Here is a 576,716-nt window from a genome sequence, read left to right on the forward strand (position 1 = left end):
CTTGGGCTAAACAAATGTGCTTCTTTGAAAAAAAGGAATGAATGTGAAAGGAAATGGGATGGCTGTGAGAGGCCTGGAGGTGGGATTCATTAAATGAGATGAGACATAGAGATACAGTGAAACTGTTTCCCTAGCACTTAACCATGAGTGAAGCATCAAAAGGCTTTGTTGAATTCTCACAGCAACCTTCGGAGGGCTTTATACAGAGAGGAACAAAGGCAAGAGATGTTAAGTCATCATTCAAAAATATTCACCCTCCCTTACCATCACTTCCCCATCCTACGATGCTTGGGTTGGTCATGTGACTGGCTTTGGCACATGGGATGCTAGCAGACATAACACAAGCAGAGGCCTTGTTCATCCAAGCCATTCATGCCTGGATGGCTTCTCCTCTTATGCCTCTGCCATCACTATGAGATGAACATGTCCCAGGATATAGCCTACTGGCCAAAGAGGATGAAAGACAGGTGGTGTGGACCTGAAACTAACCTGTAATTTGGAGCACAGCCCAGCCTAGATCAGATAACCCCCAAAGAATTGAGAGAGAACAGTTGATTGTTCTTTATTCCACCGAGTTTTATGGTGTTTGCTAGTCAGCCAAGTAAATGGCAGAAATAATTTATACCCTGAGAGTATGGGTACAGAGTCTACACCATGTTGTTACTTATACATGAAATAATGAGTTATTCTCAGATATCCAGGCAAAGATTATCAGTTGGAGGATGAAGTAAAGGTAAATAACTCAGGGAAAAGTAATGGGTCTATAATTAGAATATTTCATCAATTAAAGAACTATACCTTGGCAAACCGTTTACTCTCTGTACTTTCCTTGTAAGACTATTGTCAAAAATAAAATAAATAGCCATCAAATCTCTTTGAAAGTGTTAAAAGTGTTATGGAAATTCTAGTTTTTCCTTTAAGTCTGTTTTATTTCCTGCTGTACCTCAGTGCCTGGTGCATCATGGGTGCTCAGTACATGTTTGTTGAAATAAATTGAAGTGAGTTCTTTTCAAACAGTATTCTCCATTCACAAATGACAAAACCACAAGGTATATTTATCATTGGGGAAGTAATTAATTTCTAATCTTGACAAGAGTAGAAAACAACATCAAGGAAGTCACTTCCTCTTACAGCAGTAGACTTGTATGAGACACAACCCAACTAATGGTACCCAGGCTAATAATGTTCTGTAAATCCCAACATTAATGACAACTTGTGGCAGTCTTATATTAGGACACTTTCTGCCCCAAAGAGTGTTTTATTAATGGGAAAATATTTGAATTTAATATTTGTTCTGTAGTTTAAAAAATTGGGTTTTATTTATAAAATACAGAAAATTCAGAAAACAACCAAATAAGTACATGACTTCAAAAGTTAGGTCACTACAATGGGAGGAAAATGTTCATTTATCCTTCTTCCTTCTCTGTTGACCATAAAGCAAGATACAGCCAAATGAGATGTGTCCCTTCATACATTTTGCATTTAATTCACTTAGGATTCAGGTCAAGGTTAGGGTTAGTTTGGGTTCAGGTTAGGGGCAGTTTGTTCCTCACATCAAATCACAGAGAAATTCAAGGATTAGCGGTGTTATTTGTTCTACTTTCTATTGTAACATAGGCTGCCTTTTTAATCCCAAACCTTCTCCCATGATACCATGAAAAAAATTTTGGTGGTGTAGATAAAGCTCCAAACTTTCCTGTTAATATTTTAAATGGGAACATTTGAACAGTACTGCATCACCAATGTGAAACTGACTAATAGTCTGGAAGCAATAAATTTGTCTAAAGCATCCTTCATCGTAGTGAGTGCTGTATCCTGTGACAGATCTTCTCCAGGCAGGATTTCGGATGAAACTCCTTCTGTCTCAGCTAAACTCTTTTAATAGCTACTGCTAATCCTGAACCATTTCTAGCCTCCAGTTCATATATGTTAGGAATGTAATTAAATCTATCAGTGTCATTATTATAATAAGAGTTATAGACTAATTGTAGTATTGAAAGAAAGGGGGGAAAAGATCAATAATCTTCCCACTATTTTTGCTGCAGATTTTCATCACAATGATTTTTTGGTTTTATTTATTGAAAATCGATTATATTTGTACAGAGACTGTATGTTTGAAATTCTTGACTTGAAAAATACTATAAGATAATATGAAGAAAATAAAGATCAGAAATAGAAATATAACTGATATCCTGAGCTCCTGGACAGGATTCAGGGTATTAAAGCTGGTTTTACTTTACTCATGAAAGCTTACTAATTTTATGGTCCCCACACTCCAGATGAAATAGGAACTAAATGGGAAGAATTTAGCATGCTGGTAGGGACTTAAATCTTATAATACAAAGAGGATTGAATTGCTGAAGATTCCATGGTATGAGAATGACACCAAGACAAAAAGGCTATTTTTGAAATCTGATAAAAAACAAAAAAATTTTCAATTAGAATTTCTGAAGCCCAGTGCTGCACAAACTACAAATTTTGAGAGACCTTCTTAACATCTCCATTTCATTTTTGCCTCATATCCATTTGTTCAAGTTATTTCAGTTGTACCTCCTACATTTCTTTCCAGTCACTTCCTTGCTTCCAGTTCCATCCCCTTCACAGCTCTTGCCATCTTCTAGTTTCTGCAGTACAACCTGGATGATTTTTATTATAAAAAAATAAAATGTGAATATAATGCTGGTGCCTAACACCCATCATGGCCCTTAGGATGCAGCCCTGTGGATATACTTTAATTTTTTTGGTTTGTTTTAATTTTGGGGGCAGGGGGAGGTAATTAGGTTGATTGCTTGCTTGATTGATTTTAATAGAGGTACTGGGGATTGAGCCTAGGACCTCGTGCATGCACTCTACCACTGAGCTATACCCTCTCCCTCCATCATGGCTCTTAGATAAAGGCCAAAACCTTCAGGATGGGCTACGGGGCTCAACTCTGTCTGGCTCAGTTCTCTGCCTCCCAGCCACCCAGGCCTTCTTTCCAGTCTTAAGAACAAACCAAATTCCTTCTTGCCTCAGAGCCTTCAAATACATCCCAACATCTGCCTGAAATACTATATCTATCTATCTATATATATATATATAGATAGATATATATAGTATTAACTATTGAAATTGTCACCAACACCATGGTCAAGTAAATGGAAAAATATTTCATTGAAAAGCTGATGGATTATCTTAGTGAAAGTGGTTGTCAACAACATTACTTGATTTAGTTTCTTAATTTTAATTTTTTTATTTTACATCACACAAGTACAAGTTTTGCTGTGTCATGTTATTTACAGAATCCCCAATGTTATTCAGACTTTCTATTTCAGTATGAGAAAAAATATATGTTAAGAAAAAGTAAGGATGTGAAATTCTGGGAAATTTTTGAGAAGGTAAAAATGCCCCCACAAATCTGGTATCACATATTTCTTAGAATTATTTTATAATTTTTAAAGATAGCAGTATATATCGATATTTTGCTGACAGAAAATTTTAGCCTAAATGCATAACTTCTTAATAATAACTGCTGACTAGGTTTTGCTATTTTGTAAAATAATGCTCTATAGTATTCTCTGTTTATTAGTACTTCATAATGACTACTAATCTAGTTAAAGTTTTCTGCAAAATTATAGCAACAAATTGGATTAAAGAGATGTGGTGTAATTCAGAAGATGGCACTGTTCAAAGGGAGAAAAAATTATGAGCAATTGATAGAAAAGCAAATTTATAAAATTAAATATGTCCCCAAATCATAGCAGGAAATACTTTATTCATGATTTTCATGTGGTTATGTGATGACAACTTGGTTCCTGTCCTGGATACCCCCATGTACTCATACTATCAAGCTTCATGACTCCAAATATTTCCTTTCATGAACATATTTTCACTTGTCAACTTGTCACCTCCACTGCAATGATTTCTGTTCCTTTGGCATAAGATTGTTCACCTAAAAAAAAAAAGATCTTGTAACCAATCTTTAAGCACTCTGTTTATTAAATTGGTTTATAAGTGGTAATTAAATGGGATATGAAACATTACTTCTCCTGACTGTATCACCTAAAATTAGAAATATATTAAATAATTAGCATGTCTTAAATTACCTTTCCCTCATTGGATAAATAATCTTACTAGGTAGAGAAAATTATGAAGTTAATTCCTCTACAGTTCTTCAACATTTGAAAGGGAGTGTTTGCATGCAATGTCATTTCTAATTTCCATCAAATTGGATGTTTCAAAGACTTTTAAAGACTGTGATTGACCTTGCTAGAAATTGATACTGTATATAATTCAGCCACTTCATTTGTCTTACGTGCTATTTGCAAAATGGTTATTCTTCAGAAAATGTCAGTTGAAATGAGAATTTCAATTATTTTTTTCACGTATAGTTGGCAACTAAATCTAGGCAAAGATGCTTTAGCAATCTGTGATACATAAAAAATCAGTTATGTAAAGGTTCAGATCATACTTATACTGACATCCTTACAGCATAAGATTTTTTTAAAGATTAAACTCTAACCTAGTCTTTTAACCACATATATAATAGATGTATTTTAGCATTCAAGTATCTGACTAAATTAAATTAAAGATACAGCACCATCTTATGGATATTTCTATATTTGTAAAATTTGGAAATACAAAGATTTTTTGAGTTTGGGAACAGAAAATCTTTATCAGGAAAAAAATTGTAGGAGGAAAATATTTTACTGTAACAAGGAAAAATGATGCAATATTGAATAGCTTGAATGTGTGTGTGTGCATGTGTGTTTGTGTATGCAGGTGTGAGTGTGTGTGTATTTGTGATGACATGGTAAATAAAATACAGACTGAGATTTGTAATTATTTTTTCCCTCCAAATTAAGAATTTTAAGAAGCAGAAAAATAAACAACTGCTATTACAATACAAATTTATAACTTTGTGAAATAAGACATTAGCTCAGAACATCATGAGTCTCTAAACTGAGACACTGAGACATCACTGATCATCTCCTTGCAAAAAAAAAAATGTTCTTATGAGACAGGAGCTAAACTTTCTAGAGAGTGGTGAGAAATTAAGGTATGATAGTAAACCTGTTTAACTACCTGCTGATACTATTGAACTGGTAATAAAGTCTCCTTTTATTTACCTGGCATTGAAACGTTTTCACAAGTGGTTTATGCCCATTATTTTGTTCAGATTTTAGATACAGGTATTTTTAAATAAACACATCCTAATAAGCCTTCTTATTTTAATATAAAACACATAGCTAATTTAAGGAGATTATGGGAAAATTGATGAACAAAACTCCCTATTAATTATTAAGATGTAGTTACATGTTTATGGTTCATATCCTTAATGTTTAGGTCACTTTAGTTATCACATACAGACCTGAGGCTTTATACGCTTTACCTGGTTCATATGGGGTAAAATTACTCCACTCTAACCAAAACACAGATTCAGTGGTTCTTAGCTTTTTGGTGTCTTGAACTCCACGATAAAAAACTTTGGAAACACCCCTTAAAAAAAACAGTCCATAGAAAGGATACATTATACATACAATTTTAGGGGCTTTCAGACTCCCTTGAACTCATCCACACTTTCTGATTTTAAATAGTTGTCTCCTTATTAGAATACTTATTTCTTCTGGATCTAATATTGACAAGTAAAAGCCAAGAGCTTCATTACAGAAATGCAAACTCTTCTTGTAGCAGAGAGGGTCCAAGATTTTTATACATGTACGCCCAGCTATTTGGCTTTAACTCATGTCCCCCCACAACTAAATTATATTAAAAGACCAATGTAAATAAAGGGATTCTTATTAGTTTATTTTTATATAGATTTTATTTTCATGTTATTTGCTTTAGAGTGAGATGGAAAAATATGATGTTGACTACAAACAACACAGAATTATTGGCTTTATCCTCACTAAATAGTACACGTTCTAATAATGTCCTGTTGTGAATAGTTTTCTATATCATGTAGACTTGACTCTAAATTCCTAAGTTTTGTTTCGAATGTAAACTTGTAACTGATTTAATGCAATTGAGCTATTCTTAAGTGTCCATATTAACAGAAAAAATAAAACTTAAAGTTGAAAAATTTTAACCATACTGTATACATATTTTTATGTTCATTTCTTAGATGTGGAAAAGTATTTTAGAGCTTACTAAGAAATCCAGGGAAATTTAATAAATACGTAATAATAGTATAACATTTAAATTCAGATCCAAGATACTGTTAGATGTTAAATTAATTATTTACATGTTACCAAATGCAGAATTATCTTAATGGAAAACTATTTTGTTATTAATATTCTAGAACAATCTTTCTAATTTAATACAATGCTTTAATTGTGAAGGGCCAATTGTATGTATAAAAAAATTCGTGAAAATTTTAGATATCCGATAATTTAAAATAGGAATGAAACCATTTTCACAAGTTACACCTTTAAACGTAATAAGATCCCTGGAATGGATATAATTGCTCCACATAGTATAATACCTACTTTGTCCTTAAATCAAGAAGAGAGAAGGATACCTGAGAGTGAACATTTGCTGAGAAAAAAAAAGAAAAACCAAAACTGAGTTGGTGATTCAATAGTAAAATTAGAGACCTAACCTTGAAAACTAAGGATTCTCAAAATATGGTCCTCAAACTCCTGGGAGTCCCTGCAATCCTATCCGGGAGGTCTGTGAGGTGGAAACTATTTTCACAGGAATACTAAGAGCTTTGTCTTTTTCACTGTGTTGACATTGCATAGATGACGTGGCAGCAACGGTGGCTTCATACTGGGGCTTTAGCAAGAATCAAAACGATGACACCGAAATCGACTAGTAATCATTGTGTTCTTCACCGGCACAGACTAATGGGACTAAAATAAGCCAGTTTCACTTAAGAATATTTCTGATTAAACAGTAAAAAGTATTGATGTTGCTAAATCTCAACCCTTGGGTACACACTTGAAAAATATTGTGAGGTGAAATGGGAAGTAACATGCAAAACATTTCTGCTGCATAATGAGGTACAGTGGTTGTCTGGAGGAGAGGCAGCTGTTTGGGCTGCAAGCTGAACTAGCCGCTTTTTCATAGAACACACATTTTACTCCAGATAACAACTTAACAAACAAATTATAATTATTCATACTTAGATATTTGGCAGACATTTTCTCAAATGTGAGTGAAGCAAGCTTGTCGCTTTAAGTAAGGAAAACAACTGACAGTTATATTGACAGCGATAAATTCAAGCTTTCAAGTTAAAACTAGAATTTTGTGAAACTTTATCTGCCAATGTGAACTTGATCGTTTTCCAGTATTTAATGGCTTTTTTGATGAGATTTTTGACAAATGTAATTTTTTTGGATTCTATGTAATGAAATAAAATGTGTCAACTTTGGACAGTATACATTACCCAATGAACCAGTGTTTTCCAAATGATCAATGAATGACATTACACAATTATGCATCAGTAAAAAATCCATTCAGAGGGCAAGATAGACCAATGGGTTTCTCAAAATCACAAAGTAAGAAAAATTTATTGATGTGATTTGAGATTCCACATTGCAACTAACCTTAAAGAAACTACCGTGTGTTGAATTTTGATATAATATCAAAGAAGAATATCCACAGTTATGTAAAAAGTCTATTAAAATACTTCTTAATTTTTCAATCACATATCTATGTGAGGTTAGATTTCCTTCATCTATTTCAAACAAAACAGTATACTACAATGGACTGAATATAGAAGCAGATATGAGAATGGAGAGGCACATAAATTCTACTAAGCCAGACATTAAAGAGATTTGTATACTGTAAAATAATACAGCTCTTTCCACTCAACTTTTTCTTTTGGAGATACGGTGTTTTTTCATAAAAATATGTAATTTATGTTAATAATAGGCTTACTATTATTATTAAATGAATTAATGAATGGCCAATTCTAAATTTCCTTAGTTTTATCTTACTAATATTAGAAATACTAAATAAATATAACCCACATAACTGGAAGATTTTTGGGGTCCTCAATAACTTTTGAGAGTGTAAGTGGGTCCTGAGAACAAGGTTGTTAATCACTGTTACAGGCCAGGGTAATAGTAAATGGTCAATAAAAACACATCTATTTTTCCCACTTAATATCATTTGACTATCCCATATGCTTTTTTCCGATAGAAACTCTACCTCTATTTAGTTTAATTTTGGGGGCATCATTGTTGAAATGATGTAAGTTTTTTTTTTTTTTTACAGTAGAATTTTCATCTCTTGAGACATTGGTTGTATTTCTCATCAATCAATGCAATGGTCTCTTTACAGTACCCTAATATAGTGCTTAATACAGAAAAGGCACTCAGTAACTGTTACTGACTGGCAAAAAATGTGTTTAACAACAGAGTCAATAAAAGTACAAAAAACTGTTAGAGCTAGAGGGGAAAAAAGCTCTGACTATTATTGCTTTATCCATTTATGAGTATAATTACTAGATTTTATCCATTCCCACAAAAAAACGTATTTTGTGTCTCTATTAACATTCAAAACACCAACAAGTTCTTGTAGGCTAAGTACCTGCTTCTCTAGGAGACCATAATTATCATCAAATATATTATGTATCTTGAATTGATGCAAGACTCTTCTCATGACACTTGGGGCCCATTGGTCACAATATACTTACACTTTTCTTTCCTCCCTGTACTTTTTAACAAACTCATTTCTGTTACCACTTCCAAATTGCTCACAAAATGTAAATCAAAGAACAGAACTGTAATCAGTCATTAATAAATGCTGACAGGTTGAATAGGAACAGAAGGAAAGTAACTTCTTATTGTAGGGTCAAGCCTTCTTATAAAAATTATGAAATCTTTAAGACCTTAACAAAACACCTTGACACATATTTGGGAGTTCTTTTAGTCTGGTTGTTTCAAGGCAAATAATTCAGAGATATAAATTCTAAGCTATGTTAAAATCAATCAATATAGAACCATTTAGTAGTTTATCTACAATTTATTTTTATAGTCCTACAATTAAAAGTGAGCTAAATAATAAAGCAATTATAATAACAATAAAATACTTGCATTTACTGAGAATTGACTCTATACCAGGCAATCTCTTAGTACTTTGCATGTATTATCTTATTTAATTTTCACAATGATCCTTTGACTGTATCGTGTGTGTGTGTTTGTGTGTGTGTGTGTGTGTGTGGACTACTCATTTGCTAATCAATTTGTGCTGATCATCTGCATATATTTTTACCCATTATCTGTAAAAAGTGGAGTCCCAGAACAATTCTTGCTAGAACTCAAATTCTAACTGGAGAGGTGAAAAAGAAAAAGCAAAGTAAGGAGAGAGTTTTAAATGAGGTTACCAGAAGGATTATTCTTTCATAAGATATAAGTATTCATCTTACAGTTTTTAAAACATTTGTTGCTTTTATTTTTTGTAAATGATACCCTTTTATTAGTTAGGTTTGTGAACTGATAGTTTTCTCAGACATATTTGCAAAACTGGTCCTTCCATTTGACATGAAAAAGATTCTTCTCTCCATTGTAATATAATTTCAGGTATAACTACAAAAGATAACAGACTTCCAAAACACTTAAGGGATATTTTGTGAATTTTTCTCTATTACCACAAGATCATATTTTACCATAACTCCTTATTTTTCTCATGTCTGTTTCATATACAACTCCTCAGGGACTAAGATTTATTGTTTTTATTTACTCAGAATAGTTCACAGCCCAGAGTGGGTGCCCCAAAAATGTCTGTTCAATGAAAGAATGATTGCATCTGTGACTTGAAAGAGTTAATACCTTCCCTTCAGGTCAAATGCACAAATCAATTCTCAACCAGAAAACAGACCACCCATAGCAATTCAGGTCGCACACCTGTTTCCTTAAATAGCATTGCCAAAACACATTTTATATTCTATTTTATTACTGTGCATCCATCTTTCCCTAGCATTAGAGGTGTTTCATTACAAAGCAGCATTACTTCAATTTGTTTTTATGCTCACCTTGACAAAAGTAAAAATAAATCATTGAATAAATCCAAGTGTACTTGGTGCATTTATGAAATGTTACTAACCCATCATAACCTTATGTTGGGCATAATTTACTCAATTATCTCAGAGCATCAACGGATGTTATAATTGCCTGAAAAGGTAATATTGAAGGTAGGCATTTGGCAAGAACCTTAGTGTAAGCACAAATTTGAAAATGTGAATTAAAAATTATTAGGGCACAATTAATTTTTAATGATCAAGTTTTCTCTTCAGATTCCTTTTCTTCAGACCATGCCTCATTTGGAAGAGGAAGGGAGGGTTCCCCGGAGACCTATCATAGGCCCTCTTCTCCCTCTGAACTCATGCTTTCTGGACATCATCGTCCACATCTGTAGCTTCAATTGCCCTGCCACCAATACACTGATGGTTCCCTCATCCAGATTTGAGTGACAGGTTTGCATTTCTTTCTTTCTTTTTTTTAAATTGAAGTATAGTCAGTTTACAATGTCGTGTCAATTTCTGGTGTACAGCATAATAGTTCAGTCATACATATATGTGCATATATTCATTTTCATATTCTTTTTCATTATAGGTTACTACAAGATATGAACACAGTTCCCTGTGCTATTTCCAACTGGATCTAGGAGCTCTCTGATAAGCTCCTCAAACCTTGATGTTTCTCCAAACCTATGTGTCCTCTAGGAGTTCATACTTCATCTATTATCAGTCAAGTTGCCCTATCCTGGGAATTATACTCTATCTTTGACCCTCTACCTTAGCTCCTCATATGTGTTCTATTAATTCCTTGTCCACCTCTTAATCTTTCCTCCTCCCTTTCTCCCCTGTCTTAAATTCAAGCCCTCATTATTTCTCTCCCAGATTTCCTTAGTAATCTCATTGGTACCTTGCCTCTGGTTTCACTGCCATTGCATTGCTCCAGATTGAGTCTCCAAATGTAAGTAATTTCATACCTTTGCAAACGTGGTTCCTCCTGTCTACAGTGCCGTCACCCCAACAGGTATGAATCATTCTTCAAGACATGTAAAGCCTTCTGGAAGACTTCCCTTACTCTGTCTTGAATATAGTATTTTTTTCCCTCTGTATTACCATTATTTCCTGGCTTATTAGAATGATCATCAGATTGCAATGGAATATTTATTTTCTGTTTTTTTAAAAAAATAGTTGTTTTTCTCAGCTGTTATTCTTTAACTTGTGAACTTCTTCAGGTCAGAGACTGTATCTTGTTCTTCTAAATATACCCAGCATAGTTTTAACAATGTTAGTTTCTTGACCAGTGTATGTGTAATTAATAAACTCCTTACATATTCTCTTTGTTGTTTTCAATATTTCTTTAATTTATGCCCCTGAAACCATTTTCATCTTCATAGAGAAAACACTGTATATGTTACTCTACAAATTATTAGACGTTTTCCAGTGGGATTTCCAAGGCTTGGAGAATCTTTAATTTGATAATGCTTTTTTTTTTAAATAGGAAGAGACTAATAAGCTATCACATCAAGTAGTTTTAACTAATTAATAAAGGAAACTGAAAAATATACCTTTCCTTGGCAAGGAAAGAATGGGCAATAAAGCTGCTATATATAAATTGTACTTTTATGTGCCTAGGAATTAAATTCTTATTTTAGATATCACTTTAATAAACATCATACATTTAATACACTGATTTATAATCAGACAAATTGTAATAGAAAAAAGCCGCTACTTGGAACTAGAAAAGATTCAATATGTTGAGTCCTTGTTCTGTTAGCTGTTGGTTCTGTAGGAAAAAGTATTTTCTAAGTCTTAGATTCCTTATCTGTACAATGGAATTAAAAATAAATGGGACAATGTATTTAAAGGGCTTAGGGCAGTACCAGGTACAAAGCATGTAAATGGTAATCGTCATCATCACCACCACCACCTGTCTCAAAATGTTACTCTGGTGACATTATTAGATAAGCACATTTAGAAAACTTTGCAAAATGTAAAGCGTCATGTATATGGTGTTAGATACTATGACTTGAATAAGCTTGCCATTTATTGTTTACCTTGTAAAAAATGAAACACTGTCTTTAAACATATCAGTTTTTGAGATTTGTATTCCTTGGCAATTGGAGACCAGCCAGCAGTCACACCCTCAGTGAACACTTTTTATCACTGTGGGCACCGTGAAGGATGGATAAATAGGCAAGGCTCCCCAGGAGTAAACGCCTCCTTGCCGCTCTACCCCACCTAGGGAGGATACGAGTAAATGCAGAAGGAAAGCCTGTCGCATGTGGACTAACAGTGCAAGTGGCTTGCAACAGCTATAGCGCTCTTTGGTCACGCGAAGCTCAGAGAGGGTAGTGTCATCCGCCCGGTGATAACTGCACTGAGCTTCGTCGGCTCCCTGCCAGCTTGGCCACAGCACACTGCACCTTGTGTTGAAAGTACTGTTTCCCCGATTCCCACTCTCTGTCTGGATTAAGAACACCGGAAAAACCACAAAAAGAAACTCCTAGGTGGTTCTGGCATTGGGACTGAGAAATCTGCGCAGATAGGACAGGCTTCGGGTGCAGCTTTGAGACGCCCACTTGAGGCCAGAATCAACAGTGACCAAGTGCTGTGGGCCCTAGTGCGCTGCGAGCTCGTCCGAACGCTAACAGTGCTGGACACCCGATGTGCCCTCAAATATTTGCTGATAAATGTCTACACTACACAACCTGCTTTGAGTCAACCACATCCCAACCCAGAAAATAATCAAGCTACGTGTGAGGTAAATCACAGTGTCATTTCGCAAATATAAAATCTATCTGGCTCATGCGTCTACAGAAATAAAGGCAGTTTAAAAGGAAAGCCTTGTGTGTTTTGTTTTGTTTTGTTTCGCTTTGCTTTTCAAGAATGTTCCTCTGACTTTTACAATCTGGACTTCAGCATGAGCGTCAAACAGCAGCAGAGCAGAGCTAGAGACTTTGCAAAGTCTTTTCCCAAAGTTATTTGAAGGTGAAGGGCTCTGGCTCCATTTTTCCGCGCTGGGGTTCAACCCCGGGTATCAAATTCGAGTCTGAGACACTGGTTCCGGCCGCTCCCCTCACCTGGGGAGGCGGAAGGTGGGGAGCACTTCTCCGGCTCCCTGTCCGCCTTCCCCTCAGGAAGCTTGAGGGAGAAAACGGAAAGGGTGGTGGGGTCACGGTAGTCGGAGCACCCCGGGGGGGCGCACACAGAATCTCTACGCTCAGCTGCCCCCAGCCTTTGCAAACTGCGCGCGGGGCACTCGGGCAGCGAGCCCGGCGGCGGCGGCGGCGCGCGCACGCGCACTCCGCGGCCCCGCGCCCGCTCCTCAACATTCCATTCCACGTGTTGCTTGTTGTAGGCGCCACAGGTTCCCCACCTGCGCCCGGGCGCTCGGGCAGCTCCGCCTCGGCACGCGGACATCGGAGGACCACAGAGGCGATGGGGCCCGGGCCGGCCGAGCAGTTCCCGAGGCGCTCGGGCTCGCCCCCAGCGCTAACTCCGCCTATTTAATCCCGGCGGCTCCCCCTCTCTCCATCCTCCCCGCGGCTCCCGCCCGCCCCTTTCGCCCTGGTGGTAGGAAACACTCCTGGGTCTAACTCGACGTGTCCGGAAAGCCTCGGCCAGTTTCCCTTTCGCTCTGCGGCCGCTGCTGCCAGCCGCGCGGCTTCCTCAGACACGCGGGCGCAGCCGCCGGGGGTGAGGCGCCCGGGGGCCGCGGGCCGAGCGGCGGGGCGCCCCGAGCACCATGCTGGACCCGTCTTCCAGCGAAGAGGAGTCGGACGAGGGGCTGGAAGAGGAGAGCCGCGATGTGCTGGTGGCGGCCGGCGGCTCTCAGCGAGCGCCGCCGGCTCCGGCTCGGGAAGGGCGGCGGGACGCGGCGGGACGCGCGGGCGGCGGCGGCGGCGGCGGCGGCGGCGGCGCGACCAGACCGGTGAGCCCGAGCCCCTCGGTGCTCAGCGAGGGGCGAGACGAACCCGAACGGCAGCTGGACGAGGAGCAGGAGCGGAGGATCCGCTTGCAGCTCTACGTCTTCGTGGTGAGATGCATCGCATACCCCTTCAACGCCAAGCAGCCCACCGACATGGCCCGGAGGCAGCAGAAGGTGAGTTGCCTGCAGGACCGGGCACCTCCTGCCCCTACTTCTTTCCTGGGCTTTTCTCCCGGGGGAGCTGTGGGGCGTCAGCCCGCTGTCGTTCTGCAGGACCCTGTATTTTTGTTAGTCTTGGAGGGCAAGGGAATCTTAGCGGGGGAGGCCGGCGCCTTAGCCCGCTGGGTGTCGGGTTGCAGCGGACGCGTCTTTCCCGCGGTTGGCAGAAGCTGTCAGCTTGGCGTCCGTGGGACCGAGACCGACCCCACAGCCCAGGCAGTGCGACGGTGGCACCCGGCGGGCTCGGCCCGGGCCAGGCTGGAGCGCTGCTCTCATCAACTTTAATTTCGAAAGGCTCTGGTGCATTCCTGTCCACTTAGCCCTGCCGGGGCTGGGCTTTACCGTGGATCTGAGTAAGTGTGGAATCTGAACACTTCCGTCAGCTGGAGAGAAGTCTTCTCCAGGGCGAAGGGGCAGGAGTGTTCCTCGGTGAATAAAAAACAAAGCTAACCTGACAAGTATCCTGTGCTGCTAATGGAACTGGGACATCAAATCTTAAGAAGGGAGGTGTGCAGCTTCGGAGAGTTGCTGTGGGTTAGGAGTTCCTGGTTTGGTCAGGCCCAACGAAACACACTGTTAAAGAAAATAAAGGATTGGTGCATAACCACTTCACGACGAATGCTTTTCTTTTTTTTCTTCCCCAGAGAGGTAAGGAGTTTGTTTCAGGTGAAATGTCTGTCAACTTCAGTTTTAAATCAGGACTCTAGGGGTCTAATATTCCGTAGCACACAAAACTAGCTAGTGAGATTGCCCTAGCTGGGTAAATGTTTTCAACAGAAGGTGGGAAATCTTTCTACTAAGACTGCTGAACCTAGAAGGTTCAGTGGAAATCTGCAACAGGCCCCTTAGTTTGGGACAAGACTCGGAGACCCAGAGAGATTGTAATTTGCCTAAGGCATGCCTAGTTGCACAGATGTCTGGTGTTTGTCTGAAGCATTAATTCCAGCCTGTGATGCATTTCTTAGAAATCTGGAGAGCTTCTGAATTCACTTTTGAAAAACTTTCAGAGTGAATGCAGTCTTCCCCACTACCTTCCCACCCACATTTTCCCAACCTCTTGAAACAGGCCTCAACTAATCAGCTGTTTGGAATCACTCACTCCCCAAACAGGCCTCAACTAATCAGCTGTTTGGAATCACTCACTCCCCGGGAGTGCTGATAAGATGATTCTCTACAGTTGGCAGCTAATTCCACAGATCCTTCAAGTACCTAACCCTCTAGGTAACTCAGTCACAGAATGCCAGAGCTGGAAAAGCCGCTGGGATCTAGGCAGACCCCTCAGTTTTGAAGGAGAGTATTTCCGAGTAACATTTTCTAGTCCCTAATCCACTGGCATGATTGAAGCAACCATTCCTGTGTTCAGTTTTGAGTGCCCTGTGGAGTTTTTGTGCACCTTCCCTTCCCCTCCTAGGTGAGTACCTTATTGTCTCATCCTTTGCTTGCATTGGGTTGCACTGCAGTCACCAAGTTCTTATCTTTGTAGGTCAAGAGAATTTCAACGTCACTAGTCACTCTTAAACTAAGAACTTTCTGATGTATGTTTTATGTTGTCATGTAAAGTTTTATGTATATAATTCAGTCTCCAGTTTGTCATTCATATTGCATTTAAGCTTATTTTCAGTGCGTTAAAGTATAAAAATAAGGTATGTTGAAACTAAGAGGCTATTCCTGCCTGGAACATTGTTATTGAAGATACTTTTGTCAAAAGTCACTGGTAGCTGACTTACATTGTGCATACCTGATGCATTTTGGTAATAAAACACTCTCCTTGCTTGTTCAAATAGTGCAGGTCTCTTTGACTCCTGTTTAAATAGAATGTTTCTCCAGAAATCATGAATTGGCAACAGGTGCAGTCACAATACCACTGAGGAGACCATTGTTAAAACCTTATCCAGGCATTACAAAGAAAATTGCAACTACAAAAAAGAAGCAAAACACTGCATATGTTGTGTGCAGAAATACTTGGAATGATAGGAGATCTCTATTTTCTAAGTATTGAGAGCACTGAAGGTGAAGTTTCATGAGTTTTTTTTTTTTTTTTAAAGGAGGAGACCTGCAAACAACCAAAGTATTTCTCTTATTCGAACTTACTCAAATGGCCCCATACTTCTTTTAAAAAGCATGTTGCTCGTTAAAGGGAGTTGGAGCAATTCTTGGCAGTCAGGTTTTCTCCTAGGACAAAATGAAATGGGAATTTAACAATGTTCTTGTGAATTTGATGCACAAGCCAATAATTAATGCCAAAAACTTTGTCTTGAATTATACAGTTGGGTTATATAAAAGAAGTAACAGGATAATTGCAAAATCACTAATCCATTGTATATTTTTATTCAGTATCTTAAAGTAGTCAGACATTTAGTAAAAGGATTTAATAGCTTAAATTGTTGTCATTGAAATGCATATTGCTGCTTACTCACTTCTCGCAACTTTGAGAATTTAGAAACTCAGAAATTGAGATCTGAAAGTGTCTTCATCGAATAAATGAAGAAAATTTATTCACAGGAGGATAACAAGCCTTATCCTGGCAATCAAAGCCCTCACTGTTAGGGTTGGTGAGTTTCTGTGAACCTGAGCTAAGGTGCAGTATTTATTCTTTTTTTTTTCCACTTGACTAAAATGGCCCACAGAGCTAATAAGAGGTTGTATCCATAAGTTGAGAAAGCTTAACAGCATTAAACTCAGTTGACTAAAACATGCCTGTCCTTACTTCTAGCTGGGAAATTTCAGCTCAGAATAGCAGTGGTTAGTTTATGCCCAGCTGGTAACTTATGGCTGTATAGAAATTTCTAGGTGTGAACATAGACCAACGACTGACAAAACCTTGTACCAGGTGGTCACACCACCTAAATGGTTCACACATGGTACAAATGTGAAATAACATTCGGTGTCAAAAATGACTTCAGTTGTGAATAAGGCTTGAACCTCTGATACTTATTTAGCTTGATTACCTTTGCACCCTCAGTTAGCAACAGTGATAAACCTTGGATGATTCTAGATCATTCATTCAAGGTGGGAACAGCATTGAAGCCAGAAAACAATGACACAGATACAGCTAATCAGTTACTACTTAATAAAGGCATTTTGTCTTTCGAACCTTTGGAAAACATTGAGACCCTAAAGGGAAAATCAGAGGACCGTGTTGATTAGAAGGTAGGGAGAATCTGACAACATAATGACCACCACAAGAGGTTAAGTGTGTTCCATAGAGTGGGTTTACAGATTGCGGGTCTCAATTTATAACTATTTCAGGTGTGTATGACTTAAAGCACTAACAGTTTTGGTTAGCCAGTCTGTAGGTTTCTAGTCAGTAGTTGTATTGTTCATTATTTTATCATTAAACTTCGTTGCCTTCATCTGACTTTGACTAACTTAAACTAGAAATGAGGGGATTAAAATGGTACCTAATAACATTCCATGTGATTTATATACCCATGTTCTTCGTATTTTTATGTGCATTGCCACTGTAATCACACGAAACTGCCTTATTAAACTTCCTTATATAATCACTCCCACCACTTTGCATAATTTTCCACACTACGTTTGAGAAATATGTACAAATAACACCGAAATTGCAGATGGTGGGGAGGTAACCTCCTTTGGTAAAACTGATCAGGAAGAGAGCATGGTGGGGAAATACTATTGGGTGAAATAATACAGTGAGTTCTTGCCTGCAGTTCCTTCTGTCTGAAGGTTATCCTACAATAAAGTGGTCACTTTCGTCCCTCTTTGGAAGTGGGAGTACTTTCTGTGGTTTTAAAAAAAAAATAACAACCCAAAAAACAAAACGAAAACTTTGTTACTGCTTAGGTGATCCCGGAGCTTAGGAAGAGAGCCAATTTTATGAAAAAATGGGCTAGATTTACAAAGGCCGAGAATCACTTACCTTATGCCGGGGGTCATTGTGCCTTAGTGCTGTGTTGTGCCATCTTTGAAGCCTAAGATACAACTGTGGCCTGATGTATCCCCAGCATGGTGCATGGGGTATAAGAAGGTAGTGCCTGTCGGATACACGGAAGCGTCAGATTTAGTCCACGTCTGAAAGAGTTAGTGAGGTATAGGATGGAGGAAAGAATGTAAAGGTGGAAAGTCGACTCTTCTGTGGAAACAGTGTTCCTAAACATGTTTTGAGACCTGCAGGACTCCTCCCACCCTTTCTGAAGAGAGCCATAAAAAAAGCCATAATACTGGTTGGTGTAGAACTAATGACTTCAGAGAGACTCTGTGCCAGTGCCACTCCCAAATCCCAGACACAAGCCGTGCAGAAGCCCCGTGGTATGCCTTTCTACCTCGCAGATTTCCTGCCGATCTGGTGATAGTCTAAAAAGCCCATCCTCTTAGGGAATCAGGACAATTCATGCTTTATGCCCCTCGAACTCTGGTACTTTACGTTGCAAACACAGAAGGGATGGGTTATGTCGTTTGCTGCTTTTAATAAGAGGGAGTACATTGGCCTGTGGGGAGTGAGTTGGAAACCACACATAAAAGTGAAACCTCAGACTGGACTTAAAACAATATCTCAGACAAATGCTGCTTGTTTCAACTGATTCATCCGTCCCTCCACAGGGTATCTGGAGAACACAGCACTTAATTTGGCGGAATGAGCTGTGCAAATGAAAACTCAAATGGATTAAGTGATAGTGGAGTTTGCTTCTTTCAAAAAATGAAATCTGCTGTAACTTTGATATACATCAACTGCTTCTAAAGTGAAATAAAATACTGTAATTGTGTGCTCCCTCTTCAGTTTTTTAAATGGAAACAGTTCCCTTCATTTGTACCCTCACAAGATAAATAGCCTTGTTTGTAAGGTCATGAAAGACCTTCAAAACAAAATTAAGAAAGCCCATTGCCAGGCTACTAGGTATGGGAATTCTGAATAGAAAATCCTGCCAGTTATCGCTGGTTAGTGAGGTGGGCCTCTTGAGTTATTGGCTGTTTTATATGCATTTCAAATGAGACCTTTCTTGTGGAAAAGAGGGTGGGTTTCATAGTCGTGGGTTTCATAGTCATTTAAGTTTTTAGGCTAGGAAAAAAATTCTAATGATTGTAAATAGGAGAATGTCATTACAACAAATGACATCATCCCAAAGCTTTAAGGCTATTCAAAAATCAAATCATGGAACTGTCCCAAATCTGTAACATTTTATTTTAGGGCCATTGTTTAAGTTACCTAAGGATTTTGATAGGACTTATTTTCTTTAAAAACAAAACAAAACTGTGATTTTTATCCTTAACTGCACATTAGAGTCACCTGGAGAGCTTTTAAAACTCCCATTACCCAGTTTGTACCCCAGACTAATTAAATCAATCTCAGGGGTTATGGTCGTAAAGCTTCCCAGGTGATTCCAGTGTACAATAAGGCTTGAGAATCCCTGTTTTAAAGAAACTGCAGGGAAATGGCTTATGGCTTATTTTCACCTGGGCAAGGTGAAAGAATTTGCAACAGTCAGCGAGATTACTGAGTAATTAAACCCATATTAACATATTAAGGAAAAGGTAATAGGGATGCTTTAAGCAAGAGACAAACACATCGAAATATTTTAGACTTTGTTGAATCAGTACTGTTGGATTGTGCATTTAGACTTTTAAAAGATCTTTAAATTGGTGATATGCTGGAGGCGATTGAATTACATTAGCAAATTGTGTAATTTATTCATTACAAAACCACTGATCACCACATTACCAACAGAAAATATAGGACGGTAAGCCTGAGTGTTTTCCATTACAAAATGAACTGGAAAGGAGAATATAGTGAAACCTCAAAGTTGAAGGTGACCCTGAGTAATGCCTAACTGAAGAATGAATTTCACAACAGTCTTGTAAGATCATTAGTGGCTGGACTGTTTTCTCAGTGTGTGCAGTGGGAATGCATTTGGGTTTTTCAAAATGTAAACCTTAGAAGGCATTCTCAAGTAATTATTTTAAGTGAAGTTATTAAAACGAAGCAAGAACTTAGGAGTGTCTTGATATTTTTCTGCCTTTTCCAAAATTCTAATGTTAGGTAGACAGTAAGGAAAGCCTCTGTTTTCCTCAAACTGTATTAATAGGTTAAGTCCTTGGTTTGCACCTAAGAACTTTCTACCTTGTAGTGCCTCACTGATGTTTTGCTTCTTGAAATTTTATCACAGCACTTGTGAACTTTATGGTTTGAATATTTTCATTTTATAACCTTCAAGTTAGTAATGAATTTTTATAATGAAAATGTTACTGGGGCAAGGAGTATGAATAATTAAAAGGCTATCATTCTCAGTCTGATAGCTGAGAGATTTAATTTGCTCTTTTCTGATTGCTTGGGATGGTGAATGGATGTATATGGTCTAATATCCTTTTCCCACTTATCTATTGAGATTTTGATTTTACTTATTAATGCGACACTTTCATCAATATGTTGAAGATAGTGTTCCTTTCTGGAAGGTGTTTCTGTAGTCTGCCTTTCATTTGGTTTTTAGGTATACTTGGATTGATCTTTTCCTTAAAAACTTATTTCTCACTTAAGCTTTAGAATAATCAATTTCCCATCCTGAATTAAAGTTTGAATCAAGGAGTTGACTTTACTTTCCTCCCCAAATAGCTAAACAACTCTTGGCAGCCTGATTTTTAATTAAGCTCTACTTTCACTACTAAGCTGTAAGGCCGAAGCATCTATATTCTTTCCTTCATTAATTCATTAATCAAATATTTATCGAGCCCTTAGTACATGAGTTTATCCACAAAATATTCTGAGAATATAGTAGAGAATATAACAAGCGGAAATTTTCTCATTGGCTAAATAATGTTCAGTGATTGATAGATTATGTGTATGTTTCTCTTTACATCTGTTTCTAGGCTACCTATTCTAATTCATTATCTTTTTTTTTCCTATTGCTAGTACCATAACATTTATGATAATTTTATATTTTAATATCTGATGGAGATCATTCCTTGGATTCAGAGGGCCTTGGCTCTATTCTGTTCATTGTGTGAGCAAGGCATTTCATCTTTCTGGATGCTGGCTTTTTTGTTTGTAAAATGGGGATAATGACCTCATAGAATTCCTGCTATGATTAAAAGAGATGATGCATGTGAAGTACTTTGTGTAGTGCCTACTGCATGGATGTGTTCCAAATTAGATGCTATCATTTTAAATTTAATCCTGTTTTGGGAAACTATTTTTTAATTCAGTCTTCCAGGAACATAGCGTATCTCTTCGGTTAAGCCTCTCATGACTTTGATATTTTGTAGTTTTCATTATACAGACCCCTTGCATTTATAATCAAGGTTATTAAGCATTTTGTGATTTTTGTTTTTATTGTGACATCCTGTCCTTTATGGATAAATGCAAAGCTCTAATTTTTTTTGTTGTTGTAACTGGCTGTGTTGCAGTGCACTACTGATTATTTTAGTAATTATTACTTGATCCTTCGAGATTTCTTAGGTAGGCAGTTGAATCATCTGCTGATAGTGATAACTTCTTTCTGATCCTGTCCAGTAACTATACCTCTTCTGTTCCACAGGGTACTGTCCTGGTGGAACATCCAGAACTGTGTGTGTATTTGTTGCTAGTACCTTTGTCCTAGTCCGGGCTTTCCTGAGAATGCTTTCAGTGTTCTGCCAGTGAGTATAGTGTCAGTATTTTAGGATAACTTTTTTGCTTTTAAACATTGAGGATAAATTAATGTTAAGGAATGGACTTTGAATGTTATCAAATTTCTGCATCAGTTGAGGTGATTACCTAGTTTTATTTTACTGATGTGACAGATTTCTAGGTTTCTTATTAAATTGTATTTGCATTTCTGGGGTGATCCCTGTATCTGACGCTTGGACTTGTGAAGAATTCACTCATGAAATGAACTACATCCAGAGCCTATTTTATATTTTTCCTTCCCTTAGCCTAATAGATTTTTCTTCTTATTCCAGATTCAATTGTGATAATTGTATAATTTCAGAAAACTGGTCACTTCTAGATTTTCATATATGTTAACATAGAGTTGGACATATTTCTTGCTTATTTTCTCAATCTTTTAAGTCTTATTTCACATTTTATCCTCCTTTAAAATTTATTATGTATCTCAAATATTCTTCTTACAAATATACATGTTGACTTCATAAATTCTATTTTTATGAATCTATTTCTATCTTAAGGTTTTTTTTAAATTTTTTATTGATTTATATTCATTTTACAATGTTGTCAAATTTCAGTGTAGAGCACAATTTTTCAGTCATACATGAACATATATATATTCATTGTCACATTTTTTTCTCTGTGAGCTACCGTAAGATCTTGTGTATATTTCCTATCTTAAGGTTTTTTCAAGGTAACTGGGAGACATAAGGGAGTAGTTCTTTTCCTTCAATTGACTTAATTAGGATTATTTTATTTTCTACTTTGTAATAAGAATGAAAGTATAAAAATGAAAATATACAAAGCTGTGAATTTCCCTCTGGATACAGTTTGGGATCAGTTTGTTACATAATGAAATTTACTTTTATTTTGTGCTAAATCTGTTATTTCAGATCTTATTTTTTTCCTTGAATCAGTATTTATAGTTAATCAGAGAGGCATTTAAAAATTTCAAGTGTTGAAGTTTTATTTTCATTTTAGTAATTTCTAATCTTATTTTGCTGACAGAGGGCAGTTCACGGAGTTATTTCATCTTATGTATCTAAGTATTTTTATATCACAAATTCATATATATGCATATTCTGACTTTAGGATTAAGTTTTATGTCTAAATTAGCATCATTGTGTTAATCATTCCTATCTTGTCATTTTTGTAATGACTAAATTAGCCTACTATAATTATATGAACTCTTGACCAACATGGGTTTGAACTGCAAAGGGCCCATCAACATGCAGATTTTTTTCAGTAATAAATACTTTATAGTACCACCTGGTCTGAGGTTGGCTGAATCTGCCCATGCAGAACTTGGATACGGAGGAACAGAGCAGTTGGAGTGCCAACTGTAAGTTATACGCAGATTTTCAACTGCACCAAGGGTCAGTCCTCCTAACCCCAGTATTCAAGATTCGACTGTATTTTTAATTTATTTTGCATTTCTAGAAGTATCCATACATTTTGATGGCAGTTTTCTTTTTTCTAATTACAAATTAATTTATTTTTTAAAATACTGGCTTGCCAGAAGTTTTGCATCTATAACATTTTTGTTAGCCTTTTCATGCTTGTTTATTCCATTTCGGCAGTGCTACTGAAAATAGAGAGGATACTGCATGAAATTTGCTTTTTAGGACACATTTTAGAAAATTATGAGTAAATTAAATCTCATCTGCTTTCCAACTTCTATTTTTTTCTTTTCTTTTTAAATTGAAGTATAATTGATTTAGTGTTGTTAGCTTCTGGTGTACAGCATAGTGATTCAGTCACACGTATATATGTTTTTTCATATTTTATAGATTTCTTATATTTCTATATTTCTTATAATCTATATTTCTTTATAGATTATTACAAGATATTGAATATAGTTCCCTGTGCTATATAGTAGGACCTTGTTGTTTATCTTTTTATATATAGTAATTAGTATCTGCAAATCCTAAACTCCCAAGTTAGCCCTCTACCCCACCTTCCCTTGATCCACAGAGTTTGTATAGACAAGGATTCTACTTTGATTCTACATAGAGTATGTAGGCAGGGATTCTACTTTGTCCAATTTTAACATTGAAACTTTGGGGGAGTTTGAGATATATTGATAGGTATCCATAACATCCACAGTCGTATGTTCACCTGTATATATGTTTAAACATATGTACACACATTATCTGCATGTGAATATGTGGGTATGCACACATTTTGGGTTTTTTATATATATACTTTTACTGAAGTATAGTCAGTTTACAATATTGTGTCAATTTCTGGTGTACAGCATAATGTTTCAGTCATACATGTACATACATATATTCATTTTCATCATAAGTTACAAGATACTGAATATATTTCCCTGTGTATGCAGTATGAACTTGTTTATCTATTTTATATATAGTAGTTAGTATCTGCAAACCTCAAACTCCCAGTTTATTTTGGGGGTTATTTTGTATTGAAAATCAATACAACAACTTTTGCCTAGTCTTTGCTTTTATAAGAGCTTGAGCCATTTTTGGTTATTGCTGATATGATGTGTTTAATCTCACTGTTTTCCATTTTCAGTGTTTTGTTTCCTTTGCTTTTGTTTTGTCTTTGCTCTTTTGTCTTTGCTCAATGGCGTTTCAGCTCTCCCTTCCAGGAGCCAGCGACAGGCAATCTTCCTTTGCCTTCCTCGTGTTTATGCTTACTGTTTTGATTCACTGGGCAGCGCATACTTGTTTTTAGAGACTGTATCTCCAAATTTCTTCATGGATTATGAAGTTAGTGGACATTCCTCTCGAAAGTGAGCTTCAGTTTGATACTTAAGTTTGCAGTGTTACCTCTTAAAATATTTTTATGGGTCTGTATGAATTTTTTTATTGGAAGATGGGGAAAATTCTGCCATGAAACCTGTATTCTTACTCCTTTAACACATTTAGGGAAATATATTCCAACTCTTATTTAAAGAGATGAGAATCTTATTTTAATTCGGTTCTCTAGAAAAATATCTAAAACCCAAACTGCTGCTGTAGTCAACAAGGCTTACAAAATGCTGAGTATCGTCAGGAGCAATTCTGAAACAGAGGACAACTTGAGGCTACCTTTGTGAAGCTCTGGTTTTCCCAGCCAGAGGGAGTGCACGTATTCTCAGGCCGGTGGTAAGGGAGCTTGAGATATAACACATTCTTGCTCTCCCGTCTCTGCTTCAGTTAGGGTCACTCTGCAGTCACATGTTAGAACAGTACACCTCAGATGACAGGGGAGGATGAACCGTCTGAATAATTATGAAAAATTAATGTGATTCAAGTATAAAATTCTGTAAGGATTTCCAGAGTTTGATCACCACATCCTAGAATCCTGGCCTGTAGGCTTAACTTTTCCTTTTTATTCCCTTAAACAAATATTTGAGATTATATACAATCCAATCCAACACAGGCATTGCTACAATCTAATAGGTGAGATGCTGAATTTATGGTCCTTCAAATAAGTACAGCTCAAAGGATAGTTTGAAGCTCAGGGGAGAGATTTGGGTACAAGAGGTAAATCTGAGAATTGTCTTTTAGGTTCTGACTGAAGCCATGGGCGTGACTGTGGCCAATGGAAAGAGAATCCAGCAGAGAGGAAGTTTTTACTGATTTGGTCTTAAAGAACTTCAGGCTTTAAAAGACAGGAGAGAAGGTTGAACTGGCAAAGGAAATGGAGAAGGGACAGCCAGGAATATAAGAAAGTTAGGATGGCCTTTGTCACAGAGACTAAGGGAAGAGCTATCTTAATAGGAGGTAGAACACACAATTCCAGGGGCTCCCATCTGTGTGGAATTTAAGGTGGTACAGCCTTGAGAATAGATGGTAGAGGCCAGAGTGGAGGCGGGAAGGCCAGTTGGGAGGCTGCAGCAGTGGTTCTGGTTTGAAGATTGTGGTAGCCGAAGAGGGTATTTATATGTAGGATACAGGTGGTATTTACTCACTGTGATTTAAATTCAAAAATACGTTACGATGGGCAACGAGGTAAAACAGTGTTATTTTGAAGATTATGATGTGCTAAGTCTACTTAAGCTATTTTATGAAATAACACTCATGTGATTAAAATCCAAGCCTTGCCAAACTGACAGTAAAAAGCTACATTCTCCCATCCCATCCTCCCCATCCCCAGTCACATTCCCCAGGGGGACCCTTCTCACTCTCTACTATTGTGAATTCAGTTTTTAGCTCTTCTGGCCAATTCTTCATAAGTTGAAATAGGATATCTTCCTCCTCCATCCTCTTCTCACTTCAGCTGTTACTTCCTGTGGGGGGGAGGGAGATCTAGCCCACTCGGTCACCTGGCTCCCTTTCTTCTCGGAATACGGTTATTTAACGCTGTTGGTTTCCACTGGCTGACCCCGGTGTGTTCCCCCTCCTGACAAGCAGTAGACTTGCCAGCTGGGAGCATGGCTGCCTTTTCTCCTCTTGCTCTCCCCCTCCTTTTGTTAACCATGGCCCTGAGCCTGATTGTCCGCAGGGTGTGGGTCAAGAGCACAGCCCAGGGGGAAGTCGACTTTGTTTCTCCCCCAGCAGCACAGGACCAGGTCCCATGAGACCATCCGTCTTGCGGGGGAGTTGCACAGGCAATGTCTCTCTTACAGAATTCAGGAAGACAGGCCAAAGTTTGCTGAGATTTTGCTGCGTAGAGCAGAAAGCGAGTCTTGGCCAGCCAGGGGTCAGTATGTGGCATACAAATTGCTGCTCCAGCTTGTTACAAGTTGTTGATAGCCCTCAGAGGGGAACAGCCAGGGTCTGTTGTCTGGTCCAGATACCGCCAAGAGCTAGTGTGACTGGAAGTGATGTGTGCAGACCCTGTGGGCCATTCCCTAAAAGGGAGGGACACCTCCTCCCTGGTCTCTTCTTTTTCCCACTGGCTGGAACATCCCTGTCAGTCGTTAGAGCAGCCGTTTGGATGAGGACAGGGTTGCTACTTGTTGAGGACAGCAGGGGACACGTCTGCAGGAGCCCAGAGCCCTGGGAGCTTTTCCGAGGGGACCTGCTGCCCTGGCTGGGACCTCTAAGTGAGAGAGAAGAACTTCTGTTGTGTTTGTGCTAACTTTACACTAAGAGGTTTGATTTTTGTTATAATCTGTTCTAATATCCACATCCTACCTGCACTTAGCTTTTTAATTTAATACACTCACACCTTGATTTCTGCCTTTTTCAACTGTGGACCTTATAGCTGTGCTCGCTCTTCTCTTAGTGTTACTCACTAGGTATTTATCTCCCGCCTCTTTCTTGCTACGTTTCCAGCTTCCCTGGCAGCTACGGATGGCCGTGTGATGTAAGTTCTGATATATGAGACAGGAGACAATCCTCTTGTGACTGAGGGAAGTACTAAGGGAACCCAGAGATGCCAGGCCAGACACACTTGATTCTGAAACCATTGCCAGCAGCACCTGTATCCAGACGTTTTTCTTTGAGGAAAAAAATACCCTCCCAAGGTTGCTAATTGACATTTTGTGTTTAAAAAAAAAAATTAAGATCTCTGCTCTTTGAGGAGTTGATTCTAGAAATTGAAAACTTAATTGAGTTTACATCAAGACTCCTTTTTACTGCAAAACTGTATAATATGCTTGGTTGCATTTCTTGTGAAAGTATTTTTCTTGGAGTCTTTTTTTAAAAAATTCTGCGCATCTTATCTCCCTTCATTGCCCCCTTAAGTTCCAAATTATAAACCAGCGTTTCTCAACAGGGATGGTGATACCCCCAGCAGACATTTAAAACAACTTAAGGGCTGTTTTTGGTTTTCTCAGTGATTGACTTTGGAGGTGGGGGTGTCGCTACTGGTATTTAGCGGCAGGATCCAGGGGTTCTGGAACTCCTGAAATGCATGCTCTGTTGTCCGTCACACATGGCATATGAATGCCCTGTTGGACACTTACGTAGTTAAAGCTGTTGTGTAATTATTTGAGCCTAGAGCATAACTCTTCATTTACAGAATGCAAAGTATCTCTTGCATGGGTTTAATACATTATGATTTTTCCTAGAACTTCTGGGTAAATTGAAGGAAGGTTGAGCTTTGGGAACTCTCCTAAGAGTTGTTCACCATTTTGAAAATGTCACTAACAGCAATGATGCTTCTAATACATGTTACCAGTACAAGATGCTTGTGTCAGTCTTCATTTTCAGTTGTCATGTACTTGATTTTATGGGTATATATATAAACTACTTAGCCCTTATTTCAAAATGTCAAAAACAAAGAATACTGTTAACTTTCAGTTCCTTAAATTCTGCCTTTTCCATTATATATCGGTGGATGCATGCATTTAGTTTATTTTATTTTGTAGGTCAGCTATGTCCAAGCATTTACATACAAAGATACATGTTATTTCAGTGACTTGATTAGGTTCTTTCTGTTCCAGTTAGGATGTTATATTTGTATTTTTGAAAACATCTGTGCTGATAATATAACCTAGCTATAAATTTCATTGCTGGATAGCAAGAGGGTTACTTTTCTGTTGACTTTTGCAGTCAAAGGGGGCTTATCAACTCAGACTCAGTAGGAAATTCACAAACTTAGAGGGTCAGGCAGGTTGAAGAGAACCAGTGAGGGGACGGTGAAGCATTCAGAAGCTGGCTACAGGGAGAAGCCCTTAGTTACCTCTAGGCCTCCAAGGGTGGAAGAAGGGAGCTGTGACCTGAGCTGGGTGGGAGAAGGGCCGCCTGACAGAGGCTGTGGGCTCTGGGTGGAGGGACCAGTCACCAGAGAGAAGCTGGGTGCAGAAGTGCTTGCTGTGGTGAGTCATTAATCCCCCGAGGCACAGAGCATGGTGGACAATAGGGGACACATGGATCTGGAGGACAGAGGGGACTGTCCAGCCCATGGGATGTCATTTCTGATTAGATTTGAGAGTCGCTTTTCCGGAGGATGGCATTAATCTCTCGATTTCTCCCTTCTGACCGCAGATCTGTCCCTTGTGTAGCCTTCCTGTGGCATTCTTTAATCTGAACTGGTGTTTGGACAGCAGGCTGAGTTGCCATTCTCCCGCCATAGTTCTTTTGAGTTGGAGACTCTTTTTCTTTTGTTTGAACCTTGTCACATGCACCTTTGTATGGGAGAACGTGTGATAAATTTTCCAAACCCACGCAGGACTGTGGTTTTCTTTATTTTGATGGAGTAATTATCTGGGCATAGAAGTCTGGGTTGAAATCATTCTCCCTCAGAACGTTGAAGGCATTGCTCCGCAATCTTCTCGCTTCTAGTGTTGCTAATGAAAAGTTTGAAGTCCGGTTTCATTTTGACATGACTCATATTTTTTATGTCTTATGCTTTTACTGTTCGTTATCTTTGGGGGTTTTAAAATGTTAACAACAGTCCTTTCGACTTTTAAAGAATTTAGCGTGCTAGGCACTTGTTTATACCCGACATAGTTCTAGGAGTGTGTCTTTCCGCTCTTGGAAATTCTTATTTTTTGTGAACTTGAAATGGAAGGAGGCTGATGGTAAAGGGTGACGTTTGCTTTTCTGCAGGGTGAGACAGCCTCTTGAAATCATTCTGCTGCCTTTATTAGCACATTTAAAGATCATGGAACCTTCTGTTTGGATGAATTTTCTAATACTCTTCAGATCGATAGTCACTAACAAACAAGTGTTTTTCTTTTCACCTGCTCTTGGTTTTCCTTTAGGAACATAACAATGTATTCATATTAATTGCATATTCCCTATTATGTTTTAATTTTCTATGTGACTGTTTTCAGGAAGCTCTTAACTGGAATAAGGCCCATAGATCCTAAAATGACCTTGATAGGGTAGAAAAGAAACATCTGGCTGGAGAAAGGAATTTCAAAAGAAACTTCTCGTTCAGCATTGTTTTTTTACCTATAGATATTAACCAGTATGGTAAAGATAAGAATAAAATTAAAGGCTGTCATCGAATTAGTTATCCAACTCTTTTCATCCTGTGTGTGTGTGTGTGTGTGTGTATATAGTTAGATAGATAGATAGATATGACTCCCATGTCCATAAAACAGAGTCTGTTGGGATATCCCCTTTAATGTAAAATAGTATAAATTTTCAGTTGACCAAAACTCAAGTAAGTTGAGTATTTTAATCAGTTTAAGGAACAAACCAATAAGGGAGTAAAGGGAGTTGGGTAGTCAGGAGTATATGAGGTGTGTGTGCATTCCATCAGTAACATTTTGGCAGAAGTTAACTGAGTTCATTTTCTAGTGCATGGCCCTTGGGCCCTGCTCCCTGACCGTATCAATATATAATGGTTTCAGTAGGTGGTACCATCTGTGTTTCTACCCCCACAAGAGCCGAGTGGCTAACGGTGAGAACATTTTAACTTTTTACAAAGCAACTTCTTTTATTTTCTTTAAAGATGGCTCTGTTCAGTGTATTTGCTTAAATACTGCACTTTTCACTTGGTTTTTTTGTTTTTTTCTCACATCAGGGACCTCACTGGGCCCCCAATGCTTTCATTAATTTCAGAATTACATATTTGCTTTTCAGAGGCCTCATAACAGAATAGTCTCAATCTCTTCACAAAAAATGTATAGTCTAAAATGTCAACTCTACATAATGTGCCTGAAATATTAATGTTTACCCGGGTTTTAAGGTGTTCTTCAGAGCTTGAAGGTTAAAAGGGGATTAAAAAAAGGGATAAAATGCATAATGGCTTTTAAAAGAAATGAGTAAATGACATTTTTAAGCCTTTGAAGTTTGGGCTTATCCCATTTCTGTTTCTGTGTTTGCTCAGAGAGTGTAAGCAATCTGCTTAAGGTCATTCAGTTTGTAAATGATAGTGTTTGAATTCTCAGGTCTCTGTACCTCGAAACCCTTGGATCTTTATTTCAGATGCTTCCCAAGGTGTCTTTTTTGTTTTTCCTTGCAGGATAAGAACTACTTTGTTTCTGGTATAAGAACTCATTTAAACTTGTTCTGTTGGTTTGCACTGAAGACAGGAGTGGGTGGGTATATGGCAGGACAAATCACCTGCCCCTGAGCATTACCACCTACAGTTAAAGCCTGACCGATGGTAACTTGAGTGCTTTTTCCACAGTGGCTTTATGAAGGAGATTAGGATTATATGGGGAAACTGTTTGAATAGGACATTTTAACGTCAGGATCTCATAATTGGAATTCTGAATTCTCATAAACTGTAATCGTCTGTCACACTGCTGAGAAGGTGATTGATCTTGATTCCAAGTGCCTGACCTTGGGGCACCTGTGCTCAGGGCGCCCATTCTCCTCCGCAAAGCAGCGTTGGATCTGACTAGGGAAGGGCGTCCTCATTTAAAACAGTTCGACCTGAGTTTCTCTTTTACTATTTCAGTTTTTACTGTCTTTTTTATTACTCATAAATCTCCAGAATTCTGTGTATTTTTCTGAATAAAGAAATAATATGTACTTATAAAGTCTAGAAGCAGAGAAACTGGGGGGAAATAAGTTACAGTCTGACCAGAGGGTAACAGCAGTGAGTGCTGAGCAATTCATCTTATTGTTCTCATCCTCGCTCCCTGCTGTTAATCATGCTAGAAACACTTTCGTACCTTGCCCTTTTTTTTTTCTACTTAGCACTATATCCTATTTTTCTATTCAAAAAACTCTAATACTTTTTAATGTTGTATATTCTTGTATATGCATATCAAAAGTAAACGTTTATGCTGTGATCATCTGAGTATGTCTTAGGGGATGAGGGATGGAGTTCACAGTATTTCTAGACTGGGAATGAAGAATGTGTACATATTGAGGCTTGTAGTATATATTGAATAATTCCTTTCTAGAACAAATGGACATCTATGTTCCTACATATCTCACTGCGTCCTTGCTAACTTTGAATATTATGTCTCTGTAAAATGGGTTTATTTTAACAAACATCTAGTCCTTACTATTGCTCCATTGTTAGATGTCTTTGTATATTTGATTAACACAAATGGTATCTTGTTTTAATTTATTTACTTTTAAAAAAAGTTAAAAATCTCACTTTTCACATATTTTTAGCCACCATTGCGCCCCATATTTTGAAGACTCTTGAGGCAAACTGGGAGCTGAGAATTGATATTGGTGTGTTTGCAAAGCCTGTAAGTAGAGGTCTGTGTGTCCAGGACTAGTGGCAGATTGGTGACAGGGAGAGGAGTTGGGTGGCACTGCAGTAGTCTAGGGAAGGAGAGCCTGAGTGAAGGTGGTGACTGTGAAGGTGGGTGGGATGATGGAGCAGCAGGAGAGGCTGTAAAATGTTTAAGAAACAGAATGAGAAGCAAACAGGGACTGACTGAAATGAGGAGGATTTAGAGATTATTCTTAGGACCTTGCTGGTGCCCCTTGTGGAACAAAGAACCATTACCAAGATGGGAAACACAAAAGATCTGGGCATGTTCCAGTAAGGATGGTGTTGACTCTGAACAGAAAGCCTGTCTAATAGCTTAAACAACTGACTGGACTTTATTTCTCTCTCTCTACAAGAGCACATTGGCCAGGAGGGTGGCTCAGTGATGCTGTCCTAAAGCAGCTTCCTCCTGTTTTCCTGCTTTTCCATCCCTAGCCCGAGGCTTTGCCCCCATGGTTGCAACCACCTGCAGGTCAGGTATTTGTTCCAGGCAGGAGGAAAGGAGAAGGAGCTATGGGCTTTATCATGGAGAGACTTTATTCTGGAAAGGAGTACCTTTTCCACCTCGACTTCTTTCTCTATCTTATTGGCAAACTAGAGCTGTAAACAAGGCTGGGATATTAGTCTATTCTTACCAGCCTCTGTACTAGAGGAAAGCAGAGGAGAAGGGTTTTGGAAAGGGAGTTAAGCCACTGACAGTATGCCAGTGAGGGGGCAGCATATAAATTAAATGTTGGCCATATTTGCAGAGGAAGCTTTTATGCAATGGAAAATAGTGTGTAGATTTCAGAAGTTGCCAGGATTTGAAGGGCAGATGCAGTCTACATTTGCTTCCTATTTAGTCTTAAAAGTGAAGGACTTCAAATTCCTGTTTCTAGGTTTTTCTTCCTGAGGACCACATCCTGTACCTTCCAACTACAAGACCAGGCTCCCCACACCCCGCATTCTGGTCCAGGGTGCTGTCATTTCTTCGTTGCCCTCAGAATTCTCTTGTGAGTGCGAATAATGTTGATGTTAGGGGTCCTTTGAATTCCAGTTTGTAATTTATCAGAGAGATGACAACCGTATTTTTCAGTCCCTCTCATATATACCTTTTCGGATCTGGAGAAATGGATTGTTAGGACTAAATAAAATAACGTGCATAGTAGCTCCCAATATCCCTTCCTGTTTTCCTCTCCATGATTTTGGTCCAGGCAGAGTACTGCTAAAGACTACTACTAATGCCAACAAGGAAACGCTCCCTCCCTGAAATTAGCAACACCTTTCTCTAGGATCACGCTTGTTTTCCCATCGGTCTTCCTCTCCTGCCCTGACTGCAAGCCGATGGGGGGATCACAGTCACACTTTAAAAAGCTTTCAGACTCCACCGCAAACCACTTCCTCTCCAGGGAGAAAGGCTTTTAAGTAATTCAAAGCTTTTATAGGTTATATTGATATGGGGTGTATTTTCATATATAACAAGTCAGTAAACATTATCTGATTTTTTTTATCTCATATAAATTTGGCGATGTCCCTTTATACTATGATTTTTTTGAGGACATGATTCCTTTTTGAATGAAACTAAGCGGTGACTGGCAGCTGGAGTGCTGAAGCCCTGTTCTCTGTTCAGGGAGGGTACCCATCTTCCCCGGGGTCAGCACAGCATTCCCTTCATACTAAACACTTATGCAGCACAATGACATCTTAAGTGTTTTTCTATAGAACTTGTTGCTCTCTGCACACACTTGAAGCTAGATTTTTCTGTTTGTTGATGCGTGCTGTTTATCCGCAGAGTTAATAAGCATTAGACCTGAGGCTGCCCAGGGGAGTCTCAGTCCTTGCATACGTGAAGCACGCCTTGTTCCAGCACAGCTAAGCAGCACGGCGTGGGGTGTCCTGTTTGGCGATGTTCTGTAGCAGACGTGGGTGGTGTCTTTGTCTTGACACCTCAATGGCTTGAGTTTCTCTCTATTGACTTTTCTGTGCATGTGCGTTCTCTCCTGACTTTCTGATTATATGCTGAGAGTACAGGACTGGCGAAAGCAAGACCCTCATTTCTGGCAGCTCTCAGGACATTGCCTTTAGGAGTGCCTGGAGCCTGGCTGTGCTGGCTGAGAGCAGCAGGCTTTGCAGAAGGACTGGGCTGGGGTTTTCTACCAGAGTTGTATGCCAGGACGTGCCTGGGGGCTTTTGCCTTGGGCTGCAGAGAATATGTTTGCAGAGCACTGAAACTGGCACAGGGTGTGTGCCCTCCACCTCTGCTGCCCTTCCGTTTCTTCTATCTCCCCTACCATCCCTCCCGCCTGATTTCCCCGGGAAGGATTTGATACAGTGTGGATTGACAGAGAGATACACAATAACCTTCAAGACTTTAACACAGTATAGAAACGTATGTTTGTGTGTCTTTTGATGTAGGCGTATATTGGGATCTAGTCAGAAAAACGATTACAGAGTGGTTTAATAGAAGGAATTTAATATAGGGAACTAATTATGAAGGCTTTGGAAGGCCAAAAGAGCAAACGTGGGTCTGTTATGCAATGCAGAGGTTATCAGCTGTGGGAAGCTGCTGCCATCCCTTGGGCTAAAGGGACACAGGGAGGAATTCGTGTTGTCAGAGCTGGAGAGGGGAGCTGAACCCAGGGTCTAGGGCCACCCAGTGGTGACTGGAACCGTGGACGAGGCTGCCCACGGGGAACTGAAACAATGAGGGAGATGTGGTGACAGCTGGAGGTACCGCCTGGAGTAGAGGAGGTGGGGGGTCAGGGTGGGGCGAGAAATACTCTGAACTCTCCCCTCCTCATCATGTCCGTTCTCCTTCTGGTCTGACACCAGTAGCCAATCTGTCAGGAAGCCTGGGTACTGACGTTCCTGGGGTTCGGTCCTCTGAAGGGAGGGAAGGCAGGGGAATCGGTGGGAGAGCAAACAGGCAAAGGGCTGGCGCTGAGGCCTTTTCCTTCCGTGTGCTTCTAACGACTGTAGTCAGGCCTTATTTTTCTAGCGTAACGCACATCCCTGATGAACCTTACACCATTTCCATTTTAGATTTTTTTAACTTGTGAAAGTGAATGTGTGGGGTTTCTTTAATTTCTTGCTGGGCCTTTCGGCGTGGGGATTGCAGTCCGCAGCAGGATTGCCAGGATCCCTCTACACCTGCTTCTGGCCCCGCGCCCCCAGCTCTCGTCTGTTCCCTACCAGCGCTCAGAGTGATTCTCTTACAACAAAGGTCAGGTTGCTCCTCTGTTCAGTGACCGCGGTGGGTTCCAGGGCCTTCTCATTGAAGACGAGGGGCTCTGCAGGGGCACATCCTTTTTCTCACCTCCTCTCCTGCTCCTCCACTCAGCTTGCCTCCTGCTTGCTCGTGGAACCTGCTGCCATGTTCTCCCTCTGCCCCTGTGTCCTTGCTGCTCCCTGAACCATGAATGCTCTTCCTCCCGTGTCCTTGCCTCCTTGCCTTCCCTGCTGCTTGACCATCAATCAGCAAGGCATCTCCTGACTTCCCCGTCTCTTATTCACACATTTCCACCTTCCCTGCCCTGTTTTTGCTGCTCCCTGTTGCACTGACACCACCTGGTACACTGTGCAGCATGGTCGTCATCCTCCACATCTCCCTCTGTCTGTCACGGGAGCTCGGCGAGGACAGGACGGCTCTTGGCAGCATCATTCAGAGGACGTCAGGCACACGGGACGGCGGAGAATCCTCCTAGATTTTCCAGATTTCTTTCTCCTCCTCTTTCTCAGTTGTGTCAACTAGGTATAACGTGACACTTCTAATTTTCTGACTTTTTAGTGAGTCACTCAACTTGATAAAAAAAAAAAATACCACTTTTCCACTCAAATTGCTGAGGGAGTGAGAACTTCTGGATCCGAGTTCCAGTTCTGGCACTAGTTGTTTGCTCGTGGACAGTTACTCGTGCCCCAGCTTCCTTGCCCTACGACAGGGTGGTAGGTATTAAGGCATAAAAACACTGGTGTACACAGTAAATGCTCACTAAACGTTAGCTGTTGCAGGTTGGGTTTACTGAGGTGACCAGGAGAATGTGCCCTCAGGCCTCCCGCAGGGGCACATAATCCACAGCCCAGCGCTGCCCCTTTGCTTCCAGCTCCTCCACGAGGTCCTGTTTCTCGCCGGCCTAGCCAATGACGCGGCACAGAGGGGCTAGTAAGGCAGGCATGCTCCTCCAAGTTGTGGGACTGTGCTGGCAGGTGACTTTAGCTCAGGGACTCTCCAATGGCCTGGTTGAACCTTCCTTGAACCTTTGTCATAAGTTCAGTCCTCCTTCCTTCCTCTTCCACAGGCATCACACCCGCATCTTGTACGAGGCTGCTCCCTGCCACCTCCTGCCCCCTACTTGTGATGGACTGAGTGTTTTTGTGTCTCTCCAAAATTCACGTGTTGAAATCCTAGCCCCCAAGGTGATGGTATTAGGAGATGGACCTTTAGGAACCCCAGAGAGTTCTTACCTGTTTCTGCTTCAGGAGAGATGCAGCAAGGAGATGGCCAGCTGTGAACTGAGAAGTGGGCACGCACCGCACACCAGTTCTACCCGTACCTTGATCTTAGACTTTCCAGGTCTTAGACTTTTCCAGAACTGGAAAAATAAACGTTTGTCACCCAGTCTATGGTATTTTTGTTTCTAGCAGCCCGAAGGTACTGGGACATGACCCCCGTGTCTTTTGCGTATCTAACCTTTAGTGTCTGCTGCTTGGTGGGCCCATGTTAACGCATGTGATATTTAAATAACAGAAATAATTACAACAATAAGTGAAATTGAAGCAAGTAAGCTGAGGGACACCACTGTCTCACTGTAGACAACTAGTCCCAGCGAGCCCTTCTGCAAGTGCCTGGGTGGCCAGGGAAGGAGCCTGCTAGCTGCAGGGTGATGCCTGTGGCTGAGAAGAATGTTGCCAGGGTGAACGGGGCGCCTCTCATCTAGCTGAGTGTCTTCACAGGCTATTGTTGGAGCTTCTGGCATTACTAGCTTTTTGCGTTGAAAGCTCCCTGCATGCAAAGACTCCATCAAATGTTGCTTTTACACCAGCCACCTACAGTTATAAGCATAAATGCTTCATTAAAAATGTGTTAAATTGAATGGACATTCCTTAATAGACAGATACTAACTTCACTTTCTTTGGGTTTGAATAGAGAATAAACATGCTGCTGGCATCTGGGGGAGGGCAGGCAGCGGTTGAGCTGTGGAGTTTATGAAATCTGAGATTTTACTAGGGGAGCTTCCCTGGGAATCTAAAGCAATGGCATGTCTGCTGTCCCGAGTACAAATAGTCAAACAGTCTATATATGTCTAATAATTCTGTCATGTATGTCAGAATTCATACATGCTGTAATTGTACTTTAGAAGAGGCTTGGGAAAATGCAAACTAAAATTGTTATAGAGGAGTTTTGACTGAACAGATTAAATATAGTGAAAAAACTTTCCTCCAGATATTTTAGACCGAGGAGAACTTCAGAATTTGCTAACATACGTTGTTTAAAAAAAAAAAAAGCTTTTCAAAATTTTGATAAACACAAATTAGACTTGTGCTTATGAGAAAGTGAGCAACTAACATGCTTTTTAATCACTGATAGAAATGTGGATTTCTGCATTGTCTCTATTTAGTAAGGAAGTACTACGTGTAGACTGAATTTCTTAGCCTTCAAATGAAAACTGTAGGTGCAGAAGGCTGAAAGTTTTCATAATTATTTGTTAACCTGCCTGGGACTTTGGAAAGTGGATTCCACGTTCTTGCATTGAAACCCTTAATAGAACATGAGAATCTGTTCCAAGGTACTTCAGAAGCTCTTTTTTTTTTTTTTTTTTTTCCTTAGAGTCTTCAGAAAGATAGTGTAGGGGAGGAAATATAATTTTCCTTCTACCCTTCTAAGTTCTTAGCTGAGACATCCCATTAACTGGAGAAAAAGAGAAGTTTAATACTGTGTTACTTCTATATACCTGGAGAGACGTGGGAAAGTCGAGTAACTCTGACCTGGCCCAAGCTACCATCTTAAATATTTCCAGCTAAAGAGAAAGGATGTTTGGCGACAGGGGCAGTGGGAGGGGCAGTGGGTGGGAAGCCAGTTATGGGAGGTTTTTAGGCAAAGCGTGGTAAACCAGGGAGTGGATGGTTTTTATGCAGATTTGTCACTTGCCTCATCCAGTGGTAAGAGTTTCTAGAAACTTCTTCTCCTTCTGCCTGGAACAGAGAGGGAAACACTATTTACAAATGGAGATTTCCCTTATAAATGTAAATGACTCTTTCAGAAGAGTAACTTCTACTTGGTTTTCAGAGATTTTGCTATGTCTGCTATTACTCTTTAAAAAAAAATCACCTCAAGATAATGTTTATGCTTCATGTTTATGCAAAAGAAGCATATTTGGGGTTGACAGATCTCCCCCTCAATAGCCTTTGTGTAAAAATCTCCAGGTTTCCTGGATGTAGTTTCTTTCCCATCATCCGCTGCTTCATGAGTTGCTTGAAGCTGCTGGTTGCCTTGGTGTCTGAAGCTCTTGAGGGAGAGGTCAGAGCATTGTATTTTCCACACAGATGCAGAGTATCAACACGGTCCACTCACTCAGAAATGTTTTAACTTGCAGTGACCTTGGAGAGTGAGACAGCGTGGTGGGGGAGTGAAGGGCATTAGCGGCCTTGGCATCTGTTGGGATGCAACGCTGCCATCTCCTGGCATCTGATCTCAGCGACGTTTGCGCTGTGGTGAGCCCTGGCTCCTCCGGAGAAGACACTCAGCACAGACCTGGCGCGTGGAGGCCTGTAGGTGAATGGTCTCCCCTCTCTGGGTCACACAGGTGTTCGCCAGTTTCAGGGGAGACTTCTTTCCATGTAAATGGAGTTAGACACTGAGATTCCCTTGACCTCTTTGTTCCAGCAGTGGCTTGGGATCCGCAGACTGAGGAAGGGATTGCCTCAGTGGGGACCTCTGTCTTAGTCATGCTAGTTATTGGGTTCAAGAGTAAAGGCATCGCTTTTATCAGGGATATTTATGAAACAAGAGCTTAGCTGTGGGCAAATAAATATTGCATGTTCTAATGAGATGATCTCATTAGACAAAAGGTTCAGACCTTCTGTACTGGCAAACTATTGTGTGGTTCTGCAGCAGTGGTTACATTCTGTTCCAATACTTCACTCATTGGCACTAGCCAGCGCTGTAATACCTTTACCACTCACGGCAACTACTCTTCATGCCAGGAACATAGTCTCTTGCTTCCTTTTTATACTGTGAAGCAAAATTTGCTTCAAGGAGATTAAAGTTTAAAATAATAATTAAGAGCAATAAACTGTTGAAGCTGCCTGCGTTTGAATAGTAACTTTACTAACTCCTAGCAGTGTGAGCTGAAGCAAAATTACTTTTGAAAACCTGTTTCCCCACGTGTTTAAATAGGTATAATAAGAATAGTATCTTTGCTACAGGGCTGTTGTTAATGATTCAGTGAAGAAAAAATAATCCGAGTTAAGTAGACATAGCAAAGGCTTAGTATATGTTGGTTGGTTTTTCAACAAACAAGTGGAATGATATAAGAACAGTAAATACAGTGAAGGGGACAAAGATACAGAGGTGTACACATGACTATTGAAGAAAGAGAAAGACCCAGCAGAACTGAAAGGAGTTTATTGCAGAAGCCACCTGGTAGGAGGTGAGGGGACTAGATTAGAAGAGATGAATATGAGGAATAATGGAGAAGAGAGACATTCTCGTTTAGAGCAGTGGTTCTCACATTGTAGCATGCATTAGGGTCACCTGAGGAGTCCTTTACGATGCACATTCCCGGGCCTCCTCCCGGCATTCTGGGTCAGCAGATGTGGGATGGGGCAGAGGAACTTGGTTTTACCAAGCGCCCTGGTTAAGGCTGCTGGCCACACTGAGCAGCTTTTGATAGGGGGTTGCTGCAGGGTCATGCATAGCCTGGACAGGGCTGGAAGGGAGTGGGTGCCGACTTTGGGGGTCAACCCATGATGTGCAAGAAAGCTTTGGTTGACTTTGTCACATAATCAGGTGTTTTAGGATTCCCCAGAGACGCAGAACCAACTGGATGTGTGTGGGTATATATATGTGGGTGGCTATACATGGAGAGAGGGAGACTGATTACAGAGCTGACTGACTCACATGATTTGAGGCTGGGAAGTCCCACAGTCTGCTGTATGAAAGCTGGAGAACCAGGAAAGCCAATGATGTGATTCTGGTGATGTGACTGCAAATGCCTGAGAACTGAGGGGTTAATGGTATGAAAGTCCGAGTTTGAAGTTCCATGAACTAAGAGCTCTGATGGCTAAAGGCAGGGAAAAGATGGATATCCCAGAACAAGCAAAAAGAACAAATTCTTTCTTCACCATCTTTGTTCTCTTTGGATCCTCAGTGGTTTGGATAATGCCCACCAGCATTGGTGAGGACAGTCTTTACCCAGAATCCTGATTCAAATGCTAACTCTTTGGGAAACACCCTCCCAGGCACACCCAGGAATAGTCTTACTAGCTATCTGGGCATTCCTTAGCCCAGTCAAGTTGATACATAAAACTAACCATCACATCACCTTTAGTATTTTTTTATGTTTTGTTTCCTGGAATCTCATTTTTGACTATGTTCAGCCTATTTGATCTTGCTTCTTCCTTACCAAGATGTAAGTCATGGGTCAGCCTCTTTTAAATTTTGGTTCTGTATTTGGAGAGTTACCAGCATAGTCTGTCTCACAGCTTATACCACAATTCCTTTATTTCCATAATTCTCATGCTGAGTTTCTGAATATACATAGTTCATTTAAAAATTTGAGATGGCGTTTCAAACCCCTCATTTAGATTTCCTGTTAGACCACTTTTGCATCTAACTAAACTCAACTTAGTTTACTTCTGAGATTTACAAAGCATGCCTATTGAGAGTCTCAACATTTGTAAAGTATTTACTATAATTTTCTTGGTATTTGAGAGAGTTAGACCTTTTGCTTTAGGCTATAACAGTATACAATCTTTTTAGTGTATAAAGCAATTTTTCTTACACAGGGTTGTTAAATCAGTTTTATATCTTTTTATTCCTTGGGGTGGGGGGTGAATAAACTTTGCTATCTAGCTTTTATAGTACCTTTATCACTTAATATTTAAACTTCCTCAGCACTTTAATTTTAATGACTAAATGGAATATGTAAGATGCAATGCTTGCCATTTATTACCCTGCATTATAATAAATGTCCCCAAAACTTGATCACAAAATCCCTGCAGAAAAACAATTAGAACTCACCATATTTCCTTACTCCTGAATTTTTTTTTTTTAAAGAATACGTGTATGCTTGTGTTTTCTCCTTTGATATTTTAACCATGGTGATGTGCGGTCATAATGCAACTTTGTTTTCTTCTGTCTCTGGGAACATTTGATTTTTTTTTTTTTTTTAAGCCTTTCTCCTTGGATAAAATTGTGGGTTCCATGACTTTTTCTGGGTAATAACTTTTATCAGGGCCTGCTGTTGGCCATAGCCCCATAAAGTTTCATTTTAGCAATTAATGTTTAGTCCTGTGTCACAGTGAAAATACCAAGTTTCATTTAAAAGTTGAAGAGTCTCCCCTGTCCGTGAGGGCCTACTGCAGGCTGAGGCCTGCCCTGGGCTAGGTGTGCGGTCGGCTGCTTCTCTCCCCAGCTACCTGGCCTGGTGTCTGACTCCCAAAGGGGCCATGAACTTAAAAATGTGAGGCCTCTAATATAAAAAAAATTATAAAGCATGGGACACCTATGCAAGAGGGTTAATTTTAATTGGGGTGATTAGAAAAGGCATCAAGGAAATTGTGGCTTTTGAATGAATTCATAAATAAGACTTTGACAAGGGGGACGAGTTCAAGGGCGTGGCAGTGGTGGCAGGTAGTTGGGAGGACTTGGTGCAGTCTGGTGAGATTTGCAGCATAATGAGCATAAGCATTGTTGTGGGAGGGGGTCGAGTAAAGCTGGAAAGGTCAAATTGTGGCTGTCCCTGAGTGCCATGCAAAGAAATCGAGACTTCACGAAGATAATACTCAGGTTGGGTGTGCACTGCATTGCAACTGTCTAAAGGCCTGAGATGGAGCGTGATCTTTGAAGATGGTATGTGATGTGGCATCCACAGTGGTGTCAACACAGCCACCAATACAAGGACCTGTTGGAAAGAGATTTATCACCTTTTGTAGTCATTATCCAGCTTCTGACTGGCCGTGATAAACCCCTCTCCTCCCTCATTCCTGAGATTTTTGTAGTGGAGAATTGAGGATAGTTATTTGGCTCAGATCCTATCTGTGGGGAAACGGTGATTGAAAATCCTTCCCTTGAAGTTCAGATCTCTCAGAAGTACCTTGATCTTGCCCCTGGTATGAGCTTTTGGGATAAAAAGAACTGCAAAAAAAAAAAAAAGATATATATATACACTTATACACACACGCAAATATATAGACTTGGCAACAAAGAAGCTTTAGAATTAAAATGATTGTTATATCTCTTGATTTAGATGTTGTTGCATGTCTGTCTTTACATCTGAGCTTTGCTCAGTCTCTTAGAACTGCCTTATGTGAATCTCTACCCTTTTGTTTCTTAAACTCAAATATTTGACCTTTCTAACCACATTAGACTTTACAGGTTTCTGGTCTTTTATTTGATGTGACTTTGGATTGCATACATTCTACCTGGGTCCCTGACCACAAATTGTGTGACTTTAGGATACATCACTATAGATCTATACAGAAGGGAATTTTCCTACATAATTTCCTACTTTCCATCCTAGTATTTGAGTGCCAGTCTTCTAAAATGTTTCCTGTGCTTAAAAGAATACAGGATATCCAAGGATATTTTAACATTCCTCCTAAAGTTATCGAGCATAGCTTTTTACAGTTATCTGCATTATTATGGCATATGCTTTGAGATAGGAAGGCCTAGAAATACAGTGAAGATACGTCTTTTGGTGATTTATCTATTAGGAATCAGGGATTTGCTAGGTTGAGTTTAGGGTTCTTTATTATCGGGTACTCTTTTAGAGTAAAGGGCAGGGTGGGTATTCTAGCTTCAAAGCTATGAAAGTTTACCACTAGATGAATCTTAATATGAATGTGAAATGCAAGTTAGTTTATGTCTGGATTGTGTCTATTCTCAACTCGTTCTCTTGCATTTGTGACACTTAACCCCAACTTGAAGGTTGGGCCTTGCCCCCTAGACAGGGCTGCTCTGTCCCTGGTGGGGCCTCTGAATAAGGAGCTGGAAGCAGAAGGCCGTAGACTCAGCCTTGGGCTGGTCTTGTGTTCAGTCCCGGCCTCATCTTGGTGTCCCTGTTGCCTGGAGACTGGATTTCTGCCTTATTCATCTATGATCACTTCTCTGCTGGGTGTCCCAGTATCCTTTCAGATACAGAGAACTCATTTTGAATTCTTTGTTCGCCTTTTGCTCATAAGCCTTCCAACTTGCCTTCTCCCTGGACCCTGTTTTCACTTTCAGCCTCTGAATTCTGCCCCTCCCTCACACCTGCCCTTTCGTGTTGTAGACTCATCTTCCCCCTTCGGATCTGCTGTTAGACCTAGGCCCTGTTACCATCTCTGTTAACGGACCCTTCTTTTTTCTTGCTCTTGTATCCTGATCAGTGTGGAATTCCAAGTCAAGCCTTCCGTAGTCTGTCTTGTCAGTTGGTTAAATTTTATGGTGGAATTAACTTTACCTTTGTCAGATGTCATAATCTGGCATGACTTCATAATTCCTCAAGGAGGTGAACTCTTTGTGGCGGATATCATGCGTGCTTTGTTTGCTGTGCATTTTAAAATACTATCCTTTGTATACCAATTTTCTGTCTCCTTCATTCTGTTTCCCTCCAAAAGGTATTTCTTTATTATCCTGAGATAACTTGTTCCATGATTTCAGACCAACTTATGTATATATGTCAGGAATATAGCTGAAGAACTTAAAGCTCTTATGTGTTAACATAGTTTAGCCAAGGACACATTGGAAAGCTGGAGATGAAATCAAGACTGCGTGTTCCAGCTCCTGCTAATCTGATTCATGTAGTCCTCTGTAGGAAGAATCTTTAAAAAAAGAAAAATCAAAACTTTTGGAAATTACTTTTGGTGACTTGGTGGTAATGCACACTCCATTAATGTGGGCTGGTGGGTAAGCCAGTCTTGATTTCCTTTCCTCTCATCTTTTGCCTCCCAGGAAGGGGTGTCTGTAGCTCCGTTAGCTGTGACCTGATTCTCATGATGGCTTTCTTCTTTCTGTGGCTGAGAATGACTTTATTTACCACTGGGCTGTTGCTGCTGTTTGGGGCTTAGGGGCCCTGGGACACAGGGAAATGAGAATTCTTCTTGAGCCATGGGAATAGGAGATAACTTTCAAACATATGAATGGTTATAGCCTAAATCTCCAAGGGAAGTAACTGAAAACTGATGTTGGAGAACTAATGTGAAAACTTAACTATTTTTTAAACACATGCACTTAAAATCAGAATGTGAGGACGCTAAGCCACTTATTCAAGTCCATCAGGACCAGTGCTCCCTTTTTAAAGACAATTTTATAATACTGTTTTTTTCTGTCCTGAGACAGAATTTCACAGATAATAGATCTATAATATTTACGAATTTAAATAAATTAATAAGTACAAAATACAATAAATTACTTAGTGCAAGATAATATAATCAGTGCAGTGCCCTATCTATAGCATAAAGAAGTAAAAATAACTTTAGTGAAATAATGAGTAAATCAGTATTCTTTGAGCACAACTACCCTGAAGATATCATTTTAAATGCATGCAGTCATATTTAAATAAAATCACTGAGTGTGGCAGTCACTAGTGCAGAGTGATGTAAGTATGTGCTATTGTTGACTCCAACACCATGGCCAGTAATGTGTCCAAACCAGCAAATAGCCATTAGTAAAATTTCTGGTGAAACAGAATACTGTCTTCCCTGGGTTTGTATAGTGATTGTATTACTGAGAAACTGTATATTAAAACCATGTAAAAATACTTTGTTTATATAAACTTGACTTAAGCTCGAATAATATATGGGTTTTCTATTTATGTGGATGTCCTGGAGGATGCTTGGAGCCCCAGGATTGTCCTTAATATGGTAGATCATTAAGTATCCCATGAGTTCCTGCTCATCTCCTGCCTGTGTGGTGAGACAGTGATTTCTAGAAAGGAGAAGGCTCGTGTTTCTAGGACAGAGTGTCTGCAGGATGTGTGTGTGTTACTCTTAGTTCTTATACATGGATTAACTTGCACTTAGGTGTCCGTTGGCAGTTACGACTTTTTTTAAACACACACTACAATCACACTGCCAGTGCCCATGCACTGGGGAAGTTCCTTCTGCGACGCAGTCTGGCCTTGCCCGTGTAACTGGCTTTGGCCGATAGGATTTTTACTAAACAATCCGGTCACAGCTGAGTTGATCCAGACCAGAAAAACTGCCTTGTTAATCCAGAGGATTATGAGAAATAATATTTCTTGTTTAAAGCCCATGAGTTTTAGAGTGATTGATACAACACAGCAAGAGTCCGTGAATGAGTCCATGAAGAGTCCGTGTTCTGCAGGAACAGCAGAAGAACCACCCCGCTGCCCAAACTGTCAGTCTGCAGAATTGTGAGCGATTACAGGATTGTTTCTTAGCTACTGCTTTGAGGTGACTTCTTACAGTAAAAGCTAATTGGTAGTGTCTGTGTACAGTAAGCGTAGTTCTTGTTTCCCTGCGGTATCCACTCTTCTTGGTTGCCAGGAAACATGGCATTCCTCTAATCCCTGTCTATTGAGGGATAAAATCTTATAGGTAATCCCTTTCCTTTTCTTGCCATATGGGATGCCTTTGGTGACATCTTCATATTCTGTTGCTTCTTTCGGTTCCCGTAAACAATAGGCCCTTGTTAGAACTATTCAGCCAGGCATGACAGCTGCACTACAAACTCAATTCCAGCCCCTCTGTGACCTCCCTAGTCACACGTGTGACTTCACAGTGGGGTTTTCCATGAGACAGATCTCATATCGTGGAATGAATTTTGCATTTGAAGCCAGGATACTAGAGTATAAACTCTGGCTAACTGTCACTTGTGGCTGTAAGAAGTTTCTCTAACCTCTTCAAAACCTATGTCTTCAGCTCTTTTCTTTACACGTTTAGCTTGTTTTCTCTTTCGACCTTTGGCTTTATTCTCTTCACTTATGAAATGCTACTTCATTTAACAACCAGTGTCCTTCCTGCTTCTCTCTCCTGTTAACTTGCAACTCCAGATTTGTAGATACAACTTGGGTTTTAGAGAAGGGCTGGTGGCCATTGATCTTTGATTCTGCCCAGTGCTGCATTCATCAGGTCAAGTTGGACGAAACATGTCCTGGTCAAGATTCTTTCAGCTCTGGAGTAATAAAACCAACTTGAGGGAGTTAAACAAAAGGGTGGGAGTGGGAGGACCGGGTGGTGTCCCCTATTGCTGCAGGGCAGGGTGATCAGCCAGGCCTCTCAAGGGCCTTGACTTGCGAACTGGAAACTCTTAGGAACAAAGGCAGCTAGACTTCATTTTTCTGCCCGGGGCTGCACGTCCTCTCCCTCTGTCTCTGGTCTCATTCTTGACATGCACTGTAGGACACTGTTTCTTCATGGGCATGACTATTATACAGCCTTGGACTTGACATGTTATTACAGTAGGTACCAACAGACTGCCTAGAATGAGAGATTCTGGATCCCTGGGAGGAGGAGGCTCAGATCTAGTTTGGGGCAAGTGTGCTGAGACATGGCAATAGGGTCACACTCACAAATGGGGTTGCTTCTGGCTGGGACAGAGAAAATTCTCCCAAGGCCCTGTTATGAGCAAGACAGACAACCCATGTGCATTGCGTTTTTTTCCTGAATAGTCTGATTTTTGCCTCTCTTGCCCTTAATTTATGAAGCCAAGCAGTGGAATCCAGAGGGCTGGTTTTCTCAGTGGCTTCCCTCAGCCTTTGTTGATACCTGAGGGTAAACAGTAGAACTTTCCTGGGGAAACCCACACTGCTTCAACCTGTCTTACTGGTCCGGGGGAAACACCTGTGACCGAGGGTGGCAGGATCGTGTCCATTCTGGTAGCGGAACGGGGAAGACTGGTATCTGAAGTACTTCTGGCAAGAAGGGGTATGAAATACTCTTCTCTTTTTAGTAGCTCTCAGCCTCTCAGAGTTTGTTAGAAGTTGTTCTAATGCAGGGATGCAGTCAGTGTGAGAGATGGTCCTGTGTTCCCCCTCCTTCCACTCAAGGGCAGGACTGGAGGAGGAGACAGGTGTTTTCGCTGACTCCATAGTTCACAACCATGGTTGCACGTTAGAGTCACTTGGTAAGCCTTTAAGAAAAGCCCCATTTAGACCAAGTGAATCAGAATTCTGGGGCTTGGCCTGGATATTGATTCTGACCGCCCCCCACCCCCACCCCTTTTTAAGCTCTCTAGATGATTCTAAACTTAATCAGAATTAGGGATGACTTCTATCCTGTCCTGTTCCAGTTCTAGGCTGGCTCATTGTCCAGTCTAGAACTTCTATGTTCTGGTAAGATTTTTGGGTAATCTGTATATCTATAATGTACTTGTTTTATGGATGATAAGGTTTTAATTCATTTAAGCAAATACAAGAGATGAAACAATACAAGAGGTGGGAACTGAATGCACAGAATCTTTTGCAGGAGTTTGGGCTTTATTCTTTAATATGAGCCCTAGGAAAGGATTTTGAAGAAATAAGATCAGGTGAATGCTTTTAGAAAGACTATTCTGGGCAAGCATGAAGAGGATAGATTAGAGGAAGGCCAGGCGAGTATCTGGGAAGGTCCTGGCAAAAACATGACAAGCTGAGTAGTAGCTTAAGTAGCTAGAGAGATACTGTGCTGGGAAGGATCAGTGGGATCTGGTCATGGATTGGATGAACATGAGGAAGAGGTAAAGACTTATGATGACTTCCAACTTTTGGTTTTGAACCACTGGGTGGGTAGACAGATAGTGGTGGATTTCCCCAAGACTAGGAATTCAGGAGCAGTAGTGTTGCATTTGAGATGACTGTGATCTAGACACTTTGATGAGACTGGCTCTTGAGATCTAGGCTGATTCAGACTGAGCCCTTACAAAGCGTTAGAGGCTAACAGGGTTCTAAGCAGAGGTTTTGATAAGGATTCCAAAGGGAGTTAATAGTCTGTTTCTTTTGAAACAGGATCATATCCCCTTAGAGGAGGGAATTCACTAGATCTAAGTCAGCTTGCCTGGCAGCCAAATAAATGTCACCTGGGGCTACCAGATGCTGTCATTAATTGATGGTGCATGTCAAGTTTGTCATCTCTGTTTGTGCCATCAAATATCCCTTCATTCCAAACTTTGGTTGTAACTCTTTGACCTGTGAAGTTTCACTGTCTACTGTCAGAGTAGTCCTTGATCAGACTATTTGCATTCCTTCTACACTTACCATTTTTGATGCCATTTTGATAGCTTTTTCCATTGTGGCAGATGTATCTATAATTGTATGGCTTTCTTTCTCTCCCTGTTCTTATGTATTGAGTGAAAGTTTCTTTGTGCTTTTGGTAGGAAAGAAAAATATCCCAGTTGCTAAATGAGTACAGGCTTTGGCTAGCATTCATTCAGACACGGAAGTCATCGGGTATTCACAGAAAGCATTGTTCCTTTAATGAAGCCTTTTGTTTTTCCTACTCGGGTATTAGCTAATTCTGAAAATCATCATAATCTCTTAAGTACCTTAGTCATAGGAAATGAAAGCACTGTTTTCCTCTGTGCCTTCTTCCACATGCAAACATGATAGGTGTGTTTTTGATTTGTGCCCCTGATTGTGGTTCCGTTTTTAAAACACTTCCTAGGTGTTGTGGTTACTGAAAGGCTTAGCAGGCTCTCTAGCTGATTTCCTCTAATTGTCTTTAGAGCAAAATTATTGTTTCCAAACTAAGCATTGCCTGGGCCCTTATTGAATAATGTAGACAAGTGTTTCCTCTTCTCATTTTCTTCCTTCCCCTTTACGCCTCCTTCTGTATTTGGTAGTCTAATGGTCTTTGAATTTCTGGAGTACATTGACATACAACATTTTTAACATCAACTTTCTCATTTTTAATAGTTCATGTACTTACAACCTTAACGTGTGAAAGATGCACTTTATTTTTCATATGTCGTATTATGAATTGTCTACATTGGATGTCATAATGAACTTAATGATCTTTCCCTTATCACATTTCTAGTTGTCATGATTATTTAAAAAAATACTATTTAATATTAAGTATCAAACTCAAAGACGGTAGAAGTGGAATGGGGAAAGACTTCAGATTGTCAGGGCCAATCCCTGGCTTTCAGGGTGGGGCCTGAGACTGGCAAGAATAAAGCTGCATACCAGAGCTTAAAGCAGAAGGCAGGTGATGAGGGCGGGCTTACCTTGTTGCACCGGATTTCTTTAGTTTGCTCCTCTAGACCCACCTTCCGCTCTTCTGTACCCTGCTCTCTGCCCCAGAGGCTCACCTGTATGGACTCTTGTCCTGTGGCTTCTGGTTGAGTTTGGCCCACAGGAACCTGGCAGAAGGTAGAGGGAGGAAAGAAGTGAGGATGTTCATTCCCTGTCTCCCCTTTACAGTCATCGGGAGTGGGCTGTGTTCCTTAGCCAGAATACACTGCTCCCCACGAAGTAACCAACCATGTGACTACTTCTCAGGGTTGCAGTAGCTGCTCCTTCACCTCTTCAGCTGCTGCTAGGGCCGGCTGGGGTGCCGTCCTTGATTCTCCTACACCCACACATTGTAAATCACCCTTTTGTAATAAATTCTCTCATATAATCCCATTCTGAGTATCCCGTCCCTTTCCTCTGGGGACCCAGAGTGATACACCGGTCATACTAAATAGTCTGCTTAGAGTAGAACATTCTGGATATCATACTTCATAGGAATTTTGCTCTTTAAATTTGGATTCAATTGACTCTGGCTGAAGTTCTTCAGTTCTTCCTTCTTGGGATTTTAGGAGAAATAGTTGGGAACCGAAGTCAGCTTTTCTTTGGCTATCTTATGGTGAGCAGAGAGGTTAACTTTTATTGCGCTAAAATCTTTGGTCTTCTCTCTTTTGACTTTGTTTTCTCCAACTGCTTGCAGCAAAGCTTGAAGGAAATTCATATTCCTACAGAAACCTGATAAATACTCAATTTTCATTTCTACCATAGAGGCAGAATGAAACTTTTCATGTGATAAATTGGTTTAAGATTTATTTATGGTAGCAGTAGCATATTTTATGCTATAAGGTATACATTTAAATGGAAAGTTTTCTATGGTGATATTTAGTTAATTAAGTAATTCTTCCCAACCTTTAGTTTGATATCAAATATATTAAATTCCATATAATTATGTCTGCTGTTCCAATTTGTAGGGTTTTAATGATTGTTACTTTGTAATAAATGTATCAAATAGAACTAAGTATATCAAATGGGGCTAAACTGCCTTGTCTCTTTGATGTTTCTCAAAGTACTAGACAACATCTTACTCTTCAAATTAAATTCTGATTTATTCCATCAGTGGATTTTTATGGATAGTTCATTCCATAAAAATCAGAATTAACTAAAATAATTGACATTTTTGCAATATTTAGCTTCTTATAAAGGAACATCCATTCTTCATCTGAGTTATTTCTTACATTACAGTAATGTTGCATGATTTTATTACAACTTTTGCTCGGTTTTAGTATTTTATGATTTTTGTTTTGTGGGTTTTTTGTTTTGATTTCTACCTTGTTGCTGTTCTATGACAATGCGACTTTTATTGTGTACATGTCATCACTAAATATTGTTAATTTTACAGTTATCTTTTATGTAGATGTTGTCTGCAAATAATACAATCATTTACAGTATTTCTTACTGTGGTATATTTCTTATCACAGTATTAAGAACTTCCAAAGGGATATCAACACTGATGGTGGTAGGTGGCTTTTCGGGGGTGATATATTTGAAGAGAAATTCTCCAGTTTTCCTGGATGGCATGTCTTATCTCTGTTTAGTGTGATCTACTTTATCATGTTTATCAACTTCTATTTTGAAATGTTTTATTTGGGAAAACTAATGGAAAAATTGTTTTGTGATTTTTTTTTTTTTTTCAGATGATTGATACAGTAACAAAACCTAATGTAGGCTGGAGACTGTCTATTTGGTCTTCTTAATTTGTGGTATGTGGCTTTGGGGGTGGTAACTTTCATTAGTTTTTTTTTTTTTTTCTTTAATTGAAGTATAGTTGCTTTATGATCTGTTCCTGGTATACAGCATAGTGATTCAGTTATTCATACTTTTTCATTATAGGCTATTACAAGATATTGAATATAGTTCCCTGTGCTAAACAGTAAGACCTTGTTGTTTATTTTATATATAGTTGGTAGTATCTACAAATCCTCAAGTCCTAATTTATATCTTTCTGTCTTTCCCCTTTGGTAACCATAAATTTGTTTTTTATGTCTGTGAGTCTGTTTGTTTTGTAAATTCATTTGTGTCATTTTTTTTTTAGATTCCACATGTAAGTGATATCATATGATATTTGTCTTTATCAGACTAAATGAAGTAAGTCAGACAATCTTAGGTCCATCCATGTTGTTGCAAATGACATTTCATTCTTTATGACTGAGTAGTATTCCATTGTATAAATATACCACAACTTCTTTACCCAATCATCTGTCCATGGGCATTTAGGTTGCTTCCATGTCTTGGCTATTGTATATATTTATTTCATCAGTATATCTAACAATTTATTCAACTTGGCCTGAAAACTTTAAGATCTGCTCATTTAGGCACATAACTCCTAAAATGCTCTGAGCTCTCCTGCTCTTCCAGGCATTTCCAGTCAGAGTTCCCTCTGTCTGGTTTGCATCCCCTATCACTCCTCCCACACTTTTGCTTCACTCAACATACTTCTTCTCAGGTTCTTCTAAGACTCAGCTAAGGTATCATATTCTCCAGGATGCCTTCTCTGATCCCCAAGACTGGAGACCGCTGTTCTAGTTGTTCCCACAGAACATATCCCTGTCACAGAATATAACACTACATTTCCTGTGTTTTGACTCTCTTCCACTAGAAAATAAGATCTTGATTAGAGTGACTGTATCCTATTTATAATTGTATCCTTGGCAGCCGGCATAATACTTGGTAATCATAAGCACACAAATGTCTGATTAACAGATACATTCATTTGTTCATTAATTGAAACAATATTTAGCACCTACTGTGTGTCAGGTGTCTTCTAGGCATGGAGAATAAAATTGTAGACAGAAAAAATAGCCTGTCCTTGTGGAGCTTACATTCTAAACGAAGAGATGGAAAGACACAAATCCAGTTGTCCCTGGGTGTCTATGGAAGATTGGTTCCAGGAACCCCACAGATACCAAAATCTGCAGATTCTCAAAACCTTACATAAAATGGTATGGTACAGTCAGCGCTCCCTGTCCTTGGATTCAGAGGGCTGGCTGTGTAGATGTATATGTATTTGTGTAGAACACAGAATAAGATGGTGCTGAGTGTTACACAGGAACGAGTACTATTTTAGAATGGTGAGAGAAGAAAGAACTCTAAGGATTAAGACTAGAGAGCTAAATGAGAGAATAAGTCACTCAAATCAATAGGAAGGCACTTCTGGGTAGAGGAAATAACCAAACACCAAGGCCCAGAAAAGGGAACCTACCTTATGCATTCAAGGCAGGCATGCCACTAACATGTTAACTAGTTTGCATGGAATCATTTCACCCTTCTGAGCCTTATGTTCCCCAGCTAGAAAATCTGGAGTCTTTTAAACTACAAGTAACACTTGCAGCCTAGGCATCCTATTACCTGGATTCACTGCTTCTGCATCCCCTGCCACCACTCGGCTTGGGGCAGATGGTTGACCAAGGACGCTGGCTTTCTGAGGCACAGAGAGTCACTCTGACTCTTCCACTCATGAATTTAATCCAAATGGAGGGGCTCATCGGACACTGATGGATGATACTGAGTGAAGGGTACATGTTCTGGCATGTAACAGAATTCATGTGCTCCAAACGGTGCACTGGCCCCAGATCAAGATCTAGAAGGCTAACAGTTGGATTTTAGTCCAGCGAAAAGTCAAGGCTCAAGTTCAAATTATATCAGGTAGGACCTCAGTATCCCTAAATCAAAGATTGTTTTAAGTTCAAGCCTAATAATGTATAATTCTCCCTCCTTATTGAAGACAGCTAATTAAAATGGCCAGAGAATCCTGGTCACCTTATACTACTTACTGCTGGCCTATGTCTTTAAAAAAAAAAAAACAAACAAACCCGGAAGCTAAGGGTGGACAGCCAGCACCCAGAAGAGTGCCCAGAATTTTGGAGAATTGAAATGTCTGCTAAGCGCGTGGATGAGTGAGTGGCCAGTTACCCATTGGGAGAGGGCAGCAGCAGTTAGGAACTTCATGCGTCACTAGTGACCAGACTCTTGTCTTCCTACAGCACCCACTTCAAGTCTACTGAAAATAAAGCTGTCTGTAATATTTCTAAAAGTAAATACAAATGCTCTTTGGTAGGGATATAATGTGTCCTCTATGTAGAGAAAGATACCAGATAACATTAAGAACTCTCTTAATTGCAGTAGTGGCTGTCAGTGCAGAGCCCAGAATGTGCTGTGGAAACGTAGACCTACCTGTTCATCCAAACAGACCTATGCGGTAACTTTTCTCATCTCTTAACTTTGGGTTGAGAAGACACACTCCAGTTAGGTGATGCTTCCAGGGTACACCCAGGGTTGGCTGGTTGTGGAGCTAATCCCAGGTGTTTGATTTCTGGGCTCAATTTCTGTAGCTCTTGTGAAGGTAAGCACGCCATACGAAGGTTTTTGAATTTTTTTGAGCCATTGTCTTATAAATGCAAGAAGAATGATTGTTAGCCAGAAAAATTTAGAAATATTTTACACTGATTAAAGAATACTTTTGCGTCTGTGACCATTTTACCAATATGCCATGTGGTTCACTGTCCTCAGACAAACCCAATAATTGTTGTTACACGTCCCGAAAACCACGCTCGTTGACCATGGGGTAGGGAGATAAGGTGGACTGTTCATTCCTTTCCCTCTCAACATACCGATTCAGTTAAGAAAAACATGCCCTGTACCAGCACCATCATTTTGAAAAGCCACCTTGCTAACACCTCAGAAAAGGTGTTAGCAAGGGTATATGCCAGTGCAAGAGACAATAAATCTCAAGCAAGTAAGGGCTATTTCCAAAGCTTTAAAGACAACTTTGCAAAACACAGAAATGTGGCAGAAGGTGTGTCCACAGATGACATCCTAGCCAACAGCAGCTGAGGCCCTCTGGACGGAGCTGAAGTTAAATCCCCGCTCTACCGTTTGCTCGTTGCTGGGAAACTGACCCATCCTCGTCCTTATCCTCTCTGTAGCTTACTTCCTTGCCTGGGAAATGGGAATAATAAGAGTCTGCTTCACAGGACTGGCATAAGAATGAAATGAGCTAATACATATAAAGTACAAAAGCCAACTATAACGGACAAATGTCTAGCACTTATTAACTACTGAATTAAAAATTATTCCCTAAGAAAAGATTCAGAAGGCTGCCTGCCAAAGCAGGTTTTCAGTGCTTATCAAATATAGGTTGTTTTCAAGCAGGCACTTAGACATTTTGTTTAATGAGTTTTTAAATACACGTTTTAATATTTTAACTTTTCTTAAAAATTTTTAAAGTTTACTCCTAGAAAGAGATCTCCCTGTATTGAGTGTTTCCTAGGTTTGAGCATTTTTCTCATCTAATCTTCATAACTCTTGTGAGGAAGAGGTGGTTACCTCCATTTTGCAGGCAGGAAAATGTGAACTCAGACGTTGAGGAAACTGCCTGTGCAGATCAGTGATGCCGCTGGGGTTCCAAACCCAGGTCTGTTTGAGTCCAAAGTTTATGCTTTGAAACGTAATGTTACCCTAACCCTGTATTTCCTCAGAGACCAAGGTTGTGCCAACCACAGTGCTTTTCAGGAAAGTTTAGCTTCCCGGTTGGAGAGGAATTACTGTATGATTACTTCTAGAAGGAAAAGTCAGTAGTTAAGAGGAACACTCAAAAGCATGCAGTTAGACCAGCAGAGGCTTCAATTCAACACAGCTGGCACCCCCAGTGTGCCTTTTTCTTATTCCTTCTGGCTTCACCCCTAGACAGGGTAGTGTGTAAATAGTTTTAGTAACTGGAAATTAGTCACATTCCAGATAATCTAACTCCAAGTACCTTTAGGAAAATATGACAGTGGAAGGAAGCTATCACTGACCGGAAGAACTCCCAGGTTTTCAGTCTATTCATGAGGCTGTAGTTAAAAAGGGTGAAGGAATTATTTCATAATAGAACTCAGATAATCTATATTGTGAAGTTACACTTCTAGAATTCAGTTTTCCTTACTGTAACTGATCTTTTTCCTCTCATTTTGCTGTTTCACTGGGGAGACAATAAATTTGCATTGCTTTTGGTTCACAAATCTAGGAAGTACAGATTGAGAGGCAGAGATGGCTAAAATGAGTTTCTGGTCTTATATACAGCCTTCATGATGGTCTGCAGCCAGCTGTCAACCACCAATTAACAAAGGGAAATGTGATAATTAAAGCTAAACTTGTCCCTTAATAAAGGAAGGCTTAAAGCATGCACCTTCAGGTGTCTGTACTCGCCGACCTGGCTGGGTGAGACAAGCACCTGACGTATTAGTCATAGAAAATCGGTTGATATTGGCAAGCCCAGATCCAGGGTTATGACCTCAACTTGCTCGTTAATGCTCTAGCTTGCTTGAGTAGTGAGGGTGAAGGGAACACGAAGATTTCGTTCCCCAAATCTGAAACATATAACAAAGTCGTTATAAATCTAAGACCATCCTGTTAGGAAAACAGGAATTTTTTTTTTTAATCCTACTTTGTTTCCATAATTATTTAAAATATTTTTAAACCAAACATAGGAGCTGAAACTACATGGCTAATCTTAAGGTGAAATAAAAGAGGAAACTGAAAGGTTTCGGAAATGTCACATTACCTTACACACTGGTCATTCGCTAGTGATCTTTAAAACTGTCAGTCAGAGAGTTGTGACTTATTAAATTGAAAGCAAAATGCCTAAAAAGGACACAAAATAATGTTTTCAATTTTGCAAAAAGAAATGTATGCTATTTTTAATGTTTCTGCTTAGATGTGAAGAAAGTCATACTGTGGATAATTATGCAAGTAATAACAGTTCCTTTGGAAGCCATATGTTTAGACTTACAAGCAAATATTTTCCCTTTTGTGTCTTGTATTTCAGTACAGAATAGCCCAAAGATCTCATGCATATAAAGTCACAGGAGAGCATAGAAGATACATTTTATTCTAAAAAGAAAACCCAAATGAGGAATGACAACCAAGTTGCAAAGCCTAGAGCTTATGATGGAAAAATACAGATAATCTGAAAGACAGCATATGCTGCTAAGTGCCAGTATCAAAAAAAAAAGTCACAGCTGCCGTAAGTATATATTTCCAGATCACAGCAAGGCTGCCATTCAAATTGGACTGTCCAATTGCGTCTGCATTTAATGTGAGAGATACCGCAAGATTTAGAGACCTCAGTGAGCAACTTGGTGAGATACCTAATGGGACTTCCTGCTTTTTGATTAGCACTGCCCTCCAGACAGTTCAGCTTAGTTTCATCGTTACTGGATAGACGACACTTAGCTCCACTGTTCTGCCAACACAGTTTTAAAATTCATAGGTAGGAATTAGGGTCCAAATCTCATCCTTGCCCTTTGGGTGGGATTTGGCAGCATTTCTGTTCCCTGCAAATTCATAACGTGGCAGAGCTCTCTCCATGCCTTGGGAGGGTCGCTCTTGGGCCCACGGTGCAGTGGCGCCATTCTGAGGACTCCTTGAGGTCTCCAGGCCGCAGTGTCTGTTTTGTTCTGCGACTCCATCACTTTGTTCACCACCCATCATGTTGCCCATTCTTTACCTCAGCAAAAGCCCCTCCATCTTCCAGTTCATTGTATACAAGGAACCATTTTCTTGAAATATTATCTGTCTGCCAAAAGTCAATAGCCTCTGTGGTCTCTTAGATGGAATAAAAACTAAGAACTTCCTAGGGGGAGGGTATGCTGAGTGGTAAAGCACGCGCCTAGCATGTACAAGGTCCTGGGTTCAGTCCCCAGTGCCTCCATCAAAATAAATACCTAATTACCTCCTCCAGCACAAGACAGAAACTAAAAACTTCCTAATTATGGACTTCAAAATACCAGTAATGGTTAAAATACCCTCATCTCTTTGTCAGGGACTATCTGGTGTAACAAAAGGTGTGGGCTTCAGAGTGAGACTTGTGGATCTGAGTCTGTCCATGGTTAACTGGGTAACCGGGGACAAGTGATTTAACATCAGAGGCTGTTCATTCCTCTTGTAAAGTGACGGTAGTAGCAAATCTCAACTGGCTGTGTTAAGGGTGAAATCATTGTTATAGCTAACGTTTATTAAGCACTTCTGTGTGTCAGGTGTTGTTCTGTGCACTTACATGATTAACTCAATTCTCATAACTACCCAGGAAACGGGAACCAGTATCTGTTTTACAAATTGGGAAACTGAGGCATAGAATTGATGAGACAGGAACAGGAGCCCAGGTTTGTCGGCAGAACTGTTAACCCTCAGAGCACCTTGCCTCACTTACTGAGGACACTGTAACAAATCTGTTCGTACGGTGTCAGCCACACAGACAGATGCTCACTGCTTTTTCTCCCTTCCTGTCCCACTTCGAACCCACCCTGCATCATGCAGATTGTGAAGTGAATTTAGTAACTTGAGGGAAAAGAAAATACTGTTCTAGGAAAAGGTTTACTGAAAATAGAGACTGAGGGTCCCCTGGATTCAAAGGCTCACCCTAAAGGAAGAGAGTCAAGCAGACCATTTTGACAGATGACAAGCAGCCTCCTCAGAGTGAGTCCTCACACATGGTGTCTGTAACCCACACGGCCTCTGGTCTGACGCTACGGGCTGAATGTGTCCCCACACCCCTCCCCACCAGCTGACAGACACCCCACTCCCTCAGCTCAGTACACAGTGGGCAAGAGGTGGCTTTGCTTTGTGTGGTTCTTGGTTAAATGGGCACCAAAGAGAAAGGCACTCCTTTCATCAACCCAGCGGCCAGCATAGCTTGGGCAGAGCAAACAGATGAAGACTGGAGAGCTGCAGAGAACGCGGCCGGGCTTCTGCAGGCCGAGGCCCCGAGGTGGCTGCAGTGTGCACGGTGGCCCCCGCGGGCGGCCCTGGACAGCAGCTGTGAGGCGGGGACCGCTGCGGGCACACGTGAGGGTTTGCAGGCAACCAGGGCCAACAGGGCTTTGGAAGCCAACCTCAGAGCAGGGGAGACGGGCTCGGCGGACAGAAGAGGTTGGAGCCCAGGAGAACTCCCCGTGCCCCGCCCAGCTCTACTCAGGCTTCCGGATAAACCGAGTGACGTGACCGCCGCTGCTGGAGGTTCTGCTGTTGTGGGCGGGGCAAATCTCTCTCCAAATGAGAATTAGGGAGTTCTTGAAAATAGCCATGCTGAGGCCCAAGCCTAGGGGTTGAGGTAACTGGCCTGGGGGAGAGCCCAGACATCACCCGATTGACTCCTCAGAGCTCCCCAGGCGACCTAACCTACAGGAGACGCTGAGAACCACGGCCTTAGAGGGGCAAAGTCTGGGCAAACACGGCCTTGAGCACTGTATCACGTGGTTGTTGCGGGTCATCGGTGGGTTAACGTCACTGTTGTAAAGGAATTAGATGTATCTTCTAGAAGGGACCGGGGTCTGCTACACTGTGGGCTCCGGGGAGCCCGTGTATCTGAGCCTCCATTGTCTAGGCACAGGGAACAGGATGGATCAGGGCCGCCCACTCTTGCGCTCAGGAAGTTATCAGGAGGGAAAGATGCAAGAAAATTAAACCATTGTGCATTAGGTAGAATACAAATGCGAAGGATACTGCAATGTAATGTGAGTAGCTGAGTATCCTAACACACTTTCAAGACGAAATGCCTTCCGAGCCTACGAGGGAAGCTGCAGCAGTGGATCATTCTAGCCTCGGAGAACCTCGTATCGGGCTTCTGTGGAAATAAGTGAGGCATTGAGGCTGGAACAGGGGCAACTGTGGGGACCTGAAGGTCGTCAAAGTCAGAAATGACCCAATAAGAGGTTTTAGCTTCGTGGTGAAGGCAATGGGACACCACCTGTTGGCTTTGAAAATTGAGCTGACACGATCAGATGTGTGTTTCAGGGGAAAATCCAGTCTGACAGCAGAGAAAGGATGGAGGAGAGGCAAATAGGGAGACCAGTGCGAACGCCATTCCAACAAACCAGGTGGAAAACACTGAGGACGAGCAGAGCTCCCGGTGCGGGGTTGGGGCAGGGTTCCACTTATTTAGGGGTGGAACTGGGACTGAGCTGATCCATTCATAAGGAGGAGAGAAAGAAACAAGAGTTTAGACTTAAGTTAGGGTGACGGTGTGAACTAGGAAAGATGAGAAGGGGTGGAGTTGGAGCGTGAGTAATCTGAAAACACCTGGAAATGTGATGTGAAATATTTGGGAAAATAGAAGTGAATCAGTTTCATCAGTCTAGTAAAATATCCATGAAGATTCGGGTCATATTTCTTCAAGAATGGTTTAAAAGACACATTGATTAATTCATGCTTCAACAGGTCAAACTTTTGGAAACCGTATAACCTTAATACATGCTAAAAAGGTATTCGTCAAATTCAGTATGGATTCCTGATTTTTTAAATTAAATCTTGGGAGTCACATTACCATCTTTCTCTCAAAACAAAGTGCTTAATATGGATTCCTGATTTTTCAGATTAAACAAATCTTGGGAGTCACATTACCACCTTTCTCTCAAAACAAAGTGTTCCTAATGAATGAACAATTGAGATAGTCCCATTAAAATTCAGAACAAAACAATATCACTTTAATATTGCTCTCCATCCAGAAAAACTCAATTGAGTAGCTGAATTAAACAGCAAATAAGGAGTTCAGGAAATTCAATAGGTAGAAATGAAACTTGCCAAAAAACAACAACAAAAAAATAAAAGCTTTCCTGAATAGCAAAAATAATTTTTTTAATGTCATAGAAAATTCCACTGGCAAGTTTAATCACAAACTAAAATAGGGAAAAAAATTTGTTTGAAAGGTCTATATAAAGAAAACAAGTTTTTACTAAGCGACTTAAAGGAAAGCTTAAATAATTGGAGAAACATACCATATGTTTCTGGGAAGCTGGATGTCAGTTCTTCACAAACCCATGTGCACAGTTAATAAAAATCCAGTAGCTGCGGTGGACTTTCTAACACTTAGACAAGATGCTTAAACCATATAAAGCTCTAAAAAAAAAAAATTTAAAAAAATTTAAAAAATTGAGGCTCAATAAGGAAGGACTTTCCAGGCAAAGGACATGAGAATCAATGATTTTAAATACACAAAATTTTGTATGTCAAAGTAATCCTGAGGAAAATTAAAAAGCAAACCGGGAAAAGAACTGTACTGTATGAAATGAGCAAAAGTTAATGTTTAGAATTAGAACTCAGTAAAACAGAAGAGAGGACAATTCATATGAATTAATATTTAAATGTTTAACTACTCAGTGATGAAAAGCACATGAAACAGTAAGATTGTTTTATTGATTAGATTAATAATTTAAAGTTGTGATGTTCAGTGCTGAAAAGGACATGATATGGGAACTTTCAAACATTTTTGGTGAGCGTAGAAAACTAGTAGAACATTCTGGAAAGCTACTTGGCCTAAGGCTAATAGGCTGTTTTGCTTTTTAATTGAAGTATAGTCAGTTACAATATGTCAGTCTCTGGTGTACAGCATAATGTCCCAGCCATACATATATATATGTATATTCATTTTCATATTCTTTTTCATTAAAGGTTATTACAAGATATTGAATATAGTTCTCTGTGCTATACAGAGGAGATTTGTTTTTTTTTTATCTACTTTTATATATACTGGTTAATATTTGCAAATCTCAAACCCCCAGATTTATCCCTTCCCACCCCCTTTCCCCTCGGTAACCATAAGATTATTTACTATGTCTGCAAGTCTGTTTCTGTTTTGTATATGAGTTCATTAGTGTCTTTAAAATTTTTTTTAGATTCCACATATGAGTGATATCAAATGATATTTTTCTTACTTTTTCTGGCTTACTTCACTTAGAATGACAATCTCTAAGGCCATCCATGTTGCTGCAAATGGCATTACTTTATTCTTTTCTATGGCTGAGTAGTAGTCCATCGTATAAATACACCAGAGACTTAGAGGTTGTTTATTCTACTTAGCAACTCCTATAATAAGTCAATCCCAGTAATTCAAAAATCAGTGCTCATTTACTGAGTGCTATTAATGACAGCACTAAATTGCTGATATTATACAAAGACTGTTTAAATTTTAAGGCTATCTATATTAATAGGAAAATAAGCACAGAACTTTATATTACTGTACATTAAACACTGAGAAAGAAGAATGAAGGGGGTGCCTTGAACACAAAATGAGGAAACAGAATCCAGTCCAAAAGCTTGGGAAAGGTTCTGCGTGGAAAACATGTTTCTATGTATTTATACACATGCTGAATGTTATACAGTGAACGAGTATTACTTTTAATGGCGTTGCTCTAATGTCAGCAAAAGGTTGGCATACAAAACATTTCACCTCCTTTCGTACTTGGAGCAAACTAAACTACTTTTCTAGGACTGCCCTTCAAATTCTCATCCGACTTTTCTTATAAAGCTTTCCTTAAATCACCTTTTACATTTTAAAGGCATGAAGACAGCTAGATCTCACCAGTTTTGCTCTCTGATGTTTAGCATTCACATTTGCAAAACCCTGTTTGCTCTGCATGCTGTATAGGTTATAAACTTATGTCTGCTTAGTTTTCTGTCTTGTCTAAACTTTGCATATTATAAGTCACATTTTTTGTTAGTAACCGGCTGTAAAAAAACTAACAGCCAGAAAAATCAATGCAGTTCACAGATTCTGAATTAAAGTCTTGCAAGCATTTAAAAATTTTAAAATAGAGGGGAAAATAACTTCAATTTCCCTTTCAGTTTCAAGCACTGCATATTGACCTAAGTATTAATCTCTAGGTCTGAGTTATTGAAAGATGTTTTTTGAGCATAAAAAATTGACTTTCTAAAAATTTTTTTTGTCTTTCTCTGAAAATTAAAAGAATATACACTGGAAACATACTAACTGACAAAAAAGCCATCTCAGGCCAATTTATTTCCTTACGTGAAAGAGCTATGTATTTTTTTTCTTTTCTAAAAATGGAACAGTCTGTGAGCACAGGCTTATATTTAGCAATGAGAACCAGAACCATTTCCAAGGAAAAGTTAGTTTCGACTCCCTTAGTTTCTAGGCCTGAATGCATTTATTTTCAGATCATTTTAATAAAAGCATAGGTTATGAATATTCTTCCAACTACAGTTTGTCCACTTACCATGACCTTTGCTGCAGAGTGTGTCTCTTATCATTCCTGTAACTTAATTTCATGTTTGATATCCTCTTTGATCCCAAGTTACTCAGAAGAATATTTAATTTTTGTGAGGTTGGAATTTTTAGTTGTCCCAAACTTCTAGTTAAATGGATTTAAGCAAGCAAATAAAGACTAAATTGTTTCTACTCTAATAATGTGTTGAAATTTCCTTTGAAATCGACTGTATTTAATGCTTTAAACTGTTTCATGGGCACTTAATTTGTATTACTTTTTAAATATGGTGTATGTGTATCCATAAATATTCAATACTCAAGCTTTTTGAGGGTGATGGACAAATACAAATTTTAGGAGATATGAGTATTTGTTAAATTTTGAAAGAACCAGTTAAGATGTCTCAACTGTGACTTAAAATACAAAGTAACTTATTTCTAGAAATTTTAGCTTTACAGATTCAGTTGCTGTATTTTTTGCATTATAAAAGTTTGACGACAGTTATATTCGGTCTCAGTATATTATACCCTCTACCCAGGTGTGATATGAAAAATATTTAACACACAGGACAGCACGATGTTTGTGCAGAGTCTGAGATTTCACTCTATATGCAAGCTAACAAATTAGCCCACCAATGTTTTTACAGGTCTGGAGCAGGACATGAGGCTCCTGAATCAGAGAGAAAGGGTGTTGTTATTCACAGCACAAAAGGCAGCATTAGCTTCCTGTTCGCATCCCCAGAAGGGTGAGGCAGGTGGTTTAGCAGGGTGGGTTTGTGTACAGCCAAAAAATCCCGGAGTTTAGGGAAGGCCACTTCTTTCTAAAGGCGCCAGTATCACATCTGCCTAAACTTAGTCCTGGAGGGAGGCAATAAATTACCCTTTCCCCTGTGCTGGAAGGAGATACTACATCTTTTTTTTTTAATACTGTATGTCCTTCTTACCACTGGTTACCTTTAATTTAGCATATTTGAACCTACATTTGCTTATCACCATTGAGAATTAGCACTACATATGGTTTTTCCCCTAATAAAATATGACAGGAAACAAGGTTTTAATTTCCCTTCCAGGCCAACATCAACTTTGCAGACATGAGATTCCTGATGTTTTTCCTGACAGTACCGCTCTTGTGTTTTGAAAGTCTTTTCCTAACTGCTGTAAGACTTCTTGTGAGCAGTCATTTAAACCTAATCGTAAGGTTTACTAGTTTCAGTGTTCACTGCTATTTATTCCATTCCACTTCTTAATTTGTTCCTCATTGTAATTTTTCATGTAGGTAGGGTACTTTTTCAAGTTCAAAAATTTTTCTTCTGTTGAAGTTAGATGAGCATACAGCTCTTAGGCCAGCACAACAGCAGTCATTTTACTGCCTATTTGAATTGTCTCATTCAGCTGCTGCTGCGTAACAGCCAGCCATGGACTCTCAGTGCACACGAAAAGCATTTGTTCTCATGCTCGCTGGGCTTCAGCTGGAGCAGCTCTGCTTCAGGCTGTGGTTGACCAGGCTGAGTGCCCACTGGTCTCATGCTGGAGCCGGGCTCAAGAAGCAGAAGCTACAAGACACACTCTTCTCATGGTGGAGATCAGGCTGCCGACCCCGACTGGATAGCATGTTTCCGACCTCTGCTCACATCACATCTACTAATATTGCATTGGCTAAAACAAGTCAGAAGGTCGAGAGGCCCAAGATTAAGGGGCCCTGCCCCAAGAGAGCCAAGCTTAAGTGAAGGGGCAGGTCTCCACTCTACCCAGAGTGAGCAAGGGGGAAAGGGAGCATTTGCTAGACAGTAACCTAAATTTTGACCCTCATCTACAATGTACAGCTGAGTGTAGACTCCTTGGTTCAGTCTTCCCCCTTCCTCTTTCCCCTCTTCTGGACCCAGCAAATATTCCTTCAAGGTCTTCAAGATTTGAGGGTCAAGGGAAGCAAAGCTCTCACTTATTTTGTGAACAGTCTTCAGTGAGCAAAGTCAGGAGTCATACGTGCAGAATTTGTTGATACGTGTTCTGAGGCCTTCATTTTGTCACTCTGTGCACCACCTCACGCCTTCCCCCTCCCCCCCCGTGATGCTCCCATATCCTGCTACTCTGAAACTACAGACTTCAGCCTTTTGGGTGAAATCCATCCTTTGGCTGGTTACTTGCTCGGCAGGCCCCATCGGTTCCATGTGCTGGCTCAGGGGCCAGCCAGCACGTCTCTCTCTGATCCTGTCTGCTGCAGAGCAGCTAGAAATTCCTCAAAGGCTCAGGCTACTAGGTGGCATCCTTCCACGTTTCTAGCACTATTGCCAAGGTTTTAAATTTTTATGTATTTGTTGGTCCTTTCAATATTTTTGGGAGAAAAGAGGAAAGAGTGTAGGCTCAACTTATCTTGACATCGGAAGTCCAAAAGCGAGACTATGATAATTTTAAAAAGTCTATTCCTTACACATTACATAATTTTACATAAATACATAAATACCACAATCATTTTTAATTTTTTCTTTTCTTCTTGATTCCGCACTACTTTCTCACCAGCCTTCTCTCTGCACAGAGTCTTGAAATCAACCCCTGAACTCCACCTCCATGCCACCCCCCTCAACAGCTGATAAAATTTGGACAGTTTTCCCCCACACTCACAGTTCTACAAATACACATAGGCACACAACTACGTAAGCTGCACATAGAGATATTTTAAATCATGGTTATTATTTTGGTTTTACAAAAATGGGAAATCATGTGGTTTTTGGTAGCCTGTGTTTCTCACTCAACTGTACCTCCAGGGAAACCTCCCCGCCTCCAGGTAATCTGGTTTAGCTCTGAGTCATTCTTTTAGGGGCTCCATAACAGTACATGATAGATGGCTGCACAGCAATTCATACAGCCCTTCCCCTGCTGACAGCATTTACAATGTTTTCAGCTTTATGACATTACAAGTAACACACCTAAGACCATTCTCATGCACATATTCTTACTTAAGGGTGCTTTTATTCTGTAGGGTAGACTCCCATATGTGGGAATGCCGAGTAAAAGGGTACATTTAATCTTAATAGATTTTGCCTGATCACTCTAAAAATTTATATATGAGAATACCTCTCCTGCCACATCCATGAGAGACAAAGCATTATCTTAAAATTGTTATTAGTCTGATAGCAACATTTTTGCCACTTTCCATAAATACGTTCGTTTTAACTTGCTCTTTGAACTGTCTATTCATTTCTTTACCCCGGTTTCTTATCTATTAGTAAGAGGTTTTTTTGATAGAATTGCTATAGGTACTTTATCATCTGCACCGTATTTGCAAAGGGGGGAGACTCTTGACCTTGTTTACGGTGTCTTCTGCTAGTCAAAAGAGATTTCATGAAGTCAGATGTTCTTTTATAATTTCTGTATTTCTAGTCTTGATTAAGAAGTTCTCTGCATCTAGGCTCTATATGTATTTATGATATCCCATTTGTGGTTCATTTTACTCTTATACATAAGAATCCACATTTCCTTCAATCATGTTATTATCATTCAATAAAGGATCTATCCTTTCCTATTTTTGTAGTGAACTATCACTATTATAAATTCTCCTATAGAATGTATTTTGCTTTTTTTTTTCATTTTGTTCCACTGACCTAACTATTCTTAAAACCATATTGATGTAATGATTTTATAGTATTGGATTTAGAGAATATTCCAATCTGAGTAGCCAGTTTTCCCCTCAGTAAGTGTTCTATTCTTGAGCATTTATTCTTCTCCTCAAACTTTGATTTTTTTCTTCTACTTATAAAAATAACCAGGATGGGATCTGAAATGAAAAGGCTTTAAATGTATGTATTTTGAGTGGCTTGATATTTATATGCTACTGAACCTTCCATCTAAGGACAAGAAATGTCAGTCAATTTGTTCAGATTTGATTTTATGTCAGGAAAATTATAGTTTTCTTCTCACCTGTCTCATGTTTATCTTGTTGAATTACTAAATATAGTTTTGTCACTCTTCTAAATTAAATTATTTGCATTGTAAAGAGCTATTGATTTTTGTGTCTATACCTTTTATCTAGTAGCCTTATCAAATTCTCATATTAATTATTTTTTCTAAACTAGATTCTTGGGTTTTCTAGATACAGAGTAGTATCTATCAGTAAAAGGAATAATGTCCCCTTTCAATGCCTTTACAGGCCATTTTACTATTAATATTTACTAAAATCTTCAAGAACATGTTAAATACAGTGTGACTGGATAACTTGTTTGGTATTCAGACAACTCTAGTAGCAACTATTCTGAATTTTGAAGATTGGCTTTAAGTTTCTTTCTATTCCTGTTTTGCTTCGTTTTCATTGGAAATGACTGAGGAAGTTACAGTACATCAACAGATGCAAAAAAGTTATTTGGTCATCTGCACCAAATGTGCTGATGCAGTGGACTGTGCACTTTCAAATGTTTTTGATGCATTTATATTTTTAATTTGCCTTCAGAATAAACTTGCATTTTTACTCATTCTCCTTGTCCTAGTCTCTTTTCCTAATGTTAATATTGTGCTATTGACTTACTTTGCATTTCCTAGGATCATTTTAATGCGTCTCTGTACTTCAGGCATTCTTATGAACATACTACCAGCAAAGCAGTGAACAGAGCGTATGGCTGAGTTTACCTTTCTAACCCAGTTTCATATCTGGCTTGTAATTTTGTGATTTAATCTGCTCATGCTTAATATAATGACTGATATTTTAGTTGTATTCCTTCCATCTTACTGTGTGTTTAGTCATTTTATGTTGCGATTTTTGTTCCATTTCCTTATTTTTGAGGGGCTGAGCAAGTTGTTGTTTTTCCCCCTTTATTGGTTTAGAAATTCTGCTTCACTCTTCCATTCCATTAGTAGTCATCTTCCTTTTCCCTGTTCTCATAATCAGATGATGACTGTTTGAAAACCACATTGCAAATACTCTGGTTAAGAAACTGCGTTTTCCAACTATGACCCTCTATTTAACCCCCTTCTGTCCCCTAGTAAGGTCATTCTTCTGTATTTTTAAATTTCTCCTCTCCTTCTCTGCCCTAAAATCTTTTTAGACTCCTTCTACTTCTCTCCCCACCACTTCCATCACTTGGGTTATCTGATGAAGTTTACTTTTGCATTTTTAGGGAGGCTTACTGCGTCCTTGTTTTACACTTAAATTACAAATCCCCAGAACAGCTATCTCCACCTATTTAGGTTTAATTTCTAAGTATCTATGCACCAATAATGTTAAGGTTTACTGTGAATACTTCCTCTTTATCTTTTCCCATCTTGAAGTCTCTGTTTTGGTTCATTTACTATTTGGTCAGCATCTAATCCTTAAGTGGGGTATGTGGTGATTCTCCGAATTCTGGCATATCTTCAAGACATCTTTCTTTCACCTAGGCAGGTAAATGATGTAAGTTGGAAAATTTACATCCTTGGATTGTGGTCCATTTCTCTCAATGTGTGGTACCTCTACCTCCTCTCTTCCCAAATTACTTGCAAATGAGGAAACCAAGGCCAACTGGATCCCACCATTTTCTTGAAGTTGATTTTTTTTTTCTCCTCGGATCTATGCAGTTAGAGAAAGTAAGAATTTTGCCAGAATATATCTAGACGTCGGAGCTTTCTCATCAAGTGAGCCTAGACCTTATTGAGTCCTTTCAATTTGCAGGCCCAGCTCTTCCTTTAGCTCAGGTCAGGAAGATTGTCTCATGTAATTATCACCTTTCCTATTTATGTCCTTTACTCTCCTCACTAACTCCAATTATTTTCATTTCAGTTCTCGAATGTCCTCTCCAGAGCTCATTTTTCTCCTGATTTCTGTCTTGTCATCTTTTCATATTTTCGCTCTGTGATTTGAGATACTTTTTACACTTAGTCTTCTAAGACATTAAATCAGGTCTCAGCAGTGACCAACCTTCCTCCCTTTTATTCAGAAACTAAACTGTTTAATCACGCTTGAGTTTTTTAGGTGCCGCAATTCACTTCCCATAGGTGTGCTTTCCCCCCCAAGTGTTTAACTGTCTCCTCCAACATTTCTACCTCACTTCACATTTGTTTTGGTTTTCCTCTCTCCTGCTATAGGTCTTATGTAGATTGCTATCTTTGTTGGCTCCAGTCTGACATTGGTTCTCTAATTTGCATATTAGATTCACCTGAGTGGTGGGAACCCCTCCTTCTTAGGGACTATTGAATGCAAATTGATGGAAGCACTCAGGCGTCAGTGCTTATGTAAACCCCCAGGTAAGTCAAGCTGAGCGAGTGAAGCTGATGCTGTTCTGAGTCTCACCCATTCTGGCGCCTTGCAGAGACAGCAGAGGGGAGCCTGTTTGTTCTCAGGCTTACCTGTTCTCTCTTGGGCTCAGGAGTGTAGATGACCCAGTCTAGCCATGCATTTCCTTCTTGGATTTTGGGGGAGTCAGATATTTAGTGCACTTTCATTCTCCTACTGCCAGGATCTCTGAAGACCAGGCTTCTTCCAGGATCTGCCTCTGTGAAGCTCTTTATCCTGGGGTTCCAACACTGTTCTCCCAGCAAGGCTCACGTCATTTAGAGCAACCCTTCCCACCCCGCTCCCCACCTCCCCACCGCACAACACATGCTGTTTCCCTTCCCTGTAGCTCCACCTGGCACAAGGTCTCCCTTAACCCAGTTGTCTGTAGGTCCTTCTGGGAGAGAAGAGCCCAGTAACAATGTTCTAGAAGAAGTAAATCATATCCAGATATTCCAACTATACCTTTTAGAAGAGATCATATGGACTGTGATCTTTCATATTTTCATATCTGTAGTCAACATCTAAATACATTTTCTTTTTTCCTGTAAGTGGCAAATTAGCATCACTGGGGTGATGGGTGAGAGGCAGGAGAATGGCAGGTCTGCTTCTAAGGAGTAATAGAATGCCAACAGCAAATTTCAAAAGCGGGGGAAGGAGGATTAAGGCGTCAAGAGACTGAGGGAAAGGACTGATCAGATAATTCCTCAAGCAAAGTCAACATGATTTGCAGATACAGACAAACAGACAAGAGGTACATTTACAGGTTAGATTTACACAACAAGGATGCTCAGCTGGAGGTGAGTGAACAGGAGTGACAGTATTGTCGCTCTTCTGTTTGTCAGTGTTGGGAAATTTTGCTTGTAAGAATTTTTCAAGAATTTTGATATTCATGAACTTAACAGTGAGTGTGTGGTACCCACTAGGTGAGAAACAGCACAGCCAGCCTTCCAGTTCTGAGATGCGTCGGTGTTTTCACTAACATTACGAGTCCTGTATTCAAGGTAGCATCGCAGCTGCCGCTTCCAGAGCTCCCGCCGTTACGTGAAAAGGAGGGGACAGTAAGGCATCGCCAGACTCCGTTTTTTTCTTCTGTAAAAGCAGTTTTCAAACTTGTTTTGACCACCTCTTTTTTCAAGAGTTTAAATGAAAGCTCACACTGGGAAGCAGAAGCCTGCTTTATGACCCGGTCCTTTCAGCCTGAAGCCTTCTCCCCACTGGAAACCAAGTTCCATGGGAAGGGTGCCTTTATGTTTCTCAAAGCTACACCCCCATGGCTAGAAAGAGCAGGCCTTGCCTAATACTTACTTAGGTACCCTTAATGTATGAAGGCCTATTTGGAAAACACCATTCTTGACTCTCTCGTGTCAGCAGTCCCTGGGTGAGCCATTCCAGGAAGAATAAAACTTTTAAATGTGAAAAACTGGTCGTGCTTTTACCCGGCTGAGTGAGAAAGATATCTTACGTCCTTGCATCTCATGAGGGTTTTTCAAGGTGTGCCTGCTCTTCAAAAAACTGAAAATTTGGTCACCTGTGTTTCATGCCACTTGACAGCATTTGACAGCACAGTAAAGTATCAGGAACTTGTGTGAACACTTTCTTGGGGCATTGCAGAAAGGACTACAGAAACCACAGGCCTATGAGCTATTTACTCACTATAACAAAGCTTTCTGAATGACACACCTGCTCTCTATGAAGTGACAGTTTGACCCTCCTCTTTGAGCCCAGAGACATTCCAATATGAGGCCCAAATTCCAGATGCCTGAAGAATAATTAAAATGCGAATGGATGTTTGGAAACGGGCAGTTAGCCATCATCAGCTTTGTGTCCCCAGTACAGAAGGTTAATACTGATGACAGTGTGTCCCAACAGCCTGCTTCCATATCCATCTCCCCGACTAGAGGCTGGCTCCCTGAAGATGAAAACCACATTGTATTCATATTAGTAATTAATCTAAGTGCCTAATACATTGCACAGCTCATCCCAGTTGTGTGTCTGGGGGAGGGAAAAAGGAGCAAATGCAAACCTAGCAAAGTAACTGCATCCCAGGGAATCTTCTGGCACTAGCAGGTGTAGTGCACCCTTCTGGATTCTCTTTAATCACTTGCAAAAATTCGTGTTACTCAGGAGATGAGGCAAAGCATTGCCAAACATCTGGTCCCCTCCCCTCAACTAGACACCTCCCCAGGTCCAGCCAGCTTGAAAGACTGGAGAGGTACATGCGCAGTACATGATCAGAGAGAGGGTCTGTGACAATCAGTCCTCAAAGACTAGATGACATAAGTGCCCTCCATCTGACAGAGCTCGCTCGGGAGACTGAGAAGGTGAAAATTAACTCAAAGAAAGTAAGACCCTGCCCAGCCGTTCACCAGGCTGGAGTAACAGACACAACCAGCTTCCAACAGGAAGCTTTGTTTTTCTCGAGGACCTTATGCTACTGTGAAGTGCTATAGTAACTCCTTTCTTTTGAGTGAATACTGTTTTCTTACTCATGGAAAAACTTAGTTCTCTAATCAAACTACCGGAAAAACTTTGCTGTTTGAAATTACAGTCAGAATGAAGCATTTCACTCTTGCCTGGAAGACGGAAGTCTCTTGGACATAGAAGGAGCCTTGGTTTACTGCTGAGTGCAGAGCTCCGGAAGAGGGTTTCTGGGTACAGCATCCCACGTTGCTCTTAACTTTGTAGTTTCCAAGGAGACGGGACCAAGGTCCCCTTCGCAGTGATGTTGACCGATTTCTACACAGTCCTGCTTTGCTTTGAACGTATCAAAAAGTTGCTTCATTTAAATTTCACCTAAACTCCCTCTTTCTCCAAAATCCTATTAACAACGCTGTTTTCCTTTTATTGGAGAGACGTCCCACGAGTGGTTCCTCTGGTGTATGCTCACCCTCGTTGCGGTGAGTCAACAGACGGGATCTGGTTGGGCTACGCTTTGTCCTGGAGGAACTTAGGCTGACCAAGCTATGGCAAGACTTTTAAGTCTTCTGGTAATCACCCTTCCCGTGATTCAAGAGGAGTTTCGATGCAAGCAAAGCCTTATGCAATAAAACCAGTCTCCTGAGGTCACAGGCTCCACTTTGTCACTTGTGTTGGGTCAGGCTTGCGTGGACTTGTCCTCCCCAGGACATGAGTCCTCAACCAGTCCCTGGGATTGAGGAAATGCCTGCCTCAGCAGTGGAAACAGTTGACAACTACCCTTTCACTAGCCCTTCCTTTCACACTGAGAACACCCTGCCTCCTGTTGGATGCTGACCACAAAGAAGGAAACAGTACTTGCCCTCTTGAACTCTTCATCGCAGATGCTCAGAATCCGTATGTCCTGAGAGATGGAAAGTGTCAGGTGGCAGAGGCAGTGATAGTGGTTTCCCTTGGGTCCTCGGCTTGGCTGCACTGGACACTTTGGTGAGGATGAAGAGGTGAAGGAGGACATTTCCGTGTTAGGGTACCATTTAGACTGGAAGGAATGCCAGCGATAGCAGGCAGAGTGTATTCAGGGCTTAGTGTTTTTATAACCACTTTCTTATCTGTCAGAAAGGAAGGCTTATTGCCCTACCTCCAACCCTCCCCCGCCAAGGCCCAAACATTTCAGGGGAGGTTTAGCCTTTCATTTGTTCACTGACTCCAGCATTTAGCAGTGAGAACTTCTATTTAATCACCTCAGCCACCAACACGCAAAAGAAAAAGGGTCTTGCTGGGGATATTTGCTAAGGAACACAGAAGGCCACTTACCAGCAGCGTTACATCCTAACCCCAGAACATCTTTAGTCTTTAAACCCAGAGGACATCGATACAAATCCTTCCCCCTCCCGCAGCAACAAAACAGTCGTAACAATATGCTTTAAGAAATTAATTTACAGCTAAAAATGTCTAGAGATAAATGTGTACATTCAACAAATGCTTTCTAAAGTTATTTTCCGATGAAACCCCGAGGCCAAAAGGAAAACATTGATAATTTGACTAGATGAAACTTTAAAACTTGTGTATGAAGACAAAAAACAAAAACAAAATTTAGAAAGGCAAAGTGTGTGGGGAAACATCTGCAAGGCTAGGACATATAGAGGTGTTTTCCTTAACAGAGCAGCCTTGAACAAGCAGTTCACAGGGAAGGAAGCAGAAGTGGCACTTACCCATTTTCTTAGAAAAATAAACTAGAGTTGCAGGTAGAGTGCTGAAGGGAGGATGAATTCTACATGTTCACGTACGAATAAGGAATCATACTGGGCAGGTTTGAGGAAACATACGTCCCGGTATCTGAGTTTGCAATGATAAAATTGTGGATTAAAAACAAAAACCACTCTACTGTCTTCTTGGATGATTTTTTTTTTTCCCTATAGGGACTTTATGAAAGTTTTTATAATCGCAGAAGATACTAACCCCTTCTTGTCTAATTTAACTTTTGAAAATAAAGATTCTGTATAGAAATGAATTCAAAGCAGGAACTACAGGACTTTAAAATATCAAGGCATATAAAGATCAAACCAGCTCTTATGAATAAAACATCCAACTTAATCTGTATGAAATTGTTTTTTTAAAATAAGTGTCTAAATCTAGTACTCTTATCCTTCAGTCATTCTTCAAATTATAGCTTATGAACACCATCCGGGTCTGAAATTTGTTTCCACGTGGCTCTTAAAGATACTCCAGCGCGTGACTAGTTCCGCTTAATTGCTCCAATACTTGAAAATTTACAGGCATAAAATCCAAGCCTTTAGTAGAGCCAAGCTCCCCCAAAAGTTCATCTGTATGACTCTTCCTTGACAACAAGTCTAAATACTAAAAGATTTAGGAATATTAACTATAAGCAAGTGCATAAGGACATGGTAACACCTAAAATAGGAAAGCAAGCATTTAAATTCAGAGTTCAATATGCGATGTGCCCATAGTATACACCCAGGTGCATTAATTCTCCCAGCTGTCTGAATTTTCTTAAACACTGTAGGCCATGTTGACCAGAGCAAAGTCATATAGGTTGTGTGAGACTGTGCCCATGGGCTAAGGAAGGATACAACTTACAAGTTTGTAATGTATGAGGTTCAGGTGCTAAACTTCTTCAGCTTCAGTCATATACAAGAAATTCTCTCTCTTTTTAGGTAGCAAATACTGTCCAATTTTGAGATTTTTCTGCCACAAGAACACTGGGGAAACCAGAAGTGGGATGGGATGGGATTCTTTTTGGAGACACATGTACACATGCACACACAAATACACACGCGTTTTTCAACCTTAGCTATTCTCAGTTCTTCTTTCAAACATTCCAGTCTTCCTTGGGTTGTTCTTTTTGACTGTCAATGTGAACTAAAACTTGAGTCTGTCCTGCACTGGTCTAGGGCTCAGGGGAGCGCATAGAGAGGTCCTGCGGTATAGCAGTTGACACCAGCTGTGGATTAACAGCAGCTTTCCTCACAATCTGACCAAAGACTCCCCAAGATGTCATTGACAAGGCAATTGTGATATACTGACTTAATCAATATTTTTCTTTCATTGCTACTTCGTTCTTCTAAGCATAACAAGACAGGATGAAAGAATTTCTACAAAGGCAGCCTATCTTGGAAGTTTTTCAAATTGCAGAGTAAATTTTACAATTAAAAAAGAAATGAACTCAATCTAATATGTTTGTTCAAAGTTAAAGACGTAAGTATGAAAATTCCCAACTAGGCTGCTTAAATCAGAAATGTGCCTTTATCTCAGTTTTGTCATTAAATTACATGATGTATGTGCATCTGATTTCTCAAAATCATCCCTGGTAAAGAAAATTTGTTTTATATTAATGTCGATGCCTTAAGGGAACTAAATCAAATGGCTAAGTTGTCTGTAAACAACAGACCAATTTCCACATATCACATTTGCTTTCTGTGTTGAATACTAAAAATGAATGACCCTAAAAACAAAAGGCAGGGTCACTGTCTGCCAATCAAACCAACATATCAACAAGCAAAATGTACTTTCAAGTACACTCTTTGGTGAACAGAAAGCACCGTTATTCTGATAGCATACGATGTTGGAGGGGAAAAAAAACAGAAAAACATACCATTTAAAACTAACTATTAAAAATGCAATAGTCTTTAAAAGAAGCACCCCACCCATAAGATTCTCAAAAGTATTCAGTAGCTTGGCATTTTGAATTTTAAGTAAATTAGATTTGATGCCCTTTCAGTCTATTTTCTTAATAAAGCAAAGCAAAGAAATTGAACCAATTATAAGATGGTCTGTTTTAAACATGAATAGAATGAACAAATGGTGTAGATGGCTCACCCCAGGCCAGGAAACAACTAATATAGCATCGCATCTGGTCTCTCAAGAGCAACTGTTTACCTAGCAGCCCCATGCTTCTGTTAACTTCTGTTCCAATACACCATGGGTGGGATCTGCGGAGTTCTAATGATTCATGGCGGATGGCATGTTTGTACGAACTAGAGTGTTTCTATTGGATTGTTGTTCAAAGAGTACTGAGTGCAAATGAAGAAATATAAAAAGCTGTGCCTTTCAGCCTTACCATCACATGCACTAAAATCCTCCCTTAATAAAAGCTCTCAAGCCCTTTATGATTTCACAGGATTTTCCCCTCATTTCCCCTTCCATTGATTAAAACTCCTCAGTCCATCCCTCCAATTCCTGACCTTTAAACGTTATTCTTTGAAGTTCAAACACAGAATTTTTATTTTCACGATACCTTCAAGTATGTCTGCAAAAGCACTCCAACACCAAGGAAAAGCTCTAACCAAGGAGTTCTCTTTCTTTCCCTAACTCTTTAATTACCAAGAAGAATAAAACAGCAAAAGATGCTATGAAACTCCCCCGACCCACCATCTTCCTTCTTGATTCAGTCATCATTGCCTGCCCAGGGCTGCAGCTCACCAGGCCCCTGGATCAAGGTAAAATCCTGTTCCCCTTGATGAAAAGCCAAAACAAGCATGTAAACTTCCCCAGAGACTAACTAGGTCATCGAAGGTGTGAAGTATTCATTGAAACAATGATAAATCCTTTATTAAAACTGGAAACACGACTCCTTGAAGATACTTGCTTATTGCTTCCATGTCTACGCCACCCCATGTACATGTCCTGTAGTATCCCAGATACTGCAGAGCCAACCAAAGATGTCTTTGCAAAGCCTCCTTTTATTTTAGTCTTAATATGTAGTAGTACAGAAGAAACTTCCTGACTACAAACTTAAGGATCTTTTTAAAGTCACTGGAGGAAACCCCTCCATTGCTTTCATCACAGACCTTTTTTGTAGACGCCATTGTAGAGAGAATTCTGTTTTCTTATGAACTCTACTTCATGAAGTGCTTGTCCCTAGAGGAAAATAAAAGAACTATACTATGGGTGGAATGTTTTCGATTTCCTGATCTCATAAAAGATATTTATGCAAACTTGCTTGATCTGCTTTATTTTTCCAAGACAGGGAGGTGGGGAGGATGAGAAACCTCCCTTTGCAGGGGACAACTGTTAACAGTTACTTTGGACACCCAGGAAGTGGCCCAGTGAAAAGGCTCCCTGTATCGATGGCAAGGACAGGTGCAGTCATCTGTCCAGGTGTGCCTCATTTAGAAAAATGGTCTCCCACTGTGAAAATGCTGTTCACGGTTCACATAGTCACAGCGTATGTAAATCATAAATGGATTTATAAACAAAATGTTAAATAGATTCAAGTTTATAATCTTCCCACTATTCAAGAATAGTGTGTTTTCCCTTTAAATGTCAGCTCTAAGATAGTGCCAATTTAGCTAGAATACTACCTATAAAATGTGGTGACTAAATGCAAGAAATAAAACACAAAATACAATATGCTTTTCTTTTAAATTTTTTTAAATTGTTTTATTTTTAAATTGAAGTATAGTCAGTTTACAGTGTTGTGTTAATTTCTGGTTAAGAGAAGACGGAAGCATATTTTTAATGAGTATAGCTCATTAAGTAAATATTCAATATATAATTACTCTAAAGAATTAAAAATGGAACCAAATGCAAGACTAAAATCTATGTAAGTGCCCAAAAGAGGCTACACAAGGACATTAAAATGTTAACACTGGCACTCAAATTAGTGAGTGTGTACTAACAAAACTTCGTATTGTTCATTTTCTCTTATGAAGGGTTTGGTTCAAAGCCTCATAATCATACCTTTTTCACCCAGCACCTTTACTGATATAGGAGAAAAGTCACTGGACCTCAAATCAGGTGCGTTTCCATCCTGGCTCTGTCATTTAGAGCTACGAGACCTTAGAAGGACTGCCACTGACTCCTTGTCAGTAAAAGAGTCACCCCAGTCACTCCGTTATCCTAGGAGGTACACAGCATCATATGCAAATGGTGCCCCATAAATGGCTTTTATACATAAGGTTGTTACCCACCGTCTAGTTCAGTACCTGGAATATATTATGCATTTGATAAATGAATAAGGGGAAATAAATACCGAGTCATAATACTAGTTTTATTCCTACTAGAAATTTGATTTACAATGTAAATATTATTTGAGAAATATTTTGATAAATGTAGTCACATTGGAAATTTAATGCACCTCAGAATCCTCAAAATACAAAGCACAGAGTGTTCAACATAACAACTTGCCAGAATAAATTAGAAATTTTTACCTCACAGATAATATGCTTTTTTCCAAACACACATGTAACCTTTACAAACAGTGATCAAATTCCAGAGCAGTGATTCTTGAAATTTAGCATTCATAGGAGTCATTTGGGAGTCTTCTTAATTCAGATTCTGAGTCGGTAGAGATAAGATGGGGCCTGAGAGTCTCATTTCTAGTAAGCTCCCAATTGATAATGGTGCTGCCTGAATATACTCAGGTTTATGCCGGAAATGCATACGTGGTCCAACATGGAAAAGATGTCCTAATGAAATCTGTTACATTAACAGATTAAACGACAAAAGCCAAGTGACACAGATCATATCAATTAATGCTTGAAATGATTTGATCTAGATACTTAATGTCCTGCTTTGTTAACCAAAAGTATTAGCAAGCAAGGAACAGTATTCAAGGTTTTTCATTCAGTAAAGGGCATCAAAGTATATCTAGCACAAATCCCCACATACAATAGTTAGTTGTAAGATACTAGTTGTGCTTCCCTTAGATAGGAAGACGGTAAGGATGCTTATTATCACTGCTGCTGTTAAGATACATACTGGACTTTTTAGTCAATGCAATAAAAAGAGAATGCTAATTAAAAATATCCATAGGAAAGGAAAAAAATTAGTTTGTCTTTATTGGAAATTATATATCTGTGTACATGGAAAAGCTAAAAGAATAAATTTTTAAGAAACTATTATAAAGTCTTTGATAAGGTAACATACAAAGTAACATACAATTAACAAAGTATTTTAAATCCCTAGCAGAAGAAAACTTAAAATGTCTAAAAATGGCCACAATACAGGAAAATCCATCTCTTAAAAAATTCTTGGAGGACATAAAAATAACCTGAATAAATGGAATGACAATTTGTATTTCTATCATGGAGGAATCTGTACTGTGAATATGTCAGATGTCTCCCAAATTATTCTATAAATGCAAAAAAAATACCCCAAAATCCTAGCTTTTAAAACTGACGCTAACATCTACAATTGATACTCAAAGAGGAAAAACATCAGAGGTGCTCAAAGAACTTTCCCTCTCTTGAACAAGCAGAGCACACACCTGCCTCAGGGCCTTTGCACATCCCATTCCCTTTGCCTCAAATGCAAGTCTTCTGTGACAGCTGGCCCTGTCTCACTGGGCCTCAGCTCAGTAATACCTTCTGTGCCTTTGTGTAATGTGGATATGCACACACACGCACATGCACCCGAGGTGTAGGTCTATCCTGTTACATGTCTCCATCCACCTGCTTACTGTTTGGCACTCCCATCAGAACGTAAGCTCCATCAGTGCAGGAATCATGTCTCTCCTGTCATCTCTGTGGGCTGATCCTGACATTCATGCTTTTTCTTTTTTTTTTTTTTAAAGCGTGTTCCTCAAAACACAGTGTCTAATTTTCCACTATTACCAACTATCTCAACGTCTAAGTGCTTGGTTAAATAATTACACATGCATACAATCGAATAGTATACAACCATGAAAATGATGACTGAGGACCACTGTTGGTGACAGCACATAAAACAATTAGAGCACAATCCCGTTTTTGTGATCAAATTCACATATAAAAAAGACATAAGAATACACATAATTCTTAAAATGACTACCTTGGGTTTTTTGTATTTCTTAATTCTTATATTTTCTAAAAGACGCCTCTCTTCCCTTTCAAGGTAGGAACAACAAAACCTCCATGAATTCTCGCCCTGGTGGTTTAAGAGGAAGAGCAGGGGAGAGAGGGTTTTGTTGTTACGGAATCTCACTTTAGGGTCTGGAAGCGTGTTAGACTGCAGCCCCTGTGACCCAGAGCTTGCCATTTTCCATGGTGTTTCCTATCAGAAACAGAGAGGAAAACGCGACACAAACCATAAATCACAGCAACCTTTCACTGCTAGATGGTGATCTAGCGGCTTGGCCGCTCAGACCTCTGACGTCATTGGTCTCCTTCAAAAAGAAACGAGACGCTCAATTCATCTTAAATTGTTAACGTTTTCGTGAACAAGTGATTTGCAGCTGAGCGTTATATTGTTTAAACACAGCTATGAAAACAGTCTTTAAAATAACATGCTTAGGTCCTGGTTTTCCTAGTACACATTTATACTCAAATTTAAGTAAGGCTGAAGGATGGATCACTTAAAATGAGAATTCGGTACGTAGGCTCTCTAATTTTGACCTTCCACCTGTGCTGGATTTTTTTTTAACTCATCCTTTTAAGGCTTGCAACGAGGCTTTTGCTTGAAGGAACTGACAGCCACACTGAGGCCAGTTCCTGGGAAAGGCAGTCCATTGTGCTCATTTATCCCCGGCCACCAGTTCTCTTGCCTCTGGGTCCCTGACTGAGGCTGGGACTGGGCCTGAACTCTAGTTTGTTTGCAGAAGTCTAGGGTGAAGCTTGAATCCTGACCTGTGTAGTTTCCTTTCCCCACTTCAGTGCTAGACCATTGGCATAATCGATGTTTTTCTGGAACGTTCCTCTAGAAAAGAAAACTGGTGAACTTGTTTTAACATGACCTCTTCTAAGCCAAAACAAGGCATACCTATAAATCATGGTTTGGACACAAGTATTCACAACCACTGAAGACTGTCATGGTGCAGTTTTACAACCACAGGTATAAATTATGTGTCAGTCATCTTTATTCTTTTAGGAAACTATTTTTTAATAAAATAAAACATCTGGTCTCTGAAATACTGTGCAAATGAGTGGCACAACTTACAGTTGTGTTTAAAGACAAAAGATCATGTAGTTTGCCATTTTCATAGACTATTTCTTCAATGGTATTTTAAGGAAATGCCAAGGATTTCGGTACCGCGAGAGTGTGTGGTACTAAGGCAATGAAGCAGAAAATACTTAAACCTTTCTTAAACTTCTGAATGATCATGAATGGCAATTATTACTCCAAATCATTGAAGAGATGCCCGCAGGACACAATGTACTGTGAAGGGTCTGCTTCCCTAGACTTCCTTAATGGTTCCCTAGATTTTCTAGATTGACACATTTTTCAAGTTCGTACACTATAGGATTTTCTAGGTCCTGCCTTGAAGTCAACCAATCACTTTTCATTCTAATCACTTTGCTGCCTATAGAGTTTCTTATCTTCACCTATTTGCTATTTACTATCATAGAATTAAAAACTAAGTAAGTGAATTTGTTAGAAGTGTACGTGAAACAATGAATAAACTCCAGGGATTGATAAGGAGCATTATTAACAGTCATGAGCTTGTGACTTTCAGTGGGAGGACTTTGTTGTACCTATTGAGCAGTATGTTATCTGTTTAGTGTCAGCTGTGTGTGCCTTCTCTTCCATTATTAACGACAAGTATCTTGAGGGCAAAATGCACACGATTCCTCCTTGTGTTCCCAAAGCTGCCGTCCAGCACAGTGCTTCGATTACCACTGGAGGAATTCTTGTATACTTACCTTTTACTTCTTTTATATTTCCAGCAGTTTAGGTCCAGATGAGTTAACAGTGGAACCAAAGATCAAAAGCTTCCATACTTGCTAGCTGGCAAGCTCAGTTGTAGTCCTAAATCTTTCACCCTGACATGTCACAGGAACGTCTTTCCCGGTTATGACTTAAGCAGTTAGACTGGTAACCAGGACAAGTACCAAGAGAAGCCACAGGTGAGGGTCATGGAATTATGAAGGGCTGGTGAAAGGCCAACAGGAACAGTGGTAACATTACAACACGCAGCAGTTACCAGGAAATGTGTGCCCTATAACGCAAACCCTTCCTCCAGGAACAGAGGAAAGAAAGAAGACACGTGCACAGATACTGCTCATTTGCTGCAGCCCTCCTCATGCTTAGCCTTCAATAGGATGATAAGAGGAGGCACACTGACCTATGAACTAGCTATTTATGGATGTTTTCATATGTTTCATTGTTTATTTATTTATTTACTTACTTACTGACTCATTGAAGTACAGTCAGTTACAATGTGTAAATTTCTAGCTGACAGCACGATGTCCCAGTCATGCATATACACACATATATTTGTTTTCATATTCTTTTTCATTAAAGGTTATTACAAGATATCGAACATAATTCCCTGTGCTATACAGAAGAAAGTTTTCTTAAAATCTATTTTTTATATATCATTATATCTTAAAATCTATTTCTATATATATATATTTTATATATATATAACATTTGTAAATCTCCAACTCCCAAATTTATCCCTTCCCACCCCCTTTCCCTGTGTGTCATGTGGTTTTTAAAGTGACTTCTCCAATAAAACAGTGCTCTCTCATTTAAGTAGGAGTTATGCCTTTTTATCTGTGTTAATATTTGTGTTAGAAAGTGGATACGCAAACCTTTGTTGCGTGATCAGTTCTGAAAGTGGAAATGAGCCCTACCGCCCTTAGTATCTTCAGGTCTTTGGGGCGTTCTTCCTGGGGCAGAGCCACCAGCTAGGGGATCTGTGGTGTCAGAAGCTAGTCATAACATAGATAACTTACAAGACTATATTAAAGCTGTAAAAATTGACTCTACATAAATGTTTTCTTACTTCTGAGGCTGTAGAGTATTAGTGTTCTCTTTTGAATGAATAAATCACTTTTGTGATGATCTCAGCTCTAAACTGAAATAAAGTTGCTTAGAACTGGCAATAAAAAATTACTTGACCTGTTATTTTTCTTTCTACTACTGTATCCAAACTAAAAAAGGACACATCGAACAATGTTCTGATTGGGAAATAAAGACCAGAATCTAGAATTTATTGCCCAATTAATTCCTTCTCCAGTAACTTCACTATTTTGGCAAGAGTAGTTAGTAGATTTATAACATAAATGCTGCTTTAACACTGACTTAAATAACTTAATGTGTCTTGATAAACAAATTGATCATCCAGAGTCCTGTCATCTGTTAACCACAAGCCTAATGATTTTATCTTCCTCTCACAGCTCACGGTAAAGTAGCCTGAAATATTCTAATATGACAATCTCAGTAAACATAATAAAGATCAAACCATGACTTACTTAGATTAGCACTAAGAACTTCTGCCAGAACTACCACTTACATAATCCTTGCCTCTGTGTTCTTCAAAACTGTATTCAGGTCTAGAAATCTGTTAGTTTAGCCTATTATCTGAAGATCGGTAATATTAGAACCAAAGTAAGTCATTTGGAGGTTGTTTTTCTTTAAATGATTCCCAAAGAACTTTAAAGATTATGTTAGTTTATAGGAGAGAGGGAGAATTTAACCAGAAGTGACAGCTATCAATCTATTATCTCCTGGCTCCAAATCCACCCTTCTCTGCCTGCTCTTAGAGAAGAGAGCTGAACACTGGGAAATAGTCCTTTGCACTGATCACGGTGTTAAGCTTTGTCAGCAGCGAATGCCAGGGGAATACTGTAGGAGGAAGGGGCTTCCTTTCCTGATTCTGATGTGCTCGCCTTTGCTTCTTCCTAGTCCTGTCTGTCACCCAGCAACAGGCAGCATGCAAGTGGGGGGGTGTCCAGTGCTCCAGCCCATGCCCCAAACCACAAAACCTCAGGGAGCTCAGAGCTCTGCCTTGGCTTAGTAAACACATCACCTCGGCCTCCTGACAGGGACTTTGCACACCCTAAACTTTGCTCCACTCAGTCAACGATCATGTTCCCATGTTCACGTTTATATAGCTTCAGCATTTCCTGTAGTTCTGCATCTTTTCTGATTTAGAATGAAAGTAAAATGTAGTTTTGCAGAATTATGGTACCATTCTTTTGAATTCTCTGCTGCTTGTTACTCTTTTGTCTATACATTTTTTTTAAATTGAAGTATAGTCAGTTTACAATGTTGTGTCAATTTCTGGTGTACAGCACAATGCTTCAGTCAAACATGAACATAAAAATGTTCGTTTTCATTCTTTTTCACCATAATTTACTGTAAGATATTGAATATAGTTTCCTGTGCTATACAGTATGAACTTGTTGTTTATCTATTTTATATATATTAGTTACTATCTGCAAATCTCGAACTCCTAATTTATCCCTTCCCATCCCTTCCTCCCCAGTAGCCATAAGTTTGTTTTCTATGTCTGTGAGTCTGTTTCTGTTTTGTAAAAAAGTTTGTTTATCTTTTCTTTTTTTAGATTCCACATATGAGTGATATCATATGGTATTTTTCTTTCTCTTTCTGGCTTACTTCACTTTGAATGACAATCTCCAGGTCCATCCATGTTGCTGCAAATGGCATTATTTTATTATTTTTTATGGCTGAGTAGTATTCCACTTTATACATATACCATGGCTTCTTTATCCAGTCATCTGTTGATGGACATTTAGGTTGCTTCCATGTCTTGGCTATTGTAAATAGTGCTGCTGTGAACACTGGGGTGCATGTATTTTTTTGAATTAAGGTTGCCGCTTGTTACTCTTAAATACCACAGCAACTCTGCTGATCAAGAGCATGAGGTCTTGTGGAGGAACATTAAGGAAAAGAATAACAGCAGCTTTGCCTGCGCTAACCTGACAAGAGATACATAACCACTTCCTTGATACTAGAGAAGATTCATGCAGATACTTAAGCATTGCTTTGAGGCATACTAAGATTTAGATCCCCAGCTGATCTAACTTCTTAGATCCAACGAAGTCACCGTAAACGTAAAGAAAACCAAATTCAGAAAACTTTGAACAGAGACATACTATTCACTGGACATTTTCCAAAGCTCTAGCATTTGCCATAATAATGTTCTGTGTGTCCATAAAATTATAATATTGGATGAATTCATGGAAAAACAGTATGTAAGGACCTCAGGCTTGGCACTAGGGATACTCATGGTTACTAGATTGGTTATTGTTTTCAGTAGAAAGGGTAAAAATAGGAAATATGGGTTTATGGACCTTTAATTTTAGATAGATATATATGTACATATATATGGAAGTTCATACTGATAATTCCAATTTAAGTTTAGAACCACAACTGCTTATCTTCTTAGAGAGAGAGGAGACAGGAGGGCTTCTGGATACTTGGCAAGGCCCAGTTACCTTGTCACCAAACCAAGGGCATTTGCCTGTAGTAACTCATTAAGTTCTCTGTTTGTTTCATGTGGTTTTCTGCATGTGGATTATATACCTTGTTTCATATCATAAAAGATGTTTTAAAATCACCAAAATTGCAAAGTTAAAAAGATGGCAATGGTTTAAGATAAAAAAAAAAAATGCTCCTTTACATCCTAGTATGAAACAGCTTTGTAATGTGATACTGTGGATATTTTAAAAAAATGAACTATCAACCATGAAAAGACATGGAGAAACTTTAAATGCATGTTACTAAGTGGTTTTTTTTTTATAGGAAGGTGATTTTTTTCAAGAATATTTTAGTGCATTACACTGTGCTTAGCAGGACTACTGATTAGGGAAGTAATTTGCTACACTCATCTTTTATTTATCTACTTAGTCATTTATTTAAATGACTGCTTTTATTTTTTTCCTCTTCTAAGATTCCAGTATTTATGGTCCCTAGTTAATCAGAGATTGCACTGATGTCTTTCCCTCCTGTATATTTCCTTTCATAGAACGTAGTCCACTGAAGTCCCATTGAAGTCCCAAAGGACTACTCTCCTTGTAATAATATCATGCTGCGTGGTTTCTTAAGCAAATCAGTTCCCCATCTAGCAGAAGGAAATGATATACGCACGGAGGTTATACATGTTGACTGAAGGATTTTCATGACAGAAAACAACGCCAGAAAACAAGAGGCATCTACTTCTACTTAGCTATAAATGTAAAACGTCGACTGAACATGCTGAAAGCTAAAAAGTCTGTTAGATAATAAATGTTTTGTAGAAAACAAACAAGAAAGCAACCTAGTGTCAAAGACCTTTTTAGCACGGGAATTACAAGTATTAAACACCCCGTATGGGTCGGTGTGGGGAGAGGGGAGAGTTGTCTTTATTGTGAGGCATTGGCTCTGTCTTCAGGATCTCTCCACAGTACCAGGCACATAGTATTTATTCATTCCATAAATATTTCAGTGCTTTCTGTCTTCCAGGTATCGCAGTAAATTAGATGCTAAAAATAAAACCTAATTCTAGTACTAGTATAGTCATTTTTAAAGTGCAGTGTCATACTATGAACCTACTCTACAGAGCCAACGCTGTTGTTAATACGCACCGAAAACCTGTTTTCAGTTGGCTCTTGATGCACTGTTTGTCATAAAGCTAGGATTCATATTCTTTGGGGGTTATAGCTAACGTGGAAACACTGTGGTAAAAGGACCAAGGAGTAGGGACCTACCACTGTCCATTCTTTCTCCTCACAGATTTTTAAGGCAACATAGGACAGAAACATTATTTATTATCCTAGAGAAAAGTGCAAGCTAATTATGTCTTTATCCGCACCAAGTACCTTTTGACCCCCACCTGCAAGATGTAAATCAATACCTGCAGTTAAATCTTTTCCTGTTCTTCCCATTCCCAATTAAAAAACATACTTAAAGCAAAACCATGAGAAAGAACACTTTCATTTTCTCTACAGGTCCAATTTTTAGACTTAATTACATTAACAGTCTATAATTATAATGCTTAATTATGCTAATTTGTAATGGTTACATTTAAGTCTTTTTGCTAGTGTGATTGTGAAATTATATAACTCATCATTTCAAATTGTTTATTAACCATCAATGGAGTGTTTATAGTTCTCTAGTCAAACGAACACTCGAAAACTACATCACTTATAAGTTACCTTGCTTATTTATGTTGAGCCTCTCAGGTGCAGAAATTCTCTTAAAAAGTGATCAAAAAGTTGGACTGAAAATGCACGGAGCTCACAAAGGGGCATTCTGAAAATGTCAGTGCATTAAAACTGTACAATTCTAAAGAACAGTCTTGTCTTGATTACTTCTTAATGCTTTAATTAATGACATCATTTTTAGTATAGGATTAAAAAGACAATGGATATTGGGAAATCCTTAAATAATGTTTCTTTTCACATTACAGTTGTACTGGATTCCCATTTTTTTCAAAGACCTTCCCTTAAAGTAATGCTGAAAAAATGAATATGTCCTTAAAAATGGGAGCTGGGGAGAAGTGAGGTCTGACTGAACATTTTAAAGGTAATATTTCCTATCCAGGCTAGCTTCTATTTTCATTAAGAATATTTTTTAGAAGTAGTTTTAGGTTCGCAGCAAGGTTGAGGGGAAGGCACAGAGATCTTCCATACACTCCTCACCCCTGTATATGTACAACTTCACTAATGTCAACAGCCTCCAGAGTGGGAACATTTGTTACAGCTGATAAGACCACATGGCCACATCTTAATCACCCAAAGTCCAGTTTACCTTAGAGTTCACTCTGGGTGTTATCTGTGGGCTTGGACAAATGTATAATGACATGCGCCGATCATCGTAGGATCATATAGTCTTTTCACAGCCCTAAAAATCCTTTGTGCTCTGTCTGTTCATTCCTACCCTCTCCTAACCCCTGGTAACCACTGATCCTTTCACTTTCTCTGTAGTTTGCCTTTTCCAGAATGTCGTAGAGTTGGAATCACACAGAAGCCTTTTCAGATTGGCTGCTTTCACTTAGTGACAATACATGTAAGGCTCCATCATGTCTTACCATGGTTTTATAGTTCACGTCTTTTTAGCACTGAATAATATCCCATGTGTCTGAATGTACCAGTTTTTTTTTATCCTTTCACCTACTAAGGCCATCTTGGTTGCATCCAAGTTTGGGAAATTATGAATAAAGCTGCTTCAGACATCCACAGGCATGCTTCTGTGTGAATGTAAGTTTCAGCTACTTTGGGTAAATACCAAGGAGAACAATTGCTGGATTGTATGGGACGAGTGTGTTTAGTTTTGTAAGAAACTGCCAAACTGTCTTCCAAAGTGGCTGTCCTGTTATATATTCCCGCCAGCAATGAGTGAGAGTTCCCGTTGCTCCACATCATTACCAGCATTTGGTGTTGTCAAGTGTTCCAGTTTTAGCCATTCTAATAGGTGTGTAATGGGATCCCAGTGTTTTAATTTGCATTTCCCCAGCTTTTGTTTGTTTTAAAAATATACCACTAATGTATGTATAGGGACATGGAGGTAAAGTTACTCATATTATTTCCATTTTAAAGCTGAGTAAAATGAGACTGAAGAACAGAAGTAAATTGGAACAAATCACACATCGAGCATATAGAATCTGACTTCAGAATCTAACTGCACCAGGCTATTCTGCCTCCCAACGGATATCTTGCTAATATTTGGGGAAAAAAAAAAAATCAAGCATGGTTAGCAAAACCCTAAACACAAATAAGGAGACTTTACTAAGCAGATCACATAAGCAAAATGATGACATGAAACCTTCTCAACTTAGTGAAGCCTGAAACAAATGTGGACTTCTGAAACATCAAATGAAGTACTTTAATAACCATCTTAATTATATCATGAGAACCACAATAGTCTCAGTAAAAACCACAAACTCTGTAACATGGGAGTCACACTTTTTGTATGCCCTGCAGGTTAAGAATATGTCCTCATATATAAATGGTTAAAAAAAAAACAGAAGCCCATTATTTATGACATGTCAGAATTATATGAAATTAAAATTTTAGTGTTCATAAACAAAGTTTTATTGGAATATAGCCACACTTATTCATTCGCATACTGCTTTTGCTGAATACAAAAAAGTTAATACAGAGAAGCCATGACCTACAAAGCCTAAAATATTTACTACAAATACATACCAATACATACAAATTGAATCTATACTTTTATTATATGATTTTGAAAATAGCTAGCATTATGATTTTTATAATTAAAGATTACTGTAAATCAAACTATGTCAGCCATCAAATAGAATTGTTGTTTTATTAAATTTGTTTTCTTTTGTTTAAATAGAAACCTCCTTCAGACACTTGATTCAAGGTTTGTGTACTGTAGCAGGCTGGGTGGGATTTCCTAGGTCATTCCCATAGAGCTTTATCCATAAAGCTCAAAACTCAAATTAAGAAGCATGAAGAAGAAATTGAAGCAGGCAGTTTTATAAGCAAAAGCTAAGACACAGCTAAGATGTAAGAGGCGAAATAAAGAGACTGTTCTGCGCAGACTTTGCAGCGCAGCTACAAGAAAGAAGGTGCTTTGGGTATGTTACCCCTGTAACTCATTAAATTACTCTGCACGTTAACATGGTTTGCTTTCTCTAATCAAAACTGTTAATTGAGGCAATTTGCAGAAGCTCACCTACTACAGATGGATTGCTAACTAACCTAAAGTGCTAGCTAATTCCCTTCTAGCAAGAACTGTACTCAAGGCCCCAAACAATGCTCAAACTCACAAAGAGGTTCGAATGATTCTGCTTTGGCCTCACATCTGGGAAAACTGTTAATAGGTAATTTCACAAAGCTGTACCCCAGAAAAGTTCAGCTGCAATTTGTAACCAAAGATCAAAACATTGAACTTCATTTAGAAATTAGTGAAACTAACAGTCATTGGTAGGAAAAGTTCCTTTTTAATTTCCAAAGCAGTTCCAGTTGAAATCTTTCTGCTTGGGAATTAACCAACTGAATTGTCTTTAGCAGAATGAAAAGATGAAGTTCTACTTTCTCAAAGGTTAAAATTTAAATTTTAAAGAAATTTTGTGCTAAGGAGTGTGTGCCAAAAAGATTCAGTCTTTATCAAATAGGGAAACATCTGATGCTCATCTCAAATTTCTCATATGCACAGTGACATTCTATTTTAGGAAAAAAAAAACCCACCAACTTCCCTTGCCTCAGTTTCCCTCTCCATAAAACAGGTAGACTAGAACACAATCCCTAAGGATGAGGTATTAAATGAATAATACAAATCAAGACTAGTCCTCATTCTGTGTCTGACAAGCAGCAAAAAATTACAGTTTAAGTATTTTGATTTGGCTTGTGATGTCTTTGCAAATATATTAACGTCTTCTTTTAACTGCTTCTGGGGTTTGAATCTTGTAGAGGGACTCTTAAGTGCTTGTAGTATCTCATTTTCAGTATTTAGAATTTATTCTCAATTTGGAATTTATCCTTGTGTATTATGTGAGGAACAAATCTAATTTTATTTTTCCATATGGTTATCCAGTTGTTCCAACACTATTTATTTAAGTCTGTCTTCTCCTCACTTATTTGATATGCCGTCTTTTTCATATACTAAGTTTTTGACCAGTAAAACAAAATAATATAAACGTAATCCAGTAGCCAAAAGCTAAACAATCCAGGTGCCCTTCAACAGTGTATTTACAGGTTCGAAGAGGAAAAATAGCATGAATAGCCAGAGAAAGCACAGTAACTGCATAAAGAGGAAGCCTGTCCAGCCATAGCAGACATTAAGTGTGTTACAAAGTCTCCACAGTTAATTCTGGCAAAATTACAAATACGTCCACACTGGATTCAGAAATCCAATCTTTGGTGTATTCCAAAATACACTGGCAAAAATCCAAAAAAAACTTGAGCACAAGGATAGCGTGTCATTACTGATAAGAGCAAACAAACTATGGTTCATCCATGAAACACAATGAAGATCTGAGGTCTCTACAGAATCTATGTAAAGATCACAGCAAAAACTGTCAAATGAAAAAATGTGATGCAGAATAACATTTCAGTGATTCTTCCTGAGTGGGCGCGGTGGGGGAGGGGGTAAAATAGAAAATCTATTTCCAAAAGAAGCAGTAGAAGGAAACAGGAAAGTATTAACATGGTTACTTACAGAAAGGGGGAGGGCACAGGATTGGAAGCAAGATGTCTGTGAATATATCTTACTATATAGTTTAAGCTTTGGAAACCAAATTTCTATTTTAAATCAGTAATTTACTTTCAATTAAAATTTTTACTGAGATAATTGCAGAATCACAGGTATAAGAAATAATGCAGAGAGATCTAATGTCCAGTTTGCTCCAGTGGTAACATTTGCAAAGCTAAAGCATGATACTACAACCAGTGTTTTGACAGACACAATCCATCTATCTTAACTTTACCAATTTTATTTGTGTTCCTGTTTGTGCGCATGTTATGCTGTATACAGTTTTATCACCTGTGTAAAGGTTCCTATATCCAGCATCACACGGAGATACAAAAACCACAAGGATTTTTCATGCTGCCTTTTTATAGTGTCACCCATATCCTTCCCACCACCCGTCACCTCTCTAATCCCTAGAAAACACTAATGTGTCCTTGATTTCCAAAAATTCTGTCGTTTCAAAAGTGTTATACATTGGCACAACATTGTAAAATGATTATACATCAATACAAAATGTTAAAAAAAAAAAAAAGTGTTATACAGTACTTTTGCTTCTGGGAAGACTGAGTAGACATGCTTTCCCCTATCCCCCCCCTCCCCCGATTGCACTAAAAACCTTGGATATCATATGTAAAATGAGTGTAAGAATGGTAAAGAGGGAAAGGAAAGGTAGGCAGGCTGGAAACTGTGGGAACCAAGGAACGGCATGGTGGTCATTTTTGCCTTAAATCCCAGACTTGGAGTTGAAGATAAAGGAAACCTACAAACACCAACAGGCCCAAATTTTTTTTTTTTTTTAAAGCCCAAATGAAAGGCTTCTGTTTCTAGCCAGAGAACCAGGAAACAAGCAACCTAGTAAAAAAGGAAATATTTAGGCAACAGCCACTCTGTTCACCATAGAAAAACCTATGCCCCTATCTCCACCTGTGCCAGCAAAGGTCAAGGGGAAACCTAGAATTCCACCCTCTTGAGACTAACAAGGTTCCTGGCACTCCTGCCTGAGTGGTACCAGAGATGCTCAGTAGGGAGTTGGGATTTTTATGCCCACTGGGCAGTAATGAGCACGTCTTTCTTCTGCATCAGGGGAGGCAACACGGGGAGCCCGGACTTCCGCCCCCACACAGTGAAGCAGGCCCCTCCTCCTCTGAGACGCGGGCAGGGGAGGCCCAGGGGAGACTAAGGGCTGTTAACCATCATCTAATTGGAACACCATGGTGTCCATGGTGAGGGAGGAAAGGCAGAAATCACACTACGCCCAGCAGAAATTAAGAGGCTCCTCCTCCACGTCAGCTGAGGTTGAGCGGGGAACCTCGGCTTCTATCTCCGCCTGGCAGTAATGAGAAAGTGCCCTCCTGCCAGAACAGCATCAGAAACAGTAAGAACACAGAGTTTAACCAACACCCAGGATCTCTCATAACACAGTACAAAAATATCCAAGTTTCAGTAGAAAAAAATCACTCATTGTTACCAAATCCAGGGAGATCTCAAACAGAATGAGAAGGGACAAACAGCAGATACCAACACTGAAATGACAGATGTTAGATTTATTTAAGAAACAGTTTTAAAGCTGCCATAATAAAAATACTTCAAAGAACAATTATGGATATGTTTAAAAACCATGAGAAAATAGAAATCCTCAAAGAAATGGGAACTCTCAGCAAGGAAATAGAAGATAAAGAAAAAACAAATGGAAATTTTAGAAATGAAATGTATAGTAATCAAAATTTGAAACTCAGTGGATGGGTTCAGTGGCAGATGGTGTGGACAGAGGAAAGAATCAGTGAATTGGAAGACAGGATAGAAAATACCAACAAAGAACCTACTGAAAAAAATGAACACAGCCTCGGTGACCTGTGGGATGGTAATAATAGAATTTTCATGTCCCTGGAGTCTCAGAAGGAGAGGAGAAACTAGAGTGAATCTGAGAAAGTACTGAAAGAAGTAATTGCTGAAAATGCTCCAGATTTTCCATAAGGCAAATCTGCAGTTTGAAGAAGCCAAGAAGACCCCAAACAGAATAACCCCAGAGAAATCCATGCCAAGATAATTAAACTTCCGAAATCTAACAGTAAGAAAAGAACCTTTAAAGCGGCTGAGAGAAATGACACGTTACCTACAGATAAAAATTGATTTCTCATCAGAAAACAAGGAGACAGAAGTGGCACAATGTTACTCAAGTGCTAAAACAGAGAGCCTGCCAACTTAAAATCCCTCATCCAGCACCATATCCTCAGGAAACGAAGAGGAAATCAGGACGCTCTCAGAAAAGCTAGGAGAATTATTCACAAGCAAACTTACTCCAAAACAATGGCTTTGAAGTGTTTTCTAAACAGCAGAGAACCTCCTCGCTCTCCCCCTCAAAATCTGGAACGTCAGGAAAGAAGAAAGAATAACCCAAAATGTGGGTAAATACGATAATAAGCTATCCTTAAGTTTGATGGTTGAAGTAAAAATTTTAACATTGTCTCATGTGGTTTTAAGTGTCTCATTTGATTTAAATGAAATATTTAAAGCAGTATTAAAAGAGTAAAAGACCTATAGGGAGATAAGTTTTTGATTCTTCAAATGAGCTGGTAAAAGAATGGTATCAGTAGATTGTGGTAATGTACATGTATTTAGGTAATACTTGGAGCAACCTCTTAACAATATATACAGATATTATAAATAAATCAAAACTCTAAAATATATTAAATTAATCCACAGAAGGCAGGACAGAGAAAACAAATGCATTGAGATGACAGAAAACAAAAAAATGAAATGGCAGATTAAGCCCTAACTGATAAATGGTTATATTGAATGTGAATGGTTTAAATGTACCAATTTGAGACAGACTGGCAAAGTAGATTTAAAAATATGACCCACTATATGATATGCTTCTTACAATAAACTCACTTCAAATACAATTACATCTTGAAAGTAAGTGTAAGGAAGAAGATATAATGCAAACACTAATCAAAGGAAGTCAGTAGTAGTACCAATATCCAAAATTACCAAAGAAAATTACCAAAGACAAAGAGGGACAGTATATAATGATAAACAAGTCAATCTGCTAAGACAACATAACCAACCCAAATGTTTATGTACCAAAAAACAGGGGTGCAAAATATGTAAAGCAACACTCAAAACAAAGAAGAGAAATATACAAATCTACAATATCGTCACACTTGAGGTGACAAAATGTTGATATCAGCAAATTGCTATAATTCATATATAATTCCTAGAGCATCCATTACAAAACTGTGAAGAGAGATACACAGCAATCCCATTCCTGGGCATGTATCTGGAAAAAACTCTTAATTCAAAAAGATACATGCACCCCATTGTTTGCAGCAGCACTATTTACAATAGCCACGACATGGAAACAACCTAAATGTCCATCAACAGATAACTGGATAAAGAAGTGGTATGAATATACAATGGAATACTACCCAGTCATGAAAAGAATGAAATAATGCCATTTGCAGCAGGATGGATAGACCTGGAGATTATCATACCAAGTGAAATAAGTCAGACAGAAAGACAAATATCCTATGCTATCACTTACATGTGGAATCGAAAAAAATGTCACAAGTGAACTTATTTACAAAACAGAAACAGATTTACAGACATAGAAAACAAACTTATGGTTACCAGGGGGAAAGGGTGAGGGGATAAATTAGGAGTCTGGAATTTGCAGATACCAACTACTATATATAAAATAAACAACAAGGTCCTATTGACAGGGAACAATATTCAATAGCTTGTAATAACCTATAACAATAAAGAATATGAAAAAATATATGTATACTTACTGAATCACTATGCTATACATCATAAACTAACAACATTATAAATTAGCTATACGTCAGTGAAAATAATTATACGGCACATATCTCTCTAAATGCCTCCAATATGTAAATACATATCGATTCTATTATATTTCCTATGTAAATTGATTCACTGTACATATGTACCTAAGTTCATGTATTTGCCAAGTATATACATGTATACGCACAGGAATCAAACTTGTGACTGAAATTCTGAATTAGTTAAAGATTCATATGAGCTGTAGTTATCTTCTGTTTTATATGCTCACTTAGGGAATTAATCTTATTTAGACTTTGATTCTTCATTTGTTACTAACTTTAAACATTTGTCATATAATTTGAATAGAATTAGAGCAAATAATACTAAAATCAAATTACAAAAATAAGTAGTTTTCTTCAGAAATGCTTGCAATTGGATTAATAGCAAAGGTCTAGGCAAGAAGGAATTCTGCATTCCTGCGATCTCATTTCTGAATAATACTCAGTTAATCCATTAACATCGTTAAAGTTCTCTATGAATCAGTTTAATGTCTGAGTGTAATGAAATTAAGCTCTTCTTACAGAAGTTTTAGAAGCTTCGACAGTCTTTATGCAATGAAACCCTCAAATTTCTGAGAATTCAGAAGCACTACTATCATATTCCTTGAATTTATAATGTGATTTTCTTAAGGAAATGTTCCAAGCTAGTAATTCTTTTCTATTTGTACTTTTGAAAAATTAGAAATGTAACTTTATCAAAATGGTATTTCAGTTTCTTCTCTAACCCTTGCATTTCAATCCATCCTTTGTCTTGTGTTTTTTATCTTGCTTTTTGTCGACTGACATATGCTTCATCACTTTTAAAAGTGTATACCTTTTCAGTAAAATATCTGTTACTCAGAACCATCATTTATTGCATCACTAGATCTTCATCTTCATACAGTAACCAAACCTAAATAAGACAAGCTCCACCCTGATTTTGGCAATGTCTCGAAGACTACAGACTGGTAATTTATAGGGTGGGAAAATAGTGAATTTTTTGTCTTCGTGGAAATATGGTTTCCTCCTCTGAAACTACTTGGATTCTTTAGCCTCTTATTTTTCCTTTAAAGTCATCTGCATTTTTTTCCCCTGAAATGAGAAAGTCTTTAGCAACTATTTTTATTTTGTTATAAGTAAAAAATTTCCCTTGTGAACAAAAGCACTCTTTAAATGTGTTAACCTGAGTCCCCCTGCCTTTTTTTTTTCTGGTGATTTCTCCCCCTCCCCCAGCTCTGTTGATAAAGATTGGTTTAAGAAACATTGATGGTTTGTAGCTATCACTTTATTTTTCAATCCCCAAATCTCTTATGGTAGCAAAGGAAAAGAATTGAACTCAATTCTTTCTAATTCTGAAAGGTGGTTTACTGTCAGCCCTGAAAACTATTTAGGGAAAGGTCAGTAAACGTATGCAAATCACATCTTTCTTTGAATTTATGAAACTTTTGCCCCATGTCCCTGCTTGTCTGATTTCAAATACTATTTTAAGATCGATAGAGATGATTTGATATGAGTGCCTTTTTTAAAAGTGGCTACAATTTACTATATTTTGAGTAGGAAGTCCTTTTAAGAGGCACAGGTACTAAAATTCATGTCATCTATGCTCAAATCAGGCTCTTAATTTCAGTACTTGGAATACATCACAAAAATATTACTTTCCAGTCATTGTGCTTTGGCATCCAGTGGAAGAGGCTTTCAAAATCGAATGTGAGATTGCATTTTCTGTTTCACCTCTGTGGTCATTAAAATATGCATGAAAATGTTTATAGGAGTCTTAATGTGAATGCTCTGAAAGATTTTATTGTCTTTTACTCCATCCTTCAAAACATTTGCTTTATTTGCAGCCTGATTCTTTCCTTCTTAGGTTGGGTTACATAACTCCAGAAGGAGCGAGAAATTCATTTATTTGAGAGTCGACAAGCACTATAAAAATGAATAAGGCCTGGCTGTTTTCCACCAAGAGCAACTCCTAATTTCATGGCCATAGGGTGGTTATACGTGTACCTAAGTGACTAAGATTATAATACAAGTGTATAAACACTACAAGGAGGTTGTTAACAAAGTACAAAGGGAAACAAGCTTATCTTTTTGGGGTTCCATTTGCTTCTAATAGTAGATCTAATGCTTGTCTATCAGGAAAATAATCAGTTTTGAGTTTCATCTTGTCAAATGATGGTTTTTTTAAAACTTTAAATTTAGCACTTTAAGTAGGAAAAACAATTATTTTGGGAAATTGTGGCTGCACTTGTGGGGTTATCTCATGCTTCCACTGATCTTAATTTTTTCTCTCTGAACTATGTGAATATACTCAAGCTAATGACCAGGCTAATGAGATCAGGCCTAGATAAGCCTTTCATAACTTTTTTTTTTTTTTAATATTTTAACATGGACTTCTGTTCTCTGTAAATAGTACCATGTGGGTAATGGCTACCTGTGGATTTCTTTTGGCATCAATTATAATTTATTTCTCCTAATCTGCAGGTACTTAATAATTGCTAGTTGTTTTTAAGACCTTCAACTAGATGTTGATTGTCCAAATAAGAGTGTTAGTATAAGAGGATTGTTCAATACTTTTTAAAAATTTCAGCCAATTTCGCAGGACATGTATGTCAGCAATGTTTAGAATAGTAACATAAATTGTTACAAAGCATCTAGACCAGAAACTGGAATTCTGAGTTTGGCTAAGTGAGCATCCACCAAGGATGTTACCATCCCCTTTCTGTGTTCCCACATAGAGGTCAGGGATGCCAGATTTAATGTGGTACAGAGAGCACTTAGAAAAATGTGTTTAACTTATGGTAAAAGAAGCTGAACAGCAGTGTTTCAGAACATTGCCCCTTGGCCATGTTTCATAGCTTTCCCACCAGTGTGTGGGAACACACTGAAAATGGACTTTTATTTATGCATATTTATATATGTACAGAGAGAGATACAGATATAGATATAAATATGGAGAGGGGGAGAGGGAAGGCAGGGGTGGGGGGAGGGCTGCCTTGTAGCACAGTTCCAGGAAGTACCATTCACCTTTATTCCCTTTTGTGCTCCCTGGAGGGGTGCAGTATGGCAGTTCGGTCTATACTGACCTGTGGGGCACAGACTGGAGGGGACTGCGTCACCTGAATGGGGTTGGAGGAAAGAATTCATGACTTGATGATATATAAATGTGATGTGGGAAAACATCCAAGTGTTAGGAATTTCAATTATATATGAAAGGTAGGAATATTTTTAAATCGAACATTGCTTTTAACAAATGTGTATACGTGTGTTTTGTAATATGAATGAACTTCCTTCTGTCAAGAATTTCAGAATGACTCTATTCTTTAAGCATACTTAGATGCTGGTCTACAGTGTTAGTCTACAAATGATCACAGCAGCTGAACAGGACTTTGTGACTTGTTTTAGCCTAACTTTCTGACTTTGAATTTTTATTTTGAGTCCGTGAGCCTTGCCAGTATGTGTTAATATATATTTATGGAGTCCTTGTAATTTTCAGTTAGTTCATTCTGGTGCTGTAGCATGTCAATTAACTTAGCTACCCTTTGAAGTCAGTAACTATGTAAGAACAAATCTGCAAGGTGAAAATAAAGCATTAACAATTTTCCTGAAAAACCTTTTAGCTTATAAACTCTATGATAAACTTTTTGGTACCGTCAGTGTGGTATGATAGGAAACAATAAGTGATGCTCTGATTCTGTTTCTTTACAGAAAAGCTGAAAACAGATGGGGCAGTAGCAGCTTGGATTATATCTTATTCACTATTTTCTTAACATAATTTAATGTGGAATCCAGGCAAATTTCTATAGGAATCTTTCTTTGGAAGAAAATGATGTGTTAATTGCAGTGTTTTCAGAATAAACTCCTGGTGTCAAAGCCTTTACATATTCCTGTCAGTGCAGAACATAAACACAGGCCCTGTTTGAATGTCTTACTTGTTCCATGGTTTCCTTCTACCATACAAAATATTTCATCCCCGGTAGTTCGGATATTTCTCTACAAAGCAAATAGTGTTATTCCGAGCATTATTCACCAGGGATTCAATTTTTTTTAAATAAAATATTTTAACAGCTGGGAATTCATTAATATATAATGGAAATACTTTTGCTTTAATAATTTGAATTAGTGTTGTTTCTGTCATCTGACATCTTTATCTCTACTAAAACTTTTGTCAGCTGACACCTTTTCAATACCCTTTGTTTCGCTGGTCCCATGTACAATACAGTGTCGATCATCTCATGTTAAGCTGATAAAATCAGTGATTTTGCAGTGGAGGCGAGAGATTTTGATTTTAGCTCTTAATTGCATGACCTTGAGTTCTTGAGTTGTGTATGACACTCTTGTAACCTCGCTTGTGAAACAATTTTCAAGCTATTAAAATTCGTAACTTTTTAATATTTAAGCTGAATGTATTATGGGAAGGTTTCAGTGGTTTGCTTGGTAATTTTGTTTAACATGATAACGTTTACGTGAAATAAGACATTTAGTTTGCAGAAAGTTGTTGAAGGACACAGATCTAGATTTTGTTATCGACCTCATGGTATGGCCTATTTATTGGCGAATCTTTTTATTTGTAACTATTGTCTGAAGACATTCTAGATTTTAAAAAGTTGCACATCTTAGTGGAAAGAGGTCTGTAAACATTAAATCTATTTAGATATAAACTTCTGAAGGAGACTGAGCTGTTAGGAATTTATAAACTTTATCTAAAAAAATTAAACCTGTTTTCTTAAGAATGTGTAAATACAGACTATTCAAAAATTTTTTTAAATAGCATTAACAAGTCCTGAGGCATAAATTTCATCTAATTCAATAGGTAAAATTTAGAAGTTCACATGATATAGACATTACAATCATAAAATAAAAAATTTGAAATACATATTTCAAAACTGTAAAGACTCCTTACTTAATCCTTTTCATTAAATTGCATTACTTTTGGGGGCAAACATTTTCCCAAGTTACCAGTTCCTTTAAGAGTCAGATTTTGTTTTTGGTTTATTAACCAATTGTAGATAAACTCATAAATAGTTGAGAAAATTCACACAAATTCACCTTAGAAATACTAATGTAAGAAAGTCATAGTGACAATAAGAAAGAAAATGATAGTGGAGAAAGTAGTAATAGTAACCTTTACTTTCTACCTAACGAAGAAAAACTGTGTGAAGCAGAAGCAAGTTAAATGCAGTGAGAACTAAACATTTGTGTATGCTAAACAAAACTTTTTGATTATAAACTCATTGTGACTAGACCTGCGGTACTGACAGATGCAGCAGATTTAACCAGAGGTCGGGGAGAGAGGAGATCTGTTTGGGACTGCACAGACACTTCTTGGTGGGGACGGCTCGGCCTCAAGTCTTATTAGCCAAAATGATAGTTACCTCATTAAAAAAGTTTATAGAGGGAGCCATTTAAATATGATTCATATGTTTTTAAATTTTTGAACAGAGGTTAAAAAAAAAAAAGTCTTGTTGGTAGCACATTGGCTGGGAAGCTCCACCCTGTAAAATGTTACCCCAGTGGGTGGGTAGAGGAGTCTGTCTGTATGTCTGCAAGTACATGCAAGCATGAGTTTCTATAGACACAACGGAGTGTGCTTTCAGTCAGTCATATTATTTTTGGTAGCCGTTGCTATTGGCTAAAGTGTACTATTTCACAAACCAAGATCATAGGAAGAAAAAATTCGCCTTTCTTCAATCATAACTGTACTTAAACACTCCATTCAAAGTTTCATAGTTTATTTTACAAAGTATTGGAAAAAGATTTTTTTTTTCACCAGAATGTCGCTAAACTCTTATGTGACGATAGGCTTATTTCTAAGTCTGCCCCTTCCCTATCACAGTACTTGGTAATTAGTAGGTTCTCAATCAATATTTGTTGAATTACTGAGTTGCTGAATATTTGAAGAAACGTGAAAAGCAACATAGCCTTTCTAAATGAAAGTTGAGACAGCTAATGCGTCAAAGTTTTAAGTTTCCTGTTTGCATGCATTTAGAAAACTATAGGGTGATGTCGTAATAGAGAAGTAAGGTGTAAGGCTTTAGGCTTAAATGATGAATACTGTGAGAATGAGTTCTGTGCTTCCTATGTGTGTGTGGCATGAAGTACATCTTTTTCCTAGAAAAGTTCTTTGACTTAATTATACCCTATCACATTTTGTTTCAAAAACGTGCTTATAAGATATATTAATGAGGAACTAATTTATGGCAGCAGTTGAGTTCCGTGACAAGGAGTGGCTTACCTGAGGACTGCTGACCACCTTGATGTACTGCAGTCCTGGGATGTCTCCCTTTGGAGAGTGGAAGTTCCCATCTCGGCCATATCACGCCCTCGCCTTCGAGCTCCTCCTCTTCCTTCCTTCCCCCTGCCTTCCTTCCCTTCTCTTCTTCCTCCTCCTCATTTTCCTCTACCTCACTCAATGCCCAATCAGGAGGGAACATCTTTACTTGATGTGCCCTATCCTTTTAGGAGTAGGTCGTGCCAGTTTAGTCAACTAATGTTAAGATGCTTTTGTGTTGTAAAGGACTGATGGGTTTACATACTAATCTCCTGCAGGAATTTTAACACGGGAGGGGTCCTGGAAACAGTGGCGTACCCCCAAAGAGTTTGTCATTATAGAACACCAGACATTTTGGTAGGCAAATGTAGGGTGTGGGACTAATGTTTAGGAAGATGTGATAAATCACAAAACTATCACATGGAAACTTTTAAATTGTGTAAAATGTGCCCGGTGATTTTCCATTTTAAGTATTGCCTGTAATTCCTTGCAGTAAACTAATGATTTTAGTGCTACGTGGTATTTATGACTGTTAATGTATTTCTTGAATCTCTATATTGATGTTGTAATTATTCACCTCCCCTTGTAGCCAAATTTCACAGTGATATCCAGGTATTTTTCAGGAATTTGTAATACTCGAGACTTCAGAAAGCTCTTCCAGAAAGTATAGAATGTGCTGTCCTTTGCTACAAAAATAATTTTGGATGGTTCTGTGATTTAGCAGTGTAAATAGATATAGAATAACTGGGGTTTGTTAACAGAATTTTTGTGAGAGAAATTAACTGAAAAGAAACTGACACTAAGATAATGTCTTCCAGTACGAAAAAAAAAAAAAGTTCAGATCTGCTCCAGCACAAAATATTTAAGATTTCTGTTCTATATATTCATATCCTAGATTCTTTCAGTTTTTGGCATCCTGAATCCCTTTTGAATTTTCTTGGACATCTGTTTTGTGAATTTAAGTTTTCTCCTATAAAATGGAGCTGATAATACTTCTAAATATTAATGAAGTAAATAAGGCCTCTTTTTTCAAGCTGGCTTGGCTCGGTATTTCTCAGTAGGTGGGCAGCAGATGGAGTGGAACCAAAGGCACCCCTTTCGCCAACAGACAGGGTTTTAGGGCCAAAATGCATATGCCCTGGCTGGGATTACACAGCACTTCGCTGTTTGACAAGCCTTTATTTATATGTATTTATCACAGTGTAGGTTTTCTCTTTAGACCAAATGTATTATGTGGCAATACGTGGGAAATCTGGTTACCAACAAGTGGCCCTGGTCAATGACCTGTCTCCATCCCTGTGGTTTTTGTTGTATTTGGAGGTTTGTTTTTTTGTGTGTGTAGCCAGACCCTTTCCATGTTTATTTGAATTGCTTTAATTTCTTAGGGTGTGGCTGGTATTCTGTTATTAGGGGAGAAAAAAAAAAGCTTGTAGGTTTAGTGTAAATTCACCACCTTCTGTAAGATCTAGATAAGTTAAGGTAAGATCTAGATAAGATAAGAGAAATTTGCTTCAGATATAAGTAGTTTTAGGTTTTCCTAGCAGACAAAACACTTAAGAAGTGCTTATATCTTAAAATGTGATTTATAATTATACTGGCCAGGAGAGAAATCTGCTCTTAATTCTTTGTCATGAACAAAAGCCTAATTTAAAAATGGGTTTTAGTCCTGTCCTGTGTATCATGTGTATCTGTCATTCCATTTCAGTTGGTCAAAAGTTAAAAGTCTGGAATTATAGCCAAGTATTGTGCTGTGAAAATCTAAATCAATTCGTTCGTTGATACTGCTCTACCTTTTGACTTAGTTGGGTAGATTTCTTTTAGCTAATCAATACCAGGTCCCGCAAATCCCTAATCTAGCTGAATATCAGACCCCCCAGGAACTTAAAAATTGAATAGCTTTCGAGGTTACTCTATTTAGAATTCAGAAATGGTGGTATAAATGTAGTTATTTGGTATCTACATTTTTAAAAAAAAGCTTTTCGAAGTTTGTAATTAGCTGGGTTTGAGAAACTTGTTGGTTTTTCATTCTGTAAAGATCACACTTGCCTCTTGGTGGCATCTCATTTATTTGCCAGGAGTTAGTCTTGCACAGCAGGTGTGAGCTTTGCTGTGGAAATGTCCTCTGAGACTGGAAAGATTAAGGAGTTGGAGGTGACTGGGACCATGAGACATTATCAAGTCTGAAAAGGCAAAAATAACTAGACAGAAACACAGACAATCCAAAGAATGAAAGAAAAATGTTATCAAAGATTTAGAGCTAGAGTCAAAAGCTATAATACAAATGAAATATAGGATGACCAGTTACATTTTCATTTTAGGTTAATAATGTATAATTTATAATTTTTAGTACATGAAATGTTTGGGACATACTTATAGAAAGCTGATCTCAAATTTTTAATATAAGTGTTTTATCATTGTCTGTGTATCTGAAATTGAAATTTAATGGGACATCCTGTATTTAAATTGGCAGCCCTACCTTGGAAGCCCATTAGTGTGGAAGGAGGTTATGATGTACTGCTTAGATGCAACAATGTACCACACAATATAGCCGTTCAACTAAACATCCTAGGAGCAGGCTTTATTTTAAAATACCTTTTTAAACTAAACCTAAAATGAAAATATTTTAAAATTTTTAATTGAGATATACTTGATTTATAATATTATATTAGTTCAGGTGTACAACATAGTGATTCTAAATTTTTAGACTTTATATTCCAGATACTGGCTGCATACCCTGTGCTGTACAATATATCCTTGTGGTTTATTTTATATAGTAGTTTGTACTTCTTAATCCCTTACCCTTACCCTGTTACTTCCCACTTCCTTCTCCCCGCTGGTGACCACTAGTTTGTTCTGTATATCTATGAGTGTTTCTTCTTTGTTATATTAACTTGTCTTATTTTTTAGATTCTACATATAAGTGATGACATACAGTGCTTGCCTCTCTGACTTACTTCACTAAGCGTAATACCCTCTAGGTCCATCCATGTTGCAAATGGCAAAATTTCTTTTTTTGGTTGCATAGTATTCCGTTTTGTGTGTGTGTGTGTGTGTGTGTGTATTATATATATATACATATATATATATATATATATATATGTATATATATCACATCTTCTTTATTCATTAATCTAGTGATGGACAGATATCTGCCATATCTTGGTTATTGTAAATAATACTGCTATGAATATTGGGATACATGTATCATTTGAATTAGTGTTTTCTTTTTTTTCTTCTGGATTTATACCCAGGAGTGGAATTGCTGGGTCATATGGTAGTTGTATTTTTAGTTTTTTGAGGAACCTCCATATTGTTTTCCACAGTGGCTGCACCAATTTACATTCCTACCAGCAATGCAGAAGGGTTCCCTCTTCTCCACATCCTTGCCGACGTTCGTTACTTGCAGTCTTTTTAATGATAGCCATTCTGACAGGTGTGAGGAACTATCTCATTGTGGTTTTGCTTTGTATTTCTCTGATTAGTGATGTTGGGTAACTTTTCATGTGCTTGTTGGCCATTTGTATGCCATCTGTGGGAAAATGTCTATTCAGGTCTTCTGCCCATTTCTTAATTGGATTTTTTTTTTTTTTGGCTATTGTGTTGTATGAGCTGTCTGTATATATTGCATATTAACCCCTTATCAGTCATAGTATTTGCAAATATTTTCTCTCATTCAGTAGGTTGTCTATTCATTTTGTCGGTGATTTCCTTTGCAATTTAAATAACACGGTAAAAATTAAAGAGAAAATAATAAAAGCAGCAAGGGAAAAACAGTAGTTACATAAAAGGAACTCCCATAAGACTATCAGCTGACTTTGAAATAGAAGTCTGCAGGCCCAAAAGGCGTGGCATTATACATTTAAAGTGATGAAAAGGAAAAACCTACAATCCAGATTGCTCTACCCGGCAAAGCTCTCCTCCAGATTTGATTGCTAGATCAAAAGTTTACAGTCAAGCAAAAGTTAAAAGAGTTCAACACCACCAAACCAGCTTTATAAGAAATGTTAAAGGAACTTCCCCGAGTGAAAAAGAAAAGGCCACAACTGAAAAGGTAAAAATTATGAAAGTGAAAGTCTCATCAGTAATGGCGCTCTCAAATATTGTTATGGTAGCACAAAGTGTTACTAGTTCTGAGGGCCATTTGGTAATCGTTATTCTCCTTCCTTCCTTTACAGAGAGCCATTCTCTTCCATGACATACCTGCTTCAGAAAGAGAGCAAAAACTTCAGACATTTCTTGGGAAAGTAAATTTATATCATGTTTTCATCTTTCACATGAATTATCCCAAGCCACTGACCATCTACTGGAAAAGGCCATTGTGTGGCCTAGAGCTGGTCAGCATGTTTGAGCTTTGAAGCCAGCATGTGTCTGCTGCTAAGCCTGTCCAAATTCTTCGTGATGAATATAAAATCACTGTTTCTTGCAAATGTGGTTTCAGCATAAGGAACTTTGCCATGAAATACCAGATGGTTCTGAGGCACAGAGTTCTTCCTGCTTAAGAGCCATATCATCTGCAAAACAGAATCACTCACACAGCAGCTCAAAGAAATCCTTTGCTGTTTCTTCCAGCCTCAGTGAGCCTGGCCATGAACTTATTATTTGGACAACACAGAAGCTATTTGGGAATTCTTTTCTAAGATTGTGTTTGTTCCTTAGTCCCTTACTCAGTTACCCACTGCTAGAGTCTTTTGTCAGTGGTTGTGACAGGATACATTCCTAGAAAAGCAGTAGTGAACACTGATATCCTCTTCCACTCTGGGTTTTCCTCCCCTGTAGATGAATTCATAATCAGCCAACATTGGACTTAGTGGGGAAGGGGCATATAGAGATGACTGGCATTGCTGATAAAGGAGTCTGCACCCTGGTAAGAAGAAAGGCACATTAAGCAAATGATAGATGTGTGTATGAGGTGCAGAAGTGGCACAAAGAGGATGGGATGACTTCATCTGAGGGGGAGCAGAAGGAAGATGATTTCTAGGAGGTTTCATCTGCGTTTGTGTTCTCAAAGGCTGGAAGGATATCCCAGGCAGAGAGAACTAAGTGTGTGCAAAGGCTCAGTGATGTGAACAAGAATGATGTGATGATGTTTGGGGGGTAAATGGGAAGGAGAGCTTTCACTCACCACTTGAGTCTGATCAATCACAGGATTGGCTTTGCTCAGCTCTGGTGGTCCTGTGTCTTGACCTGGGTGTGGAGAATGTGGCTTGGGGAGTTTCAGAAGCAACCCCAAGGGCGGCCAGTGGCTAAGAGCATGCCAGCAGATGCACCTGGCTCTGCCCCCAAGTTTCATGCACTAGACCACTTTATTGACTTCTCTGGGTCTTTGTTTCCTCCTATTTGAAATAAGGAACCTACCATATGGGAATTTTAAAATAATCCTTGTAAAGATGTTAGAACTGTGCTTACTATGTAGTAAGTGGTCAATTATTATTAGCTTTTATCACTAAGTATTAAATTGCACATTAAGGGTGGTTAAGGGGAAATTGTACTGTCTCAAAGGGCAGTTCCCTCATGATGTATCTTGACATAATTCCCTAGAGTTATTTGTAGGAAGTCATTGACTACACAGTTTGAATGGTGGCTCATGACAGAGTCTTCTGACTTTGCAGGACTAGAGGGTAGTAAAGCTTGTGCTGGACCGCTTCCTAGACCTGCCTTTTTTTCCATAGACTCCTCCAAGACTCCTTGTTTGGAGAAGCTTATTGATTTTTGTCAGAATTTAATGGAGGAGGGAGGGGCTTTTGATGGTAGTAAGAACTTCTCAGAAAAGCTCCTAAGGTTTGTTTCTCTTTGAATCCTCAACAACCGCCCACCCTACCCCCTCAGTCATCTCTGAATCGCTTGATTATAACAGGCTGCTAAGGCTGTCATTTATGATGGTTGAAACATTAGGGTTCTCTAGAGAAACAAGCTCAATAGGAGATCATGTACATATATACATGCATCATACATATATACAGTATAAAATATGTGTTATATATAATATAAGCTATATTATATATTGTAATATACATATATATGATGTAAAATATGATTTGTTATAGGAATCGGCTCATGCAGTTATGGAGGCTGAAAAGTTCCACAATCTGCCTTCTGCAAGTTGGAGAACCAGGAAAGCTGGTGGTATAATTCAGTCTGGGTTCAAAGGCCCTGAGAACCGGGGACTCTGATGTCCAATGGCCAGAAAAGATGGACCTATCAGCTCAAAGAGAGAGACAGAGAGAGAGAGAGAGAGGGAATTCACCCTTCCTTAACCTTTTTTTTGTTGTATTCAGCCCTCAATGAATTATGTGATACCTGCCCACATTGCTGAGGGTGGATCTCTTTACTTGCTCTGCTGAATCAAATGCTAATCTCCTCTAGAAACCCTGAGACAGACACACTCAGAAATACTGCTTTACCAGCTACCTGGGCATCCCTTGGCCCAGTCAAGTTGACACACAAAATTAAACATCACAATTGATTTTGCTTTCAATGAGCTTATGGTATTAGTGGGGATCACTAAAATTTACTGTCATAGGTCTGTTTGACTCTAGTGGGTGAAACCAATGCTAATGCAAACAGCAGGTTTTGAGAGGCTACTCACCAACATACTTGCCAGTTGCGTCCCTCACCTACCTCTCACCCTGTTCAGGAGCAGGAACCAGTCCTGCGGAATAACTTCTCAGCACTTAGCGTGACTGTCTTTTGTAAGGTGAGGCTGAATGAGGACAGTCAAATAAGAACATGCCAGAGGGCTGGGGGCATGCCTGGGAGGGTAAAAAATGCGGACTGGCGTTCAGGAGACCTAGCTTAGGGTCCCCGTTCTCGGAGCTGCCTGATTTTGTACTGGAACTTCTCAGTTTGTTTTCTCATCCATCACATGGGACTGATAACACCCGCTTCCCTCTCTGAGAATGAAAAACACAAGGCCGATACTTAGGTATTATTGCATTTTGGTCCTTGCTCAGTTTCTCTTCACTCCGTTATATCACAGACTTTGCCACAAGCTGTGTCACGTGGGACCTGCTGCTGTGAGTTTTGCAGGGGTCAGCAAGGCCGTGTTCACTTGTGTCTTCAAGGGACACTTGACCATCACACGCATTTCTCTGTACCAGTGCTGTCTCACTGAAGTGTAGTGTGAGCCACATATGTAATTCAGGTTTTTCTAGTAGCTATATTAAGACATTATTAAAATGATGAAGGTTACTTTAATAATTTATTTCACCCCATATATCCAAAATATTTTTCAACATGCAACCAACATGCAAATATTAGTGAGATGTTTCATGGTCTTCTTGTACAGAGGATTTGAAACCCAGTATGCGTTTTAGACTTAGAGCACGTGCCATTTGGACTAGCCTCACGCCAAGTGCTCAGTAGCCACGTGTGGTGAGTGGCTGTTGTGTCAGACGGCACAGCTCTGGACAGTCTATTACTGATTGTTCATCTGTATCCATCTTAGGATCATTTTTCGTCTGCAGCTTCTGTAGTCGCTGAAGTAGGAGCACCATGTGTTTCTAACGACAGCCCATTAAATGTGCATAATTACTGTTCTCACTGTTTCGATGAAGAACTTGAGGCACTGAGGTTAAGTGACTTGTTGAAGACCCTACAAATTGTGGGGGACCCTGAATACAGACAGTAGTCTTAAACCAGAGCCTGGGCTCTTAATTACTCACTCTGCTGCCCTGTTTGTCCTATAATAACCTTACTAATTAATGAAAAACATGAAGATATCACTGTGGTGGTTTGAGGCATTATTTTAGTATGGGGATTCATGCTGTGAGGTACAATCAGGTTCTCATGCTAAGCAGATTTTATTGTAGTGGGAGGACTCAAAATAGTAAGCAAATACATGCAGGAATTAAACGCCTCTTATTGAAAAAGTATGGCTCTGAGGGAAACAGAGAATAGTAAGGAGATGGGAAGGAAGGTGGACTTCTAGATGAGGACATTAGTTGAGATTCTGCTCCTGTCACTTACTAGATGTGAAATTAGACAAGATGCTTAACTTCTTTGAGCTTAACTTCCTCATTTATGAAATGATGATAAACGCTTCCTGTGAGATTTAGGGAGATTTAATAAGACATGTGTAAAATGTGCTCAGTGCAGTGCAGCAGGGAAATTTCATAAAATCACGGATTTAACTTTCCTAGTTCCACCAGCAGCAACCGCCCTACCCCGAGACAATGCCCCAGTCATGGCATGTCATTTTGCTGAGGCTTGAATTCAACTAGGAGGTCAGTGAGAATGTGGATGGAAATAACACACTCGGCAGCTGGAGGAGCCTAGCCGGGGGCCCATTTGTCCATGACGCAGTGAGATTTTCCTGCTCTGTACTCACCCTTTGATATACATTTTATTATAACATATGTTAAGGTAGTATTTGCAAATCTGAGGCTTTTTAATCTCCCGTTTTCAATATTGTGGAACAATAGAATTCAGTCTACCCAGACACTTAGAATCTGGTGTTCACTGTTCACTGGGGCAAATTCGCTGGATAAGGAGTTTTTCATATAACTTAACATACGGAAGGAATATCTTGTTTTGGAATAAATTGAGATAAACCTTACTAGCCAGGGATGGTGGTGCTGTGGCAGTTTCTCCCTGATTGCGTATGTCATTGTGATGTCTACCAGTTAGCATTTGGTTCGGTCACATACTACCAGGGAACCCCCGGTAAGAGTAAGATCAATATGTACAGATATTTGTTTCTCTCTCACATCAAGGAAGCTGGGAGGTGGCGACCTGGGGCTACACTGGCTGCTCCCCATTTGGGAGGGTCTCAGGCTCTTTTTATTTTGTTCCTTCACCATCTTCATGAGCTAAGCTGATGGTGGCAGCCAGCACATCAAATTCCAGCCAGTGGGAAAAGAGGAAAGAGAACAAAGCAAAGGGTGCTGCTTCAGCTACTTTTTATGGTTTCCAGGAGTCATATACACTTTTGCCTACATCTCATTGGCCTTTACTTAGTCAGTTGACCATGTCCCTCGTCAGGTGAGTCTGGTATTTGCAGTCTTAAATGGGCATATTCAAAATATCCGCGTCTATAAAAGAGAGTAAGAAAAGTTATTTGGATCGGAAATTATTAATAGCAATGCCTCCCACAGGATTTTATAATGTATGAGATGGGCCAGAGCCCCTTTGTTATTCCATTCTGACATCCAGTTTGGGGAGGTCTGTTTCAGAAACGTGCAATTGCCCCAGTGGTTTTCTGTAGATCTTTTTGGCAGAGTGTCCATAGGAAGGGAAAAAGAAAATGGTACCTATCCTGTAGTCTTTTCCTGTTAATATCTTTTTACCATATCTCATTAATGGGTGTTAAAGCTGTGCCTTTGTGCATTTCAGAGACCATCTGTGCCTGGGATAAATCCTTTTACCTCCTGAAAAAACATTTGTTTTTCTGTTCTCTTTAGGGTTTGTGCACACACCAGCACCCACCCTCCTGGAGGTACAGTACCCACTGGTCACCTGCCACTGTGCTGTAGAATCTGACTGTGACCTCCTTTCCTCACCAGGAGATCATGCAGTTCCCACCACGAGTGTTAAGACTCCTGACGGGAACTGCAGGTCAAGGCAGGCTCTGCACGGCAGTGGTTGCCAGGTTCCTGAGTGCACAATGCCTGGTCTCCTGCTGCCGTCAAGACCCTGGCGTAAGTCTTCAGGTGGTCATGACTCGGAATGAAAAGGCGAAAATATAATTTGAACACGAACGAGAAAAAAAAAAAAAAACTCTTAAGAAACATAAGACATCTCTGAACTCTAGAAGTTAAGTAGTTTTTCTGAGGCCACTATTATTATGGATAAATTATCACTGCCAGCCAAAATTTATAAAACTTCATTTTTACTGTCAGTATTTGAAGTGTTCTTTTGAATAAGAACTAACCTCTTCGTTGTATTTAGATGTTGGCAAGGATATTTATGTTCTAGTCAAGTTTCTGCAATTTAGTTTCATATAAAAAGCTCTTTTAAACTTCCCATTAGATAGTTTTTGCTGGTCAATTTTTTATTTTTGAAAAATATTTTATTCATTCAGTAGTAAATATACTAGTGTGAAGATAATATATGGGCAAAACTAAAATATAGGCTGAAGAATAAAACCAGCTTCCCTCCGGAATGTTAGTTGATTATGTCAAAACAGGAGGAATACATGTGACAGGTACCCTTAGTCCTTCCTGAGTCATGGACTGATGAAAATTTCTATAGTGACCTGGGTGGAGATTATGGATAGCACCCTATTATGTTAGTGGTACAACAACACTAGGAGAAGTCTTTGGTCACAGGGTGAAGGAATCAGAATTCTACAGACAAGACCGTTAATCACCTGGAACAATGGACCAAATAAATCTCGCCAGGTTGAAACATGGCTTCATGCAGCACATGTAAGGATGTTTCAGAATTTGTGTTGATTATAAGCATGATGTGAGTCAGTTGATGTGACTGCCAAGAAGAGTTAATTTGTTTTTAGTTTGAATTAATAGACATAGAGTACTTACAATGTGGGAAGTGTTCCTCCCACTTGACTCTGCATTGGCCGCAGGATCCTGGGAGAATCACATCAGTCTGTGCGGTATATTTGAGGAGGGACGTTGCTATTGTAATGAGTTTCATTTGCCTATTAATGACTTTCAAAGTGCCGTCTTATACTTAGTTTTATGTAAATACGTTATATTTAGCTACGTAATGCTGTATTTGTGGACAAACTGGTTAGTACTCCTAGGATGTTGGGAGAATGGATAAAGTTTACTCTGGGAAAGACGCTCAAATAATCTAGTACCTGTCTCCAAGTTCCTGAACTGCTATGTTGAAGAAGAAAAGTAACGTTTAGTCTGTTTGGTCTGAGTATACAACTAGAATGTATGGAACACATAGGGAAGCAGATTTCAATCCTGCATAACTGTGTAAAATTAAAATAGGCTTCATTGTGAGGTGATAGAGGTAGAGTGTGTGTGCGTGTGTGTGTGTGTGTGCAGGTATTAGTTTTAATTGGCTCTAATGGAGAATGAGAGACCACTCGGTATGGATTTTGTAAAGATTACTGCACTGATGAGAATGTTGAGTACCATGAATACTCTTTTCTGACTCTTTTTGTCTAAGTTTGTTTGACATCCTCAACCTTGAAATGTTTTTTAAAAAAGGAAGAGGGAGGAATACAGTCAAGTTCAAATCTTCTACCTGAAAGGAGAAATGAAAAAAAAAATGTCGATTGGTTTGTTGTCCAGTCTTTCTGCAGGATGATCAGATTTAAATGTGTAAAGTGGCTACTATCGCATATTTAAATATAAATTAAGTAAATTTGAGTATATAAAAAGCATCCTGTGATTTAAAACCTAAAATGAGTAATGTGATACCGATTGAAAAATCTTTTTCATCCTTATTTTTCATCTGTCCAGTGTCCGAGGGCCTCCTTCCGTAGTTTGTCCGCATTTGAAAGCAAGTACATATTCTGATTTTGTCCCTTTTCTTTGGGAATGGTGGTTTATTTTACATACTGTTCTATACTGTTTGTTTCCCCAAGATGTTTTGAAGATCTCTTCATATCAGTACGTAAGAGAACTTTGTCATACTTTTTATAAAGCTAACAGTATATGTAATAGTGGTAATATACTATTTGGATGTAGTATGATTTTCTTAGTCCTCCACTTATGAAAAGTTAGGTTGTCTGCATTTCTTTTTGCTACTGTGGGGCTTGAGGGGTAGGGATGGGTCACCGCTACTGTGTGCAGAGGTGAAATTGATTAAAATTCACTGCAGTTTCTGGTCAGACAGTCCCCTGCACGTTGCAAGTCTTTAGAGACTCCAGAGTTGCAAAATCTTTGCATCAGACGGGTACTGTCAATGCAGGTGTTGCCTAGGTGGGAGACAGATTTCTGGTGCTTCCTATGCGACCATCTTCCCGGAATCCTGCTCTTATGTAGACTTCATTCATATAAAGAAAAATGCAAAATAACTGAGGCTTGCTTTCATGACTTAAGCCATTTCTCTGAATGTATCCACTTTGTCCATTTTTCTGTTGGCTTATTGGTCACGCTTATTTATTTCTAGGATCTATGTGTTTGAAAATTAACTCTTTAGGATATGAGTTGCAATTTTTTTTTTGGTTAGACTTTCTTCCCATTATTTTGTTTATGGTATTTTTTGCCATGCTGAATTTATTTTTAATGTTATTGCTGTTAAATTTATGACTTGTAGATTTTGATTCATGGTTAAAAAGGTCTTTCTCATCCTGGTGTTTAAAGGAATTCTCCCACTTTTCTTCTAATACCTTTAAAGTTTCATCTTTTTACAGTAAAAGTTTTAATTTATTTGGACTGTAACTGTGTGTGTTATGGTCTAATTTAATTTTTTTTCTGCATGAGTGCTCAGTTATTCTAACACCGTTGATTGAATAGACCATCTTTTACTACCGACTTGAGGTGCTGTAAAGGTATTTTATAGCACATTTCTGGTTGTATTTGGGTCTGTTTTTTGGGTCTATTACATTGGTCTCTATCTGTTGATGTATAATATAGTTTATTTCGATAACACAAATAGCTTTTAGGAAACTGCTTTCTGACTGCTGTCCCCATTGCTAGATTTTAAATTGCCTTTTTTCCTCCCTATCTCCTTTATGTGGAAATGTAACCCTTTCTTCTGTGTACTAATAAAGTCTCTGTTTATTGACTGTTTGTATGTCATTTTAATATGGCTGTCATTTTATGTCTTAAATGCAACTGCAGTATTTCTTACTCATAAAAAATCTGAAGCCTGATACTTAGCCAGGTGCCTCCGGCGTGTTTTGTGAGTGACACCAACATTGTTGGAGCTTCTAAGAAGGTGGTTTGCACAAATCTCCTTTCCTTGATTCATATTCATGAATTTTCCACGCCATAATCATCAAAACACAACTCACTGATACATGGCTAAACTTAACCACTGGCAAGCTAGAAATGACAAAGATTTAGAGGAGTTCTTAAAGAACAAAATGCCTCTGATAGAAGAAAATTGATGAAGATATCCCTAGGTTGGGGGTTTTGGACAATATTTTATTTATCAAATGAGGGAGTTCAAAGAAATGATCTCTAAGGTCCCCTTCAGTTCACTGTCCTCCCCACGTACATTTCCATTTCCATTTCCAACACCATTACCATTACTTTACCTGGATGCTTGGTTTGCAAGTTGAAGCCCTTCTTAACGGTTCCCAGGGCTTAGCAACTAAAGTGCCCTCAGCTGTCTCACTGTCAGCAATTGCTGTCCTATTTCCATCTGGCTCCTTTTGTCAACCACGCTTAGAGAGCTAAAGTCATGGGCCTAATTCGCCTTGCTAGTGCACACACACAAAAGACCCCTGCTTTCATTCTCTTCATATTACAGAAATGGAGAGTGTCACAGAGTGGTGATGTTCCTGCTTTTCAGCTTCGTTTAGCTTTCCCCAAAATGAATATAACCCTGGTAAAGAAATGGAATGGTCTTCTCTCTTCCCTGCTCAGGGCAAGGGGTCCTCCACACTGGGGAACAGTGGGACACATCTTTATCAGTCTGCTAGTCCCGGCAGCATTTTTTTTTATAAGCTGTCTTGTTTGTTAGGATCCTAAATAAAAACCTATCTTTTGAAAGAGCTTGTCTCTCATATTTGAATGGCATTTTAATCAGCCTTTTGAACCATTTCAAACTTATTTCACATCAGCCTTCTTTTTGAAGCCCAAACAGAGCAGTTTGTGTAGTCTTTCTAATCCTTTAATCATTTTATCCTCAGCGTGTTTCCAAATGCTTCACATCTCTCTGTGGAATCCAGAACTGGGCTGAGTTCTTTAATAGTCTGATGAGGATCGACTGAAATGGAAAGATCACTCCCTTCCTGCTCCTTACATATCTCAGGATTTGTTGTTTTATCTGCAAGACTATATTCTCTCTCCAGTTAAGAATTTAAAAAAAATATATATATACTTCTGCTTGATCTAATATACCCTACCTCTAGTGAAGCATATGCCTCTGTCGTCAGGGCTGGCTCCGTGGGCATGGGTCTGTGTGGTCACCCTGGGCTCCTGCTTAGAAGGGTCCCATGCTTGGGTTAACACTCTTTTGCCGCTGTCTTGAAATTAATGTTTTCAACAAGGGGCTCCTCGTTCTCACTTTGCACTGAACCCTGCAAATGAAGTAGCTGCCTTTGCTTGTAGTTGATGACTAGAGACCGTGGTTAGTGAGTCCCAGTTCGTGTCTAACCCACCCTCAGTAACTGTGGTAGGTAGACCCAGGGTGAGGAAATCTGGCTGTGAAGGTGCACTTCTCTCCCTGATTGACAGCCTTCCCCTAACCTGCTTAAAGATGCGCTCACTGTCCCCCTGTTGCCTTTCCGTTCTCTTTTGGATTTATCTTCTCCTTATCATTCCTTTCATTCCCCTCCTTCCTTATCACTCCTTAGCTCAGGTATGTCTGTTCATGGAATCCAAGCTTTTGGCTTCCAATAGCCATCCCTTTCAGAGGATCCTTTCTCAGGGTCCCTCTGTCTTTCCTATTAGCTTTTGTCCAAGGCTGCTGGTTGTCCACTCACCTAGAGTGCTTGTCCTCTCTGCCTTCTCTGTTGAGCACAGCTGGCAGTTTGGGACAACAGTTTCTCATTCAGATTTTAGAATTTTTCCTATCTCTGCAAGGAGACTGGCCTTGTAGTCATCACAGGAATTCGGTCTGGAGCAGAAAATTTGGATTCCATTGCAATATCGGGTATTCCAGAGTATGTGGGGTAGTGACTTACAAACATTTTAAAATTGACCCATAAATTAATTCTAGATATCAAATCTTAGACGCATAGAGCAAATATAACTTTTAAAAGTCATTACATTTCACGGGTTGGCAAATTTTTCATCTTATTCCCTCTTTTTTTTTGTAGCTTAACAAGCAACAATTACAGTTGCTGAAAGAACGGTTCCAGGCCTTCCTCAATGGGGAAACCCAGATTGTAGCTGATGAAGCATTTTGCAATGCAGTTCGGAGTTACTACGAGGTAAGTTTGAAGAGCTTTGTTTTGGGCATCCTTATGCCTTTAAAATATTTTTTTAAAATGGCTTTCCCATTTTAAGAAGCTCTCTGATGTGATAAGAAGGCTGTGAGTCTGCAGCCTTCCTTGAAAGCACAGTTCTATTTTGCAATTTGAAAACTAATTCTCCAGCCTGGTTTTGAGAGATAAACAGAATTGGAAATTATTCACATCTTTTGAGGAGAAGTAAACTGTATAGAAAAATCTTCTGGCAGTGATTGATATAGCTGAGTAGAGCTATCTGTGGGTCCACGTATCTAATTTATCCTTTTTAATCAGGATAATAATAAGTTGCTATCTCGTGCCATTTTGTGCACTAAACTTTATAATAATTGAGGCCAATAACTAATTTCAGGAGGATAAATTGAATTCTTTTCTTCCTGGAGGAAATAATACTACCAAGACCACCTTTCTCTTTCATCTGATTTTAGTTTGTGACTCATCAGGAATTCTCTGGGGATTTCCCATGAGCCCCAGTTTTCACACAGGGTCATTAACTGCTTCACTGAGTTGCCAGTGGATGTTAAGAGCGTTCCCTTTTTTCCTAAATATTTCAGAGTCATTTGGGGCATGGATTCCTTTCTCTGTGCAGATATTCTACACCTCTCAGCTGAAGAACAACATGCAAGGGTGTATTAGACTAGAAAGCATGAAAACATGGAGATGAAGTGTGTCTGCACTGTGCTGGGGTAGCGAGTCTCTTTGCAAGAATGACAGAGTAACTGGATGTACAGACGATTGGTTGGATTTGTGATTAATTGACGGTGTATACACATCAGAAGTCCCTTAATGCAGCCTGAGGGAGCTTTATGTTACCCCGGCCATGGCCTGTTGAACAAGATGAAAATGCAGAAGCCTTACCAGATACGTGTATGGCGTGAATCTGGTGGCGATAGTGGATACTGTCTAACTGGACCCTGACTCAGAGTATCTTAACGAGTATAGGGCGTTACTTTTCATCTTACAAAACTCAGAGTTGGAATCTTTGAGTCAAAGTCTTGCAAGATGAAATCTTGTCCTGAGTCTTAATAGATGACATGTAACTGCTTATTTTTGCATCATGAAATAAAGATAAAGAAAAGCCGGAAGTCTATGTTCAGGATGAAGGAAATGTGTTCAGGAAAGTAATTTGTGTAAAAAGATATATTAAAAAAAAACCCTTATTTTTGGTTTGGGTAAATGTACATGTTAACAGTAGGAAAACTGGATGAGGAGGGTGTGGGGGCTGTCTGTATTACACGTGCAACTTTTGTGTAAACCTAAAATTACTCCAGAATAAGTATATTCCAAAATAAGTGTTTTTAATAAGTGTATTAAAAATAAGTAAGCATAATATGTTGTTGCTAGTTTAGTAAAAGGCACACTTAAGTTGTATTAATGAGAAAGAATATTGTTCCTCTGATGAAGGAGTATCACCGTTGGTTTCTGAATGCGGATGGTGTTCTGTTCTAGGTGCAAAATGTAAGTGAAAAGATGTGGATAAATTTAGGTTATTTGGTTTGAAATGTGTCATAATACAGGTCGCTTGAAGGAACTGGAGATGTTTAGCCTGGAGACAGATTAGGCTTCTGTGTTGTGTGTGGCCCCAAGAGTAAAACTAGGGCTCACATGGAAACTGAAGTGGGGAAGATTTCAACTGAGTATTGTCGGAGTTTAGTTGCGCTGCCCACATACGGAGTGGGATGGACAGTGAACATCTCTGGCAGCCAGATTCTGGCTCACTTCACAATCATTTGGGAGGCATCTTGCACAAATGCCGATGCTCTGCCTTGGGCCTATGGAGTCAGAATTTCAGAATCTATACTTTGAAAAGTTTTCCAGGTGATTTGCATACAACTGATAGATTGCTGACCAATGGAATTAGGTGATTCCTTGCTGGGATTGTTACAGAAGAGACATAAGAACTGAAGAGGTGTATTCACAATGGGGCTGGAAAACAACTGTGGCCTACTTGGAAGAGTCAGAAAATGTGGATTCACACTGAGCTCAGTTGCTTACCAAATACATAACACCAGGCAAGTCATAGAACTCCTGTGAGTTCCATGTTTCTATTTATGTAATTGGTGGATAGTAATGTTTAATTTAGACTAGGTGACCAAGGGTCTTCTATGCTTTGGGTAGTATTTCCAGCAATTGTTGAGTTGTAAGTCTATATCCAGCTTGTGTTTGTGCAGCTCTGAAAGGTGTTGAGTTTTTATTTTACTGGTAATATGTGTATGAAGTTTACATTTCTGATTCACATTTGGGGTTCAGTTACTATTTCCTGAACACACATTCAGTCCTCAATGTACTCTTGAATGGATAAGTATATTTTGTTGGAAAAATAAGGTTAAAAAATTTGCGTCTCAATTTTTCCCACAAATGTCTCTTCCCTCTGTTTTTTTAGGGTTATGTTTTTGTATACTTTGTTTTAAGTAACAATGCTGGTACTGTCTACTATCATTACCTTTATGTAGTATTTCTTATCACTTACCAAAAATATCTTTTTTTTTCTTCCAGTGTCTTTGTGGTAAACAGTGCGAATATTACTACCCACAAATAACATAAATAGAAACTGAAGGTCATAGAAGTTCAATAACTTGTCCAGTGTTAAATATTTGGTAAGCGTCTGAGTTCAATGTGAATCCAGATTTTCTGACTTTCACAGTTGCCATTTTGAATACACCTACACTAAGTACTGTGCAAAACACTTCAAAAATGTTTATTCTTTAGAATAAACCTTTTGAGCAGAATTATTCCCATCGTAGAGAGCAGGTTAAGTGACGAGTGCCCAAAGCTGCATAGCTAATTGATCGCAGAGCTAAAACCTCACTTTTCCCACTAAAGCTCATTAAAAACAGATCTTGGGTTCTAGCTAATACCTGTTGAATCAGAGTTCCTGGGGATGGTGCATCTGAACTTTGAACCTGCACCCGGATGATTTTGATTCACTCTATATTTTGAGAAACATGTTGATCTTACAACTTCTAGAAGGTATGTTCCATAAAGGAGCCATTTCAATCCTGGTTATCATCTTATTCCACAAATATAGCGTGTATTTTGTGGCACACAAATGCTTTCAACAAATGCTTGTTGGCTGAGTGGAGGAGTCCTGCAGCATTCATTGCTCCATGTAGAAATTGTGTATTTTGTTCTTTGTTGTTTCCCCCATAATTTTGAAAGTATCACTTCAGTATTGCTGTGGAATTTCTTTTGATTGTGATCTCAATGTCATGGTTTTGTGCTTCCTCAAAGATTGTAGAGGCTTCAGAAGCATAGTTTGGCTTTTTATGTTCTTTCTAACATAGAATTCTATGATTTTATGATGTGTTGGGGGGTTCGATATTTTAGTCTGTTTTCTCAGCAGTGTTACATGTTTGCTGTACACAGATGCTTTCCACAATTCAACAGTGGTGATTTTCTAATTTATTGGATTTTTTTGTAGCCATTAGCTATGATGGACATTTCTAACTATGGATATGTATATGAAAAACACTGGTACGTGTGTATCATCAATTAAATGAAAAGTGCATCTTCATACCCAGAGCTTATAAGTTCCCCAAAGTCTGGTTGCTACTAATTTTATTTTTAGATTCATAAATGCTATTCCTTTAATGATTTTATGAATAGTCTTTTCCATCTTGGTTGTATGTGTATATTTTTTATAGACAATTTAAAGAGTTATCTGTCTCTTCTTAAGTCAGTTGTACCTTTGGATATTTGGTTTACTTTACCTTTCTTTAACACCTGAAGTCTTAGTTTGCTACTTCAAGATATTTATTTTTTTTCCACATTTGACCGAAAGCAGTTCTTCAAAGTACATTGATTATTTTAAAAGGTAAATAATTTCTTTCAACTAGATCGGGACTGGATTGAATCCTTCTGGGTTTTGAATATGTGGTGCCCTCTTTATATATCTATATCTATGTCAGTATTAAGTATTTACCATGAATACTATTCAATATGTTATACAGAAGCATATACTGTGAAGGTAATTTTTATATGACACTGCAGTTTCTGTCTCATCCTTTTCTACAAGATGTATTACCTTTGGTTTAAATATTGGTCTATAAAAGAAGAATAATAAAGAAGAAATCTGTTTTTGAAATTACGTCAGTATTTTTCCTCATAAAGTTAGCATAATTAGGGAAAAAATGGACCCAAGTATCTCAAACACCTAAGTAGGCAGACAGGATGAGAAAGAACCAGCCCAGGAAAAGAAGAAAGAAATGGCAGATAGCATACATAGCTACTTAATAGAAGGTAGCAGTTATAATCTTGATTAATTTTTGGCTGCTAATTGCTGTTAGATTCTGCAGTGCCTTCATCTTGTTTTTTCTATCATTGAACTTTTCTTTTTTTCCCTTCAAGCCTTTTTTCCCCTCTTCTAAGTAACTCACTGTCCAGAGGGAGACATAAAATGGACAGTAGTTCTACAAGTATTCGCTTTTTCTTTCTAGCCATATCTTTATTGCTTGTTTTGTTTTTCAGTTTAGGAGACGTCAGCCGATTCTGTGGGTGGGTAAACATAAGTTGATTGTAATGTTACTTTCCAAGTTGTTCTTCCCATCAGATATTGGATTGTGTTCTCCAAAATTCAGGTGGACGTCATCCAAACAGAACCAAAGACAGTGTGATTTATAACAGATAAAGGTGGCAAAGAAAATGGCCTTTCTCTTGGATATTTCCAAAAGACAGACTACAGTTGCTTACTAGCTGTTTTCAGCACAACAAACATTTAAGTTCTGTTACTGCACAAAAAATGGACATTAGAGTCCTTTTCTTGCTTTTTTTGTGGGTTAGCTTTGTTCATGTGTGTTTTTTGTATTACTTCCATTTGTTTATGGTCTTTTCTGGTTCCAGAGAATGGATAAGAGCTAGAGGTTTTTAATCTTTAAAAAAAATTACCAAAGAAATTTTACAGGTCTTGCTGCCACCATCACCACCACAACTGTTTGCTTTTCAGATTTCCTAATTGTGTAATGATACAAATGAGAATTCAATAACAAAAAATTGTTTTCAGTGTTAATTTATAAATTTCATGTTAAAGGAAAAATTACTCATTTTCATCTGAAAATCGTGAGCTCAAATTTTGGCCCTTTTATTACATACTTTTATTTAACATGCATTATTCTGGAATTTGGCACTTTGATATTACATTATGAACACTTTAATAGAAGTATAAAATGACTGTTAGAGAATTTTAAAAACATTAAAGAGGCAAAGCTTCTGTACTCCTGAAGCTTCTCTGAAAATAAAATATTAATTATTAAAGAGGAAAATAAATAGCCCCTAAAATTCCAATACCTATAGACAACTCTTAAACAGTTTGTTGTCTCTCTTTTGTATATATGAAATTGGAATGATTTTAATTTTTTTACATATGTCATGAGCATTCTTTAATATTAAATATTCTCCATGATATATTTTTATGTTTATGTTTTTAAGAAGCTGTAATAGACCATTGCATGCGTAAATCTAAATTTGTTCAATTTCTTTCTTATTTTTAGATACTTAAGTTTTCTCCATTTTAAGCTGTTAAGTGCTGAGATGATCATTTATATTCTTAAATAGGTTCATCTTTGATAAATGTCTGCAAGTGGTCTGACTGGATGTTTAAACTCTTCATAGAGATTACCAAATTGCCCTCAAAACTAGTAACAATATGTGAGAGTGCCATTCTTTTCCTTCACACTTGGATTTATCATAAAATAAATCCCAACAGATAGGTTCACTTGTTTTTATTTTGCTGTTAGTGAAGTTTTACATTTCCATACTGGTCATTCATATTTCTTTCCTTGTGAATTACCTGTTCATGTCCCTTGTCCATTTTTCCATTTGGATGTTCATCTTTTAAATACTGATTTATGAGTATTCTTCATAAAGTAAGATGACTATCAACCCCTCATTATGCCACAATTATTTTCTTTCTTTCTTTTTTTTTTCTTGTGTTTTGCATTTTTCTGTTTCCTTGCCTCCGATACTCATTCATTTCCTGTTCTGGTAAAAGGAAAGTACATGTTCTCATTCCTAGTAGAGATTGTCCCCCCCCATTTCAATTCTTTTGGATTTTATTTTCTTGTTTGTGAATTGTTTGTGACAGTGATTTGCATCATGCTTCTCCCTCCCTCCTCATTCCAGCTACTACCCTTCTAGGATTAGTAGCTCTGTGAGTAGAGTGTGTTGATGGAACTCAAGTCTTTGCTGTGGACCTGTGTCCCCATCTGTTGAAGGGGGGAGTCAATTTCTAAAGCTCCCTCGAATCGCACAGGCCTCTGAGAGTTCATTTGTTTCTTTACATTTCTTCTTTTTCTCACTTGTGTGCTCTCACATCTACAAAATGTAAAGAAAAAAAAAAAAAAAAGGCATGGCTTGATATGGTAGCTCCAGGACAAATCTCCAGGCCATGGTGTTTGAATTTTTATACACATTTGTGTTGGAAAAAAAAAAAATCTGTGTATCTTAGTTCTTAGTCCAGAACACCAGGGAACTTGACTTCAGCTGCTACGCGAGGAAATTGGGACTCTCTGCTTCACCTTCCCACCGCCAGCAGTCAGTTTGGTATCGTTCCTTTTCTTCTGCCTGCCTTCTTTCTCTGACATTATATCCCGACCCTTTAATATTGATTTAAGAGATAAGTGCAGTTGTTTAATGGTTGGTTTGTGAAAACTGGGAGTCTTTTAAGGCTTTTTTGCTTTGTTTTATGTAATTACCTACTTTTTTAGAATTAATAGGCATCACCCAAGTGTTACTTACTCTTGTGGAGGAGAGGGACTGGGCAGATCTGCATCGAAATATTTTGATATCAATTTCTTGATATCACTTTGGGATGGAAAGATTTACTTTTCATATTCTAAGGGATGTTTGACCTGTCAAAATCGCTTGTAAACTTTGAAATAATATCACAGAAAAGACTTTTTTTTTCATAGTGAATTGATGATTGCTAAGTAAACCAAGATTGGCAGCCTGTGGCAGGAGGGTATCAAAAAAGGTCAGCACATTCATAGATGAAATCCAGTCACCAGTAATGAGAAGTGAGGTTTTAAATTTTCGTTGAGCTCTGCGGTCACATTATATTTGTTGTTTTTGGTATTAGCCATTTTATTTCACATCACATTTTCTTAAACCCAAAGGATGGCATTTTAAATTAAGTATTCTGTAAGAATCCAGAAAATGTGTTTTCATGTCTGAGATTCCTGTTTCTATTTAGGGTAGTTTTCTTTATGCTGCCTGTCAGTGTGTCTTGTAGACATGACTGCTTTCTTGATGCTGTCCATTTTGTGAAGACCTGACCCACAGATTGTAGAATTTTGTTACTTGCGAGAGCTGGACAAATCTTGTTTAAGCATTTCTCTCCTTTTTTCATGTATTTTTAGAAGAACCTTTACATTGTGAGTTTTTGAAGCACATGGAGCAAATATGTGGCAGAGGGCATGGTTAGTCCTTTCTCTGTTGACTTAATCTTTTCTTCTGCACCTGCATTCTTCATAAAAGGGTATTGTATCTCTACAGTGGGTCGTGGGTGAGTAGACTTGGTGCAGATTTCCAGTTTGGCCAGTGATATGGAAGTTTAGCCCCAGCCATGTAGCTACAAGGAATTCAGGAAGTCTGTGAACTCGGATGGGAAAACATTGCATCTTTATTTTCACTACCCTCTAACTGAAGTTTAGCATTAACATTATGAATGTGGACAACAAACCACGGTGGTACTAGCAGTATTTATTGGCTTTATCACCAGCAAAATGCATATATTTTTGTATCATGTATTTTATTGCAGCTGTCTTGAAATACTGCCTATGTTCATGAACTACACTGAAACTAGTACTTTTAAATCCCTTATTATATCTTGTTTATGAGTTCTTAAGGATGCACACAAATTGCTATAGCACAAATTTGTTTTTAAAAATATTTTTATAACTGCAGTAAAACTGCTTTCCTTCATGATCCTACTAATTTAATTCTGTGCATTTAAAAGCATTATCCTGAGAAGGGATCCAAAGACTTTACCAAAATGCCAAAAGGTTCATGCTGTAAAAATGGGTAGTTGTCTCTGACTTCAGGGCTTGTGAAGGCTTCATCATAGATGAAACAGTTTAAATACAGAGGGAAAACAGACAAAAAAAATTTTTTTTGCTTCTATCTGATTTGGAATTCCAGATCTAACACCTTTCATCTGCGTGACCCCTTGAAACTTAATCTTGCTGCACTCTACTTTCTGCACCTGTAAAACAAATACTAATGTACATATTTCCCAGGATCATTGCTTACAACAATTAATGAATTTAAATTGCTAAGACAGTGTTAAATGTGAGCTGCTATTATCATCATTATCATTATTATTATTACTATTACTATAATTATGTGAAGCATTGCTGTCCCAAAAATATCTGCTATTTTTTTGCACAATTAAGCACTTAATTTGTATTGTCATGTGTACTGCTTTTTAATAATTATAAGCTCTTTCAGAGTAGGAAGCCATGGATTATACAGTTCTGAACATAGACACTAAATTAAGTAATAGTTTTTTTTTTGTTAAATAACTCATCTAATTAAATAAACATTTCTTTAAGTGCTAATCAGTCCTGCCTCATACTCTGGAAATATAAAGATGAATAAGGCAAGATTCCTGACTTCAGAGTATACATTCTTTTGGGAGAGACAGATGTGTAAACAGTTGACTGTTAAGTCACTCTGGCTAACTTTACTGGCTTGGAGTTGGGGTTGAGACCATGTCACTGAGACCATGTCACTCTTTTAATGTTTTCTCTCTTGAGTTGAGCAAACCTAGAAGCCTTGAATGTGCTGGTACCTATCTCAAAATGGAAATACGGTGTATGTAGAAACTGACATTATGTAGATTTCTTATGAAGCTGTGAAAATTAAGTGAGTAAGCATGTTGATTTACCACAATGCTTGGTGCATATAATGTTTCAAATGCTAACTTTTCAGTTGAACTCTAGGAAACTGCCAATATCTGACTGCATTAGATCTCCTAAAAGTAAGCCTCCTATGGATAAACCTTAATCATTTTCTAAGCAGCATAATTAGTTCTACTTGCTGTCTCCCATGGGTGGTTTTGTGTGGCAGTAATCTTATGAACACCTAGTTATCACTCAGAATATAGGTGGTTCACTTTTGGGGACATGACAGGTGGCAGATCCTTTTTAGGGGCATACTAGCACATCCCACACATCCCCCATGTATATCCCTGTGTGGCATACCATCATACACACTTAAAGAATACTTTAAACTTTATTTACTGTCAGAGTATATTTAAGAATATTCATTTTTAACAGCATTAATACTGATTTTATGAGTTTTTAATTTTGTTTCCAAAAGTTTGGCATGCATACTCTCTCAAATCACATTTAGATAGTAAAACTAACACTGTTGTGGGGGAGGGTATAGCTCAATGGTAGAACGTGTGCTTAGCATGCACGAGGTTCTGGATTCAGTCCCCAGTACCTCCGTTAAAATAAATAAATACATAATCTAATTCCCACCCCCCCCCCAAATAACCCTAACACTGTTATATTTAATTTAATGAGGTGATGTGTTTTCACCACGGCACATATTTACTGTCTTTAAAAAAGTTTACTCTAGAGTGTCTTATTAAGTCGGACGGACCCCTTCAGTGTGACACCCATGTTTGTTTTGTTTTACTCAGCCAGCATTTGAGTGTCTGCTGATTATGGGGACTTCGAGTAGCCCAGGGCTCCAAAGTTAAGGGGAAATCATGAAGTGTTTAATTCAAGCAGAATGCTGAAGAAGTATTATTTTAGTAATTGTACTTTCCTATTGCAGGAACTTTCTGTGAGCATGTTCCTTCCATGTTGAGATGGTTTATACATGCTTTTCTTTTTTTTAATTACAGCAAATAGTTGTAGAGAGGAAATTTTTCTTTTCCCAATGGCCTTTAATCTCTACATGTTTTGATGAAACAGTGATGATTTTCTGCTTTTGTGATTTTTTTGGTCACCCTGGAATATATTTACTCCTTTATACACTGCTGAGATTTGAGATTTTAGCTTGACTACTGCGTTCTCTGTTCTAAAAATGTCTATGTCACACAGAGGAATTTAATTCCCTTCCCAGCTTACCTTCACTTCTTATGAAATTATATGCACATCTGATGGTGTAGCAGGGATGGAAGGTTTTGAACCAGTGATGATTACAGATGGACATGCAGGGTCCTTCAAAAGGTAAGGTATTAAATACACCTAACCTTCCTTCCATGCGTGTTGGGAAGAAAGAGGAGACCAGCCTTCCCTCTTTCTCTCTGTCCCCTGTGGGCTGTTTTTCAAATTGGCTCCATTTCCTGCTCTGGTGCACTCACAGGTGATGTGCATGGTGTGAACTTGGCCCCCCTTCTTTCCTTAGCAGGACAGTCAGAGAAAGTAGGTGGTTTGAGCAAGCTCTGGAGCAAAGAGGAAGGGCTGCGTTGGGGGACTGCCAACTTGCTCCCCCCTTGCAGAGCTCCACCTGCCAGTCAGGCTGGGCCCCTCAGCCTCCCACTCCCTTCTCCCTCCCCTCCCCGTCCCCATCTTTCATCCTTTCCCTTCTTCCTTCTCCCCCACCTCCTTCTCTCCCTCTTTGTGGCGCTCTCAAGAGAGTCAGGCTGGGCCCTTGGGAACCTCTGAAGTGACTGGTGGCAGAAGTCGCCTCCTCTCACACATGAACCCTGGCTTGCCCGAGGCCATCAGGGATTGACATTTGGCTTTTCCTTTACTTGGCTCTTCAAAATTGTGTACATGTCTAATGGCAGAAGGTGGCAGTCCTTGCAAATTTTATTATTGACGTAATAAGTGGCAGGTGGTTATTGTCGTAAATGCAGCAGGACTGGAGAAAGCAGGATTGAGTCCACCATGACCTTAGATTGTCGGCCAGTTTCCCCCTGGCTGAGAAATGGGTTCATTTCGTCATTTCCACTCACTGTTACACCAAACCGGCTGAGAAGAGTTCTTGACGGCCCCGTTGTCTCTGAGAGGAAGGCAGTGCCCACTGCTTCATCTTATCTGCTCCACAGTGTTTCCTCATTCCTCTAAGTGTCGGGTTGTGATGATGGCATTATACACGGACCTGTTTCGTCAGCTCCTTGCCAACCCTCACACCTTTATGTCTTAGTCCATTTGTTACCGAGTCTGAGCTCATCCTGCTTGCAACACGACAGGCCAATAAATCAGGAGATGAGGTGTTGGGGTAAAGAATAAAAACTTTATTATTCAGAAAGCCGGCAGACCGAGAAGATGGCAGATTAATGTCCCAGAGACCCATCTTATGCAAGTCAGAATTCAGGCTCCTTTTAAACTAAAAAGGGGAGGGGGTGTGTTTGGTTGTTGCAAACTTCTTGGTGTCAGAATCCTTTGTTCTTGCAGCTGTCCACGTACGTCAGGTCAGAGTGTCCTTGCAAACCCTCCAATAAGACAAATACTGTTTTCTCTTCTGCAACTTTTTATCTTTATATGGGTGGGAAAGTATTATACTCTTAAAGGTCAGAGCCTTGAGAACAGGCTATCCTGTATATTTCAGGCTATAGGCAACATTCTTTTAGAAAAGGTTCAAAACCAGCATGACTAAGCACAGGAAACAGAGCACAGGGTTAGAGACAAAGGAACAGATCTAATATGGAGTCAGATTTGTTCTTCCCTATTACGCATTCAGGCTGCTCTACCAAATCATCAGACTATAGATGACTTCTTATACACAGCAGAAGTTTCTCACAGTTCTGGGTCCTAGGAAGTCCAGAGTCGTGGTTCTGGCAGATTCAGTGTGGTGGCTGGCAAGGACCTACTTCCTGGTTCACAGATGGTGCCTTCCCATGGTGTCCTGACATGATGGTTGGGTTTGGGAGCCCTGTGGAGTCTCTTATAAGAGCACCAATCCCATTCATGAGGGCTCCCTGGTTCCATGCTCCAAGTGACTGTCCCTAGTCCCCCTCCCTCCTCTCTCCTTTCTCCCACCTCCTCTCACTCTCTCTTCCCCCACCCTCCTCTATCCTCCCGCTCCCCCTCCTACTCTTCCCTCTCCTCCCTTCTTCCCTCTCCTCCCTTCTTCCATCCTTCTTTTCCCCTCCCTTCCCTCCTTTCCTTCTCCCCTTGCTCCCTCCCATGATATTTCCAACGCAAACATTTTCTACCCTTAGAGGAATGTAATGAAGAATGTTGATATGAAGTTTTGAGTAGTCAGATTGAAAGGTAATGGTTGAATTGTGTAATAGGAGTCACATAAAATACACATATTAGGTTTCTACTTAGTAAACTCTAAATATGTAGGGTTTTTTTTTTTTAAGTAAAGAATGGGGGTTTTCTACTGTTGTGCTGAGAAAAGTAGTATTTTCTGCCCAGTAATTTTACTATGTGGGGAAAATGATTATGCCCTCTCCAGGGTACATTCTTAAATTTAAGCTCTACTAGCCAAAAGATGGAAGGATTGGAAAGATTTTGGTTGCTAAATGTTGTATAAGAAGATTTTTCTACAGTAGACTGTTGTTTCCTCTCACTAATCTTAAAGCCCTTCATTATTACTATTGACTTTGGTGTATGAAAGAAAGTTAGTTATTACCTTTTCACTTCCAGAGTAACTTCCAGGTGGAAAATCTAAGGAGTATTATCTGTAAGCCGTTTGTAGCCAATGTTCTTTGGGAGAAAAAGGTTCTGTTGCTTTTTGACTGTTAATATGCCATACAATTTTTGTAAAAAGTTTTACATGATCTTATCCACTTAATATTTTGTTTATTCAAAACTTTAAAAAACTCATCCACAAGAGCTATTTATGGTCTGTTTTTTCATGTCTTTTTACCTTCAATTTATACATTTTTGAAGTTGCCAGACTATTCAGGCATTGCTACTAAATATCTGTCATTCTTGCTTGTTTGGTGGGACCAAACTGAGAAGAGGAGAAAACTTCTTAATTGGGGTCTGACAAGCCTATTTGGAAAATTTAGGCAAAGTGGTAAAAAATCATCGATGATGCCAAGTAGAAGAATATGATGGAATCAGTCACTTCCTGAATTCAGAAGTATGACTGTACAGGGTAGAAAATGTTAGGAGAGATTATTTTGCACTACAAAAGGAGTTTTTGTTTTGGCAAAATCTTCTAATACAGTGAAAAGCATGTTCGTATTCCAAGCAAAGACTAAACTCCATTTTACTTCCTTTAGACACTTAAGTGATTACAAATAGACTCATACCACTTCCGGTCAGGTTTTGCCCCCAAAACGAGTTTGCTGCAGACTTAGGGGGAAAAAAATTCTTAGGAATTTTCATGTTGACTTGTGTGTAAAAGATTATGGTTCCTAGTAAAGTCTAGGGGGACACAGCCATACGTTGCTGGTGATGTTTCTGTTAGGGCCAGGGTACTTTACTAAGAGCACACCATGTGGGTCTTTTCCTTTGGAGCTTTGCACTGTGGTTGGTGTTTATAGTTGTGTAACTTGCTTTCTTACTTTTATAGATTATGTGAGTTTTTAAGGCTTATACTATGGAGAATTTTGACCCCAGCAGATGAGGGTAGCTGGCTTTGTCTGGAGGAAGGGAGCTCTTCCTTTAGATCTTGGACCAAAACTACCCTCCAGACCTTACTCAAAGGAGCATGAACTCAGTTGGAACTGCAGGTGGCTATGCAGGTAGCCTTGTACACAGGCCTGGAATGACACTGGTATTTGCCTAGGGGTTTGTATATGGAAGAGGACCTTCATGACTTTTAGGTGTAGGCAGCACAATGTCTGCTGCTTTGAAATGGCAAGGAACAGAAATCCTGGGAGGCTTATGGAGGAGCCAAACTTGGATTCATGTGGCTTGTCCACAGGCTCAAATCACCTCCCATCAGTTTGGCTCAGGAGGGAGAAACCTTTCCCAGGAGGCAGGGTTGTAGGGACTAACCGACCCTAACTAGAAGCAGTGGACAAGCCAACAGTGTTCACGTACTAAAGAGTGATGTCCTGTCCCTGGAGCAACCCCCATGCCCTTCAGCACCGGAGACATGAAAGGGGTTTTGTATATGATACTTGAGATCAAGAACCCCAAATAAAACCTGATAACAGGGGCAGGCATCATTGGAGGGAAGGGAGCAGAGTCTCATGCCATTTCAGAGGAGATTGTGATGGATTTTTCCACCACCCAGACTTCGTAAATTCGTAGCCTCTTGTTGGGAGTGTTTAGGTTCATAGGTCATAGATTTAGAACAACCCCATGGACTGACTAGCATCTTGGCAAAGCTTAAAGTAAGGCTTTTGGTTTGTTTACTTTTTAAAACTTACAGTCTTCAGTCTTTGCCAAATACACTTTTGTCTGAGAAAACTGATCTATTGCTGTCTGAGCCTGAATATTCACAGATTTATGAGACTTGGAAAGGCATAAACATAATAAAAACAAAGATAAAATAGAAATTTTAAAATCGCAAAGAAACAGTATTACTTACAGAATCAGTCACATGAGAAGACCTATGAGACAGATGTTACCAAGATTGATGAAAAATGCACAAATAAACACAGGAATGTAAATGAGATTTAATTACAGGTAGAATAATTTAAAAATCATAAAATTACTTTGAATTCTGTATTGCCAGTAAATTAGGAAACTTAAATGAAATGATACTTTTGATGGAAAACAAAATTGACTCAAGAAGAAATAGAAAACCTGAATGAACTGTTGTTGCCATTTAAGATGGTGAAGTGATAATTCAGTCTATACTACCAAAAGAGACTAGGCTCAAATAGTTTTACCAAACCTTCAAGGAAACATAATTTCTAAGAACTGTCTCAGAAATTAGAAAAAGAGAGAAATCTTGTTTGAGGCTAGTATATCTTTGCATAAGACTAAATTTGGAAAATGTAAGAATGGAAAACTAAACACCAGCCTCATTTTACATAGATGCTGAAATCCTTAATAAAGTATTAAATTTCAATGATATACATCAGGATGAAGTATGTTTTATTCTACGTGTGAATGACTCAGTATTAGAAAAACTATTGATATCACCTACCACATTAAGAGGTAAAAGAAAAACCATATGGTTATATTAGTATAACAGAATGGCATTTACTAAAATTCAGTGGCTGTTTAGGATGGAAAAATCTATTCAGGATAAAAAAAGATCATGTCTAGAAACTTCCTGAATGTCAGAAATGTGCAGAAAATAGCATAGTTAATGGCGAGTGAAGATTTCAAAGTTCTTGAAACATCAGGAATAAGACACGATGGCCGCCCTCACTTACTGCTAAACCCAGGCATACCTCCCTTCATTGGGCTTCACTTTACTGCTCTTTGCAGACGTTAACATTTTTTATAAACTGAAGGTTTGTGGCAACCCTGCATGGTGTAAGTCTTTCAGTGCCATTTTTCCGACACCATTTGCTCACTTCGTGTCTCTGTGTCACATTTTGGTACTTTTTTCAATATATCAAACTTTCATTAAATTTATCATGGTCATCTGTGATCAGTGATCTTTGATGTTACTATTGTAATTGTCTTGGGTGTCACAGACCACACCCATGTAAGATGATGAACTTAATTGATAAGTGTGTGTTCTGTTTCACCAACTGGCCATTCCCTGTCTTTTTTTTTTCCCCTCTCTTTGGTCTTCCTGTTCCCTGAGACACAACAATATTGAAATAAGGCCAATTAATAATCCTACAATGGCTTCTAAGTGTTCAAGTGAAAGGAAGAGTTGCATATCTCTCACTTTAAATCAAAAGCTAGAAATGATCAAACTTAGGGAGGAAGGTTTGCTTAAAACCAAGATAGGCTGAAAGCTAGGCCTTTTGCACCAAAGAGTTAGCAAAGCTATAAATTCAAGGGAAAAGTTCTTGAAGGAAATTAAAAATGCTACTCCAGTAAATCAATCCTTTGTGTGAAAAGAAAGTCAAACAGCTTTGTTACTGATATGGAGAAAATTTGAGTGATCCAGATAAAAGATCAAACTACTCACAACATTCCCTTAAGGCAAAACCTAATCCAGAGTCAGGCCCTAACTCTTTTCAACTCAGTGAAGGCTGAGAGAGGTGAGGAAGCTGCAGACGAAAAGTTTGAAGCCAGCAGAAGTTAGTTCATGAGGTTTAAGGAAAGAAGCTATCTTCATTACATAAAGTGCAAGACGAAACAGCACATGCTGATATAGAAGCTGCAGTAAATTATGTAGAAGATCTAGCTAGGATAATTCATGAAGGTAGCTGCACTGAACAACAGATTTCCAGTGTAGACGAAACAGCCATCTATATGTGGTTAGTGAGGAGAAGTCAATGCTTGTCTTCAAAGCCTCAAAGGACAGGCTGACTCTCTTGTTAGGGGCTAATGCATCTGATGACTTTCAGTTGAAGCTACTGTTCATTTACCATTCTGAAAATCCTGAGCCCATAAGAATTATGCTAAATCCACTCTGCCTGTGCTCCATAAACGGAACAGCAAAGCCTGGATAACAGCATATCTGTTTACGACATGGTTTACTGAATACGTTGAGCCTACTGCTCAGAAAATTCCTTTCAAAATATCACTGCTCATTGACAACTCACGTGGTCACCCAAGAGCTTCGGTGGAGATGTGCTATGAAATTACTGTTGTTTTCATACCTGCTAACACAACATATCTTCTTTAGCCCATGAGTCAAGGGGTAAATTTGACTTTCAAGTCCTATTATTTAAGAAATACCTTTCATAAGGCTATAGCTGCTATAGATTGTGGTTCTTCTGATAGATCTGGACAGAGCCAGTTGAAAACCTTCTGGAAAGTACTCACCATTCCAGATGCCATTAAGAACATTGATTCAAGGGAAGAGGTCAAAGTATCAACATTAACTGGAAGGTTTTTTATTATTATTATTCTAGTTGACTTACAATATTTCAGGAGTTTGGAAGAAGCTGATTCCAACTCCCATGGATGACTTGGAGGCAGTTCAAAACTTCACTGGAGGAAGTAACTGCAGATGTGGTGGGAACAGCAAGAGAACTAGAATTAGCAGTAGAGCCTGAAGATGTGACTGTATGGCTGGTTAAACTTTAATGGATGAGAAGTTGCTTCTTATGGATGAGCAAAGACAGTGGTTTCTTGAGATGGAATCTACTCCTGATGAAGAAGCTGTGAAGATTTTCGTAGTGACAACAAAGGATTTACAATATTACATAAACACAATTGATAAAGCAGCAGCGGGGTTTGACAGATTGACTCCAGTTTTGAAGGAAGTTCTGTTGTGGGTAATACGCTGTCAAACAGCACTGCATACTACAGAGAAATCGTTTCTGAGAGGAAGGGGTCAATTGACGTGGCAAACTTCATTTAAGAAATTGTCACAGCCACCACCCTGATCAGTCAGCAGCCATCAACGCTGAGGCAAAACTCTTCATCAGCAAAAGATTGCAACTCACTGGTAGGTCAGATGATGGTTAGTGATTTTTAGTGATAAAGTATTTTTAAGTGAATGTTTATACATTGTTTTTAAGACATAATGCTATTACATACTTACTAGACTACAATATAATGTAGACATAATTGATACATGCACTGGAGAACCAAAAAACTTGTCTGGGCTGGCTTTATTGTGGTCTGAAAACAAACCTGCAGTGTCTCCAAGGTGTGCCTGTATTGTAATGGAAGTCCCAGTCAATGCAGTAAGAAAAAGAGCGTCATTAAACTTATAAAGGTAACCTCTCCATATTTACAGGTGGTTTATTTTTCACCTAGACTATTTCCAGGGGACCTACAGAGAAACTAGTAAAAGTAATGACTTTAGCAAGTTTGTGTAATTTTTATCCCACAGACAGAAAGAAATCTGTAGCACTTTTCTTAAATAATAGTAACTTATTAAAACATGACAGCATGAAAAAATAATTCATTCTCAAAAGCATCACAACTTATAAAGTACCTCTGAAAAACAAATGTAACCTAATACTGCAAGGTCCCAGTGGAGAAATATTATGAAATAATTACTGAAGAACATAGAAGAGAGATTTTTGTTTCTGAATGGGAAAAATTTGGTGTCATAAAGATGTCAGTTACCCTCAATTTAGTCAGTAAGTCATTGCAGTTACAGCCTCTTGACAGGGGTTTTCCTTTGTTTTATGTCACTTGATAAGCTGATATGGAAATTTATATAGAAAGGCAAAGGGTCAGCCATAGCCAAGACTGTATAGAAGAGGAGGAGGAATGACGTGTGACATGGGGAGATACACCCTACTAGCAGTCAGTTATTGAAACTGAGACAGACTGGTGTTAGCAGAGAGGCAAGTCAATAAGCTAGTAGGTCAGAAATAAACCCATGCGTAGATAAAAACTTGGTATGTGTCACAGGTGGCATTATTAGTTTGGGGCAAGTAGTAGACTGACGAACATTGCTAGGATAATTGGCTACCCAGCTAGAGTAAAAGATAATACTGGATTCTGTCTTCACTCTCTGCACAGATACATTCTGAATATAGTAAATACAGAAATTTGAAAAGCAAAAATTTAGAAGAAAACATAAGAGAACATATAAAGAATAGGACAGGATTTTTTTAAGCGAAAGAAAATACAAATCATAAATAAAAAAATGGAAAAATTCTCCTAAATTAAAACGGAAATATTTCATTTAACACGTGAAGCAAAGTGATGTCACAAGGCCTATAATTATCATAGGCTTAATATCTAAAATGCATACAGAACTCCTACATCTGCATGAAAAGGCAAACAGTTCTTGAACCCATGAGTAAGGGATGTAAATAATTCAAGGAATAGGAAGCCTACATAGCCAATAAACTATATTAGTTTCATGGAGCTGCTGTAACAAATTGCAACAGACTGGGTGGCTTGAAACAGCACATTTATTCTCGCACAGTTTGGGAGGCCAGACATCTGAAATCAAGGTGTAAGAGGGCTGCACACTCCCTCTGAAAGCTCTGGGGGAGAATCCTTTGACGCCTCTTCCAGGTTTGGCTGTTGGCATTTTTGACCTCCTTGGCCTATGACCGCCTCACTCTAATGCTTGCCTTTGGCTTTATGTCGCTTGCTTGTCTTCTGTCGGCCGAATCTTCCCTGTGTCTCTCTTACCAGGACATTTGTCCGTGGATGTGGAGTTACCCGATAGTCTGGGATGATCTCTTCGTGTCAAGATTCTCAACTTCATTTGCAAAGACTTCTCCCGAATAAGATAACACTCCCAGGCTCCAGGAATTCGATGTAGACATGTATTTGGAGGAGTCATTGTTCAACCCAGCAGTGTCAAGAGATGGCTAACATCCCTTGTGATCAAGGATATTTAGATTAAAATCATGAAAGACTATGTGTCGTTTTTCAGTTTTGCGTATTTGGAAACATTAAACTTGAATAAGGATATAGAGGAATAAGTACTTACATGCTTCTGGCCAAAGTGTAAATCTTTTCAAACACTTTGGTGAGTACTTTGGTGATACCTGTTCAGCTCGAAGATGCCTAGTGCCTATATCTTCTGACCTAGCAGTTGAACTTCCAGGTGTATATATACTGTAGAGAAATTCTAGCACAGGGAGATCTATTCCGGAATGTCCATTGGAATATTGTTCAAAATGTCAAAAAGGTGAAAAGAGCCCAAAATATTCATCCACAGAGGAGTGAATAAACATATAGTGTGACACAGTCATATGATAGAATGCTATAAAGGAGTGAATCTCAAAAACAATGGGCAAAAGAGACAAGCTGCAAAATGATTTGTATAGTACAGTTCTATTTATATAAAATTTTGTGACGTGCAATATAATTTTCTATATTGTTTCTGAATCAATGCACATGAAACTTTCATGGAATCAATACCATGTTCTGGGGTAGGGTTTATCTCTGGGAATTTTAGGAGGATTATTGGTTTGGGGATTGGTATATAAGAACCTTCAAGTATATCTGAAATTTTCCTTAAAAAAACAAGGTAAAAAGCAAACATACTGTACTAGGTTGGTTAGAGTTCCCTCCACCAAGTTCAAATCCTCAGAACCTCAGAGTGTGACTTTATTTGGAAATAGGATTGTTGCAGGTATAATTAGCTAAACTAAGGCAAGGGCATACCAGAGCAGAGTGGGCCTGTAACCTAATATGACTGGTATGCTTAAGGAGAGGAGAAGAGAGACTGAGACACGGGGAAAACACCCTGTGAAGATGAAGACAGAGGCGGACGTGGAGGGGCGCGTCTACGAGTGAGGGGCCCAGGGATCTCTGGGAACCACCAGAATGTCGTGGAGAAGCACAGAACAGATTCTCTGAGCCCGTACTGGGGACCAACCCTGCCAGCATCTTGATTTTTCAATCTCTAATCTCCAGAGCTGTGGGGAAGAAAAATTCCTGTTGTTTCAACTCATCCAGTGTGTGATCCTTTGCTACAACTGCCCTAGGGACTGAATGTTACAGATGAAACCATAGCTGATGCTTGTTGCAAAACCCCCAACATTAAATGTGGGGGGGCTCACTCAGCATTGAAAAAGCTGCTCTTGTCTGGTATCCAGTATGGAAAATAATTATGCATCTGGACCTAGTTATAAAAAGCAGAGGCTATGAGACATCAGACGTTGGGGTGAAATCTTGGTTCACCTACTTAACCAGCTGTTCAGTGTTTCACAGATTACTTGCTTAGCTTCAGTTTTTTTATTTATAAAGTGGAGATTCTGATAGTATCTACCTCATCGCGTTGTTGCGAGTATTGAATGAGCTAATACATAAAGAGCTAAACACCAGGCATTCGGTAATGACTCAAATTAAAGCTCGCATTGCTATTAGCAATAGCATTATAAATTACTGTCATTCAACAGATTATAAAAGTACTACACTTGCGATATCAGCTAGGAGAGTCTGTAAGGACACTGCACTAGTCACCTTGGGGGTACTTTTACTCCTGTTTTCTAGTTTGCTCTCAGTTTATGCCCCACACCTAGTAGCCCATTTTGCATATATGTATTTTTATTGAGACACGAACATAAAAAAAAACCAAATCTTGAGTAGTTCAAGATCTCCAATTTACTGTGGATTCTTTTGTTAATTATTTCACCTACAGCCCTGTGAATATTCGGTTTTATTAAATGATAGATAAGTATTAAAGAAGAAAAGAAATTTACCAAAGACTTTAAAATTTAAAAAATGAGATGTAGAAAATCAAGTTAAAAATTTAAGCCACCTGGAAACAATTCAAAAGTGGTAGAGAGGGGGTGGATCCGGAGATCGTCATTCTCAGTGAAGGAAGCCAGAAAGGGAAAGAAAAATACCATATGATATCACTCATATGTGAAATCTTAAAAAAAAAAAAAAAAAGACACAAATAAACTTATTTACAAAAGAGAACAGACTCACAGAGATAGAAAACAAACTTATGGTTCCCAGCGGGGAAAGTGGGTGGGAAGGGATAAATTGGCAGTTCGAGATTTGGAGATACTAACTACTATATATATAAAATAGATAAACAACAAGGACCTACTGTTTAGTTCAGGGAACTATATTCAATATCGTACAGTAACCTATAATGGAAAAGAATATGAAAAGGGATGTATGTATGTACATGTATGACAGAAACATCATGCTGTACACCAGAAATTGACACAACACAGTAAACTGACTATACTTCCAAAAAAAAAAAAAAAGTTGTAGAGAGGATAGGAACAGTGAATTCCGTGAATTCCATGTCCACTTTGTACACTTGTAGGTTCAGAGGCTGTCACTCACGTGTATTTTTGGATTAACTGTATCACTTTTCCTCTTGAATTATATGGAGTATCTGTCATTTCATTTTCCCACTTGCATAATCTGCTGGTATAATTTCAATCAAATGGACATCAGAACAACAATAATTCAATTTGAGGTCTTGCCCAGAGCCTAGTTTTTTAATGTGGAGATTACAAACACTTTTGCTTTCTCACATGATGATAACGTCTTCTTCTTAAGTCTTAAATTAAACTTTGAGTCATTGGTGACATGAATGCTCTTCTTGCAGCCTGACATGGATTACTAATGTAACAATTACTTGGTGAAACAAGGCTCTTTTTCAAGGTGTTGAAAAATATCTTGCCAGGAGAGCCCTAATCAAAAGCTTTACTTTGTTTTCCTCTTATCTGTTTTTATGGGAGGTTTGTGGGTGTGAGGGAACAAAAAAGACATTTTTTTTGAAGTGGCATATATATTAAGATGATACTATTCATAATAAGCAAGCTTTAACTGTTTTCATGCATCCTTTGTGAATCATGAAATACTTTCTCTAATGAGCAGTCACTTACTAGTCGTTTAGCGGGAGATGTTAACAGGTATTTGTATAATAGATCAGTAATTTTTTAAGTGTTATATGTGGAAAAGTGATACTAAATGTTCTATGTCCATATAGAGATTTGCTTAGAATTAAAGGATTGAGAAAGTCCCTTAAATACCCTGGCATCCTTCTTATCTAATCAAGTAAGTGACTAAGACCATCATGTAAAGATTATGTGAGTAGTGGTTAACACATATCAGTCTGTGTATGAACCGAAGTGTTCTAAGTGCTTTAGACTGTGTACATTTTTTCAAGTAATCCTCATACGAGTTCTAAAACTTCGGAATTGCCGTGACCCCTATTTTACCAGTAAAGAGATCGGGGCACATAAACGCAGGGGATCTGCCCCAGGTTGCAGAGCTAGCGTAAACATGAGGTTCAAACCTGGGCAGCCTGGCTTCAGAATGAATTATACCTGTGAAATTTAACAATTTCTATCCATGAAAACTAATGAGACCTACTATGAAACATGATATAAAACAAAGATTTGTTTTTAAATTTAAGAATTCAACGGCCCCATGAGCTTCATGAACCTGAATCAAGGATGCTTTGTGATCTCACATGTGCCGTATGGGCTGCTTTATGGTAAATTGGACCAAACATTCTAGTGAAGGTGGCACTTTGGCTTAGGGTATTGGGACTGTGTGTGAATGAAGTGCTTCATGTTTGGGCCGGATTTATCGTCTTACACCATTCCTGCTGCTTATTTCACGTTACTTAGGGTATTTATCACATCAGAGTTCTTGGCTAAGTTACAACCTTGAATTCCTGTTTGAATCCTCAGGTACATAGAAAGATAGATTCATGAGTACAGAAATTATTTTTTTTTTCCCCGTTGATCACTGCTCTAGTCTCAGTACCTAGAACTGTGCTCAGAGTGAGTTTTTGATAAATATTTGCATGAATGAGTGAAAGAATAGCATGGATATTGTGTAGATGGTTCTTGGATTGTCCTCCTGGAGAAGATGTGAAAAACAGGGCATGTCAGTTTCTTTCTTACATCAGAGAATCACCTGTACTATAAAATCAAATAAGTAATTTCACACACATCAGTGTACTTAGGCTCTGTAGGAAGACAAAGGAATATAACCAAATCTTACCCTCATAGAGCCTATAATTGAGAATCAAAAAGCCTCTATTAGAGGGAAAAAGTGAATTAATGTAACACCTGCAGAAAAATATCACTAGGCAGTATATCATTTCCTAAGAAAGGATGTAGAAAAATGAAGAAAATGGTGCTTATTTCTTAAAAAGGTACATAGTATTTGACTTACTTTTATTTTAAAATGCATGTGTAGTACATCATTTTTACTGTAAAACAGAAGTGCAAAAGAGACAGCTCGTTATAACTCATAATTTGTACTTAGTCAGATGTTTTCTGGGAGTTGCAGGATTTTAAGAGTATCTTAGGCTGGGAATAGAAGGCCTTATGTGTTGGTGAGAAAGTTGGTTGCATTTAAAACTTCTTACTTTAACTGTTACTGCTGATACGATGTTAGGGCTTTGAGGCACTGAAATGAGCAAAATTAATCTGACAGTTTTCTCTGGATAATTACCATTTGGCTTATGACTTGAGACCTATCTATCTATAGACAGATAGATGGATAGATATATTGTTACATAAAAGGTAATTAAAGGAGCATTTTTAATTCAGTAGAATCTAGATGCTTATATATTAGAAATAGTTGTTACTTTGTGGCTGTATATTACTCCATTTTAATTCCGTTTTTCAGATGCAGTGAGGTGGACGGAATTTATTCTTGACTTTTGGAGAGAAAATGTGAGACAGATGGCCTCTGATCCTGTGATATTAAATAAGCCTTTTTCTGGACAACTGTTGTCAAAGTGTTTCTTAGCTGAGGGGAGACATGTCAAATCATTGCTCGTTCTTTTTTTTTTTTTTTAATGAATGACTGTATAATGCAGAGGTTACCAAAAGCTGCTGATACATCGTAATATTTTGCAGAATAAGTGCTTGAAAAGTCAAACATTTGTTGGGGATCCTGAGTAAGTTTTATTGTGCTAGTGTAGGGACAGGGGAGGAAACAGGATTTACAGAAATAAGACGACACTGCTCCTCCCAAGACTGTCTAAATCGAACAGAAGTGCAGACAGACATCTAAGCATCTAACTACACTATATAATATATGGCAAAATTAAATGACTGTCAAATAGGTGCAAAAAGAATGTGTCATAGGAGCAGGTTGCTTTGACTGGAAAGATTGCAAAAGGGAGATTGGCATCAGTCTTGAAGGTTGAGAAAATGTTACTAGGTAGAAAACAGAGCAAAGAGGCTTCATAGAATTGGGAAGGGGAAAGGGGCCCATTTATTAAGCCCCTGCCACACTGGCAGTGTGCTCGGTGAATTACCAATGTGAAACAGGTCATCTGATATGCACCGTGGCCCTGGGAGGCAGGCATTACTTCCCCATCTTACAGATGACAAAACGGAGGCTCAGCATGCAGAGGCTGGATTTCAAAGCAGGTCTGTCTCACTTAGCCTGTGCTTCAGTATAGCTTCTGTTAGTGTGATGACTCCATATTCCTGTTTTTTAATTCTCTGCTGCCTCCCAGGAGGGATTAAATTACTCCAATAAAGGAGTAAGGATTTTGCAACCTGTGAATTGGAAAAGCATAAGGGATCTCATGTGGGAAAATCTCCTTAATCACCACTGCCCTGCTATTTCTGACTGCTAAGAGCTCAGAGTTAACCTCACTCCATGGGACTGGTCGTAGGAAGGCAAAGCTTATACAATTCTTTGGTGACCAATCTGAGAAGGTCTAGATTCTTCTTTAGGGTTTTAGGGCAACTTTGGGATGGCAGAGCCCCAAAAGCAGCCTCCACGTCCGTTTGGTCCTCATCCTCAGTTGTACTGACAGGAGCGGAATAGTCCGTTATGAGAACAAGACAGGTTCTGGTGGTTATTCAAAAGATCTTGCTTTTATTTTTTTTCCCTTTTTTTGAGTGTATTGTTTTTTCTCCACCCTTTCAAAAAAAATCCATTCTAAATGGTTGAGTTTATATTAAGATGTATTTTGTCCTAGGCTCAAAGAGAGATATAAAACCACCAACTACTGTCCTTTAATCTTGTGTTTGCTTAAGAATGTTTGTGTTTGCCTCTTAATGCAAAGGTTGTGGGGTGAGGTTTTCCCCTCATTACTTCCAAAACTACCAGTCATGAGTTTCTACTCTGCTGATTGCCATTCTATCTTCTAACTTGGTAGATTGAATGAGAGGAAAAAGTTGTTTTGAATTGAGTGTTAACGTTTTGTAGACCTTCACTTGAATTCAGAATGTGGAAAAGAGTGTCATTTATGTAGTTTAGTTTATACCCACGAAAGTTTAAAGGGACTTGGTCACATTCCAGATGCTCATTTATCTTAGCGTTCAGGTATGGCTGCCAGAAACTCAGCTTTATGAGTATTAAATTTATGGAAGAATTAAAGGTTGAACTCATTATGCATCTTCTAACTAGTCTGTACTCTAACTGAAATGGTCACCCTTACGAAGATAAAACGAAATAGATGCGTTATTGCATGAGTCATTGTAGAGGTTAGAATTCAGAGGATAAGACACTAGAAATTTAATTAATGTTTATTGAGAACCAATGATGTGCTAGGTACTGTACAAGAAGCTGAGTTTTGAAAAAAAGAGAGTAAGATTTAATCCCAGACCTGGAGATTAATAGAGGGGATCATTTTGTAGTGGGGATTCTATCAGCTGTTGTGTAATAAACCACTCCAAAACTCAGTGTAGATGAGGGCAGTATTTTTTTATAAACTATAAAAAAAGTAGTATCTGTTACTGCTCAGAAGTCTGGATGGGCTTGGTGATTCTTTAGGTCTTGGCTGGACTCTGCCGTGTCTGTGGTCACTTTGGGATTATGGAGACATCTCTGGTCATCTTGAGGTCTCCCATACGTCTGCCCATCTGTAGACTGACATAGGGTGGCCTCAGCTAGGACACCTGCGCTCTCCTCCGTAGTGTCTCCCCCTCTGTCGGGCTAGCCTTCTTTGCTGGAGGGCAGCAGGGATCCCAGAGTGAGGGGAAGAGTGCAAGTCCTCCTGAAGCTTAGGCTTGGAACTGGCACATCAGTCATCACTTCCTTGCCAGTCTGTTCACCAACTTGAATCACCAGGCCATCTGGATTCAAGGGGCAAAGAAATAAATCCCCCTCCTGAAGGACCTGCTATGTCACATTGCAAAGGGCACAATCGGGAGAGAAGCAATTGAGGTCATTTTTCAATTAGTGTTCCTTCTGTAGGGACCGTTTGTAGAAGGGACAAAGCCTGTGTAAGGTCTTATCTAGCGACAGCTGCAGTAGGGGCACAGGAAGCTATAAGCTTTTGAATTGAAGAAGTTCCCATTTCAGGACTGATAATAGTGGAAAATAAGGCTAGACTGAAGGAAAAGAGGACCAAGCTGGAGTGGCTTACATTGTATTTCTAGAAGCTTGGGTGTCATCCTTTGGATAGAGAGAGGCATAAGGGTTTAGGCAAATAGAAATGCCATTGTAAACTTCATTACTTTCTCTAGGTTGAACTGACAGCAGGATAAATTAAAGATTGAGCAAAACATTGATGGGAAATTAGGTGCTATTGTAAAATTTTAGACTATGAAATGATTATGAAGATCACACTAAAGCAGTATTTATTCAAGTGTGGTAAACCAGGGGTGGGGGTTAGGATATTTGTCTGACTTAACTTTACTTAATATGATCATCTCCAGGTCCATCCATATTGCTGCCAGTGGCATTATTTCATTCTCTTTTATGGCTGAGTAATATTCCATTGTGTGTGTGTGTGTGTGTGTGTGTGTGTACGTGTGTGTGTGTGTACGTGTACCACATCTTCTTTATCCAGTCATCTGTTGATGGACACTTAAGGTTGTCTCCATGTCTTGGCTATTGTAAATAGTGCTGCTGCGAACATTGGGGTGCATGTGTCTTTTTAAGCTATAGTTTTCTATGGACATATGCCCAGGATACAAACCAAAAACAGACTCACAGACATGAAAAACAGACTATGGTTACCATAGAGGAAATAGTGAGGAGGGATAAATTAGGGATTGGGGAATTAACAGAGACACATTACTATATATAAAATAGATGAACAACAAGAACCTACTGTATAACACAGGGAGCTATATTCAATTTCTTGTAATAACATAATGGAAAAGAATCTAAAAAGAAAAAGAAAAAAATATATATATGTATAACTGAATCACTTTGCTGTACACCTGAAACTAACATTGTAAATCAACTACATTTCGATAGAAATTTTTTTATAAAGAGTTAAAAAAAAATGTGGTGAACCTGACCATGTTAATCATTCATTCAAACAGACTCTTGTGAGCCAGGCACTGTTTGAGAAACGTCAGTGAGAGTTCTCGTTTAATGTCACAAAGGCTTCTTGGAGCTTGGACTTTTGGAGCTCTTACAGAAGTTACCCCTTCCTTATGCACCCCACTGTTAGGTGTGCAGGTAGAGAGGACTAGGAATCCTGGCTTACGTCGCAAAGAAATCATAGCTAATGATATGGTGATTTAAAATGTCTGTTTTGGCTGTTTATTCTCTCTCATATATTGAGTTACCAGAGCATTTAGTGGTATTGAAAGTTATTAGATTGGTTAATATAAAGAATAATTAATGAAGAGCCTGAGTAAATTTTGTACAGTATGTGACTGTCGAAGTAATTCAAAAGTTCATATGTTAGTTTTAAAGTTTATTGTATTCCATGTTAGCATATTCAGGACTCTTTCCTGGGTTCAGGGACATTAAGAGGAAAAAGTGCATTTGTATATGGAAAATAATTTTTTATTGCACATGTATGGGAAAGTTTGGGAGTATTGTTTAACTTAAGGGAGAAATTTAGGAGAAATTTTGGTGAGGATTTACCAGTTTGCAATCAAATATGATAACATTTTTAAATGAATTTAGTTTTATCTTTAAAACTCAAAGAATTAAGAAACTTTTTTTAGAAAATATTTATCATTAGTATTATTTGCTTTTTGTTGTTCTCAGTAAACTACTTAGAGTCAGTATTCTGTTCCTGCCAAATCCCACTGTGATGTATTTAATTACTCGCAGAAACCCTATACAGTTGTTATTCTCAAGATTAAATGCAAATCCAGTGTGTTTTGTGGACTCCTAGAGATCTCTAATAACACCGTAGCCCTGGATACTGCAACTTGTGAAGTAATTTATTGTAGCCTCTTTGGTACTCCCTGCATTTAGAGATAATATCTGGATAGTGCTGTGTGAATGTATTTGGCTGTTTTTCTTAATCAAAGTAGAGGTTTCTGAACGTTTGAGCTTTCTTAACAGAGGTCAATGAATAGCAGAGGGATAGAGATCAGCTGATCCCCACCCCCCAACTTAATGAACATTATAACCTTCTTGAATATTAGTTGGAATGTAGTTGAATAAATATGCATGCACCTAATTTGTGTGTAACTCTCTTCTCCTATTTAGATGATGACCCCTAAAAACAAGGTCACGCTGTGTCCCTGATCCCATAGGCTCCGGCTCATGGTACCCTGTGTATAGTGAATATTACATGTTTGTTGCAGTTAATGGTTATTTCATTATCATTCCTTTGGGTAAACCTCAGAAACTTTGTTTTACCCACTCACCTTCCAGTTCATACCTTGTTTTGGTGGCAGCGCACTGATTACCTTCATGCCTGCTCTTGCCATGTGCTCAGTCAGGAAAGGGATTTCCACAGCAGGATAAATCGTGGTTAGCCTGAGCCAGTCATGATGGTTCTACTCTGATTTCCAGCGGCTCCACTAAGCTTGGGTTTCTAAAGTGCTGCCAGCCGGAGAGACACGGAAGGAAACCTAGTAGGTATCTGGAAAAGAAAATTGCCTTACTCTTCCTACCTAGAGAGGTGAGAGAAGACACGTCCCTTTGTGCTTCTGACTGTGGTCTGCCGTTCTGCCTGCGGATGCCTGGAGCAACTGTAGCCGCCGTGGGGGATGACCAAGTGAGCCTGCACTTACAGAGGGACAGGATGGAAGGAGCGGGCAGGGACTCTGGAACCATGGGATCAACCAACCTTAGCTGTGACTTCAGTTCTCTTTTGGTTGAACTTTGCAGGTAGGCTAATGGAAACCTCTTTAGTACTTGGCTGTTAGAAAGAAAGGAAGCTTATGTAGTGAGTAAGTGGTCTCGAAGGAACAGATTAGGGTAACATCATCAGTCATCCAGTCTCCTTCCCCCGACTCCCGCTTCCCTTCTTCCCCATCCGACCATTCTGGCCCCAGCACACAAAGCTCTTGGATCTGGTCCTGATAAAAGGCGTGCAGCTTTGAGGCTTCATGGACTAGGCCACTTGTGCAGGTCTGCACTGTTTCTGTTTCAAGGGAGATGGGAAATGCAGATGGGTTGAGGGCATCATCCCTGTTGGATGTATTGCCCATTATAAACTTCATGATAAGACCTCGTACCTGGTTGTCCATCTGGGACAGATGAGTTTTGGAATGCTTTCTCCCTCCCAAGGATGTTTCTATTGACATTTTGGGTTAGATAATTACTTATTACACAGGGCTGTTTCCTGTGTTTTAGGATGGTTACCAGTATTGCTGGCTTCTGCCCACTAAATGCCAGTAGTACTCCCCTATTTTGACAATCAAAAATGTCTCCAGAAATAGCCAAATATCCTTGGGAGGTAAAATTTTCCCTGACTTGAGAACCACTGTGTTAGAGCTAAAGGATTGTTCCTTACACATGCTTTTGTCCTAGGACTCAGGCAGAAGAGAGCAGGGAAGTCCTCTAACTACCGTTGCCTTAAGCACTTCATCGTACAGTGAGAAAAATACAGTGAATTAGTCTGAGTTTTTCGAATTAGTCTTTTCAACCATGCAAAGAACATTTAGATTTGAATGTTTTGAGCTAAATATAGTTACTGCTTAAACTCCTTCACCCTTAAAAATCAGCAAACTAAAAAAGCAAAGTTAGCATTACATTATTTGTTAAAAATCTCATCCTCAAATGTTAATCACATATTTAACAAACAAGATATGGAAATGTTAACTGTCTTCTTGGTAAGGCTTCACTTTATCAATGTTAATAAATAAGCCAGGAATTCACACTCTATTTGAACCTGGAAAAAGTCTACATGTAAAGACAATTCAGGTGGGAACTGAATGATGCCTACATAAAATTCTATGAATGGGGCAACTTCATTGCTTCTATTTTTCATTTTTAACAGCAACTATTAACTAAAATGTTATAGACCAAAAAGTACAATAAATGCTTTTGTTAAAATGATAAACATTCTCTCAACATGCCTCTGATTTAAATGTCAGGATCTACTTCACATACAAGGAAATGGGGGCTGTCTTTTCTTTTTGTGTCCCCAGGACTTTATAGGATGCCTGGTGCATAGCATGTGCCCTGTATATAGTAAATAATAAGAGTTTGAATGAGTGTGGTCAATTTATTAACTTCTTGAGAAACATCTTTAGGTGGAGATTTAAAAGGAAAGCAAACAAGCATTAAAACATCTTTAAAGCAGTAAAGTTTGCAACAATAAAGCGATGTAGTGGCTTGTGATAGCCTTAAAGTAACTTGATTTGTGGATGTCTCTCCATCATTACTGCTATCTCAGGAGTCCAAGCCACTGTCTTCTTTTAGGCAAAAGAAGACACTCAGCTCATCACTATTCTCCTTCTCCTTCAATCCATTTTCTGCTTAAGGCAGCCAAAGTGCACTTTAAAAACTGGACACTTTGAAACACTTAAGTCACTTCCCCAGGTAGGCATCCTTCAGTGTGGTCTCTTGTCCTTGGGACATGACCCGAAATCCTTAGTCTAAGGTTTATGACCCTGAACCTCTAACTGCTTTTGCCTTGCCTCCTTCATCACTTTAGTTTTGCCTCTTTTGCTTTGCCAAACTCATGTGCCTTCAGGTCCTTTAACTTGCCACTTTCTTTCCTATCTTAGGGTCTTAAAAACTGCCTTTTCCTCTTTCTGCAACCTTCTTAGCTCATATTCTTTGCTTGGGTAATTCTGATCTATTGTTCAAGACCCAGATTAAGTATCACTCTTAAGAGAGTGATGCCCTGGACCTCCGATCAGGGGAACTTTGGTTCCCTTTTACGTTTGTTCTTCCTTCTGATTCTGTGTTTTCCTTTCAGAGTCCTTATCACAACCTGCAGGGACACGTTTGTTTAAAATCTGCCCTGACCAGATCATTTCCGCAAAGTAGGTGTGTGTCTGTTTTCTTCTCCAATATACGACACATTCTTAGTATTTGCCTAGCACATAGTGGGTTCTTAGCAGTGATTTGAGTGAGTAAGTTGAATTCGTCTTGCAGGATGGCACTATGTCAGGCTACCGATATAAGTTTATATTGCATTGCCCTCATATTGAACCCTTAGGCCTGGTGTAAGCATTTGATGTCGGAAGGGAGTGGGAATAATTTGCTCCTGCATCCCAAAGGATGGCGTGTTGGGTAGCACAGGACGACACCTGAGAACTGCTGACTGGCCAGGCGCATACATGAATGATTGCTGCTTTGCCTTACAGATAGGAAAACAGCATTTAGGCAGCCTTTCAGCCTATCCAGAACTAGGAAAGAAACTCAAGGTTTAAAAAAAAAATTCTGATCTGTCTATTTTTTGCTATGAGGACTTTGCAGATTGGTACACATCATGGGTCATCGCTGACTAGCTTTTTGGCCAATAGGGTTGGAGTATGCAGTGCACTAGCATCAAATCTCAGATTGGCTTACCTGCCTCTGATGTCACAATTTCCCCATTAGGAAGTCACAATTTCCTTGCAGTCACGTTGTACTAATAACAACTCTGGTTATCCTGTTTCATTATGAGAAAGATAATCTACCAAAAATAAAAATGCCAGAAGGAGCCAGATGTCTTTGATCCACGCAGACCTTTTCCACTTAGCGCTTTCATTCTCTACTGCCGACAACTGAAGCTAGCATCTTTACTTTCTTTTATACTTGATGTTGTTTTGTTTTTCATGGTTGTCAGTGAACAGGCAAATGGAGGAATGAGCCTACTTAGAATTACTCCTTCAACTCATAGCTCCGTTCCATCTCAACTCTTGAGGCTTTGCATCTTTTTACTGCTTAGCCTTCCTGACTCAAAAGGAAAAGCCATTTGGACAGCTCACCTGAATATAACATTTCAGGTGGGAAATCGGATTATATCAGAATTAGGAGAGAGTGGAGTGTTCGGGAATCACTCTCCCCTGGAAAGGGTGTCTGGTGTGGCGGTGCTTCCGGAAGGATGGAATCAGAACGCTTGTAACCCTATGACCAACTTCAGCAGACCCAAGCGAGCGGACTCTTGGCTCGCCCTCATTGAGCGAGGAGGCTGTACTTTTACACACAAAATCAACGTGGCAGCAGAGAAGGGAGCAAATGGGGTGATCATCTACAACTATCCGGGTACGGGCAACAAAGTGTTTCCCATGTCTCACCAGGGAACGGAAAACATAGTCGCAGTGATGATAGGCAATTTGAAAGGCATGGAACTCCTGCGGCTGATCCAGAAGGGAGTCTATGTGACGATCATCATCGAAGTGGGCAGAATGCACATGCCATGGCTGAGCCATTACGTCATGTCTCTCTTTACCTTCCTGGCTGCCACCGTGGCCTACCTTTTCCTGTACTGTGCCTGGAGACCTCAAGTGCCCAATTCTTCCACCAGGAGGCGAAGGCAGATAAAGGCGGATGTGAAGAAAGCCATCGGTCAGCTTCAACTGCGAGTGCTCAAAGAAGGGGATAAGGAACTAGATCCAAATGAAGACAGTTGTGTCGTTTGCTTTGACATATACAAACCTCAAGATGTAGTACGTATTCTCACTTGCAAACATTTCTTCCATAAGGCATGCATCGACCCCTGGCTTTTAGCCCATAGGACGTGCCCCATGTGCAAGTGTGACATTCTGAAAACCTAAGAAACCCAGAGCATCTTCTGAAGATGTAACCAAGTCTTTCCAAAGATTCCAATTAAGGCGAATTCTCTTTTAGCACTTTATGTAGAGAGAAAATTCACCTGCAGCTTCTCTATTCAAGTACTAAAGAGGGTGAAATTTGTGTGTTTTTAAAATAAAACTCCATTATCATGTCCAGCTATTTGAACTTGTTGTTTTTCTAGTGTTTTGTTATACATGTTTGCCCTTATCTAATTAAGGACATTAATATACATTAAAAGCAAGTTAGTCTTTATTTTCCAATTGCAATAATTGTGACATTGAAACCCCAGAGAATTAGTCATAATATTTTAAGGTTTCTTTTGTATTAATTTTTGTACTCTGTTTCTGTATCTCTAATTTTTGATATTTAATAATACCTCTGTTCAATAAACATTATAGGTGTAGATCTTGATTTAATTTTCCACGGTGAATTAACTTTGCTAATACCTAGGAAATCTGATTGCCAAAGCTACTGACTGGGTAGGTAATGTCTTCTAAATAATTATTTTTAGATGATAGCACTTCTAGTGATGTATCTACAAATATTTTAAATTATTATAGGCCTTGTTTATGGCAGCATTATAAAAAATCCTTGTTTGCCAGAGCCCCTTAAGTCGTAGCATAGTGAGTCAGCTATGGTTGCAAATTTTCCCTCTAGAATGGACTCTAGCAAATGCTTCTCTTAAGATGGTGGCATGTCTCTATTTGGGACACGTTGATAATATAGATCTAGAGTAGAATTGAAATTTATTTATTCAATCACCTTTCCAAATTGTATCTTTTGCCTTAATTTACCTCTTTTTTTTTTTTTTCTGATAGATAACAAACAGCTATGTAACAATGAGAAGCCGAAAGATTTGAGTTTTGTTGTTTTGATGAAAATCTCTATGGATGATCTGATGTCCAACTCAAATGGCACTTTGTGCGTCACCACAATATGTAGTACATGGTCTTTTTTAAGTTGTGGGTGTGTGGAAGTGAAATCAGATTAATGAGAAAGAAAGTCGACCACTGTGAGCTGAAGGTGTCACATCAGTGTTTTTTTATGCTGCTTTTTATTGGGCTCATAGGGACCTTCTCTCCTTCCTCTTTCCTGTTTGAGTTGTCATGTTGGTTGTCATTTCATAAGAACACACTAGCTCCCATGGTCCTGGTGAGACGAACCAAAAGTGTCTCTTAGTAAGTACCCTGTGCAAAGAGGTCAGAGACATTTGTATCCAAAGTCAACATTTTTGATCTTTGTTGGCGGATAAGAACCGTGGAGAGATACTCCCGAGAAAGTGTATGGCCGTGCCAGTGGCTGCCCGTAGTTGTTAGTTCATAAGTCATTCTTTGGCTTTGAAGTCTTATTGTGTCATTGGCCCAAGTAGCAAAAGTCCAGGCAGCTTGACAGTGTACGTTGGGGTCTTCCACCAGGGCTGCTTGTTGATTTTGGCAAACATTTTGTTAGAAGCCTCTATGACCTTTAACAATCACTACTGTCAGCGCTTAAATTTAAGTGAGGACCTTGAAGTTTTTCTTTTTAAAATTTATGGCTACATTTTTGTTCAGAGTGAATTGTGCTAAACTGCTACTGCTATGTTTACCCTTTCCTCCTCTGCCCGTTCTCCTCTTCCCTCAAAATATTGTTAGCTTAGTCACAGATGCCAAGGTCTGCGGAGAAACGAGATTAGTCTTTTCTGCCTTTACTGCTGTCATCCCTACATATAATCAATGTAAGAGTGAGGGCAGTGAGGCGTAGTAATTTAACAGGATACCCTACTTTTAAAAAGTCAGAAACCAAACCGACCCAATACGCTTCTGAGCAAGCTTTATTAAATTCAATTCAAAGGTTTACGTGACAGATAAAAAATGTGCACAGTGACCAAATGTGAGTTAAAAATAAAATTACTGAATTCACTGCTTTTACCACGTAGCTGGTCATAGTGCTAATTTTTAATTGCCATTCATGGTTTTAAAACTTGCCATTTTGATAAAAAAAATTTACTTCACTGATCGCAAAGAAAAATGTTAGTTGTATGACCTTCTGGCATATGCTTTCAGGTTTTAAAATGCATGCCTTATACAATTTTTATATTGTTTAGTTTAATGTGATACCTGGTGACATTACATGCAGCTCAGGGATTGAATCCATCTTATAACAATAGGGAAATTACCCATAACAACACTTGAAACATTCAAGTCCATCAACGTACAGCATGCTCTAAGCTCTTACCTAATTGGCTGTGTTGTCTTTTAGGTCATAATCATATCACCCACCAGCCAGCAGTATCTGGAGTTAACAGTAGTGAGGCTGGTTTTTTTTTTCAATCTGAAGTTTTTCTCTTTCTCTCTCTAAAACAAAACATCAAACATCTGAAACTCATAAGACGTCTTTAAGAATTTCTTAGGAAAAACATGCTGGAAGACAGTGGAACTTGTTTTCACCCAGAAGATTTTTTTTTTCAATGTCATATTTTACACTGATTGCCAACAGATGTGGCAGCCGTACCTCTTTGCTGGGTTGGTCCTTCAGTTCCTAAGCAAAGAGAGAGATGAGTCTCCTCAAGATCGGCGCTGGGAGAAACAACCCTGCCTCTTCCTGGCTCGTGGAAGTCAGTTTTCTTTGGCTTCTTAGCCAGCACTGGTGCAGGGCCAGCGCTGTTTGGACTGCCTACATGAACATATCCTTCCACGTTGGGAATCGCATGTTGTCGGAGTTGGGGGAGACTGGAGCGTTTGGAAGAAGCTCCGCTTTGAAGAGAGTAGCAGGAGTTATCTTGCCACCAGAGGGAAAAACTCAAAATGCATGTAGCCCCAGTACCAGTTTCAGAAAGTCAAAGAACTCAGAGACGTGGCTCGCACTGGTTGAACGGGGAGGTTGTACCTTCACACAAAAGATCAAGGTGGCGGTTGGGAAGGGAGCCAGTGGAGTGATCATCTATAACTTTCCGGGAACTGGCAATCAAGTTTTCCCCATGTCTCATCAGGCTTTTGAAGACATCGTTGTGGTGATGATTGGTAACTTAAGAGGCATGGAGATTCTGCATTTAATTCAAAAGGGAGTTCACGTGACAGCCATGATTGAGGTGGGGAGAAAGCATATCATCTGGATGAATCACTATTTTGTCTCTTTTGTGATTGTCACAACCGCTACCTTAGTGTATTTCATCTTTTACCATATTCGAAGACTTTGGGTAGCAAGGATTCGGAACAGGAGATGGCAGCGATTAACGACCGACCTCAAGCAAGCATTTGGCCAGCTCCAAATTCGGGTCCTCAAAGAGGGGGACGAGGAAGTAAGTCCAAATGGAGATAGCTGCGTAGTTTGCTTTGAACTCTATAAGCCTAATGATACAGTTCGCATTCTGACCTGTAAACATTTTTTCCACAAGAACTGCATTGACCCCTGGATTCTATCCCATGGGACATGCCCCATGTGCAAATGTGACATTCTTAAAGCTTTGGGGATTCAAGTGGATGTTGAAGATGGAACAGAATCTTTGCAAGTTCTAATGTCCAATGAATTGCCTGGTAACCTATTACCTAGTGAAGAAGGCGCAAATAACGAACCTCCTCCAGCAGCAGCAAGGTCAGATAAAGTGACCCACGTGGAGGAGGAGGGGCACCCTGCTTCTCAGACCCACGGCCAGTCTACCTCCGTGGGAGCAGGTGTTCATCCTCCGCCTTGACAGCATGACCTTTGAGGAAGTGGATTAAACCTGTTTGTGAAATCAGGTCCTAAATACTGACAAGCAGTTTATCTGTCTGAAATGTGGTTTTTGTGTCCTTTTTTTGTTACTTCAGTAATTTTCTATATTCTTTGTCAAGCCTCAGAGACTTGACAAGAAAAAAAGAGAAAAGTCTCAGCAGGATTTTTTTCCCCCATTTTTTGCTTTTGCTAGATGTAACTTTTTGTCAGTGTGTGTTACTCCTGAGAATATATGTTTATTTCTATGTGCACATGGATGTTAAACCAAGGAGAAACTTTATTTCCTAATTTTTTGTACCTATCTTGGGCTTTATTTTGGTAAGAAAACTGCTACTTTATTTGCATGTTCTTTATGATACAGAAACTCTCAGTGAAGTTTGAAAAACATAAGTTATCTTTTATATGCTAGGAAGAATAAAATTTATCTTTTGATATTTATAATACAATTCACTAATTTTGAAGTCATTGTACTGTGTTTTTTTCATTCTTGGGATGAGAATTTTGCTGTACAGAATTCTATTACTTTTGACAAACAGTTCTGTTCAAGCAGTTAGTATATCTTATGTGATCTGCAAGTGCACAGTGATAGAAATTTCAAAGGGAAAATACTATCATTCTTTAAGAGAATAGCAACCATTTTAATGCCTGGTTTTGCTTATAGTTGTTAAATGTTCATAATGTATAGAAAGACTTACATGATAAAGAATTCCTATAATATTTAGTCATAGTGTATTTACTTCCCACGCATCCCACCTTACTCCAGTTTATTTTTTTGCAATTAAATAAAACACTTTAAATATGTCAGATTATTTTGGAAGTAAGTACCACAGTGTATACATTATGATGACATCTTGGGATTGTGTTTGTTTGCCAGACACAAATATTTTGAGTGAGTAAATGAATGAATAATTACTATATTTTTTGTAATGTAACTGTTTGTTAATCTGAAAAACTGGGTAGTTTATCCCAATCATGGGAATAATGAGAACTTAATCCTGAAAATTTTCATCCCAAATCACTTTGACAAAATAGAAAATTACAGTTTTTAGCACAGAATTCATTATTGCAGTTTAGCAAACATAAATTTAATAAAGAGCTTTGGACTCTCCAGGGCTGACAGGGATTTGAATTCTTGTGCAACCCTAGAGAGAGATCTATTGAGGAATTTTTGTGAGGTGCTGAGTGCTAACAATAGCGGAATTCAGAGACAGGCAGAAGGGCAGTAGTTGAGTCTAACTGCAATGCCAAGGAAGGTTGTTTAAAGGGGGAAGGGCATTCATCTAAGGCCAGGGAGAATTGAGACACTGCAAAAAACTATGCAGGTGGCCAGGTAGGGGTGATGCCTTGTTTGGTACACACAGGCTTTTTTATACCCAACCGTGGAGAGGTATTTTGACTAGATTAATCCCAAGAGCTTCTCTTTGACAAAGGCTGAGGCTACTGAAAGATTTAGCAGGAACACTGTTTTAAGTGACTTTTTGAGTTTACCCTGGGAGAGTATAGAGTCCTTTCCTGAGGGTCCACAGATCGCATTGAAGAGACAGGACACTGAGGACCCCATGAGAGCCACTCCTGGTAGGATTCCTAAGCTAGAATAAACCACCATTCTCAGACTGGCCACTGTTGACGTCTCTGCCACGCAGGACTGGGAGCTTATAGGGTAGAGTGGCTTCCGCTGGTTGCCCAAGAGAATCACGGGAGCAGTGGAAATGAATGCATCTGGCAGTGCTGACTGTCCCCAGACCCGGGGATCTAGGGGAATGACAGTTCTGTGTACTCTTAGCAAATTCATGTGGGGTGCATGTTCGTGATAGACCCAGCGCTTGAGGAATTTGTTGCTTGCCCTTCACAATGACACTGACATTCTTTCTGTCCTTCCTCTGCACCCTCATTGTTTTCTCCTCTCCTTTCTTTCCCTTCTTACCCTCCCCTTTGCTCATCTTGGTCAACCTTAGACCTCATGTACCCCCATGTGTAAGAAATCAGCATGTATGTACTTTTATATTAGATGTCTCTTGTTATGTGGACATCAAACCTTTAACACAGTGCGCTTGTTGTCTTGATTTGAGAATTTCCAAGGGATGTTCTTTAAAGGATGGTGAGTCTCTGGAGAAGGGGGAGGAAAGGTCGGTGAACTGGGAACCGTCACTGCTGAGTGCCTGTCACGGAGCAGGCAGAGCAGATGAAGGTCTTTTCCATAGCTGTTTGATATGTCAGAACAAAACAGCAGGTTTAATCCCTGTCTTTAGAATGCTGTGAACAGATCAATAAACCCCTTTTACTCTGGGTTTAACAACTAGGATCTGGAAATAGCACTGCTATGTCAAATGTTAGGTATTATTTATTATAGTAGATTTTTACCTACTCTGTGGGCTACACCATTTTCTCTTGTACCTAGTGATGCAAATGTAATTTGCCACAATGACCTGGGACTAAAATGTGAATTGTTTTTGCCCCTAATATCAGTGTCAGAATGGGTTTCCCTTGCATTTCTCCTTTGAATCTATTTTTGTGTTGTCTGGTCATTGATTCCCCATGCTCGCCTTACTAGGTAGGGGTTTGATACTCCTTATAAAAATTAAGCTTTTTTTCCTTATTACTGGGATAAATTGGGTTTAATATTTGCTGTGAAAATGACTTTAAAGCACTTGACCACTGACTGGGTGGTGCTCGAGGAAAATTTATCTATATAGTTCCTTGTGTTATAAGACACACTGCACTTACTCATAGCATCCCTGCCTCTTGCTATGGAATGACTATAGTGCAGTTATCCTATAGAGATGTGATGGCTACAATGTTTACAATAATGTATTTCAAAGGATTTAGTGAGCCAGGGATCTGGCATTTCTGATGGTATTTCAGCTTAGTGTGCAGTTAAACTGTTTTCTCCTTCGATAAAACTCAGTGGTTTTTGAAGCAGCAGGCAGGAATCCGGTGGGAGAAAGGATCCGAGGTTGAAGAAGTATTGAAGTAAAAGAGGAAGCCTTCGCTCACACCTTGATACTGTGAAGGAGTCAGTTTAATAACTCCCTGTTCCTGCTCTGTCATTTTCTGTGAGCCCTGGGTTTTGTATTTTAGAATTTGTTTATTTGGTCTTGTATTTCGTCTTTTTTCTTTTTCTCATGGTCAGTGCTTAGTAATGAAAAATAAGGATTTGGGGTTATTACAGTTACCAATACAGAAATATCTTAAAATACGTACCTGTTTTTCTAAACTGCAAGAACTTTTTGGGGAGAGGAAAGGGGGGTGATATACTTTAGAGAGAGGCTGTCTCGAGGCACAGGTGTTAGTTGTTCCATCACAATTTCTCCATAAAAATTCCCCTTTTCCATAGCTACCCCGCAGCTCACAGCACCTCCCTCCACAAGGATGCTGTCATCTTTGTCAGACCTCCAAGGTTCTTCGAAGATTTCAGCAGCCAATAGGAATGTTCCTTCTCGCTGTTGACGACCAGGGTACCCCTCATGTGGCAACTTCCCTGCATCTGTAACCATTGTCACCACACATCAAATTCTGTCCTTTTTGAAAACTTCCCAACTTTCAGCATCTTTTTTCAGAATTCCCTTTCAGGATTCCTTCGACCTCATTTCCACCACTTGCTCTTGGTTCTCATCCCAGGCAGAGTTTCCCTTGACCATCCATCCCAGCCCATTTCATCTCTTCCAGCCTCAGCCTGGAACCAGTTGTAAGCAATTTTAGTTTTACTCTACAAGTGTGACTCAGTTCCTTGTCTTCCAGATTTCTTCCTATACCATTTGCCTTCCTTGAGTCATCTCTGTTCATTTCTACCAGCTCTTCTCTGTAAAAGTGCTTTATTAATCGCAACTCCTTTCTATATTCGCCACAGAGCAGTATATCTCAGCCTTGATTGCACATCAGAATCACCTGGAGAGCACTGACAATGCCCAGGCTGCCACCCAGGCACCTGAGACCCAGGTGATTCCGATGTGCAGCCGAGACTGAGAGCCACTGCCATAGGCTGTTCCAAGAGCCTGTACCAGGTTCTCAGTTTCATCCTCTGATTCCTTCAGGTTGACTTGTTTTCACTTTCCTGAAAATATTTAGGTAGAAATCTAAATATCAAATTATAAGGGGTTGAATTTCATGGAGAGGAAGTGATAAAGGCTTCTGGGAGTATGAGGGAGTGAATTTCAACTGGCAAAGCAAGGAACACTTAAATAAGGAAATAATATTTACAGTGGAATTAATGGTTTGGGAAGAAGGGCATTCTCATGGAGGAAACAGTGTGAACAGCAGTGCTTTTTTTAAAAAGAAGTTTTGAATATTATGTATAATTTGGTTAAGGAAGTTGAAAGTGAAGACAGGGAATTTTGGAGGCGGTTGCAATAATCCAGGAATTGATAAGGTAAAAATATGAACAGAAACAGTGGTAGGTGACTTGGGTGAGATGAACAGAAGAAGGTAGGTCATGTCCAGGATAATGTTCTTTGATTTCATTTGCTGATAAGAATTTTCTATTTCATTTCTTACTGACCGGAATAATACCAATTTCAAAGCTTGCCTCTACATGTAACCTTCATCTTCCATTTAGCAACGCACAGTGGAAACAGAAAAGGAGGGTATGGGCCAGGAGGAGTTGAGGAAGAGTGAAGAGTCAAGGATGACCCCCTGGTTTCTGGCTTGGGCCAGTAGGAGGTGATGATGTCATTCATTGAGATAGAACACACAGTTAGATGAAGTGAGTTTAGGGTGGAAGGGGCAGTTCAGATTTTTAGTATGCTGAATTTGAGGAGCCCAAAGAACTCCCAAAGAGGTGATGTTTGTTACACAGCTGAAAATATAGGTCTCTACTGATTAAATGAAGTAAATGTAGCAATATAGCAAAAGGCATGGCACATGGTAAGTACTTAATTGTGATTTATCAACAAGGCAGTTCACCCACCATTTACTTTGATAATCGTGGTAATTTATTACTATGTGAAATTTAATGTTGCTATTTTGGATCCCCTGGTTCTGTAGTTTCCCCATTTACAAGACTATGATTTTTTTATTCTCTCAAAAATGCTTGGCAGCCTGAGTGAAGCTGGTGGTTGTGAGAGGAATGACAAGGGTGGTGGTGACAGTAAGAACGACAGTATGCCAGGGTGCCGTTGTATGTACTTAACAGCTGGAAGCCCACTTAATCTGAACAGTAACCCTGAAGTAGGCATTAACGGTGCTCCCATTCTTTAGCTGGGGAAACCGAGACCCAGGGTGGCTGAGTAACTCGCCCAAAGTTAAACATCCAGTATGTGCCAGAGCCTGTGTGTGAACTCGGTCTGTTTCCAGTGATCTTAACCACTACATGAGAGGTAGCTTGAACAGCTGGTTTTTCAGTAAAGGAGAAAGCATTAAGATGAGTGGAAAAGGAAAAGCAAACTCCGGGAATGGACAATTCCTTTTCGGAAGTGCTGATGCTGGAGTTGGTAGTTCTCTCCTGTAACAACTGCAGTCAGGGAGGTTTTTCGTAGCCTTCTCTTCCCCGGATTGTCTCTGCTGTTACGAGGGTTAGAACTAGGTGAGAGGATGACAGCTACAGGAAACGTTGCCACCTGGAAACAGAACTTTCCAGTAGTTGGTCCTGCCTGTAGATAGGTTATTACTGCCTCCGAGATCAGAGACTTTCTCCTCCCTAAGATGTTGGTTGGGGCCCGGATGTCATTTTGATGATGGTGGTGATAGTGGTGGGGGAATTCAAGCTCTGGAAGGGTGATTGGATTTGTACCTTTGAAAATCACATTCTGGAATTAAAAACATCATTGTTACTCCATGCACAGTTGCCATCTGGTGGAAAAACAAGTAAGTACAAGGTAAAACTACAGAATTCTTTCCACAGATATTTACTGGGAGCCGTTACGTGCCAGGAAAATGTAGTTCAAGAGATTTCAGGTTAGTTTTCCTTTGACTTAATAGAGTGTTTGCTTTTAAGATTGATTTACTTTCCAGAAATTTTCTTTTCTCATTTTGGAACTTTGTCTGCTTGTAGGCCCTTGGCTTTTCAAGAGTAAATGACTTGTAATCCTAAAGCCTCGTGCTTTATAAACCTTGCATCTGAAAGGGCAGTAGCTCTTTCCCTGGGCTGCTGATAGTGTTGTGGAAAAATAGAATGATTTGGTCTCTAGAAAGAAATGTGCCTTCTGAGCACCTCACAGCCTTTCTGTGTCAATGTTAGGACATCACCCATCTTCTCAAAGAAGAGTTTCCTGAGATAATATATCTGCAGCAAAGGAGCAGTATTATTTTCCAATACATTGTGTATTATTTTGTACAATAATAAAATCATGCATTTGACTTGTTCTAAATGCATAACAGAAATAATTTAGGTTGATGGAGGGATGGACAGATATGTGAAAGAAAAACTTGAGGAAAATGTTATTTTATAGAATCTAGGTAGGAGGTACGTATCAGAATAAAAGAGATTGCTTGCTGTCGGTTTTAACTTATGATTTCTTCACATTTGATAAAGGAACAGGATTGGTTAAATCAGGGGTTTTCAAACCACTGCAAACTTTTTTCAGTTTTTCTGTATGTTTGGACATTTTCATAAGAAAATGTTGTTGTTACATCATGTTTTTGGATGTCAGGGCAATGTCACATCAGGTTTCTAAAAACATACCCTCTCGTGAACTTCTTGGGGGACCAGGAACAATTCAGGTGCTGACATTGGTCCGCAGATCGCATTGCTTAAATGCTTATTTTACTGTATTTCATACAGTACTCAAAAAACTGTATTGAAAACAGTAATATTCCTATTTCTCCAGCAAGGAAATTGACCCAGAACAGTTCGGTCTCTCAGCTTGTGTCACACCTTGAACTCAAGACTCAGGTCTGATTTCCTTCCTATTTCTGGTACACGATTTCCTAGCTGAGAGGAGGCTGGTGCCGTGGACGTAGGGGTGAGGGAACAGGATTACACCACTGAAGCTGGAACATTGTAAGGCTGGACACAGCACATTTTCTCCCATACAATAAAAATAGGTGATTTTAAGGATTTACTGAGCACTGATATTATGAGACTGCCAAAGTCATGTACTACATTTTAAAAACCTATTTTCCGTAATGAGGGCATACCCTCTACCCCACCCCCCAAAAAAACCCCAACTCTTCATAGAATAGGCAGAACAAGGCAGCCCAATGCAGGAACTTCCAGAATTTTCTATAATTTTCTGTCATACCAGGAAACATGGAATGAAAATAGAGGGAGGTTGAGAGGATGGATTGTAAGGGGATGATATCGTCTTTCATTTTATATATACATATAGAAATTTACAAATCTACATTTACTGTGTCCTAGTTCCCTTTTCCACTGCAAACATGGTCTTTGTTCCCCTTGGAGTCTCAGTCTCAGTGTTATGCAGGTTGGAAGCCCAGCTAGTGCTCAGCGACCTTGCTTCTGTTTCTATCTGTGCTCAGAATGAGTGGCTTGGTAAGTTCTTCAGTTTTGGGTTCTGCAGTTACAGGGTTAAGGAGAATTTGCCTTTGGCTTAGGGAGAGTTAAGCTAATCATTGAGTTGGAAAGTACCCTTAAAGGAAGACTAACGAATCTGCTGTGAGCTGATGTTAGAAGAAAAAAAGTTTTGTAAACATTTTGTAATATTGATGAGAATAGAATGAGTATTTTTCCCCCCCAAAAATAGTTTTATACTTTTAAAATCACATTTATGTTCATCCTCTCAGTTCCTACCTCTGACAACGTGAGAAGCCTTTGATAGTTTAGTGGGTTTAGATTTGCTCTCGGGGCTTTAGATTTGATATAAGGGATTCAGATGTTATAAGGAAGAGTCTTTTGAGGACACCTTACTGAATAAAGGTCTAGATATGTTACTTATATTTTTTTAAAAAGAGTGCTATCAATTTTAAGTTATGATTTAACATTTGATAAAGGAATGGGATTGGTTAAATCAGTGGTTTCTAAACCTTTGGAATTCATGGATCAGTGAAAAAGGCATCAAGATCAAACATAACCTTTTATTTTTTGCCAAGAAAGAGCATTAAGCATTACAACAACAACAAAACCTTACCCACAATTTACTATTAACATTGTATTACAAAGAAGTAACTTGTGCCTACAATTTGTACTATTAAAATATGGAATAAACTTAGCTTTATTAAAATTACGTTGTAATCTTCATGTTCATGTCTTTACATTGAATCAGTGAAAGCTTCATCCCACACTGGTCCAAATACCACCTTTTGGATTTAATCACTTTCCGAAATCCATTACTACTACGAAGACCTCATGATTTTCTTTAAAACTTGAATATTGGATGATACTGGACTCTACAAAGGCTTTAAAGGTGCAACTCTAACAGAGTTGATAGTCTGCTCAGGGGAGAGGTAGAGACGCTGTACAGAATTTGCTCCGACGTGAGGACAGGTGTGTTTCATACCTTCAGAGAGGCTGGAGGTGCTCAGAAGGCACAGAATGAAGACCTGGCATATGCTGTGGGAAGCGTCACAAAGGAGAGAATAACAGGGGTGAATTCTACTTCCTCGTTCTCTTCAGCCTCCCCACTCCCAGCTCTCTCCAGCTCGGTTTAATGGGCCGTAAATTGATCAATCATCACATTTGATTGCATTGTCAGGGCATAAATTTTCACTCTGCTACAGTCTGGCTGTGTGACCTTGGGCAAGTGTCTTTACCTCTCTATGCTTTTTACCTTTAAAATAGATGCTAACACCTACTTTATGTATTTGTGAGGATTTATATATATATATATATATGTGTGTGTGTGTGTGTGTGTGTGTGTATAAAGCCTCTGGAATACATTTTAGCTGTTTCCAAAATACAGCTTTATCATGTGACTCCCTGACTTAAATGTTGGATGGCATTCCATGCTTTTGGGGTAAAGACCAGACACCTTTCCAGGGCTTACAAAGCCTGCCCCTTCTCGCCAGTCTCTTCTCATACGTCTAGAGCCTCATTCCCTTCACTGAAGCCCTCTGAGACCATCTGTGTCCCTCCCGCTCCACTGTCCCTCGGTTCCCCCTCATATCCCAACTAATTCCTCTGGGTCTCCATACCTCATCTCCTCAGGGAAACCTTTGTGCCTTCCTCAAATAGATTCAAAACCTTGGTACAAACTCATGGTGCCAGAGATGCTCAGCGGTATTGATCAAGCCGCAGTCATTTTAGTTTGTGTAGTTATTTGTTTCTTCTACCATAATTTCTGTGAGGGCAGCAACCCCATGTCATTTTGCTCACTAGTAAATTCCCGGCACTGAGCACACTGCCCAGCACGTGGTATGTTTTGATAAATATTTATGGAATAAACGGATGAGGTATGGGGGAGGAAACTTATGGAGAGTGTCAAAGGTTAAACAAGTGTTTCCCTTTATTGGCACAGAAAATATGTTCTCGGGAGCAGTGGAAGAGAAGGCTGGGAAAGGTAGGTTGAGGGAGACTTGGATGAAAAGACTGGCGCAATATGGTGCCCACAGGGAATCCACTGACTGGCTCTGGGCATGAGAAATGACCTGATAAGAAATACTGCTGTTAGTACCAGGAAATGAGGAATTATTGGGTATCTAGTAAGACTAAATTCATCGTTGTTACAAAAAACTTGATCATGAATTTTTAACACCTGCAAAACAGTTTAAAAAACTGTCTGTTTCTCTACGGACAGCATAGATTAAGAGAATTATCAGACAACATTTTATTTGGCATTACTAAGGAGAAGAAAGCATCTCGTGTAAGTGGGGCTTTTGTACCTTCTCAGCTTTTTCCTGGCTGAACACACGTTGGCAGTCTTCCCAGGAACCATCTCACGGACAGCCACAATGATTTGGCAAGCAGATAATGTTTTTCTCATCATCGTACAATCCTTCTGAATCGAAGAAGCAATGCATGTTTCAGATCAAAAGCAATATGTGCACAATAAGTACTCCTTTGGAAAAGTGTATTTGAAGTTTTATTTGGACAGCTGAGCAGACTTACCCTTTGCAGATACAGCTTCTTGTTGTAGTCACCACATTTCAATTTTGTCATTAGTTCACCATGACTTTGCTAAGATATTCAGTGGTTTCTTTGGCCTGTAAGCCGAGCAGGTGAATGGAAAGGGTGGCAACTGTTGGTTCTCCAAGGACCCACGTACAAGTTACAGCCCACTGAAATGTGGAGAAATGTAGCACGTGTCATATGTTAGTTTTCTGATGTCAGATTCCTAACAGGTCCCCTGTCGTACTGAATCGGTTGGGTGCTCCGTGGCATTTCCACAGGAAGGTCACTGATTGGTGATTCCACGGGAGTTGGCCAGCCCCCAACAGAATATATGGCTCTGGGGGTGAACCCTCGGTAGAAGTGGGGTGCAGTGGGGTAAAGGAGTGGGAAAGAAAAATTGAGTAAAGGAATGTTGCTTTGGGATTCTAAAGGCCGAGATTGTCTCTGTTCTCCCGATAACTTTGTGATCTTGGGCTTGTCACTTAAATTCTTAGCCTAATCCTCTAATCTGTAAAAGAGACTGATAATGGAGAAGGCACAGGGTGATGATGAGGACAAAAGGAGATGATATGTGAAGAGCTCTGGTGAGACAGCGTATCTGCTCATCAGTGAGCGAGTTAATATACTAAGCTCCTGTGGCTGCTCCTGCGCCAACATGGTGCCCTGCTGTACGTTTGCCAGATAGAATCTCATTGAAGATCCTGGACCCCCCACCCTAGGCTTGGAGATAAGTGCCTAGGACCAGCCTCTGCACGTGGCCACACTTGACCTGCCTTTAACTTGATAACTATTGTGAAAGGATACAGTATTAAGATAGTTGATACCTAAGGAGACTAAATCCATCACTGTTACCATTTCATAACTGATAACACCTGAAAATTAAAAACTCTCATTTCTGTAAGAACAGGACAGATGGAGAATTAGACAATATTTTTCAGACAACATACATCTTAATTTCCTCACAAAACTAGTTCTCTGTGACATAACTCATTGTGCTTTCTTCTTCCCCCTTCGCCCTGAGATGTCTTTCCTTCTTCCATTCATACAGACAAGGTCCACATCTTACACTTCTTCTTCTGTAAACGTGTAACTGAAAATCAGTAAACTTTACTGGTTAATTATTTAAATTATGCAGGTGAATGGATGGGGGAATTAAATTATTAGTTTAACCTTCAAACTAGTTATTCCCTCCTCATTCTCTCCTTCAGTGAATATTTTCCAAGTATTTGCTATGTGTTTGGCTTGTTCTACTGGGTACCACAGATACAGCAGGGAATGAAAAAGTCTTTGGCTTTGTGGAACTTACTGTCTAGTGAGTTAAAAAATAAGGTGGTAATAGAATTTGCAATGAACGATTACGATTACAAGGTGACCTTAAAGGAAAAGAAGAGGTTCTAAGATTGTGTATAAACAACGCAGGATATGGCTGGTTCATGGTGACTGGGGGAGGAATCACTGAGGGTCGGCTGAGTGGGGATCAGAAGAGCTACTCAGATCATTTGATGACGGTGAGGTGGACAGTGTGAAGTTTTTGAAAGGCCAGTGGAGGTGGAGTGTGGAGATTGAGTGAGAGAGAGGTTTGTAATGAAGCCAGGGAGGTAGGTAGTTTGGGGTTGTAGAACCTCAGAGGCCTTGCTGATGATTTTGCTGGGAAGTCAATGAAGAACTTTTAAGCTGGAGAAGAATTTAAATGACCACTTAAAAAAAAAAAAAAGATTAACTTGATACCAATGAGAGGATATGTTGGGGAGAAATGAAAGTCAGGAAGATGTCTAAGGCAGGAAGACCAGTTCAGAGGCTGTTACCCTTTGCCAGGTGAGTCACAGCGAGAGGCACAGAGAACTTTGGTGGGGACGGGAAGAGGGGGGTTCGGGGTTGAGTGGGTAGGATCAGCAGGATTTAGTGACAAGCTGTATGTTGGGAAATAGACATGGAGGTGATGGAGAAGCTGAAAAGGGTTTCCAGGTCTCTCCTGGAGGGAGAGAGGCATCTGATACTCACTGAAGTGGGCAGGCAGGCAGGAGGCCCAGCAAAGAAAGGGAAAAGTCGTGAATCCATTTGAAATTTAAGTTTAGAGTGTCAGTGGGACATGTCAGGAGAGCCATTGGGTGGTTATTGGAGATCCAAGTGTGTAGCTTGAGTGAGATTCGGCGGGTTTGGCAGGTGAATAATGGATCACACTTTGTGATGGTGTTGGGCTTGGGAGCGTGTGCAAAGTGGCGGGCCCAGGCCCAACCACTGGTGGACGGGGTGCACTCCTAAAGAGGACCCGGGGAGGAAGCACAGCCTTCTTATGATGGCAGGCTTTCCTTTCCTTTATCCTCCCCATCGAAGGCCGGGAGAACTATTTCTTATTCCTGCTTTCAGGTCATTGCTCTTCCTCCCTCATCCAAAATCTCCTTTGCTTTCTAGAGCACATTCCTATCAACTATTACCACTTCTTACGCTTCCAGCTTTTCAGTGTTTATTCATCTCCTGGTACCTCTCCCACAGACCTCTGTGTCTTAGGAAACCTGTGATCTAGGCGCCCAGCTAATTGTCTTCTTCAGCCTTGAGAATTCAGTGTCTATAGAGTCATCACTTTTTCCAATAAATCTTTATTGAGCTCGTACTTTGGGGCAGGCTCTGGATTAGGCCCTGGGTTCCCTGGAAAACAAAACAAACTGTCTGCTGTGTTGACGCTTATCTTATATTCCAGGGTGACTTACAATAAATGCATATCTTATGGTGCTGTGTGCGAAAAAGAAAAATAGAGCGAGATAGACAGGTATGGTGATGAATGGAGGGAGGGGACGGGCTTCCTCTGGGGAAATGAACGTACTGACACTCGTGTGAGGCACGAGAGTGAACCGTGCAGATATCTGAATGTATCATCTATTGCTATGTAACAAGTTATCCCAAAGCATAGCAGCTTAAAACAACAAATCCATGTTACCTCACACCTTCTCAGGATTAGGCATCTGGGAGAAGCTTAGCTGGACGTGCTTGCCTAGGGTCTCTCCTGAAGTTGCAGTTGAACCTGAAGAATTTGCTTTCCAGCCCCTCCCGTCATTCTGGGAGGACTGCAGACCTCAGTTCCTTGAGGGCTGTTGGACTGAGGACCTCGGTTCCTGGCCTCACAGTGACTTGCTTCCCCCGCAGGCGAGTGATGGGAGAGAGCAGGGCAGTCTTCTACCAACTCATCCCAGCAGGGACCTGGAATCACTGTTTTCTGTCGTCCTTTCCTTAAGCTGCCTCTTTACTGACTTGTCCCCCGCGTTGCCTGCCTGCCTGTCATTTCCCAGTCCGGCTTTCTGCCTGCCTCTCTCTTTCCTTTTCATTCAAGCTTCCTGGAAGAATAGCGTATACCTTCTGCCTTAACTTTATTACGACCTGCCCTCTTCTCTTCTGGGGGGTCAACTGCCACTCTTCACGGCTCCACAAATCTCTGCGGGAGGAGTTGACCCGGTGGTGGGAAGGACAGTCACATCTCTGCTTATTTGAGCTGACTGCTTTTGTGGTGCCTGATTCCTTCTCTCATGACATCTCCCCTGCTGACTGCTAACATGTCATGTTTTTCCTTCTTCTCTGACCGTGCACGACCGGCTTCCCCGGTATCCAGTCTCTGCCAACCTTGTAAGGGGAGGTGTTCCGTCGGGTTTTGTTCTTCACTCTGTTCTCACTATAGTTGGCCTTCAAAACTGGCCTCTACCAAAACTGAACTAATAACCCATGACCAATGCCCCCCGACACCCACCGCCATTTACAGACACCACACACACACACACACACACACACACACACACACACACACATGCACGTGTTCTACCTGTATTCTTTAATTATTTTTGGTTAGTGGAATCCAGGCACCTCAGTAAAAACCCTGAATCATCATAGTTTTTTTTTCCCACCCATACACATTCAGTAAATCACCACAATGTGTTAACTCCATAAATCACCACAATATATTAATTCTGTCTCCCAGCTCGCTCTCTGTAGCCCATGACCTTTGCCCTAGATCAGACCCTGACTGTTTTTCGCCTGGTCTGCTGTTCTCTCTGCTGACTGATACCCCTGTCTCTGTTCTGGCCGCTTGTCATCCACCCTTGATGCTGCCACCAGTTATTTGTCTAAATCATGCTTCTGAGTGTTTGGGCACCTTGGTGACACAGCCATCATCGACTCCCGACCTTCAGGCGGAGCTCAGATTCCTTGCTTGGCGCACACTGCACTTGGCCATGTGGTCTCTGTGGGTCTGGTTGGCAAAACTTTTGCTCCCTTCACCCTTATAGTAATATTCCTGAGGTATAAAAATTCTTAACCTTTCCCTCAAAAGGCCGTGTGATTTTATGCTCCTGTGCTTTTTACCTCTGCTCTTTTATTTTCCTGAAATGTGTTTTCTTCTCCCTTTTCCGCTTTCACTCAACCCACAGGTCATGCAGGTCACGGGTCCCTTGTCTCTGTCCTGTGCCCCCCCCACCTTCCCCATCCTCGCCCCCAGACCACAGAGCTGATGGCCTCCTCTTCTTTCCCTCCCTTTGCGCAGGTCTCTGTGATTGCTCTCGCCCGCTTCTGTTTTGCTGTGTACCCTCCCCTTCAGGTGGCATGAGCTGTTTGAGGGCAGGATCATTGGCTCATTTGTCTCCGTGTCCCCCAACACTTAGCCAAATGTCTACCATGTTGCTACCACTTAGTGAATGTTGATTAAATAATATGTCATTGGACTGAGTCAGCATGGCTTTAAGTGTGGTTTCATAGAGGAAATTAAGACTCCCCAGAACATAAATTCATCAGTGCTCTGGCTTCAAAAATGCTGTTTGGTTACCTGGTAGAATCTAGCATTGACTGTTAAGTAGAAGATGTTGAAAAAAATGAAATGCCTTCCCACTTAGAGTATTAGATATCAAGTAATTAAAAGTTTTTTTCTGAAGCCAGTCTTAAGGTATTCATGTTGTGCCTTAAAAACATCTTGCTGTTTCAGCTGTAGATGACTAACAAATTTTTAAAAATTGTTGGTTTCAACTTCAAATGTTTTCCCATAGAAATAACATTCCATGCAGCATTTCAGTATTTCTGCGTCAGGGTGCAATCTGCAGACAAACCACAGGATAAATGAACAGGGAAAATTTACTGTCAGCAATGAGGGATTGGCTACAACGGGCAAGGAAAACAATACAGGAGCAGCAGATAATAGCGAGCTCGGCACCCAGTGGAGGAACAAGTGCAGGAAGGGTCCCCACTCTCTGCTTCCCAGAGGCTGGGATCCAGACCTCCTTGGAGAAGTTGTGGGGTGTCCTACTGGATGGCCGCACCCCTAGGACTCATGGGAGCCTGCCTCCTGTGGTGCCGCACTGCAGAATGGCTGGGAATCTGCCAGGAGTGGTGGCAGTCTGCAGAGAAGCTGCCCCAAGGACTGGTGCCACGTGCCCCCAAGCGTAAGAACAAGGAGGAAGAGCCCTTATTCCTCCAACGCCCCCCCGCCCCTTACCCTCTAAAACCAAGCTAGCTGCCGGAGGCTGGGCCACGGGAAGGTGGCACTGGGAACAAATCGACTGGCAACCAGCACAGCCCGCCCCCTTTGACTACGGAGCCTCCATATGTTCCCGTTTAACAAGCCATAGCGATCACGGCAATTAGAAAAACATTATGATTGTGTAACACTTATCTTGAATTCTAGTGCCCAGTGAGAATAGTGCAGTTAGAGGAAGATGAGAACTGAGATGGAGACACCCCTATGTGCTTTGAGGTAGTTAATGATGTTTTTAGATAAAATATGCTATTAAATATCTTAATTTCGTTTCCCTTGATCTAAATAAATTAAAGGCACTATTCTTATACCCGTGACTTAAGAATTAATTAGTCTTGGCTTAGAAGCAGAAAGTGTGAGTCTTTCCTACAGTGAGTATTGAGCCACAGCTGGTCACAAGAGAGGCAGCATCATATGTCTGTGTGATACATGTTTGCCTAATGCAGAATTCACAACCCTAGTGCAGAACGTTGGTCAACCAGAAGCTCTTAGAGCCCGGAATCCTCTGGCCATTTGGCAAAGATAAGAAATAGTATTTTGTGTGACTGGTTTGAAAAAAGGAGAAATATGTTGTAGGGGAAAGATTTGGGACCAGGAAGCTAAGATGCCAGTCAGCGGGACGAATGAGGCCACTTTGCCTATAACATGCATGCTGTCTGCCCCCAGGGAGTAACAGAGAACAGGGAGTGGGAGCATAATTTGGGAGTACCTCAGTATCATGAGTCAGTTCTTAGGGACAAAGGTGACATGAATTTTTGGTCCATAAGCCTTAGTAACAGATATAACTTACAGGGGTTGTGTTAAATAGTCCTATAGGCTCTTCTGGAAGAATTTTTGGTCATTATAGGAAGCAAACAGGAATCCAAGCAACTTCCTATGATGCACAGAGGATTCTTGAGAATGTTATTGACAGAACAGATATTTAATGAATCCTGACAGATGTTTGTTGATATGTCTGTGACTTAGAAGAAAGGAGAGATTTAAGGCCAAGTTTGATGTCTGTTGCACAGTGTGACCTTATTACTTATTATTACCCAACTCTGCCTACCTGTTTCCCAAGTGTGTCTCTCCATGGTTGTCATTGTTTGTGTTTTGTTTCTTACCTGGTATTAGTGGACAGCTAGAAGCTTCTTAGAGACTTTGCTTTTCTGTCATAGATTCTTCCCAGCTGTAAGAAGTGTGTGAGAAGTTGGGGGACTGGTGAAGTCAAAGGTGGGGCAGGTGTACCCCCCAGCAGTGGAGTAGTTTTGATTAAGTTACACCCCATGTGTATCGACTTGGACACTAGACTTACCACACTGTTGGCCTTCAGATCCTCAAACACTAAGGGACCTTCTCCTCACTGAAGAACTCACCAGAACTCCCAAGTACAGGCAGGGAAGTTGGGTTCACATCTCCTTCGAGCTACCTTCTCAGACAACTCTTAAAGGCTTCAGCTATGGCGTTGCCTGTGCCCTTCCGGTGGGGAGCGTGTAGGTCAAGGTTGGATCAGCTTACAGGCTCCTCAATGCTCATTATTGTCTCTCCTAAACATTTCAGCCTTTTAGGAGGTGATACGGGGCCTCTATTGTGTCATTAGTCCTCATTGTGTTATAATATATGCGGATCATGGTAGAGTATTTGTTATCCTAACTCTTAGATTGCTAAAATCAGATGGTATTAGTGTCCCTGCCTAATTGTCAGTGGGTTTTTGTGTTTTGTTTCTGTTTTTCTCAGGTTTTTCTGAAGAGTGATCGAGTGGCCAGGATGGTTCAGAGCGGAGGATGTTCTGCCAATGACTTCAGAGAAGTGTTTAAGAAAAACATAGAAAAACGTGTGCGGAGTTTGCCAGAAATCGATGGCTTGAGCAAAGAGACAGTGCTGAGCTCGTGGATAGCCAAGTATGACGCCATTTACAGGGGGGAAGAAGACTTGTGTAAACAGCCCAACAGAATGGCCCTGAGCGCTGTTTCTGAACTTATTCTGAGCAAGGAGCAACTCTATGAAATGTTTCAGCAGATTCTGGGTGTGAAAAAGCTAGAGCACCAGCTTCTTTACAATGCCTGTCAGGTGAGTGGCCTCTGATACGCCCCATTGCCCTGTGTGACTCACAGAAGGAACCCCAAGTGTTTACAAGCCTGGGAGGATGTTCTCTGCTTTCTCTAATCACGTTGTTTGAAAGACTGAGTGACATTGAATTTTAATAAGTCAAATAATGGTATTTGGAAGAAGCTTTGAAAAAATTATTTGACGGAGGGAGAAGAATATCTGTACATTTTATTCCCTAAGTGTCTGTTCCCATGTGCCCTATTTTAGAACATCAGATTTGTGCCTTTGGGGCATGTGTGGGACTTGCCCTGAATAGTAAAGTGAAAATCATCTGTTATCTGAAGAAGATTACAATTGGCAATTTATAATAGGCATTCCTCAGTGCAAAATAATTTTTCATAAATATCTGATGCTCATCTTCAGAGTTTTATAGAAGTGACTGAAATTTCAAAATTTTTTTCTTTAACCCAGACAGATAGAAATGAATTGAAGATGATTGCTAAACTATGTAATTTAGAGGTGACAGAGTAAATAATACATTTTCTCTTCAGTTGTTATTCTTATCACACATATGAACAATTGAATAAAATATCATAGACCCTGTGATTTGTATTCCTAAATGTATTCATAAATTCTAAATGTATTCCTTCCATATTCCTATTTTATTTGCCTTTTTAGAGGTATAAATTATTTAACTATGCCCTAATGTACAATTTAAATTGACCAAATTCTGGTGTTTTAAAATTCAAGTGTTCATTAAGAGTCTTACTTCTATAATGTACATATGTTTACATTTATTTTTAATCTTTTTGCAAATCTGCTTCTCAGTTTCTGCATTCTACGTGAATCATTTACTTTGCATTGCTAACTTGTGAATCATTTCCAATGAATAAATTAACAGAGTTAATTAATAGTAACGCAAGGTGGAACCTTAACCCGGTAAACAGCCCATGCATTCACTATCATTGTTTTCCCTGTGCTATTAAATCAGGTGGTGGTTTGATAATATTGGGGAATGACTCTGAAACCAAAATCTTCCATTGTAAAGGAAACACAATTGGCACTTTGTGTTTTTAATGAAATAGTATCTCACTTATCTAGTTAAATATTAATGAACACAATTTAGTAGTAAAATTCAGATTCAGACATTCAGTAGATGTTTATTGAGTATTCAAGTCAAAAACTTTGCTGGGTGTTAGGGAAACCAACCTGAACAAAATTAAATATTTATATGCTGAAGTCTAAATAGAGCAGATAAACCTCTAAAATGAGTTATTACAAATGCATTGGAATTTATACTGAATGTTACAGGGTCATAAAATAAATTCCTTTGTACCTATTAGTTTGTTTCTTAACTCAGAATGTTTTAAAAATAATCTTTCACTTATTTATTAAGATCATTTCTACAGCAAGGGTCTTGTCCCCCTGGTTTCTGTCTTCTATAATTTGGAACATGTTCTAACTCAAATCTCCATCTGTAATAATGGATTTATTTTTCTTTTTAGTTCTATCAATATTAGCCTCATGTATGTTGATGCTTTGTTAGTTTCACACGCATTTAGCATCATTGTGTCTTTTTGTGGAACTAACTCCTTTATCATTATGTGAAGTCCTTCCTTGTCCCTGATAATCTCTTTTTTTTTTTTTTTTTGAAGCCTACCGTCTTTAATAAAGCTGCTTCAGCTTTCTTTGTTTTGATTGGGGTTAGCATGGTATCTTTCCCCATCTGTTTACTTTTAACCTATCTGATTCTTTGTTTAAAGCGGATTTCTTGTAGACCACACATATTAACTCTTGGTTTTCGGTTTTCTAATCCAGTTGACGATCTCTGTCTTTTAACGGGTGCATTTAGACCATTCTATTTAAAGTTACGTAGTTGGATCAAATTCTACAGTCTTTGTAAGTGCTGTCACTATTTTGCACTTGTTCTTTGTCTCCCCTTCTTTTTCTGCCCTAATTTTAATCGAACATTTTATATGATTCTATTTTATATCCTCTTTTAATGTACTTTTTTTTTTTAATCTAACCATTGCTTTTCCTCCCCTCTTCCTGCCAGGTCCACACGGAGATCCTTCTTGGATCCCAGCCTGAGAGCATGTAGAGGGTGACGGGAAGAAAGCCCAGTAAAGGGTAGAAGCCCCCTTATAATTGCGACCCCAGGAGTTTCTCACTCACTACACTCTGCTTCTAGTAATGTGTCCAAATTACAACTCAAATAAGTGTCCTGTATTAATGACCTCCTTTGACTTCTGCTTCAAATGCAGCATCTTTTTGTTTTGCCTGTGTCACCAGATTTTGGGTTAGTGATTTGCCCTGAAACCTCAGATCCCTGACGAGTCGAGAAAAGTCATTGATTTTCACCTTGTGCAACTCTTTATTGTAAGGACAGGAATGATGACTTCCAAGCTCTTTACATACCTGAGCTGAAACTGGAATTCTCTTCAGTTCTGAGATTTGAAAGAAGAGCTTGAGGATTTTTGGATTAACTTAAAAACAAAAAAGAAATGACAAAAATACTCAAATAAGGCAAGAGCTTTTTTTTTTTTTTTTTTTTTTGAGTAACAACCATTTTACAGAAATTATGAAAATGGATTGTTAAGAAAATCAGCTGAGGTTCTTTTTTTTTCCCTCCAGGGCCTGTATTGTTGTCTTCTAACAGACTTTAACAAAGAAAAGTGACAGAAAACACAGAAAATCTCCTGCCTTTTATAGGAGAGAGATGGTCAGAGAAGAGGAATATAGTAGAACAGGGCTTGGGGAGTGGAGAGCCAGAGCTGCTGGCACCTGGCTCCAGCTGTATGTCTGTGAAGAGGAAAGGCTCTGAGACTCTCGCTAACTCTGATATTCTTGCTTCTGTATTTGTTTTCCCTTGTCTGGTCCCTTGTTTTTGCCAACAGTGTTCTCCTAGGAAATCTCAAAAATGTGTTGTTGTTTCAGGGTCAAAAGCTCAGGATAGAAAGCTGTTCTGCTGAGACGTGCAGGACGGCACCGGCCAGACAGCCGGCCCCTGGGGACCTGGGAAGGAAAGGACATGAATGAGGAGGGAGCAGTGGCAGGGCTGCCACCTGAAGCCCACAGGAGCCTCACGTGGTTTTGTACCCCTGGTCTCAGAGCTGTAGGGTTGGCATCCGGGATGGAAAGATGGGAGGCTGTCTTCTGAAGAAGCATAGATGTTTATATTACTTCCAGTCAGAGCCAGGAACTTACTAATTTCAAAATTACGGCATAAAGGAAACTCTCAAAGCACTAATTTAGAAGACAGCAAATATCACAATTACGTTATGAAATCTGGGAAAATTGACAGAAATTATTTACGTGTTTTCAGAAAGACAGAGCGTAAGACCAACTATGTATGCCAGACCAGTTGTTGTGTTATTAAAACCACCTGTCTGGACTTTGGATTCTTTAGCTTGAGAATAATGTGTCTGCATTGGTGCACATTCATAGAACAAAATATTAAGAAAAAAGATGGAAAAAAATGCAAAGTGTCCAACATAAAATGAGCAACATAACGATACCAGAACCTGAAATTGTTAACCACCATTTACTTGAATAATATTCAGAAAATTCTAATATTCTGATACTAGAGGATACAGTAAAGTAACAGGGGTGGGAGAAGCCCAGTCTGTCAACAGAAAGTTTAATTTCAGAAAAGCTTTAAGGAAATGCAGTGAATTTCAAGTACATACAATTATACTTTTAGAGAAATGAAGGTAGTTGATATTAAAGCTATGTGTTTCATAGACTTAATAAGAATAATTTTTATTTCACATATTTTTTAATGAAAATACCATTACTTCAGTGGTACCAATAATAAACCAGCCTTCTTTCCTTGAACAGAAATTAAATATTTTTCCCATTTTTTATTAAAGTATAGTTGATTTACAATGTCATATTAGTTTCTGGTGTACAACATAGTAATTCAGTTATATATATTTATATATATATATATACACACATATTATTTTTCATTGCAGATTACTACAAGCCATTGAATATAGTTCCCTGTTCTATACCGTAGGACCTTCTTGTACATAGTAGGTTGCATCTATGAACCCCAGACTCCCAGTTTATCCCTTCATTCCCACTCCCCCCCCATAACCATAAGTTTATTTTCTATGTCTGTGAGTCTGTTTCTGTTTTGTAAATAAGTTCATTTGTGTCAGTTTTTAGATTCCACATATAAGCAATATCATATGATATTTGTCTTTCTCTGACTGACTTACTTAGCTTAGTATGATAATCTCTAGGTCCATCCATTTTGCTGGAAATGGCATTATTTCATTCCTTTTTATGGCTAAGTAGTATTCCATTGTGTATATATATCACATTTTCTTTATCCATTCATCTGTCAGTGGACATTTAGGTTGCTTCCATCTCTTGGCTATTGTAGAAATGAATTATTTTTTAAAGATTATTTTAAAATATGACAAAGGATAATTTTAAGTGTGTTCAAATCAATTCACTAACACTTTCTCCATAATTATGTAAGCATTATAGATAGGAACAGAGACATGAGACCTAGTTATTTGCTGGTTTTAATTAAAAAAAAAAAAAAGCAGTGTTGTCAGTGCTGCAGTGGTGGCGTGGTAAGGCCCTGGCTCCGCCTTCTTGAGGTTGAGGAGATGCAGTACTGGGAGGACTGTACAGTCTTCAGGCGTGTTGTGAAGAGGTTCATCAGAACCAGAAGATGCTATTCTGGGCAGAGGGATGAACATGTGCCGAGTTTGGAAGAGTGAAGCAGCGTGGCATTTGGGGGGAGCTGCTGGTACAAGGAGGGGTCTGAGCTGTGGTGTGAGATGACATTAGCACATGTGGGTAAGGCTGCTGTAGACTGTACAGACACACAGTCCTCAGTGACCAGAGTCTGAGCAGTGGAAGATAGGGTACCATATATACTCCTATCATTCTCCTCCTTTTACCTCTATGTTTATATTTTAATAGGATTAATTAACTGAATTTTACAGCCATCTCAATCCTGATCTTTTCTGCCAAAAGCAATCTCCATTAATCTTTCATGATCTCATTCCATTAACTGAAGAAAATCTCACCCATGTTTACCCAAGAGTCAAGCAAAGTTAACAGAAATCTTCCTCTGTAAATAATGGCCTCCTCCCCGCACCAAATTCCTCCTATTCTGAAGACTGTAGGAACTGTGTTAAGTAGTAACACAGAACCGTTTGGGTGTTCATAAGGAGTAAGCAGGAGTATTTATGATAAGGTTAAACAGTATAGTGTTTGTCTAGGAATCTTAAAGAAATCAGCAAACACAAGTGTCTGTGTTTCCTGCCCCCTCACTCCAAGGGTCTTCTTCCCCTGGAAGTGCAGGAACCATGAGGCATTCTGTTCTGAAGACCGCATCCAAGATGTGTAAAAGGGAAAGAGGGGGAGAAATGTGAACCCTCAGAAGAAAGTGGTGTCTGCTTTCACTGCTGTCATCTTTTTTTCTCAGCTAGTAGCTTGTGATTGATGATACATTTTAACATAATTCGTCTACTTTGGCAGAAATATAAAAGCACATTCTACAGACACAGTTACATTTGATAACAAAACTTACTTTCAAAATAAGAAAATAAAGCCGTGGAAATGACTGTTCACAAGATATGTCTTTCCTGTGTGTGTAATTTTAAATCTCAGAATGCTTAAGGAGACTATTCAACTGATTGTCATTAGATGGCAGTTGTTATTTTTAGGATACAGCAAGGAGAAACTGAAGCCCTTAAGACTGATTAGATTTTATAATACCTGACTTTTGAAATTCTGGAATTAATAAGTGGAATAGCCATAAAATTTATATACACGTTCACCTCTTTTTAAAATAAGTGTATTATGCTATAAGTTAGAGGAATCTGATTTCAGTTAAATTAATTTGAATCTGACTGGTAATATTGAATCAATTTTCCCTGTAAAAATTAAATTTTTATGATGTGTGAATATAATTTTAATATAGTAATTCAAATTATAGCTTTTATCAGTGTTGCTTTATTTGGCTATGTGGGACTTTTTTTACCTTTGACCTATGTTTAGGGGAACTACATAAAAACATTTTAAAATAAGATGTCTCCTAAAATGTTTAATTTTTGCTTTCTCCCAAATCTCTCTAGATACAAATATAGGCTACAGACAGACATTCCTTGCATTTATTTTGAGACTTCTTCTTTACCTAGAGCTAGCCTATAGAAATTAGGGTTTACCCAACTTCTCCATTTTTTTTTTTTAATGATAAGAGAACATAAATCTACAGAGATCATGCATTTTTGTAATAATAACAGAAGGGAAAAAACTTTTGCCAATTCACTTCGTGACCTGTTCTCAGCTATCAATGAATAAAAGATTATATGACTCTACTGTTCCAAGTGTAATAAGAAACCATCTTAATTCTTCATGATTTTTGATGAAATTATTCTATTAAGATGAAATAATGTGATAAATATGTATTTTTATCCATTCAAAAATGCTTATTACATGCCTTCCAAAAATGTCAGTTACTGGGCTAAGCAATGAAAATACAAAAATGACAAGATTTTATTCTTTCCCTCAAGGTGTTTGCATGTGGTCAGGCGAGAGGTATGTAAACAAAATGTAATGAATGGTGCAGTTGATCCGTGTGTCCCTGGGGGTATGTATACAGCACAGTGTGAGTAGGTGGATGACGGTATCTGAGTTTGATACCCCAGATAGTTCGCATGGATTTTGTTAGTGCCCCACCCTGGCCGCACCTTGGAGTGACCTGAGGAGCTTTAGAAACCGTTGGATACCTAGGTCCCAACTCAGACTAAGTGCATCAGTCTGTGTATGTGGGGCCCAGTGTCTGTTTTTTAAAAGCTTCCCGCGTGATGCTGATGCAGAGGTTTGAGGACACCTGGCCTGACAGTTCATCTGCGGGCTTAATGCCGTGGTCCTGTCTCACTGCACGTGAGGCTGGGAAATCATCCAGCTGCATGTCGAGGAAAAAGAAATGGTTTGGGAGTGTGGAAACCCTGAACTTTGGAAGATGCATAGAAACTTCGCAGACAGAAAGAAAACGTTTACAAAGGCACGAGGAAAATGAAATGGCTGGGAGTCTAGGGGTGGGATGGTATGGCGTGTGCTTTGCTGGAGTAGTAGTAGATGAGGCTAGAAAGTTAGGAAAGGACTTGAATGTTAAGGGCTAGTTGCAAGAGCTTGGAATTTGTCACATGGTAGGGAACACTGTTGGTCTGTGAGCAAAGGAATGACGAAAACAAGCTGGGTAAAATCGAGCCCTCCGTGTGGTCTAAAGAATGGATTGTGTGTGGCCCATGCCCTGCCTTACCCTTCCTGTGGGCCTGGCCCAGCATTGTTGAAAACAAAAGTGAAGCAAGACCTACGTGGTAATCTTTCAAGTTATCACCTGTCTCTGCGCCTTGCTCTGCAGCGGTCCTATTTCTCTCTCTCTCTCTGTTGCCTATGAGGTTCCTAGACTGCTAGATTTCACCGAGAAGTCTCCTTTCGCATCCTCTTGGATCTGTGCCCCGTGTTGTGCTTTTGAATTCCAATCTGCTTCCACGCTCGGGAACTTTGACCTGAGTCAGAACACTGGGCCACCTGCTTGCCTGGAAAAGGACAGGATGAATGCCCCGGAATTCAAGGAGAAAATGGGACCAGCTTGATGCTGTAGTTTAAGACGTAGAATTTGCTAGAACTATGAGTAACATCCGTCTGTTCCTCTCCCTCATATTTTATAGAAAAAATAGTATGCTTTTGATGGTGCTCTTTCCATTTAAATTGCCGGTGTTGATCCGAGGCACCACTTACATGAACCGTGGTCTAATGGGACGTCTCTGATGAGGGTGTTCTTGCAGCTCGGTACCTCCTCTGGCCAGCCACTGCTCCAGGCTCTCCGTTTAGGGTGGTCCCTCTTCTCGTGGGGCAACATTTTGGGGCGGGGGTTGGGGAGATGTGTTCTGGTGAAATCGAGAGTTCTGTTTTGTACATAGTGAACCTGAAATGTTAGGTGTCCACGTGGAGATGGCAAGTGCTGGTTGAAGATACAAGTCTGAAATTCCAGTGAGATGTCAGGGTTGGAGATAACAGATTTACAACTCATTTTGAGGAAGTTGGTGTTTTAAGCCATGAGACATTATGAAATCATTTTGGGAGAGTCTGGAGCTCAAGAAGAGAAAGGGCCCAGGACAGGGTCCTGTGGACACTAGGATTTAGAGGCTACATGAAGGGGAAAGAGCCAGTGTGGTGTCAGGAAAGCCAAGGGGAGACATTTCAAGGAGGAGAATGTTTACCTGTGCCACAGGACATGAAGTGACCCTTGAATTAGTCAAGTTGGAGACACTGTTGACAAGGGAAGACTTTATGGAGCAGTTGGGAGCAAAACTGATTGATGTGGGTTAAGAACCAAGAAGGTAAAAAAATAGAGTTAATAGGAAAACTTCAGAGCATCAGCTAGTAATGAAGACTATTATAAAGTCAAGAAATTCCTTCTGTTTAGTATACTGAATCATTTTATTTAAAAAAAATTATTGAGCACTTATTATGTGTCAGGCTCACAGCATCAGACTTGGTTCTTTTTTTTTTTTTTTTTTTTTTTTTTTTCAGAAAACTGTTTTATTTTTTATGGAAGTGTAGTTGATTTACAATGTTAATTTCAGATATAAGCAAAGTGATTCAGTTATATCTAGGCATACATAAATATATATGCACATATATTTCAGATTCTTTTCCATTAGACATTATTATAAGAAATTGAATGTAGTTCCCTGGGCTATACAGTAGGTCCTGGTTGTTTATCTGTTTTATATATAGTAGTGTGTATCTGCTAATCCCAAACTCCTAATTTATCCCTCCCCACCACCTTTCCCCTTTGGTAACCACAGTTTGTTTTCTCTGCCTGTGACAGACTTGGTTCTTAATTGTTTATTGCTTTCAGACTTTTAGAAATGTATGGTCCACAAAACCTAATTCCTATTTCTTCTGGTAGGTGGTCAGAACCACTTACTTTTACAAAGCACACTTTTAAAGCAATTTGAAAAAGCTGAGGAAAAGGGATGGATATTTGCTTACAAGAGTAACCCTGTGATATTTAATACTTTTAGCTGATTATTGGGGTCATAATATCCTGAATGCTCTTTGCTTAAGACTAGAAAAAATTAAATACTCCCATTTTCCCTAATCTCTTTAGATAGAGCAGGGCCAACTGATCATTATCGTAGTAGGATTTTACTTGTGTAATTGGTGGCAGTGGTTGATTCTAGCTGTTTGTGGCAAACTGGTAGCAAGGTCTTCCTTGTTAAATATTTTTTAAATGATGTCATTTCCTGCTTGCAGAGTGTTTTCATGGTTCTGATGTGAAGGTCTCCAGTTGAATAGGGCTTCCGTCTTGTTTTCTGAGTCCTCATCAGATGCACGTGAACTCACTGTGTACGTGGGATGGTGCCATGAGGAACAGCATTTGAAAAGTATGGATAGGTTTGCTACTCTGTTTTGTTCATCAGATGCTATTAGGACTGTTGCACTGAAGAATAATGCAAGGATGAAAACACAAATTCACTGTGATTATTTTGAGCGCCACTGGCTTTTATCCAGGTCAGCGTTTCTTTCCACGCTTCACGTGTAGCCCATGGCAAACTGCTGAATTTGAAACATCTCAAACTCAGTAGGTTCAAACATGCCGTGTTTCCTCATCCCAAACGTGGTTCTGTTTATTTATGTTCAGATTTCTGATTTATAACTATGAGCCATGCCTTTTGCCTTCCCTGTCTGAACGATTACCTGGTACCACCGCTTTCTCCATTCTGTTGCGTTATCGGCTCCTGTCTTACTTCCGCAACCATCACTGTAGCTGGAGACTTCAGTACCTCTTATATGGAGCATGACAATAACCTGCCACCCTCATCCCCCTTCCAATCCTACATGTTTTGTTGTCAGAGAAATATTATTGAAGCACCATCATGTTCTCATCATGACCCAACTTTAAATAGGAAAGAAAAAAAATGGCTTCTTTGTCAACAAGTTCATACCCCTTGGCTAAGCTTTTGACACCGGTGGCATTTACAGTCGGACCCCCACCTGCCTTGCTTTTCTTTCCCATGTTCATCCCCATGCCACGAGTCTTGACACACCCCATGTTCCAGGTAAGCTGAATTGCTCCCTGGTCCTCATCCACACCTGTATTTTCTTGGATTTTTAATTTTGTCTTACTTTATTCTGTTGACTTGGCATTCCCTTCACCATGCTGGAAGACTCAAGAGAAATTCCACCTCCACAGAGCCTTCCCTGCTCCTTCCTTCATTCATTTTTCTTAAATATTGCTGGGGAGGGGAAAGAATTCACGAGGAATTTACAATTCCTTATCATACCCGGAAGCTTGTGATATTCCACTTTGTATTATAGAGATTTATGCATGCCTTTTTAAAAAATCGCATCATAACAACGTGAGCATAGGATAAATATTTAATCTTTGTACCATAAATTGTATAGTAATATTTAATTTATTTCCTGTTGTGGGCACTGAGAGGTAGTGAGCGACTGAAAGACTGAAAGCAGAATGCAAGGGGGTTAAGTTGAACCTTGGGGTCAAACTACAGCATTCAGACCTGGCCCTGGAAAATTGCTTAAACCAATCTGTGCACCAGATTTTTCATCACTAGACTGGGATGATGAGAACAACTATTCCATATGGTTACTCTGAGGTTTAAATGCAATAATGTTTACAAAAAAACTTGGAACAGTTCCTGACATACGGTGCTGTATAAATTTAGCTCTTATTAGTCCTGAGGAGGCTAAAGTTCTAATCTGCTCTGACAAAAGTTCTCTAATATCACTGATAGTGTCTGTTTTATTTTATTTAGTGCTGAAATCTCTCAATTTCATCATTATTTCATTAATGTAAATGCTACTTTATTGAAGGAAGTATAGTTAGTAAATAATTGCTTGGAAATGTTAGCTCATTACTTCTGTCTAGAAGATAAAATGTCACTACTAAGTGGAAAACGAAAGAAAATTACATAATGTGTAAAATTTGCTAAGTTATACCTACCATTTTAGAGAATATGCCTGCATATTCTCCAGGCTATCAAAGTCCCATGGTTTTTATGTTTGAGGTTAAATTTGTTATGATCTTACTTTGGAACATTTTGATCCGTTATTTAATGTCATTTAGTTTAGTTCACATAGGGTAATTTTATATCTAATTAACTCATTCATCTTTTCCCTACTTTTAAGTAGTATGCAAAGGCAAGTGTGGTTTGGGAAATGCATTTTTAAGACTCTTAGAACTGTTTTACAAGACTTCATGGCAGAGCTGTATTTCTGAGTCAGGTTTCTTATACATAATTTAGAAAGTAGGTATAAGGGAGTTCTTTAAAAGCTTTGCCTCCAGCAACAGAGTGCTACCTGATTCATACATAACATCATAGAGGCAAAGTGTTGCTCCTGAGAATATGGGGATGACTTCATTTCCTTCTGTTCTTTTTGTTGTATGAAATTACAAAAGTTTTAGTTACTTGGTAGTTGTTGGCTCTGTCAGTGATCAAGTAGTGGGAAGAAGGGTTTTTTTGTTTTTGTTTTTGAGGGAGGTTGCCTCATCGAAGATGGGTCAGTCTGGAGGATGTTGGGGTCCAAGAACCTTTCAAATACAGGTGGAATTATTCTTTGTATTTGCATTAAAACTGTAACTAGTTATGTGAATCCCACCATAAGAGGTGGATCGGTTTTAGTTCCCTTGTTAAGGTGGTAGGATGAGTTAGCAAGGGCCACGTTGCAGTCTGAGTTAGAGGCCATAAATATCTGAGAAGCTGAACAATAATAAGACAGCTATGAAAGATATGTCATCAGATAGTACGTGCTTTGTTAATTAACAGGTAGGCAAGTATTCTTCTCAGAAGATTTGGAGCTTGATTTGGACGGTGAAGGCAGGTAAGAGCACCCCAGGCAGGAAGGACAGAAGCAAATCATATCATGGGGAGAATGTAATATGCTTTGTAAACAGTGAGCAAACTAAGTTGTGTAGATCGTGGAATTATCCAAGAGGTTAAAAAGTTAGGTACAAAATCAGGCAGACCTGGGAACCAAGCTGAGGTGTTTGGGCATCATTCTCGCTCACTCATTTATTCTCATTCATTTACTCCCATCTTTTCATCCCCTTGCCCTTTACTCCTCCCTCTCTTCTAAGATGTTAGCCAGATCAAGGGTAGTGAGAATCATGTATGGAAATAGGGGAGCCACGATGAAGAAGGACAGTGAAGTTTAAGTGTGAGGACATTGTTGGATGCCCGAAAAGAAGGACGTTGCCTTCAATGGGAGTTAGAGAGCTGGAACTCAGGAGAGAGATCAGAGCTATGTGCTGGCTTATGACACTGTATTGAGAAACCACTGCAGGCACTCCGAACAGCCAGGGACCAACCCTGCATGCTTATGGGCTGAGAGAATGAGGAGGGGGCAGAGATGACACAGCAGGAACAAGCAGTCAGTAGGACACAGTTACACTCTATCTTGATGATAAGTAATTTGATTCAAGTGATAGTAGAAAATTAACAGATTTATTGATGAAGTAAATGAATTTGCTAATACTTAATACAGCTTTTGATCAGGGTTTTTGGGCTTTGTTGCAAAATCCATACCTTTGGTACCATCGAATAAATCAATCAAACACTGGGCTACTAGAAAATTAGATGATAAATAATTAAAGTGTTGGGTGGAGTGTTCTTTTAGAAGCAGTGTTAACTTTGTGCCAATTACTTTTCATGACGTATTATCTCTAAATTACCAGACTTAGAGTTAATATAATAACCAGCAAATGAATTAATCTTAGGGAAAACACTAAATTTAGATAAGAGAGCAAGTCCTAGTCTACCTGTATTTTTCAAAATAAGGATAAAGATAAATATTATAAGAAAATAACAGGCTATAATTTACTTGAAAAGAGATATGCCATAATTGGACTGGAGACTCAGAGAAAAAAAACTAATTGATTTTTTTCCAGTGGGAGAAAGAAGGGCACAATTGACTAGGGTTAGCACGTACAAAGGCATCATTATGGAGAAACATGGCTATTAATCCCCATTTTTAGTGATTGACAATATTAATGCAAAGGCAATTATCCTGGTTCTAGAAAATAGATTAATCATAGAGGGCAATGATGCTAAACAGTGTTATGAAAAGTACTTTTTATAAAAGGCTTTTTTTTCCTTTAAGATACAAGCAAATTTAATGAATCTGAGTATTTGATGTTTATGGTTTTTAAAGCATTAGAAGAATGATATCACAAGTTATAAAATGAAGTTGTTGGGTGAAACAGCAAAGTTATTTTTATGCTCTGTTTAAAATCATCTTACCTATAAGACAGTTGGCAAGCAATGAAGTCTCTGAATGTTCCCCAAGGACTTCTGCAAGAGATTTGTTGATCTCTGAGACCACCTGTTCTCAGAGCTATTTCCACAGAACGTGAGAGGAATGGGGCCCGGAGAGCCCAGGGCTGGAAGTTTGCAAGTCAAGACTAATAGGTGCATCAGGACAGCGTTTCCTCTCAGGACTCTTCAAAGTCCATTTTTTAATATTTTCATTTTAGCCGGTCCATCCTGATACCATCAGCCAGGAAAAACATCTGTCCCATCACTGCATTCCCACAGTGCTCGATCAGTAGCTTTCTTGCGGCAATTCTCTTCTGTTTTAAATACCGTTGTTACTGTTTTCTATAAAGTGTCAACTCCTGAAAGGTCACTACTTCTGCAGCTACTGAAGGACCTTCAGTAAGGTTTGCTGGACAGTAAGTGTAGAAAAAGCATAAATAGAGTTAATAAAATTATCGTGGACCATTCAGTCAACATTGTTCAGAACCTATGTCTTAGTGTACCTGTATGAAGAATTTAACAGATCTCTGAAAGGGTAAGTGAGGTGGCGATTTTCCATGGCTTATGTTTGAAAAGCCACACAGCTTCTTCTAGAACAAATGAACAGAGGCTTCTATAAATAAGATTCTCCTAGAGCCATGGTTCTTTACCTCTTTTCTGTTAACCCCCCTCTTTGAGTAAGCTATAAAAGTGTTTGAAACAAGTGTCCAAGTTTTTAAAAAGTGCATTATCTTTGCAAATTTTGCTCCCAACTTGAATGGTTCAGACTCCTGAAGGCCCAGGTTAAGAATTCCTAACCAAGAGAATTCTGAATGTGGAAACAGAAATCCCTGTGTCATAAACAAGTGGAAAATAAAAGTACTAAATATGTGCTAAGACAGTGAAGTATTTTGACAACTAAAGTAGTAAAATGTTCAGTGTAGTAGGTGCTAGAGGCATTGCAGAGCGTAAAGACACAAGTCATGAACAGGGCTGAATGCCCCTTTTAAAAGACCTGGAAAATATTCTGTGACGGGAAGGGACATCTGTGAGGTATAAGTAATCTATTGTCATATGAAGTGTTGGAATCAGGGATTTAAACTAAAAGACAATGATATTAAAAGACTAAATTGTCCTTGTGTAGTGAGGACTTGCCTCTGGGCCCTACCACCAACTCCAGAGTCCCCATAACCCCATTTTGTTTATCTCATAGCCCAAATCTGAACTAGAGACAGGTGTGTCACCAACATTTTAACGTCCGATGCCCCACATCTATAAACCATCCATTCAGGCTTTTCTTTCTTCCGCCTTTTTTTTTTTTTTTTTTTTTTTTTTTGAGGGGAAGGTGGGGAGGGAGTAGTGTGTAAAAACCAAGTTCTTTGGAGGGTATAGAAAAGAAAAAGAACTATTTTCACCATAATGATCTAGACAACTTTGAGATGTACTTGAGGAGCCTAGGGATACATTCCACCACACACAAAAAAAGTAGAGTTCTGGCCAAGGACTCCGAGTACCTAAATTCTGGTCTGCCTCAGCTATGTGATTCTAAGTTTCATTCTCCATGACTCTAATTGGATTGATCCGATCATGGGCTCTGAGGGGAAAGAGAGAGGTCAAAGATGATGTGTAGGCTTTGGGCGTGAGCAACTGGTAAATAAGTGTGCGGTCTGTGTGACATGGCATTACTCACAGAAGGAGTGATTGTGGTGGGGAGCTGGAAATCAAGATTCCATGTTGGGCATGTTAAATGCAATGTGCCTTTTCTTCATGCAAGTTGAAATGGTAGGTAGGCAGTTGGAAATGTAGGTCTGGGATTCTGGTGAGAGGTTGAAGCTCTAGATACACACTTGGGAGTTATCAGTGAGTAAGTGCTCTTTATGGTCATGGACTTTGAGGAAAGCACCTAGGCTCTGAGTGTGTAGATTAAGAGGCCTGTGACCCCCATCCAACATTTATAAACATTAATCTCTCATGGAGCACATCTCCAGTTTAACTAGTGGAAATTAAAAGAAAATCCACTTGACTTACAAAATTTATTTTTAAACATTCTGAAAATGAGGTACATTGGTATTAAAACTAACCAATGGGGTTTAGGTGGAGGGAAGTGGGTGTGGTTACAAAAGGAAAACATACAACGTTAAAACTGTTCAGTGCCTTGATTATGGTGGTGACTGTACGGACCTAGATAGGTAATAAATTGTATAGAAATTAATACACACAAATCAGTTTGCATAAAACTAAGGAAATGGGAATAAGATGGATGATTGTATCAGTCAGTATTCTGGTTGTGATATGGTAGTCTAGTTTTGTAAGATGTTGGGGGAAACTGGTGTACGGTGGATATCTCTCAATTATTTCTCACAACTACACATGAAACTATAATTATCTCAATTGAAGAGTCACCTGCTGTCTTTATTATATTAGCTTTTCCTCTTTTTTTGGTCAACATATTTGGAAGTACGCTCTTCCAGTTTCACAAAACGACACTGTAGTCATCAAGGTTAGTAACCTTCCAATCTCTAAGAAGTCAGTTTTACTAAGAGAAGGCCATTAAAAGACAGTTTAGGTCCTATTTGTTTATTTTTGCTTCTATTTCTATTGCCTGGGTAGACTGCCCTAGGAAAACATTGCTGAGATTTATGTCAGATAATATTTTGCCTATGTTTTCTTCTAAGAGGTTTATAGTGTCTTGTCTTATGTTTAAGTCTTTAAGCCATTTTGAGTTTATTTTAGTGTGTGGTATGAGAGAGTATTCTAACTTCATTGATTTACGTGCAGCTGTTCAGTTTTCCCAACACCATTTGCTGAAGAGACTGTCTTTATTCCATTGTATGTTATTGCTTCCTTTGTCAAAGATTAATTGACCAAAATTTGTGGGTTTATTTCTGGGCTCTCTATTCTGTTCCATTGAGCCATATGTCTGTTTTTGTACTAACACCATGTTTTTTGATTACTATAGCTCTGTAGCATTGTCTCAAATCTGGGAGGGTTATTCCCCCAGCTTCATTCTTTTTCTTCAGTAATGCTTTGGCAATTCTGGCTCTTTTGTGATTCCATATAAATTTTAGGATTATTTGTTCTAGTTCTGTGAAAAATGTCCTGAGTAATTTGATAGGGATGGCATTAAATCTGTAGATTGCTTTGGGCAGTATGGCCATTTTAACTATATTAATTCTTCCAATCCAAGAACATGGGATAGCTTTCCATTTCTTTAAGTCATCTTAAAAAAAAAAAAAAAAGAGTTTAGTACACCAGTGCTCTGCTTTTCTTTGCCTACCTTTTTTTTCAGACAAGCGCCGTTAAGGCATTACTATTTTTAAAAAGTAGTAGAAAACTGTCTCTTAGAAAGAAAACACAAACCACAGGAGGGACTCAAACAATTCCATTCAAAATTTAGTAAGAGTTGTTAATATGATAATACAAATACTTAAGATGTTAAACAGTGTTTTGTGGTGTAGTTTGAAGGAGAATTTTTTAAGTTTTAAGATGTCAAATCCTATTTCTTGGTGGAACTGTAACTCTTTACCCGAAAGTAACCATTTTATTTTTACTTTTCTGTGAAAAATATCAGCATTTCAGCAAAGATCAGAAGATATCTCATATTACATTTAGTGTATTTATGATATTATATTTAGTGCTCTTATGCACAATTTTTGTTTTTAGGATCTTGATTTCAGTTACCTAGAATAGATATTTATCACGTATTCTTTCCTCAATAATTATGTTAGTTCTTAATGTAAATCATTTTGACTTCAGACACAGTGAAGAGAAACTTGTTTCTTTGATGCTGAATATTAATTAAAATAAAAAGGGGGAGGGTATAGCTCAGTGGCAGAGCGAGTGCTTAGCATGCACGAGGTCCTGGGTTTGATCCCTAGTACCATTAAATAACTAACTAAATAAAAATAAACCTAGTTGCCCCTCCCCACAAAAAATAACAAAATAAATAAATAAAATTTAAAGTGTATTTGTTTTTCTTTCTGTTTGTTTTTTTTTTAATGGTAGAGGGGAGAGGTAATTAAGTTTGTTTGTTGATTTGTTTGTTTATTTATCTAATGGAGGTGCTTAAGATTGAACCCAGGACCTCATGCATGCTAAGGGTGTGTGTGCTCTACCACTGAGCTATACCCACCCCCTAAAAGTGTATTTGTTTCTGAGAGACATAGACACTCCTTTACAACAAGGATTTAGTTTAAGAAAGTCCTACCTACTTTAAACTTATTTTGACATGAACGTGGTTTTTTAAAACTGACTTGGAAACATGTTTTTCAGAAAGGTAACCCCAGATGCCCAGATCTGTCTGTCAAATAAATACATAGGTGGATGGTTAGACAGGAGATAGACTTCCTTATGTCCCTCTAACCTTCTGTTTGTGATGGAGACAGACACGATGATCTTTCCAAGTCCTGCTTAAAGCCTCTCAATGAATTCCCAGTGCCATAGGAACCAGCTTCAAGCTCCCGGATTCGCCTGTGAAGAGCAGCTTGTAGAGCAGCCCTGTCTCTCTCTCCAGTCCCAGCCCCTGTGAAGCTTCTCTTCTCCCTGCTCCTCTTGCTTCCCCCAACTCCATTCGCAGAACCACCGTCTGATCTCACCTCCAGACGTTTGTTGTCCTCTTGCCTTCTCCTGGACTCTTCACATACATTCTGACACCACCATCCTGTTGACCTGCTTTGCCCCTGCTCATCCTTTTCAGGCTTTTTCTTTTTAAGGCTGTTTTTGTTGTTTTGTTTTGTTTTGTTTTGTTTTGTTTTGTTTTGTTTTGTTTTGTTTTGTTTTATTGTAACATGATAAATTTGTAGTTCTTCAGCAGAGGGACAATTTACTCTGTATTCTCCTGGGTGTCTAATGTGGTATTCAGCCCTAGTCCAATCTCTAGATGGATTTTGACTAAAGCGTGCCTGTATTATGTGGTCTAGGTTTCTTAAGGATGAAAGTGGGAGAGGGGAAGGAATTAAAGTCAAGAGAAGGGTCGGTCTGGTGCATATCCGTAGCCCATCCAGTGCAGCCCACACTGTGCAGGGCTCACAGGACCTCCTCAATTCAAGGATTTTTATAATGTACTAATGAAGATAGAAGGAATCATGAGGAAGCATTAGATGAAGTTGTAGAAAAAGCTAAGGATTATTTCAGTGGAGAAGTTAAAGTAATTCTCCATGTGGATGGAAATATCTTCAAAAATGAGGCTAGCATGCTTTTCTTGCTTTCAATCAAATTTAGAACAAGAGAATGGAATTCAAATGTGGTGCCAGTCTATAAAAGGATTTCTTGGTGCTATGAGTCTATTGGTACTAGAATGAGGAGCATATGAAGATTTAAATGGTAGAAAGTTCTATCAACCAAGTAGTACTTTGATAGTTCAGCACGAATACAAAACTTATAAAGATATTTTTTAAAAGAATAAAGAAAAAAAGTGAAACATTACTCAGTATTTCACTATCCAGAAATGAATTTTGGGAATTTGAAAGAACAGAACAAGAGATGTACCTGTTTGCAACTATTTAAGAATGACCTGAATGAAGGCTGAAAGATGGACTGAATAAACTTAATGACAATTTAATGTAACCTCAAGGAAACAAGGACTTCTTGGTTTAGAGTTGTTGTGGACAGATTGGGCAAAGAATTATAATTAGATTTTGTTTTTTGGTAAGCTGAGCTATTAACCTTAGAGATTTGTTAACTTTTTGGTGAACAAACCACAACAAAAAGTGCCCAAGAAATGTAATTAGCCTGCCAATCTAATTAAACCACTTTCTGTGTTCTCAACAGGTAGCTGAGAGAATTTATTCAAAAAAATTTTTTGAGCCATTTAGTCTTTTCTTTAAAGTATAGGACACTGCCATTAAATAATTACATATGTATGCTTTCTGTTTTATTTTTAAGCTGGATAATGCAGATGAGCAAGCAGCCCAGATCAGAAGGGAACTTGATGGTCGTTTGCAATTGGCAGAGAAAATGGCAAAGGTAAATTACTAACTTTGAAATTATTGCTGTTTCACATTTCTTTCTTTATGTAGATTTCTGTGAGCAAAAGAAGTCTTGTGTAGATAAAGCCAGCACAATTTTGTCATTTTCTCCTCTCCTTGCATACCTCGTAAGTCCAAATGCCTGAGTGCATATTATCTATTGTACGTATCATCCTTACACGAGATGTTTAAATTCAGTGATAACTTTTGTACATTATTCTTAAAGCAATGCCTGAATTTCTCAAACTGCCAGACTTAGAAGAATTTGAATACTGCACTAGGCATAATACAGTCAGAGGAAAAAACTCCTCCCTGCAAAATCATAGAATGTATTCCAAAGTATCCAGCAAGCTGCTTGGCACACAGTGGCATCAATTAACATTTGAATGGATGAAAAATATGATTTGAAGTTTCTAATACTGAGTCTAACAGAGTATGTGGACTATTGTATTTTATTTACTTTTATTTGTGCAATTACTGTGTTTCTATGAAGAGAAGTAGATTTCAGACAAAAGCCATGAGTTTCTTTTTAATACTGAAGGCTCTTTGGTGATAGGGAGGGGAACTTCGTTGTCTAAATCATTCTTTAGTAAACTGATGCATTAATTTACTTCAGTGGTAAAAAATTAAATTTTAGTCCCTCCCTAGAGACTGGAGGTTATAATGCTATTGATCTGAGAATAAGATTTTTTTCCTTTTCCCTTCCACTAAGTGAAACTTTGAACATTTGTTGGATAGACTCTCCCTCTCCTTTTCTTTCTCCCTCTCTCTGTGTCTGTGTCTTTGTCTGTCTTTCTTAAAATTTAGCTATAACATGTAGACATTGCCCAGATCTTTAGTTTACAGCTTGATGAATGTTTGTTTATTGTAATGTACCCTGGTACCCACCTCCCAAATCAAAATAGGGAAGTTTCCAGCACTTAAGGAGATATATCCCATACTGCTTTTGACAACTGGATTTTTTGTGGTTTTCAAAGAAAAATGTATTTATGAATACGTACATTTTAAGGATGCTAGTAATAAATTATCTAAATATCTATTAAGTTAAAAAGTAGAGAAATTGTTAAGAAATTGGAGATAAATAGAAAAACAGAGAAGATTGAGAGAAATTGGGTAACAGAGACAGTAAGTTGTGAGAGGCCAAGAGGTATATGAGGAGGAATCGCCAGTTGAAAGAAGACATAGGATGATATGAATTAGGGGCTACAGACTTATAGTCACACAAAGGGCAGAGGCTGAAAGGACAGCACTCTGTCCTCTGGATCCTCTCGATATCTGGAGAGGCACTGCGTCATCCTGGAGATTCCAATGGAGAATTCATAGGCTCAGAAATCAAGTAGCTTGAGGCTGTCGGAAGCTTTAGAGAGAAAAATACTTCCCCAAAACCCTAACCTGAGTCGGAAGCTGTCTGGAAGGGCACTTGCTTTTCTTGAAGACCTGAGGCTAAGAGAGAATCCAGAGATGTGCCCAGCACTGTGGGCAGGACTCCGGACCTGTGGTCAGCATTTCTAACGTGCCTACTTGTAGGCAGATTGTACCTGAGGCTGTGCACACTGTCATAAATTGGACTTCTCCAAGGGCCTGGCTGACTATGTGATCACTTAGGTGAATTTCTAGTGGGTTGCAGAGCAGGATGGAAAGCCCTGGGTGTGTTCTCAAGTTCCTGTCTGTGGAGAACAATATGTGTGTGTATCCTCTAAACTGAGGCGGAGGAGAAGGGTCATTGAGGTACGTACAGAGACTTCTATTTGAGGGCACCCTGATGATTTCATCAGAAATGCTGATAAAGTAGGAAAAAATGTGGAGCAGGACGTGAAGCTGATGAGGTTGGAAGGGAAAAAAAAAAGTACCACCTCCCAATATGATGCCTTTCAGTCTATATATTGTCATAGCAGATACAGCATGTTTAGTTGCTTTCTACTTCAGTTGTACCAAGTTTAAGCCATCTTCATAAACTATAAGGCTAATGATAATTCACTGACCTTGTTGTCTTATGTCTCTACGATAATCCTATGACCCTACGTGGGCAGATGATATAATGAATTTATTTTATAGACAAGGAAGCTGAGGATTAGGGAAGATTACTGACTTCACCAAGATTACTTAACAAATCAAAAGACATCAAACCCTGGTCTTTGGACTCCAGAACCTGGGTTTGCTCTCAGGCACTGCTGCCTCTCCAGTCTCATAGATCCAGAACTGTGGTTTATCAGTAGTTAGTAGTTGGCAATGAACTGTTAATAACACCCACCACACTTTACAACACAGTATAATAACAATGAAATCACAGGGTAGCGATCTGTTTCAAGGGTTATAAATATTTTCAATATTTTAGCCAAGGCATAATTAGGAAAGAAGCAATAGAAATAGTGTGGGTGGACTGGGCCAGAAAAACCTGTGGTCCAAATCCATGATTGCTGTTTCCTGGATAAACAACACTAGACAAGTTCTTGAACCTTTCAGAGCCTGACTTTCTATTCATGAATTCAATGAATCCGTATTTATTGAATGCCTGCTAAAGCAGCCAGGCATTGTTTTAGGCACTTGGGGTACATCCAGGAAAGTGTAGTTGTACTGGGATAAAACCAGACAAAAATATTCCTGCCATGCCCTGGTGGAGCTTACATTTTATTGGGAGAGGCTCACAGTAAGCAGTAAACATGCCATGTATCTGAGTTATAGGAGGTGATCATTTACTGTGTAGTGAATAAAGCAGAGAAGGTGGAATCAGGAATGTGGGAGGCAGGGAAGGTGTTGACAATTCCCAATCAAGCGGTCAGGGTAGGCCGGTTCTTGGCAGCGCTGTCTTTCCGGCACATCAGGCTCAATAAATCATCTTTGACTCCTTTCTTTTCCTCTTGCCAAATTGATCAGGAAATCCATTTGTATCTATCTTCAGAGTATTTCTACAATCTGACAGTTGTCTCCATCTTCAGCCTACCACTGTGGTCCAGGCTTCAGCTACTGGAAAGTTAAGACCACCTAAGAAAAAGTGACTAAATTTGAATAATGGGAATTTTATGGAACAAACATTGTTTTATGTATATAATGTGTTAGGGCTGTTAACAAGCTTTGCTATACAGAGGATTAAATTAGAACATTGAAACTGTGGTTTACAGGAGCAACTCATAGTTGCTACAGAATAACCCTATTTCTGATTATGTTCTAATTTAAAAGATTAAATTTTATATGTACATTTGTTGTACAGTTGGTTTTGTTTCCAAGAAAGAAGCAACATAAGCAGGCTAAATAAAGTTTATGAAATACTATCAGTAAACATCAAGGCTTTAAAACAGAGTTTTTTTTTTCCCTAGAGAGAGAAAAAAAAATTCTCGTATAGTCTATTTCCTGAAAAGTTTGCAGATGCTAATGAAACAATTTGAAGGATTCCTGCCAGTCTCCTCCTTGAAAAATGATAGTAAATGAAATGTCTTTAATGAAAGCCAAATAAGAATAGATTTTTTTTTTCATGTGCTAATGCTAAGTTTTCTATGAAATAACACCTTGAAATTTTGGAGAAAAAAAAAAACTGGTACGTCCAAACTTTCAAAATGTGATATATTTACCTTTTGCTTTGCTAAAATATTTCTTATAGGTAGAATTGTGACTGTCATATAAAGACAAAATGAAGACACAGGAACTATTTCACTAAATGTATAATTAATGATCGAACTGGTTAGATGTTAGAACCAGTCCAAAGAACATTTGAAAAGTAGGTGTTTTTAGGCAAGATTAAAATAAGATTCAACAATGACATATACAATTGGTTAATTTCCAAAAGGGATTTAAACTATCACCTTTGGATTCTCTTATTCACCAGACACAATTTATATCTCTGCCAGACAAAATTCTGCAAAGTAACATGTAACTCCAACTGTCTGGAATCTTTAATCAGTAGTAAACAGTAGGTTGAACTAAGTACGTTTCCCCACAAGACCGTTGGATGACCTTCACTTTCGTATGACATTCAAAGGACCTGCCCCCTTACCTTTTTGCCTTATTTCTGAGTTTTGGATGTTTTTTATGACAGCTTTTAGAATTAGTCTACAAGTGTAAAGATATTTTTATGCTTTTATTTTTTTCTCTTTTGCATGGATTGAAAAACTATCCAAAACATTAGCCCTCCACCCCCTGAAGGAAACCAAGGATTTCTTCCGCTGAGTAGTTCCATGTTTTTCCTGAAGATGCAAACTTTACTAGATGGGAAAGTTGCCTCAAACTCTAGAGGAAAATTAAAAGGCTACTTAAGAATCTTCCTTGGGAAGGTTAATTGTGGATGTAGATATTTAATCACTCTGTGATATTAAATATGCAGTTTTAATATTGATTATATGTAAATTATTTTAAAAGAAATATGTCAAGATTATATTGGAGGGAAGAGAAGAACAGGTGGCCTGAGACTCAGGGACTGAATCAGGAGGTGCTGCCAGATGTTGCTTTCCATTCCCTGAACAAACTGGAGCAAGTGAGTCAGAGACTGGGTGCAGGTGAACGAGAGCACTCTGGATGTGGTCCAGGCATCCTAGAGATGCAGGTTTCTTAGGTTACATTTTGAATGATGCCAAAGGAAACAGCAGGAAAGGCACTGATTTTCTGGAGCATTAGGCAGTCATTTGAACGATCACTGCCTTAGGCGTTCATGCCCCAGCCAGTTTTGCACAGCTGTCGTCACAGGACAGCACACTTCCTGTCGTAAAGCTGTGTACCTTCTGCCTTTCAGAGACAAGACCTAAGTGCCAGGTTGTCAAAGATCAAGGAAAGAGCCCAGACTGTGAGGAAACCTCACTTGCTGTTTGTGGGAATGTAAATGGGAATAAAGCTTCTTCAAAGACAGTTTGGCAATTTCTGTCAGTATCTAAGTATCCAGTATTTGCAATGTTCTTTCCATTCAGTGAAAGAAACAGAAATCTAGTTGCAGAGTTCTAAGGACTGAATGGCAACATTCATGTAATTCAGAAAGAAAACTGAATTTGTGAAATTGCTATTATTACTTTTTCACATAAGCTTTTTATTATAAATTAGCCTTCTGCTTTAAACTTAAATTTTTCTAAACCTTTACAGAAAAACTAAAGTTATGACCATAAGCAATCTGGGCATATTTGTATGATGTGCAGGCTAATTAATTTTAGAAATATGACCATATTGCTATTTAGTAATACAGGTTTTCAATTTGAATGCCTATTCATAAAAAAAATCTCCCAATAATATACATCTGCAGTAGGAAAGAGAAATACTGTTATAATGTTTGTTTCCTAACAGGCAGACCAGAATTTACTGAACATTTTTCTTACAGACAAGTTACTCCAAGTATTTCAAAGCTGACAGTGGCTAATTACGATTCATCTATTCACCAAAACTTTTTACATGTACATTTTCAGAGTTTGTTTTTTCCCTTCAGTAAATACCACATCACGAATAAAGTGAATGTGAAAATGTATATCATGCTATTCACTTTGTGCCATAGTGATCCTTTATAAAGTATTTCAGGTACTGTTAGATATAATCAAAATTGCCAAAACCTGAGGCTTTTAAACCTAGTGACGAAAGTATCAGGTAAATGCATTGGACTGAGTGTCACAGTTTTGAAGATGGCCAAGTATATATACATTATATAATCTTTTATGATACAATTGAACTATGACTTGTGTAACACTGTTATTTTTAAAAATTCTTTTCAAGGAAAGAAGATTCCCCAAATTTATAGCAAAAGAAATGGAGAATATGTACATAGAAGAGTTGCGTTCTTCAGTGAATTTGCTAATGGCCAATTTGGAAAGTCTTCCAGTTTCGAAAGGTGGCCCAGAATTTAAACTGCAAAAATTAAAACGTTCACAGAATTCTGCATTTTTGGACATAGGAGACGAGAATGAGATTCAGCTGTCGAAGTCAGACGTGGTCCTGTCATTCACCTTGGAGGTAAGTAGCTTTATCCTGTGCTCGCTTCTGACAGCATCAGCGAGCCTGCAAGGTCATTTCTGCTGACCTTCCGGTAACATTTCACATTTAAAACCTTATTTTGAAGAATTTAAATTATTCTTCATTTACTAGACAATCAGACAGTGAATGCAAATCAATGCAAATTGTCCCTTAAACAAAACAGCGGTATTAGGGTTAAATAATAAAATAATAAAAGTGTTGAGGCAAGTCTTCTTGGTGCCAACCAGGCGAGTGTAAGTTCATTAATAAAGTGAGCATTGAAACACACTTGGGTAGAAATAGGATTTAAACACATAATTGAACCCTCTGTAATTTGGAAACTCCTTTCAGGCTTTTGGCTAGCCTTGTTTTAAATCTACTTCACCTATGAGGTCCTCTTTCCACATAAAGCAGCTGTAACGCACAGTATTGGGTACGAGAGGTGATGAGAGAAGTAAAGACTCCTTCCTTTCGAGGACTTCCAGTTCCACCGTAGGTACAGTAAATATGAAAAACAAGAACAAGAGTTGTGCATTTAAAGTTGTGTTCCCCAAGACTTCAGAGTTTCATCCCTTTTATTCTAATCACTGGAAACCAGAGATATTGATAACTGACTCTTATAATGCTACCTGTGGATTTTTTAAAAATTTTTATTGAAGTATAGTTGATTTACAGTGTTGTGTTAGTTTGGGGTATACAGCAAAGGAATTCAGTTATACATACACATATATATTCTTTTTCAGATTCTTTTCCATTGTAAGTTATTACAAGATATTGAATACAGTTCCCTGTGCTACACAGTAGGTCCTTGTGTTTATTTTAGATACAGTAGTGTGTATATGTTAATCCCAAACTCCTAATTGACCCCTGCCCCCACCTCTTTCCCCTTTGGTAATCATAGTTTGTTTTCTATTTCTGTGAGTCTATTTCTGGTTTGTAAATAAGTTCATTTGTACCTTTTTTTTAAGATTTCATATACAAGTGATATCATGGATATTTATCTTTCTCTGTCTGACTTACATCACTTAATATGACAATCTATAGGTCCAACATGTGGATATTTTTCATAATGACATTTCTTCACGGCTAATCCCTGAATATGGGCTAATTCGGGTATATATTCGTGGGTTTGTACACAACAGCCACACGTCCCCTGACAATATGAAGCTTGAACATACAGCTCTCTCATAAATTAAAGTTTGTGTCTCCTTCCTTGTGCTATTGTATGCTCTCCCTGCTGGTTCCCAGTACTGCTATTTGAGTTTGCTCTTTGACAAAGCAAAGTACATGGAGTCTTAGGAGGGATGGTTTTAAATTTCTGTAAGTAATTCTCACACTTGACTTGCTTTGTTTATGGAAGAAAAAGCAAATGTCTGCTTCTGTTCTTTCCTCCACTTACTCACCTCTAAGAGAAAGTCAAGCTTAAGGATAAGACAACTTGCCTCTCTCTTAACTTCCAGGCTAACAATTTCTTGGTAGGTTAACAGATTAAATTTAGTGTCAGAGTAGAAATAGGTTTTCCTCTGACTCCAAACTCAGTTCTGGGGTTGGTTAATGACTTTGCTCCTGGGTTTCTTCTCAATCTCTTTAGCCTCATAACCTAAGGAAGTTAAATCTGAAACTACGTGGTATCTTACGTGTAAAATTTCCCAATCATTCCTGCCTTGGGTTTCCTGCTGACTAAAATGTAAAGTTCCAGCTGTTTTTTTCCTTCAGGTTTGTACAAAACAAAATCAATTATTTAATTACAGTATGACTTTTTCTAACACAGGTTGGCATTTAAATTCGTTAATGATGAAAATAATTTGGAAAGCAAGCCATTTTTTGTAACGCGTAAACCTACCATTATCTCTATAAACACGCAGTACTGAAAGCAGTTTGAAACATTCTTTTTTCTCTCTTGTTTAAAAATCTTACACCATTGTAAATAATTAGCTTTTATGAATTCTCTTTTTCCCTTTCGAAAACAAAACTTGCTCAGGAGTTAGTGTTTCTGTGAGGCTAAGAATTGTTGTTCTGTACTTTATTGCCAGCATGTTAAACAGGTCTGTTTAGTTAATAAAATGGTGTTAGGAGGATAATATGAGTTAAAACTTAGTTTTGCCATAGTCTGAGCAGCCTCCATATTTTATGATTGTTTTGACACCCTCCACTGCTATGTCTATATATGGAGATATTTTCCTGTTATGCATAGCATTAATGCAGATCTGGTCCATGGTCCCTACTGTATATTAAATAGGAGTTATGTGTCTGACCACAAAATGAAATTACTTTCAGGGTGCGGGACACCCGAGGTGATGGCCTGGGAGCCTCCTCCCGCCCCACGGCCTCTGACCTCAGCCAAACTGAGTCACTATCCCAGCCCATCTTCCAAGCCTTGTTCCTCAGACCCCAGATTTCAGCCTAAGAAAGCTTTGAAAGGCAGGCAGTTAATCCAATTTAAGAGTATCGTATTTCATCAGTCAGGCCTAGTGTTGGTCCAGTGGAGAAGTTTTTCCTAAGAACTGAACTGTGAGTCTTGAAGAAAAAGTGCAGATTTGAAAAGCTGCTCAAATTTGATCATGTCTTTATAGGTGCTCCCCACTCTTCCCTTGTCCCTCCACACCCCATTCTCTCATCAAGCTCATGTTTGCTGTAGCTTTTACCACCAAACATAGAATTCACTTATTTATTATGTTTATTATTTGTTATCTGACTTTCTGTGCTAGAATGTAAACTGTAGGAAGTTAAGGTCTTTTTTTTCCTCTCTCTCTCTCTTTTGTTGACTGAGTTATTCCAAGAGTCTAAACCAGTGCCTGGCACTCAGTTGACTCGATCAATATTTATTTATTTATTTTAAACACCTTTATTGTGATGTGATTCCTGTACAGTAAACTACACATATTTCATATGCACAATTTGATAAATTCTGATTGGTGTATACACCCATGAAACCACCACCACAAGATAACTAACATTTCCATCACTCCCCAAGAGGAGCAGTTGATCACTATTTATTGGATTAGGGACTTTTATGGTATCAAAAAGCAGCAGTCAGCTTCACAAGATTAGTTTTAGGTTTCACCACTCATGAAGACTTCAGAGAGAACCGTAAAGCAAGAGATAAGCTAACCCACAAGCCATACGATGCTATGTTAAAATTAAACACTCAAGTGAAGCTAGGAAAACAAATGTTCACCCATGTTAAGAGTCTGTCTGTTGTAAGGGGAATGGTGTCGGTGGCATGAGTATAGTTGATTTTCACACTGAGTGTTTTTGTTGGTATTAGGCCGGCGACCCTGTGACTGCCTTCATGTCTGATGGCACGTGGATGGTCCCCCATACACCACCATGCTACTCAGCTTCCTTTCCCCACAACCCGCACGTACCCAAGTGCCACATAGCTCTATGGGCAGGCAATGCATTATTCAGAAACATGTTTCTAGTTTCACTAGTTTCATATTTTGTACATGCCTCCCTTCTTTTTGCTTCTAGAATAACTTCATTCTTCCTTACTACATCAGTCCTAAAGAAATCTGGTGGTGGGGGGGAACAAGATAAAATGTAGATCAGTTTTATTTTCTGTAGTTCCTTTAGCAAGTTTTGCTGGGAATTGGTTGTGAGACAGTCACCTAAAATTAGGTTAGTTGATGGTCCATGGAATTCTTAGCTGTCTTTATCTTTAGTGAAGGAGACTAGCTATGCTTTTTAAAATTCCTTTTAGAAGCCAGAGCTGTAGAGTTGTGTTGTCTTATTCACAAAGAAGTATGGCTTCATAACGGGAGTTCCATCTCTTGAAAGTGGCAAATCTGCAAGATAGAACATTCTGGGCACAGATGGGCGTATTGTTCTGAGGAGCAGAAAGCCGTTTCACAAGTCATGTGTTTTAGGCAGTCCTGTTTCCAGTAGTGTGTAGTGGAGGTGACAGAAATAGTGTTAAACAGGTGCTTCCTTTCTTCTCTCTTGCACTTTGGCTATTAAATACACTACAGACAGAGATACAGCACAAGCAGTCATATCCCCACATACGAACCCATGCCGTCAGGGTTCCTAGATTTATCCTGTGTACACAGTTCTGTTCCATACTTAAGTGACTGTCAAAACATTATCATTGAATTAAGACTTCATTAAAGTTATGGTAGTAGGTCCTTATGGAGGATTAAAAGAGGACCTTTTAATCAGTATGGTTATATATTTCATTTGTCTCAGATTCTTGTCAGCTCTGTTTATATAAGAATCTAAGGACAAGTTTGTTGCTATATTCCTGACAAAAACTTGATTTATTGAAAGCGAACAACTTCTTTTCCTTATTTTCCTTAAACAAAATTTGGTACTTCACCTCAATTTCCTTGAGTATTAGCGCAACGGTAAAAGAAGTGACTGTTATCTATTAATTCTCTGTTAATTCTCATAGTCTGTTTTCAGTTAAGTATTTTAGTTCATATGTTGGGGTGCATTTCACTGTGACAAAATGACAGAAGCCTTGGTTGAGAGAGGAAAATGGTTCTGAATTTGACTTGTATTTTTTGGTGATCACTTTCCCATACGATTTTGTGAGAAAACAAAACAAAAATGAAAAGCCTTTGTGCTTACAAACATAACCCTTCTGTTGTATCAGATTTGAAAGGGAGAAAAGTTCCTTAAAGATTATTTGTTTCCTTGAGACTTTTTGCCTCATGATCCATATCAAAACTCTATGAAAAGTGTGGTGATTTTAATAAAGTATTAAAAGATCAATAAATGATATAGATGATACTTTGAGGATATTTTGCTAGGTACATGGTGTGAATGCTATTAGTCTTGTTTGTACATTACAACATGAGATCAGTAAATGAATGTGCACATATAAAAATGCCATTAAATGTATTTTCTGAATGTTAAGAATTTGGGAAACTTCATGATGCAAGTTTTGGTTAAAAAACTACAGTGAATAATATTCAGTGGTATATTCATATTTTAAAATGTGCACATCCAGTGTGGATGTTAGGTTACAGTGCTTTAAGATTGGCAGACTTTTATACAAACATAAAAAGCGTACTTGAGAAGTAGGTTTCCCTCTCCCCCAGGAGTTACAAATATAGATGGTAATATCAGTCTTTCCACCCTTTTCCAGTGGACTACATTAAATTAGTTATGTATCTTTAATGGATGGGAAAATTTTTTTCCTTGTCAAATTACTAGTAGGATATTTATTGGCAAGTAAAATTTTCCATAATTTTGCAGTAAGATATACATTGGCCATAAAGAAAATTCTTTTATAAATGCTAGTAGACATATAAAATAAGTCAAAATAGAAGTTTTCTGATGTCATGTATTGATTTCAGTGAATTAGTATCATGGTGACAATGTCTACCAGTCACTTTTCTGGAACTCAACCTGTCTTCCTTTCATCACATAGACTGAAATTTCATTAATCTGCTTTACCTCATGCAGACTTGCCATAATTTTTTTAAGTCTCAGAGTTTATATTTCACTTAATTCACTATGGTTTATATTTAGAGACTTTAATCTTTAATAGCTGGCAGGAGATGTGTCTTCAGATACCAGACTTCCTCAAAATGCATTTACTATACCTTCCGTGAATAAGGCAGATTATAAAGAAGACAGACTACCACTGATATTGCCAGATCATTTTATCAGTTGGTCTTCCTGGTTGTAGTTCATGCTGTTCTCTCTGTATATTGCTGAGTGCTGTCAACTTGACTTATCAGTTAAACATTTTTCTTCTCTTCAGATCGTCATAATGGAAGTGCAAGGTTTGAAGTCAGTTGCTCCCAATCGAATTGTTTACTGTACGATGGAAGTGGAAGGAGGTGAAAAACTGCAGACAGACCAGGCGGAAGCCTCGAGGCCACAGTAAGCCGTTTGAAAAAAAATTTTTTTTTGTTTTTGGTTTTCCTTCCTTCCCAAAGCAACTTGCCTTATTCATTTGCAGAATTGTATGGTTTTACACTCTGAAACTGTTATGTGCCTAGCTTTGTCTCAGCTGTGTTAGAATCAGTGTGTGCCTTTCTAGATAAGGATGCTGTAATTAGAGCTGTAGCAGAATCCCTGTGTGGTACAAACAGAAAATCCAACGTGCAAATGTGAAGTTAATTATTAGGCAATTAAATGTTTGTAAGTCATTTGTCAGGAAAGCATGTTTTGTTATCATGTGTCGTGTAAAAAGCAGTGCTTGATCCTACGTCAGTGACTAGCAGTGGAATCTGTAGTCTGTTCATTTCTGTGTGTTCGAGCTCCATGGTGGGGCCGAGTTGGACCTGCTATTCTGCACAACATCTTGGGATACTTTAGTGAGTTGAAGAACTAGGTAATGACTACTGCGCAGTAATTGGAGATGCTAAAGCTGTTCTTCCCTGGCAAGTTTATGTTTCAAATTCTGGAATGAGTTTAACTAAGTTGGGAAGATGTTCTTCTGAAAGGATTCAAACTTTGAAAACATTAGAGTCTTTGGTAGAAATCACCCGGTTGGCCTGAAGACTTCAAATGAAAACTGCCTGCCCTTCATTTGTACACTGCCTTTAGATAACATTTTTTTCTTCCACTTAAACTTTATGCAGAATTTCGTACAGGACTTAGGAGTTTTGCCTTATCAGGGTATCAATATGTGGCCTGTTGATTCAGGAAACTTCGGCTTCCGGTGAGATGCTGGCTGGGCACTGGCTAGGCACCAGACAGAGAGGAACAAGACACTTCCATCTGCTTTAGGGCAGGCGCAGTCCAAGAGGGGATACAGAGGATTAAGTGTAACAGGACAGATACGCACAGAGTATTATGGGATTGAGAAGAAGTAAGTTGAAACTTCTCACCCACCTTGCAAAGTCCTGCAGGTCTGTCCCTGCCCAGCCTCTCATTACCTCTGAGACTGCCCCTTGCCCCTCCATGCCCCTGGCTGGTTACTGTTCCACCACCTGGACATGGTGCAGTTCTTCAGACATATCTGCCTACTCTTATCATTGCAGGTGCATTTCCCTCTGCCTACAGCCACCTTCCCTTTTATCTTTTTATAGCTGGGTCCTTAGTGTTGAGAAACTTAAACTTCACTTGCTGAGAACAACCCTTCCCTTTAGATAACCATCGGTGCTGAGCAGATATTTCCTGGCTCACCTCTTTATAGGTTTTAGGTGAATGGGTTTCTCTCTGTTCATTTTGTATCGTGGTTCGCCTTGAGAAAAGGACAGAGTCCTTTTCTTATTTGTTTTTGTATCCTAGACCCTGGTAGGTCCTCAGTCAGAATTTACTAATTCAGCTGCCCACGCTGACTTTGATGTCTTAGTCACAGTATATATTTAAGGGCGTGGTATTCACAACTGCAGCCAAATAGAACTGATTTAAAGTATGACAAGGAAGTGACAATAATGAGGATAAATAGCTCTTGTAAGAGGTTAGAGCCTCTCAAGAGGAGGCGGTGAGAGAGAGAAGGAAATTGGGGCCATTTCTGGCAGGATGTGTGGAGTCAAGGGAGACGTTTGGTGTGTGTGGTAAAGATCAGCTGTGCCGATATGTTCACAGAGTTTCACAGCCATAGTCAATTTTAGAACATATTCATCACCTCAGAAAGAAACTCTGTACCTTTTACTTGTCAACCTCAAATCACCCCAGCCCTAAGCAAATATTAATTGACTTTCTGTCTCTATGGGTTTGCCTGTTCTGGACGTTATCATATAAATGGAAACATATACTATGTGGTGTTTTGTGTCTGGCTTCTTTCACTCATCATGTGTGTTCAGGGTTCATCCATCTTGGGGCATGTATCAGGGTTTCATTCCTTTTTAGGGTGGAATGATATTCCATCATATAGATATACTGCATTTTGTTTATTCACCTAGGCTGACAGCACTTGGGTTGTTTCCACTCTTTGACTACTGTGCATAATGCAGGAGTTAAAGCTGGTGTACAAGTACCCTCAAATGTAGCTATTTTCAATTTTGGGGGGTATATGGGTAGGAGTAGAGTTGCTAAATGATGTGATAATTCTATGTTTCATTTTCTGAGGATCCAGAAAATGCTTTTTCACAGTGACTTCACCATTTTACTTTCCCACCAACAACGTGTGAGAGTTCTAATTTCTTCTGTTCTCACCAGTGCTTATTATATGACTTGAAAAAATATATGCAGTTATCCTAGTAGAGTGAAGTGGTTTCTTGTGGCTTTTGATTTGCACTTCTGTAATGGCTAGTAATGTTGAGCATCTTTTCATATGCTATAATGTCCATTTGTATATCTACTTTAGAGAAAGAAATGTCTATTCAAAATTTTTGTCCATTTTTCATTCAATCTGTTGCCTTTTGGTTGTTAAGTTGAAAGACCTATTTGTATATTCCACTTACTAGACCCTTACTGGATATATGATTTGCAAATGTTTTCTTCCATTCTGTGCATTGTCATCTTATTTATAATGGCTTTTGAAACAAAAGTTTTACAGCTTTAAGTCCAATTTACCTAGTTTTTCTTTGTTGCTTGTGCTTTTGGTGTCATATCTAAGAATCCAATGCCAAATCCAAGGTCACAAAGACTTATTTCTGTGATTTCTCCCAAGACTTTTATCGTTTCAGCTCTTACATTTAGGTCGTTGATCCATTTTAAGTTAGTTTTTGTACATGGTGTGATGTAGGGTACAACTTCCTTCTCTTGTGTGTGACAGTCCAGTCATCCCAACACCGTTTTTTGAAGAAAGTATTACTTGTCCATTAAATGTTCTTGGTACCCGTTTGAAAATCATTTGACCATAGATACTTGGGTTTATTTACAGACTCTCAGATTAATTCCCTTGATTTATTTATATGTGTATCCTTATCACAGTACCACATTATCTTGATTACCATTGCTTTGTATTAAATTTTAAAATCAGGAGTGTGAGTCTTCCAAGATCATTTTGGCTATTCTTTTCCATGTGAATTTTAGAATCAGTTTGTCAATTTCTGCAAAGATGTTGCAAATATCACTACCTAAGATTCTAATAGGGATTGTATTGAATGTGGGGTCAGTTTGAAGAGTTTTACCATCTTAATAATATTAAGTCTTCCTACCCAGGAACATAAGATATCTTTCCATGTAACTAGATCTTTTAATTTCTTTCAATGATGTTTTGTGGTTTTCAAAGTAGTTTTGTCCTTTGGTTAAATTTATTTATCATATTTTTATTCTTTTTGATCTTTTGTAAATAGAATGGTTCTTTTAAATTATTCTTTGGATTGTTCATTGCAAGTGTATAGAATACAGTTGATTTTTGTATATTAATCCTATGTACTGCACCCTTGCTGAACTTGTTTATTCTAATAGTTTTTTTTTATTGGATTTCTTAGACTTTTCTATATGTAACATCATGTCATCTGCAAATAGTGATCATTTTACTTCTTATTGTCCAATCTGAATGCTCTTTCTTTCTTTTTTTTCTTTCTTTCTTTTCTTTCTTTCTTTTCTTTCTTTCTTTTCTTTCTTCCTTCCTTCCTTCCTTTCTTCCTTCCTTCCTTTCTTCCTTCCTTCCTTTCTTCCTTCCTTTCTTTCTTTCTTTCTTTCTTTCTTTCTTTCTTTTCTTTCTTTTCTTTTTCTTTCTTCCTTCCTTCCTTCCTTTCTTTCTTTCTTTCTTTCTTTCTTTCTTTCTTTCTTTCTTTCTTTCTTTCTTTCTTTCTTTCTTCTTCCTTCCTTCCTTCCTTCCTTCCTTCCTTCCTTCCTTCCTTCCTTCCTTTCTTCCTTTCTTTTCTTTCTTTCTTTCTTTCTTTCTTTCTTTCTTTCTTTCTTTCTTTCTTTCTTTCTTTCTTTCTTTCTTTTCTTTCTTTCTTTCTTTTCTTTCTTTCTTTTCTTTCTTCCTTTCTTCCTTCCTTCCTTTCTTTCTTTCTTTCTTTCTTCCTTCCTTTCTTTCTTTCTTTCTTTTCTTTCTTTTCTTTCTTCCTTCCTTTCTTTCTTTCTTTTTCTTTCTTTCTTTCTTCCTTCCTTCCTTCCTTCCTTCCTTCCTTCCTTCCTTCCTTCCTTTCTTTTCTTTCTTTCTTTCTTTCTTTCTTTCTTTCTTTCTTTCTTTCTTTCTTTCTTTCTTCCTTTCTTCCTTTCTTCCTTTCTTCCTTTCTTTCCTTTCTTTCCTTTCTTTCCTTTCTTTCCTTTCTTTTCTTTCTTTTCTTTCTTCCTAATTGCCCTTAGTAGCTCCTCTAGCACAATGTTAAATAGCAGTGGCAGGAGTAGACATCCATATATTTCTGAAAATATAGGAAGGAAAAGCACTATCTTTCATCATTAAACATGATGTTAGCTGTGCCCTTTTCATAGATGCCCCTTACCAGTTTGAGAAATTTCCTTTCTATTCCTAGTTTGAGTGGGTTTTTTTTTTTCCATGAAAGGGTGTTGAATCTTGTCAAATGCTTTCTCTGCATCTACTGAAATGATCATATATTTGCTTCTGTTCTGTCAATATGGTATATTATATTATTTGACTTGGGGGTGGTAAACCAATTTTGCATTCCTGGCATAAATGCCACTTGGTCGTGGTGTGTCATTCTTTTTGTTACGGGATTGAGTTCTCTAGTGTTTTGTTGAGGATTTTTAAAATCTGTATTCATAATAGATATTGATCTGTAATGTCCTTTCTGTGGCCTCTCTGTCTGATTTTATATTGGCTTCATAGAAGTCTTCTACTTTTTAGAAGGGTATGAAGAATTGGCATTAATTATTCTTTCTGTGTTTGGTAGAATTACCAGGGAAAGCATCTGGGGCTGGACTTTTCCTTGTTGGTATTTTCTGATTACTAATTCTGATTACCTAATCAGCCATGACGGCCCTGCCAGGTCGAGTTCCTGGTGAGAGCCCTCTTCCTGCTTCACAGGTGGCAGCCTGCTTGCTGTGTCCTCACATAGTGAAGCGACAGATCTCATTTCTCTTCATCCCTTATAAAGATACCAATCCCATCATGGGGCTCCGCCCCCATGGCCTCATCCAAGCCCAGTTACCTCCTGGAGGCCCCCCTCCAAATACCATCACACTGGGGATTAGGGTGTCAAAATACTGATCCTAGGAGAATTACAAACATTACCTTCCTCTTGTGCTCCGTGAGTTCCCGAGGGAGTGCACATGCCCTAAGAATCTCAATGCCATGTTGTTTGTATAGAACCTTTTTTTAAAGTTTCTTGGGGTAGAATTAGTATAGTATAAAATTCTTTTATTGAAATTTAGGTGATTTTTAGTCAATTTATCCCCTTGTGCCACTATCATCAAAATTCAGTTTCAGAACATAGTCTCTCAAAAAGTTCCCTCAGGCTCATTTGCAGTCTTTTCCTGCTCTTACTCAGTTCTAGGAAACCACTCCTATGCTTTCTCGTTCTATAATTTTATTTTTTTTCCCCTGGGCATTTCATGTAAATGAAATCATGCAATATGTAGGCTTTTGTATCTGGCTTTTTTTCACTTAGCATCATCTCTAGAAAGTCTTTAACTGATACTTAAATATTCAATCAAATGTATGAATTTTTATGTAAATAGTTATGTCAACACTACCTTTTCCCACAAATAGTAAAACTTTTCACTGGACACTTCTCATTTAGTTTCTGATATACTCAGAATATACTCATGAAGAGATTCTATAAGAGGGAACATACATGTGGACAATTTAAATGAATGAAAATACTGGGGAGTTAGAAAATATTACAGTAAGCCTCCAATACTCTTTTTGTTACTCTTACCACAAGGAAATTTGACTAAAATCTCTTACCTGTGTTTCCTCATGAAGAGCAAGTTAACTTTTAAAATGAATTAAAACATTTGTATTTATCACTGTACCCCAGGGGCTTATTTCCTTAAAAACGTTATTTCCTGAATGCTGACCAACTGCAGCTTTTTTAGCAGTGTGGTTACCTTTATCTTGCACAACAGGAAAGAGATTCATCTTGCCCATCATTATAGTGAATCATGCCTCAGACACGTTTTCTAAATTTCATTGCTTCAACAGTTTGTGCTTTGTTGGAGATTAGTGCATCCTTTTGTCTGATACTAATTAAAGTGCCTTATTTAGTCCGTATTTCCAATAAATGTAATCAAGATTTCTGGCCATTGCCTATTTCGTTCCTGTAGTTCAGCTCTCCTGTCAGCAATTAGGTGGAAAACAGCGTGTGAGGTTGGTACATAACTTAGAGTATGAAACCTGAGGTCTAGTAAAAGCAGTGTTTATAGACAAGTTTGATTTATGAAGAGTGGTAGTGAGGTCACCTGTTAAAGTTTTGTTTTTAATTTTTACTTTTGACATAGGGAAGGGAATGTAGATAAAAGGTATTTTCAGTTACAAAGAAAACTCTATTTCTTTTTTTAAGTTACTGTTTTGCAGTCGCTCAGTCGATCAGGAAGAGCTTTATTCTCTATGAATGTGGAACAGAAGCATTGTTGCTTCTGTTACAGCCTTCTTATAGCCTTTTACCATTTCCAGACATTTTGTTATCTCAGTTTTAGCCCATCCCCTTAGTGATACCACCTGACAGTGAAGGGCTAGTAAGAGAGAGGTCAAGCTGCTGCTGAAAGGGGCGGGGTGACTTGTCACAGCAGTGCAGTGGTCACCAGCCTCCCGATACGTAGTGATCTTAAAGCACTCTCCCTACCGATGATGACCATCCTTTCAGAGCCTAAAAATATAAGAGCTGGTACTCTCCTGTGGAGGGCCAAGAGAGCTCTGGGATCTGAGGAAACCAAAGCAATGAAACTGGTTGTTAAAAACAAATTGGGAATTGGGGTAGAAGGGAATGGGAAATTGCTATTCAAAGGGTATAAAGTTTCAATTATGCAAGGTGAGTAAATTCTAGAGACCTGTATACGTTGTGCCTGTAGTTGACAATAATGTATCATACACTTAAAAATTCTTTAAGAGGGCAGATCTCATGTGAAATGTTCTTACCAGACACAAAAAATGCTCCAGAAAGCAACACTTTTTTTTTTTTGCTATACCCTCTGTATCTCTTTCAACTATAGTGCTGTTTTATTAAAGATATTTGAAAGTTAATTGGTCTCCGTTCCCCACCCTCTTCAAAGTAATAACATAGGAAAGCAAGAAGCAATAAGAAAAACCGATGAGTTGCATCATTAGAGAAATATATTTATGGTGGTTGGGACAGAATATTCTTCTGCCTCATGAAAATGATGGGAAATACAGGCTTCAGTACCTGTTTCTGGAAACTTTAAATTTTGAACTGGAATTGTAATAATCTGTCAAACTATGGAAAGAATACTGCCACTACAAATGGAGAGCTTATCAGAATGACAAGCTCCTGGGACAAATGTTTGAGAGAGATTAAATACAGAGTTCAAATAAGCCAAGAGAAAGCAAATGCTGCTTTTTAAAAACATACTAGTTTTCATTTTAATTTAGTAATGCCAGAATTGGTTTTGAAGTATAATTCGTTAGCTGGCTACTATGTGGCCGATGAGAGACAGAATGTACTACATTTTAAAATGATCTATCCAAAAGTGTACCTGTTTTTAATGAATCGAAAGGAAAACACTCAAACTGCACAGAAGTTTTATCTTTTCTCATTTCCATCTTTTAAAAACATGACGTTCCTTCCTCTTATATAAATAAATTCACCAGAAATAACATTTCTCTAAAATTCATACTACTAGTGCAGAAGAAAATGAGGCCTAATAAGACAAACATTGGCCAAATCTGGAAATTACACTCATTGAAAATTTATTTGCAAGTAAAGGAAGCTAATGTGTGGATCCTCATAGTTAGAGGCTTCTGAATTAGAGGGAAAATATGATGGATTAAGATGCCAAATGCTTGCTGAAGAGCACTCCTGGAAAACCAGTGAGGGAGCTCGGGGGAAGTGTGTATAACTGTGATTATCAACATTTCTGTGATGGCTTTACAGCTTACAAATAACTTCCCCTAATAATCCAGGGCTTTTTTTTTTCAGAGCAAGCTTTTAAAGTTGTTCTCATCATTATTTGATTTATGTAACCTTTTTATGGAATGGGATAAAGTTGGCAGAGTGTAAGTAGCAAACAACTTAGCTTCTGTCCCAGCTCCACTCTGAGATGAGCTCCAGGACCACCCCACCATGCCCTCGAAAGAGGTCGTGGTGGAAACCATAGCTTTGCTGCCCACTTCCAGGTGTTAAAGAATGTGTTCAGTTATTAAAAATTTCAGACCAATTTAAATCAAAACCTACCTATTTCAAAAGGGTTAAGTTTTCCTTTTCTTCCTTCCAGCTTGCCTAGAAACCTGTCCCAGGGAAGGGTAGGTTGGTCTACCTGTTGTCTGTTCTTCACGTGCTTCTTCTTTTGCCTGCTTATAAACTCTTCCTACCCGATTTGGGTAGCATGGAGGATGGGATGGGGCAAGAGGTGCGAGGGGCAAAATGTCTGTGGATGTCGGTGCTCTTTGTAGTCCTTTCTTGGTTAGCAAATGACTTCTGTTGTAGGAGATGTCCACGTTTAATGTTTCTCTGGTGCAGTTCCTTGGCCACCCAGGGACGTCTGGCATCCCACTGTTCCCTCCTAGAGAGACGTGTCCTGTGGCTGCCCTCCTTTTGCATCCTCTGAGCTACTGGTTTAACAATATCACCCACATGTCCTCTACCTGCCTGAATTTAATTTTCTTAGCAGATGACCCAAAATAAATTGGAAGCTCCTTGAAAACAAAGGCTGTACATTATACGTCCTGGTTAAAGTCTAGCACCAGCCATAAGTAATATGGCTCACTGGTGTTCTGTAATCTAACTTAAAAGTTTTCTCTACTTAGAGTATTAAAAAATAAAAAATACAGTCTCCCAGTAGGTGTCAGGGTATGACACTTGAGCCAGCACCTCTCAGGTTAACAGGCTGTCTGGTCCTCATTCTCAAATCCCAGGCTCCCATTTTCCTAGAAATTCCTTGGAAAACATATTCACTTTAGAGGGCCAGTTCTTTTGTTTCTGTGTGCTAATTTGAGGCTGAAATTCAGGACTGCTTCCAGATTCTTGCTACCCTCAGTACCCTGAGATGGGGAACTGCCTGGATAAAGAACATGACTTCCCAATGGAAACACAGGCACAACTATAGTTTTAATAGAATCGAAACATGCCTCCTCTAGTTCATAAATACCCCTCCCCAAAGCCCTTCTTTCTGGAGAAGAGCCTGTTACATGCAAGTTTAGCAGTCTCCCTTCTTTGACATTACAAAAGAAGGGTACACCTCTTACCCAACTTGAGCCTTACCAGGGTGTTTGTTCTAGAGTGGAACAACCTCCACGTCACCATTCAAAAGAATAATTTATAATTTTCACATTAGTTTTGAGAAAGCAATTGACCAATGATGTAATAAATCCTCCTGTAAATTAGATGTCTTTTCCTTCTCTGCTTTCAACAAAGTTGATGAAGGATTTATTCAAATTTTCAGCTGCTGAATGATTGAAAATAATTTTTGCTTATCAATCACTGGATTGTTTGAGGACATTCAGATAGGAGGGAAATAAACAAATGCATAGACATTGCTCTAATAATGTCCCATCTAGTTATTTTCTTGGAGTTGGCAACAGAAAGAATGAAAACCTGGATTAAAATTGATGCTGAACTGTCTTGTGTAGAATTAAGCTTTAGTCACCCACGGATACATGAACTGATTGGAAAAAGAGCACTGTCCATTTCACTAAGAGATGCATATCTAATAAATTGTTTTACTTTTTGTAACTTTTACTTATTAATATTCAGTTGTCATATTTATTTTGGATCATTTGAATGCTACTAATAATCGTAATAAAACTAAATTCAGAAGGATTTTATTTTGTTTTTGATTTTTGACAAATAAAAACTATATACATTTGAGGTGCACAACATGTTTGATATGCATATACATTGTGAAATGATTACCACAGTCAGACTAATTTACACATCCATCAGCTCCCTTTTTGTGTGTGTGGTAAGAACACTTGATCTCCTTTTAGCAAATTTCAAGTACACACAGTATTATTATTAAGTACAGTCACCATGCTGTACTTTTGGTCCCCAGAAATTAAGCATTTTATCACTGAAAGTTTGTACCCTTTGATCAATATCTTTCCTTTTCCTCCCCCCCCCCCCCCCCAGGCTCTGGTAATGACCATTCTACTTTGTTATTATGAATTTGCCTTTTTGTAGATTCCACGCGTAAGTGAGATCATGCAATATTTACCTCTATGTGTCCGGCTTATTTCACTTAACAGAATGTCTTCTAAGTACATCCAAGCTGTTGCAAATGACAGGACTTCCTTCTTTTGTAAGGTTGCATAATATTTTATTGTATGCATATGTTTTCTTTCTACAGATGGATACTTAAGTTGTTTCCCTATCTTGGCTCCTGTGAGTAATACTGCAGTGAACATAAGTGTACATAAATCTCTTAAAGATAGAAATTTTATTTCCTTTTGAGTATATGCCCAGAACTGGGATTACTGGGTCATTAGGTAGATCTACTTTTAATTTTTTGATAAACCTCAGTACTATTTTCCATAGCAACTGCACCATTTTATATTCCCCCTACAGTGTTACAACAGTTCCAGCTTTTCTACATCCTTACCAGCACTTGTTATCTTTTGTTATTTAGATAACAGCCATCGTAATATGTGTGAGGTGATGTCTGATTGTGGTTTTGATTTGCATTTCCCTGATGACTACTGATGTTGAAAATCTTTTCATGTATCTGTTAGCCATTTGTATATCTTCTTTGGAGAAAAGTCTATTTTATGTCCTTTGTCTATTTTCTAATTGGTTTTTTGTTTTTGTTTTGTTTGTTTGTTTGTGTGTTTGCTTTTGAGTTGTAGGAGTTCCTTATATATTTTGGATATGAACTTATTATCAGAGATACAATTTGCAAGTATTTTTTCACATTCTGTAGGTCACCTTTTCACTCTGTTGTTTCCTTTGCTGTGCAGAAACTTTTTAGTTTGATGTAGTCTTGCTTGGCTATTTTTGCTTCTGTAGTTTATGCTTTTAGTGTCATATCCAAAAAATCATTGCCTAGACAAATGTCAAGGAGATTTTCCCGTATGTTTTCTTCTAGCAGTTTCATGATTTTAGGTCTTGTGTTTAAGTCTTTAACCCATTTTTAGTTGATTTTTGTGTATGGTGTAAGATATGCTATCTGCAAATGGGTATCCAGTTTTCTGAGCACCATCTATTGATGAGATCATGTCATGTGCAAATACACAATTTTACTTTTTCCTTTCTGATTTAGGTGCCTAGTTGTTCTGGCTAGGGCTTCCAGTATTATGTTAAATGAATATGATAAGGATGGGCACCCTTGTCTTGTTCCTGATCTTAGAAGAAAAGCTTTCAGTTTTTTGCTGCTGAGTATAACTGTGGGCTTGTCATATATGTCTTTTATAATGTTAAGGTATATTCTAGAAGGAAATACAAACACAATCTCTCTCTTTCTCTCTCTCTTTCTGTACATATATTGAACCTTGTGATCGGAGAAAATTAAAATTTATATATATATATATTTTTTGGTACAGATAATTATGGGATCATCAATAGAACATGGTCAAGCATTAAAATATAGTAGGATAAAATTCTACATTTATGAAGAATAAATAGAATCAAAGTAAAAATTCAAGGCCAAAAAGAATAATGTCAGATTTCTGTAAAAGAGGAGTTGTACAGGTGTTGTTTTTTTTTTAAATGGATGATAGTGGAATCATTTTGCTGTAATAAATTCCCTTGTATCTACTTAAGAATGATATCACTATGTTCTATGTTAAATGTCAATGTTTCCAGCACACCAGAAATTATACCCTTTGCAACTCTTTAAATTTATATTTAAAATTTCTAGATGTCAATTTAAAAATGTGTGAAGAGGGTACATAATTTTTCAGAATTATTTTAGGAAGTGCATGAGAAAAAGTTTGAAGACTGTTTTTCTAGGACATGCCATGTTTTGGAGCCAGACGAAGTCCTGCGGTCAGAAGACATTACTGTTCACATGCTTCAGATGCAGCCCTCTTAGTGCATACAACCAGAAGAAAAGCCTTTATTCTTAACTGCTCCTATCCTTGTATCTAGAATACTGACCAGCAGTCAGGGATATCCCTGGGACCCACCTCCACTGCTAGTGGTGCTCATCTCCACCCAGGCCAATTCAGTGCCTAAGGGACAATGAAGGACCAGTGTTCTCTTGAGATACATGCATAGTAATCACTACTTAGAGCATCGCTGTGGAGTGAGAGTAGTACACGTAAAGGATTTGGCAAGATCCTCAAAACAATCAATGAATGAGAAGAATGATAATATTGATAAGTAGGAAAGACATTTAAAAAAACCTAATTGAACAGCATTTTCCATGAGATGGTAATTAAGTTCATATTTTCAGAAATGACTGACCAGAGTTTATAAAATTTAAACATAGAAAGAAATACATTGGAAATGAAATAAGTTGCCAAGGTGGTAGGAAATTTTAAAAACTCAAATTTCAAGATTTTAAAAAATATTAATTTTAGGGTGATGATAGTGGGTGCATATGAGGACAACACGGCCTTAGGGAAAGAATGAGACAGACCAGAGCATAAATCTTGTCACAGATTAGTCATGTTACCATAAGCTGGTTACTTGGATCTCTTTGAGTGTGTTTCCTCGCTGGTGAAATGGGGACAGTAGTGCCTGTATCAAGGATTATGTTGTGAATTAATTGACATAACATATATAGGAACACTTGACTGTATTCTTCTGCTTTTACCTCACCATGTACTTTTTTCTTTTAGCCTTTGCTTTGTGTGTTGTGCTTGTTTTCAGTTTCCTTACTCTTAGGTTCATTTTTCTACCTTTAAACTTTTCTCTTAGCACCCTGTTTTAAAGTAGAGAATTTTCAGGAAGGGGGCTCATAGCTGATGAAGGATTCAATGCTCTTGACAACCTGAAAGAACATTATTTTATGAAGCTAAATGTTCTTTTGTCTCCTGAGTCCTTTCTGAGATTTTTGGCTTTGGTGTTTTTATTGTCATGTAGTATTTATTTGGTAAGAACCCCATAACCATTTTTTTTTTTAAGATTTGGGAGTTAGTTTCAATCAGAAGGAGATAGTTTTCATCATGAATAATGCCCTAATGTCAGTTATGAAGGGACAACAGTCTATGGTTGTCATATATTTGCTATCAACATTGGTTTTGTTTCTTGGTTGATGTCACTGGAGATTTATATCTGCTCTGGTAAAATGCAGCTGTCAAAGCATCATGAGCTCTGTGCTGCAGAGTGTCCCGCCATTGCTGACGGTAAATTTACAGCCGTGTCTTCCATGTTGGCACCGTGTTAATACATTATGTGCGGGGCACTCAACTGTGACCTGTACTGGAGCTGTGGAATAGCAATGCAACTGGGGGCTCCCACTACAACTGACATGCAGATCAGTGAAAGAGAGAGTAATCCTGAATTCAATGCAATTGATATTACTGGGATTGTTTCAGATACAGAGAAATCTGAAGCAGTGTAAAAATATCCTGGGACCCTTTGCAAGCCCTCACTGGTAAGAAGGAAATACAGAAGGCTGTTGCTGCAAATCAGAATCTTCAAATGGCCTTGATGACTGAGAGATGCACACAGAGCCAGAGTCAAAAATGCCACACTGTCGTGCATCTGTACCTGAGAGCAGAATTCTTCCCTTTAGCCTTTCTCTGCCCAAGAAATCTGGATAATGTTCCAAGACCAGTTCAACTTGGTGCAAGTTTTGTACCCAGGTTGATCTCAGTGCACACTCTTCTTTATTAGCACTTTTTACTCAAACATAGTATATAGTATAATACATAAACTAATATAAATATGTAAATATAGTGTATTTAATTTTTTATATTTATTCTAATGGCTGGTTATATAAACCTTCATAGAAAAACTCATTTTGAGGTAATATGCATAATGTATATGTTTATATATATATATACATTATTACACAGAGAATTTTTTAAGTTAGGTGACTATGAAATATAATTGCAGTAGTTATAATGAGAACAAGACTGACATTCTTTGCAAGTAAAATTTATTTTTTTATTTTAAGAATACACATATAAAAGACATGAGGTCTATGCTCTTAATAAATTTTTGAGCACACAGTTACAATACTGTTGACTACAAGTAAAATACAGCAGATCTGTAGAATTTATACTATAAAATGTATACCTGTTGAACAGAAACTCCATTTCCCCTTTCTTCCAGTTTCAGGCAACACCATTCTACTCCCTTTTTCTATGAGTTTGACTATGGTACATATCTCATATAAGTGGAATCATGCACTATTTGTCATTCTGTGATTAGCTAATTTTACTTAATATAATGTCTTCAAGCTTCATCCTTGTTTTCACATATGGCAGGATTTCATTCTTTTTTGAGGTGGAATAATATTCCATTCCAAGATGATATGATAAAATGTATCATCTTTATCCATTCATCCATTGATATACATTTAGGTTGTTCCATATCTTAACTATTGTGAATTATGCTGCAGTGAACTTGGTAGTATAATATCTCTTTGAAATCCTGATTACAGTTCTTTTAGAAATATGCCCAGAAGTGAGATTGTGTTGGATCATATAGGAACTCTACTTTTAATTTTTTGAGAACCCTCCATACAATTTTCCATAACAAATGCACTATTTCTTATTTCCACCAGCAGTGTTTAAGGGTTTCAGTTTCTCCACATCCTTGCCAGCACTTGGTATCTTTTGGTTTTTTAGATAACCATCCTAAGAGGTGTCAGGTGATATCTCAGTGTGGTTTTGATTTAGAGTTCCCTGATGATTACTGATGTGGAGCAAAATTTTAATACTTGTTGGCCATTTGTATATATTCCTTGGAGAAAGGAAGATCAATTAGTCATATTTGTCTGGGTTTATTTCTGGGCTCTCGATTCTGTTCCATTTTTTCTATTGGTTCCTTTGATCTCCATTCTGGTCCATTGGTTCTATTGTTTTTATGCCAGAACCATACTGTTTTAATGACTGTAGCTTTGTAATGTGTTTTGAAATTAAGACGTGTGATGCCTCCAGGTTTTTTTTTTTTTCCTCAGGATTGCTTTGGCTATTCAAGGTCGTTTGTGGTTCTATTTGAATTTTAGGATTTGTTTTTTCCTGTTTCTGTTCAAAAAATGCCCCTGGAATTTTGATAAGGATTACATTGTATTTGTAGATTGCTTTGGGTATTATGAACTTTTTAACAATACTAAATATTTTGAACCATAAATATGGGGTATCTTTCCATTTGTTTGTGCTGCTTTAAATTTTTTTTACCAGTTTTATATAGTTTTCATTCTATAAATCTTTCACATCCTTGGTGAAGTTTATTCCTAAATGTTTTGTTCTTTTTGACCCTATTGTAAGTGGGATTGTCTTCTTAATTTCTTCTTTGGATAGTTCATTGTTTGTGTATAGAAATGCAACTAGTTTTTGTATATGTTGATTTTGTATTCTATAGATTCATTGAATTTATTAGTTTCAATAGTGTTTTGTGAATTCTTTATGTTTTTTACATACAAGGTAATGTCATCTGGATAATTTTACTTCTTCCTTTTCAATTTGTGTGCTTTTAAAATCCCCTTAATTATCCCTAATTGCTCTGGCTAGGGTTTTAATTACTAGGCAGAATTAAAGTGGAAAAAATGGGCAGCCTTGCCTCGTTCCTGATTTAGGGGAAATATCTCTGTTTTTCATAGTCGAGTATGATGTTGGTTATGGGCTTGTCATATGTGGTCTTTATTATATTGAGTTAAATTCCTTTTATCCTTAGTTTGTTGGCATCTTTTATCATAAAAGGACATTGAATTTTTTCAAATGCTTTTTCTGCCTTTGTTGCAATGATCATGTGATTTTTATCCTTCATTCTGTTAATATGGTATGTTGCATTGATTTACATTGTCACACCATTATTGCATCCTAGGAATAAATCTCACTTGATCATGGCGTATGATTCTTTTAGTGTCCTGTCAAATTTATTTTGCTGGCATTTTGTTGAGGACTTTCATGTCTGCATACATCAGAGATACTTACCTATAGTTTCTTGTAGTGTCTTTGTCTGGCTTTGATATCTGGATAATGCTAGCTTTTTAAAATGAGTTTCAAAGTGTTCTCTTTAATTTTGGAGAAGAGTTTGAGAAGTGATCAGCATTAATTCTTTAAAATTGTGGTATAATTTACCAGTGAATCCATCTGATTCTGGGCTTTTCTTTGTTGGGAGGTTTTTGATCATATTTTCTGTTTCTTCATGAATCAGCCTTGGAAGGTTGTATGTTTCTAGGAATTTGTCCGTTTCTTTCAGGTTATCCAGTTTGTTGGCATGTAATTGTTCATAGTGGTCTCATGATTCTTTTTATTTCTGTGGCATCAGATGTAATTTCTCCTCTTTCATTTCTGATTTTGAGTCTCTTTATCCTAAATAGTCTAGCTAAAGGTTTGTCAATTTGATTTAAGAAATTTCTGCTCAAAACACCTAAGTGACATTTTTTTTCTCTACTAAGGCAGTTTTACTAGTATATCTGTGACAGTGACTCTCCTAAGTTTTATTTACAAAACAGTTTATCACTTATTTAGTAAGATTAATTGTAAGCTGATTATTTTTTAATTAACTTTAAAAAATCATTTCTAAGCCTCCTGTTTAGAAGGAAGTAGATGCTTAAATCTTCTAAAGTATTGACAATGATCACATAACTTCTGCTGAATGAGACCCATGATTCATGGTAGTTTTTCCTTCCCTATGAAATTTGGAGAACTTTTTAAGTACAGGAACTCTATTACAAGAAGATGTGATAGTATTTTTCCTTAAGTTTTCTTTTGTTTTAAAGAAGGAATGTCCTATGTAAACTTCAGTGGGGTTTTGTTTGTTTTTTGCACTTTTGATTCTTCCCCATTAAAACTATAGGCCCTGGTAATACTGCTTCAAAGATATTAACATAACATCATTTAAAGAGAGTTTTGCAAGATGGGGTGAGAAGCCTATTTCAGAGTTTCTCTTGTTCTCAGAAAAGACTTCACTGACTTAAAACAACCAAAAAAACCATAGTGACGGTAAGTTTGGCAAAAGAAGTAAAAGTGAAGAATTAGTCAATTTTTAAACAAGTAACACTTCTGTTATCTCTGGCTCAGAATTACTTATTACATAAAATGCAAGATGAATTTGGTTGGCAAAGATTTGATATCTTTTGGCTTATAAAATAACAAAATTTTACCTGAAGCAAATTTGAAATTCTCACTGCGTTCCAATGTTTAATTTTCCTCTTCTTGCCATAATATAGCTTTGCTGGCAGATGGCAACAATTGGATCATATTGAATTTGGCAAATTCTCATAAGATTCTTGAAAAATTTTAATATTTGCATGTGGAAAAAAAATTAGTTTTTACGTAGCTCTGCCAGAATGGCAGAGACAAAGTCTTAAGCATTTTCCGTGTTTTTGTACCCTGTATTACTTCACATTTAAATAGAATAGATGTCTAGGGGAAAAAGTTAAACTGTTAATTTACTATGAATATAATCTTAGGGTTGTAAAAACTTAATGTATCGTCTTCCACACTTCAAAACTGCTCCTAGAGTAGCAGCTTGTGTCTTTGTTAAAATAAAATCGGTACCTGCAGGTCAACATTCCTATCAGCATTAAACAACTTTCCCTGTAGGGTCCCTCTAAAAATTCAAAACGTTCGCATCCAGTAACTGATTTTACATAGGAGCAGTGCTTCTGATGCCTCATTCTCATGTTATTTCTCTGCAAATACTGGAGTCCAGGTGAAGGCTTCAGATTGAACTTCTAGGGAAGAGCCTCCTTAGTTCTTTAGTAAATAAAATGCTTGGTACATATGACCAAGACAGGCATACATTTTCCTAAGTTCAGCTCCAAGCAAATTCAAGTCATAGTGGGATTCTGGAGGACTTGAGTATTTATTTGAGCTCCTTGCTTAAGCACACTCCCTACATGCAGTGAGACTAGAAGGATAAATGGCTTAAAGTAAGGGTCTTGATTTCTGCTGAAAACTCATTAAAATTGCAGAAGTAACTATTCCGGGAAGGCTCAGAGCAAGTTTGTAGGCTTAATGTGATTAGCCACTTTTGTGATGAGACTTACTGACAGATGGACCTGTTTCCCTCATAATCAGACAGATTAGTGATTAAATTAAGTTTTCCTCATTAATATTTTCTTGGGCGTATTTGTGAATGTTCCATGGCTTAGTTTTTCAGAGAAGGTCCCCAAGCTGGCCAGTGACCTTTGCTGTCTCCCCTCAGTTGGTGGCATCTTTAGAAAGAGGAAGCTCGTTGACACCATGCTGCGCTTGGCCTTGTTGCTTTGACTCCATGGGGCTGCTCTTTCTGTTCACAGAGAGGCTAACTCCAGGACTTAGCTACTGCATGTGCTGCTTGGCTTTGTTTTCTTTCCATCATGTAGCTTGTGGTGGCCTGGACAAAAAGTGTATATCCATTCTATGGTCATTCTTTTCTTAAAAGCAATCCAAAGATGTGATACTTCAACCACACGTTCTTGTAAATTGATCAAAATTGCTCACAGTTTTATAGCACCACTTATGTAAATTGAGATATTTTACAAGGAGGATAATTAATCTGATCTAGGAATATTTATCCATATGGCATGGATGAGCAAGAATTTCACAGTAGATGATAATCACTCTTTTTTTTATGAGATAAGAGACAAATACAATTTATTCTGTATTACTTTAATAAGTAAATAATTCATGTTGTGTGTAGTTTTGTTAATTCTGAAAGAAACTTTTGCAGTGGGCCAACCCCTGTGATGGAATACGGAGAAATAGCTTTCAAGTTCAGGAGGCTGTTACTAAAAGTAGCTCTACAGAGTCTCCTTTTTAGTTATCCAGATTGATACTGGACAGCATAGCCTTCTGCCTGGATGTCTTCATTTGGGTATCTTTCAGACTCTGAAATTCAACACATTCAAAATAGCAATGATTCGTTTTCACCTTTAACACCCTCCTCCTTTCTGTTTACCAGCTCAGTATGTGGTACCTTTATCTACAGAGATGCCCAAGCCAGAAACATGGGCATTTAATCATTTCTTTCTCCTTTTCATCTCCTCATCTAAATCCTATTGATTCTGCTTCCACCATGCCCAACAAATCTCTCTCTCCCCACATCTTTATTGCTGGCATCTTTGTTGGGGTGCCCCCTAACTTTACTTCAGGAGTCTCTGTTTGGTCTCTCTGCCTCCGTTCTTGCCTCTACTTCAGTCCAATTTCTAAAACATGGATGTGATTATATCCTTTCCCTAAACATTTTTTAGTGACTTCCCTTTGCCTTCAGGATGAAGTCTGGCATGAAAGACTCTACATTTACCTGACCCCCACTTACCTCTCCACCCCACCTCTGGCACAGCATTTCCAAGCAGGAGGGCTATTGCATTTTTATGGGAGCAGCTTCGTCAGTGGAACTATCCCCTCTGTCACAGGTATTTAGCTTCCAGGCCTCCGCCCGCACACATTGTTAAATGCTTCTCACAGGAGGAGGCTCCATCGCTGGGGAGAACCACTGTTGGCCCTCACCGGTGGCCTGCCGACCTTTCATTCTGCACCTGGCTGCCTGCTGTTCCCTGAAGGCTTCAGTTTAGGGTGCTCTCCTTTGTGAAGCCATCCTAACCCTTGCTCCCCATTTCCCCAAGAAGGCTTACTTACCAGCTGTGTGTGCTCTGTCCCTGGAACTCTCAATCTTTGTTATAGTTGCCTCTGTCTGCTGCTCCCTCAAATCTCTGAGCTCCATTGTTACGGAAACGACAGGCCAGCCAAGAAACAAGCACCACTCGGAGGGCTGGAGTACTCAGATGTATTACGCGGCGGGCTCAGAGGGGCTTCTGCTCCGAAGCTCTGAGCACCTCCAAGACGTGCGCATGAGGTTTTATAGGGTAAAGTACAAGCTTGGGGTATTCGGCCAATAGGCATGGAACAGCTTTAGCAGCATCATCATCACAAAAGTGGATGCGGGGAGGCAGCAAACCAACATTCCAAAGCCAGATATGTATCTTTGAAAACCCAGCTGGCTAGCAAAAAATATGAACAGCAAACCAACACTAATTAACCTAGGTTTACAAGTTAGTCCAGCGGAACTCATATCAGTATTTCAATACTTAGATTTGTGAGTTATCTTGTTAGCCCAGCCCAGCCTCTCCTTCACATTCCTAGATTTGTGAGTTATCTTGTTAGACCAGCCCGGTTTTTCCTTCACACCATGAAGCCAGAGGCTGGGTTTTTGTTCAGCCTCATGTTCCCAGTATCTGGCTCAGTGACTATCCTCTGTTTGATAAAGCATTTGACCTCAAATAACTGACAACGATATTCTCTTGAGTCTATGAAGCATCACTGAGAGTAACTCAACTATAAGGAGGTTACTGATTAACAGAAATTAGCTATGCATGTAAAACTGACAACCGTCTAGTATTCACTCATGAGAAAGTTAAACCTGAGTCTCAATGGACTTAAGAGCAGCTAGGAGCCAGTTGTCACCCTAATTTCCGCCCGCTACACAGTGAAATACAATCTGCTAAGTTACAATGTACAAATCACTTTCTGTGGCTCAGATCTTCACAAATTGCAAATAACACAACACTGGCTTCCCGTTGTGCATTTCCAGAACATTTGTGCAGTCACAAAAATGTTCTGTATTATTAAAATCTCCTCTATAAATCACATGGAGTTTCTTGGAGAAAATGTCCTTTAAATTTCAGCTGGAATTCTAATGTTCTTTAAAGCTATTATAATACTCTGATTTTTTAAAGTATATACATATGGGTACTTTTCAAAAAGACATCTTTTTAGTAAAGGTAGAATATTTTTTATTTAACCAAATAGACAACTGTGCTTGTTTCACTTAAAAATTTTCCACCCACATTGCTTACTTCTAACTTCTACATATGTAAATAAGGATTAACAAAGCAACATCGAAAAAAACATATGCACATAGGTAATTAAGGAAAAGGAAGTTGTAGTTCCAAAATAATTGAATATCTAACCAGGCAACTCAATTCCATCTATTTTGCAAATATATATGATTTTGACGGTCAAAGGACCTAGGTGGTATTTCGTGTTCTAAAACCATATTATTCCCTTTACAAAAGTTAAGAAGATGCCAAATCTGGCTTTACACAAGTTCTGTAAGCTTCAGCCAAAAAACATGACAAACGCATTTTTACATGATTAAATTGGAATAGAATCCACAGTTACGTTTTGTGATTCTTCTGAAGTTAGAAACATATCAGACATATGATGATTGGTTACCTTAATGTTTGTGAGGTGTTAAAAGGGAAATTGGAGACAAAGTCTTTTCCAATGTTGTTATTATTTGATTTTACAATATGTACAAATAGACTCTGCCTCAGTATTTCATTATGATTTCAGGAAAAGACTTTTTTAGTGAATAAAAGATCTATCAGAGATTCACTGCATGGAGAAAATTATGGTTACTACTTAAGCAGTCATGTAGCATTTAATCCTCGTGAAGTACTCTATGCTAATTCTCTCCTTAGGCAGGTGGTGATGGGATAAGAAAAGTGTACTCAAAAAGACAAGTGGAAAAATAAAACAAAATCGTTTTGCTCAAGCACCAAGAAGCTTAAATGTAAGCTCTCAAAAAAGGAAATGTTTAGTGAATAAATTACTAAAACACACCTGTTACTCATGAACACATTTTGCTTAAAGAAAGTTCCACTTCTTCACATTTGGCAGTTGGCTGAGACCAGGACTGGGTAAGAAATGAGCAGCAGCCTCAGGTAAACACACTGGAAATATGTGCATGTGTGGTTTATCTGCCTTGTCAGTGCTGATATGCAGATCTTCACGTGTTTTAGAATCTTTCTGAACCACTATAAATATACTAAAGTTGCTGAAGATATTATTTTAGTTTAATGTTCTATTTTAAAATACAGAGCAGCTTTCAGATTCAGGTGATTACTCTTACTTAACAACATCCTCCCACCTTGGGTTGGTCCCATTATCCGTACAGCTGTGTTTGTCTGTAAACGTGAAACGTTTTCTGCACTTTTTGTGTATATTAATGGAGGCCTGTTCTAGAGCTCTTGTACATGCCACTTGTGCAACGGTCCAACGTGGCAGTAATTAAAGCAGCACGCTTCCTGCTCTGACTCCGTTCTTCCTCTGTATACAGTGAGTCCCCCACATCCATAGGTTCCATGTGGCAGATTCAGCCAACCGCACTAGATCCGCAGCTCATGAATCAGTGGGCGTGGAGCGAACCGGATACCAGGACCGACCGTCCCTACAACATTTTAATGGGGGACTTGAGCATCCATGGGTTTACGTTAGGTGAGGGGGATCCTGGAACCATTCTCCCACAGATACCAAGGGATGACTGTGTGGTGCAGTAAAATACACTATCAAGAAATCCTGATCATTCAACTGCTGTGGCTCTCTTTCTAGTCCTTTGAGGCCTGGTTAGAATAAAGTAAGTAGTGTCATTCATTCATTCAACAAATAATTACCGAGCTGTGCTCTATGCTAAGAGCTGCACAGGTAACAGGTTTGAAACGACTAATATCAGGAAGAGCTGTGGCAAATGGCACTTGCCGTCTACAGCAAGGAGACGGCCACACAACAGGGAAACACCCAGGAACACACCGTTACAAGCCGAGTGACTGCTTTGAAGAAAAGGAGTATGATTCTAGGCAAATGTGTGGCACAATGATCTGAATCGTTTGAAGGATTGTCCAGCCCTGCAAATGGAGATGGTTAGGGAAGTCTTTCTGAGAGAGTAACCCTCGAGCTGTCAACGGAAAGACGAATGGTAGTTAACCGGACAGTGACAGAGGGTAATGAGACAGTGAGGAGTCAGTGCTGCTAACAGAGGAACAGGCAGGTTCAGTGCCACAGCTGTTTCTACGGAGTCTTCTGGATGGGCACAGAATGGGGACAGAATGATTGAAATGAAGCCTGAGGAACAGCTGAGGGCCGGGTATGCCCAACCGTGAGAGCTGTACTATGGACGTTCATCCTCATTCTGTTGTCTTTGTTCCCTTATCTTCCTTTTCTCTTTCATCCTTACCCATCTTCTATGGCAAAAACCTCAGTGTACTTAAGAGATTTGGCTTTTGTTTATAGACATAGTAATTAGTAATTCTTAGAGCTGTAGCACTTCGCCAGAGAAAAGAAAAAAGATGCTGTCATATTCTGTTGTTCATTGGGAAAGAACCATTGTGAGGGCAGCTCGTGTAAAACAGCAGTTATTTTTTTCTTCTCTCATTGTTGCAGGAAGCTAGTTAGTAAATAGTTAATCATTCAGGATTAGTTACTCCAGCTCTGTGCCAGATAAAGAGCGTTATCAATCTTGTAATAATGCTTCTCAGGGTGCGATGGACCCTCTTCTCCTGTACTCTTTTTCCTGGTTTATCATTTTCTGATTTTCCCGTGCTTTAGCTGACTTTTTTGCATCGCACCAAGTCTGCGTCATCTGCCTGTTCCGTCCAGTGCCACGTGGTGCTCTGTGTGCACCATCACATCCCTACTACATGATATGGTCTGTTTCTTGGCTCTGGTCATTCCAGTCAGCTCACCTCTGTAGCTGTTCTTTACATTTTATTATTATCACCACCATTTAAAAATAAAACTCTTTTGGTAGCCATAGTAGCTCAAGAACAGAGTAGATGAAGGAAAAAACGAAAACGAAAAATCCTGAGCTGCCCTCTGCACGTACCAACCAAAATGGGGGAGAGACCTGCCAGGTGGTCATGAACCTTAGGAGAGACAAGTTCTTCTCTGGACGAGATTTCCTTCTGATATATTGATGGCAGACGCTCCAAGTAGACTGTAAGGTTCTTAGTTTGACCAGGATAAGCACCAGCTTTGCACAGCCACAAAGTACTATGAGGACTGGAGTTTTAATTTTGTTTCAGAATCTCTTCCAAACAGAACCTGTAATGTTGAATAAAGATTTCAGGAATTCCAAATATCTTACATGATCTCTTAGCCTTTGATGCAACATTCCCCAAAGTGCTTCCTACCTTGAGATTGGGTACCATGACTACGTGAAGATAACTAACTGCCTTACATGCACTGATTACAGAGTAGAGAAAACCCAAACATGCATGCACCTTGTTTTCTGGAGCTAATTCAGCACTGATGGACTTCCCAGAAGTCAAAGAACTAACTACAAAAACTGCATCACCGCCTAGTACGGCTAAAGCCTATGGTGTTTGAGGACCTGTCTTCTATCATACTTGATGTATTTGCTGCTGCGTTCCGCTGAAAACAGAATGTAAAGTCCCTCACCAGGCCCTTCAGAGAAACTGGGAAGAGAAAGCAGTCAGGAATTGGTCATTTGGACCTCTGGTCCGACATCAGGAAAATGGGGTGCTCAGGAGAACTGAGAACAATCATTTATTTGGTACACCTTCTCGCTTTCCAGGCACGGTGACAGACGTCTTCTTATTGATTGCATTCTTTCTTCTAAGTACTTATGTCAAGGAAAGCATATTACTATTAGCATTTTCTAGATTAAAAAATGGATCCTCAAAAATTTGGACATACCTGGTTTAACTCAGCTCTCCAAACTCTTAGACTACAAAGTCCATATTTTTTTTTAAACACCATCTTCTTTTCTCTTGAACATGAAGTATGTGCTTGACGTGTCCAGAGCACGGTGGTGGTTGCAGGGAGGGATCTAGCACGAGTTGCTAAGACAGATCACAGACGTAGGAGGATAATGTGGTGGATGGTGGACCTCTGTCTTCACGCAACGGCCACTGTGCACCTTTAATCAGCACTGATGTGTTTATGTTTCATGCTCCTCCCTTTCCCACAAGCCGAATCCTTGGAGGTTGCAGTCTGTTTTCTTTCATCTTTGTATTTTTAACATTCATCCCTACAATGGGCACATACTACGTGCTTATTGACTGTGATTTCAGAGGTTGCCCAAGTGAGACACAAATGAAAGAAAGTGTCGTTCTGAAAATGTTTCAAGTGCCAACTAGGTAAGTTATGGAGAAACAGAAATCACTACCCATCCTTTAAAACCTTGACGGAGTTCCCAGTGTCTCATAAGCATCAAACACTTTCTCAAAAAATCAGTTTAAATGTCCTGAATTTTTAAAAGTATGTCTGTTGCATTTAATTTCTAGAGTATCACACAATTCAGTAGTTACTGGCCACCAGAAATCCACAAAAAATGGGGATACCTTTTCCTGAGTGGCACAGTGTAGGACTCATAGGATCTAAAAGCAGCGGGTGCCGGCAGTGACTGCGGTCTGTGAAGATGACCAGGCCCCACTGCTTGACCAGACTCCTCCTGAAGCTGCTTGTGATGTCCGCTCCGTGCAGTGTGCTGGAGGACAGGTGCTCCACTGGATGCTCTTGGGGCTGGTTTGGGGCGCTACAATGTTTTGCATATTTTGGTGTCTGCTTGCTTCACTTCCATACACCGTGCCCTCTTTGAGTGCTTGGTGCTTTTGGCTCAGCCCCTTGGGAAGGGTCCTGGCTGACTCCTACCCTTTCCAGAATCTGAGATGTTTGGATAACCCAGGAACGTCTCCTGTTGCTCCCAAACTACTCCGTGCACTTGGAAAATCTTTTTATTTCTCCTAAAGCGTCATTTAGGAAAAAGAAAGACAGTAGTCTTATCTGCAGGGGGGCCCCAGGAGGACTTTTTCCAGGGGAAAAAGGCTTACTTTTAAAACAAACCTGCATAGATGATTCAAGTCCAGGTTCCCCTTTCAGCCCCCCTGCCGCTCACCCCATGTTACTGCTCAAAGACACAGCCAAGAGTCTTTTACCTTTGGAGCAGCCAGAAACAGCTAAGGAGCATTTGCTTTTAAACATAAGTCATTAAGAATAGGATGCACTAACATTATAGTACTTTAGCAATTCCGAGGCCTTTATATAAAGCAAGATACTTTCATGCCCATGTCTAGCCCCAAAGAACATTAGCCCCCACTTGAAGCTCTATCAAATTAAAGATTGTTGGAAGATCTGGTAAAGCAAGTACCAGCTGGCCCCTTGAACAACATGGGTCTGAAATGCGCGGGTCCACTTATACATGTATTTTTTTTTTTTAACTAGTCATTACTACAGTACACCACCATCCAAGTTGGTTGAATCCACAGATATGTATATAGGGACAGCTGACTATAAGTTACACTCGGATTTTCAACTTTGCAGAGCGTCAGCACCCCTAACCCCCACGTTGTTCAAGGGTCAACTGTGCTAGTAACTGATAGACGTTCCAGCTTACTAGTAACAGTATGCTGTACTGGTTATGGATAATTATAACCTAATAGTTGGAAACACTGTATTTTAAGTTTCCTTTTATCTTTAAAGAGGAATGCATTAATTCTATGACATTCGAGAGGGGTTTTTAAAAATTCATTTCAAATAACACGTCCACCTTTTACTTCCATGTCAAAAACCAGAAAAAGCAAATTGGTGTTTTCACATACGCTTCAAAGTCGTGAGTATAACAGGATGAACACACATTGGTAAGTTTCAGTAAGTGACTAATTATTGGTTTATGCAGGATATTGTGCTCATTTTTACACCACTGCATTTTGTTATTTAAAGCTCTTTTTAGGGATTTGCATGTGTACAGCAAACTTTCTCCTTTAAAGTTAAATTAATTTATCTTATATATCAATTATTTAGCCTGTCTTCCTATATGTAAGTTCTTAAAAATCTTGGTTTCCATCTTATAGAGAGTCAGTCTTTTATTCTTTTTTTTTGTACTATCTTGACCAAGTAAAATTGTAATGCAAGATATGACAAACGGTTCGGTTTAAAATTAGATGCTTCAAGCTAATATCTGTGAACTATCCTGCTATGAGGGAGAAAAAGGAAAATGCTTGTGAGAGATTATGTCTTCTGTCTTTTCTGAAACCTGATTATATGCTAACATGCTTGCTAGACTTGCTCAGAAGAAAATGGTACAAATAGAATATAATCGCTCTACTCTGGATATGGGGGTTTAATGGTATGAATACTTCATAAATGAAATATAGACTTTAGACGAAATTTTATCCTATTTTTCTTGAGGCTTTAGCAATCTTGAGAGCAGCAAAATGGAGCTGTCTCTGAAAAGAAGGAGAAACATCCAATAAGACAGTAAGAGTGCGAATGAAGGGGAAGCCCTTAGGATTTTTCTTTCATTATGAAACTGATCATCACTCAGCACAAGCCGTCCCCAAATATTGTTCTACCTTAAATTGCAAGGTGTCACCCCAGGATTTCTTCTCCCTTTGTCATGGTGAAGAAACAGATAACTCTATATTGTCTTTTCATCATATTAAAAAGTTTTCGTGTGATGTTTTTGAAAGATCCTCCCAAAAGCTTAGTGATAAACCTTAGTTACTCTAAAGAATATTTTTTATTTCTTCTATTAAGATTTGCATCACATCAGCATTTTTTGACTGTAAAATGTCTTTAATAGGAAGATGAAAGGTAATGTGCAAAAATGGGTTGAGATTCAATTCAGAATATGTCTCAGTTTATAACTCTCTCCTTTCTAAGTTGGTCTTTTATTCATCCTCCTTTATTTTCTCTCCTCCTCTTTACTCTCTTTTTCCAGTGTTGTTCTCTCCTTTTCACCCCTACTTTCTCTCTCTCTCCCCCACTCTCTTTCTCTTCCTGTTTCTTTTTCTCTCCTTTGTCCTGTTTTGCTGTTAGTTGATGTCTGTCTCTGTAGTTTCTGATGTTGTCTGATGTCGCCATTTTATAAAACTGATTAAAACTGTAATGTTCAAAACTGTCAAATTTCTTTTTTTCAGGTAGGTATCATTTTGCTTTGTAACGCAACACTAAAGAAATACAACTACGGGTCCTAACAGTAATAGTTCGCATTCTGTATGTACTTCCTATATGACAGGTGCTGTGTCGTGATGGGTGTTGATATGAACCGCCGTCGTTTATACCTCAGCAGTTTTATGAGGGAAGTATTAGGAAGTTACGGGAAAGTTGCTTGCCTGGAGCCCCTTTGCGTGTCGGGATTGGTATTGGAGCCCACAAACTCCCCTGGGATCTGTACCCTTGAGCCCTGTCTCAGCGCCACTGTACTCTGTTGTAGGCGAGGGCTCAGGCACTGGTTCTGATTTTTTTTAATCAATCTTAACTTCTCCCCCTCCACGTCTTTATATGGAACTATTTAGAACAATGTTGTAATATCTGTCATTAATTTCATTAAAGTTGTTATATAGATTTTTATAACAATTTTTATTAAAAATTTTTAAGTACAGTTGCTGTATAATATTATGTAAGTTACAGGTATACAATATGGTGATTCATGAATGATTCATATAAAGGTTATACTCCATTTATAGTTATTATAAAATATTGGCTATATTCCCAATATTTCATTATTAATATTTGATATATAGCTATGCAGAATGATCCCTTTGGTTCTGTTGAAAGGATAAGGTAGTATACTATGATGTCACAAATGAAAATGTGATTTGTTGGATAAATGTTATCTGCGTGGCCTAGGAAGTCATGCTGTAATTTCATTCATTACAAATGAGCTGTATTGCCTTGGACACATTATTAACCTCTGTGTTTGAATTTAGATATCTCAAGTTGAAATTTCAAATATTTTTAAAGTGTGTCAACAACAGTAGTGGCAATAAGTAAGGCAGTTTTTATAAATACTAGCGATCACCCAACTTAAACTGATCAATTAAATATATAGAAAATTTGTTTTAAAATATATTCAATATATTTTTAAAGGAAGAAGTTTAAGTCTGTTCTACAGAGTAACTATTAAAATTGCAGGGGAGGGATATTTGTTTATAAGAAAACTGAAATTCTAACAGATAGCCTTGGATTTTGTATTACAGTGCATTATTTTAAAGTTTGATGTTTTACTTACAACAGAGCTATTTGTGGTAAATTTTATTTACTACTTAGGTAAATTATGAATCAACCTTTTTAATTACTTAAGATAATCTTTTATATTTAAGAACATAAAAAAAATCTCTTGGAATCCTGTCCTTGGTCTTTTATTTTTAATATTTACTTAAAACCAAGGGAATATATAAAGGATGTCTTTTGCAGCATTTCTTGTAATAGTTAACATTGGAAACAATCTTAAGGTCCATTACTGGAGAGTGGTTGAATAAATGATGACACAGCCATTTAAGGGGAGTGCTTTACAGTCTTAGAAATTGTGTAAATTCATGTACTGATACATAAAGTTCAGTGTGTAGTGTTATGTATAAGTATAAATTACAGAACAATTTAAATACCCTGCTTATTAGAAATAAGTACACATTTAGGTACGCATGCAAGCATATGGATACACACAGGGTCCTGGACCTGTAGGATACAAATCCCTATTATCATGGAGTTTTAATGGGAACCCTTCATAAACTCGCTTATTCTCATTCCTTCTACCATCTCTATGTTAATAATTCTCAAATCTGCATTTTCATTTGCAGCCTTTTAGGATCAGACAAAAAAGTCCCTCTTGTAGCTTTGACTATGGTAAATGATGTTACGCAGTCATCCAAGTTCCCATGAAAATGTAGTTATCTTCACTCCCTTGCCATTAATCTTTGCTTAAGTCTATCATTTTTGAATAAAACTCTGACACACTTGGGCCTCAGGGAGTGACTTAGAAATGTTGAATTTTTTAAATATAAAAAGCTGCTCTTCCAAAAAAAAAAAAGAGCTTTCTGTGAAAATGTCTTAATTGCTCATATTAATCAAATACTATATTTAAAAGCATTTATGCAGTGCTTAACAATTTTTAAGTGCTTTCAGTAGTTTGTTATTTAATTTCAATTTGTATAATTGATAAGCAGGGCATTTTTAATGCTTTTTAAACTAATTCCCTATTTTAAATTATTCAATTAAAAATATAGCCCTGTGTATTTGTAATGGTGAGGTCTGGGGATCTGAACTACATGGGTCTACTTATATGTGGCTATTTTTCAGTAGTAAATCCTACAGTACTGCACTGTTGGTGGTTGGTTGAATCCGCAGATGGGGGGAACTGTGGCTATGGAGACTAACTATAAATTGTACGAGGATTTACAGATGTATGAACTTTTTGTGTATTTTCAAAATTAATCCCTTGTTGGTAGCATCATTTGTAAATATGTTCTCCCAGACAGTAGGTTGTCTTTTCGTTTTGTTTGTGCTTTCCTTTGCTGTGCAAAAGCTTTTAAACTTAATTAAATCCCATTTGTTTATTTTTCTTTTTATTTCCATTGCTCAAGGAGAGAGATCCAAAAAACATACTGCTGTGGTGTATGTCAAAGAGTGTTCTGCCTATGTTTTCCTCCAGGAGTTTTACAGTATCCGATCTTACATTTAGGTCTTTAATTCATTTTGAGTTTACTTTTACATATGGTTTTAGAGAATGTTCTAATTCTAGAACTAAATTAGGACAAATTCTTAGAAAGGATCAATCTCCTGCTTATTATTTTTTTAATTATTCATGATTATTTTGTTCGGCTAAATTCCTAGAGATTGCCTTACTGGGATGAATAGACTGAACATATATTTTGGCTCCTGATAAAATTTCCACTATACTTTATTTATTGGCAAATACATAATTAATGTCAGTTAGTTCAGCTGGCGCATGAACTACCCTGTGTGTTCATAAGCCACGAAGTCCTGCTGTCCTCATAGAGGTGCTTTGTAGATATTTTATTCATTTGGAGATTTACATCAGAAGTCTGAATCCTCATAAATAATACATTCATAGAAGTAGAAAAAGGCAGTGCATTTTGAGTCAAAGCAAATTGACAGCAAGGGTAATGTATTCTTTCATCACATAACTCAGAGAAACCGTAAGAAGATAATCACTGGTATTAATTCCTAAAAGTGCTTAAACATGCCAATTAAGCAGAAAACAAGAAAATATCTTGGTGATATAGAAGTTAGGCCTATTATCCTTCTGCTTCTTTCCCTGCCTTTTTTGGGGAGAGGGAGGGAAGCTTTGGTTTTCAATTTATTTGCTATAGAATTCGTAAGCAATTCATACTTAAAGGGCATTTTACATCACCAAATAGGACACCAAAAGTTGACAAAAATATAAAGGGAAATTGGCAAAAATCTGTCTTGGTGGGAGATCTTAATAGTTATACCTTGCTATATAAAAGATGCCAAAAATCAAAAGGATAAAATAGATTTAAATAGCACAGTAAGAACCTTGACCTTAAAGCCATATATAGAGCACTATACCCACCATGGTGAGTACTTTTCAAGTATTCATGGAAAAGTTAAACACATCCATAGACACACACACACATATATATTTTAGACTAGTTTAAATTATTTCAAAAGATTACTATCATGGGGGTTTTATTCTCTAATATGATGCAGTAAGCATAGAGCTTAAGGAAAAAGAGAACTTCATTTAGAAATTCTAAAAATGCACCTGTAAACAGCTGAATAATAAAAATATTAAGTTGTAAACTTACAGGATACTGTACTTAAAGAGTTAAGGGAAATTTACGGCTTTAAATGCTTAACTAGAACAAAAGAAAGGCTTAAAATTAATGCCAGGCATTCAGCTTAAATTTTTAAAAGAACAGCAGAAGTAACACAGATAAATTCGAATGGAATAAAAAAGAGCAGAATTTAATGAAACAGAAAACCAACATGCCGTGCAGAGGGTCATTAAAGTAAAACAATGATAAGTTGAAAAGAATAATAAAAGAGACAAACCTCTTAAGATTAAAAATGGAAAGAAAAATTATATTAAGAATGAGAAGGAGACATACTACAGATGCTATAGATTCAAAAGACAAGGGATTTTTACAACTTGGTGCAAATACTTTTGAAAAACTTAGATGAAATAAATATATTCCTAGAAAAATAGTAGTTACCAAAATTGACTCAAAGAGAAAACCTGAATAGTTTTATAACTATGACCCAATGAAGAAATAGAATCATTAGTAAATATCTTCCCACAAAGAAACACTGGGCCCAAATAGCTTACTAGGTAGGTTCCAAGGATAGATAATTCCCATTATTTTTTTTTACAAACTCTTCCAGAGAATTAAAATGTAGTACTTCTCAACTCATTCAAATAAGGTTAGCAGAACAAAAGCAGATGAGGAAAATACAGGACTGTAAATCTACAAGCCATTCTCAATCGTGGATTTTGATACAAAATATTAGCATACTAAATCTAGTATTTTTTTAAAAAAAAAAAGGGAAGAAATTAGGTTTATCTCTAAAAATCAAGAAAATGGATTAATATAATCTGCAATTACTGATCATCTCAATAGATACAGGAAAACATTTACTAAAATAGAATATCCATTTCTGGGAGATGGGATCTGCCTAGGATCTATGTGTGTTCCTGATATATTTCATAACTATGATATATCTATGACCCTCTGTATAACATATTTATGATATATCTGTGATCGAGAAAATCCAGAAGTTGATTATATACATGATATATAGGGGAAAGGGATATATATGTGACATATCTATGATACAACATAACACATGCCATATATTGATGATATATGTATGTATACACATATAAATACTGATACATTTACGTGTGTATCTATAATGCACTAGGAAAACAATTTTCTTTACCCATTAAAGACCAACTACAAGTAACCTAGAGCCATGATCACTCTCAGAGGTAAACTGCTGAAAAATCCCCTTTGAGAAGAAATCCAAGGGAATTATTAATATAAAATCCAAAATCCTGGCTACTTTGGTGGTAGTGTGAACTGGGGACGAGAGGAGGATGACCAGTGCAGGCCTGATGTCCTGGTATGCTTTCTGTCTTAACCTGAGTTGTGAGAATGTTGATTTTCGTATTATTTACATTTTATCTCACTTTTAGACATCTTACCTAAGATATTTGGTACTGAACACAGGTTCAGCTGCTCACTGCTCTAAAGTCAGTTATTCAAGAGGCAGGTGTCAGTAGAGAGGAAAGGGGCTTTAGTCAGAAAAGCTGGCATCTCTGGGGAGATGGTGTACTCCTCTCCAGAAACTGCCTCCAAGGATTCTGCTCAGATGTGACAGATATTAAAGGGAAAAATGCAGGGGAATGGGGGTAGGCAGAATCTGAGTGCATCATCGAGGCAGGAGTTGGGATTCTGCATCATTCTCCGTTGCATGCAGACTGATTCTCTCTCCAGATGTTATCTTACCCCCACGATCTGCCGTCAGGATTGCTAAGAGGGTGTTGGTGGTAGAGAGCTAGTCATTCTTCATTCTTACTTCTTTTTATCTAGAAAAGAATCAACAAGTTAGACAAGGCATGGTGTGCATTCAAGAGAGCGTTAGTAAGTCAGGAGTTAGGTTCAATTGTTTACTGATCTCATTCTTGTAATTAGATTCTTTTAAGGTTAGAGGGGGACAGAAATGGGCAAACAGGAAAGGGGCAAAAGAGCTGCTTTCCTGTTCACAATAATATGTTTTTCATGAGTAAATGAGAGATGTACCATAGTGAATGAAAACTGAAGCACAGTTGTTGAGGGTGCTTGTTTGTGAAGGGTCTGAGGTAGTAGGCAGTTTTGCAGAGGTTCACGGGATCCTGAATGAGCACAGTTCTATAGATATGTATTGTTATGTGTCTTCTTCTATCCAACAACACGGAATTGGCAACGCATTTCCCTTCAGGTAAAGTGATAGGAGGGGTAAGGGTAAAAGATAAAACTCACCAAGCCCCTCAGTGATGGTTAATAGGATCAGTCAATATTTTTCTCTTTGGAGAACTGCATATTGGAGTAGGTGAGGAATTTCAAATGATCATATAGAACCATTGTAGTACTTTCAAAGAATTTTTGACATCTGAGAAGAAAAAATATCATTGATTTAATACATAAAATAATTTTTATGAAGAGAATTCAGTTTAAAAGATCAGCAAATTCTATGGAAAATGGTTAGGCTATGTCTACATGACTATTAAAAATCTTTGATTTCAGTTATAAGAAAATGTCTCCAAAGGTTAGTTTCCGAAAGTTAACCGCATGATACCCAATAAAGAAAAGGGTATGTCATGGGAATCTACTCCGGAGCTGTCATCCAGATCACCCGCCTGTATTCATGGCTTAAGATCACACACTCTGAATTTAGATTTATTCTCTGAAACCTTATTTTAGTTCTGAATCTATTTTTTTTAATTTCTGTTTTAGCTCTGCTTTATTTCTGACTATCTTAATTCTATGAAATGGCAAAAAGACTCCTTGCTAACCCCTTTCTAGAAGTCTAAAATAGAAATTAAGCTGCTCTCCATCCTAAATGAGTCTCTCTTCCTTCTGGCATGTGACTGTAATTTTGAAGGAACAAACTGCATCACTGTTAGTTTCTTCAGTCATTGAAATGGCCTCTGCTCTTACTGTACGTGTATCGCAATGTTATAAACTGCTGTGATGGGAGAAAAGGTCACCATTACTTGTTCAGTTTTTGTTATAGTTTCCTGTTCTCCATATTTCAGCTTTCTGAATAAGGCTTATAAAATTAGTTTAGACAGTACCATGAAAGTGGTAAATTATCTGTTTTTTTAAACTATATAAGAACTTGGTATTTTTATTTGGTAATTTTTTAACAGGAATCTTTATTTCATTAAGTCTCATTTTTTTTCCTTCTCTTGTGTCTGTTTTACTCAATGGTGTTTCTTCATGTTGTGCTGAATCTCACGTATGTATGATCTCCAAGAATTATGAGAGACATTGATAAGATTTTTTAATATCAGGTGTGTGCCAGTTAAATTTGTAAATATGGTAGAATTAGTTGGTGTGTGGTAAAGGTGAGATTCGATTAATTAAAAGATAAGCTAAGAAAACATGTTATTTTATTATGATGATTTGAAAAACCTGGTAACGACAGACTTACTCCGGTCTTAGGAGAGATGTACTGGGGAATTAAGGGCAAAACACTCATATTTTTATGATGGTTATTTCTTTCCTTTTGACCAGAGCTTTAAAAATCATATAAAGTGAGAGACTTGAGATAATTACCTCCACTTTAAAAAATACAAATAAAATATCTAATAAAGACTTAACAAGAAGAGATGGGGTGAAATCTTCAGCGTGCAAACATAGTTTTCTGAGAAACTTCCTCTCACATCCTCAAACCCTTAGCAATTTTCCCCAACCATCCATAAAAAGGGTGTTGTAATTTGTATTTAAATTAATAAAATAGGTTTCAATAGCAACATTTATAATGCTTTCCTTTAACCTAAGTTATTTTTTTAAACATTTTTGTTGGGGGGAGATAATTAAATTTAATATTTTTTTTTTAATGGAGGAACTGGGGATTGAACCCCAGACCTCATGCATGCTAAGCATGTGCTCTACCACTTAGGTATTACCCACCCCCCCTTACCTAAATTCTTACTGCACTCTACATTTTGTACTCTAATGTGCTAATTTTTGGAACAGCTGAGTAATTATTACAAGCTGTAAAGCTTATTGTGATTTTCCTTCCTGACTGTGCCATCTGTCAGAAACAAAAGCAGAGATAAAAATCTCACTGAGCCACGGAAGTTTCAGTATTGCTTAACGTGCCTTCTAAGGAGATCTATATATCTGGAAAAAAACAAATTACACTGCATTTTAAAGAGAATCTTTGTTACTTCATTGCAGATGGGGAACCCAAGGAGATTTTACCACTACCCATCCACGGCCTGTGGTCAAAGTAAAACTCTTCACGGAAAGCACTGGGGTCCTGGCCCTTGAAGATAAAGAACTGGGAAGGGTGAGTTATGGTCAGCCCTGTGTGTCCGAAGTAGCACATTTTTAACTTCTTTTGATACAGAATTAAGATGGACCAGTATGCAGTGGGTGAACCTTCTGTTCGTAAATCAATCTATTTGTAGTTTCCCACGAGCCCAGCTTACAGCTCTAATTTACTAAACACAATTGTCCTAAAGCAGAAAGTGTTGTGATAGGCCTTGAGTGTGTAAGGAGAACACATAAGGTCAAAGTCAGCGACACATGTACTCCACTGGCCAGTGAGTGAATGATACAGGCCAGCTTGTCCTTGGTGAAAAGTCATCCTTATTGAAACCATGGGTTTCATGGGTTAAAAGCATCCTCTCTCTGATTGAAGTCATCTGCTCTTTATGTTCATTATGATTAGACGATCTCTTAAGTGTGTTTATCTCTTTTACCTCTCCCATTCTCCCCCTTGAGGTCTTCCTCACTTATCTTTTAACATTGAATTATTTTTTTCCTATAGTCACCTCCTCATATCTATAGTACATTTATCCTCTAATTCCAGTAGCTTTCACCTATACTCAGCTTCTTCTGGCAGGAAAAGCATTAACATTAGGGTCGATTTGTGATCTTAGCACCTCTCTGTGTGAAAGATTATCTGCAGTCTTGTTTATGAAGCAGCTGTGTTTCAGTCAGTAGGCTATGAAGTTATCGTCTGTAATGTAGATCTGTTTTACTCAGACCTGAACACTGCATTCATAGATATTTTCCAGAGAATAAAGCCCTCGGAAATCTTACTTGAAAATTTCTGGTGTGTGTGATGTTAGATGTTGAAGGTTACTAGAATCAGTGTGTATTTTTGATTTTTCTTTACCCTGAAGTTGGGATTTCTCTTCATTTTAAATCATCCTCCTCATTTACTTCCTTTACACTTTTGGAGGGTTTTTTTTTTGTTTTGTTTTTTGTTTTTTTGTTTTTTCTGGGGATTCTGTGGATCTGTACCCACAGTCCAGAAGTTATGGGCCTATGCTCTCATTAAAGTGTCCTCTTCTGTTTTCCCTGTTATGTGTATTTCTAAATACCTAAGAGACCTAAGTCCTCATGTTCATTCATTTGTGTGCTTATATATTTGTGCATTTATTCACTTAACAAGGGTGTGCACACTCTGACAGAGGAGCCCTGGAGACCACATAGGGTCTGATGGATTGGTGAGTCAGGGCTTTTCATTTAAACCATTATTACATCCGTTTTACCTTATTTCCTTATTGTAACTATTTTTCACTGTCTAATAGCAGCCTTTTTAAGTCTAATGCTATCATGTAATTTGAGATAGTTTTAATTCATTTTTCAGCTGGCCAGATATTTAAGCAAATTTTAAATCGTGTGCATGAGTGGTGTATTTTCTAATTGGTTGTATATCTGAGAAAGGCCTCATGCTCCCTTGTTCCCTTCGTATGAGAAAGAAACTTTTCTATCTATCTATCTGAGAGTTTCTCAACCTCAGCACTATTGATGGTCTGAGCAGGATATTCTTTGTTGTTAGGAGCGCTCCTATGTGTTTTATGATATTTAGAAGCTCTTCTGGCCTCCAAGCAAGAGATGCCAGTAGTCTTGCCAACTCTTAAGTCAAAAGAATCAAAAATGTCTCCAGACATTGCCAAACATCTCCAGGGAGGTGTGCAAAATCACCCCTGCTTGAGATCCATTGATCTATAGTAATGACCTCAGTAGGCCTCATGATTATACATATTATTTGTGAGTTAATAACTTCCAATTGGTTTAATTATCTTTCTTCCTTGAAGCCTCAGATTTGTATAACTAACCTGCATACTTGGTGTTTCTAATTGTGTATTAACAAATATCTCAAACTAGATATTTCTGAAATAAGAACTTAATGATTAGCACCCCCAGAAAATCTTCCAGAGGCCGTTGTCAAACCAGCGACCTCGGCATTCCCTTCATTTCTTCCGCTTTCACCCTAGTAGCCCATCTGTTTGTGAGTTCTATCAGCTTTTCCCTAAATTTATCCTGATTACATTCACACTTTAACATTCCCTCTAACCTAATTCAAGACACCATTATTTCTCACTAGTACTAGCTTCCCGTTTATCATCTTTATCATCTTGTCCCCTCTGATCCAGCCTTCACACCTCAGCCACCATAATCTATTTAAAATTCAAAACAAAATCACACCTTTCTGCCCTTAAGATCTTCCAGTGTCTTCTCATTTGTTTGCAATTAAAAAAAAAAACAACAACAGAAAAACAGACTCCGCATCATAGTGTGGTGTGCCCAAGAAGGATTCTCAAGGTGGGACCTTGGACCAGCAGCATCTTCAACTTCTGGAAAATTGTTAGAAATACAGAATCTCATGTCCAGTTCTCAATCTGTTAGATCAGAAACTCTAGGGGTGGACTCTGTTTTAACAAGGCCTCCCCGTAATTTGGACACACACAAACATTGAAGAACCGTGCTCTACCTGAACTGATCTCTCTCCAAATTCATCTCCTATTACAGCCACCTTGCTTACTATCATTCTTTTACACCTGGTTTTCTTTTTGTTCCTCGAACATATCAGACTTTAGGCCTTTACATGTGTTATAGTCTGAGCACATGTGCACACACACACACACAATTTGATAAATTGGTGGTCATCTCTGGATGGTAGAGCTGTTGATAATGTTTTGTATATATTTACCTACTTTTATACTTAGAAAAAGTAATAACATTTTTTAATTTGAAGAAGACAGTCTTAAATGATCTGAAATATACAGTCTAAAATTTTATTGCTCTGTGTCTTCAGGATCTTAGTTTAGTGAAGTTTTTAAATTAAAATTTTATGTAGTATTTGAATTTGATAGATGAGTAATACAGCCCTTAAAATAAATGTATACCACAAGGAAAGAACACTAAATGGCTATAATACAAGAAAACTAACAATAACAAATGCTGACAAGGATGCAAATCAACAATCTTTGCTAGTGGAAATGGAAAATTGTACAGCTGCTATGGAATACGAGTTGCCAGTTTCTTATAAAATTAAACTTAGACTTACCATATGACCCAGCAGTTGACCTCTTGAATATTTACCCAAGAGTTTATACAGTTCATATCCACACAAAAACCTGTATGTGAATGCTTGTAAAAGCTTTATTCATAATCGCTAAAAACTGGAAGCAGCAAGATGTTCTTCAACAGAGGAATGGATAAATTGTGGTATATCCATTCAGTGAACTACTATTCAGCAATGGAAAGAAATGAACTACTAATTCATGCAACAGCACAGATGAAACTTAAATGCAAGTGAAAGAAGTCAGACCCAAAACACTACATGTTATATAATTTGTTTTAGAAAAGGCAAAACTATAGAAACATGACACATGAGTGTTTGTCAGGGATTGGCCCTAAAGGAAAGTGGTTGGCTGAAAAGTGGTGTACAGGGATCTTTTAAGGTAAAGGAATTTTTTCTGTGTGGCACTGGGTGTTGGATGTGTTTACTGAAACACATAGAACTGTATGTATATCACAGGAGGAGGTCAATCAAGATGGAGGAATAAGAGGACATAGAGCTCACATCCCCACACAAACAAATCAAAAATACACTTTCATGTGGAAAAATTCTCACTGAAAACTAACTGGAAACTGGCAGAAGGACTCCTGAACAACCAAAAGTTTAAAAAAGATAAGCTTGAAATGGGTTAGGAAGGAAAGCAAGTGATTAGGTTGAGACTCGTGCCCCAGGGAAGGGACTCAAAAAAGAATACACAGGTAGGCACTTTCCCTGGGGAGTGAGTGGTGAGAGCCACCCCAGTCCGGGGTCCTACATGGAGAGACAAGCCCCCTTGGCTTGTTGGAGGACCACTGGGACCAACAGGAGGGCTCTGGGAAGCCTGGACTCTGTGAGGAGCGTGAGTGCTCCCCAAGGCAGGGTAGGGAGACGTCTGCTCTAGCAGCTGCCGGGTTTCCTGTGGCATTGGATCTGAGGTGGTCATGACTGGGGAGAAGACTCAACTATGGGACACAGAGGCAACCAGGTCCTGGAGCAGAGCCTGTAACTGCACTGAAAAGGGTAATGAGAAATGCACACCTAAGCAACATGAGAGAAAGACAGTAACCTGCAAACACTACCTTAACCAGCTGATGAAGATTTACACTACGAGTGATGCCTTGTAGCTGTCATGTATTCCTAATATGATGTTGTGAGAAGGGCACACTTCACCTCTGTGATAGTCTTTCCAAAAACACCAACATAAGCCCAGTCTAATTATGAAAAAAACATCCGACAAAACCAGATTGCAGGACATTGTACAGGATAATTGGCTAGTATTTTTCCAGACTGTCAAGGTCATGAAAAACAAGACTGAGAAACTGTCACACACAGATCAAAAGAGACCAAGGAGACATGACAACTAAAAGCAATGTGGTGTCCTGGATTGGGTCTTGGAAAAGAAAGAGGGCATTAATGGAAAAATCCGTGGACTCCAAATAGAGTCTTGGGTTTAGTTAAAAGTAATGTACCAATGTAAGTTTCATGGTTTTTACAGAAGTGCCATGGTAGTGTGTGCTTGTTAATTATGGGGGAAACTCTGAGGGATATACAGGAACTTTCAATATTAGCATTGCAACTTTTCTTTAAAACTTTAAACTATTCCAGAATGTAAAGCTTAGTTTTAAAAAGATTTATAATAAAGAAGACTTTTAAATATTTTTTCATAATGTTCCAGAATACACTTTCTAAGAAAAGAAAATTTTCCTACATCAATTCCATTATCACACCTAGGAAATTTAATATTGATAAATATTAATATGTGATATCCAGTCAACAGTCCTCTAATTATCCCAGCATGTCTATAAACTCTGGATCCCCCAGCTCCCCCAATCCAGAATACAACCCAGTATTGTGTGTTGCATTTGACTGTCATGACTCTTTATTTTACAATTCTGCCTCTGCATTTTTGTGGGGAGTGGGGGTGTGGGCAGCTTTCATGATGATGACATTTTTGAAGAGTGTGAAATAATTTTGGAGAATGTTTTTCTTCCTGGATTTATCTTATTGTTGTTTCATGATTGGATGCAGGTAAACATTTGGGGGAAGAACCCTACCTAGATGTTTTTTTGTGATTCACATTGCATCATGCCAGGAATCATATAATAGCAGATTTTGCTGATATTAGTGATGTTGATTACGTATGATTCCATCAGTCTTTGTGTTTTGGCACTTGAGATGTTAATCAACTCAGCTTGTACTCTTCCTGTCCCAGGCCTGTAATCAGCACTGGTTCTTCTTAGTGATAATGGAATTTAGAAACTAACATTATGTGTTATTATCATTTCTGGTTAAGGAACTTTTTTTAAATCATGAGTTTACAGGTTCTCTGCAGCATCAGTATGTTTACTTATTTTCTGTCTTACTGTACATACAAAATTGTTCCAGAAATACTGTACCAGTACCACAACCAACCACAAACTTACAAATGGTCAGTATTTCTTTGCAGTCCCTTTTGTCCATAGAATATATCCCAGTAAAGATGTATGTCTGATTACATCTTTTAAAATTAGCCTAGTGCAATCGAAGATAAAACTTCTTATTTATATTCTAAATGGTAAAAATCACCAAAAATACCACAGGTTCAGTTGTTATGGAGATTTCCTTCAATAGATCTATCAGATAATAGTTTTCACCCAAGCAACTCACTAAAGGTTTTTGGTTTTTTTGTTGGGTTTTTTTGGTTTTGGTTTTTAAATTTTTGTTTTGTTTTGTTTTTCTTTGGGGGGCAAGTAATTAGGTTTATTGATTTGTTTTTAGAGGTGGTATTGGGGATTGAACCCAGGACCTCCTACATTCTAAGCATGTGCTCTACCACTTGAGCTATACCCTGCCCTACTAAAGGTTTTATTAGATCAGTTTTGCCATGCTAAGTAGGGTTGGCTCTGTTGGCTTTTTATTAAGCATGATCTAGAGGCTTTTACCCTCTGGACCTCAGAACCCTTGTTTGTAAATTGAGCTGAATGAGATAAAAACCCTGCGATAATTTCTAGTTCTCATTCTCATTATATTGGTTTGCTGATTGCTATTACTGCTCACTATTCAAATATCCCATTTAATCCTCTTTGTTAGGAACAGTCCATATTTAGTTAAAGTGAGATTCAAAGGTTTAGACCACTCAGCAGTTGCAGGGATCAGGTTTTGAACTTGAGTTTTCTGACCCAAAGTCTATGCCCTAAGACAAATTAAACACTACATTTGCTAAGATGACGAAATGTGACTTTTTTATAAATTAATGGTGTTGATGTGGACCAATTTAATTTCATGACTTAAAGCAGGAACCAAATATTATTCAAACTAAAGTGATTTCATGCATACCTTTTATATCATTTTACAGAGTGATTTGAATCTTAGTAGGGTACTCTCTGGCTGCTTTTATTACTTTTATTTGTGTTGGCGCATCTCAGCGCTGTGTCCATGTAAGAACTGCTTTGAGGAGTGTTCAGAAAGATCTCAAGTTCTGGGTCTGCACTTTTCTTTTAGTTTGTTTACGGTGAGCCCAGGGAGGAGCATTTTAAGGACTTCTCGGGAGATGCTGATGTGCATGTAGGGTTGAGACACACTGGCACAAACAGAATCTCTGACACTCAAGTGCAACTAGGGTTGAGAACTAGTGACTCATAAGAATAAGAAAAAAAAACTATTATAGCACATAGTTTTATGAAAAGATAGCTCAAATTTAAATAGGAATTGGGCAGTGGAGTGTTATATCTTTGGCAAGTGCTTGGCATGCAAATTTTATTTGCAAATGGCAGATGCAAATAGCTATTTATGGAAACAGAGGTGGCATATGGAGATTTTTCATCTGAATTGGTGGCCAGCTCTCCAGCAGGTGCTAAGGGAATACCTGGAGGCAGAATACAGGGAATTTTTCTTATTATGAGTATATCATAGCAGGTAAATAGTGGGCCAGTTAAGCAACCAAAAATACACAGTTCATCATAATCAAGATGATTGTGCCTAAAACTTTTAAAAGCCATATAAAAATGTAAATAATCCCACAAGACATCTATTTGTGGACAGTACAGTTTCCACTGAGTCTTTCAGAATGAATTATTGTACTCCTGGGTACTACTTAGCTTGCCAAATGGTGTTCTTGAGTACAAAATGATTTTTTGAAGTTTCTACCCAAATAACTTTTTTGTTTTAGAAGTGTTGCTACAAAGACATTCTTTCTGACAGTTGTTAGAAAAATAACCTATCATCTGTTCATACGCGCTCAGTTCACGGCCTTGGCACCACATTATCGGTATACACAGGAGGGTGCTGGTTCTTCTGCCTCCCTGAGGACGCAGAAGCATATAAATCAGAGAATCTATTTTCCTTTACAGTGCAGTGGAGCTAGAATCTAGAATGTTGTCTTTTTATCATTTGATTAAATAATATTTCAAGACAGCAAAAAGCTAAAAGTTTGCTCACTTCTTAGACATTTTGAGAGTAGTAATTTTCTTGTAATTAAGGTTTTCACTTCTTGTATCTCTCATCTTTTTTTTTTTCTGTTTGAATATCTACACTTCTGTTTAACATTTCTTAGTATGGAGATGTTCATACCTAATAATTCAAAGTGACAATCATTATGCTTGTTTTATAAATGTAAATAATATATGGAAATAGCAGGTGGTGGTTAATTTCAGGTGCATTTAAAATATTAAGATAAATTAGCCTTGCTCAATTGATTACTCCATTAACGTGAACGATTATCTTTCAAGCATCTTGTTATGTCTTAATGTAGCAAGTAAATATTAGCTTATATGTTTGCCTTTTTCATCAAGTTGTTTCTTCAGGGGTTCTATGATGCAGCAAAGGAGGTCCACCTAAGGAGTTAGCAGAATATTCATGATTTTTGTTTGTTTCTGAAACTTGACAGAAGAGAAGAGAAATAGTGTATTCACACATCTGTCTTCTTGGGAGATAAATACTGTCTTAGGAACTCTTAATTCACTGGTCAGTTTAATTTTCACTTTTTTGTCCCTCTTGTTTCTCTGGAGCATATCCTTTTTAGTTTTTCTCATTTACGTAGTTCTGATTAAGTTCAGTTCTCTTAAATAAGTTCTTCATATATGGTAAAAATTTTAGGCCCTGTATTATTTTAGCCGAACTCAGGATATGTAACTGTATATCCCATATGTATGGCTGGTTAGGAGCTATAGAGATGAAAACATGGCCCTAATTGCCTGGTTTATAGTCAGTCATCGTCAGACTACATATTTCAACACACAAAGTAAGAACAGATAGATGTTTTATTGAATAATTAACAATCCTAATTTTTCACAAATAATTGTACAGTTAAATTCATAAAAATCACTTTAGGCCTTCCCTTCACTCATACAAAACTTGTATTTGAGGATTAAACTTTCCAGCATTATATAAATTTGGTTCAGCTACATATGAATCAAAAAAGCATTAGAAAAGCTGCGAGTGAAATCTTAATCATAGGCATGTTTCTTCAATTGGAGAGCAAAATTTAATATCCAATTTTATTGAAATAGCTGGCACCAGATGACTGCTATTTTAGCCAGCAAATTAATATCATTTGCTGCAAAAATGGGATGGAAATTCATTTCATTTCATGTATGTCTAATTCAACTCACCACACAGAGTAAACTTTTATTTTTGTAGTTCTGACAAATAGTATCCCTTTTCTGAAACGAAAAATCACAGAAAAGCTCTCCTTCCTCCTTTAATCCTTTCACGTAGCCATTTCTCACAACCCTTTGTTGTCATATCTCAGAAGCCACGCCAGTGATGAGAAGCAGGATCACAGATAGGTGAAGGGCCAGAGATCGTATATGGTGCAAAGTCTAAATATTTTTTGTAGCAGCAATTAATTATGTCTGGCTCATTAATCATATACTGGGAAGTGCCAGAGGACATGACTTACCATCCCAAGTGTTCCCTGGAGAGGAGACTTTGATAACATGCATCGGTTGTTCCTCAGTGAGCCCACCTCAGACCTTCTCTGATGAGTTGGCTGGCATCCTCGCTGTAGAGGCAGAGGAAAGTGCTTTTTTGCTTTCTCACCATCAAAAGATCAAGTTATAAATAAGCATCCTCCAGGGTGGGTCCATGTGGGTGATTATAGTAGCAGAAAAATAGAGACCTGCCTCCGTCCCAGATAGAGCAAGTATTCGATGTACACAATGTACAAATTCTTTATTTCCAATGGGTATGTAGTGTTATTTCATTATGGTTTTAATTTGCACTTCTCTAACAACTAATACTAATGCTGAACATCTTTTTGCATGCTTACTTGTCATCTGTACATCTTCTTTGATGAAGAATCTGTTCAGATATTTTCCCCAATTTTTTATTGGGTCCACATGTTTTCTTATTCTTGAGATTGAAAAGACCATAATATATTGTTTACACATCTTGTATCAGACATATGATTTGTAAATATTTTTCTCCCAGTATTCCACTTGTCTTTTCATTCTGTTAACAGTGTTTTTCAAAGAGCAGATGTTTTCAATTTTGAAGAAGTCCAGTTTATGATTTCTTTTCTTTTATGGCTTGTGCTTTTGGTGCTGTATTTAAGAACTCTTTACCTAACCCAAGGTCAGTATTCTCCTTTGCTTTCATCTAGAGGTTTTATAGTTTCAGGTTTTTAGACTTGGAACTTTGATCCATTTTAGTTAATTTTTATATTTAGAGCTATACATAGATCAAAGCTCACTTTTTAATACATGAATATGAATTATTCTAGTACCATTTGTTGAAAAGACTTTCTTCACTGGATTTCCTTAGCATTTGTGTTGAAAATCAATTGTCTACATGTTTATTAGGTCTATTTATGGACTCTCTATTCTGTTCCCTTGATCCGTTTTCATATCTCAATGCCAATAGCACACTGCCATGATTACTTTAGCTTTATTTTAAGTCTATCATGTCAAGTAATGATAGCTCTCCAACTCTGTTCTGTTCTCTTTTTCCTCCACCTCTCCACTGTTTTGACTACTCTAGGTTTTGTTTTGCCCTATGAATTTTAAAGTCATTTTGTGGATTTCTACCAAAAAAATGCAGTGTGGTTTTTTGTTGTTGTGATTGCATTAGATCTGTAGATAATTTGGGAATTGATCAACAATGTTGGGTCTTCCAAACTTGGTATGATACACAGAGTATATCCCTCCATTTATTTAGATCTTATTTCATTCTTCACAGTGATGTCTTAATAGTCTTCAGTGTACAGGTCTTGCATTTCTTTTGCCAGAACTGTCACTCAGTATTTCATATTTTGTTGCTATTTTATATGGCATCATTTGGTTAGTTTTAATTTTTTAATTTAGATAGGGATAGTATATTGAAATGTAATTGGCTTTTCTGTATTGATCTTCCATCCTCTAACCTTGCTAAACTCATGTACTGATTCTAGTGATGTAAATTTATTATTTTTCCATAAGCAGTATTGTTGTCTACTTCTTTCTTTCCAATCCAGATGCTTCCATCTATTTATTTACTTTGGTTGTCTTATTGTACTTACTAGAACCTCCAGTACAGTGTTGAACAGAAATGGTGAAAATGGACATCCTAGTCTTGTTCTTGATCTTATGGGGAAAGCATTCAGTCTTTCAACATTAGGTATAACATTAGTTGTAGGTTTTTGGTAGATCTCCTTCATCAGGTTGATAAAGTTCCTTCTGCTAATTTTAATTGAATCTATTTTGGCTCTAATCTTTATTGTTCTATTTTCTTTGAGTTTAATTCATGTTATTTTTTCTATCAAAGTAAAAGCTAAAGCCACTGACTTGAGAAAAGTCTGTTTTTCTAATATAGACATTTAGTGCTATAAATGCCCACTCCCTAAATATTGCTCTAGTGGCATCCCACAAATTTTTATATTTTTTTTCTCATATTCATCCTGTTCAATATACTAAGTTTTATTTTGATTTCTTCTTTGACCTATGGGTTATTCAAAGTGTGTTAGTTTCCTCATATATGAAAGTTTTCAGAGTTCTCTCTAGTATATCTAACTAAAGTCTATTGTGTGTAGAGAATATACTTTATATGACTTGGATCCTTTTTACATGTATTGAGGCTTAGTTTGTAGTGTATAATATGGTCCATCTAGTGAATGTTTCACATTCACAGTTGAAAAGACTGCATATTCTTCCACTTAGTAGAGTTTTATAAATGTCAGATAGTTCAAATTATTGTGCAAGTTTCCATTTCCTTATTGATACTGTATCTACTTTCTAAAAAGCAATCAGAGATTGCCAACTGAGAGATTGATATTAATCTTGAGTATAGTTTTGGATATGTTCTACCATTTTTTGCTGCTTGTATTTTGAAGACATATTATTGGGCACATAAATATTTAGGATTTCTGTTTTCTTTTCATTAACTGACTGCTTTCTCATTATGAAGTGACTTCTTTATCACTGGTGACATGCTTTGCTTTAAAATCTTCTTTGTCTTAGCCATCTCAGCTTTCTTTTAATTAGTGTTAGTGTATTATATCCATCCTTTAATATATTTGTTTCTTTACATTTAAAATAATGTTTATTGAAGCAGCATGTGATTGGGTCTTTATTTTTTATTCAATCTGAAAACTTCTTCCTTTCAATCAGTACTTTAAACTATATTTGAATATGATTATTGATATGATATGATTAAGTTTAAATCTGTCATTTACCTGTTTTTTCTCCATCCTATATGTTCCTTATTTCCTTTTTCCTCTTTTTCTTCCTCTTTTAGACTAATTGAATATTTTTATGGTTCTATTTTTTATCTTCTTTGTTGGCTTATTATTGATAACTGTTATTTTAAGTGTTTAACTCATCACACTCTAACTTCAGGTGATATTATGATGATCTTATAACACTTCATGCATAGTTTACGAACCTTACAATATTATATCTCCATTTCCCATTTTAGGCAAGACCTAGACATATTATTTCAGCAACATCAGCTGTCTAACAGCTTCTGACCCACAATATATGTCCAATTATTGTTGGAGTGACAGATGAACAAGTGAACAAATCTCCTGAAGTTTGGTTCAGTTTCATTTCTTTTGTGCAAGGTTATAGTAGACAGTAGAGTAAGTTGCTTTTGTTTGGACACCTGAGCTCCCTAACTCATAAACTGCAGAATGATATCTAGCTTGGATCCTGTAACAAGAGTAGGTTCTAAGATGTTCAGCCCATCTCTTAGTTATGATATGCAGGAGAAGCAGGTTGGGACATCCTCAAGTCCATTACTAATGTCTCCTTTTAGTTACTGCATTAAGAAGTCCCTGTAAATCTTGGAACTGCCCAAAACCAACCACTCAAGAATAACCACCTTTATTGTGTTTAGCATGGACAGCAAAACAACTAAGTACTTTTATTCCCTGATGGCTTTTATTATAAGTATTGTATAAGTCAAAAAAAAAAAAAGTCTTTAGATCAAAGATGTAAGATTCAACTTAGTTGGTTGTTGAGCATCACAATCTGAAAAGTTTGAAACCTTCTTCCAGAAGACATTTATTCTGGTCTTGGCTCCACCATAACAGCCATGAGGGCATGAAAACCCACTTAACCTCTCTTCCTCTGCCTTGACCTTTATTCCCCACCACCCTTCCATCTTATCATATTTTTCTTAATTCATTCAGTTCTTTGGAGCATGTGAAAATGTAACATCAAGATTTCTTAACTTCATACTCTCCTGTCTGTCTTCCTTTTCCATGATTCAAATGACTTCTACTAGTTTGCATACATATAGAATGACAAATTGGGAAGATTTTCATGAATCTTATTTTGGCAGATTGTTAGGTTGTAATTATTAGACCTCGCATCGATTTCTCATTCAAATGGAAAATAATAATTCACCCTCACTCTTCGAGGCGGTAGTTGGTTTTTAGTATAAATACCAATATTTATCTGTAAATTGGTCAATCCTCAAACATTTTGCTATAATTGTCTTCAGTTTAAGAATGCAGCTGAAGTAATCCAAGTTTAGATGTTATTGTAACTTCCTCCTTTTCATTCTACCATTGTATGTATGGATTGATAGAAATAAAATTGGTTTGGCTCTAAGAATTCTTATAGTGCTTAATAACCAAAGAGTGAAAACAGAGCTAAATTAGTTATTATAATGTTTGTGAAATAAGTACGGGAATGTGTTAGGGAGGGAATGTAAAACTGAAAGTGTCTATTGTTAATCATGAAGTAATTCTCCTTAGCTATTCATTTAACTTCAGTGTCAAGTTATTTACATAACAGGGCAATGCCTATCTTTTAAGGGTGATGTGAGAATTAATTTAAATTTCACAAAGCACTTTGAGACACTGAGTTGAAAAGTTCTTCATAAATGCCAGGCATTATTATAACCAGACTAGTAAAAAGAAACAATAAAGCTACTCATGCAGTGTCCTCTAATAGAAACTATATTGGTAAGGAAATAGAAAGGTTACTGCTATTCATAATTTATGACTGAGGGGAATAGATCAAGAAGAATAATAATGCTTTCCTGTCTAGATAAGTCTTAAAGATACAGATGTTGCTGTGACAGGATATGTTGCTCCATTCAAGGAGAAATATGAAATTAATACACTACAAGCAATGAAAGTGATCTATTAAGATGAATGAAAGACAGTATCTTTAATTGAGCCATGAAAAATATAGTGACAGACTTGACTATGCCTTTAGACTTTGAAATAGAAGATATAATCCTTGATCATTTGGGTGTATGGAACTTGAAATTTGTTAGAAATGCATGGTGGTTTCCATGCTAGTAACGCAAATAATTTGTCTCATTGTGAATCCTTTTTTATGTTTATTTTTTATTTATGATAAGGAAAGTCAAAGCTTTGTTTAAATTAATTAACGTAAGATGAGAAAAAAATTTTCAAAAGATTTTATACGAGCAGAATGCTTCAGGAATGTGACAGAAATAATCACACACAAAAGCATCTTGTTAAAGTAATCAAAGAATGATAGAAATCAGTATGTAAAAATATCCTTGAATCACAAGGTTAGCAGAAAAAATTTAAAAGGTTAACCTAAATTTAGTATTCTTTTATAACCGAATCTCAGCTTTTATTGTCTGTGTATCAGTTTTCTATTGCAACTTGAATAACAAATTACCAAAAACTTGGTGGCCTACAACAATACGTATGTATTATGTTTACAGTTGTGATGGTCAGAAGTTCAAAGCGAATCTTGGTGGGCTAAAATTAAGGTGTTGTCAGGGTTGCGTTCCTTTCTAGAGGATCTAAGGGAGAAAGCAATTTTTCACCTTTTTCAGCTTCTAGAGGCTGAGGCTGCCTGTATTTTTTGGCTCATGCATGGTCCTCTTTCATTTCCAGAACCAGCAATGGCTGGTCAAGTGTTTCTCTCATTGGCATTGGCCCCAGCTGGATAATCTAGAATCTTCTCCCTTTCTTAAGGCCAGCTAATTAGTGATCTTGATTTCCCCTTTGCCATGTAAGTAACATATTCACAGGTTCTGGGGAGATTAGGACTAGGCATCTCTGGGAGACTATTACTTTACCTGGTACAGTCCAGAAATAGAAAGATGAGAGTTTCATAAATTTTTAGAGACTGGCAAGTAAATGGCATACAAATTTTGGCATTTACTACTGTTATGTTCTGTTACCAAATTTTGGCAATACTTTAGTTGGCAAGCTTTTTTCTCTTTTCACCTCAGTGAAGTATCAATTTCAGGTTTGCATTTTTATTTCTAATTTCTCTAAGCCTCCACCTATTTATCCAATCAACCAACCAAGCAGTCAGCCAACATGTACTTGGTAAGTGTCTAGTATAGGATATGAAGCAGCATGGATGGACCTAGACAATATTATGCTTAGTGAAGTAAGACAGAGAAGGACAAATGCTACATGTTATATGTGGAAACTAAAAAGTAAATGTATATACAAAACAGAGACAGATTAACAGATACAGGAAACAAACCTGTGATTACCAAAGGAAAGAAGGGAAAGGGGAGGGCAGAGGGACAAATTAGGGGTATGGAATTAACAGATGCAAACTATTACGTATAAAACAGATAAACAACAAGAATATATTGTGTAGCACAGAGAATTATAGCCATCATTTTGTAATAACCTATAATGGAATATAATCTGCAAAAGTATTGAATCACTGTACTGTACATTTGAAACTAACACAATATTGTAAATCAACTATACTTCAATTTTTCAACAAATGGCTTGATTAAAGTTACTGGCTTAAATTACCCTATGAGCCACAGGTGAACTGTTCTGTGTATCACACAGTAGTTCCTTCCGTTAGGGAGCATACTCTGCTAAACGCATTCCACAAGCCCCTTCCTGTGATGGTTCATTATTAAGCAGAGATACTAGAAAAGATTTGGGAATAACTTACACACCTTGCTGTTCCTTATTCATGCTATCTCTCCAACTCCCATCATGGAAATAACGAAGCTTATAATCTCTATTTTTTAAAAGTTTATGCCAAAAAATATATATAATTAATATTTTCCTTTTTTTCTTTTACTCATTTTTTAAAGGCCTTTCTTTTTTTAATATTTATTTATTTATTTATTTATTTATTTATTTATTTATTTATATTGAAGTGCCATCAGTTACAATATGTCAATGTCCCAGTCATGCATATAAACACATATATTCGTTTTCATATTCTTAAAAAGGCCTTTCTTTTTTTTCTTTTCTTTAAATTTTTTTGAGGGGGATAGGTAATTAGGTTTACTTATTTATTTTTAGAGGAGATACTGAGGATTGAACCCAGGACCTCGTGCATGCTAAGCATGCACTCTACCACTTAAAAACCTTTCTTATCAACAGCAAAAAAGTACTGTATAGAAGGAAGGAGCTGTGTAATTCTCTGTCAGACCAAGAACACATTTTGTAAGGGGTTGGGAGTTTGATCAGTTCTATACTGTAAATTCCAGGCTTCTTCCAGCTTTGAAAATAAAGAGAACTGGATTTAGCCCACGGATGACAAGGTTGACAGAAGACTTAATGCTAATCTTTCAATATACAAAAGAGCATTGTGTTAGTGAGAGTGAGCAGGTGTTATTTGTTTCAGCTAAGTAGGACAGGAAACGGTGATATTAAATCAAAGGGGGAATAATTTAGACTAAGCAACCTCAAGTGTATTTAAACACTGGAAAATGTTACTAAGAAGGGTGTAGAATTCTCTCAGAAAAATCTTACAATTCATCTCCACACACTGAAAATATAGGGCTTTGATATTGGAGAAAATACATGCTAGTTATTAACCAGGGCTAAATAAAAGTTTATTGAAATGAAGTAAATGCAGTTAGCCCTTTCACGGTATATACTTTCTCAAGGTTCTAATCTCTCAAGAAGGTGCTTGAAAGCTTCACAAGGAATAGTCATCATGAATCTTTGCTAAACTATAAAGATTACTGTCAGTTGAAAGAGAAAGAGAAAAATGTCAACGGAACCCCAGAAGTCAAGGTTTCTCATAGAGATAGCTCTGCTTATCTGGAGTGGTGTTCCCTTGGGCATTTCCTTAAAATACCCTATGTCTCTAGGACACCTGATTGTCAGCAAAAAAATTTAATCACAAATTGAAATGGTTCCAGCTAAAAGCATTTTCAGTCCTTTCTTACTGTGTTTTAAAGATGTATTTCTAAGGCCATGTCATTTAGTAATTGGGTGTTCGGCAGTTGACCACACATTGACTCACATGACTCCTCTCCAGGATTTGCACAGCTGGATAGAAGAGGATTATTCTTTACAGGAGAACGTGAAATTTTAATTATATCATTCTCTGGCTTAGAAGCATTTTTTGACTACGTGTTATGGGATAACAGACAAACTCCTTAGCAAAGCATGTGCTTTTACAGTCTCTCCCTAGTCTTCCTTTCTGATCTCACCTATTAGCACAACTTTCCCATTTCCTCACCCTCTTCAAGCTCCCTGACAATATCTTCATCCCCTCTGCCTTTGCACGAGATGCTCCTTCTAGCCAAAGTGATCTTGCTCATTTTGCCTCATTTTGTTCACTTAAGAGTTAAGTGAAGTCTTCCCCCTTTCTTCGAATAGATTGTATCCCTCAAACCATTACACTCTGACCTCACCTAAACTTTCTCTTGCTGAGATCTCTAATGACTTCTCTGTCGTTAAAACTAACAATAGCCTTTCCATCCCTCCTGTGCTTGATCTCTTGATTGTCATTTGTTACTGATGGCCACTTCCTATTCCCTGACACACTCTCTTCCTCGAATATAGTGCATCACAGCCTTCTGGTTTTTCTTTCTGCCTCCTTGGCCTCTGGTCTCAATTATAGAGTTCTCTTCCTTTTCCTAACCCTTAAAAGTTAGTGTTCCACAGGGTTCTCTCCTTTCCTTTTGATGAGGTAGAGAACTGACATGGCAGAAAATGTGAAGAGAAATTGTATCAGTTGAAGTTCTTTTTGTTTTTTTGTTTGTTATTTTGTTTGCTTGCTTGCCATTTGGTGGGGAGCAATGGAAACTGACTGAGAATAGGTCCAGAGAACAGAGAAAGAGCTGACCCATCAAGCTTGGGGAAGGACTTGAGAACCGAAGGTAGTGGTAAGAATGTCAGCGTCAGGATTGCGTGTCTTTTTTTTTTTCAGGGTGCCACTTTTAGCGTGCTTCAGTTCCAACAGCTTCATGCCTCTTTCAGTCCCTTCACTATGTCTTTTAAATCATAAATCTTACATGTTTTTTTAGACTTCCAAATGAAACAGTGATTCCTTTCCGAGATATGTCCTGATTCCTTCAAGAATTGTTGATGGCACTCATCTTTGAGCTAGATTCGTACCAAATACATTCCTTTGTTATTTTACTCCAAGACCACAGTGCAGTTATTGTGACCATGTGGTCTTTTTTACTTCCTCTTGACTAAGACAGATTTATGGGAAAAGGCAGTGAATTGTTTTCCTCACACCTGAGCCTGTCCCTCTCAGTTCTAGATTTTCCCCCTCAGTTTTTAGTTTTTTCACGTTTTTGTTGAAACACTTTAGAAATTTAGAAAGTCGTGAATTCATAGGTCATAAAGTTCAACTAGTGTGATGTATGTACAAATGTCCATGGCTTGGCTTTAATTAGTGTATCTTAGTAGAAGGAAAACAATGTGGACGTGTTAGCTTGTACAAGTATATTTTAAGAGAAAGATCCTTCAGAACCTCATATTAGTCTAAATGTTATGTTTATATGTATATTTACACTCTATTTTTAAGTTTTTTCTTCCTCTGTGTTAAATTTGACAGAATTTTAAGCAAAGTATGGAGAAAAAAATTTCTGTTTTCCATTACACCTTAGCAAAGATGGAAAGTAATGCTGACTTTCTTTTTTTTTATGAAGAAGCTATATTGGCTTTATATTTAAGATAAGAAATCATAAAATGTATTGTGTTATGCTAAGTGACAAGGCATTTAAAGTGTTGGTGACAAAAATAAACTAGCAGAAGCAGAAATGTGTGTAGAAAAGTTAGGAGAAATGAGTAGTGAAGAACAAACTACTTTGCTAAATAACGTAAGAAGCTAACTGTTTTGTACAGAGCTATGATTTAATTTAGGTGTGAATATAGAATTCAAGAAGAATCCTTAGTAAATTGTTGTGTCTGGTAAGTATTTTAATTATTGTACCATCAACATGAGACATCCCTTTCTGAACGTGAACTAAGTCCTATTGTAGTAGAACTGTTTATCTATTTATTATGAAATAAAATTCTTCAAGCACTTACTACCTGTGACAGTCTTAGGAAGCAAAACTGTTTTAACCTACTAGTTAGTATACTACTAAATGCTTTTACAGACAAATGATGACATTTCAATAATTTAAAACAATAGTACCTGTATAACAATTTACTATGGGTGTTCCTGATAGATGGGTAGATTTCCTTCACGTGGTGATTTGGGCTCTAATTTCTTCTGTTTTATGGCTCTTTCATTTCCTAGAGCATTGGAGTCCTCTGCATTTGACTAGCAGATGAATGAAGAAGGCATACCTATACCTTAATCTCATTCCCCAAAATGACTTACCACTTTTCGTTGTATTCCGTTAGCTAGAACTTGCATATGTCCTTACTTATGGGGAGCCAGCTGCTTCCTAGCACTAGTTCCATACTAGTGAAAGCATGAATTCTGGTGGACAATTAGATGAGCTCACCCTATATAGCCTAAGATAACAACAGTTCTCTTAGCCTTCTTCCTACACATAGAATGCATTCACTTCAACTCAAGGGAAACAACCCAAAGTTTCATTTTGTTCTTACCTCCAGTCCAGAGTCCAACATCTCAGTCCAGGTCCAGCTATGGGTCTTTGCAGCCAGGGACCAGTGAACTAAAGTGTATGTTAACTGCCCGTGGTTCCACTGTCCCTCCCCACATTGCTCAAGCACAAACCCAATATATAAGCAGTGGCGGTGGGGAGGGCAAGGAGTGGAGTGGGGAGAGCTACACTGAAGCATCTCATTTGAAAAAAAAAATGTGAAGTGGGAAATACACAGCAGTGATTGTCCAATGAGAACAACAGTGAAACCCTGTCATGGCAGGCACTGTGAAGGCCTCCTGCCTGGCAATGTTCAGGGTCTCTTGAGTAGATCCTTATCATGTGTCTGAAAAGAAATCTTTTGTCCTTTATTCTCCCCGGCCCTTTGAGCTCTACACATTTGGGAGCTTCTTCCTTGTCTGTTATTGTTCATGACTGAATCATGAGTACAATCACGGAGTACAATCACTTTCTTCTTGTGCGATATGGAAACCTGGTAACCATTTCACAGACCACTTTTAAGATTAAGGTCAGGGCTTCTTTACCATTACCATTTTTAGAAGTAATAGGTTTCATATCTATGGGCCTTCATTTGTTATATGTGCCAGTGTTCATACCTTTGTCAGAGTCTGTTCAGAAAAAGAGACAATTCTGGGTCATTCAAATGGAGGAAATTTAACACAGGGAATTAGCTACCTGTGTGATAGAACAGAGAACGAATAAACCCAGAGACTAACAAAATCAGAAAGAGGTAAAATCATTAGACATTATCTGAGGTTTTTTTGTTTTTTTTTTTTTTTTGGTGGGGGAGGTAATTAGGTTTATTTATTCATTTTAATGGAGGTACTGGGGATTGCACCCAGCACCTTGTGCGTGTTAGGTAGGCACTCTACCACTGAGCTATACCCTCCCCACTGCACAATTATCTGAGTTTTTAATGCTACTAAGAAGAGACCATCAGCTCCTTGCTCCTTGAGGAGCCATCTGTATTCTTTCACCTTTCTGTGTCCCCACATAGTAAACACTCAAATGTTTGTTTAACTGAACAGAGATAAGCAATAAATCCTTCCCCTGACATCAGTTAGAAGTACCCACTGGAAAACTGAAATGTGGCAGAAATGATGGTATTCAGTAGCAGGATGATCCTTAATTTGGGGATCAACTGCAATTAATTATTTGGAGACCTTACTTAGTAGCCTATCATTGGCATTTAGAGGATGAGAAATTGTCAAAAGTTTTAGTTTAAATATTCTCTTCCTGTATAAGACTTTTAGAGTTTGGAACAATACCAATTTTCATATAAACATAGAAAGAAGAATTAAAAGGGAATAAAGTCTGTAGGTGGCTCATGCCAAAAAAAAAAATTTTTTTTAAGGATGGGGTGGGGAGAAAGAGGAAAAGCTCTCCAGACTTGCTGGGGAAATAGCAGCTCTTAGCCATAGAGGATGTATAGCTCTATCTTAGTCCTCAATTCTTTTTTGGAATCACCTTCTGAGTTGAAAATGACATTCCTTTGTCTACTGATTTGAGCCAAAAACCATCAACTTATTTTCTTTTACTGTTGTTTGAGAAAGAATCTGTAAAGTGCTCCATTGGACAGTTTATCAGTCAGATAGAACTAATTCTAGAATCTGATCGTAATTCTTGAAAACATCACAAATGCCATTTAATCTGCTCTTGGATGAGCCTTTGTATGCTTAAGTGTGCAGATGTGCTGGACTGAACGTAGGTGTGGCTTTTAGGATAGGCTTGAGAAAAGTCTCAAAATAGTAGATATAGTTAGCAACTTGGAAGTTGAGAATAGTTTGAGAAGCCTTTATGATTATGTTGTCTTTCCTAGAAAGAGAACGAGCCTTGCTTGAAGATTTCTCAGTGAAGGTTTCCACTTATACATGAAAAGGAAGATTTTATTTTCAGCGGGGCGTGCCAAATTCATTTGCCATGTTGTGCTTTAAAAACATTTTACATACCTGAGCATGTTTATAATTCTTCCATTGGCACAGAAACTTCAAATTTACTTACTTTTTATGTTGGTTTAAAATGAGAATGGCTTAAAATATAATGTAATGCATTTCATATCTTTATTTTATCCTTCAGAATATAGTGCTCCCATCTAAAAATATCCATTAAGGCTGAAAATATGCCGTGTCTAAATAGTGTCATGACTGACTAAAAAGGGGAAGACACTTTCTTTTAATCTATATGACACCTAACATCTGAAGAGTAAGCTTTTCTTTCCTGTGTTGGTGTTGTGAAATAATCACCTGATAACCGGGCAGTTTTATTAAAAGTAATTACTTTGTTTCAATCATCATAATATCATCTTTATAGTTTTGAAAACACGTAGTCAGGGAAACAAATCCTTCTTTGGTATCACTCTAGAGCAGAAAATGTGCTATGGTCAGTAGTTTCCATCTCTAATTGAGCTGATTTCCTTTAATACTCTTTTGCAATGAAAATATTAAAACACAAGGTGTATTTCTGCTGCTTCAGGTAATTGGTTTTGCTTTTTAAGCATGCTATCTGTAATTTCAAAGGATATTTCTTTCTGAACTTCTTTGCCCTGAGGAGTTTAGAGTAGTCTTGAAATTATAGGTGTCTATTAAGTATGTTTCAACTGTCAATTCAGCTGTAGCTTCTGTGCTATTAACTCATTAAGAAGTGCACAGGAAGAAAACTCATTATGTGATAATATGAAAGCACATATTTGTCAAAAAAATAAATGCATCTGTATTGAAAACCCATCTGCTGTGATGGGAGTGAAATGGTTTATTAGACACATTCAGGCGTGACGCCACCTTTTCAAATAGGAAAATGTAGAGAAAAGATTTCAGTTCTACTTAGACATTCTGTAATGTGCACCTAAATGTTTTCCTATTTGTCCCTTACAGGTGATATTATACCCAACTTCTAATAGCTCCAAGTCAGCTGAGTTGCACCGAATGATAGTTCCAAAAAATAGCCAGGACTCTGACTTAAAAATCAAATTGGCAGTGCGAATGGATAAACCACCACATATGAAGCATAGTGGGTGAGTGTGGACTTGAAGATATTTTTCTCCTGAATTACTGGATTTCATTTCATTGTATCGCTTTTGTCATTTTACCAAGAGCCAATATATCAGTCCTTTACATGGAGTTTTTCTCCCCAAAAATGACATACATAGGTTAACTTAATTTTTTTTTAATCTGTGGACATCTTCATAGCTAAATACATGGGTATTTAGTTAATATAACCGTTTGCATGCTATCATAATATTGGTGCTTGATTGCATTGGTGTTACACATCACTTACATTGATAAAGAACAGTGATGTATTGATAACTTCTAAGAAATATTTTTCGAAACACAGTAATAGTTGAAACCAGTCTAGCATTCAGATCCCCAGAAATAGTTAAACTGACAAAGAATACATTAAAGCTAAACAGCGATTCAGATATAACTCAGGAGGCTGTAGAAGTTTTGATGGGAGGGGCGTGAGTATCCATCTAATATGTGAGTGAGAAACTAAATCAATACTGGAGGAAACTGACGCTGGCGAATAACTAGAAGTGCAGGGACCGTCCCCTGGGGATTGTGTGTGTCAGAGTCAACATCCATCTCCGCAGAGGTTCTTTTTCCCTGTGAGGCTGGTGAGGAAACAGATCTGAACTCTTGACTACAATAAAATGAGTTTTTAAAAAACCCAGGTCTTTCTCAGGTTTACAGCCAAATCGCAGCACAGGGATGTTAGCCATGAGGAAAGGCTGTGTCGACTTTTCTTACTAAGGAGAGAAGCGGTTGCATTCCTGTACAGAGACGCTCTCTGCTGGCTTTGGTTGGAGCCAGATCACCAATGCTGCGGCAGAGTTAACTGATAAGTCGACAAGATACGGATTCTTGGGATGACCATCAGGGAAAACAAAATGAGGCTCTGAGCAGAAGGCAGCCCAGACGTTATCTACCACAGTTGGGCTGAGACTCTAAGGATGATGTTGCTTCCTTGGTTTGGGTCTGCAGTGGTGTATGCGGTGTCAGACCTAGTCTTACCGAGGGACACAGCACCTCAGTGGGTGGGCTCTTAGAAAGGGAATAGTACTTTGGGTGTCCCACGTTATGGCATCTGTAACGCAGCAAAGCACAGTCTAACCAGGAGTCAGCTCGTGATGACAGTGGAGTTCCCGGAACTTACTGTTTAGAGTTCTTTCTCCATTCACCCACCTACCTGCTCACTGTTGATTCATACAGCAGACAGGTATGGAGCACTTCCTCTGCTCCAGCCAGGACAAACCTCCTTGAGAGATCATCCCAGGCCTGAAGGATCTGGCTAGCCAAGGATTCAGGCTTGTGTACAAATAATTCTAATACTGAGTGATACGTGCTGTAAGAGAGGAATGGGAACTGGTGGAAATAACACCTGATTCTGGTGGAAATAACACCTGGAGTTAGTCAGAGAAAGTCTCACAAGACACCTGACTTTTGAGATGAAGCTTGAAGGATGAATTCAGCAGGCGGGCAGTGGGGAGGAGGGGCCATCTAGGCACATGACGTAGCATGTACACAGGCAGGAGATCTGGAAGGGCTATTAGCCATTCATGGCAATTTTGGTATAGCTGGCAAAGGGTGCTTTAAGACTAGAGAGTTACAGTACCGTTGCGCTAAAGTTCTGAGAGACCAGTAGAAACCAGAGGTAAGTAGAAGGGAACCCATTATGTTCCAGGCACTCTTGTTTCTTCTCTATGATTTTGAACTCAGTCTCTTGATGAATTGCACAAGCATCGGGAACCTATGTATCATAACGCCAACACAGCTCCTAATTTGCACATGGGCAGAGCCATGATGAATACCCTTAGGGCCTTCAGAATGTCCCACGAACCAAGATTGAACATGAAGTTGGGCACACAGCAAGTTCTGAAGCCTTCAGCTCTTGCGGAAAGAAAGCTCTGCTCTAATCCTGAGGGTTTTCTTGCTCTAGGTTGCTCCAGGGCAGGTGGTACAATCCAGTCACCTTCCAAGGCTTGATTTTTTTTTTACTCACTCCTTTGCAGTGGAGAATTGGTTTACATCTCAGAGCCCTTTGACTAAATGAGGACCCCCTAGAATGGTTCTGGAGTTGGCTTCTGCCCAACCTCACTACAGGTGAAGGAGATGACAAAAGAGAATGTACCACAGTCTCTGAATTTAATCTGTAAAGCTCAAGAACTTTATCATTATCTGCCATTGCTAAAAGATACTAACAGGTATTTCCAGACATTCAGGTAACTCGAGGTTATGGGATATAAAAGGGAGAAATTCCAGGACTGAAAATATCTGTGATGCTTTTCTGCTAGTTGGTGTGTTACGGAACATAATTAAGAATATCATATTCCCTAATAATTAATCGAAAAATCTAATTCCAGTGTTGGACAGAATAATAATGATCAACCAGAATTTCAACATTGCTGTAATAGCAATTTATCATGGTGGTCAGAGATAGGGCAGGTGCTTTATTTACCACAAGTGCCTGTGTAGTAACAGTTTTAAATTCTTTGAACATCATCCCTGTGTTTAGATGTATACGGGAAAACATGACTTGCCCTGCAGCATGAACCATATTCATCTTTTTTGTGGTGCTTCATAGATGGATTTTACTGAACTTAGTTACATTTAAGAAGAGAAAGTCAACTAACCTTTTTCTTCCAAGTGCTCTATCATATGAGATAACATAATAAGAGCAGCAGATTAATAGCATTTTGCTTTTGGGCTGGATTATGTTCTGTCAATAATTCATCCTATAACAGATGATTAACAGATGAATAATGAATAATTGAAAACAGACAAGTTTTAAAAAGATTAATTTATCTTTTAAAATACAGCAAACTCCTCTTACAGATAGAGTTGTCAAAAGTAGATTAAACACACAGGGGGGTTATGGATTTTTATCCTTGGAGCACTTTTCAGAACCAGACTTTGAAATCCTTTGGGACTTAAAACTCATAAAAACCTATTCTCTGTTTTAATACTATGGGCAACAAGCGTATCTCTTATGTGAACTCTTTTAACATGTATTTCCTTTTATTCATTTATTATATGTATGTGGCCCCTGTACTATTCCTAAATAAGTATATGCATTAATGTTATCTATATTTTTATGTGTTCTCGACTACACTGTTTAAGTTTCATAGGCCTGTTTGAACCCCTAGTACCTCCCACTGTGAGTAAACAAGGATAGATATTAATATGAATAATGATTATGAGATGATAATAATGTGCTCCTTAGAGTTTTAAGGAAAAAATGATGACAGTCATGTGCCTTCATAAGTTGAAGGACACTAAAGGTTTAGAAGTTTTAAAACAATTTATAGAGGATAGAGCATAATTTAATGTAAAAAATATCTAAAAGAAATGAATGGTGTTTGAATCACAATTGTTGCATTTTAAAATGACTTTTTTTTTTTGAAGCAGAAAGAAAAATATATCCAATCTAAAATACAGGTGTCTGATCATTGATCAGTCCCTGACTGCACATTATAGTTTTTTCTAATAGGACTGACAACAGGCAAATGAAAATAGACATTTAATTTGGATAACATAAACATAATGATGGTTTCATTCTTTCAAAACCAAACTGAACATTACCACGTGATATATATTTGGTAAAAATTTGGGTTCATTTATTGTTTGGGCTTATGTTATGTAAACGAAATTACATAAACTATTACATAAATATGTTAAATGAATTTCCAGCTAGGTTTTGAGTGATTAAATAATTTACATTCAGCTTTTGAATTTCCCTTCCTGCTTCCTTGAGTGGCTGGAAGACAGACGCATTCTGGAACCAATGGACTATCCTTTAGCATAGCCTAGTGGCTGAGTAACAGTATTAAATCTCAGGACTACTGTTCCCGTTTTTTTTAATTAAATCGTATTTTCCTAATTCAAATATTACTTTCTCAATCAGAAAAGTAAAATAAAATGGAACTAATAAATGACTCTTAGGACAATTAAATCTGCAGCTGAAAAGGAGAAAGGAGAAAATTAAATTGTTGCAAATATGTGGAAGCATTATGACCAGGATCTACCAAAAGTCTGCATTGTAACTGATTACCTTTATAGTAAAAATAAATAAATAAATAAAACTTCATGAGTATGTAACTATAGAAGAATTTTATCACAGTTAAAGTCAGTAATATAAAATGTTAGCCAAATCACTGCCATGTAAATCTCATCATTCTCTGTGTGTAAAGTTATAATGAAAGATATAATGAAATGCTTTGAAATTGTCATATATGAAACTCCATTTAATGTACATCATAAAGGTGTAGAAGACTTTGGGTCCACCTCTTGCTGCAGAGAAGAGACAACAGTTGAATTTCCAGCAGGGAGAACAGGATAATTAAGCCCCAGCCTGGCTGTTTTATTGACTTCCGATGCTTTCCTGTCGGAGGACCGGCATCCAGGGGCTGTGGCGTGATGCCGGCAGAACCTTCAGTCACATTCTTAATATTCAAGTGCGACATTTCCTCCTAAATTGAAATGACTGCCCTCTAATAAAATTGAATTATTTTGTTTTCGATTTAACGTTTATGGTCTTCAGGTAGTTTAGGGGACAGTGTGAAGACCAAAAGGGGGAGAATCTTTTTTTTTTTTTTAACAAAATAGCACTCACTTGGAGGGTCCAGACAAAAAGACAAGTCTGTTTTTTCCCCAGGGAAAACTGATTTCTCATTTTAAAGCAACCTTTTAGCAGGATTCTGCTGCATGTCCTTGTCTAAAATAATCATGTTTTGGCATCTCACCTTCACCTGAAGCTACATATGGGTCTGTTTGCATTCCCAGTTTATTACCTCATTCTGGCTTACCCAGATTTCATAGAAGTCCCATTCCTTGTAGCCTTTTCAAAACTTCTGACAAAGTGCTGCTAGGTGCTTGATACATGATTGATTCTTTTTCTAAATACAGCATTAAGAAGAGAAGTCTGTCTGAAGGTACTTTATAAACATTGATGTAGGCATTGTAGAATGATAAAAAGAGTAAGTCATAAAGTGAACTTTCTTTTTCCAAATGCCTTAATATTCATGTCATTTTTATATATACTAATATAAATCATCAAGAACTGCAGCTTTCTTTCTAATGTACTAGTGATTAATAAATTATATTACAATATTAGAAACATTTTTAAACATAGCCTTAATAACCATTAAACTAAATGTTTTAACTTGTTATACTCCTTTGCAAAACTTTTCTGATTTCTCCTGTGACAAATTAGTTTGTCTGCAACTTTTAAGCTCAAATTGTGGCTTTCTGTTCAACACAAAATTTTTCTCCAGGGGAGCAATATCTTAACATACATTATTAGCCTCTCCTGCTTTTCAGGCATCAAATCACTACTCTTTTTTGCTTTTAGACGCTCTTCAGTATCACATCTGGACATCTTAAACAAAGGTACTTTAGGTCAAATAGTGAAGTGTGGAAGATTAGCTACTTCTTTATTTTCTTTCAGAAACCACAGACAGTATTCATTGGTTATCTCAATTAATTTGGGGCACTTTTCAAGAAAGTATAGTGAAAACTATTTAGGAATGTTATAAAATTTTGTGAACAGCTAATGCACATTAATGGAATGGTATGGTTTCATCTTCTTAACTGATGCCTTGCTGTAAAACTTTTATACTATATACTTGACACAGTGGTACTTTTTATTCATCTGCGCATATTCAGAAGTTTGGAAATATTGACACTGAGTTAATAAAGCAAAACTCCTGGGCTTGTTAAGTGCCTGAGCATTGCAGAAGGTCAAGAAAAATTTGGACATGATTTAAAGATACTTATTTTTAATTTGTTCCTCTGGTACATGTAGCTCAATTGTGGCAAAGACAGAGGACGGTACAATAGCGGTTATGTACGGTAAGCATTAGTTTCAAAGCCAAGACCCTTGTATTTGGTCTCAGTTCTGTCACTAACTTGAGTAAGTCACTGCATTCTTTTTTTTTCGGCCTTGGTTTCATCAATTACTGAAGGAGACAGTGGGGTAGAAAATTGAATGGCTCCTTAGACCCTCAGGAAATTGTGACTCAGTGAAACATTTCCTCCCCTCACCTCGCCAGGTTCATTTTGACTCATGCCATAGCACGTCATCCAGATAGAGGAAGTAAGGATTCGGGGGAAACAGAAGTGGTAAAAGCGAAGGCAATGGGAAGAGATATGACAGATTTGGGAATTTATTTAAAAGGAAGTATGAAGACTGACAAGAAACATCAGGCTTCTGTTATTAAGATAAATTTGAAAAATGCACACTATGGAGTTGTTTATACTCTGATAGTAGGAAAACACAGTTGCATATGAAAATTCAGGAAGGAAATACTGAATACTAAACATACTGAACAGAATACAGCTATGGGTGAAATTGTGTCTGTTTTCCAGACTTTCTGTGATGTCATTATTACTACTTTCATGGTGAAAGACTGAAGTTTCTCAAACTGGGAAAAAAAAAAAAAAAGCAAATAAGTTTTCTTTTGACTGACAATACTTAAATTTGTTTTACCAAAAATCCAGTTGTTAGGGAAATGTTTGAGAGGATTCCTTAAGGTAAGACATAAAGGTCTCCTGTCCATCCAGTCTTTAAGGGAACAGTGTGGTTTAGGGGTCTGAACTCTGGAGCTAGACTGTCTGCCTTCACATCCTGGCTGCATCTCTTAATAGCTGTGAAATCTGGGGAAAGTTATAAAACTGTCGTAGCTTTGCCTCAGTTTCCTCATCTGCAAAATGAAAATGTTAGTAGAACCTACCTCACAGAATTGTTTGGATGAGCAGTATTTTAATGTGTGTAATGTGCTTACGAGGGTGGCAGGCTGGCTCAGAGTAGTACCAGTTATGTTTGGCTAAATATGTTTACTCCATATGTTTAGATAAAAACCCTAAGGCTGCTGTATCTTTGAGTTGAGATACTTATACAAGAAGGAAAAATAAACATTAAATATTTAAAATGTGAAACAAACCAAAGCCCTTTAAGAAATAAGGCATGATCTCCATTCTATCCCCCGCTTCTGACTCCCTGCTCTGTTCCTTTCCAAGCGCTCAGGAGGGCTGCTGCTGGGCAGGAGGGGGGCCTGGACTGGGAGACCTGGGCTCCAGCCAGTTCTGCCTTCCGGTCACGTTGGGTCCACAGTCACGTTGGCTTCTTCGTCTTTATTTTTAAAACAACATATTGAACTCCCTAAGTGATCTTTAGGTTTCTTCCAGCTCTGAAATCTTTTTTCCTGTAATTCTTTATTTTAAGTCGAACAGTAGACCTCTCTTAAGGAAAATAAGCTGGAAATGTTCACATTCCTGAGCAGGATAGAAACAGTTCAGTGACTTTCAAGCCACATTTTTCTCTTTGAGGACATTTTCCTAAACAGGAAGCAGGGTACAGGAAGATACAGAACAGGCTTTGAAGTTAGACCTGGGTTCACGTTTTAGCCATTTTTCATGCAAACTCAGTCAAGTTTTAACTCTTCCTAGCCTCTGTTTTCTCAACCATAAAGTTGAGATTGTCCTGAGCATGCGATGAGATATACTAATAAAGCATGTGGCACAGTACTTGTCACATAGTAAGTGCTCAATTAACTAGTGACAATCACTAAAATAAGCATTTTTAAAAATTATAGTTCCTTGAACTATAATAAAACCTTCTAGTTTTAATCATGTCATTTGACTTTATTTGGAAGAAAATGCTCAGAGACTGATGGGAAAATAACAGTGCACAAATCCTCACTAATTCCTTGAGAATATAAAAGTTATATCCCGCACTGAGACCCTCTGCTGAATTGTTAGACTTTAATTTACATTTTTATTTGATGGCTATTATGGATGTTGGTGGTGGCCATGGTTTATTTCTCTTTGTGTGTGTGTTTTGCTGCTCACTTTATTTTGCCTTCTCTATGTCCAGAGGAAGAAAAATGAAAATACAGTTGATTCTTGAGCAACATGGCTTTGAACTGTGTGTGTCCACTTACCCTTGGATTTTTTTTTTTTTTCAGTAGTAAGTACTGCAGTTCTGCACCATCAGTGGTCCGTTGAATCCAAAGATCCAAAGGAGCCACGTGTGGGGAGAGCCAAAGTAATAGGAGGATTTTCTGCCGAGTGGAGGTTGGGCACCCCTGGCCTCCATGTTGCTCAAGGGTCAACTGTATTACATAAGAGCTTTCCACTGTGTCTGAGCAACTGACCTGAATGATTTATCTAAGAAATAAGCCCAAGTTCTAAGAAAGAACACCTGGAGATTATTTCATAGCAAGTGAGAAGAATTCGATAGAACTTCTCTCTTTGTTTTAGTCCAGGGCAGTCTGACTTATTTTTAAATGGCAAATGTTTTCAAAGCATGATGTTTTAAATAACTAGTGTGGTGCCTTTTGTATGTTTAGTGCAATTGCTAAAATGTTTAGTTTCCATCTTCTTAAATCATTAGACAAGTTTTACTTGACCTCCATAGCTCTAAACAGTCGATCAGATCTTGCTGTCTTGTGATATTAACATTTGTTCACTTTTTGATAAGTTGTCAATCTCAATTTGTGCATACCAAAAAAATTCATTTTCACTTTATCTCAGTTTCTTTTTTTTTTTTGCTTTTTAAATTATAGTTTTATAAGTGCTTCATTTAAGGAGAGAATTGATATGCCTGAATAGCATACTCAGTACTTACTGGGCAAAAGACTTTAATTTTGTAGTTACCATAGCACCCAGGACATTCATGGGATTGAACAGCCTGTATTTGCTGATGTTTTATGAAAATAATCACTGGGAGTGATTGGTGTCTTTAAGATGAGAGTTCTAAAGCTGCTTCTTGAACATTCTCAGCTGGTTCCTGATATAGGACCGTGGCAGTTGCTGACACTATTACAGAATATTCTTACCCTACACCTACCCCCGCCTCCCTTCTGCCAGTTTTCTCATCAGAGGCCATCTCTGCAGTGAGGCTCATGTCAGCCACCCTGCATAGAGTAATGCTCTTCTCTCGCCACTGCCAGATCTTTTAACCTGCTTCATTCTTAACCTCTTATTACCCGTATTATATTTATTGGCTGCTATCTATTGACTTTCTCACCAATCGAAGTGGTATCTCTATTTGGGTGATTTGCCGTTGACCAGCTCCCCAGCCAAATCTAATTTCTATAAGATAGAACCTTGCCTTATTCACTGCTATTTTAAAATCCAGTTTTTAGAAAATTGAGTGCCACTTAGCAGTCGTTGAAATAAATATTTGTTGAATGAATGTTTTCTTTTCTGAAGAAAGAGAAGAATGCAGAACTTACGTTCCCAGTTCTTTTACAGTCAAAGTAAGTTTTGGATTTGTTATTTGGATGTACTGGATATAAACTTCAAATGATGATATTATCTGATTGGTACCATTGTAATGTAAGTTTATTAGAGTGTGCTTCAAAATGTTATTACCTAGAGGAATTCCAGAAAGTTTCATTAGTAAAGGCTGTACTATGGAAAAATGTATTCTTGTCTAAAAACTTTAAGTTCAAAGTTGTTATTCTCCAAAGGGAGGCTTGTTTTTTAATGATGTTTTGCCTAAACTATGAGAAAGTAAATTTCTAATACTACCTATTATCTGTCAACACTTACATTTAGATCATTCCTGTGAAACGTGGTTGGAGCTGTAGGAGGAAGTTGTAGCAACATTTTCTGTGGCTAGGATTATACTTCAGGGTTCACATATAAGAATGATGTATTATATAACCAGTACTTACTTAAGGCGAAAAAAGAGAGAACCAGGTTTGAGCTTTGTTCATACTATCTTTTTGGAATCAACAAGTTATTCACTTTCCTTCTCCTACAGAGACTTCTGATTTGAAGCAGTCATATTTATTTCAGAACTTATTCTATCAATTCTGTTTCCTGAACACTTTTTACTACATTTAGACAAGCTCAAAAATACTTCAGGAAAATATTCTTTCCAACAACTAACAAAGAAAAACAAAGAGAAACTGAAAAGGAAACAGTACTTTGATCATCAGTCAGAGACAGGAGGGGTCTTGAACATGTTCTATGAGAGAGGAGTTGAGGGAACCAGCCACAGAACGGGCTGACTGCTTGCTACCAAGATTTGCAAAGATTTCAAAGGGTCAGAACATGACTGTGGGTCAAAATCAGCAGGAAATTTAGAAGCCTGAAGATCACATAAATCAGAAAGCAGGATGAATCATGGCAGCAGTGAAGGGCAACAGCCCCCAAAAGGGTTGATCAACATATGTGGCAGCAAAGCTGGCCTCATTTGGAAGCCCCAGACGAAAGTAGGAGGAAAATAGCTTAGCGGCATAAGAGAGAGGTCCAACAGGGAGAAAATGAGCGTTAGTGGGAAGTAGTGATGGATAGGGTAGTGTCTGAAAACACAGATATAATTTAAAAGAATGCTATTCAGATGTAGTCCCATCTTGTCTAATAGTGTACTTAATTGTGTGTTTCTCTCCATAAATAATAACATGGTCATACGGAATATTTCCTAATCTTCTCTTTATGATCAGAGCCATAGTTTAGCAGAATTGAGCACTGGTGACAGGAAATAACATCACAGCCACAGTTCCCCATCTAGACTGCATTTGAATTGCCTGAAAATCATTGTAAGTTTACGATAATGGGGAAGATAGCAAAGGAATTTGTTTTAGCCAGATAGAAGCATGATCTGATTAACGAAGGAATCATCACCACAATTTAAATGTTAATAACAGTGTTGATGACATGAACGGAGAGCAAAAGGTTTGCAAGTGTTAAGGTTTCTAACAGAGGAGGGAAGCAGGAGGGTATAGTTCAGTGGTAGAGCACATGTTTAGCATGCACAAGGTCCTGGTTTCAATCACCAGTACCTCCATTAAAAAAATAAAGAGAATAAATAAATAAATAAAAATTTAATTATACCCCCCTCAAAACAAACTCTCTAAGGGAAAACAAAGAAGATTTCTAATCATTCATTCCAGAATCATTTATATCCTTAAGGATAGTACATTAATATTCAAAACAGGGGAAAAGCACATCCTATTTTCATAATTTAAAAAAAGGAATGTTTAATGTCTTTATAAAAACATGAATATATTCTAGTGCTTTTGTTTATTTCATGTATCAGTACTTAAGGAAAAAATTTTAAATTTCTTTTGACAGTAGATTAGAAGGACATACCAAAAATCAGAGGAAATTTGAATACCAGCTATTTCCAGCTTTGTGAAATTGGCAGCTATATCCTTTCTGCCAGTTAGATTGATCTTTAGTCTTGTCTTTAACCACCTTCTCCTCACCCAAAGTAGTTAATCCCTCTCTCTCTCTGTAGTGTTTCCCACAGATAAATCCCCTTCCATTCCTTCTGCCAACTCCAATTCAATCTATTCTAACAGCAATGAAAATAACTGTCCAGTGACTTCTGCACTGATTTTCCTGTTTCACCTGTTTTCCAAACCATTCAAGAATTTAGAAATGCTATTCAATATCTTTGCTAAAAAACTTCTAGTGCTTCTCCATTGCCTATGGGATGAGACTCACTTTTTTCAGCCTAGCATTCCAATTTCTTCAAAAACCTGTCCCCACCTAGTCTTCCCAACTTTTTCTCCTTTCTATACCCAACGCAAACCCCTAACTTCAACCAAATTGATTAGTTCATATATCCTGAACATGCTTCTACTAACTCAGCCCCTTTTCCCTCCACTCTTTGACTTAACCAAACCATACCAGTCTGATGACAGGTTACACATTTTTTCACACTGGTACAGATGTGCCAAGAAAAGTAGTTTATTCACCTAACTTCCTCTTGAGTAGAATACTCGGCCAACCTACGTCCCTTCATCCCCACGCCCCTGGTTTTGAGGGAACTGCTGAGACCTTTTTATACCACAAGAATCTAAAGAAGCTCCAGCCCCTCCTCTGCTTCATCAGGACCACTCCCACTGAGTTGCAGCACAGCCCTCGCGCACTCCTCAACTCCAGCACATTGTCTCTAACAGCTTGCCTCGCTTCTCTCCATCTTTCTTCTCACCATAATCTTTCCCTCTTCTGTCTTGCCTAGGACTGACCTTATGTAAAACTCTTTACGTCATCCAGGCTTGATTTTGAAGGAAGTCTGGCTGTCTTCAGTGAAGGAAGAGATAACGTTTATTTAGACAATTCATTTTTTGTATATGCACATAAATGGACCCAACAAATGGCCTCCCTCCATTCACGCCCTTTGCCCCATATCTATGTTGTCCCCTCCATCTTTAGGCTTGGCCATGGGGCTTGCTTTGGCCTTGGGGATGGTAGCAAACTTGACATTAGCAGAGGCTTGAAAAGAATTTGTACATATTCACTTCTGCTCTTGCTCTCCTGCCTTTGCCACCAGGGTACTTATGGGCCAGACCGCTAGAGGAGCAGAGCTGAATCAGCACAGTTGTCCTGACCAAGGTCTCAGACATATGAGTAAGCCCAGACAAAGTGAACAAAGCCAGTTAGCCAACTTGTAGCTGTCCACAGGCCCGTGAGTGGGTCATGCTGGGCCCTGATCAGATCCGTAGAATTGCTCAGTCAACTATATGTTCATGAGAATAAGTGACTGTTTTAAGTTAACTACATTTTAGTGTGGTATGTTACACAGCAAAGGCTGACTGATACTGTGCACTATTGTTTTACTATGAAACCCTACTCCCTTTTCCTACCTCTTCTATTATGTATCAGATACCCAAAATTGGACTAGTCAGATTGCTTGGCCCATGCTATATGCCAGATTGATCTATACATTTAATTATATGTGCTATCTTTCCTGTTGAATATGTCTTTCTACAAATATCATTTGTCCATTTTATCAAAATGTACATGTGGGTGTTTTCCAAATTTGTGCTGTTTCAGAGAGTGCTACTATGAACGTCCTATGCGTGTCTCCTGGTACACACATTCTCTTAGTGTGTACCCAAGAGTGAAGTTGCTGAGCTGATGAGAATGTCAACATTGTCTTTACAAGATAATACTAAACTTCTTCAAGCTTTACCAGTAGTTGTACACAGGACATATTTCTGTTTAAAATTTCTCCAGCTGTATAGAGAGCCTTTTGTTCTTTTCTCTTTTTTTGTCTTTTTTTTTTTTTTTTTTTGTCTTTTACCACATACTGCTGTATTTTGACACTTATACTTTTATGTGTTTGTCTTATATCTATGCCTGTGGTGTTGGCTCCTGAAAGCGGGGATCCCAACTCTTCATTACTTTGCCCACAGGATTCAGAAGATAGTGAATCCAAACTTCATATCAATAATTGCTTGATTTTTATGTACTTTCAAAGTAAGACTCAAGATGAAAATTCGTTGGTACTCCTCATCTTTTCAGGTCAGGCTGACTCAGGCATCCCGAATCTGTGCCCCCAGATTCACCACGCATGCTCTATTACAGAATTACAGTTTTCAACATTCTTGTTTGCCCTTCTAGCTAATATTCACCCCGTATAGAACGGAGCTTCTTATTGACCAGGCACTGAATACATGCTTTGTTTCGTCAAATCAATCATTCAACACATGTTTGTTGATTACCATGTGCCAAGCTCTTTGAATGAATGAATGGAGGGGCTAAATTTGCTATAAAAATAGTGATGCTTAAAAAGAGACATTAATCAGCACAAGAAATACATTAGCTACAGCAGAAGTAATTACTTTTCCCATGGAAGTAGAGCAGCTGTTAACCTAATAGCCTGGGCTAGGAAATCAAAGTAAAATGGAAAGCAATTTAAACTGGCAGAATATGGTCATACATCCAGAATGTAATGGACTATCAGATATCAACTGCTTCTTCCATGACTTTACATCCTAGTTGAAAATATATAAATAAGTGGTTCACAGAATCTGTTTTAACTGGTGGTTTAAAACTGTTTCCAAAAAAAAAAAACCCCTTATACCATAATTCAAAAACAATTTAAAAAATAGACTTTTTTTTTTTTGCTTTTTTGCTTTTCTTTGAAAGTGTTAATTTACGTACACACAAAGGTGTTGCCCAAGCCAGGTGAGTAATTTTCATTGGTCACTCTGGTCAGTCAAAGAACAAGGGTATAACGATTATTTGAGATTGATGTGTTAACTGAAAAATATTGTCTGTCTAGTTAGTGATTGTGAGAACTATATGTATTTATGAGCATTTATTAAACTTAACAAACATGGCATGTATTTAAGAAGGATGAGAAAGGCTCAACTCCTCTTATGAAATATGAAAATATATAGGAAATAAGTTGATTAAACTTGAGTAATCAGATAAGTTTCTAGACTGATGTAGACCAAGGCAGAAGAAATCATTGAATGAAACGAATAAGGATTGAACTTGAAATAAGTAAAACTGTGTAAAATGAGTAAGACAGTGACAAAAAAAAAAAACCCAAAAAGCAAACAAACAAACAAACAGAAAGTAATGTTATAGTTGCAAATCCTTCTGCAGAGAACAGGGGTAAGGTTATCATGCACTGCACTGCCTCTTTTTGCATTGGAGGCAAATACAACTTTCTTATTCAAAAGAAAATAAATTATAATTGCCTAGGCTTAGTCTTTTGCCTTGACCTTTAAGCAAGAACACAGTTATGAACATTTGACAGGCTCTGCCTACACTTGCCAAAATTCGCACTTAGTTACAAACGACTATATATTGCGCACGCGAAGTTTTAACCATTGGATTTACTTGGTTTCTCTTAGAGAGTGACAGTGTCAGGTGTGAGTATAGTGAAAGACGTGAATAATTGATGAAATGTTTTAAGGCATAATGAAAACTACTTAAAGACAATGTAATACCAGAGCAGTACCACTTTGTGGGAGTGGCTGGAGTGTGTACAGCCCATATGCCTGCCTGTGGCCCCATCACTGTGTACTCTTGGCATAAATTTCTTAACTGCCTGTGCCTCAGTTCTTCACTTGTAAAGTGGAATGATAATTGCCTGTTTCACAAGGTCACTCACTGTGAGGGTTAAATGAGCTAATACCACTCAAGTGCCTGGCACATAATTACCACTCAGCACATTTTAGCTATTATCAATAAACAATAGTTAATTCAAAGTATGATTTACAAACAAATGCTGTGGAGTTTTTTTCTTTTTTTTTTTCCCCCAGAAGCAATTTTTTTTTAATTGAAGTATAGTCAGTTATAATGTGTCAATTTCTGTTACACAGCATAATGTCCCAGTCATGCACATATACAAATATGTTCTTTTTCATTAAAGATTACTACAAGATACTGAATAAAGTTCCCTGTGCTATACAGAAGAAATTTATTTTTTTTAATCTGTTTTTGCATGTAGTGCCGTGGGGGTTTTTTAATTGATTGGAACACTCTTTATATTCTATAGTGCTTTAAAATTTTTGAAGTTTCACACATATGTGAATGCCATGTTTTAATTTTGTGATATAGTGTTATATAATATAAAAATAAATCATGTAACTTTGAGATTTTCCTATTACAGTAATAATATGTATTTAATATAAAAAAAACTAGAATTACAAGACAATGAAGAACGTAAAAGCACTTCATAGTGCCACTTTTTTTTAAATCTTATGTATTTAAAAGTTAAAAATTAAAGTGCTCCTCTTTATTCTCTGACCCCACCAGCAGTATCACCAATTCTGTACAAATATCTTCGTTAAATCAATGTATTCAATTTACAGTAATTTTAGATGTCTCAGCAGTGATATTTTCTGCCAACATCAGCCACTCTGTGTATTTAATGTTCTGTTAAAGTCATATCATGCATAAAGGGGTTAAAAATTATTTCTTAATTAAAATTGCATTCCTACAGAGTCAATTGGTTGTAATAAGTTATGTAAAATGAAAAATTGAGCTTTGTGAGACAGCACAAATTGCATTAATGATTGATGGGTAATGAGTGAAATGAAAAATTACTAGACAAGGAGGAGAAAGTGTTTACCCTGCTATTGAATATTCAGTGAATGGATTATAGCTATGATCTTGCCTTTAATGTTTCTTGTGGTAATTGTCAGGAAAAGGTATGAAGAATCGTGGGACCTTAATAATATGCCTTGCCATTTTAATTGCTGAGAGAAGCAAGAGAATCTTAATTGCCAGGAGACACGTTACTAATTAAAGTGTCATTCTACATTCATTCTGAAATAATTAGTTTGAATACTTGTAAGAGCTGAGATGTAAATTTAGTTCCAAATTCAAGTGCATACCCACAGCAGACTCTGTTAAAGTGATACGTAGTTAGGAAAGGTTAACGATCATAAAATTTTCAATGTTTCTTTAATTTGGCACAATTTAATTTTTTATTGGATTGATTATTGAACTTGAACCAAATGGAGTTTATAGTATTTTAAAACTTAGTTTTTTAAATTGCTGTAACTAAGTTGAGTTCCTAAACTGCTTTCAGATTGCTTGAGTATCCATGCTTTTTCATCTTTTTGTTTCAGTGTCTACCACAACTTGGGAAAAATCTTCTTTAATAAACAATGATGTCAACATTATAAAATATGAATTACACATTCTGTTAACACTACATGGCAACTTATAAATGTAGTCATATTCAGTGAACTTTTCACATTCTGGATTACACCTCCAAGTTTTCTGGTTAAAGTAAATTCACCTAAAAGGACACGTACTTAAGAAAGTTTAAACAGTGATTTGTCTCTCCAGGATTTGAGGCAGAAAATCAAATATTCATAGTCATGTTCTCGTGGCACATCACCCCGAGACCCTCCCTTGTTTTTCTTTTTAGCCCTTTCATCACTGATCCCCTCTTTTTCGGCACCCACCTCTGTGGGTGTCCATCCTGTATTGGACACTGTACTTTGAATGTTAGGTAAGCTTATAGAACATGTCATGTTTTGTGTGCCTGTGTGTTTTAACTTTATACATTTTGTGCTAAAGGTATTCAACTTCTTATTATTTCATTAAACATTAAATATTTAGGTCCTGTGTACATAATTACACATGTATTCTTCTAGGTCACTGCTTCTTGATTTTATGTAATGTCATAGTATCTGTCATATTTTTCCTATGCAGTCCTCTTACAATGAACACCCAGATTGTCTCCAGTCCATCGCCGCCCACAGTGCTGCCCTGACTGTCCTTGTTCACGTCCACTAGCCTAGGCCTGCGTAAGAATTTCTATAGGTAATTGTGTCATCTGCAAATCATGGGGGGTTTTTCCCTCATAATTTGCTGTCTTTACTCCTTTTCTCTTTCTTGTCTTACACAGTGGGCCTAGGCCTTGAATGCTATGCTGTTCAGAAGTGACAGCAGGCCGACTTGCCTTTCCCCAGTTTTAGAAGAACTAAATCAGTATGGGGGTTCTGTAGAGGGAAAAATCCAGTAGCACGTGTGTGTACATGTGAGTGCACTAAGAGACAGATCATCAGGAACCAGTTCTTGTGATTCTGAGAGCTAGCACCTCCACACTCTGTAGAGCCATGTCCCTGTTCCAGTCCAGAGGCTAGAAGCCGCTGTGGAACCAGGAAGAGCCAATGTCCCAGTTTGGAAGGTTTCAGGCAGGAATTGCCGATGTTCCAGTGCAAAGCTGTCAGGAGAATTCTTACTCAGCAGAGGGTCAGCTTTCTGTTCTTTTCAGGTCTTCAGCTAATTGGATGAGTTCCACCCACATTAGAGAGGGCAGTCTACCTTACTCAGTATACTGACTTAAATGTTAATCCAAATATATCCTCACAGAAACACCCAAAATGATGTTTGACCAAGTATCTAGGCACCACGTAGCCCAAACTGACATGCAAATTAACATTAATTTTATTAAGCATAATAATTGCTTTATATTCTTGGTATACAGCTTTACTAAATTGTTTATTAAACTATAAATTGTTGAACTTTATCAAGTATGTTTTCATTTGTGTCAATTCCGGTAGCAAAATTATTTTTCTCCATTAAGTTATCAATATAGTGATTTACAGTGGCAGGTCTTCTGGTGTTAAACCATCCTTACATTCATGGAACACAACGTTTTATTATTAAAGCTATCTAAAATTAAATGAAATTTAAATATTCTCTTCAGTTTATCCGACTGCTAATGAGCTTGAGTAAACTTTCATTTGCTTTTTAATTAGTAATTCATATATTCATTTCTTCTACCAAATTTCTTATCTCTCTTTATAGGGGAAATTGACCTACAAGGTTTTTCTTTTAATGTTTTCCTTCAGTTTGAATTTGGGGATTCAGTGTTATATTAATCTCATTAAACCACTTGGGCACTTATTTCTCAAATCTTGTTCTTTTTCCCTCTTTTTCCTTTTTATTAAAACAACTTGTATAAGAGAGATTTTTCTGTCATTGGAAGTTTCTTAAAAACTTATCTTACAGCATACCTGTTAGAATGGCCCAATTCTGTAACACTGGCAACACCAAATTCTGGCAAGGATGTGGAGCATCAGGAATTCTCATTTATTACTGTCAGGCATGCAAAATGGTCCAATTAACTTTGGAAGACAGTTTAGCAGTTTCTTGCAAAACTAAACATAGTCTGACCATGTGATCCAGCAATCCTGCCTCTTGGTATTTACCCAAAGAACTTGAAAGCTTTGTCCACACACAACTTGAACATGGATGTTAATAGCTGCTTTAGTCATAATTACCAGAACTTGGAAGCAACCAATATGTCCTTCAGCAGGTGAATGGATAAGTTGTGATATGTCCAGCAATGGAATATTATTCTGTGCTAAAAAGAAATGAGCTATCAAGCTATGAAAATACATGGAGGAATCTTAAATAAATTTGAATGAAAGAAGTCAATCTGAAAAGGCTACATGCTGTATGATTCCAACGATACGACATTCTGGAAAGGCAAAACTGTGGAGACAGTAAAAAGCTCAGTGGTTGCCAGGAGTTGAGGGTAGAGGGTGGATGAGTAGGCAGAACACAGAGGATTTTTGGGGCAGTGAAATACTCTCTATGATACTGTTGCCAGTAGATGTAACCAGTGTTCCAGGTTCTGTCCTGTCCCAGAAAGAATTCAGAGACAGATGCAGTGGTTAAAGAAAAGTAAAGCGAGGATTCATTAAGGGATGGATAGTACACTCTCAAGGAGAGAGCGAGCGGGCTCAGGTGAGCACCTGCCCTGAGTTTCTTTGGCAAGTTGGTTACATAGGGTGTAAAAATGAATGGGTGGAATATTCATTAGCGAGGGAAGGATCTGGGGTCATAGTCCCTGATTTTCATCCCAACTCCACCTTCCCAAAAAGAGGAGAGAGTTTTGTCCTTATTTAGTCTGGATCAGAAGTGTCATGGTGCCATTGCATGATGGGCACTTCTAATCTGCAAGGCTAATTTTATTGAAATTAGGGCATAATGAGCAAAAGGTTACATTCAGACACTGGAGATTCCTGTCTTTTCCCACCTTTCTTTGTCAGCCTCCAGGCTGCTTATCACCCCAAAGGGTGTGACCACTTATCAGCCCAGAGTTTTCTGCTTTTCTTTCTCTGCCCAGGGACCCCTGGTGCTTAAATAATGTATGGCTTCCTGCATTTGGCCTGTGCCCTTCCTTTCTGCCCAATTTCTGCCATTTGGCCTGTGTCCCCCTTTGTCTGCTCATATCTAGCTATCTGCCTGCTCTAACAATACTATAATGATGGATATGTATCATTATACATTTGTCCAGATACATGTGGTAAACAGCACCAAGAGTGAACTGTGACTTAAAATCTGGACTTTGGGTGATCACAGTGTGTCAGTATAGATTTATTGGTTGTAACAAATGTACCGCTCTGGTGTAGGATGTCAGTACTGGGGGGAATTTGCCTATGTGGAGGCAGAGAGAGTTGGAAAATTTTCATACCTACCTTTAAATTTTTCTGTGAACCAAAAACTCTTCTTAAAAAATTAACTCTTAAAAGAAAAACTTATTTGTAATATATTTTCTTAGTTGATTATATTCTTATGATTCTTTTTCTTTCTTGCAACTCTCTGATCTGTTTATGCAATATAATTTGCACATTTATATATCATTTGTGTAATAGAATTGTTATTACTATTACATCAGTTTATGGAGAATCCTGAGGCATAAAGAGGTTAAGGAAATTTGACCAAAGTCACATAACTAGTAAGTGATCATGATTTAAACCCAAGTTTGTCTCATTCCAGATATTTGTTCTCTAAACCACTAGGCAACGCTGCCTAACAATACACAAGAATTCTCAGGGGCTCACTAGGAGTTCACAAAACTCAAACACCACCATCGGCCAGGCAAGCCAAACACATATGTGACCTGATTAGGTGTAAGGTCATGAAGAGTGGAATAGTCAGGATTAGTGGCAACGGGAGAGCACTTCTCCCTGGGAGAAGAAACTCAAGAGTAGTTTTCGTGAAGCTGTGCTCTCAGGGCGTACCCGCAGGTCTGACTTGCCCGTGAGGTCACCGTGTTGCACCTCTTGGTTACAGGAACTACCCCTCACCATTGTTACTTTGAATAATTGTTGAGGCTTTACTGGTTGCCATTTATGCAGAAATTGCATTTATTTATTAATGAGTAAGGGCCCTTAGACAGTCACATATTTTGAAATTGATTTTATTTAAGAGAGTGAAAGGAACTGAAAATTAATGCACTTTCTTTTTCTTTTTTTAAACCTCCTTCAGAGGTTCTTTTAAGATAATGAAGTCCCCATTGATGTACACTGCCATTACTCTACCATCTAATCAAATGATCCTTTTCATTGTCTCCTCTGTGGTTACCTGACATTAAGGTTTTAGAGGTATGGCCCTGCTAGTTATTGAATAACTAATTTGCAAACTCTCCATAGTGGAGTCTTGATGTAGGACATATTTTAGCATCAGTCTGATATTTACTCATCCTCTCAGAATTGTCTATAATCTTGGCATGGTGAATATCTTAAGTTTTAAGCCTGGTTTTTGTTGTAAATTATAGCAAAAGGCAAATCTGCAAAATGTCTTTTAGCCAAGCGAAGCTATTTGGCCCTTCTGTGTGGTTACTTTACTGAAGTTGCATTTAGATGCAGTGTTGGGAGGTTTTTGTTGAAAGGGGCTTTTACATGCTAAAAGCTTTGAATATTCCTAGCTCAAGGAATTTACCTTGGTCTTCAAAAGCAAATGGCTTTGATTGTTTAAATGTAAGTGTAGGAAACAGAATGGCTCTTGTTAAAGTGCTCTGGAGTTAAGATAAAAATCAAAAACATCCTTTTTAAAGAATTCAGGTACAATAAACAGAATTTAGATCACCAAATGTTCAAATGCCTAAATCAGTGGCAAATTAGGTAACACACAGGGCTGGAGATGTGAATATTGTATAATGAGGATAATAAAGGAGTTGAATGCGATGTGCCTCGGGTGCATGTTAGTAGCTAATTCCAATATGAATGCTTTGCAATCATTTGCCAGTTGAGATGCATGTGTTCAGCTAAATGGAAGTCTTGGACGTTCTCTCATACACCCCATTATTTGTAATTGAACACCTGATTTCTATCATGCAGCAAATTAACATCTGCACTGGATCTGTCTTTTATGCATATGGATACACTGATTAGAATTTTACAGATAGGCAGATCCTTGAAAACAAAAAGACAACATTGTGAAACACTTCCAGCCCTAATTTTTGATTACATATTGAGAATCGTTTAATTATCTTACTCCATTTAATTAGCCCTTCTACTTGGGTCAATTGCTTTTTTTATTAACATGACATGTTAGCAATTTGTTAATTGGCATGAAATAACATGAGACTTTTTGGGGTATTTCGTATGAGAAAATATGTGCACTTAAAGAAGCCAAGGAAAATGCAAAGGTAAATGTATTCATTCACTCCCCCCATACAGCTTGTACCAGGGCCACCATGTATGCCACCAAAGCATGTACTCCTCCCCTTTGAGTTGATGTCCTTCTGTTAAGCAGAATGAGTTAATTTGAGCCATTTACAAAAATTTGAGACCATGGATCTATGTTTGAAATAGATAAGCCTTTTCTGACATTAAGAGAATGATGAAAAGTGAAGAGATGGAGATACACACACATATAAATAAATGCTAATAAGTGGGAGGAAGATAGGCAGAAAGAGACATGCATGTAAGAAAATTATTCAGAAAAATATTGTCAGTATCAAGCCTTTAAGCCACAGCCTCTTCACCAGTGTTTTATGTTATAAATAATTTTCATGTATCAGCATAACCCTTTCATGGCATTGACTAACACCCCTTAATTTATTGATTCCATGTATACCCAGTAAAGTAAAAAATATAGTTCAGCTGCTAAGTTTTTAAATGAATTATAGTACTACAAAATGATACACAAATTTCTACAGAGTGTACTACAAAGATACTATGAATTACACCGAGGAAGAAAGATTTTCTTCCAAAGAACTCCTTTAGGACGGGGCACCAGTAGGGCACACTGGAGCAGCAAGTGTTTAGCCAGAGCCCGTTTAATCACCTTGCATTGTATTCAGTCGTGTAAGTACGAATATTTTCTCTCTGAATCCTGAATGAATGCTTTCTGCAGTCCCACCATGACTTTGAGGGGCTCTGTGATGGTGAAAATGGAAAGCAGAGATTAATACTGGTTTCTCTGTGATTTCTGTATATCCTACTTGATTCTAAATAAGTTTTTGTGATTGCTTCATGCCAGCATAGAATTTAAGAGCTAAAAGAGATTTGGGGATGACTTTATTAATAGAACACTGAGGGCAAGAGCGGTGAGCCTTTCCAAAGTACTTGTGGGTATTTATTCACTTCACCTGTCCTGAGTGTATCCTGGGAAAAGCACCAGGTTGGGCATTCTGGCAAATACAAAGATACTTACATTGACTCCCTCCTATTGAGAATTGTTCCGTTTTCCTTTCTTGTTAGTAACATTTTCATCCACTTGAGGGCGCTGTGATCAAATTTAAGAAGAAAAGAAAAACTTAACTGTGTTTGGTTTATTTCAGTTAGAAAAATTGTTCATAGTGTTACGATAAGGAATCCTTAACTAATTATATGCTTTTAGGTAAAATGCCTTTTAAGTATATCCTAGAGACGGCTGGGGTTTCTGTTCAAGTTTCAGAACAGGTATAAATTAGGCAGCGATTAATGTGTTTTGTTGGGACCAGGCACACCTGCTTCACCTGAGAACCTGTTAGAAATGCAGATTCTCGGGCCCAAAGGACTGGCTCAGAACCGCAGAGCCTGGGGTCCAGCAATGTGTGTTTTCACAGGTTCTCTGTGTACAATCGCTTGCTAATAACATTTGAGAAGCACTGAATTAGCACAAGTGAATTTTGACATACTTTTAAAATTTCTGCTCATTACAATGATTAGATTCCAAATTAATTCATCGGATGTCCTTGAAATACTGTGGAAAAGCGTTACCTACATGAACAATGACTCTAAAGGATAAAAATTATTTTGTCCGTGATCATGCAGCTGGGTCCATATGAATCAGAACAGTTAGTTGATTAGTCATTTTCATTTCCCCCTCCAAAAGAAAAAAAGGTTTAATCATTTGTTTTGTATTATGTAGATAAGTAGGCCAATTAATGGAATTTCTCAAATTTAACTCCTTGTGATGGTGACAAGACATGACCTCGATTTTTACATAGCGCAGTATTTCTTTACATCTTTACAGTATCTTTGTATTTATTATAAGACCTGTTATATCTGTTGGGTCATTTGACCCTCAGGATAATCCTTTAAGGCAATTAAGAAAGCGACCATCAACTCTGTTTATGGTTAGGAAAAACAGAAGCTCAACTGAGACCAGGTCCAGAATTCTTATCTAAGTGTTATATTAGTATGGGGACTGTGCTAATTCTGTTTTAAATAAGTTGTAAATTTTGTTCCTCTGTTCCTGAGGGTTAGTGGAATCTACTGGAAGAGACTGTTTCTGTCCTTAAAAGAACACCTCCAAACCCCTCATGTTCTAATCAGGAAGGAGTGTTTTCTGGAGATTCGGGGGACTGGACTGTGAGGTTGGGTCTGACTTTTCGCTTCCTGGAGGGACAGTCAGTCTCCTGCCTTCGTACCGTGCTAGACCTAAGACACGCCCTCCCTCCATCGCGCTCTCTTTTCCATGTCAGAGGCGTTCCTTCCCTGCTTCTCTTCGGTCAGTTAGAGTAGAACTTTTGAAGGTCTTTATGCTGAGGGCGAACAAATAAAACACAAAAAAATATGTCACTACCAGTAAAGTTTGCCATCATTCTGTGAATTCTGACCTTTTCTCTACTGTCGTGCAACGTGATGTGATCTGTTCAAAAAGCTGACCCGAGTTAGGTGGCACCTCATGAGAGTCCCCTGCTGTTTTGCTGTTAGTTTTTTCTCCAAATGAAGGCTCCTACCTTAACACCCAGCTCCAGGGAGTGGCCTCCTGTATAAGTAAGGAAACACTCCCATTCACAACCAGTACAGGATCCCAGGAAACAAGGAGCAGTCTTGATATTACAGTTCTGAGATCAATACCACCTTCTCCATACATAAGAGGTAAAATCATACATGAAGATGTGTTTTTTAATGTATATAGAAGCTGGGACCTGTTTCGTCACAATTATCTACAGCTGTAAAGTGAACCTTGCGGCAGTCAGGAAGGATATGAATATTCAATGAGCATTGCTTGTTAAAACTTAAAAGATAATCTTTAATATAGTTTTTATAGTATTGAAAGTATCAGAAATGGGTTATAAATTGTATGCTTCTTATAGTTTGTAGCAATAACTGTACCTACCTAATAAAATAGTATGAGTATTAACTGAGATAAAGTATAAGCCTCAATGCCTGGAATTCAGTAAATCTCAAAAAATAAAGTGTAACCTATTACAAAGTAAATGATGATGAAATGCATTGGGAATAGTTACTTGATTTGGAGAACCAGTATAGGATGTGTCCTATAACAGAATATATTCTAATGTAATATTATAGTCTGTCATTTTACTCACTTTTTTTGGTTTTGGTTTGACTTTGTTTTAGATTTCAGATTGATTAAACAGGTTAATTAACTTGAATGCTAGCAAAATAAGTCTAACCAGAAACCCTTAAAATTTCAGATTTACTTTTTAAAATTCCCTTAATGTTTACTAAAATTCTGTATTTCTCTTTAGAGTACAGTTCGTAAACACATTTTAATTTTATCTGATGATTTAATGATCATTTATTCACCTCTGATCATCTATCTGAGAATCTCTGACTTACAGAAACTCCCATGGTAGTCTGCCTTCACTTTTTGTAATTCTGTCTTTTGTTAATGTTTATGGTGAGCGCATCTTCTGTCTTGAAACGCACAAATGTTAAATCAATTATTAAAAAGCACCAACTCCAGGATATGCCTTACACTCTCTGAAGTGAGGTTTTTTTCGGGTCTGTTTTCCTCTAATCGTATAGAGAGGAAGGGATGAGGCCTCTCATAAGTTGAAAATTTTTTGGATTCTAATATGTTACAGTTATGGCGTTAGCTACCTAATAATCCATCATCTCAATGAAAAGCAGATACATATGTGCCAGCAACTGCATCACATCCCACACCTGGAGATGTAATAATGATACGCACCTTCAAAAACGACTCCCATTTCTTTTGCTGGTGGAAATAACATGCCTTCTTAATTGAAAATGAACAGACCTTAAATTTCTTTTCAATTCTCCTGCTTTCTAGATGGTGCCACCCTACAGAGTGGGAAAAAAGCTTTTTAGAGGTCATTGTCTTCTGTGTACTGATTTTTTTTTGCACTCCATTTTATTATGGCTGTGGTTGTGTTTTAAGAAAAACCCAGAGATCCCTTCAGAATGGTTTCAGTTCTTTTCTGTGACGTAACCTTGATATTCTACACATTCCTGTAACACATCTGGTCTTTATCCCTAGCTGTACGGCTAAATGGGAGAGAGCCTCTGCTTGTATTCATATTAAAATTAGGTATTGGTGTACTTTTAAAATAAATAGTAAAATGATTACATAATCTCCTTTCCTTCATCCTTGTCTCTCTCTCTCTCTTCCACATCTGCTTTTACCTGTGAATGAATAACTGTCAAATTAAGATGGGGAGGTTGAATTACTTGAACTAACGTAGATTTGTGTTGTTTTGCGGGAAAAAAAAAGGTGCTAATTTCCTGTACTGACACATGCTTTAATACGCAAGAAAGAAAAGGACCAGATTTTGTTTCAATATTGCATTTGAGAGGGAAGTAACAAGTATCTTTGGAAACATTGTAGTTTTTACCAGAATAGTAATATATTTCTCCAGTAGATGGCGCAAGCATCTCCCGCAAAAAAAAATATTTTTGTCTAGTGAGTAAGTGGAGAACTTGGTAATCAAAGGTGGCACTATTTAAGTAGTATTAAATAATCATCAAGACATTTTCTTTAAAAAAAAAAAAGTCAGAAGAAAATGTCAGAAGGTGAAGTATTAGTGCATTTTGGACATATCAAACTTGTCAAGACATTTTATCAAATTAATATAGAAAAACTTTAATGTTTAGCAGTGTATGAACAACCAAAGATATCACTAAGGTCAGTCTTAGCCAAAAATATCTGAGGCTTGAAATTCTGAATATGTTTTGTAAATGTCAAAGTTTTTTTTTTCCTATTAACTGTCCTGATTTCATTTTTCTTGTATACTGCATTCACAGGCAGAAGTATTGTGGTTATAGTTTAATAAGCAAATAAATAAATGAATGGAATTCTTAAGCTTTCAGTTAAAGGAGGAAGAGAAACATTTTACAGGCCTAGCCCAGTGAATGCCAGCCTGATTGCCCATAGCCCTCTAATGACTATTGCTTTTATTTTGTTATTCATTCTCCTCCAAGTAAATACATGGATGTGAGAGAGAAGGTGAACATCAAATATACTTTTCCATGGTAGTCTAGAGTTTCTTTAGCAGGTTGATTAAGTAGCAATTTCTTAAGAACCTAAGGAATTCAGTAGCTAGGAAAACATAATACAGGTATTCGATGGAAATATTACTTTTATCTGATGAATGAGAACTAGTTGTTTTGCTGTAACTTGTGTGATATCATAGTTACACTTCATTGTAGAAAAATATATACTTCAGTTTTTGCACCATTTCTTCGAAATTTCTTTTCCCGAAATGAACCAAGTTGAAAAATTCATCATCATTCTCCCTAAGTTAAAAAAGTTGGATTGAAATAGTTTTCAGTATGCTCCTGCTATAATAATGATGGTGCCTTGATTTCTAGCGTACTTTATAACTTCAGAGGCCCCTTTATGTCTATCATTTAGCTAGTCTTTTGTAAGGATGCTATCTGTCTGTTACAGTCAGGGCAAACCTTGCTCTTTCTATTTTACAGATGAAGAATGGTGATCGTCATCTCGGCCACATAGCAGTTAACAGTTAAACAGGCTTAAGAGAATCATTCGTTTTCTTTCTTTCTCTGTCTTTGTTCTCTCTCTGACTGTTTTCACTCTTGCATCTCCATTTTCTCTTGCATACCTAATATTTGCTTCCATGTGGAGGGATATCCCTGACGGTAATACTCCTGGCTTCTCTCCACTCCTTTTTTGGGAACTCATCTGCTTAGCTGGTTTGAGAGCAAGAACTGGGCTTGCAGAGGTCAGCCCTTTCTGCTCCATTTGTCTGTCCCTTGAACGTGAGTTCTCGTAGGGAACACCTGATCACTGCTTCTCCCTGCCTAAGTGTGTCAGGGGCAGGATCCCCACGCAGACAAGCTTATCCTGATGTGCACTGATGAGTGGGAGAAGCATGTCTATGGATAATAATACTGAACCTCGTAAGGAAGCCACTTCTTACAGAAATGAGCCGCATCCTTCCATATTATCTTTATCGGTAATTCGGTGACCTCTTAGCCTCTTCTTAATAACTCTTTTGTCTTAAGCCAGTTGTTCAGGACTCAGGCATAGAAAAGAGATCCTAAATTATTGGGCCTTCTCAGAGACTCCAACAATGCTCAGGTAAGAGAAAGTTAAAATACATGTGTATTACTGGGCATTAGAAATCTGGTGGCATTTTGAGATCTTGAGACATGGAATATGTTCTATTCCATTTTAACTAGAAGGCCTGTGGGATACAGTGACTTCAGGACCATTTTCAGCTGTGATTCAAGCTGCCCTTGCCTGAAGCCCTGGGAGTCCCTTTCTCCAGTTCCCGCACCTCTGTGCCTGCTTTCCGAGAAGCTGCTTCACTGTCCTTTATGCTCTCATCTCCCCCAGTAAGTTAAATATCAGGGTAACATTCTGCTGCCAAAGCTGTGTGAATGCTCTTCCTTAAATAACTATAAAAATACCCACTTTATGGAAAATCCAAAGTCTATCCAAGGCTTTTTCTTCTACCTGGATATGTAGTGTATAAATTTTTGCTAGAGATTTACTTTCTTCATTAGGTTCTTCTTATAATCGTTCCTCATGACAAAACGAGAAAAAGCCATCTAGTCATTCGAAAACAACGTTCGTGGAGTATCTGCTGTATAAAGTCACGTATGAAGTCACGGTGCTGCGAGAGGGCGGTGAGTCGGACCTGGTGTGGTCCTTACCCTCACCGTGCTGTGTCGGAAGTAGACATTGGTCCAATATGCCACACCATCCACCATGACAGGGCTGTGGGAGAAATGTCACTGTCTCCTTGCGTACCTGTAGGAAGGGAATATGACCTCGTTAGGGAGGCCAGGGAGGGCTTCTCTGACAAAGTGACAGTTGAACTCTGAGGGACAGGAAGAAATTGGAAACACAAAAGGCAAGAACTTAAGTGAATTTAAATTGTTGGAAATGGGTGGACTTGTAAGATGCGTGGGACAGATGGGGTAAGACAGACAACATGCAGACAATCAGAGGAGCAGAGAGAACTCAGGGTATTGGTACCGAGGAGTACTTAGTGTCCAAAAAACACCAAGAAAAGTATCAAAGGATCTCAGCACAGGAATGTTCACAGATGTGAGGAAGCGTGGAACTGTCTATGACCAAGTAACAAGTGACGAGTCCAGAATTTAAGAACGGGGTACCACAGAAGGATTTGCAAGAACGAGAGCAAAGTTGGGTCCTTGCCTGGAGTATTGAGAGTCTTATCAAAACAACCATTTAAGCACACAGGAGCAGGGCAGGGACTGAGACACTGAGGCCAAGGTTCAACGTCAGAGCTGGTGGGACAGCCAGGGTATCTCACTGCTCAGGCCCTCAAGTCTTGATCCAGACTCACAGTCCTCCTTGAAGACAGAGGAGATTGAGCACGAAGCATAAAAGTGAAGTTCAAGTCATGGTATCGGTAGAAGAAGGCTGTTGGGGAAGGGGATCTGGGAAGTGTGCCAGGCATCAGGAGGAATCAAATACCTTTGTAAACAGCTCACTTAAAGGTAAGTTACTACAAAGATAGGGGCAGGCAGTTTGTTTTCTAAATTTCTAAATGTCCTCATTGACTAAGACCAGAGAGTGATGCTGTAGAAGGAGAGACCTTTCAAGAATCAACCATAATCCATGGCAGTTATGATCTAAATTTTACAGAAAACTTGTTTTTCCAAACACGTGTTTATAGATTACAAGTGAAACAGTGTTAGAAGTGAAGAGGGTGTTTTAATTATGCGTGGGATAGCAGTTAATTCGAAACAGAGTGCAAAAACGAAATTACATAATTTTATTGCTTAAAGGCTCATTAGCAGTAATCTAGTCCAGCTAATTCCCCAGAGTGAATGCTGGAGACCATGACCCCTACAAGCCCTTCCATGGGGGAGAGTCTGTAATTTTGAAGACACTCATGTTCTCCTCCACCTTTCCCCAAAGCTCCATGTCTCATTGTCCTGGTCTATTGCAGGCTCTTACTGGTCCTCACACACAGAACATGCAGCTTTGTTTAACTCAGCATCTCTCACGTTTATTTGCCTGCCAAACCCATCCTGTTTTTGTGTGATACTTCTTTGTATCCAGATGTCTTGAGACAACACTAAGTGGAAAACACTGAATCCCAAATAATCTCCTCAATGATTTTCTTTTTTGAGTGTGTACAGTTTATAAAATGAGCATTTTATTTTTGAGGGGGGGGAGGTAATTAGAGTTATTTATTTACTTTTTAGTGGAGGTACTGGGGATTGAACCTAGGACCTCCTGCATGCTAAGCAAGTGCTCTACCACTGACCTACACTCAACCCCCAATACAGTCAGTCTTTTTTTTTTTTTTTCTTTTATTGTGAGGGGAGGTAATTAGGTCTACTTACTTACTTATTTTAATGGAGGTACTGGGGATTGAACCCAGGACCTTGTGCATGCTAAGCATGTGCTCTACCCCTGAGCTATGCCCTACCCCCTAAAATGTGCATTTTATATACATATTTCACTTGAATGTATCTTAAATATGAAGAATGTAGAACAGACATATCCACTTACAAAAGAGGAAACTGAGGCCCAAAATATCTGTGTTAACTCAGCATTACCTGTATTGTATATAATGTTTAAACATGTTTGCTTATTTTGCTTTGCTTTAGGCATATCGTGCCTCAAAAGGGAAGGGATTTCCAGTCGTAAATAAGGTGTACTATGATACATGCAGAAAAGCCTTTGCTAAAACTTCTATTTCATTATTACCAAACTATTTGCATTTTCAGGGAGAAGAAGGCTTACTGGGCTATATCACAAAAATATCTAGGATCACCCAAGTGAATTATTTCATGCTCATAGTTAGGTGCTCCAGAGTTTTTTTGCTTAGTGGTGCAGAACATCCTTCCCTTTGGAAGGTGTCACAGCATGACCTCTAACGAGTCAGGTCATCACAGCCTCCAGCCTCTACCCTCCTCCTGGGGGACAGAGGCATAGGCCTGACCCCACGCAAGTGTGCCTGGCTGGGGTAGGCTATGCCGTGCTTTCTCAGGACATTTTTCCCTCTTATCCTCTTCTGGGACATTTTATAATCAACTTGGAAAGCTCACTAACTTTCTTTAACTTGAAACACAGCAGTGAAGTTTCTACCCATGCAGAAGTAGTGCTGTGGTTTGGAGGACATTAAAACTAAGGAAAAACACAAAACCTTGCCTGCAATATATACCTTCTGTAGCAGATCTTCTTAGAATGAGACCCTAACATATTTGTATGACTTTCTAAATATCAGCATTGATGAGATCGTGAACCATTAAAAAATATATGTGTTAGGGCACTTTTTCTGCTAATTGAGATATGAAAGAGTGTTGATGATCAGTTATAAAAATATAGAAAAAAAAATGCCTTTATAATAAAAGATTTCTTGGTACAGTGTGATTTAGTTTGACGGTTTCGCTTGTGTTTAGCTATTTAAAACTACTTTTTTAGAACTACTTATATAATTCCCCGAGTTCAGTTTTGTTTCTAGGTGACAGTGCAGTGCCATTTATTTTAGAACCCCTGCCTTATGAGCGGTTGCCTGCAGCTCTGGATGCCTTACCTGAGGGTGGAGTGGGGCTTTGAGGTTTTCTCATCTTGGCAGTCTGCCTAGATTCGTTTTCTAGATTTTGTGGTGGCAAGCCAGTTTTTGAAAGATAGCTTTTATACCTTAGACTGTTAGACTTAATCTGATAACGTTGATCTGAGCTCAGATTTAACTCCGATTTAACTGAGATGAAACCAGCGGAAGGTGGGACTTCTCAGGAAAAGGAGGGGAGGCAGTTTTTAATGTTCCTGATTCCGCAAAACGTGATACAGAAAAGTGAAGAACTACATTTTACTCCTTTGTGTTTATAAGCCTCCTGTTTCGGGAGCTCACACGCACATTTTAACTTCCTGCTCAGCAGTAGGAGTCCCTGTGTTTTCATCGTGCACCCTTTCTTTCAAAATGCTCTGTATCTTATTTGGGGGTGATGCTTTCCTTGCCGCCTCACCTCTTGTTCCCTTTCCCATAAGAATTCAGAAAGTATAAAAGCCAACTGGACAGTATTCATGTCTGGGTTTCTTAATGCCCAGGTCACACATTGTTTTGAACCAGTTTCTTTTTCTCATCCCTCGCTGAAAACAAAACCAAAAAAAAAATTTAAAAAGGCTTCATCTTGTGGGGTTAAATAAAGGAACGAATGTAGTGAAAGAAGGAAGATTCCTTTTATGTGAAGGAAGAACGGAGCGGCGGAGCAGAGAACGCGCCGGGATGACTGAAAGTGCCTGAGGGCGTTTGGTCCCTATTGGTTTTCACAGCAAATGCAGTGGTGCCCACGGATAGCCTGTATTGTTGTCAGTTAAATGGGATCATGAGTGTCTGAAAGGTGTTTGAGAATGAACCGAAAATCATTTTCACAAGTGGATGATTACTTCTGCCACATGTTAACCGAACTCTATCAGAATGGCCCAGATTTTTGAGGCTGCATTAACTTCTCTTTCAACCTTGACTGCGGTTTCTCCTTAAGAAAGCCCTTCCCCGTACTAAACTACTCTATATATTGATTTTTTTTTCTTCCTGTATTCTTCCTTGAAAAATGAGGGCTTGTAGAAGAACAGGCTTTATCATTCAACATGTAGATTGATTGTTCCATTTCTTTGCATAAAAAAGATAGACTCATAAGTGATCCACTGAAAGTAATAGTCTTTTTTTTTTCCAAGCACCAAATAATTCCGGTATCCTGTATACAATTATGTTTTTCAAATATTCATTAGTGATGATTTTGCATCATAAAGTAAAACCATGAACTCCCACAGCATGGACTCCGTGCAAATAAATCGTCATATCCTCCTTTCTGTTAGAACTGTGTGCCTCCACTCTAATTGAAACTAAATGACAATATTTAGTAATATGTCTGGAGAATTTGTGTGTCTTGAAGTGTTCTTTGAACGGTCTTCAAGTTAGAAAGATTTTATAAAGTGCTTTTAAAGTGTTTGGATAAATGAGTTCTTTATTTCATATTGCCATTTTCAATTTCAAGTCGAACATAGAGAATATTAGCTCTTTCTTTACTATATTAGAATGATCTAGTACATATTGCAGTTTAGGTATTGTGTTATGAAGATGAGTTGAATCTCAGTTTTTAAAGTGAATCAGAAAGTGAACTCTTAAAATTTCATTATCTTTTGTGATTATATTAGAAGATAATACATAGCATTTATAGGAAGTAGCTTAATTTATTAGTAAAACTAATTCCAGAGGTTTTTTGACTTAAGGGAAGGCAAGTCACAGAATGTTATGAATCTATTTTAAAAAATACTCAAAGGGGTGCTGTGTAAAAACAAGCATTTAAAATGATTTTAGGGGGAGGGTATAACTCAGGGGTAAAATACATGCCTAGCATGCACGAGGTCCTGGGTTCGATCCCCAGCCCCCTCCATTAAAATAAATAATTACCTCCCCCCACAAACAACAACAACAAATTTTATTTTACAAGTATTGCAGTGTGAATATGTGATGAAATGTAAATATCTATTTGAAAATTCAACAAAAAATAAGCATAGTAAATTTTACTGATTTTTATTTTGCTTGAGGATTCTTTTTACCAAACTTTATTTTACTCAATAGATACATTGTTGAGACCATTTTATTGGTAATAGAATAAAACATATTGTTAATACTCAACGTATCTCTCCAGAAAAGTTTTTATTCCTCTTCTCACCGAACATTCTGATGAATTTCATTGAGACTCTGCTTTTGTTTGTCCACAAATGAAAACTTTTAGAAGCAAGTGTGATACATGTTTCAGTTGGCTTCTTAACAGATAACTAACCCTTTCAAGAATCACGTTTTAGATCATAGAGGTGGTATAATTTTTACTGTTAAGTATTGAGATTTTTCTAATGAGCATATATAACTGTGATATAGTAGATGAAAAATAATGACCTTTTGCCTTGTCGATAGCAACTACATTGACGAGATTTGGCCATACCAGAAATTCTTTTTCTTCTTCTTTTTTTTCTCTTCTTGACATTTTTCCTAATAGCATGGTACATAATCTACACATTCCTACCATATTTTAAATATACAAGCAAAAATCTTAAAAATAGTTCATTGTCCTTTATCTTTGATATTTGAGGATAGAACATGACCTAAGAATAGTCAGAAATACCAAAAAAAAAAAAAAAACCCAAATAAAGTAATAGGCGAATGGAACATTGATACACGTGTAGTTCATTTGGTGCCTTTTTTCTTAGCTGATTCCTATGTTTTTTTGGAGCAAATAGTACTCTCCATTAGAAATAGCCATAGAAGAGGGATTAATACTTTAAGATTATTGCTGTATTTATACTGATTTATAAAACCTAATGCTCCAAGGCTTTATTCTTATGCGTTAAACCCAAGCTTTGTGTCAGTGCTGCTAATTTCTTTGTTACTTAATCCCACGTAAAAGAGAAGATTTTAAAGTTAAGCAGGCAGTTTTTTGTTCAAAGGGAACAACTTCTTAATACCTTGCTTAAGTTGAGTGTATTGATGAAAGCAAATACTTTAAAATAGTATCTGACAGTTATTTTTAAGTAATCCAGAACAGTGAGTATTGTGATGTGTTGGAAATATTTCAGAAAGAGTGTTATATTTAGTATAAGCTAGCATTGGAAATATGTGCTTTTGAAGTATGTTATATGCAATAGAATATCTCTTATCCCCATTTAAATAATAATCTTGGATCAAATTTAACTTTAATTAGGGAACTTTTTCCTAGGGTCATACTCTAATATGGGGTACCAGAGAATGTAGTTTGGCTGTGAAAACTACTGATAGGTGTTCCTTTTCCACCCATTTCATACTTAACTGAGGTAAGTTAACAAGGATGAGAAAACATGTTTTGTTTAAAACCAAATTCTGTAGGTTGATAAAAATGAAAAATGTTGAAGGCTCCACCAGAAACAAAAGGCTTGCTTTGCTCTTTAAAATCTCTTCAAATAAGGTGGAAAAATTTGTATTCATTAGAGAATATTTCTCTCATGCTGTGTGGTAAATATTTATTTTATTGAATAACATTGTAAATTGTCACATCAAACCCAGTTAAATGTGTGTTCCCAGTTTGTCTGGTATTTGGCAGGTCTTATTTACATACTCTTCCAAAAAACTTTTTTTATTTGAGTTAATCATACAGTTGAGAGGAAACGCTACAGAATACTCAGGGAGACTACAGCTGCACAGAGATTCTGCAACATATCTACAGGATACTAGCCAAGGTACTCTCTCTCCCCGACCACAGATACACTTCTTGGATGATCTCTATGTCTTTATGGGGTAGAATCATATTTTATCAAGCATTAAAAAATGAACTTATCCAGCATTCAGATAGCAAGAAAATATTGGTAATAGATCTTTTAAAATTCTAAACTATTTCTATGAGATGGAAATAAGTGACAAGTCAATAGCTCTCAAGGATCTGTTTAATTAACACTATTGCCATTATATATCAAATGGTTAGATTTAGTCCTATCAGCCGTACCTTCTCCTTTTATAGAAATATGCAGTTTTAATTGATGTTCACGGTAATGACCCTGAGATGCTATAGGGCCCTTTCTAAATCATTAAAGAAAGATCAAATTATATTTTATAACTATTTGAAGCCAAGTCAACCTATTGTATACAGATTCTTTAAAAATTCATTATAGATGAATCTCTCTAGAATAACTCATTTTTTCAGTAATTAAGAAGACTTGAACATTGCTGTGTGTCATGAAATGAATCTGTTGCCTAGCATAACATAATATGTTAAATGTAACTTTGGAATATTTTTCCAAAAAAAAAAAATCTGACTGGATTTTAATCCATAAAAGTGATATACATTAACTTAACACTCAACATTAAACAATGACAAAAAACCCCAACTCTGAATTCAACAGCAATGCTAGGCATAAAAATGGGTTAGGACAGGATGGGTTTTGATTTTTACAAATGCTTTCTAATAAATGGATTATCTGATTGTAACCTAATATTCAGATGATTTTGGTTCCTTATTCCTCACTCTTTCTACACTTCAACAATCCCCCTGAAAAAACCACCCACCCACAAGGAATTCAGACTGTCATACATACCAGACCTTGAGAACAGCTTTGAAACTGGAAAAGCCATTTAACCATTAAAGCTTATAGGAATTCTCCACTGTACTCAAGATAAAGTGGCAAAGTTCTTCATCTTTGGTCTATAGATATTCAACTTAGTCATGTCAGAAATAGTATCTGTGGAGCTATAATGCCCACATCCTTCAAATCCTTAATAATGGTAAATTTTTTTGTAATTATAAAAGATGAGTTCCCATACATTGCTGATGGTAATGCAAAATTGTATAGCCACTTTGGAAGACAGTTTGGCGGTTTCTTATACAGTTAAACACACACTTTCACTGTAATGCAATGATCCCTCTCCTAGATATTTACCTAGGAGAGATGAAACAGGCAAAGACCTGTATGGGAGTGGTTATAACAACTTTATATATGATCACCAAAAAGGTGGAAACAACTCAAACATCCACCAACTGGTAAATGGACAGACATGCTGAAGTAAAGTCATACAGTGAAATACAATATTCAGAAATAACAAGGAATGAACTGATACAGACAAAAACTGAATCTCTTTTTTATAGATTCCACGTATGAGTGATATCATACGGTATTTTTCTTTCTCTTTTGGCCTTAGTTCATTAAGAATGACAATCTCTATGTCCATCCATGTTGCTGCAAATGGCATTAGTTTATTCTTTTTTATGGCTGAGTAGTATTCTATTGTATAAATATACCACAACTTCTTTATCCAGTCATCTGTTGATAGATATTTAGGTTGCTTCTGTGTCTTGGCTACTGTATATAGTGCTGCTATGAACATTGGGGTGCATGTATCTTTTTGAATTAGAGTTCCCTCTGGAAATATGCCCAGGAGTGGGATTGCTGGATCGTATGGTAAGTCTAGTTTTAGTTTTTTGAGGAATCTCCATACTGTTTTCCATAATGGCTTCACTAAACTGTATTCCCACCAGTGGTGTAGAAGGGTCCCCTTTTCTCACACCTTCTCCAGCATTTATCATTTATAGGCTTTTTAATGATGACCATTCTGACTGATGTGAGGTAATGAACTCATCTACCAAACAGAAACAGACTAGCGGACATAGTAAACAATCTATGGTTACGAGGGGAAAGAGGGTAGGAAGGGATACATTTGGGAGTTTGAGATTTGTAAATGTTAGCCACTATATATAAAAATAGATTTTAAAAAAACAAATTTCTTCTGTATAACACAGGGAGCAATATTCAATGTCTTGTAATAACCTTTAAGGAAAAAAATATGAAAACAAATGTATGTGTGTATATGCATGACTGGGACATTGTGCTGTATACCAGAAATTGACATATTGTGACTGACTGTACTTCAATTTAAAAAAAAAGCTGAATCTCTAAAGCTTTATAGTAAATGAAAGAAACCACACAAAAAAGGTTATGTACTATATAATGCCACTTGTATGACAAAAAAACTGTAAGGTCAGAAATCAGATCAGTGGTTGTAGAGCTGGGGATATGAGGAGGCAATGGATCATAGAAGGGCATGAAGGAACCTTTGGAGGGTGGGGGGTGGAAATGTTCTCTATAAGTTCATTGTGGTGCTGCCAATACTCATCAAATTATATGCCTAAAATGAGTGAATTTTACTTTAGGTAAACTATACCAATAAACCTTACTTAAACCAAAAAAATGGAAGACAAGCACAATGTAGAAATGGTGGAAATGCAAAAAGGCGTGAAGAAGAAAATGAAATTCACCTTTAATCTCACTGGCCAGATATTAACTTCAGGTTTTACATTTTAGTACATATTTCTGGATTTTTTTTTCCCATGCACACCCTGTAAGCTCATGTGGCAGTTGTTGTTGTTTTTTTTAACATTAACATTATTATAATTTTCAATATCATTCTTTTTGGCCTCACTCTTAATGGCAACCTAGTCCTTTTAATTGCTCCATTCTTAAATGGTTTTTGAGTTTTTGCTCTTAAACAATATTGATGAACATTTTTTTCTTCATGTTTCTATCAGTTTTCCATGTGTCTCTTATGTCAAGAATCTGCTTTTATAGCGGTGAGAAAGCAGCTAGACAGCGATATTGAAACCTAATTACAGAACTCATAATTAGAGTGAAAAAAAAACTTAAATGTATTCTTATTCAGTATAGTTATCTTTTCTAATATCTTTTATTTATGTTTATTTTTTATGTAAAATTTTTATCTGGCTAACATGAAAACTAAAGGGCAGAAACTATCCTATTTTTCCTACATAGCATTTGTAACATTTCCTTTGTGCAGCCAAACTTCTGTTGAATGTAACTTTTTCTGATGTAGAGACTAAAACTCCTTCCTTGAAATGTTTGATCGATCAATTGTGATTTCTTCTGTGTATGTTCTATTGAATTCTTACAGTGCAACAGCCCAAAATACCTCAAGGCCCAACCTTCAAATGCTTACCTTGGTTCCAGTCTTGCATTGTCTTTTATCCTATTTCTTATAATGTCTTCCAGTATACACATGTGTGCATCCACCCACCCCTCTGCTTTCTGTCTTCAGAGAAACGGTACATTGTCATTCCAGATGTGTTGATGCCTCATTTTGAATGAAGTGGCAGCTGACAGTATTACCCCTTATACAGAACCTTCACTGTCAGCGAGACTGACACTTGCTTGTGTGGTGTTGATGGTTTGTGTGTCACTCTTCACTTTCACTTACGTCTGACGCAGTAGCCCGGCAGCATGAGCGAGTGAGACGCGTTGAAGAAGCAGCCTGTGGTCACAGGCAGAGGTTATTCCAAACGCCCTCTTGGCTCCTGGGCACCTGTTTGGTGCACATCCTGCTAGCGCACGTGTACCGGGAGCATCTGTTGTGACCACAGTTCATAGCTCCTGAGGTCATTGCCGTTAACCCTGTAATAGGAGCTTGGGTGTGTGCCTTTCAGGAGAGGGAAATTACATGGGAAGGAAAGACAGAAAGAGAGCAACTGAACACCTATCACCAGAACATAGAAGAGAAATTAGAGGCTACAGCAAAGATGGGGCAAAGGGTCTTAAGGGGACCTCAGGAGGAGAGAGTGAACAGGTGAGAACAGTAGCAGTAGAGGTTTCTGTCATTCTCTAAATGAATTTGCATTATGTCCACAAGCACAGACGATATGCTATCGAGGGTATTGTGCGAGCCGAATAAACGTTCACCAAACACTTCACTTAGCTGATGTGTCCGAACGAAAGAAAATAACGTAACGAATGAAAGAAAATACATAATTGACTTGGGCAATGTTGTTGATGCGTTCCGTGTAAGAGCCTTGTTTTTATTTTGACTTTTAGTGACCCTATGTTTGTGTGTAGTTTTTCATCCTGAAAATTTAGAAATATAAGAAACAAAGAAGGACACAAATCTTTCAAAATCCCTCCCCTCAAAGATGCCATTACTAAAATTTTGGCTTATCTATTTCATAAATACCTATTTTTAAAAAAATTCCAAATCAGTCAGTATGTGTGTAGTTTTGAATCTGTCCTTTTCACATAACATTATATAATGAGATATTCTTTATGTTATTAATGTCATCAAAATTTTTTTTCAGTGGCAGCATAGTATTCCTTTCTATACATATGCGAGCATTTGTTAAGCAATTCACGTATTGTTGGGCATTTAGGGTGTTATGTTTTCCATGATATAAATAACTGTTTATATTTATTCTCTGTTCTATATGTCCATGTAGCATACACCTTTGTGTGCACATCTGGTTATTTCCTTAATAAATTCCCAATTAAAAGGTGAGGGCTGTTTCCACATATTGTCATGTTATCCTGCAGGAAGGTGGTCTTATGTTACACTCCGCTAGCAGTGAATAGGTAAGAGTGCCCATTCATTTCAACACACCTCAGCCGATATCCCATATTTCTTTTTTAAAAGGGGCCAAAAAGTATGTTTGCTTTGTTTGGCAAAAGAGAGACACTTTCATAAGACAGAAGCTAAAAATTCTAGCTAAGGTTTTAGTTTTAAAAATTGAGGGAAAGTCTCGAGACTTTGATCCCTGAAAGAAACTTACTCGCTCCAGTGATTTTTTTAATCACTCAGAATTATGTATAAATTAAGTCAATGTGAGTAGCCTGTACAGTGTTAAACCTTCACTTCAGAAAAAGGGATGGTGATAAAATATTGAAAACACTTACTTTAATTTAAAAATTAGGTCTCTCCTTGTCATATTTTAAGCTTCTAACAGTGTTTCCATTTTGTAGGAGGTATGTGGTATGATTTTAAATAACGCTCCATGACCCCATCATACTCGATCAGTTTTTAATTTCTTCTTTTTCCTCCTTGCCACTTAAGCTTACATCTATATATTCAGTAGGAACAAAAGTTCTATTCTCAAATGATTGATTACTTTATTCATTCCAATTCAGGTTACTAATGGCAATGCAAAGTTAAACAAAAGCCTGGTTGGAAACTGTGTTAAATTACACAATGTCGTCTTCATTATTATCTGAATTTCATAGTTAGGAAAATGTGCAGTAAGGAGCTTCCCTAAGTCAGGTAGATCCCCTGATGATGGGGCTGGCAGGGACCTTAGGAATCAGCACATCCAGCTCTTTCGTTTGATAGCTGAGGAGATGGAAACTGAGATTGGTGTAGACACATCTCGGGGACACTCTACTGGGCAGCGCCCCCTTACCCTGGGTTCTGGAGTCTACAGCCGCCTCCCTGCCAGGCCACACTCCTTAGCTCCGGTCATCTGAGAGCTGAGACATTTAGTTCCATGGTTCAGTCCTTAGGCTTTGTCTCTCCTAAGAAGTATGTGTAAGAATCAAATTCCTACTGCTTCTTTGATTATCCTTCCTAACTCCCACTTTGCTCAATTTGTGGGAAGAACTGACAAATTGATAAGCCACATAAATCAATTCCCTTTCAAGAGCCTTAGAACCGGCTCAGACATTTTGTAACACAGAAGCTGTGTGCTGTCGCAGATTCCAAATGAACTAAACTTTGCCTTTAGCAGGCTGGTCTCAAGAATAAATGCCTACAGAAGCCGATTATGTGGGACACAACATTATTCATGTATTGTTTGTTTCTCTTACCAGATATCTGTATGCTCTTGGACAGAAGGTTTGGAAAAGATGGAAAAAGCGTTACTTTGTTCTTGTCCAGGTAAGTACATTTTTTTTTCCTGTTAAGTTATCAGTCTAAACCGTTCTCAAACCTTCGTGTAGGTTACAGCGATCAATATGCACTGTGTTAGAAATTGAAACTGAGAAAATTTTTAAGTATCTGATTTATTTTAAAGTAAAAGTAGTAAACCCATTACATGCCAATGCAGATAACCTTTTTATTTAGAGTAACTGTCTTTCAAGCCAAACATTTTAGTGAAGTAAGTGGCATCATTTTATTCTTTTGCATACCTCTTTCATGCTTGCCTTAATAAAATAGAATGCAGCTGTATTTTCATATCAGCTTCTGCCTTCAATCTGTTGCAATATCAGATGAAACTTAGGCTCTGGAAAACTCCGCTGTACACTCAGGAGAAAGTAAGTGTGAAAAAGGCAAAGATGTTTGAATATTGTTATAAAAATGGTTTTGACCTCGCAGATCCCCTGAAAGGATCCTGAAGATCTCCAGGATCCCAAGACCATACCCGAGAACCACCGTGTTGTTCTGATATTTTATAGATAAAACTTAATACATAGAAACATGCATTTTTATAAAAAATGTGCCATATATATATATATATCACTTGTTCACATATATAGGTCTATCAGTCCCCTGGACTGGTAGATTTGTTTGTGGTAGGATTCTGAGTGTAGACAGATTACTGGAATAAACGCTTTGGCTGACTTTTGTGTTTTTGTTTTTGAATCATGGATATAAGCTTTGCTCTTTTAGAATATACTCATTCAGTTAAAGTTACATTAAAGGACAACTTTCTAAGTAATAGTCACTCCATTTCATGATAAATCCAAGCTATTTTATTCCCAGTGAATATATATGAAAAAGAAACACCCTTGGAATTCTCAACACAAAGCAATGTGTAAGATCTCATCAATTCATACCCACACATTGAACAGGATTAAATAGACTAGATCAGAATAACAGGGTAAAATTACAAGGGAGGAAGATTATTTGCTGTCCTCCAGAAATAAAGCCATCTATCAACTGCTGGATAACATGATTTTATTGACGTGCATAATGGCATGGTAACTTCAGGAAAAGTGGTAAATTTTAGTCAAGAGTAGGTTTTTTTGTTGTTTTTTTTTCCCCCATAAGAGAGTTTAGAACTGAAAGAAGGGGGAAAAAAAAAGAAATGAAAGAAGGAATTTGAATACTTTGAGATCATTAACTGGTATGTCTTTCAGGAACATTAACCATGTCTTTGGGGGAACTAGACAGTTCTCCATATTAAAAATATATTTAACATTTTAAAGGCAAAATCTAATTTAAACCAAAGGCGGTAAACCCCTGTACTCCATAATTAAAATTTAGGAAAAACATCATCAAACTATAATGAATTCAGATTTAGTCTACCTGAGGTTATCATCTTGACTTTTGAAGTCGTATTTGAGCATTATATCTTTACACAAATATATGTACATGCGTGCACTCACACAGAGAAACCATACCCAGGTGTATTGAGATTCACATGCCAGTACTCTGACAACTTCGTGAAGCCTTAAATACAATTGAATCTTCCTCAATTCCAAATGTAATAGGAAGACACGTTGAATGCAAGATGGATATGTATGGAGGTTCAACAGGAGTGACTCATGGGGAGGAACAGGGTAGTTTTTATTCGTATTTCTAAAGGCAGCTCTCATTCCGTTGGCACATTGCTTGTGGGTCCATACCTGCAGGCTGCACTATTGAAAGGTGAAGGAGTCGTTTTCTAGGGCGGACAGTACACCCCTGCTGTGTCTGCTGCTGCCGTCGGCAGAATGGTGCTCTGGTGATAATGTGAATCTCATCACCACTTGGGAGTGTGTATTATATGAGTGATATAGCCGGAGATCTAGCCATCAGCCCAAGGATTTGTGCTCATAAAAATTGATTGAGGGGCAGGTTGGGCCAGCTGCAAAGTCATTGTTCAGAGGGAACACTGGCGGTGCCGGTGAGGTAAAGAGGCTTTTCAAAGACTCTCGTATAAACATTTAAATTGGAGTTGAAAATGGGAAAATAAATTGTTAATGTGGTGTGTTTATTTAGCTTCTAAATGAGATTAGTTTTGGATTCCGTTTAGATTCTGAAGCCAGTACAGTTACAGTATTAAATAGATTTTTACATTTTTTAAAAGGCTGCATTTTTTTTTCTAAATGAAGATCAATTTTGGTTCAAGCCAAATTGAAAGAAGTATGATTTTGAGGAATATGTCTGAAATCTCAACAAAACTTACATGTGTTTATATTAAACTTATGTGTGTTTCTTACTCATTTTTCTTATGCGTATTCAGTGTTTTAGTGTTAGGTTTGGAGAATATCGTTTGTGTAAAGTATTTATGACCCTAGTATATTTGAGTTCATTATAATCAACCACCTAATAGCTTTCAAATTCTGTATTTGTAGTTATGATTTAACCAAACTGAACTATTTCAAAATTCTGCATTCAGCTGATGCCTGTTTAAATAACTTTTATGCCCCCGGGTATTTCATAGTCTGTAATAATCCAAAAATTCCTGAAGCATTCACCTATTAGTACAATTATTGCTATATTTAATCTAATATTTATTAAGCAAATGTGGCCAGCATTTATGTCAAGCACATTTTACCACATTGTCTCTTTTGCTCTTCAGAATAAGGTAACATTGGTGTTCAAAGAAGTTATATGATTTGCCCAGAATCATACAGTCAGTATGTGGTAGAGTCAAGTGATCAAATCCAGTTCTGTTGGTCTCTAGAAGTTAACCTCTTCCTCTGTCATGGTGCTATGACTAAATTAACATACGTACCTATAGTTGATCTGAAGACAGTCAGATATATGAATAATCACTGTGGCTCACTGCTTTCATGAAGTACAACGAGCTGCTACATTAAAGAAATGGCCAGTGAGTGATGGCATAAAGAGCCCCACGCTCATGGAGGCCACTTACTAGGTGACATTACTAGAAACTGAAAGAGAGAGACGTCTATGTTGTTTTGGCCCTGTATCAAAGTGTTCACTGCTTGTTGTCGACGTGTCAGAATCATGACTTGAAGTTGCTGCAAACAACAGCAGGCTATCAAGACATAATGTTAATTACATATCAGCTGAGTTGGCACAGGATGTAAACAGTCAGCCATGCCACTGAGTGATCAGTCCCTGCTGCAGACATACGAGAAGCACTCTGTTAGTGCGCTGCCATCAAAATCGACACTTAAAGTGGCTGCCCCAGCCTACTGATATCCAAAATATTCAGCACACGTGGGGATGCACTGCAGCAGGCTGCTGTCACGTAGCTGAGAACGCGACTATTGCATGAAATTAGATGGTCTAGGTTTACTCTTAGGACATCAGCTGATGTTTGCTTACAGTAAGTGAACAAATATACTGCTGTCAGATCAAGGAACGTGTGGGGTAGTGGCTGTCTGCCTCTGTGGCTTCAATTGATTTAAAACTTGCAAAACCAAGACATGCTCAGTAGAGGATAAAATCAAACCACACACAAGTATTTACGGCAGCAAAGGAAAGGTCCCCACCAACCCCCATTCAGCATTGCCACCTTATTCTAGTCTCCTTCTCCAAAATAGCCAAGTAAGCCATTCCCTTCTAAACCTGTATCAGTTTAATCCATCCCTAATGGAATCGTTCCATATATATTTGTTTTGTGAATTGTTTTCATCCCCTTTAAATATACATCACAGCCATGTTGCCATGTCAGGATATGAAAATCCACTTTATTCTTTTTAATGGATGATTGGTTTCCACCATGTAGATTAAGATAATCTGTGTAACAGCTCCCCTTGTTTAGACAGTTAAGCTCCTTTTTTAAAGAATCAACAAATGCTGCTAGAATCAATATATCTGCAATTCTTATATATTAATCTTTTGAGTGTATGTGGGAGTAGTCCTGAAGAAATTGCTAAGCCGAAGGGCATAGATACCTATAATGTGAAATAAGATTTATATAGCTCTAGATAACTCATGAATGTTTAAATATTCACCAAAACTTTAGTTTTTTTAAAGTTTGTTATATTTCTAGTTAATAATCATTATGTGTCAAGTTGTATGTGTTATTTTTCAAAATGTACATATGAAAGAAAATTGAAAATTCTTTTGATTATGGAGCTTATTTGAAGAAAAATCTCAGAGGAAAAGGCTTTTTTCTTATTTTAAGTTTTATTTTTAAGATTACTTTTGCTTTGTGAAAATTGAATTTACCATAGCCTCCCCCTACCCCGAAAACAAAAACAAAGCAAACAAACAAAAAAACAAACAAAAGAAAATGGCTGTGCTAATTTTTACAATTTACCCTAGGACATTAACAAACTTAATGCATTTATTCTTCAGAACAGTTCTAAAATATGTTAAAATGATCATTTCCCTGTATCTCAAGAGCTGCTAGAATTATAAAAGAAAATGGGGTGAGAGTAGGGTAGGATTTGGTAAGGAAAATCTCATGTGGATCAGGCAGTGATCCCAATGCAAAAATTCCTCTCTTTTACATGTACCTTGTGTTCCCTTAAGATTTTTGTTATTTTCATGTTTAAATTCCAGGGAAATGTCTGTTTCTCGTCTTTTCTAGCTCATACCTACATGAAAGAGGAAAGGACCTATGAATGAGGAATGTACAATATTGCGATATCTGAATTAAATTTTAATGGGCCTGATTTTTTTTAATTGATTGACGACTCCATTTTAAAATGCCATATCTGTGTGTTTTCATGTCTGTATGCATTCATATGCATATATAGCTTTACACATACATGTGCAGTATTCCTGCCCATAGTAAAGACTTGGTAAGTGTAAAATAAACAAATGTCATCTCTCCCTTAATTTGGGTTCTTTATCGAACTTTTATATGAAACATCAAATTGACTTATATTGAGCATACTTGAACCAAAACCTTGGTGTCATCTTTGACCCTTCTTTTTTCATTACCCCCTACAACAATCAGAAAATGCTGTTTTATCTGCAGCCAGAACAGTATCCCGCTTACATTCAATTCTCTCTATCTTTTCATGCTACTTTTCTAGTTGAAATCACTGTTACCTTCACATGAACTTTTACAATAGAATCCCAGCTGTTCTCTCTGCTTCTACTTTCTGCCATTCTCCTTACAATCCTTTCCTCATATTGCCAGAATAATCTATTGGAAGCATAACTCAGATCTTGCCAGTTTTCTGCTTAAAACCTTCCTTGGCTTCCCATGACACTTAGAATAACCTCTGACCATAACCTAGAGAAGGTCCTGCACAGTGCACATATTCTAGCCTCTGGCTTCCTCTTTGATGAGTCCCTGCCTGTCACTGAGCAGTGCCTTCACTTGTAATGCTCTGTTCCCAGAGTAACCACAGTGCCAAGAACTGGAGTTTAGCACCTCCAAGTCACCAGCTCCCTCTCTCCAAAGGTATCTCCAATAGATATATAATAATGTGAGTTTATTGTAAAGTGTGATTTCTATGCAAATATGCCTTTGAATTAAGTCCCCCTACCTTTCTGCACTCAGTTGTTGCTTGGTTACCCCTAAATGCTTCTGGAGAAATTCTGAACATTCTGCTGCTTACATTTTCCCTGTGACTGGCTGATTCTACCTACCCGTTTAGGTCAAATGAGCCTTTTCTGCCCACCCCATCTAAAGCACTTCTCCGTTCACTGCCTGTCACATTACCCTGTCTTGTATTTTTTGGAGCATTTAACTCTAATCAAAGTTACCATTTTTATTTATATATTTGTTTTTTTAATTATCTCTTTACCACTTCTAGAATATAGTGCTCATGAAAATAAAGACCTTGTCTTTCTTATAATTCACTGTGAGTATAAACTGCCTAAATACATGTTAAATAAGTGAATATATGTGAATCACTCCAATCATTTTTTTAAAAGGCTGCCTTTCCTCTTTGTAATTTGTACACTGATTGCTAAATCTTTTTTATGCCATTTGGTCAAGACAGTAAATACATATTCCCTTGAAATTCATCGTGATCTTGAAGATATAGTCATTTTCCTTGATTAAATTAAGCTCTGGGTTTTTTGTTTTGTTTTTTGGGTTTTTTTGTTTTTTTTTTAATAACTCTAGCAGCACCTTTGGCCTCTGCCAAGAATATTTCCAGCTAGGGATTTTTAAGCCGTAATCTTTACTGAAATTAGACGGTGGCAGTTGCTAAGCTGCCAGCTGTTAACGTGATCCTTGCAGTAGGAATACAACATACAAATGTGAATGCTGTGGTCTCTAAAAACTCATCATTAGCACTTACACATGTGGACACAGACAGGTGTTGAACAGGTTGGCAATTGAAAAGAAAATGGGAGGTTTCCCAGACCAAATGCAGATACCTCGTGGGACCTCAGCAACTTAAGGTGACTTGTCAAAGGTGTTGAGGCCAAAACCTGATTTAACACTGTCCTCAGATTAAAGTCTGTTTATATCCCCCAATTCTCAACTAATCCATTCTTTGTGGAGTTATTACGAATGGATTGGGTTAAGGATATTGAATGTTTATCATTGCTATGTCTTTCTACTGAACGGATTTTCAGCTGCAATATACTATATAATATAAGCCTATAAGTAAGCTGATACATGAAAACAAATACTTGATCAGAATAGGTCTGACCACCTGTTTCTATCTAATTCCCTGGCATGTGGCGACAGGGTAGAGTGGAGGCTGTAAGACTGCCTCCAGCTAGAAGCACGGAGCATGGTGACCCCTGGTCCCTGTAGGTTATCTGTTAGCAGCATACTTTAACTATTAATGCCAACTGATACTGACCGTCCTTTCAGAGTGCAGCTTCTCCAGATTACCCTCCTTCTGGATACTGGCTAGCAAACAGGTAGCCACAAGGTGCTGACAGCATTCGGAAGGATTCACTTGAATTTACACTATGATTTCACTGTAGGCTTTGCCTCAGAAATTCAGCAGGACCTTGTAGAATAGATGAGCAAAAGCAGAGGTTTTCAGGGATATTAGAGAAATCAAAACCGTGAAATGCAGCATCATCTTATGGAAATAGAGCCAAAAGCCTGTGAGTCAAAAAGATGGTGTTCATAGTTGCTTCTGATATCAAGCATTCGAAAACCAAACTACTCTTTTTTCAGTTGTCTTGTGGCTCAGGTTTCCTAACTGTCAGTGACAGCTTGGTTAGTCGTTGGTTTTTTGTCACTCTTCCGTCTGTATGTCTGTACTCTTCGTTAAAACTCTGGGCCCAATTATCTGTGCAAGATTCCAGGTCTGTTAGATGACTTTTGAAATATGAAAATAAACAAAATACTGAAAGAAGTACAAAATAAAATAAAACAAGTATTCAATCCTTTATCATTTAAATCACCATGGCTTTAGAAACTAGGTGATTTCTCTAAAGCTATATTCCTCAACTTTAATACAAGAGACAGTAAAAAAAAATGATTTTGCTTTTCACTAAATAGAGAAACTATTGGGTCAATTATGTCTTTGAAAACTTAAAGGAAACTAGTGTAGATTAAAAACAAGATGCCAAAGAAATTTTAGTAACCATATAGCAGAAGACAGCAATATATACATATAGTATAAATGAGTTAAATGGACCTATTAGCAAACGGAACCTCAGAACAGGATAAAAACCAAAATTCATATGTAAAATGCACCACAAATAAAAGGCAAAAACACAGGGAGAAAGTAGGATGACAGTATTAAATTCAGATCAAGTGAAAATCAAGAGAAGTAGTAAATATGTCAAAGGATTATAATTTTATATTGATTAAAGATATAATCAATTACTATAAAACAAATGATGATGATTTATTGCATATATACCTGAGAGAAGATAAGTAGTAACAGGCAATGCCTCACCTTGCTTGCTGTTCAGTTCACTTTCCTCTCTCTCCCATACCCTTGGGAGCCCTAGTCATCTTTGACTACAGATTCTTAGAGATACCTTATTATCTTAAATAGTAACTTTGCCAGAAATTAAGAGGCAATTGGCTTTTCCTTTGGGAGTACAGTTGTTGTTAAATTTCAGAGTGTGAATTTAAGTGAGGTATACTGGAAGGAATACCCTGCTGGGTTCAGGAGACATGTTCTAGACTCAGAATAATCATTTCCTCCTGGGTGACCTTGGGAAAGTGAGTTTCCACATCTGTGAACCCTGGAGTTGAGACTGAGGGTCCAGAGCCCTCACCTCTCATTACCAGTATGTCTTAGAGAATAATCTTATGTTTTCTTTTCAGTGAAACTTAGATCTGGGTTTAACTGTCTGTGATTTACTGAGACTTGAATCCTCAAGAAATCATAATCTCTAGCTATTTTTTTTTTTCTGATCAGTTTTCAGTTTGCAACACATTCCATTATTTCGGTCTTATCTTTTTCTCTAAGTAGAAATACATAAAATATAGAAAGATCTTATCATTTACATAAACCAGATGTTTATGAGAAAGTAAGAATTTCTAATGTGAATAATCACTCCCCAATTATTTATTTCTCAAATTATTTTTTGGTTTATCGTTTGCTGTTTCATTTTGTTTTTCCTAAAATTTCTTAGCATTTTGATGGCTCTCTTATGACTGATTACATCCTAGCTCTCTGTGAATCCTGAGAGAGTAAGACCTGGTTCCCCCACGGCTCTCACACTGTGTGTCCTTCACAGAATGGGCGCTCAAGACGGGCTGGTCAGATGAAGGAATGAATTTGGCCTCAGGTTTATTTATTGTTTCCTGAACATTTTAAGTGGAGTGTTTGGCATTTTAAAAAATCAGGTATTACTTGTATGGCAAGTGGAGGATTCATTTACGAGAACAAGTCGGGTAATTTTGGCTGCTAGACTATTAGTGTTGTTTTTAACAAGAAAAATATGTGAGTTGTACTTTCAAAAATAATAGATTTTCAAATGTGGCTCAGTAGGGTATTTAGTGAATTCTAATAAGCTGAATTTCATGGAGAAATTAAAAGGCAGGGGCTACCTATATGCCAGACACTGTAGGAACCAGTCAGGTAAAAGCAAGGAACAACACACAGAAAATGCAGTTCGAAAGATGAAGGGAGCAAACTGGTCGGGGCCTTGGAAGGAGGAGTAGGGTTTCACTAGATAAAGAGGTAGAAAACGGGCTTTTAAAGGTGAAGGTGGTATTTCCCTGCTTGGGGGTTCAGGTGAAGAAATGAATAAAAGTGGAGGAATCTTGCTGCGCAGTCTGTCTGGAGTACCAGACCCAGTGATGGCTGTGCACTCCTGCTAGCCATCGCGGGAGATCTGCGCCAGCCGTGCGGGGAAGGCAGAACTCCTCTGCTTTCCATCTCTCTCCCAGCAGGTTCCAGATTGTTCGTGGGCTGATGTGTCAGGAGACTTTCTTTTAGTCAGGTTTTTAAGACTCCCCAGATGAAAGAATGAAATGGAAAACATGAATTATTTGCTTAGTATATATTTCTGTTTTGTTAATAATTGAGCACAAAATAGTTACTTTGTAATAGTCTCAGGTATCGCATAATTATATTTTAGGTAGAAGACAAAGTTGGACATATGTTTGGTTTTGTGTACTAACCTCATCATAGATTTTTTTTTCCCCCCTGGAATGTGGTGAAAAGGACATGGGTCTTCACTCTCATGCATGTAAAAGTTAGACCTGCCATTCAGAAACTCCATAAAACAAAATTAGATTTGGAAGACTGGCCAAAGTGTTTTAATTGGCGGTCTTGGATTGTCCTCAAAATAGAGCTAAGAATTCTTTGATGGCAGACATCTAGAAGTGATAAAATATAATGCACATCTTTTACAATACACAACTATAAGAAGGAAGGAAAACCTCAGAGACCAAGTAGTGAAGCTTGTGAGTTGACATTGTAGTGGCAGTGGGGCTAGCCTGGGGACAAGGCATGCTGACGTTGCTGGGGGCGGGTGGGGTGGGGATGTCATTGTTCATCAGACAAAGAAAGCATACCCAAGGCATTCTCAAAGTGGGAGTATGGAGCAGAGACTTCTCAGAAAGAAATTCTAAGAGCTAGAGCTCAGTGAAGTGCTGGACCAGGAAAAAGCCCACCCTCAAACTAGTCAGTTTACATGTAGCCTTAGGCTCTGAATGTGGAGTCAAGTAGATTCCTTAGCATGAAATATTGGCCTGTGCTCAGAGTGTGGACGTTTTCATTTATTTTATCTAAATATAAGAGAAACGCCCAAGTTAAGAAATTAACATTAAAAAATACTTCTGAAGCATGGATATAGCTCAGTGGTAGAGCACTTGCTTAGCATGCACGAGGAACTGGGTTCAATCCCCAGTACCCCCATTTAAAAAATAATAAATTAATTGAAAATAAATAAATAAGTGAACCTAATTACCTCCCCCTTCCCCACCCTCCTGAAAAAGTACTTCTAGATTGGTGCTGTATCTGGGGCATTTGGCATTAAAAACATGTTTGTGTGTGAGAGGTGAGCCCTTAACCTAAGCTTTATAAGATATCTGCAGATAAAACTGTGCTGACTGTGAGCTCATAATTAAAAATCACAGGATAACAAACGAATTATTTATATTCCCCCAGAATTTCAGTAATAGAACTATCACATATATAAATTATAAAATAATTGTATTTAAGGCAATGAAATTTATAGGCGGGTTCAAAAGTGTAAGAACAGAACAAAACAACAACAGAAAGAACATAACACCATGAAAAATGAACAAGCCGATGTGGAACAGGACTGTATTTAAACAGTCACTGAAATTACACCTTTATTGGATGGGTTAACAGTAGGTTAGACCCCTCTGAAGAGAAAACTAGTGATGTAATTAATGACAATATTAGTTAGAATCTGAAGAAATTACTGAGAACTCAGCAGGGAGAAATGCAGGGGACGTGAAACATGTAAAGAGGTTAAAAGACATAGAGAAAAGAATCTAAACTTTCAAGATACTTCTACTAGAATTTGAAGATGATACAAAGGAAAAATGGGCTTCCATCTGGCCGTTCTGGAGTTACATTCTTTTCTGGTAAGCCTGTGATCCAGGGAGTAAATGGGTTTCTTGAGTTTTATGGGTCACTCTAGCAAATTAATCGAACCCAAGGGAGGAGGGGTTCATGGGAACCTCTGATCTACAGTCAGTTGGTCAGAAGCACAGGTGACAACTTGGATTTGCAACTGGCCTCTGAAATACAGGGAGAAGTCAGGAGAACCTCCAATCTGTAACCAGTTGAACAGAAGCACAGTGAACAACCTTGGCTTGCAACTGGCGTCTCAAGTCGGGGGAGTGAGAGGGCAGGCTTGTAGGACTGAGCCCTTCACCTGTAGAATCTGATGCCATCTCCTGGCAGATAGTATCAGAATTGAGTTAAATTACAGGAAACCCAGCTGGTATCCAGAACATTGTTCTCTGGTAGCATGGAAAGCACCAGCCTCCATCCCCTCCCCATACACACATTGGTGCGGGGTCCAGAGCCTAAAAGAACTTACATGTAGTGAATTTTTAAAACATATATGGAAGTAATAAACACAAAATTCAACATAGTGATTACCTCTTAGGAGAGAGAAAAGGAAATGGGTTCAAGTAGGTATAATATATAGGCATTATTTATATCCGTCCAAAGAGGGTAAAAAAATCTTAAAGAATATGTATACAAGAAGTTATGATTCAACAAAGCTGGATGGTGGGTGTATACATGTTAGTATATTAAAGTACTTTTTATGCTTGAAATATTTCGTAGTATTTTTAAAATAACACAATGCTAAATCACTTTATGGAAGAGTAGCAGAATTTTGGACTAAGTTAAGTGAGAAAATGAGCTGCTTTTTAGAATAAACAATAGAAGTATAATGTTATTGTTTACCACTTATTACTACCCCCTAAGAAAAAACACCCACAATTGTATGTTTTGACACAAGGAAACTAAAACCTTCATTAATACACATCCCTATGGGAGCCACTGGGTTTCATCTGTAAGCCTTAGGCATATGTAGGTGAAAAAGCAAATTCATTGACCATCTAAAAGATAAGGAAAGACAAAGAAAAGGAAAACCTAAGAGTAGCAAGAACTGTAAGTGTCTCAAGTTTTTGGCCTCACTGGTCCCAGACAAAGCTTTGGTTTTTTTCCCAAAAAATAGAAAAAGTCTCATTATAAAGTAATTCATATTCTCTAGAAAAAGCCAGAAACACTGAAAAACTAATTTAAAATATCTTATGATTGTACTACCCAATAATCATGACTATAAATGTTTTAATATGTATCCTTCTATTCATATGTGTGTATAGCATTTACCCAAAAAAGCACATTCTGTTACCCCAAAAAGAGAAGGGAAAAGACCTCAGTCCTTATCTTACCAGAAAGATAAAAATCCAGACAGGAGATGAAAGTGTTGTGTAGGGAAAGATTTTAAAGGTTTTATTAGCAAAGGGAAAGTACACCTCTAAGAATGGGAGGTCGGCTGATCCAAGGGCAGAGAGCGGCGCCGGTCTTTGGTCCCCTGTCTTGCACCCTTGCTGAGAGGTGATCTCGTGATTGATTGGCGGCTCTTGCCCATGGAGTGCTTAGTCATGCTCCTCCTCTTTTGCGCATGTCCTTACCCATGAGGCACACAAAAAAATCCATAATGGGAGCCTAAACTGCAATGCTAATTATATTACAATGAGCATTAGGTCTTGTCTGGTTAGGTCCTTGTTGCTACCGCGCAGTTGCAGCTGTTGGGTTCTAACCGGTTTCTTGCTGGCTCTCATTTGGAGGAAGTAAAGCCCCTTTATGCTGAAGGCAGGCATACCACCATCTTCCAACCATCCCCCTTCTCCTCCACCTTATCTACCTGATGCCCCCCACTTATCTAACTACCTAACAATTCTACTTTTTTTTTAACCTGCTCTTTATGTCCAGAAAAAAAATTTGTCATATCTCTTTTAATGGCCCCATAGCATTATACTACTTTGTGGTCATGTCATAATGTATTTAACCAAACCACTGTTGGTTTTTCCAATTTTTTCTTAGATGCAATGCTGCAGTGAACACACTGCACGTGCATCTGAGTACTTGTCCATTTCTTGGGTAAGTTCCTAGAAGGAGAGTAAAAGGATCAAAGGGTACATAATTCATAGTAAGGCTCTTGGTATCAGTCAGGGTTCTCCAGAAAGACCAGCAGGCTGGAAACTCAGACAGGAGGGGCTGCTGCAGTCTTGAGGCAGAATTTCCTCTTCTCCGGGTAACCTCAATCTATCACTGCATATTAATAGATATTCGTTCTTTGTTGAATGTATATTTTGCATACATCTTTCTTAGTCTGTGTCCTTGCCTTTTTACTTTCTTCATGGTACCCTTTAATGAGGAAAATTTCTTAATTTTAATATTAGTTCATGTAATCTTTTTTCTTTCATAATTTGTTCCTTTTTGAGTCCTCTTTAAAATCTTTGTCTACTAAACAGTATGCTTATATTTTCTTAGTTTTATTTTCTGTTTAAAAGTGGGAAAGGGAGATCTCATTAAGCAAACTGTTTTCCCTGAAATCCTGTGTTGTAGGATATTTTTCCAATTTAGATGTTAATCAATCCACCAAACATCCTTTTCTCCTGCTGGAAATGGTTCCTCTCCATTTTGGAGGAACTTCTAAGGCCCTGCCCATCATAGCATTCAACAGTCTGCCACAGATGTGAGCTCTTAACCCAATGTAGGGTAACAATGATCCTTTTGACTCTTGGCCACAGTGATTGGTCCACATATGGCCTTGTGCCTGAGCTGGGACAATCAGAGAGTGACTGCAGAGCTGTTGGCAGCTGTGGTTCTAGCCCAGGGAGACTTCAGGACAAGAACATGAAGCCAATTCCACAAGAGAAGCAGAATGGAGAGACAAAGCAGGTCTTGACCATGTTGGGTCTTTGGCTCCCAAAAACTTAACTCCACCCAGCACCTTCCTGTGCTCGGTTTTGTGGCCCAGTACATTCCCAACATTTATTGAGATCTTTTTTTACTTCGGTTAAATTTTGAAATACATGTGCTTGAAAATGTGGCTCCACGGTCTTATGTTTGAGGATGTACCTCATGTCTCATTCTGGGAGATTCAAAATGTATGTCAGCATGGTAAAGTTCCTAAGAAACCTGCAGGAAAAGAAATCTTTCGGTCTTTATTTAACCCGATGATTCTCAAACTTTTGTTACTGAAGTATAGTTGATGTTCAGTATAAAAGTTACAGGTGTTAAATACAGTGAATCAAAATGTTGAAAGGATATACTCCATTTATAGTTATAAATTATTGGCAATTTTCTTTATGTTGCACAATATATCCTTGTAGCTTATTTTAAGCATAGTTGTTTGTACCTATTAATGCCCTACCTATATTGCCTCTCCCCCTCCCAGCTTCCTACTGGTAACTACTAGTTTGTATCTCTTTATCTGTGAATCTACTTCTTTTGTTTGTTTGTTTGTTGGAGTTTTTAGATTCTACATGTAAGTGATATCATATGGTATTTATCTTTCTGTCTGATTTATTTCACTTAGCAGAATACCCTCCAGGTCCATACATATTGCTGTAAATGGCAAAAATTTCATCTTTTTATGGCTGAGTATTATTCTATTGTATATATAAATCAGTTCTTTATCCATTTATCTGTTGAAGCAAGTTAGGTTGCTTCCCTATCTTGGCAATTGTAAATAATGCTGCTATTAACATTGGGGTGCATGTATCTTTTCAAATTGGTGTTCTTATTTCTTTCAGATATACACCAGGAATAGAATTGCTGGGTCTCATGGTAGTTGTATTTTTTGGTTTTTGAGAAACCTCCATACTAGTTTCCATAGTGGCTGCACCAATTTACATTCCCACCAACAGTGTACAAGGGTTCCCTTTTCTCTACGTTCTTACCAACATTTATTATTTGTGTTCTTTTTGATGATAGCCACTCTGACAGGTGTGAGGTGATACCTCATTGTGGTTTTGATTTGCATTTTCCTAATGATTGGCAATGTTGAACATCTTTTCATGTGTCTGTTGGCCATCTGTATTTCCTCTTTGGAAAAATGTCTGTTCAGGTCTTCTGCTCATTTTTTGAAAATCAGGTTGTTTGTATTTTTGATGTTGAGTTGTATGAGCTGTTTATATATGTTGGATATTAACCCCTTATAGGTCATATTATTTGTAAATATTTTCTCCCATTCCATAGGTTGTGTTTTCATTTTGTTGAATGTTTCCTTTTCTGTGCAAAAGCTTTTAAGTTTAATTCAGTCCTCTTTGTTTATTTTTGCTTTTATTTATTTTGCTTTAGGAGATGAATCCAAAAAATACATTCCTACAGTTTATGTCAAAGAATGTTCTGCCTGTTTTCTGAGAGTTTTATGTTCCCAAACTTACTTTTAGAATGACTATTTTTTATTGCTCTTCTGTTAATAGTTTATAGAATTTCGGACAGCAGATCATCAGTTTGGTAAATGCTGGCTCCTAGGCATGAAAACTTGACTGTAAACTTAGGAATGAAAAGTGCTTTAATCTCTGAGCAAGGTTTCAAAAAATGCTAACGTTTAAAGATTTATATGCAAATCATATGTTTCTTTTTTGAGGGGGGCAAAGAGTCTTCTGATAAAGAAACAACTAAAAGATAATTGAATGTAACCAATACGTGAACTTTTTTTCTCATACAGGTTAGCCAGTACACCTTCGCTATGTGCAGTTATAGAGAAAAAAAGTCTGAGCCACAAGAATTAATGCAGCTTGAAGGATACACTGTGGATTATACAGATCCCCACCCAGGTAATTCTTAGTTGAATCACTTTCCCTGCCTCTCACGTATTCATGAAATTCTCATAAATATCCTGTGTCTGTTCTCCATTTCAAATGCCACTCAGTGAATGGTACATATTTCATTTATATACCTAGACAAGACTTGATGGGATTTAAATTACATCTTTATGAGGGCTACTTAGTTTTAGCCGTAACTCATCACCTCTGTTATCTTAGTCCAAGGATGAATGAAATATGTGGAAGTTACTGTAATAGAAACATTATATGAGAAATGCCAGCAGTGCTTACAGAAGCTTCTTTACTGAAAAGCAAATAAGTACAACAGACAGAAATAGGGAAAGAAGTGGCTAATGAATTCCTATATGTTATATTCTACTCATTTTCTCTCCAACAACACATTCTTGTCCTTCTCTCCCTCCCTTCTAATATATTAATACTGGGTATAGTACTGGACACTTAGTGTCTGATATTAATGAGTGAGTGAGTGAATGAATGAATGAGTTAATTAATATATGGAGATTAATGAAATTAATAAAGTGAGGTGAAGAAATATATAGATACTAGCAAATATAGATTAAGAAACTAATATAAAGAGATTAAAAATAGAAGTTTGTGATCCTGTTCACTAATCAGTCACTTAAAATGCAAGATACCTTCTCTGTGAAAGAATCTGGTAAAAGTAAAATACCGTACAATGTAAGTATCAGTTTTACCTTACATGTATTTTTTTCTGCTAACCTGGTCATATATATTACCTCTGGCATATAGAATGAGAAATGTGCCAGCAGATAAGGACTTTCTTCTCTAGGGCATGAAATATCAGACTTTGCTCTGCATTCCCCTGGGGTAGGCTTGTCTGTCTGGCAGAATGCTGCTGTGTTATGAACTGTTCCTTAAGCTATTTTTAATTTCCAAAGTGATATGGAAGTATAAATCTTTCTTTTATGATTTCCCTTCAATCCTTGGATTGTGGATTTGAACCTCAACTGAAAATGATTTAAGGCGTTGAGCTGCAGATACCAAGTCAGTTCTTTTCCATGAGACCATGTAGCGAGTGAGATTAAAATCTGCACATTATGTAAGTTCTGACCAATGTCATGTTTCCTCAACAGGCCTTCAGGGTGGTCAGATGTTCTTCAATGCTGTTAAAGAAGGAGACACTGTAATATTTGCCAGTGATGATGAACAGGATAGAATATTGTGGGTTCAAGCCATGTATCGGGCCACAGGCCAATCATATAAACCCATTCCTGCCGTTCAAACCCAGAAGCTGAACCCGAAAGGAGGGACTCTCCATGCAGATGCTCAGCTTTGTAAGTTTTGTTGAAAAATAATTTGATTATCAATTAATAACCTTAATAAGATATAAAACTGTCTGAGGCGAGTTTGTTCAGTATTATAGTTTACGTCATTAACTGATTCCTAATTGAATAAAAATAATTCATTTTAGTAGTCACAAAATCAGTTATCTATAATTTTTCACACAAACTGGGAGTAAACAGTGCCTGTGGTTTCCAGTCATGAATTTGCCAAGCACTGGGGTGTCTCTGGGAATCTCAAGAGCAGATAAGAAAATTCTCCAACTCTAAAATAAAAAAATAATAATAAAAGAACATAAATACAAAACAGAAACAGACGCATAGGCATAGAATACAAACTTGTGGTTGCCAGGGGGGAGGGAGTGGGAAGGGACAGACTGGGATTTTAAAATGTGGAATAGATAAACAAGATTATACTGTATAGCACAGAGAAATTTATACAAGATCTTTTGGTAGCTCACAGTGAAAAAGAATGTGACAATGACTATATATATGTTCATGTATAACTGAAAAAGTGTGCCCTACACTGGAAATTGATACAACCTTGTAAACTGACTATAACTCAATTGAAAAAAGAAAAGAAAAAAGAAAATTCTCCAAAACTTCTCAAAAGAAAATTTATTTTAACTTATTGTAATTTTAACTTGTGTGTTCTATAGAAATGGGGAAAGTATGGCAAAATCAAATAGGCATTGATAGGATTCCAGAATACCAAAATGATGAACCATCACTTTCTAGAGTTGTTCTTAATAACTAACAAGGATAACAGGGCTATTTTCTGTTATAGATTGAAAAAAAAAAGTCATCAAGGCAACTTTCTTTTTCTAAATGCCTTAATATTCATGTCATTTTCTGTATGCTAATTTAAGACATTAAGAAGTACATTTTTCACTTTAATTTACAAGTAATTAATAACAAATTATATAATAATGATGATAGAAACATTTTCAAACATAGCTTTAATAATCACTAAACCAAATGTTTTAACTTGTCACACTCCTTTCCAAAACTCCTCTGGTTCCTCCTGTCATGTAATTAATTAGTTTGTCTTTAACTATAAGCTAAAATTATGACTTTTCATTCAACACCCTTTTAATCTCAAGATTCAGCTCCAAGAGGGCAACATTTTGAGATTCATCATTGTCTTCCACTTTTCATCCATCAAACAATTACTTTCTGTTCTTTTTAGATACCCGTTAGCATTACATTCAGGCATCTTAAACAAAGGCACTTTCGGCCAAATAAAGATGGAATATGAACTCAACTCCAGTCTCCTCTGTGCTCTGGGTTTCAAAGTGTACATTTTCAAAAACTTAGCAGAATTCACCTTGAAGTGATTGTCACTTCATGCATAGTGTATGCAGCTTACAATTGTATTCTTCCATTTCTCCCTTCTGGCCCCTGTGGGCCATTCTGGCAGTACATTCTACTTCTACACATGTTGTAAATCCCGTAATACACTGATATCATTAATATGCCTTGAACAGGCAATTACCTTTTAAAAGAATTTAAATAATAAGAGAAAATGTTATGAACTCAACGGCTTGGCTAAGTTATTTTCCCAGCACTCTTTATTGTCTTGTAGAGATATTTTACTTCTTGAAGGACTTCCCTCGCCTTTTCTTGTAGTGCTTTCAGCGTTTTTACATATGAGAATGTCTTTCTTTTACCTTCGTTTTGAAAAACATTTTTCTTTCAGTACTTCAAAGACACTGCTCCACTCTGCTAACTTGCTTCTCCCCCACCCCGTCCCCATAAGAAATGTGCTGTCATGTTTGTTTGCTCCTCTGTACATAGATGTTTTTTCTCCCCCTCTAGCTGCTTTAAAGGTTTTCTCTTGAACACTGGCAATTTGATTATGATGTGCCTTGCTGTGGTTTTCTCCACGAAAATGTTCTTGAGTTTTATTCTAGGACACATTTAAATGACTTGCAAGGAGTTTGATCCTTTCAGGTTTTGTCAGGTGGGACCAAGTAGCCTCTAGTCGAGGATTAATTGTCTCCAGTTCTGGACCAAGACTCCTCTTAAGGCTCCCCGCTGATGATCGGTGAAATGTGGGCTTTTGTCTTCTGGCTGTTGGGAACCAGCACTGTTACAGGCCCTGTGCGAGTTTGGGGCACTGTCCCCTCTGATCCTTCAGGGTGGTTTTCTCCCCATCCTCAGACTGTTGCCTCATGTGCAAGGGGTGGTCAGTGACTTAGAGAACGTGGCGGGGAGAGAGGACAGGACTCTTTCCTGCAAACTCCATCTGCCTTGGTTTTTCTGAACTGTCAGCTCCATCTACTCAGCTCAGGGAGACCCCTAGCTCTTCTGGGTTCTTCTTCCCTGAGCCACAGCTTTGAAAGTTTCTCCTGGCATTAACCTGATCAACTATAAGGCTCATCATATTTTGTTCCCTGCCTCTCAGGAATCACTTTTCTATGTTTTATGATGTCCAAAGCTTTGAGAACTTTTAAAATATTTTTTCATGAAATTTTAGTTATTTCAGGGAGAGGGTTAATCTGGTTTTTTTTGTTTGTTTGTTTATTTTTTATTGAAGTGTAGTCAGTTACAAGGTGTCAATTTCTGGTGGGGTACAACATCCCAGTCATGCATATACATACATATATTCATCTTTATATTCTTTTTCATTAACGGTTATTACAAGATATTGAATATAGTTCCCTGTGCCATACAGAAGAAATTTGTTCATCTTTTTTTATATATAGTGGCTAACATTTGCAAATCTCAAACTCCCAAATTTATCCCTTCCCAACTGCTTTTGCCCGATAACCATAAGACTGTTTACTATGTCTACGAATCTGTTTCTGTTTTGTAGATGAGTTCATTAGTGTCCTCTTTTTTTAGATTCCACATATGAGTGATATCATATGGTATTTTTCTTTCTCTTTCTTTCCCATATTGACAGAAGATTATTTTCTTTGTAAGTTAGAGCAATATTTCTCTATCTCGGCACAATTATCATTTTGGGCAGATAATTCTTTGTTTCAGGGGTTTGGAGGGAGGGGGGATGTTCTATGTATTATAGGATATTTGGCATCACCTCTGGCTTCTACCTACTAAATGCCAGCAGCAACCCACTCCACGACCAAACTCCCCACCCCAGGTCTGACAACCCAAAATATCTCTAGAGACATAGCCAAATGTTCCAGGGGGCAGGGACAAGGATGGGGAAGATTTACCCCCATTTGAGAACTGCTGAATTACAGTAAGTGGAAAATCACTTTTGGGAAAATGTCTCCCTCATTCGCTTGTGTTCCAGTATTTTTTCTTAGCATTCTAAGTGCAAGGAATACCCAGGGAGTGTGCTGATGTCACAACGGGTGTCATCCATCTCACAGAGTGGCAGGAAAAGTGGTTGGAAATCACGAGCCTAGAACATTAAAATCATGGCTACAAGATGCAGAATTAATGAATAAAGGATCTGGTAATCGGTTGATTCAGATATCCATATAATTTCCTTCTAACAAAACCTTCCTATTAGATAACAATGTATTGATCGGTCTTAGTGGAACTGAATTTTCTAGCCTTTTGACTGACTTGTTTTTAAGAAGCTGTACTTGTTCTAAAAAGCCAAACTTCCAGTTCTGTTAAGGGCTTTTTTTAAATCTGGGCTGTTAGTGAAGTTTTCTATCAGAGCAGACCTTGCTGTTTTATCTTTCTTTAAAAAAAAATGGAAAGGAGAGGAAATAAGAAAGAAAAATGTGTTTCTGCCTTGTGGGAATGAGAGTGCTGGCTGTGACCTCTCTCAGAGATGCCGCTGGACTGCCCCAGAGAGCAATTTTGCCTTTAGTCTTTTCCTCCCTTCCTTGAATCCCATACTATTCCTTCTTCTTCTTTATTTTCTTTTTTCTTTCTTGATCATCTCTTGGAAGAACAACTTTTAGAGTCATTAATGGAAACAGAAAATAACATAAGATTAAGATGACTAGAAGTATATACGTTCCTAACCCATTTAAATGTTTCTCATTTCTTTGCTGACCTATAGCTGGTAAGGGTAAGTATTTTCATGGTTTTTTTTTCTGTTTTACTCTATTAAAATTTTTGTAGTTATAGGATTTTTTTGAAGTAATATGATCTTGTTTATAGTGTCAGTCTCCTGCTTTCTAGACAAACCCAGAATATTTACATTAACTTTACTTTCATGAAACAAAAATATCTTTTTTGCCACAACAGAAAAGTAGGAACAACCTGGTATTTATCATTCACATGGGCATAAAGGAAACGGCTATGAAGCTGTTACAATAGCATGCAAAAAAATGCTCTACAATGTTAAATGGAAAAATGCAGATTATATATGTGATAGTATTTCCACTCTGTCAAAAAACAATTTCAAAATATAGGTAGAATTATGCCTAAGATATTTATAGTGGATGAGTTTAATTGGAGGGACTAGTTGCTAATTTATTTCCTCTGTTTCCTGAATTTTCTTTGAAGTATCTATTTATAACTTAAAAAAGATAAAGCTCATTTTTAAAACTATGCATACTGAATGTTTAGGGATAGTCAGAATAAAATAATAAATGTATAAAATCTAACTTACTGGGGATAACAATGTTATCTTTTTTAAATTAAAAATTATGGTAGGTATTTATAGATTTATTCAATAAGCAGATCTGTTCTACTTCCTTGTTTCTTTGATTTACAGGACATATAGAAATTCTAGGGAACAGGGTGAACTGAAGTGGGGTTGGGGGAGTGTTACCCAATTTTTCAGCTTCAAATAGTGCACTGCCTTTTGCCGTACTGACAGACGTTGTTTGGTTAAACTATCCTTCTTTGCTGTCTCCAAACAAAATACTATGCAGGCACCTTTTTGTTTTCATTTCTTCTCTCATTTAGGCATATAACATAATATGTATGTTGTATAACACAATAGAACACAGACCTAGTTGACTTCCAACAATAAATTAATGTCAAAATGAACAGGAATACTTACCTTCTTTTAAATTTTAAGCTAAATTTTTAAAAGATTCTTAAATCAGAGTGTAAACTTACATTTAATTTTATAAGCGAGTTCTCATCTAATAAGTTAAATTTCACCCTTTATAAAGTATGTCCTATTTTACATTGAATATATTATTTCAAATAAATATTGAATATTGGCTTACTTTGCCTATGATTATAGGTCTGTATGTATTGATTAAAATTATCATCACATAAAAATATTACTGATTTGTTATTTGCTGCAGAAAGCAGGATGTGTAAATCTATACATCCATTTTTAATCAATTTACCAAAACAAGCTAAGAAATTATTTGGATCAATAATAGAGGTGTGAACAAACTCCTCATTAATACATCTATCAACCATTTCTGTTAAAGGTCTTCTGCATAAAACATTTGTCCATGATTATACCAACCAGATAATCTACATAAACATTTAAAATGTTAAACTCTTCCCCTTAAAGGCTGTCCAGGTGCTGTGAATAGAGAAGTGATACGTCTCCGTGCTACTTTTAACTTGCTGTGAATTTTTCAGCTCAGTGAAAGTTGGAGCTAAAAGGAAAGTCTAATAAAATGTGGGTAGTGGTCAGTGCAGCTATGAGCAAACTCCTAAACATAGGATAGTTTTAAAACAAGTTACTGTATTTCAAAGGGTCCCTTTGCTGCTTAGTTTAGCTCAAGATTTTGCAGAGGAGACAATCTCTTAGCTAGCAGCGTCCTCTTCTTTGTCCTTTTGGTGCTTGAGTCCCAGGCCTAGACACTGAGCTCCTGAGTGGTCTCAGAGGCTAATAAATGACCTCCTCTTATACAGTGGTCCCCTCGCCCCTTCCCCCAACTCTGCTTCTTCTGCTTTCCCTTTTATATTCCTGATCTCTCACACCACCAGGAAAAGGAAAAAAAAAACAAAAACAAAAACAAAAAAACAAAAAAAAACAGCATTCTTAGCATCAGTTACAAAGAAAAGAGAAGCATTTCAGTTAATAATTTTCCCCCTTCTCACGTTCTGAACTCTGACGTAAGTGCCCTTCCTGGGATTTGGATGCCTGAGCACACAGGAGCTGGCTGTGTTCAGCACCTACCAAATAGCCCTTCCGCCGCAGTGGGACTTGCCAGCTTGCTAATAGACCTCACGTGGCTTTCTCTGCTGGCTATTTTCAAGTCAATGTTAACTGTTTAAATTGGTACTGCCAGCCTACTTACTATTCTTTTCTCTTGACTTCCAACAGCTATTCCCCTAATGAAAAAATTTTAAATTTCAGGCTCCATTTGAATAAAGTGCCATAATTTCTCAAACCTATAGCGAATCATAATCTTTCTCAATTTGGGTTTTATTCCATCCACGTTTACCACACCTGGTGACAGTACCACCTAAAGACGCTGGAGCATATATCCAACTGTTACCATAGAAACTCTACACCAGTATCCTCAATTACCATGTCCCACATCTGTACTTAGTCCATAGGTTAATCATCACAATTTATGACAGTTTTGCGGGTACATTGTTTTAGCTCATATCTTGTTGGTTTCTTTGGATGATTTTCTTATATTGTTTCAGAAGACAAACTGAACTGAACTGAGTTGTCACTGAACATTTGGTAGTGCCATGAATAATTTTGTTTAAAACTGGTCACCATAGTTTTTGTTATAATAAACATCGATTGAAGATAATTGAGTATAACTCAGTTTTAAAGCAAGTTTTCCATTTGATCCAGATGATACCTCTGCGTTACCCTAATGGTTAAAGAAAGATACGTTATGACCAGAGAAAATTACATGAAAATACTCTTTTATAAAAATAAGAAACTAGATATTTTAATGAGAGTTATTTTCTTATTTTACTTTAGTTCATGAGAGAATTTTAAAGTGAAAGATTTCTCACACAGGTGATCAAAACTGTTGCCTTTTCAATTGATTTTTATTCATAAATTCATGGAAACTAGTGGTAAAATAGTGCATGGTGAAGTATATTTGCATAAAATATTTTGAATTGTGTTGATCAGACCTAGAAATGGAGTAGAGAGGCTTGTCTTCACAGCCTGTGTTTGAAGAAGGGATAATCCCAAAGAGTACATCTTACTTTCATAGAATTACAGCCCCGAAGAGATTGTAGATTGCTGTTGCTTAATAAAAATTTTAGTGGGTTTGTTTGCCTGTATATTTTTTCATTGTCAATAAACAGTCTGTGTTTGTGGCTTAAATTGCTATCATGCATATTGTTTTGATCATTAGTGGTAATTGCTGGAAAAGTACCTTTCCATTCATGTGTGTGATCTGGAAAGGCTTATCATGTTAGTAAATATACGGTTTAGAATTATATTTCATGAGAAAAATACTTCATAAAGTAAATTCATTTTTAAAAATATGACAATCATAAAAATGAACTATAGACTCTTTTTTTTTTCAGGAACTTGTACATTTTATTTAAAGACTGTATACCCATTGTTTTGAAATAAGAATTTGCTTTTACAAACCTTTATAGTAAAAGGAGAATTATGGATTTTTTTCTCTGAAACTTATTACATATCCTGTTCTCAACAGATAAACCATTAGTGGGTGTTATTTTTAACTTCTTGTTATGACCTTCTCTGGAGAAAGAAATAATGAATAAAATTCAGCAGATGTTTTATAAAACTAGTAATTTAATTTCATAAAGGTGGTACTAAAAAATTTTTTTTTACTCATAAATGGAAGGATGAAGATTCTAAGACAAATTCTTTAAAATACAAAATAATCTTTGATTTTATAATATGTGCACCTTGCATTTTTCAATATTCTGCCTCTTACTCATTTAATATGATTTCACATTATCATATATTTAACTTTATATTAAAAGACTATCAGACATAAGTAAAAAACAAAAGAAGTTGGATTGTCTCATTTCTCAGTTCAAGAAAAGCACTTTGGTTTAGTGTTCATCCAATTAATACTAATTTACCACATGTAATGTATTTAATCTCTCAGGTAAGTAATCATTAAATGCAAAAGAATACATATGCTACTTTCCCCAAAGAGCAGAAGCTCGTACCTGACATCATCAATAAATGGCCATTCATTGCTTGCTTGCAGCAGTCACCTTTTGATATCTGTCATTGATGTGAGATATAAATTAGTTTGTGTATCTTTTTTTTTCAACATGGGATTCTGAAGACCCTTCAGCTTGAATTATATAGTTCTCCCATCCACAAGTATGGCTGAAAGTTGAACTTGACATGGATCAATAGGATCTGGGCTAAATATCTAAATGTGACTGATTATGTTAGCATCATGTCCACAGATCAATATTGAGTTTTATTATGAGCCTGACTCTATAATTGGGTTTAATCAATAAACTTTTGTCTCCTTTCCTTTGCAATTTTAGGGTTGTACCATATAGGGTTTTTAAAAACTACATTTAGCTTACATTTAGGACCCTGCTGCTTGTGATGACCAGAAATGGGATCTATCTGTGAATTTTAAGGAACAATGGAGCCTCGGCTCCACCATTGTGAGGAGAGCCCACTTTTATCTTGATAACTGATTGCTTGCCCAATATGCGCTACCATCTCTAACGGAGCTAATGTGGTAACACCCCAGCACTCCTTTGGGGTGGTATGTGGCTCTCCTCTCTCTCTCCTTAGCAAATAACTCACATTGAAGACTTTGACAAAACATACCATTAATGAAAGCAATCATAAAAGCTTGCCTTTTGATAAACCCGCAGGGTCTATAGGCGTTGAAAGATGCAATCTGGAAAGAACAATAAATTTGGACCTTTGACTGAAGTGCCATTTGGGACGTTGTGCTTTGTCTGCATATTTGCACAAACACGATGCTCCCTTTTTTGTATGTCTTAAACTCGAAGCCTGAGAGCATTCATTGCCATTTCTACATTAAACTTAGTCCCATTAAAAGCTCCCTACAAAAAAGACTGGAAGTGATCCAGCTGAAGCTAGTGTGTTCATTTCTGCCCTAGTTTGCCATTTGGAAAGCGGGCATCAAGCCATCTTTGTGGTTTGTTTTTTGTTTTGTTTTGTTTTGTTTTAGTATGAATAGGCCTGGGTTCTTTTCCAGGCAGTTCCTTCAGTAAATATAGACTTTAAATGCACCAACTTTTCTTAAAATTGGCAGGGAAAAAAAAGGTTATTTCTGAGATGGATATTTGAAGTAGCTTTGAATGAAAATAAAATTTCCTCATGCCAAATGATGGGCAGATTTTTCCCTGTCATTTTTATTTAAGCTCCTCCCAAAATTGCAATTTACATTAATAAGCTGAATTCTTGGTGCCGTATTTTATGTCACGGAGGATAGTCTTCTGTCATCATGAGGCATACATTTTGTGTTGTTTAAAAACCACCATTGTGGTAGAGTGTGTGCTTAGCTGGATTCAATCCCCAGTCCCTCCTCTAAAAATAAAAAAAGAAATAAACTCAATCCCCCTGCCCCCCCCAAAAAACCTGAAAATAAAAATTAAATTAATTAATTTTAGAAACTTAATACCATTACCCATTATTAAATCAGGAAAATAAATGTATTAAACATGCTTTTCTGAATTTACAGATGCAGACCGTTTTCAGAAACATGGGATGGATGAGTTCATTTCTGCAAATCCCTGCAAGCTTGACCATGACTTCCTTTTTAGAATACTGCAGAGGCAGACTTTGGATCACAGACTGAATGATTCCTATTCTTGCTTGGTTAGTACAAATCTGTCTGTCTCATCCACTATAGGTTAGAGTGAAAGATTTTTAAAAGTGAGAAATAGTTGCCATGAAGCGACCTTTTATCCACGACTCGTCTAATAACTATAGTTGGAGTTAGGGGTAAAGGATCCCAATCGATTGCTTCCCAATTTGAAAATTATACACTTGAAGACCACTGCTGTGCCACTCAATAGACAGGAGAATGGACTCGAACAGACGCTGCTGAACTGTGGTTTCTCGGTCCCTCCGGAGAAGGCGGAATGAAAATAGAAGGCTTGGATAAAGATTAAAAAATCCTCTGTGCTAGGATTTGCTGACACCTGTATAGACATCTTAAGGTTTAAATTCTGCTCACCAACGTTGATATCGTTCATGTCTCTCTTTTGTTCTTAGAAAGATAGCCTAAGGGACAGAAGGGAGAATCAGTGGGATAAACAATATGACAGGGGCTCTTGTAACAGAGGAAAGCTTTAGTGTCATCTAAGCCTCCGAAGATCGTTTGAATTCCTTACAAAAAAAAAAAAAAAGGAATTAGATCAAGTAGCTAAACTGCTACCTTGTTTGTACTTAAACCAGCCAAAATTTAGGATACAAAGTATAATTTACATTTGGAAGGAATACTTGACTCCTCAGAATGTGAGCATTCAACTATAGCCTAAGAAGCATATGTGCCTTTAAATTCAAGGATTTATTTTCTTATTGGCAATTCCTCTGGAATTTTTCCAGCCAGAACATGCCTGTTTCTATCACTGCTAAGTCTTTTGGCTACTGAATGTGGCAGCTGCATGCAGTGAAGTTACCCTTTCTTAAAAATAAGGTTTTAGACGGGATGTGCCCTCAGCACATCAGAGATGTTTCAGTAGACAGGAAGAAACGAAACAGCGTGCTACCGTGATCACACTGAGCGTTCATTAATTCACTTATAGACTATTTACAAAGTGTCATTCAACGTGTAATTGTGTAGCTGAAACCAGATCCAGCCCAGACTTTACAATTACACAGAGAGTAAAACGAGTCATCACAAAACGCTATGATGAATTTCCATGGAGGAGCCCGCAGAGTGAACCTCAATAAGGAACACCTTCCTCTGGGATTCCACTCAGTGGGGTTAGTTACTGAATTGTCAAAAGTTATTTTGATTATGTGGATGACCCCACGTGTATACGGAGCATGAGGAGAACCCTTCAGAGTGTCTTCCACTGCACCTAGATGGTAGGTGCGATTAAAGAGAGTGTTTGAAGGACAGGGTGACGCTGGATGTAAGTCATGGCTCAGCAGCTGATTTGCAGGATGGTTTTGATTAATTCACTGACCATCTCTGAACTTCAGCTTATATATCTGTAATGTGGGCTCATAATACCTACCAAGCATGATGGTTCCAAATACTAAAGATATACAGACTATGTCTAGTGCAGTGCCTGCGCCATCGCCGTAGGAATGATATTCTGGTCTTTTTTCTCCTCTTCCTTTATTTCCCCCCCTAATTGCAGTGTCATCTTCCTGCATTTCTCACGATTCTTTTCCTTCTCTTGCACAATTATACTGCCCCCTAGGAAAACTCTCCATTCCCCCTTCTTTCTCTTTTTTATCTTGAATTAATCCATGTAATCCACTGAAACATTTTATAAACCAGCTCAACCTCACCTTGTCCTCCCGTGTTAGCCAAGCAGGCTGCCTGCTGTTTTAGTCCACACACACCCCCACCCTAACATCTCATTTCAAGAGAGACAGAAACTACGCCTATAAAACATTAACTTTGTTCTATTGGTCATAGAAGGACAATAAAATGGGAACAATATCCTCAATATTTAAATCCCAAAATAGCACATGTTTTCCCTGCTAGACTTACTAAAATTCTCTTTATTTACTTTGTAAAATCCTTTTGGGAACTGGGCAATCTCAGCTAGCATGTCTGTTTTACCATGTTCTCTTTAATTGATTCATATAGAGATTGAAGGGTTTTTTGGAATGTCATTCTTTGTGACTGACAGTTTCAATGCCGTGACTAAAATTTGACTGATTTTGAGTGACAGTGGAGAAGAACACTGCCCATGGCTCACTGTGGCAGTAACGAGAGGTCTGTACTGTTGCCAGGGTTCCAAATCCGTTCCCAGATCGATGCTCCTAGCTCTTCTGAAAACAATATGAAACATACTAATAAAAAAAAGTCAGGAGACACTGTAATGCAGCTTCTGCTTATAATGCCTCATAGTGCCAACAGCAAAGCAAAATCTTTTTTTGTTTTTCTTTTTCCCTTTTACAGGGTTGGTTTAGCCCTGGCCAAGTCTTTGTGTTAGATGAGTACTGTGCCCGTTATGGCGTGAGGGGCTGTCACAGACATCTCTGCTACCTGACAGAACTGATGGAACATTCAGAAAATGGTGCTGTCATTGACCCAACCCTGCTCCATTACAGCTTTGCATTCTGCGCCTCTCACGTGCACGGCAACAGGTATTTTTTTTTTTTTTTTTTTTTTACTTGCAAACACGCAGTGAAATGTGGAGGGTTGACTTGGGAAGAGAGGAAAATGTACTTTACCGTGATCACCTAGTAACAGATTTTAAATAGCAAATGCTTCTTGCAAGAGACAGAGAGAGAGAGAAAAAAAAAAAAAAAAAAAACCAACCCACAAAGGAAAAATGTACATCAACATGCTGTTGATTTAGGTTGGCTGCACTTTATGTTTCTTTTTGCCATTAAAGCCACTTGAAACACAGAGAGAGAATAGCTGTGAGATTAGAAGTTGCCTTTTAGTTCTGATGTACCACCTTGCAGTAGGGTCTGCAAAGCTCAAGTGTCCTCCATATTTCTACTGTAATGCATATGTATGTCTGGGGAGGGCTTGTGATAGGTTTGTATGTACCTAATGATTCTTGCTTTTCCACTGTGGAACAAGCTTTCATTGATAAAGCAAGATAGGCAATGAGTTTATGTAGAGTCTCCTCCCAGCCCCTTCCCTAATCTACACTCTAGGAACGAGTGTCCCCTTTTGGTCTCTGAGCCAGTGACCTCACCTCTTGCTTTACCTAAAGGGAAAAAAATTTCACCTAATGCAGACACCCACAACTGGATACCTCTGAACTTAGAAATCTCTAAATGTGACTCGCTCTCTTCTCTCAATCTTGTTCCAGGGAACCTTCACCAGACAGGGCTCCTCCCACAAAGGCGGAACTCCTTATCTCATCCCCTTTTTCATCATGCTTCCACCATTATCCATCTTTCCCTCTTTCTATTTCCTTTCTTCCCACAAGCCTAAGCATCCCCTAGCCTCACAACGTAACGGAGTGGTGATCCTTATTAACTCGGAGAGGTAAGGCAAGTTTCTGCATCCAGTTGTGTCTCCACTGCCCGGTCTATCAGAAAGACAGAAGACAGTAACTCTCAGAAGTCACAGGCTGTGAAGGGAGGGTATATAGCTCAAGTGGTAGAGAGCATTGTTAGCACGCAGGAAGTTTGGGGTTCAATCCCCAGTATCTCCTCTAAAAAATAAATGCGTGAATAAATCTAGTTAACTCCCCTCTGAAAAAGTAAATAAATAAAAATAAGAGAAGTCACAAGCTGTGATAAGAATTAACTAGCCTTGTAAATGGTCCAAAAAAAAATGTTAAGGGATAGTTTACATTGTCTTAAGTCCTATTATCCTGTCGAGATACTCTTATCTTCCCTACCAAACTCCTCTCACCATTTCCCCAGCTGGCGTCCGGCTCCCAGCTCCCAGCTCCCAGCTTCTCACCTGCCAGGGAGGCTGCAGGGAATGGGTGTGGCCGAAGGACCTCACCCAGGAGCCTCTCCTCCAGCTTCGGTCTCCTTCCTCTCACGGGAGAGTCGGTGCTGTGGAAAAGCCAAGACCCTTGTGCTGCTTTCAGTGCCACTCCTCGTACTGGGTGCAGCCCTCTGGGCTCTCCTCTTACTTATTTTTTTTTTTTTTTATTATTATAATCTCTTCTGGCCGTCCCTTGGCTGTCAGTTCCTGTTTCTCCAGACCCCACATGAGGTATAGGGTTTTCTCCTCACCTCTGTTCTTGAACTTGCCCTCTTCTTTCGGAGAATTTTTCTACTTCAGTGAAAAATTCTACTTCGGTGATCTTGCCACTTCCCACAGCTTCAATGGTGACCTCTCTTTATACAGATAATTGCAACCCAGTTATAATCCTCAATGACAGATCTCTCTCTGCAACCGGCAGCTTGAACGTTCTGCTGACGCTTTAAACTCCCCATGTTTAAAGTGAAATCCATCATCTCACTAAACCAGCTGTGGTACCTCTTTTAGCTCTGAGCAGAGCGCCTGACAAAAAAAGTTAACACCCCTGGCGCAAAGTAAGTGTTCAGTTAATACTTGATGAGTGAACACGTGACTTTATTATTTCTGTTAATATCACTTCCATTAATGGCTCATTCATTTCTCTTTTCCTTTTACTTCCTAGCCCCGTTTTGTTGCCAATGTCAACATTCTGCCTTACAGCACTTCTCAGATGTGTCTCTCTTTTACCATTTCCACGATATCTACACTAATTCTGACCTTCATTTTTTCTTGCTTCTCTGTCTTTATTCGTCTCTCTACTGCTTTCTCCTCCCCACCGTCGTCTGGCAATCACCTTCAAAATTACAGATTAACTTTTGCCATACTCCCTTTCAAAAACTTTCAGTGATTGTTGTTTCCTTAATAAACTAAAAATAAACTGCAAGCTGCAGTGTCAGGGTTCTATCATGTTCCAGCTACCCAGTCGGAAGTCCTGGTCTTCTCTGCATAATCTTTGCCCCAGACAACCTGTTTATCCTCCCTGTAATGTTTCTCTTTTTCCAAGTTTTTCACAGTCACGTGTCACAAAAGTCCTCTAAGAAGACTTCTGTTGATGCAGTCAGACACAAGAAACCTTTTATCCGTAGTTATAAACTCTATCTTCTATACTTGTATACTAAATACACACGCACACGGCTGCTTCTATTGTACGAGATCTTATTTTGAAGGCAAAAACGCTCTTCATTCACCTGTTATCCTCTGTAAACCTCAACACAGTACCTTGCACATTGTGGGTCCAAGAATAAGTACCTATTGAAATCCCCACTGTTGCCTTTTCTCACGCTACTGTAAAATAAGACTGGTCCTAATCTCAGAATCTATTCGGCCTTTCACCTTATTATGGAACTCAGCCTCGGAAACGAGGGGTGTGTTACAGAGTTCAGCCACTGTTACCCCAAGCTAAACCCTCTGCACTCAGCAAATCTTGGGGTGGGTGGGGAGCAGGTTAAGCAGGGGACAGTCAGGACAACAGCATGGATATTCTTTGACAGTCCAAGTGAGGGACTACTGTAGTAAAACTGTCTCTTACCTTGCCAGACTGTCTTAACTCCTCCTGAACAATGGGTGTCAAAAGCTAGGCCTCCCAGTGTTAGGCAGCACTTTGAAATGCAAAAGAATAAGAAGGTTGCAGTGGAACCGACAGACCCAGAGAGTGCTGTGTGATCAGATTGCTTTAGTCATTAACACAGAAAGGTAAAATTAAGTTGAGAACCTGAAGCAGAAATTCCGCTAATGTGCACCCTCCCCCACATGTGTGTGTTTGAGACACATTTTAATGGAAAGTTACTGAGGCAACTGGGAGCTGCTGCCACTGCCTCAGAGGCAGCCTGATTTGAATCTATAGGTTGCCATAGTTACTTCTATTCTGTAAACTATTGTTTGCCTTATGATGGTCCACCGTAAAGTGCAACGCAAGGTATGTTTAGATGTCTATGCATGTATTACAGTTAATATTACACATCAAACCCACTTTCCAGGTTGAAATATGTATGTATTCGGGTATCTCTGGGTGGCTTTTTAGAACAGAATCTTGAGTCAGGCTCTGATTCAACGTTTAGGTCACACGGAGCGTAAGAAAAAAGAAAGGGAGTGTAGGTTTTAGGGAAATTTGAAACTCAGCTGAGGGTACAAGTCTTCCAAGATAAGCTGAAAGGTGTGCTGTTTCCTATCATGTTAAGAGTCCAGCAGGTGCCGTTCAGAGACACCACGCCGTCACACTGAAGGAATTCAAAGAGGCAACAGATCTGTACTTGAATCTTGGCTCTGAAATTTGCAAACTGACCCGTGTTGGGCACATCACTTTACCTTTCTGATCTTGGCATTCTCATGTAGAAAAAGGGAAATAGTAAGGTAAAGGTACTGGTTAATTAGAAAGTACTGTCTCAGTACTGATTAGTTGTTATTCTAACAGGTTTCCCTTTGTCAGCCAGCCACAAGGATGTGCACTGCCAGAGAAGGGGAAATGTGAAAAATAGGTAGTTAGAGCTGCAATGCCTCATGCTAAGTGGAGCTATTTCAGTGTGTATGTAATTATTCTCTCAGTGTCTTTACTGGTAGAATATTCTGAGTCTCAGCAAGCTCCCCTTGTGGAAATAAGCTTCTCTCATCCATGTCTGTGGCATCTGATATTTACACAGACTTTCGTTAAAAATACCGTCACTGTCAAGTCTGACTCTTCTACAGTGTTTGCCACGGTCTCTCTTTATGATCATTTTTCCATCTGTCAAGACACATTCAAAGAGTCGTCTTGCTCATTACCTGAACTACCTCTGTCAAAAATTCAAAAGGAAAGAAGGCTGCCTTTTGTTACCGACGGAAGCGAAGGACAGCAGCGCTGTCTGGATCTGAATAGTTTCCAGGAGCGCATCCTGTGACACAGCGCTGAGGGCTCTAGGTGTGTTCCCTTGGTGCGGGCACAGCCTTTCTGAATAGCACTCTGAGTGCTTCAGGGATAAAAGAGTGGAGTTAAACAGAAAAGGTCTGGCTGGTACTAAGACTGAGGAAGAGGGAGAAAAAGAAAAGAAGAAAGCAAAAAGCGAGTCAAGGCCAGAAGCCGACGCACTCCTGCAGGAGGGTAGCCGCGCACGGCCGTGAACAACACAGCCACTCGCTCAGCCTTAGTGCTGCTTGAGACCAACGGGAAGGAGAGAAGAGACTTTCAGAGACCATGCACGACGGGGCAAAGTTCTAGGCTGAAACGCGTGGTTAGATATCTTGGTTTTGTAAGTCAGGCTGAGGGTGGAGAAACTAAAGCAGCAACACAAAAGGGCTTTTATGAGCCTGTTAAATGTAAGATAACGCAATGTAGTCGCTGACTCTTGTCTGGTTTAGTAGGGCCATCTTAGAGCTGCAGTGCAGCCAGCTCAGGTGTGCTAGCTTTCAAGAACAAGGCACAGGGGATACAACATGACTGTGGTTCATATACAAAGTAATCCCTATTTTCTGTGCATTCCGGGGCGTATCACAGAGTAGTAGGCACCTTTCGTGGGCATCAGTCAAGTCATCGTATCACCGTACCTCCGTCTTCAGAGATGATGATGTTACCTCCTACCTATCACTTCAGAAATCATGCCTCAACTTCCTGCCTCTAATTTTGGAGACAAGGATGCATTTCTTGAGTAAAATCAGAGATAACTGCATCAAATAGTCTCATCAAGAATGTTCATTACCACTTCTTAATTCTAGTCAATACATGACTTAGAGAAATTGAGTATAAATATCAAAAATGCCCATTGTAAATCTAGAGACTGACTCACTTCTGGGACAGGTGTGCAACCGGATGAAATGTCATAGCAAGACTGAACGTACATAGTGTGGCTGATCTGACAGATTTTATCCCATGTGCTACATGTGCAAGATGGAAGGGACCATTGTCAATGCCTGGCTTTTAAATATCCACTGAGGAATCTTTTTTGATTCGATCAGGAACTATAGAACAAATCCCACTCTCCCAACAGTAATATCCATCTCCACCCAACCTGGAGTTCAGTCCTAAAGATAATGATGCCTTTCAAAATAAGACAGACAAAGACAGAAAGTAAGCAATGTGGGGAGAGACTTCGCATGTTGGAAACAGCACTGAGCCAGGGGTCAGAACATCTGTCTTCCTGTCTGGGTTCTTCCACTTATGAGGTATTTCATTTTGAGCAGTTGATCCTGTCTGAGCCTCAGTCTCCCCATCTGTTCCTTATGAATAATAATATCAATGCTGCCTACTTGATATGGTTTCAGAATAGGTGAAGTAAGATTATGTAAACACTTCGTAAATGATAAGATATCATTTAACTATCAAGTGGTGATATTTCACGTACAATGTAGTAGTTAAATAAGCTTTGGGGAATGGCTCTGTAAAGACTGACCATGCAGAAGTGAACTTTGGTAGTGTCGTTAGGGCTGCAGACTCTAGGCAAGTGTCAAGCAGGAAGAGACGACTGGAAAAGTGCTGATAGGTGCCTCACTTCATCTATTGTCCATGATCATTGGAACATTGGAAGGAGCAATGGTGAGGTTCTGGGGTCTCCCATACCCCCTGTTCATCTCAGCTTTTCATGTTTCTGGAAAACGTGGTGGGTCTGATGGGGCAGTGGCATAGACACAACCAAAAGCAGGAGCCAAATACCCCATCATCCAGGCTCGGTTCGTTGCCAGATTAAAACTTGCAGGTAGTAGTTACCAAGTTGGTCTAATCAGTTTCCACTGTTTTCCCTGCACACCACTCATTCACAGCAAACAACTCCTGGATGTTTCTAAAACAATGCGTGAAAGAGCTTACTGAAGGTAAATCACTGAGGAAGGGACAAAGCACAGGGATTTGTCAGTATGTCTTAGAATATAGATCAAGGTAACAGTGAACAGAAGCAAGAGCTACTTTTCTGGTGTTGCTTTTCTCAAGCTTGTGACCTTTAGAGCCTCTTAGCATCAAGAGTTAAGTGTGGAAAAGAGTTTGGGGTCTTGAGTTGCATCTCCATGTAGTTTTCTAACATACTGAAGTTTTTAAAGAACATAATATGTGATGCTGTTGCATAAAAACAATCAAAATCCAAAAGCTACATATGTATCTCTCCCAACCATTTACCATCACTGTTGCCAGCCACTTTGGTGTTGTTAGAGCTATGTTGGTGCGTGTGGTAGTCCTGCTCTTTTCCCTTTCTCATACTGCTTTGTCAGGATTTGGGACCCAGGTTATGTGTAGCCATATAATATGAGTTGGGGAGCTTTCCCACTTGTTCGGTATAAAATTCAAAAGATTTATCACTAACTCATTTTTAAAACCATCTGGAAGAGGTACAAACCGCCGAGTATAAAATAAACAAGATACAAATATGTCATGTATAATGCAGAGAGCATAGCCAATATTTTATAATAACTTTAAATGGTGTATAATCTATAAAAATATTGAATCACTATGCTATACACTTGAAACTAATATAGGATTGTAAATGAACTATATATCAATAAAAAGAAGTATTTTCCTATTTGAAAAAAATTAAAATTAAATTTTAAAAAATTTTAAAAACATCTGATCTTGGGGGACCTGTATGTGCAAAGCTTTTAAACTTATTGCAATAGTTTATTTTGTAGTTAAAGAACTATCAGGCTTTCCATTTACTTCTTGAATGAACTTTGTCAGGCTGTGATTTCCTGGGAAATAATGCATTTCATTGAAGCTTACAGATGCATTGATATTAAGTTGTTCAAATTGTTCTCTTTATACTTTTTGTTCTATCTGTAAATATCTCCCCTTATTCTAGTACTGTTTTTTTTTTCACCTTCTCTCTCTCTTTTCCCATCAATCCATCTTACCAGAAGTTTGACAACTTTACTGGTCTTTCCAAAGAAGCAGTTTTTGGCTTTGTTAAGTTTCGTTGCTTCTTTGTCTTCCATTTTATTAATTTTTTTTAGAAAATAAACTTTCTGATTTTAGAATAACTTTAGATTTACAGAATAATTGTGAAGTTAGTACAGAGCTTCCATAGTTCACTTTGCTGTAATGTTACCATCATACATTCAATGGCACATTTGTCAAAACTAAAAGACCACTGTTGGGACTTTCCTATTGACTAACCACCAGGCCATTTTCAGATTTGACAAGCCTATTGGGTTTTTTGTTTGTCTGTTTCTCTTTTTTTGTGCCCTTTTTTTCTTTTCCATGATCCAGTTCAGGGCACCACATTACGTTTAGTCCCCGTGTCTCTTCTGATCTGTGGCCATTTCTCTGTCTCTCCTTGTTTTTCGTGATCTTGGGAGTATAGCAAGGCACTGGCCAAATATCTTGTCAGGGGCCCCTCAATTTGGGTTTCTCTGACATTTTCATGGTTAGACTGGGGTTATAGGTTTTTTTAAGAAATGAAATACTCTCTCATCTCATTCTTTCTGAGATTACATGTTATCCACAAGACATTACTCACTGGTTATGTTAACCTTGATCACTTGCTTAAGGTAGTTTTTGCCAGCTTTCTCCACTGTAAAGACATTATTTTGCTGTCTCCATATGCTATTCTTTGGAAGCAAGTCACTAAGTCCAACTCACACTCAGGAGGAGAAGGGAATTAAAACCCCACATTCTGGAGGGAGGGCTGGCTATGTGTAGTAATTGGAATTCTTCTGCAGGGAAGATTTGTCTCTTCTCCCCTGTGTATTTGGTCAACCACTTATTTACATCCATGTGGGTTCGTGTATAGTTACTCTATACTTTGGGTTACGATCTGATGGACAACTTTTTTGTTACTCAAATTGTTCTAGCTTTAGCCATTGAGAGCTCTTTCAGACTGACTCCCTTTGATACGCCCCATCCTTTTGTGTTTTGCCAGGGCACTTTCTTACCTTCTGGCACTAAAACATGTTCCAAGTACTTCTTGTTTTTTTCCCTGCCTCAGCCTTAGAATCAGCCCTTTCTCCAAAGAGCCTTGATACCTTTTCTTAGAGAATGATATTTAGAAACCAAGATTGGGACGATGGATGTGTGCATTGCTACTGGCATGCCATTGCTTCCAGGCCCTCCGAGTGGACACAGCTGGGTGATATGTACGTATACTAACCCACAAGTTCATACTGATGTCTCCGTCTCTAGCCTGGTACCACATAGCTCATGTTAGCCTTCCTTTCTTGCTTGTTTGTAACTTCTCTCTTCAACAGTCAGAAACTTGGCTTCCATGATTCACCATCCATTTACTCATTTGTTCAACCCTTGTATACGTGTACAGCAGTTTCAAAATTTGCCAACCAGAGTACACTGTGTACAGGTCCTTTAGTCCTTGGCCTTAGAGATTCCAATTAAAACACTGTTTTCCACAGTTCAGTATGACACCTTCTTTTCTCCCCCACTCTCTTTAGTGAGGTTTTGTCAGGTAATACAGTTAGAGTCACTTGCATTCCATATGCATTCCATCCTGAGATCCGTCCACAGCCTAGTTAACATAGTTGGGTTTTTTCTTTAAGCTTGTGTACAGCAAAGGTCATTCTTTTTACCATTTATTCTTACAGTTCTGTGGGTTTTGACAAACACATAGGTTCACGTAGTTGCCACCTAGTACCATACAGAACACTTCCACACCCTAAAAGCTCCCTGGTTCCCCTTTATGTAGTCAAACATTTCATTAAATTTTGTCCTTGATTTTATTATTCCTTCCTTCTACTTTCTTGGATTATTTTTCTACATTCCTAAATTAGCTGTTTAACTTATTACTAGTCAGCTTTTCTTCCTTTCTATAATAAGCATTTAAGGTTAAATTTCCACTAAGCATTGCTTTTATTACTTATCTGCAATTTGATCATGTATTCGATTAAAATTCACTCTAAGTAATTCTAACTTCCCATTATAATTTCTTTTTTGAAACAGGGTTACTTATGAGTATATTTTAAAAGTTCCAGGAAAGTGAATCTTTTTGGGTGATTTTCTTGAGAATTGATTTCTAACCTGATTTCTTTTTGTTCAGAGAGTGTAGTCTGCATGATACTGATTCTTCATAACTTGAGGCTCCTTTATGGCCAATTATGTGTTAAATATTGTAAACGTTTCCTGTTGCTTGAAAAAATATGTATATTCTGTAGCATGGCAGGGCAAGCAGGAGTTGTGTAGTTCAAATCTTCTAGGCTCTCAATAACTTTTTGCTGCTTGATCTGTGGGGTTAGGACCAAGGTGAACGGAAAACTGCCGCTGCAATGTGCTTTCGTCCTCTCCTTCTACCAATTTTTGCTTTGTGTATTTTGAGGTTGTTTACTAGGTACATTCAAATTTAAAAACATTAAATCTTCCTGGTGAATAGAAATTTTTATCATGATTTAGTGACCCTTTTCATAATTAGCAATGTATTTTGCATTAAAGTTTATTTAGGTGGTTATTAGCATAACCTTTTGGTATCTGTCTGATATGTTTGTTCTGTTAGCTTTTCTGCATTCTTATGTCTTATAAATAGCAAAAATCAAGTCAAAATAGATTCTGATTTAATTTCTGTTCTTTTTGTCAGTTTATCCATCTACAATTATCACGTGTCTTGATGTCAGTAAATTCTACCATTTTATTTTGGGCTTTCTTTTTGGTTCATGTTTATAAAATTTTGTTTCTTTCTTGCCTCTTTTTTGTTTCATCCTGGTTATCTTTTTTCCACTCAATGGTTTACATTTTCCATCATTTGAGATTTTACCATGTGTGTTGCTAAAATTTTAAATGTTATGCTAATCAGCACCATTTCCCATCCTTCTCAAGAGTGCAAGGCCTTAGAACATTCCACTCCCCTTACCCACTTCCTGGCTCACATGCTTATACTGTCTATTACTTTATTTGTATCCTTGTTTGTTTTCTAATTTAAAAAATTAGATATTATTTTTATTATCTTTTACTCAGTACTTGCCTAGATTTAGAAATTGCTTTCCTTTTCCCCTAAAGTATATTCTTTGGAATTTTCTATAATGGAACACCTATAGGTAGTGAACTTTTATTTGGAATTATCTTTGTTTCATCCACATTTTTTAAAGGAAATTTTGCTCAGTATACAGATCTACACTGACAGCTATTTTCTCTCAGAACGTTGAACATTGCTCTCCATTTTCTTCTGGCTTCCTTTGTTAAGAAGGCTGTCAGAAATCTAGTGACCATTCTTTTGAGGGGGATTTAACTGGATACTTTTAAGATTATTTTGTGTTTTGTGGGTTCACTATGGTAATATATCTACATATGGATTTCTTTTCATGTATTCTATTTGGGATTTTTGTGGATTTCTGATCCATCTGCCCTGATACTGGGTAAGTGCAAATTTCTTTGACCTGACCTTGACTGGGATATGAAGATCCATGTCTGTCACCAGTTCTGGAATGTTGCTGTCACTTGAATTATTGTCTCTCCTCCAGTCTTGCTCTTCTCTAAAACTACCATTACCCGTGTACGAGGCATTTTACCTTCTCTCTCTCTTAATGTCTCTAATGTATATTCTGTTTGCTTATTTTTCCAGTTGTGCTCTACGTAGTATTTTCAGTTCTGTCTTCTAGTGCAGGACTCAGCAAACTTTTTCTGTAAAGGGCTAGATGGTAAACATAGTAAAGGTTTTGGGCTTTGTGGGCCATATGGTGTCTGTCACAATTACTTGACCCTCTTAACTGTAGTGCAGAAGCAGCCAATGGACAGTATGTGAATGAATGAGTGTGGCTTGTCTTCTGATACAGTTTTATTCACGAAAACAAGTGGTGGGCTGCAGTTTGCTAACCTTTATTCTACTTCCTCATTTCTCTCTTCAACTATGACATCTGCTTTTTAACCTACTCATTGAATTTTTAATTTCAATCATTAATTTTTTTAGTTCTAGAAAGTCTCTTTGGTTCTTTTATAAACCCATTTGTTCATTTCTGAATGTCTCATTCCTTTCTTGGTTTTTATTTCTTTAGACTTTCTATAATTATTTATATTCTGATCATTACAATAACCAAAATTTCCAGGTGTTTATATCTATTCTTTCTGCTGATTTTTTGTTTGCCATCGTCACTGTTTTCTTATTGTGCTGGCAGTTTTTTGTAGTAGGTACATATACTTGGATTAACCTGTGGATATTCTGCAAAGCCTGGGTTGAGAATACTTTCTTCCTAAAAGAATTTGCTCTGCTTTTACTTGGTGATAGGAGGGGCTACTGGAGCCATTTTATTTTCCATCTTGGAGATTCCTCAATTGTACAAGTAGTACCCAGCATAATGAGGTCAGGTGTGTGGTACAGATTCTCAGGAAAGACTCTTTTCACTCAGTCTACAGATGTTGTAGAAACAGATAGATTTCCTTGTTTGCTCCCCTTTGCAAAAATATTTATTTTCTGGCCCATCCTTTCTCTCATAGTATAGCCCATTCGAGGGCTCCAGATTTGCAGGCATCTCAGGTTCAGCAGCCCATGCAGAGTAGGTCTCTGACCCAGAGGTACATTCTTCTCAGCATAGCTGTAGAGTCTCCTTGAAATCAACATTTGCCCCCAGGGCAGCCCTGGTGTTCACATTCACCCCTACTTTGGTTTCAGTTTCCAGCTCATTTTTGTTTCTGCCCTTGGGAGAATTTTTTTTTAACTTTGTTATTAGTACAGCATAACATTTAACAGTACCTTTGGTATAATTTATTTAACATTTAGGTGTTTTGTAGTGAAGAGCGATTTCTGGAGCATCAAGTCAGTCTACTATACGTTAAGCAGAAATCACGTGATAACACCTTGCATTCTGAAAAAAAAAATTGGACGTCTCTATGGAAGACCTCCTGGGACCCTCTCTGTAACCCCTCTGCTTCAGGTTCAACCTGATTGGCTGCTGCTCATCCATTGCATCTCAGCTTAAATACCATTCCCAAACTGAATCTTTACTCAAAATCCAAACTACATCAGAACTTTTACTTTTGCCCTTCTTAAATGCAATGTATACTTAATGTCTGATTTTTCTTTTTTATACCTGTCTCTATTATAAACTCTTTTAGGACAACAGTCATTTCTGTTGTGCTTATATTGTATTCCCAGGACCTGGCCAGTACTCGATAAATATTTGTTGAGTAAATAAATGAAAGACATTAGACCATCTGTTTACAAACTTTATAGGTGACATGTTGGGGCACTTCATAAATAGAGCTCACAATTAAATATTCTTAATGAATCAAATGCAGTAAGTTTCATGGCCCACGGAAAGACCCCATGTAACCAGCAAGATTGTGTCATCTTACAACATAGAAATTAATAAATTAAAACAATGAAATATCTTCTTTATATATAAAATTAAAAATGATTTTAAAAACTGATAAAGACCACAGTTGATGAGGTTAGAGGGAAATTAATAATTTCATGCACTATGGGTCAGAGTATAAGCTGATAAGTGCTTTTTTAAGAAGCAGTTTTGCAATATGTGTCAAATGCCTGAAAATATCATCTTATTTGTCTTAGCTCAGCTGCCATAATAAAATACCATAGACTGCCGTAACAAAACACCATAGCCTTAAACAACAGAAATTTATTTTCTGACAGTTCTTGAGACTAGAACTCTGAGATCAGGGTGCCAGTGTGGTTGGGTTTTAGGAAGGACTCTCTTTCTAGTTTGTAGATGGCTGTCTTCTCTTTGTGTCTTTATAGAAGAGAGAGAGAAAAAGGGATCTCACTCTTCCTCTTCTAATAAAGCTACCAGTCCAACCCGATTGGTGTCCCAGCCTTATGACCTCATTTAAACTTAATTACTTCCTAAAAGCCCTATCTCCAACTATAGTAATTCTGGGGTTTGGGACTTCAACATATGAATTTTTAGGGAAACAGTACAGTTCAAAGCACCATTTAACCTAGCAACATACTTTCAGGAATTTATCCCAAGGAAACAATCAAATACATAGTGCAAGGTTACTTATTACAGCAGTTATTTATGGTAGAAAAAAATAGAGGGAAAAAGTCTAAATTTCTACTAATGGAATATTGGGTTAATAGATTATGGTACATCCACCTGATGAAATATCATAATTCTGTTAAAAAGCATATAATTAGATTATTTAAGTGATTGAGAAATTGTTTACACTTCACTAAAAGAATCAAATTATAAATCAGAATATGCAATAGATGTATAGATTTATAGAAAGAAGACTGGAGTTATATTTACAAAATGGTATTACCAGTTAATTCTGATTGGGGCATTTAAGAAAATTTTTTGTCTTTGTGTTTTTCTGAATTCTTCTCCCAAATTTTGATGTGTATATAGTCCTTTAATTTTTCTTTTACAAAAGTTATTTTTTAAAAATAATAACAATAGGTATCGGGTAGATGTAATATTGTATCACAGAACACTTATCAACCTTAATCCTCTTTACTTTAATTTTAAAAATCCTCTCAATATTTTATTTTTCTTGAATTCTAGAATTGTGTGGGGGAGTGATTTTAGTTTGGTTCCAGGAGAGGCCAGTTACCAAACACCTTGATAAATGCCCTTGACCTGTCTGTCCATCACTGCTTAACCACAAAAACTAAGTCACAAGATCACATACCTTCATAGTGTCAGATTCCTGCTTTTTTTTGGTAGAAGTGTCTAAAACCTCCAAAGAAGATAGAATTCAATAGGAAATTCAAATATGGGAAGTATTAAGAGGGGGGAGGGTTTGGTAAAAGAAAAGAATATGATTTGTAAATTTCATTTCCAAGATGTTTCTCATAGAACATCTGTTTCTCCTTTTTCAACAAACGTATAGAGGTAGAATTAATTTCATTTTTGGAATATCTAAAATTTCAGGGGAAACAGAAGGACACTGATTATGTACTATATGACCATCCAAACGATATATCATTTTGTTTGAAACAATAGGAGGTATTACAGGTTAGGGAATGAAAATGAGAGATTACTGTTTTCTCCCTCATCTTTTATCGTTTCTTACTCTCATGCTGTGTCTTCCTCTTTTTTTTTTTTTATTCTGTTCGCAAATGGGTATTGGTGGGAAATGCACGAAGCGCAAACTGACTTGTACCTGCTGTGCTGCAGGCAGGGCTGACAGTTCAGAAATCCTGCCCTCCAGGAGTCGTTCCCCTTCGCGTTCTCTCTGGAGGAAGCTCAGATGTCCTGTGCTCCTTGTCAGAGGGGGCAGGTGAAAGGAAGCCCGTAAGAAACTCAAAAGCACCACAAACTTTGTCATTTGCCCACTCGATGGTTGCAAAATACCTTGTACCGCAAACCACCAAACTGCCAGGACAAGCGAACTTCCCTGAAGAGCTGGGGAGGGAGGGGGTGATGAAATCTTTCCCATCAGTTCACCAGAGTTTTCCATACAATGGTAACTCCTGGTGTGTTTACTCAACCCACAAACTTCCTGCGGGCTCTGTTCCAGACACTGTGTCGACTCCCAGGGATTATAAAGCTAAGGGCACGTTTATCCTTCGAGTCTCTAGAAGCTGTCCCGATGATAAAAACGACTGAGATAATAACCACAGAAGATGTTAGAGTTTTCACTAAGTAATAGAATATATACTTGTGGCACTAAATGGGGCTTTTTAAGTGGGGATTGTGGGGAGATCCCATGACTAAGTAATTCTGTTATGTACTATTTTTAAAAAATAAACAGATTTCTTTTACTGTCAGCCTTCTCAGATGTCATGGTCGTACTATGACCTCCAACAAGGTCTCATGTTTGTGTTGTTCAAAAAAATGCATGAGCCATTTCACCCTTTTTGATGAGTGTGTCACAGAACCATTGTTCCTTAAAATACATTGACAGCCAGTCGGTTATTCTTGCTCAGATTCACCCAAATGAAATGGATATTGAACATGCCAAAATTAGCCTGTATTGCTCTCACAGGCCTCTGAAATGTTGTATTATACTGAAAAAAAGGGCTACAAAATATGTGAACTATATACCGTTCAACCAGGGAGGTGAAGCCACGAGGTTAGTCCATAGCTGAACATTTAGGCAGATTCCCTCATTGATATTTTCTCAAATACCTGACTCTGCAGCCCAATTGTACGCTCTCTTCCTCTCAGATCTTTCTTGAAATATAATGCAATCATCCTTTGCCTTCAGAGAAGCAAACTTATTACCTGAACTGCCCCCAAAGCCATCAGAGATCATAGACAATGGATTGGTAGTACTGTGTATCCCTCTGGTTCCGGAGCTGTCTTTCCAAAACACCCTTCTCGCTTTGGAGCGTCTGTGGCACTTCTTGTGGAAGGAATCAGTAATCATGACAAGATGTCAGATATACAGGAAGGAACTGTTTGCTTTAAAATGCCTAATCTGCCAGATTGATGAAAAGCACAAATCATAAAGGCCTTTAGTTTGTGGGGAAATTGGGTGAAATTAATTTGTACAGGCCTTAATAGGTATAGGAACTATTTTTTGGATGAATCTGCTTTTCAGAAAAAATACTGTGTGTGTATGTGTGTGTGTGTGTGCACATATATGTGCACACGCATGATGGTTTCTGTGAAAACAGAACATGACCTGTAGGCAGATGTAAGATTAGTCTATTAGGCAAACATCAGCAGCACAAAGTTCTCTCGTCCAATTCTGTTTTTTTAGGAGTCTTTCAGGTACAGTTAACACAGGCACAACTGCACATGGTGTTTAGTTGCTTATTATGGAATACCAGAAGTAAGTTCTACGTCATAATTCATTTGATGGTATCCCATACTTAAAAGAAGCATACTATGGAACTGTGTTTTATACTTTGTTCATATGTTAAAATTATTTCATGGGGGAGGATATAGCTCAAAGTGGTAGAGCGCATGCTTAGCATGCACGAGGTCCTGGGTTCTCCAGAACCTCCTCCAAAAAAAAAGTAAATAAATAAATAGACCTAATTACCTCCCTCCCCCACCAATCAATCAATCGATCAATCAAATTATTCCACAGAACACTCTTATTAAAATCGTGTAAGTTCGAAACTACAGGCCTCAGCAAAAAATGAAAATATTAACATTTGCACATGAGCATACCCTTCCTTCTCATTGGAAGCACTTTAATATTTAATTATTAGGCATAGAGTTAAACCCCAGTTAACATTCCAATCAGAAAACTAGTCTGCTTTGTTATAATTTTAAATAACTACATTTTAACATCATCTTTTTATCAGAGAGGCATTATGCTTTTTTTTTATTATCTTGGGAAAAAAATTGTATTCTTGAGATGTAAAGCAATTTATTTCACTAATAATTAAAATGGCAGATAAACACTAAAAATTTTCTTCTAAGTGTAAATAAATACACACTGACTTTTGTTAGAGATATTTTTACCCAGAATTCTTAACTATAATTCCTGCTACTGTTTGCTTTTCAAAAAATTTCCCTTTTTCCCTACTGTTATATAATAAAAACATTCCAAACAATTTATGCTATATTAATACTAACAATAATAATAAGATTAGTGATATTACTAAGTCATGAATTTTTATAATCTTATATATCTGATATTTTTATATTCTATATACCACTCATTCATCTCTTTAGCATTTATTGCCAGCTACAATTCTAGGCACTGAGGTACAGCACCAAGAAGACAGACAATAAACAAATAAACATATCACATGTTGGCTGATGGCAGTATGTGCAGTGGAAAGCAATAAAGAGGGCTGTGGGAACAGGAGATTACACTTTTACACGGGGTAGTTAGAGATAGCCTTGCTAATCCTGAGTCGTGTTGGCAGGGATGAGAAGGAAATGAGTGAGAAAGCCATGTGTGTGCCCAGGGAAGGCTACCAGGCAGTGGAAGCAGCATATGCAAAGGCCCTGAGGCAGAGCATGCTTCCTGTATTTGAGGACTAGATAGGATGCCAGCATGGCTAGAGTGGAGGGACTTGCTGTGAGGGCGTAGAGGAGATCAGAGTGGACTTTGGCTTTTACAGTGAGTGTTGCCATTACAGGGATATGACTTATGCTTGAAGATGGTTCACAGTAGTGTGCAACCAATACTCTGACAAAGAAAAGACTAGAGGAGTGAGACCAAAGAGGCTACAGCTTATAAAGTTCAGTTATTTTATTTTATTTATAGTTAATATTTTAAACTGTATTACCCTGAGTCTACTAGATACACGTTCATAAAATTTAACTGGTTTAAATATCTCTCCAGGTTTCTGCAAGTGTATATGATCAGTGTATGAAAGAGCAAATTTTAGGGTGTCCTTTGTTAAGGTCTTTTTTAACTGAATCACTGATCCAGTGGTAGATATTTTAAATTGTATTGATATTTTAGCTCTCTGCTTTATTCAAGCAATATAGAAAATGTCTGATACAAATAAATATATTTAAAATAGTTCCACCTTTGTTGTATCTCAAATATAGCTTCCATATTTTTAATAGGGTTTTTTTAAATTGCTCTTTATTTCCTGTTAAAACATAGAGGAAAGACAGTAAGGCATGGGCACCAAGAGCCCCAGATGTGGAATGCAAGAGACCTAGATTTGAGTTCAGGCTTCTGTCCTTAAGAGCTGTGTGACTTTGGGGAAGTCACCTAACCTCCCTGAGCCTCAACAGCCTCCTCTCTTGGGGACTAGAGAAAGGATTGCTGTGAGCATCCTATGGTGTTATGCCTATGAAACAGCGCAGTACCAGGCACATTTTATATTTTTGTCTTTGAAAATTGCTACGTTTGTTTTAATAACCACCGTGACAAGAAGATTTTGATGACACAGGAAGTGTTTGCGTTTATTGGGAAGAATAATTTTAGAAGGAGCTGTTGCTTTTAGGGTTGACTGCCGCAAAGTTACCTTTTATTCCCGATAATTTAGATATAGAAGGCCACTTCATATGCCTGATATTTAGTGCATAGTCTGATACACCCACTAAAATAAGAACATGTGAATAAGGGCAAGACAAAATATGAAAGGTATTTAACCTGTAAGATGTGTAGCCTAATTTAGTAATAAGCTCGATAAAATGATGGCCCTTCACTGCATATAATAGTCTTCATCTTAGTGAAGTTGACATGGGGGACATTCCTCTGACTAATTTGTCTCAGTCTTCATCGCCTGAACCCCTGGCTCCATTCAGTCACGCAGGCAATGTGTCCCAGTGAAGTTTAATATGACAGGATGGTGTACTTATCACTGAGGATTACAGTCTCCTTTGACAGTTGAAAACTAACAGTAAAATTTGCTCAAATACAACCACACGGCACCTGTCAGAGAGCAAGGCCAAAGGAACATGTCAGTCGTCAGAACAATAAAGATAAGTTCTTTGCTCTTTTTCATCAAGTTTTCATAGGTGTATTTAGTGAAATAACCACCTGCAAGTTTGCGGTGTGGCCTTTTAGGCTGTCTGTGTAATAATGTAATGTAGTTATAGTTTTTGCCTAAATGCCCAAATTCCCAAATTAATGATTTGTTTAGAACTCTCCAATCTCACTTTTGTGATCATTGACAGTAGTTATCCTTAGGTTACAGTCTGGGTTCTGTGCTATTATTTGCTCAATAGGAATTGACTCTGAAGTAGTATGTGAAAAAAAATCCATTATTAAATTATTATAAAACATTAGGGTTAGCTCTTAGTTCATTGTTTCATAATTTAAAACCAGACTTTCCTTTCTCCTCCCTAAAAATAGTTGAAAGACCAATGTTTTGCCATTAGTTTTTCTGCAGTCAACATTCAAACTGTATTTTGATGGGTCAGAATGATGTATAATTGTAAATAATATTTTCAAAGCATAAATTCAAACAGCATGCAATTTTTTGGCATAATAAATTATTGACTCTAATTAGAAAAAAAATTCTCAGACTTAAATGATACTTTTTTTTCTGGGAGAAAATGATGCTTTGATATGAATAAAAGGTTTTTATGTCAGCATGATTCAGGTATAACTTTAAAATTAATTGCTTTTACCCTAATTGACTAGTTTACAAGCATCAAACACACACATACATATGTATAGATGTCTGTGTGAAAAACAGTGGGAACAGCAAATCTTGTTGGGAAAGTTATTTTAAGTATCCATTTTTTAATAACCCTCATTTCTACCTGTTTTATACATGAACATTAAAAATTAGCAAGTTCAAAGATGTCTTTGAGAATTAAATTATAATATTCAGAAAAATAATAGGAGAAGAAATAATTGGTATTAAGAAATACAGAGGATTCATTTTGTTGAAATATATTTAAAGTGAATATGAGTTTTAATATATCTTTTTCTCTGTTTTAACAAGGACAGTTAAAATTCATATATTCAAAATTTTAGATGACTGCTATACCACCAAATACTTAAATTGATAGTGAATAAATTCTGAATCCCAGCTATTAGACTTATTTTATATTTTCAATCCTAATCTTAGTAAAAGAAGATATCTTTTCGGTCGCTGTTGCTACTTTTAAAAATCCTAATGAAAATTAGCCTTTATTTCATAAGCATATTTGGTTTAACACAAAACTCTTGAAGCAATAGCTGGTCTTTCTTCTCTGTATGTTTATTCAAATATTTATATTTGATTTATATTTAAACAAACCAAAAAAGAGCAGTAAACCACTACGTGTATTCAAAATTTCTATTCCTTACAACAATGAAAATTAAATCTCCAATTTCACATTAGCTTAATTTTTATTTGGAAGGGAAGCAGTTAAGACATTGTAGCTTACATTCAGCATATTTTTTATAATATTTCCATTCAGGATATTTAATTGGTCACATGTTTGGTATCACTGTAAGGCACTTCACTGACATTCTCAACGACTAGTCATTGTTTTCTGTAGATATGGAAAATATTTATTGTAACCCTTTACCTTGAAGCTTGTCAAAAAGAAAATAATTTTCTTCCATTTATTCCAGGTCAAAATATGAAGCAAGTGGCTACAAAATATCTCCAATAAATGTACACCGTAGACACAAGTAATATGTATACTGTGGACTGACAGGCATTTTCCTTAATTATTTGGCTTTTTTTTCCAGGGAAATAGAAAGATGTAAAATATATAAACGTAAATGTCCTATCACTTTAAATTACCGATTCTGATTTTTTTTTGTTCCAGGCCTGATGGAATCGGAACTGTTTCAATGGAAGAAAAAGAGAGATTTGAGGAGATAAAGGAAAGGCTGTCTTCCCTTTTAGAGAATCAGATAAGCCATTTCAGGTATATGCTCCATTGATACAAATATTTGCTTCTTAATTCACTCCATCCTCTAATACCCCTGCAAATGTTTATCAAGTCTTCCTGCTACTGCTCACAAACTACCGGTGGCTTCTCCATTGCCTATAGGGTATGATCTACATTCCTGAGCCTGTGGTCTGCTTCTCAGTCAGTTTCCATGACTCACTAGGTAGGTCCCGCTCCCCTATAATATCCATCCCACTAGTCCCGCCCCCCTGCAGTATCCATCCCACTAGGTCCCACGTCCCTACAATATCCATCCCACTAGGTCCCGCCCCCTACAACATCCATCCCTCTAGTCCCGCCCCCCTACAGTATCCATCCCACTAGGTCCCACCCCCCTACAATATTCACCCCACTGAACCTCTCGCTCACCCTGTGTGTTTCCCATCCCCATGTAGCCTCTTCCCCCAGCTCTGGTGACAGTTCCTCCCCTTCTCTATCGCCGGGCAAGGAAACTCTAAAGTCCCACCTTCACAGTGGAGCCTTTCTCAGTTATTCCAACAAAAAGTGGAAAAGCTGAAGTCTTTGAGTGTTTATCTAATCTGTATCAGCCCTACTCACCTCTCACAGAGAAATGATACAAATGTCTTAAGTCGTTAGTTATCCCTTTACTTACATTCTGTGAGAACAAGGACCACAGTGTGTCTAGCACAGTTTCTTGCTCAGAAAAATTAAGTATTGAAAGTAAGAAACATTTGCAGGGTGAAGGATGAATATCTTGATAATATTCTTTTTTCCCTGATTGTAGTTAGCTTAATAGAACCTAATGGTTAAAAACAGAAACATGCCTTTTTTTCTGTCACTCTCTTCCTCAGAGCCTATAAAATTTTTCGATGTCAGTGTGTCGTATCTTATAGCATGTCTGTCATGTTGCAGGTGTGTGATTTGGAATCATCTCGTGAACTTACGGAAAAATAAATTCAATTAATATTCCCCCTTAGCACTTTGAAAACACTGTTATTTAGCCATGTGAACAGTGTATGGCTGCTCTGGGCCTCAGTTTCCTTATTGGTAATATGAAAAAGCTTAGACTCTGTGATTTTAAAATGGTCCTGAAGGAAGAAATTCTCATAGGATATGCTATGCATCCGTTTCCCTGCCTTAATTATTTAACTGGGGCTGGTACCACACCCTTAAGGCAAGTGAATGAGGGGGGATGTTCTTTATCATGACACCTGGGCAAGGGGGCAGTCATTTAGTGCTGGGTTTAGAAATGCCGTTCACAGAACAGTCTCACATTGGAGAATTTATTCTGCCCAAAAGGCTAATAGATTCACATTAGGATACACTATTCTCAATAACGTGACAGAGTTGAATTCTGGGTTTGGGGTTTTTGTTTTTGTGTTTGTTATTTTATTTTATTTTTAGTTTATAAACAAAATGAAAACACGAAGACTTTTACGTTTACAGCAGATGTTTCTGCGTTTGCCATTAAGAATACTGTCTTTTAGGTTGTGCAGAGATCCTTCAGTTTGCTGTGTATGTCGTTTAATGAAAATCAACACATAGTTTTGCTGATTTTGACATTATTGAGACAGAGCTCATAATTCTATTGAATCCCTACGGCAGTAACTGTATGTCTCCATGGTTGTTTGTAGCCGTGCTTTCATCTGCCAGTAGCAAAATCCTACCTCAAACTGGTTCAAACAAATAAATGTGCATGTTCACTTACACGCAGGTCTCAGGTAGGGTGAACTTCAAGACAGGCTGAATTTAGGAGCCAGAGCTCCATTTCTTTGTGATTCTCACATGCCTCTCCTTCTTCATGGGATGGCTTTACCCCCAGGTTGGTAGCAGGACCATAGATTTCCTTGGCCTCACATCCATACACGCCAGCATGGTGAGGGGACAGAGTAAAAGCCATCTCTTTCTGTGATTCTCTCTTTTAAGATGTAACATTTCTATAGAAGATCCTAGCGAACTACCCCTCATATCTCAGTTGCCCTAAATAGGTCACAGACCCAGTCCTGAACCGAACCCAGGGGCCACAGGAAGCCCAGGCACTAGATCCTCAGTCACTGACAAGCAGAGGGACCGCCATGACCGAGTGTTAGCCTAGCCAGAGTCATCCCGGGGGCTCCGCCCCCCACAGTGCTCCCAGCTACACAGCAGAGGCAGGGTTGTCCACATCATTTATTGTATTATAGTGTATTCCCCTCTCTTCCAGTTTTGTCTCTCTAGTTCTCTTAATAATTTCAGTAAAGATGTACTCTAGAATTCTTTTTCGTTTTATTTCTTTGATGAACTAAAGATACAAACTAAAATAAACTGGTCTAGACTTTTGGGGCTGGCTTTTATATTTTCTTCTGATGTTTACAGAGTTTGTAGAAATTTTACCAGGTTTGTTTCTCCTGAGTCCATAGAAAACTGGATAAGAAGAAATGGGATTAAAGTAAAATAGAGGAAATTTGAGGTATCCATATAGGCAAACTTAGAAAAATTTTTAAATTGTCCGTGCAGATTTTCATTAGGATTCTGCCAAATGATCTTCCTTAGCCACTTATGTTAAAATTTAGAAAGAACATAAATTACTTCTCAATTCATACTAAAGAAGTAAAGAGATTCCTATTAATAACTCTTGTATAGAAATTTATTTATTCAGGCCCAACTGTATTTCAGAAATGGATTTCAAAGACACAGATAGAGTCATAAGGCAAACTAAATTAAAAATAAATCAGGAACTTCTGGCTAAAGACTTCCTCACGGGACCTAAACAAACAGCAGAACAGTATTTTTCTAAAGACATAAATGCACAAGGACAACAAGGATTAGAGAGGAGAAAAAAATAGAAAAAAATAAGTAAAAAATGTGGAAGTCAGGTGAATGGATGGCTTCTAATTTAGCCACCCAGGAAAAACTGGATCATAAGCTGGCAGTGAGGAAAACAGAGAAGCAATCTGATTGATGTCATAAATCACCAGAATGTTTAGGAATTGCCAGTTGTAAGCCTTTCTGGAAATTAAGAGTGAAGGACGATTTGTAAGTAAATCTACTTAAAACGCACTGAGAGTCCCTAGATCTCTCTTCCAACTCAGCTGCCAGGCTGCGGCCCCTCCCCATCCCCCTTCCTGGCAGAGCACTGCAGGTTTATTCCCTGGGGAAGGTAAAATCAGAGGGTACCTGGACTGAGATGGAGGAGGGGAGGAATCATCAGCACAGTTGGAGTTAGGGATTATATGCAGAAACAGGGTGATTCAAAAAATGTTTATTCTGAAATCTGAGAAGCACAGGCTTCTTCCAGCTCACACACTTGACACCCAAAATGCTGGCAGGCAGGCAGGCTTGTACCTTCCTTGCTTAGTAGAAGTGTCTTCCCCTGGGACTCTGACTAGCCCAAGAGAAAAGACCTAAAGCTATGGGCAGTAAAGACACCTGGTGAAGTAGCCCAGCTACACTCCCCTTCAGCCAAGACCAGAGTGTGCACATACCCACTTAGACGCGTATAGCTTCCATTTAGTTTTTTAATAACTCGCTTTTGAAAATGATCAGACAGCCAAGGTGAAGCCATCAGATGTATGAGGAAAGCACTTACTGTGGGCGGCAAGTAATACCAAAAAAGGAACTTGGGGAAAAAATAAAAATTATATGGAAAGAAGGAAATGGTGGAAGAGGTGGTGGGAATCTATTACTGATATGCTTGTATGCTTGGGAAGGTTTGAGAAGATAGAGCATCTATAAAACAAAAACAAGATGTGTTTAAAAAAGAAAAAGAAAAAAAACCTTAGGGAACAAATAATAGCTCTTAGAAATTGATGCAAATGACACGCAACTACATACACACTGTCGAAAGATTAAGTTACTGAAACCTTCCAGAAAGTAGGGGGCAGGGAGTTGAACAGATGGAAAAATACGAGTAAAGTTGGCCCTTCATTTCCTTAGGTTCCACATCCCCTGCCAGATCAAGTGGGATGGGTTGAATCTGCAGATATACAGGGTCACCAGTACTACACTATTTTATATAAGGGACTTGAGTATCTGTGGATTTTAGTATCTGTGGGGGTCCAGGAACCCATCCCCCATGGATACTGAGGGGCAGCTGTACAAGGATAGGAAAAATGAAGGATCTGCTTAGGAATTTCATCATTATGAATAATATAAATCCCAGACACAGTTAAGGTTTAAGGTAGGAAATTATCAATAAAGATATTCAAAGTAATTTTCCAGAATTAAAGGACATAAGTGTTCAGATTAAATGAGTCCTTTGGGTACCACACACAGTGGATTAAAAAAGATACTCAGAGTGCATTTTTATGAATTTTCACAATCTTGGAGATAAAAGAGAAGATCTAGAAGTACAAAGAATCATAATGGCTTCTCAACATTTATTTATTCTACAGTAACTTATTAAGTGCTTACTATGTGTCAGGCAGTGAACAAAATTTTAAAAGAGATACTTTTCTTCTGCAACTTTTATTTCAATATGAGGAACAGTACTGATCCCCAGAAAACCGTGCATCAGTGACTTCACAGTTTTGAGGAAAGATGATTTCCAGCCTAGAATACTGTGCTAGTAAATGTGTCTATTAAGCTAGACATCAAAAGATGTGCTTCCCATATTCCCTTTTTGGAAAATGCAGTTTTCCAAGACAAAGGGGAAAACAAAGAAAGAGGGAGAGTTAAGATCCCTGCAACAGGAAGTCGACATGAAAGAGGTTCTTCATAGTGGTTAGTAAAGGTGGTTAATAGAGACCCCAAAGTGGTGACTGAACCTAGAGAGGAAACAGTTCTGACCAGAGCAGTCAGAAAATTCAAGTAGACCAAACTGATAAAACACTGAGATATTTGAGCATGTTTTACCCACTTGGAATTTGGAATTGTATTAGTTGTGTTAGAGCTTGGAGCTGTACTAGATCAAGTATATAAAAAGAAATTAAAACAAAGACACATATTAATCATAAACAAAATAGTGACACATAGAAGGTAGTCAAAGTAAGAACTGTGTCTCAATTATCTAAGATATTGACATAATTAATGTAGATACTGAATTTAGGCTTAACCTCCAAAAGTCACTGCAATGAAAGGGTGGCTGGAACCAAAATTATGTTTAGGGTGGAGGAAAGTGGTCTTCAAAAAAAAAAGCACCTTATGTCCAAGATGGAGTATTGGGATGATATTTATCTCCCACATGAAATAATTTTTTAAGACAAAATATGCGGGGAAAATGCTTTTCAAGATGTTAAACGTGAGACAATGAATAGCCGTGAGTCTTGAGAGATGGGAAACGAATGAATAAGCCCTTTAATTACCCCTGCTTACTGCCAGAACAGCGTTTCCAGACCATGGTCCAGGGAAGAGGAATCTGGGTGGATCCCAGTGGACACCTGGCTTAAAGGAGACAGAACTGGGAGCCCAGGGAGAGTAAGGTAGCCAGAATTGTCAGGTCAAAGTTCTAAAGAAGAGAGAGCTCAGAGAGACCTACAAGTATTTGCTGAGGGTCCCCCAGAGTCTTTAGCTAATTACTGATCTGTGAATGGATGTGAAGAAACTAAGAACAAAGAACTGTGTGAAAGGATTACAGGGGGAAATGTCCCCAAAGCTAGCACAGGGCTGGGAGTAGTTTTAGTTTCCACTATCCAGAGTGGAAACCTTCTAATTCTTGAGCATCAGGTAGAATACGCAGAGGGTTTTGCCTCAGTAGAAGAAAAAATTTAGCCCAAGAATAAGCCCTGTCATGGTCTCTCCTAATGAAGCTTAAAACCAAGATTCATATGAGTCAAACTGTGTCCAAGTAATTTAACTGCATTCCAAAACAAAGTTCAAGAATATTTAAAGGAATACAAAAGTACTCAGCCACCAATAAGGTACAATAGCAATGTCTAGCTTTCAGTCAAAAATATCTAGGGATACGAAGAAATAGTAAAATATGACCAATGAAGAGAATGTGAACAAGCAAAAGTGAAAATGGCACAGAAGATAGAATTAGTAAACAACAGTATTGCCACATGTCATATATTCAGCCTGTTAAGGGCATCGTGGAAAACCGACAACTAACATCGTATTTAATAATGAAAGACTAGACATTTTCTACCTAAGATCAAAAACAAGGCAAGACTATCTTGGTAGTGTAGTATAGAAAGTCCAGTAATAGACTCACATACCTGTGGTCAATTGATTTTCAACAAATGTACAGACAATTTGTAAAGTATATTTTATTCAACAAAATAGTGCTGGAACTACTGGATATCCAAATGTAAAATATTCACCCAGATCCACACCTCACACTTGATTCAAAACCTAACCCAAAATGGATACATCTGAAAAACAGAAAATCAGTGTTTTTTTGGACTAAGCAAAGATGCTTAAATAAAACACCAAAATCCTGATTCATAAATGGAAAAATGTTACTTTGAACTTCATCAACATTAAGAACTTTTGATCTTCCAAAGACGTTAATAATAAATATCAGAATGGAAGAAAATATTTGTGCAATACATATCCCACGAAAGACTTCTATGTAGGATGTATAAATAACTCTTAAAACTTAATAAGAAATGAAACAGCCCAATTAAAACTTTTTGACAGATATTTCATTAAAGATATAAAATGGTGAAAAGGCATATATGAGAAGATGCTCAACCTCATTACTCTATAAGGAAATACAAACTAAACCACAGTGAGGTACTGCTACTACCTGTCTGTGTAGCTAAACTTTAAAGAGTAACACCAAACGAACAGATTTGGCATGGATGTGAAACTGGACTTCTGCTGATACTGTTCATAGAAATGTAAAACGGTACAACTCACTTGGTAAAAGAGTTTGTAGTTTTTAAAAATTTAAAAACCCAATGTAGTCCACTCTTAGGTTATTCTCGAAGAGACATGAAAGCGTATGTCCACACAGAGACGTGAATGTGAATATTCATACTAGTGTTATTCATAACAGTCAAAGTATGAAAACAAGACAGATGACATCAACAAGGAATGTATAAAAAATTGTATGGGAATACTTCTGAGCAATGAAAAGGAATGAACTGTTGATACATTGCAGTAGCATGAATGAATATCAAAACAGCTATGCTGAGTGGGAGAAATCGGTCCCAAAAAAGATCATACTGTGTGACTCCTCTTACATGAAATTATGGCAAATACAAACGAATCTAAATGACAGAAAGGAAGTCAGCAGTTGCCTGGGTCCCAGGGATGGGAAGGAAATATTTGGGGGTCATGAATATGTATATGACATTGATTGTATACAGTTGTCAAAACCTATCAAGTCATACACTTTAAATATGCGCAATTCATTGTATGTCACTTCCATCTCTAAATCTTTTTTTTTTAAAGCTAAGTACTTTCCTTCCATAGCAGGAAGTTAGTAAGATAATGTCTAAAGCTGGAAAATCAAGAATTTGAAATATTAGCATGTAGGTTATGGATATGACATTTAAATACCAAAAGAATCAGATAAAAGTTTAAACTTTTTTTTTTCAAGAGAAATTACTTGGGAAGGTGTTGTGGAACTGACATAAAGGACTTATGTTTTTCATAAAAATTCCCTTACGAACAGTTTCTTCTTAGACTATGTGTATATATAACTTTAATAAAAATAGATACTGTATTTACAACTTTAAAATATAAAGAAGAGAAGGAGTTTAATCATTGGACAGGTCTATACAGGCTCATTTATCTGTGTAATTAATTTACTAAAGTGAAAATCAGGGTGACTTTAATTTATTCAGATTGGGCATTAAACTTGGTTGAATTTTATTTGATCAGTGAATGCTTTCCACTTTACTTAGCTATTACCAAGGTGGCCAAGTGGTAAAAACCCAAAATATTTACCCTGAAAAGCAGGACAAAATGATTCCCTTCTTTTAAAGCTTGTTTTGTGAAGATTAATTAAGCTTCTGTGTAGTTATTTTCTGTACTTTATTGACTCAGGATTACTTGTACTCTGTAAATGTGCTGAATTATTTACACATCACGGGCAGCTAATGCTAATGCAGAACATACCCAGTGGGACCTCAGAGCCCTGAAATGCTAAATGTAATCTGGGGATCAGTAACATTCCATTCATAAAACGCGTCACCCACAGGTTAATGGAAATAAACAATAGGAAAGACAGTGGGTGGATTATGCAAATACACTGAAAAGATTTAAGCAGGGGGAGGGGACTACAAGAAACCAATTTGTGTTTTATTTAAATGTGGATTAACGTTTATGGTATACAAAATGATTAAAGTTACTTTACTAATTTGCCAATGCTCTGAAGAGCATCACTGCACAGGAAAACTATCAAAATAAATTGGTCCTGGTTTTTTTTATGTGTGGGCTTTGGGGAGGGTAAGAGAATAGAGGCAGGATTAAGTGAAGGACATTTTTAACATGAAATGATATTTGTAATTTTTTTAAATGAATTGATAAACAGTATTCAGAATAAAAGTCTGAGTGACTAGATTTATGTGACACTTAATTGCATTTCTTTGATACAAATGAAAGTATCACAAAACTAAAACCTAATCCGAATATGAATTCAACTACTGCTTTGTGAGGAAATAGTCTTTCTCTCTCTGTCTCTTTACAATGTGGTCCTGTAGAACAATTTGAGCTTAAATACATTTTATATCTGTGCTTTTTTAGGGAAACCTCTTCAAGTTACTGTGTGAAAAAAAATTTCCTTGTTCATTATGTCTTAGAAAATATGTCTGCTAAGTCCTTGGGTAATGGCAAAAGACAGAAATAAGCAGACTTTTCAAGGTTTTAGTTTAAAAGATTTCTAAGAGCTAAAAGTCAGTCCAGCGACAGCCCAGCTGCCTGTAGCACATGGGCTTGGGGCGGGGGCAGTGGTAAGGGAGGGCAGGCTTTGCTGAACCTGGTTCAATAAAGCAAAGCGCTCCGACAGGATGAAGTGGCCCTGACATCCTGTACTGAGTGGAAAGTGACCTGAAGAGGGACCCCCTTGTAAAGAGCAGTAAACCTGTCACCACCATGTGGCAAGTTATGTCTGAGGAGCCCACTCCCCCTCCCAGCTCTGACCCTGATTTCAGAACATCCCGTAACCTGCCCTCCAGTTGTTGGTGTCTATTAGGGATACGTGGAACTCAAAGTACTTTGGATAAGTGACTGCCAGCAAGAGCCGCCGAAGGTTCGCTTGTGTATGGGGGTGGGGTGGGAGCGGTGGAGAGTTAGACACCAGCACAGACAGACAGACGTCAGGTAAGGAAGTTGCTGGAAACTTGTTTTCCTAGGACCTATGTCTGTGGCTGGGCTTCTATCTCAAATCTCACCCAGATAGAGGAGGAAATGGGAGAAGAGAGCTTGAACAAGAACACCTTCAAGCAGAAATGATTAGGGAATGCATCTGAAGTTTCTCTTTACTTGTAGGACCCTGGAGATTCCTTTTTGATTGCCATATTTCTGTACACGTATTCTCAAAACTTGAGAACCTTTTTCGTCACAATTGACACCTCCCCTGTGTAAAACATTCAAATCATGGGACCAGATAAACTCCAGCAGTTAGAATGTTCCCGGGTGGGTTGATGCTCTTTGAACTGCTTTTTACTCCTCTCCAGTAATGCCAAGTAATACAAGAGAGAAATTACTGAGCATTCTCGGATATTAAATGTTTGACATTTTTGTTCCTCTTTTTTCTTTTTAAGATACTGTTTTCCCTTTGGACGACCTGAAGGTGCACTAAAAGCCACACTTTCATTACTTGAAAGGGTATGTTTGACCATTACTTTATAAATACCATTTGCGTTCTTGATGGCTGTGTGTTTTAGTTATTGAACTAGGCAGACTGTCTTATTCCTCACAAGTGCGAGGTCCTCTGGGTCTGTTGCATTTCATCAATTTCTTCTTTTGGGTCAGGGGAAGGTAATTAGGCTTATTTACCTTTTTTTTTTTTTTAATGGAAGTACTGGGGATTGAACCCAGGACCTTGTGCATGCTAAGCACGTACTCTACCACTGAGCTATACCCTCCCCCCTCCTCAATTTCTCACCTTCTCCTGCTACGTTCAGTTTCTTCTATATCCTGCTTTTTCTCTCCAGAGCCTTTTTGAAGCCTACCACTGTCATCCTTTGCTAAGTTTATGGTATCTTTTTGGTACCACCTTTTTTTCCCCTCATGAAATAGCCTTTTTTAATTTCAGTTAAGTACAGTTATCTGTTTTTCAGACTTTACAGTTGTGTTTAATTATCTCCCTGACTTATTGGTAATTCTGTCATATTTCTCATACCTCTAAGAGTTTAACATTTAATATTCACAAATGTATCATTTCTTTCATTCTAAATTTCTCTCAGAATTTATTTAAATTCAACTCATGTGTTACTTTGAATGCGTTCGGGAATTACAAAAATTGATGATTATAGAAGTCACAAAATTACGGAAATATACAAAAAGTAATAGTAAACATCCATGCGAAAAATCATTTGTTCATGGAAGTATATCCTCCACTGCTGTTTTTGTGGCAGATTATGTGTGAAAGGGAAGTGTCATCTTCATCTGTCTATAAAACTATTCACGTGCTATTTGAAAGCTAACAGTTAAGTAATGTGGACAAATCCTATTCCTTATCAGTATTAAAAAGGATATCAAAGGATCCTCTATATCTCATGATTTGATTATTCTGGTCCTGATTTGTTGACTTCAGGCTCTTCTTGTTCATGTCGATTTATCTGCCCAAGGAATTCCAGATAATGCATTGTTTATTTGCACCTCTATGAAAAAGGGGAGACATTGTTCAGTGATTTAAGGAATTGGGGAAATGAAGACTAGAATTGCTGGCTAAAATGAGATCTTTGGATTACAGATAGGTTTCATCTATATATCCCTTTTTATCCTTGATTACTGTGAATTGTGTGGTAGAAATACTGTTGTCATAATTTTGTTTTATTAGAATTTGTATAATATTAAAAGCTGCATGTAACCCACACTTTTCAGAGTTTTCATTTCATCCTATCCATTAAGGTATCACTGATGACATAAAATCCTTAAAGGTAGCTTTGCTTTTGGAACGGCATCCCATCCTGGGTACCAAGTGCAGCCTCTGTGTGTGCTGGTTTCCGTGGCAGAGCTCCCCTCCCCTCCCCGGCAGGGAAGAGTTAGTAATAGCAGAGATGCCCTCATGCCCTGCACTGACAGGTGGCAAGATGAAGAGTGACTTTTATTCCAGTTATAGTCACTAAGCATGTTTCTTGCTGAACGAAGAGAGAAATGGTAAGAGCCATTTCTTCATTTGCATGTCTCTGTACTTACTGACATCTTTGAAAAATAAAATAAAATCTACCTGTGGATTCTTGATACTTATGATGCCTTGGAAGAACATGGGGAGGAGGCATGAAACAGAGGTTGTGTCTCCCTTTTTGCACTTGCCAGCCCTTTATCTGCACTTTGCCAGGAAAGAGAATTCAGTCCCCGCCCCCACTCCAAATGAAGCATCCTGCTTCTAATACTGTGGAATAATGCTTGATTTCTACCCTGGGCTCATCTCTGTAATAAATAGACAGATTCTAATTTTAACAGCTATTTCTATTATTTGAAAGTTTGGCACCACGGGGGAAGCTTAATAGCAAAGTTCGTGGTTCTGCATATGGAACAAAGTTCATCTTATATTTAAATTTTAGTTATAATCACATTACAAATACTAGTGCCTATTAATGCTTATATTTTTTTCACTGTAAACAGAAGGTTTTTTTGGCTATAAAGAATCTAATGTGGAGTTCTAATTAAAGGGCCAAAGGTATGTCAGTGTGTCAAAGATTTTTTCATACTAGAATATGAAGAAAAATTTAATTTGATAGGGAGGGAAGAAAATTTTTAAGCAGTAAAGTTTGCTGTTTTCAAAAGGAAATCTTGCCTGACAAAATTAAAATATGTTGTCAAGGATCACCAATGGTAGAATGATTGAATGAATTTGAAATCATAAAATCTTTAGTGCCGAGGCTGATTGAAAGAGAATGAAATAACGAAGCATGAAATGAATGTCTTCATGTTCCTTCAGTATTTTTTTCGAAGTAAAAAACTTAACAGGATCATAGTAAGAACACTTACAAAAGTAAGATTTTGCTACAGATTGTATAATTTGAATGTAAGCAGAGCAAGAAAAACCACATCAATTATATGGAAAATAGAGTTTGACTAATAGTGTAATCAAAACTTACTGTGAGCAGTTTTATTACTAGGAAAGTTTTAAGGACAATTGTCAATGAGCCATTAGAAAAGTGCTTAAATACATTATATTTTGAATTTTGGATATAATTGTTTTCTCCTCTTGCCAAGAGTAATACTTTTAAAGGAAAAAATCCAAAAACACAATTTAGGAATCCAACAGAAAGTGATCCCTTTTTTTTTTTAATTTCAGAATATTTCCTTATATTTTAATATTTGATTCTTCATTCATTTCACTAAGACAGAGAAGTCCCCCCTCCCCAGCAGATCACAATGATTAAAGTTTAATTAGGGAGGGCAGAGTTCTTGATTTTTATAGAGCCCATACATGTTGCTTGTTTTAAGGGAATTTTTGTTATTGTTTTCATATATATTGCTCAAAAGATTTAAAGCTTTTAAAACAAGGACATACAAGATAAACTTTGTTTATTACTTGTTCCACGGACTGTAATCCTGATCTGAAACAGCTGCTTGAGTGGTGTTGTGGGTCCCTGGAGGAAAAGTGACAGTCACAGTGAATGGTAGCTTGGCATAGGGGAGGTTTTGATGTGCGTAAATGAGGCTTAGACAGGAAGAGCCCAGACTGGGAGATTACTTCCCAGTTGTGAAGCCCCGACTGATTGCCTCCTCCAGTGTTACCTAGGACCCTTTCCTACTAATAGGTCTAGGACAATTTGTATATTTGTTTTTAGTATTTTATGCAATTTCTCTCCCTCTCTCTCTCTCTCCCTCTCTCTCTCTCTCTCTCTCTCTCTAGGTTTTAATGAAAGATATTGCCACTCCCATACCAGCCGAAGAGGTGAAAAAAGTGGTCAGAAAATGTCTTGAGAAAGCTGCCTTGATCAATTACACGAGACTCACAGAATATGCCAAAATAGAAGGTCAGTGCAGTGAGCAGTTGCCCAAAGTGGCAGTGAGAGCCAGCAATGCCTATTAACTGCATTTTCTGTGAGAAGTCCTTTCCTTTCCTGAACAAACCTGTGCCATGGCAAAGGGAAATGTCTCATTAAAATCTCAGCTGGTGAACTGAAGAGCTTTTTCCTATTCATTGCTTTAATATGCCTCCTGGGACTCTGCTTGAATGAAAGACCCAGGATTCGTGCTTAAGTTGTCCTTTGTTCTTATTTTGAGTTTTGAAGAAATCAAAACGTGTTTTCATGGGTTGTATTTTTTGACATTACTGTAAGTACATCTAACATTTAAAGTACGGGTAGTGTATTCTTTCCTGATCAGTGACAGTGTAGTATTACATAATTTTATTTTCGGTTCTGCAGTATCTCCCAGAGAAAGAGGAAACTTGTTGATTATCATGAAGGCTGAAATGAACAGATAGAATTTCCTGCAACTTTTAATTGCTTGCAATATATTGATGCATTTGAAAGATTAGATCTCTTGAGAGGACTGTGCATTTTTTTTCTCTTTCTTTGGGTTTTATTCATTAAGGATAATTATTCATCTGATTCATTAAAGTTTAAAATGTTTAGAAATACATAGATTGAAATTTCTGACAGTCACAATCTCAGCTTTCATTGAACAATCCTTTGACTGATACAATTAAAAGTAATAGAAACGACCTCAGATTCTTTAATCATCATAAAAGTAGCTTGTGTAATACATATACCATTGCCTTAGGGAGGAAAAAGCTTACCTTGTTTAATACTTACCTCTAAAAATAAAAAATAAATCATCCACTGGAAAAAATTTTAGTAACTTTTTACCTAAAATTGCATTTAATGAATTGCAAATTTATTAATTAGACGATATTATTACAGTTTCATCAAAATTGGGACAATGAAAAAGATGATTATAAATTGGCCATGTTATATCCTTTTTTTCTTTCCAAATCTGATCAAGCTTTCTAACAAGCACGTGATAACCAACCTCCTGAGTGATTAACAAAAAAGCCATCCCATCACTATAGCAACCAATATTATATCACAAGAGTAACAACATGAAACCTCCTTAGTTACCAGTTTAACATCATTAATTATGATATCATGTTGTGTTAAAGCAAAAGCACTGAATATTAGATCATTTAGGAGAAGTGGAAGATAAACAGATTGGTTTTCACATTTTGAATACTCATTCAAACAATTTTCATATTTTGGGAATATTGGGTGTTGTGAGCATGGATTGCAAGATCTGATATTAAAAATAGACATTTTAAAACCTTTCAACTCTGGCAAAGAGAAAAAAGTTGTGGACAATCTGAGTAAACACAATATTATTTTATCCAAATATTATGGACTGTATCTAAAAAAAAACTATGAGAATCCTTTTGTTCTTAACTATTTCAGTTAATATTTTTGACCGTTACCTTATCCAGCAATACTGAAAAGATATGCAGTGTAGCTTTTGTTTCATCTCTGTATTTATTTTCTAGTCATAGAATCCATTTTAATACAGACATGTGAAGAACTTTCTTTTATTTGTACATAGCCGTGGGCTTTTTTCATTGATCAGAGCTACATGCTAACAATGGTGATCAGAAAGGAATGGTTTTTCTTCTCAATCACACATAAAAACAACTCTGTGGTAGAGGAAAGCCTAAAATAGTACCCACTGGAGAGTGAGCAGGGAACTCTCCCACCTCTTCCCTTCTGGAGTCACCCCTCTCTTACCTTGGGTCCAGCGTGAGAATATTCTAGAAAAAGGATTCTAGACCTCTAGTCGGGTAGGACTGCTGAGCAGTCTCCATTCAAAAAAAAAAAAATGCATGCTTATGAGAATGACTTTTAGGCTTTTCATTTTCTCCCTTCTCCTTTTTTTTTGTATCATAAAAAATAAAAAGCTTTATTTTATGCTCAGGGTCCGATCAAGAACAAAGTCAACTTTAACTTAGAAATAGAAAGTGGACTCCTTTTCTTTGCTTGGTTGGTCCTTTTCCTTATGTGAGTAAGCAACCTGGGTAGAGTTTGCTTTTCTCCTAAATTCTCTTCTCTTATGTTTTAGGCCTAGCAGAAAAGGAAACAGGTAACTAATGTTTGTGCATGCACACGTGCCGTGATTTCTAATGTGGTGGTGTTGTGTTTTGATATTGATGAATGGCTCTTTCCTTTTCAGGGCTCCTACTAAATCACTTTGACTAAGATACTGAAAAGACTTTGATTTTATCAGAACTATTGCTAATGGTTTGTAGGGAAAATATAAGCCATTTATCTCTGCAAAAGTTCAGCAGTATTTTTGATACAAATTCAAAGCAAAACACCTGAGGCTGTATTAATGTTATACACTAGGTTTTAAGCATGTTCACTAATCTTATTCGGAAGCTGTCGCCAATATTTGAAGGACTCTTACAACTAGAAAAGAGGACCATCCTTCTGTGATCACTCCTGAAAAACAACATGAGAGTAAAAAAGCGTAAATGCTGTTAAATAAAAAGTAAGCAGCTCTTAACTTTGAAAGTTGTTAATCGTAGGAGTGAGCAGAGGTTATGAAATTCTATTCTCAAGAAAATTCTGGGAAAGAGTCTTCTCTGGGTCTCTGAATTTTTAAAGATTTTGTTATTTTTGTGTGCATGCTTGCCACTTTTCACAGTTGTAATTAATTTAATTCCTTGTGCCATTATCTGTTTGTCCTGTCCATCTCCTCTTCAGCCTCTTGCAGGCAGGGTCTCTACTGAACTTGTTGACTGTTGTATTACCAGCACCCAGCACTGTGCCCATGACACAAAGTAGGTCCTCAGTACTTGGAAAGAGACAAGAGATCCATTAGTTAGTTCCATCTGAAAACAATGGTGCAATAGACACATGATGAACTTTTTTAGTCCTAGTTTTCCCATCTTAGTTAAATTTTGCATGCAGTGTTATAGACCAGTTTGCTTCAGTTGTTTTTAACTGAAGTTTTCTGTTAAGGGTGCTATATCTAGTTTTTCCTACCTTCAATTCTTTTCCAGTATTTGACCCCAGAAAGTGTCAGGAACAAAACACTCAGAGCCAGGGAAAGGGGAAAGAACACACCGACAATGGTCGCTGAAGTGCTCTTTAGAAAAAATGAATTAGAAAAAACGATGAGACAACCATGCCCTCTTAGGACAGCCCGTTGTGGGAGCAGCAGTCCCACACTCTTTAACAAACTTTTTCAAAACCTCTCACAGCATTTTATCCCCGACGTTTCTGCTGTGAAAGTCGTTTTTATATAGTTTGCAGACAAGAAGTCCAGGGTTGTTAGTGGTTTTCCCACTTGCCACAAGGTAAATAAATCGGCCAGCTGGGACTGGAGTCAGGTGTCCTGATCCCCAGCTTACAGAGGATATGCCCCTCCCCCTGTGAAATAGGAAGGGGCCACCGGTGCGCCTCCATGAGGACGGAGGGGAGGCAGTTGCCCTGTTCCTGTTGAAGAGATGCAGGGAAAGGCAAGTTTCTGTACCCCATGGACTTCACTTCCACCAGATGAAAATCTTCCCTTCACTTGTATTTAATATCCATACCATTGCTCAGCTGTCCAGGCTGGAGAGTCTGGGAAAAAGACTTTTTAAAAATTGAATGCTTGCATAGAAAAGGGGTAGGGGAATGAGTAGAGACTCAGTAACTTAAGTGAGGTGAAAAAAAAGCTACTCTCAGTTGAAGACTGTTCTGAAGTAACAGGAGACAGGTTTTTAAGAAATGGAGTGTATTCCTTCAGTTGCATTTGATTGCAAGTTAACAGGGTTACCTAGTAAATGTTCTTGGAGGTGCTTTTAAAAGTGAGTAAAAATCAGACTATCAATTGCATGTGTAAGAGCTTAAATGCTTGATAAGGCTTTGAAACAGTACTCTCTTGCGCATTGTAATCGTTGTTGTCCTCAGTGAGTTTGTACCATGTAGGGAAGAGTCAAATTCTGCCCAAGATTTGTCATAATTTTGTCGTCTTTTGACGTGACTATTGCCCCAGCGGTTTTTCTTTTCCACGACTTCAGTAGTTCCTTAAGCAGCTCTTCAAAATAGGTATCTTACAGAAGAGATAACTGAGACTTCAGAAAAAATTAGTAACTTGCACAAGGTTGCGCTGCTACTATTAAAACTCAACAGACCTGAGATTTGCACCTGTGCTCAACAGACACCGGAGCCCTCGTCATGCTCTTCCCGCTGGCTGCCCCACCTCCAGGTCTGTCTGATTCAAAGTAATGGCATTTTTTGATGCACAGCTCACCCACATCACAAAAGCCAAGGGTTAATATTTGTAGAGTCACTTTTTCCAAAAATAATGGTATTTATTTAATTGTAAGTGCAAACACTTTGATGCCAGGCAGTAGTCTAAGCACTTTACATGTGGTGCTTGTAAAAGTACAGTAGTAGTATTTACAAGAAATACTACCATTATTATTCCTTTCTTAGGAAGCTGGAGCAGAGAGGTTATTATCTACCAGTCGGTCCCTGGTCACATAGAGCTAGTAAGTGGGAAATTAGAACCCGCTGTCTACCCATTAAGCTATCTTCTTATTTTCCCATGTCTGCCTTCCTCCCCATTCTAGGCAAGCTTCATAGTTAAGTTTACACTCAGTTAAAATGCACGGACGTTTGAAAAGGAGTCTGGAGCAATGCAGCCCATAGAGATATGATCAAAGCCACATATGTAACTTAAAAAATTTTAGTAGCCGTATCAAAGAGGTAAAAAGAAACAGGTGAAATTAATTTTAAGAATATAGCTTATTGAACCCAACCTATCCAAAATATTATCATTTTAAAATGCATTCAGTATGCACAGTTATCAAGATAGTTTACGTTATTTTTTCCAACAATGTCTTTGAAATCTGATGGGCAACATGCTCTCCCAGCACATCTCCACTAGAAGTAGCCCTGGCTTTCAAGTATTCATCCAGCGCTTGTGGCTGGTGACTGCTGAATTAGACAGCTCAGGTCTCTGGTGAAGGACTAAGAGCTGGACTCCGGAAACTGACCCTTCTTATTTCCTCCCGTGCATCTTAAGTGTCAGGTGTTGGATGTGATTAAAATGTGCAGCACCCTCCCCACCGAATCCAGACTGTCTCTCCCTCTTCTCTGCTTTATTTTTCTCTCTAGCCCTTAAGATTAACGCACAAGATAGTTCTTTCATCTAACTGTCGTTCTAGAACGTTAGCCCCATAAGGGCAGGGCTTGTGTATTTCAAAACTGCTCTATCTCCAGTGCCTGGCGCGTTGTTACTCGGTAGATTCTGTATTGAATAAACGAATGAGGTCATGGCAGAGAGAGTGATCAGGCTGTTTACAGCAGAGGGAACATCTGTAAACTGGCAAGCTGGCTTGCAAAAGGCCACTCAAACCAATTACTGAAATAATTAGCAATAAAGAGCCAAAACTCACCACTTAAAAATACCAAGATTGGAAAAATTAAAGCAGAATTTCATGCCCTTTATCATGGGATGGAGGGGTGAGGAGGCACTAACTCTGGATCATGGAAGCCAGAGGTTAAACGCAGCAAATGCATTAATAATATCTAGTAATCTAACCTGTTTCAGTTGTTTCCGTAATTCAGCGTGATGCTCAGTTTGGCTAGTTCTCTTCCATCCTTGGGATTTCTTCAGATTCTCCACTGGCAGCACAAATTTGCAGAATAAAGGGATCTTACAACTCTGTAATAGATGGAGTAAAACAAGTGACCTCTCTCTAAACAAATGCCTTCTTTCCTTCTTGGGAATTATTTGTATGTGTTTTATGAGAACAGATAGTTCATTTTGAGAACTTGAAATTTCTAGAAAGCAGTTTTTTTCCTCTTTAATTTTAAGAAATGTTTGAGATTTGCGCTGTTGCAAAATCAACTAGTTTTCTTTGTTTTAATTTTATCACTAATTTTTTTATGTAATTATAAGATCATTTTAATTTTATAATCTAGGGTTCCAAATGATAGTGAAGCTTTATTTTTCTAATTGTGTGTGTGTCTGTGTTTTAATCACTTGCCTTGATGCAAATTCCCTGTTACTTTTAAAGAAGAATCAACTTGTTCTTTAATTCAAGGAATTTCTTACAGACAAGAACAGTTATAAAACATCGAATCACAGTCCTTCCCTGCTTTCTCTTGAAAACTACGTTTCATATTGTGACTTACGATCAAAGAAAGGGGAGACCACTCCTTAAAGCTTGCCTTGACCTGAGATCTTTTGAATAAATTTGGTACCTAAGCCTATTGTACTTCTCGAAATGTGGAGGTGCCCTAGACAAAAGGTACCATGGAATGAACAGACAAAGGCTTTGTGCAGTGAGGATCTGTCTGGGTCCTCTGGTTGCCAGGTTCCCAGGTCTAAGCCCCAGTGCTCTCATTTTCAGAGTCTCAGCTGAACGGGATGGAGATGCTTTCCCAGAGGGCCGCGCTGCTTACTTTCTTTGAGAGGAGCAGTCGCACTGTGGCCGGTCCTTACGTCATTAGGATGTGTTTGCCATCTGAGTGGCATTTTAATTTAGCACTTCATTGTCAGAGTGTAGCAATAAATAATAAATAAATGAAATCTGTTCTGCTTAAGGACGGGTGTGTGCGAAAGTGAGTATATAAACGACACTGTTGATGACATACTTTTGTTAATGACTGATTTCTTACTAATGTTTCTAGGATAATGTAACAGTTTTCTCTCACAAAAGATTTTTTGTGTTTCCTTATAAACTTGATTTAAAATTTTTTGAGTATTATATGTTACCATGAATTCTAGTTACTAATATCTAAGTAACAGACCTGAAATTTTGCCTTCCCATGAGCACTGAGAACACTTTGCGGGAGGTACTTTATATATTAAAAGAAACAGAATCCGCACCTTAAAAATAATAAAATTGAAGAATTAAAGGGTTACTGCCCAGCCTATTTGGACAATGTGGCTTGGACTCTGGGACCCTGGCCTGAAAGTAAAACCTCTGTGACCATTTCTTCTTCTGATCATTTCACCTGATGACTTAGGGACAAATTGATAGATTCAGTTTCTAGCTCTGAAACAAAGAGAATGGCTTATTGTCTTTTTCTTTAAAATATCTGAGAAAATCCTATGCATCTGTAAAGATTTTTTTGTTTGTAAGGCAGTATGTGTGCATATATAGTAAAAACTCATTGCTTGAACCCTGAGTTAGCATCTGTGATCATCTGGATAGGGATCAAGTTCAAATTTATTTTTGCACTATTTTTGTAAGGAAAAGCTGTGAGTATTTTTCAGATGGTCCATGAACTATCTAAATTATCTAAGATAATTTTTTCTGATAGTCATCAATTACTTTGATTCTGTCACCTAATATGACACAATTGAAATGTTCATTTTAGACTATCTTTATGAGTATGTCCTCATCAATATGTTGAAGATGTCTCCAGCACCTCCTGGCCACACCATTAGCCTTATTCTAAATAATGTATGTGCCCAAAAGTGTTAAGACTATAGTCTCTTTTAAGTACTGTGGAAGTATTACAGATTCACTCTGGCTCTTTCCGCATGTGATCTGGAATGAATGAGGATTTCTGGTGTACTTATTTGCCTCAACTTTTCTCCCCTCAAGTCGCTAGTCACTCAAGACAACAGCCCCACGCGATGTAATTGGTGCTCATGCCGACTTGTCAGCTCCTGACAATGTTGACAGATCCACGCCTATGTATCAAAACCTGTTTGAGGGGCGTAACAGGCAAGAGACACAGGGATTATTGACTAGAAGAGGCAGATGAGGGCGTTATTTGCTTAAGTCTGGCAGAGCTTTGAAGCTGTGCGTGTACCTTCCATTAGCTTGGGACAGAGGACCAGAGCGGTGCAGTTGCTCCATAGGTCTCTAAACTCAGGTAACTGACCAGATGAGTGACAGGTCAGCTGAAGACCTGAGGGGCACCCCTGTCCACAATGGCAACCTGGTGGCAGGGATTTCAACACTCCTAGGGCCTCTGCCCTCACTAGATACCCACAGCCCCACTAAACAGGGAAGAGGTTCTGTCAACTCCAGACAAAGCATGGAGACATTTAAGGACACTTAGCTCTCTTTCCTCTAAAATTCCTTCTGAGTCTGCATTCCTCGAACATCCTTCCTGATTGATCTTCGTTCAATTCTGAGAAAGCAATAGTATGTGTCAGTCCATTTAACATAACTGCTGGTGGCACCGTCATGCTGCCCTCTGCTTTTGCCCTTCTGCCCCTTGTATTATTGGGGTTAATATTGCCAGCACTGAGTGGTTTGTCATGCCTCTGCTGAGGTCTTCTGTGACCTAAATGAGCAGGGCCTTTCCTTGATCCACAGTCTCTTTGTCGCTAAGTCACCCATCCTGGCTCTCCTTCTTTATTTTGTTGTATTTTGCGTGTGAGTGATGATAGATAAGGACAGTCTCAACCAGAGGCGGACAGAGCTCGTTCCACATAGAAAACATGGAAACTTGATTCATTCTTAAACAGTGTTCTCTTTCCAGATCAGGCTGTCCTGGGAACTGGACGTCAAGTTTAAACGACGCCTAAGTTTAAGGTTGTTTGAGGGCAGTCATTTCCTTTCAATCTCATTAAGTGTACTGTAAGCCCCCGCTCCCAGCTCTATACCTACAACTCGCTTTTTACACCCACCCGTGTCTTCTGTTCTCCATCATCAGGGGATGAGGAATCTTCCTCTTCAAGGCCAACTCACCCACCTGTGATATTGACCCCCAACTCCACTTTACCTCTTTCTGGGCATATTTTACTCCATCATAGATCTCTTCTTTCTCTTCATCTTCTTTCTACATATTTCCCTTCCATTTATAAATATGTGGAGTCTGAACTTATCGTGCTAATAATTCTGTTGGTTTCTCATGTACTTTGAATAGATCTTTCATCACGCATAATTTTTTAACATCACGCATTGATCATTTGAAAATGTTGGTTCAGTGAATCATGGTCTTCTTAATGTTGACAAACATTATGTAGTATCAAAAATACTTGTTATACTCACCCCGTCAGAAAGATCTTAAAGTATTGGGAAGCTGTCAAACTCATGACAGATGTAAGTTTTCTAAAATCCTACTTTTCCTTGAAAGCTCCCGTTTTATCACTGGCAACACATCCTGTCTGTTTCTTTAAAGTGACAGGTTTACTTCAGTTTTCAGAAAATGCCTACCAAATACCCAAGTATGAATAACCATACTTTGTCTGTCAATCATCTTTTCAACTAAAATGGTTCTTTCTGAAAGGAAAAAAAAAGCATTTATCTCAGCCCTGGACTCAGACAATCACACAAACACTTTTCCTTGAGACAGTCATCATACTTCAGAACACAAAAGCCCTTGATACGAACGTCTCATTTTGTCAAAGACGATAGTGTTTTTTCAAATGTATACTCAAGGGTAGAGATTCAATAAAATTAATAATTTTTACTCTTTCATCAAGGACATTCTTATGTAAAACAGACTTTTTTTCTTGAGTGCAAGGCGATAAAGAACACATAACAAGTATAATTTAGCACCATAGCCTTGATTCATGCTGAGGCAACAACAGTTTTACCCATTCTTGCTTTTGCATCATTAGTGTAAATGTCAACAGAATTAAAAAGGCAAAACGTCTTATTAGGAAAGTGCTTTGACCTTGCAGACCCTCAAAAGGTCACGAGGAGCCACAGTGGTCCATGAACCACACTCAGAAGCTCTCCTGCACACCATCAGTCAACTAGCTAGCTAAATAAATAAATATGTACATATGTATACACATAATAAGGTACCTTTCACAGTAACCGCCAAACTATAAGACATCTTGGAGTTAACTTTTCCAAAAGTGTACTAATTTTCCTAGACCTCTATAAAGAAAATTTTGAAATTGAAATCAAGTTTACAGAGAGTACTCTAAATAGATGTAGAGACAGTTCATGCCCTTAAGAGTGATGACTTAATATATAAACTCTCCCCAAATTAATATAAAATTCACTGCAATGGCCATTAGAATTCCAGGGTTAAAAAAAAAAAAACTTAATAAAGTTACTTCAGAATTTAAATGGAAGAGTAAAGGGTACTGAATAACTCTATCAACGTAAGGAAACCAAACAAAACAAAACAGTATAGAGACATGCCTTGTCAGATACTAAGACAAATTCCAAAATCATCACCAAAGCCCACAGTCAGGCAGCTACTCAGAAGAGGAATGTAGAGACAGACCCATGTGTACATGGGAGGCTGATCTGCTTCATCCAGAGCAAAGTGGGACCACAAATCAGTACGGAAGGCTGGGCTATTTCAGAGACGTTAGAAAGAAGGGCTTACTAAGTGGATTAAAATAAACCGACTCCTTCTCTGATAAAAATGTGGTCTCCAGAGAGATTAGAGACCTCAGAGTATTGAAGACAATGTCTATCAATCACTATAAACTTATCATTTCTCTTTACTGTAACTATCCTCCCCTAATATTTTTACCTTTTCACTTTCTCAAGAATTTTCCAAGTTTCCAACTCAAATACCTATTTGAGTTGAAATAAAATTGTTTAAACTTTCTGATAAAACATAGCAAGCTCCATTTTAGCTAGTTCATCTTCTGCATAGACTTGTCAGCCAACCATTTATGCCTGGGGAAAAAGTACATCACCCACTCTGAAGGGACACCATGAAAGCTCTATGAATCGTATTGACTCACAAAGAAAGTTTCAAAAGAAGTTTTGTAAAATAATTTGAGGTAAATGCACAAGGTAGTGCGTCCGGAGAACTCAATTGAATCTATCCCAGATTCCCCAGGATTTGGAGAAGTTATATTCTTCCAAAAGTTTCTCTTGGGTGAATATTTGCCTTCTGTCAAAATTCTTAGTGAGAACATAAGCACCTCCTGAGAAAACAAAGCGTTTGTATGGCGTTTCCTCCGGCGTGCTCCTCACCGAGAACTAGGCCCTCGGCTGTGGTCTGTAACGCTCTGAACAGCTCTTGCTAGGATCTTACCTCCTTCTTCTGAAGGTGCATGGAAATCTCATTACAAGTGTTCAACACCTGTTCCCTAAAAGGTCTCAGAAAGGATGTCAGTTTATTCAGCTCATTTGACAGTGTGTCATGTATTTTTTGTGTTTTGTTTTGACTTACGTGGAATGTGATTCACAGATAAATGCCGTCTTGAAATAGCAAGCCTTCTCTCTAAAGCGGTTCTGTAGAACGTGTCATTTTCTAAATCCAGGGTTTGAAACTAACTGATTGATGACCTTCTTCATTCCCTAACATATGTCAACAGGTAAACCAGGCGACATTGAGCGATGTGGCTCCTGCAACACCTTGTTAATCTGAGTAGCTTCGATGTATTAAAAAGTGTTTTCAATTGGACAAAACTAGAGTAATGCAAACTGACAGATTTCCCCGCTTTATTTCTCAGCAGAGTCTGTAAGTACTCAGAACCTGGACAGGTGAATATTTGAAATCAGGGAGATTTCGTTACCTGTAGGCCATAGCTAAGTGGCCCTATAGATTTAAGCACTTGATTAAAAGACCTAATCAAAGAATTTGTAATGCCAGATTTTTTTTTTCAAAAGAGAAACCTATGACATATCTCTGAGGCATCAGTGCGTACACACACATGCACAGTGACAGACAGACCCAGGACGTTAAAAGTGCAGGAATACTCAGGATATCACGAAGCACAACGCCACTCTCTACCCTTGGTCTTTGCAAGTGTCCAACTAGGAGACTTTCCCCAAATCTTGGCATCAAATATATTATCACCACTAATGTGGAAGTTGGCTGCCCTATCTTGATTATGTGTCAAAAGGGACAAAGACATACATAGAGGCATCAGGATCTTTTGACTAATTTCCTGGCATCCAGGGCTACAAATCTGCAAATTATAGCCCTCATATTGTGCAGGAAAAGCCGGCTGGTCTAACAAGATAACTCACAAGTCTAGGAATGTGAAGGAGAGGCTGGGCTGGTCTAACAAGATAACTCACAAATCTAAGTATCGGAATACTGATCTGAGTTCTGCTGGACTAACTTGTGAATCTAAGTTAATTAGTGTTGGTTTGCTGTTCATGTTTTTTTGCTAGCCAGCTGGATTTTCAAAGATATATATCTGGCTTTGGAATGTTGTTTTGCTGCCTCCCCGCCTCCACTTTTGTGATAATGATGCTGCTAAAACTGTTCCATGCCTATTGGCCGAATACCCCAAGCTTGTACTTTACCCTATAAAACCTCATGCGCACATCTTGGAGGTGCTCAGAGCTTCAGAGCAGAAGCCCCTCTGAGCCCACCAGGGTAATACATCTGAGTACTCCAACCCTCCGAGTGGTGCTTGTTTCTTGGCTGGCCTGTCGTTTCCGTAACAATATTACGGTGGTTGTGTCCGGGAGAGTTCTCCGTCCTCCTTCTTCAGCTTGCTTCCCAGCTGGCAAGTCTCCAGAGTCCCTTCCACCTAACCCACTGCCCATTTCTGAACAAACCATCCTCATTCCCACTGGCTCCGTGGATCCTGCATATCTGGTCCCTCATTGTTCACAGGCAGCCTTTCTCCTTGAGGCTGGGGGGAAAAAAGGGTTTAAAGGGCAGGAGAAGGTTGAGAATGGAGGTGTGAAGGTGCCCCCTTTATGCAGGAATGTAACAAATGACCCTGGAGAGGCTGTTTGTTTAGGCAAATGTAATTAGTAGACAAGAAGGAGGAGGCATGAAATTTGGGATGCTGTAAGCTTTAATTATATGATAATTTAGTATTCATATGACAGTTACTCTAATTGAGATTATTCTGATGGCTTTCAATTTCTGACCTGAATTATACTGGAGAGAAATAAATATAATATATATATATATAGACATCATATACATACATAGCAATAAAACCAGGGAGGGGACGATTTCTCAGCTTCAGCTGCTGAATGTATACCTGTGTGAGAGAGAGACAGACATAGATATCATGGGTAAAGACCAGTCTTTAGACAAGCCCCTTTCGGACAGCCAGCTGGCAGAATAGCCAGCCGCTGTCTTCAGAGCTAAAGATGCATTATAAGAAAATTTCCTTCTCTTTCAAGATTTTTTTTGTCCTGTGAGATCTTAGATCTTCCTGTTTTGCAAACTTGAGGAGAGCCTGGGTCCCAGGAGTTAAACAGATTAAGTGGAAACTTTAATAAAACTCAAACCCAGGTGTCTGTACTTCCCCATTCTTACAAATCCTGTAATTATAAAAGCTCGTGACAAATGTTAAACCAAATAGTATTAAATTGTGTGTGTGTGTCCCAGTAATCTTCTCTCTGTAGTTCCATCTCCATCCTGTCTTATTTTAAGATCTTAAGAGAAGACTGTGCCTCCATATTCCTTCTCGAGGAAGTTTCCCAAAGTGTCACTGACATTCTCGTCACACATGTATCTGACTTTTTATGGCCTGTCACTCGCGGGTCACTGCTTGCTGTTGGCTTATGAAGACTGCTTCAGTCTGGATCCAGTTTGGCTGCCTAGACTCCAGGATCCAATTCTCCTTTGTTTCATAGCTGACCATTTCCTTAAAAATGAATTTATTGATGCAAAAGACAATCCAGGTAAAGCAGTTAATGTGACTGACCACAGGACAATTATTCGGAAGCACTGTATCATTAGCGTGGTTAATTCCAAGGAGGTATTAACTGGAACTGTTGCTTTAAATGACAGGGTCATTAAACAAGTTGGCCCCAAAGGGAGCCTTGGAATTAGGAGGCCACAGACCTAGTGTTTTCAAACATCTGTGGCATTGGTGTTCTCATAGATGTTAAACTGCTGTAGAGAGGCCATAACATCCAGGATTGTTTTCATTCACCCAAGGATTGTTCAAATCTGTACCCTGTCCTGTCTGGGATAACATTCCAGAAAGGTAAAATGGGTCCAGATTCTACAGAGAGGTCACCTTTTTCTTTTTCCCGAAGTGAAGTTTATATAAAGATGTAGCTTGATTTCAGGTAAAGGAGGAAATAAGTGAAAGTTTAAACAGGTCACCTTTGGTTTTCATAAACACTGGTAGTTCTCAAAGTGCATTTCTTAGACCAGCATCTTCAGCATCTCTTGGGAACTTGGTAGAAATGCGAGTTCTTTGGCCGCACACACAAGACCTACTGAATCTAAAACTCTGGGGCGGGGGTTGGGGGGGAGCATCAGTCTGTGTTTTACCCAGCCCTCCAGGGGTTGCTGGTGCATGATGAAGCTGAGAACCACAGGGCTATACTGAAGATGCTCCATTCATTGACTAGAGCAACATACACTATGGCACTCAGAGACCTATTAATAGGTTGTAGTCAGACAAGCCGAGAGAGGCAGTGATACAGCATTCTTCTGCACCAGTGCTGAGTCTTGGGGAGTCAGATCCTGGCAAGTATAGTTCAAGTTGGGGAAGGAGGGTTCGGCTTTAGAAACCACCTCTCTCCTGGATTCTGAGGCTAGCAAGTTATACACTATCCCGACTAAGAGACTAAGTCAGAGAGAGTTGCCCCCAGAATCACCTAAACTAGTCACAAACACTCAAGAAAGTGGCAGACGGGTTCGAGGGGGAAGGGTTGTTTTGTTTAATGGGAAAGTATTTGATCTCCTGCCCTCCTTCCCTCTTGGGATGTGAAGGCCCATGAGTATTGAGATCTGGCCGGGATTAGGACTCCCAGGAGCCGAACTGTCCCAGGCGCTGGCACTGTCTCACTCAGCGCAGGTGGCTGTGCCTGGAGCTAGAGGAAGGGTCAGAAAATCTCAGTCAGATTTACACTTTCCAACAGAGTCCTCGATCTGAATCATGCAAAGAAGGAGATCACTGACACTGGACAAGAATTAAGGTTCAAGTTAGGACAGGCTAGGGAGCCAGTAGAAACTCTGTGAGGCCCCCAGGCTGGCCTAAGGGGTGGGTATGAATGGGACAAGGCACTGAACACGGAGGTGGTTGCTCAGATGGAACCATTTCTCATCTCTCTAACTGGTGCAGGTCATGCCTGTGCCCACAGCAGTGTGCAGCGTGTCTGTGAGTAATGTGGTGTGGCCTTATGTTTTTGTGGGGTGAGGACGGTGGAGGGAGCAGGCATATGTACTTCAGTGGAGGAGGGACACCAGGTGACAGAGGGTCCCATTCCACCATTTCTCAGCGGGGTCAGAGGGTAGATAAGTTTTTTCAACCAGCAGTCCACAGGGAGGGTGCTGTCAGTCCTGGCTACTGAATAACCTTTGGGGGTTCAACTGGAAGAACTCAGATGTTGCACTCTTGGCCCAACTTCCTTGTCCTGTTAAACCTCACAAGGCAAAGCCTGATGGCTTGAGTCTGCACAGAGTGTCCCGGGTGAGTGCTTCATGCTGCCCGTCTCCTTACTTCTTCCAAACTGTAGGTCTTCCTTTAACTCCTTTCTCAAGATAGTGGTCATTTCCCTATTTCCTCCTCCTCTTTCCTCTTTATTTTCCTTTGTTTTTCTTTTCTTCCCCGGGACCTGCAGTTATCCCCATAACCCCTGACCCCTTGCAACCCCACCTCAGTCACCTCCTGAATGTCAGGGCTCTCTCCTCACCCATCTGATTTTTGTCCTTTAAAAGAAGGGAAAAGCAACAGAAGGGTGAGGGAGTTCTTTTTCTTCAGATGAGAGGAGGAAAAAGACGGGAGACTTCCGTGTCAGACTGCTGCTAACTTTCTCTCATCTGAAGTTTCTGAACTCAACACACACCCACTAAGAGAATTTGATTCTGAAGAACTCCAGATAGTATACACAATTTAAAGCCTTCTACTGACATATCTTTGATCCTATTTCTTGTGAACTAAGAACCCTGTTCTTGCATACTGAGAGTATTTAATTCACTATCAGAGCTTTTATTACAGAACTTCCTCATATTGACCAAAAATAGATGAGATGTAACTATCCTTTACCTTGTAAACTGGTTAGGGAGAGAGAAAGATGAATTCTTTGAAGGCAGAAATATTGTTTTGTTCACCATTGTATCCCCTCAGTAGTACGGTATGGTATATGTAATATATGTTTGTTAAATCAAATTCAGAGCCACAAAATCTGGGGATGTTGAAGGACCAGCAGGACATCTTAGTGCATACATAGGAACTGTTACTGTTGCCCTCTAGCTGGTTTTCATGACCTAGATGCAAGGGAGAGAAGACAAGGTCGTATTGCAATGGGGTTATTGCCGGAGTCCTTCAATCCAACGCCATCTTGAATCCTATTTCTTGTTTAGCTGCAAGTACAGGTACAAACAGTCTGTTAAAAGTTGAGGTCCAATACGTTTCAAATTTCTCTGTATCTTCTATGGAGAAAAAACAGACTGAAATGATCTTACTGGTCTTCTCCCGTGTCCACCTACAACCTTCACAATGAGCATCATTATATATCCACCACAAGGGACTTTGACGGGCAGTGCAGGAAGGGAGGGAGGCAGCCAAGGAGAGTGTGCTGGAAGTACGCACTCTCTCTGAATAGGGGGGCAGAATTAAAGCCTAGCAACGCATGGTGGTCAAGCTGTCTTCTCACATCTCCCCATCTCCCAACCTTCTCTCCAGTGAGATCTTTTCTTCAATGGACTGAAGTATAATTAAAAGGAATTGCTTTGAGAAGCCAAGAAATGTTATCATAGAAAAGTAAAAGCATTCCAAAATGAAGAAATAGCTTAGCCAAGAGCAATGCATTGAAATTCATCAAGAAACCTTGCTTCTTCTGGTATATTTGCTTTAAATGCCACTATTTGGGATGTATTACAACCGTCAGCAACTTGGTGTAAAGCTTGAACAATACAGAGAAAGCTGTAATGCTGTAGAGATGTCACAGAAGGAGGGAAAGTGGGCATTTTGAGGAGGAATTCTCAAATATTTACAATGTTCAGATCTTTAATGGAGCTATTGATAACCTTGTTACCTAACAGAGTCTGACTACAGAATGCATTAAACTTCTTGGCTGTAGTCAAATGAGTGACAGCCAGAGATGGCATACATAGTGTACTTGATAAAAAATTCTGTTTATTTAAAGCATTAGAGTGGCCATTATGTTCAAGGACAAAGTTTTGATCCTCTCAGTAAATTTCATCTACAAAGAATAAAATGTTTTAGACTGTATTTAAGCTTCGGTAGGACACAGGGTACTCTCTGAGTTTTTCCTTGAGATAGTGTCCAATGTGACAGCTGGTTTTGACATATTCAGACATAAACAGAAATAGGTTTTCAGGTTGCTTCTGCGATTCTTTTCCATTATTGCATACTCGTGGCTAAGGATGGTGACTTTGTAAACTCAAACTTCCAGCTATTTCAGAAGTTTTTATTGAATATATATATATATTCAGTTGAATGTGTGTATATGTGTGTACTGTTCCTATTCAGAGAACTGAAAATGGAAAAGAATTCAAGTCATTGTATTAGTGCTGCTTATATGACATCAGGGTAAGAATTTAATCATCTCAGCCAGTATCTGTATAGCCTTGGACACCTTCTGTAAACTCTCCAAGCTCTTTTTCCTAACCTGGAAATGAGGGTCCTGATGCCTTAACTTGCAGAATGGTTTTAAAGGGACTCAGTAAATGATGACCTAAAGTATATAGGAAAAATAAGTTCCTCCTCTGGGATAAAAACAATTCAATTTTGTTGCCTTTCTCTTTCCTTATGAAAAACACATTCACAAACATATAAATATGTTAAATAATATAATCCAATACAGGTAGAGCCCAACATTTATAGGAAGCATAGAGTTTCTTCACTAGAAGGAATCGTAGAGATGATATGGTACAGTGACTCTTACCATTTGTTTGCCTTATGTTTGATGACTTCGAGCGTCTGAAAGTTATAATCCTTCACTCCCCAAACAGGTCTTTATACACAAAAATTAGCATATAATTTTAAGGAGTTCAAGGACTCCCTAAAACCTATTCCTATGCTTAACCTTGGGTTAAGAATCCTCAACCTAATTCAACACCCTCAATCTAAAGATGGAAAAGTTAAGGGCAAGGAGGGTATATAGCTCAGTGGTAGAGCGCATGCTTAGCAGGCAGGAGGTCCTGGGTTCAATCCTCACTACCTCCATTAAATAAATAAGCAAACAAACAAACTTAATTACCTACCCCTCCTAAAAACTAAAAAGATAATAAAAATAATTTTAGAAGACAAGTTAAGGAATATAAGTGATATGCTCTTGAAAATTAAAAATTATTTGAAAACTTTTCCCCCAAACTCTTTGTCTAATAATTTAAGAACACAGCAGTCATCAATTTTAGAGCAGCGTCCTGGGACTACAGCTGCATGTCATTGGTGGGCTTGCTGTCTAGTCCACCCTAGGTGTCTTAGGGACAGAAGAGCTATTTGCAATCCCACACAAAGTTAAATGAAATAATTTGGGTATTGATTCCATTTTTCACATGCTTTTTTCCCCACAATTATACTACCATGTTCTCAGTAAACATTCATTAAGTACCTGTCATGGCACCAAGTCTATTCAAGATATTGAGAGCACAGGATTGTGAGACTCAGTTTCTGACTGGTCTGGGCACAGTCTAGTAACAGGCTCATAAGCCTGTAATAGAGGAACTCAGAGAGAGGAGCAGCTCCCTCAGCCCCAGAACTTTAAGAAGGTCCCACACTTAAGGTAGCGTTAAAGTCATGTCTCGAATGGTGAGTAGGAGCTTTCCAGACAGAGGATCCAGATATCCTAACTCCCCGCACATGCAGATTTTATAATGCACGATTTTCTATTTAGTTGAGAATAATTCACTTCCTTTAAATTATATGTACATGGTAATTAGTCCTAAAATATATGGGATGGCCCATTGAAGACCCATGTCATAGTTTTATCAGCTGTGTGTCTTCATCCTCTGAGCCATGCAGTCTCCAAACCTCTGGGTCATTCTCCTCTCTGGACTGCAATTTCTAGTCACTCACAAAGGCTTGCAGATCCTTTCTTTATAGTGTCCCTGCACCTTCCTCTTCTTCTCTGTTCCCATCATCGTCTTCCTATAATTCTCCAACCTACTAGACCTGGCCTTCAGGCTTCATGCTGCACAGCCTCACCAGTCCTTCCACATTCTACACAACCACAGATACGTTTTCCCAAAGTTAATTTATTCTGAAGCCCGGCTAGGAAACCTTTGCACCATGTTCCCTATAGGATATCATTACCAAGTCTATTTATCATCTTACTTGAAGCCTGCTGTGATCCAGCCTCAGGCTCATCGCTCATCATTCCTCAGCACGTTTGTAGTCCAGCCAGGCAAGTACGGGACAGAGATGGGAAGAGCCCACGCGAAGTCAGGTCTTGCCTTTACCACGTATTAGCTGTTGTATTTATCAATCCAAGCTCGTTTCCTTATCTACCACTTTGATGAATAAAAATAACCAAAGGACTTAAAGCTGTTAGGAAAATGGCAAGTGCCTCGCACTGCCTGGCACATAATTGGCTCTCAATAAATGGTATCATTTGTAGCCACCTTCATCACCCTCCTCCGAAAGGAACCACATCTCTGTCACTCAAACATTTCTAGAAACCCTCTTCTGACCCAGGTCATTTGTTGCTCCCTTAGGACCTGCTAAGGGTCCTTCTTATTCCTCCCCTAAACCCACCTGTTCTCAGCAGTCTCTGCTTATATAACCCACATCACCTCTGTTTGCTTTGCGTTGTTTCCAAACTTTTCTTAAGGGTCTTGTCTTGTTCACCAGACTGTAATAGCTCGAGCTACCCCCAAGTGGAGGAGACTGTAATGCAAAGTCAAGAGCCTCTTTGACTTCCCCCTTGTTTGAGGACATTGAAGTGTTCATGACACAGAGGGAAGGTCGGAGAGTGGACGTCTCAGGATCCTAGCCGTGGTGATTTTTGGAGTCTGAGTTGTTTAAGAGCAGGGAACATGTCTTATACTTCCTCCTGCTTCCCACAGCAAAAACGTGGGAGGCACACTCAACTCTGTGGTGTTTAGCAGACTATTTTCCTGAAGAATCAACCTACTCTTTGATCCCTGTCACAGACCAGCAATGGCTTTCATCCTGCAGGGGAATTAAGGAGGATGTGTACCAGGATTGTGGGATGGAAACCCCTACATGCATGACCTATAGGCAGCTTATAATAAATGTTTCATGAAAAAGCACCAACCGTAAGCTATGTTTCACTGCATCACTGTATGTCCCTTGGGAACAAATTAAGAGCAAATGGAAGTCTTCCAAATTTAGAGCTGAAGTTTTAGAGAAGCGTTGAAGGAATAGGTCTATTACAAAAAACAAAAAAGCCTCCTTAGATTCCACAAAAAAAGCTCTTGATCTGAAAATTTTATTTCTCTTCCTTACAACCCCTTTACAGGGGGCAAAGAGAGTCTATAAATCTAAGACAGTGGTTATCTTTAATATCCTTATTGGAAACTCTATTCTTCACATTCAATTTTGAACCAGTTTCATTACACAGGGCACCTCTCAACCTTACCAGTTCATTTTCTCTCTAAAGTCAACTACTTTACCTTCTCTGTTGCTGAATTTCAGGTAGCTGCCCTTCACTGTGGCCTGGCCTTTCTATACCAGTTTGCTGTAATGCCAAAAGAACCTTCAGCTTTTAACAATGTCCCTCCGCCCCTCCCTGGTTGGAGGAGGGGATGGAGGGCAGGGAAGGAAGGGAGGAAATCTGTTAATTGCAGCCTGTCAGAGTTGCTTTAGGTGACTTTGTACTTCTTCAGTTTAAGATCAACATGAACCTTAGACATTTCAGGCTGGAAATTTAAATAATAACAAAAAAGCATGGATTTCGCTAATGCCAGGAATGACTCATCTGGTGAGAATGGTATTGTATTGATAATACAATGCAGAGAGAAGGAAAAGACTGTGGTGTCTGCTTGGTTTTGTATTTCTGACCTTGAGGAGAATTATAACTTGTCTGTTGCAGAAGTTGAGCATCTAATGTGCTGACGCACCTGTTAGTTCTTGGATGTTAAATGGCAAAGCACTTGCAGTCTCCTGTGATTGCTTTGTGGGTGAAATATTTTCTGCAATCTGGTGAAATGATTTTTTTTTTAAAAGAACGTATTCATTTGTAGTTCTCGCATCTCCTACTTCTCAAAAATCTGCTTTCTCATTCTGTGTCAACACCCTGATCTCATCATCACATCTTAGAATCTGCTTGGCTTTTTATTTTCAAGGTAACATTATTATGACTTGTTTTTAATACAGAGACCATGAACCAGGCGACTCCCGCTAGGAAGCTGGAAGAGGTCCTTCATCTGGCAGAGCTCTGCATTGAAGTCTTGCAGCAGAACGAAGAGCATCACGCAGAGGTGATGACTTGTTTTAACTGTCATGTAGAGTTACGCGTAGTGCTTTTCTATAAGGCTTTGGGAACAACACTGAAGAAGTGGCTTGCCTGGAGCCTTTGATTCACATCTGGCCATTTATCTGTAGAAAACTGAGATCATATGTGCATTTCCTGAAAATATAACTCCTATACATCACAAAGGAATTGTGTGTATATGTGTATATATATATATATATATAATAAAATTTAGTATCTATTCCTGGCAACAGTCTTGCTGTGAAGCACAGGGGGAAGAGGGAGGGTGGTAGAGCGCGTGCTTAGCATGCATGAGGTTCTGGGTTCAATCCCCAGTACCTCCACTAAAAATGAGTAAGTAAATAAATAAATCTAATTATCTCCCCCCCCAAAAAAAATTAAAAAAAAATAAAAGAACAGGGGGGAGTTTATGAGATCTGCCAGAGGTGTACAACTTACAAACCTGGAACCCAACGTGAACCCCATCTTGTGACACCAGATCACTTGCTTTTCCCCCTGCACCCCAATTGCTTTAGTGTAGAAATGTAAGTTAAACAATGTGGGGAAGGGAAAAGTGGTGATAAATCATAAGACAACAAAATCAAATAGAAGACGTTCATAACGGTATGATTGATAACTCTAGTCTTTCCCATTTTCCATCAAACTTTTCTTTAACTTTTCACTAAACCTGCATTTTTAATAGTTTTTAAAAGTTCTAGTTCTAATTATATATTAACATTCACTAAAGGTATAGAATGGTATTTCATCAGGCAAACTGCTTATTCTCAGACTTGAAAGTGTCATGCTTTCTAATATCGAGGAATTTATTTATAAAAAAATTAGAGTTTTCTGACTTTGAAGGAGGTAGAGAAAATGTGTAGAACTGAATAAATGTAATACATTTCAGTGCCCTAACAGGACTTTTAATATTGAGGAAGCACATAAAATGAGCAGGAATGAAAAAGACCAGATACGGGAAAATTCGCAGAATATTTATATCTAATGAAGCCTAGTTCTCAAAAATATAAGAAACTACAGGAAGTACATTTTAAGCAAATTCTCAGAAATAAAGATTCATGAAACCTTACTGTAGGTAACTAAGATTTATTGTATCTGGTTATAAATATGATCATTCAAAACATCTGCTTTTAGCTCACACTGCGGAATCTAGTTTTTACCTTGCATCTGTCATGTGTGAACTTGTTATGGATATTTTATTTTAAACTGAAGAAACAGCTGCTTCAATCATTTGAAATGAATTCCCAGGAGGAGCTTTTCAAGGCTAGTACCACCGCTATGTTACAATGAAAATGATTATATGATAAAATGTATGTATGTGTTGGCTTTGTCTTTTGTTAAAAGGCATTATCATCAGAGTATGAGACCTTTTCGAATTAAAAAAAAAATTCTAATTGGATATCCAATTTCACCTACACAGGCACATCTCATACTCCCATGTACTTCACAAAAACGGCATTTAATTTTCCTGCTTTACTAGGGAAAATAATGTCTCCTCTCTTTTAAATGTAACTAATACTTGTTAGATGCTCCATGCAACTGCTATACTACGTGCTTGTTAAAGTATAAGGTATCCAAGCACAATTAAAATGTAAATATTACTTACTTTCTAATCCACAAAAATACAGTTGACTTTATTGAACAGAGATAATCAAAACTCATAAATATCACTCAACTGTATGCCAAAATATAAATTTATTATAGTGATCTTTTTTTAAATGTTTTGTGACACTCTGGCATGTCTTTATTCCACAATGCTTCCAAATTCCTGGAATTCCTCAGGGAAGAGAGGTGAGTAAAATTGTTTTCACTATTTTTCTAGCATGAAATAACTCTCTTACATGAAAATAGGATAGAACCCACTTTGGTTATAGTTTTAAAACCAACTTACTCCCTCTCCTTGGAATTAAAGATCCTGTTTTTTTAAATGGTCTAATCTTGATTGTACTGTTTCGGTGAACATGTCTTATTACTAATTACGTGGATAATTACTGCTGGCCATCTCAGTAAAAGCCAGCTGAGAGGATTTTGTCATTTTGGTTTTGGTTTATCTGTTACTGTTTTTTCACCTTTTTTCTTTTTTTAACCAGAAAATCCAGCTTTATCTCTGAACAATACTGGGGAGTGAACTGGTCCAATTCCAAAGTCACTTCCAGAGTGAACTGGTGGACTGCACTGTACACTGATCTTGATTTTGCTGGATGTTCAGGCTAGACTTTTCTTTGCTGCATGAGAGAGCCGCTGGCCTGGCTCCCTTGGCGGAGGTCAGTGCGTCTGCCTCGGAGCCCTTCGAGTGGCCGTGTGTCAGCTCCTCTCATTCGTCTTCTGCTCCCCTCCACAGGGTGGTTCACTTTCCAAGGCCAAGAGGTTGTTTCTGTCCCTCAATAACTTGTCAGTGAAGCAAGTTTCCTATCTTCAGATCTTAGACAGTAACTTACTTCTAAGACAAGCCCCCCCTTCTCTTTGAATGCCTCTTGACCTCTCCAGCAAGGCTTTTCCTCCAGATCTCCGTGTTTCCTCTTGAGAAAGACAGTTGAAGCTCCTTTCCAGAAAATTTTTAAGGCTGTCTTCCACATTCCCATGAGGAGACTGTGTCTGACCAGGCATTTAGGCAAACTGATCTAACAATGGTGCATCCAGGGCCACTCACTGTGACAGGTGAGGAGTCCCAGAATGCCTTAGGGTCTCACCAGCACACCCCACCACACACACCATCTTCCCAGTAAGAAAACCTGCCAGAGGTGCACAGCTGGACAGTGACTGGGTGAAGACTCAGGCCAGACCCCAGACTCAGCACTTCCCAGGGAACTGCATTGTAGAGTGGCCGGAATGGGTGTCTTGTCCTGGTTCTGCTGGTGGGCTTGACACTTGGCAAAGTAGGAGGGATGTAAATGCAGCAGGGGTGATGACAGTGCAAGCCTGGAGACGCTCCTCTCCGGTAAGTCATTCTCTTCGTCCCCTGGCATAGCCTGGGGCCCCGCCACGGGGATGGAGTGCTGGGAACCTCCCCCCGTGGAGGGGCAGAGAGAGGCAATACACCAGTATGAGCACAGCTCAGGTTGTCACTTTGTTATTTATTGTTGCAGCAGAATCTTGATGTAAGGTTCCTATGATATTTTAAATATAACATCGTCCACGGTGTCGGTGACTCTGTAGGCAAAGAGGATGTCTGGCAGAAATGCAGTATTTGCAGCTTAGCTCTGAGTTCGCTGCCGATGGTTAATGCAGCCTGCGCGCCCGCTGGCTGTGTCCCCGGCGGCTTGGGGAGCACAGCCAGGGCAGGGGGAGGAGTTCAGTCTGGACATAAGTATTTATGCGCATGCTCATTCGCGTGAACATCGGTGTCCGAACTAGATTATGCTTCTGGATGGATTCTAACATAAAGAGAAGGGATGTTTACTTTTTTTCCACTTGTTTTTGCTTCTTTGTGTCCTTACTCCTCTCTACTGCCACGATATCTAAGGAGCATCTTAAAGTGAAGTTATACAAAAAAATGTTCCTGAACAAGTCTTCTTGACTACTTACCGTTATCTAGATTACAGTCATCTCAACAGATGAGTTAATCTTAATTATGCAGTATTTATATCTGGATAGCCAGTGAGATAAACCGACATTTTGGAGGGAATGGGTTTAAGTTTAGGGTTAGGCTAGCCTCTGGTCCAACAAAGGTCTTTCCTTTTGGAAGAAGATGACCCACAAGTGTCTTTCCTATGCCTGAGCTAGAGAAGCAGAATTTCATTTGAAACAGTGACTCTTAAACGAAACTGCGTGGGCATAAATGTCCCACCAAAGATGTTAGTCATTCACTAATTTACAAATATTTAAAAATAAGGGTAGTACTTTACCCTGGTATATGTTTTGAAATATTTTCAGCTCCTCGCCTCACTTGGTTATTTCAGTATGTGTATTCATCTATGAACCCAGTTAGGGAGAGATTTTTGTGAACCAAGAGTTGCAAGAAACTTATGATTAGTTTGATAGTAGTTTAGGTATCACCCTGAACATTCTAGTCCATTCTACTGGCTCCTCAAAAGAGCTGAAATATGTCTAAAATATGGCCCCTGAGCACTGTATTGCTACATGTGTATGTTGGGGGTCAGGGGATACCCTAGACACTGGACTATCTCCAGAGCTTTTAGGATCATCTGCAACATACAGGATTGCAAACTGATCTTTTTTGGGGGGATGGCGGAAAGCACATAATACGTTCCAAAATCATATGCCCTGTTTCTGCTCATTTATGTAGCCATTTTCCTTTTTTTGTTGTAAATTATCAAATGTTCACTATATTTTGAGGGTAAAAGTTAATCAAAAGCCTGAAACTTCAAAGAAACTAGAAAAAACATAAATAAATCTGACCATAAGAGATGCTGTGGCAAGAAAAAACAGTAGAAAACACACCATTGTTCTGATCTGTGAAACTAGATAGATAAATAGATGGACAGGCAGGCAGGCAGTGTGCCGTGTATAGTTAATTAAGAATAGGCTGTATGTGTAAAAGCTTGATCTCTGCACTCCAGCTGACTTGGACTCAAATCATTGCTCTGTTACCTACCAACTGCATGACTCTGGGCAAATTCTTTACTCTCTCTGAGTTTGCCAACTTGTAAAATAAGGATAATTATACCGTCTACCTGAAAGGTTTGAGCGCAATAATGTATAAAAAGCCTCTAGAACAGTACTTGGCACATAGAAACTACCCCATTCATGTTGGACACTGTTTTGTTTAAAACATCTACACTCATAAGATCTGTGTGAATTTCAACTCATGTTTGTGTTACTTGTAGTACTTGGTTGTTTACTGTTTGTACAGCAAGAGATTCTCATATTCATTGACTCTTCCGAGCAGCCCCGGAGGAGGCGAGGGTAGGTATTGTTATTGCCAATTTGCAGATGAGGAAATGGAAACGCACCTGGGGAACTGATCTGCCCATGATCACTCGCGTTTCACCAAGTTCAGAAGCTCAGTACTCCGCTTCCCGTTTCAGGGATAGTCTAACCTGCCACTGTTTTCAACGACATTGAGCAAACAGACACAGCTTTCACAGTACTGTCAGCCTGCCACGTATAAATGTTCTCACTGTGCAAGATTTATTTATTGTTAGAGCTTTGAGAGAACTAGTATGGCTAAAGGATGACAGTCAAGTTTTGTTTTGTGTTTCCCTCTTAATCAAATTAAACATTGCCTTCTGCCTCTGGCATCTCACTTACACTAATCAGTGGCTTAGCATCAGAGCCAAGACAGCTTTAACGCAGATAATCATGGCTCTTGATTGGTGCCCTGCAGACAGATGCCTTCCTGAGCAGGGTTTTCTCCTCCCTGGTGGAGTCCCTCAGCCACCCTCAGGAAGTGGTGCTCTGGGGAGAAAGTTAGACAGCCTCTCTTCTTACTACCAAGCCAGGGTGGGACGACTGCCCCCAGAGGGACAGCAGAAAGGAGGCGGGGACAGGTGGTGGGGTTGACCTTGTGTTCTCGAGGTTAACAGCCTGCAGCCCTTGCTTTGCATTTTCAAAGACAGTGGTTGCTTGAAGCTTTCTCTGGTCATCATTAGAGCAAGAGACATTCATCACAGATCGGCTTATGTTAGTCAGGAATAATATTATAGGAAGTACAATTGAAAACATAAATGTACACTTCCACAAACAAATAATGAGAGTTTTGAGTTGATGGCCAAATCTTGTCAACCTGAAGCCAATATTTTTTTAGAGGAAAGTGTACTCCATGGCATGTCATTCCCCACCGTGGCTCTGGCTTCCAAGTTAAAAGAGCTTTGGAAATTTTTCTCTGAGTCTTGAGACAATCTTGACCTAACATGACTGTTATTTTCTTAATTTTAACCTTTTGCAAAGGTATTGGTTGTGAACTGGAAGTGAGACTTTGAAAATGTCTCTCTTTGCAGTGCAGCATTTTAACTAGCGTTTCTATCCTGCTCTGCTTAGAGTGAAGAATCTGAGATTCTTCTTATCTGTGTCGCCACTCCAGCTCTAAATTCAGAAGCAAGGTGCATGCAATGAAATATATGCGATTTGGGGTTTTTTTTTTCACTTTTATATTATTGCCATATACTCATTCTAAAGAAATTTTAGCGAAAAGGATTCAAACATAATATTTTCAAAGAGCAGTAGCTCAATTTGCATAGAACATACCATTTCCAACAGGTTTCCACATTCATGTATTTGTAACAGCAGAGATAAAGTTATACGCACTGAGCCAGCCAGGAACATGTCCCTAATCCCACACTTGTATTACACCACGCTTTCTTTAGCCAGTGTTTTCTTCTTTTTACCACCTGTTAATTAGTTACATGGTAATGTTTCTGTAAATATATTGAACATTATTCTTGTGATAAAAGTTTTTAAGAAAATATTCAGTATGTCAATATTTATAATTTACCTATTTTTTGGTTTGTGGTTTGACTCTTTTTGTTATAATCTGATTTACACTGGAAGAAATTAAATGGAATTTTGCAACTGCAAATCATACATGTTCTTTGAAAGTTCTTGAAAATAAATATGGACTTCTCTGAGTATAGTATGATGAGTCTTTTTTTTAAGGTTAATTTTAATCGGAAGAATAACAAAAATATCTGTCTCACAGGATGTATATGCTTCATAGTTATTTAGTTAAAAAATTACAAGGAAAAGACCTGAGAGACATTTCACTAAAAGCAGTACAGAGAGAGCCCTAACACATGTAAAAAGTGTTCAGAGTCATTCAAAATTGGAAAAATGCAAATTAAAAGTAAGATACTATAGCCAGAGAAGTCCAGATTATTTTTTGTGTAAGTGTAATAAGACACTTAACATAAGCCCTACATCTTATGTAGGCAAAGTATTGTCTACAATACAGTGTTGTTACCAGTATGCACTGTGCTACATGATCGAGCTCTAGGATTTATTCATCTTATGTAACTGAGTCTTTGTACCTTTTCACTAATACCTCCCTTTTTCACCCTCTTCCCGGACATTCTACTCTCTGAAACCACCTCTCTACTCTCTGCGTCTATGAAATTGACTGTTTTAGATTCCTCACAGAAGTATTTGTCCTTCTGTGTCTGGCTTACTTCACTTAGCATAGTGACCTCCAGGTTCAACCATGTCGTCACAGATGGCATGACTGCCTTCTGTTTAAGGCTGAAAAATATTCCATTGCATATAAATATCATAACTTCTTTTCCATTCATTCGTCTGTGGATATTTAGGTTGCTTCTACATCTTACCTATTGTGAATAATACTGCATTGACCATGGCAGTGTAGATATCTCTTTGAGATCCTGATTTCAATTCCTTTAGATATATGCCTAGAAATAGGATTGATGAATCATATGATAATTCTATTTTTAGTTTTTTGAGGAACCTCCGTACTGTTTTCCATAGTGGCTGCACCAATTTACATTCCTACCAACAGTGTAGGAGGGTTCTCTTTCCTCTACATCTTCAACGAAATTTATCTTTTTTTTTTTTTAATAGCTATCGTAACGAGTGTGAGGTGTTATTTCATTGTGGTTTTGATTTGCATTTGAAAATCAAATGATGATTAGTGATGTTAAGGACCTTTTCATATACCTGTTAGCCATTTGTTAGTCTTCTTTGAAGAAATGTCTCTTTGTTCTCATGTCCATCTTTTAATGAGTTTATCTGGTGTTTTTTTGTTTGTTTGTTTGTTTGTTTTGTTTTGTTTTGTTTTTTGCTTTGAGTTTAAGGAGTGTGTATGTTTTGGATATTAACCCTTTATCATGTATATGGTTTGCAAATATTTCTCCCAATCCATAGGTTGCCTTTTCCTTTTGTTGATTGTTTTCTTTACTGTGCATTAGCTGTTTAACTTGAGGATTCACCAATTTTTGTTTATATTGTCTGTACTTTTAGTGTCATATCTAAGAAATCATTGCCAAGGCAGAAGTTAAGAAGCCTTTTTCTTTTATATTTTATTCTAGGAGTTTCACAGTTTCATGTCTTAAGTTTAAGTCTTTAATGAATTTTGAGTTGATTTTTGTATATGGTGTAAAACAATGGTCCAATTTCATTCTTTTGTTTGTGGATATCCAGTTGTCTCAGCACCATTTATTGAAAGGATTAAGGCTATTCCTTATGTAAGTCCATTTCTTTTTTCAGATTTGGAACACTACCAGCCATTATTTCTTTAAATAAGCTTTCTGCCCCATTCTCTTTCTCCCCTCTTTCTCAGACTCCCATAAGACATATCCAGCTGGTTCACTTGAAGATGTCCCACAAGTCCCATAGGCTTTCTTCACTCTTCTTTATTTTTTCCCTTTTTGTTCCTCTGACTTGATAATTTCAAATTACCTGTTTTCAAGTTCATTCTTTCTTCTACTTAATCAAGTCTATTGTTAAAGCTGTCTTTTAAACTTTTTAGTTATTGTATTCTTCAGGCCAAGAATATGTGTTTGGTTCTCTATATGCTTCTGTCTCTGTTGAACTTCTCCTTTTTTTTCATGTATTGTTTTTCTGATTTCATTTAGTTGTCTATCTTTGCTCTCTTGTAGCTCACTGAACTTCTTGAAGACAATTTTTTAGAACTCTTTTAGGCAGTTCATGGATCTCTGTTTCTTTGGGGTTGGCTACAAGAGCTTTATTTTGTTCCTTTGTTGGCATCTTGTTTCCTAATTCTTCATGATCTTTGTATCCTTGCATTGGTGTCTGTGCATTTGAAGAAGCTGTCACTTCCTCTTGTCTTTACAGACCAGCTTCAGCAGGGAAAGCCCTTCAGCAATCAGCCCAGTCAGATATTCTGGATTTTCTGGTTGGTAGGGTCCGTGGGTGGGCCAGCTGGTGGGGAATCCCAGGCAGGTGGGCTGACTGCCAGGGTCTAAGCTCTCTGGTTCCATGGGCAGACAGGCTTGGTGCCAGGGTCCATAGCCAGGTCACATTATTTTTGAGAACTTCCTAAAAAATAAATATTCTTTTCAGCCATCTAAACAGCAGAGATTTTTAAGTGATTATTGTCATTACCTAAAGGGCATTAAAAAATGCCTAGTTGAGTATAAAGTAATAAACAGAATATACATAGACTTACCCTTATAGGGTTTACAGTCTAGTTTAAGAGGCAGACATTAAAATAATCATATGTGTAGTCATATATGCAATGCTAGGTCCTGTAAAATAAAAATACCGGGTACGAGAGAGACTGTCTAGGAGGACTTAATTGACATTGGAAGATCAGGAAATCTCTCCATATGAAAGTGTGTTTTAGCTTTAAATCTTAGAATTATAAAAAAAAAAAGTACTACAAGTAAAATGTAATATTTTTTAAATGAGAAGAGATGTTATAGATACACTTATTTAAAGAGTAAACACATTTGGCATTGATAAATAAAATATGAACTTGAAAGTAGAATTAAAATGTGAAATGACGTGTATTGCTGTATTTAAAAAATACATTTTTTAATTTAGAACTTTTGAAAAATATATAAAATAAAACAAAAAGAAAATTTCCTTGTATCTCATAATTTAAATATAAGTAATGTAAATGTTTGGGGTATTTATTTCCAACATTTCGTTTTCCTGTGACTAGAGATAATGAAACATTTAATATCATACTCTATAATATTGTCCTATAACTTCACGTCTAATGACATATTTTCAAGCAGTACAGTATTTGTGCATGTTTCTAATGCATAACCTGTGTTCACGTTAGTTTTTTTCTTTATTTACAGGCATTTGCCTGGTGGCCGGATTTATTGGCAGAGCATGCAGAGAAATTTTGGGCTTTATTCACAGTGGATATGGATACTGCACTGGAAGCTCAACCACAAGACTCCTGGGACAGTTTTCCTCTTTTCCAACTGCTTAACAATTTCCTCAGAAATGATGGTAAGCCTTGCATTTCCTTTAGTATATGAAATGGGGAGGTGGGAAGAACGTTGTGTTGTGAGTGTGTATTTCCGGAGCTCTGGCACTCGCCTAACAAGGGTCGACATGAGTAACGTTTGCTCAGTCTCCCCGAGTATATCCAGTCAGGGTCTGCAGGACACTCCCACACTGCTCCCCGGCCTCTGAGCTTGCTCTTATTCCTAACCCCCTGTCTTTATCGAGCACTGATAATATAGGCACCTTCTCGTGGTACCTTGCGAGTGAGAAAATCTTCAAAGGTGAACATTTCTAAAGTACTTGAGAAGACTAGCATCTCTGAATGACACCTTAGAAATGTATTATTCTAGACATCATGCTATGTTAAGGCTTCTGCTAATATGCATTGTGCTAATATCGTTTGCCTGAAGAGATTCAGTTCTACCGGTAATATTGCCCTGTTGGTGTGGCTGGCTCTCTCGTGTTTGAAATTGAAGAGAATATAAAGGTTCTCTACTGAGACCTTTTTTCCAGTGCAGTAGTAACTTTTATCATTATTCTGGTACATGGTATCGTGTTCTAGCAGCCAGTATAAACCTAGTTTTCCCCCAGGGTTTTATGGGGGCATTTCTTAGCATACAGATACCTGTGGGCCTTTCCTGTGATGATTCTTTGTAAAGTTCCCTTCAACCCAAGTCTGGTTTCTACTGACAGCCTTTGCTTCAACGCTTGCAGTGAGCGTGGGGTCACTAGTTCCCTATTCTGTAACATTCTTGTCGTTGTAAACCAGGCTGAGCTCAGCCTCCTCCTAAGCTCTGGTTCTGACTTGCTGTACTCGATCAGTGGAATGGATGTCTTCTGTGGCATGTGTTCTTACCCCCGCCAGAATTCCCAGTCAGTTAACTCTTCCTCACATGGTAGGGTCTTCGTGCCTATTGCCATTCTCTTCTCCTGCCTCTGAGAAGACCTCACTCCATTTTTCTGTATTGCTTTGGACTGTGGTGCTGAGAAGAACCCAGGGCTCACAATGGGATCTGAGGCACCCAGAGCCCAGGAGAGCTGCCTGCCTCCTGCTCTGTCTTCCCGCTGTCTGGGGCTGCTCTCTCCCCCCCCAGGAGTGTGGTCATACTGTTGAGACAGTTCCCCTTCGCTGTATTTTAAAACTCCTGATCTTTCTGCTTCTCCCTTTCCAGGACGTCACTACTATATAGTTCCAGGTTTAAACTTAAAACTATGTTTTTACATTTACCTTTGTTTTTATTCAAATTGCTCTGTCAGTTTTGTCCATTACTCTAGTCTATCACTTCTTAACCATTCTTTGGTTATTATTCCTTTGAGTGTATGATAAAACTACAACTGTTTTACTGGGGAAAAAAACATCCACATAGGTATGAAGTTGTATGTGAAATTGTCTAACTCCCCATGGACATCTGGATTTTGGACACCAGATTAAGAACCTCTGTTATAGGAAGAAAGGCATCATGTTATATTAATTAATAACATAGGCTTTGGGGCCAGACAGATTCACATCTGCCTCTGCCACTTGCTGCTTGACATTTGACAATAGCTTAACCTCAGCAAACTTCAGGTTCTTCATCTATAAAAGAAAGATATAATAGTACCTACAGTGTCATTGGTGGTAAAGATTAAAGAGAATCACTCATGCATAATGGATGCTAAGTAAGTATTATAGATATTAATCTGTTCGAATTTCTGTCTTGATTCTTTCAGTCATCTTATTCACCCTCTTATCTAATTTCATTTCCAAAAGATCTTATTAGAAAGACAAAAAACCAAACAATTCTTACTTCAGATTCAACGACAGTGTTGGCTCTCAGGAGTTGCTAAGCCCACAGTTATCCATATACGAACCATTTATCCTGCAGATTATGCTCAGCCAGTTTTTAAGTTGCAGTTCAGTTCTCTTTGTCAGCAAGCACACTTCAAACGAACTCCTTCCTTTCCCAGTCTCTTACCATCATTATTCTTTCTGCTAAGAAATTACAAGTCAGGTTTAATACTGTCTTAAGACAAATGTGTAACAATAAACTTGCTGCCAAAAGTAAATACATGTATTATACAGTAAGTCCCCAAGTGAGAATAAATAAGCATAGAATTATTTCTAACATTGCTTTTATTCTACTTGCATGAAAACTCAGGAATTGACCATATTTAGATTTATTTGGGGGTTGATTCAAATATGAGAGTACTTATTAATGTCCACCATCAAACAGTAAAGATGATGAATCATTTAACTTTTTTAACGTATTGGAATTTATTTACAGAGGAAACAAAATATGTTGTAGATTTCTTAGAAATTCTCGTGGGGAACATCTCCTGCAACTCCAATGAATCAACATCTTTTAAAATTTATTTTTAAGAAGAGCTCTTACTTGACAAGTGTAATTTTATGAGAGTTATATCAAGAAGAACACTAAAAGGAGAATAACTGGAAAGTGATTTTTAACCAAATATGTAATTCAAAAGAATATCATAGTCTTCTCTGTTCTAAACCATTTCTATAGCATTGGCTACTATTAGAGGCATAGAATGTTGTGTCATTTTAGTATTCATTACACCATTGCACAGGATGTTTATATAATGACCTCTTTTGAGTGCTGTCAGTTTCGGGGGTAAGTCTGGATCTAGGCTTTGGTTTTGCAGTGATTAACATATTTTAGAAAACATCAATTATTTCAGAGAAAAACAGCTCCTCTAGGTAGTGAGGTAAATAGAAAAGTTCCCCAGCGCCATAATACCCTCCTCGTATTGGGTGTACCGTGTGATCTGGGGAATTGAAACAGATGCAGTGACTTTTATCTCAAACTCACAAGTTACTACCCAAAGCCAAGACCACTTAGTAATATCTCAGTAGTTGGTAAGACATTTTTTTTTTGCTATTAGTATCACCCTTGATAATAATGAAGAATATAGCTAATAATTATGTGTTTGTTTTATTAAATTCCTGAAGTATTCAAATGATGATTTAGTGGATCTAATTCAAATGCTACATATCAACCTCTAGCTGCCCCCAAATTGTCTTTTTGGAAAGCTTATGGGAAAACATAAAGCTTCTATCCTTCTACCACCATCCCCCAAAGAAAGAGTCTTACATCGCTGCCATGGCACGACAGTTTTTACCATATTGACCCAATTAGAGTTATAGTCCAGATTCTAATTAATTTCCATTTTAACTAGCCAGGGGTAAAATGGGAACAGATTGCTCTGAAATGTCCAATCTTGTTAAGGGAGATAATTTGCTGAATAATAGTGCTTACTGTTACCCCACACGTGGTATATACCACTAATTACAAAGAGATTTTTAAATGGTTGTGATTTCTTACTAACAATGTCACATACTAATGTCTGCTTTTCCAAAATAAAAACTACAAACGGGTCTCTAAAGAGATATTAGAATTTGTACTTTATTTGTGCTTTGAAAGCTTTATCGCTGAGTTGTTTTTGTTCTTAATGAATAGTTTAGATGTTGCCACTGGTTGTTTACCATCTTTCTTTTGTTAAAAGCTTTATGCTTTGATATTTAAAAATAGGTGTTTATCTTTGAAGAGTGGAAAGGATCATTTTCCAGCTGAGGACACTAAAGCCATAGGAGGCAGGAAACCAGGGCAGAGGCAAGGTGGAGCCTGGTCACTTGGTCTCCAGTCTGCCTCAATCTACAGTAACAAAAGCAGATTCTGGAGGCATTTATAAAATAAAATAATATTTTTTTAAAAAGATAGGAGATCCCTTGAACTCTAATTTTTATCCCACAAAATGTTTAAAAGGGTGAGGGTAAAGGAAGCAGGTTGGTTAAAGGGTACAGAAAGGACCAGATAAAGGTGTATAGTGTGTACAATGTAAGACATCTGACAAGAATTCCAGGGACTGAACTAATTAGTGGGGAAAGAGATTCAAGACAGCGAATTTGGTTGCTATTTTAAGGAGGGAAAAAAAGAATTCTGTCTAGGGGTGTGGAGGGGAGGGAGTGTTCCCTGACAGTTGGGCATGATTAGAGAAAGTCTTAGCCTTAAGGACCCTTGGAGATGAAATGCGGTTTTCCTCAAGGGAAGAGTTCCAGCTGCACCACAATTCTAGCAACTGTCCCCAGTCTCCCACCCCTCGCAGACTCACCCGCTGATTCCCAGAGCAGGACTGATGAAGAAAACAAACTCTGACTCCTTCATTTCTATCCAAAAAAGACAACTCCCGCATGCCTGTCCGTCCACCCTGCCTCCATCCGCCCCGATCCGCTCCCCCCCAAATAAAGACTTAATTAGATGGGTCATCACTTCACATGGTATCTAAGGAAACAACTTTGAAAAGGAGATGTATTAAAATTGAGGGAAAATAACTGTTTTCATAATGAAGCAATTAGCATGATAGTTGAATGATCCTGAACAGCGGCTGCGAAGCTGGTAAAAATAGGTTCTACCCTTGTGCGCCGTTTTCCACAATTGTCCTGTCGGTAATAAGGACGGCAAGTGACTGCTTCTGACAAATGAAAGCCATCTGCAAATGGCGCAAATCACTCCTTTCAGTACTACCGAAAGGCAAACCCTTGGAGCTAGTCACCTTTTAATCTGTGGATATGCTAGCAAGTGGCAAATGACCATTCTATGGGGAACCGATTCCCAAGTGAAAAATACCACGGTGCTTCTTCTTTAATTAACAGCCTTTTCACATTGCTAGCACATTAAAGCCATCCCAAGGAACACCCGTGCTCGTGTAATCAATGTCACGGCGTCTCTACCTAAACGAATAATAAATGTCCGGGCTCTACACTAAGTGAAAACCTATTCTCCAAGACTTTCACCTTCGTAAAGATGGGCTCATAAAAATCGAAAAAAGAAAAATTGGAATGTGGTCTCATGAGGATAAAAAGGCTAGTGTTAATAATTAACAGGGAGAGTGAAGTGGAGTCAAATTAGCCATAATAGAGCCCAGAGTGACTGGCAAAGTCACCTCTCATTATCAAAAAACTCATTAAGAAATGAAGAGGTGGAAATCCCGCTGGGTTATTCTCACACTTCGGCTGTATCAGAGATTATTTTTCAGATTTCTTTCAAATGAAGAACTGTTAGGTCACCATATTGTATATTAGGTTAATCTTCAAGCTTTGAAATACGGAGAGCTGACACCTGCGTGTCACTCTACCTCAAGCTCTTAAATGAGCCGTACGTCTGAAATCCACAAATTGGTGTTTATAGATATATCTGTACGTACATACACTAGGAACAATGCAGAAAGGGTATAACTTCTAGATTATCACAGGGCAGTGTGCTGGCTTCGTTTTATACCATTTTTACAAATGGCAAAATGACCACTAAAATGCAGAGGTGTATTTAACTCCAATCCCCAGAGTTGATTGAATTCAAAATTGTACATCAGAACTTGTTTTACCGACCAATACAGTACAAGAAATATAAAAGCAAGGAGTCACTAGCCTTTTTTTTTTTAATTGAATTCCACAGTCCTGCTCTAGTAACTTTCCTATGGGTAGACATGTTTAAATTTTAATCCAGTTGTGTGTTGTTTTTAGAAGTTAGTGCTTTAAAGAACATAATCTGCTCTAAAATGCTCTAAGAGGGTCCTTCACTGTAGACTTGCAGAAGCATCTGTAACTCCTGAAGGTCGCGCGCATCAGGAACCCCACCCTTGACGGTTACTGATGCTGTTACAGCCATACTCAGTCGTTTCCATTACCAAGATGGTTTTGTGGGACATAACCTGAAAGATCAGAAGGTTGTGTGTAGCTGAAGTGAAATCACAGATTTTTCCACTTGGCTTTAATATTAATTTCATAAAAGACAGCATGAGAATCCCTAGACCACGAGACTTCTTTATCTTTGTCCTAAGCCTTGGTTAATGTTTATACTGATTTTTTTCCTGAATTGATGCTACAAGAAACAGGGGCTGATGCCTCCAATTTACCAATCCAGTCACCTTACAGATACGTGGAAAAACAATTCCTGTCCTTGAAAAGCATATAGTCTAGTGGAGGATATGGACAAATATGCCCTAGTAACTATAATGCGACAGATTGTAGAAATGTAACTCCATTATGTGCACTATGTGCTATGACATTTTTAACTATAGTTTTGAACTTGGATTTCTTAGATTTGGATTTGTTGCCCAAAAAGTAAGAAACATTATAACATCAATGCTCTCACACCTTGTTATCTTTGATTGATAGATAGATAGATAGATAGATAGATAGATAGATAGACAGACAGATATTTTAACAAGTGCCCTAAGGGGAAAGGAAGAGTTGGGTGTGGTTTTAGGAGGTTATCATGCCAGTGCATTATAAATTAAATACTACCAAACTATAGAAAATTACTTACCAAATATTTGTGTGTGTATGTGTCGGGGAGGAGGTAGTTAGATTTATTCATTTATTTTTAGAGGAGGTGCTGGGGATTGAACCCAGGACCCTGTGCATGAGAGGCATGTGCTCCATCACTTGAGCTATACCCCCCCCAAATTTTTAATTAAAAGGAAAACAAAACCTAATGAGATTTCTATTTTACTTAAACTTCAATGAGGTGCTCTCAGAGTTTCCTTTAGGAGGTGGATTTTTATTGATATTTATTCGATAAACAGACGTTTATTGAGTGCCTACTTAATGTGCCAGATTCCTGGCTGGGTGCTTTTCCTAGATCTGAGGGAGGAGGGGGGTTTTGTTTGGGGGGGGTGTTCTTTTTACATAATGCTATTCTAGGCTGCAGTCGTCCTGACTTTTCTCCTGAAGCCCATATTCATATTTCCTGGGATGGGGATCCTCATTATATGTATTTGTCAACATGGAGAGCGACCTATTAATTTTATATCTTAGTCCATGGTGCTTGCATTGTTGAAGATGAATACAGTTTGTAGTCCCTTGAATAATTGTGGTTTTATGTGAGAGCCTGTTATTTTTATTGTGGTTTGTGTTGGTTGGTTCTTGGGCTGGTCATAAATGACTCATTCCCTTCTGAAATGCCTAATTAGAATTTTAGGGGGAAAAATCGTTCTTCCTGGTAATCTGCTAATGCGGACTAATTGGAAGGGGGCGGCACAATATAAAATCGGATTATGTGAACTCAGGAGTCAACAGCATATCTTTAGCCTCAACACAATACGTGAACTCTTTTATCTGCTTATCCTTAATTTATCCAATGATTATTGTCTCAGTAATTGTCATTAATTGGATTGTAGTTTAAATTCTCTGTTGAAATCTTACTATTAAGAGCCTATGACAAGTACTTTTGTAAATGCACGACTCTTTTCAGTATGTAAATAATCAACACTAATGTATTAATTATTGGGATGCTCAAAATAATTGGGCACATCTGCACCCCTAGTTTACCTTTTATTTAAGCCTTTTTGCTTTCTTTTTGCCATTTCCAATTTACTGTTGGGCTTGATGTCATTGGTGCTTCATTATCTTCTGATAAGGTGATATTTGGAAACATGAAATCTTTTGGGAAAAAAAAGATTATTTTTATCACCAAAGTGGTCATGATTCCCCCAGCTGTGTTCTCGTAACCACTATCTGAGGCTCCTGAGCAGTTCTTTATCCCTCCACACCTCAGGTACAATGTCAGATGCATTCTTGGATGAGGCCACGCTGAGAATTTGCCTCTTCCAAGGAGCTGTTGTAATGGGTGCCTTGTAAAGGGTTGATTTGGACAGGTGGCAGCCCCGAATCCTAACCTTTCCTTGTTAAACCATATGGAGAAGATGGAAGCACTCCTTCTGGTGCCTGAGGCTACATATTAAGAGGGCTTTTGACAGTGTCTGCGCAAGTGGAATGCAAACTGGCATATGGGCAACTGAGAAGAGGGGCATACATTTACATACACAAGCACAGGGCAGTCCGTGTTCCTGCGGTCTTGCCTTGGGAAGCTGAATTTTCTCTTTTCTTCCTTTCCCTTACTATGTGTATTTTCTCTTCATTTCTTCTCATTTGTCCTCTGCCTCTTTCTCCTCCCCAATCCCATCTCTCCTTCCATCCTTCCTCACCTGTCCTGAATCTAATTACCAAAGAAACGGAACAACCAGTTGCCAGTTTTCTGAAAGTTTGGAACTTAGGTTTCTAATTTGATTATTTTTTTTAAAAAGGAACACTGCTGAAACATGAGCAGACTTTTGGCCAAAATCCAACATTTGTGACAGTTCTTAGGAAATATAGGAAATCACCATTTTCTCCTCATTCTGCAGGATGTGATCATTTACTATCATGTCATGACTGAACAGAGAAAATCTTCCCTTTGCTACATTCATTAAAATGAGAGACATAAAACGGCCAACATTCATACCCAGTAAAATTTTTAGCAGTCTGATCTTGGACATATGGGTCTAAAAGGAGGATTTCTCAGAAAAATATTGAATACTATATATTTTAAATAAAATATAAAGAGATACGCAGACCTCAATAGGTTCTTGTACAGAATAATATTGTAGTAACTATGTAGTAATCTTCATGTTGTGTCTGAGTAGTCATTCATGCAACGGACATTTGAACAAGTGCTGTGAGCCAGGATACTAAGAATACAGACGTGGCCCCATCCTAAGGGACGTTGCACCCTCACAGGAAGAAAGAGATACGTCAACAAATGCAGAAATATAACAGGGACCACAGTAGAGGATGCAGGGTGGAGAGTAAACAGGAGAAACCGGTAACTAGGCAAAGGGACAGCAGAATGAAGCATTTCAAGAAAGATTTGGAGGAGAAAGTGTGTACTTTCACTGAACCATGAAAATCATTATGGCCGGACCACAGCAAATAGAGGGGTGAGGCAACAGAAAAGAGCCAGAGAAGTTCTGTTAAGACAGCTCATAGATGACGTTCTTACCATGCAAAAGCTTTTGGAGTTTGTCTGGAGGATCCGTTAAAGGATTATCATCTTTAGGAGGTACATAATTTGTTTTATATTTTAGCAAGCCCCTCTGCTTGAGATTTTAAGACGATGAATTGGCAGAGGGAAAATTAGGAGCCTAAGACCAGTTAGGAGATGATTGCATTAGCCAAAGCAGGAGATGAGAAGGCTGGATCTAGCCCAACCTAGTGGTGATGAAGAGAGGACTGAGATGGGTTCGAAAGATAATAAAGATATAAAATAGGCAGGTTCTGACTACTAATTGGGCGTAGGAGGCGAAGGAAAGGCCTGTGGTACAACTTCCAGGGTGCTGGTGTAATGACGAGATGGGCAATCTATTTTCGCTCCTAGGATGGGAATACAAGAAGAGAAACAGGCTTATTTAACAAGATAATGAATTCAGTCCTTATCAAGTGTATCAAAAAAAAGAGAACTCTTGCTAGAAATACATTTGAGTCAACTGCTACTTAATCTTAGAATCATTATAACATTTAATAATAACTGAGTGTGATTCTCCTTAGGGTGCTTCTTCATTTTAGCAAACTAAGTATGACTTAATAGCCAGCATACCTAATCTCCAAATGCACACTGGAGTAGCCTTTGAATGCTGAGATAGAGTGCTCATTTGTAGATGTAATAATTTGTTGCATAAAAGAGAGCTCTTGCTAGAAATACCTGTGAGTCAACTGCTACTTAATCTTAGAATCATTATAACATTTAATAATAACATTCAGTGAGATTCTCCTTATATGCTTCTTCATTTTAACAAACTAAGTATGACAACAGCCAACATATTAATCTCTAAGTGTATAATAAAGTAGCCTTTGAACCAATGAGGTAGAGTGCTCATTTGCAGATGTAATGATTTGTTACGTTAGCCTGTGTTTTGGCTTTGGTGTTGTTGAAAATAATGGCAGTGCAAAATATTAATAGCACCTATCAAGAGGTAGAGCCTAAGGTTCTTTATATATTTTTTAGAAGGCCATATAAATTATAAGGCTTAGGCACACAGTTTAGCTGTACAACCATGTAAAGTTGTCCAGCTTTCAGTGTGTATTATAAGCACATTCAATGTTTTCACAGTGTTAGTTCACTTTTCAATTCTGTAGTCTTGTTCACCATTTTTGTTTTTTCATGTCATAACTAAGTTTTTCAAAATTCTAACTCTGAAAACATACAGTTCACCTAAGATGTGGTGTAGTGTGTTTCATTTGCAAGATGTTTTCAATTTGAAAAAAACTAACTACATTTCTAGGTCTTAAAAGATGCTACTGTGATGATGGTGGGTTGAAGAGACGTATGAATGGATGGGTAGACAGGTAGTAATTTACGGTCACTAAAACTGAGGGATGATAGTGTTATAAGCTATGGAAGTGAAGAGGGGGCTCTGGTATCAAATCCTTGTTCTACTGTCTAATGACTAAATGGCTTGGCCGAGTGTCCTGAATTATCTGGGCCTCAATTTCCTTATTAGTAAGATTGGAAAAAAATAGTTTTTCCCTCACGGAGTTTTTGTGATGATTAAATGAGAGAATGCGTATCAAGGACTTAGTACAGTGCTTGACATTCCAAAAATGCTACGGATAAGGAGGAGAGGGAGGTGGAGGAGGAAGGTAAGGAGAGTTCTAAAGTACAGATCCATTAAATTCAGATCTGGGTATGTTTTTAAATTTGCTTACCACAGTGATTTAGATGGCTTGAGTGAGAATACTTCATCCTTAATGTTTAGTGCCCTTATTTAGATGATATTTGGTAAAAAGAACTGAATTACATGATCTGTAGTACCTTCTAGCTTTATGATTGAATCTCCAGGAATAAATAAAGCTCCTTTCAGTGTTCTAATGAAAACATCATTAAGATAACGTTAGTCTCCTAAATAAGACACTTATCACTAAATATGATTATCATTCTCACTTTAATGGGAAAATCTTGTAGCATATAGATAAGCCAGAAAAATTATTTAACCACAAAAAATGCTAAACTATCAACTAAATGTAGAAAAATGCAGTGTTGTATTTCTTTCTGTACTTAAAATTATTTCCTACTTCACTTTCACGTGCCTGTAATTTTCCAGCCTCTGACAAATTTCAGAATCACTTAATTAAAGTAATACATTGCAAGCATTTTCATATTCATGCTACCATGGTAAGCGTCACATACGTTGCCCAAGTTTTAAAACACTATGTAGGTTTTTGAGATATTTTTGCCCTGAAGAAGATTATGTGGAAATTAGCATATTTAGCTGCGTATTTTATAAGACGGTACTACTGAAGTGTGCTAATAGTTAGAGTCAGTTACTATGAGCATATACAGCTATTCAGATTCATAAGAGTGTTGAGATATAATTGACCTAACATTGTATAAATTTAAGGTATGCAGTGTGACGATTTGATATATTTATGTGTTGTGATATGATTAAGGCAGTAAGGTTGTTGACATGTCCTTCACCTCATGTGGTTACAATTTTAATTTCTTGCACGTGGTCATTTGAGATCTACTCACAGCAACTTTCAAGTATATAGTACAGTGTTGTTAACCCTGTGGTTGTCAGGCTGCGGAGAAATAGTGAGTGGGACTCCTGAGAGGCTTTTCCTTGTGCCCCACCCCTGCCGTTCTAATCCAGGCCACCCCCCGTCTTCATCATCTTCCTTTATCTGGTCTGTTGCAGGAAAGAACCAAGTACTGAACTCTTTCCCCGCGTCCCCCTCTTTGCCACCTACTCCATTTCACACAGCAGCCAGAGAGACCATAGCAAGTCACTCCCCTCCTAGTAATAATAATGATAATTAATAATAATAATGATAATTAATAATAATAATAATGCCTCCCATTATCCCCAGTAAAATCTGTCCTCCTCACAATATCCTACCACCTAGACATCACCTCAGACCACTCTTCCCCAACCCTCATCCCACTTCTGCCACATTAGCTTTCTCTTCTTTCTAGAAGCATGCCCACTCATGCCTTCCTTAGAATGTTTGTGCTTGCTGTTCCCTGTACCTGTAAACCTTCTCTCCAAATCCTCCGTGGAGGTCTGCCCTACCATCTAGGCTCAATGAAAATACCATCTCTTCAGACATATCTTTCCCAGCCACAATGTATATTTTTAAATGAACGTGTTCTCACTGAGTGTTATTTAAAAATAAAAATCACAACTGAGTTTAGGATGTGTTTACTTGAGAAATATAAGGCATCATCTTAAAAAATTACAAATTCTTTATTGAAAATTACATAGCATTCCTTAGTATTTTCCTCTAGGTTCTCTGTTCTTTCATGGGGCGACTTAGGCACGTGCTGTCTTAGCTCAGCCTAGTACAACAGAATGGCACAGACCGAGTGGCCTATAAACAACAGAAATTTATTTCTCACAGTTCCGGAGCGTGGAAAGTTTAAGAGTAAAGCACCAGCAGTTTGCGTGTCTGGTGAGAGCTTGATTTCGTGGCTCACAGACAGCCATCTTCTCCCCGTGTCTTCACCTGGCGAAAGGATCAAGGCAATCTCTGGGGTCTCCTTTGTAAGGGTCCTAATCCTATTCTTGAGGGCTCCACTCTCATGACCTAATGACCCCCTAAAGGCCCCATCTCCTAATGTTATCATATTGGGAGTTCGGATGTCAACGTATAAATTTGGGAGGAACGCAAACATTTATTCTACAGCACTGCCCGGTGTTCTGATGAAATTATGACCTGTGCAGAGAGAGCGCCCATCTCTGGGGGAGGTAAGTGCATCTTGTCCTGCAGCCCTGTCCCAGCAGCACAAAGTCTTAGACTTCTGCAGCTGCTTTGGGCAGGATGTTCTGTACCGCAATTCATTAAACACTGATGGACAACTGAAAAATACACGTGATATGCTGACTCCTTTTAAATACACACGTGGGATGTGGATGAGTGGATGACTATGAAGAAACTCCCCGAATGACTAAAAGTTCATGAGGCAGAATAGACTTTCCCAAGGCCATAGTCACCCTCCTGGTCAGTTAAACTAGTGTATCTCAAACTCATTTCTTCAAGTTGAATAGGTTTGGCTCTTTTTTGATGCATGGCCTACCGGGGATTATAATTCTGTTTAATCACTGCATTAACGTCTGTCAAGACATGCAGGGGATTCGTCAGCTTCCTTGAATCTCCAGCAAGAGGTCAAAAGCCTTCTGTGCTAAGTCTCTTAGAAATAAAACCATACCACCTGCCAGGAACATTTTCTAGGGATGTGATCTATGTGTGGTTCTGAAAGCCATCTAGAGAAGGTCAGTTATACTTCATCAGTTTTCACGATATGATATCCAAGCATTGGAACACGATCCATTATTCTCTGTATTTTATCAGTTCTGTGTCAGAGTCTTTCAAGAAAAGGTTTTTGTCCGTGTTTTCCAAATGCCTGCTGTTATCCCTCTGACAAACACTCTTTCTGCTTGACTATTTCAGCACTTTTATGTAATGGAAAATTTCATAAACACTTGCAAGAAATCTTTGTGCCCTTGGTTGTCCGCTACGTGGATCTCATGGAGTCCTCCATCGCGCAGTCAATTCACAGAGGTTTTGAGCAAGAGACATGGCAGCCTGTCAAGTAGGTATCTTGCCCAGTGTCCGTGGAGCGCCTGTCTCTCCTCTCCTAACCTGATGACTTTACACATGGCCATCTGTAGTTATTGCTTATGGTGGTCCCTTCCCACGTTGTTTGTTTCTTTACAGGAATATCGCCAACAGTCTTCCCAATGTAGCTCTTCCAAAAGTTCCAAGTCTGCCTCTTAATCTTCCACAGATTCCTAGTTTTTCTACTCCTTCGTGGATGGCTTCTTTATATGAGTCCACGTGTGTATCCCTCACTTATTTCCTGGTGGCGTGTTAGCTGGTGCATGGCCTGGGCTGTGTTCTGTGCAGATGTGTTTAGACTGCATGGCATTTTTTTTTTTAATCATCGTTGGTTGAGGAGTACTGTGTTTTGGTTTTCTTCATTTGAGTTTTGGAAGCTATTAAGCTAAGCTTAGCATATCAGCGAAAAGTGATTTGGGATTTTTTTTTTTTTAATGTTCACTGGTTTGATGTCATTCTATGTAATCTGTGGGGCAGGGGACATTTTGTGACCCAGGTTGTAGACTCTAGTCTAAGTGATAAAACCAGAGTTCTCCATGTTCAGACAAGCAGTGTGGCTAACGGTATGTATGTCCAAGATCCTTAGTTGGCTCCAGTTTTGTTCCTGCCCACGTGATTTATCTTGTATATGTCAAAAAGCGTTTTTAAGAGCAGATTCAAGAACATAATCTTTTTCTACTTTTATCTTAATCTCCCCTTTAAAGGAACAATATTGCAGGTTGCAGAGAAGGGGTTTTCCTTTATTTCTCAGTACCAGCAAGTTCTTTTGTCCTTTCATATATCATTTGATGCACTTTGTTAATTTTAAGTAATCTTTGTATCATTACAAACCATGTTTATTAACTCCACACTGCGATGAGCCTACCTATTGCAGGTGAAAAGGACATGGCCTTTGAAACCAATCAGCCCCAAATTTAGATCCTAGCTTATTCTTCGTTAAGTCTTTTTCTTAGCCCCAGTTTCCTCAACTCTAAAATGGTTATGACACCTAATTTAAAGACGTTTTTATGAGGATTGAAAAAAAACCCTGAAACGTGCCTGGCACAGGCTAGGCTCACAATAAATGATAACTACTCCTCTCCATTATGACTCTTATTACTGTAATTATTATTACCACCATCTGTCATCATCACTATTCATGACAGTTTGGGTTTCAAAAGGATGAGCCTCAGAACAATCAAACGAACTCAGTTTAATACTCCATGCTTTGCACGAGGTCTCGTTTGAAGCCAGCTAGAAAGAATAATAATGAGAAGAAGAAGAGCTACCATTTATTTAGCATTTGTTATATACAGTGCCCAATTCTTTATCTTGCTTACGCCTTATAACAACTCTGTGAGGTAAATGTCATTTTTCCTATTTTACAGTTAAGGAAACTAAGTCACAAAGAAGTTAAAAGGCAAAACTTGCCAATGTCTCACAGTAAGTAAATGACAGAGACACGATGGAAGCCAGATTTGCTGGACTCCTGAGCCCTCCCTCCTCTCGTTAATCCATTTTAATTCCAGAGAACATGCTGATGAAGAGCTTGTCCAGCATCCTTTCTCCCTGTCCTCCCACCAGGTGTCAGCCCTAGTCCCAGTCTAGTCTGCATGCAGTCAAGAAAAGGGAGAAGAAAAGACCAAGAAAGAGAATGATAACTTGCAAAATAGTTGGACAGTTTTTCTCCAAATTAAACATCATCTCTGTACTCATAGGAGTTACCAGGCTCTTAGGTTACATGTGAATCTTCTTCTTACAGGCAAATGCTTCAGGCTGTCAAAGTGTGTAGAGTGGTGTCTGTGTGTGCTCAAGAATCCTCTAAGAAGTAGACTAAGCCTTGCTAAGTCTGTGACTTTTCTTGTACTTCCTTATACTGTTTTATAATTTAACTCCTCTTCTTCCTCATTTCCCGTCTGTTTAACATCCTTGATTTCACTGAGGGACACTATTGTGGTCATTGCCATGTGAAATTCAGTGGGTTTTTTTTTGTCATTATTATTTATTAGCTTTGAAATATGTGTGAACCCTGAATCTCATTATTGGGATCTGCTTTTTTAAAATGACTTTTTTAAAATGCTTTTTTAAAATTCCTGTGGTCTCAGGAATGTCCTGTCTTTGGAACAAATTGTGATTTTGTAAATAAAGTGCTTCCACTTTCATCATTCTGGACAAATGAAAAATACGTTTTTACAATTTAGTCACCATTACCTTTTCCTGCCGAGATTATCAACATTAGGCCCTTTGTCAGGGTGCCCGGAATTACTCATAATGTTCTGATGTCATTGCAATTAGTTGTTTTTTGTATTTTTAGCTTTTCTTATAAAGCATCGAATGGCAAAAAAAAAAAAAAATTCCCATTTCACATGTTTAAGGAGTTAAAAATACAATTACTGATAAAGTAAAGACAAGTACTACTAAACTAGCAATGAGTTTGAAGATACATCTCTACCTGCTAATGTATAAGTCACCGTAAGAGGCGCCCCTCCAGATCTCTCCTTGTATATAAAATCTTCATTCTGGGTTTTTTAGCTCTAAAAGTGAATGCCAAGAAGGTAAGTTTCCTGCTGGTATTTTTAGTAAATTGTCTCAGATTCCATTATTCACGTTTGGATTCTTTAATCTGTTAATAATACTTTTAGGGATAGGTCACTGGTTAGAAGTAATTTTAAAATGAAAAAAGTTCTGAATAATTTGCAGGTTATACCTGCCAGCTTGAGAGAAAACCTATTTACATTTTTCCCATCTATCTATCTAATTATAACAAACACTTGTTATCTTAATTACATTCCCAATTAAGCACATGTATCGTTCAGAATTTTACCATAACATCAAAGAACAGAAAACACATACATCCATATTCTCTTTAAAGATGTCATTGTCACATATTATGAGAAAGTCTGTTTTTAATAGACTTCTACCTTTACTGTTTCAGATTTTGTTTTAATGGTGGTTTTTGTTGCTGTTGTTTTGTTGTGCTGTTACTTATATTTCTCAAAAGTAAAAAAAAAAAAATTATAAGAAGTAGACTTGCTTCTTTGCCAGTTATACTCAATGACTCTTAAAACATCGTTCGTCTCATCCATCAAATTGTACACTAGAGATATAAAGGATTTCGCTTTATCTTTTTTCTCTTATTTTTATTATATAAATGGCAAAAAGGAGAATTAAATATAGTGTTTTTTCCAACTTTTTTTGCAGCAGTATCAGAGAGGTTGTCTGGCTTTTTTGTTTAATACTTTGGGGGCACTGAATATTAAGGTCAGGAGATGTTAAGTGAGGAAAGTGCTGTGGGTAGTGCTTTGCTGCGACTATTCCCTTGAGAATTGAACTCCGAGGCTGTCTCAGCTAGACAAGGAGGTCATGAGGAATTACTGGCAGAATGGGAGGAGGAAAGCCAGGCAGGCTGGTGAGGGAGCAGAGATGCTAAGGCGGGGAGGTGGGGGAGGTGCAGAGAAGCTTTAATTAGCCAGAGCAGGAGGTGATCGTTTTTAAGCTGGCTCATTAAAATATATTTTGCTCAACAATATGGTATTTTAAAAGAATTTTATATTTTGTAAAAATTTTACCATGCCTTTGTGATAAATTATTTTCTTTTTAAAATGTTCTTTTGCAAACTTGAAGTATAAGTTTTCGGTCAGTGTATGTTAAACGGTTGTTGGAAAGTAAGCAGAAATGAATCCTACAGCAGTTTTTGGTTTTTTTCTTTTCTTTTGTTCTCTTTTATAATTAAGTTTCAATTATGTTTTAACATAGGAATATTTTACTTTGAAAACATGCATTTTCCTATTAGGCTGTATACTTGCATAATAGAAAGTAATGCTATTATCCTTTGCCTAAATATTGTGTATACTCTGGCACAGATTGCCTTCATACATGGTGTAAAAACACATTCCCCTCGAGTAACTTTACCATGGTTGTGAATGCATAGCCAGGCTTGGCTCCACAGCTAGGTAGATGGGAGGACCTGAAATCCAACTTCAGAGCACCCTGAACGTCATCTTTCTGTTGGACCATCCCTGGCACTAGGTTAGGTTTAGTTATGAGTGAGAAAAGGCACAAAGCATTTCAAAATAGAAGTAAGACTTTCTCCCCTACCACGCCTGTTTCACCTTTACTTGTAATGGAGAAATGTAAGGCCCTGAAGGCTGCATACCGGTAGACAGACAGAAACCATCACGATGACAGAAGCACGGATGCATGAGTTCAGTAAAAAGCTACTAGTTGCTTTCATATGGATTTTCCTGCATAAAACATACTTTTCTGAACTTCTAGGAGGACATATGTATTTTATCTTTATCCTAGAGACTGGTAAAGAACATTTCAGATGTCTGTTCTTATGTGTACAATTTGACTTTTTTTTCCTCAGTAAAGAATTATTATTCATTTTGCCCCTGTTTATGAAGCCTGACTACTGGATCTCTATTTTGTTCTCCTTGCCTTGCCTTATTCATTAAGAAACGGAAAGGAAAAGTCAGAAGGCAAAGAAAATATTCACCACTAGAGATTTTATGTAGTATTTCTTCACTGATGGCAATTGATACAGAAAAGAAAAAACAATGCATTTGGTGATCCACAGAGCTAACAGTGGGAGTTCATGCTGTTCATTTTTCCTTTTTCTTCTAGCAATGGCTCAGCGACATCAGAAGACCTTTTTTGGAAACTTGATGCCCTGCAAATGTTTGTCTTTGACCTACACTGGCCAGAACAAGAATTTGCCCACCACTTAGAGCAAAGACTTAAACTAATGGCCAGTGATATGATAGAGGCCTGTGTCAAAAGGTAGACGTGCGTTTTCAAGTTTCTGCTTACTATGCCAGCATCCAAAATAACACGTGTCACCAACTATCTGTTGTATAGTTGTTACCAGAAAGGATTCAATATGTACTACTTTCTCCAAAATGTAAAGGACACCAAAATTCTGGGGACCCATGTAATTGATAAAATTGGCCTGATAACGTTTTTGCAGGTCTCCTAACCGTTGCCGTCCTCAGCAGCACCCACAGCAAAGTAATCCTTTCTGTTATGCTTCTGGTTCTCTCTCTGGGAATACGGTGCTTTAAATTCCCAAGGCAGTACTTCCTGAGACATACGGAAGAGGCCTGTTGAGTTCCTTACGCGTTGTGTGCTGTGTCCGTGTGCTGCAGAATGACATGGCAAACTCACATGATGACCACTGCGGTCAGTTGTTCTGTTTTCTGGTACTCTCTAGCCACGTCCGATGAGCTCCAGGCTCCCACTTACATTCTTTAGAATTTAACCAGAAATAAGTTATGAGGCTTTGGAGTCTTCTGCATGTGCTTTTATTTTTTTTTAACAGTTTTTACAAAATCAGCATTGCACCCTGATTAGCATTGTTTTCCCGACTGCCCCTGCTCATGATCTGTACAAGAACAACGTGGGCAGCATACTGGAATAACAAGCACTGGCTGGAGCCATTGAATAATCCTGAGTTCTTTAAAGCGAGAAAAACCCTGTCCTTAGAATAATGTTTAATGGTCTCCTAAGGCAAGGCCATGAATTATATTATTTAATGTTAGAAAAATATCCTGGGAGGAGGGGAGGGTATGGCTCAGTGGTAGAGTGTGCACCTAGCATGCATGAGGTCCTGGGTTCAATCCCCAGTCCCTCCATTAAATAAATAAATAAATCTAAGCACACCCCTCCCCCAAAATACAATTTTAAAATACTTAATTTTTTTTTTTTTTAATCCTGGTCGTCCTCTGTGATTCTAATGTATCAAACCTATGGGTATTCTTTGAATACTTTAGCAAAACCAATTCCAAATTGCCTGCTATGAGGTTTTCTTACAAAACCTAAATGTCACTTCAGGTATTTGAAAGAGGAACTAAGTGACATAAAAGAATTACACATTCTCTGTCACACGTTAACTATAGTGTTTTAGAGTTTTTCAAACTTGTCCTTTATTTGATTTGGTAAACCCTCACACAGAGGGTTTGTTCTGCTTTGCTGCAGAGAAGCAAGTGATTTTTCCACTTGGATATTCATTCAGGCAGTTAAGTGAAATGATGAAGTTTTTCCATTAAAAGTGATTCGCTAGATGTAGCAAATAGCTTCATTTGGGTAGAACTACTGTCTAAGCGACCGTAGAAGCTGTGTTTAATATAAAATGTCACAGTCTGAGCTTTCATACGCGACACCTGAAAAGAAGACCGTCCCAACCCCCAGCTCCCAGGCCATGCCTCGCTCCTTATTTGCATGTTTTAAATCAGCACCTTGTAGTGTCGATTTCACTTTTTACAAAACAGGTGGGACGTATGTCAGAATTTCTGACTCCAAATTCATGTTTTAATAAATAGAACAAGAACTGCATTCGAACTCAAGCTGCAAAAGGCGAGCAAAACCACTGACTTGCGCATCCCAGCTTCTGTGTGTACGATGTTTAATGTGTTAGTCGATGCCAAAAAGCAAAGCACCAAACTCTGTGCCCTGGATGGAGGACAGGAGGTAAGTGGATTGGATGTCACCTGTGGAAGGGCAGCATGGGGTGCCCAGGCAAAGGAGGAGGCTGTTTCCAGAAGTCTCTCACCTGATTAGATTAAAGAGACCAAGTTCCCAGGTACAAGTGTTTGATAGTTTCTTTATTATAATCATGGAATGCCCCTTTATCCTTTGCTGTTGTCAGTTTCTTCTTTTTTCTATGAAAACTGCCTAAAATTTTACAAGTGGCCATTGAATTTCAGATACACCTTTTAACAGCTTAGGTGTTGTTTATTTACATAAACCTTGCTTTTCACAAGCAAATGAGAAAGCTAGAAAGCTACTTGCTTTGTTTATACAAATCTAGAGTATCCAGAGTTTGCATCTAAAAAACAAGGCACAGAAAACAGTGCATGAAATATTTCATTTGCACAAGTTTTCCAATTTTTAAAGGTCAAGTAAAAACATACTTGAAAATTGGGCTTTGCTTTTTTCAGTAAGTATCCCATTGTTTCAGTTTGATTTCTGTTTTGTTTGGTTCTGTATTCAGAAACAGTTTACCTCCTGATTCATTTTTGTTGAGAGTGGTGGCTGGATATCTTTTTCTTAGATTATCTGTTTAAGTTGATGTTTTGTTAACATCTTTTCCCATCATGATTACTTTTTCATCATTTCTTTATTTTTCCCTTATGTTCTTCTTCATCGTCTTTTTTTTCCCCATGGCATGATCCAGTTTGGTAGTCAATGGGTAAGTTTCATTTTTTGTATGTAAAAGCACATTTTCATTTGAATTATTACTTTTGTAAATGTTTTTTTTTTAACTTTCATCTTTCCAAATTAAAATCATATAGTTAATTTCACTTTCAGGTTTTTGGTTTCTGGGTATGTGTATAACGCTACATAGCAATATCCAAAGACACATTAAAACTCATGTAATTACTTATACCTTAAGTAATGTCTGGGGAAAGTTTCTTCCCTGTTAAGCTGCAGAATCAACAAACTATTCTTAAATTTTTTAAGGTGAAATTATTTAAAACCAAATGAATTCACCCTCCTTCAAATTCTAAATAAATTTAGCAGCAGAGTGATCGTTAATATTTTCAAGATGCATGTATCTGCAGTATATACTTTCACTAATACTGGAAGAATTTAGAATTGGGGGCTTTGGATGACAGATAGCGTATAGTACCTCTAAATTTGAGGACCAGGAGGCCACTCTTAAGGTCACTTCATACAGAAGAACCTAACTGTGGATTGCAGTGAGGGACATGCCCACTGTGATAGCAGCCTTTCTTTCCACTCATGGTCTGGGATGTAACCATTATCAGAGGCAGAGAATAGGCAGGCCTGTGTCAGGAGCCTGTCCCCTCCCCAACACAAGGTTGTCTCAAAGTGTCACCCAGAACCTCAGAGGAACATGATTTGAAAACCCTTTATACCTACAGGATTGACGAGACTAAATAAATAAATAATTTTTTGTATAAGTCAAGTGTTTCTGTGCTCTGTGGATATGTTAAATCTTAACAACTCTTACAGTTGACAACTGGGAGTCAAAGTCAGCGCTAACTCTTTACTGGGCTAAGAATGTTCATCCAAGCAGAGAGGCTTAGATAACTGTGACAGAGGATGAGAAGTCCCACTGTTTGTGAATTTCATACTTCTTGAACCCAGAGATAGACGTTAGCTATTTGACTATAATTTATGTGTGTGTGCACGTATTTCATTCCTTGAGCAATTCGGGGGTAAAAGATGTATTTATACAACCTTACAGATATATTAAATAACTGGTATGTTATAGAATTTTAGTAATTATCATTCTCTGATCTCTTACAACCTATTACCTCTAATTAGCTGAATGGTGGGCAGCTGGCTTGGATATCAGTGGCTCATAACCACCTTCCCTTGGTTTTCAAGAGCAAGATGTAAGCTTTTGATTGTCTGCTTGAGAATAATGCCTTAGCCTTTTTATACACACATCCATTTCTCGTCAGGTTTATAGAATCATCTCGCCTCTTCCACGAATACTGGATTGATCCATTTGTTCTTAGTTTTACACACACTGCGGTGCCTGGTATACAATAGGCACTTAGTAAATATTTGTTGAATGAACAGACTGATTTTTTTTTTTTTGTCACTGCTTTAACAATCCTCCCCTGTAAGAAACAACTCACTCTGGTATTTTGAAAGAAAAACAGGCACCCACACAAATGACAAAACATTGTTGCATTGTCAAATGATTCTTTACATTAATAGGTGGATGGTTTTGAAGAGTAATCTGCTACTGTTCATTATGTCTGCACCTGTACCTTCTCACCAGAGACAATTAGTTCCCCACAACTTTCACACAATTAATATGTGTGTTCAAAATGTGCAGGTGTAAAACCCATTAGCAGCCCTGGAAAGTGGTAAACAAGAATTTCAATGCAAGAGAAGTATTTTATACTTCGCTTTTAATTTCCAGTAAATATATGCACATAATTGTGTAGGCTTTTCATCTCTGTACGTGCTTGAGATGAATTTTGAAATTGTTGCAAATTAGTGAATAGGTGACACATGTAGGTGAGCCAGTGGACTGCACTTTATACAAAGTAACCATGGAAGTTGAAAAAGTATATTATTATACAATTTGGAACCTTATAAAAATGTATACTACATAGGGAAACCTAGCAGATATTTTTTCTAAATTTAAGAGAATCACCTCTCCACAGTCTCTAGTAAATTTGTTATGTCATCATTGCTGGGATAAAACCTTCTCATCTCCTTCCCCCCAGCACAGCCCCTTCTGGGCTCCTAAATTTTTCACATGGTACATGAAGATGCAGACACTCTGGGCCACAGCCCAGAACCACATTTAATGGAGTGATTAGTGAGTGAATGATCTACTCTGGTGACAGCTATGAGTCAGCAGTCTCAGACCAGTCCCTCAGGGACAGTTATTGAGATCAGAAAAGCACCAGTGTTTAGAAACCCCCAGATCCATTCCTGCAGAGAAGTAGATGACTGCATGGGCCTTAGGCAGTCATATGCTCTCGGAACCACTGTATCTCATGATTCATTCACTGAGGATGAAAGCATGTTAATGGAGCAACTTGGGTGGTGTGGGGAGGTGGCTACTTATGTGGGATTTGTTCTCACTTGCAGTAAAAGACTTCCATCTCCAGAACTAATGTTCCAGTACCTTTAAAATCATCCCCAACAGGAGGACCAAAATCTTTTAAGAAAGCTGGATGGCCCTTGCATTTGATTAGTCTTCATTTCTTGTGTGTTTACATGAGAACAGTCAGGTAAAATGAGGATGTTTACCCGAGTGTAGGGGGGCCAGGATTTCAAACCTGTGCCTGATCTGAATTCCCTGGGCTCCATGAGGTAAGAATTCCTCAAGCATTGTTGTAATCCAAGTTGAGAATCATCTACTGGAGAAGCAAGACATCCACAGTTGACGTTTGAGGGCAGATGTGGGGAAAGTTAGTCTAAGAATGGTCTGGAAAGTACCAAAGCCCTGACATGTAGGCTCATTGATCCAACTTGAAATATTCTAATAGGAATTTCATAAGCTTTTCTTGTTTCAGACAAAAACTTTGCAGGTTTTTATCAAAAATTTTGCCCATCAATCTAAATGAAAAACCTATCAATTTTCTCATAGGAACTGTAAATGTGTCCAGATAAATTTTGTTCGTGTCTCTTTTGATTTCTTTGTGTATGTTTGTATTTATCTTTGGAAGTTACCTGGATCCCCTGATGAATAACTTTTACTGGCTATTTTTCTATTATCTATATGTGGCATTTCTGGGTTATTCTCTTTACGGCATGTACATGTAAAATATGAATTCTGAGGCCACCTCCCCGTTCTCACCCACTGTACTCCGAGCCCACCTCTGCCAACTGTGCGGCTTGAGTGGACTCTGAAAGTTCCCAACAGTTTTCGGATTTTATATTGGTGTAAGTCAGAACTAATCACATACATTTACAGAAACAAAATCTCATATTGAAAAATCTAACAACCCTTATACTATTTGGGTTTGTCCCCTGGGTAGCACATTTAAGATACATGCTTTTCTCCCTTTTTAACCTTCTCCCTTTCCCTGTCTCCTTCCCTCTGTCTCTGCTCTTGGCTAGATCAGATATGAAAGAAAACAGCAATCTAAAGGGGTGTGTTATAGGAGAATTTGACTAGGGTCTGAGGCGTTCCCTGCTTTCCAATGAAAAGGATGTAAGTGACCTCTGCAGTGACTCATCTCTTGATTTTATAAATTGTCGAAATTGGTCCAACCCAAAAGTATAACATAGAAGCTCCACTATTTTGTATCCAATATCCTTCTGATGATATTTCATTATTTTTGAGTTAAAAAGTGGGATTTATGGCAAAGAGAAATAAATCCTAAGAATCAGGCATATTTAAGAAGAAGGAACCATTTGGAAGTTCGGGCACCTCAATCCCCAAATGTCCTGCAGCATTTTCCACATAAGAGGGACGGGAGAAGCTTGACTTCCACCTCCTGTATCCCTTTCCTATTCTACCCCAAAGAGGAGCGGCAGTCTGCTGTTTCATCTCCCGCTGCACAGACGCAAGTTAGGAGAGAGAGGGACGGGAAAAGTGCATGGGGGAGAGCGGGGCAGAGCTCATTTGCATAATCTCCTCCATTGCCCAGTCAGTGGAACAGCTTTGGGGGCTGGGCAGGGAGTGGGGTGTAAGTGATGTTGTGATGTTTTTGCACCTGTGGGGGTGGGCGGGGGGGGTACTTCCTGGCCATCTCAACTACCAGCCAGGTTGTTCAGGCTCTTTCTCTTCTACCTTGCTTTTTAACATTTCTCCCCCTTTGCTTCTCTTCAAGCTGTTCTAAAAGCAAAAAGTGCCAGCAATAGAAATCCACCATCCAGATTGCTGTTCCGTTTGTCTTTGGGGAGCACAAGTTTGGGGATCAGTAAAGCTTTAGATGAGACAGACACCAAGCACTTCACCTCACTGGGAGAAATACATGCCTAGAAATTCCACTTTCATATACGTGTGCACACATCCACACACACACACGTGCACTCACAAGCAGAGTGAGAAAATAATTCACGTGCTCCAAAATTATGCTTCCTTTCTTCATTCTTTATGCAGATAGATGATGTCTTGTAGCTGTCAGAGCCTATGAGGGGACTCATTTCTGCATGTTCCAAAGCAGACCCAAGTTGATGTTTCATTCTGTGTGGAAACTTTGAGACATGTTTTCAGAAGGAAAAATAGCTTTCAAAAACTTACATCTTTGGAAACCATTCAGCCAGCAGCTGTTAAGTTGGCCTAATGTTTATACTGACCTGAGTACTTTTACTCTATGCATTATGTTAGCTGTTCCAAGAAGCCTTGAACCATCAAGATAGGGTTAGTCTTTACAAGTCACATTTTCTGTGAAGTGGCTATTGGGGACAATCGGCCGTCAGATAAATGCTTCTAAAGGAAGAATTACTGTTTAAATGAATGTGCCTTCACATGCTGTTGAAGCCGAAGCTCCTGCCAATTTAAGAATGGAACTCTCTAGCATTCTCTAAAGAAAGAGAAAAAAAAGAGTCTTTCAGGTTTATTTTAAATACATTTTTTTTTGGTATTTGCTAAAAGGCATCTTTTTCACGAGGAAGCAGTAATCAAACTCTGGGGAGTGAGTGCCGTTTCATTATACCTTTTATGGCCTATTAATTTGTTACCATCTATCACCTTTGTTGATGAAATTTTAATTTTGCCCTTGCTTGAGCATATTGTAAGAATTGTATAAACTGCAGCTCCCCACGCTGACAAAAAGGTCCTTTCAGAGTGAACAATTGGGAGCTCATTTTATTTCTAGAGCACATTTAAAATAACTTATGAATGAGAGTTGTCAGACATGAAATGCTGTATTAATTAAATCTTTTTCTAGTCTTTTTGCTACTCCAGCGAAACCAACCCTTTAGAAAAATACACGGCCACCTTAATTACAGAGAGAAGACAAAAAGTATCCTTCACTTTCCTCCGCCTGAATAAGGATAAGAACTCAATTCATCTGTATAATAACCCCCATTAGCTGCTTAACTCAACAGTGCACATGGGAAAATTTTCAAACCACAGTGTAAAAAGTGCTGATTGGGTGGATCATTTTCAAGATTTTGTTCTTCTGATGTGCAAAATGGTCATTTTATGTAAATCTGATATGTCATAACTAGTAGCTTTAGAACGTTTATGACTTACAACCAAAGTTTTGTGTCCACATCAACTAATGCATCATTGTCTCTTAATATCTAGCAGCAGTACCATTCAAAAATAGATGATTTGATTGACAACACTGTAAAAGAAATCATTTCACTGCTAGTTTCAAAGGTAAGGTATTCTTTATTCACCTTTTTAAATCAAATTTAAAAAATAATTTTCAACTGAGACTGTTTAGAAATATCTGTCTTATGTTTCTAAATACCTAACTGAGAATAGTGGCTTTAAAAACAGATGCAAGAAAAGTTCACATTTTAAAAAAGCTTATGTGCAACTTATGAACACTCTTGGTCAGTAACTTTTGGGGGTTTGTTTGTAATTAATTTTGGCTTCTCTTGCGATTGTTGTCCCTTTAAAAGTAAGTCTGCCAATAATACCTTATTGTTTCACGGTCCTGTTCTCTTACTGTTTGTCTCATCTCCAGGGATGGGTTGAGTGGTCGTCAGTCCTTGAATTTAGCCCATGTGTTGTGGTGACCCCACTGGGACTCTAGAACTGATCTCACAGGCAGACAGAGAAGGGTGGCAGGGTGGTGTCTGAGGTTCTCCACTCCTAGAGATCTCCCACAATTTCCTATTTGATGTTTCAAATATCTTTGACGAAAGCTGTGGCCCCTAATTGTGTAAATAGGGATTAAGCATAAATGAGTGTTCCATTGAATGATTAGATGACTTACAATCCCACCAAGGTGGAACAGAATGCCGTGGGTGGCATTTACATAGACTGAATGTGTCCCCCCAAAATTCGTATGTTGGAACTTATGTGTTAGGAGGTGGGGCCTTTGAGAAATGATGAGGTTATGAGGTTGGAGCGCTCATGAAAAACACCCCACCGAGCTCCCTAGCCCCTTCTGTCGTGTGAAAACACAGTCCAAAGACATCATCTGTGAACCAGAATGTGGGTCCTCAACAGTCACCGAATCTACCAGCACCTTGACTGTGGACGTCTCAGCCTCTGTACAGTGAGAAATAATGTTTATTGTTTATAAGCCTCCCAGTCTATGGCATTCTGTTTTAGCAGCCTAAGCAGACTAAGACAACGGATTAGTAAGGGGGAGAGAAGGGAAACATTAAGGATTACTTTTAGGTTTATGGCTGGCAGCGTGGGATGGATGTTGATGCCTTTTTGTGATGCATGGTGCCCTGGAAGAGGAACAGATTTGGAGGGAAAGACCACAGCATCAGTATTGGACACACTGAGATTGAGCTGCCTCTGAGATTCTGGAGGGAGGAGATACCACGGAGACATTCAGATATTTAGCTATTTGGGTCTGGAGTTCAGAGGAAGGATATGGGATCAAAATATCAATGCGATTGTAAGATTTCAGCCATCGGAAATGATTCTGGGAGTAGCTGCTCTCCTCGGGCACACGTGGAAGAAGTAAAAACATGAAATTCGAAGAAATGAAAACCACCTTAAAGAAGGCAAAAAAAAAAAAAGTTATCTAATTAGAAAAGGACTTACATAATTTTTATGAAGAAAGAAAAAGATGGCAGGAACATTAAATCTTGCCAAGGAAAAGATGCAAGAAATGCTATATTTATTACCACCTTATATTAGAATTAATTAAATCAGACAAACGGGGAGAGTCAGGAGGGCTAGACTCTCCTCCCATTTCTTCATGTTACCAAGTGGGTCTCCTTGCACGGCTGTTTCTTCATCAACAAAGCACGAGTGTTGGAAAAGAAAAATATCTACAGTTTTTTCTCAGTCTAAAGCGAAGGTCCGTATATACTTTTCTGTGTGGAGGCTTCCTCCCCAGGCTCTAAAGTCCCGCAGCACACACACGCCAGAGTTGGAAGAGAACCCTGAGATCATCTAGCAGGGGCTTTTCAAACATCTTTACAATTTTTGTAAGATGTATTTCTTTATACTTTTGTAATGTTTATGAGATGTGTGTAATGTCTGTATCTTAGGGAGCATCTCAGATGCAACACTGATCCAAGCAAAGCTGTTCTGATTGAGGAGGGGAAGGGGGCCCAGAGCCCACCTGTGTGGCCCCATCTCCCAAGGCAGGCCTGGCCCACCCAGAGGCCAGTCTCCTTGTTCACAGATGAGGAATCAAAGGCCCAAGGTCCTACGGTGGGTGGCGGAGGGGCCAGGACTTGACCCTGTGGCCCTAAGTCTGTCATCTTTCCACAACACCACACAGAACTCAGCAAGACCAGAGAGGGAGGGCATGGGAGCTTCACTGCCCCATCTTCTTGGGTCCCCTTTATGTGTCCAGGCTTTGTGTCCTTCCTTCGATATGTGTTGCCCACAGTCATACACACTGTGGGACCAGCTTGGGCAGGTCATCAGGTGGGGCAGCTGTGAATCAGGTAGATGAGAGTGGAGTTCGTTATGTGTAACATGAGGATGCTGAAGATAAACTGGTGGAGGGTCGGGGAGGCCTGTAAGAATGAATTGGTTGGGGGGAAATGGTCAACAGAACAAAGAATGAGAAAATGATCATTTTCACGATGCACTGCAGTAACCGGGGCTCGGGAAATTCTGAGTGTGATTTAAAGGGCATAGCAGTAGATTCAACTTCCTCGGTCCTCAATTTATTGCAAAAAGGGGTTCAGGAAAGAGTGTATACTTTTCCATTAAGTACATATAGGTGTATAAGTTGAGACATATACATACATACACATATTCTTTTGATAACCTAGAATGTTTTCTCCTGAATTTCTCTTAAGAGGGACAGAGGACAGATCTGACCCATTTAGATGATGTAATTAAAATATCTCCTCTCAACTCAATCTGATGACATAAACTAGATTAAATTTACTTCTTTGGATCAAGGCAATGTATTCAGAAGCCAACTGTTCAAGTCCAAGCGTGTGCTTAAAAGGAATAACACACCCCATTAGGAGCCATTAAAATACAAATTAAGATAGTTTAGTCTCTTCGTGGGGGCAAGGGAAAAAGGAACAATGAGAGAAGTACGGAGAATCCACCAACACTTGGGCTAGGTCTGCTGTTTTGGAAATTGTCTGAGATACTTCACAGAACAAGGCATGTTGTATAAATCCCTGCTTTCAGATACTGTCCATCCTCTGCATGGATGCAGATGATCTGTAAGGACCTTTTGAGAGTCAGTTGGAAACAAAGGTTCAAAGAGGAAGTGGATTCACAGCAGGAGAAAAGAGGATTGTATTTTATTGTATTGTAACATTAACATTAATTCCAATTCAGGGAAGGAAACCTGTTTTCCAGTTTATGCTATTCTGGTTCCATGCAGATTTTTAACAACACTAGTTAGTCCTTACTGTACCAAACAAAAATAAAACATCCGCTAATAGATACCTCCAGCCTTATTAACCTCCCCCCACCAAATACACCTAGTTTTTCATAATTAGTCTTATTTATAGATGAATCGTCTTTCTGTGGCAGATTGAATAACATGCAGTAGAAATGATGCAGATAGTCCTTGTTTACTTCGTGAAATTTCACAGGGGGAAGCAGCAAGCCCTGCGTGTTTTGAACCCGCCAGTCTGTAGCTGGAATTCTCCCTGTGACGTCTTAGAATTTGTGGTTCTCCTTTCCATACGTGTAGGAGAATGAATCTTAAACCCTTGTTAAAATCCAACAAGAAATGGGAACGGATATGCCTTGTGGCATACTTCATGTTTCATTCTTCCAGTCATTTCAATGTGCTTTCATCTTTAATTTCCCTGCGAGTGTGCATGACAAGGCAAAGTTGATAATGACCCAGGCAGACTTTAGGTGCTAAATATTATTCAAACAATCCCAGTAAATGACATCCACAGTAAAGAGCAGGGAAACAAAGAGGTGATAAGGTTTCATTCCAACCCGACACCCTCAGGAGAACAGAGAGTACAAGGCAAGCCCGTAAGTATTTATATACTCCCCGAGCTGCACAGAGAAAGGTCGCAGGAAGCAGCTAAACCCAGCGTTTAACTGCATCTCTTTGGAATGTTTTGTGCAATTAAAAGCCAGATGGAACCAAACCATATCATTATTAGTCGATCTTGAGGCCAACAGAGTTTGCTTTTTAAGGTTCTTTCACCTCGTGTGCCTTGACAAAAATCTTCCAAAGCAAACCTTCCTGAAGGAACCATCTGGCTCATCTGGTCAATCAATCCCCGAGGCACAGTCGCTGTTCACTGCCATGTAAGCACTTAGAGTCCCTGCTGTATTGTGCCTCCACAGGGACCATTTGGGGTAGGGAGGAGCCCACAGGGAGACTCTGCACTATTGTTAAAATGGAGGCAAAGAACGCTGTAACAGTGTGTCCACACATTGGGCTTAGTGGGACATGACCCAGTATTGCTTTGTCCTCTTAAGAGAAGACAAGCCGGACAGGCTGCCTGATGTCACAGTGGGGAAACTTCTTTCCTAACTTCATCTGCCTGTAGGCTTCCCCAAGTGTCATTTCATCCACTCTGCTACTGCCATCCTGCGGCTCTGCCCCTGTGCCACCTTGCCCATGACGCTTACCCACTATCCTCCAGTCACAGTCACTCTTCCCTCCTCCAGTTTCAGTTACGCTTTGTCCCTCAACACTTTCTGCCTCGGCTCATGACCAGCTGTATACATGTCTGTCTCTCCTACTAGTTTCTGTGTTCCTGGAGGGAAGGGTCTAAGGCTCATATTTTTTGTACTTCCCAAATTAGGTGCTCAATGATAATAATTTTAACAAAATAGCAATTTATTGAGCACTTATTATGTGCCAGGCACATTACTTATGTCATCTCATTTAATGTGTACAACTCTGTAGCAGGATGGTAAAGAACATGGGCTTTGGAGCCAGACGACCTATGTCCAAAGCCTCCCTCCCCTACTGCCAGCCAGTGACCTTGAAACAGATGGGACTCACCATGGGTCTTCTGACTTGCAGTGTCAGCTCTGTCCTTCCTCCACAGATACCGTTTAATTGAGTTAGACCCATTCGCTGGTAAACAAATTCATTATTACCCTTGTTGCTGAACAATCCCAAAGCTACCTGCATTAACTCGTGATTTAATACATGTAGGTTTACCTATATAAGTGCTGGTGATTTAGCGAATCATACCAATAATATTCATTCTTTGCATTTCTTGCTACTGTGTTGCCATTTGCAAAGTCCCTTCACCTAAATCATCTCGCCTGATCTTCACACCATCCTTGTTATGGGCAGGGCCATGTCATCTTCCATCCTTGTTATGGGCAGGGCCATGTCATCTTCCATCCTTGTTATGGGCAGGGCCATGTCATCTTCCATCCTTGTTATGGGCAGGGCCATGTCATCTTCCATCCTTGTTATGGGCAGGGCCATGTCATCTTCCATCCTTGTTATGGGCAGGGCCATGTCATCTTCCATCCTTGTTATGGGCAGGGCTATGTCATCCTCCCTGTCACACTGATGAGTACACTAAGGCTGGAGGAGCTGAATGTCCAAACTGTTGTCTCATAGTCAGAGAGTGGCAGAGCTACAACTGGAGCTCCGATCCTCTAAACTCATCCACGGAGGGGGTCCTGCCTCTGCCTTGCCTTGTCACTCAGCATCACTCATCTGTGTAGACAGATACTCACATGAAGGCACCAAGAACCAGGTGCTATGCTAGAGCCTTCTATGGTTCAGGTTGTCTAGTAACCACAGCAATCATCGCTCTCCTCATAGCGAATGAGATCACCCAGCACTCACTGGCTCTCAAGGTTTGAGTTACGCGAGACGAGGCTTTTTCCACAGAGGGCCATTAAGTCTGGAATTCCCTTCCCCTGGTCTGACATAGCCCTGGAGTATTGGTCTTCTGGGTCTTCACCAACCACATCAGGTTGATTTAGCCAACTGTGATTGGTAAGAAATCTTAATGGGCAGGAGAAAAATGCTAACTTGGTTTTTAGTCATGAGCAATTTGCAGTTTTGTGTTTTTTGGCTGTTTGTATCCCCTCGGATGACTAACCAACCATTCATAATTGTCATTCTTTAAAAATAAAATTCTAGTCAGCCGTTTGCATGAATTTGTTTCTGTGTACTTACATCATGTCGCGAGTGATGTGATGGAGAAACCTACAGGGAAGTTTTTGTTTCTTTTGCATAAACCATTTTGCAGTAATTGACCAGCCATAGAGAGAAGATGATCTCCTGTGCGCTCTCAGCGAGCTCTTTGGTCACCAGAGACCAATAAGCTGTGTCCCTAGAACTATTATCACTTTGTTGAAGAAGCTGCTATGTGAACAAAAACGAGCCATCATTAATTTCCCTTTTCGTATTTAAAAAACCTTGTCAGTATCTTCCCTTTGGGAACGTATAATTTGTCAATAGTGCATATTATTTTAGTTCTAAAGAGGAAAGATGTGGGGCAGTAGATCCTTAATAATATCTCTTCATTTATCTTCCTGCCGGATCTTAGTGTTTCCACTCAATGAAATAAAATTCCCCACATTTTAAACTACATGACAGTATACATGTCTGGATTTTCATTTCATAGAAATATGAAATGTCAGAAATGTAAAACTTTTGAGACTAATTTTAATTCTATACCCATCCCCCTCCCCCAACACAGACCCACTATTTCACTGATGGAAGAACATGTTGGTGCAGTGATTGGCTTGCGCCCACGCTGTGGTCAGTCATTGACAGAATCAGGACATATATTCTCAGTCTGGTGCCCTTGCCATTGTACCCTGCAGTGTGTGTATCTGCTCGAGCTCCCAGCTATTTTGGAAGCTTCTGAAAGCAGGGATGAGCCTCATGTGTCCCCATGAGAACGGCTCAGTACATACTTGTTAGCTAAGGGATCGGACTCATTTCAATGTGACAAAAGCCCCTTTCATTATCTGTTCTTTTTCATTCAACCTCTTCTGTAGGTAGGAAAGGTTGGGGAATGGTCACGTGATAAAATGATAGCCAGGAATTTGACTAAGTTTGACCATCGTTGCTTCTAAACATCTCTGTAATTTTTTATTGAGGTATAATTGACATGTAACGCTGTGTTTGTTTCAGGTTACAACATAATGATTGGATATGTGTCTATATTGCAGAATGTTCACCACAAGAAGTCTAGTTAAACATCATCTGTCCCCATACAGAGTTACAATTTTTTTTCTTGTGATGAAGACTTAAAAATATCTGCATTAGAGTTGAAAATTATTTTAAGAAACAGTCTCAGGAATGTAAAGTGATTTACTAATGGTTTAAATTACCTCACATGCTCCTGTTACACATTGTTTTTTTAATCTCAAAAAATGTGCATCTTGTTTCCAGCAATGCAAAAGGATCTAAGAGCTCATCTTCAAAGTGAGAGAGTAAACGTGATAAGTCAGCCCCTCAGCTGTCAGTTTAAACGTTTCGGATTTTTGTGTCATGGGGGAAACTGGCCTAGGAATTGTTGGCCCTGTTATTTGTTTGTGTGCACAGTAATATCCTAAATACTGACTATAAACTATACTATAGTTTGTTTCAGTGCTGGAAGGGGTGTTATCTAAGCTGTCAAGATACGATGAAGGCACTTTCTTTTCATCCATTCTGTCATTCACTGTGAGTATCTGAGTTTTCCTCTGCTGTCTTTTGACTGCTATCACAGGACTTGTCAAATCATTAAGAAAATAATTCTCATAATTATCTCTTTTCCACTTAAGGTGAAAGCAGCTGCAAAGTATGTTGATGTTCCAGTAAGTATTTTTTACTTGCTTTTTAAAGCCTATATATCATTCTTATCTTTAAAGAGTAATTACAGTTCATCATGGGTTTATTTTGAATCTTTAAACCAGTGTCATTCCCTCAGGGAGGAGTTAATTTTTTTCAGCAAGCACTTGCCCACATAACAAGACCCGGCAAGGTTATTTCAGTGTACTTCTTCCGTTGTAACTCGGGGACTCTTAGGGACATCAGCTCATCACAGGAACACATCAGCTCATCACAGGAACAGTTGCAGCTCTAGGATGGAGTAGAAAATGCCTCTCACTATTTATTTAAAAAGTTCACTCTCCTTCCCTTTCCATGAAAGCTCTTACAGGACTTAAAGTAACAATAAAGATGAAACAGTTAAATCAAAAAACTAGGTGTCTAGATACAAAAGCATTATAAATAAATCAATATTCACTTACTTTAATATTTTCTTTTTCACAGAATTCTTGGTAAATAATGCGTACCCTGTAAATTTGTTCAAAGGTTCAGATACCATGAGAGGAAATTATGAAACTTACTTAGCTACAGTGAAAAAAATTCACATGATAAATACAGTCAGCAAGTTAGCACAGCACTTTTAAGTTGGTGATCATAACAAATTAGTTTCTGCCTTAAATTCTGTTATCCCACGGATATGATCAAAGCTTAAGGTGCTCTGTTTAATCATATATCGTGGCATGTGCATCAGTTTTCAGAGAATTAGAGCTCAATGGGAAAAAAAAAACTTAAAATGTAAAACTAGATGGAGTATAAGTCATCTTATGTTTGATTAAGGCCGTGCTTGAGTAGCATCTCCCATCTCTCCGTTGTCGTCGTGAACGTTAGCGGTTTGGGTGCTGGCAGGCTGTGCGGATCAGTTGCAGGTGGCTCTTATTTTTTAAAAGCACAACTGAATTTTATACTACAGACAAGATAGTCCCCAGAGTTATGGCTGCTACAGTTCTTAAAAATAGACATTTTAAATGAAAAGATTGTGGACTTTCCTGCCTTTGCCTTGGGTTTCTTTGGAGCAGGTTGTTGCTGGGTTTTTCCCTTTACAAATGGTTCCCAAGAGATTGTCATTCTAAGTGAAGTAAGCCAGAAAGAGAAAGAAAAATACCGTATGATATTGCTTATACGTGGATTAATCTAAAAAAGGGGGAAAAAGGACACAAATGAACTTACCTACAAAACAGAAACAGATTCACAGACATAGAGAATAGACTTATGGTTACCAGGTGGTAAAGGGGGTGGGAAGGGATAAGTCGGGGATTTGAAGTTTGTACCTCTGGCGGAGTGATGGAAATGTTAGCTATCTTGATTGTGGTGATGGTTTCATTGGTGTCTATGTCTATCAAAATTCATCAAATTATACATCTGAAATATGTGTAGTTCACTGTACAGGAATCATACCACAATAACGGTGTGAAAAAAAAAATAAGGCAATTTCCAGAATTTAAGCTTAGGGCACTAACAGGACAAGTGTCTAAAGATACAGGTCCACAGAGGCTCATTTCAGAATTAGTAGAATAAGAAAAATTAGAAAACCCTATTAACATTCAAAATAGGATATTCATTAAATACATTATGGTATCATCACACAATGGACTACGATGCAGCTGTTTAAAAAGATGGTGGGAGATCTATATTCATTACATAATACTATGATCAAAATGTAAGAAGTGAGAAAATTGCATTAAAAGCATTTTGTATAGTGAAAAAAAAAAACCCCATCTTGGCATACTCCTTGTCTTGTGCCTAGAATCAGAAAATCAGTACTGGGCAAGCAGCAGAAAGAATCGCATGTGTTGTCCTGCAAAGGAGCGGCACGAAAGAGAGAAAGGGAGAATTAAGGGGAAGAGTTTATATTTGCTGTCTGGAAAAGGAAAAGGCAAGAAATCATAGGAACACACGAACTTCATTGGAATTTTTTTTTTTTTTTGTATATGCATATGTATTTTTTTTACTGAAGTATAGTCAGTTTACAGTATGTTAATTTCTGATATACAGCATAATGCTTTGGTCATTGCAATTCTTAACACACATTTTATAATATAGTTTTTTATTTTAATTTTGAATTACAGATGGAATGGGACACCCTAATTATTTCTGTTCTTGGAACTTTTGAAGTTCTTAATTTGACTCTGTGCTAGATCTGTCAGACCCCATAGCACATCAGAGTTGAAGGATACAGAAAAAGGTTCATGCATACTCCCTCTCAATGCAGAAGCCTCCTCTCCTAATATTTCACTAAAGGCAAAGCTATAAAGATTACAAACAGATTAATGATTGCCATAAGTTCAGGGTCAGGGAGGCTTCAATAGGTGAAGCCAAGGAGCAGCGAGACTGCTGCAGGTAATACTGTAATGGTAGATGCAGAACATTATGCATTTGTCAAACCCTAACTTTATCACACAAAATTTGAACCTGAAAGTATGAAAAATTTTTTAAAAATCAATTAGGATATTATGGGATCCCAGGATGGAAAGGAGACTATGATAAAACAATCTAACTCTATTGCAAATATGTGGAATAACGTCACTGAAAAAGATGAAAGAAAAAGTGCTGATCTGAGTAACTTTTGAAATGAGTGGAGTCTGTAAAAGCAAAGAAAAAAGGAACTGTACGTAAGCACTGTACTCTGGTTGATAAAGTCTTTTCTCATGGGTTAACAATTCAGAAACCACTATATATCGCTTCTCGGCCTTTTGGCTAAGATCAAGCATCGTGTCTTTTCTTATCAAAAACCACTATACATTTATAATGGAGTTGAACAACTAAGCAAAGGGTGGTGGTTGGTGGGAGCCAGGTTTCTCACGGAGTGAGACATTGTAGACAAACAAGAGGAGGAGGCCAGAATGATCCATGTGGCAATGGACTGGAGTTGGAGACATCAATGTGAACTTGTCTTTAGCTTAATATAGATTGAGCTGGTTGCATACAGAAATATTGTCAGATATTAGATATATGTGTATGCATGAATTAGTATATACACATATATTTCCTTGGTTAGCTGGAAGAGCCTGGAAGCAATGACACTCCAGTAGCAATAAGCACACCTAGTACCCAGATCTTAGTCTCTAATCACCAACAAAATGAATCAGGATTCCTTGGAAGAATGGCTGATACTGGGACTGGGGCAAGAAACACAAGATGAGCCTGGAGCATCTCAGATATATGTGTCAGAAGGTGAGGAAGTGTTTTAAAAGAAAAACCCACAATGGTAGGGGGTATGTTAAAGGGACCAAGGAGATAACCAAAGGAGCTCCCAGGGGCCTGAGCTACAGTAACTTGAGCAACCAAATAAATCAGGTAGTTAGGTATTTTCTAACGCAAGGTGTAAAATACCTGACATAAGTAAGCCCATAATGGCGTAAGTAAGTGACCGAATAAATAAACAGGGGGAAAGAGAATTCTCCCAAAGAGAAGAATTCCAAACAATTAATGTAGATGCTTTACTTCCAAGGAGATGTATAACTCCCCATGCCTTAATGCTGTGCATAGTGACCGCCTTCCAAAGAGCACGGTGTGAAAAGGAGGGTCGGGAGATTCGATTTATCTGGGAGAAAGCTGACAAATAAATACCTCGGCCGGTTAATTGAGGGCAACATCACCAGTGATAAATTATATTGATAGCATTTACTCTTGATAAATACTATGTGGTCTTTTTTCCAGAAACTTGTAATTCCAGTCTAATCATGAGAAATGCATCAGACACATCCCAGTAGAATATCTGACCAGTACTCAGAGCTGTCAAGATCATCAAAAAACAAGGAAAGTCCTAGAAATTGGCAGGAGGAGGCTAAGGAGACACAATGACTAAATGCATGTAATGTGATCTTCTGGATAGGATCATAGAACATAAAAAGGGTATTAGGTAAAAAGTAAAAAAATATGAATAAAGTATAGGCTTTGTATCAGTATTTGTTCATTAATTGTACCAAATATATCATACTAATGTAAGATGTTAATAATAGGGGAAACTCGGTGGGGAGTAAACCTGAACTGTCTGTGCTATCTTCACAATTTTCCTGTAAATCTAAAATTATTCTAAAATTTTAAAAAAAATTAAGGGCACTTGACTAGGACTTAATATCCAAGTTTTAATTCCTTTTATGCCTTTTTCTTGGGTAAACAACCCTATTCCGGAGAGGAGTTCCTGTTGCAGTTACATAGTTCATGGCCACATTATAGAACCTTGGAATGTGTAGGGTGGCAAAAACCTTAGGCATATAAGAAAAGCAAGACCTGGAGGTGGTGAGTCTGTTCACCTGTTCAGGAGTAACTTAGATGAAGGGAACTTTGACCTGAGAGAGAAAGAGAGAGAGGGAATGCTGGTATATTAGATATAGGACCAGCGTGAAAATGTTCACATTAGCTTTACAGTCGGGAACACTAGCCCAAAGCCAAACATTCAGTTGAGTTAAAGCAGTATATTAAAGCTTATCGCCCGCAAAAAATATTGCTTCCCTATAAGGTAGGGAAGACGGAGCTCAGAGCAATGTGTGCTAAAATGTTGTGTGAAAAATCATGTGAGATTATAATGTAAGGTAACTGCTAAAAACAAACAAACAAAACAAAACCACAAGGTAGTACGGACGTGTGGAGGCAGCACAACAGAGAAGTGACAAACTCAAAGTCAGGCGCCAGCTTGCCCGTATTTTAACACTTGCTCCCTCACTTCATTTAATATTTGTATGACCTTGGGCACCAGTTTCTTTTTTTTTTTTTTAACAGCTTTGTTGAGGTGTAATTGATCTATTAAAAACTGCACGTATTTAATGCATACAGTTTGATGAGTTTGAACATACGCATATACCTGCGTGGACACCAATTACTTTATCTATACAATGGACATAGAATTATACCACTTCTAGGCTTCTTGTAAATATAAGCACTGTAAAATTAAGCATTTTTCAGGATTTCTGGGATGAAATTAGTGATCAATAAATTTTCATTGTCATCATACATTATTATTGATTATAATAAATCGAGTGTCCAGATTCTAAAACTAATCATTCTTCTCTGTACTATCTTGTTCACATCTGTGTTATGGTGGGTGAGTCCATCTATAGTCTTTTAAAAATAACGTATACTTTTTACTTTCCCTGCTGTTGTAGACAGCAGCCAGCGTAGTTAAGGGAATCTAGAAATAATGGCTTAGGAAGAAAAAAGGGAAATCGGATGTTACCCTTGAGGGAGGGAAAACCTGAGACAAGAGAGTCCTGTTTGATATACGGAGTTCCCATTTAGAAGAAGAAGCGTCAGTCTGTATTTATCAAGTGGATAGAACTAGGGACAGTGACTAAAAAGCGAGAGGCAGAACTAAAATGAGTGTAAGAAAATAAAAACTTTTTAAAAAATTAAAGTTGTTCACAAGGGTAATACACTATAGTCGTAGTTACGGCACTGTTTTGCCAGATGTGGTACTGAGGATTTCTGCATTATGTAGGAAACACTGCCAAATGGCATTTAATATTTAAAAGGACATTTTAAAGCCCTTTGCAGCTCTGATGGTGGGATTTTGTTCTATAGGTCATATAAGTAATTGGCCATTTTGGGGTGGGTGTATATGGGTCCAGTGCCTGTTGAAAACTAGCTTGTTAACATGACAACACGCGTCGCACGTGATCTCTGCTGGACAGTGCGATGACACAGCTAGAGAGCTGGAGGACATGAGGAGGGTCACTGTGACTAAGAACAAGGCAGCTCCCCCCGACTGGCTGTTTGGTGCTGGTGCCTGACTCCAGTTGTCTGTCCTGGCAAGATGCAGATGGCTTATCTTTCTCTTGTCTTCATTCCTAATTCTCTCAAATGTTCTCTCCTTATTGTGACACTTGCCAAAGATCTCTAGCCTTCCAGCTCCCCTAAAATGTGGCTTACGTTCGGTTCTGTACTGTACAGGCTCAGTGTGGAGTCCAGGATCTCCGTTCGAGTCCCACCTTTGCCCACTGCTGGCAGTCCGACTCATGGGCTTCCGTTTTCCCACCTGTGCCCCGAGGATACCGGTGTCATCCCTGTGCTGTCTCCTTCTCTAGGTTCTGGGGAGGATTCAGCGAGCACATTAACGTGGAAGTGCTTTGTACGTGTAAAGCACTATTGAAGTAAATGGGATTGTTATTGCTTCTCCCCGGAATGAAGCTTCCTGCCCCCATGCGTTCCTCTGCAGTTTCCACCCCCTGCTTCAGAACGTGACCATTTTCCAAAAGAAACATGATTTGTTTTCCACAGGGTGAAAAATATTAGGTTGCTCTTCATTTATTTTCCTCGTATTTTAGAATAGCGAGCACATTGCGTCTATCAATGGTGACTTTTAAGGGTACGGCCAGCCAGCCAGGGACGGTGCTGTTTTCCCTCCTTCCTTTGTTCCAGTATTGTTTATTACTTAATGAGGCCACCTGAATACTCAGCGCTTTACGTCAGAATAAGAGGCAGGCAGAACACGGGGAGTGGAGCACCTGCCCACGGGGACATGTTCACCTGGAGAGGCAGAGATCCGCGCCAGGACCAGATTAAAGTCTCCCCTCGTAGGAGCAGCGGAGGTTGCCTTTTGTCCTTCCTAAATCAGTGCTTTGCTTCTCTCATCTTTAGTCCTTTGGTTTTTTTGTCTGTCTGGTTCTTCTCAGAGAAGGTAAATCCATGGACTGCCTCTGGACTCTGACATCCTAGCATCCTTAGGTCTCCTCGAAGACAAAATCTGAACGATTACAAATTAGAACTGAGTAACTCAGTCTCAGTCGACCTAAATTGTAAAAGCTACATAAAATAATACCCACGGCATTTTAATTTCACTTCTTCAAGCCTTCAGCGTAGTTTCTGTAGTTGACATCGTAGCAACTGTAGGTAGATGACAGAAAGTTTACTGAACAGTGTTATGAACCGGGAGATTTACTAATTTCATTGTCATATAATCATGACTCATGAAAATGATGATCTAAAGCTAGTGTGTGTACACATATTATTACTTTCTTTGTCTGATACTCCTGTATCAGCAGCTATTCCTCTAAACTCTGAGCTGTTACGATTTTTATAGATCAGAAGTAGCAGGAGAGATAGTAGGTGTTCATGGTCTCAAATGGGAAAACCATAGTAAGATGACAATTAGCCCATAATTCTCAGTTGAAAATCAACCTCTTTTCCTTGAGTATTTCAGGCTAATATCTTAAACTATTATTCAGTATTCCTTTTAACCTTGGAAGGTTTTCCCTAGTAATTCAACAAAAGTATTTGAACATACTAATGCATTAAATATGTCAGTACTTAGAAGAAACAGTTTGAAGCATTCTGGTGAACTTTAAGGATGAAAACAATATGGCTGCATAAGTTACAGGAGCATCGATGATAGCAGGTTCGACATAAGACACTCTCACAGCATGTGGGAGGAGTCTGCTTTTACTGCCTGTGCTCACAGGGAGCAGGCAGAAGACCCTTAACCAGGACAAGAACTCTGGAGTAATGGAACCTTCTCCCTTAGAATGTGAGAGTGAATGAAACACATACTTAAAACATACATGTGACAAGCTCCAAGTCTGAAAGATGTTTTCAAAAGAATGTGGATTCCATTATCTTTAATTCAGAATTTTCTGCTTCCCAATTTGGAGTCAAAATGCATAATAGTATAAATTAGTGGAATTTTGAATACTGCTACGTTTAACAAAGTTCCGGAAAGGTGACTGTGGTCACTTCACTGCTTGAAATTGTAGTTTGGAGTTCCATTCATTGTTTTTAAAAAATTAGATAAACTATTATTAGAAAATCTTGAAAATTTTATATCCTTGTGGCTTTTTCATTGTTTACATGAATCATTCCTCTTCCTGGGCTTACAGAATATTTAAGTTGGAATAAAACTAATTTGAAGGCTTTAGTTCTGTTTGTTTCCTTTTGCTTTTCTGTGTGAATATAATTTTTCTACTTTGTAGAAAACGTGATTAAAAAAAGTATATATATTTTACAACATAATCATAGGTATACTCAAAACTTTCTTCTTTTTGTTTTTGAAGTATTTGAGAACATATAACTTACGCTATCCCAAATGCTTTTAAGAGGTTTAACTTCAAGAACATTTTCATTCAAATAAAAAATATAGAAATTACTGCCTAAATGCCAAAGTAACAGAATATATTAAACAATAAGAGAAAATATACATTGTTAGCAGTACCTGGGATAGGTTGTATGTTTGCAGAATTATGTCCTATATTCCCTGACAATCAGTTATAGACCAGTCCTGAATCTGAAATGCCAGGGTTGAAATATAAATTGTTCCTATCACAATTTCAAATTGAGACGACATGCTATGATTTTAAATCTTACGAGATCTGTTTTTCTAATGGTAATAATGATCAGGTGCAGGATTTCATTTATGAAGCACGCACATTATCGTCAATCAGGATATCTCAGTTCCGCTTTTGATTGTTTCTTCAAGGCAAGCTTTCCGAGGTTATGAGACTTACACTTTCAAATTAAGTCAATTATACAGTAGCTTCTATTAATCTTTGAAACTGGAATAGTATATTTAAAAAGTTGTCTCCTCGTTAAACAGGCACCATGACAGTGTTTGCATAGCGTGTTGTTAACCTCCCATGGGAGGTTAAGCGGCTTCTTCTGTATCTAAATCTGTAGCTGCGAAAATGACTGCAGCCTTGCACCCACCTACCCGTGAATGGGGAGAGGGAAGACGCGCACCTGTGGGATTAGGTGTAGCAGCAGGAAGTAAGAGCATTTGCAGCGTGTAATTAACAAGGGATTTTTTCCCTCCCTTTTTAAAATGGCATGTTCATCTCACTCAGTTAACTAGTGATTAATGCTTGAAAAAAATTTGCTGGAGTCTGCACCCTTCCTTAAGCTCATTGACTCGCTGGTGTATTCTGTTAACTTATACAGCCAGTCAGAGGAACTCACCTTCCCAGACTTCATGCCCCTGCATATTCACTGATTTCTTTATGCTCATAGGGGATTTATTTTTAGATGTTTGTGTCCTTTTGCTATAACTGTGTTAGCCAAATTCTGCTTTCTGAATCAAATTAGAAGTAGTCTAGGAAGTATTTTGACTTAGCGATTACCACCCTCACAAACAAAATGGAGAGGTTAGTGCTGAGTGAACCGAGGATCTCAAAGGTTTAAAGGGGAGTAGGAACCACAGCACCTGCTCTCTCTTCATGGTGTTTCATACGTAATGTGCTCGCTGTGTGGTTTTTAATTGTTATTTTCTTGTTTGTTAAGAACTATAATTTAATTACCAGGAGAGAAGAGATTTCTAACTGTAGCTCTTTAGAACACAATATTCTTGATTAAAAAAAACTCACCCAGATCTACAGTTGTTGGAGTTTAGCAGACTGCTCCTTTACTACGGCTGGGGGACACCCACGTGCACCAGAATGTATAGTGATAGTCTATCTGGTCAATGCAATCACATGCATTCTTTTTATCTACAGACCAAAAAACAAAAACATAATAGTGTATTCTTTCTGGGGTTTTTTTTTTTTTTGCTTTTTAACTAAGCTCCATTTCCTAGTAAAAATAACTTGTAATAATGGAATTAGATGCAGTGACTTCCAAAGTATGTAAATTTTCCTGCCATAAAACACAGTCTTTGCACAAAGGAGCACTGAACCAGCGATAATGTCTCCCAGCCAAACACATTTGTTCTATATGTAGAAACTGTTTAAAAGGAAAATTACGTCTTTTTTTTCAGCCATTTATCAGAGATAATTACCCTTCATACACCAGAGAAAGGATAAAGTACCTTAAAGAACTCTAATTCTAATTGGTAAATGTCACCAGCTGTTGCAGTTACTCTTACTTGTGTATATTTTTTTAATGATTATAGTCTCGTGCCACAAGCTACATGAAAATGTATTCACTAGGTGTGAAGTTCCCGTATGTCACAGTTTCAAGAATAGGTAAACAGCTCAAAGATAAAAGAAGAAATAATGCTAATGAGGAACGTTAAGAGCTGTAGGTTTTGTTTTCTAGGCAAGTGTATCTTATTTTGCCAAAGGGGAGAAAGTGTAATTTCACAAAGAAAAAAGAAAAAGACAGAAACACTTAATTTGTTGACATAAACTTCTAAATGGGCTTTCTCTTACACCCTCAACTAGAGATGCTTCCTTTCTTAGAATGGTTGTAGAACTGTCTCAAGTTTATACAGATTTCAGTATTATAGCCTTTGGATCTGCCAAAGGGAACAGCCTTGAGTTTTCTTTTAGGCTTAAAGCGTTTGTTAGTTTTAGATGGTGGAAGATAAACTCTTCCTGGACAGTGTTTCATGAAGTCTTATGTCATCTTGAAAGTGATCAAGGAAACAAAAAAGAAAAATTACCTTATAGTCTATGGCAAGTGTTGAAAGTCACTTTTCTCCATTCCTCCTGGCCATAGCTCTGTTTCCCAGTGATCTGTTGGGTCAAGTGATTGACTCGATTAAACATCTAAGCATACTCTTTTGAAAGGCAGAAATAAAGATGGGGTTGGGGTGGGAAGAAATGGTGGAGGAGGCTAGCCTCTCATTTGTCTGTTCTCAGCTCTCAGTCTGGCTGGGCTGTGCCCACTTGCCTTGGTATTCTGTGTATCACAGCATTTTGTTTGCAGGCACCTGGCTGAAATTCAGGTACTGAGCTAACTTGTAATCCTGTGTAGAAAAGTGTTCTGTCATTTTCACTGTGTGGCCAGAATGTTTGCTGAATGTCCCTGTTTTCAATGTTCTGACAAAGTTTGAGAGTCATGGAGAGAAATCCTTATCTTATACGTTAGTTGTCTTCAGTTGTTAATAGTAGTCAGTAATCGTGCACAAATTACCCTGCCTCTTCACTGGGAAAACTGACATATAACACCCCTTGCCCCAAAAGAAGAAAATAACCTGGGTTTCTCTTGATTACCCTTGTAATTATTTCAACTTTCAAACATTGCTTCTGAGAATTATGTAGAAAAATAGTGAAGGCATGAATTTGGTGAGTTGTCTCCATTAGGTTTGGAATATATTTCCTGCATTGTGTATCGACACCCTTGAAGGAAAGACCAGTGAAGACATTTATATAAATAGTTGTCTCAAATTATAACTCATGACAAATTTTGTTATATCAAGATTATATTTGGAAGGATCCCTAAATTTATGTGATATGCGTTTCCCTTTAGGCTAAATATAAGAACAGTTAGAACTTTCTGTAATTTTTATTGCCCAGAAATAACTTTGTTACCAAAAATTTTTATTTTATTTTATTTTATTTTATTTTATTTTATTTTATTTTATTTTATTTTATTAATGATATATGCCCTATGTCTATACTGTGTGCTGGTGAAGAGATGGGCAGTTTTATGATTCTACATAAAATATAATCCTCAGGGGAAAAAAAAGATAAGAACTGTCTGACCTTCATTTAAGGAAACATCACTCAGATGTATATCTTGTTTTTCCTGCAGTAGTAATAGTTAAATGATCCATATCCTCTTTCACCTGATTTCCTTGTATTATTTACTTTTGCAAACGGAGTCTGTTGATGGAAGTTATAAGTGCATCCGGTAGCTATGAAATGATGCAAGACTGACTGACTTACTTGGTCCTCAGTTCTACCGTTTCACCATTATTCATGCCAGAGTCTAATTAAATGAATAACTCAGTACAGATTGTGGGTCAACCCCAGGTGTAGATTATACGAATAATCTAGCCCCGCTATGTGAAACTCAAGAAAGAACTAAAGATGAGTTTAAAAGGGAAACTCTTCAAGAGCCATTCAGGTTTTTGTTCCTTCCTGGTGCTGATCGTGGAGACTCTAGAGCAAGGAGGAATCATGTTCGTTGCCCAATCTCCTCTAACATTCGAAGACATCAAATGTTGGATGACTTTGGAAAGTTATCTATTCCACACCTTTGGCCCTTCACAGGAGACTAGTTCATCGATACTCTTATTGCATTTCTAAAATAATAGGCAGCATTAATAAATATGGATGAGTAGAAGCAATGGCTAATCCACAAAATTTTGATTGACGTTTCACTTTGGAAAGCATACGATGTTTTTTGCTCAATATCTTCCTAATAAGAACATTTAGTTTAAGGTCCTTGAGCACCTATAGTAGTTGAGGAAGATGACCCAAGGAAAGTTAACTTTTAAAAAAATATCTATGGATAAACCAGAGATGATGCAAAGTGAACCGTATTTGCTATTAGAAAATGACTATTGGTGTGGCAATTTTTTGAAAATTTTACTCATTTATGCTGCTTGGCATATTGACCTTGCAAGCTAGCCATTTAAAAAATATATATCTACTGGCTTACAGCCACATATTTCTAATCACTTTAATAGTGATGAATAACTATGACCTCAAGTTGTATTTACTTTAATTATGGAACTTGAAGGGACCCATTGCTGATTTGGTCTTAAGCATATTTTTCTAGTTTAATTTTTGAAATAATATGATGAATGATTTTCTAGGGTCATGTTTAAATACTGTTTTCACAATCAAGACCTGATGTTGTTTTATTCCCTGTGCCTTTCCTTCACAACAGAAACCAGGAATGGACCTGGCAGACACCTATATTATGTTTGTTCGGCAAAACCAGGATATTCTTCGAGAAAAGGTCAATGAGGAAATGTATATAGAAAAGCTGTTTGATGTAAGTAACTACCCTTGCAAAGCATGCTGGCGTTACAGATACACCGTGAAGGGGAAAGTTGCATTTTGATGGTATGTCTGCAAAGCAGACTCTGCTTTTTTGATCCTTTTGTCCTCTACGCTGCTCATACAATTGATGGTTGTATTTCTTTGACTGCTGACAGCAGCCTTAATTGGCTTCTTTTTGTACTTGAAAACTGTCACTGTTAGAATGAGAGTCTCAAAATCCTTCCAAGGTTAATTTTAACAAGTAAGATGATAACCAGTTTGCCGTTGTGTACGGCATCGTATCATGTGCCTTTGCAGCTGTCCCTGAACAGAACTACATTGTAATGGATTTGGCCCCTGCTGTACAAGTTTGGTTTTTTTTAAGTCAATATGATATTCTTCATTTAATCAAAGAAACAAGCTGCAATACAGCCAAATATCTGCCACTGTACTGTTAGTGCACATTTTCATCCTGATTTCCAGTACTGATGCCTGCTAACAAACAGAACATTGCAGTTGTATCATGAAAGTCTGTCTTCACTGAGGCATGGCTGCTCCTAGACATGGGAGGCTGTGATTTTTAGATGCCGTGATCAGCAAGCTTCATTCAGTGAGGACCTATCAAAGAGACTAAGAGAGCGGTCCATTCCAGTGACAATGTCGGCACTCAGTTGTAATTATTTAATTGTCAGTTCGAAGGAAATGGTACTTGGCTTGTGACAGAACTTTGCCCAATTCACTACAATGCTGATCCTGAAAGGTAATATTCGCTTTGAACTATATTTCTTTCTGTACATGGTCTCTGCATTTTAGAAACGCTTTTCTGGCAGTTTCATTTAATTATGCAAGTTACTGCAAATGTTTTCATAACAGCAATTCACGGCCTTCATGGTAACACTTCAGCTGTGGCAGCTACAGAAGGTCCTGCTACGTCAGCATCTCCACCGTGGTCTGCCGTGTCCGTGGTTGCTTTTTGGCAGTTTGGGTGGTCAAAATGAGCCTTCATTCTCGTACTTTATGTTTCTAGCCTCTACCCAGGCTGTTTTACAATAAAAGTATCATCTGTTTTAATAAGCTAAGTGTTAATATGTGTGAAAAGAATGATTTCCTAAAAGCTTTGATGCCCTGCAGGGGTAGAAAAATTATCATCCATCCAGCTGGCTCTTTTACAAAAACTGAAACCATATTAGCAACTTCTGCTTCCATTTGGTATTGCTCCGAATTTACACGCATATGTTTCCCTTCCAACTTTCCTTTCACTTTTTTTTTATTTTTAGTTTTTGCTTATGCGGTGATTCTCAAAAATGTTGAACAGAAAAGGAAAGTTGAGTTGATGTTATTCCCAATATGTTTCTTCTTAGTAGAGCTAAAGTACATCTTCTGTGGTGAAAAAATGGTAGAGTCATTCTGGAAATAGGCCACCGTAGATAGCGGGGGGGGTGTGTGAATGTGTCCGTGTGTCCTAACATCTTCAATTTTTTGTCTTGGGAACCTACTGACTACAAAGCTTGCTGTCAGTTTGTAACAGGGTAGACTTCTTTCTTCATAAAGATATTCCCCACTTCAACGCCCCTTCATTCACCAAACTTCTTGTGAAGACTTTCTGGTGGGGAGCGGGCAACAATAATAAATGGCGCTAAGACCAAAGTGGATGCCGGGAGGACAACATTAAAATGATGTGCTGGATTAATCGTCCTGGCTGTAAGGATATACTTTTCTTTCCATGCCAAAGCATCACACGTGGCTGTGGCTTTGCTTCCAAAAGGAACCCTTGACAGGCAACCTTATTGTTCTGTTTGCAAAGGTTTTGTCATTTTTTGCATCTCCCCAGTAGGACACTGGACTTGTTATTTGTAAAATAGTTACAATGTCCTTAAACATTCTAATATTTTTAACTTGCACATTTTTATTATTATAATTAAACATTAAAAGTAGACTCTAATTCTATTGATATGTCATCAAAAGTATACTATATGAGGGGGTAACTAAGAGCCCCTAATTAACCAAGACTGAATTTGCCTCAATTACAGTTAGTAAATGAGAGGTTATCAAGCATGTGTTGAAAGGTAAAGTAGAATGTGTATCTTAAGCGACAAATCATTACTGAGAGACGTTACATAATTATTGGAAATCCACTTGGCTGGAGCTTAGAATAAAATTGTCAGGTATCAAGAAACGGTTGAAAATGATGACCCTATAAATACTGTTAGCAACCTTACTCTATTACAGATGAAAGATTGAAGAGAACAATTTTTTTCAGGCATCATGATAAACTTTTGCTATTCTAATTAGTTTCCTGAGTAAGTAAGGAAATGGAGCCTCCTACTTTCAGATGCAGAGGAAAATGCATGCGTGCACACACACACACACACACACACACACACACACACACTCACTACAGGGAGTCAATACTTAGTGATTTTAACCAACCCAGAAAAGAGTACAGAGGCTTCCAGTTTCTGGTGATGCAATTTAGAGCCTAACTCCTTGTGAAAGATACGCTTTTTCCCCAGATGAAATTCACTTCATTTTGGAAACATCACACATAGCAATATTTTCATATAAAACAATTATTCTGTAAAACATCCATCCTGCCTCCAATACCAACACTTCAAAAAAAGAACTCATGTGTTTTACTAAAACTTTTTCTGCGTGATTCTCTCCGTATGGAAAAGGCGTTGAAAATTCTGGCGCTTTCCCTGAGAGTAGTAATTAATTACTTGTGGTGGTCCTGACCTCCAAAACTTTTTGGTCACTATAGCATCTTAATTGTCCCTTATATTTGTAGCAAATTTCCTAAAGATTCTATTTAAATAAATGTACCAGTGACTGAGGACCGAAAAAAAATGACCACTGCCCTAGATTTGTGTCCATCGTTTTGGGGATGCACCTACGAAGGAGAATGGTACCTCCCACAGTGGTCCACATAGCCCGCCCAGCCATACGTCATGAGCTGACTTCCTGAGCATCCTTCACTGCTAATGTTATTGTTCTAGCCTCTGTGGGAAATAGTTTTGTTTCTCAACTTAAGTTAAGTGTATTAAGAGTGGGCTGATTAAAATCTGAATTATCTTAAAGGCCATAAATAGGATAATCTTAGACTTCTACATCAAATCTTGAAATATTAAAACTAAAAGTGTCATTTGAAGATCAAAACAGTTAATATTAGGATAAATATCAGGACATTCTGCTTTACTCCATAAGTGGTTAAACTTATAAAGCATTTCCTGCTTAAAACAGAAATGGCTTCAAAAAAGTGTGATGACAGATCCCTGTTAATAGAAGGAACCAATTTTGTTTAAGGTACTTCCCTAATCTTTTCACATTATCAAAATACTAATAATAGCTTTAGCTGTCACCATTGCCATTCCCAGGGCACCTCCGTGTGCCAGGAAACGTGTGAGGTACTCGACCTATATCATTTCTAACCTTCTAGACTAGATGCCATTATCCCCATTTTATCCTTATTTTCAGGTTAAGGAATCTCCCACCCAGAGAAAATAAACGACTTTTTAAGTGTTAAACGGACTTTCAAATTGTACCTCTTTAGTTTCCATAGTCCGTGCTGTCTCTACCACACTGCAGACTTACAAAATTTGACATGGTTAAACAGTGTTTGTGGGACGAAGGCTGGACCACGAAAAAGAAACCTGAGTTCCAGCCAAAGTTCAGCTATTAATCGTCTGAGCTTCAATTCAAGAAGTCATGTCACCCATTTGAGACTCAGAAGAAGTAGTGCCTCTAAGCTGAAGAAGTTGGTCTAGAACTCCAGCTCGTTTCTGAAATCCCTTCCAGATTGGAAACCAACAAATTGAATTAGTTTTAATTTTAGCGGTGGTGACAAAAGTTACTGGGTTGGTTGCATGCTGAGTCTTGCATCCCAGATAGCAATTCTTAAGTATTTTTTGTGATGGCCAAGTGAAAGCAAGGTTTCCCCCTCCAGAAGCAGTAGCAATTCCAGTCAGTAAGGAGAGACGAGATTCCATACGGAAGCAGAGCTGTGCCATTGGACATTCTATGTATCTACCACCATGCTTCTGAACCGCACATTTAGAAAAATAGTTGGAACACATATTGTTCATGCTAAGTCTCTCTGAGTGACCAGTGTATCTTCAACAGAGGCTGTCTTTGCCTCTCAAGGGGTCATCAGTGGTACACATGCTAAGTTTAAAATCTACATGTTAATAAAATATCCCCCATATTGTACAATATATCCTTGTAACTTATATTGTACAACACGGGAAATATAGCCAGTATTTTATAACTATAAATGGAGTATAACCTTTAAAAGCTGTGAATCACTATATTTTACACCTGTAATACAGAATATTGTACAGCAACTATACTTTAAAAAAAGAAAAATTATACTCAGTTATTGCTATTGTATTTTGAATTTAGCCATTGGAAAAAAAATCTAAACTTTAAATTTACTTTTTAAATGTTAAAAAAAAAAAGTGTCTAATCTGGGTAAGAGAAATCTAAAGGAAGTTCTGTGTAGTAGGAGAGGTCATGGATTCACCGAAAGAAGGTGTTCTGCTTTGTAAGCAGTCTCTCTTGCCCCAATGTCTAAAACATCATTGTCCATAGCTGTTAAAAAAAAAATTGCATCAAATTAAAACCATCTACCACTTCTCTGATCCCAGTACAAAAATATGGGAATGATTTTCTAGTTCTAAATTCCATTTTGAATGCTTACTGTGACGCTTCTCCCCACACTTTTGGGTTTCAGGAAACAGTCCCGGCATAGGGCCCCAGGTGTCAGGAGAGAGGTGGGGTGCGTTCCCTGAGAGCTCTGGATCTCTGGGTTGGAAAGTGGTGATCTTCCGTGAGTCTTAACTGACGTCTGTGGTAATCACCACAAAAGCATCCTCTGCGGTCATTTTCTGATGTCCAAGAATATTATAATACTGAGGCCATGAGGGGCTGACTAAAGTGACTCTCCTGTCCAGGAGAGACATGAAACCTACCGAACTCTCTAAACCTTTGCATGTTTATAGGGCATCGCCCTTCTTGAGTCCTTTTCAAACAATTTCCTTTTAGCTCTCGCGTTGCTGAAGACACATCAGGGTGCAGTATTTAATTGGTAAATCATGCAGATTAAACACTCTCTTGTGTTATAAACTGATTAAATACTTAATTGTCGAGGAGTTCATCTCAACAAGATTTTTTTAAAATAGTGTTGTGACGTCTTGTAAAATTAAAAGTAATTCTTTAAATGATAGTTAATCAGTTATATTCATCAAACTAGTATTTTATAAAAGATTAATTTCTCAGGACTTTCTTTGGAAAGAATTCTTTTTGGTAAAGAAACTCTAAAGTAAACATTTTAAGTAAAATTGACCTAAACTATGTGAGTTCAGGAGCCATTTTAAGATATGATAAGATAAAAGGGGAAAAATGAAACTGTTGCAAGTGAATATGCTTCTCAGAGTAAAAGTAATTTTGCACTTCTGTGCTCTTGTTTGTCTCTGGACTCCCAAGTAAGAAAAGGGGGAAGTGTTCAGAACGTTTGAGTTTAGTATTTCCCACCAAGGCCTAAACTTTTTGATTGGAGAATTTATTCATCCTCAGCAAGATTGACATGACTATTCTTAACTTATTTAAAAATTAAATTTAGTATCATGTTGATTTCCCAAGAATACTTGAAATCAACAGAACATGAGTAAGAATGACTGCTAGATGGTAGGGTATATTTAGAAATGACCATCTCCTTTTTCAGTCCTGTCCCTTGGATGAATTTCTTTGTGTGTGTAATCAACCTCTTTATTAGAAATGCAGGCTGGAACCCTTTAAGATGAAGGCTTCTTTGCCTTCTTGCATTTCTTCTACTTCCTTGATACTTTAGGTACATTCTCTTCTATGTGGATGCCAATTTAAAAATAGCAGTTTTCTTCTTTTCAATGATCTTTCACTTTCAAATGACTGGCAAGTTGTTATATAGGCTACCTAAATCGGTACACATTCCCATCAGAGAGCATTTTCTTTTTTCTTTTTTCTTTTTTGTCTCTATGTAAAACTAAGTCAAATATCAAACAGTAACTGTTGGCCCACATGCCCCACCATGATTTTCCTATCAACACTCAAAATTAAATGTTTCTATCATTCTCCTGTCATAACCACTCTTTTCCTTTTCTATCCATAGAAAAGATGGCTGATTTAAGCTCAGGGATGTACTCGAGACTATCTGAGATCATTTCTTTCCATTCGTTGTTATGCCGTGTGCCCTGGCGCCTTGTTGTGTCCTAAAGGTAGATAAGAACTTTGTCTGTTTCTTGTCTGTGTTATAGGACCTGCATCTCTCATCTCCCACATTTGAACAGTCTTACTCAGCTGCTTTAACACATTATGGTTCATTTTTTAATTGTATATGTTCCTGCTTTGTGTTACCCACAGCACTGGAACTGGCACTGAAGTCGTTTGACCTCTTTTATGATCATTATAGTCAGACTTGTTCTGTATATTGTCTTGTCTGCCTCACAAAATGCCAAGCAGAGCTTACTCCTCCGCTGGGTTTTTTTTTTCCCCCTCAAAGTTTGTTTCTCTTCAAAACCTCTGCTCTCGGATTACAGCTGTCTCGTTCATTTTCGTTAATAATCCTTATTTTAATGTTCAGTTATCATTTGTAAGTGTAAGAATCCATGAAAGGAGCTACTTTTGATGTACGTGGTGTGCCAAAAGAGCTTTGGCAAGTCCAGACGCAGCTCAGAGCGGCAAAGACCCTTATTTGAATCTAAGCTGTTGGTGAATTAAAACCTGAGAAACTTGAGATGAGCGTGCCTAATTGCTTCAAGGAAACTCAACCAGAAAATGGATTGTAGCTTGTTGATCTTATTTCTTTGATAATTCAAAAGAATCTTCAAGAAATATGTGGACTTCTTACTTTGATTCTTGAAATGTGATCACGGAACACAATTGTCATTTGGCCCATGCCCAGAAATACACATCTTTGCATGAGGCACCTGGACATATGTGGCAGGTCTGGTAGAATCAGCTAATTAACAACACAGGCTTAAACAGGCACCTCATCTGGCAGTGGAGTTAGTTGCCTGATGGTGCTCAGCAGGATTGGGTAGTGCTTTTTATTTTTCTATCCTAATGGTCTGCTGCCCACCTAATTTTGCCTTATTGTCAGTCACTACTTACCGCAGCGTGGGGCCCTCCCAGGAGGCTAAATTATTATCAAAGGATTAGGGAGATGTAGCCTTGCAGCTCTGACATTTCTGATTACTTGTCTATGCCAGAACACTAATTAGCTGTGACTAATTAAGAAAAATGTTCCTGCCATAGAAAACCATTTAAAAGAACTGAGAAGTAGAAAAGCAGTTCAAAAGCTGAGCAGTGCTCAGATTTGCTGATGCTCTTTAGATTTCCACCAGAGCCTTAACTCACCTTCAATTGTGCTCAGAATTAAAAAAAAAGAAAGAAAAAAATCTCACATGCAAACTGATCTGAGGTTTTTGCTTGAATGGGGGAAAAAATGGTTGTTGATCACCTAAAATCTCTTAGCAATAGTAAAACCATCTCTGATGGGTGAAAGATTGCCGAAACTTGCATTTTCATCGAGAAATTTTTCTCAGTATCAAATGTGTAAAATGTGCATTTGCTTTGCTTCAGGCAAGCCAGTAACAAGGACTTGACAGTCGGGGAAGAAATTAGAATGTTCTCCCTACTGATTTTATCAAAGATAGTTGAAAAAGTTAGAAGCCACATGTTGAACGTTTCCAAAGTTATTCAGGATTGGTTCCATGTAGCTTTCACGTGTAAGATGGTCTGGAAACTCTGACTTCTCCGCGCAGAGCCTGGCTTTTCCTGGGTGACTTTGCCCTCCTGCACTGCAGCTGGCTTCCTGTGACTTATTAATGGAAACACCCCACCCCTCCCCTCCTGAGACCAGCATCTCTTATCAGTTGACCAGTGTGATGTTTTCATAGGAATGACAGCCACCCTTCTCCTTCTCTTCAGCAGCAACTTCTGAAGCAAATGACACATGTCTTTAAGGCCATTTTCTGTGGTGGCTTTTTGAACTCCTCCTCTGTGGGGCACCCCCTCTGCAAACCTCCCCTGGCAGCCCCATCTCCATGGTCGGTACCATACACACCAGTGACAACCAGAGTGCCACTACTGACTAAGTCCAACCAAAAAAAAAAAAAAAAAAAAAAAAAAATCCATGTAAAAAAGCGGCTATTGGGGTAAGTTAGCATCATTGTGGCCAAACCATGTGTTTACTGAATTCATTTAAAGGAAACTCTAAAAAAAGAACAATAATCGCAGGTACTTAGAAACACCTGAACTCCAGAGAGCCTTCAATTTCTCGATCTCAGCCCAGCCCTAGGTAGGAGACCATCTACAGTTTGCTCTCTTAATATGGGCAAAATGTTTTGTTTGAAATAAAGTGAGTTCTAACTCCTACCTCACCTAAATTCTTCATGCTGTTTTTTTAAACTCATTTCCCCTTTTCTCCTCAGTGGAGAACAAAAAGCAGGTAGCCAGCATCTCCAGGGAATAATCCTTCTGTATATGAAGGCTGTGATTAAGGGCCCTGTCATACTTGTCTACTGCAGGATAAATAATCCCCATTTGCTAACCTTCTCTTCATGGGCCCCTTTTCTAGCCCTTTAATCATCTTTGTGGCTGTCCTTTGAAACTTCTCAAAATGGTCTCGGTCATGCTTCGGGTTTAGAGTCAGGGGTAGGATGCAGTATTTGAATGTGGCTGGACAAGATTTTTTCAAGCTCTATTCCTGCTGATGCAGTCTAATGTTTAGCTTTCCCATGCTCTTGCTCTACTGATCCTTGTAAATTTGGTTCTGTGTACTCCCCACATTTCTTGTTGACTTTCCCCCTAGTTACTGCCTATAGTCTACACGTACAATGTGTATGTTTATTGATGTTCATTCAATTGATGTTTTGGATGCATGAGCTAGGAAACAAATCCAATTCATCATTCAATTAGGATGTGTAAGGAATGGTGGTGAATGCTGGGATTCAAAGGTTAGGCATTGGTTTTGTCCCACATAGTTGGGTATCTCTGTCACAATGACTTGGCAGGGTTCTAATTAAAATAGGAAATCAAAACCCCTCTTATTCGTCCAACCAGTATTTAATTTCTAGAGGCCACACATTGCTAGAGGCTGGGAATGCAATGTTAGAAAAAACGAAGTTCCTGCCCGAAGGGAGCTTGCATTCTGATGACCAAATGTGTCATTTGAAAAAGTTGTTAATTTCTACATGAAAACGTTTCTTGTTTCCATCTACTGAACAGACATGAATAGATGTCTTTTTAAATGGATGTACTATAGAGACCTAAAATTCGGTACCCTTTCAAAATAGATGATAGTGATGATCTCTGACATGTATTTATTTCTCTCTGTTTCAAGTAGATAATTGGAAACTTGCCAGAACTTAGGGCCAATGCCAGGGTTGTACCTGTCTCTTGTATGTTTGCAATATCAAGTACCACGACTGTGCAATCAGGGCACACTCTCCCTCTCTACCCTTCATGGGTTCTTGGCTCAAAAGCCAGGCTTAAACCAACTCCCAGGAGAGCTGTCGTGTTCCCTCAGACTCAAGTCAACAATGCCACAGCAGTGATGTTGTTCTGCCTTTTTTGAACACCTCTCTCCAAACCAGCCAGCACTGAAGGCACCCAGGACGTGTCACTTAGTAGCATGTCGCAGGCAGCACTGCCAGCCGTACTCCAGATATGCCCCACAGCCCCAGACACCCCCCGGGGGTGGGTACCAAGACCCCTGAGCACATGCCGGAGAGGCAGCTCGCTGCTTGTGTGACAGACTCTGGAGGGCCGATCCAAGAGCTGAGCACGTCAACAGCTGAGCATGTGATGTTGCCTTAGTGTGTAATAGTCTATAGGTGGACACTCATATATGGACGTGGATATGGGGGTATGTTAGTTTATAGTACTTCCTCCTTTACTTAATTCATCACCCACGACAAAATTAGACTGTGACATTTTAAGTTCTACTTTAGTCCTGTGTTAAATTTCTTTAGCCAAATGCAGTTATTTACTTTTTGGCGATTTCTACAACTTTAACATCTGTTAAATTATTTTTCTACTAATGAAACATGTAATTCAAGCCAACAATTCATCTGGCTCTGATATTCTTTTATCCTTTTTCTATTGAAAAGCTGCCCTGCCACTATTAGATCTGTAACAGTTTATATTTCCAAATATTTAAAAGCATTCAGTGCTTCAACAAATATGTAATGCATGTTGTGTGCCAGATGTTCTGCTGAGGGCTGGAGAGATCAATGAAAGAAGATTCGGTTGCTGCCTTCTGGATACTCACAACACATTGAGGCAGACATTGTGCAGTATTTTTATAGACACCTGTCCAGAGTTCTAGGAACAGAAAATAAGGGAGCATCTGATTCTACCTAATAAGAGATAGTATTGGCTTCATAGCGAAATAACAATTGAACTGAGTCTTAAAGTGCAACGTGAATCCAGCCAGTGAACTGCACATGGGGGTAAAAGTCCAGACAGAGGGACTGGCATACCCCAAAACCATAGATACAGAGAAACCCAACAGCTCACAGATCAGCCAGTCATTCAGTTCGCTGAAGGTGGTTCCTGTGAGAGTCTACCATGAGTCAGGGATGGAAAGGTGGCTGTTTACTCCCATCCCTACAACAATCTCGAAAGGTAACTTCAGAATGATTGTTCCCCATTTTTTATAAGGAAACTGAAGCAGAAAGACTTGCTAATCGTTCATTCTCAGACCTAGGTTTTGTCTCAAACTTGTCCCATTCAATCGAAGTTGCAGGAGCCGAATTTCTTTTTTATCCAGGTCCTCCATTATTGATTTAAATGCAATACTGACCAAACTTTTGTACACAGTACTCAAAATGAGTCATTCAATAAGATGAACACGTCAAGTGCCCAAACAGACCATTCATAGACTATGTCTGTGCCCCAAACTGGTGCACATGCCATTAAAACTGGGTTGACCACTGAGTTCAGCCAAACCACTGATTAGTCATTTCAGTCAAAAGATTACCCAAACCAGGATGCACCCCATCTTTTGTCATTAAGTAGGAGAGAAGGGAACAACTGATTCTCTGAAATTATCACTTTATAATCACTAGTCTTTTTAGCACCAGGAAAAGAGCCACAGAATAAACTCACAGAGGCACTTGCCTATTTGATGATAATGAACAATGAAGACAGTATTGATTTTAAGGCTCTTTGCGTAGTACAGGATAGGCTTTAATAATATTACTTTCAGGACATTTTGGAAGGAAGGAAATTTTGGATCCATGAAATAGTAATGGGTGAAGAAGAACTTTGTACAATCCCCAGTTTGTGGAACTTACCCTGTTATGTAACTCATTCTGTTTCATAATTGAAGAGGATTGAATGCACCTGGAAATATCTTTGTCATTATATTCATGCATTTTTTTTAAGAGAAAGCATGAAAAAAAAAGTATTGAACTTCAAGAATAGGAAAGATTTTTCAGCATTCGACGAGCATTTATCAGGTGCTTCCTATGCCAAACCTCCCATGTTAGCACTTTTTACATTTTCTCTTTCTTGACGGACATCATAGTGCTCGTGAACTCTCCTTTGCAGACTTCCTCATAAAGTTAAAAAATTAAAAATACACTGAATATGAGTTTATTGAACACAGAAGAAAAGAAGACATGAATCAAGTTCTTCTCTGTTCTGTGTTTGAAAATCAGAAAAAAGATGAAGAAAGCTGCACATATAGATCAAGTCCCCTTATGAATGAACCAAATATCTTTCCACATTGCATCTTTTTTTTGCAATGAAATAAACTATTTCTAGTGATCCTAAGCATCAGGGTGTGTGGCACTTTAAAACATCTTAAGAAGGGGGCCTGTGGGAAATGCATAGCACAAGAGCCATGTGCTTGGCTATCCTGACAGAGTGTGCGGTTATTCAAAGAATTTATTACGTTACATAATAACGTTATTGGATTTACAAATATCTTTGGAACTGTAGATTGCATTAACTTGCAAGAAAATGTGGTGGACTTCTTCGGAACAATGAGCATTTCCTGTATTACTTCACAGTCCTGTGCTTTTTGATGCCTATCAGGAACCACCGGAAATGATAGATTGTCTGCTACAAGCATCAAACTACTTCTTAAAAAGAATCAAGAGACTTCATTGATGGAACGGACTGTTTCATAGAAGGAAGTGGAAAAACCTACTAGTCATGAGCACAGACTCTGAAGCATAGAAACAAGATGAATCTTAATCCTGCCACTTATATAAACTTAAATAAGTAAATTGCTTAGTTAAAACCCAGTCTTCTACCGACGTGAGCTCAGTGTCCATACAGAATGGATATAACAGCCACCTCATCAAGGTTGTTGTGAGAATCAAATGAAAGTTTGACTGAAGCTCTTAAACTTCCCATGGGGGATTTTAAAAATCAGATGCCTTTATAATCAGATTATTATTATATAATATAATGCATATAATATATTGACATATTGCTGTGTTTTTTCATAAAATAATAGCTGTACTTGACAGTTCTTTATAAATTCCATTTATTCCTCATTACACTTTATTGTTTTCATTTTTATAATATGAACTTCATTAAAAGGCCAAAATGAATAAATTGAAAGCAAAATAACAGGTGATGGAAACTTCTGGGATCCCCAACTTGCATATTTGGACGAATAAAGCTATATTTAAGCAGCATTTAAAAGGGCAATTTGGCTTTTCCCTTCAGTTTATTTTGAGGAGAATCACAAGCTATATTTTTTCTAACCATGCACTTTCCTTTAACGGTCAAATCTAATCTCATAGTATTTCTGGAGAGAATAAGAAGCTTATTTTAAACCTAGATTCATATAATCTATCATTCATATTATAGATGAGAAAACTGAGCCACAGAGAAAGCAAACGACAGACTCACTCAAGCAAACAGTAGCATCGCAGGGCCTGGCACTCCCGCCCTCCCAGCTTCTGTGCTGATGGTCTTGTCTGGTGTGTTCACGGCCAGCCCTCAGCTGCCGTGTCCGGATGCAGATCTCTGTCTCCCTCCTCCTGCACATCTCTGGGTCTGGCTGGTTGATAGGTGTAGGTTGGGTTGAATACTTCCTGTATTTTTAACCATGATAGACTGGTTTCAGTTTTCCTTATATATAGCCCTTAATCCTATTCTAAGCCAACAAAAAATTCGCACTTAAACCTTTCAACATGCTTGTGTTTTGAGGGTCTATTCCGTGGAACCAAATATAATCGTTTCATTTCAGTGGGATGCCTTGAGTAGAGGGGGCAATGTTGGCATTACATCAAATTTATCATTAGTATAAAATTTGCCATTTAGTGTTTAAAACTGGGAAGTGAATGACCACAAATTGAGTTACATTAAGTAGATGCACTGTTGATCAAAAAAGCACTCAAGGCATAAAGAAGCACTTATATTTACTTTTTAATGTACTGGTGAAACTGCAGGGCATTGACGTTTCTATATATTTTGTTGCCCTCTAAAGCCACAAAATGACCCTAAAGGATGCTTTCTGTTTATGAAACTTATCAAAACTCCTCAGCTTTGCAAAACTATTATTTGTTCTTTTATTCAATTTTATTAACATTTAAAAGGTATGTATTTCCTAAGATAAGGTTTTCTAGGTGATATCCCATTTCAGCACAGTGACAACTCTGGTGAAACAGACAGCTTCTCTTGAAATAAATGAAGAAATGCATACACACTGTGGTAATTTAGCCATTCCGTATGCGAGTCCATTGAAAAGCATTGGGTTGTTGTTTTTTTTTCCTGTTGTTCACCTATGGTGACGAGCTTAGCTGGAGAAGAATGAAAATATATCAGCTAGTTGTACCAATTCATGATCAATAAAAAGCCAAACACTTAAGCAGAAAATAGATCACAGATTTGTTCCCCAGCAAAGCAGCTATTTTTGCCTCGCCATCATCATCAGAAGCCGCATTCTGACAGAAATCATTTGCTTGGAGCCGCCACGGTACATGAACCCTATGCGGTCCTGTGATTCAGATTTAGGAATATCAGCGGCAGAGGGTCTAAAGGCATTGTGCATTAGTATGTATTGAGACCTCATTCCAGGTGGCAAGCAGCTGGACTTTTCTTAAAAATAAAACTTCCAAAATAAATGCAAAGTGCTTGTTTCCAGGCAAGAAGTGTTATATTTAATTGAGCCCTCCTCGAAATGTGATAAATTAGGCAGGAAAGGGAGCTGTGCATATTTAATATATTTGTTTTGTATTTCCACTAGTCAAGAGAATAATGAAATTCCTTAACTCCTTCTCTTTAACTTGCATGAAGAAAGCACGGTATGTTGCTAAATCTCTTTTCACCAGCACTGCCGAGAAACAACTTTAATCCTTGTTAGAAAATTGCCGAGTCTGGGGCTGACAAAGAGCTCATGCTTGTTCCATTGTTAGTGCTCCCCGGCCCCGAGAGCAGGGCCCTTTACAGCTGCGTGGATCCCGCCCGGCTCAGCTGCACTATTTAGGAGAGGAGGTTTGTCAATTTCTATTGACAATGGAGAGAGTTTTTCAGGGCCTGTAGCAGTCCTGACACAGTTGGGGATCAATGCCAGCCATTCAGACTGCACCCTCTTTCATTGCTTTGGTTTGTTAATTCAAGACTAAAGGTCCACTGAGGGGGTTCAGGGTGTTTAAGAAAGCTGATGAACTGTTTAAGAAAGCTGATGAACTGCAAGCGTTTATAGCCCTGGTGTGGCAATTTCCATAGTCAGTGGCAACTCCTGGCACTGAGGGAGCTGTGTCCTTGTTGACCCCCTTGTTATTAAAAATGCACAAGCGCTGCGCTTCTCAATATTTCAACACTCTTTCATTGTCAATACCACCTTCTGAGCCCTTCAGCTTGTTGCTTGCTCTAAAGATCTTCTTAGATTGGGTTTGAAAACTTCACCTTAAACACTAGATTAGACTGATGTTCTGTTTTCCGTGCTCCTGTTGATTTGTTGAACCTTCCCAGGGCTGGAAAGCAAGTAGCAGCTTGATGGGGAGACGGGCCGCTAATATGATTTACCAGCCTACAGTCATGCACAATAAGTGTGAATAAATACAGGGGTCTCACAGAGTCAGCCCTAGCCTTTCCTTTTCTTTTATTTTTGCTTTAAAAGAGATATCTCAAGAAAATGAAGGGAGTAATGCATGCCCTTACAGGAGTTGAATGAACCACAAAAAGAAAAAAAAAAAAAACGTATTTTTTTGTTAAAGTGGTAGGCTGCTGGCCTGGCCTGGATTGATGGAGAAAAAAGCGTAGAATATACACTTACTGCTTTATTCCTAAGTAGACCTGGCAGAGAATAAAGCGGTAATGCCAAACTCGTGACTCCAGCGCAGGGCCCCACCGCCCCTTGCTTGTTGTCCCCTGAAGGGAAAAGTGAATAGTCAACCAAGTTGCTTTATAAAATTAACTTCTCCAAAATGAAAGGACATTTTCTAACCGTCACCCTTTACTGCACATTCTCCCTTTTCACATGTCTTTTTTTTTTTTTTTTTTTTTTTTCTCTATCTTGGGGAGTTGGTTTTGGTTCGGTCACGGGCAGGGGAATGACACTAACTTACCTTTGACTTTTTTCTCAAGATGAAGAAAAATAGGACCTATCGTCCTCCACCCAAAAGAGGAACATATCCATTCCGGCACCAGAAATAGGAAAATGCTAGTGATTTCTGTTTGATGGTTTTGTCTGTTTGGGGGTGGTGTGTGTGTGTGTGTGACCATCATATACAAGAAAGAAGCAGTCCTAGTGAGGTTTTTTGGTTTGTTAGCTTGTTCTTCGTAGCAACATAAGCTCTGAGCTGAGCTACTGATTTCTCTTAATCATTGGCTTGATTTAGCTGAAATTCTTCAAAATGCTTTGACTTAATAATGCAAAAAATATGCATTATTAGCAGATGGAATACGCTTTCTTATAAAATGTTCCTTATAGAATAGTAGTTTGCCTTTAAAGAAAGATGATGATTAAGTAGCTTGAGCATTTTATTAACAATAGTTCTTTTTTTCTCTGTTTTTATAGTTAACTTTAGATCATTTTATTCCCAAATTATTTTCCTTTAAAATTACAATTTTAGCGTTGTGCTGAAGAAGTTATATTCATGAGAAATGTCTGTGTTATGTTAGATGTCCTTTCAATTATCACTTAATCATAAGTATCATTTATATGTAATGGGAAAATGAAGTTACATTAATTTTAAATTATGTAAGGATTTTTTAAGAACATGAGATGCATGTGGAGTGATTTTAAGAAAGCATTTTCATTTACCTCAAATTCATACAACTTACCATTTATATAGTAATTTTACAGCCTAACAGCCAGATTGACTTGTATGTTATAAATTTTGTACAATATATCATATTTTGTGCCCCCCCAACTAAAAAAAATATTATCCCTTGACGAAGGACTGTAATTTAAGAGTCATAACCATCAAGACTGCATCTTTAGCTTTCAGATTACCTGGAGATTGGGGCTGGGGTGACGGTGTTAATTCAGTATACTCATGTTCCGTATCACCAATACCTGTGAATGTTTATCTGCATTAAAATAGAACTCAAGAAGTTGCAGCTATAAGTAATTTGAAATAAGGAAATAGGGAGTTTACGTATCAGAAATTAATCTATTATGATTTAATATGTCAGCCGAAGTGCTGAGTTTATCATCAGTTTACTTTTTAAGAATTTAAGAGTGTCCAATGTAGAAAACTTGTTTCTGATACTTTTACATGCCGTAAAAATTAAGAAAGTAATCATTAGGAAAGAGCAAAATTGGGAATATGAATAACTTTTTTTAATCATAACCTATCTCATATTTTAAAAACTTTTGCAATATTCATTTGTCCATTTGAGATCCCAGTATTCAGTAAATCAGTTATTCATTTTAACTAGCTTATCACATGAGTGCATATATGACCAGTATACTAACAAATTAATAGAAATGTGATGAAATGTTAAACTAATTCATTTTTAATTTATGCTTAAAATACCATTCCTTGTACTAGATTTTATTAGAACACTGTTAGTAAATACAAGTCCAGGTGAATTTCAGACTTACTTGCATCACTTAAGGTTTCTTTTAGAAATTTGAATTTACTGCTTGATTATGAAAGAAAAATATTTTTAAGATTTTTTTCTTTTGTGTTTGAGTACCTAAGAACATACGCACACACACGTGGGATCTGTAGTGTCAGTGTGTTTGTGTGTACAGGCAAGGCACAAAATCACTTCTCTTTCAAAAACTCTTTTGTCGCTGAATGGACGTTGATATTTCTCAGTTTTCTGAGTGAGTAGCATTATTTTCTTACAGTATTACCTACTAAATTCAGTACTTAACTGAATCCCTGAAAATGTCATCACTAATGGCCAGTTGCCTTTTTTTGAAAATAGGAATAAAATTTCTTCTTTTTTTTTTTACTTTACTCACAGGCATTACATAGGAGCAAGAAATCACGTTAAAGAATTTCAGCTTTCCCCTCAATTGAGTTGTAATAAACAGAGAGAAATTATGAACCCTCCAAAAATACTCGCAAAATGAAGCAGATTGTTTTATTTTATAATTTGGTCAACTGACATCTGTTTTGTGATTTTTATAAGACACAAGAATTCCATCCTGATACTGTCCCTTCCTAAGATCTGAAATCTTTATTTTAGGAGGTTTTAGACCATCTTGGCAAATACTTAACAACTGATGGTAGATAAAGGTGTGACTGAGGATTCCAGTGGAGCTGTGGATGTTTTTTTGCTGTCCCTCTTTTAAAATGCTATTTCTAGTCATTGCCTAAAGGCAGAACGCATCTATTCTGATTTTTACATAACCTCCAGGCTCATAGGAAATTTCCCTTTGAAAATAATTCACCTGTTTTTTCCTGCTGCTTGGCAGTCCATTCAGTCCCCTAACGTGTCTTTAGTGCCCATTGTTACCTACAAATTACGAAGCAGGCCGCTAGGCTGCAAGTGCAAAAACACCGTTCCCCATGAATGTTACAGCTGAAAGACTGTAATGTTAATGCATGTAAAGAACAGCCTAGGTCAACGCAGCAGATTTCCTAGCAAAACATGCAATTCTGTTAACAGGAAATTATAGCATTGTTGACTTCAAGTGCTGATCTGTGGTCATTTCAGAGTGTTTCATTACCCCCTCATTACCGAATCTATTAAATGAGTGCTACAGAGGCTGTTTCTTTTTTGTTCTCCGCTCCTCTGCCCCCATCCCTCTTTCCAGCAATGGTACAGCAGTTCCATGAAAGTCATTTGCGTGTGGTTGGCTGATAGATTAGACCTTCAGCTTCATATTTACCAACTGAAGACGCTCATCAAGATTGTGAAGGTAAACAGAATGTGTTTAGATGTGAATTGCCCACCAAGCTATAAAGAATGGTGGCAGGATATTGACATAGGAGAACATCATATTTCATATAACTGAGTGGATGTAAGGACTTTAAAAACACCGCTTTCAGCAATGCTGTTTATTTTATTTTCAGGTAGATTACTAAATAGATATAAATGTATCTTTTTTGCACTAATAAATAAAAAGTATTTTGTTATGAAGTAATCACGTTTTAAGATAATATATGTAGTCTCTAGCACATTTACCTCAATGTAGTAGGTCCACAAAAATTTCATTTTCTTAAGTATGGAAATGTTTCCTCCTAACATATTTCCTTCATATTTATTAGGATCAGAGGTCATTATGAGGGCTTTTGAATTATGTTTGCCCCTAAGATAAGGAGAGTGTCCATTATTTCATTATATCCTGACTCGGAAGTGAAGTATCATCACTGCCTGAATTCTTTTGGATGCATGCCCCTTCTTATATGTGAGAGATGATCAGTCTGAGTGTTGAGGGTCATTCAAAACCACTGATCAACATTGTGTCAGTTCAACGAGGCCATTTTGACTTCTGCTTTTCAAGAGAAAAGGTGATCACGTACATGTTATATTTAGTGAGTGGGGCTTTACAGTAATATATTATTCAACATGATTTTTCACACCTTGTAAATTCTAGTAGAAGCACAACGTTTACCACAAGTATAACTTTTTCTTAAAATTGAGGCAAATTCTACATTATGGCTAAAACTCTATGCTGTTGAGAATCAGCTGAGACTTTAAATAAGTGACCTTTACTTCCATTTTAGCACCATTTATCAAATGGTATTTTTATACCATTTATATATTTATATACGTGTGTCTATGTATGTGTATGTGTATATATGCACATACATATGTGTGTGTATTTATGTGTATGTATGTGTGTATATGTACACATACAGTGGTGCTCACGGTGTCATTCCTGATCTAACATGATCAGCATCACCTGGGAACTCATTAGACATGCAAATTCTTGGGCACCACCCCAGGTCTACTAAATCAGCTCCTCTGAGAGTGGGACCCATCCATCTGTCCGTGAACAAGCCCTCCCGATGATTCTAATAGATGATAAAGTTTGAGAAGAACCACTCTGTCACATAATTAAAAGCTTTATCCACTTTAAAGTATTTTCCATCCTTCTCTTGGTTCTTGCAGTCTCGTAGAATACAAATGCACTTGTGCCATAGACACATAGGTTGTCACAGATTAGAAAGACTCGCCAAGAGGAAAGCTCTGTTCTAAAGTCAGAAACTGGCAAATCTGTTGGAACATAGAACCAGACCTACAATGTCACAGTGCTAGCAATCATGACCAGTCATAAATAACAAGTAAAATTATAGCCACCCACTGATTTTAATACTATTAAACACATTACATTTCAATCGGCAGAATACCTTTGATCTAGAACACTTTTTACCAGATGTTATTTACTTTACAAAGAAACTGAAAGCACACTATGATATGTTCGTGTTTGCTTTAGTTTTTCCATTGTTCCTTTCTTGCCTCTGTAAATGTGACTTGGAGAGCCTTCAAGTGAAGTTTGTTTTTCATAAAAGAGAATCAGGATAACCTGTGTTTACCTTCTACCTATATGTGCATGTTAAGATTGCAGTCTGTACTGTGACTAATCTTGGGATTATCTGGTTACCCTTAAGATCAGCTGTATTTCCAACTAATGTCTACTGTGTTCAAGACGTCAGAAATTAAATATTCAGCTGATCAGTATTCGCTGATGGGTTAGTAAGCTCTTTACTTTTTTAGAATAAGAATATCCATTTTTGATTAGCCCATCATTTGTTTCCTTAAAGTTACTCCTTTTCTTGTCGTCACATAATCACAGCAGTTACAGTTTAAGCCTCAGTGAATATTTTAGCAGAAAAAATGATTAATTACTTTATTAATTATAGGGTGGCATTTCCATTGTATTCTAAGCCAATCAGTTTATCTTATTTTATATATTCTTCATTATTGCTACCAATAGTCAAGACTGAGAAATATGAAATTAAAGTTCATGAATATGTTTGAATTTCCCTGTTTCGTTTTTCACAAGCAGGTCCCCAGACTCAGCCAGTGCTTTCTTGGTCTGATACATTTAATCTAGTCATAGGGCTTTATTTAATAATTAAAAATGATTATTTTCACAATGAAAATTAGGATGAGTTAATAATTTAATATTCTAATTGTTTTATATACTTTGAATATAAGCAGACTGTAACTGATTTCATACATAGAGTCATCATTCTTCAGAGCTTATATGCTTATGTTTATAATGTGCATTTTCCAGTGAATTTAAGCAGTTGTTAAACAGCACATGTCTGGGGTTGTGCAGGCCCCTGAGTGGGCTTTCCTTCCATCCACATCACTTAGACTAGGCCTGCATGTCACCTCAGAGTATTGCATTCCACCTGGGAGCCAAGCTACCGGACTCTGGCAACTGGTCCTTACCATCCCAAGCATTGTTGTTCTTCTGTGCCATGGAGACCCAGCTGTGTATGACAGACCGCGCTCCTTCACAAAGACACTTAGACACTGATTGGTTCATTCATGTTGCCACTAACAAAAAACAAATCATGGTGAGATTGTCACAAAAGATTTGAGACTAAGAAATGGTTTGTAAAGTTTTAACATCAGGCTGATTTACTTGGGGAGGGGAAACAGAGACTCCTCAAACAGTCAGAATGGCTGATGGATTCCTGTTCCTGTTCCCCCTAGTGGCCCTTTGACATTTAAAAGCAGTTAAGGGAAATCAGCTGCCTCTTTCACTAAGAGAAAAGAAGACAAGTGAGCAGCACCCTGTGGCAGGCACTTGTTTTAAGTAAGAGCCAAGCAGACGTTGGCAGAGGGTCTCCAAGTGTCAATGACATTTTCTGAATTCTAAAAAGAGAGAGAGGGTTTGCAAGAATACCTGCTTATCACTTACTGATAAAATAAGGAGGCAGACTCTTAACTGTATGCAAATTAGAAAGCCTTTAAGACAACAAAGCCACAATACAAATCTGTCCTGGCCACTTACTGATAATTAAGCTAAGTCTAAGGAAAGTCATTTCAATAAATTGGGACTCACAAACTCAGTATATAATTGTCAGTGGAACAATAATACTTTACTTCAGATGCATTATCTGTAGATGAATATTTTGTGTTATATATATATATATATACACCTATTAGAGGCTTGAACACAAATCTTTATGGTAATAATACCATGTATACTAGTTATCAGATTTTCTAGACAAAATTTACCTTACAGAGTTACTTCATCGGGTCTGATACTAATTACTGTAAGCTTTGATGTGAAAGTATCCCCTTAGTAATAAAAACTTTAATAGTTTAGAAAGAGATTATGAGGATGGTGGGCTTTATGTGTCTTAATATAAAATAATAAAATCGAATTTAAAATAGTTTTGGTTATTCAAGTTAAAAAAAAAAAACACTCTCTAAATCTAAATGTTTCTTGTCCTTGAGATACTGACCTCAGATGCAATTCAGTATTCTTCACAATCCAGGTCATTTTTTAGACATGTGGTAGACTTTTCAAATATGAGTTTTATTTATAACAAGTGAATATCGCTTCTGAAACTTGGAATGCAACCGTGGGGCAGAAGTTGGATGATAGAAGATAGGAAGATGAAATGTGAAAATGCCGATGGTCCCGCTAGCTTGTAATGGTTCTGCTGCTTCCCAGAAGTCTGTTAGGAGGCGGCGTGTATGTATCACAGGGATTAAGATGCCATCCATAAGCACTTCCTACCTCTCGTGAATAAGCACCTTCAGCTACAGTGTCTGAATATTGTCATATTTTCTGTTTAATTGTGTGGCGTGAAATCAAGCATCCCTTAATGTCAATATCCAGCTATTGGGGTTGTAACATTGGGCCAGGAAGGACTTCTTCCTTGACGTTTTTCATCTATTAAGTGCTAACCAAAACAAACAAAAAGCCCAAAAACCCTCAAGGTGACCATGAGCAATCATTCAACAGTGAAAACAGAACAAAACAATGGCGCATTGACATGTACTAATACTTTGGGCCAGTCCTTTGAAATCTGGCTGTTCAATATTCTTAATCTAACATAGCACAGCAAAAAAAAAAAAAAAAAAAAAGTTTAAAAATGGCCTTAGAAGTGCCTTTACAGAATGGAATATCTCCATTTGTGGTTTGTTTCCCCATTGAACTAATTCTACACTTTTTTTTTTTTTACAACTTTAAAGGTCAATATTAAATACCAGCCTTGTTTAGTCCTAGAAAAATCATGTATGAAGAGTCTCACTTGAGGAAGAAAGTGAAATAGGGAAGTTTTATAGGTTGTATATCTTAAGGGCCCCAGAGACCAGCGTTTTGTTGTTATTTTTCCCGTTGTTTTTAGGCTATGTAAACAACAACATGGTATTTGTTCTATTTTTGACATATAATGTACCAAATAATAATTTACTGTTTCACAAAGAAAGTAAATAGTATTATTTTATTAGCCCGTCTAACGGAAACTTAATGCCAGAATTCGACACATCATATTCTTAGGCAATTTCAAAAGGAAAGGACAAAATTCATACAGACATTTAGAGGTACACAAATATTTACTCAGTGTACATAGAAATAAACTTTACAATTCACAAATGCCAAAAATGCAAACTTCTTTTAGTGATTAATCCTCTCCCTCCACACACCTGCCCCTGAAAGCTAATGCATTTTATAAAATGTAATGTGTTTTTAATATCAAAATAAAGGCTCTTCAATTGAAAAACTAAGAATTCCTTCATATTGAAAGTGTACATAAGTACATATTATTTTACCTTTGTTACAAGTTATTCAAATAGTAAATTCTGTGCAATTAGTAGTATTTTGGGGAAAGGCTTATTCGTCTTCAGACAGTTACATTTTGATCTACTCAGAGTAACTCTGGTTTGAATAGCACTATCCAAAGGCTCTCATTTCATTTTCTCCCCAGAACTACACCAGCAAGATGATTGACATGGGCAGCTACAATCTGAATCCATTAGTGAATTGCCCCAGATCATTGCTGAGTGTATATATATATATATGTTTAGACATATAATCCATAAGGGATCTAAGCAAATCCTCTCTCCTTCCTCCAGAAAACCTATAGGGACTTCCGATTGCAGGGTGTGTTGGAAGGCACCCTGAACAGTAAGACCTATGATACCCTGCACAGACGGTTAACAGTAGAGGAGGCTACAGCTTCGGTTTCAGAAGGAGGAGGACTTCAGGGCATTACAATGAAAGACAGCGATGAAGAAGAAGAAGGCTGATAACACGCAGCTCTGTAGAAGGAAGGAGAACCTTGACGTTTTTTTTGTACCTTGTCCTTGTAATGACATTGTTTGGACCAAATGAAAATGCTTATAACTCACTCTACATAAAAAGTTAACCTGGAAGCAGAGTTAAAGGAGAAAATGCCAGTTATTTTTTTGAAGATCAGCCTTTTTGTGTAGCTTGACCTAAAATGACATTGGCTCTGTTTGTAATTGGAACATGAACCTTTTTTTTTTTTTAAGAAGATGTGACTTTTTTTTTCCTGTAATTACATCAAAGTAATGTCCTCTGTGTGAAGCGAGATACGTGTTTCTCATAATACAACATTGTGAGGACAAGCCACTTCTAATCACTGCGCCAGCTCTATTGTACCCTTGTTAAAATGGTGTGTACTTGACACTTAATCGTTTATGTGCAATGTTTGTTTCCTAGGTAATTTACCATTGTTGTGATGTGTGTAAAAACTTTAACCTTGGTTCTTAGTACTCTGAATTAGTCTGCAGGTGTACTCCTGGGCTTAAAGGATCACCAAACCCAAATATAGACTAGATTTTCCAATGGGCTTGTGTCTTGCTCCATTCTGAACACTTCTTCTTTTGAGTGTAAAAAAATCCCAAAGTGTGAGGTAGTAAGTGTATTGCCGTCAACATACCATATTCTCCTATTTCTAAGTGTAACAGCTTGCAGGCAATAAAAATCCACTTGGTCATAACCACTTCTGTATTTATTAGACTTGTATAAATTAAATGCAGTAAAAAAGTGTTCACAGCATTACAAACATCTCAACAAGTTGGCTCTGTGTTTTTGTTTATTTTGTTTGTTGACAATCAAATGAGTAAAATACATTAACACTGCTTTCCACCTAGTAGGCACACACATTTGTTAAAAGAATTAAGTTACTATGACAGCATATTTCCATAGCAAAGGTAATGTTGAGTACATACTCATCTATCATATATTGTTAGTTAACATTAGCAATTAGTGTTAACTAATAATAAGTCATACTAGGAATACTAGTAATGTTAACTAGCAATTGATGTATTAACAGTTTTTCTTCCCCCGAAGTATTTTCTGGCTACAATTTTGAATTGTAACTTATTTTTGAATTTTAATTTTTATATCTTTTCAAAACTATGCTGGCATTTTTCATTCATAAGTAATTTTTAAATGAAGTAAGTTAATGCAAAATACGTGGAGGGATCCCCATAAGTAAACCTAAGCTCCTGAACTTTGAAAGTGAAACAACTTCTTGGACCTCCACACTTTTTCCTGGTACCTTGATACCCAGACTAGCCCACAAAAATCTATTTAATCCACAGTTACTGTATAATATTATTTTGGCTCAGTTCGGGGTCCTGGGGAGGGGGTCAAGACCTTGTGCTACAAGATAGACGTGAAAGGAAATTTCTTCCCCTTTCCTGGATTAGAGACCGACCCTACCAGCTCAGTATTGTTGAAAGACAGTTTGTCTTGGAATGCTGTCCTTCCCTTTCTACTCCACCCTCACGCCAGTGCCAGCTTTTTTTCAAGCCCCCAGGTGTCCAGTCACATCCTGCTACCCTCAGCTCCCCGATGGTACCCTCCCCAAGCTTGCTCTACACAGATCAAATTGCTCTGTGCTTGGAAATTACCCACCTTTCTTTTCCTTTATATAAAATGTCTGTTTCTTTGATACAGCTTATCTTAGAGTAATTGGCCCATTTTGTCCTAAAGTACAAATAACTGATGACCCCACCTCCTTAGCCATATATATATATTCAAAGAAATATCTAGATCATAGAATTCAGAAATAAAAGGGAAAGCATGTGTTGCAGGGGAATGTACTTGGGTCCAGGAGGGTCTCGCTGCTGACCTGACCTGTTTAACCTACCTCCTGGCCTTCTTTGCTGGTCAGCCTCTTGTAGCTTCTGTACAGGTTTGGAAATTCTCTGCTCCTTCCATTGTACACCTAGGAGATTTCTAAAAGCTTTCCCACTCCAACCTCCACTGGCTTGCACCGGGAGGACAATAGCAGTCCAAGGTAGGTGGTGGAGATGCTCACAGTTTTATGAGGACCGTGCAGACTAACCTTTGAGCCGCAGAAAGGTGTGTGGAGAGAAATTTATAAAGTCACTTGAAAAGAATGAATAGTCATTTTTGGGTTTTTGCCCAGAAATGCTCCTCAACATAACTGCAAATTGCTTGAAATGACTTAATAATTGTTCATTGGTGTGTGTAACTGTGAGGGTGAATGCCCAAGCATCTGTCTATTAAAGGAAGCCAAGTGCTGTTCTTTCACGCACACACACACACACACACACAAATTTAAAAAGGAATTTAATTGAAAACCTAACAAGTGTAGCACAATTTTTGAAGTGAAAATTATTTTTAACTCAAAAGAAATAGCTCTCCCTTCCTAAAAGGTTTGGGGAAAGGGCCAAAAAGTACATTCTTTGGACAGTTTGGTGAGTGTTGCAGGAGAAAATAACTAATACGGTTTAATGTCCAAGAGGAATGGGTTTGTTAACACATCTAGAGGGAAAGTTTCTCCAAACACTTGTTGGAGAAAAATAATAATAATGCCTCTTCCCGGAAAGAGAAAGAATGTACACAGAGCTTAATGTACACCTCCCATCTCCAGCTGTGGGTCGTTCTTCCATTCACGGATTTTTCCACTTGAATTCCCCTTAGTCCTTGTTCATTGTCCCTCGCTCCGGAGAAAGGATTTCCCGCTACTTCTGCAATAAATGCCCGTGCAAAGTGTCTCGGGGCTCCCACTGCGCCCCTCAGGGTCACAGCCGGCCTGGCCCCGCGGCGACCGTGGGTGAGGGGGTCCTTGAGCTCCTGGAAGGCGCTCCTGGCGGGAAAGCCGCCACTCGGCCGTCGCCACTCCTTGAGCCCCGACACCTCTTCCCGCTGCCGCGGTCAGCCTCCCAAGAGGGACGCTCCCCGCGCCACCCCGCGAAAGCCCGCGGGGACCCCAGGCAGGTGACCCCGCGCAGACCCCGCCTTCCGAACCCCTCCCGCCACGCGTTTGGCAGAAGGACTGATGGAAAACATTAGAGCAAGCGCTTGGTCGCTTTTATTTCTTACTCCCAATAGAGATAATGGAAATTTCCCAGTCCAGGTCCCTAAAGGGAGGTGACAGATCGATGTTCCTGCGAGATGTTCACGCGCCGCTGGCCCCGCGCGCTCTGCGCTCGCTCCTCACCGCAACCCCAGTCCCGCTGACAGCCTGCGAGCCATCCCACCCTGGCTGGTTTTGTGCGGAGATCTGAGGCCTGGTTTGTGGGGATTCCGGAGGACAGGGTTCGTCCCGCCTTCACATTGGGCCCCGACTCCCTCTCCACTCCCTCCCTGGTACTATGCAGGGAGACGCCGTGGGGCGTGGGTCTCTCTCTCCCTTCTAGTCTTGCGCACTGGACCGGCAGGAACCTTCGCGAAAGGCTGGCGGCTCAGCTGGCCCTGGTACTTTGCTGCAGATGGAGTCGAGCGCAGGGGCCTAAGCGGCCGGGCAGAGGCGAACAGCATCTGGGACCGCGCAGCAGCGATGGCCCCGAAGCACCCCCACCCCCACCCCTGGGAGCTGAGAGGCTTTCCCCCAGCGCGGGCTGGAAGATGGGGTGCAGACCTGCCCTAATCTGCCCTTCTCCGCAGTGTTACGGAGCAGAGGCGCGCGCAGGCTGTGAGCGCAAAGCTCTGAGCGTGGGTTCCGGAAGTCACGAGTGACGGTCAACCACGGTCTATCAGCGCGCAGTATGTGGCCGCTTTTAAAAGAGAAGGAGGCAGTGGAATGTGCGCGTGTTCTCCCCAGAGAAAGAAAGTGAGACAAGAATTTGATGTGTTTCCCAAACGCAAAAGACCCCAATAGAAAGAACTACTCAGAACCGGGAGCGCGTGATGCAGCCTGAGGAACGCGAAAGGGCCTGGGGGGGGGGGGCGGGGGGACCTGGAGCCAGAAACGCTTGGATTTGAGTCCCAGCAGCCACACGTCTTCCCCGCGTCTGAGCTCTGTGTCCTTGGGCAAGTTACTTAACCTCTCTGTAAAGTGGGCACTCAGTAAAGAAGGTGGTTGTGAGACTTAGAGGCATGTAAGTTGTGGCCTTTGTTAACTGTTTCTCAGTATAAGGGTGGATTCAGAAGAAATTGAGAGGCTAACGTACACTACCACTCTCACCACCGGTTCTCCCCGGGTTGTCACAGGGTCCTTCTGGATCACAGTCAGCTCTGCGGATCTTCAGCCCCGCCCCTGACGAGTGCGTGGACTGGCTAGAATTGTCCAGATCCGGGAGACTTTATCTGGCCAAGCTTAGTGGGAGGAGAGGAGATGGGGAGGGCAAGTCGAATGGACTCCAGAAAGGGCCAGCACTATGAGAGCAGCCCCAGGAGCTGCGGTTGGGAGGGGAGACAGCTGGAGACACATCTTTGGGTCCACATGGGGATGCTGTTGGTCAGGGGTTCTGAAACCACAGGTATGATCTGATCGGGAGGTGCCAGACCACAAGCCCACAAGCGAGAAATTCCAGGCCTCGGCCTGTGCCCAGTAGGTTGAGTTCAAGAGAATTTCAGGGGCAGATTGATGTTCCTTAATGTTTTCCAAAGCTTAAGGAGGACTAGAATGGCATCCTGTGTCTCAGACCAGAGATGCGCCCACAGAAAGCGCTTGGGAAATGCGAAAGGGAACGGAGACCGAGGCAGAGGAGGCTGAAGGCCGCCCCAGCGTGCCCCAAGGTAGCCTCAGCCTTGGCAGCCGAGCAAAAGGGCAGGCGCTGAGGACGACAGCCAGCACGGAGTCCTGCCCCCAGACCTAGGCTCCCCTAGGTCACACTCCAGGATGTCCATAGCAAGGGAAATGGAAGCCCTGGTGGCGCTGGGCCAGACACGCGGCGGCCTTAAGAAGCAGAAACTGATCACTCACCAAAAGGAAAGATACCTCTCCCAGCTTTGTACCAAGACTAGAGCTACTTTTTAAACTGAAGGGATGTTCCCCATCCCCATCATTCCTTTAAAACAACCTGCTTGCTGCTTCCTGAGTTCCAGACCCAGGAGACAGGATTTCATCCTCCCCACCCCCACCCTCCTATCCAGAATACCACTTTGCCTTTAATCTTCCTGTACTTTGCAACTTTTCTTAAGTGTGGCTGTATTTATGTGCTTATTTGCATGTGATTGGAAAAAATCAGCCAATAAGTATATTCTAGATTTGTCTGTAATCTCCTTTTATATTGTCCATCCCTAGGATCAGGGATTCTCTGGTCAGAGAGGAAGTGAAGAGCTGATTTCAAACTCAAGAACCATCAGGCAGAGTGGATACTCTTTCCTGGGCAGCACGCGGCACAGGCTTGTTTAATGGAGCCCCTACACACAATATGCACCTTCACAATACTTGAAAGTGGTGTGTCGTATTATTTCTTTTTCTGCTTTAAATCAATTCTGGTTTGCCCTTTACCACTACCTCCTTCCTGACACCCAACAGACAACACCTCTCTTGTGTGTGATTGGCAGAAAGAAAACTTTAAATGCTGAAGTTTGTTGTTTAGGGTATGTCCTTAAAATGTCAAGGAAGCAAAACTGTATTTTGGAAAAGTTTATAGCTTAACTTTTTAACAAGGTGATGGAATAGCTTTTTATATGTAAAGTAGTTTCATTTTTAAATCTCTTTTCAATCTCAACTTTGGGAGGAGATTTTAGCAGGAAGGTAGGAAAGTTTTTATTAAAAAGGGGCTCCACTAGTGAAAGGTCAGAATCCAACAGAACTGGATTTCAAAAAGTGGAAAATGAAACAGGGGAAGGCCTGGGTAGCACCAGTATGTCAGGGGAGGGATTTTGTTGGGCCCTCACTCCAACACCCCACCCCCAATCTGGGTAATAATTTTTTAAAACATACTTCAAAGTTACTGTATTGAATAAGCTCATTCATTCAAACTCCTCAGTTTTGTTTTTTTTTAATTACATTGGGTGGTTGCTAGGTGTGTTCTTTCATATAATTAGGATAGTCTATCAAAAGTTGATTAATTTTAGAAATGCATAACATCTTCTAAAGAGATGAAATCTGCTTTAATCAAATTGAGATTTTTAAAAAGCTTTTGTGAAAGGTTAATTTGTGAATCTACAGAAGAAATTGTCCCCAGGGAACTCAAGACTGGATGTGGGAGAGCAGGCCCCCAGGGGTAAGGAAAATCCTCAAGGTGGTGAAAAATAGTTTATCAAATGTGATTCTTTGTGTGTACTTTAACATTTTCATGTATATAATCAGAAAGCAAATCATTGAGCAGAAGGATTGTTTTTAAATACAGTTGTCTGAAAAATATTTTGAAAAAGTTTATAGCTTAACTTTTTAACAAGGTGATGGAATAGCTTTTTATATGTAAAGTGGTTTCATTTTTAAATCTCTTTTCAATCTCAAAGCCTCCCAAGAATGAAGTTGGCTTTGATGTAGTCCCATTTTACAAAAAAACAATTCAAGGAAAAAGGGAACTGCCACCATCCATTGGGGTTAACAAGGAGTCCACGAGCTGTGTGCCCTCCCCGGGCTGGCACACCCTGGCAAGGAGGCCAAAATAGGACAGGAAATGCATCATTTATTTCAGCCCTCAGAATGTCTGGGGGTGGTAGGGGTACTTAACAAAAAGATTTTCTTAGAAGAGGGGAAATGTTGTTTTAGATTTCAATGGATAATTGAAGAAACCAGTTTTAAAAGGATAGTAAGGGATAGAGAGGAGGAAAGAAGATTTTTATTTACCCTTTATGCGGCAGCAATGTGGAGTGGGAGGGGTTAGTGGAGGCAGAAATCTCTGCACACTTGAAAAAGTGGGTGTTTTCTCCTCTTAAGTTCCTGTCCATACAAGTTTAACTAAAAGCTCTAGAAATTAATTTAAAATAACTGCAGACTACTGATGGAGTGGATTGAATGTTTGAGAACGCAGCCAATTTTGCACATGGGTTTTGCAGTTAAAGGGGAAGCTGGGATAACAGTAAATTACAGAGATGGGAGAAGAAAGGCCTCTCCTCTTTCCTATTTCTAGTGACCATCACCTCTGGAACTAAGCAAGAGGGGAGGGTTCCATTGCTCACCCGCGCGCGGATGGACTGAACGCCAGACAAACTTGGCAGAGGCGCAGCGCGAAACCAAAGGGCACCTGCACTGCTTCGGGCCTCGCGCTAGAGTAAGAGAATGCTGGGATCCCACAAACCTTGCCTTGGATTTCCCCCTGCCCCGTGTTCCACAGGAAATTAATGAGAAAATCCTGCCAGCGGGGCTCCAGAATTTGAATTTACTAGCGGTATCTGAGTTCAAATGCCGGGGAATGGGGTGGGGGGACGGACACATCAAAAAACGAATCCGAAAGGCAAGGACAGCAACCACGTGTATTTTGTAGCTGCCACGTTTTACTTTTCTATCTTACATTCAAGTTGGCCAGTTGGAGCCCTGTTGACTGCTGGAGGCCTCTCTTTCAGTAGATACTGTGGCCTTTCACTTACCTAGGGAAATAAGTTGGAATTTCCTGTTAATATTAAAGTGTAATGAATTTGCTTTTCAAATAAGGTCGATGTCAGCCAAATAAAAGGGGGGAAACCGATCCATTGGAAAGTGAGGGACCTCAATTACTATCAAGTCCACTGCCTTTTGAACACAGCATATGCTCTCAATTTTTAAAGCTCATTTGTCATCAGTGGGAAATCTAAATCAGCGTCACTGAAACCAGTTTCTCTTTCTCTCCCCCACTCCCTTTTTTTCCCTCCCTCTCTGCCTCTCCTTTCAACAGTGTTGTGAAAGTTCAGTTACTCTCCGTCATGAGTAAAAAGCTCGGAGAGCCAGCTCATGTGCCAGCACCGGGAACATATCCAGGCCCATGGTGTGAAAATGGGATATGCGTTGTCGAATTATTATTTTTGTCCTTTAGGTTTACATCTACGCCCTTGTATTATGTAAATTTCCGAGAAGCTGTGAATCACAGGGTTAGGTGGAGGAGGTTTTTTTCCCCCCTCCACTTGCAGCAGGAACCGACCCGATTCAGTCTTCGAATGGTTCACAGCCCATTTCTTCCTCCGGCTTTTTACAAGGACCCAGCTTTCCTCCTCACCCTCGACCCCAAGGGTCGGCAGGGCTGAAGGGCTGCCGCCCCGGGCCTGGGAGCCATGGCGGGCCGCGTTCGCCACGTCAGCGGTCCGGCCCTCGAGGTCACCGCGGGGCCGCGGGATGTTGTTCCCCTGCGGCCAGTGTTCACGCGGATGCCGGGTGCTTAGCTTCGCGGTGTTTCTGGTACCCTCTTCCGTACCCTCCTCCTCTGGGAGACTGTTGGGAAACTGAGGGCAGCACTGTTAGTGAAACTCAAAAAATCAACTGAACTTAAAGAGGAGTCGGTGGGAAGAGAAAAAGAAAAATAACTTCCAAATTACTTCAAACTAAGAAGACAATAATTTAACTTAACATGGTAAAAGTTAGTAAGATTCCTTAATGACGAATCAAGCCTCATCTGGGGATATTCTCGGCGCGGATGTTACAGCTCAACTCTTGAAACAGGGTCAATGCCTGTAGGATCTGGTCTGAGAGAGGCCCCAGAAGGGAGGTGGGGGGAGTCGCAGAAGAGTGTCCACCCCCACTGAGGAAAGTGGGACGGCCAGCGGCTGGATTCCTCCTCTTCAGAACTGGGGAAACCAGCTGGAGGTGGCCGCCGGGGTATTGTGCTATGTGGACAGCCGTCCCATCCCCTCTTTTGAGGGGAAAAAAGAAGGACTTGACAGGGAGAGCTGAGGAACGAGCATAAAAGGACAAATTGGAAGGTGGGGCCAAGAGGGAAAGTTAGAAGGAAACTGTCTTAAAGTAGAAGAATCTAGTTAGAAAATTCTCTTGCATTCCTACGACCGTCAAGAGACACCAACTAATTCTAAGTACACGCCAAAGGGCTTCGAAGGGAGGGTTCGCGGGGTCAGAGAGGTGGGCGCAAAAATACAGTACAGGGCAATGGACATGAAAGGTTTTTGGAGAACTTAGAGGTACCTCCCCCTCGCCCCCTTTTAAAATTTGGCTTAAGAAAGTGTTTTCTGGGAAACTCAAAATGATAGGCAAAACTAATAAAAAAGATGCTCTAGTTCCTTCTTGGGCGTGCCACAGCGTCAGACCTGTTTTCTTTCGCCTGACATCTAAATTAAATGACCCTTCGGTAACACTCGGAGTCGTCAAAGCAAGTCTATTACCGAATGTTCTGTTCAAAAACTTTTCAAACAGGAGTTCTCCGCCATCTGTTAACTTGGTCTTTAAACCCGATCCGGCACCAACCCTCTCCCAAAGATTTTGGAAACACCCCCCCCCCCTCGCAGGCTTGCGGAGGGGAGGAGGATGGAGCAGCCGCCGGATCCGCGGGGGTGCACGGGGAGGGGGAGGAACGCGATCGCACCCTGGAGGGGCCGCGGAGCCAGCAGTGGCGGCGGTGGTCCCCAAGGCCGGAGGTCGGCGACCGAGCGGGGCTAGCGAACCCGGCACCCGGGAGGCCTCGCCGGAGCCCGGGAGCCTGGCTGGACGCGCACCGCACCGCGGAACGGGCGGGAGGCCGGCGCCGGGAGTGGTGCTCCCGCTCCCAGCCCCTGCCAGGCGGCGGGAGACCCCGTCCCCGGGCCCCTCCAAGGCCGCCGCGCGGAGTCCGGTGGCCCTCGGTCTTGCCAACGACATTTTAACTCTTTGGGACGCCTGAGCAAGAGCGAATGAGTGGAAAGCCCGGCTGGGGAGAGTGGCCAGTTTTTCTGCTTCACTTCACGTTTCTATTACCTGGCTCAGCTCGGGTCAGCGCCTCGGGAGTAAGGCGGGCGCCCCAGTTCCCACGCCGGCAGCGGGATGCAGTCTCCCTCGGAGGCCAGGGCAGGGAGCGCGAGGCCGCCGCGGTGATGGAGGCCCAGGCGGCTGAGGGCAGCGGGTCTGCGCGGGGCGCTCCGGCGGCCAGGGTCCGGGAGGTAACTGAATCTATAAACAGCTCTCAGAGATTTCTAGCTCAAGGATTTTGATTTACTTCGATTGCTTCTCCATTCCTCAAAGCTCATTCTTTGCTCTGTGTTATTTGAATTGCCACTGTCGACTTCTATTTCGTGAGAGATAAGGAAGAAAGTTTGAAAATAACATTAAAACTCTAAACCTCATGGGTTGTAGCAAGGAAGGAGTCGTGCTGTGTATTTAAATACAGTTTTTATTTCGACTACAAAATGACGTTTAAAAACTGTCTGGGGATTGCAGCAAAACGCTGATCAGCCAGTTGCATAACCAGCTATCAGTGCAGGGCAAGAGAGCATACTTGGGTGTCCTCTTCTGATCGTTCACCTCCCGGGTTTCAATAACACCGTTGTAAATTGCAAGCAAAACTTCGCTGGTTTTTGTTGCTTGACTTCTAGGCACTCCTCAAATAAGTTGGAGAAATTGGGTTGCTTGTTTATAAACTTCTTTTTTTCCATCAAGTCCAGCCTTGAGTCGGAGGCTGGCAGTCTGGAGGGAAAACACCTCACAGGCCTGTGGGAATGAGTGAGAAAAATCCGGCATTAGTGGAGGGGCAGAACCAGACCCAAGGCAGGTGATCAGCGTCTGTAATGCCTGCCAGCTCGTTACCAGCTCTCACCTTTGGGGCTTTTCATTTATTTTTACACAGTGATTTAATATGTAAAAGCTGTTTTGAGAAGAATGATTTCACTAGGTTTAAAGGAAATCCTAAACGAAAGAAATAATAACAACAAAGACCTAGAGACAGACAACAAGCGACTCTCCCACTCCTCCAAATCCCAAAGAAAAGAGGGACCCACGAGTTAACTGAGGTATCCTACAGTCTTAACCTATGATACTTCCTGCTTTTCACATGCTATATGAAATTATCAAGAATTCTTTCTTTGCCACCAAACTAACAAAAAACAAAAGAAGTAGCCTTAATTCTGAACTCGTGGCCCATGTACTTGTCCATGTACTGGAAAGTTAGCTCCCACTGTGTATTCATGAACTAATCAGAGGAACTCAATGAGATTCTTTCCTTGAACCTTGCAGACCCTTCCTATTTATGTCCTATTCCATCACCAGCCTCCAACACACATGAGAAATAACAAAAGACCAGTCAGAGATAAAGACTGAGCAAAACTATAGAAGAATTTAGGAATGTTTTTCCTCCTCTAGAAGAAAGGTACATTGCCCTTGGTGCTATTTATTAAATAGGAAAAAGTGTGGATGAATCTGAATGCCTGGGAAAGTGAGGAGTGATCATAATAATTTTATCTCCCTCCTTTAGCTTTCAGGAGCTAAGAAGAAGCAAAGATAAAGCAGACTGTTGCTTTTGACGAAGAGGTGGGGGTGGTAGATGTTGTCAGAAAGGACTGAAAACCTTACAAAAGCATGACCAGGAATGAATTAATACACTTGGCAGAAGGCTAGATAAGTTACACTATTTCCCAATCCACTTTTTACTTTTAAAATGTTCAACAGTATTTTGTGACATAAAAGAAGAAGAGATGAAAGATTATGGATTATTTGATAATTGATGGCTCTATTATATTGTATCTTTTATTGCAAATTGCAATAATCTAGACCAGAAACTGCATTTACTTGTGAGAGGGACATAAATTAAAAGCCTGTGAAAATTATACAAGTTCTTGAGTAATATCAAGAACATAGTTTAGGAATCATTGAGATCAAAATCAGATTCCTTCAGGAAAATAAAAAGAAGAGAATTTTAAATTACTTAAAGCAGAGTAGAACTTTTTTCTTATTTTCTCAGAAAGTCTTAGCTCAGAGTTTATCTGGTCTCTTCAGACCAAGGGCTGTTCTGTTTCCCTCAGGACATCTCACCCAGGATAAACCACGCGTTTTAAACTCACCTTCCACGAGGATTTAAAGCGGTAGGACAAATGAATGCTGCCTTTCCATGGCTGGGAAGGGGAGGGAAAATTAATCATCAGCTCTGATGAAAAAAGGGGGGATTATAGGATTCTCCAAGAAAATACAAAGAAACTATAACCCAGTTTCCATATTGTCATTAACAAAACAAACAAGACTCCTTTGCACTCTTTTAATAAACAAATTTTAGTGTTGAACTGTTTTAGAAGCTAAATTTGTCAAATTTGCTCTGCTTTTATTGTTTTTGTTTTTGTTTTTGGGTTTTTGTTTGTTTGTTTTGCTGTTATTTTTCAACTTGTTTAGAAAAAAACCCAAAATACTGGATAGGTTTGTTAATAAGATGGAAGCCCTTTCTGAATACATTTTTGCATTTTAAGACAATCCTTACTTAATAGAGATTTTTAAAAATTAACATATGGGTTAGGTTTTAAATGGAAAGTACTCATCAACAAGTGTTGGAATATCAAGACCAGGATTTATAAAGCACCTCTTTAGTCTTTAGGATTAGGAAGTTCAGGTCTAGGAAAGGAAGGGCATAATTGCTACTTGGCGACATTAGTGTTTCTCAAATGACACTATACCTTCAAACACTTGTCAAAAAGGCAAATCCCAAAAAGACCAGTGAAAAGCAAACGGTTGAGATATTAACCATACAAAACACGTATACCCCTTAGCCAATAATTTTCCTTTTTAGTTCAGTGTCCAACGAAGGAGAAATTTACCGAGGTCAAACCAAGGCTCTTTTGCCGTTAAGGAGGGGGGAGTGGGGGAGGGGGAGAAGAGGGAGGGACACGCGACGAACGTAAAACAAACTGGTGGCATTCAGTCAAGAAGGCAGGTAACGCTCCGGAAGCGGGTGAGTTGAACAAGTCAGCTGGGCGCTCCAAAGCTTTCCGGAGCCGGGCTATTTCGTGCTTCTTTGCTTTTTCTTTAAACCTGGCCCTATGTCGGAGAAGTGCAGCAGGAGGAGGATTTTTCAATGTTGGGAAGCGGCAGGTAGGAAAGGAAACCCGATCCGCCCCCAAAGGCAGCAATTAAAGTCTTAACCCGCGACCCATCTGTCGTGGGACACCCCTACTCCCTCCTTTCCCCTAGCAAAGCCGTCCCGCGCTCTTTGTCTGGGCCGGCGAGAAGAGGAGACTGGTTCTGCGGCCCCAACAGCAAACGGAAAGAAAATCTCCAGCCTGAGCGCATGCTGGGTGACTGCATCTGGGCCGAGAACCGCTCCGAAGTGCTGCCGGGGTGTGGCGCCTCTTCCCGGACCCGGGACCCGCGCTCTGCGCTGGCCTCATTCTGCTCTACTCTGCCGCTGCATCTGTCCTCCCAGCCCGGAGCCACCTCGAGACCCGAATCCAGGCACTTACTGGCCTCGTTGCTACGGCCGGTCTCATCCAGACCTTTCCCCGACCTGGCCCTTCCGCTGCCTTCAACTTCCAAAAGGACCCACGCCTCCTCCCCAATTTCCTCAGCAACTGGGTTTCCACGCCACTCGTCCAGCTGCGCTGCTTCGCGGTCGGGCTTTGGGCGTGCTCCCAGCCCAGGCTTTCGCGGCTTCCACCCTTCTTGGCCCACCGGGCGGGGGCGGGGCCGACCCCTACGAAAAGCCAGAGTGGTCCCTGGCCTGTGCTGGGCAATGGGGTAGGAAAGAAGGAATATTTTGAGGTCAGTTTCCTCCGTTTGGGGTCCAGCTTTGCATTTGGGGGTGGAATTGGTCAGCGGCTCAACTATCCCATTTCTGGTCCACTTGCTTCCATCCTCCCACTGCAGACCCTTTCCATAGGTCCAGCTGGAAGAGGACGCCCACAGCCGCTTGGCCCGATGTCTGGCACCCGCCACCACCCATTCTACACGCATCCACTCGGGGTAACTCACCAGGTAGATGGCTCCCTGGGGTGCTGCGGGTGGCCACTTACAGGGGCGTGCAGACCACAAGGCCCAGAGCTGCCACCTCTGCCCTCTTCCTCCACCTCCCGGCGTGGGCGCCAGGCTGCCGAGTCCTCCCTGCACAGCCGCTAGTGCACGCCTGGCCTTAGCACACCTGGCCCCAGGGCTAAGCTCCTCACGGTCGCAGGCTTGCCGAGGGGAGCGACGAGGATGATGTGCGCCACTGCTCCCGGCGCGCTCCGGGCAGCGCCCGCCTAGGCTTCGAGAACCCGCGCTGCCGGGGTCGCTGCCACACTGGAGTCTTCCGGGAACACTCCTTATGCTCTACAGCCGAGGCGCCACTCCGGAGTGCGCCTGGATGGGGGGCGTTGCTGGGCATAGTCTCCGCGCGCTCTCTGGGAGGCGGAAGCGCGGCTGAAGCCAAGACTGGCGCGCAGGCAGGTGGCTATGCTCGTCGCCCCGAGATGCATACACACCCTGGCAGCCGCCTGAGCCGCTTTGAGGAGGCGTGCGGACCGCAGTCTGGAGGTTAGGGGAAGGAATCAATAAGTTGTTTTCCTTCTCTGCCCAACATTCAGTATTTAAAATGCTCCCAGAGAGCTCTAGCTGAGCGCAGGTACTTAAAGAACTACTCTTTCCAGGTTCTCAATGGAAACGCATAAAAGCGCGTGTGTTTGTGTGTGTGCGTGCGTGTATGTGTGTGTGGCTGGGTGGGGGGAGGTCCGGCCCTACTCGAGGTTCCTTTTGGTGTGACACCCTTATTCCTGGCAACTCCTCAACTTTGTAGATGGAGTGTGCCTTTCCCAAGCTTATGTCACGGCATTGCATTTACAAAACCACAAACACAAAGCAAGCCTCCCACGGCCTTTAATTTTCAGGGGCGTTTGGGGAGGCCAGTTACCTGCTGGCGTCTTCCAAATGGTCCATACTCAGTTCGGGCCGCGGAGACTCCGTGATGCCAGGAGCACTCAGCCCTCGGCCCTAGAGAAAGAGGACTACGGAGGAGACAGAACGGCTCCGACCCGTACCCAGCTCCGGCCCGGAGGAACCACGCAGGGGAGGCTCGAATTTCTCTGCCGGAGGCTCCCTGGCCCCAGCTTTCTGGAGCCTGGTGTTTGATAAATATAGCCCGGCGTTTGCCCCTGAATTAGAGTGTTTCCTTATTTAGCCCTTGCACAATGATTTTAGATGATGTCATTTAGAGCTAAACGAGAAAATTGATCTCAGATTTGCTTGGCCTCTAAAGCCTGGTTAAGCAGATTGAGAATTAAAAAGACAGAGGAAAAAGCAAAGGTGTGGGGGCGGGGGCGGAGGGTAGCTAAGTGTGCGCCTGAGAGTGTGTGCGCCGAGGGGAGGGCCCGCGGCGCTGCGGCGAGCGCCCCCGCCTCTTCTGGGCGGGGGAACCTCACTCACCAATGAAAAGTAGTCACTGACTGCAAAGGGAAAAAAAAAGTTTTCCTGTTGACTGTTGGAAGCGAATTGAGCAATTATCTAGTTTACCTTCTCCTCTTGGAAGTTAACGATTGGCGAGATCTTGGCTGCGTTATTGACACAACACTTTCTATTGATAGAAATAAGTAGTGATTGTCCCCTAGTCATTGGTGCGCCAAGAACTCTGCGATGGGCTGGCAGGAGTCCATTGGGCTGGGCAGGCAGGTTCGGCTGGTGATGCTGGGCAGGAGGAGGAGGAGGCTACTGGTGGTGATGGTACCCGTCCTCCTCTCTGCAGGTCTGTGACAAGCAGGGAACAAGACAACGACGGCGCAGCCCGGCGCGGGCTGACGGACGCTGGCGACTCAGTCATGGACAGTAGCTGCCACAACACGACTGCCAAAGTGTTAGCGACTGCTCCGGCCCGGGGCAATATGATGAGCACCTCCAAACCCTTGGCTTTCTCCATCGAACGAATCATGGCGCGCACCCCCGAACCCAAGTCCCTGCCCGTCCCCCACTTTCTGCAGGGAGCCGTGCCCAAGGGGGACCCGAAGCACCCTCTGCATCTTAACTCGTCGATCCCCTGCATGATCCCCTTCGTGCCTGTGGCGTACGACACGAGCCCCAAGGCAGGAATGACCGGGTCGGAGCCGCGGAAGGCGAGTCTGGAGGCTCCGGCCGCGCCGGCAGCGGCACCCGCGGCTCCCGCGTTCAGCTGCAGCGACCTGCTCAACTGTGCGCTGAGTCTCAAGGGCGACCTGGCCCGCGACACGCTACCGCTGCAGCAGTACAAGCTGGTAAGGCCGCGTGTGGTTAACCATTCTTCCTTCCACGCCATGGGAGCCCTGTGCTACCTGAATCGTGGTGATGGCCCGTGCCACCCAGCGGCCGGCGTTAACATCCACCCGGTGGCCTCCTACTTCCTCAGTTCCCCTTTGCACCCGCAGCCAAAAACATATTTAGCTGAAAGGAATAAACTGGTGGTCCCGGCGGTGGAGAAGTACCCCTCGGGAGTAGCTTTCAAAGACTTGTCCCAGGCTCAGCTGCAGCATTACATGAAAGAAAGCGCTCAGCTTCTGTCGGAAAAAATCGCATTCAAAACCACGGACTTCAGCCGAGGCTCTCCTAATACCAAGCCTAAAGTTTTCACTTGCGAAGTGTGTGGAAAGGTAAGCACTGTGAGTGTGTTGGCGGTGGTGGTAGTGGGGCTTCCTTCCTTCCAAAGTTTATCTTATTTCGTAATTATTTGTATACACTTGTAATAAAGTTACCACCCCCCTCCCCTCCCACTGCCTGGTTTGATTTCAAGGTGCTTGTTGGGCTAACCTGTTGTACTTGTGTTTAACTTTAAGGTCTTTAACGCGCATTATAACTTAACCCGTCACATGCCGGTGCACACAGGAGCCAGACCCTTCGTTTGCAAAGTGTGTGGAAAGGGCTTCCGGCAAGCCAGCACACTGTGCAGGCACAAGATCATTCACACCCAGGTGTGTTCAGCTGTCTCTATTTCACCTGGTTTACTTCCGAACGGTTTGTAGAAAAATGGCCGAGAATCTCATACTTTTTTTTTTTTTTTTAGCATAAGATTTGTTTAAAATGTGCTGGCTTGGACAGGGGGAAATGCCGGGTATTGTTTGCCTTTGTTCTGCCCAAAGCATGAGGGAGAGCATTACACTGTTTTCGAGTTCGTAAGACTCCACTTAATAACAAGATACCTCAATACTCAAAATACTTCTCTGCTTTTCCTCCTTTCCGCTTAGGAAAAACCTCATAAATGTAACCAGTGTGGCAAAGCGTTTAATAGAAGTTCTACTTTAAACACGCATACTCGAATACACGCAGGCTACAAACCGTTTGTGTGTGAATTCTGTGGCAAAGGATTTCATCAAAAAGGTATGGAACGCTGTCTTTCGCGGTAGTCTCACCGACAGCCCTCGGCTTCGAGGGATGTCAGAAAACGGTCTGAAAAGTGCAGCTAGTCACCGGCTCATGTGTCGCCTTTCTAACCTCTTAAGGCGCAAGTCTGCTTAGAATTAGAGAAAGGCATGGCTCATATAAAGCGGGAGTATTTCTTTTTAACCTCTTATTCTCACTTTATATAATTGGATTAACTGCTGTATTAAAATGTGGAGGGAATTGCTTCCTTGTTGATGTTTTAAAAATAAATTCGGGGATCGGAGTGCAGGCGGGCAGTGCAGCCCTGAACCGGCTGTCCGAGCTGTGGCAGCTCTTCCTTTTGCCTCACTGTCCTTTGATCGTCCGCTCCTCCCTTTTCAAGCTCTCTTTTCAGGTCCACGTCCCTGTCATTTGTCTGTTTCAGGGAATTACAAAAACCACAAGTTGACCCACAGCGGGGAGAAGCAGTTCAAGTGCAATATCTGCAACAAGGCTTTCCACCAGGTTTACAACCTCACCTTCCACATGCACACCCACAACGACAAGAAGCCCTTCACCTGCCCCACGTGCGGCAAGGGCTTCTGCAGGAACTTTGACCTCAAGAAGCACGTCCGCAAGCTGCACGACAGCGGCTTGGGCCTGGCTCGCATGCCTGCCGGGGAGCCGGGCGCGGATCCGTCCCCGCCTCTCCAGCAGCCGCCGCCCGCGACGCTGCCGCCGCTGCCGCCGCCGCTGCCGCCCCCTGGGCCCTTGCAGCCTGGGCTCCACCCGGGGCACCAGTGATCAAGGCCAAAGTGCCCCCCCCCAGTCCCAGTTGGGGTCCCCACTACCGAGGTAGAGGCTGAATAGAGCTGGACCTCTCTACCCAAGCTCGTCTCCAAAACCCAGGGCATGTTGGGCCCCCCCACGCTAGCGCCGCTGACCAGAAGCCTCTGAATTCCCCGGCCTTTCGCCTCTTGCATGTATCTGCTAAATGGTTTTGTGTATTATATTCTATATAGGCACTAACAATTATGAGAAAATTAGGGGGGGTTGTTTGTTTCCTGTTTTGTTTTTCTTTTTTAAATTTAGAAAGACTTTTCATCTCTGGTGGAGAGATGGTGTTTGTTTTGTTTTGTTTTTTTAAAAACTTCTGCTGTATTTATTGAGATCTGTATTATTCTATCCGGGAATGCTGCACCACTTTAATTTTATTATTGTATATATTTACACTGTGTTGATTCTACGGTCTCAAGATGCCTGCCGAGTGTTTATTACCATTTCCTCTTTGCCTGAGGTAACAAAACTCTGTGTGTATGTTATATATACACACACTGATGTGTGTGCCTGTAAAGGCACATTCCACATTCGTGAGCACACACACGCACACATCCGCATTAGATAAGAGTGGTTCATTATGGATGAATTTGAATTTTGGTTTTGATTCTTGCACGTGAAAAATGATTCATTGACTGTTGGAAATAAATACTTGGAACATGCTTATTTAATCAACAACTTTCAGGGTTCTGTTCATATTATGGAGATCACTGATTCTGACCCCGTCAGTCTTCTTTCTTTTTTAAAGAGTTCATCCCTGAGTTATTATAACTTAACGTTTGATCTGAAAAAAAAAAAAAAAGAGCAAATAATAGTCTCACCCAATAGTTAGAACTTGGGGAAAGTAATGAAATTTGGTAAGTTCAGAGATGGAAGATGTGGAGCTTTCTAACAGAAGCACGTCTTTGTGCTGGACCATCTGATTTGTTTGTAGTGCTCAGTTAAGTGGGAACGACATATCTAGACGTGTGTAATATACATCCCCACATAACGCGTTACAATGACAGCATTCAGATGGGGATCTATTCGCATCCTGAAGGCACAGACTGACTTGTACACAGCTGGCAAAGGGAGCCTCCGTGTTTTTATGTGTGTATATATGTTTATAGACGAATATACTTCCATTCAAGGAGGAAACATGGATGAAAACCAAACTGTGGCGTGTGCCAGGTCCTTGAAATGCTTCAAGTGTTAATCAGCAGCTCCGCTGTGAGCTCTGGCTCTGGTGTTTTCTAACTGCAAGTCTCTCCTGTTTTCTTGCCAAAACAGTGAAACAACTGCTAAAGACTTTAATTAAGAGGGGTAATTAGTTCAGATTTATCAAAGCCGGGTTGTTATACTATTAGCTGCTCAGTAGAAGGTGCCAGACAAGCTCCCAGCCCAGCGCAGCCGTCCCGCTGCAGCGGGGCCACATCCGGGGAGAGAGGCTGGGGAGAGTGGGCCGCAGGGGTTCTCACAGCCCCGCCGGCCCCGGGGGTGCGTCTTGGCCCCTCCCTCGACCTCGCGCTCCCGCCAGGCCGGGGTGGAGGGGGTGCGGCAGAGAACCCGCCGCGGATCCGCACCCCTGGCGCAGGTAACCTCCCTTTCCGGGCAGGGAGGCCTCGCCGGCTCTCCAAGCGCCCCGACGGTAACTAGAGAGGCTCGGGGACGAGTTTAAAATTGCCATCCCGCCTCACTTTTATACATCTTGGAGCGCTCGTGGAAATGCGGCTCCGGGCAGCGACAGGCGGGACGAAGGACTGAGACGGGCAGTGGGCGCCGCAGGAGCGAGGCGGCGATTCCCTTGGCAACCAGTGGCCGCATTTCCAGTGGGGGAAGGCTCCTGAGCCGAGGACTCGAGCGGCTCCTTGACGACCCAAGAGTCAGGGAAGTGGCCGACACCCCCGGTAGGGCGCCTGCGGGCAAGTGGATAAGCGGTCCTCGCGGGACATCCGAGCCAAGTTCCACTGGGGCCCCTCTTGGGTTGGGGGAGCCCAAGGCCTCAGGCACGGAGTTGGACCAGTGGGTTCCTGAGAACAAGGAATTCCTGATTCCATGTACGGACGTCGAGTCCAGACTTCTCCCCTCTTGCCCCGGGACTCACGCCCTTCAACATCCATCCCATCGCCCTCCGGCAGTGAGTCTTTTAAATCTTTACCCAGCAATCAGCAGATCGAATCCCTACCTTTCTGTTTTCCTGACCTCCCCACACCCCACCTTATCATTTGCTGAGACTAGATCCGAATTAGATTTGACTTCGGAAAGAAATGCAGAGTTTTGAAATTCCGTATTTGGGTAATTCTGAATCTGCGAGGCTGGCAGAGGTGCCACTTCCCCCAAACATCGCAGCGGAGTGGAAAATCTTGTCCCAGGTGTGGGCTATGTTCCCTCTCAGCTGCCTGTGCCCCAGGCAGCTTTGGGAAATGGGAAATGGGAAATGTAGTTTATGGGTAACCACCTTTTTGAGGTGGCTTTGTTGGCTCCTGAAAGCATGTGTTCTCTCTGAGTAAACAGACTGAGGTCAGGGGTCGTTATAACGGGCAGAAGATGGCCTCTGCCTCTTGAATTTATTTCCAATAGGTATTTGAACTTATTCTCGAAACCCCAGGATGTGATTCTCCCAGACTTTCAAGGTGACACAACTTTACTGGTGGAAAAGAAGATGAACATCGTTGAGGAAAATTACTAAACCATAACATACTTACAGTTAGGAAGTGTAATACTGAAGAAAGACGTCTTCCATGGAAGGGTAGAACTGGTCTGTTGAGGGTGAGGTGGGGGAGGGAGAGAGAGAGACAGAGACAGAGATGGAGACAGAGACAGAGAAGTGGAGGATCTGTTACTGTAATCTGGAAAGACTTTGTGAAGGTCTCACTTGGGATGGGGCAATCGTTCCAGAGAAGGCAGGTGAAGGAAACGGTTGTCTGTCAGGTCACAGGTTTGAGTAGCTTGAAGTGGTGGCGATTAAGTAGGAGAGACTGAAAAGACATTCTCTAAAATAAGCACTCAAGAGAACTACTTGTCAAGAGGTAAATTATCGATGAACTTTGATTTATGACAAAGCTGTTTGAGCTTACTAAGTAAACATCGAGGAGAACCTCCTTAAAGACAGTATGAGCTTAGAGATTAAACCAGGGCGGGGAGGGGGTTAAAATCGATGAAGGGAGATACTTAGCCAATAGCCAATGGAAGACCTTATAGTTCTCGCCCCTCCAACAAATATTAGGTGATTTTTGTCCTTCACTATCTAATCTGTAGGTATGTGCTTATATAAATGTTTATGTTCATTCATGAACCAAGTACCTTAATGGTATGAATAGCAAATTGGCTCATCTCAGTCCACCTTCTTTTTACTAGAAGTTAGCCAGCCAATTTTCTCATGTTTAGTAAGGAAAAGTGGCCAGTGTTCAGATTATCTGAGGCAGGAAATGGTTTATTTTCAACTCCCTGTTAGAGTTAACTTTTGGTACAGAGATGGTTGCGCCTTAAGACTACAGGAACCAATTTTAGAAAGTTACTGACCTGGGGCCTTATGTTTTGTTCAGTTTTGGAAATTAGAATATAGAATGGAATTAACAATGTAAGTAATTAATTATGTAAGTAATTAATGACTACTGATTTTATTTTAACCCAGAATCCAAATCCTGATTTCTCGTAATCTCTTCTGAAAGGATATAATTTGCTCTGACTTTAAAAATTTTTTTAGTTTGAGAAGAAGGTATTGTGCAAGATTAGGACTGAGGTATCAATTTTTTCTGTAGTAAATGAAAGTATTTTTTTGGATTCTCATTAAAGCAGTTACTTATTAGTGAAGTTTTACTGAGTTTCTCATAGAACCTCGCTACTTTCTAGATGTGGAAGAACTAAATCCACAAAGAGCAATGGAATCATGATTCCCAGAATCTGTGCACACTGTTTGATTGATGCCCCTTATATTAGTGGCAGTTGACAATGTCAGAAATCATGATTTTGTTAGATTTGGTGACAATTCAAAGCACTGACTAAATTATAACTGTAATGGGATGTTTTGTCTTTGTAAAGTATTTATCACAAAATATGCAATATAAAATCCAAACTATCTCAAATTCAAAATTAGTGTTCATTTCTTACATAAGTGTTTTCTTTGTCACTTTATAAACCTTTCTAATGGGTAAAATCTTTATTACACATGAAGCTTATGCTTTTAAGGGATCATGACTTACTCTGTTACCAAACAGTACATACATTTTTTTAAAAGCATAAAAATTAGAGACAAACCTAAATTTCAGTGAGTAAGAATATGAAGTTGTTGCCTGGGCCTGAAAAACATTTTGAACCAGATAAAGCATTGCCTTTTTGCTATGCTTTTTGCCAAAAACACAAATTACTTTCATGCAAGAAACTATATGTATCCATTAGGTTAATTAAAAGCTAAAAAACAAATCATATTTGTAAGTAGATACCTTGTAAGTATAATACCTTATCATAAATTTCACTGTTTCTAGAAATCAATGCATATGTCCAGTCCAGCTCCAGGCAGACTAGCTAAAAACAAAAGTATATTAAACAACACACTGGTCATTTGTGTTCTCTTGGTGTTGAAGTAATTGCCAGTTCAAACTAGGATAGGTTACTTACTCCGGGCAACAGGGAAGAAGAGGGAGCTTGGTCCTTAAATGACCTTACTAGGAAAACCTACCTCTGCTATTATATTTTTTCTGCTTGTATTGTGACCTGTTGCCCATAATGATCTTTGAGGAAAAGTCAAAATCCATCATGCACTTGAATGGATACAAATTTATCACAAACAACCATGCACATTTTCTCTTCAAGTTCGCGGGGAAGTTGGGTGTCAAATGAAATCATGTTGCCATTGGTCTTATGAAGATCAAGTTACTAAATAAAGATGAAATAAGATTTTGTCAATACAAGTCACCAGGGCTAATATTTTGCTGTCAAACAAATCAATGTTGCTCATGGGTACAAAGATGTGGGAGTAGGGAGAGAAAGCATCACATATCCCTTCCTAACTGGAGCTGGGAATCTATCCCCGGATGAAGAACAGCTCTCCAGTTTGAGTTAACTCTGTTCTTGATCACAATAGTATGGACTTTTCACCGGTGAGAAATCTGAAAGTTCAGACCAATGCGAGCCCTTGAACATAGTAACAAATACAGTGATGTCTTTTGATAGCCAGCATAGAAATGTCATTTGTCATTTAAATGTGAACCAAATCTGGAATAAGTGAAACATTCCACACAGCTAAATTGTTTACACAAATCTCTGGATAAGATTTGTATTTTTAAAATTTCAACTAAAACCAAAATTTGGGACAAACCTCTGCAGAATAAACAACCCAGTTTTTTCAAGGAACAGGAAAGGAGTATGGGAAAAGAAGAGCTAGAAAAAGAGGAGAAAATAGAGGGAGAGGAGGAGGGGAGAGGGAAGGGAGAGGAAAGGGACCAGGACCAGAAGAACAAGAATACCTATCACTTAAAAGAGATTTTAAAAACAGTTGCTATGTTTTTAACATAGCTATTTATTTTAATAGTTGCTAAAATACAGTTGCTATTTATAACAATTGCTAAATGTAAATCTTATTTCGATCCCAAGCTAATAAAACAAACTGTAAAAATGAAAGTCACTTATGACATCTGAGACTTCTGGAAATTTGAACACTGACTGGGTGTTTAATAAAATTAAGGGAGTATGTTTACTTGTCAAGATATGAAAAAAGCATTGTGGTTTTGTTAAAAAATAGTTCGTTTAGAGCTAGGTATTCAACTGTTTAAGGGAGAAGTGATAAGACATCTGGAATTGGTTTAGAAAAAATACAAGAGAAGGAAAGTGGGTGTAAGTACAGATAAATAAAATTGGCCATGAATTGGTAATTGTTGAAGCTGGGTGATGGGTAAACGAAATTATGGTATACATCCTGAATACTTTTGATTGACTTTAAGTTTTCATTTAAATGTCTTTTACAGTAAGTTGTATCACATCACAAAACATTTTCCCCCTAAACACGTATAATCCTATCACCTTAAAGCATTAATTATATTGTTTACACCGTTCTTTTTAGTCTGATTCCAGGACTAACACCGTTATGATATAGTACTTCAGACATTTTGGAGAAGTAATTGATTCTATAATTAAACAATTAAATAATTGTCAGTTTATGATGTAGAAGAAGAGAACCAGTGGCTCTGTTCCTCTCCTGAGAAGCAAAAAAGTTGAGAGCAAATGACAATAAAAAATTTATATTGGTTGGGATACAGGCAGTGAGGAAGAAACATATGCATGCATGGGTTGGTTGAAAGGCAATGCATCAAATGGAAACTACCATTGGTATAGCATTGGTATAGTCACTCTGAGTATAGTCACCCGAGAAAATCAGAACTAAAACTCAGGATACATAGAGTATACATACATATTTATTGAGCACAAATGTTTTATACAGTGAGTTCAAAATATAATATGAGAAATCAAATTTCAGATATGTGGGGGAGTGGTTTAGGCTTCTTCTAAAAACCTGCAGGAACTCTGATAAGCCTGAGGGAAAAATTGGGGAAACATGAAAATGAATTCAGCTAGTCAACCAAACTACTGTATGCTTGAGACACAATGGGACAAGCCTTGTACTAAACGCTGTGACAATAAAAATGCAATAAAGGGGTACTGTCTGAGCTTTGATGGATCTCACTCATAATATATGTATATAATTAGGAATAACTAAAAATAATCACAAGTATCAAAATACAGTGGAAGAGCAGGGAGAGTTTCTCAAAGGAGGACCTAATGAAGCAGGCGAGGCAGATATTTGGAAAGGCTTTCCTGAGGAAGTGATTTTAATGCAAGTATTTTTTACCATCTTCTGTACCTTCCTTATCTATAAACCAGTGTTTTGGTTTATAGAAGAAAATACAATTCTAGAACAAAAACTCAGTTCTGCTTTGAGCCTCGGAGTTGGCCTTTAGAATTCATGGTGAGACAAGTCTTCAAATGTAGCCTTTGCCAAGAGAAAAATGATTTTTCTTAATTTCAAAAGCTGCATCTAGTCCTTCAGTATATCTTGGGGGAGATTCAAATATTAGTGTTAAACATATAAAAAGTAAAGAGACAATACGTAATTATTTCTGTAACATGTACCTGTTTGGACCGTGCCAGAGATAAGCTGATCTTGGCGAATGACACTTGATTTATGAAACTTAACCTGGGGATAAGTCCAATTATAGCTGCTGTCCCACTGTTGGTCTCTTAGCTGGAGTGAATGTTGTCCCATTGATGGTCTCTCAGCTGGAGTGAGTGTTGTCCCATTGATGGTCTCTTAGCTGGATTGAATGTTGTCCCATTGATGGTCTCTCAGCTGGAGTGAGTGAACATTTCCAGGCCTGGCATACTGCTGTCTATCTACCAGAATCTTCTTTCCTCTGCAATAAAAAGTAAAGACTTTCTGGAACCATTTGTTTTCACTTGGAAAGGACAGCAGTACACTTTCTTTGTCTTATGTCTAAGTATGTGATTTCTCATGTTCTCTGCACAACCTGAACTGCTGAAAAGTTGATAACCTCCTTGCCCCTCAAGAAGTCATGTGGATCCACTGTGTTGATTATATCATGTTGATTGAATTTGTTGAGCAGGAAGTTGCAAGTCTATACCTTGGTAAGTCACAGGTGTGTCAGAAGTTTAGTGATAAACCCGAGGAAAATTCAGGAGCCTGTCACTACAGTGATGTGTTAGGGGCCTAAAGGTATGGGATTGGTTGCCACAGCACCTCCAAAGTGAAAATGTTGCTGCATTAAACACCTCCTACCCTTAAGAAAAAAGTTACAACATGGTGTTTTTGATTATGGAGGTGATATCCATATCTGAGGTTGTCGTTTGGACTTATTTACTGAGTGGCCTGAAAAGCTACAAATTTTGAGTGCAATCCAGAGCAAAGTAAGTCTTGAGAGATGATACGTCTGCAGTTAAAAGATCCGTGCAACAAATGCAATGGTGATCTAAGTGTCAGTGGCAGATCAGAATGCCATATGGAAACTCTGTCAGGATTCAGTAGGTGAATCATTGTGCAGATCCTTAGGTTTCAGAGCAAAGCCATGTCCTCTTCTTCAAAGAATTATGCTCTATTTCAGAAAAAGCTCTGACTTTTACTGAGTCCTAGAGGAGACTCGATACCTCACAAATGAACATCAAACAAGTTTAAAACTGAAGCCTCCCAATGTGAACAAGGTGTCTTTGGCCCACCAATCCACAGAGTCGAGTTTATGAAACACGAATTCACTACCAAGTGAAAGTGGTAGATTTGAAATTTGGCCTGATTAGGTCCCAAGGGCAAAAGGGAGCTGCAAGAGCAGATGTCCCAGGCTTTCATACTGTCTGTATTTTAACCCATATTTATTGTCTCCTGGGACATTCTCTATAATAATTGACTGAGGGAAGAAAAATACGAGTCTCATTTAAAGATTGCTCCACATGATACATGGACACCAGTCAGAAGTGAACCCCTGAAGCATTGTAACTCCGAGCACAGGAAACCTTCAAAGATAGATGAGGGATATATTTTCTTTGGAATGAACTTTTGAGTAATATATTAGGTTGCTCATTTGAAGGAGAGATGGCAAGAAGTATGGATCTACATTTATTCTTAATCGGTAGCTAATTATAAAACCAAGAAATGAAGAACAAAAGATTTAGAATAATGATTACCTATGAGTAGGAAATAAGCCAATGAAATTGGAGGTTACACACGGAGGCTCCAATGTTAGCGATGTAGTCTTTTTATTAAACTGGACTGTGTGTATTAGGATGATTACTAATAGATTTTATCGCTAGTATTTTTTATCTGATTAGCATTTTTAAAATAATTTTATTTTTTAATTGAAGTATATTTGATTTACAATGTTTTGTTAGTTTCAAGTGTATAGTAAAGTGATTCATATACATATACATACACACATATATACACACATACATATATACTACATGTACTATATATGTAATCTATTTTTTTCTGGATTCTTTTCCATTATAGGTATTACAAGGTATTGAATATAGTTCCATGTGCTATTCAGTAGGTCCTTGCTGTTTATCTATTTTATACATAGTAATGTGTATCTGTTAATCTCAAACTCTTAATTTATCTATCTGATTAGCACATCATTTAAAAAAAGTTTAGAAACATCACTACATTTTGGAACCTTTAGGATACATCTAATTCTGAGGAAAATCCATATCCTTAAATACTTAGGAGAATAGTCTAAAAGGAAAGAAGAGAAATTTATTTAGCACTTAACTCATGAAATTAGAAAAAGAGCAAAAATGTTTAGGTAAAATGGTGAAACTGATCATTAACAAATTAAATAACAGAAAAACAAGATAATTAATAAATGAGACCATGCTGTTTCTTTTGAAAAATGATAAACCATAGGATTAAATAGTATTGGGGTCAACTGAGTAGTCATTAAGAAAAATAAATATGGGTCCATGCCTCCCACTTGAATCAAGGTAAATTGCAAAAAGATAAAGATATAGTGAAAAATGTGTAACCATAAAGGTCATAGAAGAAATTGTGGACTATTTTTTAATACTCACATAATGAGGATACCATGTATGGCAACAAACCTAGAATATATTAAAAAGATGTTGATAAGCCAACCTCATAAAAATGAAAAAAAACCATTCCTATCTAAAAAAAATTAAACAAAAGAAAATTGATAAACTAGGAAGAATGTTTGCAATTAATCAGGCAAACATGGGGCAAAAATCCTTACTACATGAAGAAGAGTTCCTTACATATTTGATATAAAAATGTTCACAGAAATAGTTCATAAAAAAGAAAGCACAAATGTTTGCTAAACATCAGACATTCAACGTCACTTTTATTAAGAGAATTGTAGATTAAAACTTCAGTGAAGCAATTTTCACCTATTTGATAAGCAAAAACTCAGTTGGTGAGGTTTTGGTGAAAATAGGCATTCATCCGTTGCTGGTGGTAGTTTCGATTGATACATTTGTGGAGGGTAGTTTGGAAATACTCAAATTATAGGTTATACATCTCATTTGACACCACAGTTCTACTCCTAGGAATTTATCTCACATGCAGGAAATAACTATGTAATTTATTTCAGCATAATTTGCAATAGTAAAGACTAGAAACAGCCTATATACCCATCTCTAGGTCTTGGTTAAATTCACTGTACTACAGTCATATAATAGAATCAGATAATCATTAAAAAATGAGAAAGTGCTTTAGAATGTGGATGGAATTATCTTCAAGATAGTTCTTACAAAGTTAAGTTTAAAAAAAGAGAACTAACTAGGTTGCTTTAAGCAGTGTAGCAGTATATTATTACTGTGTGGAAAAAAAAAAAACAAACTCTTCTGCTTGTTAATGCACACAATCTTCCTGGCAGGATATAGAACAGCTAACTTTGGTTACCCAGTCAGTGAACTGGGTGACTGGAAGCGTGGGAAGGTGGAGAGAGGAAGGAGGGGAGACTTCACTGTATCTCCTTTTGAACCAAAATGATACTGCGTACTCTTTTGAATTGTGAATCAGTGTATGTGTGTGCCAGATGCTATTACTAGCCAACAATTAGTCATCTTCCTTTCTTCCATGCTGGAAGAGACATGATTTGGTTCAGATGTTCACATTCTGACTTGTAACTCACATATATTTTGCTTAATTTATGCCTATCATTGTGTTCTGTTTTCCTTGTCAGGGATTTGTTGAGAATGGGCAGTGTTGTATTGGTAAATATTGGTAAAAAGTGGCTCTTAAAAAAAAAAAGTCCTGATTTGTAGCGCTCAACAATTTCTGTGGTGTAAATACTCCCTCTGTGGCCAATTCAAGCTCCAAAGTGACAACCACTGTCTCACAAAATTCCTGAAATTTAACAATTGACTCTTGCAAGCTGGTATCAGCCAGCTTCAATATACCATGATCCTGCCAATGAGAAATGAGGGAAATTCTTCTGAAAATTACTTGCAGAAAGGTTTCATTGCTCATACAAAAGAGACTCAGAAGAATAAAACAATAGTTTTTTTTCTGGGTATTTTTTTTCCCTAGATTTTTTATTATGAAACAACATTTAGCAAAGATGAAAGATTTTTACAGTAAACACACACAAACTCATCACCAAGATTCTATTGTTAATATTTGACTATATTTGGTTTATCACATATCTATCCATGTATAATTCCATCAACCCATCTTATTTTTTAATGCACTTCAAACTAAATAATAGACATTTGTACTCTTGTCACCAGATACTTCAGCATGTATAGTATTAACTAGCATTCACTCTATATTTACAGCTTTTCTTTTGAAGTAAAATTTTTAAATGAAATGTAAAAGTCTTAAGTGATAAATGCACACACTGTGTAACTCAAATCTCCAACATATATTGCCATCACTCCAGAAAGTTCCCTCATTCCTCTTCCAAGTCGATACTCTACCTCTTCCCCAAGCGGCAACAATTGTTCTGGCTTTTCTCTATCATAGATCAATTTTTCTTATTCTAGAATTTTATATAAATAGAATTATACATCCATGTTCTCTCTTGAGTAAGACTTTCTGCATTCAGCATACAGTTTTTAAGATTCACCCCTGTTGTTGCATACACTGGTAGTTTCTTCATTTTAATGGTGTGGTACTATTTCATTGTGTGGATATAGCACAGATATGCATTCTTCTATGAATGGACATCTGGTGTTTTTCCTCTTTTCAACTATTTTGAGTAAAGCTAATATAAACATTTTATACAAGTATTTTTGTAGAAACTTGTTTTTATTTCTTTTGAGTAACCACCTAGAAGTAGGGTAGTTGGGTCCTATGAGGAATGCATATGTTTAATTTTATAAGAAAGTTTTCCAGAGTGGTTGTAACATATTACACTCTACAAAAAAAATTATGCAAGTCCTTGTTACTCCATATTTGTGGTGGGCATATAATGGTATTTTATTTACTTGATGACCAATAACATTGAGCACCTTTTCATGTGCTTATTAGCCATTCATACATTCTTTTTTATGAAGTATTTATTGAAATATTTTACATATTTGAGTTGCTCATCTTTATATTATTAATTTGTAGGAGTTACTTACATATCCTCTATACCAGTTCTTTATCAGAAATATGTTTTGCAAATATTTTTTCCCAGTCTGAAGTTTCTAAATCCATTTTCTTAATGGTTACTTTTGATAAGAAGTTTTTAATTTTGATAAAATTTAATTTATCAATATTTTTCTTTTATTCATTCTCTCTAGGAAACTTATTTTTACTCCAAGGTCACTAAGGATTTCCCTTGTTTCCTTTAAAATTATTATTGTTTCCTTTTGTGTTTAGGTCTATAATGTATCTTGATTTAATTTTGAAGTATGATATGAAGTGAGGGTTGAGAATCATTTCTTTTCCATATACATATCCAGTTTCCTCATACCTATTTGTCAAAATGCTGTTCATTTTTCATTGGGTTAGGTGCCTTTGTTGAGAATATAATAACCATACTATTGAGGATCTGTTTCTGGAGTTAGTATGCTGTTTCATTGATTTATATGTCTATCTTTATTCAGTAAATTATCTTGATTACTGTAGCTTTATAGTAAGTCTTTATTATTACTTTTTAAAGATTGTTTTCAATATTCTAGACAGTTTGGATTTCTATACACATTTGAGAATCACTCTATACAAAATCCTCCTGGAATTGTGATTGTAATCGTCATGAATCCTAAATAAATTTAGTGAGAACTGACATTTAAACAATATTGTCTTCTTGTCCATGAATATGACTTACCTCTTCATTTATTTAAGCATTCTTTAATTTCTCAGATAAATGGTTTATAGTTTTCTGTGTAGAGGTCTAACACATATTTCATTGAATTTATTCCTGTTTTTGGATCTTCTTGTAGAATGAATTATATCCAGATTTAATTTCCTTATTGTTTACTTCTAGTTTATAAAAGCACAGTGAAGTTTTATACATTCACCTCATATACTGTGACCTTGCTAAATTTATTAGCTTGTGTGGTGGGTTAGTAGATACCTTGGAGTTTTCTAGGTAAAAAATTATGTTACCTGCAAATAAAACCAGTTTTTCTCCTTTCTTTCCTATCCTTGTGATGTTTCTTTTCCCTTCCCTTATTACAATGCCTCCTCTTCTTTTGGATATTTTAGCATTTTTATTTGTTGCCTAGAACTTTAGCAGCTACCTTGTGACCACAAAGAGAGAAAACTTGAAAAAGATATGCTTAAGATGGTAGAGAATAAATCTGCAAGGAACCTACATCCTTAATGATGTCATCAAGCTGCTGAATCAATTACCTACTACAAATTTACTTCGAGAAGTCTAGTGATGGCAGGTATAAATCAATTTTGGAGGTAGGTTGAACATAAAGCTTAAAAATCAAGGAGTTTCTCTTGTATAGGACCTTCTAAGACCTGGAGAGCAGGGTTAAATTTGTAATTTTGCATTCTTTTGCATGAAAAGAGCCTCAAACATTATATAAGCCTTCAAGTCTCATAATGCCTGAACCTACCCTGGATACTCCCATTGTTTAAGCCATTTTGAGTTGTGATTTGTATTATTTTGAGCTGAGAATATCCTTAAAAAGAAAGAGAAGATATGGCATTTGTGTTATTTAGCATCTTCTAAAACAAAATAAATGCTGCCATTGCTTTGTCTTTCCCTCCTTTATCTCAAATCTTGGGACCACCTGGCTGATATCATCGTCACAGTATTTACTTTCCGAATCAGAAAGCAGGGCCTCCCGGAATTTCAGAGCGTCAGCCTCTTTCCTTAAGAAATGAGAGTGGTGCTGTGTACTAATCAAGACTTGTGAGAACAACCCACAAAACTGGATCTGTATATTTGAAAAGAAAAGGAATTTATTGATTGGAAATCATTTGGCTCACAGACCCAATTGCTCACAACTCGGATTACAGAGCTTTAACTGAACTTGGACAGAAACAAAGGGAGACGAGGACTAGCCAAGATCCTGCCTATGGTGCTGCCACAGGCACCACTGCCACTGGGTGCTAGACTCCATCACAGCCGTGGGTCCTCGTGCTAACACCCTGCTGCAAGGACTCACAGCCAGAAAGACCACGTCGGCCCCTCAGAGAATGGTACCTGGATGCTCACTCCACTTACCTGCCTGATCTTCCCCAGATTATAGATTCAAGGCTCATTAAAAAGCCTTCAAAAATGAGTTACAAAAGATCTTTTCTCTGTTCCCCCACAGTGGCACTCTATACAGGCTGGTAGAGTAGGTTGAAGGGTAGCATTTAAAGGAGGACCCCGAGGAGGGAGTGTAGAGCTCAGTGCTAGAGAGCATGCTGAACATGCACAAGGTCCCAGACCCCAGTAAAGGGGGACCTTGTGATGGAACACAATGTTTCTTTTTTTTTATTTGGCTACCTAAAATGCCCTCAGAATTTTCATTTGATTTAGCAGGGAACATTTCCTGAGCAAGGTTTCTTTAGGGGCATTAGAAATGACTTTTCTTTGTTCCAGGACGAGTTTAAAATAGATTACTAAAATATATACGTATGATAAAAAAATAAAGTTTAAAGTCAACCAGTGAGAAAACGAAGGCAGCGAAGATAAAATCAAGCCTGGATTAGGTTTAGTACATGAAACTGTGCTGCCAAATCTTGTTGGTTTCTTGGCACTGGGACACAAATTTTGTTGTTTGCTTTCAGAAAGCAAACATGGAAAGGGAGAAATCATCAGTGGTGTGATTGGCTGTACCTACAGGAAGATTTGCTGGGAAGAAATAGAACTATGCTGGTAGTGAGACACGATAGGAGTTTCCACAGGTGGGGGTCTTCCTAGAGAGAAGACACTGAGAGGATGCAGTGAATTTCATCGTCAAAAAATGTCTTTTTTAGTAAATATCCAACTCTTAAAAATTGTTTTGTATGGCTTTGCTCTGCCTGGGCTATTGGCAAAATGTCAAAATACAACCGAGAAGCCTAATAGTTGGAGCAGGAATGTACTTACCTATTGGTCTGTTTGTTTGTTTTTCCTAAAAATAAAGATTCTACAGGTATTAGTTAGACTGTATTTCAGGTACTTTTTCATGAATACTGGGTTTCCCCTAACGAATATTTTTTAAAACTTTTTTTGAGCATCAGTGAATTAAGATAATATCCTGTAATATCTATTGCTAATTAAATCAATGAGCAGTGTTTTAAAAATCAGTAAAGACGGTAGATAGAATTAAAATCCTCTTATGAAAATTGAGGAATCAGACTAGATAGTGTCCTGGAGTAGAGTGCTACCCCACAGTAGCACAGTCAAAGTCCAAGAGATACCTTTACACAGGGCCAAGATTCCTGTAAGACACAATTTTGACTTTACTCTTACCTACAATGAGCCATCACATCTAATTTTCTGTGTTACAGGACAAGGCTGCGATCAATTTCACCTGGAGAAATTTTGAGGCAGTTATAACCAAATACTCATCTCAATCAACAAAAAGAAAAACCTCAGGTTATCCTGTAACATCTAACATGGGACGATGTAACTCTGTTCTTTGATGAACTTTCCAAGATAAACTCGTTCTAAATATATAGCCAAGTAGGACAGTAAATTGATTATACTGTTAGTTCTGGGGGGAAACTGTTCATCCTCAAACTGTAACAAGTTTTTACAGTAGAGGGGGAGAAAACAAGTCCTTATTTTGCACAATACCTACTACCCAGCATGACCCTGGAGATTGGATGGGAACTTAATGGGTTTGAGAGTCCATGTACCATGTCTTAAAACCAATTCCTTTCCATAAATTTAAAATATGAAGAAATGTCAGTAAGAGCCCTCCAAAACTTTTTAAACAGCTTTATTGAAATATAATTTACATGTTACACAAAGCACCCATTTAAAGTGCACAATCTGATTTTTAAGAGTAAATCCATGAGATATGCAATCATTACTAAAACTGCTTAGAAACTTTTGTCCCCACAGAAGTAAGCCCCACAGCTGCAAGTGGCCACTCCTTTTCTCTTCCACCTTTCAGTCCCCAGTCACCTCTGCCCTGCTACACCTGGGGGAGACCTTTTTCCTGTAAGTGGGAGCTGCACAGGGAAGGGTCGGCCTTCTTGGGCCCTGGAATTGAGTTTCTGCAGCATGGACCTGGGAGAAGGGGACGAGAAGCACAGACAGCTTGCACCTTCCAGGGGGAAACCGGAACCTTAGACTGCAAGAGGGGAGAGGTCGTACCTGTCTTCTTCACTGCACCTGCCTGTGACTGTGCACTCAGGGGCCCATGGTGGGGCTTCTGTAACATGGAGCTGAGGGTGATAAGGGAATAGGCCATGATTCAAATGCCGCAGACTCTCACTATTATTACCAAGATTTGGTTAATTTTTTTGAATGAATGTCTCTTCACTTGCCACGTGCCCTTAAGAACAATTTCCAGAGAGTTTTTCTTCTTTTTAATGTATTTTTTCATTTTTTAAATTTAAGTATAGTTGATTTCCAATGTTGTGTTAGTTTCAGGTGTACAGCAAAGTCATTCAGACATACATACATATATATATATATATATATACACACACATACATATATATATAAAAATCTATTCTTTTTTCAGATTCTTTTCCATCATAAATTATTACAAGATATTGAATATAGTTTCCTATGCTATACAGTAGGCCTTGTTAGTTATTTGTTTTACATATGTTAATCCCAAACTCCTAATTTGTCCCTCCTCGCCTTTCCTCTTTGGTAACCGTAAATTTGTTGTCTAGGTCTGTGAGAGTATTTCTGTTATGGAATATTACTCAGCCATAAAAAGGAATGAAATAATGCCATTTGCAGCAACATGTATGGACCTAGAGATTGTCATATTAAGTGAAGTAAGTCAGACAGAGAAAAACAAATATCATATATCACTTATATGTGGACTCAAAAAATGATACAAATGAACTTATTTATAAAACAGAGACTTTAAATGATTATTATATATATTATATATGTATATAGATACATATATATAATTTAAGGTATACAATGTTGTAATTTAATAATATGTTATATGCATATAATATACAATTTCTACCAGTTAAATTGTTTCCTTGCTAGGGAGCAGGACTTCTCATATTCCGGAAGTTCCCAAATAATTTTTTTTTTTGTCATTCATAAGATATTTCTCCAACAGGTCGAATGTGGAATAATCATGCCTAAATCTTCTGCCATATCCTCTCTCACTTGCGCCCCAATCCCCACCCTCGTATTCCCTTAGCTTCTTCAACACGAAGACAAACGTGATAACACACCAAACAAACCCTTTCCCACCTCAGGCTTTTGCCTCTGCTGTTTGTTCTGATTGAACAATCACTCTTCCTTACAGGGACCCTCCATGAATCTCAGATTAAATATCAGTTCCTTGAGGAATGAAGTTTTCCTTGACTCACTAAGACTGCATCAGCAAATCCCTGGTTGTTCTTAGTTTCTCATAGCTTCTTATAATTTTCCTTCCTAGCACTTATCACAGAGTGTAATGATGAGTTTCTGTGATTACTTGATTAACTTCTTCTTTCCCACTACATTGCAAGCAAGCTTCTGATGGCAAGGTTAAAGAGATAGTGTCCATTTTAATACCTATCCCAGGGCAGAGGATAAAGCTTTATGGAATCAATTAGTTAGTGAATTCATACTATGTGAATAATGTATACATATATATACATGATAACTGAACTGCTTTTCAGAGATCATTTCCACTCACATTCTCACCAGCATTGTGTGTAAATTCCCTTGCACACTATCCAGCATCAAGTGAAAGCATACTCATAAAAGTTGGGTCTAAAATTACAGCATAAAAAGTGTTATAATGTGCTTTTCTTTGAGTGATAATGAGCCTGAATAGTTTTTGCATGTTCACTGACCACCTATGTATTCTTGTCATTAGTGCATTGTCTGCTCATGTCCTTTGTCCATTTTTTGGTCTCTTTTCAATAGAATTCCCAGATTACTGGCATTCTGAATTGCTGGTTGTGGTTGAAAAATCAATGATCTGAAACTCCCCTATTGTGATCCTAGTTAGCAGAGTTCCCCTTTGGACTGTGCTCCTTAACTAGTCCTTTTTATGATTAGCAATTTTCTCAAATCCTGTTTTTTTAGTTGAACTATAGTTGATTTACAATGTTGTGTTAGTTTCTGGTGTACAGCATAGTGATTCAGTTATAAATACTCTTTTTCATTATAGGTTATTACAAGCTGTTAAATACAGTTCCCTGTGCTATACAGTAGGACCTCCTCAATACATTTCTCTGTGACTTTTTCACCCAAGTCATCGGCATTCTCAGAGCCCCACCTCGTTCCCTACTTAGACTACACTTTGCAGCGCATGATGTCAGCCACTTGCTTGCCAGCACTTTCAGCATCCTCATCTCCTATTTCTACTGCACCCTCATTTCAAGCCTCAGTCTTGAGTCAATTCATATACCTGTTTTCTCTCTTACTGCACACAATTTGCTAAAGTGCTGCTGGAGAAAACCACAAAACTGAGTGGATTTATAGCACTATATATGCCTGTTTTCAGCTTCGACTGGGGAGTTCCACCTCCCTGAAGGCAGAGTATCTATTTAACTTATTAGGAATTATGCTGAATGGGAGATTTGTCTTTTCTCGTTCGTTTATTTATTTAATCATTTATGTATGTCAGTATGGACTGATGAATGTTTATTTCGTACTTTGGGCTATAATAAAATACTACAACTTTATGTTTTTGCTTGAACTGCTCCAGCTTTGGCCGTCGGGAGCTCTTTCACTTGGCTCCAGAATTCCTTGGACATAATCCCAGCAACGGGCAGTGTGTGTGTGTTTGCGCTTGAGTACTTCCTCACATGCTGGCACTGAAAGGTGTTCCAGGCTCATCCTATACATTTCCCGCCCTAGTCCTCGAATTAATCATTTTCCTAAGGCTCCCTCATTCCTTTTGTTGGAGATTGATTTTAGAAATCAAGATCCAGGCCCTAAGTATGCTCTTTGCTTCTAAGCTGTCATTGCCTTCAGGCCCCCTAGGTTGTCAGAGCAGGGACAGGTGTGTGTATACAAGCTTGTGTATATACACACACTTGTAAATATTTCTATATGTATTTATATGAAGCTGAATATGAGTTCATATTGATATTTTGATCTTCAGTCAAAACCACATGGGCCATTCTCTCCGTCTGCTCTTTCTTATCTGTAATCTCTTACTCCATCAGTGAGAAATCTGGTTCCCACCATCCACTATGGATTTATTTATTTGTTCAAGTATAGTGGTTTCTGAACTGGTGACCTGTACACCTATGGGGAAAGGCTTCATCAGCTAGGGTACAGTGCTTGTGCACAGTTCCTTTTGTCATATGGTGTCCACTTACTTCCACCGTTCCTTAATCAGCATCTCATCCCATCCCACTCATTGAGGCTGATGTTGTATCATATATTCTGTAATAGATTTAGGTCCTCTTGTTCCAGTCTGCTTTCCTTCCTGGGATTCCAAAATCTTCTAAGTGATATTTGAAAACTTGCACACCTTAAGGTTTATTCTTTGTGCTTATATAAAATTCCATGGTTTTGAAAAATGCACAATATTATATATCCACCATTATAGTACCATACAGAGCCATTTTACCACCCCCCCAAAATCTCTTGTGCCACACCTATTCAACCTCCTTCCCCTTGAAACCCTGGCAAACACTTATTGGTTTCTAGTCCATAGATACAAACTACTTCTCCATTTCTTTAGATTTCTTTAATTTCTTTCATCAGTGTTTTATAGTTTTCCACATATAGATTATATATATATCATGCTAGATTTATACCAAAGTGTATACACTTTTGGTGTTATTGTCAATAGCATTTTAAAAATTTCAAATTGCAATTGTTCATTATTGATATATAACACTTTTGTTTTTCACACATTGATCTGGTATCCTGCCACCTGGCTATATCAGCTTATTAGTTGCAGAAGTTCTTTGTAGATTTTGGGGGAATTTCCCTATAAACAGCCATGCCATCTGTCACTAAAGATAGTTTTATTTCTTCCTTTCCAGTCTGTATACCTTTTTATTTCTTTTTCTTGTCTTAATGCATCAGCTAGGACTTCTAGAACAATGCTGAAGAGGAGTGAGAATACAGGACATCATTGCCTTGTTCCCAGTTTTAGGGTAAAATATCCAGTTGGTCACTGGTAAGTTTGATGTTAGCAATAGATTTAGTGAAGATACTATTTATCAAATTGAGGAAATTTTCCTCTGTTCCTAGCTGTTGCTCGTTTGCTGAGAGTTTTTTAATCACTAATGGGTGTCAAATGGATACTGTCAAATGCTTATTCTGCGTTAATTGATATGATCATTTGCTTTTTCTCTTTTAGGCTATTGATACAGTGGATTACATTAATTGATTTTTGAATACTGAATCATCCTTAAATACTTGGAATAAGTCCTCCATGACTGTGGTATATAGTTCTTTCTATACATTGTTGGATTATGCAAATATGAATAAAAAATATCTCCTGCCTTAAAAGATCTTATAGTCAATTAGAGGGAAATAAAGAGATAGACACACACTTAACTATACTCCAAGGTGGAGCATAGTAAGTGATCTAAAAGAGGGGAAATCCTATAGGTTTTTAACAGAGGGAAAAATATCTAGTTTGGAGGCGTTAAGAGACACTGCTGTGTAAAACGTGGCTAATGTGGAATTAGAGTTTGAGACCAGGGAGAAACCTTTGGATCATCTAATTCAAACCCTTCCCTTCTCTTAAAATGCGGCAGTGTTTAGTCTCTCTCTCCCTAAATAAGGAGATGAAATTAGATCTCACTCCGCCCTTCTGTCAGTAAGCTTTCCTCTGCCTCACGCAGCCACCCACTTAAACGGGTAACATATACATTGACTTTAAAGTAGCCTGTTCAGAAAAGAACATGGCTGTTCCTTTGAATTTCCTCATTCCTCTAATAAAAAGAAAACTGGAGGCACTAGGTGGGTATGGAATTGTCTAATTCTGCAATTGAGTAACTCCCTCGTGTTCTTGTGCCTCAGACCCACAACGCCAAACTAAGAAAACCTAATCCGCATCTCCCCATCTGCTGCAATCTGGACCACCCTGCTCCTCCCTGAGGGAGGTGATTCCCGGCTGGTGCAGCCGTTACTGTACGTTCTCTGCACTGACTTGCCTTTAACATGTAAGTTAGTTCTTCCTTCTAGACTTGAGCCAATTTTTTTTTTCTCACAGAAAATTTACAGAGAAACTTAAGTTGAAGTTCACCTGTTTGTTCTTTGCAACTTAAAGAGGTAAAGTTCACTTTACCCTAAGGACCTTTTAAATAAGGAATTTGTAATGGCTTATTCCAAGAAAAGTACAATTTTTATCTTTTTTTTAAACTTTTTTTTGGAGGGGTAGGTAATTAGATTGGAGGAGGTACTGGGGATTGAACCCAGGACCTCGTGCATGTTAAGCATCTGCTCTACCACTTGAGCTATACTCTCCCCCATGAAAGGTACATTTTTAAATGCTGTTCAAAACAAAAAAGTCTTTACCTTAGTTGCTTTATAGTATTGCTGAAAATGGGGTTCCTTCTATCACAGTCATGTGCAATAGTTGGGTTTTTCTATTCACCTCATATAGAAATTAATTTTCCTGAAATAATTATAGTAACGAAGGTGATAACAATGATAGTGTCTAATATTTATATATAATCTTACAATGTGTCTAGTAATTTATTTAGATGATTTTGTTTAATCCTCTCAACCACCACCAAAAATTAGGAATTGTTAATATCGTCTCCATTTTGGAGAGGAGGTAATTTTGCCTTAGACAACAGAAGTAACTTGCCCACAGTGGCAGAGTTAGGAAGTAGCCAAGCCAATATTTTAGTTGTGGTGGGTGAGACACAAGTCCTTCATTTTTCATTACCGTGCTGTAATGATCTGCCACCAGTTATTGGCTATCTCTTATTAACCTAAGTCTTCGGACAGCACCCAGCCCCTACACCACACACACACACACATAGACACACACACACTCGCTCACCCCAGTGGCCTCTGTGGCTTCCAACTATCCTGACCTTGAAATTCCTTCACAAAATGCCTCCTCTCCAACCACTTCCCCACGTGAACTCTTCAATCAAGCCAAAGAAGTCACTTTGTTTTTTTCCCTCTCCAGGAAGTCTCACCTCTGCTCAAGCAGCTCCCTTCAGCTGCAGTGCCCGCCTCCACCTCCTCCCCACCTGTCTCCATTCTAGCTGGGTCAGCTCAAAAGAAAAATTTCCAAGGATGGAGAGAAAATAGGCAGTGGGTGACGGAGACCAAGGTGAAATAAAATAATGTTTTCTTTTATTGATTTACCAATGTTTGTCTTTTCATTTCTGGGGAGCCTCAATTGCATGCAAAAATGTTAATAGGAGTTGAAGGTCTCTTATTCATAGCATTCCAATCTATTCTGCAAATAAAAAGCAGTGAAAGTGATTCATATGTGAATAATTCCCCCAAACCTTTGCTTATTGAAATGGATCAGAGATAATTACTAGGTTGGAGAATTTGCATCCACACAATTTTCTAATCTCACAAACATAATTTTCTTTAGAATGAATAGAAAATATTTGCTCTTTTAAAAGCTGTTGTGAACGGTGGAACTGTGTTTTTTCTCTCTCTGCCTAAATGTGGCTGCACCGTCCACTGTGGCTACTCCTCAGAGCCAGGGCCTTCTACCCCGCTTCCTGGCCTCTCTGGCACTGTGGAGCTCCGCTTGTGTTAAACTCCCATCTGTGTTCATCTCAGTGTGGTGATCCGTGTGTCCATTCTGTTGGTCATCACGTCCACTAAGAAGTCAGTGTCATCACAGTAGTTTGGGTCTTCATAATTCCTTCCTGCAACATGACTTCACATTCACAGGCAAGTTGGGAGGATAAAGATAACTTGTCACATCCCAGGGGTTTATTTAACCACTTAACTTTTCGTAGTTAGCTGGGAGAAGGAGGAAATTTTAATTGGAGTTGCTCTGAACAGGGGGTGGGACGAACACCTATTGTCTGATCCTTCAGAACCATCTGGAATACACGTGAGATCCATTTTCTGCCATTGTCTCTCCGGACCATCAGGCTGTTGTTCCAGGTGTGTGAAGTGCCTGTGTGGCTTAGGTTTACTACTTGATTTTCATTATGCCCAGCAGCTTGGTCCTTTGTTCTCTGAGGGATGTGTTTTCAATACCACAGGAGATTTCTTTATGTCCAGCCAAATGAATCTTTACAAACAACTCAACTGGTGTAGGGCCTCAGGTGGTCTTAAGGGACCCGTAAGAACAAGACTTATGTGTAGGCACAGGGGATATTCAAATGCGGCATTATATTAAAGGCATTTTGAACTTCTCTGTTCCGGTTTTCTAGAAAAACAAGCACCCCTCTTCCTGAGACTAACCAAGAAATTCCAGGGTTCCTTGAAACTCTGCTGGAAACAGAAAAAGAAGACATGTACAAGACACCCAGTAAAGTAAACGAGGATGTTGTGGAAGAAGAGAGAAGAAATAAAGAAAAAAAATTTAAATATTTTTTAAGGAAAAGATAAGAAAAAAAAAAAGGTGACGTCTATAGATGAATTTCCAGAAATGGATGAGATTTTTGTGTTGTTTAGAGTTAACACATTATCTTTAAGAGAGGAAAAATAAAAATCCAAAAAACAAAATACATGACATAGCTACATATGACAATATGGGTAAATTTTAGGAATACAGTTTAAAGTGAGAAGTCCCTGGAGATTACAACTTGCATGACACTTCTTAATAATCCTTTTTATTGTAAAATGTAGCACAATAAAAGAGGATAAAGGGGCCCTTTTCATAAATTTAAAAAGAACCAAAAGTATATGCTATTAATAAATACATTTAAGTGCAATATAATTATATCAAAAGGAAATCAAGACAACAAATAATTCAAGTTTCAAGGTGAGAGGCAGGGGGTGGATGGATGGGTGAGGATCTCATGTGGATGTAAGTTATTGTCATCATTTAAATTTCCCCTTGGATGGTGATTTCACAATTGTTTATTGTATTATTAAAGCCAACAAATGAACAACAAAAAATAATAGAGAGCCTTTTGTATGTAAGTAATGGAAAGCTGTTAGGAATTTAGGATTATGATTGATGCAGTTCTGTGCACCTGAGGTCCAATAAAAAATCTCACAAAGGAAATGAGGAAAGAAATATATAACTGCCCTTTGAGTTAACATACTCCAAGCATCTCTGTTTCTATGTTGCAGTATATGTCTTTCCCTCCAATACTGGACATTAATTACCCTCCTTTATATGTATATAAAGTGGATCTCTAGAGAACTCTCAATTCCACCAGCAAGCATTGGCCTTTGGGAGCTACCGTCCCCTTGCTGCAGAAAAATAGTGAAAAAGTAATTTATTTGTACATGTTCCAGGCAAAAGCGCCCTCTGCTTTCAGGTAGTGGTGTGGTGGTCCTACTAGGAATGACACCAAGTCTATATCCTAGTATAGCTCTAGCCAAGGTGTGAGTCTCCACCATCAGAAATAAGAAAACTAAAAAGAAATTTTTTTAATCAAGTATCAAAATTGATACTTTGAATTTCCAAGCAGAACTAACGTTCCTCCCTGCCTCCCACAAATTTTCTAAATGTAGAACTTTTAATCCTGATTTACTTCACTGATTCTTATTAATTGTTTGCAACTTGGGTTTCCTGGGAAACCGGCTGAATTGGAGATGGCTGAGATGTGTTCCTGGGGATAACCTCTATGAAGATGTGAGAGGGGCAGAGCTGGGCAGAGGGAGGGGCTGAGCGGTGATGCGGTCTAACACAGGCTCCCCCTGGCCCCACGCTGTTCTGTGAAGCTGGGATAGTTCCTCAGAGAGGTCCTGAGCTGGGGCCTGGGGGGCGAGCCCTCCAGCACCCCTTCCCCAGGGTCAGGCCCCATCCAAGCCTACCTTTGGGAAGGATTTTCCTGTCAGTGTTTTCTTTCTGATACCTCCCCTCTCCGCGCGTGAGATGGGGAAACTGCAGCCATTTTCTGTCTTGCACATACGTACCGAGCCAGCCTGTCTGTGAGCTCAGCTTGGCCATTTCTGCCTCTGTCCTCTGGGCTTCAAGGTAGCCCTTGCTACGGATGTGGACTGAGTAGGAGGCATCACTGCAAGGCTAACGGATACCACTGGGTTCTGGGTCACTGGCGTATGCAGCCTGTGCCCTCTGGCCCTGCTCGTGACTGGTCCCCAGCGTACCACTTCCATCTGACTAGGGCTGATTCCTGCCGATGCCGTGGCCTTTCTCCGGATCCCTAGATGTCTAACCTAATGATTCTCCTACGGGAACTTGCCACAAATCCACGCAGCATCTTTCTCATCACAGAGCCCTCTAACACTGCAGGGCCTTCTAGGTTACCTTGTGCCATGGCCTTAACCTGCCCCAGAGGCCCTTACTTCTCTGGATCTCATTAAAATCTGTCAGCTTTTCATGTAACTCAGTAAATGGGTTGGAGCAGTATTTGCACGTGTGAAATGTGCTGTCTCTGGAACCTAACATGCGATAATCCTGGTGTTCCTCAGACCATTAAAATCCTAAAAAACTCTACTGATGTGGCTGACTCCTGAGACGTTGCAAGATTTATGTTAAATGCTCTGGTGCTTTACCAAAGCCTCCAACATACTAGCTACTTTTGCTTGTCTGGTTCAATTATCACGATAACCTTTGTATTGTGGCCAATGTTACGTCACAGCGGATGTCCAGATGGCTTAGGCCTCTTTGGGCTACCCTTTGACAGGGAGCAGGAGAGTTTATTTATATAGGCTTAGGGAAGGCCATAAATGTTCACCGTTGTCCATCTTACATAGACATACATTGTTTCTGGTCCACTTTGAGAGGGATGAAAAAGAACGCACTTGCCAGACCGTGTCATGTATCTGAAAGCATGCTCATCTCTTCTAGCAAACATTTCATATCTGGCTCCACAGGTGCCACTGGGGCTACTGCTAGACTGAGTTTGAAGACGTTCGATGTCATTCTTCAGGATCCATTGGCCCACTGGGGCCACACAGGTGAATTAAACAGAAATGTGCTGGAGACCACTGCGACCCAATTGAACTTCTAACTTCCAAAAAATTTTGTTGATTTTTCTCTATTGTTTGTCTATCTGCTATTGTATTGATTTCTATTCTTCGTATTGTTTTCTTTCTTCCATTCTTTTGGGTTTTATTTGCTCTTCTTAAAAAATAATGTCTTAAGGTGGAAGCTTAAACCATTTATTTTACACGTTTTGGTTCTACATAGGCATTTAGACCAGTAATTTTTCTCAAAGCACTACTTTTTTTGCTCTAGCTCACAAATTTTGATATGCTAATATTTTATTATCTTTTCATTACTTTTCAGTACAAAATGTTTTCCAGTTTTTGGCTTTTTTTTTTTTTTTTGCATTTTACTCATGGATTGTTTAGAAGTGTGCGTTGCTTATTTAGAAGTATGTTGCTTAAGAAGTGTGTTCCAAATATTAGGGATTTTCTAGGTGTTTTGTTTTTATTGATTTCTAATCTAAAACCATCATGGTTAGAGAAATAATTGTATTTTTTTCATTTTAAATGATCGACTTGTTTTATGGTGCAGTATATATGATTTATCTTGGCAAATGGTCCTTATGCACTTGAAAGGAATGTGTAATATGACATTTCGATTGTGGTTTTCTCCCAGTGTTACTTAAATAAAGTTGGTTGATAATGTCATTCAGATATTTTATTCTCTTTAGTGATTTTGGAGGAGGGGGTAACTTTTTCTACCAAATACTGAGAGAATCTCCAACTGTGGAAATCTCTAACTATCCGTGTGGGTTTGTTTCTTTTTCTCTCCTCATCCTACTCTCTGTATCTTATTCCCTCCCCTGCTCTTTGCTGCCTTATTGTTGACGACGTGAGTCATTTCCAGTCCCCTATTTTACCTCCTGGATTATCTTTTTAGCTGTGTCTCTGAGTTTGTTTTATCTCATCACAGCGTGTCTTCAAATAATATTCTATTACCTCATGAAAACTGTAATAATCTTAAAACAATACAAGTGATTTTATTCCTTCTCCTCGCCTCTGTTCTCTTATTCTTACATATTTCACTTCTGTGTAGTCTATAAACCCCATATTACCAGTGTCATTCTTTCTGTTTTTCATAATCAATAGTCTTCTAAATAAAATTAAAAAAAAAATATATATATATAATGATATATCTTGGGTTTTTTTCCTTCCTCCCATCCAGTCTTCCGTTTGATGGTATTTCCCTTCAGCTTGATTAACTTCTTTTACTGTTTCTTGTAAAGGTCTTCTGGAAACAAAACCGCTCGTGTTGTCACTAATGAGAATGTCCTTAATTCATCTTCATTTTTGAAGGGCAATTTTGCTGGAAATGAGATTCTAGGTTAGGAATTTTTTTCTTACAGTGTTTTTTCATTCTCTTTTGGTCTTTTCCACTAGCATTTTTGTTGTTTCTGATGAGAATTAAGCCATATCCATATCAGTATTCTTCTGTGTATTATGTGCTTTTTCTCTTCTGGCTGCTTTTTTAGATCTTCTCTTTCTCTTTAATTTTTAGCAGTTTTACTATGTTGCGTGTATGTGTTTTGTACTCCCCGTGTGGTTTGCTGAGCCTCTTGTGAAATGGTGTTAAATGTTATGGAGAAAAATAAAGCAAGGGCCAGGGGGAGGGCATCTGGATTCAGGTTGGTAGGGGTTGTAATTTTAACTAAGATAGCTGGGAGAGACTTCTTTAAGGAGGTGACATTAAAGGTTCTCTGTGGGAGGATATCGAGGAATCTGAAAGCCCAATGAAGGGAATTTTTCTAAGCATCTCCCATGACACCTAAGTTGGCAGCAAATTGGAACCCAAATACTGTTATTAGAATCCTCTGTTCCCTGCTTTTTCCATTATGTGACACTTGTTACAAGGACTCATAAGGGATTCACTGAAGCACTGTGTCAAGCAGTGTGGTGTAGCTGTGGGCTGTTGGCAAACAGGAAGGGCAAACCAATTAGCCTAACAAGTCCTTATTGATGACCTGCTGTCCAGAGAAGATCACTGGCTCCCTAGGGATCTGAGAGGAATACACACTGGATTTCCTGCCTCCAGGAAGCAGACAACATGGTGTGGGGGTAGGGGCAAAGCACAAACAAATAAAACAGATGCTTTGAGGTTACAATCTGAATAGGGCAGGTGCACAACTGCAACCAGGGATGCTCCTCAGGCAGTCTTTTGCCAAAATCCAAATGACGTTCTTCACAGGCTTGCTGTGAAGGAAGAAAATTCTGCTCCCTCACCTTCTTTTCAGCCTTGCTCACACACATGAATTATCATACTGTCAACAGCATAATCTAATAAGAAGGATGGCAATATATTGTCTTTTGTTAGCTGGCTGAAACCCAAGGACTGTGGTTATTGAATACAGAAGGGCAGACAGATGGAAGTTTCATGCTGTCCTGTAATTGCAAAGTAGCCTTATCTTTGGGAGTCCTTTCCAGAACAGCATCTATTACCTGTGGTTAAGTTGGGATGGGACATTCTAAAGTAATATGGAATAGACCTACTGATGAAATTTAATTGTTGCCAATTAAATCCAGCAGAATTTGTATCATGTACCATGACTTATTTAATTAGACTGTAGAAGTAAGGCTGTTATTATATAGAGGAGAACAATAACTTGTTTGAGATGCCAGTTTTTACGCTGTATGAAAAACAGCGACTAGAAACCAGGCATGACATTGCCTTCCCCTTTGTGTACTGTGGTGCTGGAAGTAGCAACTGGGAAATTAAAAACGTGTTAAAAAATAGTTCTCATAAAAAGCAGAAAAATTCAGAAAGTCTAAGATATACATCTACTTTGTAACAAATCAAGCTGTTAATTTGATCAAGCAAATCCATTAAAGAAAGATTCAGCCAAACCAGCTGTTAGTCCTTGCATTGTCATAAAAACTTAAATTAAAAAATGTGCTGGTATTTGTCTTGATACCTTGAAAAGGACTCAGTCTCAGTTTCCAAAAAAAAAGATATATATATATATATTGCTTTGACTTTACATTTTCCCCTCAGTTTTAAAGAAAAAAAAAAAATTACAACAGTTCAAGTTTTATTGTGCATTTAAACATTTCCCCTTTCATCCTGCTTAATAGCAATTATCCAAAGAAAAAGAGTGAGGATTGTATTCTAAGTTAAATGAAGCATTTGTTGGAAGGTGATAAGAATCTAATATTTGAGGTTTATGCTTAATTCCATCCCTGATTTTGTGTTTATTTTTCTGATTAACATAAAATGAACACGTGGGCTCTCCTACTGAATAAATATATATATATATATACACACACACACACACACATATATATATAAAATTTTCCCATATCACACATTTCTTAATTGTGAGAGATTTGTGATCTACTAGGTTTTCCTGTTATTAAAATGCTATTAAAGATCTGCCTTTTGGAGTTTGAATTAACTACTTAATATTTAAGTCTTTTGAATTTTTAGAAGTGTCAGTTAAAATTATGTATAGCATTGTTGGATTTTTATTGGAAATTTCATTTAGATTGTTTCAAGATAATCTATAACAGGTTTCAGAAGAAACAGCTTCTAACTGCATTCAGATCAGAATCCCCTGTGAAAAGGAATTGTCTATGCTTCCTGGAATCAGGTATCATCCAAAGACTTGGCTTACTCTGATTCTCTACAGGCTTAGAATGTATAGGTAATCAGAAAGGTCAGTCCCATCAGTCCTAAGGTTGTCTTCATGAACCTCAGTAAATGGGAATAAAAAATTTCTTTTAGCCTCTCCCCTTGAGTCACTCTCTCTACTGAGGGAGCAGAGGGAGGTGGCCTGGTCAGCAAGCCAGGGGGTGGCTAGAAGTAGAATTAGACCATGTTATAATTAATAAGTTGCAATCAACAAGTTCAGTGGTAGCATGTCACTGGTAGAGAACATGGTATGACTGGGAAAAACTGTTGAGTGTGGCGATGGTGTTGGTGGTGTGGGATTCATGAATTGATTGGAAGAAGGCATCAGAGTTGTTGCCAAAGGTGGCTGGCTGTTGCCTAGCAACTCCTCTCTGGCCCTTCACCTTCCCCCACCCAAATACCTAGAACGTAAGGCATGCTGGGCTAGCACAGAACCGGTGGGATCACTGCAACAAAAGAACCTTTACAAGGCTCTGGAGAGTAAGTGGTGGGTGTGAGGTCATCCAAGGCACCAAGCAGCCAGCCAAAAGATACGGTGCTGTAAGTGTCTTGAGGAAATGCAGGTGGGTCCAGAGAGGGGCTGGGAGGCTGAGCCACCGGCAGGAAAGACACGAAGGACATCCAGGAGATGGAGATACGGACAGCAGGGGGGGTTTCAGTTTCTGATGGCAATAACTTAGTGTTGTGATTTGTATTTTCTCTTAAAGAAACTTTTTTTTTGTTCCTAATAAAATTATGATTGTAACAATAGCTGGAAAATCGGGCAAGCTCTCCCTATCCCCGATTTTAGATCTTTCTGGGATGGCAGGGTAAAGATGGCAATAGAAAAGGGTTTGTAAAAGCTAGCAAAGTAATTATCCCACAGAGCTAATTACTCTGGGGGCTGGCGGACCACATTTGTGTGGTTGTTACAGGTTTTGGGTACACTGGACCACAGGAGAAGTGTCACCACCAGCAGCATGAGTACAAAGGTGTCCTTGGCTGAGGGAGAGACTTGCACGTGTTTTTGGTCACTAATTCTCTTACAGAATGTGTTATTTTACCAGTGTCATGATATGGTTTAGTTCAAGAAATGGGCCTTTGGAGACTCTCTTTACTTTTATTATTTATAAGATGTAACAGGGGAAATAGTCCCTATGGAAGAGTAACAGGGAACTGAATCCTATTGTGGGTCTCCTTCACACACTCACTCCACTCTAAGCAGCGCTTTGGTTAGGGATGTGAGCGGGTTGTTGTTGGGGCAAAGAGAGGGCTAAAAAAAGCAGGGAAGAGTGATGGAAAGGATAGAGGCTAAGTTAAAGAAGAAAGAGTATAAGGTAATAATTGCTAATGTTTACTAAGCCCTTATCTGAACAGATGCTATTCTAAGTGTTTTATATACAGTAACATTTAATATTTTAACAACACCATCATGTAGATACTATTGTAATCTCTGTTTTCCATGTGACAAAACAGGCACAGAGAGGTTATATAATTCACGCGTCATCACAGAGCTAAGTGTGGACAGTGGCAGACTCAGGATTAGACACCAGGAAGACTGGTTTGAAAGTCCAGGCTCCTGGCCACCACACTACACTGCTACAAAGCAGCAGGGTGCAGCTGTGGGGTGAGAGGGCTGAGGCGGTGGATACACGCTAGGAGGAGGGCAATGGGGGATGTCAGAGGGGAGCCCAGCAAGGATGTGATGTATGCCTCTCTCTCTGGGGTGTCATATACAGGATACAGGTATGAAGCTAGCCTAGACCAAGGATGATGTGTTCTATCACCTTTCAAGTTGCTGAACATATCACTCTCTTATCCTGCTTTCTGCATCATCCCTAAGGGCATTTGGTTTTATCATAAAAGTGTGTGGATAGTGTGTTAACAGTAACGTACGAAGAGAGGGAACGAAGATGGCTGGGAAACCCAGCGGTAAGGACTAAAAATGCCAGTTGGTTATAAGTTGATCAGCGGCCTTGTTTTTAAAAAAAATGCCAACTGATGAGATGAAACTGTTATTTTCTCTGCAAATTACTATAAAAATTACAATTTAGGCTGATTTTCAGCCTAGATGAAAAAGTCAGGTTTACACTTCAGAAACATGGGAGCGTGCATCGGTCACTAAAGAGAGGCTTTGGAGGCGGTGAGACTCAGGTCTAGAGGCCAGCACTGCCATTTTCCAGCAGTGGGACCTTAGGCAGGCCACTTAATTCCTCTGACCTTTTATTTCCTCATTGGAGAATTGCAGGACTACTGTGCAGATTAAAGAAAGTATACATAAGCACCCAGTGGATTCTTAGCTCATATTACAGCCTCAATAAATTGTGTCCAAATAATAATAATAGTAACAATATACTTTATTTAGTAGTAGAATGATGAATTATTTCAAGTGACTCCTCTATGTATTAAAAATGTATTCTAAAATATGAATGTAATAATGTATAGATTATTCTAGAAACATGGCTTCTAGAATAGAAGGCTTCTGGTTGGATCATACTTTAAAGATCCTTCTGCTGAAGTCAATACCTTTACCAGCAGTGCTAAGATTATGCTGAAGGATAAAAGTTTTTGTGCGTGTGTGTGTAGTGTTTCAAATCACATCTTCACGTCCAATTTCCTGACCTGTCCTTTCAACAGTTCGCAATGAAAGAAGTAAACTATCACTTGAAAAGAGTGTATTATGTAAAACTGGTTTCTAAGAAACTTGATTTTATTTTAAAAATTTTGTTGGTGCTCAATTTGGTAATGGAAAACATTATTTCACATAAGAAGTGTTCTCAAGAATTGAAGCTTTTCCATTAAGTGCTAAAGATTTCACGTGGTGCCAGGTTTTTTAAAGGTTTTTGAAAGAACACCTAAAAGCACCAGTGACACAGCTTGTTCTGCCTGTGTATTCAGAATTAGAGTAAAGCTTTTGACAGTATCGTCAATGCGCTGACATTATTATTAAAGGTCCTTAACCTTATCATAGTGGAGTTAAAGGATGCTTTACAAGTTTACCCCAGAATCATGTGCGAAGGATTGTTGGGTTTCAAGGTTTTCAGGTGCTTTTTCTTTTTCTTTTTTTTTAAACCAAAAGTAATGCTGGCAAAGACAAGGGTGGAGTGACAAAAGCTGCTGGTCCCCACAGAGATGAGTTCTCATGCTATCGTTACTAGTGAAGAGAGTTGCTAGCCATGGGTAGTGTTTTTTCATACACTATTATTTTTAAGTGAAGTACTTGCATAAAATTGCTTCCCTCCCCCCTTTTGGAATTCACTTTGAGAGGTCGTAAAATAACCTATTATATAAACTTACAATGGATATTTCAAAAGTGTCTCATATTGCCTCAAGTGAGGTACACACGGGTTTAATCAAGGGCATTGCTAGGCTTAATGTGCCGTCGCATCCTTGGGTGTGACTGGAACTCACAGCCACCACGTTTTTGAAAATGTAACATTCCAATTCACCTCCCTACTTTATTCTTTGGTTTCCACCCTCCCCCATAATTTAGAAACATATAAAGATTAGAAATGTATAAAGAGGAAAAAAATGTTACCAGACCTCCCAAGACGGCCCCCAGCAAGGGTCCTCCTGCCCAGTGTCTCGCTCTCTCCAATAGAAGGAGACCAAGGTCGGTCCAAAGGAAAGCTTTATTCTCTGATCAAAGAATGAAGAGCTGCGAGCTTGCGCTCTAGAGTACGGGTCCCCGTATCCCTGCAGTGGGCGGGGCTGTTTTACAGGAGGCTGGGCAGCCGGGAGGAGGGAGGGGCAGAGTGCTCCTGGGTTCTGCGCAGGCGCAGCTGTGCTGCTCCTGGCTCCCGACTGCAGCGCCGGGAGCAGCGGCTCTGCGCTCAGCCCGCTGCCGCCGTGCTGATCTGCGGCGTCCTGCGCAGCTCTTCTGCACGCGGCCCGCAGCGCTGGCGCGTCTGGTGCAGCCCTGTTCGCGCTAGGAGCTCGGGTCTGAAGGGCTAGGTGCAAGGCCTCTGCTCGCGCTGCCCCCGGACCGAGGGAAGCTAGACTAAGCACAAAGGAAAAGAGGAAAAAAAAAAGGTTAGACTTTATTTTGTTACCCAGACTCTATTTTTATTTTCCAGGAATTGTTAGTGGGCTTTGCTGGTGACAAAAATGGTATAACTACGCCATCCGGATACCTCCAGTTGAACTTTTTAATTAAAAAAATTGAAGTACTATATTCACATGATTAGAAAGTTACAACAGGGGCCTGAATGTAAGAGTATTGGTCATGTTATGTTTTCCGGGTTGATGATTCACAGGGATTCCTCTTATTTTTTTAGTTGAAGTATAGTCGGTTTACAGTGTGGTAGTTTCTGGTTGTACAGCATAACACAGGGATTCATTTTATTGTTATGCTTCAAAATATGTATAGATGTTTCATATATTCTTTTGGATGCATCCAATATTCTGTGAATGACAACCTTTATCCCTCTCCCAAATAAATAAACAACAAAAATAGACTGAACTAAAGAGTAAAAATCTCTTCCATCCCTAGGCACTCATCTTAAGGGGAACGACTACTTTAATAATCTCTAGTCTGTCTTTCCCAGGAAGTGTTCTAAGCATATAAAAATACACCTTTTAAATATTCTTTTTTTGGACTGCAAAGACAACCGGGCTCCAGAACTAGGAAAACTGGCTGGGAACCCTGTCTCCTTTGATGACCAGTTCGGTGACTTTGAGTACGTTATTTAATCTCTTCGTGCTTCAGTTCCTTCATCTGTAAAGTGGGGCTAGTAAGCCTCAGAGATTGTTTTCATTATTGAACGTGTTACTTATATCACGCACTTTCCTGACACAACACTCAGTAAATGTGAGCTATAGTTATTACTGATGCAAAACAGATTATATTCATTTTTTCCAGCTTTACTGAGGTACAACTGACAAAACTGTGAGGTATTTAAAGTGCACAACATGACAACTTGATATATGTTACATTGTGAAAGGATTCTCGCCAAGTTTATTAACACACCCATCATCTCACCTGGTTACCTTTTGTTCTGTTTTTTTTTTTTTTGTTGTTGAAAACATGTAAGCTCTACTCCCTTCGCAAATTTCAATTATACAATACAATGTAATTGTAGTTGACTCTGTCACTGTGTTGTACGTTAGATCCTCATTCATCTTTCTGCTGAAAGTTGGTACACTCTTACCAGCCTCTCCGTATTTCCCCCACCTCCAACTCCTGGCAACTATTTTTCTATTCTTTATTTCTATGAATTTGACTTTTTTTTTTTTTTTTTTAAGATCCCACAAATAAGTGATACCACACAGTATGTCTTTCTCTCCCTGGCTTATTTCACTTAGCAGAAGGCCCTCCAGGTTCATCCATGCCCAATTATGCATCCAGTTTCAATGTGTGTGTTTTTCTGCTCACATAAAACAATTCTCAGACCCCAGTTGAGTGTCCTACAATTCAACTCAATTATAACACTGTCTACCTAGAGGTAGCATCAGATTCCATAGCTTAAGGGCTCACTCCTATTAGACTGCCCCCTTAACCTTCAGATGCCAGTTGCAAGGCCAGCTTGTCACCTGTGCATCTGACTGGCTATACATTGGAAGTTCCAATGACCCACTCCTCAGGTTCCATTAATTTGCTAGAGTGGCTCCCAGAACTAAGAGAAACATTCTATTTACTAGATTATCAGTTTATTACAAAAGGCTATAACTCAGAAACAGCCATTTGGAAGAGATGCATAGGGCAGAGTACGGGGAAAGGATTTGGAGCATCCATGCTCTCTCCAAGTATATTATTCTCCCCAAATCCCTACAAATTCACCAACTAGGAGGCTCTCCGAATCCTGTTCTTTTGGGTTTTTATGGAGGCTTCGTTACAGAGACATGATTGATTAAACCACTGGCCACTGGTGATGAATTCAACCTCCATCCTTTCCTTTCCGAGAGGTCAGGGGGTTGGGACTGCAAGTGCTAACTCTCCAATCATAAGGTTGGCTCCCTTGGAAACCAGCTTTCCGAACCTCACCTCATTAACATCACAAAAGAATTTCTATTGCTCTCATCACAGGAAACTCCAAGGGTTTTAGGAGCTCTGTGCCAGGAACAGGGATAAAACAAAATGTATATTCCTTATAAACCATGTCACACCATGTTGTCACAAATGAAAATATTTCCTTCTTTTTTATGGTTGAATCTATTCCATTGTAAATACATGCCACATTTTCTTGATCCATTTGTTCATTAACGGACGCTTAGGTTGTTTCCATTCCTTAACAATTATGAATAATGTTGCCACTGAACATGCGAATACAGATTTCCTTGGGAAAGTGGTTTCGTTTCCTTTGCATATATGCTCAGAAGTAGGACTGCAGGATTATGTGATAGTTCTAATTTTAATTTCTTGAGGAACCTCTATAGCAGTATATATTCCCATCACCAGAGTACAAGGGTTCCCTTTTCTGCACATGGTCATGAGCATTTGTTATCTCTTGTCTTTTTGGTAGTAGCCATCCTGCACAAAACACCAGTTTTGTTTCTGTTTTCGTTTTGGGAGGTACTGGGAAATGAACTCAGGACCTCATGCATGCTAAGCATGCACTCTACCACTGAGCAATACCCCTCCCCCCACAGTAGCCATTCCAACTGGTGAGAAGTGATCATCATTGTGTGTTGTTGTTTTTTTTAATTTTTTGTTGAAGTATAGTTGATTTACAGTGTTAGTTTCAGGTGTACAGCAAAATTATTCAGTTATACATATGCATACTTTTTTTTCATTGTAGATTTGATTTGCATTTACCCGGTGATTAGTGATGTTAAAAACCTTTTCACGTACCTGTTGGCTATTTGTTTGTCTTCTTTGGAAAAAAAATCTAATCAGGACGTTTGCCCATTTTTTAATTGGGGCTTTTTTTTTTTTTCAGTTGCAGGAGTTCTTTTGTATAATTTGGATATTAACTATAGCTTTGTAATATTGTTTGAAACCAAAAGGTATGATGCCTCCAGGCTTCTTTCTCAAGATTACTTTGTGGTTCTATTCAAATTTTAGGATTGTTTTTTACTATTTCTGTGAAAATAGTAATTGGAATTACTTTTGGAATTTTGATAGGGATTGCATTGATTCTGTAGTTCACTTTGGGTAGAATATTAATTCTTTTGGTCTATGAAGCAAGGACTTTCTTTCAATTTATTTGTGTCTTCTTCTATTTCTTTCATCAATATCTGACAGTTTTCAGTATACAAATCAACCATCTTTCATTGGTTAAATTTACTCCTATTTTATTCTTTTTTGATGCTATTGTAAGTTGGATTGTTTTCTTAATTTCTCTTTTTGATAGTTCACTGGAAAAACATCATATTTCAACTCCTGCTTTATTTCAGCTAGCTTTGTGTAACCATCTTTATGTATTCTCATTTTAGAACTTTTTCTGAATGACATTGTCTTAGATGTACCTCACATACAATATATAATTTTTAAAATTTACCAAATATAATTTTTTTTCTTTTGGCAGATGAATTTACACTATTTATATTTGTTAATATAGCAAATGTATTGTTTTTTATTTCTTTCTATCATGTTAATACTTCATAGTCTTTCTTTTGCTACACGAATTTTTTTTGATATGTGCAGATTTTTCTTTTTATAATTTGGACAATTTTTTTGGTCTATTTTAAAACTTATACTTACCTTTTCAACTTTATATATTATACCTAATCTTTTTTTTTTTTTTTTTTTAGCTACTTTATACTATTCCTTGTAGAAGGAAATAAGAAAGTCGGCAATTTACACTTTCTCTTAACTATTTCCTTATCTTTTGTCTTCCAAATTTTAATTAACATTTTTATTTTCAGTCACTTCAGTAGTTCCTTTTATATTTTTATGTAGTTAAATCTTGACTTATCAAAATGTAATAAAAAATTTTTATTCACTAAAAAGAGATGCTGAAAGTATAGAATTTATACTTATTCCCGTTTTCCTTCTAAATTTTTGCTTGTTGTATTATTTTTATAGTGCCAAAACTTAAAGCCTTCATTTTCTGCAATTATATTTCCCATAGTTGTTTTCCTTAGTTCTATGTTCAGCGCTCAAAATGCACTGTTTGACCCCATATGTTATGTACAATTGTGGTCTTAAATTTGCTTTATGGTTATAACATTTTTCTTTTGTTATTAATTTCTAACATAACTGCATCATGGTCAGAAAATGTGGCCTGAATGATGTCAATTTTTTACCTTTCTTGAGGCTTTCTTTATGGTTTGTGGTCAATTTTTACTTGTTTCTGTGTGCTGGACATGAATATATATTCTCTATTTTTTAGGTGGCAGATTCTGTATACATCTAGCCTGTTGCATTGTTCAACTATTTTCTGTCTGCTGGTCTTTAATTAGAGAGAGATACCTTGAAATCTCCATCTCTGCTGGTGATTTGTCCATGTCTTACTGTGTTTTAATTACTTTTTTCTTATTTATTTTGAAGATATTTTACAAGGTATATACAAAGTTAAAATTTTAAAATAAACCATTTGACTAATTGAACTTTTCATCTTTATGTAGTGATCTTTTTAGAAAAGAAATCACAAATAAAATTTTTTGTCCTACGGTCTATGTTGTTTGATATTAAAATTTCCCCTCCTAGTATAGTACGAAATCTTTTACTGGTTCTTACCATTTAACTTTTTGCTTTTTATTTGCCTAAGTTACTTTTCTTTTTCTTTCTTTTTTGCTTATTTGGTTTTTGCTCATTGCATTTTTTTTCTCTACTGGTTTGAAAGTTATACACCATATTTCTATTTTATTGAGGGCTGTTCTTGAAATTGTACCATTTAGATTTAATAAAATCTAAAATTAATTGACTGCTAATCCCCAATCCAGACAAGGATCTTGGCACATCTTAATTCATATCACTACTTCTTTCGATTTATCTGCAATCACAGTTTTTTAAAGTCTTCATTTCTTTTTGTGTTCACACCTTCTTTCTGGACTTACCTTGTTTCTTCCTGAAGTCCATCTTTAGGATGTGTGTTGGTGGAGCTCCATTGCTATGTACTCAGTGTTCCTTTATCTTCCCACAAAGACGACACCAGGCTCAGACATACATATAAGAAAATTTTTGTTCTTAAAAGATAGTTTTGATGGCTCTAGAATTCTAGTTATTAGTTTTTTTTTTTTTAGTGAACTCTAAATATATTATTTTACTTCTCTGGCAACAGTGGACACTAGCGTAGTTGCTATTGGTCTTTCTATTAGTCCTTTCTCTCCAGCTGTTTTACAAATGTAAAGTTTTAAACTGAAAAATGGTTGCTTCAATCTTCCTGATCTCCAATTTTATTATAATATTTCTATATCTCTTCAATTTCTTTTCCTATTTTCCATATTCCTGTCTCTTTGTGTTGCATTATGGTAATTTTTAAACACTCTTTTGGTTCTTCAATTTGCTTTCAATGATATTTAACATACCACTAAGGTGTTGTTGCTATTATTATTATTATTATTATTAATCAGTAGTAGTAGTAAATGTTAGTTACCATTAATATCCTAGTTCTTGGATTATGTGGTGAATTTCCAAATGGTTATTATGTTTTTAAGATAAAATGAAATAAAATGGCCATTCTTGAGCAAATGATTCTAGTGTGCTATGAGTCAAGGGTTATTATTAAATCAATTCTGTGCACCTACTTTCCAATAAAAATACATTTTCAAATAATCTCAGATGCTTTAAACAGTTTTTTCTCATTCAAAAAATTCTATTTTTTAATTTTTAAGTATATCCTACCTAGTAATTTTATATTATGTATTGTTTTTAAAGTTTTCAAGATACTCTATTTTATTTTTTAATAAATTTTTCTAAATTGAAATATACTCAGTTTACAGTGCTGTGTCAATATCTGGTGTACAGCATAACGTTTCAGTCATACATATGCATACGTATATTGCTTTTCATATTCTTTTTCATTATAGGTTACTACAGGATATTGAATGTAGTTCCCTATGCTATACAGTAGATACTTGTTGTTTATCTATTTTGTATATAGTAGTATCTGCAAATCTCAAGCTCCTGATTTATCCCTTCCCACTTTTCCTGTCTGGTAACCGTAAATTTGTTTTCTATGTCTGTGAGTCTGTTTCTGTTTTGTAGGTAATACTACTATGACATACTATGTATCTTAATTTCAACATCTGAAGCCCATCTTCTGAATCTGTTATGTGTTTTTAATGCTATATTTGTTACTCATATGGCTTATAACTAAAAAAGAAAAGATCGATAAATTAGGCCACATTAAAACCAAGAACTTTTATTTATTAAAAGAGTCATTAAGAAAGTAAAAGGAAAGATTTAAAAGGAAAGAAGTTTTTTTGCATTCATGTGTCTGACTAAAGACATATTCAGAGTATTTAAAAAAAATCCCTACAAATCAAAAAGAAAATGAAAATCATGAGCTAACTTGGCTAAGAATTTGAACAGATACTTCACAAAAGAGTTTCCAAATGGTTAGTAAGCCTATAATAAGGTGCTTAATATTATTACAATTCAGGGAAATTGAAATTAAAATTAAATAATTAAATACCATTATACACCTCACACAATGGCTAAAATAAAAGACTGGCAGTACCAAGTGTGGGCAAGCCTGTGGAATTCCCATACATGGCTGCTGGGAGTGTAAACTGATACAGCCTCTTAGGAAAAATTTGGCATTATCTACCGAAAATAAACATATGCAAACCCTATGACCTGGAAATTCCACTCTCAACAGAAATTACACCCAACAGAAACATTTACGTATATGCACCAAAAAGCACATACTCTTCAGTATGGAATTCTCCTATACTATCACTGTGTTAGGAATATCCCATAACAGCAGTATCCAGCTGTAGCTCCAAGAACTCATTAATATTAGAGTGAAAAAATAAATTGTGGAATATTCATACAATGGCACAATGAAAATGGAGTACTGTGAACACACAACACCATGGATTAATCTCAAGACACAATGAGGAAGGGCAAGAAGCTAGACACAGGAATATGTACTATATTTTGCATTTATATAAAGTCAAAGAACGGGCAAAACTAATCTATGGTGTTAGAGACCAGAACATTGATTAACTTTGAGACGAGGGTATTGACTGGGAGACAGAACAAAGGAATGAGCTTTGGAAATACCAGTAATGTTCTATTTCTTTATTTGGCTACCTAGTGTGTGTATATTTTAAAATTTTATTTTTCAATAAACTTAATTATTTGTGTACTTTACTATACGTAGTCATACCGAAGTAAGAAGTTTACTTGAAAAAATAACCTGTATATTCTCTATTCCAGAGTTTGACATTAACTTATATAAAATTCATTTTCAGTTTTTTAAAGGGCTCAAATTGGCTTTGTGGATTATATTCCATATAACATCTACTGCTTGCTGCGAAGTGTACTAAATATTTTGCATTCACTATCTTATTAAATCTTCACAATAATCCTGTATGTTAGAAATTAGGCCCATTTTGTATGTGAAAAATTAAACTCAGAGAAACTGAGTTTTTGCCTAAGATCACACAACTAATAATATAGCTACCCTGACGATAGTTAAAGCTACAAGTTAATTTCAGGACAGAAGCAGTTTTCAAATTGGAGTCTTAAGCATGGAGAACATAGTTAAGGCATTTAACCTCCATGTCTACTTACTCGCTATAATATAAATTACCTTTGACAAGCAGAATCGTACTGATACTTTTTTTCCTGAGTTTTTGAGCTCCTGTGAATTAAGGGAAAAGTTCTAAATGACCACTGTTAATACTAAATATTTTCTTTGAACATGTTCACCTCAATAGTTTTCTAAATAAAAGGCTTAGAAAATGAATATTCATTTCTCTGTATCTGTTGTTGACCAAAGAATTTCACCCAGTCATTGGGCTTCTGAGGCTGTGATAAATACTTACTACTGTTTGTCTTTTGATGACTTTTACAGGGAGGCAAACTGTGTAGCACTCCAAAGGGATTCTACTATGAAACAAATTGTCTGACATTACGGTAAGTAGCTTGAAAATACTGTAACCGCTGATGAACTGTTGTTGTTAAAGTATCTTAGAATCAATGAAAGAAATTAGTAAATAGAAAACCCAGTCTTAAGAGAGATCTTCTTATGGTTTTCTAGTTAAGAAAAAATAAATTAGCACTCTCAGCAGGGGTAAAGCAGTAGATTGTGTAGGATTCTCTTGAAAAAGGAGACTTCACTCCCAATGTTAATTTAATTTGCATGCACTTCTGGGGAAGTCATTTATCACTTTACTGTGGATATACCTTGAATAATATTTATATGTCTGTATAAGCATCTAATAAAAATACTCCTATCTCTGGAAGACCAATTCAGAATTGGTTAACAAAGACATCAATTGAAGGAAAATTTTGATAAGAATTAAGTATAATCCATTTACACATCACTTACAAACTGTTTCGTCAGTGTTACACACAAAGACTGAGAACAAGGAAGCTCTGGTTGTATTTATCCATTTCTTGAGCTATGTACGATGCCCTAAGATTCAATTCTTTGATTCACAAAATGCAAGTTACCAGGATGCTGACTCCATTTTCAGCAGTCATGAATTTGGGGAACCCAGTTAACAAAAAGAAGACTAAAGCTGACTTGCCTTACAGAATCTGAGCAATATTGCTGATGTCAGTGTGAACTAGGGTATAAATATGGATAGCTTAGCTTCATAATGAACGTGCAGGGCAAATAATTCTATCTGAAAAGTGAGAAGCACTCCGCCGTCTTACCCGTGACTGTTCACCTCTAACGAGGACCTGCTGTTGGGAGGCCCCTCCGGTCTTGCCCTCTTCACGCCCACGTGACTCTCAGCCCCCTGGTGCTCTTTGCTGAAAGGACAGTAGAGTCCAGCATTTACTAGACACCTTAGCGTTTTGGTTTCCTCACTCGTGTAAACTGAACTCCCTCTTCTTGCCATGGTATCCTGAATAAAAGATCAGATACTAAAATTAGTTCAATTTTTCGTAGGACAAAGGCGAAGGCCAAATATTTGAAGACCAGAGGGACTACAGATATTTACTAGATTAAGAAACACTGCAAGACAAAGGGCTGTGACTCTGCCGCCAGCAGCGCAGTGGTGGGAGGGTGGGGGGAGGGTTGGCACAGCTCGGTGGGAGAGTGCATGCTCAGCATGCACAAGGTCCTAGGTTCAATCCCTGGTATGTCCATTAAAAAAAATTTTAAAAGAGGGACTTGGACTGCCCAGGTTCAAGTTCCCCCACCTTCACTCACTAGCAGTGAGACTGGAAAGGACTTAACTTCTTGAATCCTCAGTGTTATAAAGTCTGTAAAGCAGGAATAACATCTGATTCTTTGGGGAAATGATGTAAGGATGAGAAGCAATCATATAGCTACAGTGCTTATTAATTATGATGATAGTATTTATATAAGTATATAATTATGTAAGTGTAATTATATGTTATATATTTTATATTGCAATATAATATAAAAATATAATAAGATAACATAAATACACTTACTAATTGATATATACATATGTTATATTTTATATGAAGTATTTATTATTATATTATGTATTTATACAAGTATATACAAGTATAAATATAGCAATTATATTCATTATAATTGTAATGCCTAGCACATTTTAAATACCCACATTTAAAGCTGAAGGCTTTTGGGTCTGTTTAGCAGCCCCCTCCCCCTTCATCTGGAGGGTAATGTGATTTGAGCACGTGGTTTGAACACAGCCAATCAGTGTCCCAACCCCAGTCACCGTGGTTAGTTTAGGGTGGGCAAGGGACTGAGTGGGTCAGTTACCCTAAATGTAATTTATCCCCTTTAATTAATATAGTAGTTACTTACTACAGCTTTTATCATTATTAAGTTACTTAAACTATGCCATAATGTTAAGTCCGTATGTTTATAGAAAACTCTGGTAAATAATAATGAGGTAATTTATCACATTTTATATGTTAAAGGCGGAAAGAATGGGAAAGTGGGTCCAGTAGTAAGTGAACATTACTTTCGAACGGGACTCATGTGAGCCCGGATATTTCCTTTGTTTTATTAGTCTGGTTGTAGTAAGCATTCTGCCACTCACTAGCAGAAGAGTTTTGACCAATATTAGGAGGTAACAGGAGTCCTCCAGGTCCAGAGACATTGTTCAGTGGGCTCTGGGAGCAGCGCCCAGGGCAGCTGAATCCTAAGTGCTTCGTGAACTCAAGCTGAGGCCAGATTTGGGTCCGTAATAAAACCATAACATTCTGGTCAGCTTGGACAGATCAGATTTTCTTTGGGATTTTAACAGATTCTGCAAATCAGATTCAGCAAATTGCAAATGCCCAGATGACAGAATAACTGATGGTAGAGTTAAGATACTGCAACACCTTCCTTTCACCGGAAAAGAGCTGCTCCCCCGAGTACCCCTGCTGCCGGCCACTGGTCTCAAGGCCGACTTGTCTTTTTTGATCCAGCAGAGAATTGATCATTTTGGTAAGTCACCTGACATGCCTGACGGAAGCTTTAAAATTCTGACTCGATTAACTACAATGTGTTGCTCGACAGCTACTTAATCCTAAATCTTATTTTTTTGCGTTTCCCATCTGATGTTTGAAATGAAAATATAAATTTTGATTCTGACTTTTAAAAAATTCGTCATAAAACAGTTTGGATTGATGAATTGATCAACTTACGTGAAGAAATTTAAACCTCCTGAATTTTTTTATTGTCCAATTTTACCCTATGGTAAAAAATCAGCTTTCAGTACTTGATTGTGAAAACAGTGCCTCCAGAAAATCTGATGTCCTGCTGAGAATGAGACTGGTCAGTGACATTTAGTTGTGTCTTTATCTTTTATCTAGTTTTCTGTTTCTTTCCCCTTACCTCCCACCACTGGTCTTTCCCATGTCTGGTCCATTCATGTTCTGCCTTTAGGGCAGAAAATTGCCTGTATTAGAAAATGCTATAAGTAGCTGTGGGCTCTGGGCTCCCAGCTGCCACTTGAGTAAATAATTCTTTTTTAATAAAAAGATCATGCAATTTAAAGGTCACATTATAACGACTCACTTCAGTCTTTAATATGACCAGTCATCAGAGATGGAGTTAGCAGTGAGATTTGAATAAGAAAGATTCATAATTCTGATTTTCATCCATGCTCCTTGGCAACACTTCCTGAGAACAGTGTGAGCGAAATTCCAGGACTAAATAGCCAATAGCATAATACACTTTCCAGCATGCTGAGAAATAGAGAGTGAAGAAAATGAAAGCTCCGGAGGTTTCCCATGGAAGATTTCATAAATTATTTTCTAGTACAAAAATGAGGTTGAAAATAGCTCTCATAACATTTTTATACTTATACCAGGTTTAGACAAAAATATAAAATTATGCAGGTATTGATACACAATGTACTTACACACGAATAAATATAATTTTAGTTATAACTGTCATGTATTGGATACCTGCTATTTGGCAGGCACTGGGCTGAGTGCTTTACAGGAATTAGCTCATTTAATTCTCACAGTAGCCCCAGTGTGGTAGCTATGATAAGGTCCATTGTACAGATGAGAAACTGAGGCTTATAGGGGTTAAGGAACTTGCCTCGATCTGTCCAGTGCAGGAGCCAGGGCTTCAGTGCAGTTTTGTTGGTTTCAGAGCCTGGGCTTTTCTTGACAATGCTGTTCCATGGAAACATTAAGTTTGTTTATTTGCCTTTTTTCTTTACAGATATCCTATGTTTGTCACTTCCCACAATGAAACATAAGTTAAAAAAATTGTTCAGTATATATACATATATTTATTTTTATCTTTTAAACTTATTTTGAAATTATTGTAGTGCATTAGGGTTCCACATAGTCTAGTCTGATTTCATCAGTTTTTATAAACACTCTTTGTTCACCATCATTTGGTACAGGTTTGTGATGCCTTCCATTAAATGGAAGTTCCCAATTTTATTTTGTCAAATATTTCAGTTCTTTTTTTTTTTATTGACTGTGACTTTCTTGACTTGCTTACAAAGACTTTTCCCACTACCAAGTTATGGAAATATCTTTTAATGTTTTCTTTTAGTATTTTATTTCTTTTAGAGTTTATTTTTTGTACAATTTAATTTTCTCTCCAAAAGTGCAGCCAGTTTTGATAACATCATTTATTGAATAGTCAGTCTGTTCCTGCTGATTTGAATGCCACTTTTATTGTATAAATTTGTCCACCATTATGCTCTTTATTTTGTTCTATTTTTCTCTTAGTCTATTATTGCACCAATACTGTGTAATTTAGATGTAATTTTCAAAAGTGTATAAATAGCACACTTTAACAAGGAAATAACACTGATGGGGGCCTATGGAGCATAGAGTTTCCTTCTCTAAGTCCATGATGGTCCTGTGCAGGGCCCCAAATCACATATTCTGGGGACCAGGCACGTATCACAAATGTGTGATGAGGTCAGTGCTAAGTAAATAAAAATTGGTCTATACCATAAACACGTAGGTAATGCCTCTCTTAAAAGCATTCCATTTTAATATTGTAATATAACTTCCTGTCCAAACACATCTGTGGCCTCTAAATGTCTACCTTTGGTCTAGTGGAAAGAATTTGGTAGAATCAAAAATCTCTCCAAGCTTCACCATTTATTAACTCTAAGACTTTGAGCAAATTACTTAACTTCTCAAAAGTTCAGTTTCTTCATTATGAAGGAGAAGTAACAATACTTTCCAACAGGGTAGGACTAATTATTACATGAAATATGTATAAAATACTATGTATAGTGCCTTGTACATGATTTTCAATATCAATAGATATTAGTGGAATTTAAGCAGTGACTTATTCAGGGAAGTAAATATTGTATCATTTGATCTAGGTAAAGGGTCTCCCTTTTTTAACAAAAAAGAAAATATGTTGTTTTAATTTCATGTTTTTTTGTTTTGGGGTGGCAGCATGATGTCATCTTTCCATAAAGGCTCTTTTTAGCCCATTATGTTCAGGCAGCTGGAAACCTTGTAAATAAAAATTTATGAGCCTCATGTAGAACACTGTTTTCGGTACTATCTAGGAAATACAAATAATTATCAGATGTCATCCATGTAGTGCTTGCTCTTGATAAATTTATAGTCTGATTAAGACACACATATTGTAGAGGACTTTTTATCCTGTCCAACATCTTTTCTCTTTGGGAACTTGACCACCCTACTCTCCATTCACGTGTTGGGTTGGGGTTTACCTAGAAGTAGGCATATGTGTCACAGGCCTGGCCTTTCAGAGAAGTTCACTTTCCACCTGCTATGACTGCTTCGAATCTGAGCTTGGAACCCAAGTCAGTGAACCGAATTCTGAGACTTCTGCTAGAACTGTGGCAAAAGAAAATCTTTGAATGAATTGTTAATGCTAGCAAAATATAAGCCTAAAACTGCCTATGAGTCATCACATTGGAAAAAAAATGTCTAAGAAGAAAGCCACTGTAGAAGGTAGCAGAACTGAGAGATGGAGGATGGAGACCAAGGCTGGAGCCCCTGAATTCAGCTTTGTCTCTGTGTGTTCATCCCTTGAACCTCCTGATTGCCTCCTGGGTTTATGCTAGTTTGCGCTGTGTTTGTGTTATTTTCAACTAAGTATTGTGACCATGTAAGAGCACAATACGGGTATGAAAAACATGCAAGGAAGCTTACAGTGCAAAATTAACCATCAGTCAGTTTCTTGGGAAATCTGAGAGTCCACTCCGCTTTGTAGGCGTAATGGTTCCTGGTCTAGTTCATACCAATGGGGAGGAGTTTTGGGAGGAGACAAGAAGGATTAGTGCAGTTTTAAAATGTATCCTTAGAAATTGAGGTTCCATCAGCCCTCACACATAATGGAACCCCAAATCCAATGTAGAGGATTTTTCCTTCTTATGACTAGCCTGCATTATGTTTCAGCATGCTTCCTTGGTGGGGTGCAATGAAATGGACTTAACAAAAGTAGAGAGGGAGAATTCACTCAGGTGTAAGGACTGAGATTCAGTTGGGTGATGTTTAGGTGCGGCAGAAAACATACTGGGATGGGAGTGGCCTGAACAGACTTCCTTCTGCTGCCCCCTGATGCTTCCTCCCTGTCTTTCTTTCTTCCTTTTTTCTTTTTTTTTGAGTTTCCTTTCTTTTTTTAATTGAGGTATAATCAGTTTACAATGTTGTGTCGGTTTCTGGTGTGCAGCATACTGTTTCAGTCATACATGTACATACATATATTCATTTTCATATTCTTTTTCATTATAAGTTACTACGAGATACTGAATATGGTTCCCTGTGCTATACAGTAGAAACTTGTTGTTTATCTTTTTTTTTTTCTATTTTTTAAAGAGCTCAACTTTTTACTGAACATGTCACAAAAGAGGTGGGGTCAAAAAGACCAAAGCCCATGTCATCATCACTGGGAATATCTTTTGGGCACATCTGGAAATCTCTGCCTGCTCAGTGCATCTCCTGCCTCAGGGCTCAGCATCAGGGCCACTCTTGCTTCAAGACATGACATCTTTACATCAAGACAACTTCATTAACACGTGTAATTGTGTTTAAAGCGGACATTAGAATCCATAAATCAGATATACTTTTGTCCTTGAGATCACTAAGCTGAGCGCTAAGGCACAGGACTGGCAAGTTCTAATCTGAGTGAAGTCGAAGGGATGATGGAGTGTGGGACAGGGAGAAGCGTCAGTCATGGCTGCCTCTGGTCTTCCTGGGACGACACAGGAGGTGTGTGAGAACAAGGGCATGAAGAATCGGGCCTTTCTAGGCTTGAGTCGTGGCCCTATTGCTAACCGTGGCAGTTCCTAGGAGCTCAGTGTCCTCTGCTCGTAAAAAGCAGGCAATAATAATGCCCACCTCAAATGATGCTGAGGACACTGATCAGGCATGGACCACAGACCACACAACTTGGGCACATGTATGTAGATGCTCAATGTTTTAGCCTTATCGTTATCCTTATCATCATTGTTGGTGTTGGTTTTATTATAATAGGAAAGATAGATGCTTTAGGGACTGGGCTGCTGCTTTAAGGCAGGCATGACTCACTTCCCAGGTTTGCTTCAGGCAGGTATGTTCTGTTGGAGCACCACTGTCGCCTAATGGGGACTGGGTGGGGAACGTAAAAGCTACGTATGAGCTGGGCCTCAGTGATTCCCGAGAAAAGAAAGGAGAGAGAACCCTGCCACAGCGAAACAAACTTCTGTTATGGAAGTGTGTTCCACGCAACACATGGAAATTAGCAGCCTTTATTCTTTCTTCCTTCTCACCACAAGCACATGCTGGATTATAAATATCAACAGTATCTGAGTGCTTTATCAGATCCAAATAAACAAATGTTTCTGTTGCTAGGAGTTTTCCTCTTTCCGTGAATTGGGAATTTTGCAACTAACAGAGTATCGCACTGTGAACACTGTATGTGTTTGATCCCGGTCTCTTGGTCTCCCTTGTCCCCAAACAGACAGATAAAATACAAAGCATCCAGCCTGTGGTTTATTACCAAAACCCAAATGTCCTGACACCTGGAAGCACTGACCTGTGGTCCTGGGGAGTCAGAGTATTTAGATGCCAGGGTGGGGATTTTCTCCCTTCTTGTTGCTCAGAAAACATCACAAACCCACTAGAGTCCAGATCCTGAGTCCCAGAGAATCCTGTTAGTGTCCACATTCAGATGGTTTTCAGCAGAGTTCTTTATAGCTGTATCAAAGGGCAGCATAGGAAAATGAACACAGCTTCGGGAGTCACGCAGACTTAGATTTGGCCTTCGTTTCAGCCCTTACTGAACATGTGAGAGATTATCATAGCAGTTTGAGACTCATTTGTCTCCCCCACAAGGTGGAGATGATAATCTGTGCTGAGGACTGAGGGGAGGAGGGGCGTATCAAGGGGCTGTGATTTCCACGGAGAACCTAAAGCTGGGGCGAGCAGGAGCTTTTCCTGCCAAGAAGGGGTAGAGTAGGAGAGTGGCAACTGGGAAAATTAAGGCTTAGACACCAGTTTATGTCTCTGACATCCTATGACCCAGTAGTGCCATTTCTAAGACTTCACTGCAGACATACACTCACACATGCAAAAATGCTTGCACAATGATGGTCACTGAAGTAATAATAAAAACATTTTTGGAAAATGACCCCAATGACCCTTCATATATGAAGTATTGGTTAAATAAATCATGGCAGAGCCATTCAATATACCACGGTGGTACAGCTATTAAAAACAGTGTGGCAGGTCTATATATACTGACATAAAAAAAATGCCCCAAAATATAAAGTTAGGCCAATAGAGTAATTCAGAAAAATGTATATCATTATCCCATTTGTATAAAAAAATTTCTCCATGAAACTGGCAGTAGTAGTTTTTACTAGGGAAAGGAGTTTGCTTGAGAATTTTACTGTCTATAACACTCATTTTAGAAGTGATGGAATTTATCCCAATGAGCGTGTATAATTTTTGCTATAAAGAAATATAAAGATTCACCTTAAAAATTGCAACCTTTCCAACCAATGAAGAAGAAAGAGACACTGGAGGATTTTGAGCAGCAAAATAATAATTCACATTTAACAGAATCACTGGCAGCTGTGTTGATCGTGGAGTGTAGGGAGGGAAGACGGTGGTGGTGAGACCAGTTGTGAGGCTATTGAAATAACTGAGGCAGGAAATGGGTGTGGCTTGGACCAGGGTTATGGGAGAAGGAATAGAATGAAGTGACTGTCTTTGTCTTGATCTGTTCAGGCTGCTGTAACAAAATGCCAAGACTGGGTGGCTTATAAACGGTGGAAACTCATTGCTCACAGTTCTGGAGACTGGAAATCCAAGATCAGAATGCCAGCCCAGGGTTCTGGTAAAGGCCCTCTCTGGGTTGCAGACTTCTCCTTGTATCCTTACATGGCAGAAGGGGTTAGGGAGCTCTGTGGTGTTTTTTGTTTCTTTCTTTCTTTGTTTTATAAAAGCACTAACCTCATTTATGAGGGTTCCACCCTCTTGACTTAAGCACCTCCCTAAGGCCCCACCTCCAACTATCTTCACAGTGGACATTAGGATTTCAACATGTGAATTTGAGGGGAGGGGGCACAAACATTCAGACCATAGCAGTCCTGTATATGTTTTGAAGGTACAGAAAGTACAGTTTGATAATGAATTGGGTCGCAGTATGAGAGGAAGAGAGGAGTCGTGGATAATTCCAGGTATTTCTGGTCTGAGCAACTGGAAGGAAGGAATCGTCCCACGAGACTTCTCTCTTGCCTCCAATGCACTATCTTCTGGTTTTGCTCCTTCTCCTGTGCACATTTTTTTCTTGGTAGTAGGTGAGAAGGCTGGTTACGATGCCCAACTAGCCAGTGTGTAAAGTATAACATTTTTTCCCTTGGTTTTCTTGAGATACAATTGACATATAACACGTGGAAGTTCAAGGTGTAAAGGAAGTTTAAGGTGTAAAACGTGATGATTTGATATATGTGCACATCATGAAATGACTAAAGTACAAATGGATGTATAAATTACCATCAGAGGGAAGAGGAAAGAGGAGCTGTGGGCCAAGAACATCTGAAGGTTCACTCCCTTTAAGAGAAGGCCACTTTGGTAGAGCAATCGAAAGATGAATTCATAGATCAAGGGAATAAACAGTGGAGTGAACTCTTAGAGCAGACTGTTCAAGAAAAGAGGTGGTTGTCATAAGCTTTAGTCTCCAACCTGAATTCATACCGGAACATATTTGCATTACTTTCTGTGTCTTTGTACTGTGAGTTTCTTAAAATTTATGTGACTTACGTATTTGAACAGTTTTCCTTTGGATTAATCTAATTTCGAGTTTAAACATTCATCGATGTTACATTTGATTTACTTTGAGTCAGCACTTTTGAAATGTAATGTTCATTTATACACATACTTTATTTTTTTAGTTACAAGTACGTGGTGCAGAACTGTTGGTTTTCACCATTGACTTGGAGATTAGGGTGTGATTTTACCTGATTGAAGTATTTCGTTCTTAACTCCTGTAACTTAAATATTTACTTTACTGCAGTGCACCGGTCTCAATTTCAAGTGAAAATCAACTTTAAAAGATAAAATTTGGTGCCATCCAGTGGCTATATTGTGAACTGCAGCATAAACTCAATTGTGAGAAGATACTCACATTGAAACTGTAACTGGTTCCTTATTATACCCTGCAATTCAGAGACACCAATAACTATAAAAGAAAAATGGCATAAGTTTGGAATTACTATAAGCTGCAACATGGGATAATATAATATGGGAAAAAAAAACATTGAATTAAGAGAATGGAGACAGATGTTCTGGAGCTGCTTCATTTATAAAATAGGAATGTTACACTATGGCTGAGAGGTGGAAAACAAGATTCCTGGAACATAACCTGCTGCCTCACCCGACCAACCCACCAGAAGAAAGTCACACACCCTGCAGGCCTTACCTTAAATTTTACCTATAAATATACTTCCCTGAAAACCATTGGGGATTTCGAGGTTTTTGAATATGAGCTGCCCATGCTCCTTGCTTGGCCCTGCAATAAACCTTTTTCTTCTCCAAACTCTGATGTTTAGGTTTGTTTGGCCTTACTGTGCACCAGGCGCACACACTTGCATCCTTTTCAGTCTCCACTTCCTCTCCTGTTCTCTCGTGGATCTGCCCTAGTCAGTTCACCCCCATCACTCTACTTAAAGTTGTCCCAATCAGAGTCAGAAAGGACCTCTCCTGTTGGGAAATCCAGCGGTATATTTAAGCCCTCATCTTTCTCACTCTATCAGAAGCATTTAACCACTTTCTCTCCCTCACTGGTTGCTCCTTCTGCGTTTCCTTTGCTGGAGCCTCTTTATTTTTCCAACTTTTGGTCCTCTTTCATTTTCCCATTCCCAGATCACTTTTCTTCTTCTGCATTCACTCCCTGGGTGACTTCACCCGTTTCCATGGGTGGCTCCCATTTCCATGGCTTAAGTGCTATCGGTGGTACTTAAACATTAAGTACTTAAATTTGGGATGACTTCCAAATTTTTGTCTTCACTCAAGCCCTCTCTCCTGGACTTCAGACTTGTGAACCTGACACCTCCATCTAGATGTCTAGGCATTTCAAAAATAGAAGCACTATAAATATATTCTTGACTTCCTCCCTTTGATCTGTTCGGTCTCAGCCTTCTCCTTCACAGCAATAGGCAGCTCCGTTCTTCTCATTTCTCAGGCCAGAACCCAGGACTCATTCTTGATCCCTCTCTTTCTCTTGTGCTCTACATTCAGTATGTTCAGAAAATCCTGTTGGTTCCATCTTTGAAATATATTGTATCAGAATTCCATTAGAGAAGCAGAACCCTACACAACCTGTATCTATATGTGAAAAGGATTTGGCCTTATAGAGCAATTGTAAAGCTGGTCAAGCAGTCTCCATAAAATATTGTCATCACATCTGATATTGGATCTTGAAGCCTACAGCTCAGCTAGTCAGGATGGGAAGATCCGTATCTATATCAATATATAGATTTATTTATCAATATCTGTATAAATGTTTCTGGATATATTTATGGATATCTTTATCTATATACAGATGGATATGTACATATATCATTCTGCTCCCATATCTTCCAGAAGAATCTACTCAGACCCACCCTAATCAAAAACTTACATGATAAGGAATTCTGAAAAATGTTGTTCAGCCTAGCCAAACTGATAGGCCACCACAGTCCAATCCCTGCTTACTTGGCATCCACACATATTTCTTAAACCAAAGTTGATCTCAAATGATGACAGGAAGGCAGTCATACTTTCACCTCACCTGCTGCAACTCTATCACGTACAACTGAAAAGCATTCTAACGCTTTCCCCAGGAGAGGCTACAGGTCGCTTTCCTGTCCTTGGGTGTTCCTCCTTCTCCTGGCTGGTCTGCACTCCCCCTTTGGTATCTTCTTCACTTAAACACTTAGTTACCTACTATTAATACAACTTATGCTAGATAATAAAGGGTGAAAGGGCTAGGAAAACAAAAATATTCACATAAAAATAAGTAAAAACACTCATAAATGTCACAGTCCTCATTTCCGCAACAGAGCACGTGGTGGTAGCTCATATTTATAACACCATCCTTTCCTGCCTCTTCCGTAGTTCCTTTGCCCTGAGGATTTACCACAACTGGTCATGACTCTTTGCCTGGTGAGGCGATCCTAAATTTCATTCCCAAGGGGTCCGAGCCATTGGAAGTTCTGCTTGAATTGATTGTTGCTGTTTTCCACGGACTTTACTCACAGGACCTGACAGTAATAGGAGGTGTCTCTCATCACGTACTGACAATCTCGAGCTCCCCCTTTTCACTCAGGACCACCCAGCCCCTAGCAGGACAGCCATCCCTTCTCCTGCCTGTTGATTCGGTGTCACGAGGAGCTCAAAGTGTCCAGGTGCCAGTCTCACCTCCCAGTTCAATGGGGCCATTGTTGTGACCCTGAAGAGTAAATTTTTTATTTTTTTTTATTGGGTGTTACACTGGTTTATTTTCTAAGTTTCACATATACATTATTATTTGTACTTCTGTATACACTATAGGATTCCAACCACCCAAAATTATAGTTTTGTAAAATAAAATCCACATTTTATGGCAAGACATGAAAAATTTAAACAAACAAAAACACGTCTCTGCCCTTTGGCCTTCTCTCTGCCCCCCGGCCTCCTCTCTCCACCCCAGCCTCCTCTCCCCCCGCACTGTGCACCGTGTGTCTGCACTGTGCACCCACCCCACCTCCCCCATCGGCAGGAATACCTGCCCAGCCGTGCAGGCCAACATGCTCTCAGCATCAGCAAGACAACTCCTTACAAGATAACATTCCTTCTGGATCCCGTGAGGGGCCACGATGACCCACCACTTTGTATTTAAAGACCTGGATTGTGTAAACGGTCGAAAATACATCATTTAAAGTATAGCCCTCTGTCTCAAAAAAAAGCTTACATAACTGTGCCTTGACTTCTAAAGGGCAGAACGGTTCTCAGAACTCTCTGAGATGCTGTTCCCGGGTTATAATCCTCAATTTGACTCAAATAAAATTTCCCATTTCTTTCTTAGATCAACTGATTAATTTTTCACCGACAATTTCCATCTGCCACCATGGAGGGTAAGTTTAACACAAGCAAAGTGTTAGGAAATCCACAGAGGCTGAAAGTGTAAGCCACATCCTCCTCCTGGCTTTTGTCAACAGTAAAGATGATGCTTTGGTCTCTGTCAGATTCCTGCATCTATTGGGGTAGGGAGAGCAGAGTGCCATTTATTGTCTTTTTAAAGCCACAGTCACACTGTCTACAAAATTAAAATAAATATAAATATTTTATTTTAAAATTATACCCGGTCAAGCTAATGTAGACATTTAGGGAGGTGTGCTTTCAGGATTTATGCTGAGCTCACTCTGAGTTTTCAGGGATCCCGTTGCACATGTCTGTGTTCTGTTTAGGGGTCCAATCAGGCCCTTATAAGGACATCACTGCTGAACATCTTGAACCCTCAAAATTGCCAAAACTGAAGTTCCAGTTGCCAGGGCTCAATTTCCTCATGGTTGACAGGTATAGTCTTTCCTAGCTTAGGTTCATGCAAACTGGTTTCTGGTTTCACACAATGTAAGGGAGGTTGGCCTTGACGTACGTATGTGCATGGAGGAGAGGTAATTGGTTAAAAAACTAAAGTGCAGCAGCAGCAGTCTTTGAATTTAGCCTGTAAAGCATTTATTAACTGAAATATTTTGCACTTCTGTTTCCAGTTATGTACGTATTTTTTGCTTTCAAAATACTTTGACAGTTGTAACCAGAGAAATAGAAAGAATGGAAGTTTTCAAATAAAACTGCATTTATAAAGCATTTGTATCAGAATACAATCAATCTCCCCCGAAGTCATTTATCACCTGTGTTGTTCAAAAGCAACTGCATATTCTAATTGCTAGTAGCAAGCTGTATAACTGAAAAAAAAGATCATCTAATCCAATCTAAATCCTTTCCCAAGAGACTCAATCAGTGATGGTGTTTAGAAAAAATGCAATAAAAAAAAAACCTGTCACCTTGTAGCCATTATTGCATGTTTATTGCTGAGACAAACTTCTGGTTTGGTTGCCATTGAGGGATTTTTCTTTGAAACTGTGAAAATCAAGGTAACAGTTTATTTTCAGCCTTTTGTTACTATGGAAGTATTCATTATCTTGGAACATCTAATGCAAAGAAAACAAATAGAAATATAGAAGGCATTAATGCAATATGAACTTGTGACCCCCATCACTAAAGCTCAAAGGAGTCTCTTTCCTTTCCTTTCTCAGTAGATTGTTTGAAACTGAGCTGTGAGAATATGGGATGGTAGCTGAGGGAGTCCATTAAGTAAAGTCTGGGGGTGCTAAACCAGGATCCTGCTGCCTGTTAATGCTCACTCAGGGTTTCAGCCTAGGGAGTGGGGAGGCAGAGAAAGAGAAAAGGTGAAAAATTTGAGTGTTTGGCTTGGCAACGTTGCTATGACTAAAGCTTGGCCAATGTGTCTGGGAGAGTCAAGTAAATGCTCCAAGCCCAGTTTTGATCATCTTCCATTTCCTTTAAATGGATGGAGGCAATAAATGAGATGTGTCATAAATGAAAGCCGGGTTGCTCTCATTAGTGGGTGTCTCCCAAACAAGTCGGACGGCATCCCTTTCATACCTTCTAACTAACCAGGTGTTCTCTCGACATCCACTCCTGGTCCTTGACTCTCAGTATCAATCTCACTACAACTCTTAGGTCTTATCTCCACCCCATATTGATACTCATGGGAAGTTTGAAGTGCTAGTGTCATTTTAAAGATACATATGTTGAAATAAATCTATTTATCTTCATAGCAGCAGCAGTTGACTGAACACAAGCCATCTCTTTCCTGCTGCTGCTTCTTCACTCAAAATAGACAGTTATGGGGAACAGTAGTAGGTGTTGCTGGTGAGAGGCTGAAGGAAACATGCAGGAGAGGAAGTTTTTTGCCCTCTTGCTCAAATTTATCTTTGTCTGTGTGAGATGGCTATGAATGGCTGGAAATGAAGACATCCTGGCTGGGTGATGGGTGATGCAATCCCTCAACATGGTTCTTAAAACTTTAAAGTCAGCTGTGTGAGAAGTTGGCCACCAAGAGGTAAAACATATCTTGGAATCGCCTGTCCCATCCTTTATTTCTGAATGATCACAATTAGACCTCTGATATTTAATCTAGTGATTTTTTCTTCCTCTCCCTTCTCTTCCAACTTCTCCTTCTTTTTGTCTTAATCAAGAGCAGCATACTTTCTGGTGGGGATGGCAGATTTGGTGGGGGTGAAGGGCCAGGGAGACGTCCCATGGGCAATGAGTATCTTTATTCACAATTTCCATTTTACACACTTATCTCACCTTGGCTATGTTCATTTAGGCAAAATCAAAGTATTGGCTTGCTTTTTACCCAAGTTCTCCAACCACTTTGCCAGTCCCCAGTCTCCTTCCCAAGCATTCCAACTCTTCATAATTTCATAGTTGATATGTCCTAAGTATGACCCAAGCTTTTGCCTCTTAGAACTTTAATTGTACTTCCATTTGTGCATTACTGGTCATCTTCAAACACCTATGCTCTTTTCCCACATTTTTCTCCAAAGGACCTTGTTGCCAACATAAAATTTCTTTATTTGTCTCTCTTTAAAGGGATTCCTTCAGGATGTTCCAGATACCACTTCTTCTCCACCCCTGACCTTGAACCTACCCATTTCTTTCAGTTCAGACAGCATGAAGTCTACACCCAAGCCTTGGAAATGAATTACATTATCTAGTATGGATGGACTATATTTCCTATTGATTTTGAAGGTGAAAGAAGCAAGGATCCAGACTCAGAGAGGCTGCCACCCATGGAAGGTAAAAGCTCTCATGTTTCAGGACCATTTGTAAGCAGGCAAGTTCCAGGACACCAAATTGTATAGAAAGCAGTAGCCTTACAAAAAAAAATTTATTGATCCAGGTTCAAATTCACAAATTACTTTTTTCTGAGAAGAATCATAGCATAGTGGTTAAGAGCATGAGCTTTGGAGTCCACCAGGGACTTGACCTAAGCTTAGCTCCTCAGCAGGGAGCTGAGTGCCCTCACTTATCTAAGCCTCAGTTTTCTCAAATTGATTGAGGCTAGTAGTATCCACCTCCTGATATTTTACGGCTTGCATGAGATACTATAAGTTTAGCACTTTTCATAATACTTGACATATTGGTGTTCAAACATGGTAACATTTCTTGTTACCACTTTATTACATATAATCACCTCATTATTTGTGTTTTATCACTGTATACACTTATATTTTTGAATTTCTTCCTGTTGATGAAAAATTAATCAGTTGATCTGAAAAAAAAAAAAAAAAAAAAAGGAGAACATTTTATTCAGGGCAAATTGAGGATTTTAACCTGGAAATAGCATCCCAGAAGCCAAGGCACAGTTGTGTCAGTTTTCTGAGACAGAAGGCTGTACTTTAAATGGCTGAACTTTAAATGTTTTTGACAATTTACACAATCTAGATCTGTAGATACAGAAGTGGTGGGTCATAGTAACCTCTTAGAGGATCAAGAGGGAATGCTATCTTGTAATGAGCTGTCTTGTTGGCGCTGGGAGAATGTTGCTCTTTGTGGTTGAGCAGGTATGTCTGCCGATGAGGATGTGTGGCTGGTGCATAGTGCAGATACACAGTGCCGAGTGGAGCGGGGAGAGGAGACCAAAGGGCAGATACAATTTTTTATGTTTTTCTTATCTTGCTATAAAGTATGAATTTTATTTCACACTTAGAACTTTCTAAAATATACGTTATATTCTTAGATTCTGACCTGTGTCTTCACCACTTTTCACTTCACCACTCTCTGTTGTTCATACTTCTTTTTTTTCACCCCCATATAAACCGTTAGGGTTATGGTTTTCATGTATTTTAGGCTCATTTGCAGCATGCTTTTCACTGGTACTCTATAGAAAACATTTAGGGACTCATCAGTTTCCTGTAAGAATGCAATATTTGTGTTTATATAGTTTTCCAGCATTTCTGCTTTACATGCCTGGGCTCAGGACTCCATCTTCTCTATGAAATGAAAGTAACATAAGCCAATCATCAAAATATTGTTAAGAATACTATGCCAAGAATTAAGATAAAGGAACTCAAATCCCTAGGAGTTTATATTGGGGTTTATATAGTTTATATAGTCTCCATTATGTCTTGAGTCTAGAGAAGTAGATCTTGAGGTTAATGCAAGTCCACTTTTGATTATCAGATAAAACCTTTTAAATGGAAAAGGTGGTTCTTCAGCCAGGATGCCGAGTCTTTAAGATCTTATCTGGTTGATCAGTTAGCCCCTCCAATCAGTCTCCTCCTCCTTTCCCAACATTACTCTTTCCAAGCTGTTCACTTCCCCACTCCTCCACTCCATTTTAATGCTAAATAATAATAACCAGTGCTGTTAAGTTGAATTTCCATCCATCAATAGCAGAGCTTTATAAATTCTCCAACTGAAACACATTAGTATGTGTGCATATTCCTCAGTGTTGACATTACATGATATTTTAACAAGATTCACATGAATAACCCACACCTGTCATTCCCTGTTTTACATGCTATCGTGACAAGTCACCAAAATTCAACAAAGGGAAGACGATCAGTTTCAAGGACTGCTACTATTACAAGGATAAGAGTTGAGTAATCATTAGTGCCAGGAAATAAAAAAAAAAAAGCCCAGATATGCTCTGGTAATTTTGTTTGCTCCAAATGACATTAGCAACATGTAGAGTATTATTGGATAATATTTCTAGTTATAATTGTATCAAATATAATTTATAATAAATGATATCTAAAACTGATAAATTCCATTTTAACAAAATTGCATCAGCAAGTTATTCAAACTCATTAAACCTCAAAACGAAAATATAATCAAAGTAAAATAATTATAAGGCATGTTGGCTTTTGCCGAGTAATCTTTCCATTTAAAAGCGGATTTAGATAGTGGGGTCCCAAGACTCTAGAAAGAGTTTTACATACACGTGCTCATATGGTCTTTAATATTAATTGATATGGAGGGACAGATATTGATGTGCTTGCTCTGTAAACGAGCTTTAAAAATCTTATCAACCTTAAATTTTATAATTCAGGAGGTATAACTTAAAAAAACAGGTTTTTAAAAAAATGTCAACATGATCAAGTATGCTGATTATTATCTGAGTGCTCTGTCACACCCATTCTCCAGGTTTCTAGCTTGTTCTGTGCCCCACTCAGGAGGCTGACCTCTACACATTGCATCCCCAGAATTTGCCCTAAGATTGTTTGTTGATTTGGGTTGATGTCATACTCTGGCCACAGTTTGGTGTATGGGAAGAAAAAGATGCCAAGGGACTCTGAGTAAGCGATCTTGCTGAGACTCTGGCTGATATTGGTCCCAGAAGTGATCCTCAAAACAAGATTCTGAGGTTGGGATGCTCACATATTTGAGCGTGTAGATACCTGCCTTGTTGGGAGGAAATGGGATGCACCAGCATCACTCAGATTATCATCGAAGGTGGCATATGATGGAGTACAGGAAGAGAAGAACTTAGTGAAGGATCAAATAGTTGTTCAGTTAGTTGCTATGACGACCATGGAATGGAATGGACACTTCTGGCTACTTTGGAGAGTGTACATAAAGATAAACTTAAAGTTTTGAATTTCCAGCTCAAAGCACTAGTCAATGAAAAATCTCAAAGTTTAATAAATCAGAAACACCAAGGATTCAGATTTGGCAGGCAAGAAGGTTTGGTTAACCCCACTAGATAAAGAATTCTGTTTAGCCCAGGAGCTGGTAGAGAGTAAGGGAATGAGTGGGAAAACAGAGAAGCTATTATTATCAGTTTAGGTCTTGTGATCAATTGCAGAACACTGTAGCAAAAGTTTTAGGTTAATTGTTTTTTCCCCTTTCCTTCTTACGTTTGATGAAGAATGCTAATGGTGGCGAACATCACAGTTTAGATTCCAGGGGTGGGAAGTGTGACAGAACTGACATCACTTGACGATGATACTATGGCTGATGATACTTTGTGTTTTCCTGTATTGGGGTCACAAGTCCTTCTTCCAGGCAAAGGTCAGGAGTGAAGGCTGATGGGCAGTAGGGTTATTCTCTGTTTGCGTACCCTACCTCATACCTTGCTCCATACCATGCCCTTTACCCTCTGTGGCTCAGGACACTGACCTCTGTAGATTTGTTTACCAGGCTTCCCTTGCCCTTTGGCTTCTAGGTGGGTTTTGCCGAAGGGAGGCAGCAGCAGGGTATTGGATGGTGAGAGGAGAAGGTTGTTGAGGGGAGTGTTCCCTCTGCCCCTAACCTTTGCTTGGCCACAGTTGTGGTAGCGGCCTATGTTTTATAGTTACAGTGTCTGTCCAGCGCTGCCTCTTCTATGGCTCCAAGCTTTTACTGGGCTCTGGAAACACTGCTCCCCGTTCTTGTCCCTTCAGTTGTGAGGTAGCAATGATTTCCCATTCCTGCTGATCCCTGGGTGTTTTGCCAAGCCTTTGGGTTCCCTTAACCTTGCCTGTACCTCCTTCACAGCACTCTCTCAGTTACAGCCTTTGTGTCGGCCACTTTTCTCCTGCTGGTCCATTAATGCACCATGGTAGGAAGAACAAATTGGGATGGGCTGGGTGAGGATAGCCATTAGCAGTGAGATGTGGCTACAGGTGGTGGAGAAAATGTAGCTAGGAAGGCAGAACACAGAGTACAGAGAATATGGGTCTAGACATTAGTTGGCATTCCAATGATCTATGTTTGCTTTTGTGTCAGTGCCATGCTGTTTTGATTACTGTAGCTTTGTAGTATTATCTAAAGTCTGGGAGGGTTATGCCTCTAGATTTTTCTTTTTCCTCAGAATTGCTTCAGCAATTTGGGCTCTTCTGTGGTTCCACATAAATTTTATGATTATTTGTTCTAGCTCTGTAAAACATGTCATGGGTAATTTGATAGGGTGGTGTCACTCTTTTTAATTAAAGCACTGGTTTATCCCTTGGTCCAGTGGAGTTGATAATTCTTTTTTTTTTTAGTCTATTTTGTATACATTTTTATTAGAGTATTTTTCTTACCTGTGAATCTGATGTACAGTCAAGATTGAGGACTGCTGAATTAGACATAAATTCATCCTAAAATGATATCATAATTGGTCCTTAGAAAATGAAGTGAGCTGTACCTTGTGGAGTGTGTGTGTGTGTGTGTGTGTGTGTGTGTGTGTGTCCAGGGAGGGGAAGAGTCCAGTATTTCTTGCTAAGTGTATGTATAGGCTTGGAGCCAGATGGTCCTTGTTGGAGATGTCAAAGATATAGTGTGACTGGTTCAACCAGGGATTCTCAAGATGACATTATTTGCTAGAATATCCACATAAAGCTCTATCATTGTTACCAGCACTCTTGGTTCTTAGAGAATGACTCATGCCAAAATGAGTCATTGTCAAGCCAAAATGTCACTTAGTATTAATTTTTGATAAGAAATACATGTTACTGCTTGACTTTACATTCTGTCCTGTGCAGGGACGTCTGCTACAGTGGAACACAACCCTCTCTACAGAATTGGATGTAGCATAAAGTGAAAAGTTTTCAGCTTCAGCCCCTCCCTTACCTGAACATGGTGAGTGCTGGAAATGGCTGGGAACCGTAGATTGTTCTAGGAAGAGAGAGGAAGCCAGAACTGCAATCAGGAAGCATATCTATGCAGACATTTTTGGTAAATTGCCCAAAGAGATCTCAGAAGAATGGGACCTGAATTTTCAAGCCTCTAATTATTCATCATGAATTCTTTCCTTAGTATAAATAAGAATTTATTTTTGTACTTAATTTTGAATTTACAATTTGCCTTTTTTATTGAGGAAGGTCCACCAGATGATATCTCAGGCTTCCCCAAATCTGGATCTGCTCCTGTGTCCTTACTGTAGGAATCTGGGCACTCTGCTGGCCTGACCTGCAAGACTGTTTCCTTTTTTTTTTTTTTAGATTCCATGCATCTCACTGCTCTGGGGTTATATCATCGCTTCAGGCGGAAAACAACCAATTAAATTACAGTTTGTCTACATAATCCTTTCCCACAGAGATCTTGAGAGGACAACGGGCTCTCCTGAAAGAGACTTGAAAAATTCCTTAGTACCTTCAGCGATTCATTTAAAACAGTTTCTAAAGTTGCTCTTATCTTTCATTTGAGGGTTGATTCTTTTCATTTTTCTCTCATTCTCACATTATTGTGCCCAGTGTATCATGTACAAGAAAGCAGTGATACCATTTCCAAGACAGCATTCCCCAACTCTCTGACATGCTTTTCGTCAGCCTACCTAATGCAGAAGCTGGGGGTACAGAAAACTTGTCAGAGACGGAGGGATTAAAAACAAGTTCGTTTCCACCAGTTTGTTTTCATAGAGGCATTTTCATAAGCAAAATACTCTTGCTAAATGAGCCTGTAGAAATTGCAGGTATAAGAGTGCTTCTCCAAAATCCATAGGCATAGGTCTTTTAAAAGTAGAATCAGCCAGCTTCAGTGCACCTGTATTTCACATTGGTTTTAGAGTTCACAGTGAAGCCTTAGCTCAACAGCATTTTCTCTAGATGCTTAGAGTGAAGTCTTTCGAAGATCAATCTAGCGAAGTGATCTTGACTTTTAGATTCCTGCCTATGCAGATGTTGTATGTTTCTACCCTCTTTGTTCATTGCATGATTTTATTTTATTTTTTTTTAGATTTTTATTTTTTTAACATTTTTATTGATTTATAATCATTTTACAATGTTGTGTCAAATTCCAGTGTAGAGCACAACTTTTCAGTTATACATGAACATATATATATTCATTGTCACATTTTTTTCACTGTGAGCTACCATAAGATCTTATATATATTTCCCTGCGCTATACAGCATAATCTTGTTTATGCATGATTTTATTTTGTTTTGCGTCCTCAGACAGTGATAGATGAGCAATCACCACAATGCTGGAGGGCAAGCTGGCTCTTTGGTGAATTAAGGATGTTTCCTCAGGGCTTCCATAACAAAGTGCCACCGACTGAATAACTTAGAACATAGACCATTGTGTCACAGTTCTGGAGATCAGAAGTGTCGTATCAAGGTGTTGGCAGGCCAGGCTCCTTCTGTAAGCTCTAGAGGAGAATGCTTCCTTGCTTCGTCGTGTTCCTGGTGGCTTCTGGGGTTCCTTGGCTTGTGGCAACATAACTCCAATCTCTGCTTCTGTCCTGGGCTTCTTATTCCCTTGGTGTGTCCTTTTCTGTTCCTTTTGATGAGACTTTCAGTGGCTTTAAGCCCATCTGAATCAGGTATGATCTCCTCTTGATTCTCTCCCTAATTATATCTGCAAAGACTCTATTTCCAAATAAGGTCACATTTCGAGGTGCTGGGTGGACATGAATTTTGAGGAGACAGTATTTGAACCACCACAAAGGCCATCGAAATCCAGGAGGCACTGGGAACGCCGTTCCCCTCCCATCAGTGGAGATGGGATTGCGCTGTTGTGGGCTCAGCCGGTGGCACAGCCGCGTTCCCACCAGCACGGCGCGTTCTCAGCAGCCGGGAAGCGGAGAGGAAGCTGAGGATGTGAGCAGTCCAGGGCCGCCCTGCCCAGGAAGGAGGGCTGGAAGAAGCACACGTGGTTTCGAGCTGTGAAACATCTCTTGAGCTTAATTCCTTCCTAAAATCCAACAGAGGTGTCCTAAGCTGTGGGTGTTGTTCCCCTGACCTCTGACTTCTTTGTCCTTTTGGGCTCCGTGGCTGCTCACACTCCTGTGCCCCTCACACAGGCCTCACACTCAGTGAGGAAACTTTGCCTCGATCCTTCTGCTGTCAGCCTCTCACCTTCCACTCACTTCTTTCTTTATTCCTCCTCTTCTACACACTTCCTCATTTTGTTCTTTTTTCTTTTGTCGGATTTCATCCATGGTCTAAATCTATTCGTCTCACGAAGCTGCTCAGAGCCCTGAGGCCCCGGGGTGCAGGGCGGGCAGTGGACACATTCCCAGGACAGAGCAGGAGTCCCAGACTCCTAAAGGTTCCTTCATTGCTGGGGTGTTTGGACATACCTTTGGCATCTTAGGCGTTTAGCTGCTTCCAGTAAGGAGAGTGTTCATTAAAACTACGTTTACAAAATAGCTAACAAACACTGGAGTTAACCTGTGTCTGTAGACCCAGGCAGTGCTCTCTTTACTGAGTCAATTCTTGTCTTTCAGGCTTTTGCCTTTGTTTTGTTTTAGAGGGTTGAGGTCATTCGATAATAGTAAATAACAGTGACAGGCAGTCCTGTGCCTGTCGTGGGCAACGCCCACATTACACCGCCCAGTGGGAACGCCCTCCTGTGATGCTCTTTCTCTGTTCCTTTCAAATTCTGTTACGTTTGTCCAGACAGCGACGATCATGAGCGTCAGTTCAGCATCAGGGGTACTTCCTCTGCCTGACTTTCTGCTCCTTGATGTGACCCTGTCTATGCTGAGATTATTTTTCCTAGCTGCGACTTCTTACCCTGCAAAAAACAATTTTTATATTCTTTTCTCCCTCCTATCTCTATAGCAAGATGACTACTATAAAGGGTAAGTTTCGTTCCTCCCTAACCCAAACTAGGACTGGAATGAGAAAGTCCTGGCTCTCCTGCCTCCTCATGCTGACCTGCTGGTTGCCTCCAGCTCGATTAGACTTAACAATTACTCCAGAAAAACTACTCTTGTATTTTATTTTTGCTTTAATTACTTCCTCCCTCCTTTCTCCAGTCTTTTCTCAGTCCTTCAAGACACCTTTTCTTTTGAGACTGTCATTCAAAGGAGACTGAGAGGAGGAACACTGGCTTGTCCTCCTTGATTTGAGTCTATCAGATCCTCGCTTGTCAGGGAGGTATATTCCAAAATTTGCTTCTCCCAGATTTGCTTATATTATCAGAGCATCTAATTGTCACCCAATTTGTAAAAGGCAGAGATGTGTAACTGAAAATGTAGGAGTCCTGGTAGATGTATAACAGCAGGTACCAAGCAGGTGGTGATGGACAGCGCACTTGCCCATGAGCTGGTCCTGCGTAAGCCGCCCTCGAGGGACGCCGTGGTGCTTGGGGACTTCATGAAATATTAGAAACCAACAAAAGTTGACCCTGGAAATGCCCAGTGATTTAGAATTTCCTTAATTTTTTTTTTCCTTCAGAAGGCTCCCTAAAGACTGCTAATGGTAGAGGAGGTGAACTAAAACTTTGTTTTCTCTTCTTCTTTCATCTAAGGGTCGGGGAAAATATAAGCCCCCAGGACATCACTATCTCCGCCCAGAACCTGTTTGCAGCAATTGTGATTTTTCTGTGGGAGGTTTCTGCTCTTATCTTACCAAATCAGATGTTTAAATTCCTTGATGGAGAAGAAGATCTGTTGCATTCCCAAGATAATTTGAGCATTAGGTAACAATAGTAGTTGTCCTCTAGAAACTTTTCTTCCATGAACTACTTCTTATTTTATACATTTGATTTTGTGTGTCTTGTCTGCAAGAAACTCCTGTTTATAATAAGTAGAACATTTCATTAGGGAAGACTATAGGTGATATTGTGAAATCTGTTCTTCATGTGAGAAATAGAAAGTCTTGAGAAATCAACAGAACAAATTTAGGAGGACACCGGATTCCTTCCTCCTCTTCCCTCCAAATGTCTACCTATTCCCTCTTTACGGCAAAGCTCACTTAAGACTGAGAATGAGTTCTGAATACAAAGAAAAGGGAGAGGAGGATGAGAGAATAAAGTAATAAGCCCCAACAATAGCTCACATGTATTAATAATATGCATCACTTAGTCTTCTTGAGAACCCTGTGATGTCCCCAGCGTCCCGATGGGGAAAATGAGACACAGTGACCAGCTAGTGAATTGGCAAAGGAGGGACTGAGTCTGGGTCTGGCTCACCCCAGTGCTCACGTACTACCCTATGGCCTCTCAAGAAGAACAAAACCAAAGTAAGGAACAATGAGGGAAGAGACAAAGCCAAAGAAGGGGGGAGAAAGAGAGTTAGCTTGAGCAGTCTAGACTCAACTTCCCAGTTTCGGGTGTGTTGGCCTAGCACCCTGCACGGGTGGAAGGGTTCTCCCATCTTGAAGGAATCTGAAGAGCTGACGGCAGGAGTTGGCTGTGGAAACACTTGGGCCGTAGCCAAGCCTTGTTTTTCTTGCATCTGTGGTCCCTTTTTATTGTGAAGAGATGTCTGAGGCCTGTCACACTTATGTCACTATGATGAAAAATGGTTGAACTGCCCATTTAAAGGAACGGTATTTCTCATGTGCATATTTTGTGAAATTCCTGAACACCATAAGCATTTGGACAGCAGTTTAGAATTCAAAAGAAGGATTTTTTGGCCAGGTTAATGTTTCATCGACAGGTCAGAAGTGCATAGGATTTCAAAATAAAGCAAGAGAGGAGCTAATGGAGCATCACAGGCCCTTGGTTAAGTCGCCACAATCCAGGAGCCTTTTCTGGCTTTGCCCACATTCAGGGATGCAGTTTTGATAGTTTTCCCATGAGTGTTCAACCACTCACCAAGTAATTCACAGTGATCAATCATAAGATTCATTCATTTCAACAAGCATTTGCTGAATACGTTTTGTGCTGAATAGATTCCTATGAACCTTCTAGAACTTCTGCCCCCTTCTCTGCCTGCTCTGTTCCTGAGGGGCTGTCCTTTACGGACTGTACCAGCCCTCTGGCTTTCCTCATGTTCAGTTTGTGGAAGGCACTAGTGGGAGAAAGGAGGGCAGGAGAGGGAAGTAGGGTTACTCATACCATAGACCTTGGGTCTGCAGACTATGACCCTTAGTCCCAAATCTAGCCTGCAGTTTATTTTTATAAATAAAGTTGTATTGGCACACGTCATGCCCATCCATTGAAGTATTGTCTATGGCTGCTTTTACTCTCCAAAGGGCAGAGCTGGATAATTGTGACAGAGACCTTATGGCTTGCAAAGTCTAAAATATTAATTTTCTGGCCTTTTACAGAAAAAAAGTTTCTTCACCTTTGCCTTAGGTAGCTCCCTCTCTGAGCAGGGCTATTGATTCCTTAGGCATCTTCCTTCCTGTCAAAAGCCACCGCCATCAGGTGGCACTTCTTACCGCTTCAGCTACACCACAGTGAGAGCTCCTCTTATCTCTTCCCCTGGCCCGATTAAGGCCGCTGGTAGCTCTCACTGTTGCTAGGCCCACAGTGCATCCCTGTCTTTTGTTATCCTCCTTCATCCCTGCACACACTCCCTTCATGTCTCCTAATTTACCCGGTTGGAATTACAGAGAATTACAGATAAGTAGACAACATGAGATATTGTGAAAATAAATAATAACTGCCTGTTTCTTTAGCTAGACCCTTGGCAGAGTACTTTGGACATTATGTCATTTTATCCTCATAATGCTCCCATGAAATAGTTCCTATTATTTTCCTATTAACAGGTAAGGAAACCTAAACTTTTTTTTTTAAACTAAGTCACTTGTCCATCATTGATATCTTGAAGGGGAAAAGTTAGGACTCTGATCTAGGCTCTTAATCCTTAGGGAGATAGCAAAGCACAGATTGCATTTCAGGTTCCTTGCAAGCTGGTTCTGCTGTAAAACTGAAGCTGAAATGGCTGATTTTGGCTATATCTTGAAGAAACTCACACATTGTGTGAAGGACTTTGGGCAAAATGGTCTGAGCATTAGGCTCTAAACAGATGTATGTAACTCCGGGAAGAAAAGTTTCGAATTCATGTGTGTCACTCTTGTTTAGCAGTATACACTTTTCAAGGTATTTTCATAGCCTCATAACAAGCTAACAAGCCTGTGAAGCCAGATGACAGTTCTCAGAGCAAACTGAGACTGAAAAATTGAGTGTGGTGTATCCACACCCAGTGAATATTAAGCATCCATGCCTATATGACAACATCCAATATTCTTTAAAAGTGCTGACTAAGTGGCCCCAGAGGGACAGGGGAAAATGCATTTTGTGAAGACTAGCCTCAGCGCTAGAGGTTGAAAAAACACCTGAAGTCCATCCGTGGTCTTCCTGGGGAGTCAATGGCCAGAGGGTAATCTCTCTTGTTTTTATAACTTTCTCCAATGCCTACTTTTCTCATATCTGCTACAGATACTTTTAACTATTGAACTCTCATATCAACAATCTTGAATCTAGAATATTTTTATAGACTCCATTCATATCACCAATTGCAGAGAAAATTAGAATCTTCTCTGTATCTTTAGCTTTACACAGCTAAAATCATATTCCTAATTATTCCTCTAAAACCTTCCCTTCTTGCTGTGTTTCCCAGCACTGCTATTGACATCACCAACTTCCCACTCACCACGTAACCAAGCCTGAAACACCAAATTTGCTTCAGTTCTTCCTGCAGCCTGTCAGCCTCACCCCTGGTGTGGACTTTGTCTTTCTGAATCCCTTTACTATTACTTTCATTCAAACCTCTTTTATGCACTACCTAGACCATATTCCCTTAAGCACGTAACTCTGGTCATCTCATTGGTTTGAGGAAAAAACCTCTGGGGCTACACAGTTCATAAAAATGAAAATTCATTATTCAAATTATTAAATTCATTAATGAAAGCTAATATTCATTGGATGTGAATGTAGAGTTGAATTCATTGTAGGATGATTCATTGATGTAGAGTCTCAGCTGGATTCTAAAACTACTCTAAGAACTGTCATCTGGCTTCACAGGCTTGTTATGAGGCTGTGAAAATGCTTTGAAAAGTGTGTATCGCTAAACAAGAGTAATACACGTAAGCTCGAAACTTTCTTTTTCCCGGGAGGTACACATATCTGTTGAGCGTGTAATGTTCGGACTATTTTCGTCCTTCGGCTCCGCCTGTCTTCTGCTATGGACAGTTACAAACTTGGTCAACAACCTTCCTGGGAGAACGTGATGCCCTCAGCTAACGACGTAGGTCAGAGATCTAAAAAGCAGAAGGATTTTTGGGGAGGGGCAAGGGCAGGGCATGACCTAGTACCCAGCAGCGCCGCCGATTGGCGGACGAGAAGGTTGTTCCCTCAGAGCAGCCGCTGATTGGCTGCGGAGGAAGAGGCATGACGTCCTGAGAAGTTGAGCAAGGACCTCCTCCTCCCGGCTCTCATCCCAATTTCTGCGGGGAGTTCGGAGCTTGTCCTGCCCAGAGCCGGGAACGCAGAGGCAGCGGGGACTGGACGAGGTGAGGAGGGGTGCCCCGAGGGGGCTGAGCAGGTGGGCGCTGGGCTCAGCCTGTAAGATGAGTTTGGAGATCGCTGGCAGGTACTTGCTGTCCCCCGGGAGGGGCCGCGAGCTCTGCCTCCTCCTCCCTGCACCGCGGGAGACCCGGGAACTCCGCGTTCACCGGCCGTTGCCGGGAAGACTGGGGAAGAGGGTGGCGAGCGTTTGGGCCTCCTCGCCAGACCTCCCTTCCGAGCGAGCGTTTCCCTGCGGGCGGAGGATAGAGGGTAGGGGGCAGTTATCGCGGCTCCGGGATTTCTGTATAGGAAGGAGGAGTGGCAATTTGGATTTTTTTTTTTTTCCTCTTTTGGCGGGGTCAGAGGTGGGGGCGGTTGCCGGGGAGTAAAGGATTGGTCTTGAAGGTGTAGAACAAACTACCTGTTGACTGTTGGGCTGCATCCTTATATAGATGGACTGACTCCAGGGGGTGGTTGATGGAGATTGTAGGGGGCACCCCCCACCCCACCCCACGTTCTTTTGGCACAGTTATTGGTTGACCCTTCCAGCCCTGGCTTGCTTTACCAAACTCGGATCACGAACTTCCTCATCCTGCCCATATGGAACTGGCCCTTCTCTCTGAGATGGAGACAGCTCCGCACCCGTCCCGCCCACTGAAGCTGCCGCTTCCAGTCCATTCTCTAACAGAGATAGGAGAAGTGAGAAAGCGGTGTGCCTCGGGGGTCAGCGTCTCCCGAACTCTAACTGGAAGAAATGTAGTTTTCAGGCACTGATTTCAGGAGATTTGGGAGTGGGTGGGGTATGGGGAGAGGGAGAGAGAGTGTTTAGTAATTTGAATAAAGATGAACATTTTTTGATATTGTGGGTTGTCAGTTACCAGAATGTGGAGAGGATGTACCAGTGATTACACCCACCTAACTGCACAGGACTGAAGAATCATTGACTTTGACATGTGATTTTCATATACTTTATACTGAAACAAAAACAAAAACAAAAACCCATGACACTTGATGTGACATGTGGCTGTGCTCACCTTAGAGGAGTGGGCAGGCTTGCAGCCTTTTTCTTAACATTTAGTAGTGTTTACACATGTGCTCAGTACTTTATGCACATTAGCTCAATTAAACTTCAGAATGGCCCTGCAATGTACATATTAACATGATTCCCATTTTTGCAGATGAGGCACAGATAGGTTAAGTTACTCACCAAGGTCATAGAGTAAGTGGGAGGCTGAGGACCCCAGGCCATTTGTGGAGGAGACATTCAGAGTTCCTTTGCAGTACCCCCTCCTGTTGCAAGCTCTGGGCTGTTGGTCAATGCAGTTAATGCAGGTAATTTAGGTGAATACTCTGTCTTCCTCCATACTGTCTTTGGTATTTTGTTTGGTGTTTGTTTCCTTGTTCAGTGTATTTTAGCTGGATCTTTGTGAGTCAATTTATGTTCTAAAATTCTAATGCTTTTGTAATCCACAGTGCCCAGTCACTACTATACTTAACAGAATCAGTAGGATTTTAGTATTATATTTCAGTTGGGATGAGGAAACTGAGGTGAAGTAAGGAACCGTGTAGCTAGTTATATGTCTCAGCATCCAGGTCTGGATTTTGCTACCATAGTGTATTGCATTTCATAACATTCATTGGTCTATAAGATCTTGGAAAGAGACTAGATCTTTTGTAGGGCATTGTGGGGAGGAGAGCGATGAGTCCCTGTCCTTATTCATGAGCCTATTTTTTTTTTCTCTGCTACATTGGTCTTTATGACATTCATTTAAATTTGCTCATTGATCTATTCATTCTTTCCCCAAACACTTGAGTTCTCCTATGCAGTAGTCACTGGGAATACAGAGATGAAGACAACGCAATTCATTCCCTCCAAGAATTTAGAGTTTAGCAAACAAACAGACAGAGAAGCAGGGAAACATTTTGGATTAGACTCCAGTTCAGAACTAACTTTGCATTCCATCTCAGTGAAGCTAAATTTGTGGGCTGGAGACCATGAGATTCATAGGTCCTATATCTTCTGATGACTTAGAGTAACCGATGGACTTGAAAACATATGAATATTCTTGACAAGATTAATTAATATTAATAGACACCCCCCCATCTACTTGTTTTTACTTCTATTTTGTAAGGAGCTTAATGTTAAAAGAATATAGCTATGCAACAGGAAATGAAAGTGTGGAGAACAGTGCTGCTGCATGCCCAAGCCTAGTTCTAGCACGCTTTGGGGTTGGGAGCTATTTGCATTAATTCTAGGCCATCACCAGGTGTTCTGTTCATTTGGAACTCTTTTGGACCTCTCCAGGAATATTATGGTCTGGATACCAAAAATATATTGTGGGCCAAGACTCATGGCCATGGAGCCGACTACCCTTATTTACAGTGCCAGGGCTTCCTGGGAAGCCACGGCTTTTTAAATATGCTTGCATTTTTTTGAATGAACTGGAAGTGTGGATGTACATCACTTGCATTTCTCACTCAGTACTTTATTTTCTTCAACTCAAGGCTGCGCCATCCTTAGTCTTTCGATGTCTAATCTAGATGTATGTCTGATTATTACAAGTAACTTGGCACTGAGAAATCTCCCCATGTGATCTAATAGTTTTAGTTTGAGTCACTGAATTATGTTCTAGTGGAATTATTTTAAAGATCTGAAATACAAGGATGACTCTGGGGCCTAGCCATAGATAATTTGGCCTTAATTTCTTCAATAATGAATTTGTGATCATTTTTACATGTCTCAGTGGAAGCAACAGAAATTAGAAGCAACAGAAATTAGCTCTTTTTATACTTAAGCTCTTATATTTGCTTGCACATTGTTTTGGTTTAGGTAGGTGGTTTTTAGGTTTATAAAGTTTTCTAGTTAGGTTGATATTACAGAAAGGATTGAAGAGACTTAAAGAATTTTTTTAGTATTTGGTGGAAGAATACAAAACTCTATGTAGACCTCAGCTCTCTTCATCTACCTACCATTCTAACTCATGAAAACCAGCACAAATTAGATACATTATTTTATGGCATAAGTACTACCTGAACAATAGCAGATAAATGCAACCTAATCCAATTACATTTAAAAGTCATACCAACCAAACCACAGATGGTTTTATTATGATTCATCCATTGAGGCTTGGAAAATGCTTTTTATGAAACGTGAAAAATTCCTTATTTATATGGGGCTCACTGCCTTCATTTATATTATCTGCCTTTAGATGATTTTCTCTCAGGTCTATTCTGACTCTAATATTCATCTATAGCTAGTAACTGATAATTCACCAACAGATTTTAATTGGAGCCATTTAAGTAGATAAAATTGTTTCATCCTGCTCCTGTTGGATCCCAGGAAAATGGTCAGGGCCTAGATTGCTGCCTCTTTGTAAGCACCTAACATTGTGCTCTGCACACCTTAAGTGCCCCCCCCCCCCATTTTGTTTTAGTTAGAGAAAGAAAATCAGAACACCTCTCCCATTATCAATGGACAAATGATAGCTCCATCAATAAAATTTCTGGCTTTTATTATATTTTATTATATTAAATTCTCTCTAATTTGAAAAGTTACATGCACCCCAATGTTTGTAGCAGTACTATTTACAATAGCCAAGACATGGAGGTAACCCAAATGTCCATCAACAGATGATTGGATAAAGAAGTTGTGGTAGATACAATGGAATACTACTCAGCCATAAAAAAGAATGAAATAATGCCATTTGCAGCAACATGGATGGACCTAGAGATTATCATACTAAATGAAGTAAATTAGACAAAGACAAATATCATATTATATCACTTGTATGTGGAATCCAAAAAAAAAAATGACACAGGTGGACTTATTTACAAAACAGAAATAGATTCATAGACACAGAAAACAAACTTATGGTTACCAAAGGGGAAAGTGGGGTGGGGGGAGGTATAAACTAGGAGTTTGGGATCTGCAGGTACAGATACTATATATAAAATAGGTAAAGAACAAGGTCCTACTGTGTAGCACAGGGACCTATATTCAATAGTTTGTAATAACCAATAATGAAAAAGAAATAGGAAAAAGATAAATATATATCTATAACTGAATCACTACACCATATATCAGAAACTAATATAACATTGTAAATCAACTGTATTTCAATAAAAAAATTAATATTAGAAATATTAGAAAATATTCATGCTAGAAACAAATGACCAACTTAATTACTATATTAACACATGCAATTGTGCAAAAAACCCAGTCTACTAACCATTTGAAAGGACCTTCCCAACTAAATAAGCGGTCCTCTGCCTTTGAAGGTGGCTTTTCCTCAGGTATAATCTTCTGTAACTACACCTCACAGAATCTTTTGTTTCTTCTCATTATTTAGGGTGATCATGTACACAATGACCATGGTTTATTTCATGGTCACTGAAAGAAAGTGGTGGGTTATGTATGGAGTTCTAAGCTCTATCTACTATCTGTCTGTCTGTCTGTCTGTCTGTCTATCTCTTTTCTTCTAGTGACCATTTTCTTTCTGATTTCTCTTGAAAAGGATAGAAAACACCAAGAACATTTAAGCATATTTCCCCTCCTGCCCTGATGCTCATATGTGCATTGTAAAGATAGGTAATTTGCAGGATAAGTAAATTACAAGAAATTCTTAAGTCTTCCCCCAAACTGAGAGATGGGAAGAGAGTAAGGTGATGTCATATAGTATGTTCTCCTGTTGCTAGAGTCCATCTGCTAATTATCCTCCTAGATCAGTACATGTCTGTGCAACTCACTACAGTATCTCATGGCTTTTAGAGACATTTCAGATTCCTAACCAATCCTAGGCAAGTGAAAATGTATACCTTAGTGTTGTTCTTGTTTTCACAAAAGCAAAGAATCTTTTTAAATTTTATTTTTATGCTATTTGAAACGTTGGCCCTTAATGAGATGAATGGAAGACTGTTTAGAAATAGTCAGGGGAAGGGTCTTGTTTCACGTCCCTGTGACCCTTCTCTTTCTCTCCTTGTTTCTTGCCTCCTCTTCTTTCTCCTTGTTTTTGCCAGCTCTTTCCTTCTCTTCTTCTTTCCTCCTCTTGCTTTCCCATATCCTCCTTGCTCATGCTGCAGGCTGTTAACAGCACCCAGCCCTGTCAGGTAACCTCACTAGAGCCAGTGGGTAAGCCTGGAGTCTTACTGCCTTGCTTCCACTTGAAAGCATTGCCAGTAATAAACATCAGTTCCTTATATTCTTGGAAAAGCCCACAAAATCCAGGACAAGGAAATCAAGGACAGTCCACCAGGGCATTTCTGTGAAATACCAGGCACCTGCAGTGCTTGACCTCAGAGCCATTCAGAAATCCTCACTGTGACATTTTCCTTGACGACCTTAGAATGAAACCGATGATGGGCCCATCCATGTAGGCTGAGACTAAGTTTCAACGTTCAAGCAATTACTAACATGGTCAAACCTGCTATCATCAAATCTTTTTTCTAAGCACTCAGAAACCTAGAATTTCCCTTGGCAGGGATTCAGGGAGGATTTTTGGTGACACACAGGAAAGGGGTTGATAGAGGCACCCCATGCTGCGGGGAGAACTGGTCATATAGTCAGTACCATATGGATCCGATTTATTTCTGAGATGAGCTGCCAGTAGTTAACAACGTGGGTCAGATCTACAAGGTGTGGATCTGCAGTCTTTGGCAAAGAAGAGATAATCCTGAGTGTTAAATATTAACCTAGGGGTCCTGCTTCTGCTTAAAAGCAGCACCTTGTCAGATTTCACTTCAGTTTCTTCATTGGTAAAATGAGGATATAATAGTATCTGCTTAGTAAGATTTTGGCAAGGAGGAAATGAAAAGTGTCTGTAAAGTGCTTGGCATAGTGTTAAATATAATGTTAAATCAGTGGTAGCTACTGTTGTATTTGCTTAAAAACAAAGCATCAGGATTTGTGATTGAAGAATTCCCTACAAAAAGTGAAAGTGAAAGGAACTTCCCGAATAAAATGCAGACGGTCAGCCTCTGCTGCTTTCCTTCCTTGTCCCCGTGGAAAGTCTGCGTTTGCAAACATGGATGTGTGTGTTACACGTGTGTATGTTTGTGTCTGTCCTCCCACACTGTACCCCGGACTCCAGACAGAGGAGGGGGAGAGGAGGAGGGGGGAGCATTGTTCAGAGAGCAGAGGCTGTGGTTATGAATCAAGTTTGGGCTCACCAGAGAGATTAAATTATTTGAACATGATTCCTAATCTTTGTGCCAAGAATTGCTACCAAGTGTAGAGGATTAAGATCGCTTGGTGGCCTCTGCTCTGTGAGATACAGCCCCTGCTGGCAAGAGGGGACTATTTCTGGGCTTACCCATGTGTTCAGAGGACTCACTTGTCTTTGGAACTGGTTTCATTTAAGAACATAGGGATTCAAGTTCTGTGGGACATCGATGATTTTCGTTGGGCTTGAGGGAGAATACATGCATTGGGCTTGGCCTTGGGTTTGGGCTTAAGGTATTTTCTTTTAAAAACAAAGCCATATAAATAAACCAAAAAGTTAGATAGAGTATGTAACAATCTTTTACTGAAACGTTGACATCTGTGTTTCGGCCCGATGGAAGCTAGCCTGAGCTCCTGATCGCCGGTGCGTTCGTGTGCTGGGTGTGGCATTTTCTCTCCCTGCCCCTCTTCTAACTAAAGCCTCCTTAGCCGGACTTCTTGCTATTGCCCTTACTCTTTTAGTCTGTTGTTTTGTGAGTCGTCCTGTAGATTTTCTGTCTAGGATGGCAAGTCGTTGTTTGCCCCTAGGAAATGTACTTGCATGTTCACTGTTTGGACCAAACTTCCCCATCTATAAGGTGGATCTGATTTAGAGATTGCCGTCTGATGTAGCAGAAATGTGTTCTGTAAGAATTTTGCTAGATACTAGCAGTAATTGGTAAGGAATTTCTAGAAGGTGTAAAAATCTAGTCCCTATATTTTGATGTCAACCTGAAACAGAAAACTGAGGTTTCAGGTCCAAGTGATCCAGCAAACTATCATCTGACATGACCTTTGCCTACTAAATTTACATGCCCATAAATAACAGAATACCATTTGACATTTATGCTTTAAAAATTTCTATAAAATGTACTCTGTGCTGACACATAGTAAGCCTCTTGTAAATATTTCTTGATTGAATAAACGGGTAGAGTTTTATGATCTGGAATAACAGAAAAGTGATGGAGACAGAGGTCCAGGTTTAATATAAGAGCAGGAGGATGTGGCACAGGAGGAAACTCTGGAAAGGAGAAGAGCGTGCTTAGCGCAGCAGAAGGGTCAGTTGAGTGAGGCTGGGGTCTCAGAGAGGGCGGGGGCTTAGGGCTGTGCGCTTCAGCCTCTAATGCCTGTGGGGAAGACCATGTTTGTTTTGTTTCTTAAATATAAATGCTTTTATAAAATTCAGTAGCAGTGAATGACTAGAAAAAATGATCCTGTGATCTAAAAGTTTCCAAGTGCTTACTTTCTGTTTCTGTACCTGTCTCACCGTGGACCAGTAAGGAGCAGTTCACTGCCTGACAGCAGGCTCTGAAACGCACTTTGAGCACACTGCTGTAGGGAACGGGCAGAGGTGAAACTCTGAAGAGGCTGGGGCTGGACTGTCCAGAACATCGCACATGGTTAAAGGATTCTCAACTTTATATCCTCAAAGTTGGCAAAATTATCTTCCTGTATTTACCTTGTAGGTTAATTTGCTTAAAACTTTTGTGCTGAATAAATGTTTGATAAAGCATATTTTTTAAAAAAAAATGATTTCCGCTTAGCAGATATTGGTTAGAATTCCGTAAGTTGCTCAGGACATCTTTTAATTTTGGGAAAAACTTCATTTGTGGAAATCTTTTTTTTATTTTTCGGGTAAAGGAACACTTGACATCATCCAAGTTTTCCCTCGCCCTCCTCCATCTTGTATCTGTTACCATCTGAGGTGGCTGGACTTTACAACAGATTTCTCAGGAGACCAGAACTAACCTGTGCGCCCTCCTGCCTTGTGCTGTCCTGCTCTCACGATGTCTTTACAGTCACCAGGTTTCAAGATGCTGCGAGTGCTTAGGACCCGACCGGGCAGGCTGGGGCTCAGCCGCTCCAGAGGGCTCCACCACAAGGCGGTGGTGGCCCTGCGGCGGGAGGACGTGAACGCCTGGGAGAGGAGGGCTCCTCTGGCCCCCCGGCACATCAAGGGGATCACCAACCTGGGGTACAAGGTCTTAATACAGCCTTCCAACCGGCGGGCCATCCACGACAAGGCAAGTATTTCTAATCCTTTAAATTTGTGGGAATAAAATGACCCTGTGTGTGAAAATTAGGGGGCATCTGAGTGAAAATAAAGTGATTGCTAGTGTCACTTACATACCACATGGCAGTTTTCCTTTACTTTAGTTATACTGAGATTGTGTAGTCATAATGAGACTTCTAGTTTGAATCCTTTGAGTCCAGCATTTAGCCAGTAAGTATTATTTCCACCCCATTCCATGCCTTCTCCAGCTGTGAAATCAAGGGGTTGCTTTTAGGAGATGATGTCCTTCAGTCACTCTCTCCTTCACGTGCGACCCTTGTTCTGGGACTGGGGAGACAAAGACTCAGGAGCCTTTCTTTACCCTGCCAGCCACTGGGTGAAGCCCTTGACATTCCTCGTTCCATTTATTCTTCACTGTAATCTTATGACACAAGTTTTTGACTCTTATTTTTATCTTACAGAGTGCTGTGTCCACAAGTTATCTGAATCACTTTTTCTGTGCGGTTACATTGTCAATGTGCTCTCCGGTTGGATATTTATTTTTGTTTCAATGACACTTTCATGTTTGCTTTTAAATCCTTTTTGATTCAATTTTATTTTTCAAATGAGTTAAAGACTTCCAAGTTTCCAAGATCAAAACCATGTAAAAAGATGAGACCCAGAGAAGTCTTGCTCTCATTAGGCCCCCACATCCCACCCCCACCACCCTATAGCTTACAAGTGTCATCAGTTTCTAACTTCGCATTCCTATGTTTCTTCTTGCAAAAATAAGTCTGTGTGTATGTGTGTGTGTTCTCAGTTCCCCTTCAGTCTTATACAGAAGGTTGTATGCGATACGTACTCTTTTGCACCTGGCTTTGTTCAATCTACACCATATCCTGGAAATCACTCCATGTTAGTTCATAGAGATCTGCTTCACTCTACTTAGTGGCTGGGTAGTAATTACCCCACTGTAATGACTCCATGACTTATCATGATTTATTTAGACAGTCTACTATAAATGGGCAAATAGACTGTTTTCAAAGAAACCACAAATGAACTGTACATTTATTGTTTTCTTATCTCTCCTATGCATCTGTACTTCCCTTTAAAGTAGATTCCTAACTAGATTTATCTTCATTTTATTCAACTGCCACCTTTGATGCTTTTAAAATTCTGCCTTGTGCATACTACCCCTTTATTTCAAAATCTGAAATGACTGTCTGTAGCCTCCATGTACTAACTATGCAATCTCGTTAAATGCCTAAGCCTCAGGTTTCCCACGGGTAAAATGGCGATAATAATAGTACCTTCCTCATGGGAGTTTTATGAGAATTAAATGAAATAATTCATGCAAAAAGCTTAGTAAAGCATATGGTAATTTATTGATAAATATCAATGATTATTATTTTTGTCTCATTTTCACCATGAGGGTATTTAATATAAATAAAGCTTATATTCACTATCAGTAACCTAAATATTCCTCAAATTGATTTACCCATTATGCCCCTAAACATCTTACTTTCCTGTCTCCGTATTTGTATATATTCCTTCAATGCCTCTTACTGATATTACCATGTTGTATTTCCCATCTCCATCCTTCCAAATCCTACCCAGCCTGTAGATTAATTTGAATTTCCCTATTTCCTTGGTCACCTGGGAATTATCTCAGTATCCATTAAATTAATATATCACTTAGATTATGCTAATCATAATGTTCTTTTGAATTCAGCATCATGTACTGTGCCTCTGGCTTTTTTTTCTTACTATGTTTTGTGAGCTCCTTGCCTGTCTTCCTTTGTGTCTTATCACCTCATCTCTAGCACCGTCCCCTGTACAGAGTAAAGCAGTAATAAATACCAGTTGAACGCCCCCCAAAAAGAAAAGAAAATATTGTATGTATCTATGTCCGTCTTTTAAAAATACAACTGAGTAATAAATTACTATTTAGCATTTAATGTTTCAGGGCATTGTTGGTACAAAATACACATTTTACAAGTATATTGGAATCACATGTGTTAGTGGTTATGAGCAAATTATTAACTGTTCTTAAATAAAAGTGTGCTGAATTTTCTAATTTTGCTTTTGCTACAGAAGTCAGACATGTTAGGTTGATCTTTAACCAGCAGGTGAGATATTAAAAGTAGCTTTTCTATTATTTGTTCCTTATATTTCATCCCTTCAAAAGGTTGTACCTTTAATGGCTACATTTATTTATTAAAGAAAATAGAGATACGACGAAGCAGGGGAATAACTTTTAACCAAAATTACATTCCCAGGAATATGTCAAAGCTGGTGGCATTCTTCAAGAGGATATTTCTGAAGCTTGTCTAATTTTGGGAGTTAAAAGACCCCCAGAGGAAAAATTAATGTCCAAGAAGACTTACGCGTTCTTCTCCCACACAATAAAGGCTCAGGAGGCCAATATGGGTTTGTTGGATGAGCTTCTAAAAAAGGTAATTAGTGACCAATATTCATAAATGTTAACATAGACACATATTTTTTTTTCTTTTAACTGTCAAGTGGAGTTTTAGCTTTCTTTCAGCATCATATTGTTCACCTCGATGGGAAAAGTGATCTTCGAGTTGGTGCTTGAATAGCTCTGCTGCACTTAGGGCTCCTCTGCTGGGCAAGTTTAGAGTTTGTAATAGGAGGAACCAAACAGATTTCATTCCTTTTGTATTCTGAAATGGAAAGAATGATAGAAGCATTTGCCCCAAATGATTATTAATTTATAAGGTTAATTAGTTAAATATTGCCAAGTAGACTTTTAGAGCCGAAAAGAACCTCAGGGATCATGTAAGCCACCACCCTAATTTTTCAGATGGAGCCCAGAGAGGTGAAGTGACTTGACTGAGGTTGCACAGTTCTGTAGTACCAGAACTGGACTGGAGATTATTTTTACATTTATTAACATTCATAAGGGAAAAAAAAAACTTTTTTTGAGATTAAAAATACCATGAAAAAACTATCAGCATTTAAAATACAGAGTAGTCACTTAACCAATATTTACCAAGTGCCTGCAATGTGTCTGACCCTGTTTACTGCAATAGCAGAGCTTACATTCTAGTGGGAGGAGACAGGTGATAAATAAATGACATCTCATGTGTCATTTGGCGATATGTATAGAGGAGGAGATAAATATGATACAGGGGAAAAAAAGGAGTGCTGGGCCCTGGGGGAGGTGGCAGTGCTAGTTTAAATAGGATGATCAGGGAGAGCCTCATTGTGAAGTTGACACTGAGCAAAAATTTGAAGGAGGTGAGGGATCAAGCCATATCCACCAGGGAAAAGTCTTCCAAGCTAAGAGAATAGCAGTGCTGAGGTCTGGCGGTCTTTTTGAGTGAAGGATTAGAGTAAATCATGTTTTAAAATGTTTATTCTGCCTCCTGTGTGGATACTAGTTGGAGGTGGGAGGAGAGCAACACTTGTAAGACTGTTAGATTATTCTAGCTCAGACGCTTGGAGGATGGAGGCTTGCACGAGGGTGGCGGAAGTGGAGGCTGTGACGCACGGACAAATCTTGGATGTATTTTAGAGGTCTGATCCTCCAGGACTCACTGATGAAATGAACGTGGAATATGAGAGAGAGAGAGGGCTCAGAGATGACTCCAAGATTTTGGTTTGAGTAACTGGAAGGAGTTGCTGTAGAGTGAGATGGGGCAACTCCAAGAGGAGCAGACTTGGATGGGAGGGTCAGGAGTTGAGTTTAGGGCCTGTTGAGTTTGATTGGCCCATTAGATATTTAAGGGGAGATGCTGAGTGGGCCATTGGCTATGAGTCTGTAGCTCAGGAGGGCAGCTTCTCCTGATACCCATTCTGCAGTTGTCAGAGACTAGATGGTAGCTAAAGCCAGGAGACTGGATGAGAGCAAGGAGTGAGTGTAGATGACGTTCAAGGTCCACGTCCTGGGATAAGAATGTTAGGGCACCAGAAACTAGACTCTAATCTCACAATAGGCAGAAGACAGGAGAGTTCACAAACAGTAAGAGCATGGGGAGAATATATATTTCACATAGGTGTATGGAATACAGTCTTTTAATTTCAGATGCATGGGACAGTGGCTGTAGTTAATTTGCAGTATTTCTGAAGAACAAATTCAAAAAGTACTTAATGGGAAGAATATTATTAAAAGAATGTTTCACTTTAAGCAGATAAACTCCTCAAAAAGTACCTTAGAAACTTTTTTTGTCATATGAACTTTTGTTCATTACAAGAAAATTAATAAAAACAGACCCAGCAGGGCTGCTTTTGTGCAACATTTTGTAGCCAGTTACTTGGAGCTGAATGAATCTTAAATATTCTTAAGCTCATGCACATGGTAAAATCATATTATCTGAGGAAATAAAATGACTGTTTAAAACATTCTATAGTTACAGTATAATATAATGTATTTTTTAATGCATGCATTTGTAAGACATTTCCAAGAGAGAAGGAAGATGGCCAAGGAAAGAGGAAGAACGTGGTTTTATGAAGGTGAGGAAATGAAAACAGGCAGCATGTGCTACTTTGAAAATGATGCTTACTTGTGCAAAGATGGAGAAAGAAACAGAGCCAGAGAAAGAGAGGGAGAGACAGAGAGAGACTTGTGTACGGACTTGAGAAGGAGTGTTGTTATTTTTAAGGTAGAAGAGAGATCTGCGTGTTTTTAGAGTAACTGAAAGGAAGGAACACTGTAATTACAGAGGGGCAATGCAAGAAAGAGAAAAAATTCAAGAAGAGTGATCTTGGAGGATTTAGAAAAAAGCTGAGCTCCAGCTCGCTGGGATTAGTCTCAGGAAGGACTCTTTTTGAGACCAGAGGAAGGACATGGGGATGAATGGGTCATTATGTAGACCTATTTGTAGATGGTGCTGGGCTAAAAGTTAAAGGAAGTCATGCCTTTGTTCTTTTACTGACTACCATTAGGGGCGTTTGACTCCCTGCTAGGACCTTCCTTTCATCTCTAATCACAACCCTGTCCTTGGTTGGTGACCTGGCATTTTCTAAGTATTTCATTGTGCACCTGATGGTAATTTATGTTAGCAAGTCAAGATATATTTTATAAGAGGAAAAAATATGAAATGCTCACTTGCTTGTGAATGTGTTTTACTCATTAAAATTAAACTTGATGGGTCTGGTTGAGAAATTTTTCATCCTTTCTTCAGGAAGTCCGCCTTATCGACTATGAGAAAATGGTGGATCATAGAGGAATACGGGTAGTGGCGTTTGGACAGTGGGCAGGTGTGGCAGGTAGGTATGCCAGGGCGGTTGTCTCACCCACTTTATACATTTGCCTGGAGAGTAACTGTATGTTGTCACTTTTCTGTTGCAAAGGGATGGGGTGCTCACTTCCACCAATAAAAATAAACATGGGGGTGCAACTAAGGGTGATGACTGTCAGGGGGCGAGAATAAGAAGGTAAATCATCATACCATATTTATTACAAAAATTAAAAGGAAAAAGCAGAAAGAAGGATAGCAAGTACGGCTACACTCTGGATTTTAGGTAGTTCTATTTGAAAGAATAGAAGGAAAGGTCAGTTTGGTGATGAGAAATTGAAGAATGGAAGAAAGGGAAAAACAGAGGGTACAGGTACAGGCAGGAACCAGCAGAGGAGCAGTCAAGCGAGGATAAGAGCCGGAGAAAAGCTTCACTGGACTTTTGTCCCAGTTGGTACTTTGAACTGTCTTTAGTTGAGAAGCACCACATGTTATGACTCTGTATCAGGTGAGACTGCTTGGATGTCTGTAGTTGTCAGAGTAAGTGCACAGTAAATGTGCAGGGATATACGGTGCTAAAGCCATACCAGCCACCCCAACGTCAGTGGCAGGTCCTGAGCACTCCCCCCCGGCAACTCGACATAGAACATGTGTCTTTTTCAAGTTCACCCAGATGGTCCCTGTGCTGGGTCACAAAACAATTCTTAATAAATTTAAAAGGTTTGACATCATAGAGTATGTGCTCTGACTGTAATAAAATTGACTTTGAAATTATAATAGAAAGAGAGCTTTAGAATTTCCAAATATTTGGAAGACAGTGTATTTTTGAGTAACCCGTACGTTCAGAGGAAATCACAGGAAAAATTAAAAAATATTTTGAATTGAATGAGAATTTAAGACATGGCATACCAAGATTTGGGGGATGCAAATAAAGTAGTACTTAGAAGGAAATTTATAGCACTGAGTGCTTTTATTAGGAAAAAAAGAAAGTTCTCAAATTAATGATCTAAACTTACATCGTAAGAAGCTAGAGAATGAAGAAGAAATTAAAATCAAAGCAAATAGAAAGAAGGAAATAATAAAGGTAAGAGGGAAAAATCAAGGAAATTAAAACAGGAAAACAGAGAAAATAAAAATCTGGTTCTTTAAAAGAAATCAATAAAATTGTTAAACTTCCTATTAGACTATTTAAAAAAGAGAGAAAAAAAATAAAAAAGAGAGAAGCCAGTATTTACCAATATTAGGAATACAGAGGGATCACACTATATATCTTATATATTTCCCTTATCCATTCAAAGGATAAGGGAAAATTATGAATAGGCCAATAAATGTAATAACATTGATGAAAGAGACAAATCTTAGAAAGACACACGTTTCCAAAACCAACTCAAGAAAAAATAAAGAACTTTAATGTCAATGTACAAAATTCCACTCACAAGCATTTATCAAGAGAAACAAATTATGTTTTGTAAAGAATTATTTGTAGTAGCTGCATTCATAATAGCCCAGACAATCCAAATGCTCATCAGCAGAGAGATAAGTAAATTGTGGTACATGCATACATTGGAAAACTCCTCAGCAATAAAAAAACAAAAGCAAACTAGTGATACACACAAAGTACGCATGAATCTCAAAAACATCATGCTGAGTGAAAGCAGACACCCAAAAAAGAGCAAAGACTTATTTAATTTGTATCAAACTGTAGAAGGAACTATACAGACAAAATCAGTCGTTGTTTGGGGCCAAGTGTTGAGGAGGGTTGAGTGGGGTGACGGGAATGTTCTGTATCTTGGTTATGTTGGTGGTAATATGGGTGAGTATGTTTGTTGCCAGTGATCAAACTATACACTTTAAATTGAGGTGACTTATTATATATAAATTATTCCTTTAAAAGTTTGACATAGTAAAAAGGTCAAAGAAAATTCAGCCAGGGTACAGAGAGGGAAAGTTCTATTCCTGAAAAGAAGAGGAGAGTGAATAACGAAGTCTTCTCTACAGGCATGCTGAGTATTTGGTCTCTAAAGGACACCCCGAGTGAGAGACTCATAAGGTGGTTGGTTGGGTCTTGAAATAAAATACCTGTGTTAGAGATACAGACTTGGAGTCATCAGCCTAGAGAGAGTACTTAAAATTTAGGACTGGATGAGATTAACTAAGGAAAAGATATGTGGAGATTGAAGAGAACAGAGCCCGGAACAGAATCCTGAGTGTGACTGGTGTTCAGGAAAGGACAGGGGACACCACGATAGGAGGGGTGGGTGTGGGAAGAGGAGCCTGCAGGGACGTAGGGTGGAATGTTCGAGTCAGACATATGCTAATGGAAGGAGAGTTCCTTGTGACTCTGAAAAGTGAGTCAAGATCTGACAAGTGCCCGCTGAGTTTAGCTACGTGGGTCACTGAAATAGCTGATGGGCGGCCCGTGGGGCAGCTCATAGTGTCAGTGGTGACTTTGTTTTTGCTTGGTCATTTGTTTTTGGTACGAGAGAAATGGAGGTGTGTTTAAATGGTGCTAAAAAAAGAACCAATAGAAAGGGACAGAGAAAGGGCATAATTCAAGAGTGAATTCCTGAGAGAGAGAGAGAGAGGAAGGGATGGGATCTGGAGCAAAGGTGGAGAAAATTAACCCTAGAGAAGGAGAGGGGCACTCTCCGTTTTAGCGGGAAAGTGGAAGGAATCGATAGGGATGCTGCTGGGCTAGTGCTTTTGATGGCAGGAAGCTGAGGGGATTGCGAAGATGACTGCTGGGGTCCCTTCCAGATCTGGGATGCTGTGGTCTGCACTTTCTCAGAGCACCGAGTAGGTTGGAGAACGGGCAGGGAGAACAGCTTCGACTCCTCCTGACTAATGGTCTGTCTACTGGTCTGACTCCGCCACAGGGATGATCAACATTTTACATGGAATGGGTTTAAGGCTCCTTGCTTTGGGACACCACACCCCTTTTATGGTGAGATGTTTGTTGTGTTTATTTCTTCTGTAACTGCATATCACATTTCAAGAACAGAAACATGTCTCGGCTGGTAGGCTGACTGGAACCGCGTGTGCTTGCTTGCAGCACATCGGCATGGCTCATAACTACAGGAACAGCAGTCAGGCTGTGCAAGCTGTCCGCGACGCTGGCTATGAAATCTCTCTGGGTTTGATGCCGAAGTCCATAGGGCCCTTAACATTTGTGTTCACGGGGACTGGTAACGTATCTAAGGTAAATTCCAACTGCCTTCTTTGTGTAAAGCAGCCTGAAACTCTGACACTCACCCAAAGGATGTGGGAATTTTGTGGGCATTTCACAGCCCGTCTCTTCCATGACTATGCATTCTGTTTGGGGTACTTTTCCTACCTATGTAGTTTTCCCATGGTAAAGGTCCAAACTTACTGTCTTTGCTTTTAGTTGGTTCTAAGCTGTTAGAGACATTGGCTGCTTTTTCTTTTCTTTTTTTTTTTTTTTCTTTTTAGAAGGATAACTCCTTGTTGTGTAAAGGTCTGTTCTTAGGGTATTCTGTTTTAGCTCCATCCCTGAGATGTCTAAAAGTTTGGAAGTGGACCCCAGGATGTAAGTTTTTCAAGACTACTTGGAGTTTTGCCAATAAGATGTTAAGAAAGTTAATTCAGGACTGGAATTAATACTTTCTTCCTTCTGGGGTGGTTTTCAGAATGCATTTGTGATCCCCCAGAGAAACTTGTAATTGTAAAATAGATATTTCTTCAATGAAAATATTTTACCAATAGGACATCACTGTTTTGTATTATACTGTGAGAGAGTCATCTGAGTGTTTTTTTTCTTCTAGGAAATATAGTTTCCTTATTTGAAATAATTTCTGCAATGAGGCAAAAAATAAATAGAAATATTTTTATTGTACTGTCATTTCTAAACACTCTTGTTTCTACTCTGAGTAACAGAAGTGAAACAAATAAAGCCCCTTCCATTGTGGTGTTCTAATGGGAATAAAAGCTGGTTTGCAGCCCACATGCAAAAAGCTGATCTGTGCTCCGTGACGTGGTCCAGGATGTGGGCAGGACAAGTCAGGCTGTGGAGTTGTGGGGAAGATGGGTTGGAATCTTCACAGGAAACTGTGTTAATTCTTTTCCTATTGATTTTTAGATTTTCACTCATGCCTTATTTACAGGGAGCCCAAGAGATCTTCAGTGAATTACCTTGTGAATACGTGGAGCCGCACGAATTAAAAGAAGTTTCCCAAACTGGAGGTAAAAGGGGAGGGAATGGGGACTGCATGCATCCTTTACTGTTTTGAATGGTTTCTGTGTTATAATATTTTATCACCATAAATCTTCATCATTCATGACCCACTTTGCTAATTTCTTTCTCCTCTGCAAGATCTGAGGAAGGTGTACGGGACGGTGTTAAGTCGCCATCATCATCTCGTCAGGAAGACCGACGGCGTGTATGACCCCGTGGAGTACGACAGGCACCCTGAGCGCTACACCAGCCGGTTTAGCACTGACGTGAGTGTCGCACCAATGCTGCGGGCTTGGCTGCTCATGCTGCACCCCAGTTAGGCTGCTTTCAAAGAGAGAAACTGTGAGTGTGTGGACTGGGTGTCAGTTCCCCGTGCTACCTCGTGAGCCATTTGGGGACCATGAGGTGGCCTCGGGAGTTGCTGGCTCTTACTGGTGTTCGGACTGGCCTTTGCTCAGTGGCTTCGGCGGTTTCTGTGGGCATGCCCTTTGCTTCACTGACTCTGTTTCTACTCCGGGTCTGGGTGTACCCAATAGCTCTAAACCGTTGCCTGGGGATTACCGTTTTCCGTTTTTCATCCTGAACTAGTTAGTACTGTTGACCAAGCACAATGTCTGTGAGGTGTGATCTCAACACAGGTCTGTCCCTTCTATGGCCACAAATTGCATCCATAAGCTTAGCCAGTCTTCTTGAAATACAAGCCGTGGATTACAGGGGACAGGATGAAAGAGTTACCTGTATAAGCACGGACCCACCCCCACTCTACAAAAAAGCTCTTTCCAACTCAGATCCTTCTGATGGGGAGACACTGGTCTCATCCTGTGAGAAGGATAATATGTTTGTGGGCTCTGTAGTCACTGGTCATGCAACAGTCCTCCTCAAAATAAACCAACCAAAGTGTAGGCACTATTGTGCACTTATTTCCTATTGTGAAAAGGAATGCTTTAAGTCATTTTAAATATGTTTGAAGAATATAACGCTTTTAGATGCTAGTGTGAAACTTAGCGTCATAGCATGTAGAGCATATTACAGAGAAGGGCTGTTACCTGTAGCTTGAGCATGCTTGAGGTGCTTGAGAAACGGTTATAGAACTCGTTTCAAGTTGAAAAACCTTGAATCGAATATATTTCCATCCCTTCTCTTTTTCCCAATCACAGAAGTGTGGGGTGGTTGGATGCATCCTAAAATGTATACTGACCTAGTTACCATGTATGCATGCATGTAGCACACTTGTCCGTGGAGCTTACAGATGTTATCTGATTTAATCTTCACAGCATTCCTTTGAGGAATGGGGTACGTATTATCCCCGTCTGGCAGGTAAGGAAGACAGAGCCCAGAGAAGTTGAGGTAGCATGATGGAGAGCACATCCAACTAGAGACTGAGCTGGAAATAGAGCACTAGGTCACTGGAATTTCTGTTATTTCCTTTTTCTTAGCTACGCAACGCATTACAGAACGGGAATATTAATATATTTATGTTCATATATTTCTCTATAATGGGGGTAATCCTTCACAGAAATCTGGGTGGGTGTTTATTGTCTTTGCCTTGAAAGGTGGCGAACGACTTGGCAAATAACGAAGTCAATCAGAAGTAACGTTAAATTACTTCTCATGAACTTGACTGGTAGGTCTCTTTGAGCACCCCGCTTTGAAAAAGGCTATTTCCTCTCTCCTTGAACTTGGAACTTGCTTTACAGATCGCACCGTATACAACTTGTTTAATTAACGGAATCTACTGGGAACAGAACACCCCTCGTCTGCTCACTCGCCAAGATGCTCAGAGTCTGCTGGCTCCAGGCAAGTCCTCAGGTGCTGGTGTTGAAGGCTGCCCAGCACTGCCACACAAGTAAGGACTTCAGCAGTTATGGCAGTTTTCAGCCAGGCCCAGTGAGGGTATCACACATAGGGGACCCGCACATCACAAGACTTGACGACCAATGGCCAGTTGTCTGCCTTGTCTTGTTCGACCTCCTGGCAGACATTGACAGTTAACCTTCCCTCCTGGGAATTCTCTTCTCTTAACTTCTGTGACTCCACATGCAGCCCAGAAGGCAGCTCCTCAGAGAGGTCGTCTCCTGCTTCCCTGTTCCCAGCTCCCTTCAGTCTGTTACTGGTTTTTTTCCCCTGAAATTTATGATCATTTGTTTCCCTGTGTTTATGACTTTCCCTGCCCTACTAGAACTTAATCTCTCTAAGGACAGGGGCCCTATTTATCCTGGTCACATGTACCCAGTACATTGTCTGACATATAATAGTCATTCAAATAATTACTAGGTGTTGAATAAATTAATTAATCAGTAAGTATTCGTGGAACACCTGGTCTGCCTGGCACTCTGCTAAGCTGAAGGGCAGGGGAAAAACATGGTTGCTACCTTCAGGCATGTGGCTGGCACCGAGTAAATGCCTAGGGAATGTTAGGAGCAACCAGTATCACAAGAGTGTAGAAGAGAGTGGGAGCGAGGGTGCAGCAAGGCCTTTAGGAGGAGTGAGGAGAATAAGAATTTCAGGTGATAGGATTGGTGTTTGATAAATATGGAGCCATCAAAGCACAATTTAAGATAATGAGTGGGACAGCCTAGCCCCAGGATGAAGTTTATATGGGCAAAAGGAAATTGGGAGGTTGGGCAGGAAAACTGGTCAACTGCTCAAGGAGTTCGAATCCTAGTCTGAGACTTTTGTTCCTAATTACAGAGATTTCTGTCATAATATGTAAAATCATGTACTACTCAGCAGGATGGGGATGGTGTAATGAAACCTTTGTAAGTGATTTAAAGTTGGCTAACTCATTAACTTGAGGCTGCTCACAATGATTTCTCAAGGTATGGGTTTTTGTTTTTACTTTTATCTCTTCCTTTTCCTTCTTCCTCCCTCCGCTTCCTCCTCCTTCTCTTTTTCTTTTTGCTTGTGGAGACTAAAACTGCTACTGGGAAGATTCTCTATATCCCAGAAGATCAGTTTCCTGAACAGTGAGCTGTAGGATAAGGAGCTGAGAGCCTCAGAGATGTTTGGCATCTACACTGAAAATTGTTCAAGGACCTTTCATTTTTATTCATTTTAAATTCTGTTGGAAACTTGAGCGTTCCATGCCCTCATCTAAGTATCGATGTTATTTACAGACTTGTGGCAATATGTGACATCTCGGCCGACACAGGAGGGTCTATTGAGTTTATGACGGAGTGCACAACAATTGAGCGTCCCTTTTGCATGTATGATGCAGATCAGCATATTATTCACGGCAGGTGAGTTCGCTAAAGCTGAGATGATACATCATTTGCTCACTTGGGAATACGAGGCTAACATAGTCAATATTTTACATCTTTAGGAAGGCTATGCAAATTTCCAGAGATGCGTTCAAGCGTTATTAAAAAAAATTGATAGAAAAACCACATACAAATCTGAAAGCTTAAATATATATACTGTATTTAAATGGGAGACGGGTTGCTGAAGAAGGGAAAAGTGTTGTTTGAAAAGTCCTGTTTGTTTTCTTATGTACGGGGGTACAGAGTCACAAATGATTATGAAACAAATGTAATGGAGTCGACATCTGGAAACGTTAGCGCTTATAAATGACATTTTGTCCGTCTGAATAAAGTGTGTTGCTTCTCCTAGTGTTGAAGGCTCTGGGATTCTGATGTGTTCCATTGACAATTTGCCAGCACAGCTTCCGATTGAATCTACAGAATACTTTGGAGACATGCTTTACCCTTATGTTGAAGAGATGGTAAGCAGACGGGTCGCGTCCGCAGCACCTCTGTGGCTTTAAAAAGAACAGTGGAATGATCTTATGAATGTTCTGGTCTTCCGTATCTAAGAAATCTGTTGTAAAATGAAATGCCAGCCCTTCGCCAAAGTACTTACTGACACTCTTATTTTACATATTCTGCTTACTTGCCGTTTGGGAAATATGATTATATAACCACCTTCGTGCTTAGTTACCACTGCACTTGCCTCTTATCATGCACATTTTATTAAGAGTGTTCCTGACATGTGATAAAATATTTGCTTTATTTTCAACTTCTTTTCCCTGATTCCTAGGTCAATTCATACTGGGGCATTCTTACTGCCCTGTGATTAGCAGATTTGAAAGATCAGAAATACAGAAAATGTTATTGGATCTTAGTCACTAATGTTAAATGACAGTTAAATGACAACCTGTGTTCTGGTCGTATATCTTTCACTGTGATCAGTGATTGGACTGCTGAAATACTGTGCAAATTCCATTTTCTTTATTAAGAAAATCTTTCTTGTTTCAGTGTGTAGCCCAAGTATTCATCCCCCTCCTGCTTTATTTCTATTGCTGATGACTCTGCCTCTGGCCGTGATTCCAAAGGCATGAATAGTGGCTCTTGGCCTTTGCATCCACAGTTTCACCCAGGAGCTCTCACTCTTAAACGGGACAGTAGTTAGTGAGGCATGAATAGGGTGCGACTTCCAGTCTGTGACCTTCCTGGCTTTCTCATACTATTCCATTTTAACCCTTTCTGAAAAAGTCAGCAAGGAGACCTAAGAGGCTCTAGAAAACGCAGGCAGCAGGTATTACCCTGGTTAGACACAGTCGTATGTAGTTCAGAGCAACTCTTAGCTTATTACATCAAATTATGGGAAACATTGAACACTCATTTGTCTTTGTGGGTGGGTTTGACTGTTATTTCTTGGAATGTCTTGGAATGTTTGGCTGCTCTGGCATCATCTACCACTCTAAGAAGTTGTTCCAAGCCGTTTTCAACTCACAAATTATTATGTTTCAGAATTTCAATTGTAAGATTATTTCTTTTGGCCCTTAGAACGTTTTTTCACTTCAATTTGTCCTTAATCAAGATTGCCATTCATTCAGTACAGTTGATCTCATACAGAAGTTTGGAGAAAATCAAGCCAATTCAGTGAACTCTTAGAAAGGTGCGATTGAGGGTTAGCCCATGTAACTGATGAGGGATAGAATTAAAATTTTTTTTAAAGAACAAAACATAATTTTTTACATTGTATAAGAGTGTAAATATTAAAGTTGCACAGATAGATGCTGCATAAGTATGCAGCATGATAAATTATGACAGAGACACCTAGGTAGACAGTACATAGATGGAAATAGAACAATATTAACATCCCAGAAACCCCCTCGTGCCTCTCCCAGCATGATTCCCACTCTCCTTCCTAAAGGGACCTACCATCTTGTCTAATAACTATGGATTAGGTTTACCTTTTTGGGGAAAATTTTATTTTTTGAACACATTAGTCAGAGTTTAAAGTCACTTCTGATAATTTCAGTAAACATCTGGGGTCTGCTTATGTTCTCTGTTTTACTTTCTTCTTGGTTTTCAGTCAATTCTTACCACTTCTTATACCTGTTTATTTTTAATTGAATGCTGAAAATTGAGTGTGTAAAGTTTTAGAGATGATTTGAGGCTCTGGATGTTGTGTCATTTTCTCCAAAGAAGATTTCCTTTGTTTCTGGAAGGGAGATAGGCCAGGAGAAAGTCACCTCAATTCAGGTAGGGGTGGAGGCCATTCAGAGCTGGGCTTTAGTCCTTTGGGGAACCAGTGTTTTTCAGTTTATCATTTACTTTAGAATACAGTCTTTCATGGTCCCAAATGAAAATCTGGCCTTTGCTAGGGTCCCCTTCAGCAGAACTTAAACTCCAGTTTTTGGTACCCTATTGCTTAAAGTCGGCCCAAAGCTCTTCTCAGTTTCTCAGTCTCTCTGCTGCTTTGTGCTCAACCTCTCAGCATCCCAGCCTCTGCTTCCACATTGGCAACTACATCTGAGAAAAGTGGTGCTAAACGTTGGACTCATCTCTTTGGGCTTCCTTCTCCAGAACTGTGGTGCAGCAAGTCTTTACTACCTTTGAACCTAAAGGCTGAGACTTTTCAGGTTTTACCTGATTTTACTCAGTTGGAGGATTGGTCTGAAAAGTGCTAAGTCACCATTGCTGGATGGAAAACATACATTAAAAAAGGTGATATGCTTGTATGTGCTTAAATCAGTAGCTGATAGACTTTTAGGCAGTGGGACACGGTGAATTATGTAAGACAGTGAGGTGTTGGAGATTTCTGGCCAGCCCTGGTGTTGCTTAGATGTCCAATGACGAAGCCGGCACCTTCCTCCTCAACAGTGTGGTGGGATCGCCTTGGCGGCGTCTATCCTCAGCCTATTTTTAAGCACTGGATGTTTGTGAAAATTGGTGACTGTCTCTTTGCAGCCTTGATATATGTGTATCTGCTTACCACTGAAAAATGAAGTATACATGTCTGCGTTCTCTTCTGATAACTGTATGGGAGCTGTATTTAAAGTACCTCGGAGCATACTTCAGAGATTTTGTGGGATCGGTTCCAGACCACTGCAATAAAGTGAATATAGCAATAAAAAGAACTGCCAAGCTTTTTGGTTTCCCACTGCATATAAAAGTTAGTTTTACACTATACTGTAGTCTATTAAGTGTGCAATAGTATTATGTCTAAAAAAACAATGTACATACCTTAACTTAAAAACTTTATTGCTAAAATAAGCTGATCGTCATCTGAGCCTTCAGTGAGTCTTAATTATTTTGCAGTAGTAATGTCAAAGATCACTGATCACAGATCAACATAACGAATATAATAATAATGACAATGTTTGAAATATTGTGAAAATTACCAATATGTGACACAAAGTCACAAAATGAGCAAACGCTGTTGCAAAAATGGCCCAACAGACTTACTCAGTGCAGGGTTGCCACATACCTTCAATTTGTTTTAAAAAAAAAAAAGGGGGAGGGTTTGGATAGGAGAGGCAGAGCCTGACTGCGGAGGCCAGGTAGGGGGCCTGACACTGTCTAGAGGGCGATGGAAAGCTACGAAGTACTTAAAATAGGGAAAATAATCAGCTTTGTGCTTTAGATTGGAGATAAATGGAAGGAAGAGGAGTGGGAGGTGGTTCCTGTGGTCCTAGCAAGGCCTAAATAACGCTGTGGAATTAAACAGCAGGGAGAGGGAAAAGGTACACAAGAGCTCAGCGGTTTCAACCTATACAGGTGAAATTTGAGCTCATTTTGCTATCTCCGCATGGCTCCTGGCTCGTAGACAGAGTTGGAAGGTGGAGAAGTCGGCTTGAGAAGGGAGCACTCCAGAGGTGCCCAGGAGAAAGGAGCAGTGGAGCGGGGACCTCAGGTGTGTCGATTCCATGAGTTTCCCAAAGAATGCCCTGGCTTGTGAATATGTCTATTTATCTTCCCCCCCCCCCCCCACAAAGCCCATATCCCAGGGATACATAAAAGTGGTTTAAATATTTATTTTAACACAGTAAATAAATACTGTTCTGCCAGCATCTGGTGGGTACATTTTGCCCTTTCTTAGATGAGCGAGTGCGCTAGACCCTAACCATTGGATGAGGAGGGCGCGACTGTCTCATTAGCCCTCCGGCCGGCTCATCAGAAGCAGCACTGCTGACTTAGATGACTTTTACCCTCTGGCAGTCTGCTCAAGACTTGGATTCCTTGGGGGGGGGGGGAAGGAGGACTAGAAGGATGCTGGGATGTTAATACAAGAGATGTGGCTTTTGTTGGCCATCTGACCCACTCCTGTGAGATAATGGGGAGAGCGTGTATGACTTTCTGAGACCTACAAGGTGAAGTCATTTTCCTTGAGACTTGATGTTGTTGAAATGTTGGACGTGCCTATACATGGGACTGATACTGACCTGAGGGAGACTCCCTGTTGGAGGGTTGGTGGCCTTGCTGTCTGGAACACCCGTTCTCCACTTCTGATAGAACGGCCTGGCCCTTGGGGATGGGGTGGGGGCCCTCAGAGTGAGGACCACAGCTGTAACACTCGCAGTGGTATTTGCCTGCGTGCTCAATATGACACATCACTCTGGTGGGGAAGTGTAAGCTTTTTCGTGATTCCAACAGGCAAAGATGCTTATAATTAAATGTTTGGTTTTAGAATTAGAAATTGTATGGAAGTAGCATGCTCTCAGGGGCAGAATTCGTTGCTTGTAGAAAACTTCTATTACCAATTATTTATACAATTCAGTGATTTTTCAGAAAGCTGTTTTCTAAATTCTTTTTTTCCTTTGACTAACATTTTAATATGGATATAAGTAGCAAGAAGCCTCCTTTACAATGTCATTTATCTCTTTCCAATTTCATTTCCCTTTCAGATATTATCAGATGCGACACAGTCTCTTGAGAGTCAGAATTTTTCTCCTGTGGTTCGAGACGTAAGTTATGGAGATAATCTCTTTTCATGAATGTATTTTTCCCACCACCAGCATCACTCCCTCTCCCCCATTCCCTTTTTCTCTCCCTGCCTTTCTCTATCTGTGTCACCCTGTCTCTCCTGGACTCATCGTGAGCCCATGTTTGTGGAACTAAATGAAGTGACTAAAGAAATGTCTTGTGTCGTATACCTTTAGGCAGTAATTACATCCAACGGCGCGTTGTCTGATAAATACAAATATATCCAGAAACTCCGAGAGAGCAGGTAAGCATTATTCAGATCCTCTTGTTTGATATTTCTAGTCTGACCTGGGGTCTCATGAGTATTGTTTATGCTCCCATGTGAATTTGTGATACTAGGTATATGTACATTTTTTTTTAAATGTCTGTAAATGTAGGAAATTCAAGCTAAGTGACTGGCCGAAACCAATGTGAATTATTTTCTCTTGAACGGTATTGCAACGTAATTTTGGCTGTCTAATATCCCTTGTAGACTGTTGTGTGAGCACGCAGAAGTCCAAAAGGGCTGTCCTTTGGGTCTCCTCTGCTGCTTTCTCTAGAGTTTTGCACGTTGTAATGTCTCAGTTATTCTCTCAAAAGAAAATGAGCACGCTAACACTTTCACACTGGCTTCAGATTGGTTTTTAGCTAAGAATTTGGATGCTTTTTTGCTTTAGATGATACTCAGGAAAGAGGGCTCTTGGTGAGAAATTTTAAAAAGTAGTGAAGAGAGAAAATGGTGAGAGGCCAGTTTTCCTTGGGCATTCTTACAAGGAGGAAGGCACCAAAACGTTATGCGGCAAATCTGCTCAAGAGACTAGTTCTTTTAGAAAAGGCTCTTATTTCCTTTACTGGGTTTACTACTCACACTTCGGAAACATTGGCCTTTCTTTGGAACGTTCTGGTCTTCTCCAGCTGATTGCATTTGATCTATGTTTATATCTGTTCCACTTGTCTGTTAACATTCAACAAAGTAACCTATGCACTAAATTCTCAGGAGAAGCCAGAGTGGAAAAACTGAAAACAAAGAAACTGTCTGATCTTCTTTCTCAGTAGTTTTACCCTACAGGGAGTAAATAGAGATCTGACCAGATCAAGTACTAATATGTCTTTTTTGGTGTTTGTAGCTTACGGTTACTTATTATGTGTCAGTGAAGTATTCTGGCATGATATCAAGAGTGTATAATTTGTTTTTTAAAAAAGGCCACTAGCTCAATAACTCCATAGGAGAGTGTCTCATAGGGAAAGCTGCCCACGTATTTGTTTGCTGTAGCTCTGTGTGTCTTTGGATTCTCCGCATCTGATGATCTTGTA

The 576,716-nt window shown here is 38.8% G+C and overlaps 5 protein-coding genes across 13 annotated transcripts in view; all 5 read left to right on the plus strand.

Annotated features, from left to right (window-relative positions):
- Window positions 1–13,511: 13,511 nt before the first annotated feature.
- Window positions 13,512–462,836, plus strand: CADPS2 (calcium dependent secretion activator 2). 8 transcript variants are annotated; one of them, XM_064487396.1, is made up of 30 exons: window positions 13,512–14,045; window positions 114,516–114,629; window positions 168,655–168,987; window positions 188,151–188,231; window positions 193,913–194,149; window positions 199,863–199,984; window positions 235,589–235,700; window positions 257,777–257,916; window positions 298,667–298,733; window positions 314,271–314,379; window positions 315,483–315,683; window positions 325,172–325,308; window positions 327,578–327,765; window positions 348,035–348,136; window positions 357,754–357,817; window positions 361,023–361,146; window positions 363,218–363,238; window positions 382,217–382,320; window positions 392,009–392,165; window positions 405,424–405,565; window positions 405,691–405,810; window positions 410,197–410,352; window positions 411,891–412,038; window positions 412,745–412,759; window positions 418,268–418,342; window positions 425,616–425,699; window positions 425,801–425,833; window positions 438,324–438,431; window positions 456,639–456,743; window positions 461,873–462,836. In XM_064487396.1, exons 1-30 carry the CDS (start codon window positions 13,689–13,691, stop codon window positions 462,044–462,046), a joined length of 3,930 nt encoding a protein of 1,309 aa, XP_064343466.1. In that variant the 5' UTR covers window positions 13,512–13,688; the 3' UTR covers window positions 462,047–462,836. The 8 variants fall into 8 exon arrangements, with proteins under 8 accessions (XP_064343466.1, XP_064343462.1, XP_064343463.1 ...); XM_064487392.1 differs by lacking the exon at window positions 405,691–405,810; XM_064487393.1 differs by lacking the exon at window positions 405,691–405,810 and having other exon boundaries at window positions 418,271–418,342.
- On the plus strand, window positions 146,561–147,967 carry RNF148 (ring finger protein 148). Its single transcript, XM_010975601.3, has one exon. The coding sequence runs from the start codon at window positions 146,842–146,844 to the stop codon at window positions 147,781–147,783; it is 942 nt and encodes a 313-aa protein (XP_010973903.1). The 5' UTR covers window positions 146,561–146,841; the 3' UTR covers window positions 147,784–147,967.
- Window positions 150,336–151,472, plus strand: RNF133 (ring finger protein 133). Its single transcript, XM_010975685.2, has one exon. The coding sequence runs from the start codon at window positions 150,336–150,338 to the stop codon at window positions 151,470–151,472; it is 1,137 nt and encodes a 378-aa protein (XP_010973987.2).
- Window positions 462,837–477,408: 14,572 nt separating the features above from the next.
- Window positions 477,409–479,896, plus strand: FEZF1 (FEZ family zinc finger 1). Its single transcript, XM_010975600.3, has 4 exons — window positions 477,409–478,376; window positions 478,560–478,694; window positions 478,968–479,100; window positions 479,528–479,896. The coding sequence occupies exons 1-4, from the start codon at window positions 477,576–477,578 to the stop codon at window positions 479,884–479,886; spliced, it is 1,428 nt and encodes a 475-aa protein (XP_010973902.3). The 5' UTR covers window positions 477,409–477,575; the 3' UTR covers window positions 479,887–479,896.
- A 69,647-nt stretch (window positions 479,897–549,543) lies between these two features.
- AASS (aminoadipate-semialdehyde synthase) overlaps window positions 549,544–576,716 on the plus strand; it is a 52,298-nt gene continuing 25,125 nt past the window's right edge. The window contains exons 1-13 of one of the 2 annotated variants that reach the window (XM_031455268.2): window positions 549,544–549,636; window positions 557,627–557,851; window positions 560,100–560,276; window positions 562,968–563,052; window positions 565,898–565,965; window positions 566,074–566,220; window positions 567,143–567,221; window positions 567,352–567,479; window positions 568,911–569,059; window positions 570,330–570,452; window positions 570,823–570,934; window positions 575,345–575,404; window positions 575,600–575,667. In XM_031455268.2, coding sequence (XP_031311128.2) covers window positions 557,642–557,851; window positions 560,100–560,276; window positions 562,968–563,052; window positions 565,898–565,965; window positions 566,074–566,220; window positions 567,143–567,221; window positions 567,352–567,479; window positions 568,911–569,059; window positions 570,330–570,452; window positions 570,823–570,934; window positions 575,345–575,404; window positions 575,600–575,667 — 1,406 coding nt within the window. In that variant the 5' untranslated portion in view covers window positions 549,544–549,636; window positions 557,627–557,641. Of the gene's footprint in view, window positions 549,637–557,626; window positions 557,852–560,099; window positions 560,277–562,967; window positions 563,053–565,897; window positions 565,966–566,073; window positions 566,221–567,142; window positions 567,222–567,351; window positions 567,480–568,910; window positions 569,060–570,329; window positions 570,453–570,822; window positions 570,935–575,344; window positions 575,405–575,599; window positions 575,668–576,716 lie in introns of those variants that run through there. The other variant, XM_064487397.1, reaches the window with a different exon arrangement.

Source organism: Camelus dromedarius, chromosome 7, assembly GCF_036321535.1.
Source record: "Camelus dromedarius isolate mCamDro1 chromosome 7, mCamDro1.pat, whole genome shotgun sequence".
NCBI classification, from domain to species: domain Eukaryota; kingdom Metazoa; phylum Chordata; class Mammalia; order Artiodactyla; family Camelidae; genus Camelus; species Camelus dromedarius.

Excerpts from the sequence above, each read along its gene's own strand:
- CADPS2 (XM_064487396.1), top strand. The coding sequence starts at position 13,689 with ATGCTGGACCCGTCTTCCAGCGAAGAGGAGTCGGACGAGGGGCTGGAA. Across the intron at positions 14,046-114,515 it reads TGGCCCGGAGGCAGCAGAAG|CTTAACAAGCAACAATTACA; the intron begins GTGAGTTGCCTG and ends TTTTTTTTGTAG. Across the intron at positions 315,684-325,171 it reads CCATGCAGATGCTCAGCTTT|ATGCAGACCGTTTTCAGAAA; the intron begins GTAAGTTTTGTT and ends CTGAATTTACAG.
- RNF148 (XM_010975601.3), top strand. The coding sequence starts at position 146,842 with ATGGTTGTCAGTGAACAGGCAAATGGAGGAATGAGCCTACTTAGAATT.
- RNF133 (XM_010975685.2), top strand. The coding sequence starts at position 150,336 with ATGAGTCTCCTCAAGATCGGCGCTGGGAGAAACAACCCTGCCTCTTCC.
- FEZF1 (XM_010975600.3), top strand. The coding sequence starts at position 477,576 with ATGGACAGTAGCTGCCACAACACGACTGCCAAAGTGTTAGCGACTGCT. Across the intron at positions 478,377-478,559 it reads CTTGCGAAGTGTGTGGAAAG|GTCTTTAACGCGCATTATAA; the intron begins GTAAGCACTGTG and ends TTTAACTTTAAG. Across the intron at positions 478,695-478,967 it reads ACAAGATCATTCACACCCAG|GAAAAACCTCATAAATGTAA; the intron begins GTGTGTTCAGCT and ends CTTTCCGCTTAG.